This window comes from Pseudophryne corroboree, chromosome 2 (genome assembly GCF_028390025.1).
Source record: "Pseudophryne corroboree isolate aPseCor3 chromosome 2, aPseCor3.hap2, whole genome shotgun sequence".
Lineage (NCBI taxonomy): Eukaryota > Metazoa > Chordata > Amphibia > Anura > Myobatrachidae > Pseudophryne > Pseudophryne corroboree.
This window is the reverse complement of record NC_086445.1, coordinates 1,017,432,409-1,017,935,068: the sequence shown is the minus strand read 5'-3', so window position 1 is coordinate 1,017,935,068 and position 502,660 is coordinate 1,017,432,409. Positions and strand designations below refer to the sequence as shown.

General features: G+C 47.4%; 3 long non-coding RNA genes and 6 pseudogenes across 4 annotated transcripts; 4 read left to right on the top strand and 5 right to left on the bottom strand.

Annotated features, from left to right (window-relative positions):
- Positions 1-33,318: 33,318 nt before the first annotated feature.
- Positions 33,319-40,692, top strand: LOC135050297 (uncharacterized). Of its 2 annotated transcripts, none has more exons than XR_010241596.1 (3): positions 33,319-33,412; positions 38,934-39,077; positions 40,611-40,692. It is a non-coding gene; the product is annotated as an uncharacterized LOC135050297 (long non-coding RNA). The 2 variants fall into 2 exon arrangements; XR_010241595.1 differs by lacking the exon at positions 33,319-33,412 and adding an exon at positions 35,018-35,119.
- A 16,871-nt stretch (positions 40,693-57,563) lies between these two features.
- On the top strand, positions 57,564-345,875 carry LOC135050298 (uncharacterized). The gene is made up of 5 exons (XR_010241597.1): positions 57,564-57,677; positions 258,464-258,613; positions 262,973-263,116; positions 300,893-301,033; positions 345,548-345,875. It is a non-coding gene; the product is annotated as an uncharacterized LOC135050298 (long non-coding RNA).
- On the bottom strand, positions 315,294-315,411 carry LOC135051598 (5S ribosomal RNA; annotated as a pseudogene).
- On the bottom strand, positions 315,561-315,678 carry LOC135052461 (5S ribosomal RNA; annotated as a pseudogene).
- LOC135051597 (5S ribosomal RNA) lies at positions 321,363-321,480 on the bottom strand (annotated as a pseudogene).
- On the bottom strand, positions 321,630-321,747 carry LOC135052460 (5S ribosomal RNA; annotated as a pseudogene).
- LOC135052458 (5S ribosomal RNA) lies at positions 326,557-326,674 on the top strand (annotated as a pseudogene).
- LOC135051596 (5S ribosomal RNA) lies at positions 326,824-326,941 on the top strand (annotated as a pseudogene).
- An 89,665-nt stretch (positions 345,876-435,540) lies between the features above and the next one.
- LOC134988069 (uncharacterized) lies at positions 435,541-448,658 on the bottom strand. Its single transcript, XR_010193602.1, has 3 exons — positions 448,272-448,658; positions 438,029-438,358; positions 435,541-435,691 (listed from the first exon to the last, which is right to left on the bottom strand). It is a non-coding gene; the product is annotated as an uncharacterized LOC134988069 (long non-coding RNA).
- Positions 448,659-502,660: the final 54,002 nt, after the last annotated feature.

Genomic DNA, 502,660 nt, shown 5'->3' with positions numbered 1-502,660 from the left:
TGGAGTCCTTTTTTTACTGATATTTGGTGTTTTGGATTTGACATGCTCTGTACTATGCCATTGGGCATCGGCCTTGGCAGACGACGTTGCTGGCATTTCATCGTCTCGGCCATGACTAGTGGCAGCAGCTTCAGCACGAGGTGGAAGTGGATCTTGATCTTTCCCTAATTTTGGAACCTCAACATTTTTGTTCTCCATATTTTAATAGGCACAACTAAAAGGCACCTCAGGTAAACAATGGAGATGGATGGATACTAGTATACAATTATGGATGGACTGCCGAGTGCCGACACAGAGGTAGCTACAGCCGTGGACTACCGTACTGTGTCTGCTGCTAATATAGACTGGATGATTGATAATGAGATGAAATCAATATATATATGTATGTATATATAATATCACTAGTACTGCAGCCGGACAGGTAGATAATATATTTATTAGGTATTGGTAATGATGACTGATGACGGACCTGCTGGACACTGTCAGCTCAGCAGCACCGCAGACTGCTACAGTAAGCTACTATACTATAGTAGTATGTACAAAGAAGAAAGAAAAAAAAAAAAACACGGGTAGGTGGTATACAATATTATATATATATATATATATATATTATATACAATTATATATATATTAAACTGGTGGTGATTGATTATTAAACTGGTGGTCAGGTCACGTTGCAACTTGCAACTAGTACTCCGAGTCCTAAGCAGACAATCACAAAATATATTATTATACTGGTGGTCAGTGTGGTCACAACAATGGCAGTGTGGCACTGACTCTGGCAGCAAAAGTGTGCACTGTACGTTATATGTACTCCTGAGTCCTGCTCTCAGACTCTAACTGCTCCCCACTGTCAGTGTCTCCCCCACAAGTCAGATAATACACTTACAGTCACACTATCTAATCTATAAATATCACTTCAGCAAGTAGTATAGTAGTATACAGTATAGTAGTACTCCTCCTAATAATGCTCCCCAAAATACTGTGTCTCTCTCTTCTCTAAACGGAGAGGACGCCAGCCACGTCCTCTCCCTATGACTCTATAAATATCACTTCAGCAAGTAGTAGAGTAGTATACAGTATAGTAGTACTCCTCCTAATAATGCTCCCCAAAATAGTATACTGTGTCTCTCTCTTCTCTAAACGGAGAGGACGCCAGCCACGTCCTCTCCCTATGACTCTATAAATATCACTTCAGCAAGTAGTATAGTAGTATACAGTATAGTAGTACTCCTCCTAATAATGCTCCCCAAAATACTGTGTCTCTCTCTTCTCTAAACGGAGAGGACGCCAGCCACGTCCTCTCCCTATGACTCTATAAATATCACTTCAGCAAGTAGTAGAGTAGTATACAGTATAGTAGTACTCCTCCTAATAAGTCTCCCCAAAATACTGTGTCTGAGTAGTATACAGTATAGTAGTACTCCTCCTAATAATGCTCCCCAAAATACTGTGTCTCTCTCTTCTCTAAACGGAGAGGACGCCAGCCACGTCCTCTCCCTATGACTCTATAAATATCACTTCAGCAAGTAGTATAGTAGTATACAGTATAGTAGTACTCCTCCTAATAATGCTCCCCAAAATACTGTGTCTCTCTCTTCTCTAAATGGAGAGGACACCAGCCACGTCCTCTCCCTATGACTCTATAAATATCACTTCAGCAAGTAGTAGAGTAGTATACAGTATAGTAGTACTCCTCCTAATAATGCTCCCCAAAATACTGTGTCTGAGTAGTATACAGTATAGTAGTACTCCTCCTAATAATGCTCCCCAAAATACTGTGTCTCTCTCTTCTCTAAACGGAGAGGACGCCAGCCACGTCCTCTCCCTATGACTCTATAAATATCACTTCAGCAAGTAGTAGAGTAGTATACAGTATAGTAGTACTCCTCCTAATAATGCTCCTCAAAATACTGTGTCTCTCTCTTCTCTAAACGGAGAGGACGCCAGCCACGTCCTCTCCCTATGACTCTATAAATATCACTTCAGCAAGTAGTAGAGTAGTATACAGTATAGTAGTACTCCTCCTAATAATGCTCCCCAAAATAGTATACTGTGTCTCTCTCTTCTCTAAACGGAGAGGACGCCAGCCACGTCCTCTCCCTATGACTCTATAAATATCACTTCAGCAAGTAGTATAGTAGTATACAGTATAGTAGTACTCCTCCTAATAATGCTCCCCAAAATACTGTGTCTCTCTCTTCTCTAAACGGAGAGGACGCCAGCCACGTCCTCTCCCTATGACTCTATAAATATCACTTCAGCAAGTAGTAGAGTAGTATACAGTATAGTAGTACTCCTCCTAATAATGCTCCCCAAAATACTGTGTCTCTCTCTTCTCTAAACGGAGAGGACGCCAGCCACGTCCTCTCCCTATGACTCTATAAATATCACTTCAGCAAGTAGTAGAGTAGTATACAGTATAGTAGTACTCCTCCTAATAATGCTCCCCAAAATACTGTGTCTCTCTCTTCTCTAAACGGAGAGGACGCCAGCCACGTCCTCTCCCTATGACTCTATAAATATCACTTCAGCAAGTAGTAGAGTAGTATACAGTATAGTAGTACTCCTCCTAATAATGCTCCCCAAAATACTGTGTCTCTCTCTTCTCTAAACGGAGAGGACGCCAGCCACGTCCTCTCCCTATGACTCTATAAATATCACTTCAGCAAGTAGTAGAGTAGTATACAGTATAGTAGTACTCCTCCTAATAATGCTCCCCAAAATACTGTGTCTCTCTCTTCTCTAAACGGAGAGGACGCCAGCCACGTCCTCTCCCTATGACTCTATAAATATCACTTCAGCAAGTAGTAGAGTAGTATACAGTATAGTAGTACTCCTCCTAATAATGCTCCCCAAAATACTGTGTCTGAGTAGTATACAGTATAGTAGTACTCCTCCTAATAATGCTCCCCAAAATACTGTGTCTCTCTCTTCTCTAAACGGAGAGGACGCCAGCCACGTCCTCTCCCTATGACTCTATAAATATCACTTCAGCAAGTAGTATAGTAGTATACAGTATAGTAGTACTCCTCCTAATAATGCTCCACAAAATAGTATACTGTGTCTCTCTCTTCTCTAAACGGAGAGGACGCCAGCCACGTCCTCTCCCTATGACTCTATAAATATCACTTCAGCAAGTAGTAGAGTAGTATACAGTATAGTAGTACTCCTCCTAATAATGCTCCCCAAAATACTGTGTCTCTCTCTTCTCTAAACGGAGAGGACGCCAGCCACGTCCTCTCCCTATGACTCTCAATGCACGTGTGAAAATGGCGGCGACGCGCGGCTCCTTATATAGAATCCGAGTCTCGCGAGAATCCGACAGCGGGATGATGACGTTCGGGCGTGCTCGGGTTAACCGAGCAAGGCGGGAGGATCCGAGCCTGCTCGGACCCGTGGAAAAAAGCTGAAGTTCGGGCGGGTTCGGAATGGATTCAGAGGAACCGAACCCGCTCATCACTAGTTTAAATCTGAAATGTGTAACACCTCTTTCATTGCCTCAATCATGCAGCGAATGGCGTTAGTGGACATTAGATTAGACTCATCGTCGTCGACACTGGTATCAGTATCCGTGTCGACATCTGGGTCTGCCATCTGAGGTAGCGGGCGTTTTAGAGCCCCTGATGGCCTTTGAGACACCTGGGCAGGCACAAGCTGAGAAGCCGGCTGTCCCGCATTTGGCATGTCGTCAAATTTTTTGTGTAAGGAGTCGACACTTGCACGCAGTTCCATGCGGTCTGTCCCTCTGGAGCTAATGGTGTCCAGTAGCCTAAGAAGCCCAAGCTAGCTGCAAGCAGGTAGGTTCACTTCTTCTCCCCTTAGTCCCTCGTTGCAGTGAGCCTGTTGCCAGCAGGTCTCACTGTAAAATAAAAAACCTAAAATATACTTTCTTCTAAGAGCTCAGGAGAGCCCCTAGTGTGCATCCAGCTCGGCCGGGCACAAAAATCTAACTGAGGCTTGGAGGAGGGTCATAGTGGGAGGAGCCAGTGCACACCAGGTAGTCTAAAAGCTTTCTTTTAGTTGTGCCCAGACTCCTGCGGAGCCGCTATTCCCCATGGTCCTTTCGGAGTTCCCAGCATCCACTAGGACGTTAGAGAAAACACAATGGGGGTCATTCCAATCCGATTGCACGCTGCACTTTTTCACAGCCGTGAGATCGGGTCGGAACTGCGCATGCACTGCGGCTGCAATGCGCAGGCGCGTTGTTACCCGGCAACGGCCGTCGCTGGGCAACGGCAAGAACTATGAAGAAAAAGTTTGCAGCAGCGAACGCAAGAAGATTGACAGGCAGACGGCGGATTCAGGCGTCAACTGACCGTTTTCGGGGAGTGGTGAGTCCAACGCAGGTGTGTCGAGGCGTTTGGAGGGCGGATGTTTGACGTCAATTCCGGGACCTAACAGGCTGAAGTGATCGCAGTGGGTAAGTTAGTCTAGACCTACTCCTAAACTGCACAAAATGTTTTTGCATAGTTCGGCTGCACAAGTGAATGCAGCCTTGCTATGCAAAAATACACTCCCCCATAGGCGGCGACTCTTTGATCGCACGGCAGCTAAAAACAGCTACTGTGTGATCAACTCGGAATGAGGGCCAATGTACCATGTCATCTACAGACAATTACAATTGTCATTAAATTGCATTTAAAACTTATATTTTATATGTGCACTGCTCAGCTATGATGTATAGTACATTAAAGGGTAACTCACCTCTGTTTATTACTTATCAGTGGAATATCCCTTTTACACAGCCGCAATAATCCGGTCATCTGACCCGGTGCCGTTCAAGCCTATGGAGACCCAGCTTACCGGCGATTGGAGATGATGTCATCGACAAGTGCTGACAGAGGGAAGCCCCGGCATTAACCTGGGTCAGACTGCATTGTAAATGAGGTTTGAAGCCGCTGAGACATGGTGTTGATTGACGCGGGTTGGCAATGTAATAGAGTTAATAGAGGGCTGGGTAATCCAGTGATGATCCTATACCAGTAGCAATACCAGGTGCCGCTACTCATAATAAATATAACAATTACCATAGCCACACAGTAATTTACCCAGCTACTGTATGCCCAAACAAAGACATAGGGACATGTCTATTAATTATCGGGTTTGAGACCTGACAATTATAACTTCTCATTGCCGCAATAGAAATGATGTTTTGCCTGAATGTAAGAGAAAGCATACATAGAGACGTTCTCCAATAGGAGGCCATCCCTGCAATGTGCTAAAAGTGAAGGGAGGGCCAATCACCTTTTCTATGAGAGCTGGCATCTCTATAGAGCATGCACGGCCTGCTGACGGCCTGCTGACGGCCATTGTTGGGGAAGGAACCTACAGATCCCTCTCCCAGTAAATGCTGCTACACGTAGCTAATAGGCTACAATGGCTAACAGCATCTTCAGCTTAGTAAATTCCGGACATAAGTACATTTGGCACTGACACAGATCCCATAGAAACCTGTGGGGGTGCTTATCCAATCGAAAATTAGAGATGAGCGGGTTCGGTTTCTCTGAATCCGAACCCGCCAGAACTTCATGTTTTTTTTCACGGGTCCGAGCGACTCGGATCTTCCCGCCTTGCTCGGTTAACCCGAGCGCGCCCGAACGTCATCATGACGCTGTCGGATTCTCGCGAGGCTCGGATTCTATCGCGAGACTCGGATTCTATATAAGGAGCCGCGCGTCGCCGCCATTTTCACACGTGCATTGAGATTGATAGGGAGAGGACGTGGCTGGCGTCCTCTCCGTTTAGACACTTGATTTACTAATTTTGGGGAGCATTAGGAGTACTCAGTAGTGTACAGTGCAGAGTTTTGCTGATAGTGACCAGTGACCACCACTTTTATTTATAATCCGTTCTCTGCCTGAAAAAAGCGATACACAGCACACAGTGACTCAGTCACATACCATATCTGTGTGCACTGCTCAGGCTCAGGCCAGTGTGCTGCATCATCTATTATCTATATATAATATTATATATCTGTCTGACTGCTCAGCTCACACAGCTTATAATTGTGGGGGAGACTGGGGAGCACTACTGCAGTGCCAGTTATAGGTTATAGCAGGAGCCAGGAGTACATAATATATTATATAGTGAGTGACCACCAGACACACAGTGCAGTTTATTTAATATATCCGTTCTCTGCCTGAAAAAAGCGATACACACAGTGACTCAGTCAGTCACATACCATATCTGTGTGCACTGCTCAGGCTCAGGCCAGTGTGCTGCATCATCTATATATATTATATATCTGTCTGACTGCTCAGCTCACACAGCTTATAATTGTGGGGGAGACTGGGGAGCACTACTGCAGTGCCAGTTATAGGTTATAGCAGGAGCCAGGAGTACATAATATTATATTAAAATTAAACAGTGCACACTTTTGCTGCAGGAGTGCCACTGCCAGTGTGACTAGTGACCAGTGACCTGACCACCAGTATATAATATTAGTAGTATACTATCTCTTTATCAACCAGTCTATATTAGCAGCAGACACAGTACAGTGCGGTAGTTCACGGCTGTGGCTACCTCTGTGTCGGCACTCGGCAGCCCGTCCATAATTGTATATACCACCTAACCGTGTTTTTTTTTTCTTTCTTTATACATACATACTAGTTACGAGTATACTATCTCTTTATCAACCAGTCTATATATTAGCAGCAGACACAGTACAGTGCGGTAGTTCACGGCTGTGGCTACCTCTGTGTCGGCACTCGGCAGCCCGTCCATAATTGTATATACCACCTAACCGTGGTTTTTTTTTCTTTCTTTATACATACATACTAGTTACGAGTATACTATCTCTTTATCAACCAGTCTATATTAGCAGCAGACACAGTACAGTGCGGTAGTTCACGGCTGTGGCTACCTCTGTGTCGGCACTCGGCAGCCCGTCCATAATTGTATATACCACCTAACCGTGGTTTTTTTTTCTTTCTTTATAGTCATACTAGTTACGAGTATACTATCTCTTTATCAACCAGTCTATATTAGCAGCAGACACAGTACAGTGCGGTAGTTCACGGCTGTGGCTACCTCTGTGTCGGCACTCGGCAGCCCGTCCATAATTGTATATACCACCTAACCGTGGTTTTTTTTTCTTTCTTTATACATACATACTAGTTACGAGTATACTATCTCTTTATCAACCAGTCTATATTAGCAGCAGACACAGTACAGTGCGGTAGTTCACGGCTGTGGCTACCTCTGTGTCGGCACTCGGCAGCCCGTCCATAATTGTATATACCACCTAACCGTGGTTTTTTTTTCTTTCTTTATACATACATACTAGTTACGAGTATACTATCTCTTTATCAACCAGTCTATATATTAGCAGCAGACACAGTACAGTGCGGTAGTTCACGGCTGTGGCTACCTCTGTGTCGGCACTCGGCAGCCCGTCCATAATTGTATATACCACCTAACCGTGGTTTTTTTTTCTTTCTTTATACATACATACTAGTTACGAGTATACTATCTCTTTATCAACCAGTCTATATATTAGCAGCAGACACAGTACAGTGCGGTAGTTCACGGCTGTGGCTACCTCTGTGTCGGCACTCGGCAGCCCGTCCATAATTGTATATACCACCTAACCGTGGTTTTTTTTTCTTTCTTTATACATACATACTAGTTACGAGTATACTATCTCTTTATCAACCAGTCTATATATTAGCAGCAGACACAGTACAGTGCGGTAGTTCACGGCTGTGGCTACCTCTGTGTCGGCACTCGGCAGCCCGTCCATAATTGTATATACCACCTAACCGTGGTTTTTTTTTCTTTCTTTATACATACATACTAGTTACGAGTATACTATCTCTTTATCAACCAGTCTATATATTAGCAGCAGACACAGTACAGTGCGGTAGTTCACGGCTGTGGCTACCTCTGTGTCGGCACTCGGCAGCCCGTCCATAATTGTATATACCACCTAACCGTGGTTTTTTTTTCTTTCTTTATACATACATACTAGTTACGAGTATACTATCTCTTTATCAACCAGTCTATATATTAGCAGCAGACACAGTACAGTGCGGTAGTTCACGGCTGTGGCTACCTCTGTGTCGGCACTCGGCAGCCCGTCCATAATTGTATATACCACCTAACCGTGGTTTTTTTTTCTTTCTTTATACATACATACTAGTTATGAGTATACTATCTCTTTATCAACCAGTCTATATATTAGCAGCAGACACAGTACAGTGCGGTAGTTCACGGCTGTGGCTACCTCTGTGTCGGCACTCGGGTCGCTAATCTTACTCACACAGCTACCTCATTGCGCCTCTTTTTTTCTTTGCGTCATGTGCTGTTTGGGGAGGGTTTTTTGGAAGGGACATCCTGCGTGACACTGCAGTGCCACTCCTAGATGGGCCCGGTGTTTGTGTCGGCCACTAGGGTCGCTTATCTTACTCACACAGCGACCTCGGTGCAAATTTTAGGACTAAAAATAATATTGTGAGGTGTGAGGTATTCAGAGTAGACTGAAAATGAGTGTAAATTATGGTTTTTGAGGTTAATAATACTTTGGGATCAAAATGACCCCCAAATTCTATGATTTAAGCTGTTTTTTAGTGTTTTTTGAAAAAAACACCCGAATCCAAAACACACCCGAATCCGACAAAAAAAATTCGGTGAGGTTTTGCCAAAACGCGTTCGAACCCAAAACACGGCCGCGGAACCGAACCCAAAACCAAAACACAAAACCCGAAAAATTTCAGGCGCTCATCTCTATCGAAAATAGGAGATGAGAGCAGCTACAGTATATCTCTTATATCTGGGACAGCCTCCTCTACATACATGCATACCTACATCCTCGGGATACTTGATATTTCTGTCCCAGCCACTCACACCCTGTAAAAATTGGTGTTTTGGGGGCATATCCTGCAAATAGAACACCTTCAAATGATCCCACCTTACTGATAATGGTCATTAGGAGAAGATCTGCAGATTGCGGACTTCCCATTGTAATGGCAACCAGCTCCCAGAAGGTTATTGTAGGGTTTTAAAAAACTGTGTCAAATAAAAACTCTCTGGACCCCTATTATTATGCAATCAGCTTTTGGGGTGTTTAGTGGCCATGGAATAGCGGGTACAAATAGATGACTATTCTTTTAATAAAATATTTGTTACATACTTACATAATGTAGTATTTGTCACCTCAGGCTGCCCTCTCCCCATCCCTCTACACTACCCCCCAGCCATCTATGTTTCCCCCACCCCGCAGTAGGTCTGGGAGCCGTTAGTGGGAGAGGTGTGGACGTGTCTCAGGGTATGTATTGTACAATGGTTTTATAGATTTTGTTCTACAGTTTCTAGTTTATTTCTTGTTGGAATTGAAAGTAAGAATGTCCTGTGAAGGGTTAACCATCTATTGTGCCATCAGTGCTTAACATTGATGGCATGAAGCCATTGGCAGTAACCAGTGATGTTCTCCCTGGAACTTGGCAGGCCAATCGGGGAAAAGAGGCGTCGGCCTAGTGGTACGATGGGAGGACGACTAATCGGCAGGCCAATCGGGGAAGCACTGGGAGAAGAACCATTGGACCTCTGCCATCGATGGGAAACCCATCACCCATCAGTGGTTGGTGGGCATCCCTAACTATAGCTCAAGTTTGTGATTTCATTGCCAATAGCACCTACACAGTAAATCAGTTGAATCTGACCACTCCAGGCCAGTATATGTAAGGCAGCTTAGTACTGCACAGCTACAACGGTGTTAGTTAATTTATACATTATGGCAACAAGTTGGCTACCTGGCGTCGGCATCCTGACTACCGGGACCCCAACCGCCGGTAATGTGACGGCATCAAGTACTTTCAAGTAAAGCATGACAGTGAACATTGATTAGATGGAGAGAGAAGTAACAAATCTAATGGGCCCTACACACATACCGATCCGCCGCCGAGCTGCCCGACGGCGGATACGGCCGACGAGCGACCCGGCGGGAGGTGACGGGGGGAGTGAAGTTTCTTCACTCCCCCCGTCACCCGGCTCCATAGCACTGCACACTAATATGGACAATCTCGTCCATATTGGCCTGCATGCATAAGCGACGGGGCAGCAACGATTAACGAGCGCGGGTCCGTGCATCATTCATCGCTGGTGCCTACACACAGCAAGATATGAATGAGTTCTCGTTCATTTATGAACGAGAACGTTCATATCATTCTGTTTTATCTGCCAGTGTGTAGGGCCCATTAGATATAGGAAAATTGTAGCCAGAAAAAAAGAAGTGATTGGTAGAAGCATCTGAAGAGAAATAGCAGCTGAGGTCAACAGTACTATCAGAGATTAGAGTAAGGACAGACGTCAGTAACAGAGAGTACAGGTATGATCTAGTGAGGTACTGACCACAATCATGGGGGTCATTCTGACCCGTTCGCTCGCTGCTGTTTGTCGTAGACGAGCGAACGTGTCTCTACTGCGCATGCGCCGGCACCGTAGTGATTGACAGGCAGAGGCGGTCGCTGGGTGGGATGGGGTGGAACGGTGGCTTTTGGCCGCCGTTTCGTGGGAGCGGTCCGGCCAACGCAGGCGTGGCCGGACCGAACAGGGGACGGTCCGTAGTGGCTGCGGGACGTCACACGCAGCCGCTGCGGGCCGGGGAGCGATGAGTAGCTCCCGGCCAGCACGCTAAAGCTGCACTGGCCGGGAGCTACTCTTGTAGTGCAAAGGCAACACCGCTGTGCGATGCCTATGCACTTCTGCGGGGGGGGGGGGCGGCAGTGACATGCGGGGCGGACTAGCCCTGTGCTGGGCGTCCCCCCGCATGTCAGGGAAGATGATCGTAGCTGTGCTAAATTTAGCACAGCTACGATCAGCTCAGAATGACCCCCCATATGCTATAGAATAAGGAACCCTGGCAGCGTTACTCTCCTGGTGATGGAAGTCCAGTCACTGCACCACACACGCATTGCTAGACTTCTCTCCGTATATGAAGATGGATAACAATGATTTTACAATGGTGACAAAGGACCGTCATAGGAATTATTTACTGATAAGCAAGTTGCTTTTATTATACTGCAAACCGCCGGTACAGATAAAGGTCAGGCAGCTCTTTATACTGCTGGATATTGGTGGCGGTGTGTCACTGGATACACAAAACACCACCTCTCCCTGGAGATTACGGCAGTATAATCATATAACTGTACATTTATTATGTGCTGTACAGTAGCAGTCTGCTAGAATGCACTGGGTGTAGTAGCAATAAGGACACAGAGTATCCCACCCTCTGTAAATGTTTCTTACACTAGATACACAGCGCAGTCCCTATATATACAGCACCCTATGAGCGCAGTGTCCAATATTACATTTGGGGCAGAGACCGAGAGCTGAAATGGGGCCGAAAATCCTGTTCCTACTGTCAGTCATCCTTCTTCTGGGGCAACACAGCGTGACTGGCAAAAAAGGCAGCAACAGTCATAGCAACAGCCATAGCAACAGTCACAGCAACAGCAAGGAAGACATAGGTGAGTATAAATGAATAGATGCAATACTAGCAGGGCCGGCTCAACCATTAGGTAGCTTTAGGCAGCTGCCTAGGGTCGCCGGCCACTGGAGGGCCCCACTGAAGTCATCTATGAAAAAAAATGAAGGCTGTCTCTGTATGTGGGTCAGTAATGAACTTACAGATAAGGGGATGTAACACAATAAGGAGCATACAAATGTATGTATGTCTGTGCGTATATAAGTATGTATACACATGCAATTAAACGGTTGTAGTTGGCATCCCAGCGAATGGGATGCTGGCGTTCAGAATACTGGCACCGAAATACCGACATCTGTCAGAATGCCGACACTGGAATCCCGACAGCCGGCATCCTGAATGTTAATAGGCCGGGGAGGGTTATGGTTAGACTTGTGGGAGGAAGGACTAGCATAAGGGTAAGGTTAATACATTAATTCAAAATGGTGATCGGGATGACGCTGTCGGTATTCTGACCGGCGGCATCCCATACCCAACCCCAATTAAATATCCCCACCAGATCCCATGTACAGTATTATACAGTATATAAAGAATAGACGGCACTGAAGGACTTTTAAAGTGAAAGTTTATTGTGAACAAAGTGACATTTTTTTTTACTTTGTTTACAATATACGTTATCACTTTAAAAGTCCTTGAGAGTTGTCCCTTTTCTCTGTATATGTATAATGATGCAATTCACCCCTGCCCACCTAGTGGTCACCTGTATCTCCCCTCCAGGAGGTGGTAGTGGTGGTGTGGTAGTTGCAGGTTAGGGGGCGCTAGGCTGAAGTTTTGCCTAGGGAGCAGAGAGGCCTTGCACCAACGCTGAACAGTAGTATATATGTACTGTATCTTATCCTAGGCTGACCGTACTAGCCCATTAAACTAGGACACTCATGAATTACACAGGTTCTGTGGCTGATTAAAAGTAAAACCAGGTGAAATTTAGGCTTGAAGTCAGCCAGCCACAGAACCTGTGTAATTCATGAGTGTCCCAGTTTAAAGGGCTAGTATGGTCAGCCTACTTATCCTAAAAACAGTTTGGAGACAGGGACCTATGTATCATTCCCCTTTCTTATAAAATCATTCGGGAACTACAGTTTCTCTGTGATTTCATGTATCCCTATGTAGGAATAACCTAATGTAGGAGATATCACAGATATCTCTTGCCAAAGGACAATCATTGCTTTAGAGCAGGCATTCCCAACCGCGGTCCTCAAGGCACACCAACAGTGCAGGTTTTAGTGATATCCAGGCTTGAACACAGGTGACTTAATTAGTACCTCAGTTATTTTGATTTAACCATCTGTGCTGAAGCTGGGATATCACTAAAACCTGCACTGTTGGTGTGCCTTGAGGACCGTGGTTGGGAATGCCTGCTTTAGAGCATAGGTTCTTAAACTCGGTCCTCAGGACCCCACACAGTGCATGTTTTGCAGGTAACCCAGCAGGTGCACAGGTGTATTAATTACTCACTGACACATTTTAAAAGGTCCACAGGTGGAGCTAATTATTTCACTTGTGATTCTGTGAGGAGACCTGCAAAACATGCACTGTGTGGGGTCCTGAGGACCGAGTTTGAGAACCTGTGCTTTAGAGCAGTGTTTCTCAAGTACCCCCAACAGTTCATGTTTTCCAGGTCTCCTCACAGGATTGCAAGTGAAATAATTTGCCCCACCTGTGGGTCTTTAATAATGTGTCAGTGAGTAATGAATTCACCTGTTCAACTGCTAGGTGACCTGGAAAACATGAACTGTTAGGGGTACTTGAGGACCGAGGTTGAGAATCACTGCTTTAGAGTATGGGGTAGCCCTTGAGCAGGGCCGTTTCTAGACAATTTGGCTCCCAGTGCGAGATTTCAAAATGCGCCCCCCCCCCATTGCTATAAAAAAAAATTGCGTGCCCCCCCCCCCCCATATAGCCATAAAAAGAAAAAGCATGCGCGCGCCTCAGGCGCGCGCGCTCCCGACAGGGGTGTGTGGCCTGATTAAAATGGGCGTGGCCTCGTCTCATATCATCACACCCACCACAGGGGAAAAAAATAAAAATAAAAAAGTCCCCTTTTTACACATTACAGCAGGCAAGTGTCCCCATATTACACAGCGCGGAAGGCAGGTGTCTCCATTTTACACCTTCCCGCTCTTCGGGTCCCGCCGACTCACGTCCCTCGCGCCGGCCGCCTCCTCCTTCCATGCTTATCTCCTCCCTCTCCCCGAGCGCTCCTGCTCGGGGGGGCAGGGCTTCGCGGAATGACGCGTTTGCGTCGTGACGTCACGACGCAAACGCGTCATTCCGCGAAACTCCGCCCCCCGAGCAGGAGCGCTCGGGAAGAGGGAGGAGAGGAGATAAGGAGTCACAAAGTGCCGCTGCACGGCTCGCCCGCCGCTAGAAACGGCACTACCCTTGAGCATACCTCCCAACATGACCCTCTCCAGGAGGGGCAGAATGCTCTGCTCCTGGACTTCCCTCTTAATTTATGATTGCCCTCACCTGTGCTGAAACACCTTCTTATTCATCAACCTGTTCAAAACAGGTGATGGCAATTATAAATTAAGATAAAAGTCCAGAAGCAGAGCATTGTACCTCCTGGAGAGGGTCATGTTGGGAGGTATGCACCAGTGCCATTTCCCTGCATTGGTTATAGCATACTTGCCAACCTGACCCTCTCCATGAGGGAGAAAATGCTCTGTTCCTGGACTACCCTGGTAATGTATGATTGCCATCACCTGTGGTGAAACACTTTTCTTATCAATTAACTATCTCACCACAGGTGATGGCAATCATACATTACCAGGGTAGTCCAGGAACAGAGCATTTTCTCCCTCATGGAGAGGGTCAGGTAGGCAAGTATGGGTTATAGACACAATGATCCCTATGGCTACATGCATTTTAAATAAGGTTTCTAGTGGCCACTTACAGTAGATGGAACCTCTTGTAAAACACAATACACAAATCCTGCAAAATACCAGTGTCTTTTCTTCAACAAGTAGATCTTACTAACTTTGGGGCTTATTTACATTTGGATGTAAGTCATTTTCATTACACGCCTCTCAGATGTAGCAGTACACGTCTGCGCTGTACAGTATTACTTTCACAATCTCCCTGAAATGCTTTTTCCAAAGTAGGCAAGCCTACCTCCCAACATGACCCTCTCCAGGAGGGACAAAATGCTCTGCTTCTGGACTTTTCTCTTAATTTATGATTGCCGGCATCTGCTTTGAACAGGTTAATGGATAAGAAAGGTGTTTCAGCACAGGTGACGGCAATCATAAATTAAGAGGGAAGTCCAGAAGCAGAGTATTCTGTCGCTCCTGGAGAGGGCCATGTTGGGAGGTATGGGCAAGTATGCACAATGCTCTGCTCCTGGACTTTCCTCCTAGATCAGGCATTCCCAACCACGGTCCTCAAGGCACACTAACAGTGCAGGTTTTAGTGATATCCAGGCTGCAGCACAGATGGTTAAATAAAAAACACTGAGGTGCTAATTAAGTCACCTGTGCTGCAGCCTGGATATCACTAAATCCTGCACTGTTAGTGTGCCTTGAGGACCGTGGTTGGGAATACCTGTCATAATGTATGATTGCCATCACCTGTGTTGAACAGGTAAATGGATAAGAAAGTGGTTTCACCACAGGTTAAGGCAATCATAAATTAAGAGGGGAGTCCAGGAGCAGAGCATTGTGTCCCTTCTGGAGAGGGTCATGTTGGGAGGTATGCTTTAGTTTTTTAGAACTGGTGATGTTGCTCATAGCAACCAATCAGATTCAACTTAAAATGTATCTCGCTGCTTCTAGAAGAAAATAGATAACATCTGATTGGTTGCTATGAGCAACATCACTAGTTCTAAAAAAAAAACCTCCCACCTTAGTAAATTTACTCTATATGTTAATAACCGTGGCAGAATGATATCCCAACAAAAGACTGCAATGTTTGAACCACTTGGTAAAGGATGGAGGCAGCAGGAGAGGGGTGGCAAGATCCCTCACCTCCAAAATTGTATCCATAGGCGTAAAGTGGCTTCTGCCATCTGAAGATAGTTTCAGCCTTCAGTGCAAAGCTCAAAAAAATTGCACTTTTTTGAGATTGGAACATATCAGAAGACCGCAGTCCCATTTTAACGAGGACTTCATTCTAAGAGCCTAATTCAGACCTGATCACAGCAGCAAAATCTTTCTCTAATGGGTAAAACCATGCTGCACTGCAGGGGGGACAGAGAGAGAGTTACATTTTTGATGGGTTATTTTGTTTCTGTGCAGGGTAAATACTGGCTACTTTATTTTTACACTGCAATTTAGATTTCAGTTTGAACACACCCCACCCAAATCTAACTCTCTCTGCACATGTTACATATATCTCCCCTGCAGTACACATGGTTTTGCCCATTAGAGGAAGATTTTGCTGCTGCGAACAGGCCTGAATTAGGCCCTAAAGCAAGGGTAGCCAACCCAGTCCTCGAGAGCTACTAACAGTTCACGCTTTCCATGCCATCTTGCTGGTGCCCAGGTGTAGTCATTACTGTCACATTTCCAAACAAGTATTACATTCATTCCTAACCAGCACATTCTACAGATCCACAGGTGGCCTGGAAAACATGAATTGCTGGTAGCTCTCAAGACATACCTCCCAACATGACCCTCTCCAGGAGGGACACAATGCTCTGCTCCTGGACTTTTCTCCTAATGTAGGATTGCCATCACCTGTGTTGAACAGGTACATGGATAAGAAAGGTGTTACAGCACAGGTGCCGGAAATCATACAGTAAGAGGGAAGTCCAGAAGCAGAGCATTGTGTCCATCCTGGAGAGGGTCATGTTAGGAGGTATGCAGTATGTACCAAGCTCCAAAACATATAATAAATTGTGGAGATTGACCCGTAAGGCTAAAGGGGGGTAGTATGTTATGCCGGCGGTTAGGCATCCCGGCAGCCAGCATACCGGCGCTGGAATCCCGACCGCCGGCATACCGAAAGCTGGGCGAGTGCAAATGAGCCCCTTGTGGGCTCGCTGCGCTCACCGTGCTGCGGGCACGGTGGCGTGCTACGTGTGCCACGCTATCTATTCTCCCTCCAGGGGGGTCGTGGACGGGTTTCCGGCGTCGGTATGCTGGTCGTCGGGAGCCCGGCCACCGGCAAACTGAAGACCACCCAGGCTAACGCCATTCTCAAATGCCTACAGCTGCTGTATGCCTATGGAAGAATTTTTTGCAGGAGAGGAACAGCAGCCATATTCCTTGCCTGGAGTTTTTGGCAAGTGACAGAGCACAGGGTCAGAAACTGTGAAGAAGTCTTTCAAAAATGCAATATCCTTTTTTTGTGCCGGGACAGTTTGCGCCAGGACAGCAGTTCTTACAACCACCATACTGTGGAGAGAGATAAAGTGGAGAGATATAAAGTATCATCCAATCAGCTTCTAACTGCCACGTTACAGGCTGTGTTTGAAAAATGACAGGAGCTGATTGGCTGGTACTTTGTAACTTTCCATGTTATTACTATCGAAGGTTTAGTGCCTTTGCCCCACAGTATCACTACATTCTCAAAAAAATGTTCTCAAAGAATCTTTTTTTAATTTTTATTAATGCTTCTCATGCTCAACCCCCCCATGCTATCGTCATGTTCGACGTTGCCACTGGGGACTCCACATTGCCAGCTTAGTCCATCTTTTTGGCGCACATTACGCCTGTCGCACACAAGCTCACACGAGGCTGCATCTAGCAATTATCAGCAAACTGTGCAGGTGTCACTAGGCTGCAGACACATGTAAGAACAGAAGAGCAGCAACAGTGTGTGTAAATGCATATGATACTAACGACAGCTGCTATCACATAAGGACAACGGGGGGCGCTGTGACTGCATAAAAGACCCTTACGACACAGAATATGGGCATGTGGTCGCATTAGCATTATGGGGGTCATTCCTTGTTCGCTCGCTGCTATTTTTAGCAGAATTGCTAATAGGCTAAAATCCGGCAGTTCTGCGCATGCGTATGCACAGCAGGGCGCACGTGCTAAGCAATTTTACACAAAACTATGCTATTTTACTCATGGGCGAACAAAGCTTTTCAGTCGCTCTGTTGATTGGAGAATGATTGACAGGAAGTGGGTGTTTCTGGGTGGTAACTGAGCATTTTCCGGGAGTGTGCTAAAAAACGCAGGCGTGCCAGCAGAAAACGCAGGAGTTGCTGGAGAAACGGGGGAGTGGCTGGCCAAACGCAGGGCGTGTTTGTGACGTCAAATCAGGAACTAAATGGACTGAGGTGATCGTAATTTAGGAGTTTGTCTGGAGCTACTCAGAAACTGCAAGGAAATACTTAATAGCAGAATTGCTAATCTTTCGTTAGCAATTCTGCTAAGCTAAGATACACTCCCAGAGGGCGGGCGGCTTTGCGTTTGCATTGCTGCTAAAAGTAGCTAGCGAGCGATCAACTCGGAATGACCACCTTAGTTTGCTGCAGGTATCTGGAATTGTGTTCACATTACGTGCAACTCAAAATCAGGCAGCACCCACCCGCCCTAAAGAAAAATAAGAGATGCTGCAGTATGGACAAGGGAGTAGCTACCATAGGTACAGGGAGTGCAGCTGCTATGGTACATGTAACTGTCACAGTTACATGTGTTATATGCAGGGTGTAGCTACCATAGGTGCAGGGAGTGCAGCTGCTATGGCATATTTCCCAACATGACCCTCTCCCGAAGGGACACAATGCTCTGCTCCTGGACTTCCCTCTTAATTTAAGATTGCCATCACTTGTGTTGAACAGGTTAGTAAATAAGAAATGTGTTTCACCACAGGTGAGGGCAATCATAAATTATAAGGGAAGTCCAGGAGCAGAGCATTGTGTCCCTCCTGGACAGGGTCATGTTGGGAGGCATGCTATGGGGCCCAGAGCTGAGAGGGTCACCTTCCCTGTCACAGTTACATGTGTTATATACAGGGTGTAGCTACCATGGGTGCAGGGAGTGCAGCTGCTATGGGGCCCAGAGCTGAGAGGGTCACCTTCCCTGTCACAGTTACATGTGTTATATACAGGGTGTAGCTACCATAGGTGCAGGGAGTGCAGCTGCTATGGGGCCCAGAACTGAGAGGGGCCACCTTCTCTGTCACAGTTACATGTGTTATATACAAGGACGTAGCTACCATAGGTGCAGAGAGTGCAGCTGCTGTGGGGCCCAGAGCTGAGAGGGGCCCCTTCCCTGTCACAGTTACATGTGTTATATACAAGGGTATAGTTACCATAGGTGCAGGGAGTCCAGCTGCTATGGGGCCCAGAGCTGAGAGGGGTCACCTTCCCTGTCACAGTTACATGTGTTATATACAAGGGTGTAGCTACCATAGGTGCAGGAAGTCCAGCTGCTATGGGGCCCAGAGCTGGGAGGGGCCACCTTCCCTGTCACAGTTACATGTGTTATAAGAGTGTAGCTCATACTTGCCTACCTGACCCTCTCCATGAGGGAGAAAATGCTCTGTTCCTGGACTTTCCTGGTAATGTATGATTGCCATCACCTGTGGTGAGCTAGGTAATTGATAAGAAAGGTGTTTCACCACAGCTGATGGCAATCATACATTACCAGGAAAGTCCAGGAACAGAGCATTTTCTCCCTCATGGAGAGGGTCAGGTAGGCAAGTATGGTGTAGCTACCATAGGTGCAGGGAGTCCAGCTGCTATGGGGCCCAGAGCTGGGAGGGGCCACCTTCCCTGTCACAGTTACATGTGTTATATACATGTGTTATGTTACAGCCTTATTCCAAAATGGAATAAATTAATTTTTCCCCTCAAAATTATACACACAATAACCCATAATGACAACGTGAACATTTTTTGGAGACATTTTTGCAGATTTATTAAAAATATAAAACTAAGAAATCCCATTTATTTATTTATTTATTAACAGTTTCTTATATAGCGCAGCAAATTCCGTTGCGCTTTACAATTTGAAATAACAACAACAAACTGGGTGATAACAGTTATAGAGTTAGGAAGGCCCTGCTCGCAAGCTTACAATCTATAGGGAAATAGCACCTTTCCTTGTGTACATATGCCTATCTATTGCATAGAATGAGAAGACATGTGAGGATATGTGTGAACTGTACAGAGTGGATGCAATTTGATAGGAAGGTTTATGAAAGTTATGTGGGCGGTTCTGGAATTTGATACGCTTGCCTAAAGAGGTGAGTTTTCAGGGAACGCTTGGAGGTTTGGAGACTAGAGGAGAGTCTTATTGTGCATGAGTAGGAGCGAGTAATGAGTGTGGATGAGAGACGCAGGTCTTGTGAAGAGCGAAGAGGTCGGGTTGGAAGATATTTTGTGATAAGCGAAGTGATGTAAGTTGGTGTAGTTTGGTTAATGGCCTTGTGTGTGAGTAAAAGTATTTTATATTGAATGCGGTAGAGTACAGGTAACCAATGGAGGGACTGACAGAGTGGATCTGCAGACGATGAACGTCTAGCGAGGAAGATAAGCCTCGCCGCTGCATTCAGAATGGATTGTAGTGGTGAGAGTCTCATTTTGGGAAGACCAGTTAGGAGACTATTGCAATAATCAATGCGGGAGATAATGAGAGCGTGGAGTAGAGTTTTAGCAGTGTCTTGTGTAAGGTATGGTCGTATTTTGGATATGGTTTTTAGATGCATGTAACATGATCTTGAGACAGATTTAATGTGGGGAACAAAGGACAGATCAGAGTCAAGGATGACACCTGGGCAGCGAGCTTGTGGGGTAGGGTACATAAGTATTCACAGCCTTTGCCATGAAGCTCAAAATTGAGCTCAGGTGCATCCTGTTTCCACTGATCATCCTAGAGATGTCCCTACAGCTTAACTGGAGTCCACCTGTGGTAAATTCAGTTGCTTGGACATGATTTGGAAAGGCACACACCTGTCTATATAAGGCCCCACTCTTGACAGTGCATGTCTGAGCACAAACCAAGCATGAAGTCATAGGAATTGTCTGTAGACGTCCGAGATAGGATTGTCTCGAGGCACAAATCTGGGGAAGGGTACAGAAAAATATCTGCTGCTTTGAAAGTCCCAATAAACACAGTGGCCTCCATCATCTGTAAATGGAAGAATTTCGGAACCACCAGGACTCTTCCTAGGCTGGCCGGCCTTCTAAACTGAGCGATCGGGGGAGAAGGGCCCTAGTCAGAGAGGTGACCAAGAACCTGATGGTCACTCTGTCAGAGCTACAGTATTCCTCTGTGCAGACAGAAGAACCTTCCAGAAGGACACCCATCTCTGCAGCAATCCACTAATCAGGCCTGTATTGTAGAGTGGCGAGACGGAAGCTACTCCTTAGTCAAAAGCACATGGCAGCCCGCCTGGAGTTTGCTAAAATGCACCTGAAGGACTCTCAGACCATGATAAACAATTTTCTCTGGTCTAAAGAGACAAAGATTGAACTCTTTTGCGTGAATGCCAGGCGTCATGTTTGGAGGAAACTAGCCACCGCTCATCACCAGGCCAATACCATCCCTACGGTGAAGCATGGTGGTGGCAGCATCATGCTGTTGGGATGTTTTTCAGCGGCCGGAACTAGGAGACTAGTCAGGATAGAGGGAAAGATGAATGCAGCAATGTACAGAGACATCCTGGATGAAAACCTGCTCCAGAGCGCTCTAAACCTCAGACTGGGGCGACGGTTCATCTTTCAGCAGGACAACGATCCTAAGCACACAGCCAAGATATCAAAGGAGTTGCTTCAGGACTACTCTGTGAATGTCCTTGAGTTGCCCAACCAGAGCCCAGACTTGAATCCGATTGAACATCTCTGGAGACTGGAGAGATCTGAAAATGGCTGTACACCGACTCTTCCCATCCAACCTGATGGAGCTTGAGAGGTGCTGCAAAGAGGAATGGGTGAAACTGCCCAAAGATAGGTGTGCCAAGCTTGTGGCATCATATTCAAAAAGACTTGAGGCTGTAATTGCTGCCAAAGGTGCATCAACAAAGTATTGAGCAAAGGCTGTGAATACTTATGTACAGTACATGTGATTTCATTATGGGGTATTGTGTGTAGAATTTTGAGGGAAAAAAATTATTTATTCCATTTTGGAACAAGGCTGTAACATAACAAAAGGTTGAAAAAGTGAAGCGCTGTGAATATTTCCAGATGCACTGTACAGGGGTATACCTACCATAGGTGTAGGGAGTGCAGGTGCTATGAGGCCCAGAGCTGAGAGGGGCCACCTTCCCTGTCACAGTTACATGTGTTATATATAGTGATGTGCACCGGACATTTTTCGGGTTTTGTGGTTTGGTTTTGGATTCGGTTCTGCGGCCGTGTTTTGGATTCGGACGCGTTTTGGCAAAACCTCCCTGAAATTTTTTTGTCGGATTCGGTTGTGTTTTGGATTCGGTTTTTTTTTTTACAAAAAACCCTCAAAAACAGCTTAAATCATAGAATTTGGGGGTCATTTTGATCCCATAGTATTATTAACCTCAATAACCATAATTTACAATCATTTCCAGTCTATTCTGAACACCTCACACCTCACACCTCACAATATTATTTTTAGTCCTAAAATTTGCACCGAGGTCGCTGGATGACTAAGCTAAGCGACCCAAGTGGCCGACACAAACACCTGGCCCATCTAGGAGTAGCACTGCAGTGTCAGACAGGATGGCAGATTTAGAAAATAGTCCCCAAACAGCACATGATGCAAAGAAAAAAAGAGGTGCACCAAGGTCGCTGGATGGCTAAGCTAAGCGACCCAAGTGGCCGACACAAACACCTGGCCCATCTAGGAGTAGCACTGCAGTGTCAGACAGGATGGCAGATTTAAAAAATAGTCCCCAAACAGCACATGATGCAAAGAAAAAATAGGTGCAATGAGGTAGCTGTGTGACTAAGCTAAGCGACCCAAGTGGCCGACACAAACACCTGGCCCACCTAGGAGTGGCACTGCAGTGTCAGACACTATGGCAGATTTAAAAAATAGTCCCCAAACAGCACATGATGCAAAGAAAAAAGAGGTGCAATGAGGTAGCTGTGTGACTAAGCTAAGCGACCCAAGTGGCCGACACAAACACCTGGCCCATCTAGGAGTGGCACTGCAGTGTCAGACAGGATGGCAGATTTAAAAAATAGTCCCCAAACAGCACATGATGCAAAGAAAAAAGAGGTGCAATGAGGTAGCTGTGTGACTAAGCTAAGCGACCCAAGTGGCCGACAAAAACACCTGGCCCATTTAGGAGTGGCACTGCAGTGTCAGACACTATGGCAGATTTAAAAAATAGTCCCCAAACAGCACATGATGCAAAGAAAAAAGAGGTGCAATGAGGTAGCTGTGTGACTAAGCTAAGCGACCCAAGTGGCCGACACAAACACCTGGCCCATCTAGTAGAGATGAGCGCCTGAAATTTTTCGGGTTTTGTGTTTTGGTTTTGGGTTCGGTTCCGCGGCCGTGTTTTGGGTTCGACCGCGTTTTGGCAAAACCTCACCGAATTATTTTTGTCGGATTCGGGTGTGTTTTGGATTCGGGTGGTTTTTTCAAAAAACCCTAAAAAACATCTTAAAACATTGAATTTGGGGGTCATTTTGATCCCATAGTATTATTAACCTCAATAACCATAATTAACACTCATTTTCAGTCTATTCTGAACACCTTACACCTCACAATATTATTTTTAGTCCTAAAATTTGCACCGAGGTCGCTGGATGACTAAGCTCAGCGACCCTAGTGGCCGACACAAACACCGGGCCCATCTAGGAGTGGCACTGCAGTGTCACGCAGGATGTCCCTTCCAAAAAACCCTCCCCAAACAGCACATGACGCAAAGAAAAAAAGAGGCGCAATGAGGTAGCTGTGTGAGTAAGATTAGCGACCCTAGTGGCCGACACAAACACCGGGCCCATCTAGGAGTGGCACTGCAGTGTCACGCAGGATGTCCCTTCCAAAAAACCCTCCCCAAACAGCACATGACGCAAAGAAAAAAAGAGGCGCAATGAGGTAGCTGACTGTGTGAGAAAGATAAGCGACCCTAGTGGCCGACACAAACACCGGGCCCATCTAGGAGTGGCACTGCAGTGTCACGCAGGATGTCCCTTCCAAAAAACCCTCCCCAAACAGCACATGACGCAAAGAAAAAAAGAGGCGCAATGAGGTAGCTGTGTGAGTAAGATTAGCGACCCTAGTGGCCGACACAAACACCTGGCCCATCTAGGAGTGGCACTGCAGTGTCACGCAGGATGTCCCTTCCAAAAAACCCTCCCCAAACAGCACATGACGCAAAGAAAAAAAGAGGCGCAATGAGGTAGCTGACTGTGTGAGAAAGATAAGCGACCCTAGTGGCCGACACAAACACCGGGCCCATCTAGGAGTGGCACTGCAGTGTCACGCAGGATGTCCCTTCCAAAAAACCCTCCCCAAACAGCACATGACGCAAAGAAAAAAAGAGGCGCAATGAGGTAGCTGACTGTGTGAGAAAGATAAGCGACCCTAGTGGCCGACACAAACACCGGGCCCATCTAGGAGTGGCACTGCAGTGTCACGCAGGATGTCCCTTCCAAAAAACCCTCCCCAAACAGCACATGACGCAAAGAAAAATAAAAGAAAAAAGAGGTGCAAGATGGAATTGTCCTTGGGCCCTTCCCACCCACCCTTATGTTGTATAAACAAAACAGGACATGCACACTTTAACCAACCCATCATTTCAGTGACAGGGTCTGCCACACGACTGTGACTGAAATGACGGGTTGGTTTGGACCCCCACCAAAAAAGAAGCAATTAATCTCTCCTTGCACAAACTGGCTCTACAGAGGCAAGATGTCCACCTCATCATCATCCTCCGATATATCACCGTGTACATCCCACTCCTCACAGATTATCAATTCGTCCCCACTGGAATCCACCATGTCAGCTCCCTGTGTACTTTGTGGAGGCAATTGCTGCTGGTCAATGTCTCCGCGGAGGAATTGATTATAATTCATTTTAATGAACATCATCTTCTCCACATTTTCTGGATGTAACCTCGTACGCCGATTGCTGACAAGGTGAGCGGCGGCACTAAACACTCTTTCGGAGTACACACTTGTGGGAGGGCAACTTAGGTAGAATAAAGCCAGTTTGTGCAAGGGCCTCCAAATTGCCTCTTTTTCCTGCCAGTATAAGTACGGACTGTGTGACGTGCCTACTTGGATGCGGTCACTCATATAATCCTCCACCATTCTATCAATGGTGAGAGAATCATATGCAGTGACAGTAGACGACATGTCCGTAATGGTTGTCAGGTCCTTCAGTCCGGACCAGATGTCAGCATCAGCAGTCGCTCCAGACTGCCCTGCATCACCGCCAGCGGGTGGGCTCGGAATTCGGATTTGGGATTTCGAAGAATGCACAGTTCTTTGCTGTGCTGCTTTTGCCAGCTTGAGTCTTTTCATTTTTCTAGCGAGAGGCTGAGTGCTTCCATCCTCATGTGAAGCTGAACCACTAGCCATGAACATAGGCCAGGGCCTCAGCCGTTCCTTGCCACTCCGTGTGGTAAATGGCATATTGGCAAGTTTACGCTTTTCCTCCGACAATTTTATTTTAGGTTTTGGAGTCCTTTTTTTTCTGATATTTGGTGTTTTGGATTTGACATGCTCTGTACTATGACATTGGGCATCGGCCTTGGCAGACGACGTTGCTGGCATTTCATCGTCTCGGCCATGACTAGTGGCAGCAGCTTCAGCACGAGGTGGAAGTGGATCTTGATCTTTCCCTAATTTTGGAACCTCAACTTTTTTGTTCTCCATATTTTATAGGCAGAACTAAAAGGCACCTCAGGTAAACAATGGAGATGGATGGATTGGATACTAGTATACAATTATGGACGGACTGCCACGGTTAGGTGGTATAAAAAAACCACGGTTAGGTGGTATATAATACAATTATGGATGGACGGACTGCCTGCCGAGTTCCGACACAGAGGTAGCCACAGCCGTGAACTACCGCACTGTACACTGGTTGATAAAGAGATAGTAGTATACTCGTAACAACTAGTATGACACTATGACGACGGTATAAAGAATGAAAAAAAAACCACGGTTAGGTGGTATATATTATAATAATAATACAATTATGGATGGACGGACTGCCTGCCGACTGCCGACACAGAGGTAGCCACAGCCGTGAACTACCGCACTGTACACTGGTTGATAAAGAGATAGTAGTATACTCGTAACAACTAGTATGACACTATGACGACGGTATAAAGAATGAAAAAAAAACCACGGTTAGGTGGTATATATTATAATAATAATACAATTATGGATGGACGACTGCCTGCCGACTGCCGACACAGAGGTAGCCACAGCCGTGAACTACCGCACTGTACACTGGTTGATAAAGAGATAGTAGTATACTCGTAACAACTAGTATGACACTATGACGACGGTATAAAGAATGAAAAAAAAACCACGGTTAGGTGGTATATATTATAATAATAATACAATTATGGATGGACGGACTGCCTGCCGACTGCCGACACAGAGGTAGCCACAGCCGTGAACTACCGCACTGTACACTGGTTGATAAAGAGATAGTAGTATACTCGTAACAACTAGTATGACACTATGACGACGGTATAAAGAAAGAAAAAAAAATACCACAGTTAGGTGGTATATATTATAATAATAATACAATTATGGATGGACGGACTGCCTGCCGACTGCCGACACAGAGGTAGCCACAGCCGTGAACTACCGCACTGTACACTGGTTGATAAAGAGATAGTAGTATACTCGTAACAACTAGTATGACACTATGACGACGGTATAAAGAATGAAAAAAAAACCACGGTTAGGTGGTATATATTATAATAATAATACAATTATGGATGGACGGACTGCCTGCCGACTGCCGACACAGAGGTAGCCACAGCCGTGAACTACCGCACTGTACACTGGTTGATAAAGAGATAGTAGTATACTCGTAACAACTAGTATGACACTATGACGACGGTATAAAGAATGAAAAAAAAACCACGGTTAGGTGGTATATATTATAATAATAATACAATTATGGATGGACGGACTGCCTGCCGACTGCCGACACAGAGGTAGCCACAGCCGTGAACTACCGCACTGTACACTGGTTGATAAAGAGATAGTAGTATACTCGTAACAACTAGTATGACACTATGACGGTATAAAGAATGAAAAAAAAACCACGGTTAGGTGGTATATATTATAATAATAATACAATTATGGATGGACGGACTGCCTGCCGACTGCCGACACAGAGGTAGCCACAGCCGTGAACTACCGCACTGTACACTGGTTGATAAAGAGATAGTAGTATACTCGTAACAAGTATGACACTATGACGACGGTATAAAGAAAGAAAAAAAAATACCACGGTTAGGTGGTATATATTGTAATACAATTATGGATGGACGGACTGCCTGCCGAGTTCCGACTGCCGACACAGAGGTAGCCACAGCCGTGAACTACCGCACTGTACTGTGTCTGCTGCTAATATAGACTGGTTGATAAAGAGATAGTATACAATACATACAACAATATACTACTATACTGGTGGTCAGGCACTGGTCACCACTAGTCACACTGGCAGTGGCACTCCTGCAGCAAAAGTGTGCACTGTTTAATTTTAAATTAATATAATATTATGTACTCCTGGGGGCTCCTGCTATAACAACCTGCAGTGCTCCCCAGTCTCCCCCACAATTATTATAAGCTTTGCCTTTTATACATTGATGTGCAGCACACTGGGCTGAGCTGAGTGCACACAGACTGAGTCACACTGTGTGACTGGCTGCTGCTGTGTATCGTTTTTTTTCAGGCAGAGAACGGATATAGCAGAGAACGGATATATTATATTAAAATAAATAAAAGTTAACTAACAACAACTGCACTGGTCACTGTGGTAAACTCTGTCTGACTCTGCACAATCTCTCTCTCTCTTCTAATCTAATTTCTAATGGAGAGGACGCCAGCCACGTCCTCTCCCTATCAATCTCAATGCACGTGTGAAAATGGCGGCGACGCGCGGCTCCTTATATAGAATCCGAGTCTCGCGAGAATCCGACAGCGTCATGATGACGTTCGGGCGCGCTCGGGTTAACCGAGCAAGGCGGGAGGATCCGAGTCTGCTCGGACCCGTGAAAAAAACATGAAGTTCGTGCGGGTTCGGTTTCAGAGAAACCGAACCCGCTCATCTCTACCATCTAGGAGTGGCACTGCAGTGTCAGACAGGATGGCAGATTTAAAAAATAGTCCCCAAACAGCACATGATGCAAAGAAAAAAGAGGTGCAATGAGGTAGCTGTGTGACTAAGCTAAGCGACCCAAGTGGCCGACAAAAACACCTGGCCCATTTAGGAGTGGCACTGCAGTGTCAGACAGGATGGCAGATTTAAAAAATAGTCCCAAAACAGCACATGATGCAAAGAAAAAAAGAGGTGCACCAAGGTCGCTGGATGGCTAAGCTAAGCGACCTACTGTAAATGGCTGACACAAACACCTGGCCCATCTAGGAGTGGCACTGCAGTTTTCTAGCCAGAGGATGAGTGCTTCCATTCTCATGTGAATCTGAACCACTAGCCATGAACATAGGCCAGGGCCTCAGCCGTTCCTTGTCACTCTGTGTCGTAAAAGGCATATTGGCAAGTTTACGCTTCTCATCAGACGCTTTTAATTTTGATTTTTGGGTCATTTTACTGAACTTTTGTTTTTTGGATTTTACATGCTCTCTACTATGACATTGGGCATCGGCCTTGGCAGACGACGTTGATGGCATTTCATCGTCTCGGCCATGACTAGTGGCAGCAGCTTCAGCACGAGGTGGAAGTGGATCTTGATCTTTCCCTATTTTATCCTCCACATTTTTGTTCTCCATTTTTTAATGTGTGGAATTATATGCCAGTAATATATCAATAGCAATGGCCTACTACTATATATAATGCGCACAACTTAAATGCACCACAGGTATGGATGGATAGTATATTTGACGACACAGAGGTAGGTAGAGCAGTGGCCTTCTGTACCGTACTGCTATATATTATATACTGGTGGTCAGCAAACTGTGCAAAACTGAAATGCACCACAGGTATGGATGGATAGTATAATTGACGACACAGAGGTAGGTAGAGCAGTGGCCTACTGTACCGTACTGCTATATATTATATACTGGTGGTCAGCAAACTGTGCAAAACTGAAATGCACCACAGGTATGGATGGATAGTATAATTGACGACACAGAGGTAGGTAGAGCAGTGGCCTACTATACCGTACTGCTATATATTATATACTGGTGGTCAGCAAACTGTGCAAAACTGAAATGCACCACAGGTATGGATGGACAGTATAAATGATGACACAGAGGTAGGTAGAGCAGTGGCCTTCTGTACCGTACTGCTATATATTATATACTGGTGGTCAGCAAAATTATGCACTGTACTCCTACTATATACTACAATGCAGCACAGATATGGAGCGCTTTTCAGGCAGAGAACGTATATTACTGGTGGTCACTGGTCAGCAAAACTCTGCACTGTACTCCTCCTATATAATACTGCTGGTCCCCAGTCCCCACAATAAAGCAGTGTGAGCACAGATATATGCAGCACACTGAGAACAGATATGGAGCGTTTTTCAGGCAGACAACATATAATACTGGTGGTCACTGGTCAGCAAAACTCTGCACTGTACTCTACTCCTCCTATATAATACTGCTGGTCCCCAGTCCCCACAATAAAGCAGTGTGAGCACAGATATATGCAGCACACTGAGCACAGATATGGAGCGTTTTTCAGGCAGAGAACGTATAGCACTGGTGGTCACTGGTCACTGGACAGCAAAACTCTGCACTGTACTCCTCCTATATAATACTGCTGGTCCCCACAGAGCCGGCGCTACCATTAGGCAGCTTTAGGCAGCTGCCTAAGGGCGCCGGCACCTGAGAGGGCGGCTCTGAGGCTGCTAGCATCATAACGGTGTCTCTTAAAGAGACATCCTTATTTTACTTATCACTGGCGGCGGCTGTGGTTTGCATAACCAGCGGCCGCCGCTCCCGCACTTCCCAACTGCTGTCTTGCTGAGTCTGCAGACATGTCACAGCCTGACATGTCTGGTGCAGCCAGCAGCAGCGGTGCCCTCCGTCCGCCCCCTTTCCTTCTCTGCACAGTCCCCCGGGACCAGCCTCCAATGTTCTCCTTCCCCTCCCGAGGCTCCGCCTCCTCCCTCAGGCTCCGCCCCTTTTCGATCCTTCATTCTGACTGTCTTGAGCCTGCAGTGCTATGCTATAGTCTTCTGCAGTTCTACAGTATGGGGGGACCATGATGATGACTGACAGGAGACTACAGGACCTCCTTCAAGCAGAGGTAAGTATCTTATGGTGATATATATATATATATATATTATTTATTTATTTTTATTGAGGCATTTGCATGTAATCTGGGGTCTATTAATATAATCTGGGGAGGCGGGTATTGCAGCAATATCATGTGGGGTGGGGGTGTAGTACTATTATGGAGTCATGCATTAATGTTTTATTTTGGTATATTGATGTTATTTATGGGTGACTTAAATGTATGTGTATGTGTGTGTGGGAGGGGGGGAGGGGAGGCTGCACTAATATTTTGTGGAAACTCATTAAGAGGATGTATTGATGATTAACATGTACTGTAGATAGGGCTGTAAGGGGTCTATTCAAGTAGCAGAAAAAAGCCCAGTTTTGCATTAAACAGGGCTTTTCTCTGCCTAGTGCAATCCACACAGTGGGTTACCGGGGAGCAGTCCCCGACTTCCCCAGCGGCATTCCCGCTCTGTGCCTGAATCGCATCACCATACTTTTGTATGGTGAGTGCGATTCATGAAGGAGTGGAAAGCTCTGGATGGTGTAACCTGAAATGTGGTGTAGAGACGGAAAGGGAAGCTCAGTGCTTCCCTGCTCTCTGTCCGCACTCGATGCTGGCTCAGCCTCCCGACCTCCAAGAAGCCACTGCTGCCTGCCAGGAGGTCAACAGGTGGCGCATGCGCATGGGCACCCACCGGCTGGCTCCGCGCACTGGAGATGGGACTGCCTGCAGAAGCCGTCACCGCTGGACCCCCGGATTTCGCAGCGCTTCAACGGAAGGGTGAGTATACATGAATTGTTACTTATTACAGCTATACATCGGATCGAAGCCATGCGATGTATAGTGATAAGTAACAATTCAGTTTTCATTTTCTTAATGAATAGACCCCTTAGTAACAAGTCCCAGGTGCAGCACAGAGGAGCCAGGATATAGGTGATGGGATGGGTGGTAAGTGGCATAGAGGAGCCGGGATACAGATAATGGGATGGGTGGTAAGTGGCACAGAAGAGACGGGATACAGGTGACGGGATGGGGAGAAAGCGGCACAGGGGAGCCGGGATACAGATGACAGAATGGGGGGAAGCTGTAAATAGGAGCCAGGACACAGGTGACACTATGGGAGGAGGTGGCACAGAGAATCCGGGATACAGGTGACAGGGTAGAGGGGAGTGACACAGAGGTGCAGAGTTGCAGGTGACAGGTTGGGGGGAAGCGGCACAGAGGAGACGGAACACAAGTGACAGGATGGGAGAAAACGGCACAAACAAGACAGGAAACGGATGATGGTATAGGGGAAGCAGCACAACGGAGCAAGGATACAGGTGGCGGAATGGGAGAAAGTGAGAAAGTGATACAGAAGAGTTTGGAAATGGATGATGGGATGGGGGGAAGTGGCACAGAGGAGTCAGGATACAGATGATAGAATGGGAGAAAGTGGCACAGTAGCCTCGACACAGGTGACGGGATGGGGGGCGGTGGTACAGAGGAGCTGGGATACAGGTGATGGGATTGGGACAAGGGTTACAGGTAATGGGATTGGGCTAAGTGGGACAGGAGATCCAGGACACAAGTGACGGGAAGGGGGAAGCGGTACAGAGGAGCTAGGATACAGCTGAAACCGTGGCACAGGTGACGGGATGGGTGACAGGACAAATTTTGCCTAGGGTGCCCAGAAACCTTGCACCGGCCCTGGGTCCCCAGTCCCCACAATAAAGCAGTGTGAGCACAGATATATGCAGCACACTGAGCACAGATATGGAGTTTTTCAGGCAGAGAACGTATAATACTGGTGGTCACTGGTCAGCAAAACTCTGCACTGTACTCCTCCTATATAATATACTGGTGGTCCCCAGTCCCCACAATAAAGCAGTGTGAGCACAGATATATGCAGCACACTGAGCACAGATATGGAGCGTTTTTCAGGCAGAGAACGTATAATACTGGTGGTCACTGGTCAGCAAAACTCTGCACTGTACTCCTCCTATATAATATACTGGTGGTCCCCAGTACCCACAATAAAGCAGTGTGAGCACAGATATATGCAGCACACTGAGCACAGATATGGAGCGTTTTTCAGGCAGAGAACCTATAATACTGGTGGTCACTGGTCAGCAAAACTCTGCACTGTACTCCTCCTATATAATACTGCTGGTCCCCAGTCCCCACAATAAAGCAGTGTGAGCACAGATATATGCAGCACACTGAGCACAGATATGGAGCGTTTTTCAGGCAGAGAACGTATAATACTGGTGGTCACTGGTCACTGGTCAGCAAAACTCTGCACTGTACTCCTCCTATATAAAATACTGCTGGTCCCCAGTCCCCACAATAAAGCAGTGTGAGCACAGATATATGCAGCACACTGAGCACAGATATGGAGCGTTTTTCAGGCAGAGAACGTATAATACTGGTGGTCACTGGTCAGCAAAACTCTGCACTGTACTCCTCCTATATAATACTGGTGGTCCCCAGTCCCCACAATAAAGCAGTGTGAGCACAGATATATGCAGCACACTGAGCACAGATATGGAGCGTTTTTCAGGCAGAGAACGTATAATACTGGTGGTCACTGGTCACTGGTCAGCAAAACTCTGCACTGTACTCCTCCTATATAAAATACTGCTGGTCCCCAGTTCCCACAATAAAGCAGTGTGAGCACAGATATATGCAGCACACTGAGCACAGATATGGAGCGTTTTTCAGGCAGAGAACGTATAATACTGGTGGTCACTGGTCAGCAAAACTCTGCACTGTACTCCTATATAATACTGCTGCTCCCCAGTCCCCACAATAAAGCAGTGTGAGCACAGATATATGCAGCACACTGAGCACAGATATGGAGCGTTTTTCAGGCAGAGAACGTATAATACTGGTGGTCACTGGTCAGCAAAACTCTGCACTGTACTCCTCCTATATAATACTGCTGGTCCCCAGAATAAAGATATTTGCACTGCAGCCCCCTGAAACAAAGTGAGTGGACGCCAGCCACGTCCTCTCACTATCATTTCCAATGCACGAGTGAAAAATGGCGGCGACGCGCGGCTTTATATAGAATCCGAATCTCGCGAGAATCCGTCAGCGGGATGATGACGTTCGGGCGCGCTCGGGTTAACCGAGCAAGGCGGGAAGATTAGAATCTGCCTCGGACCCGTGTAAAAAGGGTGAAGTTCGGGGGGGTTCGGATTCCGACGAACCGAACCCGCTCATCACTAGTTATATACAGGGTGTAGCTACCATAGGTGCAGGGAGTGCAGCTGCTATGGGGCCCAGAGCTGAGAGGGGCCACCTTCCCTGTCACAGTTACATGTGTTATATACAGGGTGTAGCTACCATAGGTGCAGGGAGTGCAGGTGCTATGGGGCCCAGAGCTGAGAGGGGCCACCTTCCCTTAACTTATCCCTGTAACCGTTGATTACAGTTTGTCACTAAAGTAAGTTAAGTTGCTGAAACTTCTGTAAAAAGAAACATTAAGCTGCTGTAACTTCTGGATGTTTCCTTACTGCATCAACAGCAATTGATAAGAAACAATGTACCGTGGAACCGTACAGCAGAAGGGATTGCGGCTACCCCACAATAAGTTCTGCGGAATGTAAGAAGAGGAATTGCTGCTTCGACTCCAGCATTCCAGGGGTTAACTGGTGTTTCTTCTCCAAGTTACAAGGTACGGAGCTGCTGTATGCATAGTTTGAGAATGCTTTGTATCCATTCACTGGGACTAGAGACATTAGTAAGGTATGCGATGCACCTTATCATGTCTCATAATACTACTTTACATGACACTCACACCTCTCAATGTCCCCCCACTTTAAAGGTGTGTACGTATGGTGAGATATTTTCTTTCGATTTTGACTATATAGTCAAAATTGCAAGAAAAGTTAGTGCAGATCGCAATGTGAAAGTCACCTTGCGATCCCGATTCGATCCCGATGCGCGGTCCCGCCAGGTTGGCATCGCAAGAAAAGATAGACTGTGCAGGCAAGTCAATCCTTGCTAGATCTGTGTACTATCTTCTAGTTCATCTCACATGTCAATGACATCTCACATAAGCCAAAATCTCACATAAGCCAAAATCTCACATAAGCCAAAATCGTAAGCACACATAGTCCATATCTCAAGTAGTTAGTCAAAATCTGCGCTATCTGTGCTCCGGGGAGTTCAAGGGAAATCGCAAGTGAAAATTGGGCATAGGAAGGATCTCACCGTGTGTACACACCTTAACCTTAAAATAAGGATTTTCTCTCCCATCTGTCACCCTCAGTGAGGTGTGAACTGTAAAATACGAGTTGACTGACAATGAGTGTGTTGAACTGGATTGCAAAATGATTTCACAATGTGAATTTACAGAGAAAATGGTAACTCGCACCTTGCATCTCGCTGTTGTGGGCTGCTACCGCTCATTGTCTCTCCAGCAAGTCCCGGTTGTTGGTTAGCGACACAGTACTCCCGCCCAGCACTCCCTGCTGGTGACCAAGCAACCAGGATGCCAGGCAGTGGGGAACGTTGCTCCTTAGTAACCAGAACACTAGACTGTGGGGGACTCTGCAGCTAAGCAACCAGGATGCTTAGGTATGCATGCAGCGCTGCAGCTGCGCAGTTTCAAGTCATTACTAGCCACTCCCAGTGGGCTCTTTTGATTGGTTAACATGTCTGATAAAATAAGGCATACAGCTCAGCTTTCCAGTGCTGGCTATAGTTTGTGTCCTGTTTGCATAACTTGCTGGCCCTTGTCTTCAGTTCTTACTGAACCCTCTTCCTGCCTTCCAGCATGTTCACAGCTTGCGAGATTATCATTTGCACTGTGTCAGCATACCTCCACACAGTGCCTCATCAACCGTCGCCGAGATCCTGTCCAGTCCTGATCCCGTCACTCCATGTACCTATGGCATCCATACCCACTCTTAATCACTTCTCCAATTCCTTATCCTGTGGTCCCTAGCCTCTTCTGTGAGCACCTACTGCTAGAGGTATAAGTCCAGGTGGCAACCTAAGTACCGGAGTGCATGCCATGCATTAAGGGAACAGCGGCTCTAGGGGTCTCAAGCAATAGCGCTGGTGTTCCTAACACTCGCAACTCACACCTACTTCAATTGACCCATTAGTTTTGGGACTGAGGTAGACTCAAACTAAATAATAATAATAATAAGTTAGAGTCCTTGCAGTAGAGCTTCCAACTTTCTTGTCGTGCATTGTAATATTGTCCTGATGTGTGCTCTGCTCCATCCAGATAAACAGCAATGTTGTTTGGACATCAAAAAGCGTGAAGATTGCGGACATCCTGGGATAAGCGCTAAAGATTGCTATTCCAGAGGCTGCTGCTTTGATGCAAGTGTTCCAGGGGTTAAATGGTGTTTTTACCCCAAATTCAAAGGTAGAGTATTCAGTGCAGTGGTAGAGTGTAAGCTTGTAGTGCTATTGGTTATGGGTTTTATTCAGAGTCGCAAAGCGGCCGCATCTGCAATCGTGCTTTGCATATGACTGAGCCATATCTCCTAAATCAGTGGCACTGGGCACAGTGCCACACACAGGATAAGTGCGCTGTGGGTGGGAAGACGGAATTGCAAGCTATTCGGAGCTGAGCATACGTAGAGATCCAGGTGATCTCACACTGATCTCTTGACCAAGTATAGGCCTGGTGCAAATACACCTTGATAGTGATGGCGGCTACTGTCACAAGCGGATGTATAGGAGCCGGCACCGTCACATAGATCCAGCCAACCCTGAATACGGATGGAGATCAACATTTATTTCCAAAGACTCAATGCAGACAAATTGCAGAGATCTCTGAATCAGCAGCTAAGAGTGCACAGCAGGTGATGTATAATGTATGCCCAGACAGTCCTCTATATAACACTAACATGCGGATGCATTGTACGTAATAAAAGTCTAGGCAGTAAATAAGGGTAATAGCAATGGTGCAGAACCGGACACATCTCATGATACATCCAGCTCTGCAACCATAACTTATATGTCACATTCACTACAGTAGCAAGAAATACGTGGAGATGCAGCGTAACAGCGCTAGTAGTAACTGCTACCATCACATTACCCTATTTTTATACAGTAGCATAGGCATATCTAGAATGCGTGCAGAATAGCCCACACCGCACACCATGCATCCATTTCATTATACTTACCGCCCCCCCAGAGTCGGTGGCAGCCTGTACTGCAGACATAAATCACTGAAAAAATGGCTGCTGCAGCCATTTTTCTAGTGATTTTTGCACATGCGCTTTAGAAAAGATCCCTTGGGAGCAAGGTGCAGGCGCCATGTTCCTGGAGACCTGTGCCTGGCATAACCAGAGTCTACTCGCTGCATACAGGATTATTATTAGTAGCAGGGTACAATGATCCCTATTTCCAGTGTTAGATCAGCGAATATCTAATTTGCTGCAATAAAATGGGAATGTAAAAATCCATTAAAAAACTCTTCCGATGTCCGGGTGGTGTTATTGCTCATAGACACAAATGTCAGCTAAGAAAAGAAGATACATTTTTTATAACAAACGATTTATGTGCACAGGCAAGGTGACATACACATGTATCACGCTTAACCACACATGCCCTCATGCTTGTACACACATGGACATTACATAAACACATGTACAAGGGCCTAGTTCAGACCTGATCGCATGCTGTGCGATTTCGCTCAGCGGACGATCAGGTCTGAACTGTGCATGCGCCGCAGTGTGCATGTGCATGCCAGAGATGCGATCGGCATCTCAGCCCAGCGATCGCACCTGCCTGATTGACATGCAGAGGCATTCACTGGGTGGGAGGGGGTGGGCCGGCGGTGTTCGGCCGCCATTTTGGGGGCACGGTCCGGGCAACGCAGGTGTGCCCGAACCATGCGGGGGGCGGGCTGCGGAGGCTTCGTGACATCACACGGAGCCGCTGCGACCCGGGATGCAGTGAAAAGTCGCCTACCAGTGCAGCAATGCTCCGCAGGTAGGAACTTACTCGCTGGGTGCAATTACATCACTGCAGTGCGATGCTATCGCACCTTTACAGTGGGGTGGAGGGCCACACATGTGGGGCGGACTACAGTGGGGTGGAGGGCCACACATGTGGGGCGGACTAGCCCTGTGCTGGGAGTACCCCCGCATGTCAGGGGGGCTGATTGTAGCCGTGCAAAATAACGATCAGGTCTGAATTAGCTCCAAAGTGCTTTTGCTCTGCTCAGCGGAACTGTCAGTATTTACTTGGTCTCTGAGATGCAGGGTCACATCTTGTCATAAGACAAATGGCCCCTTGGCTAGAAGTGGTACTGCACAGGGGAGGGGGGGGGGGGGGGGTCAGTGTTATTGGATAGAGAGGGTTCCAACGTCCAACCCTCTGTGACCATCTATGGGGGTTATTCAGAGCAAACCAAAAAAAGCGCACTAATGGGCACTGCACTGCAGGTGGGACAGATGGGTGGCATCTGATATGCCGGTTGTCGGGATCTCGGTGCTCAGCATACCGGCGCCAAAATCCCGACGGCTGGCATACCAACAACTACTCTCCCTCTTGGGGTGTCCACGACACCCCTGGAGGGAGAACGCGCCTCACCGAGCCCGCAAGAGGCTCTTTTGCGCTCACTCCACTGCCTGCATGCCGGCGGTCGGGATCCAGGTGCAAGTATGCTGGACGCCGGGATCCCAAGCGCCGGCATAATGTACTACACCCGGGCAGATGTAACACGTGCAGAGAGAGTTAGATTTGGGTGGGGTGTGTTCAAACTGAAATCTAATTTGCAGTGTAAAAATAAAGCAGCCAGTTTTTACCCTGCACAGAAACAAAATAACCCACCCAAATCATAGGTGTGCGCAGGGGGGGTGCCTAATGTCTGGCACCCCGATCTCACATGCCTGATGCAGCGATCGCCGAGCAGGCTGATTACTGTCCCCTCTGCGCTGCACCCTGTCAGGACCTCATTACCGACCGGACGCCTGGGTTAATCAAGGGTGCCACTGACACTGGCTTTCAAATTCCCAGCTCCACCTCCATGTACAAAAACAGAGTGATGTAACGTTATTACGTCATGCTGCTTGCATACCCACCACATACACACCTCTCTCTTTCTATGCTATGCCAACGCCAGCCACTGATGAGGAGCAGCATGCAGCCAGCGTTCCTCTTAGGAAGACAAATTCAATACTGGCAGGCAGTCGGCAGCAACATTGACACGTCACTCGTTTTTCCAGCAGCAGCAGTACTAGTCTGCGACTGTCAGTGTCAGTGAGTGACTGACTTGTAAGTAAGCTGCTGCAGCTTGCAGGGGAAAGAGAGGGGGAGCCAGACCAGGCTGAGGAGGAGCAGTGTAATTGCAGCGAGTGCCATCAGGGGTGTTTGTTTGGTGCACACCACAACATCTGACAATGTATCTGCTTTATTAGGATTGGTACAAAGGTGGATATTTTATATGCGTTGACCATCAATAGATGGTGCTAGACATGCCCAAAAGGCAGTGCTAGACACACCCCTCCGACGGTGCACCCCCTAATAAAATGTGCTGCGCACGCCAGTGACCCAAATCTAACTCTCTCTGCACATGTTACATCTGCCCCACCTGCAGTGCAGCATGGTTTTGCCCTATTGCTAACCTTTTTTGGTTGCTAACAACTCTGAATAACCCACTATGGCCCTCATTCCGAGTTGTTCGCTCGCTAGCTGCTTTTAGTAGCATTCAAATGCTAGGCCGCCGCCCTCTGGGAGTGTATCTTAGCTTAGCAGAATAGCGAACGAAAGATTAGCAGAATTGCTACTAAATAATTCCTTGCAGTTTCTGAGTAGCTCCAGACCTACTCCTAGACTGCGATCACCTCAGTCCGTTTAGTTCCTGGTTTGAAGTCATAAACACGCCCTGCGTTTGGCCAGCCACTCCCCCATTTCTCCAGCCACTCCTGCGTTTTTACCTGGCACGCCTGCGTTTTTTAGCACACTCCCTGAAAACGGCCAGTTTCCACCCAGAAACACCCACTTCCTGTCAATCACACTACGATCACTCGAGCGATGAAAAAACATCGCTCAAGCTTGTGTAAATCTACAAAGTTTTGTGTGAAAGTACCATGCGCATTTTTGCCGTTTTTTTACTTAATCGCTGCACTACGAAAATCGGCAGCGAGCGATCAACTCGAAATAACCCCCTATGTGTGTAGTGCTGTACCCTCTGATGACATTGCTATGTTTCCTATTGTGTGCAGGATGCTCTGTGAGCCACAAGCTGAGGAAAGACTGCGGATATCCCAACATCAGCTCCAAGGACTGTCTGTCTAGAGGCTGCTGTTTCGACTCCAGTATTCCTGAGACCATCTGGTGCTTCTATGGATATAAATAAAATACTAACGGTAATGCACATGATCTATCATCCATTGCAGAAGATCACAATCACAATCTGCTATATCTACTAGAGTTTGTGTACTTCTGTATTATAATTGAGTTTTATTAACAATACATACAATTGTATATAATCTAAATCACATAGCAGTGCCACCCCCTGTATGCCCGTCGCTGGCTGCTATATAGCAGGACAGCGGCACATCAGCAAGCAGGCAGAGAACAGAGACTGCTCCCTTCCCCACCCAGCGGAATCAGTCTCTGCACTCTCTCTGCCTGGCAGGCTGCACACCGGGGCTCTGCTACACTGCTATACGTATAGCAGCCAGCAATATTGGGCAGGTGGTGTTAAGGGTGGAAGGGGAGGTGCCCCGCCGGGTTCTGCCGCTGGTGTGTTGTGGGAAAACTCGCAAGATATACTCTGCAAACCAGGGCCACCTTAATATATAGGCACACTGGGCAACTGCACAGGGCGCCACGATTCTAGGGGCCTTTGAAGGCAGATAGAAAATGCTGCCCGTCCGCTCTGATTGTGAATTACACAGCTTTGCAGCCTGACAGTGAATGGCTGTTAGCATGCTGATTGGTGGATGGCTGGACCTCTCCACCAATTAGAGGACGGACAGCCATTTAGTGTTTGGAAGCATGCGAGAGATGGCGCGGGACCACAGGAGAGGTTATTTATAATTTTTTATTATAATTGATTCCCGTAAATGGGTGTGTAGGGGCACCAGTGCATTGCTTTTCCCAGGGCCTGAAATGCTGTTACAAACATGCATTTATTCACCTCTGCAATGGTCCCTACTATGAGGAGCTCTGTTCTACAAGGCAGGGACTAGAGAAATGTCTGACATATAATTATAACCATACCTCCCAACTTTGACTAGGGAGGAAGAGGGACCCCTGTGCAGCAAATCCGCGCGCGACCCAAAAAAGGGATGCAGCTTAGTGTGGGAGGGGTGTGGTCTCGGTCGAGTGGGCGTGGCTGAACATCACAGACCCGTTTTCAGCATTTTGGGGGGGTGTGCCCAGCGCTCCCTGAGCAGCTGGGCAGCCCCCTGCTCCTCTCCCAGCATTGAATAGCATTTGCAGAGCAAAGCAGCGAGTGACCAAAGCCGTCCCCAACTACATCCCCGCCCACGGGACACTACGACCCACGGGAGGGACAGTGTCCGTATAGCGGGACTGTCCCGCTGAAATCGGGACAGGTGGGAGGTATGTTATAACCACTGATGCTTTTAATTTCACAACAAAATAATCCTCTGTCCTTTGCATTCTCATTTATTCCAGGGATCATAATACGCAGCATTTTGGGGTGTAATATGCTGTTTGTATGTAGAGCAAGGAATAAATGATGATGATAATGCTCTGCTGGGTGACGCTGCTAATTAATAACGCACTGCCACCGCCACCGCTCCTTAATCTTTTTTTGGGATAGTCACTAGGCTGGAACTGGGGGTAAATGCAGAACATATTTTAGAAGAGGGTGTCATTTCTGAGGGTCACCTGCCTCTATAATGCGATAATGTGTTTGTTTCTTACAGATACTCAGTATAACCGGCTTGTAACACTCACCGAAGTCTCTATACACAAAGAATCCTGGTGGGGAGCGATTTTGTTCTGATCTGTAAATGTGGCTGTAATAAACTAGAGATCCGTCCCTACTTTTCTAGACTTCAAATAAAAATTGTGATACTGTATATATGTGTTACAGCATTATGTGTCATTATATGTTGTGTCCACTCCAGTCATATACTGTATTTGGATTTCCTTATCAATACATTCATTCCCAACATGCAATACATCGCAAAAGTTTTAGGCATGTGTGGGAAAAATGGTGCAAAGTGAGAACGCTTTCAAAATGATTAGTGTTAATTGTTTATTTTATCAATTAACAAAATGCAAAGTGAATGACCAGAAGAGAAATCTAAATCAAATCAGTATTTGGCGTTGCCTTTAAAACAGCATCAATTCTACTAGGTACACTTGCACACAGTTTTTGAAGGAACTCGGAAGCGAGGTTGTTCCAAGCACCTTGTAGAACTAACCACAGATCTTCTGTGGATGTAGGCTTGCTCAAATCCTTCTGTCTCTTCATGTAATCATAGACAGACTCAATGATGATGTTGAGACAGCGCTCTGTGGGGGCCATATCATCACTTCCAGGACTCCTTGCTCTTCTTTACCCTGATTTACATATAATTCTTAATGACATTGGCTGGATGTTTGGAGTCGGCCAATCAGATGCCTCCCTGATGGTATTGCATCTGTATTTCTCAGCATTGAAATACAAAGAAATGGGCAATGTTGAGGACTGTAGACGAGTGGTCGGCCAAGGAAACTTAGTGCTTCAGATGAAAGACACATCATGCTTACTTCCCTTCGAAAATTGGAAGATGTCCAGCAGTGTAACCAGCTCAGAACTGGCAGAAACCAGTGGGACCCAGGTACACCCATCTACTGTTTGGAGAAGTTTGGCCAGAAGTGGTCTTCATGGAAGAATTATGGCCAAAAAGCCAAACCTCGATGTGGAAACAAGGCCGAGCAACTCAACAATGCATGAAAACATAGGAACTAGGGGGCAGAAACATGTCAGCAGGTGCTCTGGACTGAGGAGTCACAATGTGAAATATTTGGCTGTAACAGAAGGGAGTTTGTTGGCCAGAGGGCTGGAGCGCAGTACAATAATGAGTGTCTGCAGGCAACAGTGACGCATTCTGGAGGCTCCTTGCAAGTCTGGGGCTGCATTTCAGATGGGGTTGGGGATTTAGGTGGTAATTCAGTCCTGATTGTAGATGTACTAAAAATAGCACACCTATGATCAGATTCTCTGACATACGGGGGGACGCCCAGCACAGAGCTAGTCCGCCCCGTATGCCAGGACCTGCCCCCCAGCACAGGTGCGAAAGCATTGCACCCTCCGATTAGCTCCCTGCTTGCGCAGCCGGCTACCCGCCATGTTTTGGGTCGCAGCGACTGCGTGTGACATCACGCAGCCACCGCGGCCTGCTCCTGCAACGGTCCAGACATGCCTGCGTTGTCCAGACCGTGCCCTACCAACGGCATTCTAATGCCCCCTCCCGCCCCGCGACTGCCTCTGTCTGTCAGTCAAGCAGAGGCGATCGCAGCAGTGAAATGCTTTCGTATCTCGCTGGGCGTGCGCGAGCGCACTACACATAGGGCATCAGGCTGCGATTGCTGCCACTGCAGCAGTCGGGTCTGAATTAGGCCCTTAGTCAGGAATAACCCCTTGAGCGGCATGCCTGGAAAATTTCCGGGCCAGCTGCACTGCGCAGACTGGCAACCTCGGAAATTTTCAGAGCATGCCACTGCTCCCCCTCCCTCCTCCTTAAAGTCCATTCCGCCAGTGGGCATTTGCAGAATGACGCGATCACGTCATTTTGCAAATGCCCACCGGCAGAACGGACTTTAAGGAGGATGGGGTGAGGATGGGGTGAGAGGATAACAGTGCTGGCGGGCTAGTGGTTTTGGATTCGGGTCCGCGCCCGTGTTTTGGATTCGGACGCGTTTTGGCAAAACCTCCCTGAAATTTTTTTGTCGGATTCGGGTGTGTTTTGGATTCGGGTGTTTTTTTTACAAAAAACCCTCAAAAACAGCTTAAATCATAGAATTCGGGGGTAATTTTGATCCCATAGTATTATTAACCCTAATAACCATAATTTCCACTCATTTCCAGTCTATTCTGAACACCTCACACCTCACAATATTATTTTTAGTCCTAAATTTGCACCGAGGTCGCTGGATGGCTAAGCTAAGCGACCCAAGGGGCCGACACAAACACCTGGCCCATCTAGGAGTGGCACTGCAGTGTCAGACAGGATGGCACTTCAAAAAAATTGTCCCCAAACAGCACATGATGCAAAGAAAAAAAGAGGCGCACCAAGGTCGCTGTGTGACTAAGCTAAGCGACACAAGTGGCCGACACAAACACCTGGCCCATCAAGGAGTGGCACTGCAGTGTCAGGCAGGATGGCACTTCAAAAAAATTGTCCCCAAACAGCACATGATGCAAAGAAAAAAAGAGGCGCACCAAGGTCGCTGTGTGACTAAGCTAAGCGACACAAGTGGCCGACACAAACACCTGGCCCATCTAGGAGTGGCACTGCAGTGTCAGGCAGGATGGCACTTCAAAAAAATTGTCCCCAAACAGCACATGATGCAAAGAAAAATTAAAGAAAAAAGAGGTGCAAGATGGAATTGTCCTTGGGCCCCCCACCCACCCTTATGTCGTATAAACAGGACATGCACACTTTAACGAATCCATCATTTCAGCGACAGGGTCTGCCACACGACTGTGACTGAAATGACTGGTTGGTTTGGGCCCCCACCAAAAAAGAAGCAATCAATCTCTCCTTGCACAAACTGGCTCTACAGAGGCAAGATGTCCACCTCATCATCATCCTCCGATTCCTCACCCCTTTCACTGTGTACATCCCCCTCCTCACAGATTATTAATTCGTCCCCACTGGAATCCACCATCTCAGGTCCCTGTGTACTTTCTAGAGGCAATTGCTGGTGAATGTCTCCACGAAGGAATTGATTATAATTCATTTTGATGAACATCATCTTCTCCACATTTTCTGGAAGTAACCTCGTACGCCGATTGCTGACAAGGTGAGCGGCTGCACTAAACACTCTTTCGGAGTACACACTGGAGGGGGGGCAACTTAGGTAAAATAAAGCCAGTTTGTGCAAGGGCCTCCAAATTGCCTCTTTTTCCTGCCAGTATACGTACGGACTGTCTGACGTGCCTACTTGGATGCGGTCACTCATATAATCCTCCACCATTCTTTCAATGGTGACAGAATCATATGCAGTGACAGTAGACGACATGTCAGTAATCGTTGGCAGGTCCTTCAGTCCGGACCAGATGTCAGCACTCGCTCCAGACTGCCCTGCATCACCGCCAGCGGGTGGGCTCGGAATACTTAGCCTTTTCCTCGCACCCCCAGTTGCGGGAGAATGTGAAGGAGGAGCTGTTGACGGGTCACGTTCCGCTTGACTTGACAATTTTCTCACCAGCAGATCTTTGAACCTCTGCAGACTTGTGTCTGCCGGAAAGAGAGATACAACGTAGGTTTTAAATCTAGGATCGAGCACGGTGGCCAAAATGTAGTGCTCTGATTTCAACAGATTGACCACCCGTGAATCCTGGTTAAGCGAATGAAGGGCTCCATCCACAAGTCCCACATGCCTAGCGGAATCGCTCTGTTTTAGCTCCTCCTTCAATGTCTCCAGCTTCTTCTGCAAAAGCCTGATGAGGGGAATGACCTGACTCAGGCTGGCAGTGTCTGAACTGACTTCACGTGTGGCAAGTTCAAAGGGTTGCAGAACCTTGCACAACATTGAAATCATTCTCCACTGCGCTTGAGTCAGGTGCATTCCCCCTCCTTTGCCTATATCGTGGGCAGATGTATAGGCTTGAATGGCCTTTTGCTGCTCCTCCATCCTCTGAAGCATATAGAGGGTTGAATTCCACCTCGTTACCACCTCTTGCTTCAGATGATGGCAGGGCAGGTTCAGGACTGTTTGGTGGTGCTCCAGTCTTCGGCACGCGGTGGCTGAATGCAGAAAGTGGCCCGCAATTCTTCGGGCCACCGACAGCATCTCTTGCACGCCCCTGTCGTTTTTTAAATAATTCTGCACCACCAAATTCAATGTATGTGCAAAACATGGGACGTGCTGGAATTTGCCCAATATAATGCACGCACAATATTGCTGGCGTTGTCCGATGTCACAAATCCCCAGGAGAGTCCAATTGGGGTAAGCCATTCTGCGATGATGTTCCTCAGTTTCCGTAAGAGGTTGTCAGCTGTGTGCCTCTTATGGAAAGCGGTGATACAAAGCGTAGCCTGCCTAGGAACGAGTTGGCGTTTGCGAGATGCTGCTACTGGTGCCGGCGCTGCTGTTCTTGCTGCACATAATACTGCTGTTTATACACATAATGTCCCCAGTAGTGGCGCCGGTTATACACATAATACCCCCTGTAGTAGCGCTGCTTATACACATACTAGCCCCTGTAGTAGCGCTGCTTATACACATAATAGCTCCTGTAGTAGTGCCGCTTATACACATAATAGCCCCTGTAGCAGTGCCGCTTATAAACAGAATAGCCCCTTTAGTAGTGCCACTTATACACATAATACCTCCTGCAGCGGTGCCGCTTACTCACACAATAGCCCCTGTAGTAGTGCCGCTTATACACATAATAGCCCCTGTAGTAGCGCTGCTTATACACATAATAGCCCCTGTAGCAGTACCGCTTATACACATAATAGCCCCTGTAGTAGCGCTGCTTATACACATAATAGCCCCTGTAGTAGCGCTTTTTACATATAATGCCCCAGTGGTCGAAGTGGAAATTTTGAAGTTGGAGTATGGAAAAGTGAAGGTTGAAATTCTGAGTGCTTCGGAAAAGGGGGCGTGGCCACTCAAAAGGGGTCATGTCCATAAGTGTAGTGTACCACACCATATACCCCTTATACACATTATGCACCACAATAGTAGGATCTCTTATACTATCTAGTACTGATGCCCCTTTCACATTATACCACACAGTGGGCGGGATGTATTAAGATACATTGCCGCCCCTCGCAGCGATGTTGATCGCATATGTACTAACATATGCGATCAATATCGCAATGCGGTGACGGAGGCCCCCCGCGATACCTGTGAGGTGGTCTGCGGGGGGTCTCCGTCACCTCCCAGGGGTCTCCACAGTGCCCGCATGCCGGGAAGCAGCAGCAGGCTGTCCCTGGCGCCTCCTCCTCCCCCCTGCAGCCGGACGGACCTCCAGCTGTGTTGCTAGGGGGCAGAGGAGATTACCTTCCGGGTCCAGGCTGCCTGGAGGAAGGTATGGGGGGGTCGGCGTCTGCGGCAGAGGCGGCAGGTTGTGGTGGTCGGCGATAAGAAGCCCATATGCTTCTATAGGGTATCGCTATCCAGAGATGGCGATACCCTGGACGGCGAAAAACCGGCGGTGGGGTCTTAGTACATTTGAAAATGCGGTAAAACCCCCGTTTTCGGGGGTTTTACCGCATTTTTCCTTTAGTACATACCGCCCAGTATGAGCCGAAATTCACATTATAGCACATAGAATGAGCCGAAATTCACATTATAGCACATAGAATGAGCCGAAATTCACATTATAGCACATAGAATGAGGCAAAATTCACATTATAGCACATGGAATGAGCCAAAATTCACATTTTAGCACATAGAATGAGGCAAAATTCACATTATCGCACACGGTATAGCATTATAGCACAGGATGGGAGCAGTAGTTCGGGGCAGGATGGGAGCAGTGGTGCAGAGCAGGGGGGCAATATGGTAGCAGTGGTGCAGAACAGGGGGTGCAGTATGGGAGCAGTGGTGCGGAGCAGGGGGGCAGTATGGGACCAGTGGTGCGGAGCAGGGGGGGGGCAGTATGGGAGCAGTGATGCGGAGCAGGGGGGGGCAGCATGGGAGCAGTGATGCGGAGCAGGGGGGGGGCAGTATGGGAGCAGTGGTGCGGAGCAGGGGGACAATATGGGAGCAGTGGTGCGGAGCAGGGGGTGCAATATGGGAGCAGTGGTACAGAACAGGGGGGCAGTATGGGAGCAGTGGTGCGGAGCAGGGGGGCAGTATGGGAGCAGTGATGCGGAGCAGGGGGGGCAGTATGGGAGCAGTGATGCGGAGCAGGGGGGAGCAGTATGGCAGCAGTGGTGCGGAGCAGGGGGTGCAGTATGGGAGCAGTGGTGCGGAGCAGGGGGGGCAGTATGGGAGCAGTGATGCGGAGCAGGGGGGGCAGTATGGGAGCAGTGGTGCGGAGCAGGGGGGAGCAGTATGGGAGCAGTGGTGCGGAGCAGGGGGGCAGTATGGGAGCAGTGGTGAGGAGCAGGGGCGGCAGTATGGGAGCAGTGGTGCGGAGCAGGGGGGGGGGCAGTATGGGAGCAGTGGTGCGGAGCGAGGGGGGGCAGTATGGGAGTAGTGGTGCTGAGCAGGGGCGGCAGTATGGGAGCAGTGGTGCGGAGCAGGGGGGGGCAGTATGGGAGCAGTGGTGTGGAGCAGGGGGGGGGCAGTATGGGAGCAGTGGTGAGGAGCAGGGGCGGCAGTATGGGAGCAGTGGTGCGGAGCAGGGGGGGGGGCAGTATGGCTGAAGTGGTGCAGAGCAGGGGGGGCAGTATGGGAGCAGGGGTGTGGAGCAGGGAGGGCAGTATGGCTGCAGTGGTGCAGAGCAGGGGGGGCAGTATGGGAGCAGGGGTGTGGAGCAGGGAGGGCAGTATGGCAGCAGTGGTGCGGAGCAGTGGGGGCAGTATGGCAGCAGTGGTGCTGAGCAGGGGGGCAGTATGGGAGCAGTGGGGGCAGTATGGGAGTAGTGGTGCATTGCAGGGGGGGCAGTATGGGAGCAGTGGTGCGGAGCAGGGGGGGCATTATGGCAGCAGTGGTGCACAGCAGGGGGGCATTATGGGAGCAGTGGTGAGGAGCAGGGGCGGCAGCATGGGAGCAGTGGTGCGGAGCAGGGGGGGCAGTATGGGAGCAGTGGTGCGGAGCGAGGGGGGGCAGTATGGGAGTAGTGGTGCGGAGCAGGGGCGGCAGTATGGGAGCAGTGGTGCGGAGCAGGGGGGGGGCAGTATGGGAGCAGTGGTGCGGAGCAGGGGGGGGCAGTATGGGAGCAGTGGTGAGGAGCAGGGGCGGCAGTATGGGAGCAGTGGTGCGGAGCGGGGGGGCAGTATGGCTGCAGTGGTGCAGAGCAGGGGGGGCAGTATGGGAGCAGGGGTGTGGAGCAGGGAGGGCAGTATGGCTGCAGTGGTGCACAGCAGGGGGGGCAGTATGGGAGCAGGGGTGTGGAGCAGGGAGGGCAGTATGGTAGCAGTGGTGCGGAGCAGTGGGGGCAGTATGGCAGCAGTGGTGCAGAGCAATGGGGGCAGTATGGGAGCAGTGGGGGCAGTATGGGAGTAGTGGTGCATTGCAGGGGGGGCATTATGGCAACAGTGGTGCAGAGCAGGGGGGCATTATGGGAGCAGTGGTGAGGAGCAGGGGCGGCAGTATGGGAGCAGTGGTGCGGAGCAGGGGGGGCAGTATGGGAGCAGTGGTGCGGAGCGAGGGGGGGCAGTATGGGAGTAGTGGTGCGGAGCAGGGGCGGCAGTATGGGAGCAGTGGTGCGGAGCAGGGGGGGCAGTATGGGAGCAGTGGTGCGGAGCAGGGGGGGGCAGTATGGGAGCAGTGGTGAGGAGCAGGGGCGGCAGTATGGGAGCAGTGGTGCGGAGCAGGGGGGGCAGTATGGCTGCAGTGGTGCAGAGCAGGGGGGGCAGTATGGGAGCAGGGGTGTGGAGCAGGGAGGGCAGTATGGCAGCAGTGGTGCGGAGCAGTGGGGGCAGTATGGCAGCAGTGGTGCAGAGCAGGGGGGGGGGCAGTATGGGAGCAGTGGGGGCAGTATGGGAGTAGTGGTGCATTGCAGGGGGGGCAGTATGGGAGCAGTGTTGCGGAGCAGGGGGGGCATTATGGCAGCAGTGGTGCAGAGCAGGGGGGGCAGTATGGTAGTGAAAGGTGCTCGCTAAGTAAAACAAGAATGTCACCTGCTCCCCGTAGATCCTGGGTCCCGGCCGCCGTCGTTTCCTCCGTGGACACTGCTCCCCATAGGTCCCATCCGCCGTCGTTCCCTCCGTGGACGTGGCAGCAGCCTCACACAGGAGCTGCGGCACCGTGTCCCGGTCCTCCGTCTCCACACTGCACGGCACACGAACGAGACCTGACCGGGCGCCTCGAGGGGGGGACACACATTAATTGGGAGCGCGGGGGGGGGACGACATTGATTGGCGGCAAGCGTGTGAGTGGGGGGTGCGCACGCCTATGGTCTGCACTGCATACTGCTATTAGTTAAAAAAACAAAAAAACTTCCGGGTCAGTGGTGAAGTGCCGGTATGCCATACCATAGCATACCGGCCCACTTTGAACACTGTAATGCCCTCAGAAGTGCCATTTATACAAATTATGCCCCCCCCCCCCCACACACACACACACACATACACATAGACAGATACACACACACACTTACACACAGATACACACACACACACACACACACACACACACATACATACAGATACACACACACACACACACACACACACACACACACACACACACATACATACAGATACACACACACACACACACACACACACTTTCTCTCCACATACCATATGGCTGGCCGCAGTTTCAGTCCTCTTCAGGCTCTGCAGCCTGGTCCCGTGTAGTTCTGCTCCTCAGTGCGTGTAGCCGCCCCCCCTTTCGGCCAGATACGGTGGACACTGCAGGAGGGTAAGGGGAGGTTTCAAGCTGCCGGCACTGCTGCCTGACTAACGGTGTGACAGGCACAGCAGCAGCAGGGGGCCCAGGTGCAGCACAGGGATGCAGAGCAGGGACAGCGCCTCTCCTTCCTGGCGCCTACCTGCACTGCATCCATTTGCTGTGTGGGTAGCGCCAGGCCTACACACAAATACACATAGTAATAATAATAATAATAATAATAATATAATACATCAGTCTCACAGTGCAGCGTAAAAGAATAAATCTGAATGAAGACTACTGAGGTAAAGAAAAATTCCAGGCATTATAGCTGGGCAGCATTGTTTTGAGAATTCCTATCCAGCATTGAAGAGAAACATCGCTCACCCAGCATACAGTATTAATCCTAGATTCATGACACATACTGAACACTTACCAGTGGCGTAAGTTCACCCCAGTCGCCCGTAGGCGTGATAAATGTTGGTGCCCCCCTACATATATACACACTCACCATACGTAGCTATCCGGCATTCAGGGTAAACAGTAGCAGTGTGCTCAGGTGCTTCTCCCAATAGTAATATAGATACACAAGCAAAGTGGACGGCACTCCAACTCAGTCATCAGTATAAAATAGACACCAGCATACCTTTATAGCACAACCACAGTACTCCCTCACCCACCAGCGGGTCCCAATGGAGATGCTTTGGCGCAGTGGTGTACCAGCACGGCACTCCAGGATTTAATTCAAAGCTTTTTTAGAGAATATGAATAAATGGTACAAGCATAATATATTTGTTATGCAGCTCACAGTCTTTGTGGAATCTTCAACAATGGACTAGCTCTCTCTCCTCAGCCCTGATGACGGAGTCCACAGAGGCCCGGAAACCTTGGCATTAATGAGGATTCCACAAAGACTGTGAGCTACATAACAAATATATTATGCTTGTACCATTTATTCATTTTCTATAAAAAAAAGCTATGAATTAAATCCTGGAGTGCCGTGCTTTCAGCCAGCTCATGCAGCTGCCTGTACTGGATCTATGCAATTACAGTAAAGGCACCCAGGTAGAAGTCATTCTATATCTCAGAGTGACGGATTTCTTGGATATATATATATATATATATATATATATATATATATAAAACCACACACACACGCCTCTCTCTCACACAAACGCCTCTTTCACTTAAAAACACATAAACGCCTATTTCAATTAAAACCACACAAATGCCTATTTCAATTAAAAACACACAAACACCTCTTTCACTTAAACACACGCCTCTCACACATGCCTCTTTCTCACACACACACACACACAGGGCCGGTGTCGGGGCTTCTGGCGCCCCGGGCGGCATTAGGGGGCGTGGCTTCATACAGGGTGCGTGGTCATTTACGCCCCCTGTACAGACTGAAATGATGTGCGGTGCACGATGACGTCATCGCGCACCGCACAGTAAAGGACCTCTCCACGAAGGGAAACAAGACGCATACGTGTCTAGTTTCCTTCCCAGCGGCAGCAGGGGGGCAGCGGCCAGTGGCAGCGGGGGGGGAGCGGGGGGCACACAGCAGCAGCGGATCTTGCCCTGGTGCGGCGCCCTCCGGAAGGCAGCGCCCCGGGCAAAAGTCCTGCTTGCCCGTGGCAAGATCCGCTACTGCACACACATACACGCCTCCTTCACTTAAAAACACACAAATGCCTTACACACACACACACACACACACACACACACACACACACACACACACACGAATCTTTCACTTAAACACACACGACTCACACACCTCTCTCACACACACACATGCCTCTCACTTACACACACACACACACACACACACACACACACACACACACACACACACACACACACACCTATCACAAGCTTCCTTCACTTAAACACACACACACACACACACACACACACACACACACACACCTCACTTATAGGGATAGGCCCTACACACTGGCCGATCTGCCGCCGAGCTGCCCGACGGCGGATACGGCCAACGGGCGATCCGGCGGCGGGGTGGCAGTGACAGGGGGGAGTGAAGTTTCTTCACTCCCCCCGTCACCTGGCTGCATTTAAGTGCAGGCAAATATGGACGAGATCGTCCATATTGGCCTGCATGTACAGCCGACTGGGGACCAGCGATGAACGAGCGCAGGGCCGCGCATCGTTCATCGCTGGAGCCTCCACACTGCACGATATGAACGGTATCTCGTTCATTAATGAACGAGATTGTTCATATCGTGCAGTCATGTCGGCCAGTGTATAGGGCCCTTTACACACATGCCTCTCACTTACAAAAGCCTCCTTCACTTAAACACACACACACACACACACACACACACACACACACACACACACACACACATCACTTAAAAACATGCACACACAAAACAGAGCTGCCAATATTTATTAAATACCCCCCAGCATCCCCCCTCCCACTACGAACACCCCCTAGTGCAGCTTGAGGCAAGTGCTGCCAGTGCCTACCTGCTGCTAGCCCAACGGAGGAACAGAGATGAACAGAGAGCTTCACTGAGGGAGGAGATGCGCTCTGTCTGGAGCTCCCCGTAGCTGCAGCCAGAGTCAGCTCTGTATATACAACGAGGAAGCAGCTTCCGTGTCACTGGTACAGCTCCTCCGCAGCGAATGATTTAGCCTGCAGAAGATAATGGAGGAGATGTGCCCCCTGGAGGTCAGGAGCCCGGCGGCAGCCGACTCCACTGCCTCCCACAGTTCCGCCACTGACACTTACATACTTATCCAAGTCTTCATTGGGGTACTTTATATATCCTGTCTAATAGTAAAAGCAATCAACACGTGTATCGGGTATTCCAGATAAATTAAAAGGGTTCTTCAGTTTGTTAATCAAAATTAAAAAAAAAAAAAAAAAAAAACATTTAAATTAGAGATGTGTGCTGGCCATTTTGTTGGTTTTGGTTCTAATTCATCTTCGGGTTTTGGTTTTGCCAAATGGTTTTGCAAATATTGATAAAAAGCTAAAATCACAGAATTTGGGTCTTTTTTGTTGCTACTGTTTTTTTTTTTAACCTCAATAACATTAGTTTCCCATCATTTACAGTCAATTTTGACCACCTCACAATTTTGTTTTCATCCAGTTTAGGCCAAAGGCTACAGTGCGCTGGCTGGGTACGAAGCGATAGAGCAGGAGCACAAACACACAGCAGTTTATAGCACATCTATCTTGCCACACAGCGGTGGAAGAAATGAAAAGTGGTGTAAGATGAAATTGTCCTTGGGCTCTCCCACCCATCCTTATGTTGGATATTAAAAAGGACATGCACAGTTTAAAAAACCAAGCACTTCAGCAAAAATAACTAACACTTTTGTGGCTGAAGTGCTTGGTTTGTTTGGGTCCCCACAAAACAATTTTTTGGAAGGAATCACTCCTATCACTAATGAGAAAGTTGATGATGAGGGTGTTAATTACAACAAATAATTAAAATTTTGTCAAATAAATTTCATGAACCCGCCACAAATGACGTAACATGGAGGAGGTGCCTAGATAGTTAACATCCCTGCATCTACTAACTGTGACCTCACAAGTGGAGCAGATGCCTTCACAAAAGTTGTCAGGATTTGGGAAAAAATAATCCCACACCCAAGAGGTGACTTTTTTGGTGTTATGCCCAGGCATCGCAATGGCTTTGTTTATCATGGGCAAGAACTGCAGCCAATTTACACAAACAACATCATCATCAACATCCTCAGTGTCAGATAGTAGTAGTACACACATATCCCCCCATCCTGTTACAATTCCAAACAAGCATCCTCAGTTTCTATTATGTCCTCATCACCATTTTTACTTGTACTACTCCTCACATGTGCAGATGGCACAGAAATGGTGGAAGGAGGTTGAAAGAGGCTTCTCTATGAGGACAGTGTGAGGAATATCAGACTCACACATAGCTAACGTGGACACCCATAGACTCTCCTCAGGAATGTGTGACGGTTCTGAACACACAGTTTGTTTTACAGTCTTAGTGGCATTGGCATTTCTATAATGGGTGCACCCATATTTTAATGCTTTCCTCTCCGGAGTACAGCGTCGGGCGCTGCAGCCGTGGCGAAAATTGCAGCCAAAATGGCAGCCGCGCATGTGCAGTAGTGATTTTGGTCTCCAGAACATGGCGGGGTGCCATGTTTTCGGAGACCTGCACATGCGCAGTAGACTTTGGCATGATGAGGGAGACTACTACGCTGTACAAAGGAGGGGGACCACCCAGAGTCTGCACTGGGGCCCCCTCCTCTGTTAAAACGCCCCTGCTTATTGGTTTTAATTTATTTGACACCACTTCTAGACTCTGAGAGAAAAGCTCTTGTATAGTCATCAGAGGCAGAAGAAGATGCCTCACTGACAGTTGCAAAACCACCACTCAGAAATAAAGGGCTGTGCCTCAGCCTTTCCTTGCCACTACGTGTGGTGAATGGCATATTGGCAAGTTTATGTTCTTCCCTTTAATAGAGGTGTTTTTTTTCCTTATCACTGTAAAATATATATATATATTTTTTATGTCAGATGCCTGGACTTAAACCATACTTGCCTACTTTTGAAAACTAGTTTCAGGGAGATTCCAGGTGGCAGCAGAATGGTACGCCATTGCAGGGGCGTGTCATGCTCCGCCCAAGGGGTGTGTCTAGCTCCACCTATGGGCATGTTTATTGACACTCAGGGGTGGGTCCTGCGGTGGCAGGTGAAAGCTATAGTACTAAAGCAGCAATAAAGAGAAAAAAAAGAGTAATAAATTAGGTGCACTACATATTAATGTACCGTGTACATTTGTTAGAAGAGATGGAAAAATATAAAATCCATATACACTGGTGCAGCATTGTGTGCTTGCATACACATGTGTGTGTATATATATATATATATATATATATATATAGTAGAAAATTATAAAATTTACTGCACTATCCTTCTAATATATTTCCTTTGGCCCTCCTGCCAAATTCCAGAATGTTGGGATCCTGCCTGAGTCATACTGGGAGAGAGCAGCAGTATATGTGCCTGGGTTACACTAGGAGGGAACAGTAGTATATGTGCCTGGGTTACACCAGGAGAGAGCAGTAGTATATGTGCCTCGGTTACACTAGGAGAGAGCAGTAGTATATGTGCCTGGGTTACACCAGGAGAGAACAGTAGTATATGTGCCTGGGTTACACTAGGAGAGAACAGTAGTATATGTGCCTGGGTTACACCAGGAGAGAGCAGTAGTATATGTGCCTGGGTTACACCAGGAGAGAGCAGTAGTATATGTGCCTGGGTTACACCAGGAGAGAGCAGTAGTATATGTGCCTGGGTTACACTAGGAGAGAACAGTAGTATATGTGCCTGGGTTACACCAGGAGAGAGCAGTAGTATATGTGCCTGGGTTACACCAGGAGAGAGCAGTAGTATATGTGCCTGGGTTACACCGGGAGAGAGCAGTAGTATATGTGCCTGGGTTACACTAGGAGAGAGCAGTAGTATATGTGCCTGGGTTACACCAGGAGAGAGCAGTAGTATATGTGCCTGGGTTACACTAGGAGAGAACAGTAGTATATGTGCCTGGGTTACACCAGGAGAGAGCAGTAGTATATGTGCCTGGGTTACACCAGGAGAGAGCAGTAGTATATGTGCCTGGGTTACACTAGGAGGGAACAGTAGTATATGTGCCTGGGTTACACCAGGAGAGAGCAGTAGTATATGTGCCTGGGTTACACCAGGAGAGAGCAGTAGTATATGTGCCTGGGTTACACCAGGAGAGAGCAGTAGTATATGTGCCTGGGTTACACCAGGAGAGAGCAGTAGTACATGTGCCTGGGTTACACTAGGAGAGAACAGTAGTACATGTGCCTGGGTTACACCAGGAGAGAGCAGTAGTATATGTGCCTGGGTTACACCAGGAGAGAGCAGTAGTATATGTGCCTGGGTTACACCAGGAGAGAGCAGTAGTATATGTGCCTGGGTTACACCAGGAGAGAACAGTAGTATATGTGCCTGGGTTACACCGGGAGAGAACATTAGTATATGTGCCTGGAGTACACCAGGAGAGAGCAGTAGTATATGTGCCTGGGTTACACCAGGAGAGAGCAGTAGTATGTGTGCCTGGGTTACACCAGGAGAGAGCAGTAGTATATGTGCCTGGGTTACACCAGGAGAGAGCAGTAGTATATGTGCCTGCGTTACACTAGGAGAGAACAGTAGTATATGTGCCTGGGTTACACCGGGAGAGAACATTAGTATATGTGCCTGAGTTACACAAGGAGAGAGCAGTAGTGTATGAGCCGGGGTTATACTAGGAGAGAGCAGTAGTATATGTGCCTAGGTATGTGCTCTCTCTGGGAAAACCCTCTACATCTGCAGTCCAGAAGTACTGACCACGTTCAGAACTGACTAGACTCCACATAGGGTGCTGAACTCACAGGTGTGTACCCAGCATATGCACAATGGGGGTCATTCCGAGTTGTTTGCTCGTTATTTTTTTTCGCTACGGAGCGATTAGTCACAAACTACGCATGCGCAATGTACGCAGCGCGCCTGCACCAAGTAAATTAGCACAAAAGTTAGTAGATTTACTCACGGCGTAACAAAGTTTTTTCATCGTTCTGCTGATTGGAGTGTGATTGACAGGAAGTGGGTGTTTCTGGGCAGAAACTGGACGTTTTCTGGGAGTGTGCGGAAAAACGCAGGCGTTTCAGGGAAAAACGTGGGAGTGTCTGAAGAAATGGGGGAGTGGCTGGGCGAACGCTGGGCGTGTGTGTGACGTCAAACCAGGAACGAAACTGACTGAACTGATCGCTATTTGTGAGTAGGTCTGGAGCTACTCAGAAACTGCTAAGAAATTTCTTTTTGCAATTCTGCTAATCTTTAATTCGCACTTCTGCTAAGCTAAGATACACTCCCAGAGGGCGGCGGCTTAGCGTGTGCAATGCTGCTAAAAGCAGCTAGCGAGCGAACAACTCGGAATCACCCCCAATATCTGATCAGTTACACTGACCATTGTTCCTAGCAAGCGATATTTCAAAATAAATGTTTGTTAGATATGGAAATGTGTACTCATAGGTCAAGCACCAGGGATCACATGATGTCTAGGCCGCCATGTCTGCTATAGTGAGGGGCCAAAATACAAAAGGGGAAAAGAAAACTCCTTGGGTGGGGGCACAACTTATTTACTAATGTAAAATCCTCTATTATAATACATTTAAAAAAGACATATATTACACTTATTGACAAAAGCCCTGGATTCGTTAGAAGATTATTAATATTATTGAGATTTTTATATATACTCTAATAGTGGTCTCCATTCACAAAAATATACAATGAAATTCCAAAATGGTTATGATAGCTTGTGTAACTACTACAGTGTTCAGTCAGTCACTATCTTGAGAAATCACAGATACACAAGTATATTTTTGCGAGAAAACTGATATATTTGCAGGAATATTCCTGCTAGGAAAACCCTAAAGAATATTTTGGGATCCACACTCTTATACAGTGATTCCAATAAATCTCCACATATTCCAAAAATCTGTAAATACTTAAAATTGCCATGAGATGCACCCAAAACACATGATAATCGACATTATAGTTGAAAATATTGTTTTTTAGACAGGGTATTCAAGCATTGATCTCTCCAAGGTTACACCAAATCAACTTTCTGAAGCAAAAATGTAATTAACAAAAAACAGTGGGGTAAATTTACTAAGGTAGGAGTTTTATTTTAGAACTGGTGATGTTGCTCGTAGCAACCAATGAGATTCTACATAACATTTATCTAGCTACATCTAGAAGATTATAGATAGAATCAGATTGGTTTCTATGGACAATATCACCAGTTCTTAAATAACCCTACCTTATTAAATTTACCCCAATGTGTCTATTTGTGCCTCTCAGCAGGGGCGTATACTATCTACCCCTTGGCCAGGATGGCACTCGCCAGGGGCGCCAGCAGGAGGGGGGCGCTGCACGGAGGTGCCACCTGCGGCCAAGGGCTAGAACGCTGTAGTCCGGTTGTGCACAGAGTGGCGCCATCAGGTTTGCACAAATTACAAGCGGGACTCCCGAATGAAGTGCTGGCTGCAGCCGTTTCTACTACAGCATAAAACTCCTCTCAGCTTCAGCTCCTGCACCTCCCTCCTCTGTCACTAAAAGGAAATAGCCCCGCCCCCTGCACCCGTAGATCCACAGGCCCATGCTCACCACGGCAGCGCTGGAGGAGGATTGCTGGAGGTGCCTGCAAAGAATAACACCGCGCCGCGGGCGGAGAGACTTTGGCTGGATGCTGATGGACATCCTCCTGTGAGACACAATGGTGAGCCCATGTCCCAAGAAGTTTGTGGCAGCTATCTGTATGGACTGTGGGAGAGGGGATTTGTGTATTTGTGCTGTTAGTGTGGGGTGTAAGGGGGTGAGAGAGATGTGTATGGGGGGGTGGCCGATGGATGTGTGTGAGGGAATTGTTGGTCGGCAGGGGAGGAAGGGGGGATTTGTGTATTTGTGCTGTTAGTGTGGGGTGTAAGGGGGTGAGAGAGATGTGTATGGGGGGGTGGCCGATGGATGTGTGTGAGGGAATTGTTGGTCGGCAGGGGAGGAAGGGGGGATTTGTGTATTTGTGCTGTTAGTGTGGGGTGTAAGGGGGTGAGAGAGATGTGTATGGGGGGTGGCCGATGGATGTGTGTGAGGGAATTGTTGGTCGGCAGGTGAGGAAGGGGGGATTTGTGTATTTGTGCTGTTAGTGTGGGGTGTAAGGGGGTGAGAGAGATGTGTATGGGGGGTGGCCGATGGATGTGTGTGAGGGAATTGTTGGTCGGCAGGGGAGGAAGGGGGGATTTGTGTATTTGTGCTGTTAGTGTGGGGTGTAAGGTAGAGATGAGCGGGTTCGGTTTCTCTGAAACCGAACCCGCACGAACGTCATGTTTTTTTCACGGGTCCGAGCAGACTCGGATCCTCCCGCCTTGCTCGGTTAACCCGAGCGCGCCCGAACGTCATCATGACGCTGTCGGATTCTCGCGAGACTCGGATTCTATATAAGGAGCCGCGCGTCGCCGCCATTTTCACACGTGCATTGAGATTGATAGGGAGAGGACGTGGCTGGCGTCCTCTCCATTAGAAATTAGATTAGAAGAGAGAGAGAGATTGTGCAGAGTCAGACAGAGTTTACCACAGTGACCAGTGCAGTTGTTGTTAGTTAACTTTTATTTATTTTAATATATATCCGTTCTCTGCTATATCCGTTCTCTGCCTGAAAAAAAACGATACACAGCAGCAGCCAGTCACACAGTGTGACTCAGTCTGTGTGCACTCAGCTCAGCCCAGTGTGCTGCACATCAATGTATAAAAGGCAAAGCTTATAATAATTGTGGGGGAGACTGGGGAGCACTGCAGGTTGTTATAGCAGGAGCCCCCAGGAGTACATAATATTATATTAATTTAAAATTAAACAGTGCACACTTTTGCTGCAGGAGTGCCACTGCCAGTGTGACTAGTGGTGACCAGTGCCTGACCACCAGTATAGTAGTATATTCATTGTTGTATGTATTGTATACTATCTCTTTATCAACCAGTCTATATTAGCAGCAGACACAGTACAGTGCGGTAGTTCACGGCTGTGGCTACCTCTGTGTCGGCAGTCGGAACTCGGCAGGCAGTCCGTCCATCCATAATTGTATTACAATATATACCACCTAACCGTGGTATTTTTTTTTCTTTCTTTATACCGTCATAGTGTCATACTAGTTGTTACGAGTATACTACTATCTCTTTATCAACCAGTGTACAGTGCGGTAGTTCACGGCTGTGGCTACCTCTGTGTCGGCAGTCGGCAGGCAGTCCGTCCATCCATAATTGTATTATTATTATAATATATACCACCTAACCGTGGTTTTTTTTCCATTCTTTATACCGTCGTCATAGTGTCATACTAGTTGTTACGAGTATACTACTATCTCTTTATCAACCAGTGTACAGTGCGGTAGTTCACGGCTGTGGCTACCTCTGTGTCGGCAGTCGGCAGGCAGTCCGTCCATCCATAATTGTATTATTATTATAATATATACCACCTAACCGTGGTTTTTTTTCCATTCTTTATACCGTCGTCATAGTGTCATACTAGTTGTTACGAGTATACTACTATCTCTTTATCAACCAGTGTACAGTGCGGTAGTTCACGGCTGTGGCTACCTCTGTGTCGGCAGTCGGCAGGCAGTCCGTCCATCCATAATTGTATTATTATTATAATATATACCACCTAACCGTGGTTTTTTTTCCATTCTTTATACCGTCGTCATAGTGTCATACTAGTTGTTACGAGTATACTACTATCTCTTTATCAACCAGTGTACAGTGCGGTAGTTCACGGCTGTGGCTACCTCTGTGTCGGCAGTCGGCAGGCAGTCCGTCCATCCATAATTGTATTATTATTATAATATATACCACCTAACCGTGGTTTTTTTTCCATTCTTTATACCGTCGTCATAGTGTCATACTAGTTGTTACGAGTATACTACTATCTCTTTATCAACCAGTGTACAGTGCGGTAGTTCACGGCTGTGGCTACCTCTGTGTCGGCAGTCGGCAGGCAGTCCGTCCATCCATAATTGTATTATTATTATAATATATACCACCTAACCGTGGTTTTTTTTCCATTCTTTATACCGTCGTCATAGTGTCATACTAGTTGTTACGAGTATACTACTATCTCTTTATCAACCAGTGTACAGTGCGGTAGTTCACGGCTGTGGCTACCTCTGTGTCGGCAGTCGGCAGGCAGTCAGTCCATCCATAATTGTATTATTATTATAATATATACCACCTAACCGTGGTTTTTTTTCCATTCTTTATACCGTCGTCATAGTGTCATACTAGTTGTTACGAGTATACTACTATCTCTTTATCAACCAGTGTACAGTGCGGTAGTTCACGGCTGTGGCTACCTCTGTGTCGGCAGTCGGCAGGCAGTCCGTCCATCCATAATTGTATTATTATTATAATATATACCACCTAACCGTGGTTTTTTTTCCATTCTTTATACCGTCGTCATAGTGTCATACTAGTTGTTACGAGTATACTACTATCTCTTTATCAACCAGTGTACAGTGCGGTAGTTCACGGCTGTGGCTACCTCTGTGTCGGCAGTCGGCAGGCAGTCCGTCCATCCATAATTGTATTATTATTATAATATATACCACCTAACCGTGGTTTTTTTCCCATTCTTTATACCGTCGTCATAGTGTCATACTAGTTGTTACGAGTATACTACTATCTCTTTATCAACCAGTGTACAGTGCGGTAGTTCACGGCTGTGGCTACCTCTGTGTCGGCAGTCGGCAGGCAGTCCGTCCATCCATAATTGTATTATTATTATAATATATACCACCTAACCGTGGTTTTTTTCCCATTCTTTATACCGTCGTCATAGTGTCATACTAGTTGTTACGAGTATACTACTATCTCTTTATCAACCAGTGTACAGTGCGGTAGTTCACGGCTGTGGCTACCTCTGTGTCGGCAGTCGGCAGGCAGTCCGTCCATCCATAATTGTATTATTATTATAATATATACCACCTAACCGTGGTTTTTTTTCCATTCTTTATACCGTCGTCATAGTGTCATACTAGTTGTTACGAGTATACTACTATCTCTTTATCAACCAGTGTACAGTGCGGTAGTTCACGGCTGTGGCTACCTCTGTGTCGGCAGTCGGCAGGCAGTCCGTCCATCCATAATTGTATTATTATTATAATATATACCACCTAACCGTGGTTTTTTTTCCATTCTTTATACCGTCGTCATAGTGTCATACTAGTTGTTACGAGTATACTACTATCTCTTTATCAACCAGTGTACAGTGCGGTAGTTCACGGCTGTGGCTACCTCTGTGTCGGCAGTCGGCAGGCAGTCCGTCCATCCATAATTGTATTATTATTATAATATATACCACCTAACCGTGGTTTTTTTATACCACCTAACCGTGGCAGTCCGTCCATAATTGTATACTAGTAAACTATCCAATCCATCCATCTCCATTGTTTACCTGAGGTGCCTTTTAGTTCTGCCTATAAAATATGGAGAACAAAAAAGTTGAGGTTCCAAAATTAGGGAAAGATCAAGATCCACTTCCACCTCGTGCTGAAGCTGCTGCCACTAGTCATGGCCGAGACGATGAAATGCCAGCAACGTCGTCTGCCAAGGCCGATGCCCAATGTCATAGTACAGAGCATGTCAAATCCAAAACACCAAATATCAGAAAAAAAAGGACTCCAAAACCTAAAATAAAATTGTCGGAGGAGAAGCGTAAACTTGCCAATATGCCATTTACCACACGGAGTGGCAAGGAACGGCTGAGGCCCTGGCCTATGTTCATGGCTAGTGGTTCAGCTTCACATGAGGATGGAAGCACTCAGCCTCTCGCTAGAAAACTGAAAAGACTCAAGCTGGCAAAAGCACCGCAAAGAACTGTGCGTTCTTTGAAATCCCAAATCCACAAGGAGAGTCCAATTGTGTCGTTTGCGATGCCTGACCTTCCCAACACTGGACGTGAAGAGCATGCGCCTTCCACTATTTGCATGCCCCCTGCAAGTGCTGGAAGGAGCACCCGCAGTCCAGTTCCTGATAGTCAGATTGAAGATGTCAGTGTTGAAGTACACCAGGATGAGGAGGATATGGGTGTTGCTGGCGCTGGGGAGGAAATTGACCAGGAGGATTCTGATGGTGAGGTGGTTTGTTTAAGTCAGGCACCCGGGGAGACACCTGTTGTCCGTGGGAGGAATATGGCCGTTGACATGCCAGGTGAAAATACCAAAAAAATCAGCTCTTCGGTGTGGAGGTATTTCACCAGAAATGCGGACAACAGGTGTCAAGCCGTGTGTTCCCTTTGTCAAGCTGTAATAAGTAGGGGTAAGGACGTTAACCACCTCGGAACATCCTCCCTTATACGTCACCTGCAGCGCATTCATAATAAGTCAGTGACAAGTTCAAAAACTTTGGGTGACAGCGGAAGCAGTCCACTGACCAGTAAATCCCTTCCTCTTGTAACCAAGCTCACGCAAACCACCCCACCAACTCCCTCAGTGTCAATTTCCTCCTTCCCCAGGAATGCCAATAGTCCTGCAGGCCATGTCACTGGCAAGTCTGACGAGTCCTTTCCTGCCTGGGATTCCTCCGATGCATCCTTGCGTGTAACGCCTACTGCTGCTGGCGCTGCTGTTGTTGCCGCTGGGAGTCGATGGTCATCCCAGAGGGGAAGTCGTAAGCCCACTTGTACTACTTCCAGTAAGCAATTGACTGTTCAACAGTCCTTTGCGAGGAAGATGAAATATCACAGCAGTCATCCTACTGCAAAGCGGATAACTGAGTCCTTGACAACTATGTTGGTGTTAGACGTGCGTCCGGTATCCGCCGTTAGTTCACAGGGAACTAGACAATTTATTGAGGCAGTGTGCCCCCGTTACCAAATACCATCTAGGTTCCACTTCTCTAGGCAGGCGATACCGAGAATGTACACGGACGTCAGAAAAAGACTCACCAGTGTCCTAAAAAATGCAGTTGTACCCAATGTCCACTTAACCACGGACATGTGGACAAGTGGAGCAGGGCAGGGTCAGGACTATATGACTGTGACAGCCCACTGGGTAGATGTATGGACTCCCGCCGCAAGAACAGCAGCGGCGGCACCAGTAGCAGCATCTCGCAAACGCCAACTCTTTCCTAGGCAGGCTACGCTTTGTATCACCGCTTTCCAGAATACGCACACAGCTGAAAACCTCTTACGGCAACTGAGGAAGATCATCGCGGAATGGCTTACCCCAATTGGACTCTCCTGTGGATTTGTGGCATCGGACAACGCCAGCAATATTGTGTGTGCATTAAATATGGGCAAATTCCAGCACGTCCCATGTTTTGCACATACCTTGAATTTGGTGGTGCAGAATTTTTAAAAAAACGACAGGGGCGTGCAAGAGATGCTGTCGGTGGCCAGAAAAATTGCGGGACACTTTCGGCGTACAGGCACCACGTACAGAAGACTGGAGCACCACCAAAAACTACTGAACCTGCCCTGCCATCATCTGAAGCAAGAAGTGGTAACGAGGTGGAATTCAACCCTCTATATGCTTCAGAGGTTGGAGGAGCAGCAAAAGGCCATTCAAGCCTATACAATTGAGCACGATATAGGAGATGGAATGCACCTGTCTCAAGTGCAGTGGAGAATGATTTCAACGTTGTGCAAGGTTCTGATGCCCTTTGAACTTGCCACACGTGAAGTCAGTTCAGACACTGCCAGCCTGAGTCAGGTCATTCCCCTCATCAGGCTTTTGCAGAAGAAGCTGGAGGCATTGAAGAAGGAGCTAACACGGAGCGATTCCGCTAGGCATGTGGGACTTGTGGATGCAGCCCTTAATTCGCTTAACAAGGATTCACGGGTGGTCAATCTGTTGAAATCAGAGCACTACATTTTGGCCACCGTGCTCGATCCTAGATTTAAAGCCTACCTTGGATCTCTCTTTCCGGCAGACACAGGTCTGCTGGGGTTGAAAGACCTGCTGGTGACAAAATTGTCAAGTCAAGCGGAACGCGACCTGTCAACATCTCCTCCTTCACATTCTCCCGCAACTGGAGGTGCGAGGAAAAGGCTCAGAATTCCGAGCCCACCCGCTGGCGGTGATGCAGGGCAGTCTGGAGCGACTGCTGATACTGACATCTGGTCCGGACTGAAGGACCTGACAACGATTACGGACATGTCGTCTACTGTCACTGCATATGATTCTCTCAACATTGATAGAATGGTGGAGGATTATATGAGTGACCGCATCCAAGTAGGCACGTCACACAGTCCGTACTTATACTGGCAGGAAAAAGAGGCAATTTGGAGGCCCTTGCACAAACTGGCTTTATTCTACCTAAGTTGCCCTCCCACAAGTGTGTACTCCGAAAGAGTGTTTAGTGCCGCCGCTCACCTTGTCAGCAATCGGCGTACGAGGTTACATCCAGAAAATGTGGAGAAGATGATGTTCATTAAAATGAATTATAATCAATTCCTCCGCGGAGACATTGACCAGCAGCAATTGCCTCCACAAAGTACACAGGGAGCTGAGATGGTGGATTCCAGTGGGGACGAATTGATAATCTGTGAGGAGGGGGATGTACACGGTGATATATCGGAGGGTGAAGATGAGGTGGACATCTTGCCTCTGTAGAGCCAGTTTGTGCAAGGAGAGATTAATTGCTTCTTTTTTGGGGGGGGGTCCAAACCAACCCGTCATATCAGTCACAGTCGTGTGGCAGACCCTGTCACTGAAATGATGGGTTGGTTAAAGTGTGCATGTCCTGTTTTGTTTATACAACATAAGGGTGGGTGGGAGGGCCCAAGGATAATTCCATCTTGCACCTCTTTTTTCTTTTCTTTTTCTTTGCATCATGTGCTGATTGGGGAGGGTTTTTTGGAAGGGACATCCTGCGTGACACTGCAGTGCCACTCCTAGATGGGCCCGGTGTTTGTGTCGGCCACTAGGGTCGCTAATCTTACTCACACAGCTACCTCATTGCGCCTCTTTTTTTCTTTGCGTCATGTGCTGTTTGGGGAGGGTTTTTTGGAAGGGACATCCTGCGTGACACTGCAGTGCCACTCCTAGATGTGCCCGGTGTTTGTGTCGGCCACTAGGGTCGCTAATCTTACTCACACAGTCAGCTACCTCATTGCGCCTCTTTTTTTCTTTGCGTCATGTGCTGTTTGGGGAGGGTTTTTTGGAAGGGCCATCCTGCGTGACACTGCAGTGCCACTCCTAGATGGGCCCGGTGTTTGTGTCGGCCACTAGGGTCGCTAATCTTACTCACACAGCTACCTCATTGCGCCTCTTTTTTTCTTTGCGTCATGTGCTGTTTGGGGAGGGTTTTTTGGAAGGGCCATCCTGCGTGACACTGCAGTGCCACTCCTAGATGGGCCCGGTGTTTGTGTCGGCCACTAGGGTCGCTAATCTTACTCACACAGCTACCTCATTGCGCCTCTTTTTTTCTTTGCGTCATGTGCTGTTTGGGGAGGGTTTTTTGGAAGGGACATCCTGCGTGACACTGCAGTGCCACTCCTAGATGGGCCCGGTGTTTGTGTCGGCCACTAGGGTCGCTTATCTTACTCACACAGCGACCTCGGTGCAAATTTTAGGACTAAAAATAATATTGTGAGGTGTGATGTGTTCAGAATAGGCTGAAAATGAGTGTAAATTATGTTTTTTGAGGTTAATAATACTTTGGGATCAAAATTACCCCCAAATTCTATGATTTAAGCTGTTTTTTAGGGTTTTTTGAAAAAAACACCCGAATCCAAAACACACCCGAATCCGACAAAAATAATTCGGTGAGGTTTTGCCAAAACGCGTTCGAACCCAAAACACGGCCGCGGAACCGAACCCAAAACCAAAACACAAAACCCGAAAAATTTCAGGCGCTCATCTCTAGTGTAAGGGGGTGAGAGAGATGCGTATGGGGGGGTGGCCGATGGATGTGTGTGAGGGAATTGTTGGTCGGCAGGGGAGGAAGGGCGGATTTGTGTATTTGTGCTGTTAGTGTGGGGTGTAAGGGGGTGAGAGAGATGTGTATGGGGGGGGTGGCCGATGGATGTGTGTGAGGGAATTGTTGGTCGGCAGGGGAGGAAGGGGGGATTTGTGTATTTGTGCTGTTAGTGTGGGGTGTAAGGGGGTGAGAGAGATGTGTATGGGGGGTGGCCGATGGATGTGTGTGAGGGAATTGTTGGTCGGCAGGGGAGGAAGGGGGGATTTGTGTATTTGTGCTGTAAGTGTGGGTTGTAAGGGGGTGAGAGAGATGTGTATGGGGGGGTGGCCGATGGATGTGTGTGAGGGAATTGTTGGTCGGCAGGGGAGGAAGGGGGGATTTGGGGATTTGTGCTGTTAGTGTGGGGTGTAAGGGGGTGAGAGAGATGTGTATGGGGGGGGGGTGGCCGATGGATGTGTGTGAGGGAATTGTTGGTCGGCAGGGGAGGAAGGGGGGATTTGTGTATTTGTGCTGTTAGTGTGGGGTGTAAGGGGGTGAGAGAGATGTGTATGGGGGGGTGGGGTGGCCGATGGATGTGTGTGAGGGAATTATTGGTCGGCAGGGGAGGAAGGGGGGATTTGTGTATTTGTGCTGTTAGTGTGGGGTGTAAGGGGGTGAGAGAGATGCGTATGGGGGGGTGGCCGATGGATGTGTGTGAGGGAATTGTTGGTCGGCAGGGGAGGAAGGGGGGATTTGTGTATTTGTGCTGTTAGTGTGGTTTGTAAGGGGGTGAGAGAGATGTGTATGGGGGGGTGGCCGATGGATGTGTGTGAGGGAATTGTTGGTCGGCAGGGGAGGAAGGGGGGATTTGTGTATTTGTGCTGTTAGTGTGGGGTGTAAGGGGGTGAGAGAGATGTGTATGGGGGGGTGGCCGATGGATGTGTGTGAGGGAATTGTTGGTCGGCAGGGGAGGAAGGGGGGATTTGTGTATTTGTGCTGTTAGTGTGGGTTGTAAGGGGGTGAGAGAGATGCGTATGGGGGGGTGGCCGATGGATGTGTGTGAGGGAATTGTTGGTCGGCAGGGGAGGAAGGGGGGATTTGTGTATTTGTGCTGTTAGTATGGGGTGTAAGGGGGTGAGAGAGATGCGTATGGGGGGGTGGCCGATGGATGTGTGTGAGGGAATTGTTGGTCGGCAGGGGAGGAAGGGGGGATTTGTGTATTTGTGCTGTTAGTGTGGGTTGTAAGAGGGTGAGAGAGATGTGTATGGGGGGGTGGCCGATGGATGTGTGTGAGGGAATTGTTGGTCGGCAGGGGAGGAAGGGGGGATTTGTGTATTTGTGCTGTTAGTGTGGGGTGTAAGGGGGTGAGAGAGATGTGTATGGGGGGGTGGCCGATGGATGTGTGTGAGGGAATTGTTGGTCGGCAGGGGAGGAAGGGGGGATTTGTGTATTTGTGCTGTTAGTGTGGGGTGTAAGGGGGTGAGAGATGTGTATGGGGGGGTGGCCGATGGATGTGTGTGAGGGAATTATTGGTCGGCAGGGGAGGAAGGGGGGATTTGTGTATTTGTGCTGTTAGTGTGGGTGGGAAGCGGGTGAGAGAGATGTGTATGGGGGGGGTGGCCGATGGATGTGTGTGAGGGAATTATTGGTCGGCAGGGGAGGAGGGGGGGATTTGTGTATTTGTGCTGTTAGTGTGGGGTGTCAGATATGGTGACCTACAAGACAAGGCACCCAAATCTGACACCCGTCTAGCAGAGGCAATAGCCAGCAGAAACAAAACCTCAAGAGAAAGCCACTTTAGGTCTGCCGATTCAAGGGGCTCAAACAGAGACTCTTGCAATGCCTCTAGAACCACCGACAAGTCCCAAGGAGCCACAGGCGGGACATAAGGAGGTTGAATCCGCAACACACGCTGAGTGAACGTATGAACTAGAGATGAGCGCCGGAAATTTTTCGGGTTTTGTGTTTTGGTTTTGGTTCCGCGGCCGTGTTTTGGGTTCGACCGCGTTTTGGCAAAACCTCACCGAATTTTTTTTGTCGGATTCGGGTGTGTTTTGGATTCGGGTGTTTTTTTCAAAAAACCCTAAAAACAGCTTAAATCATAGAATTTGGGGGTCATTTTGATCCCAAAGTATTATTAACCTCAAAAACCATAATTTACACTCATTTTCAGTCTATTCTGAATACCTCACACCTCACAATATTATTTTTAGTCCTAAAATTTGCACCTAGGTCGCTGGATGACTAAGCTAAGCGACCCTAGTGGCCGACACAAACACCGGGCCCATCTAGGAGTGTCACTGCAGTGTCACGCAGGATGTCCCTTCCAAAAAACCCTCCCCAAACAGCACATGACGCAAAAAAAAAAAGAGGCGCAATGAGGTAGCTGTGTGAGTAAGATAAGCGACCCTAGTGGCCGACACAAACACCGGGCCCATCTAGGAGTGTCACTGCAGTGTCACGCAGGATGTCCCTTCCAAAAAACCCTCCCCAAACAGCACATGACGCAAAGAAAAAAAGAGGCGCAATGAGGTAGCTGTGTGAGTAAGATAAGCGACCCTAGTGGCCGACACAAACACCGGGCCCATCTAGGAGTGTCACTGCAGTGTCACGCAGGATGTCCCTTCCAAAAAACCCTCCCCAAACAGCACATGACGCAAAGAAAAAAAGAGGCGCAATGAGGTAGCTGTGTGAGTAAGATAAGCGACCCTAGTGGCCGACACAAACACCGGGCCCATCTAGGAGTGTCACTGCAGTGTCACGCAGGATGTCCCTTCCAAAAAACCCTCCCCAAACAGCACATGACGCAAAGAAAAAAAGAGGCGCAATGAGGTAGCTGTGTGAGTAAGATAAGCGACCCTAGTGGCCGACACAAACACCGGGCCCATCTAGGAGTGGCACTGCAGTGTCACACAGGATGTCCCTTCCAAAAAACCCTCCCCAAACAGCACATGACGCAAAGAAAAAAAGAGGCGCAATGAGGTAGCTGTGTGAGTAAGATAAGCGACCCTAGTGGCCGACACAAACACCGGGCCCATCTAGGAGTGGCACTGCAGTGTCACGCAGGATGTCCCTTCCAAAAAACCCTCCCCAAACAGCACATGACGCAAAGAAAAAAAGAGGCGCAATGAGGTAGCTGTGTGAGTAAGATAAGCGACCCTAGTGGCCGACACAAACACCGGGCCCATCTAGGAGTGGCACTGCAGTGTCACGCAGGATGTCCCTTCCAAAAAACCCTCCCCAAACAGCACATGACGCAAAGAAAAATTAAAGAAAAAAGAGGTGCAAGATGGAATTGTCCTTGGGCCCTCCCACCCACCCTTATGTTGTATAAACAGGACATGCACACTTTAACCAACCCATCATTTCAGTGACAGGGTCTGCCACACGACTGTGACTGAAATGACGGGTTGGTTTGGACCCCCACCAAAAAAGAAGCAATTAATCTCTCCTTGCACAAACTGGCTCTACAGAGGCAAGATGTCCACCTCATCATCATCCTCCGATATATCACCGTGTACATCCCCCTCCTCACAGATTATCAATTCGTCCCCACTGGAATCCACCATCTCAGCTCCCTGTGTACTTTGTGGAGGCAATTGCTGCTGGTCAATGTCTCCTCGGAGGAATTGATTATAATTAATTTTAATGAACATCATCTTCTCCACATTTTCTGGATGTAACCTCGTACGCCGATTGCTGACAAGGTGAGCGGCGGCACTAAACACTCTTTCGGAGTACACACTTGTGGGAGGGCAACTTAGGTAGAATAAAGCCAGTTTGTGCAAGGGCCTCCAAATTGCCTCTTTTTCCTGCCAGTATAAGTACGGACTGTGTGACGTGCCTACTTGGATGCGGTCACTCATATAATCCTCCACCATTCTTTCAATGGTGAGAGAATCATATGCAGTGACAGTAGACGACATGTCCGTAATCGTTGTCAGGTCCTTCAGTCCGGACCAGATGTCAGCATCAGCAGTCGCTCCAGACTGCCCTGCATCACCGCCAGCGGGTGGGCTCGGAATTCTGATCCTTTTCCTCGCACCCCCAGTTGCGGGAGAATGTGAAGGAGGAGATGTTGACAGGTCGCGTTCCGCTTGACTTGACAATTTTCTCACCAGCAGGTCTTTCAACCCCAGCAGACTTGTGTCTGCCGGAAAGAGAGATCCAAGGTAGGCTTTAAATCTAGGATCGAGCACGGTGGCCAAAATGTAGTGCTCTGATTTCAACAGATTGACCACCCGTGAATCCTTGTTAAGCGAATTAAGGGCTCCATCCACAAGTCCCACATGCCTAGCGGAATCGCTCCGTGTTAGCTCCTCCTTCAATGTCTCCAGCTTCTTCTGCAAAAGCCTGATGAGGGGAATGACCTGACTCAGGCTGGCAGTGTCTGAACTGACTTCACGTGTGGCAAGTTCAAAGGGCATCAGAACCTTGCACAACGTTGAAATCATTCTCCACTGCGCTTGAGACAGGTGCATTCCACCTCCTATATCGTGCTCAATTGTATAGGCTTGAATGGCCTTTTGCTGCTCCTCCAACCTCTGAAGCATATAGAGGGTTGAATTCCACCTCGTTACCACTTCTTGCTTCAGATGATGGCAGGGCAGGTTCAGTAGTTTTTGGTGGTGCTCCAGTCTTCTGTACGTGGTGCCTGTACGCCGAAAGTGTCCCGCAATTCTTCTGGCCACCGACAGCATCTCTTGCACGCCCCTGTCGTTTTTTAAAAAATTCTGCACCACCAAATTCAAGGTATGTGCAAAACATGGGACGTGCTGGAATTTGCCCATATTTAATGCACACACAATATTGCTGGCGTTGTCCGATGCCACAAATCCACAGGAGAGTCCAATTGGGGTAAGCCATTCCGCGATGATCTTCCTCAGTTGCCGTAAGAGGTTTTCAGCTGTGTGCGTATTCTGGAAAGCGGTGATACAAAGCGTAGCCTGCCTAGGAAAGAGTTGGCGTTTGCGAGATGCTGCTACTGGTGCCGCCGCTGCTGTTCTTGCGGCGGGAGTCCATACATCTACCCAGTGGGCTGTCACAGTCATATAGTCCTGACCCTGCCCTGCTCCACTTGTCCACATGTCCGTGGTTAAGTGGACATTGTGTACAGCTGCATTTTTTAGGACACTGGTGAGTCTTTTTCTGAGGTCTGTGTACATTTTCGGTATCGCCTGCCTAGAGAAGTGGAACCTAGATGGTATTTGGTAACGGGGGCACACTACCTCAAGAAATTGTGTAGTTCCCTGTGAACTAACGGCGGATACCGGACGCACGTCTAACACCAACATAGTTGTCAAGGCCTCAGTTATCCGCTTTGCAGCAGGATGACTGCTGTGATATTTCATCTTCCTCGCAAAGGACTGTTGGACAGTCAATTGCTTACTGGAAGTAGTACAAGTGGTCTTCCGACTTCCCCTCTGGGATGACCATCGACTCCCAGCAGCAACAACAGCAGCGCCAGCAGCAGTAGGCGTTACACGCAAGGATGCATCGGAGGAATCCCAGGCAGGAGAGGAATCGTCAGAATTGCCAGTGACATGGCCTGCAGGACTATTGGCATTCCTGGGGAAGGAGGAAATTCACACTGAGGGAGTTGGTGGGGTGGTTTGCGTGAGCTTGGTTACAAGAGGAAGGGATTTACTGGTCAGTGGACTGCTTCCGCTGTCACCCAAAGTTTTTGAACTTGTCACTGACTTATTATGAATGCGCTGCAGGTGACGTATAAGGGAGGATGTTCCGAGGTGGTTAACGTCCTTACCCCTACTTATTACAGCTTGACAAAGGCAACACACGGCTTGACACCTGTTGTCCGCTTTTCTGTTGAAATACCTCCACACTGAAGAGCTGATTTTTTTGGTATTTTCACCAGGCATGTCAACGGCCATATTCCTCCCACGGACAACAGGTGTCTCCCTGGGTGCCTGACTTAAACAAACCACCTCACCATCAGAATCCTCCTGGTCAATTTCCTCCCCAGCGCCAGCAACACCCATATCCTCCTCATCCTGGTGTACTTCAACACTGACATCTTCAATCTGACTATCAGGAACTGGACTGCGGGTGCTCCTTCCAGCACTTGCAGGGGGCGTGCAAATGGTGGAAGGCGCATGCTCTTCACGTCCAGTGTTGGGAAGGTCAGGCATCGCAACCGACACAATTGGACTCTCCTTGTGGATTTGGGATTTCGAAAAACGCACAGTTCTTTGCGGTGCTTTTGCCAGCTTGAGTCTTTTCAGTTTTCTAGCGAGAGGCTGAGTGCTTCCATCCTCATGTGAAGCTGAACCACTAGCCATGAACATAGGCCAGGGCCTCAGCCGTTCCTTGCCACTCCGTTTGGTAAATGGCATATTGGCAAGTTTACGCTTCTCCTCCGACAATTTTATTTTAGGTTTTGGAGTCCTTTTTTTACTGATATTTGGTGTTTTGGATTTGACATGCTCTGTACTATGACATTGGGCATCGGCCTTGGCAGACGACGTTGCTGGCATTTCATCGTCTCGGCCATGACTAGTGGCAGCAGCTTCAGCACGAGGTGGAAGTGGATCTTGATCTTTCCCTAATTTTGGAACCTCAACATTTTTGTTCTCCATATTTTAATAGGCACAACTAAAAGGCACCTCAGGTAAACAATGGAGATGGATGGATACTAGTATACTTATGGATGGACTGCCGAGTGCCGACACAGAGGTAGCTACAGCCGTGGACTATTGTACTGTGTCTGCTGCTAATATAGACTGGATGATAATGAGATGAAATCAATATATATATATATGTATGTATATATAATATCACTAGTACTGCAGCCGGACAGGTAGATAATATATTTATTAGGTAATGATGACTGATGACGGACCTGCTGGACACTGTCAGCTCAGCAGCACCGCAGACTGCTACAGTAAGCTACTATACTATAGTAGTATGTACAAAGAAGAAAGAAAAAAAAAAAACCACGGGTAGGTGGTATACAATTATGGATGGACTGCCGAGTGCCGACACAGAGGTAGCTACAGCCGTGGACTAACGTACTGTGTCTGCTGCTAATATAGACTGGATGATTGATAATGAGATGAAATCAATATATATATATGTATGTATATATAATATCACTAGTACTGCAGCCGGACAGGTAGATAATATATTTATTAGGTAATGATGACTGATGACGGACCTGCTGGACACTGTCAGCTCAGCAGCACCGCAGACTGCTACAGTAAGCTACTATACTATAGTAGTATGTACAAAGAAGAAAGAAAAAAAAAAAACCACTGGTAGGTGGTATACAATTATGGATGGACTGCCGAGTGCCGACACAGAGGTAGCTACAGCCGTGGACTAACGTACTGTGTCTGCTGCTAATATAGACTGGATGATTGATAATGAGATGAAATCAATATATATATGTATGTATATATAATATCACTAGTACTGCAGCCGGACAGGTAGATAATATATTTATTAGGTAATGATGACTGATGACGGACCTGCTGGACACTGTCAGCTCAGCAGCACCGCAGACTGCTACAGTAAGCTACTATACTCTATAGTAGTATGCACAAAGAAGAAAGAAAAAAAAAAACCCACGGGTAGGTGGTATACAATTATGGATGGACTGCCGAGTGCCGACACAGAGGTAGCTACAGCCGTGGACTAACGTACTGTGTCTGCTGCTAATATAGACTGGATGATTGATAATGAGATGAAATCAATATATATATGTATGTATATATAATATCACTAGTACTGCAGCCGGACAGGTAGATAATATATTTATTAGGTAATGATGACTGATGACGGACCTGCTGGACACTGTCAGCTCAGCAGCACCGCAGACTGCTACAGTAAGCTACTATACTCTATAGTAGTATGTACAAAGAAGAAAGAAAAAAAAAAACCACGGGTAGGTGGTATACAATTATGGATGGACTGCCGAGTGCCGACACAGAGGTAGCTACAGCCGTGGACTAACGTACTGTGTCTGCTGCTAATATAGACTGGATGATTGATAATGAGATGAAATCAATATATATATGTATGTATATATAATATCACTAGTACTGCAGCCGGACAGGTAGATAATATATTTATTAGGTAATGATGACTGATGACGGACCTGCTGGACACTGTCAGCTCAGCAGCACCGCAGACTGCTACAGTAAGCTACTATACTATAGTAGTATGTACAAAGAAGAAAGAAAAAAAAAAACCACGGGTAGGTGGTATACAATTATGGATGGACTGCCGAGTGCCGACACAGAGGTAGCTACAGCCGTGGACTAACGTACTGTGTCTGCTGCTAATATAGACTGGATGATTGATAATGAGATGAAATCAATATATATATGTATGTATATATAATATCACTAGTACTGCAGCCGGACAGGTAGATAATATATTTATTAGGTAATGATGACTGATGACGGACCTGCTGGACACTGTCAGCTCAGCAGCACCGCAGACTGCTACAGTAAGCTACTATACTCTATAGTAGTATGTACAAAGAAGAAAGAAAAAAAAAAACCACGGGTAGGTGGTATACAATTATGGATGGACTGCCGAGTGCCGACACAGAGGTAGCTACAGCCGTGGACTAACGTACTGTGTCTGCTGCTAATATAGACTGGATGATTGATAATGAGATGAAATCAATATATATATGTATGTATATATAATATCACTAGTACTGCAGCCGGACAGGTAGATAATATATTTATTAGGTAATGATGACTGATGACGGACCTGCTGGACACTGTCAGCTCAGCAGCACCGCAGACTGCTACAGTAAGCTACTATACTCTATAGTAGTATGTACAAAGAAGAAAGAAAAAAAAAAAAACCACGGGTAGGTGGTATACAATTATGGATGGACTGCCGAGTGCCGACACAGAGGTAGCTACAGCCGTGGACTAACGTACTGTGTCTGCTGCTAATATAGACTGGATGATTGATAATGAGATGAAATCAATATATATATGTATGTATATATAATATCACTAGTACTGCAGCCGGACAGGTAGATAATATATTTATTAGGTAATGATGACTGATGACGGACCTGCTGGACACTGTCAGCTCAGCACAGCACCGCAGACTGCTACAGTAAGCTACTATAGTAGTATGTATAAAGAAGAATGAAAACAAAAACCACGGGTAGGTGGTATACAATTATGGATGGACTGCCGAGTGCCGACACAGAGGTAGCTACAGCCGTGGACTAACGTACTGTGTCTGCTGCTAATATAGAGTCTAGACTGGATGATAAATTATTGATAATGAGATGAAATCAATATAATATCACTAGTACTGCAGCCGGACAGGTACTATATATATTTATTATGTAATGACTGATGACGGACCTGCTGGACACTGTCAGGTCAGCACAGCACCGCAGACTGCTACAGTAAGCTACTATAGTAGTATGTATAAAGAAGAATGAAAACAAAAACCACGGGTAGGTGGTATACAATATTATATATATATTATATACAATTATATATATATATATATATATATATATATATTAAACTGGTGGTGATTGATTATTAAACTGGTGGTCACTTCAGGTCACGTTGCAACTTGCAACTAGTACTCCGAGGCCTAAGCAGACAATCACAAAATATATTATTATACTGGTGGTCAGTGTGGTCACAACAATGGCAGTGTGGCACTGACTCTGGCAGCAAAAGTGTGCACTGTACGTTATATGTACTCCTGAGTCCTGCTCTCAGACTCTAACTGCTCCCCACTGTCAGTGTCTCCCCCACAAGTCAGATAATACACTTACAGTCACACTATCTAATCTATAAATATCACTTCAGCAAGTAGTATAGTAGTATACAGTATAGTAGTACTCCTCCTAATAATGCTCCCCAAAATACTGTGTCTCTCTCTTCTCTAAACGGAGAGGACGCCAGCCACGTCCTCTCCCTATGACTCTCAATGCACGTGTGAAAATGGCGGCGACGCGCGGCTCCTTATATAGAATCCGAGTCTCGCGATAGAATCCGAGCCTTGCGAGAATCCGACAGCGTGATGATGACGTTCGGGCGCGCTCGGGTTAGCCGAGCAAGGCGGGATGATCCGAGCCTGCTCGGACACGTGTAAAAAACCTGAAGTTCGGGCGGGTTCGGATTCAGAGGAACCGAACCCGCTCATCTCTAGTTGTATGGGGGTGAGAGAGATGTGTATGGGGGGGGTGGCCGATGGATGTGTGTGAGGGAATTGTTGGTCGGCAGGGGAGGAAGGGGGGATTTGTGTATTTGTGCTGTTAGTGTGGGGTGTAAGGGGGTGAGAGAGATGTGTATGGGGGGGGGGGGGGGGTGATGGATGTGTGTGAGGGAATTGTTGGTCGGCAGGGGAGGAAGGGGGGATTTGTGTATTTGTGCTGTTAGTGTGGGTTGTAAGGGGGTGAGAGAGATGTGTATGGGGGGGTGGCCGATAGATGTGTGTGAGGGAATTGTTGGTCGGCAGGGGAGGAAGGGGGGATTTGTGTATTTGTGCTGTTAGTGTGGGTTGTAAGGGGGTGAGAGAGATGTGTATGGGGGGGTGGCCGATGGATGTGTGTGAGGGAATTGTTGGTCGGCAGGGGAGGAAGGGGGGATTTGTGTATTTGTGCTGTTAGTGTGGGGTGTAAGGGGGTGAGAGAGATGTGTATGGGGGGGTGGCCGATGGATGTGTGTGAGGGAATTGTTGGTCGGCAGGGGAGGAAGGGGGGATTTGTGTATTTGTGCTGTTAGTGTGGGGTGTAAGGGGGTGAGAGATGTGTATGGGGGGGTGGCCGATGGATGTGTGTGAGGGAATTATTGGTCGGCAGGGGAGGAAGGGGGGATTTGTATATTTGTGCTGTTAGTGTGGGTGGGAAGGGGGTGAGAGAGATGTGTATGGGGGGGTGGCCGATGGATGTGTGTTAGGGAATTATTGGTCGGCAGGGGAGGAAGGGGGGATTTGTGTATTTGTGCTGTTAGTGTGGGGTGTAAGGGGGTGAGAGAGATGCGTATGGGGGGGTGGCCGATGGATGTGTGTGAGGGAATTGTTGGTCGGCAGGGGAGGAAGGGGGGATTTGTGTATTTGTGCTGTTAGTGTGGGTTGTAAGGGGGTGAGAGAGATGTGTATGGGGGGCTGGCCGATGGATGTGTGTGAGGGAATTGTTGGTCGGCAGGGGAGGAAGGGCGGATTTGTGTATTTGTGCTGTTAGTGTGGGGTGTAAGGGGGTGAGAGAGATGTGTATGGGTGGGTGGCCGATGGATGTGTGTGAGGGAATTGTTGGTCGGCAGGGGAGGAAGGGGGGATTTGTGTATTTGTGCTGTTAGTGTGGGGTGTAAGGGGGTGAGAGAGATGTGTATGGGGGGGTGGCCGATGGATGTGTGTGAGGGAATTGTTGGTCGGCAGGGGAGGAAGGGGGGATTTGTGTATTTGTGCTGTTAGTGTGGGGTGTAAGGGGGTGAGAGATGTGTATGGGGGGGTGGCCGATGGATGTGTGTGAGGGAATTATTGGTCGGCAGGGGAGGAAGGGGGGATTTGTATATTTGTGCTGTTAGTGTGGGTGGGAAGGGGGTGAGAGAGATGTGTATGGGGGGGTGGCCGATGGATGTGTGTGAGGGAATTATTGGTCGGCAGGGGAGGAAGGGGGGATTTGTGTATTTGTGCTGTTAGTGTGGGGTGTAAGGGGGTGAGAGAGATGCGTATGGGGGGGTGGCCGATGGATGTGTGTGAGGGAATTGTTGGTCGGCAGGGGAGGAAGGGGGGATTTGTGTATTTGTGCTGTTAGTGTGGGTTGTATGGGGGTGAGAGAGATGTGTATGGGGGGGTGGCCGATGGATGTGTGTGAGGGAATTGTTGGTCGGCAGGGGAGGAAGGGGGGATTTGTGTATTTGTGCTGTTAGTGTGGGTTGTAAGGGGGTGAGAGAGATGTGTATGGGGGGGTGGCCGATGGATGTGTGTGAGGGAATTGTTGGTCGGCAGGGGAGGAAGGGGGGATTTGTGTATTTGTGCTGTTAGTGTGGGCTGTAAGGGGGTGAGAGAGATGTGTATGGGGGGGTGGCCGATGGATGTGTGTGAGGGAATTGTTGGTCGGCAGGTGAGGAAGGGGGGATTTGTGTATTTGTGCTGTTAGTGTGGGTTGTAAGGGGGTGAGAGAGATGTGTATGGGGGGCTGGCCGATGGATGTGTGTGAGGGAATTGTTGGTCGGCAGGGGAGGAAGGGCGGATTTGTGTATTTGTGCTGTTAGTGTGGGGTGTAAGGGGGTGAGAGAGATGTGTATGGGTGGGTGGCCGATGGATGTGTGTGAGGGAATTGTTGGTCGGCAGGGGAGGAAGGGGGGATTTGTGTATTTGTGCTGTTAGTGTGGGTTGTAAGGGGGTGAGAGAGATGTGTATGGGGGGGGGGGGTGATGGATGTGTGTGAGGGAATTGTTGGTCGGCAGGGGAGGAAGGGGGGATTTGTGTATTTGTGCTGTTAGTGTGGGGTGTAAGGGGGTGAGAGAGATGTGTATGGGGGGTGGCCGATGGATGTGTGTGAGGGAATTATTGGTCGGCAGGGGAGGAAGGGGGGATTTGTGTATTTGTGCTGTTAGTGTGGGGTGTAAGGGGGTGAGAGAGATGTGTATGGGGGGGTGGCCGATGGATGTGTGTGAGGGAATTGTTGGTCGGCAGGGGAGGAAGGGGGGATTTGTGTATTTGTGCTGTTAGTGTGGGGTGTAAGGGGGTGAGAGAGATGTGTATGGGGGGGTGGCCGATGGATGTGTGTGAGGGAATTGTTGGTCGGCAGGGGAGGAAGGGGGGATTTGGGGATTTGTGCTGTTAGTGTGGGTTGTAAGGGGTTGAGAGAGATGTGTATGGGGGTTGGGGGGGTGATGGATGTGTGTGAGGGAATTGTTGGTCGGCAGGGGAGGAAGGGGGGATTTGTGTATTTGTGCTGTTAGTGTGGGGTGTAAGGGGGTGAGAGAGATGTGTATGGGGGGGGTGGCCGATGGATGTGTGTGAGGGAATTGTTGGTCGGCAGGGGAGGAAGGGGGGATTTGTGTATGTGTGCTATTAGTGTGAGTGGGAAGGGGGGGATGGGGTGTGAGAATTGTCAGTATGTGAAGAGGGGCATCTGTATGAGGGAGCTGTCGGTTTGGAGGGGAGGAAGGGGTGATTGGTGTGACAGAGTTGACAGTGGAGGGGGATATGTGTGTGTGCTAGATTTGGGAGTATAAAGGTAATGTGTATTTGTTAGAGTTTCCAGAAGGGGGGCAGGGCAGTGTTTATAATAGAGGGGTATATTCAATTAAAGTCGGATCCATTCCGACATGTATTTGTCGGAATGGATCCGACAACCCCTATTCAATCCCCATCTTAATTTGACTTTTTCAAGTCGAATTTAAGATGGGACACAGAGGAGGCGAGGGGGGCGAGCCGCGGGGAGACAGCCGGCGGGCATACAGGAGATTTAATGTAGGGTATAGAGGGGTCAGTGATGTAGTGTAGGGTATAGAGCGGTCAGTGAGGTAGTGTAGGGTATAGAGCGGTCAGTGAGGTAGTGTAGGGTGTAGAGGGGTCAGTGATGTAGCGTAGGGTGTAGAGGGGTCAGTGATGTAGTGTAGGGTATAGAGCGGTCAGTGATGTAGTGTAGGGTATAGAGAGGTCAGTGAGGTAGTGTAGGGTGTAGAGGGGTCAGTGATGTAGCGTAGGGTGTAGAGGGGTCAGTGATGTAGTGTAGGGTATAGAGAGGTCAGTGAGGTAGTGTAGGGTGTAGAGGGGTCAGTGATGTAGCGTAGGGTGTAGAGGGGTCAGTGATGTAGTGTAGGGTATAGAGCGGTCAGTGAGGTAGTGTAGGGTGTAGAGAGGTCAGTGATGTAGCGTAGGGTGTAGAGGGGTCAGTGATGTAGTGTAGGGTATAGAGAGGTCAGTGAGGTAGTGTAGGGTGTAGAGAGGTCAGTGATGTAGCGTAGGGTGTAGAGGGGTCAGTGATGTAGTGTAGGGTATAGAGAGGTCAGTGAGGTAGTGTAAGGTGTAGAGAGGTCAGTGATGTAGCGTAGGGTGTAGAGGGGTCAGTGATGTAGTGTAGGGTATAGAGAGGTCAGTGAGGTAGTGTAGGGTGTAGAGAGGTCAGTGATGTAGCGTAGGGTGTAGAGGGGTCAGTGATGTAGCGTAGGAGGTTGGGGGGTGGGCTGATTCAGTGAAGTGCAGTAAGAGTAGTCAGGGGAGGCAGGGCCTCTACTGTTATACTCCTGTGTGCTCAGTTTCCTGTCTGCTTATGCTGCTACTGGCCAGTTCTCATTGGCTTCACCCTAACAGTGAGTCCTTGCCAGCAATGTTTTCCAGCAATTGGGGGGACAGTTTCTGTGGCTCCTTATTTCAAATTCCGTCTCTACTGCAGCCGCCACTGGCCTGCAGTGCTCTCTCTGGGGGGGGCGCCAGTCCCTTACTTTGCCAGGGGCGCTCGGACCCCTAGATACACCCCTGCCTCTCAGTGAGTTCAAGAGCTGACACCACAGGCAGATTAAAACAGTGATTGTTAATTGTATCTAGTTAAGGATGCTGGATACACTGTTTCCCACTTTGCTGAAGAAGTGCAGTTAGAAAAGAGACCCAGAAAGGGCTTTTTCACACTAGCCGGTTTGTCCTAACTGGCAAAAAGTCGGCAAAAGCCGGACTGTTTTTAGCCGGCCGTCACTGCCCTTTCACAAACAACGGCGTTGTGAAAGAGCCCATTCACACACTTATTGCACTGCCTTCAGGGACGGTACGGCCACGGCACTGTAGACAGACTTTTCCGTGGATAGTCCCAGCTGCAACACAGGGGCCAGGCCAGGACCGTGCCGTGTGAAAGGACATATGCGGTTCTGCATTTAACTAAATTCCAGCCACGCCAAAAGCCTCCCGGCTTTTGCCGTATGGGACAACCAGCTAGGGCGAAATAGCCCAAAGGGGAGTGAGTAGCTAAATGTGTCATCTGGGAATCAGTAGTAAATGACAGCGATTGGTTTCCCGGCAGTCAGGAGACTGGGATACAGAAGTTTGGAATACCGACAGGGGTGAGTCAGGACTGTTCTCCCCTCTACCCTACCCCTCACGTGCCGCCTTGATACTTTTCCTCTACACGGATGTCCTGTAATTCGCTGTGCTGTAATGAATAGGTTATCTTATCCTGTAAGCCATATGTTGCAGCTTCAGGGTGAAAGTTTTCTTTGGCGTCGCACCCCCACTCAACCAAAATATTGACAAGGTGCACCCAAGGTACGCGGCAAAAATATGGGGTTGTGGACACAGAATAGTTCCAATTCACATTATACTGCACAGCAGCTTCTGTTACCCCACACAGTATGAGCCGAAAGTCACATAACACCACACAGTATGAGACAAAATTCACATAACACCACACAGTATGAGCCGAAATTCACATTACAACACACAGTATGAGACGAAATTCACATAACACCACACAGTATGAGATGAAATTCACATTACACCACACAGTATGAGCCGAAATTCACATTACACTACACAGTATGAGCCGAAATTCACATAACACCACACAGTATGAGCCGAAATTCACATTACACCACACAGTATGAGCCGAAATTCACATAACACCACACAGTATGAGCCGAAATTCACATAACACCACACAGTATGAGCCGAAATTCACATAACACCACACAGTATGAGACGAAATTCACATTACACCACACAGTATGAGCCGAAATTCACATTACACCACACAGTATGAGCCAAAATTCACATTACACCACACAGTATGAGCCGAAATTCACATTACACCACACAGTATGAGCCGAAATTCACATTACACTACACAGTATGAGCCGAAATTCACATAACACCACACAGTATGAGACGAAATTCACATAACACCACACAGTATGAGACGAAATTCACATTACACCACACAGTATGAGCCGAATGTCACATTACGCCACACAGTATGAGACGAAATTCACATAACACCACACAGTATGAGACGAAATTCACATTACACCACACAGTATGAGCCGAAATTCACATTACACCACACAGTATGAGCCGAAATTCACATTACACCACACAGTATGAGCCGAAATTCACATTACACTACACAGTATGAGCCGAAATTCACATAACACCACACAGTATGAGACGAAATTCACATAACACCACACAGTATGAGACGAAATTCACATTACACCACACAGTATGAGCCGAAATTCACATAACACCACACAGTATGAGACGAAATTCACATAACACCACACAGTATGAGCCGAAATTCACATTACAACACACAGTATGAGACGAAATTCACATTACACCACACTATGAGCCGAAATTCACATTACACTACACAGTATGAGCCGAAATTCACATAACACCACACAGTATGAGCCGAGATTCACATTACACCACACAGTATGAGACGAAATTCACATAACACCACACAGTATGAGACAAAATTCACATTACACCACACAGTATGAGCTGAATGTCACATTACACCACACAGTATGAGCCGAATGTCACATTACACCACACAGTATGAGCCGAAATTCACATAACACCACACAGTATGAGACGAAATTCACATTACACCACACAGTATGAGCCGAATGTCACATTACACCACACAGTATGAGCCGAATGTCACATCACACCACACAGTATGAGACGAAATTCACATAACACCACACAGTATGAGACGAAATTCACATTACACCACACAGTATGAGACGAAATTCACATAACACCACACAGTATGAGACGAAATTCACATAACACCACACAGTATGAGACGAAATTCACATAACACCACACAGTATGAGCCGAAATTCACATTACACCACACAGTATGAGCCGAAATTCACATTACACTACACAGTATGAGCCGAAATTCACATAACACCACACAGTATGAGCCGAAATTCACATTACACCACACAGTATGAGCCGAAATTCACATTACACTACACAGTATGAGCCGAAATTCACATTACACCACACAGTATGAGCCGAAATTCACATTACACCACACAGTATGAGCCGAAATTCACATTACACCACACAGTATGAGCCGAAATTCACATTACACTACACAGTATGAGCCGAAATTCACATAACACCACACAGTATGAGACGAAATTCACATAACACCACACAGTATGAGACGAAATTCACATTACACCACACAGTATGAGCCGAATGTCACATTACACCACACAGTATGAGCCGAATGTCACATTACACCACACAGTATGAGCCGAATGTCACATTACACCACACAGTATGAGACGAAATTCACATAACACCACACAGTATGAGACGAAATTCACATTACACCACACAGTATGAGACGAAATTCACATAACACCACACAGTATGAGACGAAATTCACATAACACCACACAGTATGAGATGAAATTCACATAACACCACACAGTATGAGCCGAAATTCACATTACACCACACAGTATGAGCCGAAATTCACATTACACTACACAGTATGAGCCGAAATTCACATTACACCACACAGTATGAGCCGAAATTCACATAACACCACACAGTATGAGACGAAATTCACATTACACCACACAGTATGAGCCGAAATTCACATTACACCACACAGTATGAGCCAAAATTCACATTACACCACACAGTATGAGCCGAAATTCACATTACGCCACACAGTATGAGCCGAAATTCACATTACCCCACACAGTATGAGCCGAAATTCACATTACACCACACAGTATGAGCCAAAATTCACATTATACCACATGGTATGCCCCCAGCAGTGTCAGATACAAATACCCAGAGGTGCCAGTTCCACGGAATAGTCCCAGCGGTGCCAGATACAGATAATCCCCTCAGAGGAGCCAGATACAGATAATCCCCCCAGAGGTGCCAGATACAGATAATCATCCCCAGAGGTGCCAGATTCAGATAATCCCCCCAGAGGTGCCAGATACAGATAATCTCCCCCAGAGGTGCCAGATACAGATAATCCCCCCATAGGTGCCAGATACAGATAATCATCCCCAGAGGTGCCAGACACAGATAATCATCCCCAGAGGTGCCAGCTACAGATAATCTCCCCGGAGGTGCCAGATACAGATAATCCCCCCAGAGGTGCCCGATACAGATAATCCCCCCAGAGGTGCCAGATGCAGATAATCCACCCAGAGGTGCCAGATACAGATAATCTCCCCCAGAGGTGCCAGATACAGATAATCCCCCCATAGGTGCCAGATACAGATAATCATCCCCAGAGGTGCCAGATACAGATAATCCCCCCAGAGGTGCCAGATACAGATAATCCCCCCAGAGGTGCCAGATACAGATAATCATCCCCAGAGGTGCCAGACACAGATAATCATCCCCAGAGGTGCCAGCTACAGATAATCTCCCCGGAGGTGCCAGATACAGATAATAATCCCCAGAGGTGCCAGATACAGATAATCATCCCCAGAGGTGCCAGATACAGATAATCATCCCCAGAGGTGCCAGATACAGATAATCCCCCCAGAGGTGCCAGATACAGATAATCATCCCCAGAGGTGCCAGATACAGATAATCCCCCCAGAGGTGCCAGATACAGATAATCCCCCCAGAGGTGCCAGATACAGATAATCCCCCCAGAGGTGCCAGATACAGATAATCATCCCCAGAGGTGCCAGCTACAGATAATCATCCCCAGAGGTGCCAGATACAGATAATCATCCCCAGAGGTGCCAGATACAGATAATCATCCCCAGAGGTGCCAGATACAGATAATCCCCCCAGAGGTGCCAGATTCAGATAATCCCCCCAGAGGTGCCAGATACAGATAATCCCCCCAGAGGTGCCAGATACAGATAATCATCCCCAGAGGTGCCAGATACAGATAATTTCCTCCCCAGAGGTGCCAGATACAGATAATCATCCCCAGAGGTGCCAGATACAGATAATCATCCCAGAGGTGCCAGATACAGATAATCCACCCAGAGGTGCCAGATACAGATAATCATCCCAGAGGTGCCAGATACAGATAATCCACCCAGAGGTGCCAGATACAGATAATTCACCCCAGAGGTGCCAGATACAGATAATCCCCCCAGAGGTGCCAGATACAGATAATCCACCCAGAGGTGCCAGATACAGATAATCCACCCAGAGGTGCCAGATACAGATAATTCACCCCCTAGAGGTGCCAGATACAGATAATCCCCCCAGTAGTGCTCACTGCTGCTGCTTGTCCTGTATGAGGGGAGGAGAGCGCAATGCAGCACGCGTCCCTCCTAAATCCTGCTCCTCACTGCAGCCGGTCCACAAGCTCAGATTGGCTGGCGGCTGACATTAAATTTACAATTCCCGGGCACGGGGGGTGTGTGTGTGTGAGAATCGATTGGCATATGCGGTGGAGGACGGACGTTAGGGGGTGCCTGTGTGCACCAGGAACCCCCAAGCGCATGCCTAGGTTCTCCTGCTGGATTCACACCCAACGTGGCCACGCCATCGCTTCCTGATACATGGGTGGCATTCGGGCAGGGCCACTTCTCCAGGTAGTGGGCGGTGGACGATGCCCGCAGAGTAACACCAGGATTTTACAGGGGCACGCCTCTGCCTGATCGCCAAACACTCCTACTCATCGTGATGGATCCACTGTGGCTGCACCACAAAGGTCCGCGCCGATGATGTCAGTGACGTTTCGTGCGCAGACCTCCTCTTCTGGACAGCCGGTTGGGGGCAGGCCTTACTTCCCGATAGCTGCTGGTGGCTGCGGCGCACAGGAGTCAGGGAACTGAGTTGGTGACGTATGCGCGCGCGGGGGGGCTCATATAACATGCGTCCCCCCCATAAAGCTAATGGCCGATCCTGCACTGCCTAACGCATGACGTAACTTTGATGGACAAATACTGGACCCATACAATGACATTAAGATGATGCTTTCTAGACTGATCATATTGGTGGCTGAGTAAGAAAATAGTGAGTACACTGAGCTCTCACTGCAGGAGCTTCTGTGACAGTGCTGGATCCTCATAGTTGACGGTGGAGGGGAGGAAATCACGGGCCGTGAGAGGGGGCGGAGCTTGAAGAAAGGGGCGGAGCCTCAGCTTCTGGATGGTGCTGCAGCTGCTGCTGTAACCAGGCGAATAAACAAGATTTCCTGGGGGAAAGAGATCGAACCAGGGAAATCGACACAGAAGGGGCCTCCACACTGCTGTTTGCGAGCAGGGAGAGCCAGAGCCGGCCCTAACCAATATGATGCCCTAGGCAAGATTTTGGCTGGTGCCCCCTAGCACCACAGCTGGTTCCGCCTCTGACCTTACACCTCTTTCCCAGCACCATCACCCCTCACCCGTAGCAGTCCTTATTTTGGTGTTTGTACCCCCTATATTTTAAAAAGGAACAGTTCGCACATTTGGCGCACAGCCCAAATAGGGGTGTGTTTTTGCTGGCAAGGGGCATGGCCACACAATAGTAACCCCAATTCCAATTACGCCACACAGTACTGCAACGTTATTCACATTTGATCATGCGATAGTGTCCATAATTCACATTACATCCCACAGTAGTATCACTTTACCTTATAAACATTACTCCTCACAGTAGAGCCTTTTATTCACATTACATCACACCAAATTGCTCCTTATTCACATTACACCACACCCTATTGCTCTTTATTCACATTAGACGACACAGTAGTGCCCTTTCTATACGCAATGCCACATAGTAGAGCACCTTATACACATAATGCCACACATTAGTAATGCATTTATACACATAATTCCACACAGTAATGCCCCTTACACATGAGACACATTAATGTCCTTATAAACATAATGTGCCTTACACATTATGACAACCTTTATTAATGCCCTTTTACACATAATGTCCCTTACACATATCCCGCACATTATTAATGCCCTTATACACATAATGACACACATGGTGCCCCCTACACATTTGCTGCACAATATTAGTGCCCCTATACACATAATGACACACATACAGTAGTACCCTTTTACACATATGCCGCACATTATTCATGCCCTTATGCACATGATGACACACATGGTGCCCCCTACACATTTGCTGCACAATATTAGTGCCCCTATACACATAATGACACACATACAGTAGTACCCTTTTACACATATGCCGCACATTATTCATGCCCTTATACACATAATGAAACACATAGTGCCCCCTACACATTTGCTGCACATTATTAGTGCCCCTATACACATAATGACACACATACAGTAGTACCCTGTTACACATATGCCGCATATTATTAATGCCCTTATACACATAATGACACACATAGTGCCCCTTACACATATGTTGCACATTATTAATGCATTTTTACATGACACACATAATGCTCCTTACACATATTCTGAACACTACTGCACAACCAACCCACTCACATGCACACAGCACTCACACTACCACTAACACTGTGACCTCTGCCTCTGCTTGGATACAGATGGGTCCTCACAAATCTTGCCTCAATGCTAACGGCGGGCACCTTTTTTTTAATGAAAATGCATCTTATTTACATTGCTATGTGGCTAGGATGCACAAGCAGCTTCTGCTGATTAAAATTATATGCAGCATGCCTATATACTGTGTGCGACTGTGGCTGTATCTGCATATGAAATGCTAGATACAGAATATAGGCATGCCGCATATCATTTTAATCAGCAGAAGCTGCTGATGCCCCTAGGCATATCAAATGCCATAGGCAATTGCCTAGTTTGCCTATGCCTATGGCCGGCTCTGGGGAGAGCACCTCTACAACATAGTGCTTCCCTGAATTGCTAACCCCGCCCCCTTTCGAGCCTCACACAGTGACCTCCCACCCCCCTTCCATCGAACCTCTACCTGAAGCTGTTATCCCACACTGATGCCATCCGAACTAAAGAACCTCTGCTCACACTGCCTCTGCAGGACAGCTAATGGCAGTGACGTCTCCCGTGCAGGCCCTGCCCTCCGTCAATTCTGGACTTGCGCATGCGCAGTCCAGATTTTTGCGGAGGGACCCGAAAAAAACGGGAGACATAGCGAAATTTGCGGGGCAGCGGGAGGCTCAAGGAAAAACCGGGAGCCTCCCGCTAAATGCGGGAGGGTAGGCAAGTCTGACTTAAACCCTCTTTGCCATTGGGCATCAACTTTAGTACATGACATTGGGCCTAATTCAGAGTTGATCGCAGCAGCAAGTTGTTAGCAGTTGGGCAAAACCATGTGCACTGCAGGTGGGGCAGATGTAACAAGTGCAGAGAGGGTTAGATTTGGGTGAGGTGTGTTCAAACTGATATCTAAATTGCAGTGCAAAAAATAAAGCAGCTAGTATTTACCCTGCACAGAAACAAAATAACCCACCCGAACCTAACTCTCTCTGCACATGTTATATCTGCCCCCCCTGCAGTGCACAAGGGGGGAATGGGTCATTCTGAGTTGATCGCTCGCAAGCTACTTTTTGCAGCCATGCAAACGCATAGTCGCCGCCCACGGGGGAGTGTATTTTCGCTTTGCAAGTGTGCGAATGCCTTTGCTGAGGAGCTCTGCAAAAACATTTTGTGCAGTTTCAGAGTAGGTTTGGACTTACTCAGCCATTGTGATCACTTCAGCCTTTTTGTTACCGGAATTGACGTCAGACACCCGCCCTGCAAACGCCTGGGCACGCCTGCGTTTTCCCTACCAATCCCAGAAAACGGTCAGTTGCCACCCACAAACACCTTCTTCCTGTCAATCTCCTTGCGATCGGCCGTGCAAATGGATTCTTCGTTAATTCCATCGCACAGCAATGGTCTGCTTTGTACCCGTATGACACGCATGCGCAGTTATGCCATTTTTTTACCTGATCGCTGCGAAAATCGGCAGCTAGCGATCAACTCAGAATGACCCCCATGGTTTTGCCCAACTGCTAACAAATTTGCTGTTGCAATCAAGTTTTAGTTACCCCCATTAAAGGACTAGTGACAATAAGACTGGTGACAGCAGCTCAGTGCAGTAACTATGTGTGTGCAGGTGTGCCTGGTACAGAGCGCAGTCGCCCTGAGGGCACAACGGCCAGCGCTTGTAATTAGTCAAATTGACTCATTGCAAGCCGTCTCTGAGGTGCTAGATGCGCCGCACTGGAGAAGCCGGAGGCAGGGGAGGAGAGCAGCAGCGCTAGAGGCAGGGGAGCAGGAGGAGGGAGGGGGACTGGAGCTGCAGCAGCGCTATGTAATTGGTAGTGGCACCGCTGCAGCCGTCCCTCTCCTTCCACATTGGCTGCCCAGCGCTGCTGTGAATGCTGGGATGCGCTTCCCTCATCCCAGCATTCACAGCGCCGTCAGCCAGCCAATGCGGAAGGAGGAGAGGGACAACTGCAGTGGCGCCACTACCAATTACATATTTCTCCTACTGCTCCAGTCCCCCTCCCTCCATCTATCTATCTATCTATCTATCTATCTATCTATCTATCTATCTATCTATCTATCTATCTATCTATCTATCTATCTATCTATCCTGTCTGCCGCAATGTGTAAAAAGGGGGACGCTGTCTGTGTAATGTGCAAATGGGGGATGCTGTCTGCCGTAATGTGTAAAAAGGGGGACACTGTCTGCTGTAATGTGTAAAAAAGGGGACGCTGTCTGCCATAATGTGTAAAAAGGGGGACTGTCTGCCATAATGTGTAAAAAGGAGGACGCTGTCTGCCGTAATGTGTAAAAGGGTCTCTACCTGATGTAGTGGTGCTACTGTGCAGCGTAATTTGAATAATGGAGACTACTGTGCACCGTAGTATGAATTGGTATTATTTTGTGGCCACGCCCCTTCCCCATGATGCCACGCCCCTTCATATTTTTCGCACACCTACGGCGCGCACTGCCCCTATCTTGCATGTGGGGGCGCCAATGCCGTTTCTTGCACACAGCGCTAAAATGCCTAGTTATGGCACTGCAGCAGCTGCAGCTATGGTGTTGGGTTGCTGCTCTTGCTGTTCTCTAAACGGTTTGTTATTTATTTTTGAACTAGCAGTTCAGCTCACATTGCGTGGAGGCAGACAGCTATTATATGTGCGTGAAGTGAACTAAGCACACTGGGGTTCAGTGAACTGGAGTGCAGTGCACAGAACAATACAAACAAATCATACAACTATATATTTTTTTATTCTTTTTTTAACTAGCAGCTCGGCTCAAACTGCGTGGAGTCAGACTGCTTTTATATGTACGTGAAGTGAACAAAGTGCACTGGGGTGCAGAGCATACTGGGGTAGAGTACACAGAACAGTAAAAACAAACTATTCAACAATATATTTTGTATTCTTTTTTTAACTGACAGCTCGGCTCACGCTGCGTGGAGGGCGCACACAGGTTGTACAAACGTAAAAAAAAAATCTAATATTTACATTTTTTCATTTTTTTTTTTACTTTTTAACTTTGTTTTACCTTTTTGGCAACAGATATATAGGGGGTCACACTGCTTATATGTGAACACAGTGAGTGGTGTTTGGTCTGCGGAGTCAGTGTAGCCTCACTGTGTGACAGAATTAGACTAAGGAGACTGGACACAGCTTGTGGATAAATACACCACAATCATTTGTGGATGGACACAGAACAGCCACTTAAAGGACACAGCACAGCCACTTGCAGATGGATACAGCAGAGCCACCTGTAGATAGATACAGCACAGCCACCTGTAGATAGACACAGCACAGCCACTTGTAGATGGACAACACAGCCACCTGTAGATGGACACAGCACAGCCACTTGCAGATGGATACAGCAGAGCCACCTGTAGATAGACACAGCACAGCCACCTGTAGATAGACACAGTACAGCCAATTGTAGATGGACAACACAGCCACCTGTAGATGGACACAGCACAGACACCTGTAGATGGACACAGCACAGCCACCTGTAGATGGACACAGCACAGCCACCTGTAGATGGACATAGCACAGACACCTGTAGATGGACACAGCACAGACACTTGTAGATGGACACAGCACAGCCACCTGTAGATGGACACAGCACAGCCACCTGTAGATGGACACAGCACAGCCACCTGTAGATGGACATAGCACAGACACCTGTAGATGGACACAGCACAGCCACCTGTAGATGGACACAGCACAGCCCCCTTAAGATAGACACAGCACAGCCACATGTAGATGGATACAGTAGAGCTACCTGAAAATAGACACAGCACAGTCACCTGTAGATGGACACAACACAGCCACCGGTAGATGGACACAGCACAGCCCCCTGAAGATGGACACAGCACAGCCACCTGTAGATGGATACAACACAGACACTTGTAGATGGACAGAGCACAGCCACTTGTAGACAGACAAAGCACAGCCACTTGTAGACAGAAACAGCACAGCCACTTGTAGATGGACACAGCAAAGACACCTGTAGATAGACACAACTCAGACACTTGTAGATGGATACAGCACAACCACCTGTAGATGGACACAGTACAGTCACTTGTAGATGGACACAGCACAGTCCACTGTAGATGGACACAGCACAAACACTTGGAGATGGACACAGCACAGCCCCCTGAAGATAGACACAGCACAGCCACCTGTAGATGAACACAGCACAGACACTTGTAGACAGACACAGCACAGCCACTTGTAGACAGACACTGTAGACAGACACAGCACAGCCACTTGTAGATGGATACAGCACAGACCCTTGTAGATGGATACAGCACAGCCACCTGTAGATGGACACAGCAAAGCCACTTGTAGATGGACACAGCAAAGACACCTGTAGATAGACACAACTCAGACACTTGTAGATGGATACAGAACAGCCACCTGTAGATGGACACAGCACAGCCACTTCGTGATGGACACAGCAAAGACACCTGTAGATGGACACAACTCAGACACTTGTAGATGGACACAGCAGAGCCACTTGTACATGGACTCAGCACAGACACCTGTAGATGGACACAGCACAGACACCTGTAGATGAACACAGCACAGACACCTGTAGATGGACACAGCACAGCCACTTGTAGATGGACACAGCATAGATACTTGTAGATGGACACAGCACAGCCACTTGTAGATGGACACAACACAGCCACTTGTAGATGGACACAACAAAGCCACCTGTAGATGGACACAGCACAGACACCTGTAGATGGAAACAGAACAGCCACATGTAGATGGACACAGCACAGTCACTTGTAGATAGGTACAGCACAGCCACTTATAGATGGACACAGCACAGACACCTGTAGATGGACACAGCACAGCCACCTGTAGATGGACACAGCACAACCCCCTTAAGATAGACACAGCACAGCCACATGTAGATGGATACAGTAGAGCTACCTGAAAATAGACACAGCACAGTCACCTGTAGATGGACACAACACAGCCACCGGTAGATGGACACAGCACAGCCCCCTGTAGATGGACACAGCACAGACACTTGGAGATGGACACAGCACAGCCCCCTGAAGATGGACACAGCACAGCCACCTGTAGATGGATACAACACAGACACTTGTAGATGGACAGAGCACAGCCACTTGTAGACAGACACAGCACAGCCACTTGTAGACAGAAACAGCACAGCCACTTGTAGATGGACACAGCAAAGACACCTGTAGATAGACACAACTCAGACACTTGTAGATGGATACAGCACAGCCACCTGTAGATGGACACAGTACAGTCACTTGTAGATGGACACAGCACAGTCCACTGTAGATGGACACAGCACAAACACTTGGAGATGGACACAGCACAGCCCCCTGAAGATAGACACAGCACAGCCACCTGTAGATGAACACAGCACAGACACTTGTAGACAGACACAGCACAGCCACTTGTAGACAGACACTGTAGACAGACACAGCACAGCCACTTGTAGATGGATACAGCACAGACCCTTGTAGATGGATACAGCACAGCCACCTGTAGATGGACACAGCAAAGCCACTTGTAGATGGACACAGCAAAGACACCTGTAGATAGACACAACTCAGACACTTGTAGATGGATACAGCACAGCCACCTGTAGATGGACACAGCACAGCCACTTCGTGATGGACACAGCAAAGACACCTGTAGATGGACACAACTCAGACACTTGTAGATGGACACAGCAGAGCCACTTGTACATGGACTCAGCACAGACACCTGTAGATGGACACAGCACAGACACCTGTAGATGGACACAGCACAGCCACTTGTAGATGGACACAGCATAGATACTTGTAGATGGACACAGCACAGCCACTTGTAGATGGACACAACACAGCCACTTGTAGATGGACACAACAAAGCCACCTGTAGATGGACACAGCACAGACACCTGTAGATGGAAACAGAACAGCCACATGTAGATGGACACAGCACAGTCACTTGTAGATAGGTACAGCACAGACACTTATAGATGGACACAGCACAGACACCTGTAGATGGACACAGCACATACACTTGTAGATGGAGACAGCACAGCCACCTGTAGATGGAGACAGCACAGACACTTGTAGATGGAAACAGAACAGCCACTTGTAGATAGATACAGCACACACACTTGTAGAGGTACAAAGCACAGCCACCTGTAGATGGACACAGCACAGCCACCTGTAGATGGACACAGCACAGCCACTTGTAGATGGACACAGCAAAGACACCTGTAGATAGACACAACTCAGACACTTGTAGATGGATACAGCACAGCCACCTGTAGATGGACACAGTACAGTCACTTGTAGATGGACACAGCACAGTCCACTGTAGATGGACACAGCACAAACACTTGGAGATGGACACAGCACAGCCACCTGTAGATGAACACAGCACAGACACCTGTAGATGGACACAGCACAGCCACTTGTAGATGGACACAGCATAGGCACTTGTAGATGGACACAGCACAGCCACTTGTAGATGGACACAACGCAGCCACTTGTAGATGGACACAACAAAGCCACCTGTAGATGGACACAGCACAGACACCTGTAGATGGAAACAGAACAGCCACCTGTAGATGGACACAGCACAGTCACTTGTAGATAGATACAGCACAGCCACTTATAGATGGACACAGCACAGACACCTGTAGATGGACACAGCACATACACTTGTAGATGGACACAGCACAGCCACCTGTAGATGGAGACAGCACAGACACTTGTAGATGGACACAGCACAGCCACTTGTAGATGGATACAGCACACACACTTGTAGAGGTACAAAGCACAGCCACCTGTAGATGGACACAGCACAGCCACCTGTAGATGGACACAGCACAGCCACTTGTAGATGGACACAGCATAGACACTTGTAGATGGACACAGCACAGCCACTTGTAGATGGACACAACACAGCCACTTGTAGATGGACACAACAAAGCCACCTGTAGATGGACACAGCACAGACACCTGTAGATGGAAACAGAACAGCCACCTGTAGATGGACACAGCACAGTCACTTGTAGATAGATACAGCACAGCCACTTATAGATGGACACAGCACAGACACCTGTAGATGGACACAGCACATACACTTGTAGATGGACACAGCACAGCCACCTGTAGATGGAGACAGCACAGACACTTGTAGATGGACACAGCACAGCCACTTGTAGATGGATACAGCACACACACTTGTAGAGGTACAAAGCACAGCCACCTGTAGATGGACACAGCACAGCCACCTGTAGATGGACACAACACAGCCACTTGTAGATGGACACAACAAAGCCACCTGTAGATGGACACAGCACAGACACCTGTAGATGGAAACAGAACAGCCACATGTAGATGGACACAGCACAGTCACTTGTAGATAGGTACAGCACAGCCACTTATAGATGGACACAGCACAGACACCTGTAGATGGACACAGCACAGACACTTGGAGATGGACACAGCACAGCCACATGTAGATGGAGACAGCACAGACACTTGTAGATGGACACAGCACAGCCACTTGTAGATGGATACAGCACACACACTTGTAGAGGTACAAAGCACAGCCACCTGTAGATGGACACAGCACAGCCACCTGTAGATGGACACAGCACAGCCACTTGTAGATGGACACAGCATAGACACTTGTAGATGGACACAGCACAGCCACTTGTAGATGGACACAACACAGCCACTTGTAGATGGACACAACAAAGCCACCTGTAGATGGACACAGCACAGACACCTGTAGATGGAAACAGAACAGCCACCTGTAGATGGACACAGCACAGTCACTTGTAGATAGATACAGCACAGCCACTTATAGATGGACACAGCACAGACACCTGTAGATGGACACAGCACATACACTTGTAGATGGACACAGCACAGCCACCTGTAGATGGAGACAGCACAGACACTTGTAGATGGACACAGCACAGCCACTTGTAGATGGATACAGCACACACACTTGTAGAGGTACAAAGCACAGCCACCTGTAGATGGACACAGCACAGCCACTTGTAGATGGACAAAGCATAGACACTTGTAGATGGACACAGCACAGCCACTTGTAGATGGACACAACACAGCCACTTGTAGATGGACACAACAAAGCCACCTGTAGATGGACACAGCACAGACACCTGTAGATGGACACAGAACAGCCACCTGTAGATGGACACAGCACAGTCACTTGTAGATAGATACAGCACAGCCACTTATAGATGGACACAGCACAGACACCTGTAGATGGACACAGCAAATACACTTGTAGATGGACACAGCACAGCCACCTGTAGATGGAGACAGCACAGACACTTGTAGATGGACACAGCACAGCCACTTGAAGACAGGCACAGCACAGCCACTTGTAGATGGATACAGCACACACACTTGTAGAGGTACACAGCACAGCCAACTGTAGATGGACACAGCACAGCCACCTGTAGATGGACACAGCACATCCACCAGTAGATGGACACAGCACAGACACTTGGAGATGGGCACAGCCACCTGTAGATGGACACAGCACAGCCACTTGTTGATAGTAGATAGACACAACACAGCCACTTGTAGATGGACACAGCACAGCCACCTGTAGATGGACACAGCACATCCACCTGTAGATGGACACAGCACAGCCACTTGTTGATACTAGATAGACACAGTACAGCCACTTGTAGATGGACACAGCACAGCCACTTGTAGAGAAACATAGCACAGCCACTTATAAATGAGCACTGACACTTATAGATAGACACAGCACAGCCAGTAGTAGATGGACACAGCATAGACACTTGTAAATGGACACAGCATAACCCCTTGTAGATGTACACTGCATAACCACCTGTAGATGGATACTGCATAACCACTTGTAGATAGACACATCACATCCACTTGTAGATGGACACAGCATAGACACTTGTATATGGACACAGCACAGCAACTTGTAGATTGACACAGCATAGACACTTGTAGATGGACACAGAATAACCACTTGCACATGGACACAGCACAGACACTTGTAGATGGACACAGCAAAGTCACTTGTAGATAGTAGACAGACACAGCAAAGCCACTTGTAGATGGACACAGCACAGCCACTTGTAGATATACACATCACATCCACTTGTAGATGGACACAGCATAGACACTTGTATATGGACACAGCACAGCAACTTGTAGATGGACACAGCATATACACTTGTAGATGGACACAGCACAGACACTTGTAGATGGACACAGAATAACCACTTGCACATGGACACAGCACAGACACTTGTAGCTGGACACAGTGCATCCACTAGTAGATGGACACAGCTTAGCCACCTGTAGATGGATACAGCACAGCCACCTGTAGACACAGCACAGGCACTTGTAGATGGACACAACACAGGCACCTGTAGATGGATACAGCACAGTCACTTGTAGATGTACACAACACAGCCACCTATAGATGGACACAGCACAGCCACCTGTAGATGGACACAGCACAGCCACTTGTAGATGGACACAGCACAGCCACTTGTAGATGGACACAGCACAACCCCCTGTAGATGGACACAGCACAGCCACTTGTAGATGGACACAGCACAGCCACTTGTAGACAGGCACAGCGCAGCCACTTGTAGATGGATTCAGCACAAACACTTGTAGAGGGACACAGCACAGCCAACTGTAGATGGACACAGCACAGACACTTGTAGATGGAAACAGAACAGCAATTTGTAGATGGACACAGCATAGACACTTGTAGATGGACACAGCACAGACATTTGTAGATGCACACAGCATAAACATTTGCACATGGACACAGCACAGACACTTGTAGATGGACACAGCTTAGCCACTTGTAGATGGACACAGCTTAGCCACCTGTAGATGGATACAGCACAGCCACCTGTAGACACAGCACAGGCACTTGTAGATGGACACAACACAGCCACCTGTAGATGGACACAGCACAGCCACATTTAGATTTACATAACACAGCCACTTTTAGATGGACACAGCACAGCCACCTGTAGATGGACACAGCACAGACACTTGGAGATGGAAACAGCACAGCCAGTTCTAGATGGACACAGCACAGCCACCTGTAGATGGACACAGCACAGCCACTTGTAGATGGACACAGCACAGCTTGTAGACAGGCACAGCGCAGCCACTTGTAGATGGATTCAGCACAAACACTTGTAGAGGGACACAGCATAGCCAACTGTAGATGGACACAGCATAGCCAACTGTAGATGGACACAGCACAGCCACTTGTAGATGGACACAGCACAGCCACTTGTAGACAGGCACAGCGCAGCCACTTGTAGATGGATTCAGCACAAACACTTGTAGAGGGACACAGCACAGCCAACTGTAGATGGACACAGCACAGACACTTGTAGATGGAAACAGAACAGCAATTTGTAGATGGACACAGCATAGACACTTGTAGATGGACACAGCACAGACATTTGTAGATGCACACAGCATAAACATTTGCACATGGACACAGCACAGACACTTGTAGATGGACACAGCTTAGCCACTTGTAGATGGACACAGCTTAGCCACCTGTAGATGGATACAGCACAGCCACCTGTAGACACAGCACAGGCACTTGTAGATGGACACAACACAGCCACCTGTAGATGGACACAGCACAGCCACATTTAGATTTACATAACACAGCCACTTTTAGATGGACACAGCACAGCCACCTGTAGATGGACACAGCACAGACACTTGGAGATGGAAACAGCACAGCCAGTTGTAGATGGACACAGCACAGCCACCTGTAGATGGACACAGCACAGCCACTTGTAGATGGACACAGCACAGCTTGTAGACAGGCACAGCACAGCCACTTGTAGATGGATTCAGCACAAACACTTGTAGAGGGACACAGCATAGCCAACTGTAGATGGACACAGCATAGCCAACTGTAGATGGACACAGCACAGCCGCTTGTAGATGGACACAGCACAGCCACCTGTAGATGGACACAGCACATCCACCTGTAGATGGACACAGCACAGCCACTTGTAGATGGACACAGCACAGCCACCTGTAGATGGACACAGCACAGCCACTAGTTGATACTAGATAGACACAGTACAGCCACTTGTAGATGGACACAGCACAGCCACCTGTAGATGGACACAGCACATCCACCTGTAGATGGACACAGCACAGGCGCTTGGAGATGGACACAGCACAGCCACCTGTAGATGGACACAGCACAGCCACTTGTTGATAGTAGATATACACAGCACAGCCACTTGTAGATGAACACAGCACAGCCACCTGTAGATGGACACAGCACATCCACCTGTAGATGGACACAGCACAGACACATGTAGATGGACACAGCACAGCCACCTGTAGATGGACACAGCACAGCCACTTGATAGTAGATAGACACAGCACAGCCACTTGTAGAGAGACACAGCACAGCCACTTATAAATGAGCACAGACACTTATAGATGGACACAGCACAGCCACTAGTAGATGGACACAGCACAGCCACTTGTTGATAGTAGATATACACAGCACAGCCACTTGTAGATGAACACAGCACAGCCACCTGTAGATGGACACAGCACATCCACCTGTAGATGGACACAGCACAGGCACTTGGAGATGGACACAGCACAGCCACCTGTAGATGGACACAGCACAGCCACTTGTTAATAGTAGATATACACAGCACAGACACTTGTAGATGAACACAGCACAGCCACCTGTAGATGGACACAGCACATCCACCTGTAGATGGACACAGCAGACACTTGGAGATGGATACAGTAGAGCTACCTGAAAATAGACACAGCACAGTCACCTGTAGATGGACACAACACAGCCACCGGTAGATGGACACAGCACAGCCCCCTGTAGATGGACACAGCACAGACACTTGGAGATGGACACAGCACAGCCCCCTGAAGATGGACACAGCACAGCCACCTGTAGATGGATACAACACAGACACTTGTAGATGGACAGAGCACAGCCACTTGTAGACAGACACAGCACAGCCACTTGTAGACAGAAACAGCACAGCCACTTGTAGATGGACACAGCAAAGACACCTGTAGATAGACACAACTCAGACACTTGTAGATGGATACAGCACAGCCACCTGTAGATGGACACAGTACAGTCACTTGTAGATGGACACAGCACAGTCCACTGTAGATGGACACAGCACAAACACTTGGAGATGGACACAGCACAGCCCCCTGAAGATAGACACAGCACAGCCACCTGTAGATGAACACAGCACAGACACTTGTAGACAGACACAGCACAGCCACTTGTAGACAGACACTGTAGACAGACACAGCACAGCCACTTGTAGATGGATACAGCACAGACCCTTGTAGATGGATACAGCACAGCCACCTGTAGATGGACACAGCAAAGCCACTTGTAGATGGACACAGCAAAGACACCTGTAGATAGACACAACTCAGACACTTGTAGATGGATACAGCACAGCCACCTGTAGATGGACACAGCACAGCCACTTCGTGATGGACACAGCAAAGACACCTGTAGATGGACACAACTCAGACACTTGTAGATGGACACAGCAGAGCCACTTGTACATGGACTCAGCACAGACACCTGTAGATGGACACAGCACAGACACCTGTAGATGGACACAGCACAGCCACTTGTAGATGGACACAGCATAGATACTTGTAGATGGACACAGCACAGCCACTTGTAGATGGACACAACACAGCCACTTGTAGATGGACACAACAAAGCCACCTGTAGATGGACACAGCACAGACACCTGTAGATGGAAACAGAACAGCCACATGTAGATGGACACAGCACAGTCACTTGTAGATAGGTACAGCACAGACACTTATAGATGGACACAGCACAGACACCTGTAGATGGACACAGCACATACACTTGTAGATGGAGACAGCACAGCCACCTGTAGATGGAGACAGCACAGACACTTGTAGATGGAAACAGAACAGCCACTTGTAGATAGATACAGCACACACACTTGTAGAGGTACAAAGCACAGCCACCTGTAGATGGACACAGCACAGCCACCTGTAGATGGACACAGCACAGCCACTTGTAGATGGACACAGCAAAGACACCTGTAGATAGACACAACTCAGACACTTGTAGATGGATACAGCACAGCCACCTGTAGATGGACACAGTACAGTCACTTGTAGATGGACACAGCACAGTCCACTGTAGATGGACACAGCACAAACACTTGGAGATGGACACAGCACAGCCCCCTGAAGATAGACACAGCACAGGCACCTGTAGATGAACACAGCACAGACACTTGTAGACAGACACAGCACAGCCACTTGTAGACAGACACTGTAGACAGACACAGCACAGCCACTTGTAGATGGATACAGTACAGACGCTTGTAGATAAATACAGCACAGCCGCCTGTAGATGGACACAGCAAAGCCACTTGGAGATGGACACAGCAAAGACACCTGTAGATGGACACAGCACAGACACTTGGAGATGGACACAGCACAGCCACATGTAGATGGAGACAGCACAGACACTTGTAGATGGAAACAGAACAGCCACTTGTAGATAGATACAGCACACACACTTGTAGAGGTACAAAGCACAGCCACCTGTAGATGGACACAGCACAGCCACCTGTAGATGGACACAGCACAGCCACTTGTAGATGGACACAGCAAAGACACCTGTAGATAGACACAACTCAGACACTTGTAGATGGATACAGCACAGCCGCCTGTAGATGGACACAGTACAGTCACTTGTAGATGGACACAGCACAGTCCACTGTAGATGGACACAGCACAAACACTTGGAGATGGACACAGCACAGCCCCCTGAAGATAGACACAGCACAGGCACCTGTAGATGAACACAGCACAGACACTTGTAGACAGACACAGCACAGCCACTTGTAGACAGACACTGTAGACAGACACAGCACAGCCACTTGTAGATGGATACAGTACAGACCCTTGTAGATGGATACAGCACAGCCACCTGTAGATGGACACAGCAAAGCCACTTGGAGATGGACACAGCAAAGACACCTGTAGATAGACACAACTCAGACACTTGTAGATGGATACAGCGCAGCCACCTGTAGATGGACACAGCACAGCCACTTCGTGATGGACACAGCAAAGACACCTGTAGATGGACACAACTCAGACACTTGTAGATGGACACAGCAGAGCCACTTGTACATGGACTCAGCACAGACACCTGTAGATGGACACAGCACAGACACCTGTAGATGAACACAGCACAGACACCTGTAGATGGACACAGCACAGCCACTTGTAGATGGACACAGCATAGACACTTGTAGATGGACACAGCACAGCCACTTGTAGATGGACACAACACAGCCACTTGTAGATGGACACAACAAAGCCACCTGTAGATGGACACAGCACAGACACCTGTAGATGGAAACAGAACAGCCACCTGTAGATGGACACAGCACAGTCACTTGTAGATAGATACAGCACAGCCACTTATAGATGGACACAGCACAGACACCTGTAGATGGACACAGCACATACACTTGTAGATGGACACAGCACAGCCACCTGTAGATGGAGATAGCACAGACACTTGTAGATGGACACAGCACAGCCACTTGTAGATGGATACAGCACACACACTTGTAGAGGTACAAAGCACAGCCACCTGTAGATGGACACAGCACAGCCACCTGTAGATGGACACAGCACAGCCACTTGTAGATGGACACAGCATAGACACTTGTAGATGGACACAGCACAGCCACTTGTAGATGGACACAACACAGCCACTTGTAGATGGACACAACAAAGCCACCTGTAGATGGACACAGCACAGACACCTGTAGATGGACACAGAACAGCCACCTGTAGATGGACACAGCACAGTCACTTGTAGATAGATACAGCACAGCCACTTATAGATGGACACAGCACAGACACCTGTAGATGGACACAGCAAATACACTTGTAGATGGACACAGCACAGCCACCTGTAGATGGAGACAGCACAGACACTTGTAGATGGACACAGCACAGCCACTTGAAGACAGGCACAGCACAGCCACTTGTAGATGGATACAGCACACACACTTGTAGAGGTACACAGCACAGCCAACTGTAGATGGACACAGCACAGCCACCTGTAGATGGACACAGCACATCCACCAGTAGATGGACACAGCACAGACACTTGGAGATGGGCACAGCACAGCCACCTGTAGATGGACACAGCACAGCCACTTGTTGATAGTAGATAGACACAACACAGCCACTTGTAGATGGACACAGCACAGCCACCTGTAGATGGACACAGCACATCCACCTGTAGATGGACACAGCACAGCCACTTGTTGATACTATATAGACACAGTACAGCCACTTGTAGATGGACACAGCACAGCCACTTGTAGAGAAACATAGCACAGCCACTTATAAATGAGCACTGACACTTATAGATAGACACAGCACAGCCAGTAGTAGATGGACACAGCATAGACACTTGTAAATGGACACAGCATAACCCCTTGTAGATGTACACTGCATAACCACCTGTAGATGGATACTGCATAACCACTTGTAGATAGACACATCACATCCACTTGTAGATGGACACAGCATAGACACTTGTATATGGACACAGCACAGCAACTTGTAGATGGACACAGCATAGACACTTGTAGATGGACACAGCACAGACACTTGTAGATGGACACAGAATAACCACTTGCACATGGACACAGCACAGACACTTGTAGATGGACACAGCAAAGTCACTTGTAGATAGTAGACAGACACAGCAAAGCCACTTGTAGATGGACACAGCACAGCCACTTGTAGATATACACATCACATCCACTTGTAGATGGACACAGCATAGACACTTGTATATGGACACAGCACAGCAACTTGTAGATGGACACAGCATATACACTTGTAGATGGACACAGCACAGACACTTGTAGATGGACACAGAATAACCACTTGCACATGGACACAGCACAGACACTTGTAGCTGGACACAGTGCATCCACTAGTAGATGGACACAGCTTAGCCACCTGTAGATGGATACAGCACAGCCACCTGTAGACACAGCACAGGCACTTGTAGATGGACACAACACAGGCACCTGTAGATGGATACAGCACAGTCACTTGTAGATGTACACAACACAGCCACTTATAGATGGACACAGCACAGCCACCTGTAGATGGACACAGCACAGCCACTTGTAGATGGACACAGCACAGCCACTTGTAGATGGACACAGCACAACCCCCTGTAGATGGACACAGCACAGCCACTTGTAGATGGACACAGCACAGCCACTTGTAGACAGGCACAGCGCAGCCACTTGTAGATGGATTCAGCACAAACACTTGTAGAGGGACACAGCACAGCCAACTGTAGATGGACACAGCACAGACACTTGTAGATGGAAACAGAACAGCAATTTGTAGATGGACACAGCATAGACACTTGTAGATGGACACAGCACAGACATTTGTAGATGCACACAGCATAAACATTTGCACATGGACACAGCACAGACACTTGTAGATGGACACAGCTTAGCCACTTGTAGATGGACACAGCACAGACATTTGTAGATGCACACAGCATAAACATTTGCACATGGACACAGCACAGACACTTGTAGATGGACACAGCTTAGCCACTTGTAGATGGACACAGCTTAGCCACCTGTAGATGGATACAGCACAGCCACCTGTAGACACAGCACAGGCACTTGTAGATGGACACAACACAGCCACCTGTAGATGGACACAGCACAGCCACATTTAGATTTACATAACACAGCCACTTTTAGATGGACACAGCACAGCCACCTGTAGATGGACACAGCACAGACACTTGGAGATGGAAACAGCACAGCCAGTTCTAGATGGACACAGCACAGCCACCTGTAGATGGACACAGCACAGCCACTTGTAGATGGACACAGCACAGCTTGTAGACAGGCACAGCGCAGCCACTTGTAGATGTATTCAGCACAAACACTTGTAGAGGGACACAGCATAGCCAACTGTAGATGGACACAGCATAGCCAACTGTAGATGGACACAGCACAGCCGCTTGTAGATGGACACAGCACAGCCACCTGTAGATGGACACAGCACATCCACCTGTAGATGGACACAGCACAGCCACTTGTAGATGGACACAGCACAGCCACCTGTAGATGGACACAGCACAGCCACTTGTTGATACTAGATAGACACAGTACAGCCACTTGTAGATGGACACAGCACAGCCACCTGTAGATGGACACAGCACATCCACCTGTAGATGGACACAGCACAGGCGCTTGGAGATGGACACAGCACAGACACCTGTAGATGGACACAGCACAGCCACTTGTTGATAGTAGATATACACAGCACAGCCACTTGTAGATGAACACAGCACAGCCACCTGTAGATGGACACAGCACATCCACCTGTAGATGGACACAGCACAGACACTTGGAGATGGACACAGCACAGCCACCTGTAGATGGACACAGCACAGCCACTTGATAGTAGATAGACACAGCACAGCCACTTGTAGAGAGACACAGCACAGCCACTTATAAATGAGCACAGACACTTATAGATGGACACAGCACAGCCACCTGTAGATGGACACAGCACAGCCACTTGTTGATAGTAGATATACACAGCACAGCCACTTGTAGATGAACACAGCACAGCCACCTGTAGATGGACACAGCACATCCACCTGTAGATGGACACAGCACAGACACTTGGAGATGGACACAGCACAGCCACATGTAGATGGTCACAGCACAGCCACCTGTAGATGGACACAGCACAGCCACTTGATAGTAGATAGACACAGCACAGCCACTTGTAGAGAGACACAGCACAGCCACTTATAAATGAGCACCGACACTTATAGATGGACACAGCACAGCCACTAGTAGATGGACACAGCACAGCCATTTGTTGATAGTAGATATACACAGCACAGCCACTTGTAGATGAACACAGCACAGCCACCTGTAGATGGACACAGCACATACACCTGTAGATGGACACAGCACAGGCACTTGGAGATGGACACAGCACAGCCACCTGTAGATGGACACAGCACAGCCACTTGTTGATAGTAGATATACACAGCACAGCCACTTGTAGATGAACACAGCACAGCCACTGTAGATGGACACAGCACATCCACCTGTAGATGGACACAGCACAGACACTTGGAGATGGACACAGCACAGCCACATGTAGATGGACACAGCACAGCCACCTGTAGATGGACACAGCACAGCCACTTGATAGTAGATAGACACAGCACAGCCACTTGTAGAGAGACACAGCACAGCCACTTATAAATGAGCACAGACACTTATAGATGGACACAGCACAGCCACTAGTAGATGGACACAGCATAGACACTTGTAGATGGACACAGCATAACCCCTTGTAGATGGACACTGCATAACCACTTGTAGATGGACACTGCATAACCACTTGTAGTTGGACAGAGCACAGCAACATGATGATGGACACAAGACAGCCACTGGTAGATGTACACAGCATAGACACTTGTATGTGGACACAGCACAGCCACTTGTAGATGAACACAGCACAGTCACTTGTAGATAGTAGATAGACACATCAAAGCCACTTGTAGATGGACACAGCACAGCCACTTCTAGATAGACACATCACAGCCATTTGTAGATGGACACAGCATAGACACTTGTATATGGACACAGCACAGCCACTTGTAGATGAACACAGCACAGTCACTTGTAGATAGACACAGCAAAGCCACTTGTAGATGGACACAGCACAGCCACTTGTAGATAGACACATCATAGCCACTTGTAGATGGACACAGCATAGACACTTGTATATGGACACAGCACAGCAACTTGTAGATGGACACAGCATATACACTTGTAGATGGACACAGCACAGACACTTGTAGATGGACACAGAATAACCACTTGCACATGGACACAGCACAGACACTTGTAGATGGACACAGTGCATCCACTAGTAGATGGACACAGCTTTGCCACCTGTAGATGGATACAGCACAGCCACCTGTAGACACAGCACAGGCACTTGTAGATGGACACAACACAGGCACCTGTAGATGGACACAGCACAGTCACTTGTAGATTTACACAACACAGCCACCTATAGATGGACACAGCACAGCCACTTGTAGATGGACACAGCACAGCCACTTGTAGATGGACACAGCACAGCCACCTGTAGATGGACACAGCACAGCCACTTGTAGATGGACACAGCACAGCCACTTGTAGACAGGCACAGCGCAGCCACTTGTAGATGGATTCAGCACAAACACTTGTAGAGGGACACAGCAGAGCCAACTGTAGATGGACACAGCACAGACACTTGTAGATGGACACAGAACAGCAATTTGTAGATGGACACAGCATAGACACTTGTAGATGGACACAGCACAGACATTTGTAGATGCACACAGCATAAACATTTGCACATGGACACAGCACATAGACTTGTAGATGGACACAGCTTAGCCACTTGTAGATGGACACAGCTTAGCCACCTGTAGATGGATACAGCACAGCCACCTGTAGACACAGCACAGGCACTTGTAGATGGACACAACACAGCCACCTGTAGATGGACACAGCACAGCCACTTTTAGATTTACATAACACAGCCACCTATAGATGGACACAGCACAGCCACCTGTAGATGGACACAGCATAGACACTTGGAGATGGAAACAGCACAGCCAGTTGTAGATGGACACAGCACAGCCACCTGTAGATGGACACAGCACAGCCACTTGTAGATGGACACAGCACAGCTTGTAGACAGGCACAGCGCAGCCACTTGTAGATGGATTCAGCACAAACACTTGTAGAGGGACACAGCATAGCCAACTGTAGATGGACACAGCACAGCCGCTTGTAGATGGACACAGCACAGCCACCTGTAGATGGACACAGCACATCCACCTGTAGATGGACACAGCTCAGCCACTTGTAGATGTACACAGCACAGCCACCTGTAGATGGACACAGCACAGCCACTTGTTGATACTAGATAGACACAGTACAGCCACTTGTAGATGGACACAGCACAGCCACCTGTAGATGGACACAGCACATCCACCTGTAGATGGACACAGCACAGGCACTTGGAGATGGACACAGCACAGCCACCTGTAGATAGACACAGCACAGCCACTTGTTGATAGTAGATATACACAGCACAGCCACTTGTAGATGAACACAGCACAGCCACCTGTAGATGGACACAGCACATCCACCTGTAGATGGACACAGCACAGACACTTGGAGATGGACACAGCACAGCCACATGTAGATGGACACAGCACAGCCACCTGTAGATGGACACAGCACAGCCACTTGATAGTAGATAGACACAGCACAGCCACTTGTAGAGAGACACACAGCACAGCCACTTATAAATGAGCACAGACACTTATAGATGGACACAGCACAGCCACTAGTAGATGGACACAGCATAGACACTTGTAGATGGACACAGCATAACCCCTTGTAGATGGACACTGCATAACCACTTGTAGATGGACACAGAACAGCCACCTGTAGATGGACACAGCACAGTCACTTGTAGATAGATACAGCACAGCCACTTATAGATGGACACAGCACAGACACCAGTAGATGGAAACAGCAAATACACTTGTAGATGGACACAGCACAGCCACCTGTAGATGGAGACAGCACAGACACTTGTAGATGGACACAGCACAGCCACTTGAAGACAGGCACAGCACAGCCACTTGTAGATGGATACAGCACACACACTTATAGAGGTACACAGCACAGCCAACTGTAGATGGACACAGCACAGCCACCTGTAGATGGACACAGCACATCCACCAGTAGATGCACACAGCACAGACACTTGGAGATGGGCACAGCACAGCCACCTGTAGATGGACACAGCACAGCCACTTGTTGATAGTAGATAGATACAACACAGCCACTTGTAGATGGACACAGCACAGCCACCTGTAGATGGACACAGCACATCCACCTGTAGATGGACACAGCACAGCCACTTGTTGATACTATATAGACACAGTACAGCCACTTGTAGATGGACACAGCACAGCCACTTGTAGAGAAACATAGCACAGCCACTTATAAATGAGCACTGACACTTATAGATAGACACAGCACAGCCAGTAGTAGATGGACATAGCATAGACACTTGTAAATGGACACAGCATAACCCCTTGTAGATGTACACTGCATAACCACCTGTAGATGGATACTGCATAACCACTTGTAGATAGACACATCACATCTACTTGTAGATGGACACAGCATAGACACTTGTATATGGACACAGCACAGCAACTTGTAGATGGACACAGCATAGACACTTGTAGATGGACACAGCACAGACACTTGTAGATGGACACAGAATAACCACTTGCACATGGACACAGCACAGACACTTGTAGATGGACACAGCAAAGTCACTTGTAGATAGTAGACAGACACAGCAAAGCCACTTGTAGATGGACACAGCACAGCCACTTGTAGATATACACATCACATCCACTTGTAGATGGACACAGCATAGACACTTGTATATGGACACAGCACAGCAACTTGTAGATGGACACAGCATATACACTTGTAGATGGACACAGCACAGACACTTGTAGATGGACACAGAATAACCACTTGCACATGGACACAGCACAGACACTTGTAGCTGGACACAGTGCATCCACTAGTAGATGGACACAGCTTAGCCACCTGTAGATGGATACAGCACAGCCACCTGTAGACACAGCACAGGCACTTGTAGATGGACACAACACAGGCACCTGTAGATGGATACAGCACAGTCACTTGTAGATGTACACAACACAGCCACTTATAGATGGACACAGCACAGCCACCTGTAGATGGACACAGCACAGCCACTTGTAGATGGACACAGCACAGCCACTTGTAGATGGACACAGCACAACCCCCTGTAGATGGACACAGCACAGCCACTTGTAGATGGACACAGCACAGCCACTTGTAGACAGGCACAGCGCAGCCACTTGTAGATGGATTCAGCACAAACACTTGTAGAGGGACACAGCACAGCCAACTGTAGATGGACACAGCACAGACACTTGTAGATGGAAACAGAACAGCAATTTGTAGATGGACACAGCATAGACACTTGTAGATGGACACAGCACAGACATTTGTAGATGCACACAGCATAAACATTTGCACATGGACACAGCACAGACACTTGTAGATGGACACAGCTTAGCCACTTGTAGATGGACACAGCTTAGCCACCTGTAGATGGATACAGCACAGCCACCTGTAGACACAGCACAGGCACTTGTAGATGGACACAACACAGCCACCTGTAGATGGACACAGCACAGCCACATTTAGATTTACATAACACAGCCACTATTAGATGGACACAGCACAGCCACCTGTAGATGGACACAGCACAGACACTTGGAGATGGAAACAGCACAGCCAGTTCTAGATGGACACAGCACAGCCACCTGTAGATGGACACAGCACAGCCACTTGTAGATGGACACAGCGCAGCTTGTAGACAGGCACAGCGCAGCCACTTGTAGATGTATTCAGCACAAACACTTGTAGAGGGACACAGCATAGCCAACTGTAGATGGACACAGCATAGCCAACTGTAGATGGACACAGCACAGCCGCTTGTAGATGGACACAGCACAGCCACCTGTAGATGGACACAGCACATCCACCTGTAGATGGACACAGCACAGCCACTTGTAGATGGACACAGCACAGCCACCTGTAGATGGACACAGCACAGCCACTTGTTGATACTAGATAGACACAGTACAGCCACTTGTAGATGGACACAGCACAGCCACCTGTAGATGGACACAGCACATCCACCTGTAGATGGACACAGCACAGGCGCTTGGAGATGGACACAGCACAGACACCTGTAGATGGACACAGCACAGCCACTTGTTGATAGTAGATATACACAGCTCAGCCACTTGTAGATGAACACAGCACAGCCACCTGTAGATGGACACAGCACATCCACCTGTAGATGGACACAGCACAGACACTTGGAGATGGACACAGCACAGCCACATGTAGATGGACACAGCACAGCCACCTGTAGATGGACACAGCACAGCCACTTGATAGTAGATAGACACAGCACAGCCACTTGTAGAGAGACACAGCACAGCCACTTATAAATGAGCACAGACACTTATAGATGGACACAGCACAGCCACCTGTAGATGGACACAGCACAGCCACTTGTTGATAGTAGATATACACAGCACAGCCACTTGTAGATGAACACAGCACAGCCACCTGTAGATGGACACAGCACATCCACCTGTAGATGGACACAGCACAGACACTTGAAGAAGGACACAGCACAGCCACATGTAGATGGACACAGCACAGCCACCTGTAGATGGACACAGCACAGCCACTTGATAGTAGATAGACACAGCACAGCCACTTGTAGAGAGACACAGCACAGCCACTTATAAATGAGCACAGACACTTATAGATGGACACAGCACAGCCACTAGTAGATGGACACAGCACAGCCACTTGTTGATAGTAGATATACACAGCACAGCCACTTGTAGATGAACACAGCACAGCCACCTGTAGATGGACACAGCACATACACCTGTAGATGGACACAGCACAGGCACTTGGAGATGGACACAGCACAGCCACCTGTAGATGGACACAGCACAGCCACTTGTTGATAGTAGATATACACAGCACAGCCACTTGTAGATGAACACAGCACAGCCACCTGTAGATGGACACAGCACATCCACCTGTAGATGGACACAGCACAGACACTTGGAGATGGACACAGCACAGCCACATGTAGATGGACACAGCACAGCCACCTGTAGATGGACACAGCACAGCCACTTGATAGTAGATAGACACAGCACAGCCACTTGTAGAGAGACACAGCACAGCCACTTATAAACGAGCACAGACACTTATAGATGGACACAGCACAGCCACTTGTAGATATACACATCACATCCACTTGTAGATGGACACAGCATAGACACTTGTATATGGACACAGCACAGCAACTTGTAGATGGACACAGCATATACACTTGTAGATGGACACAGCACAGACACTTGTAGATGGACACAGAATAACCACTTGCACATGGACACAGCACAGACACTTGTAGCTGGACACAGTGCATCCACTAGTAGATGGACACAGCTTAGCCACCTGTAGATGGATACAGCACAGCCACCTGTAGACACAGCACAGGCACTTGTAGATGGACACAACACAGGCACCTGTAGATGGATACAGCACAGTCACTTGTAGATGTACACAACACAGCCACTTATAGATGGACACAGCGCAGCCACCTGTAGATGGACACAGCACAGCCACTTGTAGATGGACACAGCACAGCCACTTGTAGATGGACACAGCACAACCCCCTGTAGATGGACACAGCACAGCCACTTGTAGATGGACACAGCACAGCCACTTGTAGACAGGCACAGCGCAGCCACTTGTAGATGGATTCAGCACAAACACTTGTAGAGGGACACAGCACAGCCAACTGTAGATGGACACAGCACAGACACTTGTAGATGGAAACAGAACAGCAATTTGTAGATGGACACAGCATAGACACTTGTAGATGGACACAGCACAGACATTTGTAGATGCACACAGCATAAACATTTGCACATGGACACAGCACAGACACTTGTAGATGGACACAGCTTAGCCACTTGTAGATGGACACAGCACAGATATTTGTAGATGCACACAGCATAAACATTTGCACATGGACACAGCACAGACACTTGTAGATGGACACAGCTTAGCCACTTGTAGATGGACACAGCTTAGCCACCTGTAGATGGATACAGCACAGCCACCTGTAGACACAGCACAGGCACTTGTAGATGGACACAACACAGCCACCTGTAGATGGACACAGCACAGCCACATTTAGATTTACATAACACAGCCACTTTTAGATGGACACAGCACAGCCACCTGTAGATGGACACAGCACAGACACTTGGAGATGGAAACAGCACAGCCAGTTCTAGATGGACACAGCACAGCCACCTGTAGATGGACACAGCACAGCCACTTGTAGATGGACACAGCACAGCTTGTAGACAGGCACAGCGCAGCCACTTGTAGATGTATTCAGCACAAACACTTGTAGAGGGACACAGCATAGCCAACTGTAGATGGACACAGCATAGCCAACTGTAGATGGACACAGCACAGCCGCTTGTAGATGGACACAGCACAGCCACCTGTAGATGGACACAGCACATCCACCTGTAGATGGACACAGCACAGCCACTTGTAGATGGACACAGCACAGCCACCTGTAGATGGACACAGCACAGCCACTTGTTGATACTAGATAGACACAGTACAGCCACTTGTAGATGGACACAGCACAGCCACCTGTAGATGGACACAGCACATCCACCTGTAGATGGACACAGCACAGGCGCTTGGAGATGGACACAGCACAGACACCTGTAGATGGACACAGCACAGCCACTTGTTGATAGTAGATATACACAGCACAGCCACTTGTAGATGAACACAGCACAGCCACCTGTAGATGGACACAGCACATCCACCTGTAGATGGACACAGCACAGACACTTGGAGATGGACACAGCACAGCCACATGTAGATGGACACAGCACAGCCACCTGTAGATGGACACAGCACAGCCACTTGATAGTAGATAGACACAGCACAGCCACTTGTAGAGAGACACAGCACAGCCACTTATAAATGAGCACAGACACTTATAGATGGACACAGCACAGCCACCTGTAGATGGACACAGCACAGCCACTTGTTGATAGTAGATATACACAGCACAGCCACTTGTAGATGAACACAGCACAGCCACCTGTAGATGGACACAGCACATCCACCTGTAGATGGACACAGCAGACACTTGGAGATGGACACAGCACAGCCACATGTAGATGGACACAGCACAGCCACCTGTAGATGGACACAGCACAGCCACTTGATAGTAGATAGACACAGCACAGCCACTTGTAGAGAGACACAGCACAGCCACTTATAAATGAGCACCGACACTTATAGATGGACACAGCACAGCCACTAGTAGATGGACACAGCACAGCCACTTGTTGATAGTAGATATACACAGCACAGCCACTTGTAGATGAACACAGCACAGCCACCTGTAGATGGACACAGCACATACACCTGTAGATGGACACAGCACAGGCACTTGGAGATGGACACAGCACAGCCACCTGTAGATGGACACAGCACAGCCACTTGTTGATAGTAGATATACACAGCACAGCCACTTGTAGATGAACACAGCACAGCCACTGTAGATGGACACAGCACATCCACCTGTAGATGGACACAGCACAGACACTTGGAGATGGACACAGCACAGCCACATGTAGATGGACACAGCACAGCCACCTGTAGATGGACACAGCACAGCCACTTGATAGTAGATAGACACAGCACAGCCACTTGTAGAGAGACACAGCACAGCCACTTATAAATGAGCACAGACACTTATAGATGGACACAGCACAGCCACTAGTAGATGGACACAGCATAGACACTTGTAGATGGACACAGCATAACCCCTTGTAGATGGACACTGCATAACCACTTGTAGATGGACACTGCATAACCACTTGTAGTTGGACAGAGCACAGCAACATGATGATGGACACAAGACAGCCACTGGTAGATGTACACAGCATAGACACTTGTATGTGGACACAGCACAGCCACTTGTAGATGAACACAGCACAGTCACTTGTAGATAGTAGATAGACACATCAAAGCCACTTGTAGATGGACACAGCACAGCCACTTCTAGATAGACACATCACAGCCATTTGTAGATGGACACAGCATAGACACTTGTATATGGACACAGCACAGCCACTTGTAGATGAACACAGCACAGTCACTTGTAGATAGACACAGCAAAGCCACTTGTAGATGGACACAGCACAGCCACTTGTAGATAGACACATCATAGCCACTTGTAGATGGACACAGCATAGACACTTGTATATGGACACAGCACAGCAACTTGTAGATGGACACAGCATATACACTTGTAGATGGACACAGCACAGACACTTGTAGATGGACACAGAATAACCACTTGCACATGGACACAGCACAGACACTTGTAGATGGACACAGTGCATCCACTAGTAGATGGACACAGCTTTGCCACCTGTAGATGGATACAGCACAGCCACCTGTAGACACAGCACAGGCACTTGTAGATGGACACAACACAGGTACCTGTAGATGGACACAGCACAGTCACTTGTAGATTTACACAACACAGCCACCTATAGATGGACACAGCACAGCCACTTGTAGATGGACACAGCACAGCCACTTGTAGATGGACACAGCACAGCCACCTGTAGATGGACACAGCACAGCCACTTGTAGATGGACACAGCACAGCCACTTGTAGACAGGCACAGCGCAGCCACTTGTAGATGGATTCAGCACAAACACTTGTAGAGGGACACAGCAGAGCCAACTGTAGATGGACACAGCACAGACACTTGTAGATGGACACAGAACAGCAATTTGTAGATGGACACAGCATAGACACTTGTAGATGGACACAGCACAGACATTTGTAGATGCACACAGCATAAACATTTGCACATGGACACAGCACATAGACTTGTAGATGGACACAGCTTAGCCACTTGTAGATGGACACAGCTTAGCCACCTGTAGATGGATACAGCACAGCCACCTGTAGACACAGCACAGGCACTTGTAGATGGACACAACACAGCCACCTGTAGATGGACACAGCACAGCCACTTTTAGATTTACATAACACAGCCACCTATAGATGGACACAGCACAGCCACCTGTAGATGGACACAGCATAGACACTTGGAGATGGAAACAGCACAGCCAGTTGTAGATGGACACAGCACAGCCACCTGTAGATGGACACAGCACAGCCACTTGTAGATGGACACAGCACAGCTTGTAGACAGGCACAGCGCAGCCACTTGTAGATGGATTCAGCACAAACACTTGTAGAGGGACACAGCATAGCCAACTGTAGATGGACACAGCACAGCCGCTTGTAGATGGACACAGCACAGCCACCTGTAGATGGACACAGCACATCCACCTGTAGATGGACACAGCTCAGCCACTTGTAGATGTACACAGCACAGCCACCTGTAGATGGACACAGCACAGCCACTTGTTGATACTAGATAGACACAGTACAGCCACTTGTAGATGGACACAGCACAGCCACCTGTAGATGGACACAGCACATCCACCTGTAGATGGACACAGCACAGGCACTTGGAGATGGACACAGCACAGCCACCTGTAGATAGACACAGCACAGCCACTTGTTGATAGTAGATATACACAGCACAGCCACTTGTAGATGAACACAGCACAGCCACCTGTAGATGGACACAGCACATCCACCTGTAGATGGACACAGCACAGACACTTGGAGATGGACACAGCACAGCCACATGTAGATGGACACAGCACAGCCACCTGTAGATGGACACAGCACAGCCACTTGATAGTAGATAGACACAGCACAGCCACTTGTAGAGAGACACACAGCACAGCCACTTATAAATGAGCACAGACACTTATAGATGGACACAGCACAGCCACTAGTAGATGGACACAGCATAGACACTTGTAGATGGACACAGCATAACCCCTTGTAGATGGACACTGCATAACCACTTGTAGATGGACACAGAACAGCCACCTGTAGATGGACACAGCACAGTCACTTGTAGATAGATACAGCACAGCCACTTATAGATGGACACAGCACAGACACCTGTAGATGGAAACAGCAAATACACTTGTAGATGGACACAGCACAGCCACCTGTAGATGGAGACAGCACAGACACTTGTAGATGGACACAGCACAGCCACTTGAAGACAGGCACAGCACAGCCACTTGTAGATGGATACAGCACACACACTTATAGAGGTACACAGCACAGCCAACTGTAGATGGACACAGCACAGCCACCTGTAGATGGACACAGCACATCCACCAGTAGATGCACACAGCACAGACACTTGGAGATGGGCACAGCACAGCCACCTGTAGATGGACACAGCACAGCCACTTGTTGATAGTAGATAGATACAACACAGCCACTTGTAGATGGACACAGCACAGCCACCTGTAGATGGACACAGCACATCCACCTGTAGATGGACACAGCACAGCCACTTGTTGATACTAGATAGACACAGTACAGCCACTTGTAGATGGACACAGCACAGCCACTTGTAGAGAAACATAGCACAGCCACTTATAAATGAGCACTGACACTTATAGATAGACACAGCACAGCCAGTAGTAGATGGACACAGCATAGACACTTGTAAATGGACACAGCATAACCCCTTGTAGATGTACACTGCATAACCACCTGTAGATGGATACTGCATAACCACTTGTAGATAGACACATCACATCCACTTGTAGATGGACACAGCATAGACACTTGTATATGGACACAGCACAGCAACTTGTAGATGGACACAGCATAGACACTTGTAGATGGACACAGCACAGACACTTGTAGATGGACACAGCAAAGTCACTTGTAGATAGTAGACAGACACAGCAAAGCCACTTGTAGATGGACATAGCACAGCCACTTGTAGATATACACATCACATCCACTTGTAGATGGACACAGCATAGACACTTGTATATGGACACAGCACAGCAACTTGTAGATGGACACAGCATATACACTTGTAGATGGACACAGCACAGACACTTGTAGATGGACATAGAATAACCACTTGCACATGGACACAGCTCAGACACTTGTAGCTGGACACAGTGCATCCACTAGTAGATGGACACAGCTTAGCCACCTGTAGATGGATACAGCACAGCCACCTGTAGACACAGCACAGGCACTTGTAGATGGACACAACACAGGCACCTGTAGATGGATACAGCACAGTCACTTGTAGATTTACACAACACAGCCACCTATAGATGGACACAGCACAGCCACCTGTAGATGGACACAGCACAGCCACTTGTAGATGGACACAGCACAGCCACTTGTAGATGGACACAGCACAGCCCCCTGTAGATGGACACAGCACAGCCACTTGTAGATGGACACAGCACAGCCACTTGTAGACAGGCACAGCGCAGCCACTTGTAGATGGATTCAGCACAAACACTTGTAGAGGGACACAGCACAGCCAACTGTAGATGGACACAGCACAGACACTTGTAGATGGACACAGCACAGACATTTGTAGATGCACACAGCATAAACATTTGCACATGGACACAGCACAGACACTTGTAGATGGACACAGCTTAGCCACTTGTAGATGGACACAGCTTAGCCACCTGTAGATGGATACAGCACAGCCACCTGTAGACACAGCACAGGCACTTGTAGATGGACACAACACAGCCACCTGTAGATGGACACAGCACAGCCACATTTAGATTTACATAACACAGCCACTTTTAGATGGACACAGCACAGCCACCTGTAGATGGACACAGCACAGACACTTGGAGATGGAAACAGCACAGCCAGTTGTAGATGGACACAGCACAGCCACCTGTAGATGGACACAGCACAGCCACTTGTAGATGGACACAGCACAGCTTGTAGACAGGCACAGCGCAGCCACTTGTAGATGGATTCAGCACAAACACTTGTAGAGGGACACAGCATAGCCAACTGTAGATGGACACAGCACAGCCACTTGTAGATGGACACAGCACAGCCACCTGTAGATGAACACAGCACATCCACCTGTAGATGGACACAGCTCAGCCACTTGTAGATGGACACAGCACAGCCACCTGTAGATGGACACAGCACAGCCACTTGTTGATACTAGATAGACACAGTACAGCCACATGTAGATGGACACAGCACAGCCACCTGCAGATGGATACTGCATAACCACTTGTAGATAGACACATCACATCCACTTGTAGATGGACACAGCATAGACACTTGTATATGGACACAGCACAGCAACTTGTAGATGGACACAGCATAGACACTTGTAGATGGACACAGCACAGACACTTGTAGATGGACACAGCAAAGTCACTTGTAGATAGTAGACAGACACAGCAAAGCCACTTGTAGATGGACATAGCACAGCCACTTGTAGATATACACATCACATCCACTTGTAGATGGACACAGCATAGACACTTGTATATGGACACAGCACAGCAACTTGTAGATGGACACAGCATATACACTTGTAGATGGACACAGCACAGACACTTGTAGATGGACATAGAATAACCACTTGCACATGGACACAGCTCAGACACTTGTAGCTGGACACAGTGCATCCACTAGTAGATGGACACAGCTTAGCCACCTGTAGATGGATACAGCACAGCCACCTGTAGACACAGCACAGGCACTTGTAGATGGACACAACACAGGCACCTGTAGATGGATACAGCACAGTCACTTGTAGATTTACACAACACAGCCACCTATAGATGGACACAGCACAGCCACCTGTAGATGGACACAGCACAGCCACTTGTAGATGGACACAGCACAGCCACTTGTAGATGGACACAGCACAGCCCCCTGTAGATGGACACAGCACAGCCACTTGTAGATGGACACAGCACAGCCACTTGTAGACAGGCACAGCGCAGCCACTTGTAGATGGATTCAGCACAAACACTTGTAGAGGGACACAGCACAGCCAACTGTAGATGGACACAGCACAGACACTTGTAGATGGAAACAGAACAGCAATTTGTAAATGGACACAGCATAGACACTTGTAGATGGACACAGCACAGACATTTGTAGATGCACACAGCATAAACATTTGCACATGGACACAGCACAGACACTTGTAGATGGACACAGCTTAGCCACTTGTAGATGGACACAGCTTAGCCACCTGTAGATGGATACAGCACAGCCACCTGTAGACACAGCACAGGCACTTGTAGATGGACACAACACAGCCACCTGTAGATGGACACAGCACAGCCACATTTAGATTTACATAACACAGCCACTTTTAGATGGACACAGCACAGCCACCTGTAGATGGACACAGCACAGACACTTGGAGATGGAAACAGCACAGCCAGTTGTAGATGGACACAGCACAGCCACCTGTAGATGGACACAGCACAGCCACTTGTAGATGGACACAGCACAGCTTGTAGACAGGCACAGCGCAGCCACTTGTAGATGGATTCAGCACAAACACTTGTAGAGGGACACAGCATAGCCAACTGTAGATGGACACAGCACAGCCACCTGTAGATGGACACAGCACATCCACCTGTAGATGGACACAGCACAGCCACTTGTAGATGGACACAGCACAGCCACCTGTAGATGGACACAGCACAGCCACTTGTTGATACTAGATAGACACAGTACAGCCACTTGTAGATGGACACAGCACAGCCACCTGTAGATGGACACAGCACATCCACCTGTAGATGGACACAGCACAGGCGCTTGGAGATGGACACAGCACAGCCACCTGTAGATGGACACAGCACAGCCACTTGTTGATAGTAGATATACACAGCACAGCCACTTGTAGATGAACACAGCACAGCCACCTGTAGATGGACACAGCACAGCCACTTGATAGTAGATAGACACATCAAAGCCACTTGTAGATGGACACAGCACAGCCACTTGTAGATAGACACATCATAGCCACTTGTAGATGGACACAGCATAGACACTTGTATATGGACACAGCACAGCAACTTGTAGATGGACACAGCATATACACTTGTAGATGGACACAGCACAGACACTTGTAGATGGACACAGAATAACCACTTGCACATGGACACAGCACAGACACTTGTAGATGGACACAGTGCATCCACTAGTAGATGTACACAGCTTTGCCACCTGTAGATGGATACAGCACAGCCACCTGTAGACACAGCACAGGCACTTGTAGATGGACACAACACAGGCACCTGTAGATGGACACAGCACAGTCACTTGTAGATTTACACAACACAGCCACCTATAGATGGACACAGCACAGCCACTTGTAGATGGACACAGCACTGCCACTTGTAGATGGACACAGCACAGCCACCTGTAGATGGACACAGCACAGCCACTTGTAGATGGACACAGCACAGCCGCTTGTAGACAGGCACAGCGCAGCCACTTGTAGATGGATTCAGCACAAACACTTGTAGAGGGACACAGCAGAGCCAACTGTAGATGGACTCAGCACAGACACTTGTAGATGGACACAGAACAGCAATTTGTAGATGGACACAGTATAGACATTTGTAGATGCACACAGCATAAACATTTGCACATGGACACAGCACAGACACTTGTAGATGGACACAGCTTAGCCACTTGTAGATGGACACAGCTTAGCCACCTGTAGATGGATACAGCACAGCCACCTGTAGACACAGCACAGGCACTTGTAGATGGACACAACACAGCCACCTGTAGATGGACACAGCACAGCCACTTTTAGATTTACATAACACAGCCACCTATAGATGGACACAGCACAGCCACCTGTAGATGGACACAGCACAGACACTTGGAGATGGAAACAGCACAGCCAGTTGTAGATGGACACAGCACAGCCACCTGTAGATGGACACAGCACAGCCACTTGTAGATGGACACAGCACAGCTTGTAGACAGGCACAGCGCAGCCACTTGTAGATGGATTCAGCACAAACACTTGTAGAGGGACACAGCATAGCCAACTGTAGATGGACACAGCACAGCCACTTGTAGATGGACACAGCACAGCCACCTGTAGATGGACACAGCACATCCACCTGTAGATGGACACAGCTCAGCCACTTGTAGATGGACACAGCACAGCCACCTGTAGATGGACACAGCACAGCCACTTGTTGATACTAGATAGACACAGTACAGCCACATGTAGATGGACACAGCACAGCCACCTGCAGATGGACACAGCACATCCACCTGTAGATGGACACAGCACAGGCACTTGGAGATGGACACAGCACAGCCACCTGTAGATAGACACAGCACAGCCACTTGTTGATAGTAGATATACACAGCACAGCCACTTGTAGATGAACACAGCACAGCCACCTGTAGATGGACACAGCACATCCACCTGTAGATGGACACAGCACAGACACTTGGAGATGGACACAGCACAGCCACATGTAGATGGACACAGCACAGCCACCTGTAGATGGACACAGCACAGCCACTTGATAGTAGATAGACACAGCACAGCCACTTGTAGAGGGACACAGCACAGCCACTTATAAATGAGCACAGACACTTATAGATGGACACAGCACAGCCACTAGTAGATGGACACAGCATAACCCCTTGTAGATGGACACTGCATAACCACTTGTAGATGGACACTGCATAACCACTTGTAGATGGACAGAGCACAGCAACATGATGATGGACACAAGACAGCCACTGGTAGATGTACACAGCATAGACACTTGTATGTGGACACAGCACAGCCACTTGTAGATGAACACAGCACAGTCACTTGTAGATAGTAGATAGACACAGCAAAGCCACTTGTAGATGGACACAGCACAGCCACTTCTAGATAGACACATCACAGCCATTTGTAGATGGACACAGCATAGACACTTGTATATGGACACAGCACAGCCACTTGTAGATGAACACAGCACAGTCACTTGTAGATAGTAGATAGACACAGCAAAGCCACTTGTAGATGGACACAGCTTAGCCACTTGTAGATGGACACAGCTTAGCCACCTGTAGATGGATACAGCAAAGCCACCTGTAGACACAGCACAGGCACTTGTAGATGGACACAACACAGCCACCTGTAGATGGACACAGCACAGCCACTTTTAGATTTACATAACACAGCCACCTATAGATGGACACAGCACAGCCACCTGTAGATGGACACAGCACAGACACTTGGAGATGGAAACAGCACAGCCAGTTGTAGATGGACACAGCACAGCCACCTGTAGATGGACACAGCACAGCCACTTGTAGATGGACACAGCACAGCTTGTAGACAGGCACAGCGCAGCCACTTGTAGATGGATTCAGCACAAACACTTGTAGAGGGACACAGCATAGCCAACTGTAGATGGACACAGCACAGCCGCTTGTAGATGGACACAGCACAGCCACCTGTAGATGGACACAGCACATCCACCTGTAGATGGACACAGCACAGCCACTTGTAGATGGACACAGCACAGGCACCTGTAGATGGATACAGCACAGTCACTTGTAGATTTACACAACACAGCCACCTATAGATGGACACAGCACAGCCACCTGTAGATGGACACAGCACAGCCACTTGTAGATGGACACAGCACAGCCACTTGTAGATGGACACAGCACAGCCACTTGTAGACAGGCACAGCGCAGCCACTTGTAGATGGATTCAGCACAAACACTTGTAGAGGGACACAGCACAGCCAACTGTAGATGGACACAGCACAGACACTTGTAGATGGAAACAGAACAGCAATTTGTAAATGGACACAGCATAGACACTTGTAGATGGACACAGCAGACATTTGTAGATGCACACAGCATAAACATTTGCACATGGACACAGCACAGACACTTGTAGATGGACACAGCTTAGCCACTTGTAGATGGACACAGCTTAGCCACTTGTAGATGGATACAGCACAGCCACCTGTAGACACAGCACAGGCACTTGTAGATGGACACAACACAGCCACCTGTAGATGGACACAGCACAGCCACATTTAGATTTACATAACACAGCCACTTTTAGATGGACACAGCACAGCCACCTGTAGATGGACACAGCACAGACACTTGGAGATGGAAACAGCACAGCCACTTGTAGATGGACACAGCACAGCCACCTGTAGATGGACATAGCACAGCCACTTGTAGATGGACACAGCACAGCTTGTAGACAGGCACAGCGCAGCCACTTGTAGATGGATTCAGCACAAACACTTGTAGAGGGACACAGCATAGCCAACTGTAGATGGACACAGCACAGCCACCTGTAGATGGACACAGCACATCCACCTGTAGATGGACACAGCACAGCCACTTGTAGATGGACACAGCACAGCCACCTGTAGATGGACACAGCACAGCCACTTGTTGATACTAGATAGACACAGTACAGCCACTTGTAGATGGACACAGCACAGCCACCTGTAGATGGACACAGCACATCCACCTGTAGATGGACACAGCACAGGCGCTTGGAGATGGACACAGCACAGCCACCTGTAGATGGACACAGCACAGCCACTTGTTGATAGTAGATATACACAGCACAGCCACTTGTAGATGAACACAGCACAGCCACCTGTAGATGGACACAGCACAGCCACTTGATAGTAGATAGACACAGCACAGCCACTTGTAGAGACACACAGCACAGCCACTTATAAATGAGCACAGACACTTATAGATGGACACAGCACAGCCACCTGTAGATGGACACAGCACGGCCACTTGTTGATAGTAGATATACACAGCACAGCCACTTGTAGATGAACACAGCACAGCCACCTGTAGATAGACACAGCACATCCACCTGTAGATGGACACAGCACAGACACTTGGAGATGGACACAGCACAGCCACATGTAGATGGACACAGCACAGCCACCTGTAGATGGACACAGCACAGCCACTTGATAGTAGATAGACACAGCACAGCCACTTGTAGAGAGACACAGCACAGCCACTTATAAATGAGCACAGACACTTATAGATGGACACAGCACAGCCACTAGTAGATGGACACAGCATAGACACTTGTAGATGGACACAGCATAACCCCTTGTAGATGGACACTGCATAACCACTTGTAGATGGACACTGCATAACCACTTGTAGTTGGACAGAACACAGCAACATGATGATGGACACAAGACAGCCACTGGTAGATGTACACAGCATAGACACTTGTATGTGGACACAGCACAGCCACTTGTAGATGAACACAGCACAGTCACTTGTAGATAGTAGATAGACACAGCAAAGCCACTTGTAGATGGACACAGCACAGCCACTTCTAGATAGACACATCACAGCCATTTGTAGATGGACACAGCATAGACACTTGTATATGGACACAGCCCAGCCACTTGTAGATGAACACTGCACAGTCACTTGTAGATAGTAGATAGACACATCAAAGCCACTTGTAGATGGACACAGCACAGCCACTTGTAGATAGACACATCATAGCCACTTGTAGATGGACACAGCATAGACACTTGTATATGGACACAGCACAGCAACTTGTAGATGGACACAGCATATACACTTGTAGATGGACACAGCACAGACACTTGTAGATGGACACAGAATAACCACTTGCACATGGACACAGCACAGACACTTGTAGATGGACACAGTGCATCCACTAGTAGATGTACACAGCTTTGCCACCTGTAGATGGATACAGCACAGCCACCTGTAGACACAGCACAGGCACTTGTAGATGGACACAACACAGGCACCTGTAGATGGACACAGCACAGTCACTTGTAGATTTACACAACACAGCCACCTATAGATGGACACAGCACAGCCACTTGTAGATGGACACAGCACTGCCACTTGTAGATGGACACAGCACAGCCACCTGTAGATGGACACAGCACAGCCACTTGTAGATGGACACAGCACAGCCGCTTGTAGACAGGCACAGCGCAGCCACTTGTAGATGGATTCAGCACAAACACTTGTAGAGGGACACAGCAGAGCCAACTGTAGATGGACTCAGCACAGACACTTGTAGATGGACACAGAACAGCAATTTGTAGATGGACACAGTATAGACATTTGTAGATGCACACAGCATAAACATTTGCACATGGACACAGCACAGACACTTGTAGATGGACACAGCTTAGCCACTTGTAGATGGACACAGCTTAGCCACCTGTAGATGGATACAGCACAGCCACCTGTAGACACAGCACAGGCACTTGTAGATGGACACAACACAGCCACCTGTAGATGGACACAGCACAGCCACTTTTAGATTTACATAACACAGCCACCTATAGATGGACACAGCACAGCCACCTGTAGATGGACACAGCACAGACACTTGGAGATGGAAACAGCACAGCCAGTTGTAGATGGACACAGCACAGCCACCTGTAGATGGACACAGCACAGCCACTTGTAGATGGACACAGCACAGCTTGTAGACAGGCACAGCGCAGCCACTTGTAGATGGATTCAGCACAAACACTTGTAGAGGGACACAGCATAGCCAACTGTAGATGGACACAGCACAGCCACTTGTAGATGGACACAGCACAGCCACCTGTAGATGGACACAGCACATCCACCTGTAGATGGACACAGCTCAGCCACTTGTAGATGGACACAGCACAGCCACCTGTAGATGGACACAGCACAGCCACTTGTTGATACTAGATAGACACAGTACAGCCACATGTAGATGGACACAGCACAGCCACCTGCAGATGGACACAGCACATCCACCTGTAGATGGACACAGCACAGGCACTTGGAGATGGACACAGCACAGCCACCTGTAGATAGACACAGCACAGCCACTTGTTGATAGTAGATATACACAGCACAGCCACTTGTAGATGAACACAGCACAGCCACCTGTAGATGGACACAGCACATCCACCTGTAGATGGACACAGCACAGACACTTGGAGATGGACACAGCACAGCCACATGTAGATGGACACAGCACAGCCACCTGTAGATGGACACAGCACAGCCACTTGATAGTAGATAGACACAGCACAGCCACTTGTAGAGGGACACAGCACAGCCACTTATAAATGAGCACAGACACTTATAGATGGACACAGCACAGCCACTAGTAGATGGACACAGCATAACCCCTTGTAGATGGACACTGCATAACCACTTGTAGATGGACACTGCATAACCACTTGTAGATGGACAGAGCACAGCAACATGATGATGGACACAAGACAGCCACTGGTAGATGTACACAGCATAGACACTTGTATGTGGACACAGCACAGCCACTTGTAGATGAACACAGCACAGTCACTTGTAGATAGTAGATAGACACAGCAAAGCCACTTGTAGATGGACACAGCACAGCCACTTCTAGATAGACACATCACAGCCATTTGTAGATGGACACAGCATAGACACTTGTATATGGACACAGCACAGCCACTTGTAGATGAACACAGCACAGTCACTTGTAGATAGTAGATAGACACAGCAAAGCCACTTGTAGATGGACACAGCTTAGCCACTTGTAGATGGACACAGCTTAGCCACCTGTAGATGGATACAGCAAAGCCACCTGTAGACACAGCACAGGCACTTGTAGATGGACACAACACAGCCACCTGTAGATGGACACAGCACAGCCACTTTTAGATTTACATAACACAGCCACCTATAGATGGACACAGCACAGCCACCTGTAGATGGACACAGCACAGCCACCTGTAGATGGACACAGCACAGACACTTGGAGATGGAAACAGCACAGCCAGTTGTAGATGGACACAGCACAGCCACCTGTAGATGGACACAGCACAGCCACTTGTAGATGGACACAGCACAGCTTGTAGACAGGCACAGCGCAGCCACTTGTAGATGGATTCAGCACAAACACTTGTAGAGGGACACAGCATAGCCAACTGTAGATGGACACAGCACAGCCGCTTGTAGATGGACACAGCACAGCCACCTGTAGATGGACACAGCACATCCACCTGTAGATGGACACAGCACAGCCACTTGTAGATGGACACAGCACAGGCACCTGTAGATGGATACAGCACAGTCACTTGTAGATTTACACAACACAGCCACCTATAGATGGACACAGCACAGCCACCTGTAGATGGACACAGCACAGCCACTTGTAGATGGACACAGCACAGCCACTTGTAGATGGACACAGCACAGCCACTTGTAGACAGGCACAGCGCAGCCACTTGTAGATGGATTCAGCACAAACACTTGTAGAGGGACACAGCACAGCCAACTGTAGATGGACACAGCACAGACACTTGTAGATGGAAACAGAACAGCAATTTGTAAATGGACACAGCATAGACACTTGTAGATGGACACAGCAGACATTTGTAGATGCACACAGCATAAACATTTGCACATGGACACAGCACAGACACTTGTAGATGGACACAGCTTAGCCACTTGTAGATGGACACAGCTTAGCCACTTGTAGATGGATACAGCACAGCCACCTGTAGACACAGCACAGGCACTTGTAGATGGACACAACACAGCCACCTGTAGATGGACACAGCACAGCCACATTTAGATTTACATAACACAGCCACTTTTAGATGGACACAGCACAGCCACCTGTAGATGGACACAGCACAGACACTTGGAGATGGAAACAGCACAGCCACTTGTAGATGGACACAGCACAGCCACCTGTAGATGGACATAGCACAGCCACTTGTAGATGGACACAGCACAGCTTGTAGACAGGCACAGCGCAGCCACTTGTAGATGGATTCAGCACAAACACTTGTAGAGGGACACAGCATAGCCAACTGTAGATGGACACAGCACAGCCACCTGTAGATGGACACAGCACATCCACCTGTAGATGGACACAGCACAGCCACTTGTAGATGGACACAGCACAGCCACCTGTAGATGGACACAGCACAGCCACTTGTTGATACTAGATAGACACAGTACAGCCACTTGTAGATGGACACAGCACAGCCACCTGTAGATGGACACAGCACATCCACCTGTAGATGGACACAGCACAGGCGCTTGGAGATGGACACAGCACAGCCACCTGTAGATGGACACAGCACAGCCACTTGTTGATAGTAGATATACACAGCACAGCCACTTGTAGATGAACACAGCACAGCCACCTGTAGATGGACACAGCACAGCCACTTGATAGTAGATAGACACAGCACAGCCACTTGTAGAGACACACAGCACAGCCACTTATAAATGAGCACAGACACTTATAGATGGACACAGCACAGCCACCTGTAGATGGACACAGCACGGCCACTTGTTGATAGTAGATATACACAGCACAGCCACTTGTAGATGAACACAGCACAGCCACCTGTAGATGGACACAGTGCATCCACTAGTAGATGGACACAGCTTTGCCACCTGTAGATGGATACAGCACAGCCACCTGTAGACACAGCACAAGCACTTGTAGATGGACACAACACAGGCACCTGTAGATGGACACAGCACAGTCACTTGTAGATTTACACAACACAGCCACCTATAGATGGACACAGCACAGCCACTTGTAGATGGACACAGCACTGCCACTTGTAGATGGACACAGCACAGCCACCTGTAGATGGACACAGCACAGCCACTTGTAGATGGACACAGCACAGCCGCTTGTAGACAGGCACAGCGCAGCCACTTGTAGATGGATTCAGCACAAACACTTGTAGAGGGACACAGCAGAGCCAACTGTAGATGGACTCAGCACAGACACTTGTAGATGGACACAGAACAGCAATTTGTAGATGGACACAGTATAGACATTTGTAGATGCACACAGCATAAATATTTGCACATGGACACAGCACAGACACTTGTAGATGGACACAGCTTAGCCACTTGTAGATGGACACAGCTTAGCCACCTGTAGATGGATACAGCACAGCCACCTGTAGACACAGCACAGGCACTTGTAGATGGACACAACACAGCCACCTGTAGATGGACACAGCACAGCCACTTTTAGATTTACATAACACCGCCACCTATAGATGGACACAGCACAGCCACCTGTAGATGGACACAGCACAGACACTTGGAGATGGAAACAGCACAGCCAGTTGTAGATGGACACAGCACAGCCACCTGTAGATGGACACAGCACAGCCACTTGTAGATGGACACAGCACAGCTTGTAGACAGGCACAGCGCAGCCACTTGTAGATGGATTCAGCACAAACACTTGTAGAGGGACACAGCATAGCCAACTGTAGATGGACACAGCACAGCCACTTGTAGATGGACACAGCACAGCCACCTGTAGATGAACACAGCACATCCACCTGTAGATGGACACAGCTCAGCCACTTGTAGATGGACACAGCACAGCCACCTGTAGATGGACACAGCACAGCCACTTGTTGATACTAGATAGACACAGTACAGCCACATGTAGATGGACACAGCACAGCCACCTGCAGATGGACACAGCACATCCACCTGTAGATGGACACAGCACAGGCACTTGGAGATGGACACAGCACAGCCACCTGTAGATAGACACAGCACAGCCACTTGTTGATAGTAGATATACACAGCACAGCCACTTGTAGATGAACACAGCACAGCCACCTGTAGATGGACACAGCACATCCACCTGTAGATGGACACAGCACAGACACTTGGAGATGGACACAGCACAGCCACATGTAGATGGACACAGCACAGCCACCTGTAGATGGACACAGCACAGCCACTTGATAGTAGATAGACACAGCACAGCCACTTGTAGAGGGACACAGCACAGCCACTTATAAATGAGCACAGACTCTTATAGATGGACACAGCACAGCCACTAGTAGATGGACACAGCATAACCCCTTGTAGATGGACACTGCATAACCACTTGTAGATGGACACTGCATAACCACTTGTAGATGGACAGAGCACAGCAACATGATGATGGACACAAGACAGCCACTGGTAGATGTACACAGCATAGACACTTGTATGTGGACACAGCACAGCCACTTGTAGATGAACACAGCACAGTCACTTGTAGATAGTAGATAGACACAGCAAAGCCACTTGTAGATGGACACAGCACAGCCACTTCTAGATAGACACATCACAGCCATTTGTAGATGGACACAGCATAGACACTTGTATATGGACACAGCACAGCCACTTGTAGATGAACACAGCACAGTCACTTGTAGATAGTAGATAGACACAGCAAAGCCACTTGTAGATGGACACAGCTTAGCCACTTGTAGATGGACACAGCTTAGCCACCTGTAGATGGATACAGCAAAGCCACCTGTAGACACAGCACAGGCACTTGTAGATGGACACAACACAGCCACCTGTAGATGGACACAGCACAGCCACTTTTAGATTTACATAACACAGCCACCTATAGATGGACACAGCACAGCCACCTGTAGATGGACACAGCACAGACACTTGGAGATGGAAACAGCACAGCCAGTTGTAGATGGACACAGCACAGCCACCTGTAGATGGACACAGCACAGCCACTTGTAGATGGACACAGCACAGCTTGTAGACAGGCACAGCGCAGCCACTTGTAGATGGATTCAGCACAAACACTTGTAGAGGGACACAGCATAGCCAACTGTAGATGGACACAGCACAGCCGCTTGTAGATGGACACAGCACAGCCACCTGTAGATGGACACAGCACATCCACCTGTAGATGGACACAGCACAGCCACTTGTAGATGGACACAGCACAGGCACCTGTAGATGGATACAGCACAGTCACTTGTAGATTTACACAACACAGCCACCTATAGATGGACACAGCACAGCCACCTGTAGATGGACACAGCACAGCCACTTGTAGATGGACACAGCACAGCCACTTGTAGATGGACACAGCACAGCCCCCTGTAGATGGACACAGCACAGCCACTTGTAGATGGACACAGCACAGCCACTTGTAGACAGGCACAGCGCAGCCACTTGTAGATGGATTCAGCACAAACACTTGTAGAGGGACACAGCACAGCCAACTGTAGATGGACACAGCACAGACACTTGTAGATGGAAACAGAACAGCAATTTGTAAATGGACACAGCATAGACACTTGTAGATGGACACAGCACAGACATTTGTAGATGCACACAGCATAAACATTTGCACATGGACACAGCACAGACACTTGTAGATGGACACAGCTTAGCCACTTGTAGATGGACACAGCTTAGCCACCTGTAGATGGATACAGCACAGCCACCTGTAGACACAGCACAGGCACTTGTAGATGGACACAACACAGCCACCTGTAGATGGACACAGCACAGCCACATTTAGATTTACATAACACAGCCACTTTTAGATGGACACAGCACAGCCACCTGTAGATGGACACAGCACAGACACTTGGAGATGGAAACAGCACAGCCACTTGTAGATGGACACAGCACAGCCACCTGTAGATGGACACAGCACAGCCACTTGTAGATGGACACAGCACAGCTTGTAGACAGGCACAGCGCAGCCACTTGTAGATGGATTCAGCACAAACACTTGTAGAGGGACACAGCATAGCCAACTGTAGATGGACACAGCACAGCCACCTGTAGATGGACACAGCACATCCACCTGTAGATGGACACAGCACAGCCACTTGTAGATGGACACAGCACAGCCACCTGTAGATGGACACAGCACAGCCACTTGTTGATACTAGAAAGACACAGTACAGCCACTTGTAGATGGACACAGCACAGCCACCTGTAGATGGACACAGCACATCCACCTGTAGATGGACACAGCACAGGCGCTTGGAGATGGACACAGCACAGCCACCTGTAGATGGACACAGCACAGCCACTTGTTGATAGTAGATATACACAGCACAGCCACTTGTAGATGAACACAGCACAGCCACCTGTAGATGGACACAGCACAGCCACTTGATAGTAGATAGACACAGCACAGCCACTTGTAGAGACACACAGCACAGCCACTTATAAATGAGCACAGACACTTATAGATGGACACAGCACAGCCACCTGTAGATGGACACAGCACGGCCACTTGTTGATAGTAGATATACACAGCACAGCCACTTGTAGATGAACACAGCACAGCCACCTGTAGATAGACACAGCACATCCACCTGTAGATGGACACAGCACAGACACTTGGAGATGGACACAGCACAGCCACATGTAGATGGACACAGCACAGCCACCTGTAGATGGACACAGCACAGCCACTTGATAGTAGATAGACACAGCACAGCCACTTGTAGAGAGACACAGCACAGCCACTTATAAATGAGCACAGACACTTATAGATGGACACAGCACAGCCACTAGTAGATGGACACAGCATAGACACTTGTAGATGGACACAGCATAACCCCTTGTAGATGGACACTGCATAACCACTTGTAGATGGACACTGCATAACCACTTGTAGTTGGACAGAACACAGCAACATGATGATGGACACAAGACAGCCACTGGTAGATGTACACAGCATAGACACTTGTATGTGGACACAGCACAGCCACTTGTAGATGAACACAGCACAGTCACTTGTAGATAGTAGATAGACACAGCAAAGCCACTTGTAGATGGACACAGCACAGCCACTTCTAGATAGACACATCACAGCCATTTGTAGATGGACACAGCATAGACACTTGTATATGGACACAGCCCAGCCACTTGTAGATGAACACTGCACAGTCACTTGTAGATAGTAGATAGACACATCAAAGCCACTTGTAGATGGACACAGCACAGCCACTTGTAGATAGACACATCATAGCCACTTGTAGATGGACACAGCATAGACACTTGTATATGGACACAGCACAGCAACTTGTAGATGGACACAGCATATACACTTGTAGATGGACACAGCACAGACACTTGTAGATGGACACAGAATAACCACTTGCACATGGACACAGCACAGACACTTGTAGATGGACACAGTGCATCCACTAGTAGATGTACACAGCTTTGCCACCTGTAGATGGATACAGCACAGCCACCTGTAGACACAGCACAGGCACTTGTAGATGGACACAACACAGGCACCTGTAGATGGACACAGCACAGTCACTTGTAGATTTACACAACACAGCCACCTATAGATGGACACAGTACAGCCACTTGTAGATGGACACAGCACTGCCACTTGTAGATGGACACAGCACAGCCACCTGTAGATGGACACAGCACAGCCACTTGTAGATGGACACAACACAGCCGCTTGTAGACAGGCACAGCTTAGCCACTTGTAGATGGATTCAGCACAAACACTTGTAGAGGGACACAGCAGAGCCAACTGTAGATGGACTCAGCACAGACACTTGTAGATGGACACAGAACAGCAATTTGTAGATGGACACAGCATAGACATTTGTAGATGCACACAGCATAAACATTTGCACATGGACACAGCACAGACACTTGTAGATGGACACAGCTTAGCCACTTGTAGATGGACACAGCTTAGCCACCTGTAGATGGATACAGCACAGCCACCTGTAGACACAGCACAGGCACTTGTAGATGGACACAACACAGCCACCTGTAGATGGACACAGCACAGCCACTTTTAGATTTACATAACACAGCCACCTATAGATGGACACAGCACAGCCACCTGTAGATGGACACAGCACAGACACTTGGAGATGGAAACAGCACAGCCAGTTGTAGATGGACACAGCACAGCCACCTGTAGATGGACACAGCACTGCCACTTGTAGATGGACACAGCACAGCTTGTAGACAGGCACAGCGCAGCCACTTGTAGATGGATTCAGCACAAACACTTGTAGAGGGACACAGCATAGCCAACTGTAGATGGACACAGCACAGCCGCTTGTAGATGGACACAGCACAGCCACCTGTAGATGGACACAGCACATCCACCTGTAGATGGACACAGCTCAGCCACTTGTAGATGGACACAGCACAGCCACCTGTAGATGGACACAGCACAGCCACTTGTTGATACTAGATAGACACAGTACAGCCACTTGTAGATGGACACAGCACAGCCACCTGCAGATGGACACAGCACATCCACCTGTAGATGGACACAGCACAGTCACTTGTAGATTTACACAACACAGCCACCTATAGATGGACACAGCACAGCCACTTGTAGATGGACACAGCACTGCCACTTGTAGATGGACACAGCACAGCCACCTGTAGATGGACACAGCACATCCACCTGTAGATGGACACAGCACAGACACTTGGAGATGGACACAGCACAGCCACATGTAGATGGACACAGCACAGCCACCTGTAGATGGACACAGCACAGCCACTTGATAGTAGATAGACACAGCACAGCCACTTGTAGAGAGACACAGCACAGCCACTTATAAATGAGCACAGACACTTATAGATGGACACAGCACAGCCACTAGTAGATGGACACAGCATAGACACTTGTAGATGGACACAGCATAACCCCTTGTAGATGGACACTGCATAACCACTTGTAGATGGACAGAGCACAGCAACATGATGATGGACACAAGACTGCCACTGGTAGATGTACACAGCATAGACACTTGTATGTGGACACAGCACAGCCACTTGTAGATGAACACAGCACAGTCACTTGTAGATAGTAGATAGACACAGCAAAGCCACTTGTAGATGGACACAGCACAGCCACTTCTAGATAGACACATCACAGCCATTTGTAGATGGACACAGCATAGACACTTGTATATGGACACAGCACAGCCACTTGTAGATGAACACAGCACAGTCACTTGTAGATAGTAGATAGACACAGCAAAGCCACTTGTAGATGGACACAGCTTAGCCACTTGTAGATGGACACAGCTTAGCCACCTGTAGATGGATACAGCAAAGCCACCTGTAGACACAGCACAGGCACTTGTAGATGGACACAACACAGCCACCTGTAGATGGACACAGCACAGCCACTTTTAGATTTACATAACACAGCCACCTATAGATGGACACAGCACAGCCACCTGTAGATGGACACAGCACAGACACTTGGAGATGGAAACAGCACAGCCAGTTGTAGATGGACACAGCACAGCCACCTGTAGATGGACACAGCACAGCCACTTGTAGATGGACACAGCACAGCTTGTAGACAGGCACAGCGCAGCCACTTGTAGATGGATTCAGCACAAACACTTGTAGAGGGACACAGCATAGCCAACTGTAGATGGACACAGCACAGCCGCTTGTAGATGGACACAGCACAGCCACCTGTAGATGGACACAGCACATCCACCTGTAGATGGACACAGCACAGCCACTTGTAGATGGACACAGCACAGCCACCTGTAGATGGACACAGCACAGCCACTTGTTGATACTAGATAGACACAGTACAGCCACTTGTAGATGGACACAGCACAGCCACCTGTAGATGGACACAGCACATCCACCTGTAGATGGACACAGCACAGGCACTTGGAGATTGACACAGCACAGCCACCTGTAGATGGACACAGCACAGCCACTTGTTGATAGTAGATATACACAGCACAGCCACTTGTAGATGAACACAGCACAGCCACCTGTAGATGGACACAGCACATCCACCTGTAGATGGACACAGCACAGACACTTGGAGATGGACACAGCACAGCCACATGTAGATGGACACAGCACAGCCACCTGTAGATGGACACAGCACAGCCACTTGATAGTAGATAGACACAGCACAGCCACTTGTAGAGACACACAGCACAGCCACTTATAAACGGCACAGACACTTATAGATGGACACAGCACAGCCACTAGTAGATGGACACAGCATAGACACTTGTAGATGGACACAGCATAACCCCTTGTAGATGGACACTGCATAAACACTTGTAGATGGACACTGCATAACCACTTGTAGATGGACAGAGCACAGCAACATGATGATGGACACAAGACAGCCACTGGTAGATGTACACAGCATAGACACTTGAATGTGGACACAGCACAGCCACTTGTAGATTAACTCAGCACAGTCACTTGTAGATAGTAGATAGACACAGCAAAGCCACTTGTAGATGGACACAGCACAGCCACTTCTAGATAGACACATCACAGCCATTTGTAGATGGACACAGCATAGACACTTGTATATGGACACAGCACAGCCACTTGTAGATGAACACAGCACAGTCACTTGTAGATAGTAGATAGACACAGCAAAGCCACTTGTAGATGGACACAGCACAGCCACTTGTAGATAGACACATCATAGCCACTTGTAGATGGACACAGCATAGACACTTGTATATGGACTCAGCACAGCCACTGGTAGATGGACACAGCACAGCAACTTGTAGATGGACAAAGCATAGACTCTTGTAGATGGATACAGCATAACCACTTGCACATGGACACAACACAGACACTTGTAGATGGACACAGCGCTGCCACTTGTAGATGGACACAGCTTAGCCACCTGTACATGGATACAGCACAGCCACCTGTAGACACAGCACAGGTACTTGTAGATTGGCACAACACAGGCACCTGTAGATGGACACAGCACAGCCACTAGTAGATTTACACAACATAGCCACCTGTAGATGGACACAGCACAGCCACCTGTAGATGGACACAGCACAGACACTTGTAGATGGACACAGCACAGCCACTTGTAGATGGACACAGCACAGCCACCTGTAGATGGACACAGCACAGACAACTGTAGATGGACACAGCACAGACACTTGTAGATGGACACAGCACAGCCACTTGTAGATAAAGACAGCACAGACACTTCTAGATGAACACAGCACATCCACCTGTAGATGGACACAGCACAGCACAGTCACCTGTTAGATAGACACAGCACAGCCACTTGTAGATAAACACAGCATAGACACCTGTAGATGGACATAGCACAGTCACTTTAGATGGACACAGCACAGACACTTGTAGATCAACACAGCATTGACACCTGTAGATGGACACAGCACAGACACTTGTAGATAAACACAGCATAGACACCTGTAGATGGACATAGCACAGTCGCTTTAGATGGACACAGCACAGACACCTGTAGATGGACATAGCACAGTCGCTTTAGATGGACACAGCATAGACACCTGTAGATGGACATAGCACAGTCGCTTTAGATGGACACAGCACAGACACCTGTAGATGGACACAGCACAGCCACCTGTAGATGGACACAACACAGCCACTTGTAAAGCAAAGCCAGCGAGAATTCGACGCAAGGAGGATCGTGTTTTTCCTCAATTTGGTAACTGAGCCTGGCAGGAAAACCCGAGCCATGGCTCGGATTGACTGAAAACCGAAAGGTCGAGTTTGGGGGAACCGGGGAAGGGGCTCGGATTTCAGATAATCTGAACTGCTCATCTCTAAATGAAATGCATATTGATTTAGTCAAAATTGACTTTTATTAGGTTGTACTTTGAATAATATACACATACAGGTTGAGTATCCCATATCCAAATATTCCGAAATACGGAATATTCCGAAATACGGACTTTTTTTGAGTGAGAGTGAGATAGTGAAAACTTTGTTTTTTGATGGCTCAATGTACACAAACTTTGTTTAATACACAAAGTTATTAAAAATATTGGGGGTCATTCCGAGTCGTTCGCTCGGAAAATTTCTTCGCATCGCAGCGATTTTCCGCTTAGTGCGCATGCGCAATGTCCGCACTGCGACTGCGCCAAGTAAATTTGCTATGAAGTTTGGATTTTTACTCACGGCTTTTTCTTCGCTCCGGCGATCGTAGTGTTATTGACAGGAAATGGGTGTTACTGGGCGGAAACAGGCTGTTTTAAGGGTGTGTGGGAAAAAACGCTACCGTTTCTGGGAAAAACGCGGGAGTGGCTGGAGAAACGGAGGAGTGTCTGGGCGAACGCTGGGTGTGTTTATGACGTCAAACCAGGAACGACAAGCACTGAACTGATCGCAGATGCCGAGTAAGTCTGAAGCTACTCTGAAACTGCTAAGAAGTTTGTAATCGCAATATTGCGAATACATCGTTCGCAATTTTAAGAAGCTAAGATTCACTCCCAGTAGGCGGCGGCTTAGTGTGTGCAATGCTGCTAAAATCGCCTTGCGAGCGAACAACTCGGAATGAGGGCCCATGTGCACTGCAGGTGGGGCAGATGTAACAAGTGCAGAGAGAGTTAGATTTGGGTGAGGTGTGTTCAAACTGAAATCTAAATTGCAGTGCAAAAAATAAAGCAGCCAGTATTTACCCTGCACAGAAACAAAATAACCCACCCGAACCTAACTCTCTCTGCAAATGTTATATCTGCCACACCTGCAGTGCACAAGGGGGGAACGGGTCATTCTGAGTTGATCGCTCGCAAGCTACTTTTTGTAGCCATGCAAACGCATAGTTGCCGCCCACGGGGGAGTGTATTTTCGCTTTGCAAGTGTGCGAAAGCCTTTGCAAAGGAGCTCTGCAAAAACATTTTGTGCAGTTTCAGAGTAGGTCTGGACTTACGCAGCCATTGTGATCACTTCAGCCTTTTTGTTACCGGAATTGACGTCAGACACCCGCCCTGCAAACGCCTGGACACGCCTGCGTTTTCCCTACCACTCCCAGAAAACGGTCAGTTGCCACCCACAAACACCTTCTTCCTGTCAATCTCCTTGCGATCGGCCGTGCAAATGGATTCTTCGTTAATTCCATCGCACAGCAATGGTCTGCTTTGTACCCGTATGACACGCATGCGCAGTTATGCCATTTTTTTACCTGATCGCTGCAAAAATCGGCAGCTAGCGATCAACTCAGAATGACCCCCATGGTTTTGCCCAACTGCTAACAAATTTGCTGTTGCAATCAAGTTTTAGTTACCCCCATTAAAGGACTAGTGACAATAAGACTGGTGACAGCAGCTCAGCGCAGTAACTATGTGTGTGCAGGTGTGCCTGGTACAGAGCGCAGTCGCCCTGAGGGCACAACGGCCAGCGCTTGTAATTAGTCAAATTGACTCATTGCAAGCCGTCTCTGAGGTGCTAGATGCGCCGCACTGGAGAAGCCGGAGGCAGGGGAGGAGAGCAGCAGCGCTAGAGGCAGGGGAGCAGGAGGAGGGAGGGGGACTGGAGCTGCAGCAGCGCTATGTAATTGGTAGTGGCACCGCTGCAGCCGTCCCTCTCCTTCCACATTGGCTGCCCAGCGCTGCTGTGAATGCTGGGATGCGCTTCCCTCATCCCAGCATTCACAGCGCCGTCAGCCAGCCAATGCGGAAGGAGGAGAGGGACAACTGCAGTGGCGCCACTACCAATTACATATTTCTCCTACTGCTCCAGTCCCCCTCCCTCCATCTATCTATCTATCTATCTATCTATCTATCTATCTATCTATCTATCTATCTATCTATCTATCTATCTATCCTGTCTGCCGCAATGTGTAAAAAGGGGGACGCTGTCTGTGTAATGTGCAAATGGGGGATGCTGTCTGCCGTAATGTGTAAAAAGGGGGACACTGTCTGCTGTAATGTGTAAAAAAGGGGACGCTGTCTGCCATAATGTGTAAAATGGGGGACTGTCTGCCATAATGTGTAAACAGGGGGACGCTGTCTGCCGTAATGTGTAAAAGGGTCTCTACCTGGTGTAGTGGCGCTACTGTGCAGCGTAATTTGAATAATGGAGACTACTGTGCACCGTAGTATGAATTGGTATTATTTTGTGGTCACGCCCCTTCCCCATGATGCCACGCCCCTACATATTTTTCGCACACCTATGGCGCGCACTGCCCCTATCTTGCATGGGGGGGCGCCAATGCCGTTTCTTGCACACAGCGCTAAAATGCCTAGTTACAGCACTGCAGCAGCTGCAGCTATGGTATTGGGTTGCTGCTCTTGCTGTTCTCTAAACTGTTTGATATTTTTGAACTAGCAGTTCAGCTCACATTGCGTGGAGGCAGACAGCTATTATATGTGCGTGAAGTGAACTAAGCACACTGGGGTTCAGTGAACTGGAGTGCAGTGCACAGAACAATACAAACAAATCATACAACAGCACAGCCACCTGTAGATGGACATAGCACAGACACCTGTAGATGGACACAGCACAGCCACCTGTAGATGGACACAGCACAGCCACCTGTAGATGGACACAGCACAGCCCCCTGAAGATAGACACAGCACAGCCACATGTAGATGGATACAGTAGATCTACCTGAAAATAGACACAGCACAGTCACCTGTAGATGGACACAACACAGCCACCGGTAGATGGACACAGCACAGCCCCCTGTAGATGGACACAGCACAGACACTTGGAGATGGACACAGCACAGCCCCCTGAAGATGGACACAGCACAGCCACCTGTAGATGGATACAACACAGACACTTGTAGATGGACAGAGCACAGCCACTTGTAGACAGACACAGCACAGCCACTTGTAGACAGACACAGCACAGCCACTTGTAGACAGAAACAGCACAGCTACTTGTAGATGGACACAGCAAAGACACCTGTAGATAGACACAACTCAGACACTTGTAGATGGATACAGCACAGCCACCTGTAGATGGACACAGTACAGTCACTTGTAGATGGACACAGCACAGTCCACTGTAGATGGACACAGCACAGACACTTGGAGATGGACACAGCACAGCCCCCTGAAGATAGACACAGCACAGCCACCTGTAGATGAACACAGCACAGACACTTGTAGACAGACACAGCACAGCCACTTGTAGACAGACACTGTAGACAGACACAGCACAGCCACTTGTAGATGGATACAGCACAGACCCTTGTAGATGGATACAGCACAGCCACCTGTAGATGGACACAGCAAAGCCACTTGTAGATGGACACAGCAAAGCCACCTGTAGATAGACACAACTCAGACACTTGTAGATGGACACAGCAGAGCCACTTGTACATGGACTCAGCACAGACACCTGTAGATGGACACAGCACAGACACCTATAGATGAACACAGCACAGACACCTGTAGATGGACACAGCACAGCCACTTGTAGATGGACACAGCATAGACACTTGTAGATGGACACAGCACAGCCACTTGTAGATGGACACAACACAGCCACTTGTAGATGGACACAACAAAGCCACCTGTAGATTGACACAGCACAGACACCTGTAGAGAAACATAGCACAGCCACTTATAAATGAGCACTGACACTTATAGATAGACACAGCACAGCCAGTAGTAGATGGACACAGCATAGACACTTGTAAATGGACACAGCATAACCCCTTGTAGATGTACACTGCATAACCACCTGTAGATGGACACTGCATAACCACTTGTATATCGACACAGCACAGCCACTTTTAGATGGACACAGCATAGCCACTTGTAGATAGACACATCACATCCACTTGTAGATGGACACAGCATAGACACTTGTATATGGACACAGCACAGCAACTTGTAGATGGACACAGCATAGACACTTGTAGATGGACACAGCACATACACTTGTAGATGGACACAGCACAGCCACCTGTAGATGGAGACAGCACAGACACTTGTAGATGGACACAGCACAGCCACTTGTAGATGGATACAGCACACACACTTGTAGAGGTACAAAGCATAGCCACCTGTAGATGGACATAGCACAGCCACCTGTAGATGGACACAGCACAGCCACTTGTAGATGGACACAGCATAGACACCTGTAGACGGACACAGCACATACACTTGTAGATGGACACAGCACAGCCACCTGTAGATGGAGACAGCACAGACACTTGTAGATGGACACAGCACAGCCACTTGAAGACAGGCACAGCACAGCCACTTGTAGATGGATACAGCACACACACTTGTAGAGGTACACAGCACAGCCAACTGTAGATGGACACAGCACAGCCACCTGTAGATGGACACAGCACATCCACCAGTAGATGGACACAGCACAGACACTTGGAGATGGGCACAGCACAGCCACCTGTAGATGGACACAGCACAGCCACTTGTTGATAGTAGATAGACACAACACAGCCACTTGTAGATGGACACAGCACAGCCACCTGTAGATGGACACAGCACGTCCACCTGTAGATGGACACAGCACAGCCACTTGTTGATACTAGATAGACACAGTACAGCCACTTGTAGATGGACACAGCACAGCCACTTGTAGAGAAACATAGCACATCCACTTATAAATGAGCACTGACACTTATAGATAGACACAGCACAGCCAGTAGTAGATGGACACAGCATAGACACTTGTAAATGGACACAGCATAACCCCTTGTAGATGTACACTGCATAACCACCTGTAGATGGACACTGCATAACCACTTGTAGATGGACAGAGCGCAGCAACTTGATGATGGACACAACACAGCCACTGGTAGATGTACACACTATAGACACTTGTATATCGACACAGCACAGCCACTTTTAGATGGACACAGCATAGCCACTTGTAGATAGACACATCACATCCACTTGTAGATGGACACAGCATAGACACTTGTATATGGACACAGCACAGCAACTTGTAGATGGACACAGCATAGACACTTGTAGATGGACACAGCACAGACACTTGTAGATGGACACAGAATAACCACTTGCACATGGACACAGCACAGACACTTGTAGATGGACACAGCAAAGTCACCTGTAGATAGTAGACAGACACAGCAAAGCCACTTGTAGATGGACACAGCACAGCCACTTGTAGATATACACATCACATCCACTTGTAGATGGACACAGCATAGACACTTGTATATGGACACAGCACAGCAACTTGTAGATGGACACAGCATATACACTTGTAGATGGAGACAGCACAGACACTTGTAGATGGACACAGAATAACCACTTGCACATGGACACAGCACAGACACTTGTAGATGGACACAGTGCATCCACTAGTAGATGGACACAGCTTAGCCACCTGTAGATGGACACAGCACAGCCACCTGTAGACACAGCACAGGCACTTGTAGATGGACACAACACAGGCACCTGTAGATGGACACAGCACAGTCACTTGTAGATTTACACAACACAGCCACCTATAGATGGACACAGCACAGCCACCTGTAGATGGACACAGCACAGCTACTTGTAGATGGACACAGCACAGCCACTTGTAGATGGACACAGCACAGCCACCTGTAGATGGACACAGCGCAGCCACTTGTAGATGGACACAGCACAGCCACTTGTAGACCGGCACAGCGCAGCCACTTGTAGATGGATTCAGCACAAACACTTGTAGAGGGACACAGCACAGCCAACTGTAGATGGACACAGCACATACACTTGTAGATGGACATAGAACAGCAATTTGTAGATGGACACAGCATAGACACTTGTAGATGGACACAGCACAGACATTTGTAGATGCACACAGCACAAACATTTGCACATGGACACAGCACAGACACTTGTAGATGGACACAGCTTAGCCACTTGTAGATGGACACAGCTTAGCCACCTGTAGATGGATACAGCACAGCCACCTGTAGACACAGCACAGGCACTTGTAGATGGACACAACACAGCCACCTGTAGATGGACACAGCACAGCCACTTTTAGATTTACATAACACAGCCACCTATAGATGGACACAGCACAGCCACCTGTAGATGGACACAGCACAGACACTTGGAGATGGAAACAGCACAGCCAGTTGTAGATGGACACAGCACAGCCACCTGTAGATGGACACAGCACAGCCACTTGTAGATGGACATAGCACAGCTTGTAGACAGGCACAGCGCAGCCACTTGTAGATGGATTCAGCACAAACACTTGTAGAGGGACACAGCATAGCCAACTGTAGATGGACACAGCACAGCCACTTGTAGATGGACACAGCACAGCCACCTGTAGATGGACACAGCACATCCACCTGTAGATGGACACAGCACAGCCACTTGTAGATGGACACAGCAAAGCCACCTGTAGATGGACACAGCACAGCCACTTGTTGATACTAGATAGACACAGTACAGCCACTTGTAGATGGACACAGCACAGCCACCTGTAGATGGACACAGCACATCCACCTGTAGATGGACACAGCACAGGCACTTGGAGATGGACACAGCACAGCCACATGTAGATGGACACAGCCACCTGCAGATGGACACAGCACAGCCACTTGATAGTAGATAGACAAAGCACAGCCACTTGTAGAGAGACACAGCACAGCCACTTATAAATGAGCACAGAGCCACTTATAAATGAGCACAGACACTTATAGATGGACACAGCACAGCCACTAGTAGATGGACACAGCATAGACACTTGTAGATGGACACAGCATAACCCCTTGTAGATGGACACTGCATAACCACTTGTAGATGGACACTGCATAACCACTTGTAGATGGACAGAGCACAGCAACATGATGATGGACACAAGACAGCCACTGGTAGATGTACACAGCATAGACACTTGTATGTGGACACAGCACAGCCACTTGTAGATGAACACAGCACAGTCACTTGTAGATAGTAGATAGACACAGCAAAGCCACTTGTAGATGGACACAGCACAGCCACTTCTAGATAGACACATCACAGCCATTTGTAGATGGACACAGCATACACACTTGTATATGGACACAGCACAGCCACTTGTAGATGAACACAGCACAGTCACTTGTAGATAGTAGATAGACACAGCAAAGCCACTTGTAGATGGACACAGCATAGACACTTGTATATGGACACAGCACAGCAACTTGTAGATGGACACAGCATAGACACTTGTAGATGGACACAGCACATACACTTGGAGATGGGCACAGCACAGCCACCTGTAGATGGACACAGCACAGCCACTTGTTGATAGTAGATAGACACAACACAGCCACTTGTAGATGGACACAGCACAGCCACCTGTAGATGGACACAGCACGTCCACCTGTAGATGGACACAGCACAGCCACTTGTTGATACTAGATAGACACAGTACAGCCACTTGTAGATGGACACAGCACAGCCACTTGTAGAGAAACATAGCACATCCACTTATAAATGAGCACTGACACTTATAGATAGACACAGCACAGCCAGTAGTAGATGGACACAGCATAGACACTTGTAAATGGACACAGCATAACCCCTTGTAGATGTACACTGCATAACCACCTGTAGATGGACACTGCATAACCACTTGTAGATGGACAGAGCGCAGCAACTTGATGATGGACACAACACAGCCACTGGTAGATGTACACACTATAGACACTTGTATATCGACACAGCACAGCCACCTGTAGATGGACACAGCACGTCCACCTGTAGATGGACACAGCACAGCCACTTGTTGATACTAGATAGACACAGTACAGCCACTTGTAGATGGACACAGCACAGCCACTTGTAGAGAAACATAGCACATCCACTTATAAATGAGCACTGACACTTATAGATAGACACAGCACAGCCAGTAGTAGATGGACACAGCATAGACACTTGTAAATGGACACAGCATAACCCCTTGTAGATGTACACTGCATAACCACCTGTAGATGGACACTGCATAACCACTTGTAGATGGACAGAGCGCAGCAACTTGATGATGGACACAACACAGCCACTGGTAGATGTACACACTATAGACACTTGTATATCGACACAGCACAGCCACTTTTAGATGGACACAGCATAGCCACTTGTAGATAGACACATCACATCCACTTGTAGATGGACACAGCATAGACACTTGTATATGGACACAGCACAGCAACTTGTAGATGGACACAGCATAGACACTTGTAGATGGACACAGCACAGACACTTGTAGATGGACACAGAATAACCACTTGCACATGGACACAGCACAGACACTTGTAGATGGACACAGCAAAGTCACTTGTAGATAGTAGACAGACACAGCAAAGCCACTTGTAGATGGACACAGCACAGCCACTTGTAGATATACACATCACATCCACTTGTAGATGGACACAGCATAGACACTTGTATATGGACACAGCACAGCAACTTGTAGATGGACACAGCATATACACTTGTAGATGGAGACAGCACAGACACTTGTAGATGGACACAGAATAACCACTTGCACATGGACACAGCACAGACACTTGTAGATGGACACAGTGCATCCACTAGTCGATGGACACAGCTTAGCCACCTGTAGATGGATACAGCACAGCCACCTGTAGACACAGCACAGGCACTTGTAGATGGACACAACACAGGCACCTGTAGATGGACACAGCACAGTCACTTGTAGATTTACACAACACAGCCACCTATAGATGGACACAGCACAGCCACCTGTAGATGGACACAGCACAGCTACTTGTAGATGGACACAGCACAGCCACTTGTAGATGGACACAGCACAGCCACCTGTAGATGGACACAGCACAGCCACTTGTAGATGGACACAGCAAAGCCACCTGTAGATGGACACAGCACAGCCACTTGTTGATACTAGATAGACACAGTACAGCCACTTGTAGATGGACACAGCACAGCCACCTGTAGATGGACACAGCACATCCACCTGTAGATGGACACAGCACAGGCACTTGGAGATGGACACAGCACAGCCACATGTAGATGGACACAGCACAGCCACCTGCAGATGGACACAGCACAGCCACTTGATAGTAGATAGACACAGCACAGCCACTTGTAGAGAGACACAGCACAGCCACTTATAAATGAGCACAGAGCCACTTATAAATGAGCACAGACACTTATAGATGGACACAGCACAGCCACTAGTAGATGGACACAGCATAGACACTTGTAGATGGACACAGCATAACCCCTTGTAGATGGACACTGCATAACCACTTGTAGATGGACACTGCATAACCACTTGTAGATGGACAGAGCACAGCAACATGATGATGGACACAAGACAGCCACTGGTAGATGTACACAGCATAGACACTTGTATGTGGACACAGCACAGCCACTTGTAGATGAACACAGCACAGTCACTTGTAGATAGTAGATAGACACAGCAAAGCCACTTGTAGATGGACACAGCACAGCCACTTCTAGATAGACACATCACAGCCATTTGTAGATGGACACAGCATAGACACTTGTATATGGACACAGCACAGCCACTTGTAGATGAACACAGCACAGTCACTTGTAGATAGTAGATAGACACAGCAAAGCCACTTGTAGATGGACACAGCATAGACACTTGTATATGGACACAGCACAGCAACTTGTAGATGGACACAGCATAGACACTTGTAGATGGACACAGCACATACACTTGGAGATGGGCACAGCACAGCCACCTGTAGATGGACACAGCACAGCCACTTGTTGATAGTAGATAGACACAACACAGCCACTTGTAGATGGACACAGCACAGCCACCTGTAGATGGACACAGCACGTCCACCTGTAGATGGACACAGCACAGCCACTTGTTGATACTAGATAGACACAGTACAGCCACTTGTAGATGGACACAGCACAGCCACTTGTAGAGAAACATAGCACATCCACTTATAAATGAGCACTGACACTTATAGATAGACACAGCACAGCCAGTAGTAGATGGACACAGCATAGACACTTGTAAATGGACACAGCATAACCCCTTGTAGATGTACACTGCATAACCACCTGTAGATGGACACTGCATAACCACTTGTAGATGGACAGAGCGCAGCAACTTGATGATGGACACAACACAGCCACTGGTAGATGTACACACTATAGACACTTGTATATCGACACAGCACAGCCACCTGTAGATGGACACAGCACGTCCACCTGTAGATGGACACAGCACAGCCACTTGTTGATACTAGATAGACACAGTACAGCCACTTGTAGATGGACACAGCACAGCCACTTGTAGAGAAACATAGCACATCCACTTATAAATGAGCACTGACACTTATAGATAGACACAGCACAGCCAGTAGTAGATGGACACAGCATAGACACTTGTAAATGGACACAGCATAACCCCTTGTAGATGTACACTGCATAACCACCTGTAGATGGACACTGCATAACCACTTGTAGATGGACAGAGCGCAGCAACTTGATGATGGACACAACACAGCCACTGGTAGATGTACACACTATAGACACTTGTATATCGACACAGCACAGCCACTTTTAGATGGACACAGCATAGCCACTTGTAGATAGACACATCACATCCACTTGTAGATGGACACAGCATAGACACTTGTATATGGACACAGCACAGCAACTTGTAGATGGACACAGCATAGACACTTGTAGATGGACACAGCACAGACACTTGTAGATGGACACAGAATAACCACTTGCACATGGACACAGCACAGACACTTGTAGATGGACACAGCAAAGTCACTTGTAGATAGTAGACAGACACAGCAAAGCCACTTGTAGATGGACACAGCACAGCCACTTGTAGATATACACATCACATCCACTTGTAGATGGACACAGCATAGACACTTGTATATGGACACAGCACAGCAACTTGTAGATGGACACAGCATATACACTTGTAGATGGAGACAGCACAGACACTTGTAGATGGACACAGAATAACCACTTGCACATGGACACAGCACAGACACTTGTAGATGGACACAGTGCATCCACTAGTCGATGGACACAGCTTAGCCACCTGTAGATGGATACAGCACAGCCACCTGTAGACACAGCACAGGCACTTGTAGATGGACACAACACAGGCACCTGTAGATGGACACAGCACAGTCACTTGTAGATTTACACAACACAGCCACCTATAGATGGACACAGCACAGCCACCTGTAGATGGACACAGCACAGCTACTTGTAGATGGACACAGCACAGCCACTTGTAGATGGACACAGCACAGCCACCTGTAGATGGACACAGCGCAGCCACTTGTAGATGGACACAGCACAGCCACTTGTAGACCGGCACAGCGCAGCCACTTGTAGATGGATTCAGCACAAACACTTGTAGAGGGACACAGCACAGCCAACTGTAGATGGACACAGCACATACACTTGTAGATGGACATAGAACAGCAATTTGTAGATGGACACAGCATAGACACTTGTAGATGGACACAGCACAGACATTTGTAGATGCACACAGCACAAACATTTGCACATGGACACAGCACAGACACTTGTAGATGGACACAGCTTAGCCACTTGTAGATGGACACAGCTTAGCCACCTGTAGATGGATACAGCACAGCCACCTGTAGACACAGCACAGGCACTTGTAGATGGACACAACACAGCCACCTGTAGATGGACACAGCACAGCCACTTTTAGATTTACATAACACAGCCACCTATAGATGGACACAGCACAGCCACCTGTAGATGGACACAGCACAGACACTTGTAGATGGAAACAGCACAGCCAGTTGTAGATGGACACAGCACAGCCACCTGTAGATGGACACAGCACAGCCACTTGTAGATGGACATAGCACAGCTTGTAGACAGGCACAGCGCAGCCACTTGTAGATGGATTCAGCACAAACACTTGTAGAGGGACACAGCATAGCCAACTGTAGATGGACACAGCACAGCCGCTTGTAGATGGACACAGCACAGCCACCTGTAGATGGACACAGCACATCCACCTGTAGATGGACACAGCACATCCACTTGTAGATGGACACAGCAAAGCCACCTGTAGATGGACACAGCACAGCCACTTGTTGATACTAGATAGACACAGTACAGCCACTTGTAGATGGACACAGCACAGCCACCTGTAGATGGACACAGCACATCCACCTGTAGATGGACACAGCACAGGCACTTGGAGATGGACACAGCACAGCCACCTGTAGATGGACACAGCACAGCCACTTGTTGATAGTAGATATACACAGCACAGCCACTTGTAGATGAACACAGCACAGCCACCTGTAGATGGACACAGCACATCCACCTGTAGATGGACACAGCACAGACACTTGGAGATGGACACAGCACAGCCACATGTAGATGGACACAGCACAGCCACCTGTAGATGGACACAGCACAGCCACTTGATAGTAGATAGACACAGCACAGCCAATTGTAGAGAGACACAGCACAGCCACTTATAAATGAGCACAGAGCCACTTATAAATGAGCACAGACACTTATAGATGGACACAGCACAGCCACTAGTAGATGGACACAGCATAGACACTTGTAGATGGACACAGCATAACCCCTTGTAGATGGACACTGCATAACCACTTGTAGATGGACACTGCATAACCACTTGTAGATGGACAGAGCACAGCAACATGATGATGGACACAAGACAGCCACTGGTAGATGTACACAGCATAGACACTTGTATGTGGACACAGCACAGCCACTTGTAGATGAACACAGCACAGTCACTTGTAGATAGTAGATAGACACAGCAAAGCCACTTGTAGATGGACACAGCACAGCCACTTCTAGATAGACACATCACAGCCATTTGTAGATGGACACAGCATACACACTTGTATATGGACACAGCACAGCCACTTGTAGATGAACACAGCACAGTCACTTGTAGACAGTAGATAGACACAGCAAAGCCACTTGTAGATGGACACAGCACAGCCACTTGTAGATAGACACATCATAGCCACTTGTAGATGGACACAGCATAGACACTTGTATATGGACACAGCACAGCAACTTGTAGATGGACACAGCATATACACTTGTAGATGGACACAGCACAGACACTTGTAGATGGACACAGAATAACCACTTGCACATGGACACAGCACAGACACTTGTAGATGGACATAGTGCATCCACTAGTAGATGGACACAGCTTAGCCACCTGTCGATGGATACAGCACAGCCACCTGTAGACACAGCACAGGCACTTGTAGATGGACACAACACAGGCACCTGTAGATGGACACAGCACAGTCACTTGTTGATTTACACAACACAGCCACCTATAGATGGACACAGCACAGCCACCTATAGATGGACACAGCACAGCCACTTGTAGATGGACACAACACAGCCACTTGTAGATGGACATAGCACAGCCACCTGTAGATGGACACAGCACAGCCACTTGTAGATGGACACAGCACAGCCACTTGTAGACAGGCACAGCGCAGCCACTTGTAGATGGATTCAGCACAAACACTTGTAGAGGGACACAGCACAGCCAACTGTAGATGGACACAGCACAGACACTTGTAGATGGACACAGAACAGCAATTTGTAGATGGACACAGCATAGACACTTGTAGATGGACACAGCACAGACATTTGTAGATGCACACAGCATAAACATTTGCACATGGACACAGCACAGACACTTGTAGATGGACACAGCTTAGCCACTTGTAGATGGACACAGCTTCGCCACCTGTAGATGGATACAGCACAGCCACCTGTAGACACAGCACAGGCACTTGTAGATGGACACAACATAGCCACCTGTAGATGGACACAGCACAGCCACTTTTAGATTTACATAACACATCCACCTATAGATGGACACAGCACAGCCACCTGTAGATGGACACAGCACAGACACTTGGAGATGGAAACAGCACAGCCAGTTGTAGATGGACACAGCACAGCCACCTGTAGATAGACACAGCACAGCCACTTGTAGAGGGACACAGCATAGCCAACTGTAGATGGACACAGCACAGCTGCTTGTAGATGGACACAGCACAGCCACCTGTAGATGGACACAGCACATCCACCCGTAGATGGACACAGCACAGCCACTTGTAGATGGACACAGCACAGCCACTTGTAGATGGACACAGCACAGCCACCTGTAGATGGACACAGCGCAGCCACTTGTAGATGGACACAGCACAGCCACTTGTAGACCGGCACAGCGCAGCCACTTGTAGATGGATTCAGCACAAACACTTGTAGAGGGATACAGCACAGCCAACTGTAGATGGACACAGCACATACACTTGTAGATGGACATAGAACAGCAATTTGTAGATGGACACAGCACAGCCACCTGTAGATGGACACAGCACAGCCACTTTTAGATTTACATAACACATCCACCTATAGATGAACACAGCACAGCCACCTGTAGATGGACACAGCACAGACACTTGGAGATGGAAACAGCACAGCCAGTTGTAGATGGACACAGCACAGCCACCTGTAGATAGACACAGCACAGCCACTTGTAGATGGACACAGCACAGCTTGTAGACAGGCACAGCGCAGCCACTTGTAGATGGATTCAGCACAAACACTTGTAGAGGGACACAGCATAGCCAACTGTAGATGGACACAGCACAGCCGCTTGTAGATGGACACAGCACAGCCACCTGTAGATGGACACAGCACATCCACCTGTAGATGGACACAGCACAGCCACTTGTAGATGGACACAGCACAGCCACCTGTAGATGGACACAGCACAGCCACTTGTTGATACTAGATAGACACAGTACAGCCACTTGTAGATGGACACAGCACAGCCATCTGTAGATGGACACAGCACATCCACCTGTAGATGGACACAGCACAGGCACTTGGAGATGGACACAGCACAGCCACCTGTAGATGGACACAGCACAACCACTTGTTGATAGTAGATATACACAGCACAGCCACTTGTAGATGACCACAGCACAGCCACCTGTAGATGGACACAGCACAGACACTTGGAGATGGACACAGCACAGCCACATGTAGATGGACACAGCACAGCCACCTGTAGATGGACACAGCACAGCCACTTGATAGTAGATAGACACAGCACAGCCACTTGTATAGAGACACAGCACCGCCACTTATAAATGAGCACAGACACTTATAGATGGACACAGCACAGCCACTAGTAGATGGACACAGCATAGACACTTGTAGATGGACACAGCACAGCCACTTGTAGATGAACACAGCACAGTCACTTGTAGATAGTAGATAGACACAGCAAAGCCACTTGTAGATGGACACAGCACAGCCACTTCTAGATAGACACATCACAGCCATTTGTAGATGGACACAGCATAGACACTTGTATATGGACACAGCACAGCCACTTGTAGATGAACACAGCACAGTCACTTGTAGATAGTAGATAGACACATCAAAGCCACTTGTAGATGGACACAGCACAGCTACTTGTAGATAGACACATCATAGCCACTTGTAGATGGACACAGCATAGACACTTCTATATGGACTCAGCACAGCCACTTGTAGATGGACACAGCACAACAACTTGTAGATGGACAAAGCATAGACTCTTGTAGATGGATACAGCACAGACACTTGTAGATGGACACAGCATAACCACTTGCACATGGACACAACACAGACACTTGTAGATGGACACAGCGCAGCCACTTGTAGATGGACACAGCTTAGCCACCTATACATGGATACAGCACAGCCACCTGCAGACACAGCACAGGTACTTGTAGATTGGCACAACACAGCCACCTGTAGATGGACACAGCACAGCCACTAGTAGATTTACACAACACAGCCACCTGTAGATGGACACAGCACAGCCACCTGTAGATGGACACAGCACAGACACTTGTAGATGGACACAGCACAGCCACTTGTAGATGGACACAGCACAGCCACCTGTAGATGGACACAGCACAGACAACTGTAGATGGACACAGCACAGACACTTGTAGATGGACACAGCACAGCCACTTGTAGATAAAGACAGCACAGACACTTCTAGATGAACACAGCACAACCACCTGTAGATGGACACAGCACAGTCACCTGTTAGATAGACACAGCACAGCCACTTGTAGATAAACACAGCATAGACACCTGTAGATGGACATAGCACAGTCACTTTAGATGGACACAGCACAGACACTTGTAGATTGTTAGGGTCTCCTGCCCTGTGCTGCCACGTCGTCAAGGCAACCGGGAGACAAGTGCTAGCAGAGTAACCTGAGCGCAGCTGATACTCCGGTTCGGGTCTTTTGCTGTGCAGTGGTTACAGGCTCTGTGCACGGCAGGGGATCCGGTGCTGGTTTTTGTGCTCACAGTCTGTGAGGTCTGAGTGGGGCGTGGACAGCACCTGCTATATAAGGCCTCTTCTCAGGTTAAGCAGATGCTGCTGAATCTTTGTTGGTTAGTCAGTTCCTGAAAGTTAGCCAGTACTGTGTAGCTTTGTATTTGTTGTTGCTTACTGCAAATAGGCCTGGGGATTTGGTACTACACTCTGCCAATCCAGACCTAGCAGTAAGACTGGAGTCAGTCGTTTAACTTGCTGGGGTTCTTTTGCTACTCTGTGAACTTAGCAAGTTTGCGGCTGTATTCTCAGATTTGCCTGCCTAAATCCTGTCTCACTGTGCAAGGTGTTCAGGTGTCAGTTTAGTGGCAGTAAGCTGAACCTGTGCACTGCAAGTGAGGATTAGGATTGTGGAGACTCTCCTTGTGTCTATCATTCCATCTCTGACCAAGGAGTTTACTGCCACACCCGTTGGTAACCCTTTAGGGTTTTGCTGTTGCCCTTAGCAACAGCATTTCGGGTTCTCTACGTATTAAAACACAACATCTTGCTTTTTCCATCTGAGCATTACTAATACTAGGGAGACACCCAGTTTCTTAGCCTCTGGGCTTTTCTGTTCACTTTGTGTTTATTTTGTTACCCTATCACCTTCTGTGTACGTAATGTCATATTCCCCAGTCTGTCTGTGAGTTCATTTGTTTTGCATCCCTATCCGTTCAGACACCAGTACATTCCTGCAGGCACTGGTGTGCAATAACAGTTCAAACACCAGTACATTCCTGCAGGCCCTGGTGTGCATAACAGTTCAGACACCAGTACATTCCTGCAGGCACTGGTGTGCATAACATATTCAGCAGCCTAATACTCCTGTTGTAATTTTGTGGGAATATGGAGCATACCCCTCAAAATACGTTGCAACAGGTGGTCGATCAGGTGCAGGTCCTGACTCGACAATTTAATGATTTGTCCATTAAAATGCACACCTCCCAGGCCGCTGGCGGAGCTCCCGCAGCAGCAGCACCTTCAGGGGTTAAGGAGCCGAAAGTAAATCTCCCGGATTGTTTTTCTGGAGATCGCTCGCAGTTCTTTTGTTTCAAGGAGAGCTGCAAGCTATACTTCCGGCTTAGGCCTCAGTCTTCTGGGTCGGAGATTCAGCGGGTGGGCATAGTGATTTTCTTGCTACAAGGAGACCCACAGGTCTGGGCATATGGGTTGCAGCCTGACTGTCCGTCGCTTAAAAGTGTTGATGGTTTTTTTACGGCCCTGGGCATGTTGTATGATGACCCTGACAAGACGGCCTCAGCCGAGGCTAAGATTTCGATCCTTAAGCAAGGTCGAAGGCCAGTTGAGGTTTACTGTACGGAGTTTCGGAGGTTGGCCCATGATACCCAGTGGAATGACCCAGCCCTGAGACACCAGTACCGAAGAGGTCTTTCTAACCAGATAAAAGACCAACTGGTACAATATCCCTTGCCTGATAGCTTGGATCAGCTCATGCAGTTATCCATCCGGGTGGATAGACGGCTGAGAGAGCGTAGGCTTGAAAGGGAGACCGAGGTTTCCTTCTTTGCCAAGGGAACCTCAGACTCTAAGGAATTTTCCGAGGAGCCTATGCAGATTGGGGCTACCCGCCTCTCCTCGCGTGAGAAGACGCGGAGGAGACAGCAGGGGTTGTGTTTGTACTGTGGGAATAAAGGTCATGTGGTAGTATCATGCCCAGAAAAGCCGGAAAACTTCAGGGCCTGAGGGTGATGGGAAATATCCTGTCAGGCCAGAAGTCAGAATTTCCCAAGAAGACTTTTATCATTCCGGTGACCTTGAAGATCCTCGGTCAAACTGTCAAGACTGAGGCCTTTGTGGACAGTGGGGCCGACGGGGTTTTTATGGACCGCCAATTCGCCCTGAAACACTCTGTTCCCTTAGTACCCTTGGCATCGGAAATTGAGATTTGTGGGTTAAACGGGGAACCATTATCCCAAGGTAAAATTACCTCTTGCACTAGCCAGATTTCTTTGTTTATTGAAGCCACACACTCTGAAAAATTGTCCTTTTATGTGACTGTCTGTACTTTTGCCCCATTGGTGTTGGGGTTACCCTGGTTAAGGGCCCACAATCCTCAATTTGACTGGGTCTCTGGGGAGATTCTTAGTTGGGGTACTGATTGTTTCAGAAGTTGCTTGAGCCTTCCAGTCAGGCTCTCGCAGCTAAGTTTGCCAGGATTGCCAGGGTGTTATGCAGATTTTGCGGACGTGTTCTCCAAAAAAGTTGCAGAGGTACTACCTCCCCATCGCCCCTATGACTGTGCCATTGATTTGTTGCCAAATGCTAAGCTTCCCAAGAGCAGGTTGTACTCCCTGTCACGTCCTGAGACTCAGGCTATGGCAGAGTACATTCAGGAGAACTTGGCTAAGGGATTTATCAGACCTTCACAGTCTCCAGTTGGGTCGGGGTTCTTCTTCGTGGGTAAAAAGGACGGTTCGTTGCGACCCTGCATCGACTTCAGGGAATTGAACCGTATCACGATTAAAAACTCATACCCACTGCCTCTCATTTTGGTCTTGTTTGACCAGCTTCGTACTGCCACCATTTTTTCTAAGATTGACCTACGCGGTGCGTACAATCTAATCCGAATAAGAGAGGGGGATGAATGGAAGACTGCCTTTAATACCCACTCAGAGCATTCTGAATATTTGGTGATGCCTTTTGGGCTCTGTAATGCCCCGGCAGTCTTCCAGGATTTCATGAATGATGTACTCAGGGAATATTTGGATAGATTCTTAGTTGTATACTTAGATGACATCCTAATCTTCTCCCATTCCCTGGAGGAACATCGGAAGCATGTACGCTTAGTCCTCCAGAAACTCAGAGACCACCGGCTTGGGGCGAAGCTGGAGAAGTGCGAATTTGAAGTTCAGCAAATCGCATTTCTAGGATATATTATCTCCACAGAAGGTTTCCAAATGGAGGGTTCCAAGGTACAGGCAGTCCTGGATTGGGTGCAGCCCACTAGTTTGAAGGCGCTTCAGCGTTTCCTGGGCTTTGCGAATTTTTATAGACGATTTATTGCTGGATTTTCGTCTATAGTGGCCCCCTTGGTGGCACTCACTAAGAAAGGGGCGGATGTTGCTCACTGGTCTTGTGAGGCTAAAGCGGCTTTTGCCCGTCTCAAAAGGGCATTTGTATCGGCCAAGGTGCTGCGACACCCAGATCCAGAGCGTCCTTTTGTGGTGGAGGTGGATGCCTCTGAGATGGGTATTGGGGCAGTGCTCTCTCAGATGGGAGTGTCTGATAATCGCCTTCATCCCTGTGCTTACTTTTCCCGTAAATTTTCGCCTGCCGAGATGAATTATGACGTGGGTAACCGGGAATTGTTGGCTATTAAGGATGCACTCGAGGAGTGGAGACACTGGCTTGAGGGGGCTAAGTTTGTGGTCTCAATTCTCACCGACCATAAGAATCTGGCATATTTAGAGTCAGCGAAGTGTCTCAATGCCAGGCAGGCACGATGGGCTTTGTTTTTTGCTCGCTTTAATTTTTTGATAACATATCGCCCTGGGTCAAAAAACATCAAGGCTGATGCGCTCTCGCGGAGTTTTGCTCCAATCCAGGAGACCACCGAGGAGCCGTTGCCCATTGTGTCCCCATCATGTATTAAAGTGGGCATTACCCAGGACCTCTTATCATTAGTCCTTAGAGCACAGGAGCAGGCTCCTCCAGACCTTCCGGTAGGTCTTTTGTTTGTGCCTCCTAGGTTAAGACAGCGAGTGTTCCAGGAATTCCATGCCAAGAAGTCGGCAGGTAACCCGGGTATTGCCAGAACTCGGGAGTTGCTATCTAGGGCGGTGTGGTGGCCCTCGGTGGCTAAGGATGTGGATCAGTGGGTTCGGGCATGTGACATCTGTGCCCGAAATAAGACTCCTAGAGGGGTTCCTGTTGGCCCATTACATCCACTCTCTATCCCATCTAAGCCATGGACCCACATTTCAATGGATTTTGTGGTGGACTTGCCCAAATCCTCGGGGATGACAGCCATCTGGGTTGTCGTTGACAGGTTTTCGAAGATGGCGCACTTCGTTCCACTGGTTGGGCTGCCATCGGCCAGATGCCTGTCTGAATTATTTATGCTGCATGTTGTGCGTCTCCACGGGTTGCCACTTGATGTGGTCTCTGACCGCGGATCCCAGTTTGTGGCCAAATTCTGGAGGGCATTTTGTTCCGATCTCCAGATTTCTGTCAGCTTGTCGTCAGGCTACCATCCGTAGTCTAATGGGCAGACTGAAAGGGTGAACCAGTCCTTGGAGCAGTTCCTCAGGTGTTATGTCTCCTAGTGTCAGACTGACTGGGTTGCTCATCTGTCCATGGCGGAGTTTGCCTATAACAACGCGGCTCACTCTGCTACAGGGATCTCTCCCTTCCTTTGTGTGTATGGGCATCATCCTAAGGCCAATTCTTTTGACCCCCTGGACTCCACGCCTGGTGGTTCCTCTGTGGTTTCGGTCCTTAGAGGTATTTGGAGGAAAGTGAAGAAAGCCCTTGTGTCTGTGTCATTAGTGACCAAAAGGGTTTTTGATAAGCGGAAAAGACCCTGCAGCTTCAAATTAGGAGACTTCGTCTGGTTGTCTTCTACCAAGAATTTGAAGTTGAGACAGCCATCTCATAAGTTAGGCCCCCGGTTCATCGGCCCTTATAAGATCACCAGGGTTATCAATCCGGTGGCATTTCAGTTAGATCTGCCCCGTTCTTTGGGTATCAATAAAACATTTCATTGTTCCCTTTTAAAACGGGCGATTAGTAATCCTTCTTCCAGTGGAAGACCTTCCCCTCTTCTGATACGTGGCCAGAGGGAGTTTGTTGTTGAAAGGATTCTTGACTCCAAGATGGTTCAGGGTCGGCTGTCATTTTTGGTGCACTGGAAGGGGTATGGCCCGGAGGAGCGGTCGTGGGTGCGCAGTTGTGATCTTCATGCCCCCAGACTGATACGCTCTTTCTTCTCGCAGTTCCCCGATAAACCCGGTGGTAGGGGTTCTTTGACCCCTCGTCAGAGGGGGGGTACTGTTAGGGTCTCCTGCCCTGTGCTGCCACGTCGTCAAGGCAACCGGGAGACAAGTGCTAGCAGAGTAACCTGAGCGCAGCTGATACTCCGGTTCGGGTCTTTTGCTGTGCAGTGGTTACAGGCTCTGTGCACGGCAGGGGATCCGGTGCTGGTTTTTGTGCTCACAGTCTGTGAGGTCTGAGTGGGGCGTGGACAGCACCTGCTATATAAGGCCTCTTCTCAGGTTAAGCAGATGCTGCTGAATCTTTGTTGGTTAGTCAGTTCCTGAAAGTTAGCCAGTACTGTGTAGCTTTGTATTTGTGTTGCTTACTGCAAATAGGCCTGGGGATTTGGTACTACACTCTGCCAATCCAGACCTAGCAGTAAGACTGGAGTCAGTCGTTTAACTTGCTGGGGTTCTTTTGCTACTCTGTGAACTTAGCAAGTTTGCGGCTGTATTCTCAGATTTGCCTGCCTAAATCCTGTCTCACTGTGCAAGGTGTTCAGGTGTCAGTTTAGTGGCAGTAAGCTGAACCTGTGCACTGCAAGTGAGGATTAGGATTGTGGAGACTCTCCTTGTGTCTATCATTCCATCTCTGACCAAGGAGTTTACTGCCACACCCGTTGGTAACCCTTTAGGGTTTTGCTGTTGCCCTTAGCAACAGCATTTCGGGTTCTCTACGTATTAAAACACAACATCTTGCTTTTTCCATCTGAGCATTACTAATACTAGGGAGACACCCAGTTTCTTAGCCTCTGGGCTTTTCTGTTCACTTTGTGTTTATTTTGTTACCCTATCACCTTCTGTGTACGTAATGTCATATTCCCCAGTCTGTCTGTGAGTTCATTTGTTTTGCATCCCTATCCGTTCAGACACCAGTACATTCCTGCAGGCACTGGTGTGCAATAACAGTTCAAACACCAGTACATTCCTGCAGGCCCTGGTGTGCATAACAGTTCAGACACCAGTACATTCCTGCAGGCACTGGTGTGCATAACATATTCAGCAGCCTAATACTCCTGTTGTAATTTTGTGGGAATATGGAGCATACCCCTCAAAATACGTTGCAACAGGTGGTCGATCAGGTGCAGGTCCTGACTCGACAATTTAATGATTTGTCCATTAAAATGCACACCTCCCAGGCCGCTGGCGGAGCTCCCGCAGCAGCAGCACCTTCAGGGGTTAAGGAGCCGAAAGTAAATCTCCCGGATCGTTTTTCTGGAGATCGCTCGCAGTTCTTTTGTTTCAAGGAGAGCTGCAAGCTATACTTCCGGCTTAGGCCTCAGTCTTCTGGGTCGGAGATTCAGCGGGTGGGCATAGTGATTTCCTTGCTACAAGGAGACCCACAGGTCTGGGCATATGGGTTGCAGCCTGACTGTCCGTCGCTTAAAAGTGTTGATGGTTTTTTTACGGCCCTGGGCATGTTGTATGATGACCCTGACAAGACGGCCTCAGCCGAGGCTAAGATTTCGATCCTTAAGCAAGGTCGAAGGCCAGTTGAGGTTTACTGTACGGAGTTTCGGAGGTTGGCCCATGATACCCAGTGGAATGACCCAGCCCTGAGACACCAGTACCGAAGAGGTCTTTCTAACCAGATAAAAGACCAACTGGTACAATATCCCTTGCCTGATAGCTTGGATCAGCTCATGCAGTTATCCATCCGGGTGGATAGACGGCTGAGAGAGCGTAGGCTTGAAAGGGAGACCGAGGTTTCCTTCTTTGCCAAGGGAACCTCAGACTCTAAGGAATTTTCCGAGGAGCCTATGCAGATTGGGGCTACCCGCCTCTCCTCGCGTGAGAAGACGCGGAGGAGACAGCAGGGGTTGTGTTTGTACTGTGGGAATAAAGGTCATGTGGTAGTATCATGCCCAGAAAAGCCGGAAAACTTCAGGGCCTGAGGGTGATGGGAAATATCCTGTCAGGCCAGAAGTCAGAATTTCCCAAGAAGACTTTTATCATTCCGGTGACCTTGAAGATCCTCGGTCAAACTGTCAAGACTGAGGCCTTTGTGGACAGTGGGGCCGACGGGGTTTTTATGGACCGCCAATTCGCCCTGAAACACTCTGTTCCCTTAGTACCCTTGGCATCGGAAATTGAGATTTGTGGGTTAAACGGGGAACCATTATCCCAAGGTAAAATTACCTCTTGCACTAGCCAGATTTCTTTGTTTATTGAAGCCACACACTCTGAAAAATTGTCCTTTTATGTGACTGTCTGTACTTTTGCCCCATTGGTGTTGGGGTTACCCTGGTTAAGGGCCCACAATCCTCAATTTGACTGGGTCTCTGGGGAGATTCTTAGTTGGGGTACTGATTGTTTCAGAAGTTGCTTGAGCCTTCCAGTCACGCTCTCGCAGCTAAGTTTGCCAGGATTGCCAGGGTGTTATGCAGATTTTGCGGACGTGTTCTCCAAAAAAGTTGCAGAGGTACTACCTCCCCATCGCCCCTATGACTGTGCCATTGATTTGTTGCCAAATGCTAAGCTTCCCAAGAGCAGGTTGTACTCCCTGTCACGTCCTGAGACTCAGGCTATGGCAGAGTACATTCAGGAGAACTTGGCTAAGGGATTTATCAGACCTTCACAGTCTCCAGTTGGGTCGGGGTTCTTCTTCGTGGGTAAAAAGGACGGTTCGTTGCGACCCTGCATCGACTTCAGGGAATTGAACCGTATCACGATTAAAAACTCATACCCACTGCCTCTCATTTTGGTCTTGTTTGACCAGCTTCGTACTGCCACCATTTTTTCTAAGATTGACCTACGCGGTGCGTACAATCTAATCCGAATAAGAGAGGGGGATGAATGGAAGACTGCCTTTAATACCCACTCAGAGCATTATGAATATTTGGTGATGCCTTTTGGGCTCTGTAATGCCCCGGCAGTCTTCCAGGATTTCATGAATGATGTACTCAGGGAATATTTGGATAGATTCTTAGTTGTATACTTAGATGACATCCTAATCTTCTCCCATTCCCTGGAGGAACATCGGAAGCATGTACGCTTAGTCCTCCAGAAACTCAGAGACCACCGGCTTGGGGCGAAGCTGGAGAAGTGCGAATTTGAAGTTCAGCAAATCGCATTTCTAGGATATATTATCTCCACAGAAGGTTTCCAAATGGAGGGTTCCAAGGTACAGGCAGTCCTGGATTGGGTGCAGCCCACTAGTTTGAAGGCGCTTCAGCGTTTCCTGGGCTTTGCGAATTTTTATAGACGATTTATTGCTGGATTTTCGTCTATAGTGGCCCCCTTGGTGGCACTCACTAAGAAAGGGGCGGATGTTGCTCACTGGTCTTGTGAGGCTAAAGCGGCTTTTGCCCGTCTCAAAAGGGCATTTGTATCGGCCAAGGTGCTGCGACACCCAGATCCAGAGCGTCCTTTTGTGGTGGAGGTGGATGCCTCTGAGATGGGTATTGGGGCAGTGCTCTCTCAGATGGGAGTGTCTGATAATCGCCTTCATCCCTGTGCTTACTTTTCCCGTAAATTTTCGCCTGCCGAGATGAATTATGACGTGGGTAACCGGGAATTGTTGGCTATTAAGGATGCACTCGAGGAGTGGAGACACTGGCTTGAGGGGGCTAAGTTTGTGGTCTCAATTCTCACCGACCATAAGAATCTGGCATATTTAGAGTCAGCGAAGTGTCTCAATGCCAGGCAGGCACGATGGGCTTTGTTTTTTGCTCGCTTTAATTTTTTGATAACATATCGCCCTGGGTCAAAAAACATCAAGGCTGATGCGCTCTCGCGGAGTTTTGCTCCAATCCAGGAGACCACCGAGGAGCCGTTGCCCATTGTGTCCCCATCATGTATTAAAGTGGGCATTACCCAGGACCTCTTATCATTAGTCCTTAGAGCACAGGAGCAGGCTCCTCCAGACCTTCCGGTAGGTCTTTTGTTTGTGCCTCCTAGGTTAAGACAGCGAGTGTTCCAGGAATTCCATGCCAAGAAGTCGGCAGGTAACCCGGGTATTGCCAGAACTCGGGAGTTGCTATCTAGGGCGGTGTGGTGGCCCTCGTTGGCTAAGGATGTGGATCAGTGGGTTCGGGCATGTGACATCTGTGCCCGAAATAAGACTCCTAGAGGGGTTCCTGTTGGCCCATTACATCCACTCTCTATCCCATCTAAGCCATGGACCCACATTTCAATGGATTTTGTGGTGGACTTGCCCAAATCCTCGGGGATGACAGCCATCTGGGTTGTCGTTGACAGGTTTTCGAAGATGGCGCACTTCGTTCCACTGGTTGGGCTGCCATCGGCCAGATGCCTGTCTGAATTATTTATGCTGCATGTTGTGCGTCTCCACGGGTTGCCACTTGATGTGGTCTCTGACCGCGGATCCCAGTTTGTGGCCAAATTCTGGAGGGCATTTTGTTCCGATCTCCAGATTTCTGTCAGCTTGTCGTCAGGCTACCATCCGTAGTCTAATGGGCAGACTGAAAGGGTGAACCAGTCCTTGGAGCAGTTCCTCAGGTGTTATGTCTCCAAGTGTCAGACTGACTGGGTTGCTCATCTGTCCATGGCGGAGTTTGCCTATAACAACGCGGCTCACTCTGCTACAGGGATCTCTCCCTTCCTTTGTGTGTATGGGCATCATCCTAAGGCCAATTCTTTTGACCCCCTGGACTCCACGCCTGGTGGTTCCTCTGTGGTTTCGGTCCTTAGAGGTATTTGGAGGAAAGTGAAGAAAGCCCTTGTGTCTGTGTCATTAGTGACCAAAAGGGTTTTTGATAAGCGGAAAAGACCCTGCAGCTTCAAATTAGGAGACTTCGTCTGGTTGTCTTCTACCAAGAATTTGAAGTTGAGACAGCCATCTCATAAGTTAGGCCCCCGGTTCATCGGCCCTTATAAGATCACCAGGGTTATCAATCCGGTGGCATTTCAGTTAGATCTGCCCCGTTCTTTGGGTATCAATAAAACATTTCATTGTTCCCTTTTAAAACGGGCGATTAGTAATCCTTCTTCCAGTGGAAGACCTTCCCCTCTTCTGATACGTGGCCAGAGGGAGTTTGTTGTTGAAAGGATTCTTGACTCCAAGATGGTTCAGGGTCGGCTGTCATTTTTGGTGCACTGGAAGGGGTATGGCCCGGAGGAGCGGTCGTGGGTGCGCAGTTGTGATCTTCATGCCCCCAGACTGATACGCTCTTTCTTCTCGCAGTTCCCCGATAAACCCGGTGGTAGGGGTTCTTTGACCCCTCGTCAGAGGGGGGGTACTGTTAGGGTCTCCTGCCCTGTGCTGCCACGTCGTCAAGGCAACCGGGAGACAAGTGCTAGCAGAGTAACCTGAGCGCAGCTGATACTCCGGTTCGGGTCTTTTGCTGTGCAGTGGTTACAGGCTCTGTGCACGGCAGGGGATCCGGTGCTGGTTTTTGTGCTCACAGTCTGTGAGGTCTGAGTGGGGCGTGGACAGCACCTGCTATATAAGGCCTCTTCTCAGGTTAAGCAGATGCTGCTGAATCTTTGTTGGTTAGTCAGTTCCTGAAAGTTAGCCAGTACTGTGTAGCTTTGTATTTGTTGTTGCTTACTGCAAATAGGCCTGGGGATTTGGTACTACACTCTGCCAATCCAGACCTAGCAGTAAGACTGGAGTCAGTCGTTTAACTTGCTGGGGTTCTTTTGCTACTCTGTGAACTTAGCAAGTTTGCGGCTGTATTCTCAGATTTGCCTGCCTAAATCCTGTCTCACTGTGCAAGGTGTTCAGGTGTCAGTTTAGTGGCAGTAAGCTGAACCTGTGCACTGCAAGTGAGGATTAGGATTGTGGAGACTCTCCTTGTGTCTATCATTCCATCTCTGACCAAGGAGTTTACTGCCACACCCGTTGGTAACCCTTTAGGGTTTTGCTGTTGCCCTTAGCAACAGCATTTCAGGTTCTCTACGTATTAAAACACAACATCTTGCTTTTTCCATCTGAGCATTACTAATACTAGGGAGACACCCAGTTTCTTAGCCTCTGGGCTTTTCTGTTCACTTTGTGTTTATTTTGTTACCCTATCACCTTTTGTGTACGTAATGTCATATTCCCCAGTCTGTCTGTGAGTTCATTTGTTTTGCATCCCTATCTGTTCAGACACCAGTACATTCCTGCAGGCACTGGTGTGCAATAACAGTTCAAACACCAGTACATTCCTGCAGGCCCTGGTGTGCATAACAGTTCAGACACCAGTACATTCCTGCAGGCACTGGTGTGCATAACATAGATGGACACAGCACAGCCACTTGTAGATCAACACAGCATAGACACCTGTAGATGGATACAGCACAGACACTTGTAGATGGACACAGCACAGCCACTTGTAGATAAACACAGCATAGACACCTGTAGATGGACACAGCACAGCCACTTGTAGATAAACACAGCATATACACCTGTAGATGGACATAGCACAGTCGCTTTAGATGAACACAGCACAGACACCTGTAGATGGACACAGCACAGCCACCTGTAGATGGACACAGCACAGCCACTTGTAGATAAACACAGCATAGACACCTGTAGATGGACACAGCACAGCCACTTGTAGATAAACACAGCATAGACACCTGTAGATGGACATAGCACAGACACTTGTAAAGCAAAGCCAGCGAGAATTCGGCGCAAGGAGGATCGTGTTTTTCCTCAATTTGGTAACTGAGCCTGGCAGGAAAACCCGAGCCATGGCTCGGATTGACTGAAAACCGAAAGGTCGAGTTTGGGGGAACCGGGGAAGGGGCTCGGATTTCAGATAATCTGAACTGCTCATCTCTAAATGAAATGCATATTGATTTAGTCAAAATTGACTTTTATTAGGTTGTACTTTGAATAATATACACATATTATTAGGCTTTGTATGAATATGAAGTGACAACTGTGAACTCAATCAAGGTATGACTATCATTGGCCATTGGAGCTTTAAAATGAACCTTGGGAACTTTGAACACACAATGCTTCTTTCCTTTGAAGAAACCGCTCCATACTACAGCTGACAAACCGGTCAGGGGCTTATTCTCAACCTGCCTTACCTTTTATTTGATCTGCATATCTGCCATGACAAATAGCTGGATGATCTAATACAGGGATGGGGAACCTTTGGCCCCCCAGCTATTGTTGAACTACACATCCCACCATGCCCTGCAACAGTTCTGCTATTTGGCCATGCTAAAACTGTTGCAGGGCATGCTGGGGTGTGTAGTTCAACAACAGCTGGAGCACCAAAGGTTCCCCATCCCTAATCTATTACCTACAAAGTGCACCTCCCCCCCAGTCAGTATCCTGTGGTGTGTGACCAGCCAACTTGAAGTGTTATCAAGCTTCGGTGGTAAGAACTAGAGATGAGCGGGTTCGGTTCCTCTGAATCCGAACCCGCCCGAACTTCATGTTTTTTTACACGGGTCCGAGCGACTCGGATCTTCCCGCCTTGCTCGGTTAACCCGAGCGCGCCCGAACGTCATCATCACGCTGTCGGATTCTCGCGAGGCTCGGATTCTATCGCGAGACTCGGATTCTATATAAGGAGCCGCGCGTCGCCGCCATTTTCACACGTGCATTGAGATTGATAGGGAGAGAACGTGGCTGGCGTCCTCTCCGTTTAGAAATAGATAGGAGAGTGAGAGTGAGACACTTCATTTACTGGAGCTTAGGAGGAGTACTCAGAGAGTGCAGAATTTTGCTGATAGTAGTTAGTTAGTTATACTAGTGACTGACCAGTGAGACCACCAGTGCAGTTTTATTATTATTTAATATAATCCGTTCTCTGCCTGAAAAAAACGATACACAGTGACTCAGTCACATACCATATCTGTGCTCAGCCCAGTGTGCTGCATCATCTATGTATAATATCTGACTGTGCTCACACAGCTTAATTGTGGGGGAGACTGGGGAGCAGTTATAGGTTATAGCAGGAGCCAGGAGTACATATTAAACAGTGCACACTTTTGCTGCCAGAGTGCCACTGCCAGTGTGACTGACCAGTGACCTGACCACACTGACCACCAGTATATTGTGATTGTCTGCCTGAAAAAGTTAAACACTCGTCGTGTGACTTGTGTGGTGTTTTTTTATTCTATAAAAAACTCATTCTGCTGACAGACAGTGTCCAGCAGGTCCGTCATTATATAATATATACCTGTCCGGCTGCAGTAGTGATATATATATATTTTTTATATCATTATTTATCATCCAGTCTATACTAGCAGCAGACACAGTACGGTAGTTCACGGCTGTAGCTACCTCTGTGTCGGCACTCGGCAGTCCATCCATAATTGTATACCACCTACCCGTGGTTTTTCTTTTCTTTCTTCTTTATACATACTACATCTCATTATCATCCAGTCTATATTAGCAGCAGACACAGTACAGTACGGTAGTCCACGGCTGTAGCTATCTCTGTGTTGGCACTCGGCAGTCCATCCATAATTGTATACCACCACCTACCCGTGTTTTTTTTCTTTCTTTCTTCTTTATACATACTACATCTCATTATCATCCAGTCTATATTAGCAGCAGACACAGTACGGTAGTCCACGGCTGTAGCTACCTCTGTGTCGGCACTCGGCAGTCCATCCATAATTGTATACCACCTACCCGTGGTTTTTTTTTTCTTTCTTCTTTATACATACTACATCTCATTATCAACCAGTCTATATTAGCAGCAGACACAGTACGGTAGTCCACGGCTGTAGCTACCTCTGTGTCGGCACTCGGCAGTCCATCCATAATTGTATACCACCTACCCGTGGTTTTTTTTTCTTTCTTCTTTATACATACTACATCTCATTATCATCCAGTCTATATTAGCAGCAGACACAGTACGTTAGTCCACGGCTGTAGCTACCTCTGTGTCGGCACTCGGCAGTCCATCCATAATTGTATACCACCTACCCGTGGTTTTTTTTTCTTTCTTCTTTATACATACTACATCTCATTATCATCCAGTCTATATTAGCAGCAGACACAGTACGGTAGTCCACGGCTGTAGCTACCTCTGTGTCGGCACTCGGCAGTCCATCCATAATTGTATACCACCTACCCGTGGTTTTTTTTTCTTTCTTCTTTATACATACTACATCTCATTATCATCCAGTCTATATTAGCAGCAGACACAGTACGGTAGTCCACGGCTGTAGCTACCTCTGTGTCGGCACTCGGCAGTCCATCCATAATTGTATACCACCTACCCGTTGTTTTTTTTTCTTTCTTCTTTATACATACTACATCTCATTATCAACCAGTCTATATTAGCAGCAGACACAGTACGGTAGTCCACGGCTGTAGCTACCTCTGTGTCGGCACTCGTCAGTCCATCCATAATTGTATACCACCTACCCGTGGTTTTTTTTTTCTTTCTTCTTTATACATACTACATCTCATTATCAACCAGTCTATATTAGCAGCAGACACAGTACGGTAGTCCACGGCTGTAGCTACCTCTGTGTCGGCACTCGGCAGTCCATCCATAATTGTATACCACCTACCCGTGGTTTTTTTTTTCTTTCTTCTTTATACATACTACATCTCATTATCAACCAGTCTATATTAGCAGCAGACACAGTACGGTCGTCCACGGCTGTAGCTACCTCTGTGTCGGCACTCGGCAGTCCATCCATAATTGTATACCACCTACCCGTGTTTTTTTCTTTTCTTTCTTCTTTATACATACTACATCTCATTATCAACCAGTCTATATTAGCAGCAGACACAGTACGGTAGTCCACGGCTGTAGCTACCTCTGTGTCGGCACTCGGCAGTCCATCCATAATTGTATACTAGTATCCATCCATCTCCATTGTTTACCTGAGGTGCCTTTTAGTTGTGCCTATTAAAATATGGAGAACAAAAATGTTGAGGTTCCAAAATTAGGGAAAGATCAAGATCCACTTCCACCTCGTGCTGAAGCTGCTGCCACTAGTCATGGCCGAGACGATGAAATGCCAGCAACGTCGTCTGCCAAGGCCGATGCCCAATGTCATAGTACAGAGCATGTCAAATCCAAAACACCAAATATCAGTAAAAAAAGGACTCCAAAACCTAAAATAAAATTGTCGGAGGAGAAGCGTAAACTTGCCAATATGCCATTTACCACACGGAGTGGCAAGGAACGGCTGAGGCCCTGGCCTATGTTCATGGCTAGTGGTTCAGCTTCACATGAGGATGGAAGCACTCAGCCTCTCGCTAGAAAAATGAAAAGACTCAAGCTGGCAAAAGCAGTAGCACCGCAAAGAACTGTGCGTTCTTCGAAATCCCAAATCCACAAGGAGAGTCCAATTGTGTCGGTTGCGATGCCTGACCTTCCCAACACTGGACGTGAAGAGCATGCGCCTTCCACCATTTGCACGCCCCCTGCAAGTGCTGGAAGGAGCACCCGCAGTCCAGTTCCTGATAGTCAGATTGAAGATGTCAGTGTTGAAGTACACCAGGATGAGGAGGATATGGGTGTTGCTGGTGCTGGGGAGGAAATTGACCAGGAGGATTCTGATGGTGAGGTGGTTTGTTTAAGTCAGGCACCCGGGGAGACACCTGTTGTCCGTGGGAGGAATATGGCCGTTGACATGCCTGGTGAAAATACCAAAAAAATCAGCTCTTCGGTGTGGAAGTATTTCAACAGAAATGCGGACAACAGGTGTCAAGCCGTGTGTTGCCTTTGTCAAGCTGTAATAAGTAGGGGTAAGGACGTTAACCACCTCGGAACATCCTCCCTTATACGTCACCTGCAGCGCATTCATAATAAGTCAGTGACAAGTTCAAAAACTTTGGGCGACAGCGGAAGCAGTCCACTGACCAGTAAATCCCTTCCTCTTGTAACCAAGCTCACGCAAACCACCCCACCAACTCCCTCAGTGTCAATTTCCTCCTTCCCCAGGAATGCCAATAGTCCTGCAGGCCATGTCACTGGCAATTCTGATGATTCCTCTCCTGCCTGGGATTCCTCCGATGCATCCTTGCGTGTAACGCCTACTGCTGCTGGCGCTGCTGTTGTTGCTGCTGGGAGTCGATGGTCATCCCAGAGGGGAAGTCGTAAGCCCACTTGTACTACTTCCAGTAAGCAATTGACTGTTCAACAGTCCTTTGCGAGGAAGATGAAATATCACAGCAGTCATCCTGCTGCAAAGCGGATAACTGAGGCCTTGACAACTATGTTGGTGTTAGACGTGCGTCCGGTATCCGCCGTTAGTTCACAGGGAACTAGACAATTTATTGAGGCAGTGTGCCCCCGTTACCAAATACCATCTAGGTTCCACTTCTCTAGGCAGGCGATACCGAGAATGTACACGGACGTCAGAAAAAGACTCACCAGTGTCCTAAAAAATGCAGTTGTACCCAATGTCCACTTAACCACGGACATGTGGACAAGTGGAGCAGGGCAGGGTCAGGACTATATGACTGTGACAGCCCACTGGGTAGATGTATGGACTCCCGCCGCAAGAACAGCAGCGGCGGCACCAGTAGCAGCATCTCGCAAACGCCAACTCTTTCCTAGGCAGGCTACGCTTTGTATCACCGGTTTCGAGAATACGCACACAGCTGAAAACCTCTTACGGCAACTGAGGAAGATCATCGCGGAATGGCTTACCCCAATTGGACTCTCCTGTGGATTTGTGGCATCGGACAACGCCAGCAATATTGTGTGTGCATTAAATATGGGCAAATTCCAGCACGTCCCATGTTTTGCACATACCTTGAATTTGGTGGTGCAGAATTTTTTAAAAAACGACAGGGGCATGCAAGAGATGCTGTCGGTGGCCAGAAGAATTGCGGGACACTTTCGGCGTACAGGCACCACGTACAGAAGACAGGAGCACCACCAAAAACTACTGAACCTGCCCTGCCATCATCTGAAGCAAGAAGTGGTAACGAGGTGGAATTCAACCCTCTATATGCTTCAGAGGTTGGAGGAGCAGCAAAAGGCCATTCAAGCCTATACAATTGAGCACGATATAGGAGGTGGAATGCACCTGTCTCAAGCACAGTGGAGAATGATTTCAACGTTGTGCAAGGTTCTGATGCCCTTTGAACTTGCCACACGTGAAGTCAGTTCAGACACTGCCAGCCTGAGTCAGGTCATTCCCCTCATCAGGCTTTTGCAGAAGAAGCTGGAGACATTGAAGGAGGAGCTAACACGGAGCGATTCCGCTAGGCATGTGGGACTTGTGGATGGATCCCTTAATTCGCTTAACAAGGATTCACGGGTGGTCAATCTGTTGAAATCAGAGCACTACATTTTGGCCACCGTGCTTGATCCTAGATTTAAAGCCTACCTTGGATCTCTCTTTCCGGCAGACACAAGTCTGCTGGGGTTGAAAGACCTGCTGGTGAGAAAATTGTCAAGTCAAGCGGAACGCGACCTGTCAACATCTCCTCCTTCACATTCTCCCACAACTGGGGGTGCGAGGAAAAGGCTCAGAATTCCGAGCCCACCCGCTGGCGGTGATGCAGGGCAGTCTGGAGCGACTGCTGATGCTGACATCTGGTCCGGACTGAAGGACCTGACAACGATTACGGACATGTCGTCTACTGTCACTGCATATGATTCTCTCAACATTGAAAGAATGGTGGAGGATTATATGAGTGACCGCATCCAAGTAGGCACGTCACACAGTCCGTACTTATACTGGCAGGAAAAAGAGGCAATTTGGAGGCCCTTGCACAAACTGGCTTTATTCTACCTAAGTTGCCCTCCCACAAGTGTGTACTCCGAAAGAGTGTTTAGTGCCGCCGCTCACCTTGTCAGCAATCGGCGTACGAGGTTACATCCAGAAAATGTGGAGAAGATGATGTTCATTAAAATGAATTATAATCAATTCCTCCGCGGAGACATTGACCAGCAGCAATTGCCTCCACAAAGTACACAGGGAGCTGAGATGGTGGATTCCAGTGGGGACGAATTGATAATCTGTGAGGAGGGGGATGTACACGGTGATATATCGGAGGATGATGATGAGGTGGACATCTTGCCTCTGTAGAGCCAGTTTGTGCAAGGAGAGATTAATTGCTTCTTTTTTGGTGGGGGTCCAAACCAACCCGTCATATCAGTCACAGTCGTGTGGCAGACCCTGTCACTGAAATGATGGGTTGGTTAAAGTGTGCATGTCCTGTTTATACAACATAAGGGTGGGTGGGAGGGCCCAAGGACAATTCCATCTTGCACCTCTTTTTTCTTTAATTTTTCTTTGCGTCATGTGCTGTTTGGGGAGTGTTTTTTGGAAGGGCCATCCTGCGTGACACTGCAGTGCCACTCCTAGATGGGCCCGGTGTTTGTGTCGGCCACTAGGGTCGCTTATCTTACTCACACAGCTACCTCATTGCGCCTCTTTTTTTCTTTGCGTCATGTGCTGTTTGGGGAGGGTTTTTTGGAAGGGACATCCTGCGTGACACTGCAGTGCCACTCCTAGATGGGCCCGGTGTTTGTGTCGGCCACTAGGGTCGCTTATCTTACTCACACAGCTACCTCATTGCGCCTCTTTTTTTCTTTGCGTCATGTGCTGTTTGGGGAGGGTTTTTTGGAAGGGACATCCTGCGTGACACTGCAGTGCCACTCCTAGATGGGCCCGGTGTTTGTGTCGGCCACTAGGGTCGCTTATCTTACTCACACAGTTACCTCATTGCGCCTCTTTTTTTCTTTGCGTCATGTGCTGTTTGGGGAGGGTTTTTTGGAAGGGACATCCTGCGTGACACTGCAGTGCCACTCCTAGATGGGCCCGGTGTTTGTGTCGGCCACTAGGGTCGCTTATCTTACTCACACAGCTACCTCATTGCGCCTCTTTTTTTCTTTGCGTCATGTGCTGTTTGGGGAGGTTTTTTTGGAAGGGACATCCTGCGTGACACTGCAGTGCCACTCCTAGATGGGCCCGGTGTTTGTGTCGGCCACTAGGGTCGCTTATCTTACTCACACAGCTACCTCATTGCGCCTCTTTTTTTCTTTGCGTCATGTGCTGTTTGGGGAGGGTTTTTTGGAAGGGACATCCTGCGTGACACTGCAGTGCCACTCCTAGATGGGCCCGGTGTTTGTGTCGGCCACTAGGGTCGCTTATCTTACTCACACAGCTACCTCATTGCGCCTCTTTTTTTCTTTGCGTCATGTGCTGTTTGGGGAGGGTTTTTTGGAAGGGCCATCCTGCGTGACACTGCAGTGCCACTCCTAGATGGGCCCGGTGTTTGTGTCGGCCACTAGGGTCGCTTATCTTACTCACACAGCTACCTCATTGCGCCTCTTTTTTTCTTTGCGTCATGTGCTGTTTGGGGAGGTTTTTTTGGAAGGGACATCCTGCGTGACACTGCAGTGCCACTCCTAGATGGGCCAGGTGTTTGTGTCGGCCACTAGGGTCGCTTAGCTTAGTCATCCAGCGACCTCGGTGCAAATTTTAGGACTAAAAATAATATTGTGAGGTGTGAGGTATTCAGAATAGACTGAAAATGAGTGGAAATGATGGTTTTTGAGGTTAATAATACTTTGGGATCAAAATGACCCCCAAATTCTATGATTTAAGCTGTTTTTTAGGTTTTTTGGAAAAAAACACCCGAATCCAAAACACACCCGAATCCGACAAAAAAAATTCGGTTAGGTTTTGCCAAAACGCGGTCGAACCCAAAACACGGCCGCGGAACCGAACCCAAAACCAAAACACAAAACCCGAAAAATTTCCGGCGCTCATCTCTAGTAAGAACACAGGGGATTCCTCAACCATATGTATGTGTGTGACCGCAATGCAACGGACACAGAAGGCTGCTGTCTAGAACACAGCAGAGGGACAGGTTAGTGCTGTAACACAGCGGGAAGTAGAGCTCAGCACTCAGAACTGGGTACCTCATGGATGGTGGATGGTGATTATCCATGCAACTAAACCAAGTGGACTTAATTGTCCTTCTCAGAATCAAAATTGACTGATTCTGGTACTTAGACAAAATCATTAATTAAAGTGCCTTCTAGTAGTCTGATTTTGGGAGAGCAAATTTGGAATCCATTATTTGGACTATGGCCCTCATTCCAGGTGCGTTTTAAGAGAGGAGGAGGCCCGTGTTCAGCCTCCTCCGTCGGGCCCCCTCCTCTTTGCCCGGAGCACCATAGAGTCTGAGCCCTAGAGGGCTCAGACACTACTGCGCATGCGCAGATCTCCGGGAAAATGGCGTGGTGGCCATTTTCCCTGAAATCTCTCTACTGCGCATGTGCAGAACACCGTGAAAATGGGCGCTGGGCCATTTTCACTGTGTTCTAGCGGCGCTGCGGATACCGTCGCTGGACTTCGGAGGGGTGAGTATTTTACAAATGGGTGCAGTGTGTGCGGTGGGGGCCCCCTCTGGACTCAGGGGCCCATGTACACCGCACACACTGCACCCATTATAGAAACGCCAATGCCTCATTCCGAGTTGATCGCTCGCTAGCTGCTTTTAGCAGCTGTGCAAACGCTAAGCCGCCGCCCTCTGGGAGTGTATCTTAGCTTACCAGAAGTGCGAACGAAAGGATCGCAGAGCGGCTACAAAATTTTTTTTGAGCAGGTTCTGAGTCACTCCAGATCTACTCCTAGCTTGCAATCACTTCAGACTATTTAGTTCCTGTTTTGATGTCATGAACACGCCCTGCGTTCGGCCAGCCACACCCGCGTTTCCCCCGGCACGCCTGCATTTTTATCTGACACGTCTGCATTTTTACACACACTCCCCGAAAACGGTCAGTTACCTCCCAGAAACACCCACTTCCTCTCAATCACTCTGTGGTCAGCAGTGCGATTGAAAAGCGTCGTTAGACCTTGTGTGAAACTGCATCGGCTGATGTGAAAGTACGTCGCGCGTGCGCACTGCGCCGCATACGCATGTGCAGAAGTTACCCATTTTTACCTAATCGCTGCGCTGCGACCGAAACCATCTAGCGAACAACTCAGAATGACCCCCTATATGCGAATAATTGATCCTGCTACGCTTTTGAAGTTTCACCTAGATTTTTTATGCTATGTACTGATGTATGTTTTTATGTATCTATATTAAAATGTACTCATTGATTGCGCATCTAAGTAAAAGTTTTTAATACGTACCACACTATCCCTTTAAACCGGGACACTCATGAATTACACAGGTTCTGTGGCTGATTAAAACCAGGTGAAGTACAGGCTTGATGTCAGCAGCCACAGAACATGTGTAATTCATGAGTGTCCCGGGATTAAAGGGATAGTGTGGTCAGCCTACTTATATTGTTGTAGAATAAGTTCAGAGATACTGCGTAGCAGCTGCATGTTAAATAGGAGATCATTTGGGGTTATCAGGCTGTTTTCAGTTTGCATCTGAATATATTAGGTATATACCTTTCTATTTATCCTAGAATTATGACACATACTGAACACTGGGGTACTGTATATATCTTGTCTAACAATGAAAGCAATCAGCACATGTATTGGGGTATCCCAGATAAATGAAAGGGGTTCTTCAGTCTCTTAAACGTGAACTGAAAATAACAATATAATGGGGTTCAGTATGATTTCCTGATGAATGGGATGCCGGCAGTCAGAATACCGCCAGCGGCATCCCAACCATCAGAATACCGACAGCCCCTGCAAAAGAGCCCTAACCCTCCCCTGCCCCCTACCCTAACCTTCCCTTGTGGATGCCTAACCCTATCCCTCCCCAGTGGTGCCTAACCTTAACCCTTCCTTCCCCGTTGCCTAAACCTAACCCTCCCCGGTGGTGCCTAACCCTCCCCGGTGGTGCCTAACCCTCCCCGGTGGTGCCTAACCCTAATCCTCCCAGGTGGTGTCTAACCCTAACCCTCCCCGGTGGTGCCTAACCCTAACCCTCCCAGGTGGTGCCTAACCCTAATCCTCCCAGGTGGTGCCTAACCAGGGCCATCTTTTCGTATGGGCTCAATGGGCTCTTGCCCAAGGGCCCAGGAGTAAAAGGGCCCTATGCTGATAGCTGAAGGTCCACTCTTTCCAGAGGTACCAGATTTTTGAAAATCGGCCCTAGGGAACCAGAGATATCCGACTTCAAAGCAGTGATCCCCATCCAAGCCTGTTAATTGTTATTCCCAGTCAGATATCTTGGGTTCTGTCTGACTTAGAGTTTTTCTGAGGGTAGGCTCCAAAAGCTAGGACTCTCCCCTTTCAGTGGACACCTGCAACTTGCCTCTACTATGCCCATAACCAGAGATATCAGCATTCAAGCAACTGGTCCCTGCTCTAGCTCCACACGCCTAATGTGCAGTTTTAGATTTTTGTTGGTGGATTGCTCTGGCTCCTGAACTATGAGCCCCAAGTCCCCAGTACCTGCTGAAAGGAGAAACTCTCGTTTTTTTTATCCCATTAAAGCTAAGAAATCTATTTCCAGGAACTGGAGATATCTGCACACAAGCAAGCTACCCTGACCCCCGGAAAATGATGAATATTATGCCCACTCAACTATCCACCCCTCCCCTGTGTTTTAAACACCCCCTACCACCCTGGAAGTAATGTACCAGGGCCCCTTCATTCAGCACAATGTCCCCTTATACAGTTTAGTGTGCAGTAAAGGAGCAATTATCAGAAATTATTGCTCCAGGTCCTAAATGCTGAGCGAAAGATAGAACACCCCTACCCCTCACGGGACATCAAAGCTTCCACCCCCCACCCCTACTGCTGATGGTTAAGTAGGGGCCCCAGTGCATTGCTGTGCCCAGGGGCCTACACTGCTGTTAAGACGGCTCTGTGCCTAACCCTAACCCTCCCCGGTGGTGCCTAACCCTAACCCTCCCTGGTGGTGCCTAACCCTAACCCTCCCAGGTGGTGCCTAACCCTCCCAGGTGGTGCCTAACCCTAACCCTCCCAGGTGATGCCTAACCCTAACCCTTCCTTCCCCGCTGCCTAAACATAACCCTCCCCGCTTGGCGCCTAACCCTAACCTCCCCTTGTAAATGCCCAACCCTAACCCTCCCTTCCCCGCCAGGTGCGGATTTAGGGGTGAGGGCACCCCGAGGCACAACAGTAATGGCTTCCTGCCCCACCCCCCACCTGCCTAATTTTATTATTTTTTATTGATTAAGCCCTCATTTGTTGATAGCCAATTTAAAAGAATAATAATAAAGAAGGCCACTATGACATTTTTTGATATTTACTAAATAGGACAGCTTACAGGGGCAGGATGTGTATGTCCATTCAAGATGGAATATGGTACAGTACAGTGGAAATATGTTGCAGTTACTGGTACTTTTTAGTGATGAGCGCCGGAAATTTTTCGGGTTTTGTGTTTTGGTTTTGGGTTCGGTTCCGCGGCCGTGTTTTGGGTTCGACCGCGTTTTGGCAAAACCTCACCGAATTTTTTTTGTCGGATTCGGGTGTGTTTTGGATTCGGGTGTTTTTTTCAAAAAACCCTAAAAAACAGCTTAAATCATAGAATTTGGGGGTCATTTTGATCCCATATTATTATTAACCTCAAAAACCATAATTTCCACTCATTTTCAGTCTATTCTGAATACCTCACACCTCACAATATTATTTTTAGTCCTAAAATTTGCACCGAGGTCGCTGGATGACTAAGCTAAGCGACCCTAGTGGCCGACACAAACACCTGGCCCATCTAGGAGTGGCACTGCAGTGTCACGCAGGATGTCCCTTCCAAAAAACCCTCCCCAAACAGCACATGACGCAAAGAAAAAAAGAGGCGCAATAAGGTAGCTGTGTGAGTAAGATTAGCGACCGTAGTGGCCGACACAAACACCGGGCCCATTTAGGAGTGGCACTGCAGTGTCACGCAGGATGTCCCTTCCAAAAAACCCTCCCCAAACAGCACATGACGCAAAGAAAAAAAGAGGCGCAATGAGGTAGCTGTGTGAGTAAGATTAGCGACCCTAGTGGCCGACACAAACACCGGGCCCATCTAGGAGTGGCACTGCAGTGTCACGCAGGATGGCCCTTCCAAAAAACACTCCCCAAACAGCACATGACGCAAAGAAAAAAGAGGCGCAATGAGGTAGCTGACTGTGTGAGTAAGATAAGCGACCCTAGTGGCCGACACAAACACCGGGCCCATTTAGGAGTGGCACTGCAGTGTCACGCAGGATGTCCCTTCCAAAAAACCCTCCCCAAACAGCACATGACGCAAAGAAAAAAAGAGGCGCAATGAGGTAGCTGTGTGAGTAAGATTAGCGACCGTAGTGGCCGACACAAACACCGGGCCCATTTAGGAGTGGCACTGCAGTGTCACGCAGGATGTCCCTTCCAAAAAACCCTCCCCAAACAGCACATGACGCAAAGAAAAAAAGAGGCGCAATGAGGTAGCTGTGTGAGTAAGATTAGCGACCCTAGTGGCCGACACAAACACCGGGCCCATCTATGAGTGGCACTGCAGTGTCACGCAGGATGTCCCTTCCAAAAAACCCTCCCCAAACAGCACATGACGCAAAGAAAAAAAGAGGCGCAATGAGGTAGCTGACTGTGTGAGTAAGATAAGCGACCCTAGTGGCCGACACAAACACCGGGCCCATTTAGGAGTGGCACTGCAGTGTCACGCAGGATGTCCCTTCCAAAAAACCCTCCCCAAACAGCACATGACGCAAAGAAAAAAAGAGGCGCAATGAGGTAGCTGACTGTGTGAGTAAGATAAGCGACCCTAGTGGCCGACACAAACACCGGGCCCATTTAGGAGTGGCACTGCAGTGTCACGCAGGATGTCCCTTCCAAAAAACACTCCCCAAACAGCACATGACGCAAAGAAAAATAAAAGAAAAAAGAGGTGCAAGATGGAATTGTCCTTGGGCCCTCCCACCCACCCTTATGTTGTATAAACAAAACAGGACATGCACACTTTAACCAACCCATCATTTCAGTGACAGGGTCTGCCACACGACTGTGACTGATATGACGGGTTGGTTTGGACCCCCCCCAAAAAAGAAGCAATTAATCTCTCCTTGCACAAACTGGCTCTACAGAGGCAAGATGTCCACCTCATCATCATCCTCCGATATATCACCGTGTACATCCCCCTCCTCACAGATTATCAATTCGTCCCCACTGGAATCCACCATCTCAGCTCCCTGTGTACTTTGTGGAGGCAATTGCTGCTGGTCAATGTCTCCGCGGAGGAATTGATTATAATTCATTTTAATGAACATCATCTTCTCCACATTTTCTGGATGTAACCTCGTACGCCGATTGCTGACAAGGTGAGCGGCGGCACTAAACACTCTTTCGGAGTACACACTTGTGGGAGGGCAACTTAGGTAGAATAAAGCCAGTTTGTGCAATGGCCTCCAAATTGCCTCTTTTTCCTGCCAGTATAAGTATGGACTGTGTGACGTGCCTACTTGGATGCGGTCACTCATATAATCCTCCACCATTCTTTCAATGGTGAGAGAATCATATGCAGTGACAGTAGACGACATGTCCGTAATCGTTGTCAGGTCCTTCAGTCCGGACCAGATGTCAGCATCAGCAGTCGCTCCAGACTGCCCTGCATCACCGCCAGCGGGTGGGCTCGGAATTCTGAGCCTTTTCCTCGCACCCCCAGTTGCGGGAGAATGTGAAGGAGGAGATGTTGACAGGTCGCGTTCCGCTTGACTTGACAATTTTCTCACCAGCAGGTCTTTCAACCCCAGCAGACTTGTGTCTGCCGGAAAGAGAGATCCAAGGTAGGCTTTAAATCTAGGATCGAGCATGGTGGCCAAAATGTAGTGCTCTGATTTCAACAGATTGACCACCCGTGAATCCTTGTTAAGCGAATTAAGGGCTCCATCCACAAGTCCCACATGCCTAGCGGAATCGCTCCGTGTTAGCTCCTCCTTCAATGTCTCCAGCTTCTTCTGCAAAAGCCTGATGAGGGGAATGACCTGACTCAGGCTGGCAGTGTCTGAACTGACTTCACGTGTGGCAAGTTCAAAGGGCAGCAGAACCTTGCACAACGTTGAAATCATTCTCCACTGCGCTTGAGACAGGTGCATTCCACCTCCTATATCGTGCTGAATTGTATAGGCTTGAATGGCCTTTTGCTGCTCCTCCAACCTCTGAAGCATATAGAGGGTTGAATTCCACCTCGTTACCACTTCTTGCTTCAGATGATGGCAGGGCAGGTTCAGTAGTTTTTGGTGGTGCTCCAGTCTTCTGTACGTGGTGCCTGTACGACGAAAGTGTCCCGCAATTCTTCTGGCCCCCGACAGCATCTCTTGCACGCCCCTGTCGTTTTTTAAATAATTCTGCACCACCAAATTCAAGGTATGTGCAAAACATGGGACGTGCTGGAATTTGCCCATATTTAATGCACACACAATATTGCTGGCGTTGTCCGATGCCACAAATCCACAGGAGAGTCCAATTGGGGTAAGCCATTCCGCGATGATCTTCCTCAGTTGCCGTAAGAGGTTTTCAGCTGTGTGCGTATTCTGGAAGGCGGTGATACAAAGCGTAGCCTGCCTAGGAAAGAGTTGGCGTTTGCGAGATGCTGCTACTGGTGCCGCCGCTGCTGTTCTTGCGGCGGGAGTCCATACATCTACCCAGTTGGCTGTCACAGTCATATAGTCCTGACCCTGCCCTGCTCCACTTGTCCACATGTCCGTGGTTAAGTGGACATTGGGTACAGCTGCATTTTTTAGGACACTGGTGACTCTTTTTCTGAGGTCTGTGTAAATTTTCGGTATCGCCTGCCTAGAGAAATGGAACCTAGATGGTATTTGGTACCGGGGACACAGTACCTCCAACAAGTCTCTAGTTGGCTCTGCAGTAATGATGGATACCGGAACCACGTTTCTCACCACCCAGGATGCCAAGGCCTCAGTTATCCGCTTTGCAGTAGGATGACTGCTGTGATATTTCATCTTCCTCGCAAAGGACTGTTGGACAGTCAATTGCTTGGTGGAAGTAGTAAAAGTGGTCTTACGACTTCCCCTCTGGGATGACCATCGACTCCCAGCAGCAACAACAGCAGCGCCAGCAGCAGTAGGCGTTACACGCAAGGATGCATCGGAGGAATCCCAGGCAGGAGAGGACTCGTCAGAATTGCCAGTGACATGGCCTGCAGGACTATTGGCATTCCTGGGGAAGGAGGAAATTGACACTGAGGGAGTTGGTGGGGTGGTTTGCGTGAGCTTGGTTACAAGAGGAATGGATTTACTGGTCAGTGGACTGCTTCCGCTGTCACCCAAAGTTTTTGAACTTGTCACTGACTTATTATGAATGCGCTGCAGGTGACGTATAAGGGAGGATGTTCCGAGGTGGTTAACGTCCTTACCCCTACTTATTACAGCTTGACAAAGGGAACACACGGCTTGACACCTGTTGTCCGCATTTCTGTTGAAATACCTCCACACCGAAGAGCTGATTTTTTTGGTATTTTCACCAGGCATGTCAATGGCCATATTCCTCCCACGGACAACAGGTGTCTCCCCGGGTGCCTGACTTAAACAAACCACCTCACCATCAGAATCCTCCTGGTCAATTTCCTCCCCAGCGCCAGCAACACCCATATCCTCCTCATCCTGGTGTACTTCAACACTGACATCTTCAATCTGACTATCAGGAACTGGACTGCGGGTGCTCCTTCCAGCACTTGCAGGGGGCGTGCAAATGGTGGAAGGCGCATGCTCTTCACGTCCAGTGTTGGGAAGGTCAGGCATCGCAACCGACACAATTGGACTCTCCTTGTGGATTTGGGATTTCGAAGAACGCACAGTTCTTTGCGGTGCTACTGCTTTTGCCAGCTTGAGTCTTTTCATTTTTCTAGCGAGAGGCTGAGTGCCTCCATCCTCATGTGAAGCTGAACCACTAGCCATGAACATAGGCCAGGGCCTCAGCCGTTCCTTGCCACTCCGTGTGGTAAATGGCATATTGGCAAGTTTACGCTTCTCCTCCGACAATTTTATTTTAGGTTTTGGAGTCCTTTTTTTACTGATATTTGGTGTTTTGGATTTGACATGCTCTGTACTATGACATTGGGCATCGGCCTTGGCAGACGACGTTGCTGGCATTTCATCGTCTCGGCCATGACTAGTGGCAGCAGCTTCAGCACGAGGTGGAAGTGGATCTTGATCTTTCCCTAATTTTGGAACCTCAACATTTTTGTTCTCCATATTTTAATAGGCACAACTAAAAGGCACCTCAGGTAAACAATGGAGATGGATGGATACTAGTATACAATTATGGACGGACTGCCGAGTGCCGACACAGAGGTAGCTACAGCCGTGAACTACCGTACTGTACTGTGTCTGCTGCTAATATAGACTGGTTGATAAAGAGATGTAGTAGTATGTATAAGTATAAAGAAGAAAGAAAAAAAAACCACGGGTAGGTGGTATACAATTATGGACGGACTGCCGAGTGCCGACACAGAGGTAGCTACAGCCGTGGACTACCGTACTGTACTGTGTCTGCTGCTAATATAGACTGGTTGATAAAGAGATGTAGTAGTATGTATAAGTATAAAGAAGAAAGAAAAAAAAACCACGGGTAGGTGGTATACAATTATGGACGGACTGCCGAGTGCCGACACAGAGGTAGCTACAGCCGTGGACTACCGTACTGTACTGTGTCTGCTGCTAATATAGACTGGTTGATAAAGAGATGTAGTAGTATGTATAAGTATAAAGAAGAAAGAAAAAAAAACCACGGGTAGGTGGTATACAATTATGGACGGACTGCCGAGTGCCGACACAGAGGTAGCTACAGCCGTGGACTACCGTACTGTACTGTGTCTGCTGCTAATATAGACTGGTTGATAAAGAGATGTAGTAGTATGTATAAGTATAAAGAAGAAAGAAAAAAAAACCACGGGTAGGTGGTATACAATTATGGACGGACTGCCGAGTGCCGACACAGAGGTAGCTACAGCCGTGGACTACCGTACTGTACTGTGTCTGCTGCTAATATAGACTGGTTGATAAAGAGATGTAGTAGTATGTATAAGTATAAAGAAGAAAGAAAAAAAAACACGGGTAGGTGGTATACAATTATGGACGGACTGCCGAGTGCCGACACAGAGGTAGCTACAGCCGTGGACTACCGTACTGTACTGTGTCTGCTGCTAATATAGACTGGTTGATAAAGAGATGTAGTAGTATGTATAAGTATAAAGAAGAAAGAAAAAAAAACCACGGGTAGGTGGTATACAATTATGGACGGACTGCCGAGTGCCGACACAGAGGTAGCTACAGCCGTGAACTACCGTACTGTACTGTGTCTGCTGCTAATATAGACTGGTTGATAAAGAGATGTAGTAGTATGTATGTATAAAGAAGAAAGAAAAAAAAACCTCGGGTAGGTGGTATACAATTATGGACGGACTGCCGAGTGCCGACACAGAGGTAGCTACAGCCGTGAACTACCGTACTGTACTGTGTCTGCTGCTAATATAGACTGGTTGATAAAGAGATGTAGTAGTATGTATGTATAAAGAAGAAAGAAAAAAAAACCTCGGGTAGGTGGTATACAATTATGGACGGACTGCTGAGTGCCGACACAGAGGTAGCTACAGCCGTGAACTACCGTACTGTACTGTGTCTGCTGCTAATATAGACTGGTTGATAAAGAGATGTAGTAGTATGTATGTATAAAGAAGAAAGAAAAAAAAACCTCGGGTAGGTGGTATACAATTATGGACGGACTGCCGAGTGCCGACACAGAGGTAGCTACAGCCGTGAACTACCGTACTGTACTGTGTCTGCTGCTAATATAGACTGGTTGATAAAGAGATGTAGTAGTATGTATGTATAAAGAAGAAAGAAAAAAAAACCACGGGTAGGTGGTATACAATTATGGACGGACTGCCGAGTGCCGACACAGAGGTAGCTACAGCCGTGGACTACCGTACTGTACTGTGTCTGCTGCTAATATAGACTGGTTGATAAAGAGATGTAGTAGTATGTATGTATAAAGAAGAAAGAAAAAAAAACCACGGGTAGGTGGTATACAATTATGGATGGACTGCCGAGTGCCGACACAGAGGTAGCTACAGCCGTGAACTACCGTACTGTGTCTGCTGCGACTGGATGATAAATAATGATATAAAAAATATATATATATCACTACTGCAGCCGGACAGGTATATATTATATAATGACGGACCTGCTGGACACTGTCTGTCAGCAGAATGAGTTTTTTTTTTATAGAATAAAAAAAAAACACCACACAAGTGAAGTCACACGACGAGTGTTTAACTTTTTCAGGCAATCACAATATAGTATACTACTAACTATACTGGTGGTCAGTGTGGTCTGGTCACTGGTCAGTCACACTGGCAGTGGCACTCCTGCAGCAAAAGTGTGCACTGTTTAATTTTAATATAATATGTACTCCTGGCTCCTGCTATAACCTATAACTGGCACTGCAGTGCTCCCCAGTCTCCCCCACAATTATAAGCTGTGTGAGCTGAGCACAGTCAGATATATACATAGATGATGCAGCACACTGGGCTGAGCAGTGCACACAGATATGGTATGTGACTGAGTCACTGTGTGTATCGTTTTTTTCAGGCAGAGAACGGATATATTAAATAAAACTGCACTGTCTGGTGGTCACTGTGGTCAGTCACTAGTAAACTCTGCACTCTCTACACTTCTACAGTACTCCTAAGCTCCAGTAAATCAGGTCAATCTCTCTCTCTCTCTTCTAATCTAAATGGAGAGGACGCCAGCCACGTCCTCTCCCTATCAATCTCAATGCACGTGTGAAAATGGCGGCGACGCGCGGCTCCTTATATAGAATCCGAGTCTCGCGAGAATCCGACAGCGTCATGATGACGTTCGGGCGCGCTCGGGTTAACCGAGCAAGGCGGGAGGATCCGAGTCTGCTCGGACCCGTGAAAAAAACCATGAAGTTCGGGCGGGTTCGGATTCAGAGAAACCGAACCCGCTCATCTCTAGTACTTTTGGGGCTGTCCGTATCAACACAAACTTCCAAGTGTCGCCCCCAAACAAGTGCCGCCCGTAGGCACATGCCTCACCTGCCAAATGGGAAATTCGGCACTGTTCCCCACTGCCTAAACTAAACGTCCCCACCTGTTCCCTAACCCCCCTTCTCATGCTTAAACCTACCACTCCCCCACCCCCTACCCCACCACGCGGCAAGATGCAAGCGTATCTAGCTGGAACAACGATCGGGATTCAAGCTGTCAGTATTTCATCGCTGGGATTATGCCGTCGGTCGGGATTCCGGAGTCGGTATTTTGAATACCGGAATCCCGCCCAGCTGTATTTTAACTGCATCCCATATAAAATGTATTAATTAATTTTTTTTAAATAAATAATAATAATTATAATAATAATAATAATCATCATCATCATCATCATTTAAACGCATATTAGTTTAGTTAAAATGTACTCTTATTCTGTAGTATTTTGAATCATTTACACCTATTAGGAGGCTTAGGGGTAAAAGTATCGCCGGGAGGGGGCAATTAAATTAGCCACGATAAGCCGGCGTGTGCTGCGGCTTTACAGGGATTTGTTTCACCTGCCTCCAGCAGGCAAAGCAAAAATCCTATAAAACAGCCGCGTTTTTACTTTTTACCCGAAAACGGGGCTATTTCTACCAAAAACACAGTTTTCACTGAACCTGCGTGTGTTTTCACTTGGGTGAAAAGGATGTTTTTTTTTCTGGGTAAAAAAACATCGATGAAACATCGGGAAATTTCACCCGAAGCTTCGTCTGCGAATATCCCCCTGTATATGAGTATGAAGTGGGACACTTAAGGGGGTGCTTGGCAAACATTTACTATCACACATTTTCATAGGCGCCAACTATTGAAAACAATTTGAGGTATTCTCGATAGATACCTCAGCACAACCTCCCGCCTACATTTGACTGAAACATTGAATGTACAGAAACAGTTTCTGCAGCAGTACAAATAATTGGAGGTGACTTCTATGCATTAAAAATGGTAGGACAACCCTGATGTACAGTATTTGGATATCCGCCCCATACGCCAATGATTCTTATCCAGAGTAAATATATTATTTAGTCATTAACTGTGAATGCATTATTCAGTGTAATGACGTTTTCCTCAGCCACTAAATTCCACCTCCTTCTGCAAACCCCTCTAGAGAGTATCAACACCCAATGAATTATTAAAATGATGAATTTCCCATTTCTCATAGAACCTATTCTTTATGTAACATACTTGTGTCCCAGTATTCACAGCTCACTCACTAATGCAGCAATGTTTATAAACCATGTCCCTGTCCCAGAGGCGGATTTAAACCTCACGGGGCCCTAAGCAAGGTACCATTTGGCATAAAGCTAAAGTAGCACTGCGTAAAAAAGTTGCAGCTGATAGTTTTCGCCCATCTATGAATCTAAGAGGGACATGTACTAAGCAGTGATAAAAGTGGAGAAGTGAGCCAGTGGAGAAGTTGCCTATGGCAACCAATCAGCTGCACTGCATACTTTAAAGGGAACACTAAAATAACACATCCTAGATCTGAATGAATGAAATATTCTTATTAAATACTTTGTTCTTTACATAGTTGAATGTGCTGACAACAAAATCACACAAAAATTATCAATGGAAATCAAATTTATTAACCCATGCAGGTCTGGATTTGGAGTCACCCTCAAAATTAAAGTGGAAAAACACACTACAGGCTGATCCAACTTTGATGTAATGTCCTTAAAACAAGTCATAATGAGGCTCAGTAGTGTGTGTGGCCTCCACGTACCTGTATGACCTCCCTACAACGCCTGGGCATGCTCCTAATGAGGTGGCGGATGGTCTCCTGAGGGATCTCCTCCCAGACCTGGACTAAAGCATCCGCCAACTCCTGGACAGTCTGTGGTGCAACGTGGCGTTGGTGGATGGAGCGAGACATGATGTCCCAGATGTGCTCAATTGGATTCAGGTCTGGGGAACGGGCGGGCCAGTCCATAGCATCAATGCCTTTGTCTTGCAGGAACTGTTGACACACTCCAGCCACATGAGGTCTAGCATTGTCTTGCATTAGGAGGAACCCAGGGCCAACCGCACCAGCATATGGTCTCACAAGGGGTCTGAGGATCTCATCTGGGTACCTAATGGCAGTCATGCTACCTCTGGCGAGCACATGGAGGGCTGCGCGGCCCCCCAAAGAAATGCCACCCCACACCATTACTGATCCACTGCCAAACCGGTCATGCTGGAGGATGTTGCAGGCAGCAGAACGTTCTCCTTGGCGTCTCCAGACTCTGTCACGTCTGTCACATGTGCTCAGTGAGAACCTGCTTTCATCTGTGAAGAGCACAGGGCGCCAGTGGCGAATTTGCCAATCTTGGTGTTCTCTGGCAAATGCCAAACATCCTGCACGGTGTTGGGCTGTAAACACAACCCCCACTTGTGGACGTCGGACCCTCATACCAGCCTCATGGAGTCTGTTTCTGATCGTTTGAGTAGACACATGCACATGTGTGGCTTGCTGGAGGTCATTTTGCAGGGCTCTGGCAGTGCTCCTCCTGTTTCTCCTTGCACAAAGGCTAGGGTAGCGGTCCTGCTGCTGGGTTATTGCCCTCCTACGGCCTCCTCCACGTCTCCTGATGTACTGGCCTGTCTCCTGGTAGCTCCTCCATGCTCTGGACACTACGCTGACAGACACAGCAAAACTTCTTGCCACAGCTCGCATTGATGTGCCATTCTGGATGAGCTGCACTACCTGAGCCACTTGTGAGGGTTGTAGACTCCGTCTTATGCTACCACTAGAGTGAAAGCACTGCCAGCTTTCAAAAGTGACCAAAACATCAGCCAGAAAGCATAAGAGCTGAGAAGTTGTCTGTGGTCACCACCTGCAGAACAACTCCTTTATTGGGGGTGAAATTGATTGTTAATCAGTGTTGCTTCCTAAGTGTACAGTTTGATTTCACAGAAGTGTGATTGACTCGGAGTTACATTGTGCTGTTTAAATGTTCCCTTTATTTTTTTGAGCAGTGTGTGTATGTATATATATATATACTAGGTGATTCATCGCGCCCTACGGGCGCTCTTCACACCGTCGTAAGGGGCTACGCCCCCTTAACCCTTGCACACCCTTGTGGCGTGCAATATTATTATTATATGGAGTATTACATCCAATTATAATTGTGTGAGTGGTTAAATATTGCACGGACAAAGGGCGTGTGATGGTTACGGGGTCGAAGCCCCTTGCAACGGCATGAACAGCGCACGCAGGGCCTGGTGAATCACCTAGTAGGTGCTGTGGTTTGGGGAGTGGCGGGTGCGGGGAAGATGCGGATGGGACCCTAGGGTGCAGCGGGAGGGGCGGTTGCCGTGGTGATGCAGGTGGGGGAGGGTCTGGTGCGTGGGTGCCACGGGTGGTGGTCCGGAGCCACTGCAGGTGGGGGAGGAGCAGTTGCGGGGGTGCCCCGGGTGGGGGAGGGGTGGATGCAATGCTGTGGCGGGAGGGGCGGGTGCGGGTGGGAGAGGTGGTCCGGAGCTACAGCAGGTGCTGGAGGGGGTGTGTGGGGGTGCCGCGGATGGGGCCCGGAGGTACTGTGAGTGGGGGAGGGGAGGGTAATGCTTCTTCTGCTTCTCCTTCTGTCAGCAGCTAAGCTGCTGTCCTCCCTTTGGCAGTGGCTCTCCCAGAGACTCGCACAGCAGCCAGTCACTATTGTTAGCGCCGGTGTCCCAACGCGCCGCATTACAGGGAATTAGATGCACTCAAACTACAGCTCCCAGCAGCCCTAAGGGCGGGAATGCTTCGGTGCTAAGGGCTGCTGGGAGCTGTAGTTTATTTAGTGCGTCTACTTCTCTGTAATATGGCGCGTTGGGACACTGGTGCTAACAATAGTGACTGGCTGGCAGAACTGAGTGGCTGGCTGAATCAATGTAAAAGGTGAGAGTGCTGTGCAATGTCAGTGTCACTGCACACAGGTCCGGCGCTAGCCGCTCAGTAAAGGGATGCAGTGCAGGGAGGCACCAGGAAGGAGAGACGTTCTCCCTGCTCTGCATCCCTGTGCTGAGCTGCTGCTGCTATCCCTGCTGCTGCTGCCGGCTGCTGTCACACATGCAGCACAAACCCTCCTCTCCCCCCTCCCCTCCCCTGTGTGACATTCAGTGGCCGGGAGGGAGGCAAAGTGGGCGGAGCTAGATGGGAGTAAGGGGCGGAGCTACACTGGACAATGCTGCAGCAGGAGGATGAGCTGCTACAGCTTCGGCAGCCAGACTTCATTAGATAAGTGTCTGGAAAGAGAGTGAGTGTGTGTGTATATACAGTGTCTGTGTATACTGTATATATGTGTGATTGTGTATGTGTGTAATGTATGTACAGTATGTATGTGTGTGTGTGTGTTTGTATATATATATATATGTGTCTGTTGTGTGTGTATGTGTATGTGTGAGTGCTGCATAATGTGTGTAAGCGTCACTGGTACAGGGGGTGTTACGTGTGTAAGCGACACTGGTACAGGGGGCATTACGTGTGTAAGCGTCACTGGTACAGGGGGCATTACGTGTGTAAGCGTCACTGGTACAGGGGGCCATTACGTGTGTAAGCATCACTGGTACAGGGGGCGTTACGTGTGTAAGCGACACTGGTACAGGGGACATTACGTGTGTAAGCATCACTGGTACAGGGGGTGTTACGTGTGTAAGCGACACTGGTACAGGGGGCATTACGTGTGTAAGCATCACTGGTACAGGGGGCGTTACGTGTGTAAGCGTCACTGGTACAGGGGGCATTACGTGTGTAAGCGTCACTGGTACAGGGGGCCATTACGTGTGTAAGCATCACTGGTACAGGGGGCGTTACGTGTGTAAGCGTCACTGGTACAGGGGGGCATTACGTGTGTAAGCGTCACTGGTACAGGGGGGCATTACGTGTGTAAGCGTCACTGGTACAGGGGGCATTACGTGTGTAAGCATCACTGGTACAGGGGGCGTTACGTGTGTAAGCGGCACTGGTACAGGGGGCATTACGTGTGTAAGCGTCACTGGTACAGAGGGCGTTACGTGTGTAAGCGTCACTGGTACAGAGGGGCGTTACGTGTGTAAGCGTCACTGGTACAGGGGGGCATTACGTGTGTAAGCGTCACTGGTACAGGGGGCGTTACGTGTGTAAGCGTCACTGCTACAGGGGGCGTTACGTGCGCAAGCGTCACTGGTACAGAGGGCGTTACGTGTGTAAGCGTCACTGGTACGGGGGGTGTAACGCGTGTAAGCGGCACTGGTACATGGGGCGTTACGTGTGTAAGCGGCACTGGTACAGAGGGCGTTACATGTGTAAGCGTCACTGGTACGGGGGATATAACGCGTGTAAGCGGCACTGGTACAGAGGGCGTTACGTGTGTAAGCGTCACTGCTACAGGGGGCATTACGTGTGTAAGCCTCACTGCTCTAGGGGGTGTTACTTGTGTAAGCGTCACTGGTACAGGAGGGCGTGACATGTGTAAGCGTCTCTGGTACAGGGGGCATTACATGTGTAAATGTCTCTACTACAGGGGTCATTATGTGCGCTGTGCGTTTGTAAAGTATGCGAGGGTGCAAATTTATAGTTTGCAGGGGGGCGCCGAACACTCTAGAAACGGCCCTGACTGCACACCCACTGCACTGCACAGCACTGTCACCTTTAACATTGTTTCAGCGTCCAGACATTACCCTCCGCGATATCACCCACTCTATCCGTTACATTAGCCATATCGGGGCTTCCAGGCCGGCAGCCCAGGTGCTGTGTTGCGGAGTCAGGGCCTCTGGGGATCTGGGCGCGGCTGTGGCGGGGAGGCACTTCTGTGACATCACGCGCAGAGGAGGCTCCGGGGCTCAGAGAGTATGCGGCGCAGGGAGGGCTATGAAAGCCTTCCGCTGCGCCGCTTTCATACACATCTATACCGGTGGCCGCAGCAGCTTTTGTTCCACCTGCGGCGCGGCTAGGGAGTGGGGATTGTTGATGCCGGAGGGGGCAGGTGGACTGGCAGCAAGACATTGGTGGTCATTCAGAGTTGATCGCTCGCTAGCTGTTTTTAGCAGCAGTGCAAACGCTATGCCGCCGGCCACTGGGAGTGTATTTTAGCTTAGCAGAAGTGAGAACGAAGGGATCGGAGAGCGGGTACAAAAATATTTTGTGCAGTTTCAGAGTAGCTTCAGACCTACTCAGCGCTTGTGATCACTTCAGACCATTCAGTTCCTGATTTGACGTCATGAACATGCCCTGCGTTCAGCCGGGTTTTTCCGAACACTCCGTGAAACGGTCAGTTGACACCCATAAATGCCCTTTTCCTGTCAATCACTCTGCGGCTGCCTGTGCGACTGAAAAGCATCGCTAGACCCTGTGTAAAACGACATTCGTAGTAATAGTACGCCGCACGTGCGCATTGCGCTGCATACGCATGCGCAGAAGTGCCGAGTTTTTGCCTGATCGCTGCACAGCGATCGAATGCAGCTAGCGATCAACTTGGAATGACCCCCATAGGACGCTGCAGTAAAAGGATGTTTTTTCCCCTATGTACAGCACAGAGACTTGCTGCAGATGCAGTGGCATACCCTCCAGCTGCACCTTTTTGCCAGGTACATTCCCTTTTTTTTATGGTCTGTACCGTTTTTTGACTCTCCAAGCTTCCATTGAAAGTATAGAAAAAGGGGCGTGGCCACGACGGTGTACCCGTGACCACGCCCCCTTTTCGAATTTGCATCAATGTTTATGTGTAAAGTGTTGGAGGGTGTGTTGCTGCAGATGCAGGGGGACTATTTTGGGTTGTGGGCCTGGAGCTGCAGCTCCATCAGCCCCATTGCTAATCCTGCTCTGGGAACACACAACAGCCAAAGGGCAGAGCCTCCCATTGGATGTAACCTGTGTGGGAGGCGTTTCTCGCCCAATCAGCTGTAGACTGGGTGTGATAGACCTGCCACTAACCCAATGAGAGCTCCTAGCCACGCCCAGCGTTAGAAACCCAGGCACAGAATCACAGGGCTATTATATAGGAGATATATATATATATACTAGGTGTTTCATCGCGCCCTATGGGCGCTCTTCACACCGTCGCAAGGGGCTATGCCCCCTTAACCCTTGCATGCCTTTCTGGGGTTCAATATTTGTATTATATGGAGTATTACCTGCATTCCTTTGTTAGTGGTTAAATATTGCACAATGAAAGGGCGTGCGATGGTGAAGGTGACGAAAACGGGGGCCCCTCCCGTGAAGCCACACACCCCTTATCGCAGCGTGTGTGTCCCTCCTTCTGCCTGAAGAAAGCTCCTGAAGAAAGCTGGGAGGTATACACCCCTGCCTGTGCCATGCCCATACCATCTGCTTCTGCTCCTAGGCTCCTGTTGATTTGCCCACATCTGTGACTCATTTGACTAACTCCGCCCAGTGTTGTGACTCCACCCAGCGTTAGCAAATGAGTCACAAAGTCACAGATCTGGGCTAATATATAGGAGATATATATATATATATATATATATATACTGTCTGTATATATATATATATATATATACACAGTAAATATTATATATATATATATGTACTGTGCCCTCCCATATATTAGGGGTGTCATATGGTATGCCGGCGCCCGGGTTCCCGGCGACCAGCATACCGGCGCCGGGAGCCCGACTGCCGACATATCGACAGCGTGGCGAGCGCAAAGGAGCCCTTTGCGGGCTCAGTGGCGCGCTATGCACGCCATACTATTTTATTACCCCTAGGGGGGTCGTGGACCTCCACGAGGGAGAATAGTTGTCTGTATGCTGTGCGCCGGTATCCCGACATTCGGCATACAGAAGACCACCCTATATTAGATATAATCTGTGCCCTTGTGCTACATATATATATATATATATATTATAAATTACGGCCTGGTGGTCCGGCTCTCCCGTCAATAATTTATACTTGCGCTGGGTGCCTGAACAAAGGAAGTGACAGCAAGCAAATGGTATGACACTCCAAGCGTCTGAATAAATCAAGCTCAAGACGGCATTAAATTGGACAACGTTTCTGTACTTTTAATCCAGCACTTTCGTCAGGTCAAACAACAAACAAGTGCATAATCATACCTTTTATCAGCCACAGATCACCCGGTGACTGACGTCTTCCAGTAAGCGGGTCACCCGCCCGCTCCGGCCGGCGCTCAAACGGTGACATATGCAGTAGCTCCGTCATCTCTGTGCTCCCCATCACCATGACGACCGTACACACCCTACCAAAGCATTATAGAGCAATTATGCATCTATATACAATGCAAAACACATCCAAGTAATTAAAATACATAGTGTATCCCTAAGTGTTTACATATGGTTGTATGTTAATAGAAAAATATATACACTGTCTCAAACAGTAAAGAGACACTAGGATACCTACATGGATGTTTAGAAGTTAAAGCTCCACCCGAATTCTACTAATAAGACTACTATAGATTAAAGCAGAAATTGTGCATAATACTAATAAGTTTATAAATAGAACCACACTAGAATAAGCAACTAAGGCCAATGTGGTCATTCAGGCCCCTGGGGTATATAGTATCCAATCTGTGGATCCATCGTGATTTGAGTTGAAGTAATCGTTTACTGCGGTCTCCACCTCTAAACAGAGGTTGAACCTGGTCAATCATTCGGTATCTTAGTGATACCAGTGAGTGGCGAGCTTGGCAAAAATGTCTAGCCACTGGCTGTTCACTATCTCCCTTACCAATCGCAGCCTTAATTGCCGATCTGTGGGCTGCCATACGTTCCTTGAACATACGTTCGGTCTTACCGACGTATGACAGCCCAGAAGGACATATGAGTTGGTACACAACAAATTCTGATGAGCAGGTAAAACGATGTCTAATGTAAAATGTGCGGCCAGAATGTGGATACTGGAATGTTTCGCCAGCAATCAAAAACTGGCATGTGGTGCAAGTGCACCTAAAAAAAACCTTCTTCACGGCCTGTCTCCCATTTGATCTAAGGGTGTGGGTAGTGATATCAGTACGAACCAAGATATCTCTGAGGTTCTTACCTCGAGAATAGCAAGACATAAGTTTTGTATCTGCAAGTTTCAACTCTGGATCACTTTGGACAATATGCCAGATATTTTTTGAGATCCGACTGATGCCTTTGCTAGCAACATTGTATTGGCCTACCCAAGGGATGATGGATCGAGACTGCGATGTTGTAGGATGTTCCTGCAATAAACTTGCTCTATCAAGTCGTCTTAGAGTATATAGAAGTTTGGATATGTCCTGCCTCAAGGGTAATTCTGACATCAAGATAATTGATACTAGTATCCACTATACTGTATGTCAGTTTCACCGGGTGGATCTGCCTATTGTGTTGATCAATGATCTCTTACAATTCATGTCGGGGCCCTTTCCAAAACAGGAGAAGGTCGTCAATATAACGACAGTAGAATATTCTGTTACATAAAGAGAACATACAAACTACACACATTTAAGTTGCTATACTTGCAAATACATGCAGCGAGCACAGCCATATATGGTAACACACGCATTTACACGGACATGCCACAGAGATGGATTCGACACTTATTTCATACAGTACATAATTATAATAATATCAAGCGCCAGACATCATGATGATTTAAAATTACCTAATGAATTAATGTCATGAATGTGTATTATTTGAACGGAACCAGATACACCTGTCATGTTTACTATTAAAACAAGCAGATTGGTGTGTATATTAATTTGATACTTGTTATTAAGTTGTAGTACATTGCAACACGGAATTATGATTACATGTATAAAAGCTAAAATCGCTCTTATTAGAACAATAGATATTCTTAGAGGTAGAGGACAGGGAACTCATGCCAGCCCTTTGGATGTCGTCAAGGCTGAATCTGATTACCATATACAAAAGAATTGGTGACTCAACATGAACCCCTCCCCCAGAAACTAGTTAATACTCTGCTGACCACACAGGAAGGGACTTGCTTTTTGGTCTCAGACGATGATGGACTTGCTGGCAGATCAGTTCCTGTATTTATTTACAGAGAGAGGGAGACATAAGCTACATTGGAGGGAATGGTAATTGTATCGCTGGCATGTAACTGAAATTGTATGTAACTATGTATTAACTGCTTACTGTATGAGTTGTAACTATAGGTATACTGTACTTTGTAATATATATTGAATCCATATCATTTTTAATAACAAATATATACATCAATGAGCTTTGGAACTCAGATAATGTGTGGGTGTATTGTTTTCTCTTATGGGATGCAGTGTTGTGTGATGTACAGCGCACATTTATGGGATTTGGTAATAAGATGTGCAAGCATTTACAATATATATTAGAGCGGACATTTTAAATATTTGTGAGAAATTAATTTGGCATTCTTACGCTGTATCTGGGTTGTCAAAGAAAATCTGTTGCTCTACTTCAAACATAAATAAGTTGGAGTATGCTGGGGCTACTGAGGACCCCATAGCACACCCAGTACACTGAAGGTAAATGCTACCATCATATAAAAATATTTTTTTTGTCAAGATCATGTTAAGGAGCTGCAAACAAAACTGTACATTAGTAAATTCAGCATGACCTTCCAAGTACCGTTCCACAGAAGCCAGCCCCATTTGATGTGGAATAATCGTATATAAACTTTGTACGTCAATACTACAAAGCAGAACATCAGCATCCAATTGTGGCAATTGCTGCAATTTCTTAAGTAGTGAGCTCATATCCAATAGAAATTTATCATGCGACTGAATGCACGGCTGGAAGATTGCGTCCAGAAAAAGCGCGGCTGGTTGAAACAGAGACTGTCTTGCTGAGAATATGGGGCGACCCGGAGGGTTGACCAAAGTCTTATGGATTTTCGGTGTAGTGTAGAGCACAGGCATCCTTGGGTAGGCTGGAATTAGTGCATCTCGGATCTTACTGGAGATAACTCCCTCTCGGACGCCGTCATCTAACATAGTGATAAGTTCTTTTTTAAAGATGGCTATAGGGTCTTGTGTTAACTTCTTTTACGTAACATGATCTGAAAGTTGGCGTTCAATTTCTAGCTTGTATTGCTCTAAATTCTGAATCACCAGTGCTCCTCCCCCCTTATCAGCGGGTCTAAATATAATTTGTTTCTGTGCTGCTAGGTGCTTTAGTGCTTGCATTTCCAACTTAGATAAATTGCTACGGACTGGGGGAATTTTTTCCAAGAATTCATCTGTTTGTTTGTCCAGTAAACGCATAAAAGTGCGTACAGACGCATTAGAAGACAAAGGATCAAATGTAGATTTTGGCAATATTTGTTGCACTTTCACCGGTATCTCAGATGTTCCAGATGTTAACAAAGGATTTTTTGCAAAATGCTCTTTGAGCTTCAGGGATCTGTGTAGTTTGGACTTTTCTACCTGCCACTGGAGAGGATCCCAGTGGCATGTTGGTACAAATGATAGTCCTTTGGACAAGACCTTCAACTCCGTTGAAGACAGCTCGTAATCTGATAGATTGACCACTACTGTGTCCTGATTTTGGGCGGCCTGCCCACTCTTCCTCTGCCCTTGGCATTGCTTTTCTCTCCTTGTGAATGCACGTTGGCGCCTCCTCCCGGGCCCCTGGTCCTGGTGCCTACTCCTAAAGGGTGAGTATTGCTGGGGGGGGGGGGCTATTCCTATTTTCTGATTCACTCCCAGTTGAGTTAAAATTATTGGAGGACTCCAGATCACGTTGTCTTTGTGGGCGTCGCCAAAAGAAAGGTCGCTTAGATTCACGTCTATTAGCTGTATCAGACCATCTGTAGACGGTATGGTTTTCATAGTCCTGGTCTACTTTAATTCTCTTCTGAGATTTAAACTTAATTAGGTCTCTCTTGTAGATTTGAATTTGTCCATTCAGTTTCTCATACCAATTTACTGTGCTGTCAGCTTCCAAAATGGCTTTATGTGCTGTTTCCAATACCACCATTTGCTTCTACAGAATATTCTTCTCTTTCTTGCTCTATAATGAGCAACATGAGGTCCATCGAGCATTTATTGAGTATTCCTACCCATTTTTTGCAGAAGCTTGGATCATTGCGTCCTATAGTTGGTGAATTTCGGACTCTCAGGCCTCTAGGGATTTTTTTCGCTCGATAGTATTCTGATAGAGAAATACAATGGTATAGATAATCAATTTCTTTCCTCTTTAAACGCAGTAATTCGTGCTATGTTTCAGCTGTAGCGGTAGATTCTACTTGATCTTGTAGCGCCCCAGTATAGAGAATCTCTTCTGCCTCTGAGTAGCTGTGCAGGTCACCCACTGCATATTGAATAAAAGAAAAGCCACTTGAATCCTGTGTTATTGCTGATTCAGCCATACTGGATCTCACTGATGTTGTACTATCATGCAACCAAATAATGATGTATATGTACTATGGGGGTCATTCCGAGTTGATCGTAGCTGTGCTAAGTTTAGCACAGCTACGATCCTTAACTCAGACATGTGGGGGGATGCCCAGCACAGGGCTAGTCCGCCCCGCCTCAAGTCAGTGCCGCCCCCCGCACAAATACAAAAGCATTGCACAGCGGCGATGCCTTTGTATTTGAGGAGTAACTCCCGGCCAGCGCAGCTCCTGCGGCTGGCCGGGAGTTACTCGTCGCTCCCGCTGGCCGCAGCGGCTGCGTGACATGTCACGCAGCCGCCGCGGCCCGCCCCCCCCCAACAGTCCGGCCACACCTGCGTTGGCCGGACCGCTCCCCCTAAACGGCGGCTAAACACCGCCATTCAGCCCCCTCCCGCCTAGCGACTGCCTCTGTCTCAGAAGCGATCGCTAGGCAACGATGACTGCCATGCGCCGGAGCACTGCGGCGCCGGCGCATGCGCAGTTCTGACCCGATCGCACAGCTGCGAAGAAGTGCAGCGTGCGATCGGGTCGGAATGACCCCCTATATACCTCTAGTTAATGCTTCAACCTAGAGTGCCATAAAGCAATCGTACTCAGATGTCTCAATCTACACACATCAGTTAATGAATAATACTATGTAACCAGAAACATGAATCTCAAAAAATGATGCAAATAATTTCTTACATTAAAGCACACTAAAATAAGTGCAATAACCGTAGCAGCAAATATTGAATAAAGTGCTTTAGCGATCCAAAAGTGCAGATCACATAGGACACTGATACTTGTATATAGCCCGTAAAAACGTCAATCACTGGGAAGGAATTAGATGTGGCCAAAGGCATTAATCTCAATGCATAAATGTCCCAAGGTATAAGGCAACCACTGTTCTTGTGTTAATATTTATCCAACTTCATCAAACTGCCCTTCAGCCAAAGGATATATTAATACTATACACTCAGTGTCCTTAGCAGCAAAAGTTCAGTAACGTGCATCCATTGTCATAAAAAGTGCATCGTGCAGTGTAACTTAACTCATAGAGTAAACATATTCAATAATATCAGTTTGCATGCACCAGAGAATTAGTGCAGTGTTGTGCATGCAACAAGAGAGACACATAAGCGTCACAACGATGATCTGACAGGACTGCAATAGGAGGGGAGCCTTGACTGGAGTTACATGAATATCACTATTCAGTAGTCCCATACATACGGCCTGGTGGTCCGGCTCTCCCGTCAATAATTTATACTTGCGCTGGGTGCCTGAACAAAGGAAGTGACAGCAAGCAAATGGTACGGCACTCCAAGCGTCTGAATACATCAAGCTCAAGACGGCATTAAATTGGACAACGTTTCAGTGCTTTTAATCCAGCACTTTCGTCAGGTCAAACAACATACAAGTGCATAATCATACCTTTTATGAGCCACAGATCACCCGGTGACTGGCGTCTTCCAGTAGGCGGGTCACCCGCCCATTCCGGCCGGCGCTCAAACGGTGACGTATGCAGTAGCTCCATCATCGCTGTGCTCCCCATTACCATGACAACCGTACACACCCTACCCTCCTACCGGAAGACGCCAGTCACCAGGTGATCTGTGGCTGATAAAAGGTATGATTATGCACTTGTATGTTGTTTGACCTGACGAAAGTGCTGGATTAAAAGCACTGAAACGTAGTCCAATTTAATGCCGTCTTGAGCTTGATATATTCAGACGCTTGGAGTGCCGTACCATTTGCTTGCTATATATATTGTAACACTGTAAGGGTACAAGGTGCCGTTTCCTGGGATAAATGGCAGCATGCAGCAGCTGAGGAACCACACAAGTCCAGTTTCCGGTACAACTGGCCCCAGCCAGTTTTATTATACAGAAATTAAAACAAACAGCAAAAGAAAATACCTTGCCTGTCCGGCACTAACTAAACACAAGATGTTCCTAACTATCACTAAACAAAAACACAGAGTTCTCCAGTAAACACTATAGCTCACTTGTATCAGGAAGCGTGTTTCTCTCACAGAGATCCTGCAGTCTTCCCAGGCAGTCTGCACACATTAATCAGGCTAGAAGCCCTATAAGACTCTTGCACAGCTGAAAGCCCTGATTAGCCCTCTGTGAGGCCAAAGATCCGAACTTGGCCCAATGTCTGGAACTCGCCCTATCTCTCTTTCAGAGCCCTTATCCAGCTTGTCCAGCAAACTGAAAAGGTTCTAACAAAACAAAAGCATTTTCCTAGAAGTTTTCATTTTCTAAAACATGTAAGACAAGAACCTGGGACAAACATACCTGCCCCCAAACACTATCCCAGTGTTCTTGTCACATATCCCCCTCCCCTGTTTCGACCTAGGGGCTGGAACACTTGTAGCCCCCAAACAGAAGATGCGGGACAATGCATCTGCGTTGGCCAATTGTGTACCCGGTCTATGTTCGACAGTAAACTTAAAATCCTGCAACGCTAGAAACCATCTAGTTACACGAGCATTCTTGCCTCTATTTACATACATCCATTTTAAAGGGGCATGATCTGTCACTAGTCTGAATTGTCTACCCAAGAGGTAATATCTCAAGGTATCTAGTGCCCACTTAATGGCCAAAGCCTCCTTTTCCACAATGGCATACCTTTTTTCATGCTCATTGAGTTTCCTACTCAAATAAATGATAGGGTGTTCGTCCCCATCTCTGGTTTGGGACAACACAGCCCCTATCCCTACCTCTGAGGCATCTGTCTGTACCACAAATTCTTTTGAAAAATCTGTTGTTATCAATACCGGTTGTGAACACAAAGCCACTTTTAACGCTTGGAACGCTTTTTCTGCATCAGGGTTCCATTTCACCATATTTGACTGCTTCCCTTTGGTAAGGTCTGATAACGGCACCGCTGTGGCCGCAAAATTGGGAATAAACCGTCTATAGTACCCAGTCATTCCCAAAAAAGCCCTTACCTGTTTTTTATTCACTGGACGAGGCCAGTTTTGAATAGCATCAATTTTATTCAATTGGGGCCTAATCAGACCTCTGCCTATGGTGAAGCCCAAGTATTTGACCTCCTCCATTGCGAGGCAGCACTTCTTTGGGTTAGCAGTTAACCCTGCCTCTCTGATTGAGTACAGTACTGCTTGTACTTTAACCAAATGGGACCCCCAGTCTGTACTGTGAATTACCACATCATCCAAATAGGCAGCTGCATATTTTCTATGGGGCCTAAAAATTTTATCCATCGCCCGTTGAAAGATTGCTGGAGCCCCATGCAACCCAAAGGGTAACATCTTATACTGGTACAGCCCCTCCGGAACCGAAAAGGCTGTTTTTTCTTTTGCGCTATCAGATAAAGGTATTTGCCAGTAACCTTTGGTCAGGTCCAACGTGGTGAGAAACCTGGCTGTTCCCAGCCTTTTTATAAGCTCATCCACACGGGGCATGGGGTATGCGTCAAACTTGGACACCTCATTTAACTTACGAAAGTCATTACAGAAGCGTATGCTACCGTCGGGCTTCGGGATGAGAACTATGGGACTGGACCACTCACTGTTAGATTCCTCTATGACTCCAAGTTCTAACATGGTTTTAACTTCTTTAGAAACAGCTTCTCGCTGAGCTTCAGGAATCCTATATGGCTTTAAATGAACCCTGACCCCTGGTTCTGTAACAATGTCATGTTTTATTATGGTCGTTTGGCCAGGCAGCTCTGAAAATATCTCCCTATTTTGGATGAGAAATTCTTTAACCTGATTGTTCTGATCAGCTGATAATGTCTCTGACACCTTTACTGCGGCAAGCAACCGAGGTGAAGACACCGAAGGGCAAGGTTCCGCTGACAGAGACAACCTATCTTTCCAGGGTTTGATTAAGTTAACATGGTAGATTTGTTTGGGTTTTCTCTTTCCCGGCTGGTATACTTTGTAATTAACCTCATTCACTTTTTCCCTAATATCAAATGGACCCTGCCATTTAGCTAGGAATTTGCTTTCCACAGTGGGTACCAAAACAAGAACTCTATCTCCAGGAGCAAATTCCCGTATCTTGGCACTCCGGTTATAGACCCTCTGTTGAGCACTTTGGGCCTGTTCCATGTGCTCTCTGACAATAGGTACCACGGCTGCAATCCTATCCTGCATTTGTGTTACATGTTCAATAACGCTTCTATAAGGAGTGGGCTGTCCTTCCCACATCTCTTTGGCAATGTCCAACAGCCCTCTGGGGTGTCTACCATGCAACAAATCAAATGGAGAAAACCCCGTAGAGGACTGAGGAACCTCTCTGATGGCCATTAACAAGTAGGGCAACAAACAATCCCAGTTTTTCCCATCTCTTTCAACAACCTTTTTTAACATACTTTTTAATGTTTTATTAAACCTTTCCACCAACCCGTCAGTTTGGGGATGGTAGATGGACATCCTGAGGTGAGTGACCTTAAATAATTTGCACAATTCTTTCATGATCCTTGACATAAATGGAGTACCTTTGTCAGTCAAAATTTCTTTTGGTATTCCCACTCTACTAAAAACCTGCACCAGCTCTCTAGCTATCGCCTTGGTTGTGATAGTGCGTAAAGGGACAGCCTCAGGATATCGAGTGGCATAGTCCATAATTACCAGGATATACTGATGGCCCCGAGCAGACTTTAACAAGGGCCCCACGAGATCCATGGCTATTCTGTCAAACGGGACCTCTATAATAGGCATGGGAACTAGTGGGCTCCTGAAATGGGGTCTAGGGCATGATACTGGCATTCAGGACAGGAAGAACAATATTCAGACACTTCTTTATAAACTCCTGGCCAAAAGTACCTTTGTAAAACTCTTTCAGTGGTTTTTTCTGCCCCTAAATGTCCTGCGGTAACGTGACTATGAGCTAAATCTAGTACCGTTCTCAGATAAGACTGCGGAACTACCAGCTGTTCCACCACATCCTCACTCCTTTTGACAATGTGGTACAAGAGCTCATTACAGATGGCCATGTGGGGATGCGTAACCCTGTCACCTGGTACCACAGGTTCCCCATTAACAATCTTAACATTCTCTGTAGCCTTTATCAAGGTAGGATCCTTTAACTGTTCAGACGCAAACAGATTCTTCTTTACCTCCAGGTCAGGCACGCTTTCAGTTCTAACTACTATGTCTCTGTTCCCAGCAAGAGGGTCTTCACTGGATTCCCCATCTGTCCCTTCCCCAACCAAACTAGCAAAAGGCAAAGGGTCAGAAAGTTCCGAAGACACACGTACATCCATGAAATCACCGGTATTATCAACTGGCTCTTTACTTCTCACATCTGTTGATAAACGTGATTCCCACAGTTTCCAAAAATGAGGAAAATCCCTCCCTATTATGGCCTCATGCACCAAGGTGGGGACCAGTCCTACTTTAACAATTGCTGACCCACAACAAGTTTCTATATTCACTTCAGCAGTGACATAATGTTGGGTATCCCTATGTATGCAAGTTACCCCAATAGGTATTTGCTGGACCTTTAAGGGGTTCACTAACCCCGCTTTCACGAGGGTAACTAAACTTCCTGAATCTAGCAAGGCCTCTACCCGGTTACCCTCTAAGAACACATCACACATTTGTTTTTCCAGCTCAGGTGAAGGTACCACAGTACAGGCTAACCTAGCAAAGAAAGACATTCTGCGACATTCAAAGGCAGCATCACATTGCATGGGTTCTTGCATGACTGGGCAATTGGCAATAACATGACCTGGCATACCACACCTAAAACATTTAACCACACGATTATCAACCCGTTTGGGCAGCATAGACCATTCTAGCCCCATTGGCCTGTCTCCAGGGCCAGTGTTTACAGTCTCTCCAGCCTTGCGTTCTCTTAACCGCCCAGCAACATTTTCCCACGGAGCAGTCTTACCAGTCTTTACTGAAGGGCGCTGTCGAGGATCTATGGGTTGCTGGGTGGTCATCAGTAGTTCCCCTGCTGCCAAATACCTCTCTACCATGTCCACTAATTGGTCAGCAGTACCCGGGTTTCCATGGCTCACCCACTTGCGCAGGACCATGGGCAAAGATCTCAAGTAGCGGTCCATGATGACTCTTTCAACCATCTGGGGACCAGTTAATGTCTCTGGCTGTAACCATTTTTTGTTAGCTGAATAAGGTCGTGCATCTGGGAGCGAGGAGGCTTCTCAATGGCGTACACCCAACGGTGCACCCGTTGTGCTCGTACTGACAGCGTGACTCCCAGGTGGGTCAGGATCTCAGTCTTTAGTTTATCATAGTCCCGAGCCTCAGCAGGGCTTAAATCAAAGTACGCTTTTTGGGGCTCACCTGACAGAAAAGGTGCCAGCAGACTGGCCCACTGTGCTTTCGGCCAGTTCTCACGCTCGGCAGTCCTTTCAAACGTGGTCAGGTAGGCCTCCACATCATCAGTCTCTGTCATTTTCTGCAGGAAGTGACTGGCCCGTATAGAACTAGAGCTGGTCAGAGCACTGACGGCCACATCTCCAATCCGGGCTGCAAGGCTCTGCACCACTTCTGTTAAGGCCTCTCTATCCTGACGCTGATGCCTGTAAAGTTCGTCAACAGCTGCTTGCTGTTGTCTCCTATTTTCCTCCATTGCCACCTGCTGCTGTCTCCAATTTTCCTCCATTGCCACCTGCTGCTGTCTGTTGGCCTCCTGCTGAGCCGCTGTAGCTTGCAGCAAGGCTTTAAGCAGTTCCTCCATGTCGACAGATTTTTCAGGCGGCTTTGTAGCTGCTTTTACCCAGGACATATATCAAATACTCAGGGCGAGTCTCAGTAACTTCACACTGGGCTGTATCTGCATAAACCACCGTTTTCTGCAGGCCTCACAAAGCTGCTGCTTTCACTTATGCGCAGAACGGCATGCTCGCATTCTCCACCATGTTGTAACACTGTAAGGGTACAAGGTGCCGTTTCCTGGGATAAATGGCAGCATGCAGCAGCTGAGGAACCACACAAGTCCAGTTTCCGGTACAACTGGCCCCAGCCAGTTTTATTATACAGAAAATAAAACAAACAGCAAAAGAAAATACCTTGCCTGTCCGGCACTAACTAAACACAAGATGTTCCTAACTATCACTAAACAAAACCACAGAGTTCTCCAGTAAACACTGTACAGGTTGAGTATCCCTTATCCAAAATGCTTGGGACCAGAGGTATTTTGGATATCGGATTTTCCGTATTTTGGAATAATTAGATACCATAATGAGATATCATGGTGATGGGACCTAAATCTAAGCACAGAATGCATTTTTGTTACATATACACCTTATACACACAGCCTGAAAGTGATTTTAGCCAATATTTTTTATAACTTTGTGCATTAAACAAAGTGGGTCTACATTCACACAATTCATTTATGTTTCATATACATCTTATATACACAGCCTGAAGGTCATTTAATACAATATTATTAATAACTTTGTGTATTAAACAAAGTTTGTGTACATTGAGCCATCAAAAAACAAAGGTTTCACTATCTCACTCTCACTCAAAAAAGTCTGTATTTCGGAATATTCCGTATTTCGGAATATTTGGATATGGGATACTCAACCTGTATAGCTCACTTGTATCAGGAAGCGTGTTTCTCTCACAGAGATCCTGCAGTCTTCCCAGGCAATCTGCACACATTAATCAGGCTAGAAGCCCTATAAGACTCTTGAACAGCTGAAAGCCCTGATTAGCCCTCTGTGAGGCCAAAGATCCGAACTGGGCCCAATGTCTGGAACTCGCCCTATCTCTCTCTCAGGGCCCTTATCCAGCTTTTCCAGCAAACTGAAAAGGTTCTAACAAAACAAAAGCATTTTCCTAGAAGTTTTAACTTTTCTAAAACATGTAAGACAAGAACCTGGGACAAACATGCCTGGCCACAAACACTATCCCAGTGTTCTTGTCGCAACATATATATATATATATATATATACATATATATAGAAGGTCCCACACTCTCACCCAACTCAGATAGCGGCTGGGGTGCCAAATCAAAGTCTAATCCAATATTAGGGTTAGACTCATTAGTACAATACAGTGTTTCTCCACACTTCCGTGGAGAAAGATAGCACTCTCCAGACTGGACAAAAGTAGTGTTAGCAGATAAAGTCATTTATTCACATACTTGGTTCCATATCACAAGTACAGTAAATGCACACAAAAAAAGGGGGGCTCACCAACGTTTCGGTCCTATGTTAGGACCTTTCTCAAGGTGTCTGCCAATCAATCAGTCAGTCCATTAAGAATATCAATATTTGCAGCTTCAGGAAGGAACCAGGATCATGTGTATATGTGTGTGTGTGTGTGTGTCTCAGTTGGGCCATATATATTATATATTTGCAAGTATAATGGCAGCAATCTCTCCCCCCTTCCCACCCGGATCACGGTGCCGGTTGTCTATACCCCCCTCTCCCACTCCTATCACAGTGTCAGCTGTTTCTCTTTCCCCACCCCCTGCAACCACAGTGCTGGGCCTGTCTCTCTCCCTCCCTGCCATCACAGTCACAGTGCCGTCTGCCGGCCGCCCGAATTTTGTAAATAGTGCCCTTAGGAGGGCATTTACTAAGCAATGATAAGAGTGGAGAAGTGAGCCAGTGGAGAAGTGCCCATGGCAACCAATCAGCACTGAAGTAACATCTATAATTTGCACACTATAAAATTATACAGAGCTTCTGATTGGTTGATGGGGCAACTTCTCCAGTGGCTCACTTCTCCGCTCTTATCACTGCATAGTAAATGTCCCCCTTATTCTTGACCTTTTCTTTGGGCTGTATCATGCTCAGTGTCCATAGACACATACCCGATCACTGCAGCAGCAGCCTGCCAGTGGAAGCAAGCACCACAAGCCCAGGTTCCCAAAGCGGTGTATCCTCTTCACATGGCACGCCCCATAACACTGGCAGCCACGCCCCCTCCCATACTCCTGCCCTGTGTATGGTGTATGCCTAGGTGCAGGGGGTGAAGGCGGGCAGCCTGGGATGCAGTCTGAGCTTGGACAGCACAATCTATGCTTCTAAACTCTATAATACAGCCCTGTCGGCCGGGCCCCCTGATATCCGTCGGGCCCTAAGCGGCCACCTATGTTGCCTAGCTGGAAATCCGCTACTGCCCTGTTCTGTATTGTCTTGTACTGCGAGTCACCGTTTTCTTGTTTTGCTTATTCATCGATGTACTTTGTGTGGCACTTCGTAACCCAATGGCGTATTTATAAATGATGCCGTGTGTGAGGGGCACACGGGCCCCTCTGGATCGAGGGGCTCGCACCTCACACCCTGCACCCATTTCTTTAATACTCACCTCTCTGGAGTCCCGTGTCAGCAGTAGCAGCAGTGCTGTGCAAATCTCTGGGAAAACTCTGCGGAGCTCATTCTGCGGCGATCATTTTTCCCCGGTGGCGCCATAGAAATAAAGGATAATAATAATGAGTATAATAGGAATTATCCCCTGATAAACAAGTGGCCTTTTTTACACTGCAAATTGTCGGTACAGATAAAGGTCTGGCAGCACTTTATACTGCTGGATATTTGTGACGTTGTGTCACGCCCTCCCTGGAGATTATGGCAGCATAACCAATTAACTGTACATTTATTATGTGCTGTAAAGTAACTGTTTACTAGAATGCACTGGGTGTAGTAACAATAAGGACACAGAGTATCCCACCCTCTGTAAATGTTTCCTACACTAGGTATGCAGAGCAGTCCCTATATATACAGCACCCTATGAACTGGGTCCAACCTAACATTTGTAGCACAGACCGAGAGCTGAAATGGGGCCAAAAATCCTCCTCCTGCTGTCACTCATCCTACTTCTGGGGCAACACAGCGTGGCGGGCAAAAAGGGAAGCCACAGCGACAGTCACAGCAGCAGCAGGGAAGACATAGGTGAGTAGAAATGAGTAGATGCAATACTAGTATGTATCTTTTGTTTTGTAGACAGATTTTAGACATTTTTCAGAAGTAAACAAGAGATTCTGGGGTGGGGGGGTGGGGGGTGGGGGGGTTTGGCATTACTAAGCAGTGATAGGAGCGGAGAAGTGAGCCAGTGGAGAAGTTGCCCATGGCAACCAATCAGCATTGAAGTAACATCTATAATTTGCATACTATAAAATGACACTGAGCTGCTGATTGGTAGATGGGGAAATTTCTCCACTGGCTCACTTCTCTGCTCTTATCACTGCTTAGCAATTGTACCCCATAGGCAGGACAATACAGTGAGTCAAACCAGTAAAGACAATGTGGCCAACATTGCGGTGTCCTGACAGAAACAGGAGAACACAGTCAAAAATAGTCATCATTACTAGTGATGAGCGGGTTCGGTTTCTCGGAAACCGAACCCTCCCGAACTTCACCCTTTTTACACGGGTCCGAGCCATACTCGGATTCTCCCGTATGGCTCGGGTAACCCGAGCGCGCCCGAACGCCATCATCCCGCTGTCGGATTCTCGCGAGATTCGGATTCTATATAAGCAGCCGCGCGTCACCGCCATTTTCACTCGTGCATTGGAAATGTTATGGAGAGGACGTGGCTGGCGTCCTCTCCGTTATTGTTGAACTTGATTGTGCTGTGCACTATTGCTTAATTGTGGGGAGGGCTGGGGAGCAGCTGTATAATATAGGAGGAGTACAGTGCAGAGTTTTGCTGATCAGTGACCACCAGTTATCCGTTCTCTGCCTGAAAAAAACACTCCATATCTGTGCTCAGTGTGCTGCATATATCTGTGCTCACACTGCTTAATTGTGGGGACTGGGGAGCAGCTGTATTATATAGCAGGAGTACAGTGCAGAGTTTTGCTGACAGTGACCACCAGTATACGTTGTCTGCCTGAAAAACACTCCATATCTGTGCTCAGTGTGCTGCTTTATTGTGGGGACTGGGGACCACCAGTATAATATTATATAGGAGGAGTACAGTGCAGAGTTTTGCTGACCAGTGACCACCAGTATATAATATATAGCATTACGGTACAGTAGGCCACTGCTGTACCTACCTCTGTGTCATCATTAAGTATACTATCCATCTACATTCTATACCTGTGGTGCATTTTAGTTTTGCAGTTTGCTGACACAGTGACCACCAGTATACTATATATAGCAGTACGGAAGGCCACTGCTGTACCTACCTCTGTGTCGTCATTAAGTATACTATCCATCTACATTCTATACCTGTGGTGCATTTTAGTTTTGCAGTTTGCTGACACAGTGACCACCAGTATACTATATATAGCAGTACGGTACGGAAGGCCACTGCTGTACCTACCTCTGTGTCGTCATTAAGTATACTATCCATCTACATTCTATACCTGTGGTGCACTTTAGTTTTGCAGTTTGCTGACACAGTGACCACCAGTATACTATATATAGCAGTACGGAAGGCCACTGTTGTACCTACCTCTGTGTCGTCATTAAGTATACTATCCATCTACATTCTATACCTGTGGTGCATTTTAGTTTTGCAGTTTGCTGACACAGTGACCACCAGTATACTATATATAGCAGTACGGTACGGAAGGCCACTGCTGTACCTACCTCTGTGTCGTCATTAAGTATACTATCCATCTACATTCTATACCTGTGGTGCATTTTAGTTTTGCAGTTTGCTGACACAGTGACCACCAGTATACTATATATAGCAGTACGGAAGGCCACTGCTGTACCTACCTCTGTGTCGTCATTAAGTATACTATCCATCTACATTCTATACCTGTGGTGCATTTTAGTTTTGCAGTTTGCTGAAACAGTGACCACCAGTATACTATATATAGCAGTACGGAAGGCCACTGCTGTACCTACCTCTGTGTCGTCATTAAGTATACTATCCATCTACATTCTATACCTGTGGTGCATTTTAGTTTTGCAGTTTGCTGACACAGTGACCACCAGTATACTATATATAGCAGTACGGAAGGCCACTGCTGTACCTACCTCTGTGTCGTCATTAAGTATACTATCCATCTACATTCTATACCTGTGGTGCATTTTAGTTTTGCAGTTTGCTGACACAGTGACCACCAGTATATATAGCGGTACGGTACGGAAGGCCACTGCTCTACCTACCTCTGTGTCGTCAAGTATACTATCCATCCATACCTGTGGTGCATTTCAGTTGTACGCAGTAGGGCCCTCATTCCGAGTTGATCGGTCGCAAGGCGAATTTAGCAGAGTTACACACGCTAAGCCGCCGCCTACTGGGAGTGAATCTTAGCTTCTTAAAATTGCGACCGATGTATTCGCAATATTGCGATTACTAACTACTTAGCAGTTTCAGAGTAGCTCCAGACTTACTCTGCCTGTGCGATCATTTCAGTGCTTGTCGTTCCTGGTTGACGTCACAAACACACCCAGCGTTCGCCCAGGCACTCCCACCGTTTCCCCGGCCACTCCTGCGTTTTTTCCGGAAACGGTAGCGTTTTCAGCCACACGCCCCTGAAACGCTGTGTTTCCGCCCAGTAACACCCATTTCCTGTCAATCACATTACGATCGCCGGAGCGAAGAAAAAGCCGTGAGTAAAAATACTTTCATCATAGTAAAGTTACTTGGCGCAGTCGCAGTGCGAACATTGCGCATGCGTACTAAGCGGATTTTCACTGCGATGCGATGAAAAATACCGAGCGAACAACTCGGAATGAGGGCCTATATATAGTATATATATTATACACATTAAAAAATGGAGAACAAAAATGTGGAGGTTAAAATAGGGAAAGATCAAGATCCACTTCCACCTCGTGCTGAAGCTGCTGCCACTAGTCATGGCCGAGATGATGAAATGCCATCAACGTCGACTGCCAAGGCCGATGCCCAATGTCATAGTAGAGAGCATGTAAAATACAAAAAACAAAAGTTCAGTAAAATGACCCAAAAATCAAAATTAAAAGCGTCTGAGGAGAAGCGTAAACTTGCCAATATGCCATTTACGACACGGAGTGGCAAGGAACGGCTGAGGCCCTGGCCTATGTTCATGGCTAGTGGTTCAGCTTCACATGAGGATGGAAGCACTCATCCTCTCGCTAGAAAAATGAAAAGACTTAAGCTGGCAAAAGCATAGCAAAGAACTGTGCGTTCTTCTAAATCACAAATACCCAAGGAGAGTCCAATTGTGTCGGTTGCGATGCCTGACCTTCCCAACACTGGACGGGAAGAGCTTGCGCCTTCCACCATTTGCACGCCCCCCCCAGCAAGAACAGCAGCGGCGGCACCAGTAGCAGCATCTCGCAAACGCCAACTCGTTTCTAGGCAGGCTACGCTTTGTATCACCGCTTTCCAGAATAGGCACACAGCTGACAACCTCTTACGGAAACTGAGGAAGATCATCGCAGAATGGCTTACCCCAATTGGACTCTCCTGGGGATTTGTGACATCGGACAACGCCAGCAATATTGTGCGTGCATTACATCTGGGCAAATTGCAGCACGTCCCATGTTTTGCACATACATTGAATTTGGTGGTGCAGAATTATTTAAAAAACAACAGGGGTGTGCAAGAGATGCTGTCGGTGGCCCGGAGAATTGCGGGCCACTTTCGGCATTCAGCCACCGCGTACAGAAAACTGGAGCACCACCATACATTCCTGAACCTGCCCTGCCATCATCTGAAGCAAGAGGTGGTAACGAGGTGGAATTCAACCCTCTATATGCTTCAGAGGATGGAGGAGCAGCAAAAGGCCATTCAAGCCTATACATCTGCCCACAATATAGGCAAAGGAGGGGGAATGCACCTGACTCAAGCGCAGTGGAGAATGATTTCAACGTTGTGCAAGGTTCTGCAACCCTTTGAACTTGCCACACGTGAAGTCAGTTCAGACACTGCCAGCCTGAGTCAGGTCATTCCCCTCATCAGGCTTTTGCAGAAGAAGCTGGAGACATTGGAGGAGGAGCTAAAACAGAGCGATTCCGCTAGGCATGTGGGACTTGTGGATGGAGCCCTTAATTCGCTTAACCAGGATTCACGGGTGGTCAATCTGTTGAAATCAGAGCACTACATTTTGGCCACCGTGCTTGATCCTAGATTTAAAACCTACGTTGTATCTCTCTTTCTGGCAGACACAAGTCTGCAGAGGTTCAAAGACCTGCTGGTGAGAAAATTGTCAAGTCAAGCAGAACGTGACCCGTTAACATCTCCTCCTTCACATTCTCCCGCAACTGGGGGTGCGAGGAAAAGGCTAAGAATTCCGAGCCCACCCGCTGGCGGTGATGCAGGGCAGTCTGGAGCGAGTGCTGACATCTGGTCCGGACTGAAGGACCTGCCAAAGATTACTGACATGTCGTCTACTGTCACTTCATATGATTCTCTCACCATTGAAAGAATGGTGGAGGATTATATGAGTGACCGCATCCAAGTAGGCATGTCAGACAGTCCGTACGTATACTGGCAGGAAAAAGAGGCAATTTGGAGGCCCTTGCACAAATTGGCTTTATGCTACCTAAGTTGCCCTCCCTCCAGTGTGTACTCCGAAAGAGTGTTTAGTGCAGCCGCTCACCTTGTCAGCAATCGGCGTACGAGGTTACTTCCAGAAAATGTGGAGAAGATGATATTCATCAAAATGAATTATAATCAATTCCTCCGTGGAGACATTCACCAGCAGCAATTGCCTCCACAAAGTACACAGGGACCCGAGATGGTGGATTCCAGTGGGGACGAATTAATAATCTGTGAGGAGGGGGATGTACACAGTGAAAGGGGTGAGGAATCGGAGGATGATGATGAGGTGGACATCTTGCCTCTGTAGAGCCAGTTTGTGCAAGGAGAGATTGATTGCTTCTTTTTTTGGTGGGGGCCCAAACCAACCAGTCATTTCAGTCACAGTCGTGTGGCAGACCCTGTCGCTGAAATGATGGGTTCGTTAAAGTGTGCATGTCCTGTTTATACAACATAAGGGTGGGTGGGAGGGCCCAAGGACAATTCCAACTTGCACCTCTTTTTTCTTTAATTATTCTTTGCATCATGTGCTGTTTGGGGACAATTTTTTTGAAGTGCCATCCTGCCTGACACTGCAGTGCCACTCCTAGATGGGCCAGGTGTTTGTGTCGGCCACTTGTGTCGCTTAGCTTAGTCACGCAGCGACCTTGGTGCGCCTCTTTTTTTCTTTGCATCATGTGCTGTTTGGGGACAATTTTTTTGAAGTGCCATCCTGCCTGACACTGCAGTGCCACTCCTAGATGGGCCAGGTGTTTGTGTCGGCCACTTGTGTCGCTTAGCTTAGTCACACAGCGACCTTGGTGCACCTCTTTTTTCTTTGCATCATGTGCTGTTTGGGGACTATTTTTTTGAAGTGCCATCCTGCCTGACACTGCAGTGCCACTCCTAGATGGGCCAGGTGTTTGTGTCGGCCACTTGTGTCGCTTAGCTTAGCCATCCAGCGACCTTGGTGCACCTCTTTTTTTCTTTGCATCATGTGCTGTTTGGGGACTATTTTTTTGAAGTGCCATCCTGTCTGACACTGCAGTGCCAATCCTAGATGGGCCATGTGTTTGTGTCGGCCACTTGGGTCGCTTAGCTTAGTCATCCAGCGACCTCTGTGCAAATTTTAGGATTAAAAATAATATTGTGAGGTGTGAGGTGTTCAGAATAGACTGAAAATGAGTGGAAATTATGGTTATTGAGGTTAATAATAGTATGGGATCAAAATGACCCCCAAATTCTATGATTTAAGCTGTTTTTGAGGGTTTTTTGTAAAAAACACCCGAATCCAAAACACACCCGAATCCGACAAAAAAATTTCAGGGAGGTTTTGCCAAGACGCGTCCGAATCCAAAACATGGCCGCGGATCCGAATCCAAAACCAAAACACAAAACCCGAAAAATGTCCGGTGCACATCTCTAGTGAACACACACATTGAAATGTATGTGTTCACACTGAAATCCCATCGTCCTACCGTCCGGCCCAACTGCAGCATGCTGTGGTCGGATCCGGTGGCGGCGGGACAGATAGTAGGATGGTAGCAGATGGTTAGATGGTAAGATGGTAACAGATGGTTAGATGGTAAGGTGGTAACAGATGGTAAGGTGGTAACAGATGGTTAGATGGTAACAGATGGTTAGATGGTAAGATGGTAACAGATGAATACATGGTAAGATGGTAACAGATGGTTAGATGGTAATGTGGTAACAGATGATTAGATGGTAATGTGGTAACAGATGGTTAAATGGTAAGGTGGTAACAGATGGATAGATGGTAAGATGGTAACAGATGGTTAGATGGTAATGTGGTAACAGATGATTAGATAGTAATATGGTAACAGATGATTAGATGGTAATGTGGTAACAGATGGTTAAATGGTAAGGTGGTAACAGATGGATAGATGGTTAGATGGTAACAGATGGTTAGGTGGTAAGGTGGTAACAGATAGATAGATGGTAACAGATGGTTAGATGGTAATTTGGTAACAGATGTTAGATGGTAACAGATGGTTAGATGGTAAGGTGGTAACAGATGGGTAGATGGTAAGGTGGTAACAGATGGATAGATGGTAAGGTGGTAACAGATGGTTAGATGGTAAGGTGGTAACAGATGGATACATGGTAAGATGGTAACAGATGGTTAGATAGTAAGGTGGTAACAGATGGTTAGATGGTAAGGTGGTAACAGATGGATAGATGGTAAGATGGTAACAGATGGTTAGATGGTAACAGATGGTTAGATGGTAATTTGGTAACAGATGGTTAGATGGTAAGATGGTAACAGATGGATAGATGGTAAGGTGGTAACAGATGGATAGATGGTAAGGTGATAACAGATGGATAGACGGTAAGGTGGTAACAGATGGATAGATGGTAACAGATGGATAGATGGTAAGATGGTAACAGATGGTTAGATGGTAAGATGGTAACAGATGGATAGATGGTAAGGTGGTAACAGATGGTTAGATGGTAAGGTGGTTACAGATGATTAGATGGTAAGGTAGTAACATATAGTTAGATGGTAAGATGGTGAAATATGGATAGATGGTAAGATGGTGAAAGATGGATAGATGGTAAGATGGTAACAGATGGTTAGATGGTAATGTGGTAACAGATGGTTAGATGGTAACAGATGGTTAGATGATAATGTGGTAACAGATGGTTAGATGGTAACAGATGGTTAGATGGTAATGTGATAACAGATGGATAGATGGTAACAGATGGTTAGATGGTAATGTGGTAACAGATGGTTAGATGGTAACAGATTGTTAGATGGTAAGGTGGTAACAGATGGATAGATGGTAAGGTGGTAACAGATGATTAGATGGTAAGGTGGTAACAGATGGATACATGGTAAGATGGTAACAGATGGTTAGATAGTAATGTGGTAACAGATGGTTAGATGATAAGGTGATAACAGATGGATAGATGGTAACATGGTAACAGATGGTTAGATGGTAATGTGGTAACAGATGGTTAGATGGTAACAGATGGTTAGATGGTAATTTGGTAACAGATGGTTAGATGGTAAGGTGATAACAGATGGATAGACGGTAAGGTGGTAACAGATGGATAGATGGTAACAGATGGTTAGATGGTAAGGTGGTAACAGATGGTTGGATGGTAAGGTGGTAACAGATGGTTAGATGGTAAGGTGGTAACAGATGGATAGATGGTAAGGTGGTAACAGATCGTTAGATGGTAAGATTGTAACAGATGGATAGATGGTAAGGTGGTAACAGATGGTTAGATGGTAAGGTGGTAACAGATGGTTAGATGGTAAGGTAGTAACATATAGTTAGATGGTAAGATGGGGAAAGATGGATAGATGGTAAGATTGTAACAGATGGTTAGATGGTAATGTGGTAACAGATGGTTAGATGGTAAGGTGGTAACAGATGGATAGATGGTAACAGATGGTTAGATGGTAATGTGGTAACAGATGGTTAGATGGTAACAGATGGTTAGATGATAATGTGGTAACAGATGGATAGATGGTAACAGATGGTTAGATGGTAATGTGGTAACAGATGGTTAGATGGTAACAGATTGTTAGATGGTAAGGTGGTAACAGATGGATAGATGGTAAGGTGGTAACAGATGATTAGATGGTAAGGTGGTAACAGATGGATACATGGTAAGATGGTAACAGATGGTTAGATAGTAATGTGGTAACAGATGGTTAGATGGTAAGATGGTAACAGATGGATAGATAGTAAGATGGTTAGATGGTAAGGTGGTAACAGATGGTTAGATGGTAAGGTGGTAACAGATGGTTAGATGGTAAGATGGTAACAGATGGTTAGATTGTAAGGTGGTAACAGATGGTTAGATGGTAACAGATGGATAGATGATAAGATGGCAACAGATGTTAGATTGTAAGGTGGTAACAGATGGTTAGATGGTAAGATGGTAACAGATGTTACATTGTAAGGTGGTAACAGATGGTTAGATGGTAAGATGGTAACAGATGGTAAGGTGGTAACAGATGGATAGATGATAAGATGGTAACAGTAAATAATGAAGGTTTACCCAGGCACATTTGTAGGTCAAGGCTCACTCAGGCCTGGCATATGATCCTGATGTGGTTCTTAAGAAAGACAGCACTGTAGCCCTGGGTATCATGAGCCACAAGTGCCAGTGCTGCAGTGCCCTCAGGTGACCCTCAGCATGTGCTGCTGCGCTGGCAGGTGCCGCTCCCACCTTTCAAAACTGTGCCCGGGTGGGTATCCGGTCTCTAGGTCGACCACACTTAGGTTGACAATGTCTAAGTTGACCTCTATTTGTCGACAGTAACTAGGTCGACAGGGTCTCTAGGTCGACATGTTCTAGGTCGAGAGGTGAAAAGGTCGACATGAGTTTTTCAAATTGTTTTTTTTTTTTACTTTTTCATACTTAACAATCCATGTGGACTACGATTGGGAACAGTAACCTGTACCGAGCGAAGCGGTAGCGTAGCGAGGCACATTGCCCGAAGCATGGTGAGTGAAGCGAGCCATGCGAGGGGACACGGTGCACTAATTGAGGTGCACTAATTTTGTCGACCTTTTGACCTGTCGAACTAGAACATGTCGACCTAGAAACCCTGGTGACCTATAATCCCTGTCGACCTAGTTACTGTTGACCAATAGTGGTCGACCCAGACACTGTCGACCTAAGTGTAGTCGACCATCCATACCACACCCGCCTGGGTGATACCGGACACATCAGCTAGTGTACCATGGGACTAATTCAGACCTGATCAGTTACTCAGACATGCGGGGGGACGCCCAGCACAGGGCTAGTCCGCCCCACGTGTCTGGCCCTACGCCCCCCGCACAAGTACAAAAGCGCGATGCTTTTATACTTGACGAGTAGCTCCCTACCTGCAGAGCTCCTGCGCGCTGGCAGGGACCTACTTCTCGCTGTCCGGGTCGCAGTGGCTGCGCGTGATGTCACGCAGCTGCCGCGGCCCGGCTCCCTCCCCCCCACGGTCCGGGCACGCCTGCGTTGCCCGTACCATGCCCCCAAAACGGTGGCCAAACAACAGCCGGCCTCCCCCACAGGCGTGTACTAGTTGATCGCAGCAGCAGCAAAAAGTTGCTGGCTGCGATCAACTCAGTATGACCGCCATTGTTTCCTAAGAAAGAAATATTACTAAACAGGGACTGTATATATTGTAACAATGCACTTGTGTCTGTTGAATGTCTGAGGAGTTATTCATTTAATATATTGGATTTTATATTAATAAATATTGGATATAATAGTCTGTCTGCGCTCTCAGTTCATTTACATATTCTTTACCACGAGGGGTTAGCTAATACCCCTCACCCCTTTGGAGCAGCAAACAGTACTATTTCAGTGTGACTTGGGTTTAAGGGCGCCTTAATTTCTTTTTTACAATGTAATGCGTAAGGATCGCGGGTGCACTCAACTTCACATTGGGGGTCATTCTGAGTTGATCGCTAGCTGCATTTGTTCGCTGCGCAGCGATGAGGATAAAAACCGGCACTTCTGCGCACGCGTATGCGGCGCAATGCGCATGCGTGACGTACTATTACAACGGTCGATGTAATTTCACACAGGGTCTAGCGATGCATTTCAGTCGCACTGGCTGCTGCAGAGTGATTGACATGAAGTGGGCGTTTCTGGGTGGCAACTGACCGTTTTCAGGGAGTGTTCGGAAAAACGCAGGCGTGCCAGGAAAAACGCAGGCGTGGCTGTGCGAATGCAGGGCATGTTAGTGACGTCAAATCTGGAACTGAATGGTCTGAAGTGATCGCAAGCGCTGAGTAGGTTTTGAGCTGCTCTAAAACTGCACAAATATTTCTGTAGCCATTCTGCAATGCAAGCGCTCGCACTTCTGCTAAGCTAATATACACTCCCAGTGGGCAGCGGCTTAGCATTTGCACGGCAGCGAAAATCTGCTAGCGAGCGAACAACTCGGAATGACCCCCATTGTGCCACATTTCAGCACCCCAGTTCATATTAACTAACACTATAATGCCCTCCAGTTTATACTAGAGATGAGCGGGTTCGGTTTCTCTGAATCCGAACCCGCCAGAACTTCATGTTTTTTTTCACGGGTCCGAGCGACTCGGATCTTCCCGCCTTGCTCGGTTAACCCGAGCGCGCCCGAACGTCATCATGACGCTGTCGGATTCTCGCGAGGCTCGGATTCTATCGCGAGACTCGGATTCTATATAAGGAGCCGCGCGTCGCCGCCATTTTCACACGTGCATTGAGATTGATAGGGAGAGGACGTGGCTGGCGTCCTCTCCGTTTAGAATTAGAATAGATTAGAGAGACACTTGATTTACTAATTTTGGGGAGCATTAGGAGTACTCAGTAGTGTACAGTGCAGAGTTTTGCTGATAGTGACCAGTGACCACCACTTTTATTTATAATCCGTTCTCTGCCTGAAAAAAGCGATACACAGCACACAGTGACTCAGTCACATACATACCATATCTGTGTGCACTGCTCAGGCTCAGGCCAGTGTGCTGCATCATCTATATATATTATATATCTGTCTGACTGCTCAGCTCACACAGCTTATAATTGTGGGGGAGACTGGGGAGCACTACTGCAGTGCCAGTTATAGGTTATAGCAGGAGCCAGGAGTACATAATATTATATTAAAATTAAACAGTGCACACTTTTGCTGCAGGAGTGCCACTGCCAGTGTGACTAGTGACCAGTGACCTGACCACCAGTATATAATATTAGTAGTATACTATCTCTTTATCAACCAGTCTATATTAGCAGCAGACACAGTACAGTGCGGTAGTTCACGGCTGTGGCTACCTCTGTGTCGGCACTCGGCAGCCCGTCCATAATTGTATATACCAGTGACCTAACCGTGGTTTTTTTTTCTTTCTTTATACATACATACTAGTTACGAGTATACTATCTCTTTATCAACCAGTCTATATATTAGCAGCAGACACAGTACAGTGCGGTAGTTCACGGCTGTGGCTACCTCTGTGTCGGCACTCGGCAGCCCGTCCATAATTGTATATACCACCTAACCGTGGTTTTTTTTTCTTTCTTTATACATACATACTAGTTACGAGTATACTATCTCTTTATCAACCAGTCTATATATTAGCAGCAGACACAGTACAGTGCGGTAGTTCACGGCTGTGGCTACCTCTGTGTCGGCACTCGGCAGCCCATCCATAATTGTATATACCACCTAACCGTGGTTTTTTTTTCTTTCTTTATACATACATACTAGTTACGAGTATACTATCTCTTTATCAACCAGTCTATATATTAGCAGCAGACACAGTACAGTGCGGTAGTTCACGGCTGTGGCTACCTCTGTGTCGGCACTCGGCAGCCCGTCCATAATTGTATATACCACCTAACCGTGGTTTTTTTTTCTTTCTTTATACATACATACTAGTTACGAGTATACTATCTCTTTATCAACCAGTCTATATATTAGCAGCAGACACAGTACAGTGCGGTAGTTCACGGCTGTGGCTACCTCTGTGTCGGCACTCGGCAGCCCGTCCATAATTGTATATACCACCTAACCGTGGTTTTTTTTTCTTTCTTTATACATACATACTAGTTACGAGTATACTATCTCTTTATCAACCAGTCTATATATTAGCAGCAGACACAGTACAGTGCGGTAGTTCACGGCTGTGGCTACCTCTGTGTCGGCACTCGGCAGCCCGTCCATAATTGTATATACCACCTAACCGTGGTTTTTTTTTCTTTCTTTATACATACATACTAGTTACGAGTATACTATCTCTTTATCAACCAGTCTATATATTAGCAGCAGACACAGTACAGTGCGGTAGTTCACGGCTGTGGCTACCTCTGTGTCGGCACTCGGCAGCCCGTCCATAATTGTATATACCACCTAACCGTGGTTTTTTTTCTTTCTTTATACATACATACTAGTTACGAGTATACTATCTCTTTATCAACCAGTCTATATATTAGCAGCAGACACAGTACAGTGCGGTAGTTCACGGCTGTGGCTACCTCTGTGTCGGCACTCAGCAGCCCGTCCATAATTGTATATACCACCTAACCGTGGTTTTTTTTTCTTTCTTTATACATACATACTAGTTACGAGTATACTATCTCTTTATCAACCAGTCTATATATTAGCAGCAGACACAGTACAGTGCGGTAGTTCACGGCTGTGGCTACCTCTGTGTCGGCACTCGGCAGCCCGTCCATAATTGTATATACCACCTAACCGTGGTTTTTTTTTCTTTCTTTATACATACATACTAGTTACGAGTATACTATCTCTTTATCAACCAGTCTATATATTAGCAGCAGACACAGTACAGTGCGGTAGTTCACGGCTGTGGCTACCTCTGTGTCGGCACTCGGCAGCCCGTCCATAATTGTATATACCACCTAACCGTGGTTTTTTTTTCTTTCTTTATACATACATACTAGTTACGAGTATACTATCTCTTTATCAACCAGTCTATATATTAGCAGCAGACACAGTACAGTGCGGTAGTTCACGGCTGTGGCTACCTCTGTGTCGGCACTCGGCAGCCCGTCCATAATTGTATATACCACCTAACCGTGGTTTTTTTTCTTTCTTTATACATACATACTAGTTACGAGTATACTATCTCTTTATCAACCAGTCTATATATTAGCAGCAGACACAGTACAGTGCGGTAGTTCACGGCTGTGGCTACCTCTGTGTCGGCACTCGGCAGCCCGTCCATAATTGTATATACCACCTAACCGTGGTTTTTTTTTCTTTCTTTATACATACATACTAGTTACGAGTATACTATCTCTTTATCAACCAGTCTATATATTAGCAGCAGACACAGTACAGTGCGGTAGTTCACGGCTGTGGCTACCTCTGTGTCGGCACTCGGCAGCCCGTCCATAATTGTATATACCACCTAACCGTGGTTTTTTTTTCTTTCTTTATACATACATACTAGTTACGAGTATACTATCTCTTTATCAACCAGTCTATATATTAGCAGCAGACACAGTACAGTGCGGTAGTTCACGGCTGTGGCTACCTCTGTGTCGGCACTCGGCAGCCCGTCCATAATTGTATATACCACCTAACCGTGGTTTTTTTTCTTTCTTTATACATACATACTAGTTACGAGTATACTATCTCTTTATCAACCAGTCTATATATTAGCAGCAGACACAGTACAGTGCGGTAGTTCACGGCTGTGGCTACCTCTGTGTCGGCACTCGGCAGCCCGTCCATAATTGTATACTAGTATCCAATCCATCCATCTCCATTGTTTACCTGAGGTGCCTTTTAGTTGTGCCTATTAAAATATGGAGAACAAAAATGTTGAGGTTCCAAAATTAGGGAAAGATCAAAATCCACTTCCACCTCGTGCTGAAGCTGCTGCCACTAGTCATGGCCGAGACGATGAAATGCCAGCAACGTCGTCTGCCAAGGCCGATGCCCAATGGCATAGTACAGAGCATGTCAAAACCAAAACACCAAATATCAGTAAAAAAAGGACTCCAAAACCTAAAATAAAATTGTCGGAGGAGAAGCGTAAACTTGCCAATATGCCATTTACCACACGGAGTGGCAAGGAACGGCTGAGGCCCTGGCCTATGTTCATGGCTAGTGGTTCAGCTTCACATGAGGATGGAAGCACTCAGCCTCTCGCTAGAAAACTGAAAAGACTCAAGCTGGCAAAAGCACCGCAAAGAACTGTGCGTTCTTTGAAATCCCAAATCCACAAGGAGAGTCCAATTGTGTCGGTTGCGATGCCTGACCTTCCCAACACTGGACGTGAAGAGCATGCGCCTTCCACCATTTGCACGCCACCTGCAAGTGCTGGAAGGAGCACCCGCAGTCCAGTTCCTGATAGTCAGATTGAAGATGTCAGTGTTGAAGTACACCAGGATGAGGAGGATATGGGTGTTGCTGGCGCTGGGGAGGAAATTGACCAGGAGGATTCTGATGGTGAGGTGGTTTGTTTAAGTCAGGCACCCGGGGAGACACCTGTTGTCCGTGGGAGGAATATGGCCGTTGACATGCCTGGTGAAAATACCAAAAAAATCAGCTCTTCGGTGTGGAGGTATTTCACCAGAAATGCGGACAACAGGTGTCAAGCCGTGTGTTCCCTTTGTCAAGCTGTAATAAGTAGGGGTAAGGACGTTAACCACCTCGGAACATCCTCCCTTATACGTCACCTGCAGCGCATTCATAATAAGTCAGTGACAAGTTCAAAAACTTTGGGTGACAGCGGAAGCAGTCCACTGACCAGTAAATCCCTTCCTCTTGTAACCAAGCTCACGCAAACCACCACACCAACTCCCTCAGTGTCAATTTCCTCCTTCCCCAGGAATGCCAATAGTCCTGCAGGCCATGTCACTGGCAATTCTGACGAGTCCTCTCCTGCCTGGGATTCCTCCGATGCATCCTTGCGTGTAACGCCTACTGCTGCTGGCGCTGCTGTTGTTGCCGCTGGGAGTCGATGGTCATCCCAGAGGGGAAGTCGTAAGCCCACTTGTACTACTTCCAGTAAGCAATTGACTGTTCAACAGTCCTTTGCGAGGAAGATGAAATATCACAGCAGTCATCCTACTGCAAAGCGGATAACTGAGGCCTTGGCATCCTGGGTGGTGAGAAACGTGGTTCCGGTATCCATCATTACTGCAGAGCCAACTAGAGACTTGTTGGAGGTACTGTGTCCCCGGTACCAAATACCATCTAGGTTCCATTTCTCTAGGCAGGCGATACCGAAAATGTACACAGACCTCAGAAAAAGAGTCACCAGTGTCCTAAAAAATGCAGCTGTACCCAATGTCCACTTAACCACGGACATGTGGACAAGTGGAGCAGGGCAGGGTCAGGACTATATGACTGTGACAGCCCACTGGGTAGATGTATGGACTCCCGCCGCAAGAACAGCAGCGGCGGCACCAGTAGCAGCATCTCGCAAACGCCAACTCTTTCCTAGGCAGGCTACGCTTTGTATCACCGCTTTCCAGAATACGCACACAGCTGAAAACCTCTTACGGCAACTGAGGAAGATCATCGCGGAATGGCTTACCCCAATTGGACTCTCCTGTGGATTTGTGGCATCGGACAACGCCAGCAATATTGTGTGTGCATTAAATCTGGGCCAATTCCAGCACGTCCCATGTTTTGCACATACCTTGAATTTGGTGGTGCAGAATTTTTTTAAAAACGACAGGGGCGTGCAAGAGATGCTGTCGGTGGCCAGAAGAATTGCGGGACACTTTCGGCGTACAGGCACCACGTACAGAAAACTGGAGCACCACCAAAAACTACTGAACCTGCCCTGCCATCATCTGAAGCAAGAAGTGGTAACGAGGTGGAATTCAACCCTCTATATGCTTCAGAGGTTGGAGGAGCAGCAAAAGGCCATTCAAGCCTATACAATTGAGCACGATATAGTAGGTGGAATGCACCTGTCTCAAGTGCAGTGGAGAATGATTTCAACGTTGTGCAAGGTTCTGATGCCCTTTGAACTTGCCACACGTGAAGTCAGTTCAGACACTGCCAGCCTGAGTCAGGTCATTCCCCTCATCAGGCTTTTGCAGAAGAAGCTGGAGGCATTGAAGGAGGAGCTAACACGGAGCGATTCCGCTAGGCATGTGGGACTTGTGGATGCAGCCCTTAATTCGCTTAACAAGGATTCACGGGTGGTCAATCTGTTGAAATCAGAGCACTACATTTTGGCCACCGTGCTCGATCCTAGATTTAAAGCCTACCTTGGATCTCTCTTTCCGGCAGACACAGGTCTGCTGGGGTTGAAAGACCTGCTGGTGACAAAATTGTCAAGTCAAGCGGAACGCGACCTGTCAACATCTCCTCCTTCACATTCTCCCGCAACTGGGGGTGCGAGGAAAAGGCTCAGAATTCCGAGCCCACCCGCTGGCGGTGATGCAGGGCAGTCTGGAGCGACTGCTGATGCTGACATCTGGTCCGGACTGAAGGACCTGACAACGATTACGGACATGTCGTCTACTGTCACTGCATATGATTCTCTCAACATTGATAGAATGGTGGAGGATTATATGAGTGACAGCATCCAAGTAGGCACGTCACACAGTCCGTACTTATACTGGCAGGAAAAAGAGGCAATTTGGAGGCCCTTGCACAAACTGGCTTTATTCTACCTAAGTTGCCCTCCCACAAGTGTGTACTCCGAAAGAGTGTTTAGTGCCGCCGCTCACCTTGTCAGCAATCGGCGTACGAGGTTACATCCAGAAAATGTGGAGAAGATGATGTTCATTAAAATGAATTATAATCAATTCCTCCGCGGAGACATTGACCAGCAGCAATTGCCTCCACAAAGTACACAGGGAGCTGAGATGGTGGATTCCAGTGGGGACGAATTGATAATCTGTGAGGAGGGGGATGTACACGGTGATATATCGGAGGGTGAAGATGAGGTGGACATCTTGCCTCTGTAGAGCCAGTTTGTGCAAGGAGAGATTAATTGCTTCTTTTTTGGGGGGGGTCCAAACCAACCCGTCATATCAGTCACAGTCGTGTGGCAGACCCTGTCACTGAAATGATGGGTTGGTTAAAGTGTGCATGTCCTGTTTTGTTTATACAACATAAGGGTGGGTGGGAGGGCCCAAGGACAATTCCATCTTGCACCTCTTTTTTCTTTTCTTTTTCTTTGCATCATGTGCTGATTGGGGAGGGTTTTTTGGAAGGGACATCCTGCGTGACACTGCAGTGCCACTCCTAGATGGGCCCGGTGTTTGTGTCGGCCACTAGGGTCGCTAATCTTACTCACACAGTCAGCTACCTCATTGCGCCTCTTTTTTTCTTTGCGTCATGTGCTGTTTGGGGAGGGTTTTTTGGAAGGGACATCCTGCGTGACACTGCAGTGCCACTCCTAGATGGGCCCGGTGTTTGTGTCGGCCACTAGGGTCGCTAATCTTACTCACACAGTCAGCTACCTCATTGCGCCTCTTTTTTTCTTTGCGTCATGTGCTGTTTGGGGAGGGTTTTTTGGAAGGGACATCCTGCGTGACACTGCAGTGCCACTCCTAGATGGGCCCGGTGTTTGTGTCGGCCACTAGGGTCGCTAATCTTACTCACACAGTCAGCTACCTCATTGCGCCTCTTTTTTTCTTTGCGTCATGTGCTGTTTGGGGAGGGTTTTTTGGAAGGGACATCCTGCGTGACACTGCAGTGCCACTCCTAGATGTGCCCGGTGTTTGTGTCGGCCACTAGGGTCGCTAATCTTACTCACACAGCTACCTCATTGCGCCTCTTTTTTTCTTTGCGTCATGTGCTGTTTGGGGAGGGTTTTTTGGAAGGGCCATCCTGCGTGACACTGCAGTGCCACTCCTAGATGGGCCCGGTGTTTGTGTCGGCCACTAGGGTCGCTAATCTTACTCACACAGCTACCTCATTGCGCCTCTTTTTTTCTTTGCGTCATGTGCTGTTTGGGGAGGGTTTTTTGGAAGGGACATCCTGCGTGACACTGCAGTGCCACTCCTAGATGGGCCCGGTGTTTGTGTCGGCCACTAGGGTCGCTAATCTTACTCACACAGTCAGCTACCTCATTGCGCCTCTTTTTTTCTTTGCGTCATGTGCTGTTTGGGGAGGGTTTTTTGGAAGGGCCATCCTGCGTGACACTGCAGTGCCACTCCTAGATGGGCCCGGTGTTTGTGTCGGCCACTAGGGTCGCTAATCTTACTCACACAGCTACCTCATTGCGCCTCTTTTTTTCTTTGCGTCATGTGCTGTTTGGGGAGGGTTTTTTGGAAGGGCCATCCTGCGTGACACTGCAGTGCCACTCCTAGATGGGCCCGGTGTTTGTGTCGGCCACTAGGGTCGCTAATCTTACTCACACAGCTACCTCATTGCGCCTCTTTTTTTCTTTGCGTCATGTGCTGTTTGGGGAGGGTTTTTTGGAAGGGACATCCTGCGTGACACTGCAGTGCCACTCCTAGATGGGCCCGGTGTTTGTGTCGGCCACTAGGGTCGCTTATCTTACTCACACAGCGACCTCGGTGCAAATTTTAGGACTAAAAATAATATTGTGAGGTGTGAGGTATTCAGAATAGACTGAAAATGAGTGTAAATTATGGTTTTTGAGGTTAATAATACTTTGGGATCAAAATGACCCCCAAATTCTATGATTTAAGCTGTTTTTTAGTGTTTTTGGAAAAAAACACCCGAATCCAAAACACACCCGAATCCGACAAAAAAAATTCGGTGAGGTTTTGCCAAAACGCGTTCGAACCCAAAACACGGCCGCGGAACCGAACCCAAAACCAAAACACAAAACCCGAAAAATTTCAGGCGCTCATCTCTAGTTTATACCACATTACAATGAGCAGGTCCAGGGACATAACTAGAGGCAAAAGTTTGTAAGGGCCCCTATGCACCACCCAACGTGGAAAAATGTATATAATATATGTAACTTTGATAGTGTAGTTGGGACCCTCTCAGCTCTGGGCCCCATAACAGCTGCACTCCCTGCACCTATGGTAGCTACACCCTGTATATAACACATGTAACTGTGACAGGGAAGGTGGCCCCTCTCAGCTCTGGGCCCCATAGCAGCTGCACTCCCTGCACTTATGGTAGCTACACCCTGTATATAACACATGTAACTGTGACAGGGAAGGGGGCCCCTCTCAGCTCTGGGCCCCATAGCAGCTGCACTCCCTGCACCTATGGTAACTACACCCTGTATATAACACATGTAACTGTGACAGGGAAGGTGGCCTCTCTCAGCTCTGGGCCCCATAGAAACTGCTCTCCCTGAACCTATGGCAGCTACACCCTTGTATATAACACATATAACTGTGACATTGAAGGTTGCCCCTCTCAGCTCTGGGCCTCTATAGCAGCTGCACTCCCTGCACCTATGGTAGCTATGTCCTTGTATATAACACATGTAACTGTGACATGGTAGGTGGCCCCCCTCAGCTCTGGGCCCCTATAGCAGCTGCACTCCCTGAACCTATGGTAGCTACGTCCTCGTATATAACACAAGTAACTGTGATAGGGTAGGTGGCCTCTCTCAGCTCTGGGCCCCATAGTAGCTGCACACCCTGCACCTATGGTAGCTACACACTTGTATATAACACATGTAACTGTGACAAGGAAGGTGGCCCCTCTCAGCTCTGGGCACATATAACACAGACAGGTTTGTGGGCGGAGACTCTGCAGTCTGTGCTGTTTGAGTTGAGATTAAGGAGTGTGTTTGGTGAGCTCAAGGAACTGCAGTAGCATCCAGTGCTTGCAGGGGGATTCCCTGCAGGTTTCCCCCAGGGAGATGGATCCTCCTGGGGGACAGGGCTCCCGGTGGTTGCCTTGTGGTACTGGTTCTAAAGTATATAAAACAAAAACTCCTGGTACCCAGACAACTGGTGCAGCTGGCCAGTCTAGTGCATCAGAAAGCAGCACGAACAGCGTGAGAGACAATGTCAGCAGTGACCCTAGCATGGCTTCAGTACAGAAAGAGTCACAGTTAGCCCTCCCTATGCCACAGGGTGCTCTCCTGTGTGACAGAACACAGGATGGAGCAGTATTGAAAGCTACCTGCCCTGCTGGCATGGCTCCAGCAGGGCAGCTGGAGTCGCAGTTGGATACTCCCAAACTCTCCCTGGGTACTCCCCTGCATGAAGTAATGCAGGGTGGAGTGGCAGCGGCAACTGTCTGCCCAGGGGGGAGTGAAGCAGGGGGGGGGGGAAGGTAAAGCCTTTAGATGCCTTGGAGAATGTACCTGGGTCCCCAGATGATACCAGGGATGAAGAAGAGTGTGAGGAGGAGAAGGAGCAAGAGTCCACTTTGACAGCTTCTCTATAGAATACCTGCAGAAAGAAGCCAGGCGTGTACAGTATAGAATTGCTGATAAAAAGAAAAAAAGAAATACCTGCTACAAGTGGAAACAAACCTGTGCTAAAAGAGGCAATTAAAGCTATTTCTACCACCCTGGAAAGGGTTAAAACCAAATTAAAGGAGAAGCGGCTGGAGAGAAAGGAAAAGCAGATGCAGGCAGCAGTGAAGGGGTTACCTCATTGTGATGGAGCTCAGCTGTTACCTGTGGCCAGCATTTCCAGCAAGTGTACAGAGGCTGTCTGTGCACCTGAGAGTTATTCCAACTAAGCTTCCCATGTGCTGATGTCTGCTGAGCTGCAGGGAGAAGCAGCAGCTGAAAGTGTGTCAGTTCTGTCAGCAGTAGAGAATGCAGAGGTCACCAGGAAGGTAACACTGGCCCTCATTCCGAGTTGGTCGGTCGCAAGGCGAATTTAGCAGAGTTGCTCACGCTAAGCCGCCGCCTACTGGGAGTGAATCTTAGCTTCTTAAAATTGCGACCGATGTATTCGCAATATTGCGATTACTAACTACTTAGCAGTTTCAGAGTAGCTCCAGACTTACTCTGCCTGTGCGATCATTTCAGTGCTTTTCGTTCCTGGTTGACGTCACAAACACACCCAGCGTTCGCCCAGGCACTCCCACCGTTTCCCCGGCCACTCCTGCGTTTTTTCCGGAAACGGTAGCGTTTTCAGCCACACGCCCCTGAAACGCCGTGTTTCCGCCCAGTAACACCCATTTCCTGTCAATCACATTACGATCGCCGGAGCGAAGAAAAAGCCGTGAGTAAAAATACTTTCTTCATAGTAAAGTTACTTGGCGCAGTCGCAGTGCGAACTTTGCGCATGCGTACTAAGCGGATTTTCACTGCGATGCGATGAAAAAGAACGAGCGAACAACTCGGAATGAGGGCCACTGTCTTGTCCAGCTCAGGATGTACCTGCTCCTAATGATTTCCCTACAGCATCTGTTAATGTGGGACCTGCTCTCCAGAGGCAGTGCCTGAGTGTATGCAGACTTCCCCTGCAGCAGTGGGTCACCATGGTAGTGACTGTTGCACTTTGTCTGTCTGGGATGGGTTAACAGACAAAACTGAGGAGACTGTTTCTAACATTGGCCCTCATTCCGAGTTGTTCGCTCGGTAAATTTCATCGCAGCGATTTTTCGCTTAGTGCGCATGCGCAATGTCCGCACTGCGACTGCGCCAAGTAAATTTGCTATGAAGTTAGGATTTTTACTCACGGCTTTTTCTTCGCTCAGGCGATCGTAGTGTGATTGACAGGAAGTGGGTGTTTCTGGGCGGAAACAGGCCGTTTTATGGGCGTGTGGGAAAAAACGCTACAGTTTCCGGAAAAAACGCAGGAGTGGCTGGAGAAATGGGGGAGTGTCTGGGCGAACGCTGGGTGTGTTTGTGACGTCAAACCAGGGACGACAAGCACTGAACTGATCGCAGATGCCGAGTAAGTCTGAAGTTACTCAGAAACTGCTAAGTAGTTTGTAATCGCAAAATTGCGAATACGTCGTTCGCAATTTTAAGATGCTAAGATTCACTCCCAGTAGGCGGCGGCTTAGCGTGAGCAACTCTGCTAAAATCGCCTTGCGAGCGAACAACTCGGAATGACCTCCATTGTACAGAATCTTACTTCTCACACTGACAGTAACTTACCTTGTAACACTGTGCAAGGGATGCCGGTCTTAGACAGAAACACTTTGTCTGTGGGGGGGGGGGGGGGGGTAAAGAAGTGATTCAGGCTGTGTATGGCCAGTTGGATGCTCCAGCCAGGTTAAAAGCTGCAACTGAATTAATCAGTAGTGAAAAAAGGAGACGTGAAATTACAAATGTAGTTAATGTGTCTAATGCTGTAAGTAATAACAATGATGCAAATAAGCAAACTTTTCCAGGCACAAGGTCCCTATGCTAGCATGGTGAATGCAAATATACCCCCGACAGCAGTTACTTCTGGTAAAATTACTAAGAGGAGAAATCTATTGAAATTTAAATGGGCAGGAACAGGTGAAGTCCCAACAAAAGAGATCTTTCTAGAGATGATTTTCAGCCTGGGCCTCCATGCTTCAGATCTGTATGCCTGTATCCACCCAGTCAAAAAGCCTGACTTCGATGTGAGCTTCTTTTGGACGAAGTGGCAGGCATGCAGATCTGAAGCACCCTATAAGTGATGAGCGGATTCGGTTTTACTCGGTTTTACTCGGTTCTCAAAACCGAATCTTATTGGCTCACTGATGTCACGTGTTTTGGTTAGCCAATAAGATTCGGTTTTGAGAACCGAGTAAAACCGAGTAAAACCGAATCCGCTCATCACTAATAACAACTATATAACTAATTTGGTGACAAAGCAGGATAAGGTTAAAATAACAATATTAGTTAGAGACGAGTCCATTCCTACCCAGGACATTTTGTTCTGGCTGTCCAGATTCTGCACGGTACAATCTAATTTGCTAAAGGTTGGTTTCACAATGGGAGTCTGAGGAGGTGCGTTGTCTGCTACGGTTCAGTTAAAAAGTACGGATAAAGGTTTCTTGCATATTCCTTCTGCAGCCTATATTGGTCGAAACCGGGTCCAGTGCATCTACCCTGGGCAGCCACACACCGGCTTCAGATGTGGGGATTTTCGCCACTTGAGTAGCGAATGTAATGTCAACAAATGCCCTTTCTGGAAAAGTTAGAAATGTGTCAAGAGACTGTAATGATGTTAAATGTAACTTATGTGGGGAAGACAGCCACCCTTACAGTCGACGCCCATGGGCAAGCCATAATATGGAGAGCGAACGAGAACAGAGGGAGGAAGCTGCCAGGAAAGAGAAAGAGGGTTCAGTAAAAGATATTGTCTTTGTAGGTGTACAAACCAGGGCTGCTAAAAAAGTGGAAAAGAAAGATAAATGTCAAAAGGAATACAGAGGGAAGAGAATTGTCAGTGATGAATTGGTCCTCTCAAATAGATTTGATGCCTTTTCCACTGATGAAGAACAGGAGGGGGAGGTAGTAAGAAATAGAGATGAGCGGGTTCGGTTTCTCTGAATCCGAACCCGCACGAACTTCATGTTTTTTTTCACGGGTCCGAGCGACTCGGATCTTCCCGCCTTGCTCGGTTAACCCGAGCGCGCCCGAACGTCATCATGACGCTGTCGGATTCTCGCGAGACTCGGATTCTATATAAGGAGCCGCGCGTCGCCGCCATTTTCACACGTGCATTGAGATTGATAGGGAGAGGACGTGGCTGGCGTCCTCTCCATTTAGATTAGGAGAGAGAGAGAGAGATTGACCTGAGGCTGATACTGTAGAAGAGAGTGCAGAGTTTAGTGACTGACCACAGTGACCACCAGCAGTGCAGTTGTTTTATTTAATATATCCGTTCTCTGCCTGAAAAAAACGGTACACACAGTGACTCAGTCACATACCATATCTGTGTGCACTGCTCAGCCCAGTGTGCTGCATGCCTGCATCATCTATGCATATATTATATATCTGACTGTGCTCAGCTTACACAGCTTATAATTGTGGGGGAGACTGGGGAGCACTGCAGTGCCAGTTATAGGTTATAGCAGGAGCCAGGAGTACAAGACAGTTACATACCATATCTGTGTGCACTGCTCAGCCCAGTGTGCTGCATCATCTATGTATATATTATATATCTGACTGTGCTCAGCTCACACAGCTTATAATTGTGGGGGAGACTGGGGAGCACTGCAGTGCCAGTTATAGGTTATAGCAGGAGCCAGGAGTACATATTATATTAAAATTAAACAGTGCACACTTTTGCTGCAGGAGTGCCACTGCCAGTGTGACTGACCAGTGACCTGACCACACTGACCACCAGTATAGTTAGTAGTATACTATATTGTGATTGCCTGAAAAAGTTAAACACTCGTCGTGTGACTTCACTTGTGTGGTGTTTTTTTTTTTATTCTATAAAAAACTCATTCTGCTGACAGACAGTGTCCAGCAGGTCCGTCATTATATAATATATATACCTGTCCGGCTGCAGTAGTGATATATATATATTTTTTATATCATTATTTATCATCCAGTCGCAGCAGACACAGTACGGTAGTTCACGGCTGTAGCTACCTCTGTGTCGGCACTCGGCAGTCCATCCATAATTGTATACCACCTACCCGTGTTTTTTTTTTTCTTTCTTCTTTATACATACATACTACTACATCTCTTTATCAACCAGTCTATATTAGCAGCAGACACAGTACAGTACGGTAGTTCACGGCTGTGGCTACCTCTGTGTCGGCACTCGGCAGTCCGTCCATAATTGTATACCACCTAACCGTGGTTTTTTTTTCTTTCTTCTTTATACATACATACTACGACATCTCTTTATCAACCAGTCTATATTAGCAGCAGACACAGTACAGTACGGTAGTTCACGGCTGTGGCTACCTCTGTGTCGGCACTCGGCAGTCCGTCCATAATTGTATACCACCTAACCGTGGTTTTTTTTTCTTTCTTCTTCATACATACATACTACGACATCTCTTTATCAACCAGTCTATATTAGCAGCAGACACAGTACAGTACGGTAGTTCACGGCTGTGGCTACCTCTGTGTCGGCACTCGGCAGTCCGTCCATAATTGTATACCACCTAACCGTGGTTTTTTTTTCTTTCTTCTTTATACATACATACTACGACATCTCTTTATCAACCAGTCTATATTAGCAGCAGACACAGTACAGTACGGTAGTTCACGGCTGTGGCTACCTCTGTGTCGGCACTCGGCAGTCCGTCCATAATTGTATACCACCTAACCGTGGTTTTTTTTTCTTTCTTCTTCATACATACATACTACGACATCTCTTTATCAACCAGTCTATATTAGCAGCAGACACAGTACAGTACGGTAGTTCACGGCTGTGGCTACCTCTGTGTCGGCACTCGGCAGTCCGTCCATAATTGTATACCACCTACCCATGGTTTTTTTTTCTTTCTTCTTTATACATACAAACTACTACATCTCTTTATCAACCAGTCTATATTAGCAGCAGACACAGTACAGTACGGTAGTTCACGGCTGTGGCTACCTCTGTGTCGGCACTCGGCAGTCCGTCCATAATTGTATACCACCTACCCGTGGTTTTTTTTTCTTTCTTCTTCATACATACATACTACGACATCTCTTTATCAACCAGTCTATATTAGCAGCAGACACAGTACAGTACGGTAGTTCACGGCTGTGGCTACCTCTGTGTCGGCACTCGGCAGTCCGTCCATAATTGTATACCACCTAACCGTGGTTTTTTTTTCTTTCTTCTTCATACATACATACTACGACATCTCTTTATCAACCAGTCTATATTAGCAGCAGACACAGTACGGTAGTTCACGGCTGTAGCTACCTCTGTGTCGGCACTCGGCAGTCCGTCCATAATTGTATACTAGTATCCATCCATCTCCATTGTTTACCTGAGGTGCCTTTTAGTTGTGCCTATTAAAATATGGAGAACAAAAATGTTGAGGTTCCAAAATTAGGGAAAGATCAAGATCCACTTCCACCTCGTGCTGAAGCTGCTGCCACTAGTCATGGCCGAGACGATGAAATGCCAGCAACGTCGTCTGCCAAGGCCGATGCCCAATGTCATAGTACAGAGCATGTCAAATCCAAAACACCAAATATCAGTAAAAAAAGGACTCCAAAACCTAAAATAAAATTGTCGGAGGAGAAGCGTAAACTTGCCAATATGCCATTTACCACACGGAGTGGCAAGGAACGGCTGAGGCCCTGGCCTATGTTCATGGCTAGTGGTTCAGCTTCACATGAGGATGGAGGCACTCAGCCTCTCGCTAGAAAAATGAAAAGACTCAAGCTGGCAAAAGCAGTAGCACCGCAAAGAACTGTGCGTTCTTCGAAATCCCAAATCCACAAGGAGAGTCCAATTGTGTCGGTTGCGATGCCTGACCTTCCCAACACTGGACGTGAAGAGCATGCGCCTTCCACCATTTGCACGCCCCCTGCAAGTGCTGGAAGGAGCACCCGCAGTCCAGTTCCTGATAGTCAGATTGAAGATGTCAGTGTTGAAGTACACCAGGATGAGGAGGATATGGGTGTTGCTGGCGCTGGGGAGGAAATTGACCAGGAGGATTCTGATGGTGAGGTGGTTTGTTTAAGTCAGGCACCCGGGGAGACACCTGTTGTCCGTGGGAGGAATATGGCCGTTGACATGCCTGGTGAAAATACCAAAAAAATCAGCTCTTCGGTGTGGAACTATTTCAACAGAAATGCGGACAACAGGTGTCAAGCCGTGTGTTCCCTTTGTCAAGCTGTAATAAGTAGGGGTAAGGACGTTAACCACCTCGGAACATCCTCCCTTATACGTCACCTGCAGCGCATTCATAATAAGTCAGTGACAAGTTCAAAAACTTTGGGTGACAGCGGAAGCAGTCCACTGACCAGTAAATCCCTTCCTCTTGTAACCAAGCTCACGCAAACCACCCCACCAACTCCCTCAGTGTCAATTTCCTCCTTCCCCAGGAATGCCAATAGTCCTGCAGGCAATGTCACTGGCAATTCTGACGAGTCCTCTCCTGCCTGGGATTCCTCCGATGCATCCTTGCGTGTAACGCCTACTGCTGCTGGCGCTGCTGTTGTTGCTGCTGGGAGTCGATGGTCATCCCAGAGGGGAAGTCGTAAGACCACTTTTACTACTTCCACCAAGCAATTGACTGTCCAACAGTCCTTTGCGAGGAAGATGAAATATCACAGCAGTCATCCTACTGCAAAGCGGATAACTGAGGCCTTGGCATCCTGGGTGGTGAGAACCGTGGTTCCGGTATCCATCATTACTGCAGAGCCAACTAGAGACTTGTTGGAGGTACTGTGTCCCCGGTACCAAATACCATCTAGGTTCCATTTCTCTAGGCAGGCGATACCGAAAATTTACACAGACCTCAGAAAAAGAGTCACCAGTGTCCTAAAAAATGCAGCTGTACCCAATGTCCACTTAACCACGGACATGTGGACAAGTGGAGCAGGGCAGGGTCAGGACTATATGACTGTGACAGCCCACTGGGTAGATGTATGGACTCCCGCCGCAAGAACAGCAGCGGCGGCACCAGTAGCAGCATCTCGCAAACGCCAACTCTTTCCTAGGCAGGCTACGCTTTGTATCACCGGTTTCCAGAATACGCACACAGCTGAAAACCTCTTACGGCAACTGAGGAAGATCATCGCGGAATGGCTTACCCCAATTGGACTCTCCTGTGGATTTGTGGCATCGGACAACGCCAGCAATATTGTGTGTGCATTAAATATGGGCAAATTCCAGCACGTCCCATGTTTTGCACATACCTTGAATTTGGTGGTGCAGAATTATTTAAAAAACGACAGGGGCGTGCAAGAGATGCTGTCGGTGGCCAGAAAAATTGCGGGACACTTTCGGCGTACAGGCACCACGTACAGAAGACTGGAGCACCACCAAAAACTACTGAACCTGCCCTGCCATCATCTGAAGCAAGAAGTGGTAACGAGGTGGAATTCAACCCTCTATATGCTTCAGAGGTTGGAGGAGCAGCAAAAGGCCATTCAAGCCTATACAATTGAGCACGATATAGGAGGTGGAATGCACCTGTCTCAAGCGCAGTGGAGAATGATTTCAACGTTGTGCAAGGTTCTGATGCCCTTTGAACTTGCCACACGTGAAGTCAGTTCAGACACTGCCAGCCTGAGTCAGGTCATTCCCCTCATCAGGCTTTTGCAGAAGAAGCTGGAGACATTGAAGGAGGAGCTAACACGGAGCGATTCCGCTAGGCATGTGGGACTTGTGGATGGAGCCCTTAATTCGCTTAACAAGGATTCACGGGTGGTCAATCTGTTGAAATCAGAGCACTACATTTTGGCCACCGTGCTCGATCCTAGATTTAAAGCCTACCTTGGATCTCTCTTTCCGGCAGACACAAGTCTGCTGGGGTTGAAAGACCTGCTGGTGAGAAAATTGTCAAGTCAAGCGGAACGCGACCTGTCAACATCTCCTCCTTCACATTCTCCCGCAACTGGGGGTGCGAGGAAAAGGCTCAGAATTCCGAGCCCACCCGCTGGCGGTGATGCAGGGCAGTCTGGAGCGACTGCTGATGCTGACATCTGGTCCGGACTGAAGGACCTGACAACGATTACGGACATGTCGTCTACTGTCACTGCATATGATTCTCTCACCATTGAAAGAATGGTGGAGGATTATATGAGTGACCGCATCCAAGTAGGCACGTCACACAGTCCATACTTATACTGGCAGGAAAAAGAGGCAATTTGGAGGCCATTGCACAAACTGGCTTTATTCTACCTAAGTTGCCCTCCCACAAGTGTGTACTCCGAAAGAGTGTTTAGTGCCGCCGCTCACCTTGTCAGCAATCGGCGTACGAGGTTACATCCAGAAAATGTGGAGAAGATGATGTTCATTAAAATGAATTATAATCAATTCCTCCGCGGAGACATTGACCAGCAGCAATTGCCTCCACAAAGTACACAGGGAGCTGAGATGGCGGATTCCAGTGGGGACGAATTGATAATCTGTGAGGAGGGGGATGTACACGGTGATATATCGGAGGGTGATGATGAGGTGGACATCTTGCCTCTGTAGAGCCAGTTTGTGCAAGGAGAGATTAATTGCTTCTTTTTTGGGGGGGGTCCAAACCAACCCGTCATATCAGTCACAGTCGTGTGGCAGACCCTGTCACTGAAATGATGGGTTGGTTAAAGTGTGCATGTCCTGTTTTGTTTATACAACATAAGGGTGGGTGGGAGGGCCCAAGGACAATTCCATCTTGCACCTCTTTTTTCTTTTATTTTTCTTTGCGTCATGTGCTGTTTGGGGAGGGTTTTTTGGAAGGGACATCCTGCGTGACACTGCAGTGCCACTCCTAAATGGGCCCGGTGTTTGTGTCGGCCACTAGGGTCGCTAATCTTACTCACACAGTCAGCTACCTCATTGCGCCTCTTTTTTTCTTTGCGTCATGTGCTGATTGGGGAGGGTTTTTTGGAAGGGACATCCTGCGTGACACTGCAGTGCCACTCCTAAATGGGCCCGGTGTTTGTGTCGGCCACTAGGGTCGCTAATCTTACTCACACAGTCAGCTACCTCATTGCGCCTCTTTTTTTCTTTGCGTCATGTGCTGATTGGGGAGGGTTTTTTGGAAGGGACATCCTGCGTGACACTGCAGTGCCACTCCTAAATGGGCCCGGTGTTTGTGTCGGCCACTAGGGTCGCTAATCTTACTCACACAGTCAGCTACCTCATTGCGCCTCTTTTTTTCTTTGCGTCATGTGCTGATTGGGGAGGGTTTTTTGGAAGGGACATCCTGCGTGACACTGCAGTGCCACTCCTAAATGGGCCCGGTGTTTGTGTCGGCCACTACGGTCGCTAATCTTACTCACACAGTCAGCTACCTCATTGCGCCTCTTTTTTTCTTTGCGTCATGTGCTGATTGGGGAGGGTTTTTTGGAAGGGACAGCCTGCGTGACACTGCAGTGCCACTCCTAAATGGGCCCGGTGTTTGTGTCGGCCACTAGGGTCGCTTATCTTACTCACACAGTCAGCTACCTCATTGCGCCTCTTTTTTTCTTTGCGTCATGTGCTGATTGGGGAGGGTTTTTTGGAAGGGACATCCTGCGTGACACTGCAGTGCCACTCCTAGATGGGCCAGGTGTTTGTGTCGGCCACTAGTGTCGCTTAGCTTAGTCATCCAGCGACCTTGGTGCAAATTTTAGGACTAAAAATAATATTGTGAGGTGTGAGGTATTCAGAATAGACTGAAAATGAGTGGAAATTATGGTTTTTGAGGTTAATAATAATATGGGATCAAAATGACCCCAAATTCTATGATTTAAGCTGTTTTTTAGTGTTTTTTAAAAAAAACACCCGAATCCAAAACACACCCGAATCCGACAAAAAAAATTCGGTGAGGTTTTGCCAAAACGCGGTCGAACCCAAAACACGGCCGCGGAACCGAACCCAAAACCAAAACACAAAACCCGAAAAATTTCAGGCGCTCATCTCTAGTAAGAAATGGTAAAGATTTAGGCCCTCATTCCGAGTTGATCGGTCGCAAGGCGAATTTAGCAGAGTTACACACGCTAAGCCGCCGCCTACTGGGAGTGAATCTTAGCTTCTTAAAATTGCGACCGATGTATTCGCAATATTGCGATTACTAACTACTTAGCAGTTTCTGAGTAGCTCCAGACTTACTCTGCCTGTGCGATCAGTTCAGTGCTTGTCGTTCCTGGTTGACGTCACAAACACACCCAGCGTTCTCCCAGGCACTCCCACCGTTTCTCCGGCCACTCCTGCATTTTTTCCGGAAACGGTAGCGTTTTCAGCCGCACGCCCCTGAAACGCCGTGTTTCCGCCCAGTAACACCCATTTCCTGTCAATCACATTACGATCGCCGGAGCGAAGAAAAAGCCGTGAGTAAAAATACTTTCTTCATAGTAAAGTTACTTGGCGCAGTCGCAGTGCGAACTTTGCGCATGCGTACTAAGCGGATTTTCACTGCGATGCGATGAAAAAGAACGAGCGAACAACTCGGAATGAGGGCCTTAGTTTTTTTCTCCAAGGTTAGTAAGAGGAAGGCAAAGCAAGGTGAGACAGCTTCTGTAGGTGACAAAAGGAGATAGGTGGGGAGTGGGGAGAGTAGTGGAGAAGAAGGATTAGAGTGGGATCCAGTAGGCACAGATTTAGGGGATGAAGAGGTGGCTGGAGGTTCTAGGGTAGATTGCAGGGACTGCCTTGCTCAGGAGATGGCAATAGAGGAAACACCACAGGCAGAGTAGCAGGAAGAGACTGAGACTGATTCCTTAGGTTCAGTAATTGCACCAAGTGGGGCACCTGCAGGTGATATGTTGGAGGTTCCAGGTTTGCCTCCTAGGTTAGAGTGCAAATGTCACAACTGAGGGCCTGAGCTGACGGGAGGCAGCCTCAGTTGTAGGGGCTGAGATGTACCGGAACCTGGGAGGTTGTATCAGACCCCTGGACATGTAAGTAACATAAATAATAACTGCCCGAAGGCGTGACCACGACAACTTGGATAAAAGTCAATGATGTTTATTATGACAACTCCGCAACACAGCAGCAGTAAAAGAAAACGTAAAAGTCAGCAAAGAATAAATACAGTTCCTGGGTACTACAGGATGGCAGGAGCCACAGGGCACTGGTAGTGTGAGATAGTTCTTATGATCTTCTAGATGGAAAGTCCTTACCAGGCCCGACTGTAGCAATGGAGATAACCCAGGATTGTGCCAGCTGGTGTTCCAGGAAAAGCTGGGTTGCTGAAGATAAAACAGCTGCTGTGGATACTGGCTGGAACCAGACTGTTGTTAGCACGGAGTGGATACTGGCTGGAACCAGTTAAATAATAAATGAACTTGGGAGCGATGAAATATGAACTGAAATGTAGAACTTGAGAGCGGAGAAATAATAATACCGGTGGAGAGTGGTAAAGTGTAGAAAGGACACCGGCCCTTTAAGGGAAGCTGTACTCTGCTGGAAGCTGAGCTGGAAGCAGGTAATGTTGTAGCTGGAAACAGATGAATCCACAATGGATTGGAGAGTCAGGCTACACCGCAGGTGGAATGCTGGTGCGGGTCTCTATGGTGGAAGTCTTGAGACAGGAGCTGGAACCTGGAAGACAATCACAGGAGAGAGACAAACAGGAACTAGGTTTGACAACCAAAGCACTGACGCCTTCCTTGCTCAGGCACAGTGTATTTATACCTGCAGCAAGGAAGGGATTGGCTAGGCAATTATGCAGATTATCAATACTGAGAACAGATTGGTGGAAATGATCAGCTGACAGAATCCAAGATGGCTGCGCCCATGCAGACACTTGGAGGGAAGTTTGGTTTGTAATCCATGTGGTAATGAAAACAGTAATGGCGGCGCCGGCCACCGGAGACAGGAGGCGCCAGGCTGATAGATGCACATCCAACCACGTGGACACAGCAGAGGCCGCGGCTGACGTAATCGCCACTCAGACACTCTGCATGCAGAAGTTCAGGGACGGCGGCGGAGGCCGCGGGAGACGCCATGCCAGGTGTAATATGGCGTTTACTGTGACAGCGTCCCAGAGTGACAGGAGAGGATACAGGAATGTACACATCAGGATAACAGATGGGATCCGGTCCTGGAGCGCTGAGCCAGCCTTAGGAGGCATCTGATGGGTAAGAAATGGCGTCCAGATACCCGGATCGTGACAGCACCCCCCCCTTTAGGAGTGGCCCCAGGACACTTCTTTGGCTTTTGAGGAAACTTGGAATGGAATCTCCGGACCAAGGCAGGAGCATGGACATCAGAAGCATTGGTCCATGAACGTTCCTCAGGACCATAACCCTTCCAGTCAATAAGATATTGTAGTTGACCGTAACGGTGACGTGAGTCCAGGATCTTGGCCACTTCATACTCAACGCCTCGTTGAGTTTGGACTTTCGGAGTTGGAGGAAGTGAGGAATGAAACCGATTCAAGATCAGCGGTTTCAACAGGGAAACATGGAATGTCCTGGGTATTTTTAAGAAGGGAGGCAACTGGAGTCTGTAAGCAACAGGATTGATGACTTGTTCAATCTTGAAAGGACCGATATAGCGAGGTGCAAACTTCATACTGGGAACTCTTAACCTCAAATTCTTCGTGGATAACCATACCCGATCACCCACCTTGAGAGCAGGAACTGCTCGACGCTTCTTATCCGCAAACTTCTTGTACCTGAACGATGCCTTGAGCAGAGCTGATCGTACGCTCTTCCAGATATTGGCAAACTGATGCAAGGTGATATCCACTGCGGGAACAGAAGTTGCTGGAAGCGGTTGGAACTCAGGGACTTTAGGGTGGAATCCAAAGTTAGTGAAGAATGGTGTTGAAGCAGATGAAGAATGATACTGGTTGTTATGACAGAACTCGGCCCAGGGAAGTAATTGAACCCAGTCATCTTGAGAGGAGGACACATAGATGCGGAGGAAGGCCTCCAAGTCCTGATTCACCCTCTCGGTTTGACCATTGGTCTGAGGATGGTAAGCCGTGGAAAACTTTAGCTTGACTTGGAGGACTTGACATAAACTTCGCCAGAATTTGGCTGTGAATTGAACTCCTCGATCAGAGATAATTTCTTCAGGAAGACCGTGGAGTCGGAAGATCTCTTGTATGAATACTTGAGCCAACTTGGAAGCTGACGGAAGACCGGTGAGAGGAATGAAGTGTGCCATCTTGGTGAACCGGTCAACTACCACCCAGATGGTATTGAACTTGTTGCACATGGGTAAGTCTGTAATGAAATCCATCGACAAGTGGGTCCATGGTCGACGGGGAACGGATAGTGGAACCAGTTGCCCCGCAGGCGACTGGCGGGATACTTTATGTTGGGCACACTTTGGGCAAGATGCAATAAACTCCAAGACGTCCTTTTTCAGAGTTGGCCACCAATAGGACCTAGAGATAAACTCCAGGGTTTTTTGGATACCTGTATGTCCGGCAAAACGGGAAGCATGGGCCCAATGCATGAGCTTCTTCCTTAGCATCGGCTTCACAAAACTTTTCCCTGATGGGGGCGTAGAGTCCATCCCTACCGTGGAGAATGCCAACGGACTTATAATAGGATGCTTGTCTGAAGACTCTGACTCATTTTCTTGCTCCCATGAGCGGGAAAGGGCATCGGCCTTGCGATTCTGAGAGCCCGGACAGAACTGGAGTTTAAAGTCGAACCTGGAAAAGAAAAGTGCCCATCTGGCCTGACGAGGGTTGAGACATTGTGCGCCTTTCAAATATAGAAGGTTCTTGTGGTCTGTAAGGATGGTGATTGAATGAGAAGCTCCCTCCAACAGATATCTCCACTCCTCTAGAGCGAGCTTGATGGCTAGCAACTCCTGGTCGCCAATGGCATAGTTGCGCTCCGCTGGGGAGAACTTCCGTGAGAAGAAACTGCAAGGATGTAAATGGCCATCTTTAGCCCTCTGAGATAACACCGCTCCTACTCCAACGGAGGAGGCATCCACCTCTAGGATGAAAGGAGAGTCGATGTCAGGCTGTTTCAGGACAGGCGCAGAGATGAACCTCTGTTTTAAAAGATGAAAAGCTTGCATGGCTTCTTCAGACCACTTGGACGGGTTAGCACCCTTCTTGGTGAAAGCAGTAATAGGCGCCACAATGGTGGAAAAGTCTCGTATAAACTTTCGGTAATAATTGGCGAACCCTAAGAACCTCTGGACCCCTTTGAGGGTTAAGGGTACCGGCCAATTCTGAATTGCTTGTAGTTTCTCAGGATCCATCTCTAGTCCGGAACCGGACACAATGTACCCTAGAAACGGAATGGACTTGACTTCAAAGACGCATTTCTCTAATTTGCAATAGAGATGATTGACACGGAGACGGGACAGAACCTCCTTTACCCAAAAACGATGTTCCTCTAAATTGTTGGCAAAAATGAGGATATCATCTAGATAGACCACGACATGACGGTATAGAATGTCTCTGAAGATCTCATTGACGAAATGCTGGAAGACAGCTGGAGCATTGCTCAATCCGAAGGGCATGACGAGGTACTCATAATGTCCGTCACGGGTGTTAAATGCGGTCTTCCACTCGTCACCCTCACGGATCCGGATGAGATTGTATGCACCTCGCAAGTCCAGCTTTGTAAAGATGGTAGCTCCACTAACTCTGTCAAAGAGCTCAGTAATCAGGGGTAAAGGATAACGGTTCTTGATGGTAATGTCGTTCAAACCTCTGTAGTCGATGCACGGCCGCAGACCACCATCTTTCTTTTTTACAAAAAAGAAGCCTGCGCCGGCTGGAGAAGAAGAAGGTCGAATGAACCCCTTTGCTAGGTTCTCTTTAATATATTCCTCCATAGAATGCGTCTCAGGCAGAGACAACGGATAAGTTCGGCCTCGAGGTGGAACCTTCCCTGGAACGAGATCAATCGGACAGTCCCATTCTCTATGAGGAGGAAGGATATCAGCAGAAGCTTTACTGAACACATCCGTGAAATCTTGATATGGAGGAGGTGGAACATCAGACGACCTGGGGGAGGAAGAACAGACAGGCAATACTTTAAACAAACATGTCTCAGCACAGGAGGAACCCCATGCCAGGATTTGCGTAGTCGTCCAATCAATTGTAGGATTGTGAAGACGGAGCCATGGAAGGCCCAGGACCACAGGATGTGTGGCTCTTGGAATCACTAAAAAAGAAATAAGTTCGGAATGAAGAACTCCCACTCTCAGACGAACTGGTAGAGTCCTTAAAGAAATAACTGCATCAAAAATTTTGCTGCCATCCACGGCAGTTAAAGAAATGGACGAAGGAAGTCTCTCGGTGGGTAGGGACCACCGTTTAACATAGGCTTCGGTAATAAAGTTCCCAGCTGCTCCGGAATCAAGGAGGGCAATGACGTTCCGATAACGTTGAGCAACTTGAAGCGAGACTGGGAGATTACAATCTTGAGAAGATGGAGAGAAGATCATTACTCCTAGCCGGCCCTCTCCTTGGCGAGCTAGGATTTGGAGTTTCCCGGACGTTTGGGACAGGCATTAATGGTGTGAGACGGAGCTGCACAATAGAGACAGAGAAACTCGGAGAGACGTCTTCGGTGCTCAGCAGGAGTTAAACGGGAACGGCCAAGTTGCATGGGCTCATCTTTAGATGGTGACAGTTGACGAGGAGGAGGAGCAGAAGATTTTGGAGCAGATGATCTTCCACGCTCAGTTGCTCTCTCTCTGAAACGTAAATCAACTTTCGTGCAGAGTGAGATTAGCTCATCTAACTTAGAAGGTAAGTCTCTGGTAGCTAACTCATCTTTAATACGCTCAGATAAGCCATGCCAGAATGCAGCATACAGGGCCTCGTCGTTCCATGCCAGTTCGGACGCCAGGATCTGGAACTGTATCAGATATTGTCCTACAGTACGTGACCCCTGGCGTAAACGGAGAATCTCGGATGAAGCTGAGGTTACCCGGCCTGGCTCGTCGAAGATGCGCCTGAATGTTGACACGAAGGCAGTGTAGGAAGATAGCAGGGTGTCAGACCTCTCCCATAACGGTGATGCCCAATCAAGGGCTGAGCCACTGAGAAGAGAAATAATGTAGGCAATTTTTGTACGGTCACTGGGAAAATTGCCAGGTTGTAGCTCAAACTGAATCTCACACTGGTTGAGAAATCCCCTGCAGAATCTTGGAGATCCGTCAAATTTTGCTGGCGTTGGAAGATGAAGACGTGGAGCAGAAATGGGTAAGGTGGGTGGGGTTATAGCTGGAGTCACTGTGGTTGACGCACCAGACGCGCCTGATCCACGGAGAGTTGTCTGAATCCCATCCAGCCGAGTAGAGAGATCCTGGAGACAGCGGATGATGTGGCCCTGTGCAGCCTCCTGATGTTCTAGTCGGGCTGCCAGTTCTTGCATCGGCCTGACCGCTTGATCCTGGTCTCCGGCTGGATTCATTAGGTCAGTGCTTACTGTCACAACTGAGGGCCTGAGCTGACGGGAGGCAGCCTCAGTTGTAGGGGCTGAGATGTACCGGAACCTGGGAGGTTGTATCAGACCCCTGGACATGTAAGTAACATAAATAATAACTGCCCGAAGGCGTGACCACGACAACTTGGATAAAAGTCAATGATGTTTATTATGACAACTCCGCAACACAGCAGCAGTAAAAGAAAACGTAAAAGTCAGCAAAGAATAAATACAGTTCCTGGGTACTACAGGATGGCAGGAGCCACAGGGCACTGGTAGTGTGAGATAGTTCTTATGATCTTCTAGATGGAAAGTCCTTACCAGGCCCGACTGTAGCAATGGAGATAACCCAGGATTGTGCCAGCTGGTGTTCCAGGAAAAGCTGGGTTGCTGAAGATAAAACAGCTGCTGTGGATACTGGCTGGAACCAGACTGTTGTTAGCACGGAGTGGATACTGGCTGGAACCAGTTAAATAATAAATGAACTTGGGAGCGATGAAATATGAACTGAAATGTAGAACTTGAGAGCGGAGAAATAATAATACCGGTGGAGAGTGGTAAAGTGTAGAAAGGACACCGGCCCTTTAAGGGAAGCTGTACTCTGCTGGAAGCTGAGCTGGAAGCAGGTAATGTTGTAGCTGGAAACAGATGAATCCACAATGGATTGGAGAGTCAGGCTACACCGCAGGTGGAATGCTGGTGCGGGTCTCTATGGTGGAAGTCTTGAGACAGGAGCTGGAACCTGGAAGACAATCACAGGAGAGAGACAAACAGGAACTAGGTTTGACAACCAAAGCACTGACGCCTTCCTTGCTCAGGCACAGTGTATTTATACCTGCAGCAAGGAAGGGATTGGCTAGGCAATTATGCAGATTATCAATACTGAAAACAGATTGGTGGAAATGATCAGCTGACAGAATCCAAGATGGCTGCGCCCATGCAGACACTTGGAGGGAAGTTTGGTTTGTAATCCATGTGGTAATGAAAACAGTAATGGCGGCGCCGGCCACCGGAGACAGGAGGCGCCAGGCTGATAGATGCACATCCAACCACGCGGACACAGCGGAGGCCGCGGCTGACGTAATCGCCACTCAGACACTCTGCATGCAGAAGTTCAGGGACGGCGGCGGAGGCCGCGGGAGACGCCATGCCAGGTGTAATATGGCGTTTACTGTGACAGCGTCCCAGAGTGACAGGAGAGGATACAGGAATGTACACATCAGGATAACAGATGGGATCCGGTCCTGGAGCGCTGAGCCAGCCTTAGGAGGCATCTGATGGGTAAGAAATGGCGTCCAGATACCCGGATCGTGACAGCAAACCACTAGATCCTTTACCCCTAAGGGTGGCCTGTCCCAAAACTCAGGCAATGGTGATGGCATGCAGGGTGCTACTGGAGAGAGGGAAACCTCTCTCAAAGGGAAATATTCTAGAAGAGCTAGGTCTTCAATTAGGGTATCAGGGAAGAATGTAAAGGAAAAGTGAACAGGGTCCTGCTTCTATAACCCAATGAAACATGGATCCCCAACCCATACGATGTGCCACCATTTTATGGCGTTTGATTTTTTTAATACAGTTGAGATTGATTTTTTGTTTTTGCAAGATACCAGAATTAGTTGATTGGACATCCTCCACAAGGTGAAAAGGGAGTGGAGAAGTGGGCCTTCCTACTGGTCTCTTGCGGCCGAGCCATACAGTTGGGTGGCAGTGCTTTTTACTGAGATGGTAACCGTGCACAGTGTTATAGAACTACAGGCAGATAGGTGTATAATTTTAGATGTCAACATGAGGGGACATGGCCTTAGGCTCATTACTATCTACTGGCCACAGTCAAAATGGTACAGGAAATGTCTCTTCAGGGAGATAAAACTATTCCTTTTTTTGGCTCTGCAGATTGTCTTTGGTGATTTCAACACCGTTATTAGGCCAAAAGACAGGGGAGGTTTAAAGACAGCCCTGGGCTATGACTCTAATTTTTTAGTTAGTATGATTAGACAGGCAGGTTTGGTGGATGTGCATGTTCGCCATTCTCCAGACCTCACAGGTAACACTTTCTTTAGTGGTAGTGGTAGTCAAAGATCTAGAATAGTTTTTTTTTGTTAAAGAGACCTCAAAAACTTTGCCTCCAGAGGTAAAGCCAGTAGAGTTCTCTGATTACGTTTTTCTCTCTGTCATTTTGAATGCCTCAGAAGCTACTCAGAAGGGGCGGGCCTATGGCGACTGAATTCTGATCTCCTAAAGGAGGAAAAGTTTAGACAATCCTTTGGAGACTTCTTTCAATCTCAGGAAACACTTTAGCAAGCTGGATGGAGTAGATCTGAGTGTTGGGAAGAAATTAAAAAGAGAATTCGGAGATTCTTCAAGAGGTTGGTAGCAACAAAGAACTTGATAAAGCAAAATATCTACCAGAGTTTGAGAAGGAAATTAGATTTCTTGATTTCTGAGTGTGGAGATAGTGGGGAAATCTCCCAAGTGGAGGCTCAGATGAAGGAATATCAGTATAACCAGCTGGATTCTTTGATTTTGGAGAGGGATTTTGGCAAATGGCACTCGCCTGATCCTTACCAGAATTGCGGAAGATTAGTTGAGATGAAGGAGGTGAGGGGTCTTTATAACAAACAGGGTGTTCTTTGTGAGGAAGGCATCTTGGGAGTCATTAGATCCTATTACTCCTATCCTTTGTCTGAGCAGCCATTTATCAGAGAAAGGATGGAAACATTTCTGAGGGAGACACCTGGACTTTCTAATCCATATGCCTCGATTGAAACCTTGTGTAGGAATGTGATGGCAGAGAAAGTTAAGATGGCAATTGATAAGTTAAGTTGTAAGAAATCCCCAGGCCCAAATGGGTTAACATCTGAGTTTTATCAAGTATGTTCAGACCTCTTGATTTCTCGCCTAGTAGAAGTATATAATGAGTGCCTGGGTGAGGGAACCCTCTCTCCTTTTATGAGGATATCTGCCCTCATATTACTGTCCAAGGAGAAAGATTCATCTCGCATTGAGAACTGGCGCCCCATTGCCCTTCTCAATACAGATAGAAAGATTTTGGTAAAAGTACTTTCAACAGGTTGCCAGAATCTTTAGAACTGCTTTCCCCATCTCAGCACTGTACGGTGAATCGCCCGAAGCACATTTAGTTCTGTCCTTGGTGTCCGGGAGGCCAAAGAGCAGTGCCGTGCTAATAAATTGGGAAAATACTTGCTGACTTTAAATCAGTTTAAGGCTTTTGTCCGAGTGAACCATGAGTACCTATGGGCCCTACTTGAAATGTATAGTTTTACAGTCAAGGTGGTGAATTGGCTCAGAAAAATATACAGTCGGGCCGAAAGCTTCCCGCTTGTTAACGGTTGGGTGGGTTCTGCTTTTGAGGTGAGCTCTGGAGTCCATCAGGGTTGTCCCCTGAGCCCCCTCTTGTATGTATTTGCAATTGACCCCTTCATAAGGAGGGTAGAGAACGGTACAGTGGGAGGGGTGCAGCTGGGCCAGGAGTTCCATTTTAAGGTGGTGGCTTACACAAATGATGTCACAGTGGTTCTGTCATCAGTGGCAGAGGCACATGATGTGGAAGAGTTCTGGGTGTCCCCCTTTCTCAAACTTTGGTTAGGTGGTAGCCAAGTGAAGAATCCTCTTATTCAGAAAGGGTATCTTCCGATCTACGTTGTCCAGAGCTTAAAGGTGACAAAGCGTTCGGGTCTGGAAGTGGCGGAAGTCAAAAACCTTTCCAGAAAGGAGTTGGGGAGAGGATTTTGCGAACCCACTTTCATGTTCCGCTGTCACTAAGGGATTGCCCAAGTGATGTCGCTTCTGCTGGATTGGCTCTCATAAATTCAGAGAGGATACCGTTGAAGTTTAGAGACATTGCTTGGCTTTCTTTCCATGGGAAGCTTTATGTAAAGGGAAATATGATGTCGAGAAATGCCAATGATCATGGTTGTCCATGGGAGGAATGTCTAGGGGAGGTGGAGACAATGGACCATTTAATGTAACGGTGTACAAGAGAGTTTCAGGAGCTTTGAGTATCCCATGCCTTTCGGGGCTTAGTTACCCAGAGTAGGCTTATGGAGCATTCAAAAGATATGGTGTATTTAATTTGACCACGATTTATTTAGTCAGTTTAGTAGTTAGATATCACACATGGATGGCACGGTGTCCGGTTTCCCTAAAGAATAAACTCCTTCCTTGTGAAGTGGTGGTGGATTTGATTCTGCACGAGGTGGAGAGGATGATGGTTCTAGACAGGAAAAAGGGTGGATGCTGTAGATCAGGCATGTCCAAACTGCGGCCCTCCAGCTGTTGTGAAACTACAAATCCCAGCATGCCCTGACACAGTTTTGCTGTCAGAGAATGCTAAAACTGTGTCAGGGTATGCTGGGATGTGTAGTTTCTCAACAGCTGGAGGGCCGCAGTTTGGACATGCCTGCTGTAGATGGTCCAATTGGTAGGGCCACCTGAAACCCCCTTAAGTGGGTGAAAGAAATCCTTTTTTGAGGTCTAGCTGGAACTTTTCTACAGTATCCTTCCACATCCCATAGATTTTTGTGATATGGGGGGTAATTCTGAGTTGATCGCAGCAGGAACTTTGGGGGTCATTCCGAGTTGTTCGCTCGCAAGCTGCTTTTAGCAGCTTTACACACGCTAAGCCGCCGCCTACTGGGAGTGAATCTTAGCTTCTTAAAATTGCGAACGAAAGATTCGCAATATAGCGAAAAGACATCTCTGTGCAGTTTCTGAGTAGCTCGAGACTTATTCGGCATCTGCGATCAGTTCAGTGCTTGTCGTTCCTGGTTTGACGTCATAAACACACCCAGCGTTCGCCCAGACACTCCTCCATTTCTCCAGCCACTCCCGCGTTTTTCCCAGAAACGGTAGCGTTTTTTCGCACACACCCATAAAACGGCCAGTTTCCGCCCAGAAACACCCACTTCCTGTCAATCACATTACGATCACCAGAACGAAGAAAAAACCTCGTAATGCCGTGAGTAAAATACCTAACTGCATAGCAAATTTACTTGGCGCAGTCACACTGCGGACATTGCGCATGCGCATTAGCGACTAATCACTCCGTTGCGAGAAAAAAATAACGAGCAAACAATCGGAATGACCCCCAATGCATCTCAGGGCGCACGCGCTAAGCAAATTTACACAAAACTATGCTATTTTACTCACAGGCGAACAAAGCTTTTCAATCGCTCTGCTGATTGACAGGAAAGGGGTGTTTCTGGGCGGAAACTGGCCGTTTTCAGGGAGTGTGCTAAAAAACGCAGGCGTGCCAGGTAAAAACGCAGGAGTGGCTGGAGAAACGAAGGAGTGGCTGGTCGGACGCTGGGCGTGTTTGTGACGTCAAACCAGGAACTAAACGGACTGAGGTGATCACAATCTAGGAGTAGGTCTGGAGCTACTCAGAGGCCCTCATTCCGAGTTGATCGCTCGCAAGGCGATTTTAGCAGAGTTGCTCACGCTAAGCCGCCGCCTACTGAGAGTGTATCTTAGCATCTTAAAATTGCGAACGATGTATTCGCAATATTGCGATTACAAACTACTTAGCAGTTTCAGAGTAGCTCCACACTTACTCGGCATCTGCGATCAGTTCAGTGCTTGTCGTTCCTGGTTTGTCGTCACAAACACACCCAGCGTTCGCCCAGACACTCCCCCGTTTCCCCGGCCACTCCTGCGTTTTTTCCGGAAACGGTAGCGTTTTTTCCCGCACGCCCATAAAACGGCCTGTTTCCGCCCAGAGACACCCATTTCCTGTCAATCACACTACGATCGCCGGAGCGATGAAAAAGCCGTGAGTAAAAATACTATCTCCATTGTAAAATTACTTGGCGCAGTCGCAGTGCGAATATTGCGCATGCGTACTAAGCGGAATTTCACTGCGATGCAATGAAAAATACCGAGCGAACGACTCGGAATGAGGGCCAGAAACTGCAAGGAAATTGCTTTCGTTAGCAATTCTGCTAATATTAGCAGAATTGCTAATCTTTCGTTAGCAATTGCTAATCATTCGGTGGTCATTCCGAGTTGTTCGCTCAGTATTTTTCTTCGCATCGCAGCGATTTTCCGCTAATTGCGCATGCGCAATGTTCGCACTGTGACTGCGCCAAGTAAATTTGCTATGCAGTTAGGTATTTTACTCACGGCATTACAAGGTTTTTTCTTCGTTCTGGTGATCGTAATGTGATTGACAGGAAGTGGGTGTTTCTGGGCGGAAACTTGCCGTTTTATGGGTGTGTGTGAAAAAACGCTGCCGTTTCTGGGAAAAACGCGGGAGTGTCTGAAGAAACGGGGGAGTGTCTGGGCGAACGCTGGGAGTGTTTGTGACGTCAAACCAGGAACGAAACTGACTGAACTGATCGCAGTTGCCGAGTAAGTGTGGAGCTACTCAGAAACTGCTAAGAAGTGTCTATTCGCAATTCTGCTAATCTTTTGTTCGCAATTTTACTATGCTAAGATTCACTCCCAGTAGGCGGCGGCTTAGCATGTTCAAAGCTGCTAAAAGCAGCTTGCGAGCGAACAACTCGGAATGACCACCTTCGTTAGCAATTCTGCTATGCTAAGATACACTCCCAGAGGGCGGCGGCTTTGTGTTTGAATTTCTGCTAAAAGTAGCTAGCGAGCGAACAACTCGGAATGAGGGCCCATGTGCACTGCAGGGGAGGCAGCTATAACATGTGCAGAGAGAGTTAGATTTGGGTGGGTTGTATTGTTTCTGTGCAGGGTAAATACTGGCTGCTTTATTTTTACACTGCAATTTAGATTGCAGATTGAACACACCCCACCCAAATCTAACTCTCTCTACACATGTTATATCTGCCTCCCCTGCAGTGCACATGGGGGGTCATTCCAAGTTGTTCGCTCGCTAGCAGATTTTAGCAGCATTGCACACGCTAGGCCGCCGCCCTCTGGGAGTGTATCTTAGCTTAGCAGAATTGCGAACAAAGGATTAGCAGAATTGCGAATAGAAATTTCTTAGCAGTTTCTGAGTAGCTCGAGACTTACTACTACACTGCGATCAGCTCAGCCCGTTTCATTCCTGGTTTGACATCACAAACACACCCTGCTTTCGGCCAGCCAGTCCCCCATTTCTCTAACGTCTTAGTGGATGCTGGGGACTCCGTAAGGACCATGGGGAATAGCGGCTCCGCAGGAGACTGGGCACAGCTAAGAAAGAATTAGGACTACCTGGTGTGCACTGGCTCCTCCCACTATGACCCTCCTCCAGACTTCAGTTAGAATCCTGTGCCCGGCCGAGCTGGATGCACACTAGGGGCTCTCCTGAGCTCCTAGAAAGAAAGTATATGTTAGGTTTTTTATTTTACAGTGAGATCTGCTGGCAACAGACTCACTGCAGCGAGGGACTAAGGGGAGAAGAAGCGAACCTACCTAACTGGTGGTAGCTTGGGCTTCTTAGGCTACTGGACACCATTAGCTCCAGAGGGATCGACCGCATGGAACCGGCCATTGGTGTTCGGTCCCGGAGCCGCGCCGCCGGCCCCCTTACAGAGCCAGAAGCAAGAAGAATCCGGAAAATCGGCGGCAGAAGACATCAGTCTTCACCAAGGTAGCGCACAGCACTGCAGCTGTGCGCCATTGCTCCTCATACACACTTCACACTCCGGTCACTGAGGGTGCAGGGCGCTGGGGGGGGCGCCCTGAGAAGCAATAAATACACCTTGGCTGGCAAATATATCACAATATATAGCCCCAGAGGCTATATATGTGATAAATACCCCTGCCAGAATCCATAAAAAAGCGGGAGAAAAGTCCGCAAAAAAGGGGCGGAGCTATCTCCCTCTGCACACTGGCGCCATTTTTCCCTCACAGTTCCGCTGGAAGGAAACTCCCTGACTCTCCCCTGCAGTCTACACTACAGAAAAGGGTAAAAAAGAGAGGGGGGCACTAAATTTAGGCGCAAAATACATATATAGCAGCTATAGGGGATATAATTTAGTTAATCCCTGTATTATATAGCGCTCTGGTGTGTGCTGGCATACTCTCTCTCTGTCTCCCCAAAGGGCTTTGTGGGGTCCTGTCTTCTGTCAGAGCATTCCCTGTGTGTGTGCGGTGTGTCGGTACGGCTGTGTCGACATGTTTGATGAGGAGGCTTATGTGGAGGAGGAGCAGGTGCCTATAAATGTGTTGTCACCCCCTGCGGGGCAGACACCGGAGTGGATGGACTTGTGGAAGGAATTACGCGAAAGTGTCGACTCCTTACATAAAAAATTTGACGACATGCCAAATGTGGGGCAGCCGGCTTCTCAGTCCGTGCCTGCCCATACGTCTCAAAAGTCATCAGGGGCTCTAAAATGCCTGCTACCTCAGGTGACAGACACAGATGTCGACACGGATACTGATACCAGTGTCGACGACGAAGAGACTAATGTAATGTCCAATAGGGCCACTCGTTATATGATTGAGGCAATGAAAATTGTTTTACACATTTCTGAGGTGACCCCAGGTACCACAAAAAAGGGTATTATGTTTGGGGAGAAAAAACTACCAGTAGTTTTTCCCCCTTCTGAAGAATTAAATGACGTGTGTGAACTAGCGTGGGCTTCCCCATATAAAAAATTTGTAATTTCAAAAAAATTACTAATGGCGTACCCTTTCCCGCCAGAGGATAGGTCACGTTGGGAAACACCCCCTAAGGTGGATAAAGCACTTACGCGCTTATCAAAAAAGGTGGCACTGCCGTCCCACGATACGGCCGCCCTAAAGGAACCTGCTGACAGAAAGCAGGAGGCTCTCCAAAAAGCTATATATACACACTCTGGTATTATACTGAGACCAGCTATTGCCTCAGCATGGATGTGCAGTGCTGCAGCTGCATGGTCAGACTCCCTGTCAGAAAACATTGACACCCTAGACAGGGACACTATATTGCTAAACGTAGAGCATATTAAGACGCTGTCTTTTACATAAGAGATGCACAGAGGGATATTTGCCGGCTGGCATCAAAAATAAGTGCACTGTCCATTTGTGCCAGGAGAGGGTTATGGACCCGGCAGTGGACAGGGGATGCAGATTCCAAAAGGCACATGGAAGTTTTGCCTTATAAGGGTGAGGAGTTGTTTGGGGATGGTCTTTCAGACTTAGTTTCCACAGCAACAGCTGGGAAGTCGGCATTTTTGCCACATGTCCCCTCACAACCAAAGAGAGCAGGTGCAGTCCTTTCGCCCCCAAAAGAGCAGACGGGGTAGAGGCGCGTCCTTTCTGCCCAGAGGCAGAGGTAGGGGAAAAAAGCTGCAGCATACAGCCACTTCCCAGGAACAAAAGTCCTCCCCCGCTTCTTCTGCTAAGTCCGCCGCATAGCGCTGGGGCTCAGCAGGCGGAGCCAGGTACGGTGGGGGGCCATCTCAAAAACTTCAGCAATCAGTGGGCTTGCTCACAGGTAGATCCCTGGATCCTTCAAGTGGTATCTCAGGGGTACAGGCTGGAATTCGAGACATCCCCCCCACCGCCGTTTCCTCAAATCTGCCTTACCAACGACTCCTTCAGAAAGGGAGGCTGTGTTAGAGGCAATTCACAAGCTGTATTCCCAGCAGGTGATAGTCAAGGTGCCCCTACTTCAACAAGGACGGGGTTACTATTCCACAATGTTTGTGGTACCGAAACCGGACGGTTCGGTGAGACCCATTTTAAATTTGAAATCCTTGAACACATATTTAAAAAAAATTCAAGTTCAAGATGGAATCGCTCAGGGCGGTTATTGCAAGCCTGGAAGAGGGAGATTACATGGTATCTCTGGACATCAAGGATGCTTACCTGCATGTCCCCATTTACCATCCTCACCAGGAGTACCTCAGATTTGTGGTACAGGATTGTCATTACCAATTCCAGACGTTGCCGTTCGGCCTGTCCACGGCACCGAGGGTATTTACCAAGGTAATGGCCGAAATGATGATTCTGGACACGGTCCAGAAAAAAAAAAAAAAAGTGTTTCTCCCAGAGGAGAAAGCCGAGGAGCTGTCGTCTCTAGTGAGAGGCCTCCTGAAACCAAAACAGGTGTCGGTGCATCATTGCACGCGAGTCCTGGGAAAGATGGTAGCGCTTCCTACGAAGCGATTCCATTCGGCAGGTTCCATGCCAGAACTTTTCAGTGGGACCTGTTGGACCAATGGTCCGGATCACATCTTCAAATGCATCGGTTGATAACCCTGTCTCCAAGGACCAGGGTGTCTCTGCTGTGGTGGCTGCAGAGTGCTCATCTCAGAGAGGGCCGCAGATTCGGCATACAGGACTGGGTCCTGGTGACCACGGATGCCAGCCTTCGGGGCTGGGGGGCAGTCACTCAGGGAAGAAACTTCCAAGGACTTTGGTTGAGTCAGGAGACTTCCCTACACATAAATGTTCTGGAACTGAGGGCCATTTACAATGCCCTAAGTCAAGCAAAGCCCCTGCTTCAAAACCGGCCGGTTCTGATCCAGTCAGACAACATCACGGCGGTCACCCATGTAAATCGACAGGGCGGCACAAGAAGCAGGGCGGCGATGGCAGAAGCCACAAGGATTCTCCGTTGGGCGGAAAATCACGTGTTAGCACTGTCAGCAGTGTTCATTCCGGGAGTAGACACCTGGGAAGCAGACTTCCTCAGCAGGCACGACCTCCACCCGGAAGAGTGGGGACTTCATCCAGAAGTCTTCCAACTGATTGTAAACCGTTGGGAAAGGCCACAGGTGGACATGATGGCGTCCCACTTAAAGAAAAAGCTGGAAAAATATTGCGCCAGGTCAAGAGACCCTCAGGCGATAGCTGTGGACGCTCTAGTGACACCGTGGGTGTACCGGTCGGTTTATGTGTTCCCTCCTCTTCCTCTTATACCCAAGGTACTGAGGATAATAAGGAGAAGAGGCGTAAGAACTATACTCATTGTTCCGGATTGGCCAAGAAGAGCTTGGTACCCGGAACTTCAAGAAATGATCTCAGAGGACCCATGGCCTCTGCCGCTCAGACAGGACCTGCTGCTGCAGGGGCCCTGTCTGTTCCAAGACTTAGCGCGGCTGCGTTTGACGGCATGGCGGTTGAACGCCGGATCCTAAAAGAAAAGGGTATTCCGGAGGAAGTCATTCCTACGCTTATTAAAGCTAGGAAAGATGTAACCGTACAACATTATCACCGCATATGGCGAAAATATGTTGCGTGGTGTGAGGCCAGGAGGGCCCCACCGGAGGAATTCCAGTTAGGTCGATTTCTGCACTTCCTACAGTCAGGGGTGACTATGGGCCTAAAATTGGGTTCCATTAAGGTTCAGATTTCGGCTCTGACGATTTTCTTCCAAAAAGAACTAGCTTCACTGCCTGAAGTTCAGACTTTTGTCAAGGGAGTGCTGCATATTCAGCCTCCTTTTGTGCCCCCAGTGGCACCGTGGGACCTCAACGTGGTGTTGGGTTTCCTAAAGTCACATTGGTTTGAGCCACTCAAAACCGTGGATTTAAAATATCTCACGTGGAAAGTGGTCATGCTTTTGGCCTTGGCTTCGGCAAGGCGGGTGTCAGAATTGTCGGCTTTGTCATGTAAAAGCCCCTATTTGATTTTCCATATGGATAGGGCAGAATTGAGGCCTCGTCCCCAATTTCTTCCTAAGGTGGTATCAGCTTTTCACTTGAACCAACCTATCGTGGTGCCTGCGGCTACTAGGGACTTGGAGGACTCTAAGTTACTGGACGTAGTCAGGGCCTTGAAAATTTATGTTTCCAGGACGGCTGGAGTCAGGAAGACTGACTCGCTATTTATCCTGTATGCACCAAACAAGATGGGTGCTCCTGCTTCAAAGCAGACTATTGCTCGCTGGATTTGTAGCACAATTCAGCTTGCGCAATCTGTGGCTGGCCTGCCACAGCCTAAATCTGTAAAAGCCCATTCCACGAGGAAAGTGGGCACTTCTTGGGCGGCTGCCCGAGGGGTCTCGGCTTTACAACTTTGCCGAGCTGCTACTTGGTCAGGGGCAAACACGTTTGCAAAATTCTACAAATTTGATACCCTGGCTGAGGAGGACCTTGAGTTCTCTCATTCGGTGCTGCAGAGTCATCCGCACTCTCCCGCCCGTTTGGGAGCTGTGGTATAATCCCCATGGTCCTTACGGAGTCCCCAGCATCCACTAGGACGTTAGAGAAAATAAGATTTTACTCACCGGTAAATCTATTTCTCGTAGTCCGTAGTGGATGCTGGGCGCCCGTCCCAAGTGCGGACTGTCTGCAATACTTGTATTTAGTTATTGTTAACTAAAAGGGTTATTGTTGAGCCATCTGTTGAGAGGCTCTGTTATGTTCATACTGTTAACTGGGTATAAAATCACGAGTTATACGGTGTGATTGGTGTGGCTGGTATGAGTCTTACCCGGGATTCAAAATCCTTTCCTTGGCCCTCATTCCGAGTCGTTCGCTCGGTATTTTTCATCGCATCGCAATGAAAATCCGCTTAGTACGCATGCGCAATATTCGCACTGCGACTGCGCCAAGTAATTTAACAATGAAGATAGTATTTTTACTCACGGCTTTTTCATCGCTCCGGCGATCGTAATGTGATTGACAGGAAATGGGTGTTACTGGGCGGAAACACGGCGTTTTATGGGCGTGTGGATGAAAACGCTACCGTTTCCGGAAAAAACGCAGGAGTGGCTGGAGAAACGGGGGAGTGTCTGAGCGAACGCTGGGTGTGTTTGTGACGTCAAACCAGGAACGACAAGCACTGAACTGATCGCACAGGCAGAGTAAGGTTGAAGTTACTCAGAAACTGCAAAGTAGTTTGTAATCGCAATATTGCGAATACATCGGTCGCAATTTTAAGAAGCTAAGATACACTCCCAGTAGGCGTAGGCTTAGCGTGTGTAACTCTGCTAAATTCGCCTTGCGACCGATCAACTCGGAATGAGGGCCCTTATTGTGTCAGCTCTTCCGGGCACAGTATCCTTACTGAAGTCTGGAGGAGGGTCATAGTGGGAGGAGCCAGTGCACACCAGGTAGTCCTAATTCTTTCTTAGCTGTGCCCAGTCTCCTGCGGAGCCGCTATTCCCCATGGTCCTTACGGAGTCCCCAGCATCCACTACGGACTACGAGAAATAGATTTACCGGTGAGTAAAATCTTATTTTCTCCAGACACTCCCGCGTTTTATGCTGGCATGCCTGCCTTTTTCTGCACACTCCCAGAAAACAGTCAGTTTCCGCCCAGAAACATCCACTTCCTGTCAATCACACTCCGATCACTTCAACGATGAAAATTCTTCGTTCGGACGTGAGTAAATCTACTAAGTTTTGTGCTAAAATACTTAGCGCATGCACACTGCGTACCATGCACATGCGCATTTTTGCCTTAATCGCCCCATTGTGAAAATCGGCAACGAGCGAACAACTCAGAATGACCCCCATAGTTATTTGATGGAACAGGTTTTGCATATATATTGAAAAAGCTTTGCTCAGTCTTCATTTACAAAATGTGTAAATAGTGGGGTAATATATGAAGTTTTGTTTTTTTGTACATATTTCTTTACTTTGATTTTTGTGGATTGCATTTAATTTGTTATATTATGTATCATGATGTCATATATTATTTATTTATTGTATTATATTGTATATATTGTAATATAAGTTGCAAGTTCAATAAATGGGAGCATTCCCTCTCAACCCTGGCCCCATAGCAGCTGCACTCCCTGCACCTATGGTAGAACACATGTAACTGTGACAGGGAAGGTGGGCCCTCTTAGCTCTGGGCCCCATAGCAGCTGCACTCCCTGCACCCATGGTAGCTTTGCTCTTGTATATAGCACATGTAGCTGTGACAGGTAAGGTGGCCTCTCTCAGCTCTGGGCCCCATAGCAGCTGCACTCCCAGCACCTATGGTAGCTACACCCTGATAATAACACATGTAACTGTGACAGGGAAGGTGGCCTCTCTCAGCTCTGGGCCCCATAGCAGCTGCACTCCCTGCACCTATGGTAGCTACGCCCCTGTATATAACACATGTAACTGTGACAGGGAAGGTGGCCTCTCTCAGCTCTGGGCCCCATAGCAGTTGCACCCCCTGCACCTATGGTAGCTATGCCCCTGTATATAACACATGTAACTGTGACAGGAAAGGTGGGCCCTCTCAGCTCTGGACCCCATAGCAGCTGCACTCCCTGCACCTATGGTAGCTACACCCTGTATATAACACATGTAACTGTGACAGGGAAGGTGGCACCTCTCAGCTCTGGGCCCCATAGCAGCTGCACTCCCTGCACCTATGGTAGCTACACCCTTGTATATAACATATGTAACTGTGACAGGGAAGGTGGGCACCGCTCAGCTCTGGGCCCCTATAGCAGCTGCACTCCTTGCACCTATGGTAGCTACACCCTTTTATATAACCCATGTAACTGTGACAGGGAAGGTGGTCCCTCTCAGCTCTGGTCCCCATAGCAGCTGCACTCCCTGCACCTATGGTAGCTACACCCTGTATATAACACATGTAACTGTGACAGGGAAGGTGGCCCCTGTTACACCCTTTTATATAACACATGTAACTATGACAGGGATATTGGCCCCTCTCAGCTCTGGGCCCCATAGCAGCTGCACTCCCTGCACCTATGGTAGCTACACCCTAGCCCGTAACTGTTAGGATTGTTTCACTAAAGTAATTTAAGTTGCTAAAACTTCTGGATGTTTCCTTACTGTATCAACAGCAAGTGACCTGAAACAATGTAACGTGGAACCGTACAGCAGAAGGGATTGTGGCTACCCCTCAATAAGTGCTGCGGAATGTAAGAAGAGGAAATGTTGCTTTGACTCCAGCATTCCAGAGGTTAAATGGTGTTTCTTCTCCAAGTCACAAGGTACGGAGCTGCTGTATAGTTACTCACAAGTCATTATAGTTACATGACTTTGCACACACCATAGTGGCTGCACTTTGAGATTTTCAGCAGTATTTCTTAAAAAAAGGTTTCATAACCATTCACTGGGAACTAGAAACATTAATACGGTATGCGACACACCTTGTTGTGTCTCATAATACTACATGACGCTCACACCTCTAAGTAGTAACATACAATAAATAATTTATGGGAGCCATCAGTCATGAGGTGCACTAGTAATAAAGCCTTCAAGGTACATAGATCCACCAGTACTGTCAGTTATGCTCTTTCTTGTATGATGTCACACAAATGGGCGGGCAGATAGAGAGCAAGCACCGCCCACTCATGCATAGTTATTCTTGGGTATAAAGAATAGCCCCTGGATATTGTTGTTCCTCCCATTGTCCCTATTTTTTTTTAAAATTGACCACCTCCAAAACAATTTCTCTTTTTTGGAATGTTGAGTGCAATTTTTACAGTGTTTCTCTTATGCTCTTTGGTAAGATTTATTGAAAAGAAGTATTTACATGTTAAAAGGAAAAATTCATCAAACATAATGGGGTAAATTTACTAAGCTCCCGATTTTGACCGAGATGCCGTTTTTTCATCAAAGTGTCATCTCGGTAATTTACTAAGCACTAATCACGGCAGTGATGAGGGCATTCGTAATTTTTTGCAAGTTCAGGTAAAAAATTACGAATGAATACACCATCGGTCAAAACGCGGCTGTTTAAGTATGAATCTCGGTCATTTACTAAGAAGTGCAAAGCAAAAAACAAACAAACACTGCCGTGAAAAATTACAACTCGTAAAAAAGTGCTAAAAAAAAACAGACCTACTTTTTTTTTCCGTGATTGGATAGGCATGCAGGGATCCATGAGATCCGTGCATGTATATCAGTGGGAAGGGGTGGGAAAGTTGTTATTTTATTAAAAAAAATTGCGTGGGGTCCCCCCTCCTAAGCATAACCAGCCTCGGGCTCTTTGAGCCGATCCTGGTTGCAGAAATATGGGGAAAAAAATGACAGGGGTTCCCCCATATTTAAGCAACCAGCATCGGGCTCTGCGCCTGGTCCTGGTCCCAAAAATACGGGGGACAAAAAGAGTAGTGGTCCCCCGTATTTTTAAAACCAGCACCGGGCTCCACTAGCTGGACAGATAATGCCACAGCCGGGGGTCACTTTTATATAGTGCCCTGCGGCCGTGGCATCAAAAATCCAACTAGTCACTCCTGGCCGGGGTACCCTGGGGGAGTGGGGACCCCTTCAATCAAGGGGTCCCCCCCCCCAGCCACCCAAGGGCCAGGGGTGAAGCCCGAGGCTGTCCCCCCCCATCCAATGGGCTGCGGATGGGGAGGCTGATAGCCTTTGTTGTAAAAGAAAAGATATTGTTTTTAGTAGCAGTACTACAAGGCCCAGCAAGCCTCCCCCGCATGCTGGTACTTGGAGAACCACAAGTACCAGCATGCGGCGGAAAAACTGGCCCGCTGGTACCTGTAGTACTACTACTAAAAAAATACCCAAAAAAAGACAAGACACACACACCGTGAAAGTATAATTTTATTACATACATACACACATACATACATACTTACCTTAAGTTCCCACGCAGGTCGGTCCTCTTCTCCAGTAGAATCCAAGGGGTACCTGTTGAAGAAATTATACTCACGAGATCCAGGGGTCCAGGCTCCTCGGCAAATCCAGGGTTAATCCACGTACTTGAAAAAAAAAAAAAAAAACGGTGTCCCGACCACGAACTGAAAGGGGACCCATGTTTGCACATGGGTCACCTTTCCACGAATGCCAGAAACCCACTTTGACTTCTGTCTAAGTGGGTTTCTGCAGCCAATCAGGGAGCGCCACGTTGTAGCACTCTCCTGATCAGCTGTGTGCTCTTGTCCTCACTGACAGGCAGCACACGGCAGTGTTACAATGTAGCGCCTATGCGCTACATTGTAACCAATGATGGGAACTTTCAGCTCAGCGGTGACGTCACTTTAGGTCAACCGCAGGGCAGAAAGTTCCCATCATTGGTTACAATGTAGCGCATAGGCGCTACATTGTAACACTGCCGTGTGCTGCCTGTCAGTGAGGACAAGAGCACACAGCTGATCAGGAGAGTGCTACAACGTGGCGCTCCCTGATTGGCTGAAGAAACCCACTTAGACAGAAGTCAGAGTGGCTTTCTGGCATTCGTGGAAAGGTGACCCATGTGCAAACATGGGTCCCCTTTCAGTTCGTGGTCGGGACACCGTTTTGTTTTTTTTGTCAAGTACGTGGATTACCCCTGGATTTCCCGAGGAGCCTGGACCCCTGGATCTCGTGAGTATAATTTCTTCAACAGGTACCCCTTGGATTCTACTGGAGAAGAGGACCGACCTGCGTGGGAACATAAGGTAAGTATGTATGTATGTATGTGTGTATGTATGTAATAAAATTATACTTTCACGGTGTGTGTGTCTTGTCTTTTTTGGGTATTTTTTTAGTAGTAGTACTACAGGTACCAGCGGGCCCGTTTTTCCGTCGCATGCTGGTACTTGTGGTTCTCCAAGTACCAGCAAGCGGGGGAGGCTTGCTGGGCCTTGTAGTACTGCTACTAAAAACAATATCTTTTCTTTTACAACAAAGGCTATCAGCCTCCCCATCCGCAGCCCATTGGATGGGGGGGGACAGCCTCGGGCTTCACCCCTGGCCCTTGGGTGGCTGGGGGGGGGACCCCTTGATTGAAGGGGTCCCCACTCCCCCAGGGTACCCCGGCCAGGGGTGACTAGTTGGATTTTTGATGCCACGGCCGCAGGGCACTATATAAAAGTGACCCCCGGCTGTGGCATTATCTGTCCAGCTAGTGGAGCCCGGTGCTGGTTTTAAAAATACGGGGGACCCCTACTCTTTTTGTCCCCCGTATTTTTGGGACCAGGACCAGGCGCAGAGCCCGATGCTGGCTGCTTAAATATGGGGGAACCCCTGTCATTTTTTTCACCATATTTTTGCAACCAGGATCGGCTCAAAGAGCCCGAGGCTGGTTATGCTTAGGAGGGGGGACCCCACGCATTTTTTTTAATTATTTTACAGTGTTTAATTAAAAAAATAAAAATAAATAAACCCCAGCACGGATCACACAGATCCGGCCGAGATTGATTGTAAAAAAAGTCGGCAGTGTTTTGCTAATCACTGCCGTAAAAATAGGTAAAAAACCACGAATGACATCGACATCGGAAGAAAAGAAAAACCCGAATACGACAGCTTAGTAAATCCATCGTAATCAATTCAAAAAGTTGCAATTTTACACTGTCGATGTCATTCGTGATTGAACTTGGACATGAATTTGGAAAATACGAATCTTAGTAAATGTACCCCAATGTCGTGTTTTCTATGTATCTGGGATATGTTTGCAATGTTGGAAGTTATGCATTAGGCCAGTGGTTCCCAAACTTTTTTGAATCACGGCGCCCTAGAGTATCCAAATTTTTTTCACGGCACCCCTAGGCCAAAAGTTTCTTATTAAAAAATTTAGAAAGAAATATTAAATTAAGTATATTGGGGGTCATTTCGAGTTGATCGCTCGCTAGCAGTTTTTAGCAGTCGTGCAAATGCTATGCCACCGCCCACTGGGAGTGTAGTTTAGCTTAGCAGAAGTGCGAACGAAAGGATCGCAGAGCGGCTACAAAAAAAAATTGTGCAGTTTTAGAGTAGCTCCAGACCTACTCAGCGCTTGCGATCACTTCAGACCATTCAGTTCCGGATTTGACGTCACAAACACACCCTGTGTTCGCCCAGCTACGCCTGCGTTTATTCGAACACTCCCTGAAAACTGTCAGTTGACACCCAGAAATGCCCACTTCATGTCAATCACTCTGCGGCCAGCAGTCCGTCTGAAAAGCTTCGCTAGACCTTGTTTGAAACTGCATCGGCCGTTGTGAAAGTACGCCGCATACGCAGAAGTGCTGATTTTTTTGCATCATTGCTGCGCAGCGAACAATTTCAGCTAGCGATCAACTCGGAATGACCTCCATTGTGTTTATACAGTATGTCATCCCTAGGTTCAGTTGTGTGGTGGGGGACAGGATTTGCTTCTGTTTGTCAACATGTTTTATAATTGTCAGTCACCAGCTCTGATTTTTCCTTTTACATTGACCATAAATAATATGAATTGTCCCTGGACCATCAATCCAAGGCACCCCTGCAAGTGTCCCGAGGCACTCCAGGGTACCTAGGCATACAGTTTGAGAACCACTGCATTAGGTACTGTCAAGGGTTAGAGTCCTTGCAGTAGAGCTCTTAACTTTCTTGCTGTGCATTGTAATGTGGTCTATTGTCCTGATGTTGTGCTCTGCTCCACCCAGATAAACAGCAATGTAGTGTGGATGTTAAAAAGCGACAAGACTGCGGTTATCCCGGGATAAGCGCTAAAGATTGCTATTCCAGAGGCTGCTGCTTCGATGCAAGTGCTCCCGAGGTTAAATGGTGTTTTAACCCCAAATTTAAAGGTATGGTATAGAGTGCAGTGGTGGGGTGTAAGCATGTACTGCTATTGATTAAGGGCTTGACTGTGGCATGCAAAGAGGCCATTTCTGCTATTGTTTGCACTGCGCATGTGTCCAACACGAGCATACACACCTCTGCAGATGTTCTACTTAGAGTCATAGGTAACTGAGCCGCATCTCCTAAAGGAGCGACACTGGGTGCCTTTAGGGCTCGCACACATGGGATAAGTGCACTGTGGGCGGGGAGACAGAATTGTGAGCTACTCAGTGCTGTGCATACACAGAGATCAATGGTGACTTCACACTGATCTCTTGCACCAACATTAGGGCTGCTGATAGGATGGCAGCTACTGTCACAAGCAGATGCACAGGGAGCGGAGCCATCACATAGAATTGCATATGACTCGGAATCAGCCCCTAAGTGTGCATAGAAGGTGATGTGTAATGTATGACCAGACAGACCTCTATATAACACTAACATGCAGGTTTAGTTGGATGCATTGTATGTAATAAAAGTCTAGGCAGTACATAAAAGTAGAAGCAATTGTGCAGAGCCGGATACATCTCATGATACATCCAGCTCTGCAACCATAACTTATACATTACATTCACCCCAGGAGCAAGAAACGCTTTGAGATACGGTGTGACAGCGCTAGTAGTAACTGCTACCATCACACTACCCTATTTGTATACAGTACAATACTGTAATGAAGTAACATATACATAACATAATAGTTTTTGGACAGAGTTAATAATGAATGGGACTGTCAGTCATATTTACCATGTAAAATACATTTAAATAAAGTCACTGTCACAGACCAGCCTGGCCCTAGATACTTCAGTTTAAAACAGCTGACCATGGTACTGGTTGAGTCAGCACTGATGGTGAATAACACAATGTTGCAACCACCATTAAGGGTTAATTCAGGAGTTCTACTCCTGATAGCATTTAAATTCTATCTACACACAGTTATTTATATTTCACACTTAATTTCACATAGGCATGTACAGTAGCACGGGCCTTACAGGCTTCAAGGTTCGTCAAAGAACACAGAGAAATACACTAGATTTAGCTGTATTTGAATTCATTAAAGATTTCCAAGGCTCATAAGTACAAAAATACTTACTTACTTACTTACTTACTTAGCACACAGAATATATATGCATATTTATTTTCAAGAAAATACAAGGAAAAACATTCAGAAATGTGGATCACATACAGTAGAGCGCCTATGACTTCTGCTATGGAGAAGATCACGAGAAATTAGTATTGGTGCACCCTAGCCATGTGGATTCTCCCTAGAAAATGAACACTAATTCTGGGGGGAATCTCATTCTTATGGTTACACAACTCCCTCTTCAACCTCCGCCTTCCTCAGAATGCAATATAATAGGATATTCAACAATGATATGTGTTACTTTACAATGGGAACCCATGTGTACTTCCAGTTTATTGTACCCCTATTGCTGTGTTGGTTCAGCTTTGTTCAAACTCTGACTTACCAGTGGCAAACGCAGGATTTTCATGGGGTATCCAGAATTGGGTGGAGCCAAGCATGGGGGTGGGGACTGAGGTGACCCAGTATACGCTGGGTCCGTAAAACTAGTGTGTCTGTGTGTGTGTATATATATATATATATATATATACACACACGGTCACTGGGGTCCCTTAGAGAGGGGTTAGCGTTGGCCCACTCCCAATACTTAAGAACCAGGCGGCACTCAGGGGACTGCGGAAAAAACTATAAGTTTTTAGTTAAACATCAAATGTGAAAAATGGCATAGCATTGCCAGCATTTCAGCGCCACGCAGGACGCTTTTCTCAAGGCTGTATGCTGTGGAGAAAAACATACAGCCTGGTTTTGTTTTTCTCCACAGCATACAGCCTTGAGAAAAGCGTCCTGCGCGGCGCTGAAACGTTGGCAATGCTATGCCTTTTTTCATATTTGATGTTTAACTAAAAACTTTTAGTTTTTTTCAGCAGTCTTCTGAGTGCCGCCTGGTTCTTAAGTATATGGATGAAATAAGGCACGATCTGCATTGCAAAGCACTATCTCTCAATCTAACTGACAGTCTATCTCAGGATTTAACCACAATAACCCACGTTGCAAGCTCAGTTCTTGCAGCTCCCAGACGCCTCATTTTATTATACAAGAACAATACTTTTTCAAACGACACCCAGCCTGTTCTTATTTTACCGACGGGGAGATTTATTATCTGATCCTTCCTCACCCCCATTTGTCAATGGACCGTTTCCTTTCCCCCAACCCTGCAGCCACGGCAACTCCTTCCTCCCTCCCAGTTAGACAAGAGAAAAGGAGAGCTAATTCTACCATGGCTCCTGGCATTTCCACCCCCCCTTCATCTCCAGCCCCCAAAAAATTAATTGCGTCTCAATCTCCCTCACGTAATACTCCTAATAGCCGATCTCCTGACTCACCTATCACGTATGCAGACCTAACTGAAGCCATAACCCAAGCTATCTCTCCATTGTTGTCGAAAGCAGTCTCCGATATTTCACTCCAATTGCAACACCTCTCGCATAAAGTCTCTGTTAACGAAAATAGAATTGGGGGTCTATGTCACGATATGGCTGATGTTCAGGGCTGTGTCAAACGTCTTGAAAAAGAGAACTACCAGCTGTGGATGAAGCTAGACGACGCAGAAAACAGGTCCAGACGGAATAATATTAGGCTGGTAGGCCTACCAGAATCGGTAAAAGGAGATGAACTATCTCACTTTGTACAGACAACACTCCCTGCACTTCTCGGTATTACCGAATCGTGCAAAGACCTAGTGATTGAACGCGTACACCGTGTTGGTCCTCCGCCTCGATCCGCTGAAGGCCGCACCAGGGTTACCCTTTTCAGATGCCTCAACTATCTTCACAAAGTTGCCATATGGACTGCGTCTAGAAAAATTCGGTCCTTACAATGGGAGAACAACCGCCTTCTCATATTCCAAGACTTTTCTGCCGAATTATCAAGAGCAAGGAAGGCCTTCAACCCAATCTGTTCTAGATTGGTATCCGCCAAGCGTAAATTCTCCTTACTCTATCCAGCGAAACTTCGGATTTACGATGGAGACAAACACCTGGATTTCTCCACTCCAGAAGACGCAACTTCATACCTCCAAGAAGGATCTTCAGAAGACCATGACGACATTGCTGACGCCGCCTCATCCCCTAATACTTGATCTTAAGGTTCACATCATAATGTTGTTATATTGAGGGCTACTCCCTCTGTTCGTTTTTATCTAATTCACTTCACCTAATGCAGTTTTATTGTGCTTTAAATCTTGTGATAATTTTCAGCTTGATGGTCAATGCCCTTCATGGCTTTAGATCCATTATATCCTCTTGTAAATCATCTTAACGAGCAACCGTCACTAACATTGATCCTCGTTTTCAGACCATCTTATAATCTACTAATGATTATCACAACATTTATGCTTACTGATATTTATTATTTAATATTAATATGTTTCTTAATATATCCTCTGCCTACCGTTTCATTTCTTAGAATAGCTCTACCATACTATATAGAGTAACTTTCCCCAGATGCCGTAGTCGGGAAATCATCTGGAGCGTTGATCCGGAATAGTAGTAATGTTTGGAATAATTTCAGTTATTATTTTGAATTTTTGGCCCGGAAGTTTGTTTGCTTGCCAAACGTTAACCAAATTTTCTTGTATGTTTTTGTATTTTCCCCATGCCCCTCCCCCCCCTATCCCCAAGCCCTACTCCCTTCTTCGAATCCAATCATTTGATACACGGTTGATCTTTGTATTCTTTTTCCTCTCCTGGTTATTTAAATGTCTAACCTAAAGATTGGCACTCTGAATGTCGGTGGAATTAATTCCCCGTCTAAACGTCGCAGGATCCTCATGTATTTATCCAAAATGAATATCAATGTAGCATTTCTGCAAGAATCTCATTTGTCTCTCCAGGAATCCATGAAATTGCAGATGTCACACTGGTCCCTAATAGCAGCAGCCCCATACAACTCTAAATCTAGAGGGGTTGTCCTTTTAGCAAAACGTAATCTTAATATCACACTACTATCCTCTGACATTGACCCTAACGGCCGATATTTAATCGTCAGTCTCTCTATTGAGTCGTATGTTCTGGTCCTTTGCAATATTTACGCTCCCACTACGTACAAAAAATCCTTTTTTCAGATGTTAATAGCCAAATTAACTCCATTTTCTAATGATAATCTCATTGTATGTGGAGATTTCAATTTAGTGTCTTCTAATTATTTAGACCGCTCTAACACCTCTAGAAACCCTCAACGCCTCCCTAAACTTGGTATACCTACCTTTTCGGAAGCCTTACAGCTAATCGATATATGGCGTGCACTAAACCCCATAGAAAGAGAGTTTTCCTGCCATTCCTCTGCCCATGATACATTTTCTAGAATTGATTATGCGTTTATTACCCAAAAGCTTTTTCCCTCAGTTACGGACTCAACCATCGAACCCATTATTATTTCTGACCACGCCTTGATTTGGTTTTCTCTCATTTTACGTCCCTCTCAGACTCTATCCCCCCAATGGAAATTCCCCTCTCACCTTTCTAACTCTACAAAATTTTGTGACTCACTGCAGGCGTCCTGGGATACCTTTTACTTCTCAAATGAACAACACTCAGAATTAGACCCCTCTTTATTTTGGCAAATAGCCAAATCGGTCCTTCGGGGCAATATTATTTCATACTCCTCTGCCTTAAAGAAAAATTATACCAAATCTTACCTAGAAATACAACGTGCACTTTCCACAGCTTTCCAAGTGTTCAAATCCCACCCCTCCCCGTCTAATAAATCCTCATATTTAACATTAAAACTCCAGTTTCATGAGTTTCTTTCCCAGATGGGTGATAAATATAAATTTAAAGTCGATTACCGGTTCCACAAATTTGGAAATAAAACAGGGAAGCTTCTCACAAACATGTTGAAAGGTACCTCCCCTCCTATGTTAGTACATCCACTAAAGCTTCCTGATGGGTCCTTAACTAACGACCCCAAATCCATCACATCTCTCATGAAATCATTTTATGAAGCATTATATTCCGATCCATCTCCCCCCACTGATGAGCTCCCCCAACCTTGGTCTTTCCCCCTTTTACCCCAGATCCCGTCTACATTTCTTGTTTCCCTAGATGAACCCATCACAATAGAAGAAGTTCGCTCAGCTATTACTCACTTGAAACCTAATAAAGCTCCAGGCCCAGACGGCTTTTCTAATGAGTTTTATAAACTCTTGATTGATAAAATTGATAGACACCTTCTGGCATTGTTCAACTCAATAATTAGCTCAAAATCCATTCCTCTATATTTTAATAGTGCCACAATCAAAGTTCTTTTGAAGCCAGGTCGAGACCCTTCCCTCCCAAGCTCCTACCGCCCAATTTCACTATTAAATTCTGACTATAAAATTTTTACAAAAATCTTAGCCGACCGTCTAAAATTCTCTCTCCCTCACATAATCCATCCAGACCAAACCGGGTTTATATGGGGCCGTCACTCTGTGACTAATGTCCGCAAAGTGCTTTCTATAATCCAACATTTAAAACTTCATCCTACCCTATCAGATAATTTCGTTTTAGCCTTAGACGCAGAAAAGGCGTTTGACCTCTTGGAATGGCCACACCTTTTCAGATCCATGAGACTTTTTGGTTTTCCCTCATCCTTCATATCGGTTATCCAATCCCTATACTCCTCTCCGTCCTCACAGCTCTATTGTAATGGTCACTTATCTACTCCTTTCGCAATTTCTCGAAGTACCCGTCAGGGATGCCCCCTTTCTCCACTACTCTTCGCCATTGCTATTGAACCATTGGCAATCTCTATTAGAAATTCCCCTAACATTCACGGGATCCAAGTCGGAAATATCCCACTAAAACTTGCTTTATATGCGGACGACCTATTACTTTTCCTATCTAATCCCTCTTCTTCTTTACCTAATTTGTTTTCACTGATAAATAATTTTGGCGCCCAAGCAGGATTCAAAATAAATATGTCTAAATCTGAAATCCTACAACTTGAAGGCCCCAATACTTTCACTCTCCATCCCATATCCCCTCTTCTCTCTCCTATGCTCAAAACGGAAATTAAATACTTAGGCTTACATATCCCCTCTGATCTCTCCTCTTTATATAAACTGAACTTTACTCCGTCTCTCATCAAAATCTCCTCACTATATGATTCATGGCTTAATCTCCCATTATCTATCATTGGAAGAATAGCGGTAGTTAAAAATATAATTTTTCCTAAGATATTTTACTTACTACAAATGCTTCCTATTAGCCTCTCTATATCTGACTTGAAACGCTTTGACCAAATTACCTCTCAATTTATATGGCAAAATAAACGCCCTCGAATTGCTTTCCAAAAGCTACAGTCTCACAAATCTCATGGAGGTATGTCCCTTCCAAACCTGAAATTATATACTTTAGCGATTCATTTCAGATATATTTCAGATTGGCTTCTTTCTAAATCCACTTATACTTCAACTTCTCTAGATACTGCTGTCTTCAGTCCATACTCTCCAAGCGCCCTTCTTCACTCTAAAAAATCTGATATCCCTTCTAATATTTTGCACCATGTTATGTTTCACGACACCTACTCAACTTGGATTACTATCAATAAAAAATTAACAAGACATGCGACTTCTTCTCCTTATAATACACTCTGGGGTAATCCCTCATTTCATCCCTCGTTATCCAACCCAATTTTCCACACTTGGAAAGATAAGGGCCTTTCTCTTACCTCCCAGGTTTTCGACCCAGGAGGTCAGATAATACCTTTCTCTACTCTTCAAATGCAGTTTTCTCTACATACCTCTAACTTCTACATGTACTTACAGTCACGGCATTACGTCTATTCTGTGGATCCCAAAACAAGATATCAAAACTCTCTTGATCCTATTAATTCCCTGCTACGCCTATTACATTCTTCCCCCTACTGTATAAAATATATCTATACTCTATTATTACCGACCTCCATCACTAAACCTTGGCAATCACTGGCACTAACCTGGCAAAGTGATATCCCGGACATTGATTCCCCCCCGATTCTTTTTGCACATAGCTCTAAAACCATGAAGTTTCTGAAATCCTCTTACCTTCAAGAAGTTCACTGGAGAACATTACATAGAGCCTATATTTCCCCTGCTCAAAGAAGTCACATGATTCCAAACACCTCAGGCTCCTGTTTTAAATGTCATAGCTCTCACGCTAATTTTTTCCACTGCTTCTGGGAATGCGGGAAAATAAAACGCTTTTGGAATAAATTAATTGTCTACCTAAACTCTTTATTCATTACACATATTTTCCCTGACCCATTAGCATGTTTGTGTGCAAATTTTAAAAATTGGCTCCCCAACAGTAATATCTCTCCCTATATTCCGTTGTTGGCCACCATTGTGACACTTGCAAAGAAAATCATTCTCACCCACTGGATCTCTTCATCATCTCCCTCCCTACAAGAATTGAAGTTAAAACTCTTACAATTGCTTTATTTTGATAGAAATAGTACCTTCCCTGATATGGATAAACATGTTGACCGATTCTATTCCAAATGGTCCCCATTCATACTTTCTTTAGACTCGTCTACCCAAGACAGAATTATGAAAGTATACGAAAATACTGACTGGCACCATTTACGTACCATTGCAAACTCCTAATTCCACTACACAAAGATCTACTAACAAAACTGTTTAGGCGATTACAAACCATTTCGATCCACTCCTGAAGATAAAGATTGGACCCTCCCTCTCCTCCCTCCCCCCTCCTCCTTCCGCCTCCCTCTTATTCAATAATTTCTCTTATTTTTCCTATTTCTCTTTTTTCTTTTTTCTTCATTATTAATCTCTAGTTATTAGCATCGTCTCAGTTTTATGTGGATAATTATAACTGAATCCTCAATTTGCAATCCATTTTACACTATATTTATCACTGTTTGTTCTTAAATTAATGTACAATAAATGGAATTGTTTTTCATGTTAAGAGACTATGTTCTCTTGGATTCCTGCTCTGTACGTAACTGATGATGTATCCTCTGTTTGTATACTTATTTACCTTTGTACAACAGCCAAAATAAAAATTGTATAATAAAAAAAGTATTGGGAGTGGGCCAATGCTAACCCCTCTCTAAGGGACCCCAGTGACTGTGTAACTTTACAAGGAGGGCACCGGGGCAGTTGCTTTATTATTACCGGAGTGCCGACCAATCCAGGTCTCTCTCTCTCTCTATATATACACTGCTCAAAAAAATAAAGGGAACACTTAAACAACACAATCACACTTCTGTGAAATCAAACTGTCCACTTAGGAAGCAACACTGATTGACAATCAATTTCACATGCTGTTGTGCAAATGGAATAGACAACAGGTGGAAATTATAGGCAATTAGCAAGACACCCCCAATAAAGGAGTTGTTCTGCAGGTGGTGACCACAGAACACTTCTCAGCTCCCATGCTTTCTGGCTGATGTTTTGGTCACTTTTGAAAGCTGGTGGTGCTTTCACTCTAGTGGAGCATGAGACGGAGTCTACAACCCACACAAGGGGCTCAGGTAGTACAGCTCATCCAGGATTGCACATCAATGCGAGCTGTGGCAAGAAGGTTTGCTGTGTCTGTCAGCGTAGTGTCCAGAGCATGGAGGCGCTACCAGGAGAGAGGCCAGTACATCAGGAGATGTGGAGGAGGCCATAGGAGGGCAACAACCCAGCAGCAGGACCGCTACCTCCACCTTTGTGCAAGGAGGAACAGGAGAAGCACTGCCAGAGCCCTGCAAAATGACCTCCAGCAAGCCACAAATGTGCATGTGTCTACTCAAACGATCAGAAACAGACTCCATGAGGGTGGTATGAGGGCCCGACGTCCACAGGTGGGGGTTGGGCTTACAGCCCAACACCGTGCAGGACGTTTGGCATTTGCCAGAGAACACCAAGATTGGCAAATTTGCCACTGGTGCCCTGTGCTCTTCACAGATGAAAGCAGGTTCTCACCGAGCAGATGTGACAGACATGACAGACTCTGGAGACGCCAAGGAGAATGTTCTGCTGCCTGCAACATCCTCCAGCATGACCGGTTTGGCAGTAGGTCATTAATGGTGTGGGGTGGCATTTCTTTGGGGGGGCGCACAGCCCTCCATATGCTCGCCAGAGGTAGCCTGACTGCCATTAGGTACCGAGATGAGATCCTCAGACCCCTTGTGAGACCATATGCTGGTGCGGTTGGCCCTGGGTTCCTCCTAATGCAAGACAATGCTAGACCTCATGTGGCTGGAGTGTGTCAGCAGTTCCTGCAAGACGAAGGCATTGATGCTATGGACTGGCCCGCCCGTTCCCCAGACCTGAATCCAATTGAGCACATCTAGGACATCTGGGACATCATGTCTCACTCCATCCACCAACGCCACTACAGACTGTCCAGGAGTTGGCAGATGCTTTAGTCCAGGTCTGGGAGGAGATCCCTCAGGAGACCATCCGCCACCTCATCAGGAGCATGCCCAGGCATTGTAGGGAGGTCACACAGGCACGTGGAGGCCACACACACTACTGAGCCTTATTTTGACTTGTTTTAAGGATATTACATCAAAGTAGGATCAGCCTGTAGTGTGTTTTTCCACTTTAATTTTGTGTGTGACTCCAAATCCAGACCTCCATGGGTTAATAAATCTGATTTCCATTGATAATTTTTGTGTGATTTTGTTGTCAGCACATTCAACTATGTAAAGAACAAAGTATTTAATAAGAATATTTCATTCATTCAGATCTAGGATGTGTTATTTTAGTGTTCCCTTTATTTTTTGAGCAGTGTATATATATATATATATATATATATATATATACGCACATATCTACACATATATATACCGTATAGACACACATATATATATATATGTATATATATATATATATATATATACACACAGATACACATATACATATATACATATACACATAACATATTAAACATGCATATATATATATATATATATATATATATATATACTGTATATATATATATATTATCTTGACTGGCTGAGGCGTTTGTCCCGATCGAGCATACGCAGCGTAGGGAGGCGCGCCTAGTCACAGAGAGGCGTACCTAATCGCACGGAGGCAGACAGAGCGTTTGGCGTTACCTTTACGTGTAATACCTGCGATCAGCCACCAGATGTCGCTTTTTACAATCACCACTGAGCATGCGTGTGGTCTCCCGTAAAATACAATACTGAAATATATAATAAGGACTACTTTACTAAGGCGTCTCATTACGCTGCATACAGTAAATACTCATTACGCTGCATTATTTAATACAGTAAATACTCATTATGCTGCATTATTTAATACAGTATATACGGTACAGACGCAAATAGTACAGCATACAGTATATGATCCATCTACAGTACTTTATGAATATGTGAGCGTCCAAGTCCCGCAGACAAAACAACATAAAACCAGTAGTGTATACTGTCGCAAATGGACGTGTTAGAAGTTCACTATTGCCTCTTGAGATTAGGAATTTTGTACAGTATGTAAGCGTCCTAATCCCATAGCCATTACAGCATAATCAAAACCAATGGATTTATTCATCTGTCTGCGGCGAAGTGGTGAAGTGTTCCGCTTCCTATACTCAGAGTCCCGAGTTCGATTTCTAAAGTACGAATGCATGTTAGTTTTTTCCAGACACTTTATTATTTTTTTATTCACATAAACCAGGGCAAAGCTGCAGGAGCAGTTCTGTTAAGGTTCTATGCACCCTACAGTACACATACAATTCTGTAGCAGGGCAGACTCAATTGAAATGGCTACCACCTATGACTCCTTGCTCCACGGAGGCCCTAGGCTACGGAGCAAGTAACAGTCCAGATTTTGCAGGCTATGGGGCAATGCTGAAGGAGCGTCACAATCCCCTAGCTAAAATACACAGGGGCGATAGGACTAAGCGAGGTACAGTATATGCACATAACGATACACTGCAAAGTTCCCCATGGTTTTAATTATGCCTTTTCTTTGAACACAGTATTTTCGACTGCCTCGCCCTACACCCATCCCAATTTCCCCTTCCCCCCTGGGAGCCTGCAATGTACATGCAGTAGACAGGGAGGGAGTTCCGATTAGGTTACAAGACGTGCAACAGTATACTACTGTATGTAGGAAAATCCCCTGCCCACTCTGATTTATGTGAAACCAGTTTGCACCCTTCCATTGAATGTATAACAAATAAAAAAAATAATAATAAAGTGAATGTTACAGGAACACATTAAAAAAAGGTTGGCACTTCCTTCCCATTGGTGTTGGTTTATGCCTTAGGGGACTCGGACGCAAATACTTGTATTTGAAAAGCACGTATTTTCCACTGCCTCTCCCTACCCCCATTGCCCTTCCCCCCTGGGAGCCTGCACAGGTCATGCAGTGGACAGGGAGGGAGTTCAGGTCAGGTACAATACACAAATGCCGACAATCTACAGTACTGTGTTGCTCAGTTAGTTGCGTCGGAATACACTAGTTTATACTCATTACCGCTGTGTATTTGTATATAGCGGAATGAATCGCTGCTGCAGATTTACTTTGATTTATGTGAAACCTGTGTGTACCCTTTCATTGAATGTATAACAAAGAAAAACAATAATAAAGTGAATGTCACGGGAACATATAAAAAAAAAAGGTTGGCACTTTGGGACTCAAAGCTGGGACTCTCAGTGTGGGACGTAAGAGCCTTCATCGCTAGGTTGGTATGGAAGAGGAGACAATTAGCTACCAGAGGGTACCAACTCCAAGTTTCTGTGACCCCCACAAGGCTCATGGCAAGCGTCGGAACCCATGGTGGGTCTGAATTAACGGGCCCATTATAGTCTATGGGAAAATGAGTCCACTTTGCGTACTGATATCTCTGGTTCTGGGTGTCCCAGAGACTCGGGACTGGTACCATTTAAAAGAGGAGACTCTTGGCTTTCAGGGCAGACCAACGACTAGTTTATGTGACACTGGAAAGGGAAAAAGTAAGCAACCGTGTATCGGGTCCCCTCCAGTTGTCCGCCTAGCTTGCACAGGATGCAGGGTTTCTGGCTAGATAGGAAATACTGTACAGAAATGCTAAGCATGGTAATTTGACATCCAGGAACATAGGGAGGAGTTTATCTCTCTCCATTATACTTAGAAAAATTACACTTGCCACTGTTCGTTACAAGCTGTTCGTGCTAATTAGTACAATAGTAGAACATACTGTACAGAGATACTAAGTACAGTGATTTGGCATCCACAAACTTAGGGAGGAGCTTTAATCTCTCTCCATTGTAATCTTTCTAAGCATAATGGAGAGAGATAAAAGCTCCTCCCTAAATTCCTGGATGCCAAATTGCCATCCAGAGTATCGCTGTACTCTATGTTCTACTAGTGTACTAATTAGCACGAACAGCTTGTAACATACAGTGGCAAGTTTAATATTTCTATGTATAATGGAGAGAGATAAAAGCTCCTCAGTAAGTTCCTGGATGCCACATCACTGTACTTATTATCTCTGTACAGTATTTTCTGTTAGGGTACTAATTAGCTGTTCGTGCTAATTAGTACCCTAATAGAACATACTGTACAGAGATACTAAGGACGGTGATTTGGTATCCAGGAACTTACTGAGGAGCTTTTATTTCTCTCCATTATACATAGAAAGATTAAACTTGCCGCTGTATGTTACAAGCTGTTCGTGCTAATTAGTACCCTAATAGAACATACTGTACAGAGATACTACAGACAGTGATTTGGCATCCAGGAACTTAGGGAGGAGCTTTTATCTCTCTCCTATATACTTAGAAAGATTACAGCGGAGAGAGATAAAAGCTCCTCCCTAAGGTTCCTGGATGCCAAATCACTGTCTGTAGTATCTCTGTACAGTATGTTCTACTAGTGTACTAATTAGCACGAGCAGCTTGTAACGTACAGTGGCAGTTTTGATCTTTCTATGTATAATGTAGAGAGATAAAAGCTCCTCCCTCAGTTCCTGGTTGCCAAATCACCATTCTTAGTTTCTCTGTATAGTATTTTCTATTAGGGTACTAATTAGCACGAACAGCTAATTAGTACCCTAATAGAAAATACTGTACAGAGATACTAAGTACAGTGATGTGGCATCCAGGAACTTACTGAGGAGCTTTTATCTCTCTCCATTATACATAGAAAGATTAATCTTGCCACTGTACGTTACAAGCTGTTCGTGCTAATTAGTACACTAGTAGAACATACTGTACAGAGATACTACATACAGTGATTTGGCATCCAGGAACCTTAGGGAGGAGCTTTTATCTCTCTCCATTATGCTTAGAAAGATTACAATGGAGAGAGAATAAAGCTCCTCCCTAAGTTTGTGGATGCCAAATCACTGTACTTAGTATCTCTGTACAGTATGTTCTACTAGTGTACTAATTAGCACGAACAGCTTGTAACGTACAGTGGCAAGTTTAATCTTTCTATGTATAATATAGAGAGATAAAAGCTCCTCCCTAGGTTCCTGGTTGCCAAATCACCGTCCTTAGTATCTCTGTATAGTATTTTCTATTAGGGTACTAATTAGCACGAACAGCTAATTAGTACCCTAATAGAAAATACTGTACAGAGATACTAAGTATAGTGATGTGGCATCCAGGAACTTACTGAGGAGCTTTTATCTCTCTCCATTATACATAGAAAGATTAATCTTGCCACTGTACGTTACAAGCTGTTCGTGCTATTTAGTACACTAGTAGAACATAGAGTACAGCGATACTCTGGACAGCAATTTGGCATCCAGGAATTTAGGGAGGAGCTTTTATCTCTCTCCATTATACTTAGAAAGATTACAGCGGAGAGAGATAAAAGCTCCTCCCTAAGGTTCCTGGATGCCAAATCACTGTCTGTAGTATCTCTGTACAGTATGTTCTACTAGTGTACTAATTAGCACGAGCAGCTTGTAACGTACAGTGGCAGTTTTTATCTTTCTATGTATAATGTAGAGAGATAAAAGCTCCTCCCTCAGTTCCTGGTTGCCAAATCACCATCCTTAGTTTCTCTGTATAGTATTTTCTATTAGGGTACTAATTAGCACGAACAGCTAATTAGTACCCTAATAGAAAATACTGTACAGAGATACTAAGTACAGTGATGTGGCATCCAGGAACTTACTGAGGAGCTTTTATCTCTCTCCATTATACATAGAAAGATTAATCTTGCCACTGTACGTTACAAGCTGTTCGTGCTAATTAGTACACTAGTAGAACATACTGTACAGAGATACTACATACAGTGATTTGGCATCCAGGAACCTTAGGGAGGAGCTTTTATCTCTCTCCATTATGCTTAGAAAGATTACAATGGAGAGAGAATAAAGCTCCTCCCTAAGTTCGTGGATGCCAAATCACTGTACTTAGTATCTCTGTACAGTATGTTCTACTAGTGTACTAATTAGCACGAACAGCTTGTAACGTACAGTGGCAAGTTTAATCTTTCTATGTATAATATAGAGAGATAAAAGCTCCTCCCTAGGTTCCTGGTTGCCAAATCACCGTCCTTAGTATCTCTGTATAGTATTTTCTATTAGGGTACTAATTAGCACGAACAGCTAATTAGTACCCTAATAGAAAATACTGTACAGAGATACTAAGTATAGTGATGTGGCATCCAGGAACTTACTGAGGAGCTTTTATCTCTCTCCATTATACATAGAAAGATTAATCTTGCCACTGTACGTTACAAGCTGTTCGTGCTATTTAGTACACTAGTAGAACATAGAGTACAGCGATACTCTGGACAGCAATTTGGCATCCAGGAATTTAGGGAGGAGCTTTTATCTCTCTCCATTATACTTAGATAGATTACAATGGAGAGATTAAAGCTCCTCCCTAAGTTCCTGGATGCCAAATCACTGTACTTAGTATCTCTGTACAGTATGTTCTACTAGTGTACTAATTAGCACGAACAGCTTGTAACGTACAGTGGCAAGTTTAATCTTTCTATGTATAATATAGAGAGATAAAAGCTCCTCCCTAGGTTCCTGGTTGCCAAATCACCATCCTTAGTATCTCTGTATAGTATTTTCTATTAGGGTACTAATTAGCACGAACAGCTAATTAGTACCCTAATAGAAAATACTGTACAGAGATACTAATTACAGTGATGTGGCATCCAGGAACTTACTGAGGAGCTTTTATCTCTCTCCATTATACATAGAAAGATTAATCTTGCCACTGTACGTTACAAGCTGTTCGTGCTATTTAGTACACTAGTAGAACATAGAGTACAGCGATACTCTGGACAGCAATTTGGCATCCAGGAATTTAGGGAGGAGCTTTTATCTCTCTCCATTATACTTAGAAAGATTACAGCGGAGAGAGATAAAAGCTCCTCCCTAAGGTTCCTGGATGCCAAATCACTGTCTGTAGTATCTCTGTACAGTATGTTCTACTAGTGTACTAATTAGCACGAGCAGCTTGTAACGTACAGTGGCAGTTTTGATCTTTCTATGTATAATGTAGAGAGATAAAAGCTCCTCCCTCAGTTCCTGGTTGCCAAATCACCATCCTTAGTTTCTCTGTATAGTATTTTCTATTAGGGTAGCACGAACAGCTAATTAGTACCCTAATAGAAAATACTGTACAGAGATACTAAGTACAGTGATGTGGCATCCAGGAACTTACTGAGGAGCTTTTATCTCTCTCCATTATACATAGAAAGATTAATCTTGCCACTGTACGTTACAAGCTGTTCGTGCTAATTAGTACACTAGTAGAACATACTGTACAGAGATACTACATACAGTGATTTGGCATCCAGGAACCTTAGGGAGGAGCTTTTATCTCTCTCCATTATGCTTAGAAAGATTACAATGGAGAGAGAATAAAGCTCCTCCCTAAGTTCGTGGATGCCAAATCACTGTACTTAGTATCTCTGTACAGTATGTTCTACTAGTGTACTAATTAGCACGAACAGCTTGTAACGTACAGTGGCAAGTTTAATCTTTCTATGTATAATATAGAGAGATAAAAGCTCCTCCCTAGGTTCCTGGTTGCCAAATCACCGTCCTTAGTATCTCTGTATAGTATTTTCTATTAGGGTACTAATTAGCACGAACAGCTAATTAGTACCCTAATAGAAAATACTGTACAGAGATACTAAGTATAGTGATGTGGCATCCAGGAACTTACTGAGGAGCTTTTATCTCTCTCCATTATACATAGAAAGATTAATCTTGCCACTGTACGTTACAAGCTGTTCGTGCTATTTAGTACACTAGTAGAACATAGAGTACAGCGATACTCTGGACAGCAATTTGGCATCCAGGAATTTAGGGAGGAGCTTTTATCTCTCTCCATTATACTTAGATAGATTACAATGGAGAGATTAAAGCTCCTCCCTAAGTTCATGGATGCCAAATCACTGTACTTAGTATCTCTGTACAGTATGTTCTACTAGTGTACTAATTAGCACGAACAGCTTGTAACGTACAGTGGCAATTTTAATCTTTCTATGTATAATATAGAGAGATAAAAGCTCCTCCCTAAGTTACTGGTTGCCAAATCACCATCCTTAGTATCTTTGCATAGTATTTTCTATTAGGGTACTAATTAGCACAAACAGCTTGTAACGTACAGTGGCAATTTTAATCTTACTATGTATAATATAGAGAGATAAAAGCTCCTCCCTAAGTTCCTGGTTGCCAAATCACCATCCTTAGTATCTCTGCATAGTATTTTCTATTAGGGTACTAATTAGCACAAACAGCTAATTGGTACCCTAATAGAACATACTGTACAGATATACTAAGTATGGTGATTTTGTATCCAGGAACTTATTGAGGAGCTTTTATCTCTCTCCATTATACATAGAAAGATTAAACTTGCCGCTGTACGTTACAAGCTGTTCGTGCTAATTAGTACACTAGTAGAACATACTGTACAGAGATACTACATACAGTGATTTGGCATCCAGGAACCTTAGGGAGGAGCTTTTATCTCTCTCCATTATGCTTAGAAAGATTACAATGGAGAGAGAATAAAGCTCCTCCCTAAGTTCGTGGATGCCAAATCACTGTACTTAGTATCTCTGTACAGTATGTTCTACTAGTGTACTAATTAGCACGAACAGCTTGTAACGTACAGTGTCAAGTTTAATCTGTCTATGTATAATATAGAGAGATAAAAGCTCCTCCCTAGGTTCCTGGTTGCCAAATCACCGTCCTTAGTATCTCTGTATAGTATTTTCTATTAGGGTACTAATTAGCACGAACAGCTAATTAGTACCCTAATAGAAAATACTGTACAGAGATACTAAGTATAGTGATGTGGCATCCAGGAACTTACTGAGGAGCTTTTATCTCTCTCCATTATACATAGAAAGATTAATCTTGCCACTGTACGTTACAAGCTGTTCGTGCTATTTAGTACACTAGTAGAACATAGAGTACAGCGATACTCTGGACAGCAATTTGGCATCCAGGAATTTAGGGAGGAGCTTTTATCTCTCTCCATTATACTTAGATAGATTACAATGGAGAGATTAAAGCTCCTCCCTAAGTTCATGGATGCCAAATCACTGTACTTAGTATCTCTGTACAGTATGTTCTACTAGTGTACTAATTAGCACGAACAGCTTGTAACGTACAGTGGCAATTTTAATCTTTCTATGTATAATATAGAGAGATAAAAGCTCCTCCCTAAGTTACTGGTTGCCAAATCACCATCCTTAGTATCTTTGCATAGTATTTTCTATTAGGGTACTAATTAGCACAAACAGCTTGTAACGTACAGTGGCAATTTTAATCTTACTATGTATAATATAGAGAGATAAAAGCTCCTCCCTAAGTTCCTGGTTGCCAAATCACCATCCTTAGTATCTCTGCATAGTATTTTCTATTAGGGTACTAATTAGCACAAACAGCTAATTGGTACCCTAATAGAACATACTGTACAGATATACTAAGTATGGTGATTTTGTATCCAGGAACTTATTGAGGAGCTTTTATCTCTCTCCATTATACATAGAAAGATTAAACTTGCCGCTGTACGTTACAAGCTGTTCGTGCTAATTAGTACCCTAATAGAACATACTGTACAGAGATACGAAGTATGGTGATTTGGCATCCAGTTAAAAGCTGTTCGTGCTAATTAGTATACTAGTAGAACATACTGTACAGAGATACTAAGAATGGTGATTTGGCATCTGGGAACTTCCAGAGGAGCTTTTATCTCTCTCCATTTTACATAGAAAGATTAAACTTGCCGCTCTACTTTACAAGCTGTCCGTGCTAATTAGTACCCTAATTGAAAATACTATACAGAGATACTAAAGACGGTTATTTGGCACCCAGGAATTTAGGGAGGAGCTTTTATCTCTCTCCATTATACTTAGAAAGATTACAATGGAGAGAGATAAAAGCTCCTCCCTAAGTTCGTGGATGCCAAATCACTGTCCTTAGTATCTCTGTACAGTATGTTCTACTAGTGTACTAATTAGCACAAACAGCTTGTAACGTACAGTGGCAAGTGTAATTTTTCTAAGTATAATGGAGTGAGATAAAAACTCCTCCCTATGTTCCTGGATGTCAAATTACCATGCTTAGCATTTCTGTACAGTATTTCCTATCTAGCCAGAAACCCTGTATCCTGTGCAAGCTAGGCGGACAACTGTAGGGGACCCGAAACACGGTTGCTTTCCGTTTCCTTTTCCAGTGTCACATAAACTAGTGGTTGGTCTGCCCCGAAAGCCAAGAGTCTCCTCTTTTGTATGGTACCAGTCCTGAGTCTCTGGGACACCCAGAACCAGAGATATCAGTACGCAAAGTGGACCCATTTTCCCATAGACTATAATGGGACCGTTAATTCAGACCCACCATAGGTTCTGACGCTTGCCATGAGCCTTGTGGGGGTCACAGAAACTTGGGGTTGGTACCCTCCGGTAGCTAATTGTCTCCCCTTCCATACCAACCTAGTAATGAAGGCTCCCACCTCCCATGCTGAGAGTCACAAAGTGCCAACCTTTTTTTTTCTATGTTCCCGTGACATTCACTTTATTCTTTTTTTTCTTTGTTGTACATTCAATGAAAGGGTGCACACAGGTTTCACATAAATCAAAGTAAATCTGCAGCAGCGATTCATTCCGCTATATACAAATACACAGCGGTAATGAGTATAAATTAGTGTATTCCAACGCAACTAACTGAGCAACACAGTACTGTAGATCGTCAGCATTTGTGTATTGTACCTGACCTGAACTCCCTCCCTGTCCACTGCATGACCTGTGCAGGCTCCCAGGGGGGAAGGGCGATGGGGGCAGGGAGAGGCGGTGGAAAACACTGTGCTTTTGAAATACAAGTATTAACGTCCGAGTCCCCTAAGGCATAAACCAACACCAATGGGAAGGAAGTGCCAACCTTTTTTTAATGTGTTCCTGTAACATTCACTTTATTATTATTATTTTTCTTTGTTATACATTCAATGGAAGGGTGCACACAGGTTTCACATAAATCAGAGTGGGCGGTGGATTTTCCTACATACAGTAGTATACTGTTGCACATGTCTTGTAACCTGATCGGAACTCCCTCCCTGTCTACTGCATGTACTTTGCAGGCTCCCAGGGGGGGGAGGGGAAAGTGGGATGGGGGTAGGGTGAGGCAGTGGAAAATACCGTGTTCAAAGAAAAGGCATAATCAAAACCATGGGGAACTTTGCGGTGTATCGTTATGCGCAAAGACCTCACTTATCCCTATCACCCCTGTGTATTTTAGCTAGGGGATTCTGACGCTCCTTCAGCATTGCCCCGTGACCTACCAAATCTGTGCTGTTACTTGCTCCATAGCCGAGGGCCTCCATTGGGCGAGGAGACACAGGCGGTAGCCATTTCAATTGAGTCTGCCCTGCTATAGAATTGTATGTATACCATATGGGGCATAGACCCTAAACAGTACAACTGCTCCTGCAGCTTTGCCCTAGTTTACGTGAATAACTCCCTCCCTGTCTACTGCATGACCTGTGCAGGATCCCAGGGGGGAAGGGCGATGGGCAAGCGGGAGGCGGTGGAAAATACTGTGCTTTTGAAATGCAAGTACTGTATGAGTCTGAGTCCCCAGTAGCCTCCTGCTAGCCTATTGCCCTTCCCCCCTGGGAGCCTGCACAGATCATGCAGTAGACAGGGAGGGAATTCAGGTCATGTGCAATACACAAACGCCGAATATCTACTGTATAGTACTGTTTTGCTGACAGTAGCGTCAGAATACACTCATTTCTACTCATTCCCGCTGTTTAGATGCATTTAGCGTAAAGAATCGCTCCTGCAGATGTACTCTGATTTATATGTAACTTGTGTGCACCTTTCCATTGACTGTCTTACAATGTAGATAAAATAATTAGTGATGAGCGCCTGAAATTTTTCGGGTTTTGTGTTTTGGTTTTGGGTTCGGTTCCGCGGCCGTGTTTTGGGTTCGACCGCGTTTTGGCAAAACCTCACCGAATTTTTTTTGTCGGATTCGGGTGTGTTTTGGATTCGGGTGTTTTTTTCAAAAAACCCTAAAAAACAGCTTAAATCATAGAATTTGGGGGTCATTTTGATCCCATATTATTATTAACCTCAAAAACCAAAATTTCCACTCATTTTCAGTCTATTCTGAATACCTCACACCTCACAATATTATTTTTAGTCCTAAAATTTGCACCGAGGTCGCTGGATGACTAAGCTAAGCGACCCTAGTGGCCGACACAAACACCTGGCCCATCTAGGAGTGGCACTGCAGTGTCACGCAGGATGTCCCTTCCAAAAAACCCTCCCCAAACAGCACATGACGCAAAGAAAAAAAGAGGCGCAATGAGGTAGCTGTGTGAGTAAGATTAGCGACCCTTGTGGCCGACACAAACACCGGGCCCATTTAGGAGTGGCACTGCAGTGTCACGCAGGATGTCCCTTCCAAAAAACCCTCCCCAAACAGCACATGACGCAAAGAAAAAAAGAGGCGCAATGAGGTAGCTGTGTGAGTAAGATTAGCGACCCTAGTGGCCGACACAAACACCGGGCCCATCTAGGAGTGGCACTGCAGTGTCACGCAGGATGGCCCTTCCAAAAAACACTCCCCAAACAGCACATGACGCAAAGAAAAAAAGAGGCGCAATGAGGTAGCTGACTGTGTGAGTAAGATAAGCGACCCTAGTGGCCGACACAAACACCGGGCCCATTTAGGAGTGGCACTGCAGTGTCACGCAGGATGTCCCTTCCAAAAAACCCTCCCCAAACAGCACATGACGCAAAGAAAAAAAGAGGCGCAATGAGGTAGCTGTGTGAGTAAGATTAGCGACCGTAGTGGCCGACACAAACACCGGGCCCATTTAGGAGTGGCACTGCAGTGTCACGCAGGATGTCCCTTCCAAAAAACCCTCCCCAAACAGCACATGACGCAAAGAAAAAAAGAGGCGCAATGAGGTAGCTGTGTGAGTAAGATTAGCGACCCTAGTGGCCGACACAAACACCGGGCCCATCTAGGAGTGGCACTGCAGTGTCACGCAGGATGGCCCTTCCAAAAAACCCTCCCCAAACAGCACATGACGCAAAGAAAAAAAGAGGCGCAATGAGGTAGCTGACTGTGTGAGTAAGATAAGCGACCCTAGTGGCCGACACAAACACCGGGCCCATTTAGGAGTGGCACTGCAGTGTCACGCAGGATGTCCCTTCCAAAAAACCCTCCCCAAACAGCACATGACGCAAAGAAAAAAAGAGGTGCAATGAGGTAGCTGACTGTGTGAGTAAGATAAGCGACCCTAGTGGCCGACACAAACACCGGGCCCATTTAGGAGTGGCACTGCAGTGTCACGCAGGATGTCCCTTCCAAAAAACCCTCCCCAAACAGCACATGACGCAAAGAAAAATAAAAGAAAAAAGAGGTGCAAGATGGAATTGTCCTTGGGCCCTCCCACCCACCCTTATGTTGTATAAACAAAACAGGACATGCACACTTTAACCAACCCATCATTTCAGTGACAGGGTCTGCCACACGACTGTGACTGATATGACGGGTTGGTTTGGACCCCCCCCAAAAAAGAAGCAATTAATCTCTCCTTGCACAAACTGGCTCTACAGAGGCAAGATGTCCACCTCATCATCATCCTCCGATATATCACCGTGTACATCCCCCTCCTCACAGATTATCAATTCGTCCCCACTGGAATCCACCATCTCAGCTCCCTGTGTACTTTGTGGAGGCAATTGCTGCTGGTCAATGTCTCCGCGGAGGAATTGATTATAATTCATTTTAATGAACATCATCTTCTCCACATTTTCTGGATGTAACCTCGTACGCCGATTGCTGACAAGGTGAGCGGCGGCACTAAACACTCTTTCGGAGTACACACTTGTGGGAGGGCAACTTAGGTAGAATAAAGCCAGTTTGTGCAATGGCCTCCAAATTGCCTCTTTTTCCTGCCAGTATAAGTATGGACTGTGTGACGTGCCTACTTGGATGCGGTCACTCATATAATCCTCCACCATTCTTTCAATGGTGAGAGAATCATATGCAGTGACAGTAGACGACATGTCCGTAATCGTTGTCAGGTCCTTCAGTCTGGACCAGATGTCAGCATCAGCAGTCGCTCCAGACTGCCCTGCATCACCGCCAGCGGGTGGGCTCGGAATTCTGAGCCTTTTCCTCGCACCCCCAGTTGCGGGAGAATGTGAAGGAGGAGATGTTGACAGGTCGCGTTCCGCTTGACTTGACAATTTTCTCACCAGCAGGTCTTTCAACCCCAGCAGACTTGTGTCTGCCGGAAAGAGAGATCCAAGGTAGGCTTTAAATCTAGGATCGAGCATGGTGGCCAAAATGTAGTGCTCTGATTTCAACAGATTGACCACCCGTGAATCCTTGTTAAGCGAATTAAGGGCTCCATCCACAAGTCCCACATGCCTAGCGGAATCGCTCCGTGTTAGCTCCTCCTTCAATGTCTCCAGCTTCTTCTGCAAAAGCCTGATGAGGGGAATGACCTGACTCAGGCTGGCAGTGTCTGAACTGACTTCACGTGTGGCAAGTTCAAAGGGCAGCAGAACCTTGCACAACGTTGAAATCATTCTCCACTGCGCTTGAGACAGGTGCATTCCACCTCCTATATCGTGCTCAATTGTATAGGCTTGAATGGCCTTTTGCTGCTCCTCCAACCTCTGAAGCATATAGAGGGTTGAATTCCACCTCGTTACCACTTCTTGCTTCAGATGATGGCAGGGCAGGTTCAGTAGTTTTTGGTGGTGCTCCAGTCTTCTGTACGTGGTGCCTGTACGCCGAAAGTGTCCCGCAATTCTTCTGGCCACCGACAGCATCTCTTGCACGCCCCTGTCGTTTTTTAAATAATTCTGCACCACCAAATTCAAGGTATGTGCAAAACATGGGACGTGCTGGAATTTGCCCATATTTAATGCACACACAATATTGCTGGCGTTGTCCGATGCCACAAATCCACAGGAGAGTCCAATTGGGGTAAGCCATTCCGCGATGATCTTCCTCAGTTGCCGTAAGAGGTTTTCAGCTGTGTGCGTATTCTGGAAGGCGGTGATACAAAGCGTAGCCTGCCTAGGAAAGAGTTGGCGTTTGCGAGATGCTGCTACTGGTGCCGCCGCTGCTGTTCTTGCGGCGGGAGTCCATACATCTACCCAGTGGGCTGTCACAGTCATATAGTTCTGACCCTGCCCTGCTCCACTTGTCCACATGTCCGTGGTTAAGTGGACATTGGGTACAGCTGCATTTTTTAGGACACTGGTGACTCTTTTTCTGAGGTCTGTGTAAATTTTCGGTATCGCCTGCCTAGAGAAATGGAACCTAGATGGTATTTGGTACCGGGGACACAGTACCTCCAACAAGTCTCTAGTTGGCTCTGCAGTAATGATGGATACCGGAACCACGTTTATCACCACCCAGGATGCCAAGGCCTCAGTTATCCGCTTTGCAGTAGGATGACTGCTGTGATATTTCATCTTCCTCGCAAAGGACTGTTGGACAGTCAATTGCTTGGTGGAAGTAGTAAAAGTGGTCTTACGACTTCCCCTCTGGGATGACCATCGACTCCCAGCAGCAACAACAGCAGCGCCAGCAGCAGTAGGCGTTACACGCAAGGATGCATCGGAGGAATCCCAGGCAGGAGAGGACTCGTCAGAATTGCCAGTGACATGGCCTGCAGGACTATTGGCATTCCTGGGGAAGGAGGAAATTGACACTGAGGGAGTTGGTGGGGTGGTTTGCGTGAGCTTGGTTACAAGAGGAAGGGATTTACTGGTCAGTGGACTGCTTCCGCTGTCACCCAAAGTTTTTGAACTTGTCACTGACTTATTATGAATGCGCTGCAGGTGACGTATAAGGGAGGATGTTCCGAGGTGGTTAACGTCCTTACCCCTACTTATTACAGCTTGACAAAGGGAACACACGGCTTGACACCTGTTGTCCGCATTTCTGTTGAAATACCTCCACACCGAAGAGCTGATTTTTTTGGTATTTTCACCAGGCATGTCAACGGCCATATTCCTCCCACGGACAACAGGTGTCTCCCCGGGTGCCTGACTTAAACAAACCACCTCACCATCAGAATCCTCCTGGTCAATTTCCTCCCCAGCGCCAGCAACACCCATATCCTCCTCATCCTGGTGTACTTCAACACTGACATCTTCAATCTGACTATCAGGAACTGGACTGCGGGTGCTCCTTCCAGCACATGCAGGGGGCGTGCAAATGGTGGAAGGCGCATGCTCTTCACGTCCAGTGTTGGGAAGGTCAGGCATCGCAACCGACACAATTGGACTCTCCTTGTGGATTTGGGATTTCGAAGAACGCACAGTTCTTTGCGGTGCTACTGCTTTTGCCAGCTTGAGTCTTTTCATTTTTCTAGCGAGAGGCTGAGTGCCTCCATCCTCATGTGAAGCTGAACCACTAGCCATGAACATAGGCCAGGGCCTCAGCCGTTCCTTGCCACTCCGTGTGGTAAATGGCATATTGGCAAGTTTACGCTTCTCCTCCGACAATTTTATTTTAGGTTTTGGAGTCCTTTTTTTACTGATATTTGGTGTTTTGGATTTGACATGCTCTGTACTATGACATTGGGCATCGGCCTTGGCAGACGACGTTGCTGGCATTTCATCGTCTCGGCCATGACTAGTGGCAGCAGCTTCAGCACGAGGTGGAAGTGGATCTTGATCTTTCCCTAATTTTGGAACCTCAACATTTTTGTTCTCCATATTTTAATAGGCACAACTAAAAGGCACCTCAGGTAAACAATGGAGATGGATGGATACTAGTATACAATTATGGACGGACTGCCGAGTGCCGACACAGAGGTAGCTACAGCCGTGAACTACCGTACTGTACTGTGTCTGCTGCTAATATAGACTGGTTGATAAAGAGATGTAGTAGTATGTATAAGTATAAAGAAGAAAGAAAAAAAAACCACGGGTAGGTGGTATACAATTATGGACGGACTGCCGAGTGCCGACACAGAGGTAGCTACAGCCGTGGACTACCGTACTGTACTGTGTCTGCTGCTAATATAGACTGGTTGATAAAGAGATGTAGTAGTATGTATAAGTATAAAGAAGAAAGAAAAAAAAACCACGGGTAGGTGGTATACAATTATGGACGGACTGCCGAGTGCTGACACAGAGGTAGCTACAGCCGTGGACTACCGTACTGTACTGTGTCTGCTGATAATATAGACTGGTTGATAAAGAGATGTAGTAGTATGTATAAGTATAAAGAAGAAAGAAAAAAAAACCACGGGTAGGTGGTATACAATTATGGACGGACTGCCGAGTGCCGACACAGAGGTAGCTACAGCCGTGGACTACCGTACTGTACTGTGTCTGCTGCTAATATAGACTGGTTGATAAAGAGATGTAGTAGTATGTATAAGTATAAAGAAGAAAGAAAAAAAAACCACGGGTAGGTGGTATACAATTATGGACGGACTGCCGAGTGCCGACACAGAGGTAGCTACAGCCGTGGACTACCGTACTGTACTGTGTCTGCTGCTAATATAGACTGGTTGATAAAGAGATGTAGTAGTATGTATAAGTATAAAGAAGAAAGAAAAAAAAACCACGGGTAGGTGGTATACAATTATGGACGGACTGCCGAGTGCCGACACAGAGGTAGCTACAGCCGTGAACTACCGTACTGTACTGTGTCTGCTGCTAATATAGACTGGTTGATAAAGAGATGTAGTAGTATGTATGTATAAAGAAGAAAGAAAAAAAAACCTCGGGTAGGTGGTATACAATTAAGGACGGACTGCCGAGTGCCGACACAGAGGTAGCTACAGCCGTGAACTACCGTACTGTACTGTGTCTGCTGCTAATATAGACTGGTTGATAAAGAGATGTAGTAGTATGTATGTATAAAGAAGAAAGAAAAAAAAACCTCGGGTAGGTGGTATACAATTATGGACGGACTGCCGAGTGCCGACACAGAGGTAGCTACAGCCGTGAACTACCGTACTGTACTGTGTCTGCTGCTAATATAGACTGGTTGATAAAGAGATGTAGTAGTATGTATGTATAAAGAAGAAAGAAAAAAAAACCTCGGGTAGGTGGTATACAATTATGGACGGACTGCCGAGTGCCGACACAGAGGTAGCTACAGCCGTGAACTACCGTACTGTACTGTGTCTGCTGCTAATATAGACTGGTTGATAAAGAGATGTAGTAGTATGTATGTATAAAGAAGAAAGAAAAAAAAAACACGGGTAGGTGGTATACAATTATGGACGGACTGCCGAGTGCCGACACAGAGGTAGCTACAGCCGTGGACTACCGTACTGTACTGTGTCTGCTGCTAATATAGACTGGTTGATAAAGAGATGTAGTAGTATGTATGTATAAAGAAGAAAGAAAAAAAAACCACGGGTAGGTGGTATACAATTATGGATGGACTGCCGAGTGCCGACACAGAGGTAGCTACAGCCGTGAACTACCGTACTGTGTCTGCTGCGACTGGATGATAAATAATGATATAAAAAATATATATATATCACTACTGCAGCCGGACAGGTATATATTATATAATGACGGACCTGCTGGACACTGTCTGTCAGCAGAATGAGTTTTTTATAGAATAAAAAAAAAAACACCACACAAGTGAAGTCACACGACGAGTGTTTAACTTTTTCAGGCAATCACAATATAGTATACTACTAACTATACTGGTGGTCAGTGTGGTCAGGTCACTGGTCAGTCACACTGGCAGTGGCACTCCTGCAGCAAAAGTGTGCACTGTTTAATTTTAATATAATATGTACTCCTGGCTCCTGCTATAACCTATAACTGGCACTGCAGTGCTCCCCAGTCTCCCCCACAATTATAAGCTGTGTGAGCTGAGCACAGTCAGATATATATACATAGATGATGCAGCACACTGGGCTGAGCAGTGCACACAGATATGGTATGTGACTGAGTCACTGTGTGTATCGTTTTTTTCAGGCAGAGAACGGATATATTAAATAAAACTGCACTGTCTGGTGGTCACTGTGGTCAGTCACTAGTAAAATCTGCACTCTCTACACTTCTACAGTACTCCTAAGCTCCAGTAAATCAGGTCAATCTCTCTCTCTCTCTCTCTCTCTTCTAATCTAAATGGAGAGGACGCCAGCCACGTCCTCTCCCTATCAATCTCAATGCACGTGTGAAAATGGCGGCGACGCGCGGCTCCTTATATAGAATCCGAGTCTCGCGAGAATCCGACAGTGTCATGATGACGTTCGGGCGCGCTCGGGTTAACCGAGCAAGGCGGGAGGATCCGAGTCTGCTCGGACCCGTGAAAAAAACCATGAAGTTCGGGCGGGTTCGGATTCAGAGAAACCGAACCCGCTCATCTCTAAAAATAATAGTGTATTATTACAATACAAAAAAAAAAAAAAAGAAGACACATCACGTCTCGAACCCTGGACCCCCAGCGTGGGAGGTGGGAGCCTTCACCCCTAGCCCACGACGCCTCATGAGAGACTCCCAATTTCATGTGTGAAAGTACTGCAAACAGCGCCCGGCCCCCACCCCATTGGTGTTGGTTTATGCCTTAGAGGACTCGGACGCTCGCATTTGTAAAGCACGGTATTTTCCACCGCCTCCTGCTAGCCTATTGCCCTTCCCCCCTGGGAGCCTGCACAGATCATGCAGTAGACAGGGAGGGAATTCAGGTCATGTGCAATACACAAACGCCGAATATCTACCTTATAGTACTGTTTTGCTCACTTAGTAGCGTCAGAATACACTCATTTCTACTCATTGCCGTTGTGCAGTTGCATTTAGCGTAAAGAATCGCTCCTGCAGATGTACTTTGATTTATGTGAAACCTGTGTGCATCCTTCCATTGGATGTATTAGAGAGAAAAATTTTTTTTTTTAAATGAATGTCACGGGAACACATAAAAAAATGGTTGGCATTTCCTTCCCATTGGTGTTGGTTTACAGTATGCCGTAGTGGACTCGGACGCTCATGTAATTGCATTTCAAAGGCACAGTACAGTATTTCCCATCATCTCCCCCTACCCCCATCGCCCTTCCCCCCTGGGAGCCTGCACAGGGAGGGAATTCAGGTCATGTGCAATACACAAACGCTGAAGATCTACAGTACTGTTTTGCTCAGTTAGTAGCGTCAGAATACCCTCATTTCATTCCCGCTGTTTAGTTGCATTTAGCGTAAAGAATCGCTCCTGCAGATGTACTCTGATTTATATGTTACTTGTGTGCACCTTTCCATTGACTGTCTTACAATGTAGATAAAATAATACAGTGTATTATTACAATTAAAAAAAAAAAAAGAAGGCACATCACGTCTCGAACCCTGGACCCCCAGCGTGGGAGGTGGGAGCCTTCATCCCTAGCCCACGACGCCTCATGAGAGACTCCCAATTTCATGTGTGAAAGTACTGCAAACAGCGCCCGGCCCCCACCCCATTGGTGTTGGTTTATGCCTTAGAGGACTCGGACGCTCGCATTTGTAAAGCAGTTATTTTCCACCGCCTCCTGCTAGCTACTGTAGCCCTCCATTCCCAGACGCTCATGTATTTTAAAAGCACGGTGTTTATACGTTGTCCTGTACATTCTTCCTTTTACACAATTACTGTAGTTGCGTCTCCATACACATACAGTACTCCATACTTTTTCCACCGCCTCACGTTACGCCTACAGTATTGCCAGAGCTGTAGATCAATCCGCCGCTATACTGTACGATCGAAAGTACTGGATTAGTGGAGCATTAGCCACACAGTGGTGGAGATGTGTAATGCATGATGAGTATCTAGATCGCCTCAACGCGCCTACCTGTGATTAAACTCAGCTATCGCCTTAGCGTGACTAAACGCCCGTCTCGGCGGAGAAACAGTCAAGATAAAGGTGGCTACATCTGTATATATATACATATATATACATATATATATATATATCTATCTATCTATCTATCTCAAACACAAAATATGTCTTAACCTTTGCGCTCAAATCACCAGCAGCAATTTGGAGCAAGTCCCTGTTAGTGAACTTCCAAAGAATAGTATACAAAACAAAAACCAAATGCGCTCAGTATAGCCTTCTAAAACACTCTAGTAGTTTTTCCTGGGTATTCTTCCACAGTGTGGGTTCACAAAATCAGTGTCACCTGTAAGTACACCCTCACACCATAAAACACACCCGAAACCGAAAAAGGCCAAATTGGCCCAATTAAATTGATACCAATTAAATTTTATTAAAAGATGTACAATACAATACATATATTCACATGAACATTCTTTTAAAATACATCCAGAAACAGTCACTGCATATTTTTTTTTATCAGTTTGTGTCTTTCAAACCTTTAAAGAAACACCCTCACCTATATAGGTGTGTGTTCTATATGGTATAGTAGTAAGCTGGGCAAGAGACCATTCCTGATTAAACCCAATGCGTTTCATCAAAACGACTTCATCAGGGGTTCATATATGGTATCACAGGAAAGAAGGATGAACCTTCATAAATATTCGTAATCCATATATAGGGCTAATTTTCTGTTGAAGCAGTTGGAAAATCCACCAAAAGTAATAATCAAAAGGGCAATAAGACCAAGCATAAGCAGAGATGTCTCTATGAGTATTCAGCTATATACTGAACCAGACTGCAGATTCTGTATTCCGTTTTTATACGGGATCCGTATAATGGACCTGCAGCCACCAAGGGAGAGATACACACAGCAGCCAGGTTCAGAGGCCGTTGCCGTCGCCGGGCAGTGACACCGCTAATGAGAAAAGCATTGCAGCGGCGACCGCAAGAAGATTGACAGAAGGCAGACGTTCCAGGGTGTCAACTGACCGTTTAATGGGAATGGTGCGGCACACGCAGGCGTGTCCAGGTGTTTGGAGGGCGGATGTCTGACGTCAATTCCGAGACCTTCAACGCTGGATTCATCGCACAGGGTAAGTAGCTCTTACCCTGGTCTTGTTCTGCACAAAACATTTCTTGCATAGCAGAGCTGCACAAGCGATCGCAGCCTCACTATGCAAATCCCCCCTCCCCCCTTCATAGGCAGCATCTAGTTGATCGCATGGGCTGCAAAAAGTTGCAGCGTGCGATCAACTCGGAATGACCCCCTATATCCCCTCTGTACAGTCCACAAATATCCTCACAAGAGATGTGCGGTTTGGATTTGGCTCGGAGTTTCCCGACAAATTCGGATTCCAAAACATAATTTTTGTCCATGGAACATGACATTTTACCACCAAAACATCATCTTCCATGGACAAAAATAACGTTTTGGCACCAAAAGATGACATTTTGGAATCCGAATTTGGTGGAAAAATCCAAGCCAATTCCGAACAGCACATCTCTAATCCTCACATTTTCTCTTTCTTCACTTTCCCTTCCTCCTGACCCTGGTTCATCATTGCTGTGATGTGATATCATGCAGCCCACCAAGATCCTTTGCAATCTGGTGGACAATTATGCAATACAGCAGATAGCACCTTTTCTTGTGTATCAATGCCTAGTTCCTTATAGATTGTAACCTTGTCACTAGCGCACGCAGGGGGGGGGGGGGTTTCTGAGTACCTAGAAACCCCCCCTGCCGTCCAATTCATCGCCCTAGCTGACCGATATATATATATATATATATATATATTTTTTTTTTTACTGAGACGGAGAAGCTGGTCAATGATACAGCAGCTGCCTCATATTCACAGAGGCACAGGCAGCGTGGCTGACTCCTCTGTAGGTGGAGCTGGAGAGCACAGCAGTTTCCGTGGTACTAGTGCTGGCCGGGAGAAGCACTCTCTTCCTCCGTCACGGCCATAGTCACAGGGTAGATGCTAGAATCAAGTGGGCTAAGGGACCTTTTCCGTCAGGGGGAGGAGCCACGACACAAGGGGGAGGAGCTATGCCAGCGGGACAGTTCCTCTACTATCCACGCCACCAACTATTACCTTTAGTAATCAGGTGACGAGCGAAGCGAGCCACCGAGCCCGAAGCGTGGCGAGCGGTGCGAGCCAGCGAGGGTACTTTTCGGGTACTCTGTTCGGCCGTAGCTCCTCCCCCTGGTGGCGTGTCTCCTCCCCTAGGTACATCAGAAGGTCCCTTCTCCCACTCCGATATAGAATCAACCATAGTCACAGGTAACGCAGCATAGATTAAGCTGCACTGTGTGTGTGTGTGTGTGTGTGTGTGTGTGTGTGTGTGTGTGTGTGTGTGTGTGTGTTATTAAGTGAAGCATGTGTGTTTGTAGTAAGTGAAAGGTGTGTTTGTTTGTATAGTGAAAGGTGTGTGTGTGTGTGTGTGTGTGTGTGTATATAGTGGAAGGTGTGTGTGTATATAAAGTGAAAGAGGTGTGTATCAAGTGAAAGGTGTGTGTACAAAGTGAAAGGTGTGTGTATAAAGTGAAAGGTGGGTGTGTATAAAGTAAAAAGTGTGTATAAAGTAAAAGGTGTGTGTGTGTATATAAAGTAAAAGGTGTGTATAAAGTGAAAGGTGTGTGTGTATCAAGTGAAAGGTGTGTGTGTGTATATTAAGTAGAAGGTGTGTACAAAGTGAAAGGTGTGTGTGTGTATATAAAGTAAAAGATGTGTATATAAATTGAAAGGTGTGTGTGTGTGTATATAAAGTGAAGGGTGTGTGTATAAAGTGAAAGGTGGGTGTGTGTGTATAAAGTAAAAGGTGTGTGTACAAAGTGAAAGGTGTGTGTATAAAGTGAAAGGTGTGTGTGTGTGTATTAGAGATGTGCACCGGACATTTTTCGGGTTTTGTGTTTTGGTTTTGGATTCGGTTCCACGGCCGTGTTTTAGATTCGTTCGCATTTTGGCAAAACCTCCCTTAAAATTTTTTGTCGGATTCGGGTGTTTTTTTTCCAAAAAACCCTCAAAAACCGCTTAAATCATAGAATTTGGGGGTCATTTTGATCCTATAGTATTATTAACCTCAATAACCATAATTTCCACTCATTTCCAGTCTATTCTGAACACCTCACAATATTATTTTTAGTCCTAAAATTTGAACCAAGGTCACTGGATGACTAAGCTAAGCGACCCAAATGGCCGGCACAAACACCTGGCCCATCTAGGAGTGGCACTGCAGTGTCAGACAGGATGGCACTTAAAAAAATTGGCCCCAAACATCACATGATGCAAAGATGAAAAAAAAAAAAAAAGTGCAAGATGGAATTGTCCTTGGGCCCTCCCACCCACCCTTATGTTGTATAAACAGGACATGCACACTTTAACAAACCCATCATTTCAGCTACAGGGTCTGCCACACGACTGTGGCTGAAATGACTGGTTGGTTTGGGCCCCCACCAAAAAAGAAGCAATCAATCTCTCCTTGCACAAACTGGCTCTACAGAGGCAAGATGTCAACCTCCTCCTCATCCTCCGATTCCTCACCCCTCCTCCTCACAGAGTATTAATTCGTCCCCACTGGAATCCACCATCACAGGTCCCTGTGTACTTTCTGGAGGCAATTGCTGGTAAATGTCTCCACGGAGGAATTGATTATAATTCATTTTGATGAACATCATCTTCTCCACATTTTGTGGAAGTAACCTCCTACGCCGATCGCTGACAATGTGACCGGCTGCACTAAACACTCTTTCAGAGTACACACTGGATGGGGGGGGGGAAACTTAGGTAAAATAAAGTCAGTTTGTGCAAGGGCCTTCAAATTGCCTCTTTTTCCTGCCAGTATACGTACGGACTGTCTGACATGCCTACTTGGATGTTGTCACTCATATAATCCTCCACCAATCTTTCAATGGTGACAGAATCATAGTTGAACTGGAAGTGTCTCTCTAGAAGCATTGGTACAGGGGCCCCTTCAAAATGTTGCTATGGGGCCCACAAAGTTCTGGCTACGCCCCTGCCACCAGCGGGTGGTTTGGGAAATTTGATCTTTTTCCTGGCAGCTCCAGTGGCGGTAGAAAATGAAGGAGGAGCTATTGGCGGGTCACGTTCCGCTTGACTTGACAAGTGTCTCACCAGCAGGTCTTTGAACATCTGCAGACTTGTGTCTGCCGGAAAGAGAGATACAACGTAGGCTTTAAACCTAGGATCGAGCACGGTGGCCAAAATGTAGTGCTCTGATTTCAACAGATTGACCACCCGTGAATCCTGGTTAAGCGAATGAAGGGCTCCATCCACAAGTCCCACATGCCTAGCGGAATCGCTCCGTTTTAGCTCCTCCTTCAATCTCTCCAGCTGCTTCTGCAAAAGCCTGATGAGGGGAATGACCTGACTCAGGCTGGCAGTGTCTGAACTGACTTCACGTGTGGCAAGTTCAAAGGGTTGCAGAACCTTGCACAACATTGAAATCATTCTCCACTGCGCTTGAGTCAGGTGCATTTCCCCTCCTTTGCCTATATCGTTGGCAGATGTATAGGCTTGAATGGCCTTTTGCTGCTCCTCCTTCCTCTGAAGCATATAGAGGGTTGAATTCCACCGCGTTACCACCTCTTGCTTCAGCTGATGGCAGGGCATGTTCAGGAGTGTTTGCTGGTGCTCCAGTCTTCGGCACGTGGTGGCTGAATGCAGAAAGTGGCCCGCAATTCTTCGGGCCACCGACAGCATCTCTTGCACGCCCCTGTCGTTTAAAAAAAAATTCTGCACCGCCAAATTAATTGTTTGTGCAAAACATGGGACATGCTGGAATTTGCCCACATGTAATGCACGCACAATGTTGGTGGCATTGTCCGATGTCACAAATCCCCAGGAGAGTCCAATTGGGGTAAGCCATTCTGCGATGATCTTCCTCAGTTGCCGTAAGAGGTTGTCAGCTGTGTGCATCTTATGGAAAGCAGTGATACAAAGCGTAGCCTGCCTGGGAACGAGTTGGCATTTGCGAGATGCTGCTACTGGTGCCGCCGCTGCTGTTCTTGCGGCGGGAGTCCATACATCTACCCAGTGGGCTGTCACAGTCATATAGTCCTGAGTCTGCCCTGCTCCACTTGTCCCCATGTCCGTGGTTAAGTGGACATTGGGTACAACTGCATTTTTTAGGACACTGGTGACTCTTTTTCTGACGTCTGTGTACATTCTCGGTATCGCCTGCCTAGAGAAATGGAACCTAGATGGTATTTGGTACCGGGGACACAGTACCTCAAGAAATTCTCTAAGTACCTGTGAACTAACGGTGGATACCGATGCACGTCTAACACCAACATAGTTGTCAAGGACTGAGTTATCCGCTTTGCAACAGGATGACTGCTGTAATATTTCATCTTCCTCGCAAAGGACTGTTGGACAGTCAATTGCTTACTGGAAGTAGTACAAGTGGTCTTCCGACTTCCCCTCTGGGATGACGATCGACTCCCAGCAGCAACAACAGCAGCGCCAGCAGCAGTAGGCGTTACACTCAAGGATCCATTGGAGGAATCCCAGTCAGGAGAGGACTAGTCAGACTTGCCAGTGACATGGCCTGCAGTAATATTGGCGTTCCTGTCTAAGGAGGAAATTGACACTGAGGGAGTTGGTGGTGTGGTTTGCAGGAGCTTGGGTACAAGAGGAAGAAGGGATTTAGTTGTCAGTGGACTGCTTCCGCTGTCACCCAAAGACTTCTGATGAATGCGCTCTAGGTGACGTATAAGGGAGGATGTTCCTAGGTGGTTAATGTCCTTACTCATACTTATTACAGCTTGACAAAGGCAACACACGGCTTGATACCAGTTGTCTGCATTTCTGTTGAAATAATTCCACATCGAAGAGGTGATTTTTTTTGGTATTTTGACCAGGCATGTCAATGGCCTTATTCATCCCACGGACAACAGGTGTCTCCCCGGGTGCCTGACTTAAACAAACCACCTCTCCATCAGAATCCTCCTGGTCAATTCCTCCTCAGTGCCAGCAACACCCATATCCTCATCCTGGTGTACTTCATCAGTGACATCTTCAATTTGAATATCAGGAACTGTACTGTGGGTGCTCCTTCCACCACTTGTAGGGGGCGTGCAAATGGTGGAAGGAGCCACCTCTTCCCGTCCAGTGTTGGGAAGGTCAGGCATAGCAACTGACACAATTAGACTCTCCTTGGGGATTTGTGATTTAGAAGAATGCACAGTTCTTTGCTGTGCTTTTGCCTCTTTTCATTTTTCTAGCGGGAGGATGAGTGCTTCCATCCTCATGTGAAGCTGGCCCACTAGTCATGAGGAACATAGGAGAGGGCCTTAGCCGTTCCTTGCCACTCCGTGTCGTAAATGGCATATTGGCAAGTTTACGCTTCTCTTCAGACGCTTTTAATTTAGATTTTTTTGGGTCATTATACTGAACTTTTGTTTTTTGGATTTTACATGCTCTCTACTATGACATTGGGCATTGGCCTTGGCAGACGACGTTGATGGCATTTTATTGTCTCTGCCATGACTAGTGGCAGCAGCTTCAGCACTAGGTGGAAGTGGTTCTTGATCTTTCCCTATTTTACCCTCCACATTTTTGTTCTCCATTTTTTAATGTGTGGAATTATATGCCAGTAATATATCTGGAATTAGACGGCAGTAATGTCTGGAATTAGATACCACTAGATAGATACCAGATACCACTGTGACTGGAATGATGATGACCTATGCACAGTGACAGGACACTACCACAGCACCCTACAGTAGCAAGATGCAGCACAAGACACTGGACTTTTGGTCACCACAATGCAGCACTGATAATAATGAGCACAGATATTGAGCACTGTTCAGGATAAAAGAACTGACACTGGGCAGCGAGATACAGCAATGGACTACTGTACTGTACTACTATATACTGGTCACCACAATGCAGCAATGATAATAATGAGCACAGATATTGAGCACTGTTCAGGATAAAAGAACTGACACTGGGCAGCGAGAACAGCACTGGACTACTGTACTGTGCTACTATATACTGGTCAGTGGTCAGCACAATGCAGCAATGATAATAATGAGCACAGATATTGAGCACTGTTCAGGATAAAAGAACTGACACTGGGCAGTGAGAACAGCACTGGACTACTGTACTGTACTACTATATACTGGTCAGTGGTCACCACAATGCAGCAATGGTAATAATGAGCACAGATATTGAGCACTGTTCAGGATAATAGAACTGACACTGGGCAGCGAGAACAGCACTGGAACATATACTGGTCACCACAATGCAGCAATGATAATAATGAGCACAGATATTGAGCACTGTTCAGGATAATAGAACTGACACTTGGCAGCGAGAACAGCACTGGACTACTGTACTGTGCTACTATATACTGGTCAGTGGTTACCACAATGCAGCAATGATAATAATGAGCACAGATACATTGAGCACTATTCAGGATAATAGAACTGACACTGGGCAGCAAGAACAGCAATGGACTACTGTACTGTACTACTATATACTGGTCACCACAATGCAGCACTGATACTGAGCACAGATATTGAGCTGAGATTTGCTGATATTGGGCTATTCGGGCAGAGAACGTAGCCACGTCCTCTCGCTATCTTGACAATGCATGAGTGAAAATGGCGGCGACGCGCGGCTCTTTATATGGAATCCGGATCTCGCGAGAATCCGACAGCGGGATGATGACGTTTTCCCCCGTTCAGGTTTTGTGTGTAAGGCGGGAAGAACCGAGGCTGCCTCGGACCCATGTAAACCACGTGAAGTTCAGGGGGGTTTGGATCTCGACGAACCGAACCCGCTCATCTCTAGTGTGTATAAAGTGATAGGTGTGTGTGTATAAAGTGAAAGAGGTGTGTGTGTGTGTGTGTATAAAGTGAAAGAGGTATGTGTGTGTATAAAGTGAAAGGTGTGTATAAAGTGAAAGAGGTGTGTGCGTAATAAGTGAGAGGTGTGTGTGTGCTATATATTTATGTAGACATATAGTGTCACTTCATTCCCACCCCACCCCCACCTATGCATGGCTCCACACACACACATTGGAAACCCCCCTTCACAAATCCTGCGTTTGCCCCTGCTTGTGACCTTTATGACTGTTATTATTACCCAGTTTCATTTTATTATTGTTGTTTACAATTGTAAAGCACAATGGAATTTGCTGTGCTATATAAGAAACTGTTAATAAATAATAAATAAAGTCTAGTTTCTAATCAGGATAATGATGTTAGGGAGCAATTAACGTTCATATGTATTAAGATAGAGCAATATAAGAAAACATAACCTTTGGCAAAAGACGTTTGCATGCTAGTGTATGCCCCTTGGCTAAAGTGGTACTGCACAGAAGGGGTTAGTGTTATTGGGTAAAGGGGATTCTAACCTCCTTTGGCCATTTATGTGTATAGTGGTGTACCCTCTGATGACATTGCTGTGTTTCCTGTTGTGTGCAGGATGCTCTGTGAGCCACAAGCTGAGGAAAAACTGTGGATATCCCAACATCAACTCCAAGGACTGTCTATCCAAAGGCTGCTGTTTCGACTCCAGTGTTCCCAAGACTGTCTGGTGCTTCCATGGATATAAGTGAAATAACGGTAATCTATCACTCAATTGATGAGTTTGCGTTCTTCTATAGTTTAATCGAGTTTTATTAAAAATATAAAGGATAGTATTATTATATAATCTTCTATAATTAAAACATATGATTGACTCCACCAGTAAGCCCAAACTCAGAGCAAGAACACAAAGTGCCTATACAACTTCATGGCTGTAACTTAATTGATTTTCCCTCATATACCATAGAGGTGTTGATTGGCTAACATAAAAAACTGACGTGCGCAGCTGAACTTCATGCCCTACATTTTTTTTTTAAATTCTTTGTCAATTTTCTTTACAGAACAAAAAGATAGATTATACAACATGTACAGTATGATGACACAGACAAACTGTAGAGAATAACTGAAAACAGGACGAAAATATTTTCATACATATTCTTGTTCCGATACAAACTTACGCCATAATAATAATTATTAGTAAGACCTCATGGTCAAAAGCATCTGAAAATGTATTGTTCCAAAAGAAAGAGAAGATGAGTAGAAGATCATAGAATGAGAAAAGATAGGGAAAAAAATGAAAGAAGGGGTTCACCTAAATTTTGATAGATAGATAGATAGATAGATAGATAGATAGATAGATAGATAGATAGATAGATAGATAGATAAAATGTGTCCAGTCAGTGACTCAAAAAATAAAATACAAAAAATAAAAAATAATATATACAGTATATATATACTAGGTGATTCATCACGTCCTACGGGCGCTCTTCACACCGTCGTAAGGGGCTACGCCCCCTTAACCCTTGCACACCCTTGTGGCGTGCAATATTTTTATTATATGGAGTATTACATCCAATCATAATTATGTGAGTGGTTAAATATTGCACGGACAAAGGGCGTGCAATGGTTAAGGGGTGGAAGGCCCTTGCAACAGCGTGAACAGCGCACGCAGGGCCTGGTGAATTACCTAGTAGGTGCTTTGGTTGGGGGAGTAGGGGATGCGGTGAAGAGGCGGATGGGATCCTGGGGTGCCACGGGAGTGGTGACGCAGGTGGGGGAGGGTGCATGGGTGCTGCGGGTGGGGGAGGAGCAGTTGCAGGGATTGCCCCGGGTGAGGGAGGGGCAGATGCAGTGGTGCGGCGGGAGGTACTGGTGTGGGGTCGCTGTGGGTGGGGGTCCGGAGCTATCGCGGGTGCTGGAGGGGGTGTGTGGGGGTGCCGCGGATGGGGCCCGGAGGTACTGTGAGTAGGGAAAGGGTGGGTAATGCTTATCCTAGCTCCCAGCAGCCCTAAGGGACAGAATGCTTCGGTGCTAAGGGCTGCTGGGAGTTGTAGTTTATGTAGTGCGTCTACTTCCCTGTAATGCGGCGGGTTGGGACAATGTAAAAGGTGAGAGTGCTGTGCAGTGTCAGTTAACACTGCACACGGGGCCGGCGCTAGCCGCTCAGCAAAGGGATGCAGTGCAGGGAGGCACCAGGAAGGAGAGACGTTCTCCCTGCTCTGCATCCCTGTGCTGAGCTTCTGTTGCTATCCCTGCTGCTGCTGGCGTCTGCTGTCACACATGCAGTGGCGCCGGCAGCACAAAGCCTCCTCTCCCCCCTCCCCTCCCCTGTGTGACATTCAGTGGCTGGGAGGGAGCCAAAGTGGGCAGAGCTAGATGGGAGTAAGGGGCGGAGCTACACGGGACCATGCTGCAGCAGGAAGATGAGCTGCTACAGCTTCGGCCAGCCAGACTTCATTAGATAAGTGTCTGGAAAGAGAGTGAGTGTGTGTGTGTATATACAGTGTCTGTGTATACTGTATATATGTGTGACTGTGTATGTGTGTAATGTACAGTATGTACAGTATGTATGTGTGTGTGTGTGTTTGTATATATATATATGTGTCTGTTGTGTGTGTGGGTACAGGGCCGGTGCTAGGGTGTTCGGCGCCCCCCTGCAAACTATAAATTTGCGCCCTCCCATATTCCTTTGGCGCGCGCCGGGAAAAAGGGGTGTGGTCTCACAAGTAAGGGGCATGGCCACACAGTAGTACCCCCATTTAAAATTACGCCACAATGTAGCACAATCTTATTAATCTTATACGTAATGCCCCACCCGTAGTAGTAGCGTCCTTATACGTAATGCCCCACCCGTAGTAGTAGCGTCCTTATATGTAATGCACCCCATTAGTAGTAGCATCCTTATACATAATGCCCCCCCAGTAGTAGTAGCATCCTTATACATAATGCCCCCCTGTAGTAGTAGTGTCCTTATACATAATGCACCCCCGTAGTAGTAGTGTCCTTATACATAATGCACCCCCAGTAGTAGTAGCGTCCTTATACGTAGTGCACCCCCAGTAGTAGACGCGTCCTTATACGTAATACCCCCCAGTAGTAGTAGTGTCCTTATTCGTAGTGCACCCCCAGTAGTATTAGCGTCCTTATACGTAGTGCACCCCCAGTAGTATTAGCGTCCTTATACGTAATGCCATCCCAGTAGTAGTAGCGTTCTTATACGTAATGCGCCCCCAGTAGTAGCACCGTCCTTATACATAATGCCCCCCGCAGTAGTAGCATCCTTATACGTAATGCCCTCCCCCCAGTAGTAGTAGCATTGTTATACGTAATGCCCTCCCGGTAATAGTAGCGTCTTTATACATAATGCCCCCAAGTAGTAGTATCGTCCTTATACGTAATGCCCCCCCAGTAGTAGTAGCGTCCTTATACGTAGTGCACCCCCAGTAGTAGTATCGTCCTTATACGTAATGCCCTCCCGGTAATGGTAGCGTCCTTATACATAATGCCCCCAAGTAGTAGTATCGTCCTTATACGTAATGCCCCCCCAGTAGTAGTAGCGTTCTTATACGTAATGCCCCCCCAGTAGTAGTATCGTCCTTATACGTAATGCCCCCAGCTCCAGTAGTAGTAGCGTCCTTACACGTAATGGCCCCCCCCAGTAGTAGCGTTGTTACACGTAATGCCCCCCTGTAGTAATAGCGTCTTTATACGTAATGCCCCCCCAGTAGTGGCGTCCATAAAGCGTGCGCACAGACATACCACACACACACACACACACAATTCACACATATATACACACACATACACACCCACCATAGACACACACACACTTCTCTCTCACCCTCCACTTACCTAATCCAGTCTCTCTCTGTACAGCAGCCAGGTCCGTGTAGCTCCGCCCCCTTATGGGCCGTTTAGCCACGCCCCCTACCGTCCCATGTAGCTCCGCCCCCTTCAGTCCCGTACTCGGCGCTCTCACACAGATGAGATGAGGTGAGGGGAGGGAGGAGGCGTTTCATGCTGCAGGTGCCCGCTGCCAGTGCCTGTCATACAGTGACAGACACAGCAGTGGCAGCAGCAGCAGCAGGGGGGACAGGACGGCGCAGCAGGGAAGGGATGCAGAGCAGTGAAGGCGCCTGTATCCGTCCCAGCGCCTCCCTGCACTGCATCCCTTCGCTGAGCGGGTAACGCCGGGCCTGTGTGGGTATGTGTGACTGCTGCATAATGTGTGTAAGCGTCACTGGTACAAGGGGCGTTACGTGTCTAAGCGGCACTGGTACAGATGGCGTTACGTGTGTAAGCGTCACTACTACAGGGGTCATTACGTGTGTAAGCGTCACTGCTACAGGGGGTGTTATTTGTGTAAGCGTCACTGGTACAGGGGGGCGTGACATGTGTAAGCGTCACTGGTTTAGGGGCATTACATGTGTATGTACTACAGGGGTCATTATGTGCGCTGTGCGTTTGTAAAGTATGCGAGGGTGCAAATTTATAGTTTGCAGGGGGGGGGGGGGCGCCGAACACTCTAGCAACGGCCCTGACAGCACACCCACTGCACTGCACAGCACTGTCACCTTTTACATTGTTTCAGCGTCCATACATTACCCTCTGCGATATCACCCTCTTTATCCGTTACGTTAGCCATCTTGGGGCTTCCTGGCCGGCAGCCCAGGTGCTGTGTTGCGGAGTCAGGGCCTCTGGAGATCTGGGCGTGGCTGTGGCGGGGAGGCACTTCTGTGACATCACACGCAGAGCAGGCTCCGGGGCTCAGAGAGTGTGCGGCGCAGGGAGGCCTATGAAAGTCTTTCGCTGCGCCACTTTCATACACATCTATGCCGGTGGCCACAGCAGCTTTTGTTCCACCTGCGCCGCGGCTAGGGAGTGGGGATTGTTGATGCCGGAGGGGGCAGGTTTACTGGCAGCAAGACATTGGTGGTCATTCCGAGTCGAATGCTTGCTAGCAGTTTTTAGCAGCTGTGCAAACGCTATGCCACCGCCCACTGGGAGTGTATTTTAGCTTAGCAGAATTGTGAACGAAGGGATCGGAGGGCGGGTACAAAACATTTTTGTGCAGTTTCAAAGTAGCTCCAGACCTACTCGGCACTTACGATCACTTCAGATCATTCAGTTCCTGATTTGACGTCATGAACACGCCCTGCGTTCGGTCAGCCACGCCTGAGTTTTTCCGAACACTCCCTGAAAACGGTCATTTGACACCCAGAAACGCCCTCTTCCTGTCAATCACTCTGCGGCTGCCTGTGCAACTGAAGAGCATTGCTAGTCCCTGTGTAAAACTACATAGTTCATTGTAATAGTAAGCCGCACGTGCGCATTGCGCTGCATACGCATGCACAGAAGTGCCGAGTTTTTGACTGATCGCTGCACAGGGAACAAATGCAGCTAGCGATCAACTTGGAATGACCCCCATAGGACGCTGCAGTAAAAGGATTGTTTTTTTCCCTATCTGCAGCACAGAGACTTGCTGCAGATGCAGTGGCATACCGTCCAGCTGCACTTTTTTGCCAGGTACATTCCCTTTTTTTTATGGTCTGTACCATTTTTTGATTCTCCAAGCTTCCATTGAAAGTATAGGAAAAGGGGCGTAGCCACACTGCTGTACCCGTGGCCACGCCCCCTTTTCGAATGTGTATCAGTGTTTATGTGTAAATTGTTGGAGGGTGTGTTGCTGCAGATGCAGGGGGCCTATTTTGGGGTGTGGGGCTGGAGCTGGAGCTCCATCAGTCCCATTGCTAATCCTGCTCTGTGAAAATAGCAGGCAAAGGGCAGAGCCTCCCATTGGATGTAACCTGTGTGGGAGGGCATTTCTCGCCCAATCAGCTGTGGACTGGGTGTGATAAACCTGCCACTAACCCAATGAGAGCTCCTAGCCATGCCCAGCGTTAGAAACCCAGGCACAGAATCACAGGGCTATTATATAGGAGATAATATATAAATATAAATATATATATATATATATATATATATATGAAACACAAAAATACCCTTATCCTGCGCTGTGAAATTGCTGCCCTCTGAAACGGTCCTCCTATTAGCTAGGACCAACCCAGAACACCTCCAAACAGTGAATCAGATGGCGCTAATAATCACTCCTTATTTGACCAGCAATACAATTGACCACTTTATACAGGTAAATGAATTGTGTAAATTTATTAAAAGCACAATTGCTAAAATAAGAGAGGTAACCCTTTCTCAAACACATAGCAATAATAGGTGTCAAATGATGAAATGAAGGATATAGTTTCTGTCTTCCACACTGACGCGTTTCGTCCTCAACGGACTTCTTCAGAGGGATGATCAATACAGCGATAACATCCAAAATTGGAAATCATAAAGATCTTCAAGTCCTTAAAGCCATTTAACAGTACAGGTTTGTTGGATAATTTTAAAAATTGTAAGACCTCAATCTTAATTCGTGAGGGTTTACTCTATAAAATCAGGAATATAGTCCCACTAAGGGAGAAGCTCGAAAACAAAGGAATATATATATCCACAAATGGACCACAAATTCAAATGTGCTTCTGTGTGCTCTCCCAAAGTGCACTTGAAGATCTTTATGATTTCCAATTTTGGATGTTATCGCTGTATTGATCATCCCTCTGAAAAAATGTAAGGTATTTATATTAGCAATAAGGTGTATTATTGCCGTAAATGGGGGCATGGCCACTAAAAGGGGGTGTGTCTTCAGGCACACACCCTTTTCAAGAGAAAAAGACACACACAAGCACCGATAGAAAAAAACACACATAGGGGGTGATTCTGAGTTGTTCGCTCGTTAGCTGCTTTTAGCAGCATTGCACACGCTAGGCCGCCGCCCTCTGGGAGTGTATCTTAGCTTAGCAGAATTGCGAACGAAAGATTAGCAGAATTGCGAATGAATAATTCTTAACAGTTTCTGAGTAGCTCGAGACCTACTCCTACACTGCGATCAGCTCGGCCCGTTTCGTTCCTGGTTTGACGTCACAAACACGCCCGGCGTTCGGCCAGCCACTCCCCCGTTTCTCTAGACACTCCCGCGTTTTATCTTGGCACGCCTGCGTTTTTACGCACACTCCCAGAAAACGGCCAGTTTCCGCCCAGAAACACCCACTTCCTGTCAATCACACTCCGATCACTTCAACGATGAAAATTCTTCGTTCTGCCGTGAGTAAATCTACTAAGTTTTGAGCTAACATACTTAGCGCATGCGCACTGCGTACCATGCGCATGCGCATTTTCGCATTAATCGCTCTGTTGCGAAAATCGGCAACGAGCGAACAACTCGGAATGACCCCCATAGTCACCAACAGCAGAAAAAAGACACATAGGCTCAGATAGGAGAAAAATGACACATAGGCACCAATAGGAGAAAACCCTGGATGGTATTACTCCCTAGTTGCTGCTGTGATACTGTAAATTAGCAGAGTTGAGGGAGACATCCTCCAGGCAGGCTGACTGATAAGATGATGTCTGTTGGGAGTAGAGGTTGAGAGGGATCCAGAGGTGGTGACTGAAGTAGAGGAGATGAGAAGGGGAGCATGGAGCATAGTTCCATGCAGCTGCAACAGAACGAGTGAGGAATTTGTTCAATTTGCCGACTGTCAGCATCCCAGCGGTCAGGATGCCAGCGCCAGAATCCCAACAGCCGACAATGCCGCCACATGGGCTATATCCACTCGTGGGTGTCCACGACACCCATAGTGTGGGAATAGAACCTGTGGTGAGTGCAGCGCAGTGAGCGTAGCGAGCCCACAAAAGGACTCATTCTGCCGGGTGGGTTCCGCTGTCGGGATACTGACAGTCAGCATCCCGCCTGGCGGGATTATGTATGTAATCCATGATTGATGAGGAGGGGAGCCAGAAGTTGCAGCAGTCAAGATTAAGGATTTCAGTCAAGGTTGAGGAAGGGAAAGAAGACGGGGACGTGTGGCTGTTAGTGAGGGGGGATGTGCTGCTGTCAGTGAGGCGGGGATGTGCTGCTGTCAGTGAGGTGGGAATGTGCTGCTGTCAGTGAGGCAGGGATGTGCAGCTGTCAGTGAGGTGGGGATGTGCAACTGCCAGTGAGGGGGAGATGTGCTGCTATCAGGGAGGTGGGGATGTGCGGCTGTCAGTGAGCTGGGGATGTACTGCTGTCAGGTGGGGATGTGCCACTGTCAGTAAGGGGGGGGGTGCAGCTGTCAGTGAGGAGGGGATGTGCCACTGTCAGTGAGGCGGGGATGGGCTGCTGTCAGTGAGGTGGGGATGTGCCGCTGTCAGTGAGGTGGGAATGTGCTGCTGTCAGTGAGGCAGGGATGTGCCGCTGTCAGTGAGGCAGGGATGTGCCGCTGTCAGTGAGGCGGGGATGTGCCGCTGTCAGTGAGGCAGGGATGTGCCGCTGTCAGTGAGGCGGGGATGTGCAGCTGTCAGTGAGGCAGGGATGTGCTGCTGTCAGTGAGGGGGGATGTGCTGCTGTCAGTGAGATGGGTTGTGCTGCTGTCAGTGAGATGGGGATGTGCTGCTGTCAGTGAGGCGGGGATGTGCTGCTGTCAGTGAGGCGGGGATGTGCCTCTGTCAGTGAGGCGGGGATGTGCCTCTGTCAGTGAGGCGGGGATGTGACGCTGTCAGTGAGGCGGGGATGTGACGCTGTCAGTGAGGCGGGGATGTGACGCTGTCAGTGAGGCGGGGATGTGAAGCTGTCAGTGAGGCGGGGATGTGCTGCTGTCAGTAAGGCGGGGATGTGCTGCTGTCAGTGAGGGGATGTGCTGCTGTCAGTGAGGCAGGGGATGTGCAGCTGTCAGTGAGGTGGGGATGTGCAGCTGTCAGTGAGGCGGGGATGTGCTTCTGTCAGTGAGGCGGGTATGTGCCTCTGTCAGTGAGGCGGGGATGTGCCTCTGTCAGTGAGGGGGGGATGTGTGGCTGTCAGTGAGGCGGGGATGTGCTGCTGTCAGTGAGGCGGGGGTGTGCGGCTGTCAGTGAGGCAGGGATGTGTTGCTGTCAGTGAGGCAGAGATGTGCTGCTGTCAGTGAGGCGGGGTTGTGCTGCTGTCAGTGAGGTGGGTATGTGCCTCTGTCAGTGAGGCGGGGATGTGCCTCTGTCAGTGAGGGGGGGATGTGCGGCTGTCAGTGAGGCGGGGATGTGCTACTGTCAGTGAGGCAGGTATGTGCCTCTGTCAGTCAGGCGGGCATGTGCCTCTGTCAGTGAGGCAGAGATGTGCTGCTGTCAGTGAGGCGGGGATGTGCGGCTGTCAGTGAGGCAGGGATGTGTTGCTGTCAGTGAGGCAGGGGATGTGCTGCGGTCAGTGAGCTTCTTTTCTGTGAGTTGTATCTCTGTGGATGTTGCTAGTTACGGGTGTGGAGTAATACAGATGTGGCTCTGTGATGGGGTTTTGGTGACAGTTGGAAATAGTTCCAGTGGGCAACAGTGTGGAAAAAATGCATGGTCCTGTGATCTGGTGTGTCCAATTATGTAAGTGGTCTTTCTGTCATTATAACACACCTATATCTATATATATATTGTTACCGCCCACAGCCCCCTGATGACTGATCATGATGATACTTAGCCTAAAACCTGCCTGAGAAAAATTGGATTTTAATTACCTACCGGTAAATCCTTTTCTCATAGTCTGTAGGGGATACTTGGAATCGATTTAGTACCATGGGGTATAGACAGGTTCAATAGGAGCCATGGGCACTATAGAAGTTTGATTAGGTGTGCTGGCTCCTCCCTCTATGCCCCTCCTACCAGACTCAGTCTAGGAAACTGTGCCCAAGGAGACGGACATACTTTGAGAGAAGGATATAGAAAAAGGATAGTGGTGAGATTTCGAACCAGCACAACCATAACAAGAGGAAAGCCATGCTAACCAAACACGTAAACAAGAACAGCAACAGCTGAACCAAACCACATAACTTAAGCAAGTAACAGTGCAGGAAGAACAAAGCACCGGGCGGGCGCCCAGTATCCCCTATGGACTACGAGAAAAGGATTTACCGGTAGGTAATTAAAATCCTATTTTCTCTTACGTCCTAGGGGATACTGAGAATACATTTAGTACCATGGGGAAGTACCAAAGTTTCCAAACCGGGTGGGAGAGTGCTGAGGTTATTATTATTATTACATTTTATTTATAAGGCGCCACATGTGTTTTGCAGCGCCGTACAAAGGACAGTACAGGGAGACAAAACATAGCATTACAGTAAATAAATAACAGAAATAGAGTACAGGTAACATAGAGCACCACACATTCTCAAGACATAATACAGCTAAGATGTAAGTATTGAGGGATTGATCATCGTACTACTAGAGGCTGGTGGCCATAGATGGAGATGAGCCTTTACTTGCAGGGTAAAGATGGTCTTTGAGTAGGGGAGAGATGCGAGTGAAATGTGTCGAGACGAGGGCTTAGATAACAAGAGGAAAGAGGCCCTGCTCTGAAGAGCTAACAATCTAGTGGGGAGAGGCGACAGACAGATGACAAGAGGTGCAGGCAAGCGGGAGTTAGCCTGACGGCAGTATGCAAGCAAAGCTGAGATGTTCACGGCATGCGGCAGGGGGGTGGAATGACCCCCATAGTCACCAACAGCAGAAAAAAGACACATAGGCTCAGATAGGAGAAAAATGACACATAGGCACCAATAGGAGAAAACCCTGGATGGTATTACTCCCTAGTTGCTGCTGTGATACTGTAAATTAGCAGAGTTGAGGGAGACATCCTCCAGGCAGGCTGACTGATAAGATGATGTCTGTTGGGAGTAGAGGTTGAGAGGGATCCAGAGGTGGTGACTGAAGTAGAGGAGATGAGAAGGGGAGCATGGAGCATAGTTCCATGCAGCTGCAACAGAACGAGTGAGGAATTTGTTCAATTTGCCGACTGTCAGCATCCCAGCGGTCAGGATGCCAGCGCCAGAATCCCAACAGCCGACAATGCCGCCACATGGGCTATATCCACTCGTGGGTGTCCACGACACCCATAGTGTGGGAATAGAACCTGTGGTGAGTGCAGCGCAGTGAGCGTAGCGAGCCCACAAAAGGACTCATTCTGCCGGGTGGGTTCCGCTGTCGGGATACTGACAGTCAGCATCCCGCCTGGCGGGATTATGTATGTAATCCATGATTGATGAGGAGGGGAGCCAGAAGTTGCAGCAGTCAAGATTAAGGATTTCAGTCAAGGTTGAGGAAGGGAAAGAAGACGGGGACGTGTGGCTGTTAGTGAGGGGGGATGTGCTGCTGTCAGTGAGGCGGGGATGTGCTGCTGTCAGTGAGGTGGGAATGTGCTGCTGTCAGTGAGGCAGGGATGTGCAGCTGTCAGTGAGGTGGGGATGTGCAACTGCCAGTGAGGGGGAGATGTGCTGCTATCAGGGAGGTGGGGATGTGCGGCTGTCAGTGAGCTGGGGATGTACTGCTGTCAGGTGGGGATGTGCCACTGTCAGTAAGGGGGGGGGGTGCAGCTGTCAGTGAGGAGGGGATGTGCCACTGTCAGTGAGGCGGGGATGGGCTGCTGTCAGTGAGGTGGGGATGTGCCGCTGTCAGTGAGGTGGGAATGTGCTGCTGTCAGTGAGGCAGGGATGTGCCGCTGTCAGTGAGGCAGGGATGTGCCGCTGTCAGTGAGGCGGGGATGTGCCGCTGTCAGTGAGGCAGGGATGTGCCGCTGTCAGTGAGGCGGGGATGTGCAGCTGTCAGTGAGGCAGGGATGTGCTGCTGTCAGTGAGGGGGGATGTGCTGCTGTCAGTGAGATGGGTTGTGCTGCTGTCAGTGAGATGGGGATGTGCTGCTGTCAGTGAGGCGGGGATGTGCTGCTGTCAGTGAGGCGGGGATGTGCCTCTGTCAGTGAGGCGGGGATGTGCCTCTGTCAGTGAGGCGGGGATGTGACGCTGTCAGTGAGGCGGGGATGTGACGCTGTCAGTGAGGCGGGGATGTGACGCTGTCAGTGAGGCGGGGATGTGAAGCTGTCAGTGAGGCGGGGATGTGCTGCTGTCAGTAAGGCGGGGATGTGCTGCTGTCAGTGAGGGGATGTGCTGCTGTCAGTGAGGCAGGGGATGTGCAGCTGTCAGTGAGGTGGGGATGTGCAGCTGTCAGTGAGGCGGGGATGTGCTTCTGTCAGTGAGGCGGGTATGTGCCTCTGTCAGTGAGGCGGGGATGTGCCTCTGTCAGTGAGGGGGGGATGTGTGGCTGTCAGTGAGGCGGGGATGTGCTGCTGTCAGTGAGGCGGGGGTGTGCGGCTGTCAGTGAGGCAGGGATGTGTTGCTGTCAGTGAGGCAGAGATGTGCTGCTGTCAGTGAGGCGGGGTTGTGCTGCTGTCAGTGAGGTGGGTATGTGCCTCTGTCAGTGAGGCGGGGATGTGCCTCTGTCAGTGAGGGGGGGATGTGCGGCTGTCAGTGAGGCGGGGATGTGCTACTGTCAGTGAGGCAGGTATGTGCCTCTGTCAGTCAGGCGGGCATGTGCCTCTGTCAGTGAGGCAGAGATGTGCTGCTGTCAGTGAGGCGGGGATGTGCGGCTGTCAGTGAGGCAGGGATGTGTTGCTGTCAGTGAGGCAGAGATGTGCTGCGGTCAGTGAGCTTCTTTTCTGTGAGTTGTATCTCTGTGGATGTTGCTAGTTACGGGTGTGGAGTAATACAGATGTGGCTCTGTGATGGGGTTTTGGTGACAGTTGGAAATAGTTCCAGTGGGCAACAGTGTGGAAAAAATGCATGGTCCTGTGATCTGGTGTGTCCAATTATGTAAGTGGTCTTTCTGTCATTATAACACACCTATATCTATATATATATTGTTACCGCCCACAGCCCCCTGATGACTGATCATGATGATACTTAGCCTAAAACCTGCCTGAGAAAAATTGGATTTTAATTACCTACCGGTAAATCCTTTTCTCATAGTCTGTAGGGGATACTTGGAATCGATTTAGTACCATGGGGTATAGACAGGTTCAATAGGAGCCATGGGCACTATAGAAGTTTGATTAGGTGTGCTGGCTCCTCCCTCTATGCCCCTCCTACCAGACTCAGTCTAGGAAACTGTGCCCAAGGAGACGGACATACTTTGAGAGAAGGATATAGAAAAAGGATAGTGGTGAGATTTCGAACCAGCACAACCATAACAAGAGGAAAGCCATGCTAACCAAACACGTAAACAAGAACAGCAACAGCTGAACCAAACCACATAACTTAAGCAAGTAACAGTGCAGGAAGAACAAAGCACCGGGCGGGCGCCCAGTATCCCCTATGGACTACGAGAAAAGGATTTACCGGTAGGTAATTAAAATCCTATTTTCTCTTACGTCCTAGGGGATACTGAGAATACATTTAGTACCATGGGGAAGTACCAAAGTTTCCAAACCGGGTGGGAGAGTGCTGAGGTTATTATTATTATTACATTTTATTTATAAGGCGCCACATGTGTTTTGCAGCGCCGTACAAAGGACAGTACAGGGAGACAAAACATAGCATTACAGTAAATAAATAACAGAAATAGAGTACAGGTAACATAGAGCACCACACATTCTCAAGACATAATACAGCTAAGATGTAAGTATTGAGGGATTGATCATCGTACTACTAGAGGCTGGTGGCCATAGATGGAGATGAGCCTTTACTTGCAGGGTAAAGATGGTCTTTGAGTAGGGGAGAGATGCGAGTGAAATGTGTCGAGACGAGGGCTTAGATAACAAGAGGAAAGAGGCCCTGCTCTGAAGAGCTAACAATCTAGTGGGGAGGGGCGACAGACAGATGACAAGAGGTGCAGGCAAGCGGGAGTTAGCCTGACGGCAGTATGCAAGCAAAGCTGAGATGTTCACGGCATGCGGCAGGGGGGTGGAGGCGCGGCTTCAGGTCTGGGTTATGCATCGGGAGGGTATGCTTTGATGAATATGTGGGTTTTTAGTGCCCGTTTGAAGCTTTGCAAGGTCGGGGAGAGTCTAATGGAGCGGGGCAGTGCGTTCCGCTGAAGGGGAGCAGCACGGGCATAGTCTTGAACACGAGCATGGGAAGCAGGGACCAGGGCGGTGGAGAGGCGACGGTCATTGGTCGACCGTAGGGGGCGGGAGGGAGTATGAAGGGAGAGGAGGTTGGAGATGTAGGGAGCAGTGGAATTAGAGATGGCCTTGTATGTGAGGGTGAGGAATTTGAAGAGGATTCTGTAGGGGAATGGGAGCCAGTGTAGATTTTGGCAAAGGGGTGTGGCAGATGTGGTGTGGCGGGAGAGGAAGATAAGCCTAGCTGCAGAGTTTAGGACAGATTGGAGGGGAGCAAGATGGGAGCAAGCGAGGCCAGTGAGGAGAACATTGCAGTAGTCAAGTCGTGAGATGACCAGTGAGTGGATGATGAGTTTAGTTGCACTCTGGGAGAGATATGGCCTGATACTAGCAATGTTGTGTAGCTGGAAACGACAGGATTGTGCCAGAGCTTGGATGTGGGGTGCAAAGGAGAGGGAGGAGTCAAGAGTGACACCCAAGCAATGGAGTTGGGGAACAGGGGAGATGGTGGTGTTGTCAACAATGATAGAGATATTGGTCGGGGGTGTTGCTCTGGATGGGGGGAAGATGATGAATTCAGTTTTGTCCATGTTGAGCTTCAGAGAGCGCTCAGACATCCAGGAGGAGATTGCGTAGAGGCAGCTGGAAACCTGGGAGAGGACAGAGGGGACAATTGTAAAGGAGAGAAAAAGACAAAAAACCCTTGTTTGGGAGCACTCGTTTATGAAAATAAATATAATATAAAGTAAGATGAATGATGAAATGGGATAAAACTTAACCTTTAATTGTTTCTTAAATAAAATGGAGGTAAAGTAATTATAAGACTCATGTCTAATGTTTGAAGTAGAAAGCCTTGTTTAACCTTTTTAACAAATGAGGTACAAGGTAATGAAGGAGGGTGAAAATATCAGAGATATTGTGTGTTGCATGGATACCATGGATTTCTGATGAAGTGAGGGTACCCAATGAAGTCACTGTCTATGCCTTATGATGAAGAAATTAATGGTAGCATAATATGGTAGCAAAGTTGGATTGAGATGAGAAGAAATGGCAATGAAGAATGAAAGGGGGGGAGGGGGCCCACTGCACCTGGTATTCTCAGGAGGTTTCCCTTCCTGATACTGATCAGGCCATACCTGCTTAGCTTCCGAGATCGGACAAGATCGGGCGTATTCAGGGTAGTATGGCCGTGGGCCTGATTGTTGGAAATGTGAGAGAAAAAATCGGAGGAAATCGACTCCTATTGTCTGTACTAAGCATAAATCAAAACCATGAATAGTCTGGGAGGGTTATTCCAGAAGCAGAGATGCACGATATATCGGTTGGGATTTTTCCTTAATTAGGGGCCCACTGCACCTGGTATTCTCAGGAGGTTCACCTTCCCATTACTAACCAGGCCATGCCTGCTTAGCTTCCGAAATTGGACAGGATCGGGCGTATTCAGGGTAGTATGGCCGTGGGCCACTATAGAGGAAAAATGGGAAATGGGGAAGTGAACATGCTCTGCTTGCAGTACTTCACACTCAACCACGGCTATGGACAGTCTCAAAATTGTATTTCCAGACAGCGGTATGTCTGGATAGTTCTGAGTGTCTGGGATGTCTTTGCAAAATGAATCAGTGGAAAAAAATGATGAAAATGATAGATGGAGTTTTTTTAGAGTGATGAGTTCTCATGGAGATGTTAAATAAAGATGTGTGTGCTGTGTATATGTATGGCTGTATCCATAAAGCAAAAATCTTGTAATTATAGATCCCCTAAGGGAGAACAGATAAGTGGTCATATGTTAGTAAAAAGGTCAAAGTGTGGCCTTTGTAGTGGGAGTGGACGATACCAATTATCAGACAGCAGTGTTCAGAGCTGAATCAAAAAATTAGTTGATTAAAAAATAATTAATTATATTATCATATTGTCAAACTACTGGAGAGTAGTCAGATAAATTCTCATGTGCTGACACAGAGCTCAGAACTGGATCATATATGGTACAATCATATGAATAAAATTGATTGATACTGGAAAATTGAAAATGATTGTTGGTAATTAATAGGAAATAATAATATGCAGACAAATGAAAAATTGCTACCATAAATAGGGTTGTACGAAAGGATACAAATAATACAAAAATGATGCAATGCAATACAATAATACAAAAATCATAAAGGCATAGGCGGGGAGTAAGTGCAAAATATAAACATATAAATATATATACATAACACACTTCTGAAACAAAGGGAAAATATAGTGGTATACAGCGGTCTAATATCCGCTACCACTATCTCTGGGTAAACTGTCAATTCTTTTCAAGCTAATAGTGGGTAATAACATGGATTTAAACCCTGGTGGTCTAATGGGATTACCCACAGTATAAGCAATAGCAGAGAAAAAACACCCGGCAGCGCATAACAGTGTTTGGGCAGGAGATAAATTCCCGTGCTGCACTGAAATATAGTGGTGCGCTGGAGACCCTGGTGGTCTAGTGTTAGTTACCCCCGGCCGCACAGTATGCGGCTAATAGCAGAGAGAGTAAACATACGGCAGCGCAATCAGTATTAGGCAGGGGATAAATTCCCGTGCTGCACTGAAGTATGGTGGTGCGCTAGAGACCCTAGTGGTCTAGTGTTAGTTACCCCGGCCGCACGGTGTGCGGCAGATGTTGAGTTGATTCCCCTGTTCGAAGTCCCGCTGTGGTGACGAGCGCGGCCGCCCGCTTCCGGACTGGGCGTCGCCGCGGTGACGTCACTGTGGACGTTTCTCAACGTACGTTTCACCTATCAGGCTTGGTCACGAGAGCCTCCCTCTATTGCTCTCAAAGTGGCCAGTACTTGAGTATCAGGATGACCAATGAAAGAGGCATATTGATATGACTGACTGGTGGTAGAGCCAATCAAATCTTATATGGGTTAACAAATGAAAGGATTGCTGAGGCGGGGGAAGGGAAGGGGAGAACGGGATAGATGTGTAGTGATAGAAAGAGGTGATGATAGATGGTGAAGGAGAATGGAAAGAAAGGAATGTGAAGGATGAAATAAGAATGTGGTGATAATGAATATGTGAAACTGAAATGAGTGATGTAGATGTGAGGAAATAATGAAAATGAAAATGTGAGGAGATGAATGAAAAAAAAAAAAAAATGAAAATAAAATTAAAATTAAATATTAAAATAAATGAAAATGAATATAAAAATAAAATTAAAATTAAAAATAAATATTTAAATAAATATAAAAAAAAATAAAAAAAAAATATAAAAATAATATGAATAAAATAAAATAAAGATAAAAATAAAAATAAATATAGACATAAATATAAAAATAAAAAAATATAATAATAAAAATAAAATAAAAATATAATTGATACAAGTGATATGATGAATAAATGAAGATACCATGAAGATGAAGAATGGGTATATGAATATATTAATGAGAGGGGGTGAGGTGATGCTGGGAGTGGAGTGTGTTGTATTCATGTGATATAATGTGTGGGGAGTGATAAAGTGTGAGCAAGTTAGAAAAAGGGGTTGGGTGAGGAATGCTGGAAAATTGGGTGTATTACTTGTTGTGTGATGTACTGGTAAATGAATGGTGTGCTAGGTGGAAGTGATGAAGTGTGAGCAGGGTGGAATATGGGGTTTTGTTGATGGAGCAAAGGGGTAAGCAGGGAGGTGTGGAAAGATGTGGGGAAGTGGGGTGGGGAAACAGACTTAGAGAATGGGTGAAGAATTTGAAGTTGAAAATGTGGTGAGAGAATGGAAAAAGGATGGAGGGGGGGTTTTGGTGAGGAGAGAAATGAAGAGAAGAGAGAAAAAGAGAAGGAGGGAAACAAGAGTGGGGTTGTGGAGAGTGATGGGGGGGGGAAGAAAGGGGGGGAGGAGTTTGAGGAAAGAGAGGGAGAAGGGGGGGGTTTGGGGAAGTTAGGGCTGGGGGAGAAGAGGAGGTGGGGAATGAACTGAAGGGAGAGGGGGCGAAAAGGAGGGGGGGGGAAGGAGAAGTGGGGGGGGGGAGAGAGGCTGGAAGGAGGTGATGGTGGAGGAAGCTAAAGGGGGGAGGGGGAGGGGAAGGGGCAGAAATGTTTTTAATAGTTGATGGGAAATGACTGCTGGTTGAATGGAGTAAACTGTTGGTTGAGGTATCTTTCCTGAAAATTTCGGTGGCTATTATATTGGTATCATCTCGATATATCCTGAGGTCAAGGAATGGGATAGAGGATTTGCTACTGGTGTATGTAAATTTCATGTTGATCTGGTTGGTATTGAGAGAAAGGATATATTGATCCAGTTTTTCTTGGGTGCCATCCCAGATCATGAAGATGTCATCAATATAGCGTATCCAAATCAGGATATGGTTGGTATATTCCTCTTGGTCGTCATTGAATACCATTTCCCGTTCCCACCAGCCTAAGAAGAGGTTCGCATATGTGGGGGCACAAGCCGCCCCCATAGCGGTGCCTCTGGTCTGTATATAGAAACGGTTGTTAAAGAGAAAGTAATTGTGATTCAACACAAAATGTAGTAATTCCAACAAGAAATCATGAAAGTCACCAGTGCCACACATAGACAGAAAATATTTAACTGCATTGATACCCAAATCGTGTTTGATGGATGTGTACAGAGATTCAACGTCTAATCCAACCAGTATGTGGGAATCTTCCAATCGTATACCTTGAATTTTCTTTAGGACGTCAGTCGTGTCTTTGACGTATGAGGGGAGGGTAAGGACATGTTGTCGCAAATGGACATCGAGGAAGCAGCTGGCTTTCTCCAGGAGACCTCCATTACCTGATATAATGGGTCGTCCAGGTGGATTGTCCACATTTTTGTGGACTTTTGGCAACAGATACAGTGTCGGAGTCCTTGGATGTGGAGTATTCAAATAATCCCATTCTGTTTTGGTAATGGTACCTTGTTGTAGGTATCTGTTGATGATTCGAGAATATAAATTTGAAAAATTCTGTGTGGGATCAAACAGGGTCATCTTGTAACAGGAGGTATCTTTCAGTTGTCTGTTAGCCTCTTTGAGGTATAGTGTGGTAGGCCATACCACGATGTTGCCACCTTTGTCTGACATTTTGATCTGCACGTCGTCCCATTTTTGCATCTCTTTGATGGCTGTTGTCTGGATAGGTTGCCAGTTGTCTTAAAAGATTTCTGGCGCCGGTAAAGTGTGTCAAAGTCACGTGACACCAGATCCAGAAATACCTTAATCTCAGGACTTTGATTATCCTGAGGAAAAAAGGTGGACTTGTTTTTGCAGATAGGGCGAGTGGAAGTGGAGGGTGGTTCATCCGATAGTTCCTCTAGAATAGCTAGAGCATCTTGTTCCTGTTGAGACCAGACGGCTGAGTCACTGTTTGGCGAGAGAGTGGCCTTATCTTTCTTAGAAAAGTGTTTTTTAAGTAAAAGTTTACGGCCAAAATGTCGGAGATTTATTTCCCATTTGAAACGATCAAAATGGTTGGTCGGTGAGAATGAAAGACCTTTCTCAAGGACACTGGTTTGGTCTTGCGTGAGAACATGTGTGGATAAATTGATTATCCTTAATTTAGTAAGGCTCTCACTGGTTACTTCTGTTTCCTGGAGGGATATCGTCTCTGCTGAGGTGACCGCCATCTTTGTCTTGATGTTCTTCCTTCCCCCCCGCCTGGTTTTTGTTTTGCAGGGTAACCACGGGTCTTGCCCCTGCCTACCTCTAAAAAAGAGGCAGATGCGGAAGTAGAGTGGTGACTGGAATCTCTCCTGCGATCGAAAGGATCTCTCGAGTCTGAGTTGGGGTCTGGATGATCTTCTGTATCTGATGATTCGACTTCAGAGGATGATGGTGTATAATCCCGTCTGGTCGTATCTCTTCTGCGAGTTTGTTGTGTCCACTTGAAAATATGTCCTGAAGTGAAGTCGCGTTTATCCCTGGCGAACTTGGATTTTTTCCTTTCAATGATGTTATCCTCATATGACTCAAGATCTTTTTTCATTTTACCGAAGACATCTTGGAAGGAAGGGTTGTTTTCCCATTGTTCCAATTTTAAACCCAGGGTATCGATCTCTTTGGTACATTCTTCCATGATTAGGTGATTATGTTTTATTAAGATACCCATTAAGTCTTGGGAGCATTTTAAGAGACATTGTTCCCAATCTTTACATAGATTATCTGTGGAGAGTGTAAAAGAAGGAAAGAGTTTAGGCCGTAAGCCTCTTGGAGCTATTTTTTGTCTGCAATAGTGTTCCAGACTGGTTAAATCCCAATCGACTCTAATGCGTCTTTGAAGGGTTCTTTTCAAGTGGGAAAGATCCTCTTCCCAATTGGTCTCAGTGATAGAATCAGGGATCTTGATGGGAAAAATGGTATCTAGGTCTTCTATAGATCTTTTATTTTTTAATTCGGTTTTTAAACTGAAAGTGCTCATATTAGTACTGGTCATTGGCGATAAGAGAGAGGCGTCTGAAATTCTTGAAACAGGAAATTAAAGGAAAAGATACAAGATTAAGACAATAATGTAAAGACAATTGCTAATTTTGGCTTGAAAATCTGCCTAGATAACTGTGCTGGGTCCGAGAGCTGAGGAAAAGACCTCAGTACCAAGAATTGTATACAAGTAAATTCAGTGTGGAGCCGCACTAGTCTAAACAATCTAAACGTAATATAGATGTAGAATCAAAAGAAAAAAACCAATATATATGCAGTTTAAAAAAAGAGGAATCTAAAACTGCTAATGATTGGCGGTGCTCCCAGGAATTTTGTAGACTAGACTACAATTGTAAAGGAGAGAAAAAGACAAAAAACCCTTGTTTGGGAGCACTCGTTTATGAAAATAAATATAATATAAAGTAAGATGAATGATGAAATGGGATAAAACTTAACCTTTAATTGTTTCTTAAATAAAATGGAGGTAAAGTAATTATAAGACTCATGTCTAATGTTTGAAGTAGAAAGCCTTGTTTAACCTTTTTAACAAATGAGGTACAAGGTAATGAAGGAGGGTGAAAATATCAGAGATATTGTGTGTTGCATGGATACCATGGATTTCTGATGAAGTGAGGGTACCCAATGAAGTCACTGTCTATGCCTTATGATGAAGAAATTAATGGTAGCATAATATGGTAGCAAAGTTGGATTGAGATGAGAAGAAATGGCAATGAAGAATGAAAGGGGGGGAGGGGGCCCACTGCACCTGGTATTCTCAGGAGGTTTCCCTTCCTGATACTGATCAGGCCATACCTGCTTAGCTTCCGAGATCGGACAAGATCGGGCGTATTCAGGGTAGTATGGCCGTGGGCCTGATTGTTGGAAATGTGAGAGAAGAAATCGGAGGAAATCGACTCCTATTGTCTGTACTAAGCATAAATCAAAACCATGAATAGTCTGGGAGGGTTATTCCAGAAGCAGAGATGCACGATATATCGGATGGGATTTTTCCTTAATTAGGGGCCCACTGCACCTGGTATTCTCAGGAGGTTCACCTTCCCATTACTAACCAGGCCATGCCTGCTTAGCTTCCGAAATTGGACAGGATCGGGCGTATTCAGGGTAGTATGGCCGTGGGCCACTATAGAGGAAAAATGGGAAATGGGGAAGTGAACATGCTCTGCTTGCAGTACTTCACACTCAACCACGGCTATGGACAGTCTCAAAATTGTATTTCCAGACAGCGGTATGTCTGGATAGTTCTGAGTGTCTGGGATGTCTTTGCAAAATGAATCAGTGGAAAAAAATGATGAAAATGATAGATGGAGTTTTTTTAGAGTGATGAGTTCTCATGGAGATGTTAAATAAAGATGTGTGTGCTGTGTATATGTATGGCTGTATCCATAAAGCAAAAATCTTGTAATTATAGATCCCCTAAGGGAGAACAGATAAGTGGTCATATGTTAGTAAAAAGGTCAAAGTGTGGCCTTTGTAGTGGGAGTGGACGATACCAATTATCAGACAGCAGTGTTCAGAGCTGAATCAAAAAATTAGTTGATTAAAAAATAATTAATTATATTATCATATTGTCAAACTACTGGAGAGTAGTCAGATAAATTCTCATGTGCTGACACAGAGCTCAGAACTGGATCATATATGGTACAATCATATGAATAAAATTGATTGATACTGGAAAATTGAAAATGATTGTTGGTAATTAATAGGAAATAATAATATGCAGACAAATGAAAAATTGCTACCATAAATAGGGTTGTACGAAAGGATACAAATAATACAAAAATGATGCAATGCAATACAATAATACAAAAATCATAAAGGCATAGGCGGGGAGTAAGTGCAAAATATAAACATATAAATATATATACATAACACACTTCTGAAACAAAGGGAAAATATAGTGGTATACAGCGGTCTAATATCCGCTACCACTATCTCTGGGTAAACTGTCAATTCTTTTCAAGCTAATAGTGGGTAATAACATGGATTTAAACCCTGGTGGTCTAATGGGATTACCCACAGTATAAGCAATAGCAGAGAAAAAACACCCGGCAGCGCACAACAGTGTTTGGGCAGGAGATAAATTCCCGTGCTGCACTGAAATATAGTGGTGCGCTGGAGACCCTGGTGGTCTAGTGTTAGTTACCCCCGGCCGCACAGTATGCGGCTAATAGCAGAGAGAGTAAACATACGGCAGCGCAATCAGTATTAGGCAGGGGATAAATTCCCGTGCTGCACTGAAGTATGGTGGTGCGCTAGAGACCCTAGTGGTCTAGTGTTAGTTACCCCGGCCGCACGGTGTGCGGCAGATGTTGAGTTGATTCCCCTGTTCGAAGTCCCGCTGTGGTGACGAGCGCGGCCGCCCGCTTCCGGACTGGGCGTCGCCGCGGTGACGTCACTGTGGACGTTTCTCAACGTACGTTTCACCTATCAGGCTTGGTCACGAGAGCCTCCCTCTATTGCTCTCAAAGTGGCCAGTACTTGAGTATCAGGATGACCAATGAAAGAGGCATATTGATATGACTGACTGGTGGTAGAGCCAATCAAATCTTATATGGGTTAACAAATGAAAGGATTGCTGAGGCGGGGGAAGGGAAGGGGAGAACGGGATAGATGTGTAGTGATAGAAAGAGGTGATGATAGATGGTGAAGGAGAATGGAAAGAAAGGAATGTGAAGGATGAAATAAGAATGTGGTGATAATGAATATGTGAAACTGAAATGAGTGATGTAGATGTGAGGAAATAATGAATATGAAAATGAAAATGTGAGGAGATGAATGAAAACCTAAAAGACAAACTGGTAAGAAGCTATTTTTCGCAGCCCTCAAAACCGAGACCTCTCAAAGGTACCTATCCATGCGGTAATTGTAAATTATGCCCAAACGTCACCAACCTCATGTCAATTACTGACAGATTTAATCAGCAGATCACAGTACAAGACTTCTTTAACTGTAGGACTGAGAATGTGATTTATTGCATCTCATGCACCTGTAATCTCAGGTATGTGGGCATGACATCTCGTATGTTGAAAGTCAGGGCACTTGAACATATCAGCACAGTTAGGAATGCCAAACGAGACTCAGCCCAGTTCAAGAAGCTTACCACAGTCGCCAGACACTTTTTGCGTTTTCATGACAGTCGAACAGAAGATTTGTATTTTTCAGGTCTTGAACATGTAAAAATGGGATTAAGAGGAGGAGACTATAATATGGCTCTACAGAAAAAGGAATCTGAATGGATCTTCAAATTGGACACCCTTATGCCCAAGGGTTTAAATGAATATATCAATTACAGCATTTTCTTACCCACATAATTGCATCGTTCCTTTCCCACCCTTTTAATTTTCTGCCCCTTCCCCTCCCCCTCCCCCCTTTAGCTTCCTCCACCATCACCTCCTTCCAGCCTCTCTCCCCCCCCCCACTTCTCCTTCCCCCCCCCCCTCCTTTTCGCCCCCTCTCCCTTCAGTTCATTCCCCACCTCCTCTTCTCCCCCAGCCCTAACTTCCCCAAACCCCCCCCTTCTCCCTCTCTTTACTCAAACTCCCCCCCCTTTCTTCCCCCCCCCATCACTCTCCACAACCCCACTCTTGTTTCCCTCCTTCTCTTTTTGTCTCTTCTCTTCATTTCTCTCCTCACCAAAACCCCCCTCCATCCTTTTTCCATTCTCTCACCACATTTTCAACTTCAAATTCTTCACCCATTCTCTAAGTCTGTTTCCCCACCCCACTTCCCCACATCTTTCCACACCTCCCTGCTTACCCCTTTGCTCCATCAACAAAACCCCATATTCCACCCTGCTCACACTTCATCACTTCCACCTAGCACACCATTCATTTACCAGTACATCACACAACAAGTAATACACCCAATTTTCCAGCATTCCTCACCCAACCCCTTTTTCTAACTTGCTCACACTTTATCACTCCCCACACATTATATCACATGAATACAACACACTCCACTCCCAGCATCACCTCACCCCCTCTCATTAATATATTCATATACCCATTCTTCATCTTCATGGTATCTTCATTTATTCATCATATCACTTGTATCAATTATATTTTTATTTTATTTTTATTATTATATTTTTTTATTTTTATATTTATGTCTATATTTATTTTTATTTTTATCTTTATTTTATTTTATTCATATTATTTTTATATATATTTTTTTTTTTTTATTTAAATATTTATTTTTAATTTTAATTTTATTTTTATATTCATTTTCATTTATTTTAATATTTAATTTTAATTTTATTTTCATTTTTTTTTTTCATTCATCTCCTCACATTTTCATTTTCATTATTTCCTCACATCTACATCACTCATTTCAGTTTCACATATTCATTATCACCACATTCTTATTTCATCCTTCACATTCCTTTCTTTCCATTCTCCTTCACCATCTATCATCACCTCTTTCTATCACTACACATCTATCCCGTTCTCCCCTTCCCTTCCCCCGCCTCAGCAATCCTTTCATTTGTTAACCCATATAAGATTTGATTGGCTCTACCACCAGTCAGTCATATCAATATGCCTCTTTCATTGGTCATCCTGATACTCAAGTACTGGCCACTTTGAGAGCAATAGAGGGAGGCTCTCGTGACCAAGCCTGATAGGTGAAACGTACGTTGAGAAATGTCCACAGTGACGTCACCGCGGCGACGCCCAGTCCGGAAGCGGGCGGCCGCGCTCGTCACCACAGCGGGACTTCGAACAGGGGAATCAACTCAACATCTGCCGCACACCGTGCGGCCGGGGTAACTAACACTAGACCACTAGGGTCTCTAGCGCACCACCATACTTCAGTGCAGCACGGGAATTTATCCCCTGCCTAATACTGATTGCGCTGCCGTATGTTTACTCTCTCTGCTATTAGCCGCATACTGTGCGGCCGGGGGTAACTAACACTAGACCACCAGGGTCTCCAGCGCACCACTATATTTCAGTGCAGCACGGGAATTTATCTCCTGCCCAAACACTGTTGTGCGCTGCCGGGTGTTTTTTCTCTGCTATTGCTTATACTGTGGGTAATCCCATTAGACCACCAGGGTTTAAATCCATGTTATTACCCACTATTAGCTTGAAAAGAATTGACAGTTTACCCAGAGATAGTGGTAGCGGATATTAGACCGCTGTATACCACTATATTTTCCCTTTGTTTCAGAAGTGTGTTATGTATATATATTTATATGTTTATATTTTGCACTTACTCCCCGCCTATGCCTTTATGATTTTTGTATTATTGTATTGCATTGCATCATTTTTGTATTATTTGTATCCTTTCGTACAACCCTATTTATGGTAGCAATTTTTCATTTGTCTGCATATTATTATTTCCTATTAATTACCAACAATCATTTTCAATTTTCCAGTATCAATCAATTTTATTCATATGATTGTACCATATATGATCCAGTTCTGAGCTCTGTGTCAGCACATGAGAATTTATCTGACTACTCTCCAGTAGTTTGACAATATGATAATATAATTAATTATTTTTTAATCAACTAATTTTTTGATTCAGCTCTGAACACTGCTGTCTGATAATTGGTATCGTCCACTCCCACTACAAAGGCCACACTTTGACCTTTTTACTAACATATGACCACTTATCTGTTCTCCCTTAGGGGATCTATAATTACAAGATTTTTGCTTTATGGATACAGCCATACATATACACAGCACACACATCTTTATTTAACATCTCCATGAGAACTCATCACTCTAAAAAAACTCCATCTATCATTTTCATCATTTTTTTCCACTGATTCATTTTGCAAAGACATCCCAGACACTCAGAACTATCCAGACATACCGCTGTCTAGAAATACAATTTTGATACTGTCCATAGCCGTGGTTGAGTGTGAAGTACTGCAAGCAGAGCATGTTCACTTCCCCATTTCCCATTTTTCCTCTATAGTGGCCCACGGCCATACTACCCTGAATACGCCCGATCCTGTCCAATTTCGGAAGCTAAGCAGGCATGGCCTGGTTAGTAATGGGAAGGTGAACCTCCTGAGAATACCAGGTGCAGTGGGCCCCTAATTAAGGAAAAATCCCATCCGATATATCGTGCATCTCTGCTTCTGGAATAACCCTCCCAGACTATTCATGGTTTTGATTTATGCTTAGTACAGACAATAGGAGTCGATTTCCTCCGATTTCTTCTCTCACATTTCCAACAATCAGGCCCACGGCCATACTACCCTGAATACGCCCGATCTTGTCCGATCTCGGAAGCTAAGCAGGTATGGCCTGATCAGTATCAGGAAGGGAAACCTCCTGAGAATACCAGGTGCAGTGGGCCCCCTCCCCCCCTTTCATTCTTCATTGCCATTTCTTCTCATCTCAATCCAACTTTGCTACCATATTATGCTACCATTAATTTCTTCATCATAAGGCATAGACAGTGACTTCATTGGGTACCCTCACTTCATCAGAAATCCATGGTATCCATGCAACACACAATATCTCTGATATTTTCACCCTCCTTCATTACCTTGTACCTCATTTGTTAAAAAGGTTAAACAAGGCTTTCTACTTCAAACATTAGACATGAGTCTTATAATTACTTTACCTCCATTTTATTTAAGAAACAATTAAAGGTTAAGTTTTATCCCATTTCATCATTCATCTTACTTTATATTATATTTATTTTCATAAACGAGTGCTCCCAAACAAGGGTTTTTTGTCTTTTTCTCTCCTTTACAATTGTAGTCTAGTCTACAAAATTCCTGGGAGCACCGCCAATCATTAGCAGTTTTAGATTCCTCTTTTTTTAAACTGCATATATATTGGTTTTTTTCTTTTGATTCTACATCTATATTACGTTTAGATTGTTTAGACTAGTGCGGCTCCACACTGAATTTACCAGAGGACAGAGGGGGACAGATCAGGAGAGGAGAGGTAGAGTTGTGTGTCATCAGCATAGAGGTGGTATTGAAGGCCAAAGGAGTTAATGAGCGCACCCAGGGAAGAGGTGTACAGGGAGAACAGAAGGGGTCCAAGGACAGAACCATGAGGGACACCAACAGGAAGGATGGAAGGGTGTGAGGTGGTGCTGGAGGCAGACACAGAGAAGGAGCGGTTAGTGAGGTAAGAAGAAAACCAGTCAAGGACAGTTCCAGAGAGGCCAGCATTTTGGAGTGTGCGCAGGAGGAGAGGATGATCTACGGTGTCAAAGGCAGCAGAGAGGTCCAGAAGGATGAGCAGAGAGAAGTGGCCCTTGGATTTGGCCGAAAGCAGGTCATTGGTGACTTTCACCAGGGCAGTCTCAGTTGAGTGGAGTGGGCGAAAGCCAGATTGTAGTGGATCGAGGATGGAGTTTTCAGAGAGGTGGCTTGTGAGACGGCTGTAGACCAGTCGTTCAAGTAATTTGGAGACGAAAGGGAGAAGAGAGATGGGGCGGTAGTTAGTGGGTGATGAGGGGTCAAGGTTGGGTTTTTTGAGAATAGGTGAGACCAGAGCATGTTTGAATGGCGAGGGGAAGATGTCGGTAGAGAGGGACATGTTAAAGAGGTGAGCAAGGTGGGAGCAGGCAGTGGGGGAGAGGGAGCGGAGAAGACGGGAGGTAAGGGGGTCCAGGGGACAGGTGGAGGGGGGGGATAAGATGAGAGAGTGGTCTTCGTTTTCGGAAGTGGGACGGAAGGAGGACAGGGTGGGATAGATGGAGGGGAGGGATAGAGGGGGCAGTGGGGTAGCAGAGGGGTGACGTCGGGAGATGTCATGTTGGATGGCCTCAATTTTGGAGATGAAGAAGGAGGCAAAGTCAGTGGCAGTGAGGGAGGTTGGGAGGGGAGGAGGAGGGGGGCGAAGGAGAGTGTTGAACGTTTCAAAGAGACGGCGTGGACAGGAGGACTGAGAAGAGATGAGTGCTTGGAAAAAAGATTGCTTGGCAAGGAAAAGAGCAGAGCTGTAGGAGGAGAGAATAAACTTGAAATGGTTCCTGCAGAACAGATTGACCAAACTGAAGGTCCTCAGAGGCCAAAGTATCAAATTTGTAAAACTTAGCAACGTGTTCGAACCTGACCAAGTAGCTGCTCAGCAGAGCTGTAAGGCCGAGACACCCCGGGCAGCTGCCCAAAAAGAACCCACCGGCCTAGTAGATGGGCCTGTACAGATTTTGGAAGCGGCACGCCTGCCGTGGAATAAGCATGCTGGATAGTGAGCCTGATCCAGTGTGCAATTGACTGTTTTGAAGCAGGACACCCAATTTTATTTTGATCATAGAGAACGAACAGTGAATCCGATTTCCTGTGATGAGCTGTTCTCTTTACATACACCTTCAAAGCCCTTACGACATCCAAAGACTTTGTAGTATCAGAGGTGTCCGTAACAACTGGAACCACAATTGGTTGGATAATGTGAAATACGGACACCACCTTAGGTAGAAATTGCTGACGAGTCCTGAGTTCAGCTCTGTCCCCATGGAAAATTAGGTAGGGGCTCTTGTAAGACAACGCTCCCAACTCCGACACACCGTCTTGCTGAAGCCAATGCCAACAATGTGACGGTCTTCCACGTAACGTACTTTACGTCTACCTCCTGTAATGGTTCAAACCAGTCCGATTGGAGGAACTGCAGCACCAAGTTGAGATCCCAAGGTGCCGTGGGAGACACAAAGGGAGGTTGGATGTGCAGAACACCTTTCAAGAACGTCTGGACCTCAGGTAAAGAAGCCAATTGTTTCTGAAAGAAAACAGACAAGGCCGAAATCTGGACTTTTATGGAGCCTAGATGTAGGCCCACATCCACTCCCGACTGCAGAAAAAGCAGGAAACGTCCCAGATGAAATTCCACTGCAGAATATTGTCTGCTCTCACACCAGGAGACATATTTCCTCCAGATACGGTGGTAATGTTTAGACGTTACCCCCTTCCTGACTTGGATCATAGTCGGGATGACCTTGTCAGGAATCCCTCTCCTGGCTAGAATCAGCCGTTCAACTTCCATGGCATTAAACGTAGCCGCAGTAAGTCTTGATAGACAAACGGGCCCTGTTGCAGAAGATCCTCGCGAAGAGGTAGAGGCCACGGATCTTCGAGGAGCATCTCCAGAAGATCCGCCTACCAGGCTCTTCGTAGGCAGTCCAGAGCATTGAGGATTGCTTGAACCTTTTCCCTTTTTATGCTTTTTAGAATTCTTGGGATCAGAGGAAGTGGAGGAAACACATACACCAGCTGGTAGACCCACGGAGTAGTCAGAGCGTCTACCGCCACTGTTTGTGGGTCTCTCGACCTGGAACAGTACCGCTTGAGTTTCTTGCTGAGTTGAGAGGCCATCATGTCGATTTGTGGATATCCCCACCGACGTGTCAACCATCAGAACACCTCTGAGTGAAGGCCCCATTCCCCCGGGTGCAGGTGGTGTCTGCTGAGAAAGTCTGCTTCCCAGTTGTCTACTCCCATGATGAAGACCGCCGACAACGCCACTGCGTGTTTTTCCGCCCAGAGGAGAATTCTTGACACCTCTGCTTTTCGTTCCTGCCTGTCGGTTTATGTACGTCACTGCCGTCACATTGTCCGACTGGACCTGAATAGCCTGATTCTGAAGTAGAATTGCGGCCTGCTGAAGGGCGTTGTAGATAGCCCTGAGTTCCAGGATGTTTATTGGACAACTTCCTGACTTGACCATTTTCCCTAAAACTGCACCCCCTGGTTGACTGCTTCCCAACCTCTGAGGCTTGCATCTGTGGTTAGTAGAATCCAATTCTGAATACCAAACCTCCAACCCTCGACGAGGTGAGAAGTTTGTAACCACCACAGGATGGAGATCCTGGCTTTTGGAGACAGATGAATCCTCTGGTGCATATAAAGATGCGATCCGGACCATTTGTCCAACAGATCCAGCTGGAAGGGCCTCGCATGAAACCTTCATACTGAATCGCCTCGTAAGATGCCACCATTTCCCCCAGAAGGCATATGCAGAGATGCACCGAGATCCGTGTTGGTTTCAGGACAGCCCGAACCATCAACTGGATTACCATTGCCTTTTCCAAGGGCAGGAATACTTTCTGAGGCTCTGTGTCAAGTATCATTCCCAGGAAAGGAAGTCTCTGTGTTGGTTATCGGTGAGATTTTGGTAGGTTCAGAATCCACCCATGATCCAGGAGTAGTCTGGTTGGGAGACCAATGTTGTTCAACAACCGCTCCCTGGATGGTGCCTTTATCAGAAGATCGTCCAGGTACGGAATTATGTTCACTCCTTGTTTGCGGAGTAGTAACATCATCTCTGCCATCACCTCGGTGAACACCCTCTGTGCCGTGGAGAGACCAAATGGCAGGGCCTTGAACTGGTAGTGACAGTCCTGCAGTGCAAACCGTAGATAAGCCTGATGAGGCGGCCAGATCGGAATATGAAGGTATGCATTCTTGATATCCAGAGGCACTAGGAATTCCCTCTCCTCCAGACCTGAGATCACCACTCTCAGAGACTCCATCTTGAATTTGAACACTCGTAAGTACGGGTTCAACGACTTGAGGTTAAGAATCGGTCTTACCGAACCGTCCGCCTCCGGTACTACAAACAAGCTGGAATAATAACCATTGTTTTGTAGATGAGATGAAACTGGAACAATGATCTGGGTCTGTAACAGTTTTTGAATGGCGTCCTGTAAGGTTATTCTTGCCTCTTGTGAAACTGGTAAGCCTGATTTGAAGAATCTGTGAGGTGGGAGCTCCTGGAACTCCAGTCTGTAGCCCTGGAATATAAGGTCTATGACCCAGGGATCCTGGCACGATCTTGTCCAGATGCGACTGAAGAATTTTAGCTGGGCTCTCACTTGACAGCCTTCCAGGCATCGTGGTCCACCGTCATGCGGAAGGTTTTGAGGAAGCAGAGCCTGAACTCTGTTCCTGTGAACTGGCAGTAGCTGGTTTCCATGGTTTGCCTCTAGCATCTCTGGCGGCGGCAGAGGAACCTCTGGCCTTGCCCCTAAACTTGGCCGTCCGAAAGGACTGTAGGTTGGGTGTTATGCACACCAGTGCCTGCAGGAAAGTACTGGTGTCAGAACTGTTATGCACTCCAGTGTCTGCAGGAATGTACTGGTGTTTGAACTGTTATGCAAAACAAATGGACTCACAGACAAACTGGGGAATATGACATAACGTACACAGAAGGTAATAGGGTAACAAAATACACACAAAGTGAACAGAGAAGCCCAGAGGCTAAGGAACTGGGTATCTCCTTTGTATTAGAACTGCACAGATGGAAAAAGCAAGATGTTGTGTTTTAATACATAGAGAACCCGAAATGCTGTTGCTAAGGGCAACAGCAAAACCCTAAAGGGTTACCAACGGGTGTGGCAGTAAACTCCTTGGTCAGAGATGGAATGATAGACACAAGGAGAGTCTCCACAATCCTATTTCTCACTTGCAGTGCACAGGTTTTAGCTTACTGCCACTAAACTGACCCCTGACACCTAGCACAGTGAGACAGGATTAGACAGGCAAGTCTTAGAATACAGCCGCAAACTTGCTAAGTTCACAGAGTGGTAACAGAACCCCAGCAAGCTAAACGACTGACTCCAGTCTTACTGCTAGGTCTGGATTGGCAGAGTGTAATACCAAATCCCCAGGCCTATTTGCAGTAAGCAACAAACAAATACAAAGCTACACAGTACTGGCTAACTTTCATGAACTGACTAACCAACAAAGATTCAGCAGCATCTGCTTACCCTGAAAAGAGGCCTTATAAAGCAGGTGCTGTCCACGCCCCACTCAGACCTCACAGACTGTGAGCACAAAAACCAGCACCGGATCCCCTGCCGTGCACAGAGCCTATAACCACTGCACAGCAAAAGACCCGAACCGGAGTATCAGCTGCGCTCAGGTTACTCCACTAGCACTTGTCTCCCGGTTGCCATGACGACGTGGCAGCACAGGGCAGGAGACCCTAACAGTACCCCCCCTCTGACGAGGGGTCAAAGAACCCCTACCACCGGGTTTATCGGGGAACTGCGAGAAGAAAGAGCGTATCAGTCTGGGGGCATGAAGATCACAACTGCGCACCCACGACCGCTCCTCCGGGCCATACCCCTTCCAGTGCACCAAAAATGACAGCCGACCCCGAACCACCTTGGAGTCAAGAATCCTTTCAACAACAAACTCCCTCTGGCCACGTATCAGAAGAGGGGAAGGTCTTCCACTGGAAGAAGGATTACTAATCGCCCGTTTTAAAAGGGAACAATGAAATGTTTTATTGATACCCAAAGAACGGGGCAGATCTAACTGAAATGCCACCGGATTGATAACCCTGGTGATCTTATAAGGGCCGATGAACCGGGGCCCTAACTTATGAGATGGCTGTCTCAACTTCAAATTCTTGGTAGACAACCAGACAAAGTCTCCTAATTTGAAGCTGCAGGGTCTTTTCCGCTTATCAAAAACCCTTTTGGTCACTAATGACACAGACACAAGGGCTTTCTTCACTTTCCGCCAAATACCTCTAAGGACCGAAACCACAGAGGAACCACCAGGCGTGGAGTCCAGGGGGTCAAAAGAATTGGCCTTAGGATGATGCCCATACACACAAAGGAAGGGAGAGATCCCTGTAGCAGAGTGAGCCGCGTTGTTATAGGCAAACTCCGCCATGGACAGATGAGCAACCCAGTCAGTCTGACACTTGGAGACATAACACCTGAGGAACTGCTCCAAGGACTGGTTCACCCTTTCAGTCTGCCCATTAGACTGCGGATGGTAGCCTGACGACAAGCTGACAGAAATCTGGAGATCGGAACAAAATGCCCTCCAGAATTTGGCCACAAACTGGGATCCGTGGTCAGAGACCACATCAAGTGGCAACCCGTGGAGACGCACAACATGCAGCATAAATAATTCAGACAGGCGTCTGGCTGATGGCAGCCCAACCAGTGGAACGAAGTGCGCCATCTTCGAAAACCTGTCAACGACAACCCAGATGGCTGTCATCCCCGAGGATTTGGGCAAGTCCACCACAAAATCCATTGAAATGTGGGTCCATGGCTTAGATGGGATAGAGAGTGGATGTAATGGGCCAACAGGAACCCCTCTAGGAGTCTTATTTCGGGCACAGATGTCACATGCCCGAACCCACTGATCCACATCCTTAGCCACCGAGGGCCACCACACCGCCCTAGATAGCAACTCCCGAGTTCTGGCAATACCCGGGTGACCTGCCGACTTCTTGGCATGGAATTCCAGGAACACTCGCTGTCTTAACCTAGGAGGCACAAACAAAAGACCTACCGGAAGGTCTGGAGGAGCCTGCTCCTGTGCTCTAAGGACTAATGATAAGAGGTCCTGGGTAATGCCCACTTTAATACATGATGGGGAAACAATGGGCAACGGCTCCTCGGTGGTCTCCTGGATTGGAGCAAAACTCCGCGAGAGCGCATCAGCCTTGATGTTTTTTGACCCAGGGCGATATGTTATCAAAAAATTAAAGCGAGCAAAAAACAAAGCCCATCGTGCCTGCCTGGCATTGAGACGCTTCGCTGACTCTAAATATGCCAGATTCTTATGGTCAGTGAGAATTGAGACCACAAACTTAGCCCCCTCAAGCCAGTGTCTCCACTCCTCGAGTGCTTCCTTAATAGCCAACAATTCCCGGTTACCCACGTCATAATTCATCTCGGCAGGCGAAAATTTACGGGAAAAGTAAGCACAGGGATGAAGGCGATTATCAGACACTCCCATCTGAGAAAGCACTGCCCCAATACCCATCTCAGAGGCATCCACCTCCACCACAAAAGGACGCTCTGGATCAGGGTGTCGCAGCACCTTGGCCGAAACAAATGCCCTTTTGAGACGGGCAAAAGCCGCTTTAGCCTCACAAGACCAGTGAGCAACATCTGCCCCTTTCTTAGTGAGTGCCACCAAGGGCGCCACTATAGACGAAAATCCAGCGATAAATCGTCTATAAAAATTCGCAAAGCCCAGGAAACGCTGAAGCGCCTTCAAACTAGTGGGCTGCACCCAATCCAGGACTGCCTGTACCTTGGAACCCTCCATTTGGAAACCTTCTGGGGAGATAATATATCCTAGAAATGCGATTTGCTGAACTTCAAATTCGCACTTCTCCAGCTTCGCCCCAAGCCGGTGGTCTCTGAGTTTCTGGAGGACTAAGCGTACATGCTTCCGATGTTCCTCCAGGGAATGGGAGAAGATTAGGATGTCATCTAAGTATACAACTAAGAATCTATCCAAATATTCCCTGAGCACATCATTCATGAAATCCTGGAAGACTGCCGGGGCATTACAGAGCCCAAAAGGCATCACCAAATATTCATAATGCCCTGAGTGGGTATTAAAGGCAGTCTTCCATTCATCCCCCTCTCTTATTCGGATTAGATTGTACGCACCGCGTAGGTCAATCTTAGAAAAAATGGTGGCAGTACGAAGCTGGTCAAACAAGACCGAAATGAGAGGCAGTGGGTATGAGTTTTTAATCGTGATACGGTTCAATTCCCTGAAGTCGATGCAGGGTCGCAACGAACCGTCCTTTTTACCCACGAAGAAGAACCCCGACCCAACTGGAGACTGTGAAGGTCTGATAAATCCCTTAGCCAAGTTCTCCTGAATGTACTCTGCCATAGCCTGAGTCTCAGGACGTGACAGGGAGTACAACCTGCTCTTGGGAAGCTTAGCATTTGGCAACAAATCAATGGCACAGTCATAGGGGCGATGGGGAGGTAGTACCTCTGCAACTTTTTTGGAGAACACGTCCGCAAAATCTGCATAACACCCTGGCAATCCTGGCAAACTTAGCTGCGAGAGCCTGACTGGAAGGCTCAAGCAACTCCTGAAACAATCAGTACCCCAACTAAGAATCTCCCTAGAGACCCAGTCAAATTGAGGATTGTGGGCCCTTAACCAGGGTAACCCCAACACCAATGGGGCAAAAGTACAGACAGTCACATAAAAGGACAATTTTTCAGAGTGTGTGGCTCCAATAAACAAAGAAATCTGGCTAGTGCAAGAGGTAATTTTACCTTGGGATAATGGTTCCCCGTTTAACCCACAAATCTCAATTTCCGATGCCAAGGGTACTAAGGGAACAGAGTGTTTCAGGGCGAATTGGCGGTCCATAAAAACCCCGTCGGCCCCACTGTCCACAAAGGCCTCAGTCTTGACAGTTTGACCGAGGATCTTCAAGGTCACCGGAATGATAAAAGTCTTCTTGGGAAATTCTGACTTCTGGCCTGACAGGATATTTCCCATCACCCTCAGGCCCTGAAGTTTTCCGGCTTTTCTGGGCATGATACTACCACGTGACCTTTATTCCCACAGTACAAACACAACCCCTGCTGTCTCCTCCGCGTCTTCTCACGCGAGGAGAGGCGGGTAGCCCCAATCTGCATAGGCTCCTCAGAAAATTCCTCAGAGTCTGAGGTTCCCTTGGGAAGGAAGGAAATCTCTGTCTCCCTTTCAAGCCTACGCTCTCTCAGCCGTCTATCCACCCGGATGGATAACTGCATGAGCTGATCCAAGCTATCAGGCAAGGGATATTGTACCAGTTGGTCCTTTATCTGGTTAGAAAGACCTCTTCGGTACTGGTGTCTCAGGGCTGGGTCATTCCACTGGGTATCATGGGCCAACCTCCGAAACTCCGTACAGTAAACCTCAACTGGCCTTCGCCCTTGCTTAAGGATCGAAATCTGAGCCTCGGCTGAGGCCGTCTTGTCAGGGTCATCATACACCATGCCCAGTGCCGTAAAAAAAGCATCAACACTTTTAAGCGACGGACAGTCAGGCTGCAACCCATATGCCCAGACCTGTGGGTCTCCTTGTAGCAAGGAAATCACTATGCCCACCCGCTGAATCTCCGACCCAGAAGACTGAGGCCTAAGCCGGAAGTATAGCTTGCAGCTCTCCTTGAAACAAAAGAACTGCGAGCGATCTCCAGAAAAACGATCCGGGAGATTTACTTTCGGCTCCTTAACCCCTGCAGGTGCTGCTGCTGCGGGAGCTCCACCAGCAGCCTGGGAGGTGTGCATTTTAATGGACAAATCATTAAATTGTCGAGTCAGGACCTGCACCTGATCGACCACCTGTTGCAACGTATTTTGAGGGGTATGCTCCATATTCCCACAAAATTTCAACATGAGTATTAGGCTGCTGAATATGTTATGCACACCAGTGCCTGCAGGAAAGTACTGGTGTCAGAACTGTTATGCACTCCAGTGTCTGCAGGAATGTACTGGTGTTTGAACTGTTATGCAAAACAAATGGACTCACAGACAAACTGGGGAATATGACATAACGTACACAGAAGGTAATAGGGTAACAAAATACACACAAAGTGAACAGAGAAGCCCAGAGGCTAAGGAACTGGGTATCTCCTTTGTATTAGAACTGCACAGATGGAAAAAGCAAGATGTTGTGTTTTAATACATAGAGAACCCGAAATGCTGTTGCTAAGGGCAACAGCAAAACCCTAAAGGGTTACCAACGGGTGTGGCAGTAAACTACTTGGTCAGAGATGGAATGATAGACACAAGGAGAGTCTCCACAATCCTATTTCTCACTTGCAGTGCACAGGTTTTAGCTTACTGCCACTAAACTGACCCCTGACACCTAGCACAGTGAGACAGGATTAGACAGGCAAGTCTTAGAATACAGCCGCAAACTTGCTAAGTTCACAGAGTGGTAACAGAACCCCAGCAAGCTAAACGACTGACTCCAGTCTTACTGCTAGGTCTGGATTGGCAGAGTGTAATACCAAATCCCCAGGCCTATTTGCAGTAAGCAACAAACAAATACAAAGCTACACAGTACTGGCTAACTTTCATGAACTGACTAACCAACAAAGATTCAGCAGCATCTGCTTACCCTGAAAAGAGGCCTTATAAAGCAGGTGCTGTCCACGCCCCACTCAGACCTCACAGACTGTGAGCACAAAAACCAGCACCGGATCCCCTGCCGTGCACAGAGCCTATAACCACTGCACAGCAAAAGACCCGAACCGGAGTATCAGCTGCGCTCAGGTTACTCCACTAGCACTTGTCTCCCGGTTGCCATGACGACGTGGCAGCACAGGGCAGGAGACCCTAACATTGGGTCCTGAATAGGCCTTCCTAGCTGGGGGAGCTGCAGAAGGTAGGTATGTGGACTTACCTGCAGTAGCTTTGGAGATCCATTTGTCTAGTTCATCTCCAAATAAGACCTCGCCTGTGAAAGATAGGCCTTCCACGCCTTTTCTGGAGTCTGCATCTGCAGTCCACTGGCGTAGCCATAAACCCCTGCATGCAGACACTGCCATAGCTGTAGTGCGTGCATTAAGCAAGCCTATCTCTTTTATGGCTTTCACCATAAGGTTCGCAGAGTCCTGTATATGCTGCAGGAGCAAAATAATCTCCCCGTGAGGCAAGGTGTCTAACCCCTCAATTATGTTACCCGACCATTTAGCAATGGCTCGCGTAATCCACCTACATGCTATAGTGGGTCTCTGGGCTACCCCGGCAGCTGTATACAAAGATTTGAGTGTAGTCTCAATTTTGTGATCAACCGCGTCTTTTAGGGAGGCTACACCCAGGACAGGCAATTGAATTTTTCGTGAGAGCCTGGAGACCGATGCATCCACTGCCGGTGGATTTTCCCATTTTTTCCTATCCTAAAAGATGATACTGTAACAACCGCTTAGGGATTTGAAATTTCTTATCCGGATTAACCCATGGTTCTTCAAACCAGTGCCGGATTAAAGCAGGGGCAAAAGGGGTGACTGTCCCGGGGCCCCCACACCCTACATTTTGTAGGAGTCTTCCTTCGGCGGCTCAGCTGTTCGGTAACAGCGGCCGCCGAGGAGCTCCGGCACAGTCAGTCTCGTGGGACAGGGAAATCCCGCGAGACAGTGACTGAAAGCCTGCTGCAGTGTAAGTGAAGGTGTGTGAGTGTATATGTGTGCGTTTGCGTGTATGTATGTGTGTGTGTATGTATGTGTGTGAGTGCGCATGACCCCGGGAGGGGAGGGGGGGGGTGAGGACTTTGCCATAAAATCATAGGTGGGGCCCCCCACAATCTACTTTGCCCTGGGCCCCCACGTACCTTAATACGGCCCTATTTCAAACAGGGTATTTAGTTCCTTTGACGCAGGAAAAGTGCCTGAGGATTTCGTCTTTATATTAAAATAAGATTCCTCACACTCCTCTGTCACCTTATCAGGGATATTCAGAAATTCTCTGATAGCTTCTATGAGAGCCTCTAATCCTTGCAACAGAGTACCCTCCCCCACCTCTGAGTCCACCTCACCCTCATAATCAGACTGCAGGATATGGGCCAAAGTACGCTTTTGCGGACAAATGGCAGGGGATTGAGACGCTGGTTTGGGTACTGAGACCTTTTTCATAAACTCAGTCACAGACTGTCTTAAGTATTGCGTCTCTTTCTCATTCTGAGATACCTTAGTAGAAATGTAGGAAATGTTGGTTCTGCCTAGAGATGAGCGGGTTCGGTTTGTCGAGATCCGAACCCCCCCGAACTTCACGTATTTTACACGGGTCCGAGGCAGCCTCGGATCTTCCCGCCTTGCTCGGTTAACCCGAACGAGGCCGAACGTCATCATCCCGCTGTCGGATTCTCGCGAGATTCGTATTCCATATAAAGAGCCGCGCGTCACCGTCATTTTCACTCGTGCATTGGAGATTGAGCGGAGAGGACGTGGCTGCGTTCTCTGCCTGAAAAGCTCCATATCTGTGCTCAGTGTGCTGCAAATATCTGTGCTCAGTGTGCTGCATTGTGGGAACCACCAGTATATAATTATAGTAGTACAGTACAGTAGGCCATTGCTGTATCTTGCAGCTCCGTGTCAGACTCAGTTCTAGACAGTATCCTGATGATCAGTGCTCAATATCTGCTGCATTGTTGTGTGACCAGTATATATAGTATACTATATAGTAGTACAATGCAGCATTTTGGTGACCACCAGTATACACTTAGTACAGTACAGTAGGCCATTGCTGTATCTTGCAGCTCCGTGTCACTTCAAGTATCCATATCTGTGCTGCATTGTTGTGAGCAGTATATATATATATATATATATATATATATATAGTACAGTGCAGCATTTTGGTGACCACCAGTGTATAGTTGTACAGTACAGTAGGCCATTGCTGTATCTTGCATCTCCGCGGTGTCACTTCAAGTATCCATATCTGTGCTGCATTGTAGCAGTATATATATAGTAGTACAGTGCAGCATTTTGGTGACTACCAGTATAGTAGTACAGTACAGTAGGCCATTGCTGTATCTTGCAGCTCCGTGTCACTTCAAGTATCCATATCTGTGCTGCATTCTTGTGAGCAGTATATATATATATATATATATATATATATATATATATAGTAGTACAGTGCATTTTGGTGACCACCAGTATATAGTTGTACAGTACAGTAGGCCATTGCTGTATCTTGCAGCTCCGCGGTGTCACTTCAAGTATCCATATCTGTGCTGCATTATAGCAGTATATATATATATATATATATATATAGTAGTACAGTGCAGCATTTTGGTGACCACCAGTATACTACTACAGTACAGTAGGCCATTGCTGTATCTTGCAGCTCCATGTCACTTCAAGTATCCATATCTGTGCTGCATTGTTGTGAGCAGTATATATATATATATATATATATATATATATATAGTACAGTGCAGCATTTTGGTGACCTACAGTATATAGTTGTACAGTACAGTAGGCCATTGCTGTATCTTGCAGCTCTGTGTCACTTCAAGTATCCATATCTGTGCTGCATTGTTGTGAGCAGTATATATATAGTAGTACAGTGCAGGATTTTGGTGACCACCAGTATATAGTTGTACAGTACAGTAGGCCATTGCTGTATCTTGCAGCTCTGCGGTGTCACTTCAAGAATCCATATCTGTGCTGCATTGTAGCAGTATATATATAGTAGTACAGTGCAGCATTTTGGTGACCAACAGTATAGTAGCACAGTACAGTAGGCCATTGCTGTATCTTGCAGCTCCGTGTCACTTCAAGTATCCATATCTGTGCTGCATTGTTGTGAGCAGTATATATATATAGTAGTACAGTGCAGCATTTTGGTGACCAACAGTATATAGTTGTACATTACATTAGGCCATTGCTGTATCTTGCAGCTCCGTGTCACTTCAAGTATCCATATCTGTGCTGTATTGTTGTGAGCAGTATATAGTAGTACAGTGCAGCATTGTGGTGACTAGTATACTACAGTACAATAGTCCAGTGCTGTTCTCGCTGCTCAGTGTCAGTTCTCCGTAGTATTATCAGTGCTCAGTAAAATCAGTGCTCAGTATAATCAGTGATTGATCAGTATAATCAGTTCTCAGTATAATCAGTGCGCTGTTAGACGTGTGCCCGTTTTCCGCCATTAGTGCATTGGGATTTAGACAATTGATTAAGTTATTGTGTCCCCGGTACAAAATCCCATCTAGATTCCACTTCACTAGGCAGGCGATAGCGAGATTATTTTACCAATTAATATCAGTGATTTATAATTAATTATTAATTACAGTGATCTTGCCAAATGATTCCAGTGATTTTGTCATTTTCTTCCAGTGATTTGGACCAATAATACCATTGATTAGAACGAATAATTCCTGTGATATTGAGGTGTTTGTGTCGCTTAGCTTAGCCGTCCAGCGACCACAGTGCACCTCTTTTTCTCTTTTCTTTGCATCATGTGCTGTTTGGGGACTATTTTTTTAAGTGCCATCCTGTCTGACACTTCCGTATATGTCCAGTGGTACTGCCATTTGATATAATTCCCGACATTACTGCCATTTAATTCCAGTGATTTTGTCATTTTCTTCCAGTGATTTGGACCAATAATACCATTGATTAGAAAGAATAATTCCTGTGATTTTGTCATTTTCTTCCAGTGATTTGGACCAATAATACCATTGATTAGAACGAATAATTCCTGTGATTTTGTCATTTTCTTCCAGTGATTTGAACCAATAATACCATTGATTAGAACAAATAATTCCTGTGATATTGAGGTGTTTGTGTCGCTTAGCTTAGCCGTCCAGCGACCATAGTGCACCTCTTTTTCTCTTTTCTTTGCATCATGTGCTGTTTGGGGCCAATTTTTTTAAGTGCCATCCTGTCTGACACTGTAAGAGGTGCGGCGGTGCGTGTGGTAGTTTCGGTACTCACCAGGCGCCGCTCTCTCTCACCTTCAGGTACCGGAACCTTCAACGGACCTGGCAATCTTTAGTCGGATCCGGACACGGCGATTCCCTCTCGGAGCTGACCGACGACCGAGCTGAGGAGAAAATAGTCTACCTTAAGGGGGGTATCAACCCTTCTTCCACCGGAAAAGGGGATACCCCAGGGGTGACGGCGACCTTCACTGGTTGGGTGAAAGGTCATCACTGGCACAGCCTCAGCCACCCAGGTTTCACACACTCGCACTCTCGCACGTAGTGTGATGAAGGGGATTCTCACGTCCGTGAGCAATGCCTATTCCGGCGCTCGGGGACAGACAAGGGACAAATGTACACAGATGCTACTCACCGTTACAAGTCTTGCACTCCGATCTTCTCCACTTACAGGTCCCTGTAAGGAGGCAAACAAACAAACAGCCGTGCAGGGCCAAGAACTACCCTAGTGTGCGTCCGCTACACTAGCTACATAAACAGAGCCCTCAAACTAGCTCGTGTGGGTGGTGCAACACAACTATGCACAAACTTAAAACAAACAGACACTTTGCCCTGCACGGTAACAACATACATCACAATATCGGATTACAAGATCCCACGGTGCTGTCCCTTTAAATACCCGACTCAGAACACCCGGTAGTGGGGGCCGCACAGCTCACCCACCTCCCGTACTCTCTTCTCAGGGGCTCAGGACGAGCGGACCTGCCTACCTAAACACCTCGGGGTGGCCTGGGCCTAGTGCCCAGTGCCACCTTTATTCACCTCGGGGGCACTTATTCACTGGGCCTAGCGCCCCCCTGACTGCACACAGGCCGGAGGCCTGACTTCACCCACGGGCCTAGCGCCCGCCTAACTTGTTGCCCATTGGGTGACCTGTGCCTAGTGCCCAGGGTCACCTTATATGTACCTAGCGCCCGCCAAACTGAACTAGGGCCTAATGCCATCTAATGCCCCCACAGGCCTATTGCCTGGATTGCCGCTCGGGCCTAATGCCCACCTACTGTGCCGTTTAGGTGGCTTGGGCCTAACGCCCAAACCACCAAACCTAATGGTGACGAACTCCTAACTGCGCAACAGGCCTAGTGCCTGAACTGTGCCCCCGGGCCTAATGCCCGTCCCTGGTGGTCTAGGAAGGAAGGGGGTTGGGATAAGCCTCAGTGAGGCCTCACCTGGTCCAGGGATCTCCGCCGCCCTCTTCTGCTACTGACCCGTCCTGGCCAGCAGCGCCGCCTCCACCGTCCTTCTGAGTCCAGCCGCCGCTGGACATCTTCTTTCAGGAGGCCGACATCTTCCGGCCTCTTCAGCGGCCACCGGAGCTCTTCTCCCCACGGCCGCCGTCTTCTTCCTCGTCCACGCCGCCTCCGCTCCCCGTCCGGCTCCTCTGCGCTCCCGCGCGCGGACTTCCTCCTCCGGGTCCCGGCCGCTTCTTCTGCGCTCTTCCGCGCGCTTCTACTTTTGTTCAGCTCCCGCCCGGCGTCTGACGTCAGACGCCGGGGGCGGGGCCTGTGACGCGGCGAGCGCCATGTGGCTCGCCGCGCCCGTCTCTGATTGGCCGCCACTCCGGGAGCCGCGATTGGCTCCCGGAGGGCGCCAACATTTAAACGCCTCCGCAGCCTCCGGTCCGGTGCAGGGAAAAGTGTAATCCCCGCACCGGACAGCCGCCGCTCCTGCACACTGCACACTGACAGGCGCTAGGGACAGACAAGCTGTCCCACCGCTGTCAGATATGTTGTCCCGCAGGGGACACAGAATCCCTGGCTGCCGCAGCTGGAATGTGTCCTGTAAAACAGGACACATCTCCACAACACTGCAGTGCCACTCCTAGATGGGCCAGGTGTTTGTGCCGCCCTCTTGGGTCGCTTAGCTTAGTCATCCAGCGACTTCGGTGCAAATTTTAGGACTAAAAATAGTATTGTGAGGTGTGAGGTGTTCAGAATAGACTGGAAATGAGTGGAAATTATGGTTATTGAGGTTAATAATACTATAGGATCAAAATTACCCCCAAATTCTATGATTTAAGCTGTTTTTGAGGGGTTTTTGAAAAAAAACACCCGAATCCAAAACACACCCGAATCCGACAAAAATTTTTAAGGGAGGTTTTGTCAAAACGCGTCTGAATCTAAAACCAAAACACAAAATCCGAAAAATTTCCAGTGCACATCTCTAGTTCTGCCCCACTAGCCTGGGAAGGGAAACTACACTGAGTACACACTAGTGAACCCCCTGGAGAAGAGGAACACTCTGCCTTACATGAAACACACTCTTTGCCTAACATACTGTAACAGTGACAGCACACATACACACAGGAAAAGGTTAAATGCACAATTAACCCACCAAAGAGCCCTTCCAGGAAGACACAGAGAGAGTATGGAACCAGCACACGGTGCCCTTATCGCTAAAGCCAAGTTTAGCCGAGTCGCAGACTAAATCCCTAGATTAGGGACTTAGTACACTAATATGTCGCTACCCCGCGCTATGATCCCCTGGTACTGCTGAGGTAATGTGGAGTCTCTCCGGAGGAGCTGCACGTCCCTGACAATCAGCGTCTGTGTCAGCTGCAGTAGGGAAAATGGCGTTTGTGAGCTGCTGTTTTTGCTCATACTGAAGCCCCATCCCTTGAAAGGCGTGCGGTCTTCCCTCTTTTCTTTATACTGACTGCATGTGTCTATGTGCATAAAATGGAGACAGACTCCTTTTATGGCTTTGTTGTCAGTCTGGGTACTGTGTCCGCAGTTAATGTACACAGTTGGTAGACGCAGTCTGCACCATTTAGAAGCCGTGCGTCTCTGTACTCTCATGCCGCCATAATGGCCGGCGACCCGCTAACCGGGATGCTGGCTTAGTACTCACCACTCTTCATTCTTTTGGCTCTGTTAGGGGTGGCGGCGTGCTGCGGGAATGTACGCTCGCTGTGGTGGGGCTTGCGAATAGTTCCCTCAGGAGCTAGCGTCCTGCCAGAAGTGCCATTTTTTTGCCTCATCGCTGCACAGCGAACGAATGCAGCTAGCGATAAACTTGGAATGACCCCCATAACCACTGATCTGTCTATAGAATCACCTTAAGGAAACCCCATACACATAGAAATGAGGAGGTGGATGATACATGGAGGGTTATTATCATTGCGTTCATCCTTCTGCAGTCACTGTTTGGAGGACTGCTGAGCACTGTAATGAGGGGGATTCCAGGTGCAGTGTGGGGACTGACTTTTACATTCTGTATTTTTCTATACTTGATGCTCTAAATTACAGAATAAAGGTCCAGATTTATCAAGCCTTGGAGAGTGATCAATAGCACGTTGATAAAGGCGTCTATTATTTACTAAGCCTTGGATGGAGATAATGTGGATGGAGAAAAAGTACCAGCCAATCAGTTCCAAACTGCTATTTTTCAAACACAGACTGTAATGTGACAATAAGGAGCTGATTGGTCAGTACTTTATCACTGCAATTTATCATTCTCCAAGGCTTGATAAATGGGGGCCAAAATAACCCCTGTCCTTTGCATTCTCATTAATTGATCCCGTACTTCCAGGGATTCTAATACGCATCACTGTGGGGTGTAATGTGCAATTTGCATGTACAGCAAACATTAAATGATAATGATAATGGAAATACTCTGTACGCTGCTATATAATCACACCCTGCTGCCACCCTCCTCTATCATTAGTCTCTCTCACTTTGTGAGGAACTGGGGGTAAATGCAGAACATATGTTAGAAGAGGGTGTAATCTCTGAGGGTAACCTGCCGCTATGATATAATAATGTGTTTGTTTCTTACAGATACACAGTATAACCGGCTCGTAACAATCACCGGAGTCTCCGTACAGAACGGATCCTGACGCAGCGAGATTTTGTTCTGATCTGTAAACGTGATTGTTATAAACTAGAGATCCGTCATTTATTATTACTTGTCCAGACCTCAAATAAGATTTGCATAATGTATATACTGTACGTGTTACAGCATTATATGTCATATCCATGTTTTATATAGTTATATATATAATATATATATATGTGGATTTCCTTATCAATACAGTTATTCCCAACTTACTTCACCCCACAAATCACATTTGTATAATCTAATACATAAACAAGTCCTTAATGCACTCTTCTGGCTCTGCGTGATTTATTCCATAACATAAATACCTCCGATTTCTATGAGACGTTTCCTTGCGGTTGAACTAATTCCCCTCCCCTTTTTAAGCTTCAATAAAATGAATATTGCAATTGGTTTATGTTGTGTTGGTTTGGGATTGATATGATGGCGGTCGGGATACCAACCATGGAATCCCATTAAGGAGAATCCTGAGAGGGGCTAGGTAAGTATACTTACCTCTCCCCAATACCCCCTAACCCTAACCGTCTTTTCCCACAGCCTAAATCTAACCCCCCCTTTCAGACTAACCCTACCCCTCCCTGGTGGTGCCTAAACCCCACCCCCCTTTCCGCAGCCTAAACCTCCCCCCCCCCCCCCCCCCCCCCCATGCGGCTTACCTCTCCGGCCTGGCAAACACTCATTTTGGATGGCAGGATTCTGACGCTGGAATTGTGATCCTAGTATGGATACCAGCACCGGCATTCTCAGCAATTTCGTGATTCCTGCATCGGTATTTAGACCTAACCGGATCCCATTGTGTTATCACAAATCTATATAATTATTGATAATGCCACTGTATAGGTCTCATCTAGAATAATGTGGCGGCCATATCTCCAGTAGTATATAAATACATTAGAGACAAAGAAGGGCAACTAAAACTAGGGGTGTGCGCCGGGCCATTTTCGGGTTTTGTGTTTTGGTTTTGGATCTGGATCTCCTTTGTGTTTTGGATCTCGATTGGTTTTGCCAGAACCACCCTTGCAGGGGGTTTATTTTTTTTTTGGATCTGTATTTTTTTTCGAAAAAATCATTAAAACGGCTAAAATCACAGAATTTGGGTGTGTTTTTGTTCCTACAGAATTATCAACCTCAATAACATTCATTTCCACTCATTTCCAGTCTATTCTGAACACCTCACGGCTCACAATATTGTTTTTAGGCCAAAAGGTTGCACCGAGGTTGCTGGATGACTAAGCTAAGCGACACCAGTGTGCGGCACAAACACCTGGCCGATGTAGGAGAGCACATAAAAGAGGTGCAAGATGGAATTGTCCTTGGGACCTCCCACCCACCCTTATGTTGTATATATTAAATATGCATAGTTTAACAAACCAATCATTTCAGTGACAGGGCTTGCAGCTGAAGTGATTGGTTTGTTTGGACCCCCACAAAACAAGCTGGCAATGTGCAGTGCACAAACTGGCTTTAGTAATTTAAATAGGCACGATATCGTCATTAGCATCCGATTCCTTACCCCCATCAGTGTGTACATCCTCCTTTTCACAGATTATTAATTCGTCCCCGCTGGAATCCACCATCACAGGTCCCTCTGTACTTTTTGGAGGCAATTGCTGGTACAGGTCTTCTTCGTGAAATTTTTTATTAATTTTGAGGAACATCATCTTTTTCACATTTTGTGGAAGTAACCTCCTACGCCGATCACTGACAAGGGTCCCGCCTGCCCTAAAAACTCTTTCTGAGTACACACTGGAGGGAGGGGGAGGGGGATTGTAACAAGTAAAACAAAGCCAGTTTGTGCAAGGACCTCTAAATTGCCTCTTTTTCCTGCCAGTATTGAAATGGACTGTCTGACATGCCTATTTGGATGCTATCAATGAAATAATCAACAACAATTCTTTGAATGGTGACAGCATACATTTGCTTCATATGGTACAGCAACAGTGTCGCACAAATGAGTCAGAAAAATATTTTTTGGTCTGGATCACACACAGAGGATATATCATATATAGCAGTAGTGTACGGCAGCCGCAGTACTAGTAGTCACTGAGTGATGCACCAATAGTAATATATTTTTTGGTCTGGATCACACATAGAGTATATATCATATATAGCAGTAGTGTATGGAAGCCGCAGATCTAGTAGTCACTAAGTGATGCACGGATAGAAATATATTTTTTTCCTCTGGATCACACACAGATGATATAAGCAGTAGTGTACGGCAGTACTAGTAGTCAGAGTGACGCACCAATAGAAATATTTTTTTTTTCTTTGGATCACACACAGATATATAGCAGTAGTGTATGGCAGCCACAGTACTAGTATTCAGAGTGACGCACCAATAGAAATATATTTTTTGCTCTTGATCACACACAGATATATAGCAGTAGTGTATGGCAGTATTAGTAGTCGTCACTGAGTGATGCACCAATAGAAATATATTTTTTGCTCTTGATCACACACAGATATATAGCAATAGTATACAGCAGTACTGGTAGTCGTCACTGAGTGACGCACCAATAGAAATATATTTTTTGCTCTTGATCACACACAGATATATAGCAATAGTATACAGCAGTACTGGTAGTCGTCACTGAGTGACGCACCAATAGAAATATTTTTTTTGCTCTGGATCACATACAGAGGATATATAGCAGTAGTGTACGGCAGCCGCAGTACTAGTAGTCAGAGTGACGCACCAATGGATACTGTATATATTGTTTGCTTTGGATCACACACAGATATATAGCAGGAGTGTATGGCAGCCGCAGGACTAGTAGTCAGAGTGACGCTCCAAAAGAAATACTGTATATTTTTTGCTCTTGATCACACACAGATATATAGCAGTAGTGTACAGCAGTACTAGTAGTTGTCACTGAGTGATGCACCAATAGAAATATATTTTCTCTTACGTCCTAGAGGATGCTGGGGCCCATATTAGTATCATGGGGTATTGGCACTTTAAGAGTTTAATAGTGTGGGCTGGCTCCTCCCTCTACGCCCCTCCTGCCAGAATCAGTTTCGAAAATGTGCCCGGAGGAGCCAGTCACAGCTAGGGGAGCTCTACAGAGCTTTCCTGGTAAAAGTTTATTTTAGAGTTTTTATTTTACAGGGAGGCTGCTGGAAACAGCCTCCCTGCATCGTGGGACTGCCGGGGGGGGGGAGCAGTGTCCGCCCTGCGGGGTCTGAGCCACTGTCTCCGCTGACTGGACACTGAGCTCCAGAGAGGATAGATCGCTCCCCGCCGCAGGGGAACGCTCACCCAGCAGCATGCCGCAACCCCCTTACAGAGCTGAAGAATCGGTGGCGAGTGAGACACCGACCCCCCTGGCAAGCGGGGGTTCGGTTTGAAGATGGCGGCAACAGGGTAGGAGCGCAGTATTATCTGTTCTCCGGGGATGGCTCAGCGGTACATGGTGCGGCGCTGTGAGGGACGCCCTGAGCCAGCGCTACACCCTACACTGGTCCAGAAGCCTGTCGGGGTCCCAGGATCTCAGCTAGCATTAAATCCTCAGGCCAGTATAATCAGAAGAAGAGTGGGAAGACAGCGCCATTAAGGGGGCGGAGCTTCTCCTCAGAGCGGACCCAGCAGCGTTCAGCGCCATTTTCCTGCCTGCAGACACGCTGCCAGTGGAAGAACAGTCCCTGCAGAGCAACTCCAGCTATCTGTACGGTACCAGTGGGTTGTAGAAGGGAGGAGAGGCTGTATATAGACTGTGTCACCAATTAAGGGACAAAGCGCGGGTTAAGGGTTTTCCCTATACCTATATTGCGATGTATGTGGGATGGCTCCAATCTCTGTGTCTCTCTGCCATTCTTGGTGGGGGAAACTCTGTCTGCCCTGTACCCTGTGGGTATGTGGGGTGTACAAGCAAACATGTCTAGAGACTCTGTTTCATATGCTGCAGAGTATATATCTTCACAGGAAGATCCCATCCCATGTAATCAGGATTGCACTGTTGTAGCGCATATCCCGGCTAGGGAACCAGAGTGGTTAGCCTCTCTTAGGGGGACTATTTCTCAGATTTCTGAAAGGGTTGCTAGGACTGAAACTGCAACTCAGGTATTACAGTCCTCGATGGCTGAATGGCCCGGTCCTGTTCCCTTGGGGCCCCCTGCGGTACATTCTCATAAACGTGGTCTTGCCCACATTACGCAGGATGACACTTATACTGATTCTGACACAGCAGACGGTGATGGGGATGTGTCGAGGGGGACGCCATCACTTTCCAAGGGGGTGCAGTTGATGATTGAGGCCATGCGGGATGTGTTGAATATTGCTGACACAACCCCTGAGCAAGTTGAGGAGGCTTTTTTCACGGATAGTAAGAAAGCCCCGCTCACCTTCCTGGCATCTAAGGAATTAAATGCTATATTTGAAAAATCCTGGGAAAACCCGGAGAAAGAATTCCAAATCCCTAAAAGGGTTCTTGTTGCTTTTCCCTTCCTATAGTTGACGCGTCTGTCTCCAGATTGTCAAAGCAGGTGGTCTTGCCTGTCCCGGGATCCACCGCGTTGAAAGACCCGGCGGATCGCAAGGTTGATGCTACGCTCAAGTCCATTTACACGGCTTTGGTGGCGATCCTGCGGTCCACTATTGCCTGTGCATGGATTTCAAAAGCAATAGCGAAGTGGTCAATCACTCTGCAGGAGGACTTGACTACGATGGATAAAGGTGACATACAGGATTCTGCAGGGTTCCTGGTAGAATCTATGAAGGATCTGGGTTCCATGGCTGTGGGGATCTCCACCATGTCTGTCTCGGCTCGCAGGTGTCTCTGGCTGCGCCAATGGTCTGCGGACGCGGAATCCAGGAAAAGTGTGGAGAACCTACCCTATACAGGTCAGGCTCTTTTTGGGGAGGCGCTGGATGCGTGGATTGCCACGGCTACCGCGGGTAAGTCTCCTTTTCTTCCCTCAGCTGCGCCGGCTACGAAGAAACCGTTTACTCCCAACACATCACAGTCCTTTCAGCCCGTTAGGACTAGAAAGAACAAACCCGCTCACACCTTTTTTAGAGGTGGTCTAGCCAAATCCAAGAAACCTGCACCTGCAGGTTCCCAGGACCAGAAGCCGGCATCTGGTTCCTCAAAATCTGCAGCATGACGGTGGACCGCCCAGCCTGGAGGTCGGTCAGGTGGGAGCGAGACTCTGACATTTCAGCCACGTCTGGATGTCGTCTGGCCAGGATCCCTGGGTACTGGATATTGTGTCCAGGGGGTACAGGCTGGAGTTTCAAACTCTTCCACCTCACCGATTCTTCAAGTCAGGCTTGCCAGCTTTGCCAGCAGACAGGGAAATCCTTCTGGACGCCATAAAAAAATTGGTTATGTCGGAAGTCATTGTTCCAGTTCCGCCTCATCAGCTGAACAAGGGTTACTACTCAAACCTTTTTGTGGTACAGGAGCCGGATGTTTGGTCAGGCCAATCTTGAACTTAAAGTTGTTGAACCCTTATCTAAAGGAATTCAAGTTCAAAATGGAGTCTCTGAGAGCGGTGATCTCAGGTCTGGCGGAGGGGGAGTTCCTGGTGTCCCTGGACATCAAGGATGCGTACCACATTCCCATTTGGTCACCGCATCAGGCTTATCTCAGGTTTGCACTGTTAGATAGAGGGTCTTCACCAAGGTGATGGCAGAGATGATGGTTCTCCTCCGCAAGCAGGGGGTGAACATAATTCCATATCTGGACAATCTGCTGATCAAGGCGTCATCCAGGGAGAAGTTGTTACGGTCCATTGCTCTCACGACGCATCTGCTCAGGGAGCACGGTTGGATCCTGAACCTTCCCAAGTCTCATATGGAGCCGACAAGGAGGCTGTCTTTCCTGGGGATGATCCTTGACACGGAGGTGCAGAGGGTGTTTCTCCTGGTGGAGAAAGCATTGGTGATACAAACAATGGTCCGGGATGTCTTGAAGCCTACCCGGGTATCGGTTCATCAGTGCATCCGCCTTCTGGGGAAGATGGTTGCCTCCTACGAGACTCTACAGTACGGAAGGTTTCATGCTCGGTCCTTTCAACTGGATCTCCTGGACCAGTGGTCGGGATCTCACCTACACATGCACCAGAGGATACGTCTGTCGCCGAAAGCAAGGATTTCACTCCTCTGGTGGCTGCAACTGCCTCACCTTCTGGAGGGCCAAAGGTTCGGGGTTCAGGACTGGATCCTTCTGACCACGGATGCAAGTCTCAGAGGTTGGGGAGCAGTCACTCAAGGGGAAACCTTCCAAGGAAGGTGGTCAAGTCAGGAATCCCTTCTTCCAATAAACATCCTGGAGTTAAGAGCCGTGTACAATGGCCTTCTTCAAGCTGCACACCTTATACAGGATCGGGCTGTTCAGGTGCAATGTGACCACTGTGGCCTACATAAACCGACAAGGCGAAACGAAGAGTAGGGCTACAATGTCAGAGGTGACAAGAATCCTCCTCTGGGTAGAAAGACATGCGGTGGCGATGTCGGCAATCTTCATTCCGGGAGTGGACAACTGGGAAGCAGACTTCCTCAGCAGACACGATCTCCATCCAGGAGAATGGGGCCTCCACCCAGAGGTGTTCGAGGTGGTAACCGGTTGGTGGGGGGTTCCTCACATAGACATGATGGCATACCGCCTCAACAAGAAGCTGCGGAGGTACTGTTCCAGGTCGAGAGACCCACAAGCAGTGGCGGTGGACGCACTGGTAACACGTGGGTGTTCCCGTCAGTGTATGTGTTCCCTCCACTTCCTCTCATTCCAAGAGTTCTACAGCTTGTAAAAAGAACAAAGGTTCTGGCAATCCTCATTGCTCTGGACTTGCCAAGGAGGGCTTGGTACGTGGATCTGCTGGATCTACTACTGGAAGATCCAAGGCCTCTGCCTCTTCGGGAGGATCTTCTAATACAGGGGCCGTTTGCTTATCAAGACTTACCATGGTTACATTTGACGGCATGGCGGTTGAGCGCCAGATCTTAGCTCGGAAGGGTTTTCCGAGTGCAGTTATTCCTACCCTGATACAGGCTAGGAAGGGGGTAAAGTCTAAACATTACCATCGCATTTGGAAAAAATGTGTCTTGGTGTGAATCCAAGAAGTTTCCTGTGGTGGAGTTTCAACTTGGACGTTTTCTCCTATTCCTGCAAGCAGGCGTGTATATGGGCCTGAGAGTGGGATCCCTCAAGGTCCAGAGTTCGGCTTTATCCATTTTCTTCCAGAAGCAATTGGCTGCCCTCCCTGAGGTTCAGACCTTTTTGAAAGTGATTCTCACATCCAGCCTCCCTTTGTGGCGCCGACGGCACCGTGGGATTTGGAAGTGGTGTTGCATTTCCTGCAATCGGATTGGTTTGAGCCTCTACAGGAGGTTGAGGTCAAGTTTCTCACGTGGAAGGCTGTCACTTTGTTGGCCAAAGCTTTTGCGCGACGTGTGTCGGAATTGGGGGCCTTGTCCTGTAAAAGTCCCTATTTGGTCTTCCATGAAGATAGGGCAGAATTCAGGACCATAGGTGTGCGCAGGGGGGGGTGCCTGGTGCGCACAGGCACCCCCTAATGTCTGGAACCCTGATCTCACATGCCTGATGCAGCGATCGCCGAGCAAGCTGATTACTGTCCCCTCTGCGCTGCACCCTGTCAGGACTGTATTACTGACCAGACGCCTGGGTTAATCAAGGGTGCCACTGCCACCAGCTTTCAAACTCCCGGCTCCACCTCCATGTACAAAAACAGCCTGATGTGATGTGATTACGTCATGCTGCTCGTACGCCCACCCGCCACATGCCCACCTCTCTCCTTTTATGCTATGCCAACGCCTGCCACTGATGAGGATCAGCATGTAGCCAGTGTTCCTCTTAGGAAGACAAATTCAATACTGGCAGGCGGTCGGCAGCAACATTGACACGTCACTCGGTTTTCCAGCAGCAGCAGTATTAGTCTGCGACTGTCAGTGTCAGTGAGTGACTGACTTGTAAGTAAGCTACTGCAGCTTGCAGGGGAAAGAAAGGGGGAGCCAGACCAGGCTGAGGAGGAGCAGTGTGATTGTACTGAGTGCCATCAGGGGTGTTTGTTTGGAGCACACCACAACATCTGACAATGGCCCTCATTCCGAGTTGATCGCTCGTTATTTTTTTTCCGCACCGGAGCGATTAATCGCTAATGCGCATGCGCAATGTTCGCAGTGCGTCTGCGCCAAGTAAATTTGCTAATAAGTTTGGTATTTTACTTACGGCTTAACGGAGAAATTTCTTCGTTCTGGTGATCGGAGTGTGATTGACAGGAAGTGGGTGTTTCTGGGCGGAAACTGGACGTTTTATGGTGTGTGCGGAAAAACGCAGCCGTTTCTGGGAGAAACGGGGGAGTGTCTGACTGAACGCTGGGTGTGTTTGTGACGTCAAACCGGGAAGATTCACTCCCGGTAGGCAGCGGCTTAGCGTGTGCAATGCTGCTAAAAGCAGCTAGCGAGCGAACAACCTGGAATGAGGGCCAATGTATCTGCTTTATTAGGATTGGTACAAGGGTGGATATTTTATGTTGCATTGACCGTCAATAGATGGTGCTAGACACGCCCAAAAGGCGGTGCTAGACACACCCCTCCGACGGTGCACCCCCTAATAAAATGGTCTGCGCACGCCTATGTTCAGGACACGTCAACAGTTCCTTTCTAAGGTTGTGTTGGCTTTTCATATCAACCAACTTATTGTGTTGCCAGTGGCTACTGACTCCTCAATTGCTTCAAAGGCCTTGGATGTTGTGAGGGCTTTGAAGATCTATGTGAAGAGGACTGCTCATCACAGAAAATTGGGTGTCCTGCTTCTAAGCAGACAATTTCTTGCTGGATCGGGTTCACCATCCAGCATGCATATTCTACGGCAGGATTGCCATGCCCAAAATCTGTTAAGGCCCACTCTACTCGTAAAGTGGGTTCTGCCTGGGCGGCTGCCTGGGGTGTGTCGGCTTTGCAGCTTTGCCGAGTGGCTACTTGGTCTGGCTCGAACACGTTTGCTAAGTTTTACAAGTTCGATACTTTGGCCTCTGATGACCTCAAGTTTGGTCAAGCAGTTCTGCAGGAGCCTACGCGCTCTCCCGCCCGTTCTGGGTGCTTTGGTACATCCCCATGGTACTAATATGGACCCCAGCATCCTCTAGGACGTAAGAGAAAATAAGATTTTATATACCTACCGGTAAATCCTTTTCTCGTAGTCCATAGAGGATGATGGGTGCTTCTTTATACTGCAGTGGTTAGTTAGTTCAGTACTTCCTGGTTCCTAGGTAAGTTCTGCGTTCTTTACTGTTTCAGTACTGTATCAGCTGTTGCTTAGTTTTCTGGCCTGTTGCCGGATTTGCCTTGTTGTGTGAGCTGGTATGAACCTATCTGTGTATTTACTTCTCTCGAAGTATGTCCGTCTCCTCGGGCACAGTTTCTAGACTGAGTCTGGTAGGAGGGGCATAGAGGCAGGAGCCAGCCCACACTATTAAACTCTTAAAGTGCCAATGGCTCCTGGTGGACCCATCTATACCCCATGGTACTAATATGGACCCCAGCATCCATTACGGACTATGAGAAAAGGATTTACCGGTAGGTATATAAAATCCTATTTTTTGCGCTGTATCACACACAGATATATAGCAGTCGTGCACGGCAGCCGCAGTACTAGTAGTCAGAGTGACGCGCCAATAAAAATATATTTTTCACTTATATCACACACAGAGGATATATAGCATTAGTGTACAGCAGTACACACAAGGTTGCCTACTCTCCCGCATTAAGCGGGATGCTCCCATTTTTTGATTGACCCTCCCGCTGCCCCGCAAACCTTGGCATGCCTCCCGGTTTTTACAGATCCTTCTGAAAATCTGGACTGCGCATGCGCGAGTCCAGAAATGCCAGGGGCCGAGGGCTGCACGTGAAACGTCTCTGCCATCAATGTGTGTAGCAGTGGCTGACTGTTGGACTGTCTGTCCTGCAGACAAGGCAGTATGTGCGGAGGTAGCACAGCCAGCCTCAGTGTGGAACAGAGAACAGAAGCTTCGGGCAGAGACCTGCTTACTGCCACAACCTTAGCAGGTGCAGTTTAGTCACTGGGAGCAGAAAATGTGTGAGACCGGAAGGGGGTGGGGGTGCGTGGTTAGCAATGCAGCAAAGTGCTATGCTGGAGCACTGCACTGCTGTTTCAAGGCCCTTCAGTGCCCTAGCCGGGTCAAAGATAGAGATAATTATTTTACCTGGCTGGTACAGCTGAGGTTCCGCCCCTTGCACAGGCCGCGCCCCTTCCTGCAATCCCTCTTGTCCCCTCAGAGATAGAAAAACTTTTTCTTACTGGTACAGTAGCAGTTAGAAGCATAGGCCCCACCCCTCTCATTGGCTCCACCCCCTCTGCAGCCCGCTATTTCCTCCCCTTCACCCGCAACTAAGAACTGTAAGAGGGTGGCGGTGCGGTGTAGTGCCTGCTGCCGTGCAGGTGTAGGTTCACCACTTACCAGGCGCCGCACTCTCTCACCTTCAGGTACCGGAACCTTCAACGGACCTGGAAATCTTCAGTCGGACCCAGACACGGCGGTCCCCTCTCGGAGCTGACGGATGGACGAACGAACTGGGGAGAAAGTAAATGAACTTAAGGGGGGGTATCAACCCTTCTTCCACCGGAAAAGGGGATACCCCAGGGGGTGGCGGCGACCTTCACCAGTTGGGTGTAAGGTCATCACCGACACAAAGCCTCAACCACCCAAATTTCACACACTCGCACTCTCGCGCGTAGTGTGATGAAGGGGTTCTCACGTCCGTGAGCAAACCCCTATTCTGGCGCTTGGGGACAGACAAAGGGACAAACGTACACAGATGCTACTCACCGTCGTCAGTCTTCCACCGCGATCTTCCTCTCCACTTACAGGTCCCTGTAAGGAGGCGAACAAACAAACAAACAAACAGCCATGCAGGGCCTAACTCTAACCTAATGTAACACCCCTATACTAACTATAACAGCAGAGCCCTCAACTAACTCTGTGTGTGTGGTGCAACAAAACTAGACACACACTTTACAAACTAACACTTTGCCCTGCATGGTAACAACATACATCACAATAATACACGGTGCGAGTATCAACCACGGTGCTGTCCCTTTAATTACCTGAATCAGAACACCAGGGAGTGGGCGCCGTACAGCTCACCCACCTCCCGTACACCTACTGCCCCCTATCTGCACACAGGCCAGAGGCCTGACTTTACCCTCGGGCCTAGCGCCCGCCTATCTTGGTGCCCGTTGGGTGACCTGGGCCTAATGCCCACGGCCACCTTATGGAGTGGGGCTCAGGCTTGCAAGCCTGCCTACTCTGTGCACGTTGGGGTGGCCTGGGCCTAGCGCCCAGTACCACCCTCATTCGTCTGGGGGGACCGCACCTATTAACTGGGCCTAATGCCCACTAAATGCCCTCGGGCCTAATGCCCGCCTGCAGGGGTAATTACCGTGGCTTGGGCCTAATGCCCAAACCACCAAGTGAGGGGGGGGGGCAGCGCTTGGCAATCCTACCTGCGACACAGGCCTAGTGCCTGAACTGTGCCCCCGGACCTAATGTCCAATCCCCGATGGTCTGGGGAGGAAAGGGGGGGGGGGGGTGACAGTAGCCTCACTGAGGCCTCAGCTGCTCCGGGGGTCTCCGGCACCCTCTTCGGCCGCTGACCCGTCCTGGCCAGCCGTGTCACCGTTCCGCGTCCAGCCACCGCTGGACATCTGCTTCCTGGTTGCCGGAGTCTTTCGGCCTCTTCAGCGGCCACTGGAGCTCTTCTTGCCACGGCCGCCGTCTTCTCTTCCTCTGCCGCTTCTTCCTGGCAACCCGCTCTTCGCCGCTCTTCCACGCGGCCTCCTTCCTCTCCGCCGTCCGGGCGGCGTCTTCATCGCTCCTGAGCGCGGTCTTCCTCTTCGGCTCCCGCCCGGCATCTGGCGTCAGATGCCGGGGGCGGGGCCTATGACGTGGCGAGCGCCGATTGGCTCGCCGCACCCGTCTGTGATTGGCCGCCAATATTCAAATGCCTCTGCAGCCTCTGGTCCGGTGCAGGGAAAAGTCTAATCCCTGCACCGGACACCCACCGCTCCTGCACACTGACAGGCGCTGGGGACAGACAAGCTGCCCCAGCGCTACCCACAGCCAGGAACTGCAGGGGATTCAAATCCCCTGCACTCTGCCGGTCTGATGTGCCCTGGGACACGGGGCACATCTCTACAGAACTGTCTGTGCTCACCATTTTCAAACCTCTTCACCAATATCCTACAAAACATCATTGTTATTATGGACTCAGTATTTTTCCTTTAAAATTACACTGTGGGGGGTATCCAATCAGGTGAGATATGTGTTCCGCGGATCGAATGACCGATGGTCATAATCACGGTATCCGCGATCGTGCAAAAACACATGGGATCGGGGAATAAGTCACCGAATCAATGTGTTATTGCAGCTCTGGTGGCCGTTTATCACGGATTTTGCTTCAGGTGCCTGTGCGATAAGTGCCGGCCTCAGGGGGAGGAGTGCCCCGCATCGGGGGTTAATAGGATAGCCCCCGGCAATACAATTACCTGCAGTCATTGACCGCGTGTAATTGGATACTCCCCCTATGTGTTAGGTCTGAAATCTACCAAGCTCCCTGATTGTGTCCTTGAAGTCTGACATCCCTGACATGGGATGGGGCACAGTAACTCACATAGCACATACAGGAGAGTGTTTAATTTATAGACCCTGCTATCCCAGGCTTGCCGACCCTCCAGCATTAAGCGGGAGGCCCCCAGTTTTTAATATAGCCTCCCGCTGCCCCGCAAATCTTACTTGTCATCCCAGTTTTTCACTGCCCCCCGTGAGAATCTGGACTGGGCATGCAAGAGTCCTGAAATGCCGGAGGCAGGACTTGTACGGGAGACATCATGACAAATAAATGACGTCATGTCACTTATAAGCTGGCCACCACAGGATTGTGGCTAGCAGTGGCAGCCTAGCAGTGCACATTCAGAAAGGCACAACTGACAATCAGTGCCATTGCTGGCTCTAACTCTGCTCTCAGCCGCACTGCGTCAGCCTCATCAATCAGTGCCACTCTGCCAGTCTCAGATGCCACTGAGCTGCCTGCACTGTCCCTGAGCTTGTGACACTACCAGCTTCGGACCTTACTACTGTCCAAGTGCAGCATCAGGTTACTCTCCGCTGCTCTCTCCTGCCAACCACTATACTGTAAGTGCTGGGAAATTAGCAGTAGAAGCAGGGTTAGGTCTAAATCCTACCAGGCTAAAGGACCTCTGATGTCACAAGCACGTTACATGCGACAAAAGGGGGAGGAGCAAGGTCCGAACATGGGAGCCCAGATGCCGTGGCTCGCTCCACTTCGCTACCTGGTCACTAAAGGCAATGGCAACCTTACTCCTCCCCCTGCTGGTGCATGTCACATGGTTCAGAAGCCAGAGGTACTTTAGCCTCCTAGAATTTAGCAAAAACCGTAGCAGCAGTTTGTATTATTACATATAGCTAATAGATAGAGATATTATTACACTAGTTTCCTGGGTCTATATGCACCACTTTCCATTACTCTTTGTGGGACTCCACGATGCCATATAACCAGCCCTGGCAAAGTATATCATCTGGTCATTAACAGCATCAGCACTTGGGTCTGCAGGTGAGCAATTTATTTGGGTCCCATGGCTAAACAGGGAGACTTATCACACTGGCCAGAGGGGATGAAGTCCGCACCCCATCAGTGAGGATGCCAACGGTCACAATACCGACAGTGGCATCCCGACTCATTCTGCCAGTAAGCATCAGGGTGAGACTGTAGGGAAGGGAAGGGGGGTGGAATAGGTTAGGCTGTGGGTGGGGGGGGTTAGAGTTAGGCTGCTAGGGGTTAAGCTGAAGGACAGGTGGATAGGATGGTATGGGGGGGGGGGGGGAGTTAGGGGGAGGTTAAGGGTTACAGTACCAAAATGTGTCTTGATTATGAAAGTCGGGATCCCGTACCCAACCTGGCCACAGCTTTTTAGACTACTGAAATGAATGTGCAGTGCTCTTGGCTAATTACTATTTTTAAGGAGAACTCTTAATTGGACAAGTGTCACAGCTCTCTTCTCTAATTGTGTACTACACTCTTTCTTATATAGGCCCTCATTCTAAGTTGTTCGCTCGCTAGCCGCTTTTCGCAGCAGTGCACACGCTAAGCCGCCGCCCTCTGGGAGTGAATCTTAGCTTAGCAGAATTGCGAACGAAGTATTCGCAATATTGCGAAAAGATTTTTCTTTGCAGTTTCCAAGTAGCTCGAGACTTACTCTTCCAGTGCGATCAGTTCAGTGCTTGTCGTTCCTGGTTTGACGTCACAAACACACCCAGCGTTCGCCCAGACACTCCCCCGTTTCTCCAGCCACTCCCGCATTTTTCCAAGAAACGGCAGCGTTTTTTCACATACTCCCATAAAACGGCCAGTTTCCGCCCAGAAACACCCACTTCCTGTCAATCACACTCCGATCACCAGAACGAAGAAAAAACCTCGTAATGCCGTGAGTAAAATACCAATCTTCTTAGCAAATTTACTTGGCGTAGCCGCAGTGCGAACATTGCGCATGCGCAGTTAGCGGAAAATTGCACCGATGCGAAGGAAAAGAACGAGCGAAGAACTCGGAATGAGGGCCATAGTCCTGGTTATCCGGACTATTGATTGGACTTTCAAAGACACTTTTTTTTATTCCAGTGAACCTGATCAGACATTCTATATTTGTACAACTTGGAGTGGTCACAAATGTGTTAATTGGTTGCAACCATGTAGCATACAACTATTTTACAACTATTTTGATGGATGGGAATATGTTACATGTTGCGTTGTAACTTTTTCTATTTTTTAATAGCTTAATCTTGTTCAGGTGCCAGCATTCTACATCCGTTTAATACATTTATGTTGTTTTTATGTGTAAATGAATTGCTAAATCTACTTAAATAATAGAGCTGAATTAAATTTTACTTGGTTTTTATGCGAATGTCAGCGCTGCTTAAATTCTGTTTTGTTGTTGTTAACATTTATTAGGGCTGACACCCTTTTAACCCTCTGCTATATAAGCTTATATTTCTATGCGCCTGGAATTATTTTATTTCTTCTAGTGTGTAGCCTAAGCGGAGGCTAGAGTGCTTGGCGGCAGTGTCAGTGTCAGATGCAGTGATGGCCTCTTCTCCCCCCCACAGTGGCCTGTTAAAATGTTAAGGCCCGTATTCACGGGCAGATCTGGGGAGAGATGTGTGCTGAGCGAACCGCTCAGCACACATCTCTACCCCCGCTCAGCACAGCGTGTGAAATGAGCGACCTGCTAGATTGGCCTGCACGGCAGGCCAATCTAGCACCAGCGATAGCGATGCGCGGGGCTGCGCATCGCTATCACTGTAGGGGGTACACATGGAGCAATCATGCTTAAAATCTAAGCAATCTAGTCAGATTGCTTAGATTATCACTCCGTGAGAACCCCCCTTAAGGGATTTAAGTAAACCAGAACTGCATCTTAAGGGGGGTACTCATGGAGCGATCGCTGCTTAAAATCTAAGCAATCTGACTACATTGCTTAGATTTTAAGTAGCGATCACTCCGTGTGTACCCCTCACAGCGATAGCGATGCGCAGCCCTGTGCATCGCTAACGCTGGTGCTAGATTGGCCTGCCGTGCAGGCCAATCTAGCAGGTCGCTCATTTCACCCAGCAGGTGAAATGAGTGCCCCCCCCCCCCCCTGTCTCCCCCCGCACGCTCAGCACACATCGCGCTGTGCTGAGCTGGGGGAGAGATGTGTGCTGAGCGGTTCGCTCAGCAGACATCTCTCCCCAGATCTGCCGGTAAGTACCGGCCTTGAAGTTCTGTGGTGGCTGGGCTGGGCAGGAGAAAGGAAAGAGACTGGGTGTCGAGTGTCACAGGTATTAACTGCACTGTGAAAGGGGACTCACTGACAGTCATCCATGTCTATCAGTGAGTGCTGTCTCTCTGAGGGCAGGCAACGCCTGTGACACTCAGAACCCAGTTTATTCCCTTTCATCTGTCAGTATTTGGATCTTGGGTTTGTCCACTGGTTGCCAACATGTTTTGAATCACAGCACCCTAGAGTATTAGAAAAATTTTAACGGCACCCCTATGCCAAAAGTTTCTTTTTGAGAAATTTAGAAAGTAAATTGTGTTTATATTAGAGATGAGCGCCTGAAATTTTTCGGGTTTTGTGTTTTGGTTTTGGGTTCGGTTCCGCGGCCGTGTTTTGGGTTCGACCGCGTTTTGGCAAAACCTCACCGAATTTTTTTTGTCGGATTCGGGTGTGTTTTGGATTCGGGTGTTTTTTTAAAAAAACACTAAAAAACAGCTTAAATCACAGAATTTGGGGGTCATTTTGATCCCATATTATTATTAACCTCAAAAACCATAATTTCCACTCATTTTCAGTCTATTCTGAATACCTCACACCTCACAATATTATTTTTAGTCCTAAAATTTGCACCAAGGTCGCTGGATGACTAAGCTAAGCGACACTAGTGGCCGACACAAACACCTGGCCCATCTAGGAGTGGCACTGCAGTGTCACGCAGGATGTCCCTTCCAAAAAACCCTCCCCAATCAGCACATGACGCAAAGAAAAAAAGAGGCGCAATGAGGTAGCTGACTGTGTGAGTAAGATAAGCGACCCTAGTGGCCGACACAAACACCGGGCCCATTTAGGAGTGGCACTGCAGTGTCACGCAGGATGTCCCTTCCAAAAAACCCTCCCCAATCAGCACATGACGCAAAGAAAAAAAGAGGCGCAATGAGGTAGCTGACTGTGTGAGTAAGATTAGCGACCCTAGTGGCCGACACAAACACCGGGCCCATTTAGGAGTGGCACTGCAGTGTCACGCAGGATGTCCCTTCCAAAAAACCCTCCCCAATCAGCACATGACGCAAAGAAAAAAAGAGGCGCAATGAGGTAGCTGACTGTGTGAGTAAGATTAGCGACCCTAGTGGCCGACACAAACACCGGGCCCATTTAGGAGTGGCACTGCAGTGTCACGCAGGATGTCCCTTCCAAAAAACCCTCCCCAATCAGCACATGACGCAAAGAAAAAAAGAGGCGCAATGAGGTAGCTGACTGTGTGAGTAAGATTAGCGACCCTAGTGGCCGACACAAACACCGGGCCCATTTAGGAGTGGCACTGCAGTGTCACGCAGGATGTCCCTTCCAAAAAACCCTCCCCAATCAGCACATGACGCAAAGAAAAAAAGAGGCGCAATGAGGTAGCTGACTGTGTGAGTAAGATTATGCGACCCTAGTGGCCGACACAAACACCGGGCCCATTTAGGAGTGGCACTGCAGTGTCACGCAGGATGTCCCTTCCAAAAAACCCTCCCCAATCAGCACATGACGCAAAGAAAAAAAGAGGCGCAATGAGGTAGCTGACTGTGTGAGTAAGATTAGCGACCCTAGTGGCCGACACAAACACCGGGCCCATTTAGGAGTGGCACTGCAGTGTCACGCAGGATGTCCCTTCCAAAAAACCCTCCCCAATCAGCACATGACGCAAAGAAAAAAAGAGGCGCAATGAGGTAGCTGACTGTGTGAGTAAGATTAGCGACCCTAGTGGCCGACACAAACACCGGGCCCATCTAGGAGTGGCACTGCAGTGTCACGCAGGATGTCCCTTCCAAAAAACCCTCCCCAATCAGCACATGACGCAAAGAAAAAAAGAGGCGCAATGAGGTAGCTGACTGTGTGAGTAAGATTAGCGACCCTAGTGGCCGACACAAACACTGGGCCCATTTAGGAGTGGCACTGCAGTGTCACGCAGGATGTCCCTTCCAAAAAACCCTCCCCAAACAGCACATGACGCAAAGAAAAATAAAAGAAAAAAGAGGTGCAAGATGGAATTGTCCTTGGGCCCTCCCACCCACCCTTATGTTGTATAAACAAAACAGGACATGCACACTTTAACCAACCCATCATTTCAGTGACAGGGTCTGCCACACGACTGTGACTGATATGACGGGTTGGTTTGGACCCCCCCCAAAAAAGAAGCAATTAATCTCTCCTTGCACAAACTGGCTCTACAGAGGCAAGATGTCCACCTCATCATCACCCTCCGATATATCACCGTGTACATCCCCCTCCTCACAGATTATCAATTCGTCCCCACTGGAATCCACCATCTCAGCTCCCTGTGTACTTTGTGGAGGCAATTGCTGCTGGTCAATGTCTCCGCGGAGGAATTGATTATAATTCATTTTAATGATCATCATCTTCTCCACATTTTCTGGATGTAACCTCGTACGCCGATTGCTGACAAGGTGAGCGGCGGCACTAAACACTCTTTCGGAGTACACACTTGTGGGAGGGCAACTTAGGTAGAATAAAGCCAGTTTGTGCAATGGCCTCCAAATTGCCTCTTTTTCCTGCCAGTATAAGTATGGACTGTGTGACGTGCCTACTTGGATGCGGTCACTCATATAATCCTCCACCATTCTTTCAATGGTGAGAGAATCATATGCAGTGACAGTAGACGACATGTCCGTAATCGTTGTCAGGTCCTTCAGTCCGGACCAGATGTCAGCATCAGCAGTCGCTCCAGACTGCCCTGCATCACCGCCAGCGGGTGGGCTCGGAATTCTGAGCCTTTTCCTCGCACCCCCAGTTGCGGGAGAATGTGAAGGAGGAGATGTTGACAGGTCGCGTTCCGCTTGACTTGACAATTTTCTCACCAGCAGGTCTTTCAACCCCAGCAGACTTGTGTCTGCCGGAAAGAGAGATCCAAGGTAGGCTTTAAATCTAGGATCGAGCACGGAGGCCAAAATGTAGTGCTCTGATTTCAACAGATTGACCACCCGTGAATCCTTGTTAAGCGAATTAAGGGCTCCATCCACAAGTCCCACATGCCTAGCGGAATCGCTCCGTGTTAGCTCCTCCTTCAATGTCTCCAGCTTCTTCTGCAAAAGCCTGATGAGGGGAATGACCTGACTCAGGCTGGCAGTGTCTGAACTGACTTCACGTGTGGCAAGTTCAAAGGGCATCAGAACCTTGCACAACGTTGAAATCATTCTCCACTGCGCTTGAGACAGGTGCATTCCACCTCCTATATCGTGCTCAATTGTATAGGCTTGAATGGCCTTTTGCTGCTCCTCCAACCTCTGAAGCATATAGAGGGTTGAATTCCACCTCGTTACCACTTCTTGCTTCAGATGATGGCAGGGCAGGTTCAGTAGTTTTTGGTGGTGCTCCAGTCTTCTGTACGTGGTGCCTGTACGCCGAAAGTGTCCCGCAATTTTTCTGGCCACCGACAGCATCTCTTGCACGCCCCTGTCGTTTTTTAAATAATTCTGCACCACCAAATTCAAGGTATGTGCAAAACATGGGACGTGCTGGAATTTGCCCATATTTAATGCACACACAATATTGCTGGCGTTGTCCGATGCCACAAATCCACAGGAGAGTCCAATTGGGGTAAGCCATTCCGCGATGATCTTCCTCAGTTGCCGTAAGAGGTTTTCAGCTGTGTGCGTATTCTGGAAAGCGGTGATACAAAGCGTAGCCTGCCTAGGAAAGAGTTGGCGTTTGCGAGATGCTGCTACTGGTGCCGCCGCTGCTGTTCTTGCGGCGGGAGTCCATACATCTACCCAGTGGGCTGTCACAGTCATATAGTCCTGACCCTGCCCTGCTCCACTTGTCCACATGTCCGTGGTTAAGTGGACATTGGGTACAACTGCATTTTTTAGGACACTGGTGAGTCTTTTTCTGAGGTCCATGTACATTCTCGGTATCGCCTGCCTAGAGAAGTGGAACCTAGATGGTATTTGGTAACGGGGGCACACTGCCTCAATAAATTGTCTAGTTCCCTGTGAACTAACGGCGGATACCGGACGCACGTCTAACACCAACATAGTTGTCAAGGCCTCAGTTATCCGCTTTGCAGCAGGATGACTGCTGTGATATTTCATCTTCCTCGCAAAGGACTGTTGAACAGTCAATTGCTTACTGGAAGTAGTACAAGTGGGCTTACGACTTCCCCTCTGGGATGACCATCGACTCCCAGCAGCAACAACAGCAGCGCCAGCAGCAGTAGGCGTTACACGCAAGGATGCATCGGGGGAATCCCAGGCAGGAGAGGACTCGTCAGAATTGCCAGTGACATGGCCTGCAGGACTATTGGCATTCCTGGGGAAGGAGGAAATTGACACTGAGGGAGTTGGTGGGGTGGTTTGCGTGAGCTTGGTTACAAGAGGAAGGGATTTACTGGTCAGTGGACTGCTTCCGCTGTCACCCAAAGTTTTTGAACTTGTTACTGACTTATTATGAATGCGCTGCAGGTGACGTATAAAGGAGGATGTTCCGAGGTGGTTAACGTCCTTACCCCTTCTTATTACAGCTTGACAAAGGGAACACACGGCTTGACACCTGTTGTCCGCATTTCTGTTGAAATAGTTCCACACCGAAGAGCTGATTTTTTTGGTATTTTCACCAGGCATGTCAACGGCCATATTCCTCCCACGGACAACAGGTGTCTCCCCGGGTGCCTGACTTAAACAAACCACCTCACCATCAGAATCCTCCTGGTCAATTTCCTCCCCAGCGCCAGCAACACCCATATCCTCCTCATCCTGGTGTACTTCAACACTGACATCTTCAATCTGACTATCAGGAACTGGACTGTGGGTGCTCCTTCCAGCACTTGCAGGGGGCGTGCAAATTGTGGAAGGCGCATGCTCTTCACGTCCAGTGTTGGGAAGGTCAGGCATCGCAACCGACACAATTGGACTCTCCTTGTGGATTTGGGATTTCGAAGAACGCACAGTTCTTTGCGGTGCTACTGCTTTTGCCAGCTTGAGTCTTTTCATTTTTCTAGCGAGAGGCTGAGTGCCTCCATCCTCATGTGAAGCTGAACCACTAGCCATGAACATAGGCCAGGGCCTCAGCCGTTCCTTGCCACTCCGTGTGGTAAATGGCATATTGGCAAGTTTACGCTTCTCCTCCGACAATTTTATTTTAGGTTTTGGAGTCCTTTTTTTACTGATATTTGGTGTTTTGGATTTGACATGCTCTGTACTATGACATTGGGCATCGGCCTTGGCAGACGACGTTGCTGGCATTTCATCGTCTCGGCCATGACTAGTGGCAGCAGCTTCAGCACGAGGTGGAAGTGGATCTTGATCTTTCCCTAATTTTGGAACCTCAACATTTTTGTTCTCCATATTTTAATAGGCACAACTAAAAGGCACCTCAGGTAAACAATGGAGATGGATGGATACTAGTATACAATTATGGACGGACTGCTGAGTGCCGACACAGAGGTAGCTACAGCCGTGAACTACCGTACTGTGTCTGCTGCTAATATAGACTGGTTGATAAAGAGATGTCGTAGTATGTATGTATGAAGAAGAAAGAAAAAAAAACCACGGTTAGGTGGTATACAATTATGGACGGACTGCCGAGTGCCGACACAGAGGTAGCCACAGCCGTGAACTACCGTACTGTACTGTGTCTGCTGCTAATATAGACTGGTTGATAAAGAGATGTCGTAGTATGTATGTATGAAGAAGAAAGAAAAAAAAACCACGGGTAGGTGGTATACAATTATGGACGGACTGCCGAGTGCCGACACAGAGGTAGCCACAGCCGTGAACTACCGTACTGTACTGTGTCTGCTGCTAATATAGACTGGTTGATAAAGAGATGTAGTAGTATGTATGTATGAAGAAGAAAGAAAAAAAAACCACGGGTAGGTGGTATACAATTATGGACGGACTGCCGAGTGCCGACACAGAGGTAGCCACAGCCGTGAACTACCGTACTGTACTGTGTCTGCTGCTAATATAGACTGGTTGATAAAGAGATGTCGTAGTATGTATGTATGAAGAAGAAAGAAAAAAAAACCACGGTTAGGTGGTATACAATTATGGACGGACTGCCGAGTGCCGACACAGAGGTAGCCACAGCCGTGAACTACCGTACTGTACTGTGTCTGCTGCTAATATAGACTGGTTGATAAAGAGATGTCGTAGTATGTATGTATAAAGAAGAAAGAAAAAAAAACCACGGTTAGGTGGTATACAATTATGGACGGACTGCCGAGTGCCGACACAGAGGTAGCCACAGCCGTGAACTACCGTACTGTACTGTGTCTGCTGCTAATATAGACTGGTTGATAAAGAGATGTCGTAGTATGTATGTATGAAGAAGAAAGAAAAAAAAACCACGGTTAGGTGGTATACAATTATGGACGGACTGCCGAGTGCCGACACAGAGGTAGCCACAGCCGTGAACTACCGTACTGTACTGTGTCTGCTGCTAATATAGACTGGTTGATAAAGAGATGTCGTAGTATGTATGTATAAAGAAGAAAGAAAAAAAAACCACGGTTAGGTGGAATACAATTATGGACGGACTGCCGAGTGCCGACACAGAGGTAGCCACAGCCGTGAACTACCGTACTGTACTGTGTCTGCTGCTAATATAGACTGGTTGATAAAGAGATGTAGTAGTATGTATGTATAAAGAAGAAAGAAAAAAAAAACACGGGTAGGTGGTATACAATTATGGATGGACTGCCGAGTGCCGACACAGAGGTAGCTACAGCCGTGAACTACCGTACTGTGTCTGCTGCGACTGGATGATAAATAATGATATAAAAAATATATATATATCATTACTGCAGCCGGACAGGTATATATATTATATAATGACGGACCTGCTGGACACTGTCTGTCAGCAGAATGAGTTTTTTATAGAATAAAAAAAAAAACACCACACAAGTGAAGTCACACGACGAGTGTTTAACTTTTTCAGGCAATCACAATATAGTATACTACTAACTATACTGGTGGTCAGTGTGGTCAGGTCACTGGTCAGTCACACTGGCAGTGGCACTCCTGCAGCAAAAGTGTGCACTGTTTAATTTTAATATAATATGTACTCCTGGCTCCTGCTATAACCTATAACTGGCACTGCAGTGCTCCCCAGTCTCCCCCACAATTATAAGCTGTGTGAGCTGAGCACAGTCAGATATATAATATATACATAGATGATGCAGCACACTGGGCTGAGCAGTGCACACAGATATGGTATGTGACTGTCTTGTACTCCTGGCTCCTGCTATAACCTATAACTGGCACTGCAGTGCTCCCCAGTCTCCCCCACAATTATAAGCTGTGTGAGCTGAGCACAGTCAGATATATAATATATACATAGATGATGCAGGCATGCAGCACACTGGGCTGAGCAGTGCACACAGATATGGTATGTGACTGAGTCACTGTGTGTACCGTTTTTTTCAGGCAGAGAACGGATATATTAAATAAAACAACTGCACTGCTGGTGGTCACTGTGGTCAGTCACTAAACTCTGCACTCTCTTCTACAGTATCAGCCTCAGGTCAATCTCTCTCTCTCTCTCCTAATCTAAATGGAGAGGACGCCAGCCACGTCCTCTCCCTATCAATCTCAATGCACGTGTGAAAATGGCGGCGACGCGCAGCTCCTTATATAGAATCCGAGTCTCGCGAGAATCCGACAGCGTCATGATGACGTTCGGGCGCGCTCGGGTTAACCGAGCAAGGCGGGAAGATCCGAGTCGCTCGGACCCGTGAAAAAAAACATGAAGTTCGTGCGGGTTCGGATTCAGAGAAACCGAACCCGCTCATCTCTAGTTTATATGTCATATTTTGGTTAACTTGTGTGGTGAGGGACAAGATTTGCTTCTGTTTGTTCACATATTTTATGATTGGCAGCCACCAGCACTGGTTTTGCCTATTATATTGACCATGAATAATTTTAATTCGTCCTGGACCACCAACCCAGTGCACCCCTGCAAGTGTCCCAAGGCACCCCAGCAGAACCACTGGGTTAGTATAAAGAAGCCAATCTCACAGTGACCTAACTTAAAATGATTAAATGTTATTTGTACAGTTGTAAATGCAAGTTCTCATTTGTTTTGTATAAGCTAGCAGGGTCATTACAGGGGTGGTCTTCAGTATGCCGACTGACAGGATCCCGGCGCACAGTATACCGGCGCTGGAATCCCAACAGCCGGCATACCAACACTTATTCTCCCTCGTGGGGGTCCACGACCCCCCTGAAGGGAGAATAAAATAGCGTGGTGCGCGTATCGCGCCACCGTGCCCGCAGTGTGACGAGCGCAGCGAGCCCGCAAGGGGCTCATTTGCGCTCGCCACACTGTCGGTAAGCCGGCGGTCGGGCTCCCAGCGCCGGTATGCTGGTCGCCGGGAGCCCGACCGCCGGCATACCATACTGAACCCCATTACAGGAGGGAGCAAAGGGTGATTTTTAAATTAAATTAAGTGACCTCACCTTGCCCACAAACCTTCCATATTGCTAGTACCCCTGCACTGGGAACCACACAGATACTTAATCCAGCAACTCTGCTGCAGGATACACCCCTGAGTGGTAATAGATACGCCCATAGGTGGAGCTAAATATACCCTTTGGGTGGTACATGACACGCTAGGACTTGCAATCTCCCTGAAACTAGTTTTCGAAAGTAGGCAAGTATGAGTACACAGCCCCTTACAGACAGTGAACAACATATTACTAGATGGGGATTCACCCCGAAGAAAATTCCTTTTTGGAGCACACTTTTAATAATGATTATAATCCATACAATAAAATATGATGTATTGTTTAAAACTTAACTTTTAATCCTTACCCGGTTAATATAAAGAAGGGGGAACAAGACAAAAACCAAAGAGTGAACAAACCAAAGAAAAAATTTTTTTTAAACAATGTACAGAAAAATCTTCTTACTTACTCGGTAATAAATAAATACCCTTCGTAACTTTTAAAAAAATCTTTATATTATTTTTTGGGGAATTTAATAAGTATAATATAGTATGTCTTCCCCTGATAGTGTGCAGATAGCACGCAATTGGATTAAATATCTACCATGTGATTGTCACCTATAATCTCACCATCTCAATTTGTACGATGCAACAATAATAGTGCCACATGATTTGTTTATCATTGGAAATAATTCAGGAGATTATAAGGATACAGGAAAGATTTGTACAGCATATATTATAATTTCCCCCATCTGCTGCCCCTCCTCATCCGTTGGAGCGGAGGACGGGTGAGAGTAGGATCACTACTATGCTGATAGAATTAAAGCTGCAGTGTCCCCTCGCACCCCCGTAATCGGTGTTAGATATGCTCTGTTACCGAAGGCCTTGCAAAGCATAAATGCGCCGCGGGGGTCAAGAGAACACCTGTGAAGAAAGTGAAATATTGTCCAACAGTAAAAATTTCTCCAAGAAATATCCTGTCTATCTATCTTGTATCACTTGTGACTCAAGGCCAAAAGGTCTTATTTGCATTATGATTGTAAAGTAGCCATATTGTTGCTACTGTAATGCTTTGCTGCTGGATCCCCAGGGCCGATTTTCAAAATTCTGGTACCTCTGGCCCTATCAGCCTAGGGCCCTTATACTCCTGGAGCCCTTGGGCAAGAGCTCATTGAGCCCTTACGAAAAGACGGCCCTGAGTGACAGCACACCTACACAAGCAGCACCCCAGGTTAACTCAACTCTCCCTCTGCTCTCTCCTGCCCCCTTCCATAACTACAGCACAGAAGAAACACGCCTTTACTGTGTATTCTCCGAGTCCAGAGTGAAGATGGCGCTGATCACCGGTACTATATATAGAATCTAAAAACCCTGAGATCCAACAGCGGGATGATGATGTTTTGCCTCGTTATCAGATCCAAATCAGGAGCACAAAACTGAGCCTGGCTCGGATCTCCAAGTTCGGGCGGGTTCGGTTCTCAGGGTGCCAAACCTGCTCATCCCTAACTAAAATGGTGCATGATCTACATCACAAAACTTACCACGAGCAGAGAAGGGAAAGGGGGAACATGCTAGAAACTGTCACATACTGTATACCAAGGTTTTTAAAAAGGTACAAGAGGGAGACATTCTTCAAAGGAAGAAGGGGGTAATTCAAAGTTGATCGCAGCAGCAAATTTGATAGCAGTTGGGCAAAACCATGTGCACTGCAGGTGTGGCAGATATAACATGTGCAGAAAGTTACATTTGGGTGTAAAAATAAATTGCAGTGTAAAAATAAACCAGCCACAGAAACAATATAATCCACCCAAATCTAACTCTCTCTGCACATGTTACATCTGCTCCACCTGCAGTGCACATGGTTTTGCCCAACTGCTAACAAATTTGCTGCTGCGATCAACTCTGAATTACCCCCGAAGAGTATTAGAACATGTGCTTAAATACTGGAAGGAGGTAGGTTCAAAGGAAAGTTGAGGAAAAATGACTTCACAGAAATTTTAGTGAATAGTAGGAATCGCCTCCCATCAGAGGTGGTAGAGGCTAAGACAGTACTGTAGAGCAATTTGAACATGCTTGGGATACTGGCATAAGAATATCCTATCATATCATACAGAAAAGGATCAAATAGAGTTGAGATTTCCAAATGGTCAAAAAAGGGGCAACTAGAGTGGTTTTTATTAGGGATGAGCGGGTTTGGTTCCCTGAGAACCAAACCCTACCAAACATCACATCCCGAGCCCGGCTCGGGTTTTCCTGTCAGACTCGGAAACCAGAACGAGGCTAAACGTCATCATCCCGCTGTCGGATTCTCGTGGGCTTTGGATTCCATATAAACAGCCGCACATCGCCGCCATTTTCACTCCAGACTTGGAAAGTGAGGGAGACAGATCTCTGTCTCTCTGTGGGTGGTGGTGTGGGGTTAGTGTGTGCTTTGTTGGGGTGCTGCTGCAGTCACTGTGCTGTGTTAGGGGTGTTGTCCTGGCTGTCCCCACTGTCCTGGCTGTCACTGGTGTTACTGCTGGGTGCTGCAGCTGTACATGGGTGTTACTGCCCTGGCTGTCACTGTATTGTACAGGGGCAGGATCACTGTGAAATGGGTGGTCTTCAGGTTGCCGGTGTCGGGATCCCAGTGCACAGTATACCAGCGCCGGAATCCCAACAGCCGGCATACCAACACTTTTTCTCCCTCTTGGGGGTCCACACAAGGGGCTCGTTTGCGCTCGCCACTCTGTCGGTATGCCGGTGGTTGGGCATCTGGTGCCGGTATGCTGGTCGCCGGGAGCCCAGCCGCCGCCATACCCTACTATACCCCTGTGAAATATAGGGGTGCTGATGTCTTAATAACATTACTGTCAGCGTCCGGAGTCTTACCGGTACGCTGGGGCCACGGGGCTGGCTTCTCAGGCAGCGTGCGTGCGGCGGTGGAGGTGGGCTGCTGCGCCAGGTCCGAGGGCAGCAGTAGCGGCGGTGAGGGGGTCCGCTCGTGACGGCGGGACGCCACTGCAGCGGGTCGCTTTTGCTGAGCCGTTGCTAGGAGACCAGGGGCAGTGAGCTGTGTGGCTATGCAGAAAGGTCAGCATTTCTGGGCGCCGCCATGTTGGAGACCAAGTTTGAGGCATAGTTCTTGTTTCCTGTTTTTTCCAGCCAATCCAAGGGAAGTTCTCCCTATAAAAGGGGGCTGGTTTAGGACAGGGACGCCAGTGCATCAAGTTTCAACCCTGTTGTAGGTGCTTTGGCCTGTGCTCCCAGGATTCTTGTCGTATTCTGGTTACTCCTGACCCTGCTTGGTCGGTTCTCTGTTGCTGCTGCAGCCCTGCCGGTCCTAGCCTGCTGCTGCCTGTGGAAGCGCCCCTGGAAAACCCGGTCCAGTAAGACTCTTTGGACACGGTCGGTCCCGTGTCTTCTGCCTTGTCTTTCAAGCCACACTCCACAGATCTTCATCTCCAGCCACGTTTTCAACCACCATCCACAGTTCCGCAGTTCATAATCTACAGCATCGTCTTTCAAGCCACAGTCCACAGTCCTTTGCTTCCAGCCACACCTTTAACCACCATCCACAGTTCCGCAGTTCATTATTCACAACCTCATCTTTCAAGCCACAACCCGCAGTTCTTTGTCTACAACTACGCTTTTAAGTCATCGTTCACCAGTGTCGAAGTCAAAAATATTACATAAAAAGAACATACAAACTACACACATTATGAGTCGCTATACTTGCAAATACGCGCAGCGAGCACAGCAATATATGGTAACACACGCATTTACACGGACATGCCACAGAGATGGATTCGACACTTATTTCATGCAGTACATAATTATAATAATATCAAGCGTCAGACATCATGATGATTTAAAATTATATAATGAAGTAATGTCATGTATGTGTATTATTTGAACGAAGCGAGATAGACCTGTCATATTTACTATTAAAGCAACCAGATTAATGTGTAGATTCATTTGATACTTGTTATTAAGTTGTAGGACATTGCAACAAATAATTATGATTAAATGTATAAAAGCTAAAATCACTTTTATTAGAACAATAGATATTCCAAACAGGTAGTGGACAGGAAGCTGTTATGAGCCACGGCTGTGGTTCATTCCTGTTTTGCATTTTGGTTATGTATTTTATGTTAATACTTCTGTTTATGTTCCCCTTGGGTGTCTTGGGGTGTTCGGAGCTCACCCTTAAGGAGAGGGTACTGTTATGAACCACAGGTAGTGGTTCATTCCTATTCTATGTTTATAGTTGTCTTGCAGGCCAGGATTTCCCATTGCTCTGGTTTGAGAAGACTCTTGTTTGCTGCCGGTGGTGAGTCTGTGTGATTGCAGCTTGTTCCCATGTGTTCAGCCTCACCTGTCTGTTGATTGCACCTCTCAGTTGTGCAGCAGGGCAACTGCACAACATAATTAAGACTCTCTGTTATATTCTGGATCAGTGCAATTCACAGACGCTGGTGATATTTCCAGAGTTCCAGAGTTCTTGAGTTCTGAGCTAGTCCCTGCCAGTTCCTGAGCTCCTGTCTAGCAGTGTCTGTCTAGCTGCTTCCAGTGTCGGTTCCAGTGTCGATTCCAGTGTCAGTTCCAGTGTTGGTTCCAGTGTCTGATCCCGTGTCCTGCCGTGAAGCGTTCCTGTCCAGAAGTCCTGTGGCTTTGTCTGTGCCTGGTCGAGTATCTGGCTTCTTGGTGTCCACCGGTCTGTCGTTTGGGATTCTGCCTGTCCTCCGGTTCTGAGAGTCTGTGTCGGCTACATTGGGGGTTCCTGTCCGTTTGCCAGTATTGGTACCGGTTCCGTGAGTAGCGGCTTCGCCGCGTCCGTCGGCCTAGGCCGCAGTATTCTTTGGTTATATTTTGTTACTGGTGTTTTGCAGAGGGTTCTGCTTATGCTGTCACCGCCGGTACACAACAGTATTGTGTCGGCGAGTGGACAGCATTTCCTTTGTTCTTTTCCTTTGGCGGCGTGCCGCACATATATTTAGGTTTAGGGTTGTTAGTAGCCCCTAGCCTTCTGTTTGCTTTAGTTAGAGGTCCCCTTGTTATTATCCTGTCTCGGTTCACACCTTGTCTCACTCTAAGACCTGGGGGCATCGGAGTTGGGCAGACCTAATCCGCCCTTCAAACGCGGCTGCCGTGGGCCCAAGAAACCATAGTCACTCAGGCGTGAACTGACCACACAGGTGGAACAATGGAGGTAGGGTGCTAGGGTCTATTTCCACACCACACCTTATTTCAGCATCACGTTCTGGTGCTCTGGACTCACTACGCAACATCTCCCTTGTTCTGAGCACCAGGAACCTAACATTATCACCAGCCATACAACAAAAAAGAAATAAAGCTTTTTCTTTTTTGGCCCAGTCCAGTGTCTTGTCTAGAATCCAGTCCAGTCTAGAATTCAGTGTGCAGAATCCAGTCCTGTCAAGAATCCAGTCCTGTCTAGAACTCAGTGTGCAGAATCCAGTCCGGTGTTTAGAATCCAGTCCTGTCTAGAATTCAGTGTACAGAATCCAGTCCGGTGTTTAGAATCCAGTCCTGTCTAGAATTCAGTGTGCAGAATCCAGTCCGGTGTTTAAAAATCCAGTCCAGTCTTGTCTTGTCTAGTTTAAAAATCCAGTCCAGTCTTGTCTTGTCTAGAATCTTGTCTAAGAATCGTGTCTAGAATCTTGTCTAAGAATCGTGTCTAGAATCTTGTCTAAGAATCTTGTCTAGAATCTTGTCTTAGAATCGTGTCTAGAATCGTGTCTAGTCTTGTCTTGTCTAGTTTGAAATCCTCCTATGCCTACTATGCAAGCCCTGCAAGCATCTCTCTCTGCCCTGAACTCTGCTTTCAGTGCTTTGAAACCTGAGCGGCTGGAAGTTTTGCAGCAATCCTTAAAGCAACTGCAAAACCTTCTGACCAAAATTTTGCTTATTTTGCCAGAAGTAGTTGAGAGTTCATTCTCTAAAGAGACTCTTGTTCACAGTATGGTGACAAGTGAATCCTCAGGTTTAATTAGAGAGAAAAAGTTTGAAAGTTTTCTGCGGCCCAGGCTCTCAGAAGAGGAGCGTCTGCGTCGCAGAAACTAAGATTTATGCCTATATTGTGGGGGTTTAGGCCACTATCTGCAGATCTGTGAGTTGCGCAAGCCAAAGTGTGGCGACAAGTCCTGCCCTCTGGCCAAGTTGAGTCAGGATACAAGACCTACTCCTGTCTCTCCTGTGGCAGAGTTACTTGTCACACAACCCACACTAAAAAGCACTCTGTCCTATAATTGGGGTCCTTGGGCTAGGGAGCCCCATTATAGATTCAGGAACCAAAGGAGAATGTTTCTCTCCTCTCTTGATTTTCCTGTTGAAGCAGAGTTGCAAACCCCTGGAGCGGTACCCGATGCCCGGGGTCCTGGAGTGCTGCCCGATGCCCAGGGTCCTGGAGTGGTGCCCGATGCCCAGGGTCCTGGAGTGGTGCCCGATACCCGGGGTCCTGGAGTGGTGCCCGATGCCCAAGGTACTGGAGTGGTGCTCGATGCCCAGGGTTCTGGAGCGGTACCCGATGCCCAGAGTCCTGGAGCGGTACCCGATGCCCAGAGTCCTGGAGCGGTACCCGGTGCCCAGAGTCCTGGCGCGGTACCCGATGCTCAGAGTCCTGGCGCAGTACCCGATGCCCAGAGTCCTGGCGCAGTACCCGATGCTCTAGGTTATAGAGGGACATCGAATATTATAGCTCAGGTGTCAATACCAGAAGGGGTCTCAGAAGCTGTTACCCCAGGTAGAGACTTGAAAAGCGCAACTCCAGAGAAGGTGTCTAAAACCATAGTTCTAGAAGGGAACTCGAGAAGCAAAACCCCAGAAGGGATATTTGAAGTAATATCCCCAAGTGGGGTCTCGAGAGACAAAGCCCCAAAGAAGGGTCTAGAAGTCGCTTCCCCAGGAAAGGACTCAAGAGGCATAGCGTTAGTGGAGGTTCTGAAGGTTATGGCTTCAGCAAAAGTCCCGGAAGTCATTGTCCCGGGAGAAGTTTCGATAATTATCGACTCAGAGAGGGAGGCTGACGGCCCGGTCCCAGAGAGGGAGGCTGACGGCCCGGTCCCAGTAAAAGAATCCGAGGTGCTGACCCCAGCGGGGTTCCCGAAGGTCACTGCCCCAGTGGGGTTCCCGAAGGCCACTGCCCCAGCGGGGTTCCCGAAGGCCACTGCCCCAGCGGGGTTCCCGAAGGCCACTGCCCCGGGTGGGGTTCAGAAAGTCACTGCCCCGGGTGGGGTTCAGAAAGTCACTGCCCCGGGTGGGGTTCCGAGGGCCACTGCCCCAGGTGGGGTTCCGAGGGCCACTGCCCCAGGTGGGGTTCAGAAAGTCACTGCCCCAGGTGGGGTTCAGAAAGTCTCAGACTCGAGTAAGGTCAATAGTGACCAGGTCCTAGCAAAGCACTCTAGTCAGTCAGATGGGAAGGAAGCAGATCCTGACTCTGTTGATATCTCAACATCTATAATCTTTGATGGGGACTTAGTCCAATTTCTGGCGCTTTACAAACACTATTACACCATTTTGTTGTCTAGACCATTTCTGGGCATCACTTCAGAGAACTTTGTGCTCTATCTGATATATTACTTTAGAGGAGAGCCTTTTGAGTGGGCGACCAGCCTAATGAAAGCTGAAGATCCCATTCTTCAGGATCCCCCTGCATTCAGTGATGCCGTTATTAAAAGATATGGTTCCAAAGAAATTGGTTCAGGTTCCTCTAGGTCACCCGTCTTATATGCTGAGAGTCCACCGTATACTGTAAACTCGGCACAAGGATCACAGCCTATTACCATTGCTACTGGATGTGCTTTCCTGTCTTCTCCCTACAGGAAATCTTCTAAAGTTTCAGTACCTAGGGGAATGGAACCAATCTATGGTCTGTTCTCAGATTCCGAAACTGATGAGGTTTCTTATATGCCGGGGCACTCTGGTAGGAGACGGAAGAAGCATCTGATTGCTCGACCTATATGTTTTGAAGAATTTTTTGAGCCAGAGGTTTCTTCCTTTCGTGGTGTCGCCAAGCAAGCACAGGGTAAAAAGAAGAAAAAGAAATATTGCTGACTCTTGCCTTGTGGTGTATATTAAAAAAAAAAAAAAATTTCCCCTTGTCTTGTGTCCAGTGGCCACCGTCAAGGGGGGGGGGGGGGGGGGGGCACTGTTACACAGCTTGTTTCTGTTTTCTTGCCTGTTAGACCAGTGTGTCAGGTTTTTTTTTGCATCCCTTGTTTTGGAAAGGCTGAATTTTGGGGTCCGTTGACCCCTCCTCAAGGGGGGGGGGGTACTGTTATGAGCCACGGCTGTGGCTCATTCCTGTTTTGCATTTTGGTTATGTATTTTATGTTAATACTTCAGTTTATGTTCCCCGTGGGTGTCATGGGGTGTTCGGAGCTCACCCTTAAGGAGAGGGTACTGTTATGAACCACAGGTAGTGGTTCATTCCTATTCTATGTTTATAGTTGTCTTGCAGGCCAGGATTTCCCGTTGCTCTGGTTTGAGAAGACTCTTGTTTGCTGCCGGTGGTGAGTCTGTGTGATTGCAGCTTGTTCCCATGTGTTCAGCCTCACCTGTCTGTTGATTGCACCTCTCAGTTGTGCAGCAGGGCAGCTGCACAACATAATTAATTAAGACTCTCTGTTATATTCTGGATCAGTGCAATTCACAGACGCTGGTGATATTTCCAGAGTTCCAGAGTTCTTGAGTTCTGAGCTAGTCCCTGCCAGTTCCTGAGCTCCTGTCTGGCAGTGTCTGTCTAGCTGCTTCCAGTGTCAGTTCCAGTGTCGGTTCCAGTGTCTGATCCCGTGTCCTGCCGTGAAGCGTTCCTGTCCAGAAGTCCTGTGGCTTTGTCTGTGCCTGGTCGAGTATCTGGCTTCTTGGTGTCCACCGGTCTGTCGTTTGGGATTCTGCCTGTCCTCCAGTTCTGAGAGTCCGTGTCGGCTACATTGGGGGTTCCTGTCCGTTTGCCAGTATTGGTACCGGTTCCGTGAGTAGCGGCTTTGCCGCGTCCGTCGGCCTAGGCCGCAGTATTCTTTGGTTATATTTTGTTACTGGTGTTTTGCAGAGGGTTCTGCTTATGCTGTCACCGCCGGTACACAACAGTATTGTGTCGGCGAGTGGACAGCATTTCCTTTGTTCTTTTCCTTTGGCGGCGTGCCGCACATATATTTAGTTTTAGGGTTGTTAGTGTTATGATACCAGTACGTCTGACCAGAGGTGATCTTATGACGGAGGTCAGAGTACTGGAATGGAATGCTGGTTACGGGAGCAGGATAGCCTAGTAACCCCTGGCGCCCTAACTCCGTTGTCTCGCCCGTGTTATCAGAAATCCCCTGCGAGACTATGGTTGCTTGAGCCCATGGCAGCCGTGTTTGAAGGGCGGATTATGTCTGCCCAACTCCGATGCCCCCTCAGGTCTTAATGGGAGACAAAGGGAAATCCGAGACAGGGTGATAACAAGGGGCCCTCTGACTAAGCAACCAGGCCAGGGGCTACAAGCTAACTAACTTAAACCAGAAGTATGTGCGGACAAACCGCCAGGGAAAAGGACAACCAAAAATCCACGAATCTGTTACTCCTATCCAGCACCGCTGGATACCAGAGTGGATTTGTGGGAGCGGAATCCTCCCCAAAAGCTCCGAAACACAATATAACCAAATAATAAATAGTAAGCGGTCAAGCCGCAACACACGGCTACGCCGCGACTCACGAACACCACAGGATGTTAAAGGTGCTCGGTCAGGACTCCAGGAAAAGATGACAACTTCCGAGTATTGGACCACTGAGGACAAGAACGACCGGATAGACAGGACTGGAAAACTCTCTGCAACAGACACAGCAAACAGGAAGCTATTACCGGCGTCTGTGAGAAGTCCAGAGAGTGCTTTTAACTGGGAGCTCTCCAATCAGGAGCCAGACAGGGTAATTAACAATCATGCCGTGCAGCTGCATGCTGCACGGCCAGGATACCAATGAGGTGATTAATCTAGACCCAGCAACGGGGAACGCGGTCCGACAGTGGCGTCCCCGTTGCTAGGGTCTGAGCGGCTCCGTGCGCCCGGCGTCTAACGTTGCTAGGGAGCCGGCGGCTGTCCGCATGCGGCGTCCCTAGTTGCTAGGCGCCGGGCTGCACTGACGGGCGGACCCTCGGCGCCTAACAGTACCCCCCCCCTTGAGGAGGGGTCAAGGAACCCCTAAGGCCAGGTTTCTGAGGAAATTCTCGAAAAAATGCCTTTTTGAGCCTCGGGGCATGGAGATCCTCATCCAGGACCCAAGACCTTTCTTCTGGACCATAACCTCTCCAATGTACCAAACAATAAAGCCGACCCCGGGACAACTTGGAATCGAGAACCTTCTCCACCAAGAACTCCTGCTGACCCTGTACATCTATTGGTGATTTCCCCTGAGAGATCTTCCGAGGAAATCTACTGGAAGAAACGTATGGTTTCAACAAGGAGCAATGGAAAGTATTTCCGATCCGGAGAGTTCTTGGTAAACGTAACCGGAAAGCAACTGGATTGATTTTTTTTATAATATGAAATGGTCCAATAAATTTAGGGCCCAATCTGGCTGAGGTTTGTCGAAGTCTAATGTTGCGAGTCGACAACCACACCCTATCTCCAACTTTAAAAGTGCACGGCCGCCGGAGCCTGTCAGAAAAAATTTTCTCCCGAAATGCCGCTTTTCTGAGAGCAAGGTGCACTTTTCTCCAAATGAGTCTGAGATGAGCGGTCAAGGTCAGTGAGGAGACAGAGGAATGTTGAAAAAAGGAATTAGCTCTGGGGTGAAAACCAAAAACTGTAAAAAATGGAGACACATTGGTGGAGGAATGACAGGCATTGTTGTAAGCAAACTCCGCCAACGGAAGAAACTCGGACTAGTCATTTTGGAGTTTGGCCGAGTACAAACGCAAATATTGTTTTAATGATTGATTAACTCGCTCAGTCTGCCCGTTGGATTGGGGATGGTAGCCAGACGTTAAAGACAATTTCATCTTTAAAGAGGCACAAAAAGACTTCCAAAATTGTGCAATGAATTGTGGACCCCGATCAGAAACAATATCAGTGGGTAACCCATGGAGTCTGAAAACATGGCGGAGGAACAAAACTGCCAATCCCTGGACAGATGGCAATCGGGGAAGAGCAATGAAATGGGCCATCTTGCTAAAACGGTCAACTACCACCCATATGACTCGGCATCCGGCTGACAGAGGGAGGTCCACCACAAAATCCATGGAAATATGAGACCATGGCCTGAGAGGAACATTCAAGGGCATAAGTTGACCGATAGGCAAGGAACGGGGAACTTTATGCTGTGCACAGACCTGACACGAAAAAACAAACTCCTTAATGTCTTTGGAAAGACCAGGCCACCATACTGAGCGGGAGACTAATTCCAAAGTCTTAGCGATCCCCGGATGCCCGGCAACTTTGCTATCATGAAACTCCGTCAAAACAGTTGCTCTCAAAAACTCAGGGACATAAAGACGACCAGCAGGAGTATTTCCAGGAGCTTGATGTTGAAGCTGCTTTAACTGGGTAAATAAATCTTGTGTGAGGCCTGCCCGAATGACTGAAGACGGAAGTATGGGAGTAACAGGACTGTTATCATGAACTGGAAGAAAACTGCGTGACAGGGCATCCGCCTTGGTATTCTTGGAACCTGGCCTGAAGGTGATAATAAACTTGAAACGAGTAAAAAATAAAGCCCAACGAGCTTGCCGGGCATTCAGCCGTCTAGCTGATTCAATGTACTGAAGATTTTTGTGATCAGTCAAAACTGAAATGGTATGTGTTGCTCCCTCAAGCCAATGCCTCCACTCCTCGAAAGCCCATTTAATAGCCAGTAATTCCCGGTTACCAACATCGTAGTTGGATTCAGCAGATGAGAATTTCCTGGACATAAAGGCACAAGGATGTAATTCTAGAGAATCCGAATCCTTCTGAGATAGGATAGCCCCTACTCCAACCTCCGAGGCATCAACCTCAACAATGAAAGGCAATTCTGGGTTGGGATGTCTGAGGACCGTGGCTGAGACAAAGGCTTGTTTCAAGGCCTGAAAAGATAACTCAGCTTCACGTGACCAGTTGGTTGGATCCGCTCCCTTCTTAGTCAGTGCCACAATGGGAGCAACTAGGTCGGAGAAAGAGTGAATAAATCTTCTATAATAATTCGCAAACCCTAAAAAGCGCTGAATTGCTTTTAAGGTGATGGGTTGCGCCCAACTAAGGATGGCTTGGAGCTTCTTCGGTTCCATACAGAATCCCCGAGGGGAAATAATGTACCCTAAAAAGGATACCTCCGTGACATGAAATTCACACTTCTCCAGCTTGGCATATAGGTGATTTTCACGTAATTTTTTTAGAACCTGACGCACCTGGGTAACGTGTTGTTCAATAGAGTCAGAATATATCAAGATATCGTCTAAATAGACAACTACGAATCTTCCAAGAAAATCACGGAGCACATCGTTAATGAGATCCTGGAAAACTGCCGGAGCGTTAGACAGGCCGAATGGCATAACCAGATACTCATAGTGACCCGACTGAGTACTGAATGCCGTTTTCCACTCATCCCCTGACTTGATTCGGATGAGGTTATATGCTCCTCTCAGGTCAATCTTAGAAAAAATCACAGCCGAACGTAGCTGATCAAAGAGGACAGAAATCAGCGGCAAAGGGTAAGTATTTTTTACTGAGATTTTATTCAAGGCTCTAAAGTCAATGCAAGGTCTGAGTGATCCATCCTTCTTCTCCACAAAGAAGAAGCCTGCACTTAAAGGGGATTTAGACGGCCTGATAAATCCTTTCCCTAGGCTTTCTTTAACATATTCATTCATGGCCACAGTTTCTGGTCCGGACAATGCATATAACCTTCCCTTAGGCAAAGTGGCACCAGGAATTAGCTCAATAGCACAATCATAAGGCCGATGGGGAGGCAGAATGTCCGCATTGCCCTTGGAAAATACATCAACAAAATCCTGGTATTCCACAGGAATGGGTGCGGGAATGACAGCAGCTATTCTGATGGGAAGCGTAATACATTCCTTATTACAGATGGTACCCCACTGTGAGATCTCCCCCGACTGCCAATCAATGATGGGATTATGAAAGGCCAGCCAAGGGTGACCCAGAACCACTGGAACTGCTGGGCAATGGGTAAGGAAAAATTCAATTTTTTCGGAATGAAGAGCTCCTACCGAAAATAGTACAGGAGGTGTACAGAGAGAAATAACCCCATTGGACAAGGGACTCCCATCTAAACCATGCATGGTGATACACCTACCCAAGGCTAACTGAGGAACACCTAAGGCCTTGGCCCACGTTAAGTCCATAAAGTTCCCTGCAGCTCCACTGTCAACAAAAGCCGACACCGAGGAACAGAGGCTGCCAAAGGAAACTTTAGCTGGGACTAACAGTGAATTATTTGAGGAGATAAGCTGCAGACCAAAGTGAACCCCCTCACAATTCACTTGGTCGAGGCGTTTCCCGACTTGTTCGGACAATTACGGGCAAAATGTCCCTTACTCCCACAGTACAAACAAAGACCCGAATTTTGCCTTCTGGTTCTTTCTTCAGGAGACAGCTTGGAGAGACCTATCTGCATGGGCTCCTCTATGTCCACAGGAATGGAAAAAACACCAGGAGTAGACCCGACAGATGCTCCTTTTTCAGCCCTCCGCTCTCTGAGACGACGATCAATCTTAATAGAAAGCTCCATGAGTTTATCAAGAGTCTCAGGAGCGGGATACTGAAGGAGACTGTCTTTTATAGACTCAGATAAGCCGAGGCGAAACTGACTGCGCAGGGCTGGGTCATTCCATCCACAGTCGTTCGACCAACGGCGAAACTCCGTACAATAAATCTCTGCGGGATTCTTACCCTGTCTGAGAGCACGCAAATGACTCTCGGCGGATGCCTCTCTATCAGGGTCATCATACAATAGCCCTAAAGACCCCAGAAAGGCGTCTACAGACAACAATGCCGGATCGTCTGTTCTTAAACCAAAAGCCCAGGTCTGGGGATCCCCCTGAAGTAAAGAAATAATAATTCCGACCCGCTGAGATTCCGTACCTGAGGAGACTGGTCTTAAACGAAAATAAAGTTTACAAGACTCTTTAAAATTAAAAAACTGCTTTCTATCCCCAGAAAAACGGTCAGGCAAATGCATTTTTGGTTCAGGAACGACCCTCGGGGAAGTCCGTAACAGATCTTCCTGTGACCTCACCCGAAGGGATAGATCCTGAACCATCTGAGTAAGTTCTTGAATCTGACTAACTAGAAGCTGGCCAGGATTTGGCCATACACCAGTGGGATTCATGAGGCCGACAAATCTTCCAAACTGAAATAAGGGAAAAAATCAAACCCTGTTTAATTTTAAATTTTAGTCTGGCCGGTAATAATGTTATGATACCAGTACGTCTGACCAGAGGTGATCTTATGACGGAGGTCAGAGTACTGGAATGGAATGCTGGTTACGGGAGCAGGATAGCCTAGTAACCCCTGGCGCCCTAACTCCGTTGTCTCGCCCGTGTTATCAGAAATCCCCTGCGAGACTATGGTTGCTTGAGCCCATGGCAGCCGCGTTTGAAGGGCGGATTATGTCTGCCCAACTCCGATGCCCCCTCAGGTCTTAATGGGAGACAAAGGGAAATCCGAGACAGGGTGATAACAAGGGGCCCTCTGACTAAGCAACCAGGCCAGGGGCTACAAGCTAACTAACTTAAACCAGAAGTATGTGCGGACAAACCGCCAGGGAAAAGGACAACCAAAAATCCACAAATCCGTTACTCCTATCCAGCACCGCTGGATACCAGAGTGGATTTGTGGGAGCGGAATCCTCCGCAAAAGCTGCGAAACACAATATAACCAAATAATAAATAGTAAGCGGTCAAGCCGCAACACACGGCTACGCCGCGACTCACGAACACCACAGGATGTTAAAGGTGCTCGGTCAGGACTCCAGGAAAAGATGACAACTTCCGAGTATTGGACCACTGAGGACAAGAACGACCGGATAGACAGGACTGGAAAACTCTCTGCAACAGACACAGCAAACAGGAAGCTATTACCGGCGTCTGTGAGAAGTCCAGAGAGTGCTTTTAACTGGGAGCTCTCCAATCAGGAGCCAGACAGGGTAATTAACAATCATGCCGTGCAGCTGCATGCTGCACGGCCAGGATACCAATGAGGTGATTAATCTAGACCCAGCAACGGGGAACGCGGTCCGACAGTGGCGTCCCCGTTGCTAGGGTCTGAGCTGCTCCGTGCGCCCGGCGTCTAACGTTGCTAGGGAGCCGGCGGCTGTCCGCATGCGGCGTCCCTAGTTGCTAGGCGCCGGGCCGCACTGACGGGCGGACCCTCGGTGCCTAACAGTTAGTAGCCCCTAGCCTTCTGTTTGCTTTAGTTAGAGGTCCCCTTGTTATTATCCTGTCTCGGTTCACACCTTGTCTCACTCTAAGACCTGGGGGCATCGGAGTTGGGCAGACCTAATCCGCCCTTCAAACGCGGCTGCTGTGGGCCCAAGAAACCATAGTCACTCAGGCGTGAACTGACCACACGGGTGGAACAATGGAGGTAGGGTGCTAGGGTCTATTTCCACACCACACCTTATTTCAGCATCACGTTCTGGTGCTCTGGACTCACTACGCAACATCTCCCTTGTTCTGAGCACCAGGGACCTAACAGAAGCTCAGGCAAGCCCCCTCAGATGTCCCCAAGGCTGAACCTGATCAGCACACGAACAAACCATTGACTCACCATGAATGAGAGTCCCCTCCCCCAGAAACTAGATAACACATTGCTGATCACACAGGAGGGCAGTTGCTGTTTTGGACTAGATGATGATGGAGTTATTGCCAGATCAGTTCCTCTATTTATTTGCTGAGAGAGATATTAAGAGGAGTATGCATTGAAAGATATGGTAATTGTATTGCTAGCCTGTAACTGTAACTGTATGTAACTGTAACTGTATGTAAATGTATGTATTAACTGCTTACTGTATGAGTTGTAACTATAAGTATACTGTACATTGTAATATATTGAATCCATATCCTTTTAATAACAAATATATACATTAATGAGCTTTGGAACTCAGATAATGTGTGGGTGTATTGTTTTTCTCTTATGGGATGCAGTGTTTTGCGATGTACAGCGCACTTTTATCGTATATGGTAATAAGATGCGCCTGGCGTCTGCAGTATATATTAGAGTGGGCATTTTAAATATTTGTGAGAAAGCAATTTGGCATTCACAGATAATAATAATAATAATAATAATAATAATTTTATTTATATAGCGCTCTTTCTCCAATAGGACTCAAGGCGTTTAACAGATACATAGCATAATATAGTACAGAAAATAATGAAGTACATTTTCATAAAATACAGAAGCATGAAGATACTAAAAGGGACACTATGGAAATACTTGAGTAAACAGAAAAGTCTTGAGTCTACTTTTGAAGGATTCTATAGTTGGGGCCTCTCGCACTGTGCGGGGAAGTGAGTTCCATAGAGTCGGAGCCGCATGACTAAAAGCTCGACCCCCAGATGAATTACGGTAGATTCTAGGTACTGCTAAAAGTCCTTCATCTACAGATCGCAGTAATCGAGTGGGGCAGTATGGGATCAGAAGCTGTTTCAGGTACCTTGGGCCCTGGTCATGTAATGCTTTGAAACTCAGTAAGCCAATCTTGAAGATGATTCGCCATCTTACAGGCAGCCAGTGAAGGGAGTAGAGGATGGGTGTTATGTGGCTAGAACGGGGCTGGTTGTTTAACAGCCTGGCAGCTGTGTTTTGCACCAGCTGTAAGCGTTGCAATTCTTTTGCTGGGAGACCAAGGTAGAGGGCATTACTGTAGTCTAATCGAGATGATACAAATGCATGTATGACTTTTGGCATATCATCTGAGGGAATTAAGTGCTTGATTCTGGCTATGTTCCTCAGGTGAAAGAATGAGGATTTGATTGTGGCTGATATCTGATGTTTAAGTGTCAAGCCACCATCCAGGACAACGCCAAGATTCCGCACACGATCACTGGTCTGTAATTCTGAATCCCCGAGTGTAAGTCCAGTTGGTTGGCTATGCTGCAGTCTTGTCCTTTGATGTTGCGGTCATATCATAAGGACCTCTGTTTTATCCGGGTTCAGTCGCAGCCAACTGGCGCTCATCCACTCCTGTAGCTCAGCTAGACAGCCATTTAGGGTTGCTATTGGGTTATCAGTGCCCGGAGCAAAGGACAAGTACAGTTGTGTATCATCTGCATAGCAGTGGTAGACCAGGCCATGGCGCCTGATTATTTCGCCCAATGGGAGCATGTATACTACAAAAAGCATGGGGGATAGTATAGAACCTTGTGGGACACAACATGGCAATGGCACTGGTGGTGATGAGTATAATCCAGACGATACTCTCTGTGACCTGCCTGTGAGAAATTATTTGAACCAGCTTAGGACTGTGCCATCTAGACCATAGAAATGTATCAGTCGCTCAATCAGAAGCCCATGGTCCACGGTATCAAATGCTGCCGAGAGATCCAGAAGGATTAATATTGAACAGTCACCTCTGTCTCTTGCCATCAGAAGATCATTTAACACACACACACCAGGGCTGTTTCAGTGCTATGTCTTCTCCTGAATCCTGATTGAAATGGATCATAAATATCATAGGTTGTCAGGCGGGTTTCCAGTTGATTTGCAACCACTTTCTCAATAACCTTTCCTAGGAAAGGAAGGTTTGATACCGCTCTGTAGTTGGTCATGCAGTCGGGATCTAAATTAGGTTTTTTAAGAAGCGGTCTAACAATTGCTTCCTTTAGGGGTCCAGGAAAAATGCCTGTCTGCAAAGAGCATTGAACAATTTTTGCAAAGACAGGACCAATTATATCCATACAACCTATTAGAAGCTTGGTTGAGGCTGGGTCCAGATCACAGGTGGTGGGATGCAAAATCCGAGCAATTTCAGTAGTGTCCTTTACATCCACTGGGTCAAAGCTGGTCCATGAAGGCAGGTAGCTTATATTGGCAGGCTTTGTAGTTTGGCACTTCTTTGATGGCACTGTGGAGATTCCAGCCCGGATGGTGGATATTTTATCTGCAAAGAAGTTTGCAAACTCTTGCATCTTGCCTGGGAGAGGGTCTCATCAGTCTGCAGGCATGCTGGCTTGCAAAGCATCTCCACTGTGCGGAAAAGTTGAGATGGCCTATTGTTTGCTGCTGTGATCTCATTTGACAGGAACTGTGATTTCTTACGGGTGATTGTCGATTGATATTCTTCGTTATGCTTTATTAGTTTTATTTAGTCATCCACTAGGTTAGTCTTCCTCCATTCTCTTTCCAGTCTACGCCCCCTTTTCTTGAGCTCACTTACACTGTTGTCGAACCATGGAGCGTGACGTTGTGGTTTACGAGGTCTTCTACGCACAGGGGCGATAATATCAATTGCAGCCATAACATCCCTATTATAATAACGGACTAGGGAACAGGGATCTTCACAGGCACCCAGTATAGCAGAGAGATCCAGATTTGCTGCAAGAGCCTGGGGAGTCATACCCCTCCTTGGACGATACCTGGTCAACTCCACGGGCAGAGATCTTATTTGAGGGGTTGCAACTGAGAACCAAAGGGAGTAGTGGTCTGACCAGATGACTGGGTTTATTTTTAGGTCAGTGACTTCTAATCCAATCTGAAAGACAAGATCGAGAGTGTGACCACTTTTATGTGTGGCAGAGGGAATGACCTGTGTGAAGCCCAGACCATTCATTGTGCACAGGAGGTCTTGGCCAAGGCGTGAGAGCTCATCATCCACCCATGCATTGAAATCCCAGAGGATGAGCCATCTTTGATGTTCCAGAACCAGGTCAGCAACAGTGTCTGCAATTTCTTGTAGAAATATCTTTCCATCTCCAGGTGGCCGGTAAATGAGAAGTGCTCTGAAACTTAATCCTGTCGAACTCCGGGCAGCAATGCACTCAAATGAGCGAGTAATTTCAATAGGGTGTACCCTAAGTTTAAGTTCTTTTTTGAAGCAGATAGCCACCCCGCCACCCCTGCGGTCCAGTCTTGGGTTGTGGATGACAGAGTAGTTTGTTGGTACTGCAGCCTCCAATATAGGTGCTGCATTTTCATCTAGCCAGGTCTCTGTAATACAGTCTTGATCTGCAGATTCAATAAGGTCAGCAATTGTTGCAGTCTTGTTTCTTATAGATCTGGCATTACAAAGGACTGACCTGATTGGGCATACCAGAGGGCCTTCAGTTTTCTTTATGTTAAGTGCAGGAGCTCTGGGTATGGGGGTCACAAAGCGAGAGTTGACAGTTCTGTTCTTCCAAACACAGGGCCGTCTTTTGGGTATCACTTCTATTTGATTGTTCTTTGAATATGGGGGTGAGCAGGTGGGCAAAGGACTTAGATGGTTACCGGGGGAAATAAATTTCCGGCCTGCTCACTTCCCACGAATGCGCCTGTGTTTTCTTTTTAAAATGCCAAGGGATTGGAGAATAGAAGCCTGTGATGGTGTGATAGGAACTGCAGAACGTGGTGGGCGGAGTGAAAGAATGAAGCTGGAGCAATATGTATACATTTGGTCATCAATGACAGATTACTATAAGTTTGAGCTGCATATGACGATGAGAGAGGGAGAGAAAGAAGTGTTTTTTTTTTTTTTTTTCCTTTTTGTGTTATAATGGGTTTATGAACAAAGTTATTGCTATAACCTATTGGGTATATTTGAAGCAAGTGATAAATAAAATAACTGCTGATTTAGTAGAGATGAGCGGGTTCGGTTTCTTTGAATCCGAACCCGCACGAACTTCACTTTTTTTTTCACGGGTCCGAGCGACTCGGATCTTCCCGCCTTGCTCGGTTAACCCGAGCGCGCCCGAACGTCATCATGACGCTGTCGGATTCTCGCGAGACTCGGATTCTATATAAGGAGCCGCGCGTCGCCGCCATTTTCACACGTGCATTGAGATTGATAGGGAGAGGACGTGGCTGGCGTCCTCTCCATTAGAATAGATTAGAAGAGAGAGAGAGAGAGAGAGAGATTGTGCAGACAGAGTTTACCACAGTGACCAGTGCAGTTGTTGTTAAGTTAACTTTTATTTAATATATCCGTTCTCTGCTATATCCGTTCTCTGCCTGAAAAAAACGATACACAGCAGTCACACAGTGTGACTCAGTCTGTGTGCACTCAGCTCAGCCCAGTGTGCTGCACATCAATGTATAAAAGCTTATAATAATTGTGGGGGAGACTGGGGAGCACTGCAGGTTGTTATAGCAGGAGCCAGGAGTACATAATATTATATTAATTTAAAATTAAACAGTGCACACTTTTGCTGCAGGAGTGCCACTGCCAGTGTGACTAGTGGTGACCAGTGCCTGACCACCAGTATAGTAGTATATTGTTGTATACTATCTCTTTATCAACCAGTCTATATTAGCAGCAGACACAGTACAGTGCGGTAGTTCACGGCTGTGGCTACCTCTGTGTCGGCAGTCGGCACTCGGCAGGCAGTCCGTCCATCCATAATTGTATAATTATATACCACCTAACCGTGGTATTTTTTTTTCTTTCTTTATACCGTCGTCATAGTCATACTAGTTGTTACGAGTATACTACTATCTCTTTATCAACCAGTGTACAGTGCGGTAGTTCACGGCTGTGGCTACCTCTGTGTCGGCAGTCGGCAGGCAGTCCGTCCATCCATAATTGTATTATTATAATATATACCACCTAACCGTGGTTTTTTTTTCATTCTTTATACCGTCATAGTGTCATACTAGTTGTTACGAGTATACTACTATCTCTTTATCAACCAGTGTACAGTGCGGTAGTTCACGGCTGTGGCTACCTCTGTGTCGGCAGTCGGCAGGCAGTCCGTCCATCCATAATTGTATTATAATATATACCACCTAACCGTGGTTTTTTTTTCATTCTTTATACCGTCATAGTGTCATACTAGTTGTTACGAGTATACTACTATCTCTTTATCAACCAGTGTACAGTGCGGTAGTTCACGGCTGTGGCTACCTCTGTGTCGGCAGTCGGCAGGCAGTCCGTCCATCCATAATTGTATTATAATATATACCACCTAACCATGGTTTTTTTTTCATTCTTTATACCGTCATAGTCAGTCATACTAGTTGTTACGAGTATACTACTATCTCTTTATCAACCAGTGTACAGTGCGGTAGTTCACGGCTGTGGCTACCTCTGTGTCGGCACTCGGCAGGCAGTCCGTCCATCCATAATTGTATTATAATATATACCACCTAACCGTGGTTTTTTTTTCATTCTTTATACCGTCATAGTGTCATACTAGTTGTTACGAGTATACTACTATCTCTTTATCAACCAGTGTACAGTGCGGTAGTTCACGGCTGTGGCTACCTCTGTGTCGGCAGTCGGCAGGCAGTCCGTCCATCCATAATTGTATTATTATAATATATACCACCTAACCGTGGTTTTTTTTTCATTCTTTATACCGTCATAGTGTCATACTAGTTGTTACGAGTATACTACTATCTCTTTATCAACCAGTGTACAGTGCGGTAGTTCACGGCTGTGGCTACCTCTGTGTCGGCAGTCGGCAGGCAGTCCGTCCATCCATAATTGTATTATAATATATACCACCTAACCGTGGTTTTTTTTTCATTCTTTATACCGTCATAGTCAGTCATACTAGTTGTTACGAGTATACTACTATCTCTTTATCAACCAGTGTACAGTGCGGTAGTTCACGGCTGTGGCTACCTCTGTGTCGGAACTCGGCAGGCAGTCCGTCCATCCATAATTGTATTACAATATATACCACCTAACCGTGGTTTTTTTTTCATTCTTTATACCGTCATAGTCAGTCATACTAGTTGTTACGAGTATACTACTATCTCTTTATCAACCAGTGTACAGTGCGGTAGTTCACGGCTGTGGCTACCTCTGTGTCGGAAATCGGCAGGCAGTCCGTCCATCCATAATTGTATTACAATATATACCACCTAACCGTGGTTTTTTTTTCATTCTTTATACCGTCATAGTCAGTCATACTAGTTGTTACGAGTATACTACTATCTCTTTATCAACCAGTGTACAGTGCGGTAGTTCACGGCTGTGGCTACCTCTGTGTCGGAACTCGGCAGGCAGTCCGTCCATCCATAATTGTATTACAATATATACCACCTAACCGTGGTTTTTTTTTCATTCTTTATACCGTCATAGTCAGTCATACTAGTTGTTACGAGTATACTACTATCTCTTTATCAACCAGTGTACAGTGCGGTAGTTCACGGCTGTGGCTACCTCTGTGTCGGAACTCGGCAGGCAGTCCGTCCATCCATAATTGTATTATTATAATATATACCACCTAACCGTGGTTTTTTTTTCATTCTTTATACCGTCATAGTGTCATACTAGTTGTTACGAGTATACTACTATCTCTTTATCAACCAGTGTACAGTGCGGTAGTTCACGGCTGTGGCTACCTCTGTGTCGGCAGTCGGCAGGCAGTCCGTCCATCCATAATTGTATTATTATAATATATACCACCTAACCGTGGTTTTTTTTTCATTCTTTATACCGTCATAGTCAGTCATACTAGTTGTTACGAGTATACTACTATCTCTTTATCAACCAGTGTACAGTGCGGTAGTTCACGGCTGTGGCTACCTCTGTGTCGGAACTCGGCAGGCAGTCCGTCCATCCATAATTGTATTATTATAATATATACCACCTAACCGTGGTTTTTTTTTCATTCTTTATACCGTCATAGTGTCATACTAGTTGTTACGAGTATACTACTATCTCTTTATCAACCAGTGTACAGTGCGGTAGTTCACGGCTGTGGCTACCTCTGTGTCGGCAGTCGGCAGGCAGTCCGTCCATCCATAATTGTATTATAATATATACCACCTAACCGTGGTTTTTTTTTCATTCTTTATACCGTCATAGTCAGTCATACTAGTTGTTACGAGTATACTACTATCTCTTTATCAACCAGTGTACAGTGCGGTAGTTCACGGCTGTGGCTACCTCTGTGTCGGCAGTCGGCAGGCAGTCCGTCCATCCATAATTGTATTATAATATATACCACCTAACCGTGGTTTTTTTTTCATTCTTTATACCGTCATAGTCAGTCATACTAGTTGTTACGAGTATACTACTATCTCTTTATCAACCAGTGTACAGTGCGGTAGTTCACGGCTGTGGCTACCTCTGTGTCGGAACTCGGCAGGCAGTCCGTCCATCCATAATTGTATTACAATATATACCACCTAACCGTGGTTTTTTTTTCATTCTTTATACCGTCATAGTCAGTCATACTAGTTGTTACGAGTATACTACTATCTCTTTATCAACCAGTGTACAGTGCGGTAGTTCACGGCTGTGGCTACCTCTGTGTCGGCACTCGGCAGGCAGTCCGTCCATCCATAATTGTATTACAATATATACCACCTAACCGTGGTTTTTTTATACCACCTAACCGTGGCAGTCCGTCCATAATTGTATACTAGTATCCAATCCATCCATCTCCATTGTTTACCTGAGGTGCCTTTTAGTTCTGCCTATAAAATATGGAGAACAAAAAAGTTGAGGTTCCAAAATTAGGGAAAGATCAAGATCCACTTCCACCTCGTGCTGAAGCTGCTGCCACTAGTCATGGCCGAGACGATGAAATGCCAGCAACGTCGTCTGCCAAGGCCGATGCCCAATGTCATAGTACAGAGCATGTCAAATCCAAAACACCAAATATCAGAAAAAAAAGGACTCCAAAACCTAAAATAAAATTGTCGGAGGAGAAGCGTAAACTTGCCAATATGCCATTTACCACACGGAGTGGCAAGGAACGGCTGAGGCCCTGGCCTATGTTCATGGCTAGTGGTTCAGCTTCACATGAGGATGGAAGCACTCAGCCTCTCGCTAGAAAACTGAAAAGACTCAAGCTGGCAAAAGCACCGCAAAGAACTGTGCGTTCTTTGAAATCCCAAATCCACAAGGAGAGTCCAATTGTGTCGGTTGCGATGCCTGACCTTCCCAACACTGGACGTGAAGAGCATGCGCCTTCCACTATTTGCATGCCCCCTGCAAGTGCTGGAAGGAGCACCCGCAGTCCAGTTCCTGATAGTCAGATTGAAGATGTCAGTGTTGAAGTACACCAGGATGAGGAGGATATGGGTGTTGCTGGCGCTGGGGAGGAAATTGACCAGAAGGATTCTGATGGTGAGGTGGTTTGTTTAAGTCAGGCACCCGGGGAGACACCTGTTGTCCGTGGGAGGAATATGGCCGTTGACATGCCAGGTGAAAATACCAAAAAAATCAGCTCTTCGGTGTGGAGGTATTTCACCAGAAATGCGGACAACAGGTGTCAAGCCGTGTGTTCCCTTTGTCAAGCTGTAATAAGTAGGGGTAAGGACGTTAACCACCTCGGAACATCCTCCCTTATACGTCACCTGCAGCGCATTCATAATAAGTCAGTGACAAGTTCAAAAACTTTGGGTGACAGCGGAAGCAGTCCACTGACCAGTAAATCCCTTCCTCTTGTAACCAAGCTCACGCAAACCACCCCACCAACTCCCTCAGTGTCAATTTCCTCCTTCCCCAGGAATGCCAATAGTCCTGCAGGCCATGTCACTGGCAAGTCTGATGAGTCCTCTCCTGCCTGGGATTCCTCCGATGCATCCTTGCGTGTAACGCCTACTGCTGCTGGCGCTGCTGTTGTTGCCGCTGGGAGTCGATGGTCATCCCAGAGGGGAAGTCGTAAGCCCACTTGTACTACTTCCAGTAAGCAATTGACTGTTCAACAGTCCTTTGCGAGGAAGATGAAATATCACAGCAGTCATCCTACTGCAAAGCGGATAACTGAGTCCTTGACAACTATGTTGGTGTTAGACGTGCGTCCGGTATCCGCCGTTAGTTCACAGGGAACTAGACAATTTATTGAGGCAGTGTGCCCCCGTTACCAAATACCATCTAGGTTCCACTTCTCTAGGCAGGCGATACCGAGAATGTACACGGACGTCAGAAAAAGACTCACCAGTGTCCTAAAAAATGCAGTTGTACCCAATGTCCACTTAACCACGGACATGTGGACAAGTGGAGCAGGGCAGGGTCAGGACTATATGACTGTGACAGCCCACTGGGTAGATGTATGGACTCCCGCCGCAAGAACAGCAGCGGCGGCACCAGTAGCAGCATCTCGCAAACGCCAACTCTTTCCTAGGCAGGCTACGCTTTGTATCACCGCTTTCCAGAATACGCACACAGCTGAAAACCTCTTACGGCAACTGAGGAAGATCATCGCGGAATGGCTTACCCCAATTGGACTCTCCTGTGGATTTGTGGCATCGGACAACGCCAGCAATATTGTGTGTGCATTAAATATGGGCAAATTCCAGCACGTCCCATGTTTTGCACATACCTTGAATTTGGTGGTGCAGAATTTTTTAAAAAACGACAGGGGCGTGCAAGAGATGCTGTCGGTGGCCAGAAAAATTGCGGGACACTTTCGGCGTACAGGCACCACGTACAGAAGACTGGAGCACCACCAAAAACTACTGAACCTGCCCTGCCATCATCTGAAGCAAGAAGTGGTAACGAGGTGGAATTCAACCCTCTATATGCTTCAGAGGTTGGAGGAGCAGCAAAAGGCCATTCAAGCCTATACAATTGAGCACGATATAGGAGATGGAATGCACCTGTCTCAAGTGCAGTGGAGAATGATTTCAACGTTGTGCAAGGTTCTGATGCCCTTTGAACTTGCCACACGTGAAGTCAGTTCAGACACTGCCAGCCTGAGTCAGGTCATTCCCCTCATCAGGCTTTTGCAGAAGAAGCTGGAGGCATTGAAGAAGGAGCTAACACGGAGCGATTCCGCTAGGTATGTGGGACTTGTGGATGCAGCCCTTAATTCGCTTAACAAGGATTCACGGGTGGTCAATCTGTTGAAATCAGAGCACTACATTTTGGCCACCGTGCTCGATCCTAGATTTAAAGCCTACCTTGGATCTCTCTTTCCGGCAGACACAGGTCTGCTGGGGTTGAAAGACCTGCTGGTGACAAAATTGTCAAGTCAAGCGGAACGCGACCTGTCAACATCTCCTCCTTCACATTCTCCCGCAACTGGGGGTGCGAGGAAAAGGCTCAGAATTCTGAGCCCACCCGCTGGCGGTGATGCAGGGCAGTCTGGAGCGACTGCTGATGCTGACATCTGGTCCGGACTGAAGGACCTGACAACGATTACGGACATGTCGTCTACTGTCACTGCATATGATTCTCTCAACATTGATAGAATGGTGGAGGATTATATGAGTGACCGCATCCAAGTAGGCACGTCACACAGTCCGTACTTATACTGGCAGGAAAAAGAGGCAATTTGGAGGCCCTTGCACAAACTGGCTTTATTCTACCTAAGTTGCCCTCCCACAAGTGTGTACTCCGAAAGAGTGTTTAGTGCCGCCGCTCACCTTGTCAGCAATCGGCGTACGAGGTTACATCCAGAAAATGTGGAGAAGATGATGTTCATTAAAATGAATTATAATCAATTCCTCCGCGGAGACATTGACCAGCAGCAATTGCCTCCACAAAGTACACAGGGAGCTGAGATGGTGGATTCCAGTGGGGACGAATTGATAATCTGTGAGGAGGGGGATGTACACGGTGATATATCGGAGGGTGAAGATGAGGTGGACATCTTGCCTCTGTAGAGCCAGTTTGTGCAAGGAGAGATTAATTGCTTCTTTTTTGGGGGGGGTCCAAACCAACCCGTCATATCAGTCACAGTCGTGTGGCAGACCCTGTCACTAAAATGATGGGTTGGTTAAAGTGTGCATGTCCTGTTTTGTTTATACAACATAAGGGTGGGTGGGAGGGCCCAAGGATAATTCCATCTTGCACCTCTTTTTTCTTTTCTTTTTCTTTGCATCATGTGCTGATTGGGGAGGGTTTTTTGGAAGGGACATCCTGCGTGACACTGCAGTGCCACTCCTAGATGGGCCCGGTGTTTGTGTCGGCCACTAGGGTCGCTAATCTTACTCACACAGCTACCTCATTGCGCCTCTTTTTTTCTTTGCGTCATGTGCTGTTTGGGGAGGGTTTTTTGGAAGGGACATCCTGCGTGACACTGCAGTGCCACTCCTAGATGTGCCCGGTGTTTGTGTCGGCCACTAGGGTCGCTAATCTTACTCACACAGTCAGCTACCTCATTGCGCCTCTTTTTTTCTTTGCGTCATGTGCTGTTTGGGGAGGGTTTTTTGGAAGGGCCATCCTGCGTGACACTGCAGTGCCACTCCTAGATGGGCCCGGTGTTTGTGTCGGCCACTAGGGTCGCTAATCTTACTCACACAGCTACCTCATTGCGCCTCTTTTTTTCTTTGCGTCATGTGCTGTTTGGGGAGGGTTTTTTGGAAGGGACATCCTGCGTGACACTGCAGTGCCACTCCTAGATGGGCCCGGTGTTTGTGTCGGCCACTAGGGTCGCTTATCTTACTCACACAGCGACCTCGGTGCAAATTTTAGGACTAAAAATAATATTGTGAGGTGTGAGGTATTCAGAATAGACTGAAAATGAGTGTAAATTATGGTTTTTGAGGTTAATAATACTTTGGGATCAAAATGACCCCCAAATTCTATGATTTAAGCTGTTTTTTAGTGTTTTTGGAAAAAAACACCCGAATCCAAAACACACCCGAATCCGACAAAAATAATTCGGTGAGGTTTTGCCAAAACGCGTTCGAACCCAAAACACGGCCGCGGAACCGAACCCAAAACCAAAACACAAAACCCGAAAAATTTCAGGCGCTCATCTCTATGATTTAGTCAATTATCCTAGGATAGGCAGTCTTTTGGAAAGGTGTTAGAAGCCAATTCCTACTGTGTAGGTGTGAAAAGTCTCAGTGTGAGAGGCCTTTGAAGTAGATTTCCTGTGGGGGTAGTGATAACGTGTCCTGGAAATGGATCCTGATTTGAAACAGTGAGCCTTCAGCAATTCAGAGCCTGAATATACTGATATTAGTAGATTAATGCAATAAGTCAGTTATTTGTTGCTCAGAGAACAGAGGTGGATGATGTCTAAGTGAGGGGCTGGATGTAGCCAAAGATAGGTTGTAATCCACAGTACCTTATCTGGGATGTCCAATGCAGAGTACAGCAGAGGATGAGGGCTCTTACGGGATATCAGGGTCTTAATGATGCACTGTACATTACAAACGCGGCTGTAATCGACCAGCTCCGATGGACGCATCGCGACGCTGATGAAAATAACATCCACGTGTATTATTGTGTTATCAGTAAGCCAATGATATGAAATTTCAAGGGACAATGCGTTTCTCATAATATTTAAGATGCTAAAATGTATTTTTATTGTTGCAAAACAAAGTTTAAATAAGTCATATTGTGTTTGATTCAGATTGGATTGTTTATCTGTTAAGTAGGTTTAAAGTACATTTAAAAGTTGCTGCATAGCCTTGATATAGTTTTTTTTTTAAACTCAGGCCTAAAATAACTTCTGGTGCTTGTATAATGTGTGATTTCTTTGTGACAAAGGAAGCCGCTTGGTCTGTCCTCCATTTTGGACTAACCACATGGCCTGTCCACCATTTTGTGTAAACCTCATGGATGTGGAAGGGGGAGAAGCAGTGGCCATTTTAGGAAGGTCATTTTCTAAATAGCTGATTTTCAGTCTGCTCAGAATAATCAGTTTCCTTGGTCACATCAAACACCATTTATGAGTTACCAATGCATTTATTTAACCCATGCCATAGTCAATTAAAAATAGTTTCAATTGGGCCTAGTGAGAGTAAATGGTAAGATAAATGCTTGGCTTGGTAAAAAAAAAAAAAAAATTGCACACAGATAGAAAAAGGAAAGAAAGGGTTTTGTTTTTAGTTTTTTTCCCTCTTTTTCCTTCCAAGACTTGTAGAATCTGCTTGCTATAGGATAGCCATTGAAATGCAAATTAACCTGTGTAACTGCTTTTTTTTTTTAGCAGTGGAAAAGCAAATAGCCTTGATATGCAAATAAGAGGTAAGGTGTCTCATAGGAGACCAGTGAATGGTACATATATATAATATTATTACAATTATGTGTATATTTATATCAGTGTATGTTCTGCAAGATAGCTATCCAATCTGAATCATATCATTTAAATTATTGATTATTGCTAGAGTCATTATAGATCTGTGTGAAATAGGATACATTTGTTGCTATATAGGTACATTTTAAATAACAGTATTTTAAGTAAGTAAGTGTAAAGACACAAACGTAGGTCTGCATAAAAGTTTATACAGAACAAGTTGTGTCTAGTGGGTAATAGTAACTAGTATTGTTCACATTTATAGAGCTGTGTGATTTGTTTTATTGCGGATGCAGGGTTTTGTACACGTGTCTCGGACAAAGTAAAGGACTGCGCACGCAGCGTAAGAGACACACACGGTCGCGTGTTTACGCAAAGTGCGTAAGAATGTGGGCGCTAAGTATAAATTACACAATAGTGTTGTGGGATAGAAGACATTTAATACTATAGCACAAAACTACCCAGTTTCTAAAGCAGATTAGTATAAAACTTTTGTTTAAACTGTATTGCCTCTGGGGTAAAGCTGCCTATCTGAATGAATTAAAAAATTTTGTACAGAAAAACCAAAGTGTATTTGAGTGAGCGAACGTAGGAGTAAGTGGAAATTGAACCCAGGGAATTCGGGATCCCGTAGTGTGGTACATCAACTAAGTGGAGGCTTGGTGGCGTGAGGCGGCTGACTCACTTTAATAAGGTTTAATGCGCAAATCATGAGGAGATTTGCAGAGGAGCGTAATAGGGAATTGTGCATTGTGTAGTATTGAAGTAAAAAGGTTTTTTGTTACGCTCCGAGCTGAGGGTCACAGTTTGTACATTGACCCGTGGTTGTACGGCAGATAGGTAACAAGTACCTATACGCTGTGCGATTGGACAGCGCGTTTGTGGGGGCGATACATAGCGCAACTTGATACCCCTTTTACGAGCTTTTGCGTAAAATCGCAGTATCATTAGCGCTGTATAGAGCATACGCAAGCGTGATTTATGTATAAAAAGTGTATAGGGAGTTTTCGCTGGTCTCTCTCAGGAAAATCTCCAGCGGCAGATATTTACTGGAAAAGGTAAGTCACTCCTATCACTTCCAGTAAACAGAAACCAATAGGGCCTCACTGGGTACGCGGTGTTCACTATTGGAGTAAGTCGTGGTACTCAGCGGAGAAGGAGCGAGTGAAAGCGCTAGGTGTCTTTCACCGTCTATTTGCGGTGTGCATTGGGGATTGCGTTAATTGGCAAAAAGTCCGCGATGGGATCCAATAGCACAAGCAGTGGGCGTTTGGTTGCTAGGGTTCAGGCTGAAGAAGAGTTGGGACCGAGAAGGTCAGACTCGGGACCGAGAAGGTCAGAATTGCGACCGAGAGGGTAGGCAAGGTTTATTATGTGTGAAAAGTATGGTTCACACACGGAGGCTTTTTGCAATGAATGGCTACGTATGACTGACAAAGATAGGGTACCATTCCCTAAGGTGGGAAGCTTTGAACCAGAGGTATTGCAGAACTTAAGGATAAGAATATGTCTGATAAAATCCCGAAAACAAAGGGTCAGACATACAAATTGTTTAAACCTGTGGCAGCAAGAGGGGTTGGTGAGTTTGATCCTAAGGTATTGCAGGTGGTATGTCTAACCAAAGTCATATAAGACAAGAATGGAAATATAAGAACTGTTTGAACTTGTAGCAACAATAAACAAGTAGGAAGAAAAAAAGAGAATGCAAGTACACCGCCATATGTAGATGTGGAAGCAGTTACGGCCAGCATACAAACTATAGAAAATAATAAAAATATGAAAAATATGACTGTAACCTATATATGTACTAATGAATGTTGAAGTTTTATTTAGGAGGAGAAGGTGACCTGATTGTTTTCAGCCATTTCTCATGGACCCAGAGGAGTATCCAACCGGTAAAAGAAGAGCAGTAGCCTGTGGGGGAAGTGGCTGAGACCAGTGGAACAGGTAAGTATGGTATCATTCGTGTACATATATAGTAAAACCCAAAAATAAAACAAAAAAATCAAGAAAGTAACGTCAGAAATGGAGAAAAACCTGTCCGCACATTAGTATTTGCCAGTAGGAAAGCGAACAGAGACAAGGTAACCCCAGGGTATTTCTTTCAGTTACCATATAAGAAGTATTCATTCCTAGTAATGCCCTAGTAAAGATGAGCTCGGAATTGTTTGTTGGACCATGTACAGACCCTTAATACGGGATGAGAAGGATTGAATGAATACTTCGCATGACCTAGAAGCTTGTTAAACTTTTTTTTTTGTTTTTGTATCTTGCAGTTATAGAAAACTCTCCATCTGGATAAGACCACTGGTAAACACTAATTCGGCAAATGGGAGGTGGCTGTCTCTGTGCAAATGGACGGGCTCAATAAGGCATTGAGTGTCAGGGTGCAGACTTCTTTGCAAAATTGGAAAGGGGTCACAGTAGCTAATCTTAGATAGTGTGCTATTGAACATCACAAGAATAGTGCTAGGCGCAGAGAACAACAGGTAGAGAAGTTGAGGACGGTAAGTATACTGGCACATACAGGAAAGACCCATCAGTCCAAACCCCAGATCCCTAATGGTCAATAATATGTTACACTCAGTGGCGTAAGTTCGTCCTAGACGCCCGGAGGCAATATAAATACAGGTGCCCCCCTATATAGAGGCAAAAAAATAAAATTTTATATATATATATATATACATTATGCAACACGATTATTGTATGGTTATGTTATTTGGATGCACTTAATCTGTATTGCCATTTATGCTGCAGTCTTATTGCCAGACACGATGTTCATACACTTGCTTTTGTTATTGTTTAGCGTCTCCATGGTCACACAGGAGGGAGCCGCGACGTCACTTCCGGTTTCGCCGGAGTGAGCAGTGACGCCTGTCGGAAGCCTGAGTGGCGTGGCCAGAGGAGAACGGGCGTGGGGATTCTGATGTGGGGGTAAGTTCACTGTTATATAAGTCTGTTTGTACCACTTGTGCAGTTATCCTGACGAAGGGGAGTTGGTCCCCGAAACGTAGATCGCACCTAATACAAGTTTTGCACTGTTTCTAAGTCTCTGAGTGCCGCCTCTTTCTGTCGTCGTGGGTAATCTGGGGTGACCCCCCAGGGGAGGGCACCTGAGCAAGTCGGTCCTACGGGATTTCTGGAGTGCCGGAGCATTTTTTGTTGTTGTATTGATCCCGGGCGTGCCGTGCAGGCACACGGGATTTTCTACTCAAGGCACCTGGAACATTTAGCACCATCAACTTTCCGCCTCTTCAGGACTCTATTCACAGCACTAGAGCACTTTATTCACTGGTTGCATATTTGCACGCATTTTTTGCACAGTGTATTTACACTTTTTCAAAGCTATTTTTTGCACCAATATAAACAGTATCACTCAGTGAAGATACAACATGGCTACGGCAGCGGCTGATCAAGGAGATTTTACATCTTTTTTATTGCACTGCGACACCTATGATACTCTCAGCTTCTCTGATGTTGAGGCTGAGCTCATTTTGCACAAAGAGCCTGTGTTCTCTGAAACATCTGCCACTACTAATGATGAGGCGTACAGGGATCTGTTACGTCTCAAGAAACGTGAACTTGACTATTTGTACCATAGCCGCACATTGTCGGATTACTACAGAGCTAAGCAGTTACCCCGAGGCTTCAGGGTGCACAATATACCCACCATAGGACGTTATAATATGGAGTTCTGCAAAAAGTGGATCTCTGTGCTGAATAAGTGCTCCATGGATTAAATTTACTTGTCATTGAGGAGTCCACCAAAGAACATGACAGAACCAAAGATCTCATAATGAAATTTGAAACGGAGCATGCGGGGCTGCTTTCGTCCGAACAGGCCAAGGGGTGGATGACCAAACTACAAGAACAAGTGGAACAGTATAAATCCAACTTATTAAAGTTCAAAAAGGAGAAACTGAACAAAGTTCAGATGGACTATGCCCACCACCGAGTTTACACCTGGCTTGGCAATTCTACACATTTGAACACAGGACCTGGCCCGCACCGCATGCGCAGACCTAGAGGCAGCGGCAGAGCAGGACATACATCCGCCAGCGATTCAGATGACATACATACCAGCTCGTCGGCCACGTCTCACCGAGAGATCCCTTTAGGGGCACGAACCCGTGCTGGGATAGCAGCACGGGGGAAAAACTCAAGTATACACGGAGGGGAGGACAGAGCCAAAGACAAAGACAAAAACAAAACAAAACCAGCGAAAACGAAGAAACGCTAATCTTCAATCTGTCGAGAACCCCCCTTGCTTCAGCTGAGTTAAAGGTTCTCAATAAGGGACTTTCTTATGTGCCCACAAACTCTGGTGATGAATTCAGAATGAAGGTGGATGCATTCAGGTTACATCGCACACTGAAGCTTAAGGACTACTACTCTAAAATGCCAGCTGCAACTTCCGACAATCCATTACCGGCGAGGGTTCAGAGGCTAGGCCCCAAATCTCGGTTTGACCCGGTCTCCAACAATGCGTCATTGAAGACCTTTTACCGCATGTTGGACAGTTCAGAAAACAAACCGCAGCAAAGAAGATGGCACAACCTGCAAAAGGACGAACGAGAAGCCCTCAAGACGCTCAGTAAAAGAACTGACATTGTAATACGCAGTGCGGACAAGGGGGGAGCCATTGTAGTACAGGAGGTCGAGGATTACACACAGGAATGTCTCCGATTATTGTCGGATGGGGACACTTACTGTGTGTTATCCAAAGACCCCACCAAGGCTTACCAGGCTGAACTGGCCCAGCTGCTGCAACAGGCCAAAGATGAGGGCACCATTGGCACTAATATTGTGCAGAAATTGTCCTCTGAATGGCCGGTCATCCCTCTCTTTTACACTATTCCAAAGATACACAAGGACGCACAGAGACCCCCTGGGAGACCTATCATCTCTGCCCGGGGGTCCCTGTGTGAGCCTTTAGCGATATACTTGGATGCCTATTTACAGCCCTGTGTGCAGGGTACTTTTACCCATTTGAAAGATTCAAGTGTGCTATTAAAGAGGTTGTCACAGATAGATCAAGTCCCCGAGAATGTCACATTGGCCACGATAGACGTCACAAGCCTGTACACATGCATACCGCATGAACAGGGCTTACAAGCCGTGCGACAGCTGATCACAGGCAACAGTGCATACACAGGCCCTGACATAGATTTTTTCATTTCACTATTGCGTTTCACTCTCACACATAATTTTTTCATTTTTGATGGCGTCTACTATAGACAGCGAACGGGGTGTGCCATGGGGTCGGCCGTGGCACCCTCGTTCGCCAATGCCTACATGTGGGAGGTGGAGCGGGCATTATTCTTCACTAACCCTGACATTGCCCACAGACTGTTCATCTATTATAGATATATAGATGATTTGTTAGTGTTTTGGAGAGATGAAGCGCAGGATCTTTGTGATCTTGTAGCAGCACACAACTCCACAGATAGTCCTGTGAAACTGACTATGAGTTATAGCAAAACCGAGATATGTTTCTTGGACGTCCAGCTGACACTGGGAGATAGGAGTTTGGAAACGAGCCTATATAAAAAACCGTCTGATCGGAATACGCTCTTGAGATATGACAGTTTCCACCCTAAATCCACGCTACAGGGCTTACCGTATTCCCAGTTCCTCAGGGTGTGCAGGGTTAATAGTAACACCAAGGTGAAAGAGACACAATTGGAGGAAATGGAGCAGAGGTTTGCCGAGAGAGGGTATCCATGCGACCTCCTCCGCACAGCCAAACAAAAAGCTGCAGCTAAAAATAGGGAGGAGTTATTATCACCCAGACAGGCACAGGATATGACCAAAGTCATTCCATGGATCACTGAATTCAGCACCCAGAGTGAACAAAGTGCAAAGAAGCTGCGTCAACTGTGGCCTTTGGTGGCCACTGACCCAGACTTAAAGTCCTTTCGAGACAAGAGAGTGATGCCCAGTTATACACGAGGCAGAAACATCAGAGACTGGTTAGTTAAAACTGATATGACCAGGTTTAAACCACCTCCTCCTAGGCATTTTCTATCCCGCAAAAATGGCTGTTTTAAGTGCTCAGGCTGCACTACGTGTACCCACATGTCTCCCGGAGACAGCATCTCACATCCCTTCTCGGGTAAGAAATTTAACATCAGATGGCCCCTTACGTGTACCTCGAAATATGTGGTTTATGCCATTATTTGCCCATGCGGGCGTTATTATATTGGTAAAACGGAATGCCAATTCAAGGTGAGGATGGCGCAACATAGGCTTGCCATCAGAAACGCGCTGTCAACTGGGGAGGGTGAGCAGCCAGTGGCCAAGCATTTTCTCGAACACAGGCATAGCATGGCCACATTCAAACATCGCATCATTGACCATGTCCCCGAGGCCCCTCGGGGGGGCAACAGGGGCAAGAAATTGCTACAGCTTGAGTCTAGGTGGATACATAGGCTCAATACACTTAAACCAGGCGGGCTCAATGAGAGCCTGGGCCTCATCAATTTTTTATAAATAGTTTTTATAATCTGTTATAACTTCTCAGGTATGTTCATAATTGTCGTGACCTGCACATCTTGTTATTACTGTATAGATCCACAAGGTGTCTTCTATGAGGCAGCATATTTCTTGCCCCAAGAGGGCCTGATTTACTAGGAAGCCTTTATAGGTGTCAGCGCAGGATGTTATTTTATTAATGTAGTAATCATATGGAGGTTCTTAAGTGGCACAGAGTGATCTAGACGCACCGTAATGTTGTTATTCACATTTACTGAGTTTTAATCCACTATGCACAAATAGGTGCCCACTTGAAAATAGGGACACCGTCTGTTTTAAATAATTGCAAAGCTCATCTAGATCGACTAGATATATTTTTTAAACTATTTTTACATTATGCAACACGATTATTGTATGGTTATGTTATTTGGATGCACTTAATCTGTATTGCCATTTATGCTGCAGTCTTATTGCCAGACACGATGTTCATACACTTGCTTTTGTTATTGTTTAGCGTCTCCATGGTCACACAGGAGGGAGCCGCGACGTCACTTCCGGTTTCGCCGGAGTGAGCAGTGACGCCTGTCGGAAGCCTGAGTGGCGTGGCCAGAGGAGAACGGGCGTGGGGATTCTGATGTGGGGGTAAGTTCACTGTTATATAAGTCTGTTTGTACCACTTGTGCAGTTATCCTGACGAAGGGGAGTTGGTCCCCGAAACGTAGATCGCACCTAATACAAGTTTTGCACTGTTTCTAAGTCTCTGAGTGCCGCCTCTTTCTGTCGTCGTGGGTAATCTGGGGTGACCCCCCAGGGGAGGGCACCTGAGCAAGTCGGTCCTACGGGATTTCTGGAGTGCCGGAGCATTTTTTGTTGTTATATATATATATATATATATATATATACACATACACACACACCACACCAATATTGATCCTGCAGGCTATATATATATAGGCAGAATGAGGGGTCATTGTATATATGAGGCGGGATGAGGCAGAATGGGGGTCATTGTATATATGACAAAAATGCAGATTTATTAAACGGGCATTGAAACGTTGCACTACTTCAATTGGTGTCAGTGTGCAAATCATTGGAGTGCCGCAACACCTCTATTTTGCTAAACTACTTTGCTGTGAGGGCACCCAATGTATTAGTCTATTATGTGGCTGTGCCAGACCCCTACCTCTATCTATATATACAAACATACATACAGTATACTGGCAGTGCACTTATACAGGGAGAAAGGGAGCATAGATGGATACCTTGTGTAGTGAAAGAAGGCTCTTCTCTCCACCCCAATTACCGGAGGCAGAGCGCAATTAGGAAGTGGAATCCAAGGCAAGCGTGGTGTCATGACTAAGGTTTTTGTGAACCCGGTGCTAGCGAAGTCTGCGCGGGCGACTGGAGGACTACACGAATACCACCACTGACCTGGTTTTGGAAGTGTTGTGGACTCGGGGTCTCTTCCGGTGACTGGGAAGAGGAACCGCGGCAGAGATGGCCGAATCCAGGTTCTCCTCATGCAGGATGAGGTCGGCAGACAGGAAGCACGTGTGGGCGCTGAAGGTCTCCTGAAAGACAGAACTGGAAAGGCGCTGATGAATCAGTGAAGAATAACAGGTACAACTGTGCTAAAGGGCACGGGGTGCTTGGGGACACTGAGGTGCTTGGAGACACTGAGGTGCTTGGAGACACTGAGGTGCTTGGAGACACTGAGGTACTTGGAGACACTGAGGTACTTGGAGACACTGAGGTACGTAGAGGCACTGAGGTGCGTAGAGGCACTGAGGTGCGTAGAGGCACTGAGGTGCGTAGAGACACTGAGGTGCGTGAAGACACTGGGGTGCGTAGAGACACTGGAGTGCGTAGAGACACTGGGGTGCTGAGGCACGGAGGCACGGAGGTGCTGGAAGCACGGAGGTCCTGAGGCACGGAGGTGCTGAGGCACGGAGGTGCTGAGGCACGGAGATGCTGAGTCACGGAGATGCTGGAAGCACGGAGGCACGGAGGTGCTGGAAGCACGGAGGTACTGAGGCACGGAGGTGCTGAGGCACGGAGATGCTGAGTCATGGAGGTGCTGGAAGCACGGAGGCACGGAGGTGCTGGAATCACGGAGGTACTGAGGCACGGAGGTCCTGAGGCACGGAGGTACTGAGGTGCTGAGGCATGGAGATGCTGAGTCACGGAGGTGCTGGAAGCACGGAGGTACTGAGGCACGGAGGTGCTGAGGCACGGAGATGCTGAGTCACGGAGCTGCTGGAAGCACGGAGGCACGGAGGTGCTGGAAGCACGGAGGTACTGAGGCACAGAGGTGCTGAGTCACGGAGATGCTGGAAGCACGGAGGCACGGAGGTGTTGGAAGCACGGAAGTACTGAGCTCTGGAGATCCCAACTACAACAGTAGTAAAACTGAAACACGACAGCTGTGGTTTTCAGTGGAGAACATGGAATTCAGTACTGTGCCTTTAAGACGAAACATTGCAGCTGTGCCTTTACATTGAGACTCAGGGAAATGGTGAAATCAAATGGCAACACACAAGTAACCATACAGGAACAAGGGAACAGAGTTTCCACAGGAACTTAGGTACAATGGTTACCTTAAGGGAGCTCAGCATAAAGACTCTCACAAGGCTGTATGTGACACGAGGAACTGGCCCAGATTCCAACTCAGCCTCCTGATTTATACTTCCTGGTCCTTGATGATTGGTGGGCAGGATTAGGTGATGTCACTGTCATGTGACTACTCTAGCCAAGGCTGTGATGTAGAATGAGGCCTAGCAGGCCAAGAGAACACTGAAGCCTGGACTTCTGCAAAACACAGGATGCTTGCTTTTAGATTACTGAATTCAGCCTCACACAGGAGATCACCACAGGTGGAGCTGATTACCTCTCAGGCAGAGAACTCAGGAAACTCAGTGCTGACAAGCTGTTTAACTCCGTGAGTGAAAAGACACAGGATCCAGGACAGAAAGCAGGGGTAAGTCACCAAATATGAGAATTACAGTCAGGATTGTGACAGTATCCCCCTCTTCGAGGGTGGACTCCGGACACCCATCTAATCTTAGGGGAACTTGAGAAATTCATACAGAAGAATTTAGGACCTTCGTTGATGCCTCTTCTTCTTATGGGAACGTTTGGTTTTGACCAAGGACCGCGGGATCTCCTGTAAAGAAAAACCTTCCTTAGAAAACATGGGGGCTCCCAAGAAGGGAGTAGCATCATGGACTGGATCAAATTCAGAGTCTGAGTCCAAGTCTAATGGAAGATATGAATCTCCCATAGATACACAGTTTGCAGATGAAAATGAGGTGCACTGGAGATTTAAATTCTCTGGGCTAGGAGAGACTCCAACATGAGCAATTTTAATGGTCGGATTCTTACTGAAGGAGATTCTTAGATTATCCCTGGGAGGACAGCACAAACTTCCTTCTGCATTCCCTTTAGAGCCTGATTTCTTTACCGAGTCAGATTCCATAGGTTTAGGACCAAATTCTTTAACCACAGCATTACTAAAATTCTGTAAGTCATGGAACACAGGATCATTACTCTCAAAAAGCATGTTGGCCCACTCCAAAGCTCTTCCTCTGAATGCCAGGAACAGATATCGAGTAACGTTGGAAGGAGTTACTGCACCTGAAGGATCAGACTCCATCCGAGACAGAAATTGTTCAACCAAAGCGGCATATTGCAGTAAATCTCCATCGAAGTAAATAGGTAGTAAACCATCAGACGAAAGCTTAGAGGCTGAAACTGGAGAAATCTTTGACTGGACGAGTAGGACTGGATTGGATCCGGGGATGCTTGAATTGGCTGGAACCAAAGGAGACTGACCAGGCTGGTCCTGGAGTAACACTGGACCGGCTGGAACCGGAACGAACTGACCAGGCGGAGCCTGGAGTATTGCTGGACCGGCTGGAACCGGAACGGACTGGCCAAGCTGGGCCTGGAGTATTGCTGGACCGGCTGGAACCGGGACGGACTGACCAGGCTGGGCCTGGAGTATTGCTGGACCGGCTGGAACCGGGACGGACTGAGTCCTTTCTTCACGGGGCTGAACCAAGGCAGGAGCCCCCACTTCACGGGGCTGGGCTGAGGCAAGAGCCCCCACTTCACGGGGCTGGGCTGAGGCAAGAGCCCCCACTTCACGGGGCTGGGCTGAGGCAAGAGCCCCCACTTCAAGGGGCTGGGCTGAGGCAAGAGCCCCCACTTCAAGGGGCTGGGCTGAGGCAAGAGCCCCCACTTCACGGGGCTGGGCTGAGGCAAGAGCCCTCTCTTCACGGGGCTGGGCTGCGCTCTGAAGGCTCTCTGGCTGGGCAGCGCTCTGAAGGCTCTCTGGCTGGGCAGCGCTCTGAAGGCTCTCTGGCTGGGCAGCACTCTGTAGACCCTCTGGCTGGGCAGCACTCTGTAGACCCTCTGGCTGGGCAGCACTCTGTAGACCCTCTGGCTGGGCAGCACTCTGTAGACCCTCTGGCTGGGCAGCACTCTGTAGACCCTCTGGCTGGGCAGCACTCTGTAGACCCTCTGGCTGGGCAGCACTCTGTAGACCCTCTGGCTGGGCAGCACTCTGTAGACCCTCTGGCTCTGGACCCTCGGATCCCCTTCCTGGGGCTGTACCCTCGGAACCCCCTCCTGGGGCTGGACCCTCTGAAGAACCCCCTCCTGGGGCTGTGCCCTCTGAAGAACCCCCTCCAGGGGCTGGACGCTCTGAACCCCTCACTGGGGCTGGACGCTCTGAACCCCTCACTGGGGCTGGACGCTCTGAACCCCTCACTGGGGCTGGACGCTCTGAAGAACCCCTTCTTGGGGCTGGACACTCTGAAGAACCCCTTCTTGGGGCTGGACACTCTGAAGACGCCCCCCCTGGGGCTGAAGACACGGACGCCCCCCCTGGGGCTGGACACTCTGAAGACGCCCCTCCTGGGGCTAGACACTTTGAAGACGCCCCTCCTGGGGCTGGACACTTTGAAGACGCCCCTCCTGGGGCTAGACACTCTGAAGACGCCCCTCCTGGGGCTAGACACTCTGAAGACGCCCCTCCTGGGGCTGGACACTTTGAAGACGCCCCTCCTGGGGCTGGACACTCTGAAGACGCCCCTCCTGGGGCTGGACACTCTGAAGACGCCCCTCCTGGGGCTGGACACTCTGAAGACGCCCCTCCTGGGGCTGGACACTCTGAAGACGCCCCTCCTGGGGCTGGACACTCTGAAGATGCCCCTCCTGGGGCTGGACACTCTGAAGACGCCCCTCCTGGGGCTGGACACTCTGAAGACGCCCCTCCTGGGGCTGAAGACACGGACGCCCCCCCTGGGGCTGGACACTCTGACTCCTCTGTGACTCTAAATGGCTTGAATATTCTTCTCTGGACACCCAACTTGGGATAAGGTCTTTTAATCACCGGACCCCAGTCATAAATTTGAGTCTCTTTCCGAGTAGCCATCTTGATACCCCCGTCAGCAGTAGCAGGATCGGCTACTGTGGATGACTTGTAGACATGAGCACTGTGATACTGCGATTTGTCACCATTCCCTGGCTTGCGAAGAATGCAGTCTTTAACAAAATGACCGGAATTTCCACAGTAAAGACAGAGGTGTAGCTCCCTACGCCGCTGACGTTCAGCTTCAGAGAGCTTGGGCCGTGGATAGCTCTGATGAACAACTTTTCCTTGCACAGAGGAAGAGACTCTATTAACTGGTTGGGACAAAACAGGATCAACAACGTTGGTAGTATTCCTGAGGAGATCAGGCATTACAGAGAGAATACTAGGCAAAAGTTCTTGTAACTGTAATAACATCTGGTAGAATATCTGCAGTTGGTCAGGAGTCTTAGAGCAGAAGGTCAGAGAATCTCTGGAGAAAGAATTCCGCTGCAGACACTGTGCCAATTGATGCTGAGTCGACTCCAGACCTTCCAAGCGTCCTGCAATATTGCTTAGGAGGTCCTGCGTCAGACAAACACTTTCGGCCGGGTCCATGGGGCCAGTTCCTACTGTCATGACTAAGGTTTTTGTGAACCCGGTGCTAGCGAAGTCTGCGCGGGCGACTGGAGGACTACACGAATACCACCACTGACCTGGTTTTGGAAGTGTTGTGGACTCGGGGTCTCTTCCGGTGACTGGGAAGAGGAACCGCGGCAGAGATGGCCGAATCCAGGTTCTCCTCATGCAGGATGAGGTCGGCAGACAGGAAGCACGTGTGGGCGCTGAAGGTCTCCTGAAAGACAGAACTGGAAAGGCGCTGATGAATCAGTGAAGAATAACAGGTACAACTGTGCTAAAGGGCACGGGGTGCTTGGGGACACTGAGGTGCTTGGAGACACTGAGGTGCTTGGAGACACTGAGGTGCTTGGAGACACTGAGGTACTTGGAGACACTGAGGTACTTGGAGACACTGAGGTACGTAGAGGCACTGAGGTGCGTAGAGGCACTGAGGTGCGTAGAGGCACTGAGGTGCGTAGAGGCACTGAGGTGCGTAGAGACACTGAGGTGCGTGAAGACACTGGGGTGCGTAGAGACACTGGAGTGCGTAGAGACACTGGGGTGCTGAGGCACGGAGGCACGGAGGTGCTGGAAGCACGGAGGTACTGAGGCACGGAGGTGCTGAGGCACGGAGGCACGGAGGTGCTGAGGCACGGAGATGCTGAGTCACGGAGATGCTGGAAGCACGGAGGCACGGAGGTGCTGGAAGCACGGAGGTACTGAGGCACGGAGGTGCTGAGGCACGGAGATGCTGAGTCACGGAGGTGCTGGAAGCACGGAGGCACGGAGGTGCTGGAATCACGGAGGTACTGAGGCACGGAGGTCCTGAGGCACGGAGGTACTGAGGTGCTGAGGCACGGAGATGCTGAGTCACGGAGGTGCTGGAAGCACGGAGGTACTGAGGCACGGAGGTGCTGAGGCACGGAGATGCTGAGTCACGGAGCTGCTGGAAGCACGGAGGCACGGAGGTGCTGGAAGCACGGAGGTACTGAGGCACAGAGGTGCTGAGTCACGGAGATGCTGGAAGCACGGAGGCACGGAGGTGTTGGAAGCACGGAAGTACTGAGCTCTGGAGATCCCAACTACAACAGTAGTAAAACTGAAACACGACAGCTGTGGTTTTCAGTGGAGAACATGGAATTCAGTACTGTGCCTTTAAGACGAAACATTGCAGCTGTGCCTTTACATTGAGACTCAGGGAAATGGTGAAATCAAATGGCAACACACAAGTAACCATACAGGAACAAGGGAACAGAGTTTCCACAGGAACTTAGGTACAATGGTTACCTTAAGGGAGCTCAGCATAAAGACTCTCACAAGGCTGTATGTGACACGAGGAACTGGCCCAGATTCCAACTCAGCCTCCTGATTTATACTTCCTGGTCCTTGATGATTGGTGGGCAGGATTAGGTGATGTCACTGTCATGTGACTACTCTAGCCAAGGCTGTGATGTAGAATGAGGCCTAGCAGGCCAAGAGAACACTGAAGCCTGGACTTCTGCAAAACACAGGATGCTTGCTTTTAGATTACTGAATTCAGCCTCACACAGGAGATCACCACAGGTGGAGCTGATTACCTCTCAGGCAGAGAACTCAGGAAACTCAGTGCTGACAAGCTGTTTAACTCCGTGAGTGAAAAGACACAGGATCCAGGACAGAAAGCAGGGGTAAGTCACCAAATATGAGAATTACAGTCAGGATTGTGACACGTGGTACCAGCTCTTAAACACCGCCTCGCATGTGTGTCCATCCATCCCGTCCCCCCCTTCCCCACAGCAGCGGGGCAACGGTAGCAGCAGCTCCTCTCCTACCTCCCACAGCAGGCGCGCACCAGCGTACTCTCCTGGGGTTTGCGCTGTAGTGGCGGCTTACAGGAATGAGTCAGTTCAGTGACGTAACTAGAAATTTTTCTCCCCCAAGCCAAAAAATTATTTGCCCCCCCCCCCCTCCATAATTGGCAGTATAGGGTGTGTGGCTTCGTTGGGATGGGCGTGGCTTACCATAAAGGGGCGTGACATTGCAGGAAAAGACTGCGTTATACCCCAGTTTTCCAACCTGCACGCCCAGACGGGAAAGAAAAATAATCCTGATTCATGCCCCTTACATTATTTGTAATTTTTCCTCCTTATAGTAATGCCCAGTATACATTATGCCACATACTGCAGTGGACCTTAGATATTATGCCACACACAATAATGCACATGACACAATATGCACACACCATAATGCCCCAGACACATTATGCCACACACCGTAATGCCCCCGACACATTATGACAGGAATCGCAATGCCCGTTATACATTATGCTACACACTGCAATGCCCCTGATACATTATACCACACACCGTAATGCCTGTGACACATTATGACAGGAATCACAATGCCCATTATACATTATGCTACACACTGCAATGCCCTTGATACATTATAGCACATACAATGTCTTTGACACAGTATAACACACACCACAATGAGCCTGAGACATTATACCACATATCACAATGCCCGCGATATAGTATACCATACACCGTAATGCCCGACACATTATGACACACACCGCAATGTCCGTGATACATTATGCCACACACCGTAATGCCCATTACACATTAAGTTCTACAGTAAGGCTTCTAATTACTTTTAAATTACCTGCTCGTTGCCAGGGGTTTCATGCTCTTGGTTCCATGCACGGTGCCAGGGGTTTTCATGCTCAGGGTGTCATGCTCGTTGCCAGGGGTTTCATGCACTGGGTGTCATGCTCGTTGCCAGCGGTTCCATGCACGGTGCCAGGGGATTTCATGCTCAGGGTGTCATGCTCGTTGCCAGGGGGTTCATGCACTGGGTGTCATGCTCGTTGCTAGGGGGTAGTGCTTGTTGCTAGGGCCGTGCTCCCAGTGCCACATATGCCCCCAGTGCCAGATATTCCCCCACAGTGTCAGGTATATGCCTCCAGTGCCAGGTACATGCCCCCAGTGCCAAATATACCCCCCCTCCAGTGCCACATATGCCCCCTCAGTGCCTGCTCCCCCCAGTGCCAAATATTCCACCACAGTGCCACATATGCCCCCTCAGTGCCTACTCCCCCACAGTGCCAGCTATATGCCCCCAGTGCCTGATATTCCTCCACAGTGCCAGGCATATGCCCCCAGTGCCAGATATTCCCCCCACAGGGCCAGGTATATGCCCCCAGTGCCAGATCTTCCCCCACAGTGCCAGGTGTATGCCCCCAGTGCCAGATATTCCCCCACAGGGCCAGGTATATGCCCCCAGTGCCAGATCTTCCCCCCACAGTGTCAGGTATATGCCCCCAGTGCCAGATATTCCCCCACAGGGCCAGGTATATGCACCCAGTGCCAGGTATATGCCCCCAGTGCCAGATATTCCCCCACAGGGCCAGGTATATGCCCCCAGTGCCAGATCTTCCCCCACAGTGCCAGGTATATGCCCCCAGTGCCAAATATATCCCTCTCCCCAGTGCCACATATGCCCTCCGCCCCAGTGCCAGGTATATGCCCCCCAGTGCCAGGTATATGCCCCCCAGTGCCAGGTCTTCCCCCACAGTGCCAGGTATATGCCCCCCAGTGCCAGGTGTATGCCCCCCAGTGCCAGGTCTTCACCCCCAGTGCCAGGTATATGCCCCCCAGTGCCAGGTATATGCCCCCCAGTGCCAGGTCTTCCCCCACAGTGCCATGTATATGCCCCCCAGTGCCAGGTATATGCCCCCCAGTGCCAGGTCTTCCCCCCCAGTGCCAGGTATATGCCCCCCAGTGCCAGGTATATGCCCCCCAGTGCCAGGTCTCCCCCCCTCGTGCCAGGTATATGCCCCCCAGTGCCAGGTATATGCCCCCAGTGCCTGCCCCCCCTTGTGTTGGAGGGACACGGAGCGCATAGAGCGTCTCTCCTGTGTCCCTCCCTGGCTCTCTCCCCCGGCTGGTCTAATACAGGAAGTGCCGGTTCGTGAGCCAATCAGAGCTCACGAACGGCACTTCCTGTATTAGACCGCCGGGGGAGAGAGCCAGGGAGGGACACAGGAGAGACGCTCTATGCGCTCCGTGTCCCTCCAACACAGCAGGGAGGGAGACCGCAGATTGACATGCGGACGCTCGTCCGCATGTCAATCTGTGTAAAGTCAGTGGGCGCTGCGAGGCGCCCTCTTCAGGTTAGGAGCCCGGCGGCAGCCGACTCCGCTGCCTCCGGGACTTCCGCCCCTGGTTACACTTGTAGGAAGGAAGGGCATTTTGCCAGAGATTGTAGGAGTAGTAGGACACATAGTCAATATAGATCCCCTAGACAGAAAACACAAGCCACATTATTAAACACATAGACGGCACCAAGGGACATATAGTAAGGAATCATAAGCCATATAGAAAACACAGATTCGGCTAATGGGAAGAACAAAATAAATGCAACATTACCCTTTGACAAAACTTGCTGGGGTTAAGATGGGGCCTCTAAACTTTTGCTTCTTTTTCCTAGCAGAAATGGCCCCTGATTAACTTAATTTTGTTAGATATGATATACATATACTATGCTCCTGCTCAGGAAGTACAAAGTATGTTAGACACCCATGAAGACTAATGTTGCATTCTACTATTCTAGATGCATGTCCATCACAGGTAGAGGAAATGATCTCACAGATACCGGGTTCCCTGTGAACTTAGGATGGACAAGACACTGGATTGATGGCTGGGATAGTCCCAATAACGATATGATAAACACCAATTTTTTTTAAGGGGAGTAGACCAAGTAGAGAATCACTTCCCCGTAGTGCCCAATCCAGTTGTCAAATTTTTATAAAATCTTCACCTTTACAAACTCATCTGTCACCAACCTCTATTCTGTTTCTCTACAGTTTCCTCTTCATCTTTTGCGTTCACACAGGGTGGTACAATACATGGACCCAAGTACAGTTCAAACTCCACATGCCTAGGTCCTTCAGAGTTCTGCCCGAACCCAGTATATCTCAACAGCACGATGACACCAGTATTACTGCAGTGTGCCTTGTCATGCACAAAGGGTGGAGAATGGGAATACTGGTATAGGGAAATTTTGTATAGACACTGATATGCCTGTTGGTGAATGGCAAACCTGACATTTTCTTTTTCATTTTCTTCTTCCTTCTCTCCTCTAGAGATGTTTGTTTATTTTTTTGAGTTATGCTCATGGTACTCTACATTGCAAACACACGATAGTAAATTAAAATGAAAAAAATTGTGTTCCCTACAGGAAAAGGCAGTCTGGAGGACAAAGGGGTATGGCCAGGAGTCCTCAGGACTGTAGACAGGTGGACACGGTAAGCCAGTAGCCCCCCGAGCATACCTTCCAAGTCTAGCTGAGGTGGCACACGGTCTGACTCATCTAGGCAAAGAGGGTAGGTGCAGGCTGATGAGAGCCTACTGGTGTGCGCCAGGATTCTAGTCTCATGCAGGTAAGAGAGCAATGACCTGTCTTGCTTGCTTGAGGAAGAATATTGGTAAAGCAATACCAACAGAGCCATCCCATATCCCTCCTGCAGACGGATCTTTTCAGGAAATACAAATCGACTTCATACAGTCAAGACCCTTTAGGAATTATTGTTATGTATTGGTGTGCACTGATGTTTTCTCAAACTGGGTAGAGGCATTTCCTGCCGCCACGGATGCTGCTGCGTTTACCGCAAAGAAAAATTGCGCAGAAATTTGTGTGTAGATAATGGTACCCCTAGAAGTAGGAGCAAAGCTTGAAATTGTACCATTGTGATCATAGATACTGCCACTAGTATTATGTAGCTTCGGAACCACTCCCAGATCTTCACTCAATGAATCACCCTCTTCGAAATTTGTTTTTGTTTTTGTTTTGGTATTTGTGTCTTTTTTGGGTTGTTTTTGGAAGACAACCTCATGTCATGATTGATCCGCACAATGATCAGAGATGCACCAATGAGGTGACAGTACAGTACCTTGTTGAGATGAGCCAGCATTTGAGAACTTGACAAAAGAACTTGAAACTGTTGATTGCTGCTATGCCAAATACTAACTGTCTTGATTGTGAACCAAGAGACTGTGTGATTGTTCTTATGCTCAGGTTGCCTAATAGACAGGTGGGAAGGACCGTACCAAGTTTTGTTGACAGCACTATCCCAGTGAAAGTAGCCGAGAGAGAGACTTGGGTCCACGATTCCCATTGCAGGAAAGTCGGTAGTCCGGAAGGAACTCGTAAATGGAGTGAGATCGCAAAAGTATCACCAGAGACTCTGTTCCGTGAAGACTGAGAGGCGGCACTGTTGAACACTACCTGAACGTACTAAAGGATTGCAGAAAGACCTGTCATTGTAATTGATTTGTTATGAACAAGAGTTGTTTTGTTCTATTTCTCTTTTCTCTCTTTCCCGCTGACAAACATTTTTTTTCAGAACATACAAACTACACACATTATGAGTCGCTATACTTGCAAATACGCGCAGCGAGCACAGCAATATATGGTAACACACGCATTTACACGGACATGCCACAGAGATGGATTTGACACTTATTTCATGCAGTACATAATTATAATAATATCAAGCGTCAGACATCATGATGATTTTAAATTATATAATGAAGTAATGTCATGTATGTGTATTATTTGAACGAAGCGAGATAGACCTGTCATATTTACTATTATAGCAACCAGATTAATGTGTAGATTCATTTGATACTTGTTATTAAGTTGTAGGACATTGCAACAAATAATTATGATTAAATGTATAAAAGCTAAAATCACTTTTATTAGAACAATAGATATTCCAAACAGGTAGTGGACAGGAAGCTCAGGCAAGCCCCCTCAGACGTGTTAGGATCTCCTGTTCTGTACTGCCACGTCGCCATGGCAACCGGGAGGCAAGTGTTAGCGAAGTAACCTGAGCGCAGCTGATACTCCGGTCCGGGTTTTTACTGTGTAGTGGTTACAGGCTCTGTGCACGGCAGGGAATCCGGCGCTGGTTTTGTGCTCACAGTCTGTGAGGTCTGAGTAGGGCGTGGACAGCACCTGCTATATAAACCATCCTCTCAGGCTAGGCAAATGCTGCTGAATCTTTGTTTGTTAGTCAGTTCCAGAGAGTTAGCTAGTACTGTGTGACTTTGTATTTACTTGTTGCTTACTGCGAATAGGCCTTGGGATTCGGTACTTCATTCTGCCAATCCGGACCTAGCAGTAAGACTGGAGTCAGTTGTTTAACCTGCTGGGGTTCTTTTGCTATTCTGTGAACCCAGCAGGTTTGCGGCTGTACTCTCAGACCTGCTTGCTTAATCCTCCCTCACTGTGCAGGGCGTCCAGGTGTCAGTTTAGTGGCAGTAAGCTGAACCTGTGCCCTGCAAGTGGGGGTTAGGATTGTGGATACTCTCCTTGTGTCTATATTTCTATCTCTGACCAAGGAGTTTATTCCCACACCCGTTGGTAACCCTTTGGGGTTTTTCCTGTTGCTCTTAGCAACATCATTTTGGGTGCTCCACATGTTAAATCACTACATCTCGCTTCATTGTCCGCTCTATTCCATCTGAGCATTCCTGACACTAGGGAGACACCCAATTCCTGAGCCTTTGGGCTTCCCCGTTCATTTTGTGTTTATTAGTTATTCTATCACCTCCTGTGTATGTTGTGTTATACTGTCTGTGAGTTCGTTTTGCCTCGCATCCCTCTCTGTTCATACACCGGTATACTCCTGTTAGCACTGGTGTGCGTAACATATTCAGCAGCCCTACTCCTGTTGAAATTTTGTGGGAATATGGAGCATACCCCTCAAAATACTTTGCAACAGGTGGTCGATCAGGTGCAGGTCCTGACTCGACAATTTAATGAGATGTCCATTAAAATGAACACCCTGCAGGCCGCTAGCGGAGCTCCCGCAGCAGCAGCGGCAAGTTTAGGGGTTAAGGAGCCGAAAGTAAATCTCCCGAATCGTTTTTCTGGAGATCGCTCGCAGTTTTTTTGTTTCAAGGAGAGCTGTAAGCTATATTTCAGGCTTAGGCCCCAGTCTTCTGGGTCGGAGATTCAGCGGGTGGGCATGGTGATTTCCTTGCTACAAGGAGACCCACAGGTCTGGGCATATGGGTTGCAGCCTGACTGTCCGTCGCTTAAAAGTGTTGATGCTTTTTTTTACGGCACTGGGCATTTTGTATGATGACCCTGACAAGATGGCTTCAGCCGAGGCTCAGATTACGGTCCTAAAGCAAGGGCGACGGCCAGCTGAGGTTTATAGTACGGAGTTTCGGAGGTTGGCTCATGATACCCAGTGGAATGACCCAGCCCTGAGAAACCAGTACCGAAGGGGCCTTTCTGACCAGATAAAGGACCAACTGGTACAATATCCCTCGCTGATAGCTTAGATCAGCTCATGCAGTTATCCATCCGGGTGGATAGACGGCTGAGAGAGCGTAGGCTTGAAAGGGAGACCGCAGTTTCCTTTTTTCCCAAGGGAACCTCAGACTCTGAGGAATATTCCGAGGAGCCTATGCAGATTGGGGCAACCCGCCTCTCCTCGCGTGAGAAGACGCGGAGGAGACAGCAGGGTTTGTGTTTGTACTGTGGGAATAAAGGTCATGTCGTAGTATCATGCCCAGAAAAGCCGGAAAACTTCAGGGCCTGAGGGTGATGGGAAATATCCTGTCAGGCCAGAAGTCAGATTTTCCCAAAAAGACTTTTCTCATTCCGGTGACTTTGGAGATCCTCGGTCAAACTGTCAAGACTGAGGCCTTTGTTGACAGTGGGGCCGATGGGGTTTTCATGGACCGACAATTCGCCCTGGAACACTCTGTTCCCTCAGTACCTTTGGCATCAGAGATTGAGATCTGTGGGTTAAACGGGGAACCATTGTCCCAGGGTAAAATTACCTCCTGCACCAGCCAAATTCCTTTGTTTATTGGAGCCACACACTCTGAAAAATTGTCTTTCTATGTGACTGTCTGTTCTTTTGCCCCATTGGTTTTGGGGTTACCCTGGTTAAGGGCCCATAACCCTCAATTTAACTGGGTCTCTGGGGAGATTCTAAGTTGGGGTAGTGATTGTTTCAGGAGTTGCTTGAGCCTTCCAGTCAGGCTCTCGCAGCTAAGTTTGCCAGGATTGCCAGGATGTTATGCAGATTTTGCGGATGTGTTCTCCAAAAAAGTTGCGGAGGTACTACCTCTATGACTGTGCAGAGGCGTAACTAGGGTTTTTGGAGCCCAGGGCAAGATCAATAATGGCGCGCCCCCCCCCCCCCAAAAAAAAAATAATAATAATAATTTAATAAAAATAATAAATTAATAAAATGATAATAAAAAAAAAATACAAAAGGAAAGTATGTGCAGACGCCACCGGTGTCACTGCATATAAAGATGTCATGGTGTGTATGTATGTGTATGTAGGTGCAGTGGTCGAAGTTGAATTTTTGAAGGTGGAATGAAAGAGTGCAGATAGGAATTATGCGCGCGCCGAAGGCGCGCGCGCTCCGGAAAAGGGGCGTGGTCACTCAAAAGGGGCGTGTCCTTCAGTGTAGTAGGACCCCTTATACTATCTAGTACTGGTGCCCCTTTCACATTATAGCACACGGTATGAGCCGAAATTCACATTATAGCACACAGTATGAGCCGAAATTCACATTGCCCCACACGGCATGAGCCGAAATTCACATTATAGCACACAGTATGAGCCGAAATTCACATTACCCCACATGGTATGAGCCAAAATTCACATTATAGCACACGGTATGAGCCGAAATTCACATTAGAGCACACGGTATGAGCCAAAATTCACATTACTCCACATGGTATGAGCCAAAATTCACATTACCCCACATGGTATGAGCCGAAATTCACATTACAGCACACGGTATGAGCCGAAATTCACATTACAGCACACGGAATGAGCCAAAATTCACATTACCCCACATAGTATGAGCCAAAATTCACATTATAGCACACGGTATGAGCCAAAATTCCCATTATAGAGTTAGGGGATCCTACCCCCAGAATTAACATGGCCTGTGGGGCAACTATGATGAGGGGAGCCCACCCCCTTAATAGACTAATTGCAGAGTTTAGCAGCGGAAGGGCTGCAGCGGTTTCTCACCCCAAGCTGCGGCGCTTCTGCCACCTCCGACACTCCACATCTTCGGCACCACCCGGGATGCAGAGCACCGCACCGGGTATGCACCCTTTTCAGTGTGGTCTGCTGCGCTCCGAAGGGGTTCTTGTTTCATGCTGCAGGATCCCGATGTGCACCTTCCTCCCCGCTGTTACTGTCACGGCAAGCATTAGTATCGTTTACCGCAGAGGCCATTTTCTGAGGCATATGTGTTAAACCTCAGGAACTGAGATGCCCTTCTCACCATATAGCTGTGTGGCCGAGCCGGGCGGGGGGACAGCCAGCAGCAGCATGCCGGATATCAGCTGCAGAGGGTGCGGGCTGTACATACTTGAGGCAGCTGGATATTCAACAGTGCTGAAAGCCTCCGGAGCCCGCACCCCCGGAGCTGCAGTACACCGGCAGAGGACACCCATCCCCCGAACCCTGCGTAGCCCAAAGCCGGAGATCAGCATGTTGAACGCGGAAGCAGAAGCTGCTTATTGCCGGTCAGCATGCTGCTGATCTCCGGCTTTGGGCTCCGCACGTGCATTACAGCCCCCACCCTCGGCTGCTGATATCCGGCATGCTGCCCCTGCTGCTGGCTTTCCACCCGCCCGGCTCGCCCACCCAGCTGGATGGTGAGTGAGAAGGGCATCTCAGTGCCCGTGGTTTAATACATATCTGTCTTCGGTAAATGGCCATTAGTACATCCCACACACACTGATTACACACACACAGACTTGCCACCCCCAAATCCTACACACACCCACTCAGACTACACACACACATTCTCATACTTTCCTCTCCCCCACACACACACTGGACTGCAAAAATTTACACACACTGACACTGTTCCACACACACACAATTAACACACACTCACACTGTCCCACACACACAATTAACACACACGCACACTGTCCCACACACCAGTGGCATGCGGTGAGGTCAGTGGCGTGCGGTGAGGCACTACAGCCATAATGTCCGCCGAATCCTGCCGATGACCCCTACCGCCACCGAGCCAATGCCCGCCACTGCCTCTGAGCCGATGCCCGCTGCCACCACCAATGGCTTACAAACTCGCCCACCATCAACTGACCCAGCCCTCCGCCACTAATTTGCAACTCAGTCCAAAGCCGCCCATGCCCGCTGCATGCCTGCTCATCATACTTGTGATATATTGTACATTTTTATAGAAAAAATTAATAATTAGTGTTTGGGACTGGGAAGGGAGTGGGAGGAGGACATGAATGCAATTTTGTTGTCCAGGGTTTCCATTAACTTAATGAAGAAGGGTCTGAATGGGTTAAAAATGTAAAAAAAAAAACTGCGTGAGGCCCCCCTCCTAAGTATAACCAGCCTCGGGCTCTTTGAGCCAGTCCTGGTTGTTTAAATACTGGGAAAAAATTGGACAGGGGTTCCCCGTATTTAGACAACCAGCATCGGGCTCTTAGTCCGGTCCTGGTTCCAAAAATATGGGGGACAAAAGATGTAGGGGTCCCCCCGTATTTTTAAAACCAGCACCGGGCTCCACTAGCCAGGGACATAATGCCACAGCCGGGGGACACATTTATGTAGGTCCCTGCAGCCGTGGCATTACCCCCCCAACTAGTCACCACTGGCCGGGGTTCCCTGAAGGAGTGGGGACCCCTTAAATCAAGGGGTCACCCCCCCTCCAGGCACCCAAGGGCCAGGGGTGAAGCCCGAGGCTGTCCCCCCCATCCGTGGGCTGTGGATGGGAGGCTGATAACCATGTAAGTAAAAAAAGAATATTGTTTTTTGTTGTGGATCTACAAGGCCCAGAAAGCCTCCCCCGCTTGCTGGTACTTGGAGAACCTCAAGTACCAACATGCAGGGAAATAACGGGCCCGCCGGTACCTGTAGTTCTACAACAGAAAAAATACCCAAATAAAAACACAACTCACACACCGTGACAGTAAAAATTTATTAAAGCACACTGACACACTCACACATACTTACCTATATCCCACGCCGGTCACGTCCACTTGTCCAGTAGAATCCAATAGGGGTACCTGTAAAAATGAGAGACAGATTACTTACCTACATCCCACGCCGATCACGTCCACTTGTCAGTAGAATTCAGTAGGGGAATCTGTAAAAATGAGAGACAGATTACTTACCTACATCCCACGCCGGTCACGTCCACTTGTCCAGTAGAATCCAGTAGGGGAATCTGTAAAAATGAGAGAGAGATTACTTACCTACATCCCACGCCGGTCACGTCCACTTCTCCAGTAGAATCCAATAGGGGTACCTGTAAAAATGAGAGAGAGATTACTTACCTACATCCCACGCTGGTCACGTCCACTTGTCCAGTAGAATCCAATAGGGGTACCTGTAAAAATGAGAGACAGATTACTTACCTATATCCCACGCCGGTCACATCCACTTGTCCAGTAGAATCCAGTAGGGGAATGTGTAAAAATGAGAGACAGATTACTTACCTACATCCCACGCCGGTCACGTCCACTTGTCCAGTAGAATCCAATAGGGCAGGGGTGTCAAACTCAAATTCATCGGGGGCCGCATCAGCAGTTTGGTCCCCATCAAAGGGCCGGTTGTATCTTTAGGTCTATCCAAAATTTACCGCTCCACCTGCCTTATATGTGCCCAGCCATCTGCCCCCTTTTAAAGTGCCCAGCCATGTGCCCCCTTTTATAGTGCCCAGCCATGTGCCCCCTTTTATAGTGCACAGGTCCCCATTTTACACATTGTGGCAGGCACAGGTCCCCATTTTACACATTGTGGCAGGCACAGGTCCCCATTTTACACATAGCGGCAGGTACAGGTCCCCATTTTACACATTGTGGCAGGCACAGGTCCCCATTTTACACATTGTGGCAGGCACAGGTCCCCATTTTACACATAGCGGCAGGTACAGGTCCCCATTTTACACATTGTGGCAGGCACAGGTCCCCATTTTACACATAGCGGCAGGTACAGGTCCCCATTTTACACATTGCGGCAGGTGGTGGAAGGAGGGAGAGAGAGAGAAAGAGAGGAAGGGAGAGGGGCTGACTTACATTTGAAGCGGTTCTCGCCGCTCTTCAGCCGCCTCTCCCTCCTCGTCTGCGCGGCTCCCTTCTCCCTCCTCCAACGGGGTTTCGTTGAATGACGCGTTTGCGCCGTGACGTCACGACGCAATCGCGTCATTCCGCGAAACCCCGCCCCCCCCGAGCTGGGCACTCGGGAGAAGGGGGTTTCATGGCGGCGGCACCGCGGGCCATCAGACGAGGTCTGGCGGGCCGGATTTGGCCCGCGGGCCTTGTCTTTGACACCCCTGCAATAGGGGTACCTGTAAAAATGAGAGACAGATTACTTACCTACATCCCACGCCGATCACGTCCACTTGTCCAGTAGAATCCAATAGGGGTACCTGTAAAAATGAAAATGATACTTACAAACTTCAATCCACAGGAGGAGAGAGAGAGAGAGAGAGAGTGAGAGAGAGAGAGGGGGGGAAAGGAGGAGGAGGAGTGGGGGGGTGGGGGGGAGAGACTAACCTGCTGCTGCTGCTGGGGAGACCGGCACACACTGCAGGGCCACGACAGGAGGACGGAGCCGGCGAGGGAGGGGGAGAGCCGCACACCGCCGCTACTGTCAGCGGCAGCGGAGGAGGACGGGGCGCACACTACAGACGCCAATAACCGCCGGGACAATTAACGCACACACAATTAACACACGCACACTGTCCCACACACACAAATAACACACACGCACACTGTCCCACACACAATTAACAAACACGCACTGTCACACACACACACACACACACACACACACACACACACACACACACACACACACACACACACTCACACTGTCCACACACACACACACACACACACACACACACACACACACACACACACAATTAACACACGCACACTGTCCCACACACACAATTAACACACACGCACACTGTCCCACACACAATTAACAAACACGCACTGTCCCACACACACACACACACACACACACACACACACTCACACTGTCCCACACACACACACACACACACACACACACACACACACACACACACACACAATTAACACACGCACACTGTCCCACACACACAATTAACACACACGCACACACAATTAACACACACGCACACTGTCCCACACACACACAATTAATACACACGCACACACAATTAACACACACTCAAACTGTCCCACACACACACAATTAACACACACTCAAACTGTCCCACACACACACAATTACACACTCAAACTGTCCCACACACACACACACACAATTAACACACGCACAATTAACACGCACTCAAAACTGTCCCACACACACAATTAACACACTCACACTGTCCCACACACACACACACACACACACACACACACACACACACACACACACACACACACACACACACACACACAATTAACACACTCACACTGTCCCACACACAATTAACACACGCACACAATTTACACACACTCAAACTGTCCCACACACACACAATTTACACACACTCAAACTGTCCCACACACACAATTAACACACACACACTGTCCCACAAGAACACTGTCCCACACACACACTTAACACACACACACAAAATGTCCCGCACCCCCTGTCCCGACAGGGAAGTATAAAGAAGATTACCCCGCTCACTGCTGTTCAGGGGCCGCGCGCCCCCCGAGGTCGCGCACGCGCATGCGCGCACCTCCGCGGTCGCGATTGCGCACGCGATCGCGTACACTTTGCAGGGGGGAGTAGGGGGAGGCTCCTGGCTGCCGCTGCCTGTCTATTGTGACAGGCACAGCAGCCGGGGAGACAGGGAAACCGCCGCGGGTAGCGCCGGCGGAATCCCTGACGCATGGGGCGAGTGGGCCGTGCCGGTGGCGCCCCCCTCTGTTGGGGCTGCCATGGCGCCCAGGGCACGTGCCCTGCTCGCCCCGTGCTAGATACGCCTCTGTGACTGTGCCATTGATTTGTTGCCAAATGCTAAGCTTCCCAAGAGCAGGTTGTACTCCCTGTCACGTCCTGAGACTCAGGCTATGGCAGAGTACATTCAGGAGAACTTGGCTAAGGGATTTATCAGACCTTCACAGTCTCCAGTTGGGTCGGGGTTCTTCTTCGTGGGTAAAAAGGACGGTTCGTTGCGACCCTGCATCGACTTCAGGGAATTGAACCGTATCACGATTAAAAACTCGTACCCACTGCCTCTCATTTCGGTCTTGTTTGACCAGCTTCGTACTGCCACCATTTTTTCTAAGATTGACCTACGCGGTGCGTACAATCTAATCCGAATAAGAGAGGGGGATGAATGGAAGACTGCCTTTAATACCCACTCAGGGCATTATGAATATTTGGTGATGCCTTTTGGGCTCTCTAATGCCCCGGCATTCTTCCAGGAATTCATGAACGATGTGCTCAGGGAATATTTGGATAGATTCTTAGTTGTTTATCTAGATGACATCCTAATCTTCTCCCATTCCCTGGAGGAACATCGGAAGCATGTACGCTTAGTCCTCCAGAAACTCAGAGACCACCGGCTTGGGGCGAAGCTGGAGAAGTGCGAATTTCAAGTCCAGCAAATCGCATTTCTAGGGTATATTATCTCCTCAGAAGGTTTCCAAATGGAGGGTTCTAAGGTACAGGCAGTCCTGGATTGGGTGCAGCCCACTAGTTTGAAGGCGCTTCAGCGTTTTCTGGGCTTTGCGAATTTTTATAGACGGTTCATCGCTGGATTTTCGTCTATAGTGGCCCCCTTGGTGGCACTCACTAAGAAAGGGGCGGATGTTGCTCACTGGTCTTGTGAGGCCAAAGCGGCCTTTGCCCGTCTCAAAAGGGCATTTGTCTCGGCCAAGGTGCTGCGACACCCAGATCCAGAGCGTCCTTTTGTGGTAGAAGTGGATGCCTCTGAGATAGGTATTGGGGCAGTGCTCTCTCAGATGGGGGTGTCTGATAATCGCCTTCATCCCTGTGCTTGCTTTTCCCGTAAATTTTCGTCTGCCGAGATGAATTATGATGTGGGTAACTGGGAATTGTTGGCTATAAAGGATGCACTCGGGGAGTGGAGACACTGGCTTGAGGGGGCTAAGTTTGTGGTCTCAATTCTCACCGACCATAAGAATCTGGCATATTTAGAGTCAGCGAAGCGGCTCAATGCCAGGCAAGCACGATGGGCTTTGTTTTTTGCTCGCTTTAATTTTTTGATAACATATCGCCCTGGGTCAAAAAACATCAAGGCTGATGCACTCTCGCGGAGTTTTGCTCCAGTCCAAGAGACCACCGAGGAGCCGTTGCCCATTGTGTCCCCATCATGTATTAAAGTGGGCATTACCCAGGACCTCTTGTCATTAGTCCTTAGAGCACAGGAGCAGGCTCCTCCAGACCTTCCGGTAGGTCTCTTGTTTGTGCCTCCTAGGTTAAGACAGCGAGTGTTCCTGGAATTCCATGCCAAGAGGTCGGCAGGGCATCCGGGTATTGCCAGAACTCGGGAGTTGCTGTCTAGAACGGTGTGGTGGCCCTCGGTGGCTAGGGATGTGGATCAGTGGGTTCGGGCATGTGACGTTTGTGCCCGAAATAAAACTCCTAGAGGGGTTCCTGTCGGCCCATTACATCCACTCTCTATTCCATCTAAGCCATGGACCCACATTTCCATGGATTTTGTGGTGGACTTGCCCAAATCCTCGGGGATGACAGCCATTTGGGTTGTCGTTGACAGGTTTTCGAAGATGGCGCATTTCGTTCCACTGGTTGGGTTGCCATCGGCCAGACGCCTGTCTGAGTTATTTATGCAGCATGTTGTGCGCCTCCACGGGTTGCCACTTGATGTGGTCTCTGACCGTGGATCCCAGTTTGTGGCCAAATTCTGGAGGGCATTTTGTTCTGATCTCCAGATTTCTGTGAGCTTGTCGTCAGGCTACCATCCACAGTCTAATGGGCAGACTGAGAGGGTGAACCAGTCCTTGGAGCAGTTCCTCAGGTGTTATGTCTCCAAGTGTCATACTGACTGGGTTGCTCATCTGTCCATGGCGGAGTTTGCCTATAACAACGCGGCTCACTCTGCTACAGGGATCTCTCCCTTCCTTTGTGTGTATGGGCATCATCCTAAGGCCAATTCTTTTGACCCCCTGGATTCCACGCCTGGTGTTTCCTCTGTGGTTTTGGCCCTTAGGGGTATTTGGAAGAAAGTTAAGAAAGCCCTTGTGTCTGTGTCATTAGTGACCAAAAGGGTTTTTGATAAGCGGAGAAGACCCTGCAGCTTTAAATTAGGAGACTTCATCTATTTGTCCACCAAGAATTTGAAGTTGAGAAAGCCATCTCATAAGTTAGGCCCCCGGTTCATCGGCCCTTATAAGATCACCAGGGTTATCAATCCGGTGGCATTTCAGTTAGATCTGCCCCGTTCATTGGGTATCAATAAAACATTTCATTGTTCCCTTTTAAAACTGACGGTTAGTAATCCTTCTTCCAGTGGAAGACCTTCTCCTCTTCTGATACGGGGTCAGAGGGAGTTTGTGGTTGAAAGGGTTCTTGACTCCAAGATGGTTCGGGGTCGGCTGTCATTTTTGGTGCACTGGAAGGGGTATGGCCCGGAGGAGCGGTCGTGGGTGCGCAGTTGTGATCTTCATGCCCCCAGACTGATACGCTCTTTCTTCTTGCAGTTCCCCGATAAACCTGGTGGTAGGGGTTCTTTGACCCCTCGTCAGAGGGGGGGTACTGTTAGGATCTCCTGTTCTGTACTGCCACGTCGCCATGGCAACCGGGAGGCAAGCGTTAGCAAAGTAACCTGAGCGCAGCTGATACTCCGGTCCGGGTTTTTACTGTGTAGTGGTTACAGGCTCTGTGCACGGCAGGGAATCCGGCGCTGGTTTTGTGCTCACAGTCTGTGAGGTCTGAGTGGGGCGTGGACAGCACCTGCTATATAAACCATCCTCTCAGGCTAGGCAAATGCTGCTGAATCTTTGTTTGTTAGTCAGTTCCAGAGAGTTAGCTAGTACTGTGTGACTTTGTATTTACTTGTTGCTTACTGCGAATAGGCCTTGGGATTCGGTACTTCATTCTGCCAATCCGGACCTAGCAGTAAGACTGGAGTCAGTTGTTTAACCTGCTGGGGTTCTTTTGCTATTCTGTGAACCCAGCAGGTTTGCGGCTGTACTCTCAGACCTGCTTGCTTAATCCTCCCTCACTGTGCAGGGCGTCCAGGTGTCAGTTTAGTGGCAGTAAGCTGAACCTGTGCCCTGCAAGTGGGGGTTAGGATTGTGGATACTCTCCTTGTGTCTATATTTCTATCTCTGACCAAGGAGTTTATTCCCACACCCGTTGGTAACCCTTTGGGGTTTTTCCTGTTGCTCTTAGCAACATAATTTTGGGTGCTCCACATGTTAAATCACTACATCTCGCTTCATTGTCCGCTCTATTCCATCTGAGCATTCCTGACACTAGGGAGACACCCAATTCCTGAGCCTTTGGGCTTCCCCGTTCATTTTGTGTTTATTAGTTATTCCATCACCTCCTGTGTATATTGTGTTATACTGTCCGTGAGTTCGTTTTGCCTCGCATCCCTCTCTGTTCATACACCGGTATACTCCTGTTAGCACTGGTGTGCGTAACAAGACGTCCCCACGGCTGAACCTGATCAGCACACGAACAAACTAGTGACTCACCATGAATGAGAGTCCCCTCCCCCAGAAACTAGATAACACATTGCTGATCACACAGGAGGGCAGTTGCTGTTTTGGACTAGACGATGATGGAGTTATTGCCAGATTAGTTCCTGTATTTATTTGCTGAGAGAGATATTAAGAGGAGGATGCATTGAAAGATATGGTAATTGTATTGCTGGCCTGTAACTGTAACTGTATGTAACTGTAACTGTATGTAACTGTATGTATTAACTGCTTACTGTATGAGTTGTAACTATAGGTATACTGTACATTGTAATATATTGAATCCATATCCTTTTAATAACAAATATATACATCAATGAGCTTTGGAACTCAGATAATGTGTGGGTGTATTGTTTTTCTCTTATGGGATGCAGTGTTTTGCGATGTACAGTGCACTTTTATCGTATGTGGTAATAAGATGCACCTGGCGTCTGCAGTATATATTAGAGTGGGCATTTTAAATATGTGTGAGAAAGCAATTTGGCATTCACACCAGCCACAGTTCTCTACCTCAGCCCTGTCCATAAGAACTACAATCCACTGACTCTTAGCTCCATTTACGTTCTTCATTGCTCCTTGTTCCATGAGAAGGAACTATATCCAACCCCTCGTCTCGTTCATCCACAGCCAACTACCTCCTTAGGCAAATCTCAGCTGACGGATCATCAAACCTCGCTAGACGTGACAATTACACTGACCCTGTATGTTGTATATATTCAGGGGTGCTGTTAAAATAACATTACATCAGGGTGGTGGTAACTCCTGGCAGCCTCAGTGTGTCATCCCTCAGTTCCCGGCGCTCATAATCAGCTGCCGAAAGCTGTCTAATGGAAGCACCGGCCCTGCTTTTTGCAGATAACACAAAGGTATACAACATGGTAGACACACCAGGTGGGGTAAAACAAATGATTGATGAACTAGGTAGACTAGAGGAATGGTCAAGAGTGTGGCAATTACAGTTTAATGCCCAAAAGTGCAAAATCATGCACTTGGGTCTCAAAAAATATATATATTTTTAATAAATATAGTATTAATGGCACTATACTGGAAACTACTGAGGAGGAAAGGGATCTAGGAGTCACTATTTCAGGTGACTTAAAGGCAGGTAAGCAATGTAACACAGTAATGAGGAAGGCTAGTCAGATGCTTGGCTGCATTGGGAGAGGAATCAGCAGCAGAAAGAAAGAAGTAATAATGCCACTGTATAGGTCATTGGTACGGCCTCATCTAGAATACTGTGTTCAATTCTGGAGGACATATCTTCAGAAGGATATTAATACATTAGACACTGTACAAAGAAGGGCAACTAAAATGTCTGCATCTCAATACAGATGTAGCCACGGTCATCGTTGCCGTGAGGCGTAAGTGTGCCTGCTGTATACGCACGCATGTGCACACAATGTATTCCTATGGAGAGAATGCCCACTGTGATCACTCGCAATGCGGCACATTTGCACTATCCCGCGATACATATGCTACATCTGTATGTATAGTTTGGAGCAGAGAAGAGAAAGAGGAGACATAATAAAACCCTTGATATATTTGAAAGTTTCTAACAAAGTCCAGGAGGGAAACATTCTTCAAATAAAGAGAAGAATTAGAACACGAGGCCATGCACTGACACTGGAGGGGGGGAGGTTCAGGTGAAATGTGAGATAAAATTTCTTCACAGAAATGGTAGTGGACAAGTGGAACATCCTCCCATCAGAGGTGGTACAGTCTAATAGATTAGAGCACAGTTTCTCAAACTTGGTCCTCAGGACCCCACACAGTCAGGGCAGCCATCAGGGGGGGACTGTGGGGACTGGTGTCCCAGGCCCTTTCAGAGAGAGGGGCCTATCCCCGGCTCCTACCGCCAATACCAGGAGAGCTGCACCAGGCTGTGAAACAACACTGGGCTGATGCACAGGGTGGACTTCTTAAAACAAGCCTCCCTGCATATAATCTCTCTGTGAACAGTTCCTGTAGATCCGCAATGCTCCACCTACAGTGCCTTGCTAAAGTATTCACCCCCTTGGCTTTTTACCTATATTGTTACATTACAACCTGTAATTTAATTTTTTTTAATCTGAATTTTATATGATGGATCTGCACAAAATAGTCTAAGTTGGTGAAGTGAAATGAGAAAAATTTATATAAAAAATAATTTTTAGAAAAAAAAAAATTGGCATGTGCATATGTATTCACACCCTTTGTTATGAAGCCACTAAAAAGTTCAGGTGCATTACCTTCAGAAGTGAAATAATTAGTGAAATGAAGTCCACCTGTGTGCAATCTAATGCTGCCCATACACTTGTGCGATGCCCCGCGACGCGACAACGCGGGGCATCGCACCGGCAGTTCAAAGTGATTACCAAGCGATCATGTGATAGATCGCATGGTAATCATGTGATGGGCACATCACTGCCAAAAGTGGGAGCGGCCTCTGGCCGCTCCCGGCAGGTGCCCATCGCACATCGCAGTGCAATATAGCTCAGGTGGTTTTAAAATCACATGCGATCGCACTGCTATGCGAGAGATATTAAGTGCAGCACATAATATCTTGAGACGCGATATTCGAGCGGCGTGCCCGTGCATTGCGTCTCAAGGTACCTAAAAGGTGCATACAATCCTTCGATTTCTCTCACAGATGTGGTCGAAATCGAAGGATAGCACCGATTATCTCATAAGTGTATGGGCACCATAAGTGTCACATGATCTGACAGTATAAACACACCTTTTCTGAAAGGCCCCAGAGGCTGCAACACCACTAAGCAAGAGGCATCACACCATGAAGACCAAGGAGCTCTCCAAACAAGTCAGGGACAAAGCTTGTAGCTTCCCATAATAAAATATGTGGGGAAACAGAAGCCAGTCATGTCCCTGTCCCTCACCACATAATTGAATCTAAACATGACATATAAACACCATTTACAGAACTTAATTTTTTTTTCAAAACTTCTCCATTAGAAACTTTTGTTCTTGGGGTGCTGTGAGAACATTCTGACACTCTAGGGTGCTATGATTTAAAAAAAGTTTGGGAACTACTGCTATAGAGCATCCATAAATGGACTCTTGATTAAATAAAAAAAAATAAAAAACTGGGACTAAGGGGCACACAGATATAAATACATGCACAGATATATTAAACAAATGTTATATATAATGTCCAAAGATAACCGGCACTCATGAATGGCAGACAGCATGCCCCGGTGCCCCGACTATTAAACACATGGTGGACAAACGTATGGCTGGCACTCGGGGACTAATAAGGCAATGAAGCAAATTCAACGTTTCGGGGCGCAAACCCCTTTATCAAGATCAAGGTCTTGATAAAGGGGTTTGCGCCTTGAAACGTTGAATTTGCTTCATTGCCTTATTAGTCCCCAAGTGCCAGCCATACGTCTGTCCAATATATATATATATATATATATATATATATATGTGTGTTAAATTTGTATATTTTATTGCCATAGATTATATCCCTCAAATTATATATTATTAATGAATGCCTTATTACATTACACAGATAATATTATTTGAGTAATAATACATTCTCCTGCCTGAGCGGTGGCCATCTTTGTTAAGGGCAGCCCACGCTGGAATGCCCAGACTGCTCCTCACCATAATCATTTTTTACATTAATCCTTTCTGATCAGGGGCGATGGGGATGGCGGCGGGCGTGGCGGGGGCTTCTCATTTCTGCGACAGACTCAGGAATGTGCACTGATCATGCATACCTCCAACATGACCCGCCCCACTAGGTACAAAATGCTCTGTTTCTGGACTTCCCTCTTAATTTATTATTGCCATCACCTGTGAAGAAACAGCTTTCTTATCATTTAACTAGTTCAACACAGGTGATGGAAATCATAAATTAAGAGGGAAGTCCAGAAACAGAGCATTTTGTACCTAGTGGGGCGGGTCATGTTGGAGGGTCTGATCATGATGCTACAGGTGTGGCGTGTGAGGGGTGCTGGACATTAGGGGGTGCCTGTGCACACCAGGCACCTCCCGTGCGCATGCCTGTGCTCGCACACAGTGCATGTTTTGTAGGTTTCCTCACAGAATCACAAGTGAAATAATTAGCTCCACCTGTGGACCTTTTAAAATGTGTCAGTGAGTAATTAATACACCTGTACACCTTCTGGGTTACCTGCAAAACATGCACTGTGTGGGGTCAAGAGTACCGAGTTAGAGAACCTATGGATTAGAGCAGAGGTTCTCAAACTTGGTCCTCGTGGGCCCACACAGTGCATGTTTTGCAGGTAACCCAGCAGGTGCACAGGTGTATTAATTACTCACTGACACATTTTAAAAGGTCCACAGGTGGAGCTAATTATTTCACTTGTGATTCTGTGAGGAGACCTGCAAAACATGCACTGTGTGGACCCCCGAGGACCGAGTTTGAGAACCTCTGGATTAGAGCACTTGAAACATGCATGGGATAGACATAAGGCTATACTTAAAAAGAACTAAGGATCAAATAAGGTTTGAGGTAACAATAAGGTTAAAAAAGGGGCAGACTAGATGGGCCAAGTGGTTCTTATCTGCCGTCACATTCTATGTTTCTATGTTGCTGTTTTTATACTTTTACATGTTTAGGGAGACATTGGGGCTGATAATGTAGGGTGTGTGCATGCCCACATGGCACTGGTCACATGTACACTTCACTGACCCCACCCACACAGCACTGGCCACACCCACACATGACTAGTCACGCCCACACATGACTGGCCACACCCACACAGGACCGGTCACAGCTCCTCTGCTGAGCACAATAGGCTCTTGAGTATTTTCTGTCTCAGGCCCATGTAGCCCTTTATCCAGCCCTGCAGGCGGCACTTGTACAGCACGCACCTGGTACTTATACTACCCATTATGCACAGAGAAAGACTGTGTAAGTGTGTCAGAGTTATTGTGAAACGTGTCAGTCCCAACCTATATATACACCAATGTAGAATGCAAGGGGTGGTGGCGGTGGTGGGGGAGGGGGGGGGGGGGGGGGGGTTGGGGTCACCAGAGAGGACAGACACTGTATAAATAATGCATAATGCATATTATTTTATTCAATTACACTGTGATTATTTCAGCAAGTACAGAAACCCCCTGATTCATTGACGCATTAGATGCATTCATTTCTGCATAGTAGACAATCTTACTGCAGGTACAAACTCAATTAAACATACATATATAGTGCTGTACTAGACATTGGGGGTAATTCCAAGTTGATCGCAGCAGGAATTTTTTTAGCAGTTGAGCAAAACCATGTGCACTGCAGGTGGGGCAGATATAACATTTACAGAGAGAGTTAGATTTGGGTGGGGTGTGTTCAATCTGCAATCTAAATTGCAGTGTAAAAATAAAGCAGCCAGTATTTACCCTGCACAGAAACAAAATAACCCACCCAAATCTAACTCTCTCTGCACATGTTATATCTGCCCCCCCCTGCAGTGCACATGGTTTTGCCCAACTGCTAAAAAATTTCCTGCTGCGATCAACTTGGAATTACCCCCATAGAGTAATGTGCGCTACACCTACACACATCGCTTATATTGGTTTCTCTGTAGGAGTCTTCAGTTCTTCCATTTATGAGAAGATGACTGTTCCTCGCCGGGATATGAGATAATATTTCCTGGAGAAATAAAAATTGATGATGAGAAATGCGTTTAAGTGTGTAATCTCCTGTCACACCGCAACATATTATACACTGTAAGTCCCATATTAGAAATCCCAAATGAACATTACTTATAAAGAGAATGAAAGCGATATGCACTAACCAGTGTTCTGTATACACATGCTAGGCAATCTGACTAGATTTATACTGCATGCTTGAATGATCTGAGTCAGCAATAGCGACGCACGGGGCCGCACATCGCTATCGCTATGGGGCATACACACGGAGCAATCCGTGCTTAATTTCTAAACAATCTAGTCAAATCGCTTAGAAAATATTAACAAATCACTCCGTGTGTATCCCCCTTTACAGAAAGGGGCGGAGTGATACAGCTGGGGAGTGATTTGTCCTGTCAGGGTGAGTCAGAGAGATGGAGGCAGAGAATGCAGGGCTGTAAGTGTCAGGGCTTGCAACAAACTACAGGATTGGTGTAAGTGCACCACCATAGAATGGCCATGCACACAGACTAGCGAAAAGGTGTTGGGGGTAATTCAGACAGCGATCGCAGTCTGAACTACTTTGTGGAGTGCGCACGCACTGATTGACAGGCAGAGGCGGTCGTGAGGCGGTAGGGAGCTACTCCTCAGGTACAAAAGCATTGCTGCCATGTGATGCTTTTGTGGGTCATTCCGAGTTGATCGTAGCTGTGCTAACATTTAGCACAGCTACGATCATTCACACTGACATGGGGGGGGGGGGTACGCCAAGCACAGGGCCCCGCATGTTAGTGCCGGTCCCCCCACCCGCAGAAGTGCAAAGGCATCGCACAGCGGCGATGCCTTTGCACTTCAAGAGTAGCTCCCGACCAGCGCAGCTTTAGCGTGCTGGCTGGGAGCTACTCATCGCTCCTCGGCCCGCAGCAGCTGCGTGTGACATCACGCAGCCGCTGCAGCCCGCCCCCCGTTCGGTCTGGCCACGCCTGCGTTGGCCGGACTGCGCCCACGAAACGGCGGCCAAACGCAGCCGTTACACCCCCCCGCCCAGAGACCACCTCTGCCTGTCAATCAGGCAGAGGCGATCGTAGCTGCCTGACGACCTTCGGCCATCTAGCATGTGCCGGCGCACTGCGGCGCTGGCACAGTTCTGACCCGATCACACCGCTGTGATAAACTGCAGCTTGCGATTGGGTCGCAATGTCCCCCTTTGTACCTGTGCCGGGGGGGGGGGGGGGGTTAGGGCCTGACATGCGGGGCGGACTACCCTTGTGCTGGGCGTCCTCCCACATGTCTGAGAAACTGAAACTAAATTTAGCACATCTACAATCAGGTCTGAATTCCCCCGTATTTGGTTTGTGATCGGTAATTCTATTATAGCATTAGTGTTATGCCTTGTATGCTAACAGCTTGTGAATGCCAAGTATAACCATTTATATTGCAGCCAGAAGTGACACAGAGCAATAAATGTGTTTCTTTTCAATGGTGTGTACGTTTGTGGAAATAAATGAATGTCAACTTACGGGTGTACTTACTGTCAAAGTAATAGGTAATAAAATATACTAGCAGGGGGTGTTCCCAAGTCCACTCCAATAGACTACAGATATTTTTAAGGCTTGGGTAGAGGCACATATATATTAGTTACCCGTAGGGAGGTGAGAATGGGTCACAAATATAACCCACCCAAATCTAACTCTCTCTGCACATGTTGCATCTGCCCATACTTGCCTACATTGTAAGTCTCCTCTCCGGGAGAAGCCCGGAGAGGAGATGCTGCAGTAGTCTTCGGGGGGCGGGGCCAGATGGTGACATCACCAAGCCCCGCCCCCACATCGGAAAATGCTGCGCTTCGCGGGCCTGTGGGAAGGGGGCGGAGCTAAAATGATGCAATTTGCATCATTTTAACCCCTTCCCCACCCGACGGACCCGCGAAAACGGGAGATTATCTCTCCATCCTGCTCGCATCACTAAGGTGCGAGCAGGATGCGGGAGACCTGCCCACTCTTCCGGGGGTGCGGGGGGCTACCCAAAAAAACGGGAGCCTCCCGCAGCTTCCGGGAGAGTAGATAAGTATGCATCTGCCCCACCTGCAGTGCACATGGTTTTGCCCAGTTGTGTGCTTTTTTTGCTTTGCTCACAAACCTAAATCAGGCTCACAATCTCAAATTACATGTAAGACTCAAAAAAGACAAGGGCTGTGAAAGTTTGCACACGCAGGTGAACCAAATACGACACCCATTAGGCACTACCACTTGGGGGCTTGAGGTTAAACCCTTACATAAGAAAAAAACCCATAACTGTAAAGTATTCTGTAGCTTTGTCATCATGTCATAAGGTCATGTAGCATTAGTGCTAGACTTACCCCGTTTCAGAAGTCCACGACTGGGGCATATATTGCATTCCGGATATTTATTTCCAAATAGAATAGTAGAAACAAAACCCAGGATACCCTTACTTCTTTTTCTTTCACATTCTATGCACAACTCTTTCAGTTTTTCGTCCTCACTTTTCTGTGGTGGTGGCGTTGGGATCACCACTACAGGTTGCCTTATTAATTTGGTGTAACACAAAGGGACACCGGGGTAATTTGATAGATAGCAGCAGCCCAAAGATTTACATTTATCGAAGGTGAAGTCTGCACCACCGCAGGGGATTCTCTCCGCCAGGGTTACTTCTTGACAGTTAAATACAACTGTATGAGACAAAATAAGTACAGAGATGTCACGTTACAATGATTTCATTATGAACGCCTGTAAAAACGTCAACGTCTGCACATGTAATATTATTGATCATTCTGGATAAACTCCTATTCTTTATGCCTTCATGTTACAATAAGGCTGGGGGGCCATGCCCAAAGACCATCACTGGTACCTGATATCTGGGACTGGACTGTGATATCACTTATGAGGCACTTCAGAGGTTAGGTAGTTTCACTGTGCATACCTCCCAACTTTTCTGCAGCAGAAAGAGGGACCTTTGGCCTGCTGGAAAAAGGGGGCGTGGCTTTGCGGTTTTCATCACTGAGGGTCATGCCCAGTGCTCTGTTACTGCTGGCATGCGCCCTCTCCATCTGTCTCTAGTGAATAGACGCTGTTGCTGTTCACTGCTGCTCTGCTAGCAGAGCAACGAGTGACAGAGCCTCCCAACTGCCCCCCCCTCTGTGGGACATTGCGGCCCGCGGGTGTTACAGCGGGACAGTCCCCAAAAAATGGGACTGACCCGCGAAAATCTGGACAATTGGGAGGTATGACTGTGTTTAGTCCGATGCAGGACAGAACTGAATGAGGAAATGAAACAGCGCGGAAGGTGTCAGTCTGTATCCCTACAACTCAGTCCCTGACTATGTCTTTGCTTTCTAATTAGGGCAAAGGGGGCATACTGTATGTATCAATGCTTGCAGAGAGATAAAGTGGAGAGAGATAAAGTACAGGGTATCGCCCAATCAGCTCCCTCCTAACTACCATGTTATAGGCTGTATTTCAGAAATGACAGGAGGTGACTGGCTAGTGCTTTATCTCTCTCCAAGCATTGATATATGTGCCCCAGACTGTCCAGTGCTAGTTGCTGTGTACAATATGCAGAATGCAGCGCTCAGTGGGGGTAATTCCAAGTTGATCGCAGCAGGAAATTTTTTAGCAGTTGGGCAAAACCATGTGCACTGTAGGGGGGGGGGCAGATATAACATGTGCAGAGAGAGTTAGATTTGGGTGGGTGATTTTGTTTCTGTGCAGGGTAAATACTGGCTGCTTTATTTTTACACTGCAAATTATATTGCAGATTGAACACACCCCACCCAAATCTAACTCTCTGCACATGTTAAATCTGCCTCCCCTGCAGTGCAGCATGGTTTTGGCCAACTGCTAAAAAATTTCCTGCTGCGATCAACTTGGAATTACCCCCAGTGCTCCTTCTAATCCTGTATGTACGCTGAGCCTGACTGAGGATAAGTGTGTACATGAGGACTGTATTATGGGGGTGTACTATATTATGCTGGCTGTCGGGATCCTCGCCACGCTGTGGGCACGGTGGCTCGCCATGCGCGCCACACTATTTATTCTCCCTCCAGGGGTGTCGTGGACCCGCCAAGATGGAGAATAGTTGTCGGTATGCCGGCTGTTGGGATCCTGACAGCCGTCATATCTAATGTTTCCCGTATTATGGCTCACATCACATTTTGCAGGTGTCCTTAGTCTGCATAAAGTGTTCTGCATCTGTGTAACATGTCTGTATTATACAGATGGGTCCACGGTTATCTTGGCTAGTTTGCTGCACCTAGGTACAACATGGTTTATTAACATAAACCCTTCATCTATTGTACTCAGCTGCAATACAATACAGAGAACAATACAGCATGGGATTAAATCCGACTGGACAGTCTCAGTTAATCCTATTAAAGGTCAAGATAAATGTGGACCCATCTGTATGTCTGCTGGCAAGCCAAACAGCTATTCACCCTGGGGCTGGCACAGCTTCCAGATACCCACACCAGTAACCCCCTCACCTCCGGGCCACCCCATGAAACAGCTATAATTCCAGCCATGATTTTATACATAAGATACAAAGTTGCAGATACAGATGGAGCCATGCTAATTGTGGTTCCGTCTGTGCCGTGATGTGCACGGAATGGGAGCATCTCTGCGCGCTCCCGGCGTGACTGGGCGGACGGATCACCTAGTCACGCCGGGAGCGCAACTAAATGAGTGCGGCGCCTTCTGTATACAGTATAACATTTCTAAATTAGTTTCAATTACTGTCTTACTCCCAAAGCCAAGTATTATTTCCCCATTCATCACACACTGACACAAATCATTGTACACACTGAAATAGAGGCCCTCATTCCGAGTTGATCGCTCGCAAGGCGATTTTAGCAGAGTTACACACGCTAAGCCGCCGCCTACTGGGAGTGAATCTTAGCTTCTTAAAATTGCGAACGATGTAATCGTAATATTGCGATTACAAACTACTTAGCAGTTTCAGAGTAGCTTCAGACTTACTCGGCATCTGCGATCAGTTCAGTGCTTGTCGTTCCTGGTTTGACGTCACAAACACACCCAGCGTTCGCCCAGACACTCCCCCGTTTCTCCGGCCACTCCTGCGTTTTTTCCGGAAACGGTAGCGTTTTTATCCACACGCCCATAAAACGCAGTGTTTCCGCCCAGTAACACCCATTTCCTGTCAATCACACTACGATCGCCGGAGCGAAGAAAAAGCCGTGAGTAAAAATACTATCTTCATTGTTAAATTACTTGGCGCAGTCGCAGTGCGAATATTGCGCATGCGTACTAAGCGAAATTTCACTGCGATGCGATGAAAATTACCGAGCGAACGACTCGGAATGAGGGCCAGTATCTTACCCAGTACTCTCTATAAAAACACATTCTCAGGATTCACCTATGACCTTTACAATAGTAATAGAGTATATAGTTATTTCCGTAATCACCAGCATTCCAAGAATAATATTTATACATATACGTAGACCCCAGTGTTTTCTTCTTTTTTCTAATCCATCATCATGTTTTGGTTTTGGCAAAACCACCCCCAAGTGTTTTGGTTTAGGTTTGGTTTATGGTTCGCTCAAAAATCGATAGAAAAATCTATAAATAATTGATAAAAATCGATAAAAACAGCTAAAATTATGTAATTTTTGCAATCCAAAACCTGGAATTCGGATTTAAAATCCAAATTCTGAACTGCCGGAAGATCTGAACAGGAATTCAGCTCGGAACAGATCTCATCGGGAAATTGGGTTTTGGTTCGGTTTGGATCCACAAAATTCAGCTAAATTCAGATTTCTGGAGAACTGAACCTCACATCTCAAGTAATACTGCAACATGTACATTACAGTAACAAAAGAAGTGGTTTTATGTATACAATTCTCCTTTACCGACAGTTCTGCACATGTTTTAGCATCATCTATACAGTATTACTTAACCGTTGTGTCAGTACTATGAAGCTAAAGGACCCCCCCAAGCGTTAGTGCACAATCTTCCAATACCCCAGTACAGTCAGGTCTCTATGTATTGCACATCTGATGATCCCAAGAAACAACCAACAGCACATTTAGTAAATGGCGAGTTCTCCAACTGTTGGAGCCAGAAGCTGGGAGAGCACTGTAGGACTTCTCCAGTAGCTGTGGAGCCATTATGGCATCTGATCAATAGCTGCACAGTTGAATGTTCTTACCTCCCTGGGCAGCGACTGAGCCCAGAACCACAAACAGCACCTGGATGTAGAGTGCTGCGTTACTCATTGTGTACTGTTTGTTATTCCAGCAGAGAGAATACCCTGAGATCCAAGATTTGACGTTTTATAGAGCTTCGGAATATTTACAAATAATATTTTACTGACATTTATATTTACACACAGACATGTGGTTATAACATCACAAAACAAGACAATAGCCATCTGACAAAGAAATAAACAACTTTGTGTGGATTTAAAATTTGAAGATAATATTTAAGTTTAATGTTGTAGAACTGTGATATAAAAATTGATGGTGAACTGGCACCACCACTCCCGGCGCTAATTAAGTCAAACGATATATATAATTAGATAAACCATCCAACGAAGCTGCACGCAATTAAAGTCTGGTTAGGACCTAAAAACATCAAAAGTACAAAAAAAAAACCCAACAACAATACTGACAGCGCTGATAGGCCCTACACACTGGCCGATTTTTTGAAAGATATGAACGATCTCGTTCATAAATGAACGAGAACTCGTTCATATGTTTCAGTGTGGAGGCTCCAGCGATGAACGATGCGCGGCCCCGCGCTCGTTCATCGCTGGTCCCCCGTCGGCTGTGCATGCAGGCCAATATGGACGATCTCGTCCATATTTGCCTGCACCTCAATGGAGCCGCGTGACGGGGGAGTGAAGAAACTTCACTCCCCCCGTCACTACCCCCCCGCCGCCGGGTCGCTCGTCGGCCGTATCCGCCGTCGGGCAGCTCGGCGGCGGGTCGGCCAGTGTGTAGGGCCCTTTAGTGTTGGTTTCTGTCATTTCAATTCAGCCCATACCCCGTATTGTGGATTGGTAACATATGTTACAGACTGCGGTCATAATTAACAATGGAACAAATCAACTACTGCAGGTGAGCTGGCTATGGAACTGTGGCTTCTCTAATAGAATTGCAACTATTTATAATCTTTGCTCCTCCTAGAATTATATTAATATATAATTTTAAGTTTACTCTGTTTTAGGTGTGTTTTATTATTATATAGGTTTATATGTATATAGGTGAATATTAATATTATTATTGTGTCAGTGTTTTTATGGGTAATTAACCCTAATAAAAGTAAATACTGTTTGAAATAGCACAAGCGTCCCATTTATTAATAGATAACAGACATGGATTAAAATCTGAATTGAAATGACAGAAGCCAACACTAACTGCAGTCATTACTGTTTTACTTGTACTTTTGATGTTTTTAAGTCCTAACCAGACCTTAATCGCATGCAGCTACAGTGGATGGTTTATATATATCTCCCAGAGGCGGAACTACCGCCAGTGCAACCAGTGCGTTGCACTGGGGCCCGCCTCTGTCCAGGGGCCCAAAGCATGTAATGAGTCAAACTGACTTATTACATGCCGCTGTGCGCTGCGGACAACCGCTGCCCGCAGCGCACAGCCGCCCAGAGAGGAGAGGAGCAGCGGTACGGGGGAGAAGGAGGAGGAGGGAGCCGGAGGAGGGAGCCGCAGCAGCGCTTTGTTACTGGTGGAGGCGCTGCTGCTGCTGCCCCTCTGCTTCACTATAGGCTGTCTTCCGAGAACAGCCTATAGTGAAGCAGAGGGGCAGCAGCAGCAGCGCCTCCACCAATAACACAGCGCTGCTGCGGCTCCCTCCTCCACCCCTCCTCCTTCTCTACTGGCCGGGAATCGTCTTTCTTTCTTTCTTTCTTTCTTTCTTTCTTTCTTTCTTTCTTTCTTTCTTTCTTTCTTTCTTTCTTTCTTTCTTTCTTTCTTTTCTTTCTACAAAAAAGGGGGACTGTCTGCCACAATGTGTAAAAAGGGGGAATCTGCCTGCCTTAGTGTGTAAAAAGGGGGAATCAGTATAGTACTATATAGTATAGTATAGGACGCCCGGCCTATAAGGACGCTGCAGTGACTAGTATATGAAGTGGCTAGTTATTAAGTGGCAGCTAATATCAATAGCAGTGTTATACCTGTGTTTCATTGGTTGCATCTTCAACTGATATTTGGAATTGACTCCTGTCTCTCCTTTTCACCAACAGGTAACTACAGCAGAGAGCTGATCACTGTGTTTTTTGCTAAAAGATATATTTGGTAACTACAGCAGAGAGCTGATCACTGTGTTTTTTGCTAAAAGATATATTTGGTAACTACAGCAGAGAGCTGATCACTGTGTTTTTTGCTAAAAGATATACTTGGTAAATTGTTAAGTGGATTAATATCTGTAGTCAGCAAAAACCTTGTGATTGACTGGGGCTTAGTGATCTCACAGTTGGTAGTTGATTATCACCTTTTGGTTGAGGGTTGCTGTGTGGGGGAGGGGGGTGTAATCACAAAGAGCATGTGTTTGTAGACTTACTTAACCAGTATAGTATAGGACGCCCGGCCTATAAGGACGCTGCAGTGCCTAGTATCTGAAGTGGCTAGTTATTAAGTGGCAGCTAATATCAATAGCAGTGTTATACCTGTGTTAAACCGAAGGAAAACAGAAGGCAAACAAACTTACAAATTAACAAAAGGCCTGCATTACAACCTAAAAACTCTGGAACTTTATGTGGCCTTTCCTCGCCTCAAACATGAGAACACCAAGACCAGGCTTACAACCTCTCTGTCTGAGAACATCAAGTCTGTCCCTGGGCCTAACCATCAAGATGAACAGGGAACTGTGGGGGAAGAGCACCAGGACCGGGATCAGCAGGGACATCCCCATTGCGTCTGAGTATGCCCCCCTCATTCTCATACCCACCCGAACTAAGATCTGATCAAAATGTTATCCCACTCCTACTTCTGCCACTAGTTACCTGCTATTGTGTTTTTTTTTTTCTTCTCTCCATTGCTCGCTTCCAACCCACCATGGGTTTTTCCTGTAATGTTACCTCCACTGATTGCACACCTTGCCATTGTGCCCTACATGCAGGGTACATCATACTATTACATAAGCATCAGTTTTCCCATATATGAACTTGGCCCTTGCATGGATCACCTCCCACAGTGTAACCTTCAAAGTGCGCCCAACATGGCTGCCCCATATGGTACACTTGTGGATGGGATGAAAAATACATGGACCTTGTGGTTTTGTTGGAACCCTACTCTAAACTGTAGGACTCTGAAATCACCCCCATTTTGTGTCATCTCTTCTAGGGGTAGACTATTCCACCTGGGTAATCCTACGCTTAGCGCCCAAGGTGGCTGCTGCACTTGGTACCTGTGAGGGTGGAATACACAACCCTTGGAAGTTATTACCCAAAATGCCTTCACCAATCCTGCGTTATGCTTTCTGTGGACTTAAGATTTTTCTTTTATGTCTGTGTTGCTTGTCTATTGTTGTATTACTCAAATCCTCTGTATCATGTGCATTGTTTTTGATGTCTGTAAAGCGCCTTGAGTCCTGTTGGAGAAAGAGCGCTATATAAATAAAATTATTATTATTATTATTATTATAATCTGCCTGCCGCAATGTGTAAAAACGGAGAATCTGCCTGCCGCAATGTGTAAAAACGGGGAATCAGCTTGCCACAATGTGTAAAAAGGGGGAATGTGCCTGCCGCAATGTGTAAAAATGGGGAATCTGCCTGCCGTAGTGTGTAAAAAGGGGGAATCTGCCTACCGCAATGTGTAAAAACGGGGAATCTGCCTACCGCAATGTGTAAAAAGGGGGAATCTGCCTGCCGCAATGTGTAAAAACGGGGAATCTGCTTGCCGCAATGTGTAAAAAGGGGGACTGTCTGCCGCAATGTGTAAAAAGGGGGATTCTGCTTTCCGCAATGTGTAAAAAGGGGGAATCTGCCTGCCGCAATGTGTAACAAGGGCACACTGTCTGCCGTAATGTGTAACAAGGGCACGCTGTCTGCCGTAATGTGTAACAAGGGCACGCTGTCTGCCGTAATGTGTAACAAGGGCACGCTGTCTGCCATAATGTGTAAAAAGTGTACGCTGTCTGCCGTTATGTGTAAAAAGTGTACGCTGTCTGCCGCTATGTGTAACAAGGGTACGCTGTCTGCCGTTATGTGTAAAAAGGGTACGCTGTCGGACGCTGTGTTTAACAAGGGCACGCTGTCTGCCGTTATTTGTAAAAATTGTACGCTGTCTGCCGCTATGTGTAACAAGGGCACGCTGTCTGCCGTTATGTGTAAAAAGGGGATGCTGTCTGCCGTTATGTGTAAAAAGGGCACGCTGTCTGCTGCTATGTGTAAAAAGGGCACACTGTCTGCCGTTATGTGTAAAAAGGGGACGCTGTCTGCCGTAATGTGTAAAAAGAAGAATCTGTCCGCCGTAAGGTGTAAGAGGGTCTCTACCTGGTGTAGTGGTGCTACTGTGCGGCGTAATTTGAATAATGGAGACTACTGTGCATCGTTTTATGAATTGGTATTATTTTGTGGCCACACCCCTTCCCCACGAAGCCACGCCACTATGTATTTTTGCGCGCCTACGGCGCGCACTGCCCCTATTTTGCATGCAGGGGTGGGGCTCCAATGCCGTTTCTTGCACACAGTGCTAAAATGTCTAGTTACGGCACTGTTGCTAGGTATCCACTTCCCTGAGCAGGTCCCCCTCACCAGATCCTCTCCAGGGGTGAGGGGGTGGACTTGGATGGGATGGGGGAGGGGGGGCAAGCCATTTTGTCGCACATGGGCCCACCGCTCGCTAGTTCCGCCACTGATATCTCCTATATATTAGCCCAGATTTGTGACTTTGTGTCTCATTTGCTAACACTGGGCGGAGTCACAACACTGGGCGGAGTTAGTCAAATGAGTCACAGATCTGGGCAAATCTATAGGAGACTAGGAGTAGAAGCAGATGGTATGGGCATGGCACAGGCAGCGGTGCATACTTCTCAACTTTCTTCAGGCAGAAGGAGGGACACACGTGCGGCGAAAAGGGGGCATGGCCAACAAAAAGGGAGCGTGGCTTGGCGGAGGACCCGCGATCGTGAGCCATGCCCCAGTTTTCGTCAGTGAGGGGGCATGCCCAGCGCTCTGTGAACTGCTGGCATGCCCCCAGGGGCAGATTATGAGTCCGGAGGGCCCAGGGCACTTGAGACAGGGGGACCCTATCTCATTGATGTGCCTGCTGTGGGTTCGGAGGCATGGCCTAATAGCGGGACTCGTGGCCACGCCCCCTTATGCAAATTCCGGGATTTTTTTTTTTTTTAAATGGGATTTTGGCCCCTCAGCTAGTGGTAAATCCAGAGGGGGTGTTCGCTCCCCGCTACACACCCACACAGGCAGAAGAAAGCAGGGAGACTGCTGCCTCCCTGCAACACCACAGACCTGCCAATACACAGCAGTGTGTGCTGACTGTAGCACAATGCTGCCGCTGTTGCTGGTAGGACGGGGGAGCTTCTGAGATGGGACAGAGCTACTAAAACTGTGGGGCCCGGGGTACGTACCCCCTGCCCCCCCCTTATTCCGCCTCTGCTGCCGGGCCCCACCCTTAATCCGTACACCCTGATGGCCCCTCTCCTCCTGTCTCCACTAAATAGACGCTGTGTGCGTCTATTCACTGCTGCTCTGCTAAGCAGAACAGCGAGTACAGGAAGAAGGGAAGAAGTCTGAACGGACGAAACGCGTTGGATGTACCTCTAACTGACCCTCCATTTTTAAAGATAAGCACCATTCTTTTATTGTACTAGATTTTGACACTCGGTATTTTTTATGTTTTTTATTGTCATTATTTTATGTACCTTTTTTTTTTTTAATTCCTCCAGTTCTCTTTTTATGCCATTTTTATTTGATATCCTAACTCTCATTATAAATAAATGTAATTTTAATTTTTAATCTTAAAAATGTATCCAGCCACTTCTTTTTAAATATTTTTAGATTTATTTTTGACACCGTTGGTCGCTGGTGCCCCCATCCCCATTTTCCTATCCATAAATCTAAGGCAGCTTATCACTGCCTGAATTTTACTTGGGGGATAGCAGACACCTTAAATATTCTAAGGAGTGTCCACAATTGTTCACATATTTTTATTCACCTGTATTCGCATACACCTGTGGCGCCATACTACCACTACTCCATATATATATATATATAAATCTATGTTTTGCCCTAATTAGTGCTGTGGTGGTGCCAGTTCATCATCTATTTTTATATCACCACTCCGAAACATTAAACTTAAATATTAACTTAAAATTTTAAATCCACACAAAGATGTTTATCTTTGTCAGATGGTTATAGTCTCATTTTGTGCTGTTATAACCACACGTCTGTGTGTAAATATAAATATGTCAGTAAAATATTATTTTTAAATATTCCATAGCACTATAACATATCAAATCTTGGATCTCAGGGTGTTCTCTCTGCTGGAATAACAAATGGAACTCAACGAGTAACGCAGTGATGTACCATCAGGTGCTGTTTGTGGTTCTGGGCTCAGTGCGTCAGATGAAAGACGCATCATTCTTACTTACCTTCAAAATCGGAAGATGTCCAGCAGAGCCGTCAGCTCAGAACTGGCAGAAACCAGTGGGACCCAGGTACACCCATCTACTGTTTGGAGAAGTCTTGCCAAAAAAGGTCTTCATGGAAGAATTGAAACCGAAAAGCCATACCTCCCATGTGGAAACAAGACAGAGGCGTAACTGTGGGAGGAAATGGAGTCAGCTGCCGCCGGGCTCCTGCTCTGTAGTGGGGGCACCTCTCCTCCCATTCTGCAACACCATTCAATTAAGTTAATTGACAGCCACCACTATCCCTTCTGCGGGTGGCTCCCCCACTGGTCCCTGCACCTTACAAGTCACACCAACTTCATTATAGATACAAATTTTACAGGTGTCATACCCAGGATTAGAACCCACGACCTAGTACACTGGAAACAGACACCTTACTGATTAAGCTATTTGCTTCTGTATTGGAGATATAGATTTCTCATGTTTCCTATATAGGAGCAAAAAGCTTTAGCAGTAAGGTACCTGCTTCCAGTGTAATAGGTTGTGGGTTCTAATCCTGGCTATGACACTTGCAAAATAATTGGCAGAGAAGTAATTAGTATTGTGAGTGACTGAGCAGATCCATGTAGTGTGTGCCTGCATGATACATAGATCTGCCTAGTTGCAATGGTTTTTTAACTGATAACAGTGGCGTCACAAGGCGGGTGCGGGGGGTGCGGCCCGCACCCGGGTGTGACACCTGGAGGAGGGTGACACCAAATGTCAGCTCCTCCGCACTGACAGGAACCAGGTGCTGCAGTGAGAAAGTCTCCTACAGCACCCGGCTCTTGTCACAGAAGAGGAGCCGACAGCGGACGGAGACTGGCTCTGGGGGAAGCCCAGCATCTCCGGAGATGCTGGGCACGCCCCCAGAGTGACGATTCTGGGATCCCCGTGAAGCCACGCCCCCTAAATACAAGACCACGCCCCTTTTTTGCTGCGGTCGCGGCAGGAGATCAGGGACGCGCACCGGGTGTCACCACACCCGGTGACGCCTCTGACTGATAATTCTAACTAGTAGCTTCATATAGTTAGAATCTGCAGGCTTGCTATGCAGGAGCAAATATGTCTGTCAGTAAGATGTCTGCCATCAGTGTAACAGGTCATGGGTTCTAATCCTGGGCATGACTGCTAGGATATGTGTGGTTTAAAATAAATAACAATGAAATATATATATATATATATATATATATATATATATAGGAAATCCCTGCACTCTCACAAATACTACAGCCAACAGCTGGGGTGCCAATCAGAGTCCCGCCCTTTTTGGGGCGGGGCCCATAGTACAATACAGGTTATCCCACACTAATGGGAAAAGATAGCACTCTCCAGACTTAGCATCCAATAAAGCAAATAGTAAATTTAATGTAAGGGTAATCTCACAGTTTCAATGTCGTTTCAAAAGCGATTTCCAACGTTTCGGTCCCTGGCGGGACCTTTCTCAAGGATTATACAGTCAGTCAGCAAGGTCAGCAATACAGCATAGGTCAGCTTTGCAGGAAACCGGAGACACAGATATTGCCTCACCGGCCCCTGCTAAATACCCATCTAAAAAGCGCCAAACACGCCCCCAACACAGCCGTAGGCCGCGTGGAACGCATAGATGGAACGCAAGCGTGTCACTTCCGCCGGAAGTGAGCTGCGTCCAAAGATGTGGCCCATACAACGAATCAAACTAGCGGTTACCATTCACGTGTGAACCGCACTTGGAACGCAGCGCGTCACTTCCGGTATCACCGGTGACGCGCTGTGTCCATGGCAACCGATGTCCACATCAGCCAGTCTAAGTTGCGGACACCACGTCCATTAACATCACGGGTCGCGGCGCCGGATAACCAACATATTAGTAACATAACAAAGGGTGTCACCCTTAGTAGTATTATAATGGGGCTCTTTTAGTGAGTATTGGCCCTCATTCCGAGTTGATCGGTCGCAATGCGAATTTAGCAGAGTTACACACGCTAAGCCGCCGCCTACTGGGAGTGTATCTTAGCTTCTTAAAAGTGCGACCGAAGTAATCGCAAAATTGCGATCACAAACCTCGTAGCAGTTTTGGAGTAGCTTCAGACTTACTCTGCCTGTGCGATCAGTTCAGTGCTTGTCGTTCCTGGTTGACGTCACAAACACACCCAGCGTTCGCCCAGGCACTCCCACCGTTTCTCCGGCCACTCCTGCGTTTTTTCCGGAAACGGTAGCGTTTTCAGCCACACGCCCCAGAAACGCCGTGTTTCCGCCCAGTAACACCCATTTCCTGTCAATCACATTACGATCGCCGGAGCGATGAAAAAGCCGTGAGTAAAATTACTTTCTACATAGCAAAGTTACTTGGCGCAGTCGCAGTGCGAACATTGCGCATGCGTACTAAGCGGATTTTCATTGCGATGCGATGAAAAATACCGAGCGAACAACTCGGAATGAGGGCCATTGTTCATAGAAATCAGAACGGCCTGCATTACATAGGCTGGAGGTGAATTGATCCGGTTGCCATGGCAACCCTTAAGTAATGTAGCACACAATTAGGGTATAGCAGAGGCCGGTGAGGTCACTCAATTGAGAAATATACATTGCTAAGTAATTTAAAACCAAGGATGGAACATAATGTAACAATCAATTGGTAGAAACAATCAAAATAGAGAAACATTGTTATAAACTCATAATGATACATTTTAGTGAGATCAAAAAGACATCATGTATTTCAACAATTCCTGGTTCCATACTCAGCAGTGTGTGGGCTATGCAGAACTGTAACAATATAAAATTAAAATCTTTTATAAAGTTTCACAGAAAATAAAGTGGAATGTTATTTCAAAAATATTGACAGAGGGTTATTTTCATTCATACCCCTCGGGGCTATTGTATCAAGTCTGTGTATCCACAGGCTCTCCCTCTTCTTCAACAGGAGGGCACGGTCTCCACCCCTGGGCGGTGGGGGAATCCAATCAATTAATTTGGACCTTAGATCAGAGACTTGATGTCTCAATGTCATGAAATGTCTGGCTACCGGCAAAACTGCCGACCCCGTAGCGATGGCTTGATGTATCGATGTCCTTTGGTTTGCCATACGATCTCGAAAGCGTCTCGTGGTCATGCCCACATAATACAGCCCGCATGGGCAGGTCAAAGTATTAATCAGGTGGTCCATAGCACAATGCAATCTAAACTTTATGGCTATGGGGCGACCAGAGAGCGGGTGCGGAAACCAGGGACCAGTTAACATGGCCCTACATGTGGTGCAACCAGTGCACTTGAAGCATCCAGGGCGTCTTTCATGTAGCCATGTAGTGCTCTGCGTCCCTTCATTACCGACCATGGGTCTCAGAAGTAGCTGTTTTAAAATAGCCGACCTGCGAAAGGCCATCATGGGTGGAGGACTCCTTTTCAATTTTAGGCGGTCATCGGTGGCCAGAATGGGCCAGTTCCTACGTATGGTCCCCTTGAGTCTATTGGAGAAATTGTCGTATGTAGTGGTGAAAACCATTCGCTCTGGTGTATGCGTTGTCCGAGTTGTATTTATGGTTGAATCAAACTTATTCCTTGCTTTAGTTAGACATCTTAGTACATTCCTCTTCTCATAGCCCCGTTCCAGGAATCTTAAAGTCATCTCGGACAATTGGGTTTCCATTGTGCTGTTGTCGGAGTTATTACGCGTGACTCTTAGAAATTGTGAAATGGGAAGGTTGTCCTTGAGGGCGGGCGGGTGCTGACTGCTAGGGTGCAACAAGGTATTCCTGTCCGTTGGCTTTCTGTAGAGACTAGTACTGATCCGACCCCCTTCGAGGGAGATTGAGATGTCTAGGAAGTTAACGTTGTGCGGATCAATCTGGTATGTGAAGTTAACCGGAATATCCAACTCGTTCAGCGAGGTGATCATCTGATGAAAGGATTCAGTCGTCCCTTTCCACAACATGAAAATGTCATCTATAAACCTCTTATAGAACAATATGTGTGCTCCAAACCGGGGTAGGATGTGTTGTTGCTCATATTCAGACATGAAAATATTCGCGTACGCCGGCGCTAAATTGGATCCCATCGCTGTCCCTTTGTGTTGCAGGTTTTAGTTTCCTTGGTACAAAAAATGATTGTGCTTGAGGACTAGGCTTGTCAGCTCCAATAGGAAGTGTACTGGTGGCCCAATCGGTGGTTGTTGTTGCCAGGCATTAGCCAATGCCCGTAAACCTTGGTCATGCGGAATGATGGTGTATAAAGAGCAGACATCCATAGTCACGAGTAGAATATCATCAAACTCATCGGGGAGGGCATGGAGCTTTTGTAGGAAATCCGTAGAATCTCGTAAGTAACTATCTCCCTGTTGTACTATGGGCTGGAGAAAAGTGTCAACGTAAATAGCTAATGGCTGTAGTAGTGAATTTCTAGCTGAAATGATAGGCCTACCGGGTGGATTCACGAGTGTTTTATGGACTTTAGGGAGGGTGTAAATGATGGGACATACCGGATATTCATCAGTGAGGAAATCATGTGTATTTTTGTCTATATAGTGTTCTTTAAAGGCCTTATTCAGTAAGTGATCAACTGCTGTTTTGATCTCTTGAATGGGATTATGGGACAAGCAAACGTAGGTTGTCTCATCGGTCAACTGCCTCATGATCTCGATATTATAGTCCATCCAGTCCTGCACTACAACTGCTCCCCCTTTGTCGGCGTGTCTAATCACTATGCTTGTGTCTTTTTTCAATGAATTTAATGCTTTACACTAGGCCAAGGTCAAATTGTCAAAGCGTTTAGCGGACGCAGGTGTTAGAGCATCATGCTCGATCATACGGGTGAATGTTTTTATGCTCGCGTTGGAGGAGGTTGGATCAAAAGTGGAGGGCTTCCGAAACTGGATCTTATCCATACCTATATCAGTGGCAAAGTGTTCCCTTAACCTGAGTTTACGTCCAAACTTGTAAATGTCTACCGCAGTATCAAACTGCCGATGAGGGGCCATAGGTATAAAAGACAGACCCCTGGAGAGGAGTTTTACAGTGGCCTCATCCAGTGTTTTACTTGAAAGGTTAAAGACTAGGTTCTGGTCTTGTCCCTGCACCTTCGCCAGGTGTCTCCCCTTCCTTGGGTGCGGCCTCCGTGACTTGCAACTGGAGGTAGGTCGGGGGTGTTGGTATGGTCTAAAAAAGGCCTGTGTGCTGGGTGACCATCTGATAACTCTGTGTCCGAGGCTGAGGCCGAAGAGCCAGTGTCCTGAGTGTAAGGTTGTCTACGCCCCTGGCGCCATGATCTAAATGGTCTCTGTTGTCTATTGGACCTAGAGTCACCTAGTAGCCACCTGTAAACCGTATGGTTCTGATAATCCGAAGTGACCGTGGTCAGCTTACTGCGCTTAAATGCAGTAATCTCCTTTTTATAATTATCTATCTGCGTCTGGAGTTTCTCCACTAGATTATTAGTTTTGTCATTTCTAATTGTTAACAGGTGTACACCATTGAACGCGTCAATTTGGGATTTAATTTTCTTTAATTCAATACCAACCTCCTCAACAACAAGGAGCACAAGGTCTAAAGAGCATTTGTTTAAAACTCCGCACCAGCGACTACAGAAGGTGGGATTATTTCTACCCAATGTAGGGATGTTGTTAATCCTAAAACCTCAGGGTATCTGTTTCTTTCGGTAATACTCTGAGAGAAACTGCCCATGTAGGGTCAAATCTATCTCCCTTTTCCTTAATCTGAGAAGTTGATGGTAGAGAACTGTAGGGGTTTCAGCAGGTAATGTGTCAAAGTCTGACTGATCAAACAGGACTTTATCTGCATCATCGTCTGTGAGGGAGATAACACCATGTTCTGCCTCTGCAAGAAGGTTGTCATCAACGAAGCCCAACTGGCTATGTGCCATACCAATTGGTAAACTGCCCAGCTATTAGGGTCAGTGTATTGGATACTTACCGTACCTGGTATTCCCCGAGGTCTACCTAACGGGTACTGACCAGGCCCAGCACTGATTAGCTTCCAAGTTCGGATGGTATTTGGGCTTGCCCAGTGCGGTATGACAGTAAATAAATAAACACACAAATTTAAGCCGTATATCCGTGCATGATAAACCAAAAGCACAGCCACACACGTGTATATATCCCCAATGAGTGATGAATCTTATGTCAAAGTACCTGCGCTACAAATAGTGTTGTTAGGTGCCGCGGTCCGCGGCGCCGCTCGGTCTGCTTCCGAGCGATGCTCACGGCCGCCGCACCTCCCTTCCTGCCCGCCCGGCACCTAGCAACGCCAGGACGCCGTGCGCGCTGAGCCGCCGGGTCCCTGGCAATGCCAGGACGCCGTGCTGAGCCGCGGTTCCCTGGCAACGCTGGGACGCCATGCGCGCGTAGCCGCCGGACCCTTAGCAACGGGGACGCCACAGACGAACCGCGTTCCCCGTTGCTTCCTATCAATCAATACACCTGTTAGCTCTGGTCGTGCAGCAGGGCAGCTGCACGACATTACTAATTAAGCTTCGCTGCAGCTATTGGAGGGCTCCCTGTTATATTCTCCCTCACTACCTGGCACAGACGCCGGTGATAGCTTCCTGTATGCTGTTCCTGCCTTGTAACGTCTGTTCCTGGTCAGCTGTATCTGGTCGATCCTGCTCCCTGTGCTCCTGAGTCCTGGAGTTCTGAAGCCGATCCTGGGAATCCTTCCTGTTCAAGTGAACCTGTTGCAGTCATCTGGGGGTTCTCGTTTGTTGGGGTTCTCTCCCGGTTTCGTGAGTAGGGGCTTCTGCCGCGTGTTGCGGACTAGGCCGCTTAGTCCTGTTGGTACTTTTTGTATTGGTGGTTTTTGCGGAGGTTTCCGCTTTGCACTGTCCTCCCCGGAACTCGGCGGTGCCGTGTGGGGGAGTGGACAGTGATATCTTTTGTTGTTCTTTTTCTTTGGTGGCGTGCCGCACATAAATTTAGTTTTAGGGTAGTTAGTAGCCCCTAGCTTCTGTTTGCGTTAGTTAGAGGTCCCCTTGTTATTATCCTGTCTCGGTTCACGCTTTGTCTCACGCTAAGACCTGGGGGCATCGGAGTTGGGCAGACCTAATCCGCCCTTTAAACGCGGCTGCCGTGGGCCCAAGAAACCATAGTCACTCAGGCGTGAACTGACCACACGGGTAAAACAATGGAGGTAGGGTGCTAGGGGCTATTCCCGTTCCCTTCCTATTTCAGCGTCACGTCCTGGTGCTCTGGACTCACTTCGCAACATCTTTCTAGTTCTGAGTATCAGGAACGTAACATTATCACCGGCCCAAAAACACACACAAAAAAAAAGGTTATTTGTATTTGGTGGGCTTTGAAATTCGGCCTCATGAATCCGGCAGTATTAGGACCGAATCCCAGCCAGCTTTTGGCCAACCAGATTCAGGAACTAACTCAGATGGTTCAGGATCTTACTCTTCGGGTGAGATCGCAGGAAGATCTTTTGCGAGCCTCCCCGAGTATGATTCCAGAACCAAAGATGCATCTACCTGACCGTTTTTCGGGTAACCGAAAGGATTTTTTTAATTTCAAGGAAGCTTGTAAGCTTTATTTTCGTTTAAGGCCCCGATCCTCTGGTACTGAGTCTCAACGGGTCGGGATTGTGATGTCATTACTACAAGGCGATCCACAAACCTGGGCTTTTGGGCTAAAAGCCGATGATGTTGCCTTGCTATCTGTAGATGCCTTTTTTAATTACTTAGGCCTTTTGTATGATGACCCTGATAGAGAAGCGTCGGCTGAGAGCCACCTGTGTGCACTTAAGCAAGGGAAAAATCCAGCAGAGGCGTATTGTACCGAGTTTCGCCGTTGGTCGAACGACTGTGGCTGGAATGACCCGGCCCTGCGCAGTCAGCTTCGCCTCGGTTTGTCTGAAGTTATTAAAGACAGTCTCCTTCAGTACCCCGCTCCAGAGACTCTAGACAAACTCATGGAGCTTGCTAATAAAATTGATCGTCGTCTCCGGGAGCGGAGGGCTGAAAGAGGAGCTAGTTTCAGGCCTAGTCCATGTGTGTATACTTTCCCTGAGGACGTCGAGGAGCCCATGCAAATGGGTCTCTCCCGGCTGTCCCCAGAGGAAAGAACCAGAAGGCTAAATTCTGGTCTTTGCTTGTATTGTGGTGGCAAGGGACATATCGCACGTAATTGCCCGAATAAGCAGGGAAACGCTCTGACCAAGTGAATAGTGAGGGGGTTCACTTGGGTCTGCAGTTAATCTCCTCTAATGATTCCTTATTAGTTCCTGTAAAAATTTCCTTTGGTAGCCTCAGTTCGTTGGTGTTGGCCTTCGTCGACAGTGGAGCTGCGGGAAATTTCATGGATCTTGGTTGGGCTCAGGCTTTGGGCGTTCCACAGATACCTATGGATAAACGTATCACCATGCACGGCTTGGATGGTGGTCCGCTTTCTAACGGGGTAATCACTCACCGCACACCTCCAGTACAACTGACAGTGGGGGCCCTACATTCAGAGAAAATCGAATTTTACCTTACCCATTGTCCGGCTGTCACCGTAGTTCTGGGTCACCCCTGGCTTGCCTTTCATAATCCCACCATAGATTGGCAGTCTGGGGAGATTTCCCGATGGGGTCCCTTTTGTGTTAAGGAATGTATTTCCCGTCCAGTCCGGGTTGCGGCAGTCACCCCAGAACTTATTCCTTTGGAATATCAGGACTTTGCCGACGTTTTCTCCAGGGGTAATGCGGATATTCTGCCTCCTCATCGGTCCTATGACTGCGCTATTGACTTAGTTCCCGGTGCCTCTTCACCTAAGGGGAGTCTATATGCCCTGTCTGGGCCGGAAACTACTGCAATGAATGATTATGTACAGGAGAGCCTAAAAAAAGGCTTCATTAGGCCTTCGAAATCTCCATTGAGTGCAGGGTTCTTTTTTGTTGAGAAAAAAGATGGGTCGCTCAGACCATGTATTGATTTTCGGGCTTTGAATAAAATCTCTGTTAAAAACACCTACCCCCTGCCACTGATTTCAGTACTTTTTGATCTGCTCCGGACTGCCGTTATCTTTTCCAATATCGATCTTAGAGGGGCTTACAATCTCATCCGAATTAAATCTGGGGATGAGTGGAAGACGGCTTTCAGCACACAGTCGGGACATTATGAATACATGGTGATGCCGTTTGGGCTGTCAAATGCTCCTGCTGTATTTCAAGATCTCATTAACGACGTCCTTCGCGACTTTCTAGGAAAGTTCATGGTCGTTTATTTAGACGACATTTTGATTTACTCCGAGTCTTTAGAACAACATATTACCCATGTGCGACTGGTCCTTCAGAAGTTACGGGAAAATCATTTATACGCCAAACTGGAGAAATGTGATTTCCACATCACAGAAGTGTCCTTCCTGGGGTATATTATTTCTCCTAAGGGGTTTTTCATGGAACCAAAAAAACTCCAGGCCATCCTAAATTGGGCACAACCCACGAACTTAAAAGCAATTCAGCGCTTTTTAGGGTTTGCAAATTACTATAGGCGTTTTATTCATACCTTCTCTGATTTGGTTGCTCCTATAGTAGCATTGACTAAAAAAGGAGCGGACCCTTCCAATTGGTCGCCTGAAGCCAAGTCTGCCTTTCTGGCCTTAAAGCAGGCCTTTGTCTCAGCTCCAGTGCTCAGACACCCTAACCCGGAGCTCCCCTTTATTGTCGAGGTAGATGCCTCAGAGGTTGGAGTGGGGGCTATCCTTTCTCAGGAAGACCCGGAGTCTCAGGAATTACACCCATATGCCTTCATGTCCAGGAAATTCTCCTCCGCAGAATACAACTATGATGTTGGTAATCGAGAATTGTTGGCAGTTAAATGGGCTTTCGAGGAGTGGAGGCATTGGCTGGAAGGAGCTAGGCATACCATTACGGTGTTTACTGACCACAAGAACCTGCAGTATATTGAGTCAGCTAAACGGCTTAATGCTCGGCAGGCACGTTGGGCGTTGTTTTTTACTCGTTTCAGGTTTATTATCACCTTCAGGCCCGGTTCCAAGAATACAAAAGCCGATGCCCTGTCACGTTGTTTTCTTCCGGTTCACAACAACCACCCGGCTACTACCCCCATAGTTCCATCGTCTGTCATCCGGGCTGGCCTCACACAGGATTTATTTACACAGCTAGTCCAGCTTCAGCAGCAGGCTCCCAAAGTCACTCCTGCAGATCGTCTCTTCGTCCCTGAATTTCTGAGAGGCACTGTTCTAGCTGAGTTTCATGATGATAAGGTTTCTGGTCATCCGGGTATCACTAAGACCTTGGAGTTAATCTCTCGCTCAGTGTGGTGGCCTAATCTTTCTAAAGATGTAAGGGAATTTGTCCGTTCCTGTCAGGTTTGTGCTCAGTACAAGGTATCTCGATCGTTGCCGGTCGGGCAACTCATGCCTCTAGCCGTTCCTCTCAGGCCATGGTCACATATATCCATGGATTTCGTGGTGGACCTTCCTCTTTCAGCTGGATTTCGAGTCATTTGGGTGGTAGTAGACCGTTTTAGTAAGATGGCCCACTTCATTGCTCTCCCCCGATTACCCTCTGCTCAAGGGTTGGCAGTTTTATTTCTCCGCCATGTGTTCAGGCTCCATGGTTTACCCAGGGATATTGTCTCTGATCGGGGACCGCAATTCATCGCCCGTTTCTGGAAACGTTTTTGTGCCTCATTAAATATGAAACTCTCTTTAACATCTGGGTACCATCCACAGTCTAACGGACAAACTGAACGTGTTAATCAGTCGTTAAAACAGTATTTACGGCTATATTCGGCCAAACTTCAGAATGATTGGTCTGAATTTCTTCCTTTGGCCGAGTTTGCCTATAATAACTCTTGTCATTCTTCCACCAAAGAGTCCCCATTCTTTTCGGTCTTGGGCTTTCATCCTAGAGCCAATTCTTTTTACCCTCATTTTCCAGTCTCCTCGTTGACCTTAACTTCCCGTCTCAGAATGATTTGGAAAAAGGTGCACCTTGCCCTTAAGAAGGCTGCCTTCCGAGAGAAAAACATTTCTGATAGGTTCCGACGCCCATGCACTTTTAAGGTGGGAGATAAGGTGTGGTTGTCAACCCGCAACATCAAGCTCCGACAACCCTCGGCTAGATTGGGACCCAAATTTATTGGACCGTTCCTTATCATTAAGAAGGTCAACCCAGTTGATATTCGGCTACGCTTGCCTAAATCACTCAAAATTGGCAATACTTTTCACTGTTCCCTTCTGAAGCAGTATTTTTCTTCCAGGAGATTCCCTCGGAAGACTTCCCAGGGTAGACCTCCGGTGGATGTTCAGGGGCAACAAGAGTTCTTGGTGGAGAAGGTTTTAGATTCCAAAGTTTCTCGGGGCCAGCTTTATTTTTTGGTTCACTGGAAAGGCTATGGCCCAGAAGAAAGGTCTTGGGTCCTGGATAAGGATCTACATGCCCCTAAACTTAAGAGATTATTCTTTCAGGAATTTCCTCAGAACCTGGTAGGTGCCGCGGTCCGTGGCGCCGCTCGGTCTGCTTCTGAGCGACGCTCACGGCCGCCGCACCTCCCTTCCTGCCTGCCCGGCGCCTAGCAACGCCAGGACGCCGTGCGCGCTGAGCCGCCGGGTCCCTGGCAATGCCAGGACGGCGTGCGCCCTGAGCCGCCGGGTCCCTGGCTCTCACAAATACTACAGCCAACAGCTGGGGTGCCAATCAGAGTCCCGCCCTTTTTGGGGCGGGGCCCATAGTACAATACAGGTTATCCCACACTAATGGGAAAAGATAGCACTCTCCAGACTTAGCATCCAATAAAGCAAATAGTAAATTTAATGTAAGGGTAATCTCACAGTTTCAATGTCGTTTCAAAAGCGATTTCCAACGTTTTGGTCCCTGGCGGGACCTTTCTCAAGGATTATACAGTCAGTCAGCAAGGTCAGCAATACAGCATAGGTCAGCTTTGCAGGAAACCGGAGACACAGATATTGCCTCACCGGCCCCTGCTAAATACCCATCTAAAAAGTGCCAAACACGCCCCCAACACGGCCGTAGGCTGTGTGGAACGCATAGATGGAACGCAAGCGTGTCACTTCCGCCAGAAGTGAGCTGCGTCCAAAGATGTGGCCCATACAACGAATCAAACTAGCGGTCACCATTCACGTGTGAACCGCACTTGGAACGCAGCGCCTAAGGGACCGAAACGTTGGAAATCGCTTTTGAAACGACATTGAAACTGTGAGATTACCCTTACATTAAATTTACTATTTGCTTTATTGGATGCTAAGTCTGGAGAGTGCTATCTTTTCCCATTAGTGTGGGATAACCTGTATTGTACTATGGGCCCCGCCCCAAAAAGGGCGGGACTCTGATTGGCACCCCAGCTGTTGGCTGTAGTATTTGTGAGAGTGCAGGGATTTCCTGTATATGTTTGGAGGCAATTCAGTCATCTGCATTGTTTCTTTTCCTGCACCCACCTTGTATTACACTATTTGTAGCGCAGGTACTTTGACATAAGATTCATCACTCATTGGGGATATATACACGTGTGTGGCTGTGCTTTTGGTTTATCATGCACGGATATACGGCTTAAATTTGTGTGTTTATTTATTTACTGTCATACCGCACTGGGCAAGCCCAAATACCATCCGAACTTGGAAGCTAATCAGTGCTGGGCCTGGTCAGTACCCGTTAGGGAGACCTCGGGGAATACCAGGTAGGGTAAGTATCCAATACACTGACCCTAATAGCTGGGCAGTTTACCAATTGGTATGGCACATAGCCAGTTGGGCTTCCTTGATGACAACCTTCTTGCACAGGCAGAACATGGTGTTATCTCCCTCACAGACGATGATGCAGATAAAGTCCTGTTTGATCAGTCAGACTTTGACACATTACCTGCTGAAACCCCTACAGATCTCTATCATCAACTTCTCAGATTAAGGAAAAGGGAGATAGATTTGACCCTACATGGGCAGTTTCTCTCAGAGTATTACCGAAAGAAACAGATACCCCGAGGTTTTAGGATTAACAACATCCCTACATTGGGTAGAAATAATCCCACCTTCTGTAGTCGCTGGTGCAGAGTTTTAAACAAATGCTCTTTAGACCTTGTGCTCCTTGTTGTTGAGGAGGTTGGTATTGAATTAAAGAAAATAAAATCCCAAATTGACGCATTCAATGTTGTACACCTGTTAACAATTAGAAATGACAAAACTAATAATCTAGTGGAGAAACTGTAGACGCAGATAGATAATTATAAAAAGGAGATTACTGCATTTAAGCGCAGTAAACTGACCACGGTCACTTCGGATTATCAGAACCATACGGTTTACAGGTGGCTACTAGGTGACTCTAGGTCCAATAGACAACAGAGACCATTTAGATCACGGCACCAGGGGCGTAGACAACCTTACACTCAGGACACTGGCTCTTCGGCCTCAGCCTCGGACACAGAGTTATCAGATGGTCGCCCAGCACACAGGCCTTTTTTAGACCATACCAACACCCCCGACCTACCTCCAGTTGCAAGTCACAGAGGCCGCACCCAAGGAAGGGGAGACACCTGGCGAAGGTGCAGGGACAAGACCAGTACCTAGTCTTTAACCTTTCAAGTAAAACACTGGATGAGGCCACTGTAAAACTCCTCTCCAGGGGTCTGTCTTTTATCAGAATCAGAATCAGCTTTATTGGCCAGGTATACTTACGTATACTAGGAATTTGTCTTCGGTTTGCTATACAACAGCCAAGTAGGTAACAGGTAAGCAGGTGTGTGTGTGTGTGTGTGTGTGTGTGTGGGGGGGGGGGGCAAGTAAAGTTACACAGATAGGTATACCGTAGGGACACAAGTGAGTCACATGTACGTCTAGTCAGTCAATGTTCAGGAGTTCAGCAGGCGGACAGCTTGGGGAAAGAAACTTTTGAGGCTTCTGGTGGATCTGGCGGGGACAGCCCTGTAACGCCTGCCTGAAGGAAGCAAGTTAAACATGCTGTGGCCGGGGTGCAGCTGGTCTTTTACTATCTTCATTGCCCGCTTTTTAGCTCTGGACAAGTACAGGTCCTGGACTGAGGGAAGGTCGGCCCCGATGATCTTCTCTGCGGTTCTGACCACCTTTTGGAGCCTGCATATGTCCCTCGCACTGGCGGAGCTGTACCATACGAGTATCGAGGAGCACAGTACCGACTCCACAATCGCGGAGTAGAAGAGGAGCAGGAGCTTCTGTGGGATGTTGAACTTCCTTAGTTGCCTGAGGAAGAACAACCTCTGCTGCGCTTTCCCAACAGTGGCGTCAGTGTTGGACCCCCATTTAAGGTCCCTGGAGATTGTGGTCCCTAGAAACTTGAAGGAGTCCACTAGCGATACCACACTATCAGCAATCGTTAGCGGAAGTGCACTAGATGACTTCTTCCTGAAGTCCACTATCATCTCGACAGTTTTGAGGGGGTTGAGGTCAAGGTTGTTGTGGATGCACCACTGGGCCAGCCGGTCTACTTCCCGTCTATAGGCCGATTCGCCCCCATCCTTGATGAGGCCGATGACGGTGGTGTCATCGGCGAATTTGATGATCCTTACTGATTGCGCCTCTGAGGTACAGTCATTTGTGTACAGGGAGAAGAGCAGGGGTGAGAGGACACAGCCCTGAGGGGCCCCTGTACTGATGGACCGCGCTTGAGAGGTGAATTCCCCCGCTTTCACCACCTGTGTCCTATCTGTCAGGAAGTCTATTATCCAGGAACAGGTAGCTTCTGGGACCCCTAGGCGAAGTAATTTGGGGTGGAGGATGCTGGGGACGATTGTATTGAAGGCCGAGCTGAAATCGACAAACAGGACCCTCGCGTAGGTACCGGGAATGTCTAGGTGCTGTAGAATGTAGTGCAGGCCCAGGTTGACTGCATCCTCGACACACCGATTCGAGCGATAGGCGAACTGCAGGGGGTCCAGTTGGGGGCCAGTCACAGTTTTCAGGTGATTCAAGACCAGACGCTCGAACGTTTTCATGACCACAGACGTCAGTGCTATCGGCCTGTAGTCGTTCAGGTTCGTGATAGTGGGTTTCTTGGGGACCGGGACTATAGTAGACCTTTTGAGGCAGGAGGGGACTTTCTGTAGCTCCAGCGATTTATTGAAGATCTTGGTGAATATGGGGGCGAGCTGACCCGCACATGCTCTTAGGGCAGATGGTGACACTCCGTCAGGACCCGGAGCTTTCCTGGTTTTGGTCCTTTTGAACAATGCCTCCACCTCTTCTTGGGTGACTTGCAGTGCCTGGGGTTGGCCGTCGGTGTTCGGGGCATCGTAGAGGTGATTGTTTGGGTTGCAGGGGACTTCTTTTGCGAACCTGCAATAAAAGTGGTTCAGTTCATCTGCAAGGTCTTGGTGCATGGCGGTGGACTTTGATGTTTTCCTATAGTTGGTTATGGATTGCATTCCTTTCCATACAGATACGGGGTCATTGGTGGAGAGATCGTTTGTCAGCTTGTCCGAGAACCGCTTTTTTGCTAGCCTAATTCCTTTAGTCAGAGAGTTCCTAGTACGGTTGTATAGTGCTCTGTCACCGCTGCTATAGGCCTCCTCTTTGGCTCGACGAAGTTGCCTGAGCTGGGCATTGAACCAGGGCTTGTTGTTGTTGTAAATGCGGTAAGTCTTGGTAGGTACACACATGTCCTCACAGTAGCTGATGTAGGATGTGACAGTGTCTGTCAAGTCATTCAGGTCGGTTGCCGAGGCTTCAAAGACCCCCCATTCCGTGCAGTCAAAGCAGGCCTGGAGCTTCATCTTGGCCTCATTGGTCCATTTCTTGACAGTCTTAACGACAGGCTTAACTGCTCTCAGCTTCTGTGTATAGGTAGGGAGTAGGTGGACGAGGCAGTGGTCAGATAGGCCGAGTGCAGCACGCGGGATAGACCGGAAGGCAGACTTGAGGGTAGTGTAGCAGTGATCAAGGGTGCGCCCTTCCCTAGTGGGACACGTGACTTGTTGTTTGTACTTAGGTAGCTCCTTGCTCAGGTTAGTTCTGTTGAAGTCACCCAGTACTATAAGCAGAGAGTCTGGGTGTTTTTGTTCTATGTCGGATATACATATGGCCAGGTGGTGCAGGGCTTCGTTCGCGCAGGCGAGGGGGGGGATGTACACTCCCACAAGGACAATTGAGGCAAATTCCCGGGGGGAATAGAAGGGTTTGCAGTTGATACTCAGCATCTCCAGGTGAGGGCTGCATGATTTGCCTATGATCGTGACATTGGTGCACCATCCGTCGTTGATGTAGAAGCAGATGCCACCACCCTTCGTTTTTCCTGAGAGAACCTTGGAGCGATCGGCCCTGAAGAAACTGAAGCCCGGCAGAGACATCGGGTTGTCCGCAATATGGTCGTCCAGCCACGTCTCCGTAAAGCAGAGGATAGATGACCCTGTAATGCCTGACCCTGCGCTGCCCAGAAGGAGGGACAATTCGTCGAACTTGTTTGCCAGTGAGCGCACATTCGAAAGCAGGATCGCGGGTAGTGCAGACCGGTGCCCTCGCCGCCGCCACCTCACTAGGGCGCCTGCGCGACAGCCTCTCCTCTGAGTCCAGGTCCTTCTACTAGGGCCGACATGAGGGCCTCCGTCATTCTCTTTCCGGGGCCGGTGATCCATCCGCCAGTCGCCACCTGGGCTGCGGGGGGGCGCGGCCGCTCGGTCATCCACTTCGTTGTCCACAACGTCTGCATCCTTGCCACACAGGGCAGCAAGGGCAGCGAGGGCTGCAAGGGCCGCTGATCTGCCCGCCGACGGGCCCGAACGTGTGGTAAGCACCTCGGGAGCGCTCCAACTAAGGAGGGCTTCCCTGCTGTATTTGGTCACCGGTGGGGTAGACAAGGGCAAGGGAAAACAAGGGGAAACAGGTATTTTGGCTGAGCTGCATAGCTCCGAGGCAGCCATCTGCGGCGCCATCTTAGATTGTAATCGCTATAATCGTTGTTGCTGTAACCTATTGCTGCTCCTTAATACAATGGGTATATTTGAAACAAGTGATACTGTAAATAAAATAACTGCTTTTTCTGTTGCTGATTTAGTCAAAAGCAGGCTTGTGGAGAGGTGTTAGAATCCAATTCCTGTTGTGTAGGTGTGAAAGATCTCAGTGTGAGAGGCCTTTGAAGTAAATTTCTTGTGGGGGGTAGTGATAACATGTGTCCTTTGGAATGGCTCTTGCAAATTGAAGTGAGCAGTGACCCTTCAGTGATTCAGAGCCTGAATATGCTGTATATTAGTTGATTAATGCAAGAAGTCAGTTATTTTTTGCTCAGAGAACAGAGGTGAATGATGTCTAAGTGAGGGGCTGGATGGAGCCAAATATAGGTTGTAGTTCACAGTACCTTGTCTGGGATGTCCAATGCAGAGCACAGTAGATTCCAAACTGAAGGACTTCTAAGTGGAGAGTTGCAGAGGTTTCAATCCAGTGTGTATCTCAGCGCAGGAATGCAATCCATTGGTTTTGATCAGATGTCTGCGTAGAGTAGAACAAGTTAAAGGTAAGTCCTTGGATATTTACGATGATTTATGGGTCAGTTGTGGTGAATTTCAGCTGTTTTATGGAGATGATCAGGAGCATGCAAAAGGTGATGCAGCCATCTTGGTGTTACATAGCCCTCATCGGCAGTTTGATACTGCGGTAGACATTTACAAGTTTGGACGTAAACTCAAGTTAAGGGAACACTTTGTCACTGATATAGGTATGGATAAGATCCAGTTTCGGAAGCCCTCCACTTTTGATCAAACCTCCTCCAACGCGAGCATAAAAACATTCACCCGTATGATCAAGCATGATGCTCTAACACCTGGGTCCGCTAAACGCTTTGACAATTTGACCTTGGCTGAGCGTAAAGCATTAAATTCATTGAAAAAAGACACAATCATAGTGATTAGACCCGCCAACAAAGGGGGAGCAGTTGTAGTGCAGGACTGGGTGGACTATAATATCGAGATCATGAGGCAGTTGACCGATGAGACAACCTACGTTTGCTTGGCCCATAATTCCATTCAAGAGATCAAAACAGCAGTTGATCACTTACTGAATAAGGCCTTTAAAGAACACTATATAGACAAAAATACACATGATTTCCTCCCTAAAGTCCATAAAACACTTGTGAACCCACCCGGTAGGCCTATCATTTCAGCTAATAATTCACTACTACAGCCATTAGCTATTTACGTTGACACTTTTCTCCAGCCCATAGTACAACAGGGAGATAGTTACTTATGAGATTCTACGGATTTCCTACAAAAGCTCCATGCCCTCCCCGATGAGTTTGATGATATTCTACTCGTGACTATGGATGTCTATTCTTTATACACCATCATTCCGCATGACCAAGGTTTACGGGCATTGACTAATGCCTGGCAACAACAACCACCGATTGGGCCACCAGTACACTTCCTATTGGAGCTGACAAGCCTAGTCCTCAAGCACAATAATTTTTTGTACCAAGGAAACTACTCCCTGCAACACAAAGGGACAGCAATGGGATCCAACTTAGCGCCGGCATACGCGAATATTTTCATGTCTGAATATGAGCAACAACACATCCTACCCCGGTTTGGAGCACACATATTGTTCTATAAGAGGTTTATAGATGACATTTTCATGTTGTGGAAAGGGACGATTGAATCCTTCCATCAGATGATCACCTCGCTGAACGAGTTGGATAATCCGGTTAACTTCACATACCAGATTGATCCGCACAACGTTAACTTCCTAGACATCTCAATCTCCCTCGAAGGGGGTCGGATCAGTACTAGTCTCTACAGAAAGCCAACGGACAGGAATACCTTGTTGCACCCTAGCAGTCAGCACCCGCCCGCCCTCAAGGACAACCTTCCCATTTCACAATTTCTAAGAGTCATGCGTAATAACTCCGACAACAGCACCATGGAAACCCAATTGTCTGAGATGAGTTTAAGATTCCTGGAACGGGGCTATGAGAAGAGGAATGTACTAAGATGTCTAACTAAAGCAAGGAATAAGTTTGATTCAACCATAAATACAACTCAGACAACGCATACACCAGAGCGAATGGTTTTCACCACCACATACGACAATTTCTCCAATAGACTCAAGGGGACCATACGTAGGAACTGGCCCATTCTGGCCACCGATGACCGCCTAAAATTGAAAAGGAGTCCTCCACCCATGATGGCCTATCGCAGATCGGCTAATTTAAAACAGCTACTTCTGAGACCCATGGTCGGTAATGAAGGGACGCAGAGCACTACATGGCTACATGAAAGACGCCCTGGATGCTTCAAGTGCACTGGTTGCACCACATGTAGGGCCATGTTAACTGGTCCCTGCTTTCCGCACCCGCACTCTGGTCGCCCCATAGCCATAAAGTTTAGATTGCATTGTGCTATGGACCACCTGATTTATATTTTGACCTGCCCATGCGGGCTGTATTATGTGGGCATGACCGCGAGACGCTTTTGAGATCGTATGGCAAACCATAGGACATCGATACATCAAGCCATCGCTACGGGGTCGGCAGTTTTGCCGGTAGCCAGACATTTCATGACATTGAGACATCAAGTCTCTGATCTAAGGTCCAAATTAATTGATTGGATACCCCCACTGCCCAGGGGTGGAGACCGTGCCCTCCTGTTGAAGAAGAGGGAGAGCCTGTGGATACACAGACTTGATACAATAGCCCCGAGGGGTATGAATGAAAATAACCCTCTGTCAATGTTTTTGAAATAACATTCCACTTTATTTTCTGTGAAACTTTATAAAAGACTTTTAATTTTATATTGTTACAGTTCTGCATAGCCCACACAATGCTGAGTATGGAACCAGGAATTGTTGAAATACATGATGTCTTTTTGATCTCACTAAAATGTATCATTATGAGTTTATAACAATGTTTCTCTATTTTGATTGTTTCTACCAATTGATTGTTACATTATGTTCCATCCTTGGTTTTAAATTACTTAGCAATGTATATTTCTCAATTGAGTGACCTCACCGGCCTCTGCTATACCCTAATTGTGTGCTACATTACTTAAGGGTTGCCATGGCAACCGGATCAATTCACCTCCAGCCTATGTAATGCAGGCCGTTCTGATTTCTATGAACAATACTCACTAAAAGAGCCCCATTATAATACTACTAGGTGACACCCTTTGTTATGTTACTAATATGTTGGTTATCCGGCGCCGCGACCCGTGATGTTAATGGACGTGGTGTCCGCAACTTAGACTGGCTGATGTGGACATCGGTTGCCATGGACACAGCGCGTCACCGGTGATACCGGAAGTGACGCGCTGCGTTCCAAGTGCGGTTCACACGTGAATGGTGACCGCTAGTTTGATTTGTTGTATGGGCCACATCTTTGGATGCAGCTCACTTCCGGCGGAAGTGACACGCTTGCGTTCCATCTATGCATTCCACACGGCCTACGGCCGTGTTGGGGGCGTGTTTGGCGCTTTTTAGATGGGTATTTAGCAGGGGCCGGTGAGGCAATATCTGTGTCTCCGGTTTCCTGCAAAGCTGACCTATGCTGTATTGCTGACCTTGCTGACTGACTGTATAATCCTTGAGAAAGGTCCCGCAAGGGACCGAAAACGTTGGAAATCGCTTTTGAAATGACATTGAAACTGTGAGATTACCCTTACATTAAATTTACTATTTGCTTTATTGGATGCTAAGTCTGGAGAGTGCTATCTTTTCCCATTAGTGTGGGATATCCTATATTATATATATATATATATATATATATATATATAATAATGTGTGTATATGTGTGTGCCTATGGCGGGATCAGATGTACTAATGGCAAAATGCAGTTTGACCGCACCCCCCATATAAAAATCTCCTATATAATAGCCTTGTGATTCTGTGCCTGGCCCTCTAACACTGGGCGGAGTCACAGTCACAGATCTGGGTGGCTGGATGCAGGCCAGGAACAGTCCCCTCCCTTGGTCCGCCCATCCCCCGCCCATTCCCCTCCCCATCTCCGCCCAGTCCCCTATTTCCCTCCTCCCTGTACACTCCCTGCACCCTGGTGACACTGCAGCCGGTGAGTCTTGCTGCTGCTGCACAGTCCGGAGGAGAATGCCGTGGATGAGCTCTGACTGCCGCACCAGCGGGACCCACAACCTTCACATCATCCGTCCCCCACCCGCGGTACACGCTCCGCACCCTCCCACCCGCGGCACCCACACCTGCAGTACACCCCACTCCTCCCCCACCCGCGGCACTCCTACCCCTCCCCCACCCATAGCACCCACATCTGCAGCACCCCTCACCCCTCCCCCACCCGCGGCACTCCTACCCCTCCCCCACCCATAGCACCCACATCTGCAGCACCCCTCACCCCTCCCCCACCCGCGGCACTCCCGCCCCCTCCCCCACCCATAGCACCCACATGTGCAGCACCCCCCACCCCTCCCCCACCTGCGGCACTCCCGCCCCTCCCCCACCCGTGGCACCCACATCTGCAGCCCACCCCCGGCACTCCCGCCCCTCCCCCCACCCGCGGCACACTCCCCTCCCCCAACCGCGGCACTCCCGTCCCCTCCCCCACCCGTTGCACCCACACCTGCAGCACCGCCCCGCACCTCCCCCACCCACGGCACTCCCGCCCCTCCCCCACCCGTTGCACCCACACCTGCAGCACCCCCCCGCACCTCCCCCACCCACGGCACTCCCGTCCCCTCCCCCACCCGTTGCACCCACACCTGCAGCACCCCCCCGCACCTCCCCCTCCCACGGCACTCCCGCCCCCTCCCCCACCCATAGCACCCACATCTGCAGCACCCCCCACCCCTCCCGCACCCGCGGCACTCCCGCCCTCTCCCCCACCCATAGCACCCACATCTGCAGCACCCCTCCCCCTCCCACGGCACCCCCACCCCTCCCCCACCCGCGGCACTCCCGCCCCCTTTCCCACCCATAGCATCCTCATCTGCAGTCCACCCACGGCACTCCCGCCCCTCCCCCACCCGTAGCACCCACACCTGCAGCACCCCCTCCCCCACCCATGGCACTCACGCCCCCTCCCCCACCCGCGGCACATGCCCCTCCCCCACCCGCACCACTCCCGCCCCCTCCACAATCCGATGCACCCACACCAGCAGCACGCCCCGCCCCTCCCCGACCCGCGACACACGCCCCTCCCCCACCCACGGCACTCCCGCCCACACCCATAGCACCCACACCTGCAGCACCCCTCGCCCCTCCCCCACCTGTGGCACTCCCGTCCCCTCCCCCACCCGTAGCACCCACAAACCGCTGCAGCCCCCACCCCACCCATATACCCACCTCTCCTCTGCGCTACACCCCCGCACCCTCCACCCCACCCGCGGCACCCCCGCACCTTCCCCACCTGCGGCACCCACAGTATCCACCACATCCGCCCCCACCCCGCGGCATCCACCACATCCGCCTCGCGCCCCCTCCCCCACCCGTAGCAACCCAACCGCAGCACCCCCCGCCCCTCCCCCACCCACGGCACTCCCGCCCCCACCCGCAGCACCCACCACATCCGTCCCCCACCCCCGGCACACGCCCCTCCCCCACCCGCAGCACTCCCGCCCCCTCCCCCACCCATATCACCCACAACCTGCAAACCCCTCCCCCATCCGCGGCACCCCCGCACCTCCCCCACCTCCATACCCACATCTCTTCTCGCTACACCCCCGCACCCTCCACCCCATCCGACCCCCATACCCACCTCTTCCCCCACGCCCCCCCGCACCTCCCCCACCCGCGACACCCACAGCATCCACCACATCCGCCCCCCACCCACTGCACACGCCCCTCCCCCACCCGTAGCACCCGCAGCACCCACCACTCCTCCCCCACCCACAGCACCCCGCACCCCCTTACCCACCTCTCCACCCCGCTACACCCCTGCACCCTCCACCCCTCCCCCACCTGCGGCACCAACAGCATCCACCCCCCACCAGCGGCACACGCCCCCCTCCCACCTACAGCATCCACCACATCCCCTTCCCACCCCTCCCCCACCCGTAGCACCCACATCCGCAGCACCCCCCTCCCCTGCCCGCAGCGCATCCGGCCCCCCACCACACCCCCGCAGCCACCACTCCCCTAACCACAGCACCTCTGGCCCCCTCCCCCACCCACATCATCTATAGACACCTTCCCCCATTCGTGGACCTACCACACCTCCCCCACCCACAGCACCTCTGGACCACCTCCCACAACACCTCCGGACCCCATCCACGGCTCCCCTGCAGCCACCCCTCCTCCACCCGCAGCACTTCTAGAACCTATCACCCAACCTCACCCCCCCTGCAACCCCACCTCCCCAAACAAACCCCCACTACATCGCCCATCCCCCACGCACACCACCTCCAGACCCCCTCCTTTATCCACAGCCCCCCGTACCCACCCCTCCCCCACCAAGAGCATCTACACTCCCCTACCGCACCCACACACCCCCACCAGCAGCACCTCTAGACCCCCCCCCTTCCGCGCCCCCTCCACACCTACCCCTCCCCCACCCACAGCACCTCTGCATCCTTTCCGCCATCCGTGCCACTGCACCCACCCCTCCACCACCCGCAACACCTCTAGACCCCCTCCCGCACCCACCCCTCCACCACACGTAGCACCTCGGACACTATCCGCAGCCGCTACAAGTTATTCCCTGAATCGGGGTTATCAGCACCACAGATAGGCACCTCCACCCCACTGACCCCACCCCCTTTCCAAACCCCCCCCCCCACACACACACACACTGAACTTCTGTGAGTATAGTTGCTACCAGTGGACATTGGATTAATAAAAAAAAAAATACTGTGGCCATTATGTGTCTAAGCGACACTGCTACCTGTGGGCACTGTACGTATAAAGGCAGCTACTACCTGTGGCCATTGTGTCTACAACCAACTCTGCTACCTGTGCCCATTGTGTCTACAACTAACTCTGCTACCTGTAGCCACTGTGTATATAAGCGGCTCTGCTAACTGTGGCCATTGTGTGTATAAGTGGCCCTGCTACCTGTGGCCATTGTGTGTATAAGCGGCTCTGCTACCTGTGGCCACTGTGTGTATAAGCGCCTCTGTTACCTATGGGAATTGTGTGTAGAAGTGGCACTGCTACCGGGGGCCATTGTGTGTATAAACTGCTTTGCTACCTGTTGGCACGTTGTGTATAAGCATCTCTGCTACCTGTGGACTCTGTGTGTATAAGCGGCTCTGCTACCTGTGGGCACTGTGTGTACAAGCACCACTGCTACCTGTGGTCATTGTGTGTATAAACTGCTTTGCTACCTGTGGGCACTGTGTGTATAAGCGTCTCTGCTACCTGTGGGCACTGTGTGTATAAGCGGCTCTGCTACCTGTGGGTATTGTGTGTATAAGCGGCTCTGCTACCTGTGGGCACTGTGTGTATAAGCGGCTCTGCTACCTGTGGGTATTGTGTGTATAAGCAGCTCTGCTACCTGTGGGTATTGTGTGTATAAGCGGCTCTGCTATCTGTGGGTATTGTGTGTATAAGCGGCTCTGCTACCTCTGGCCACTGTGTTGATACGTGGCTCCGTTACCTGTGGCCACTGTGTGTATAAACTGCTTTGCTACCTGTGGGCACTGTGTGTATAAGCGTCTCTGCTACCTGTGGGCACTGTGTGTATAAGCGTCTCTGCTACCTGTGGGCACTGTGTGTATAAGCGGCTCTGCTACCTGTGGGTATTGTGTGTATAAGCGGCTCTGCTACCTGTGGGCACTGTGTGTATAAGCGGCTCTGCTACCTGTGGGTATTGTGTGTATAAGCTGCCTTGCTACCTGTGGGCACTGTGTGTATAAGCGGCTCTGCTACCTGTGGGTATTGTGTGTATAAGCTGCCCTGCTACCTCTGGCCACTGTGTGTATAAACTGCTTTGCTACCTGTGGGCACTGTGTGTATAAGCGTCTCTGCTACCTGTGGGCACTGTGTGTATAAGCGTCTCTGCTACCTGTGGGCACTGTGTGTATAAGCGGCTCTGCTACCTGTGGGTATTGTGTGTATAAGCGGCTCTGCTACCTGTGGGCACTGTGTGTATAAGCGGCTCTGCTACCTGTGGGTATTGTGTGTATAAGCAGCTCTGCTACCTGTGGGTATTGTGTGTATAAGCGGCTCTGCTATCTGTGGGTATTGTGTGTATAAGCGGCTCTGCTACCTCTGGCCACTGTGTTGATACGTGGCTCCGTTACCTGTGGCCACTGTGTGTATAAGCTGCGCTGCTACCTGTGTCCATTGTATGTATACGCGGCTCTGATACCTGTGGCCACTGTGTGTATAAGCTGCGCTGCATACACTAGCAGTATATACTACACTGCTATTCATTGTGCCCTGCGGCTACTCTTCACGCCTTCACAAAGGGCTACGCCCCCTTGACAATCGCACGCCCTTCCCCCTTGCAATATTTACCCCACATAATAACACATATAGCACAGCTGAGGCCCGTGCAGGGGTTAACGGGTCGTAGCCTCTTGCACCGGTATTTTCTGTCTAACACCTTGCCTCTCTTTATCCTCTCCCTACCACCCTGACTCTCCCTATCCTTTACCCATCGCACAGCGTTTCTGTACATTCCCTTTCTCCTCCCCTACACCTCTCTATCTTTTCTCAACCGGACACCATTTCTGTATGCCCTCTATACTGCCCTGTGTTTCTGATTCTGTTATCTACCGGCCTGCGTATGCTCAAAGGCGTGCAGGGGTTAACGGGGCGTAGCCCCTAACGACGGTGTGAAGAGCGCCCGTAGGGCGCGATGAATCACCTAGTAGAAATATAATTATTAACATTGTTCCAGATTTCCATTTTCTATTTGCATTCCTCATATGCCTTGTATAGATGGTGTTTCCTATAGGGGTACTACTGTCATAGGCGGATCCAGGAAGGGGGGGCACTTGGGCCCGTGCCCCCCGTGTCGTTTCTGACTTCTTCTTTTTTCAAAAGGAGAACAGCAGCAACACTACTGCTATTTCCGTCAGTCAGATTTGATAAAAGAGCCGGCAGGCACTAGGAACCGCCGATGCTCTAAAAGCAAGTCCGTGTGGTAAACAATGGGGAGGCTGGAGCTGCTCACCTGCTCACACTGCAACCTACCTCCCCCATTGTCAGCCAGCCAGAGTCCAGCCCAGGCGCAGGGTTCAAATGCCAGCATCGAGTAAGACTGTTACTTATGATGGCGCAGAAGACTTCATTAGCCCTCACTGCACCGCACAGTTTCCCAGCGCTTCCTCCTCCACTTCCTTTACCACCATGCTAGGTGCAGTCACACTCAGCCTCAGCTTTGAGAAGGCGGCCATATAATTGTGACAGGACTGTCCTGCAGATGTCTTATGCTGGTTGTTGGAGATCCAGATGGCTGCTTCTGCTAATCAAAGATAGGCAGTTCCTGTCCTGCAGTCTGAGTCTCACTGCAGTGCCCAAAACAAGGTATGCTGCACCTGCCACCACCAACTAAAAACTATAATAATTATATTGTGCTGGGGTGCCTTCCAGGCTCCCATAACTAATGGGACAGTTGACCAACATTTCAAGGCCCAATCAGCCTTTTCATCAGGGTGAAACATTGTTAATAAACCAGGATGCTCTCCTACAGCCAATCATTACCTGATGGTGTATTCTGTGAGGCCACGCCCCCTGTGATACACCTCCTCTCATCTGGGAGCATGCGTGCCTTAGGTACATGTAAATATAACAATTACCGTTCCCCTATCATGGTGCCCCCCCATTCATTTTCTTCTGGATTCGCCCCTGACTACTGTGTGACGTAACGTGAATAAGAGACACTACTGTGTGGTGTAACCTGAAAAAGAGACACTACTTTGTTGCATAACATAAAAAAGAGACACTACTGTGTGGCGTAACCTGAAAAAGAGACATTACTGTGTGGTCTAATGTGAATAAGAGACACTACTGTGTGGCGTAATGTGAAAAAGAGACACTACTGTGTGGTGTAACGTGAATAAGAGACACTACTGTGTGGTGTAATGTGAATATAAGACACTACTGGGTGGCGTAATGTAAAAAAGAGACTCTACTGTGTGGCCTAACATGAATAAGAGACACTACTGTGTGGTGTAACGTGAATAAGAGACACTACTGTGTGGTGTAACGTGAATAAGAGACACTACTGTGTGGTGTAATGTGAATAAGAGACACTACTGTGTGGTGTAACATGAATAACATAGTATCTGAGGTTGAAAAAAGACAATTGTCCATCGAGTTCAACCTATTTGTGGTCTCCTATGCATGATGATTTGACAAAAATTTCTGACTGATGCTGCTGTCAGCCGTTGCATTTTATCCCTATTTATAGTAACTATAATGCATGACTATGCACCATACCCCTGGATATCCTTATCCAATAGGAATTTATCTAACCCATTCTTAAAGGTGTTGACAAATTCCGCCATTACAACTCCCTCGGGCAGGGAATTCCAAACACGTATTGTCCTTACCGTGAAAAAGCCTTTACGCCGTATTGTGCGGAATCTCCTCTCCTCTAACCTGAGTGAGTGTCCACGAGTCCTCTGTGTTGATCTAACCAAAAACAGGTCCCGCGCAAGCTCTGTGTGTTGTCCCCTTATATATTTGTAGATGTTGATCATATCCCCTCTTAGTCTCCGCTTTTCCAATGTAAACATGCCTAGTCTTTCAAGCCTTTCCTTGTATTCCATCGTCTCCATGCCCATAATTAGTTTGGTCGCCCTCCTCTGTACATTTTCTAGCTCCAGGATATCCTTTTTGTAGTACGGTGCTCAGAATTGTACACAGTAGTCAAGGTGTGGCCTCACTAGTGATTTATATAACGGGAGTATAATACTCTCGTCCCTAGCATCAATACCCCATTTTATGCATGCTAATATCTTATTAGCCTTCTTTGCTGCAGTCCTACTTTGGGTACTACTGCTTAGCTTGCTATCTATGAGGACACCTAAGTCCTTTTCCAGTACAAAATCCCCTAATTTTACCCCATTTAGTAGGTAGGTGTAATTTTTGTTCTTGTTACCACAGTGCATTACCTTACACTTGTCTGTGTTGAAGCGCATTCTCCATTTGGCTGCCCATGCTTCTAATTTAACTAAGTCGTTCTGAAGAGACTCGGCATCCTCCTCTGTATTTATAGCCTTACACAATTTGGTATCATCTGCAAAAATTGACACTTCTCTAGACCTTCTGTTAGGTCGTTAATGAAAATATTGAACAATAGCGGTCCTAATACTGAGCCTTGCGGCACACCACTTAGCACTTCAGTCCAAGTTGAAAAAGATCCATTAACCACAACGCGCTGCTCCCTATTATCTAACCAGTTTTTGACCCAAGTGCATATTGTGCTTCCTAGCCCTGATTCTTGTAGCTTGTAGATAAGTCTCATGTGTGGTACAGTACCGAACGCTTTGGCAAAGTCTAAAAAGATTACATCCACGTCTTTACCCTGATCTAGGTTTGCGCTTACTGTTTCATAAAAGCCAAGTAAGTTGGTTTGACAGGATCTGTCCTTCATAAACCCATGTTGATTCCTTTTAATTACCTTATTGACTTCAAGGAACTTCTGAATACTATCTCTTAGAATACCTTCCAATACCTTCCCCACTATAGATGTAAGACTAACTGGTCTATAATTACCTGGTTCAGCTTTACTTCCCTTTTTGAATATCGGCACTACTTCCGCTATACGCCAGTCTTTGGGAACCATACCTGATATAACTGAATCCTTAAAGATCAAAGATAGCAGTTTTGCCAGTTCAGAGTGAAGCTCCATTAGAACCCTTGGGTGAATACCATCGGGCCCTGGTGATTTATTAATCTTTAAATGTTTTAATCGGTCACAGACTACTTACTCGCTTAAATAAGTACCTATCAGTGGGATATTTTCATTGTTGAGATTGTGTGTCAGTCCCTGAATTGGGTCCTCTCTAGTGAATACTGTTGAAAAAACTCATTTAGTGTGTCCGCTATGTCATTATCATTTTTGCTTAAGACTCCCAACTTGTCTTTTAAAGGGCCTATACTCTCCTTCTTTAATCTCTTGCTATTAATGTATTTAAAGAATTTTTTGGGATTCGCTTTGCTTTCCTTTGCTACTAGTTTTTCAGTTTCTACTTTAGCCGCTCTTATTTCCTTTTTGCAAATTTTGTTACATTCCTTATAGTGCTGAAATGACTCTGCTTTCCCGTCAGATTTGTATTTTATAAATGCTCGCCTTTTCTTACCCATAAGTTCCTTAATCTTTTTGTTAAGCCACATCGGTTTATGATTTTTATTCCTTTTTTTGCTGCTCATAGGAATAAATTTGAGTGTATTTTTAGCTAGCAGAAATTTTAGTACCTCCCATTTCTCCGTAGTATTTTTTCCTAAAAACAAACCTTCCCATTCAATATCCCTGAAAAATACCCTCATCTTTTCAAAATTTGCTTTGCTAAAGTTTAGAGTCCTAGTTGAGCCAGTATAGGGCTGTTTATGGAAACTGATATTGAATGTGACCATATTGTGGTCGCTGTTTCCTATGGGTTCCCCTACCATAATACCTGATACCAAATCCCCATTGTTTGTTAATACCAGGTCTAAGATTGCATTGTACCTAGTTGGTTCCTCAATTAGTTGGACTAAGTAGTTATCATTAAGTGTGTTTAAAAACATATTGCCCCTAGCAGTATCACATGAATCGTTTTTCCAGTTTATCTCTGGATAGTTAAAATCTCCCATCACTACTATGTCTCCTACTCCTGCTGCTCTTTCAATTTGCTTTAGTAACAATTCCTCATCAGATGCGTTGATACCAGGCGGCCTATAGCATACACCCAATACTAACTTTTTTTATTCCTTTTTCCCCGCATGCAATTTCTACCCATAATGTCTCGACAGTGTCTACAGTCCCCTCCTGAATATCTTCCCGTATATCAGGTTTTAAAAACGGCTTTACGTAAAGACACACCCCTCCACCCTTTTTATTTAGTCTGTCTCTCCTAAACAGTGTATAGCCCTCTAGATTGACTGTCCAATCATGAGATTCATCCCACCAAGTTTCAGTAATGCCTATAATATCATACTGTTTGCTTGCTGCAAGTATTTCTAGTTCACTCTTTTTACCAGTAATGCTTCTGGCGTTTACATACATACAACTAAGATAAGTATTTTCCCTTGCGTTAGGGACATCTTTCACCTTATGTAGCAATGATGACCTGTAATCGTCATTGATTAGTGCTTTGGTAAAATTTCATTTAGTACCCATGTTAGTAACCTTACCGCCTGCTCTTACCCTCCCCCCCAACTTATCCCCCATTTCGTTTACTACCGCCATCCCCACTATTCTCACTGCATGACCCGTAGAGTCACTACTGTGTGGTGTAATGAGAATAAGAGACACTATTGTATGGTGTAACATGAATAAGAGTCACTACTGTGTGGTGTAACGTGAATAAGAGACACTACTGTGTGGTGTAATGTGAATAAGAGACACTACTGTGTGGTGTAACATGAATAAGAGACACTACTGTGTGGTGTAACATGAATAAGAGACACTACTGTGTGGTGTAATGTGAATAAGAGATACTACTGTGTGACGTAACCTGAAAAAGAGACACTACTATGTGGCGTAATGTGAAAAAGAGACACTACTGTGTGGTGTAACATGAATAAGAGACACTACTGTGTGGTGTAACATGAATAAGAGACACTACTGTGTGGTGTAATGTGAATAAGAGATACTACTGTGTGACGTAACCTGAAAAAGAGACACTACTATGTGGCGTAATGTGAAAAAGAGACACTACTGTGTGGTGTAACATGAATAAGAGACACTACTGTGTAGTGTAACATGAATAAGAGACACTACTGTGTGGTGAACATTAATAAGAGACACTACTGTGTGGCGTAACGTGAATAAGAGACACTACTATGCTGTGTAATGTGGTGCTGTCTGACATAATTTGAATTGGAAGTATTATTGTGTGGCCACACCCATTCCCCACTAGGCCCCGCCTATTTTGACACACCGTATGTATATCTATGTGTGTGTGTTTGATGGGGGGGGTACTCGGACCCCGAGATACACCCCTGCATCAGTCATCTAAATCAACTTCAGGTTACTCAGGGTAGCCATCTCAGACCCACAAACAAAGCCACTGATGCAGACACTGATCTTGGCACTCCGGCAAAATGGAGGCAACACGCCTCTGTTCTGAGAAATGGACTGGGTTGTCGTCCCTTTTCTGCACCAAACACCCTAATCCTGTCAACGAGGATGGAGTTTAGGCTGCGCGCGAGGATGCAGAACCCATTGTGCACGTACACAGAGTGTGTCATGCCCATTCGCAGTTCTCCCACCATCGGATGTGTATACAAATGATAGGGTATATTAACCTATTCAGGTCTGATTATGAACTCTCTTCAGTCATCAGTCAGAATGCTGTTCCCCTTTAGCAACCGGTTGGAGGTCAATGAATGATAAGATGACACAAATTTATGCGTAACCGAAGCAAATCATAAGTGACCCGCTCGGGGGCCGTCATGGCTTTATTATTTATAGCTTGAACACAAAGGGTTTATGCTTGCCAATACATTTTAGCCAATCAGAATACACCATGTATGTCTTGAATACATCGATTGTCATACAATGTTAGAAGTGGCAACTAGGACAGCATTGAAAATGGTTATTATTTCGTTTATCAGTCTTTCGGACATAAACTCAAAAGATTTCTTTCTTTATTCTTCTCAATTAGCCTTGGATATATCTGGTGTTGCTTTGTCCGTCCTGGATACATTTCCAATACATTTAATGTTGCATTTGTCTTGTACAAGTCATGCCTTAAAACAAGATTATTCAGCAAATATAGTATTCTGACCAGCTCTGCACATTTTTCTTAAGGACATATCAACTCATTTTGTGATTAACAGTAAATATCTTAATAAATGCGAAAAACGTGAATCAATATATATATATACTATACTGCGGAAGCTCCTACACTATCATTTCCCCTCTTTTTGATTCCACTTTTTCTCCCTATTCTACAGAAGAACCTCTTGGGCATTTCTGATTGCGTTTATCTTGTTCACATGTTTACTGAACCTGCAGGAAAATAACAATTCCAAGCAACCAGTCCTATCAATACTATGACTATTGCCAGTAGTGGGTGTAGGACAGTTTTCATTAATCCTGTAGCTGATGGGGATTTTCCTGTGAAAATATCCCACCAGTGATGCTGTAAGTTATTCTTTAACTGTGTGGCCATGTGTTTCAATTCCCCAGCTTCTACTATTGTTTGCATCTGCGCATGTCTTGTAGAGTAATTAACTTCCCTTAGATGCTCTTCCAATTTTTCTGTATTGTTGATTATGTTAATGATATCCTGTATGCTTACAGTTATGTTATGGGGGGGAAGAGTTAATGGCTTAAAAGCCTGATCTAGGTAGTCAGTTTGATCCTTATAGAAAATAATAGTCTGATTTTTCCATATTAAATGAGTTACATTAAACAGGCATCCTGAAAAAGGGTTTGGTAACTGATATAGCTGACTGATCTGTTTGTCATATGTAATCATACAGACTATTTGTGGTGCCACTTCTATGAAGATGTCATCATTTTCTGTAGTTTTAGTTTAAGGTCAAAGTTCAGATGTCCCCCCTCCCACTCGCCTGGGGCTGGTAAGGCACATGGAAGGCCTGCTGTACCCCCAAATCTTTCATTATATGCTGCATGACTTCTCCCGTGAAATGTGTACCTCTATCTGATTCTATAACCTCAGGTATCCCAAATCTACATACTACTTCTGCTATCAGTTTCTTTGCAGTGGTTTTTGCTGTGGCTTTGCTTACTGGCCAGGCTTCGGCCCAGTGACTAAACATGTCCGTTGCTACTAGTACATATTCATATGGACTGCTTCGTCGCCACTGTATATAGTCAATTTGTAGTCTTTCAAATGGGTAAGAGGCTTTGGGTATAGTTCCTAGAGGTGTCTTGGTTCTTTGTCCTGGATTGCTGATTCCACAGATCCAGCATCCTGCTACAAAGTTTGTTGCAGCTTTATTGAAGCCTGGAGCTATCCAATGCTCTTGTACTCTATTCACCATGGCTTCCTTTGAATGGTGCATTTGTCCATGAGTTACTTGTAACATAGGTGGAAATAGAGCGGCTGGTAGACAGTACTTCAATTCTCTTGACTTCCAAAGTCCATGTTCATCTTCTTCTGCCCCCAATCGTCTCCATTTCTCCTTTTCTCCTTGTGATGCTTGTTGTTGAATTTTGATCAGCTCCTGTTCACTAGGCATTTGCTTCACGTCTTGAGCTACTAAGACTTGCTCAAGTTCTTTTGATTGTAAGGCAATTCTCTTGGCTTCTGCATCTGCAAATGCATTTCCTTTAGCTTCCATGGTTTGGCTCTTAGTATGTGCTTGTACCTTGATTATTCCAATTCTTTTAGGTAGTTCCAATGCTCTGAAGAGTTCCATAATCAAACTGGCATGTTTGATGGGTTTTCCGTTTGCACTTTTGAAGTCCCTACTTTTCCATATAACAGCGTAATCCTGGGACTAGATGTTAGCTGTCATGTTTTCAGCATGTATGCAGGCTTTGGTCATTGCTATGAGTTCTGCTTCTTGTGCTGACATGCTTGGTAGCAATGCTCCAGAGTCTATGACTTCAGTTTCAGTTGTTACTGCATATCCTGTCTTTGGGGATCCATTATCATAATATCTTGATCCATCGACGAACAGGTTCATGTCTGGATTGTCCAATGGTGTATCTTGGACATTAGGGAGAGGTAAAGTCTCTAATTCCATGAAGGCTAGGCAATCACTTCATATGTGGTAAGTCTGGCTGCAGAAAGATGCTTGCTATTTTCTTGACTTACAGCGTGCGGTACTTGTATACACAGTGGATGATCAAACACAATGATGTCTGTCACCTTTTCCTTCATTATTGCTGCTGCTGCCACTGCTCGGACACAGGATGGTGCTCCTCTGATAATCGGATCCAGCTGGGCTGAATAGTATGCCACTGGTCTTTGTTTTGGTCCGTATTTCTGGGTGAGCACCCCTAAAGAATGCCCTCTGTTTTCATGGCAGAATAGGTTAAAAGGCTTTTTGTAATCAGGCAATCCCAATGCTGGGGCTGTAATTATGGCTTGCTTTAGTTGTCTTACTGCTTCTTCAATGGTGTCCCTGTTTTCTGCTGAGGGTATCCATTCTCTGCAATAACCAATAAGGCCCAGAAAAGCTCTGATTTCATTTAATGTTCTTGGGGTTTTTGCTTGAGTTATTGCTTTTGTTCTTTTATCAGTAAGGGTGCATACACACGGTGAGATTCGGACTTATCCGATTCTCACCGTGCGACAGGGGGCCGGGTCGGCACTTAGCCAGTATCGCAAGCACATAATAACTGTGCTTGCGATGCTGGCTATGTGCGATTTCAATCCTGACTATCTCTTCTATAGAGATAGTCAGGATTGACTTGCCTGCACAGCCTATTTTTTCTTCCGATGCCGACCGCGCGGGGCCGCGCATCGGCATCGGATCGGGATCGCAAGGTGACTGTCACCTTGCGATCTGCACTATATTTTCTTCCGATTCTGACTATATAGTCAGAATCGGAAGAAAATATCTTACCGTGTGTACACACCTTTAGATGCCTTGTTCCTTGAGATATGCAGTGTCCTAAGAAGACAACTTTTTTCTGTACTAGCTGAAGCTTGTCTTTTGACACTCTGCAATCTTCTTCTGCCAAAAAGATGAGTAGTGATACTGTTTCCTTTTTGCACTTCTCTTCTGTCTGTGCAGCAATAAGCAGATCATCGACATATTGAACTAACTGGGTGTCTGTAAAGTGTGGTCTCCATTTCTGCAGGATTAATGCCATTGCCTCTGAGAAATCTGATGGACTAGTGGCTCCCCCTTGGGGTAATTGTGTCCCACCATATTGTTTACCTTCGTGAGTGAATATTAGAAACTTCTGGCTTTCCCATTCATCAGTAGATAATCTGATTTTCCCTCCTTTTGAATCTTGAGATTCAACACCTTTATTGATTAATGTTGGAAAAGGGTTGCTGCGTTGAGGGTAATACATCTTCTGATGGTTACTTGTCACATTTTGGCAGTGCTACTTCATACATGGTCAGCCTTGCCACTGACAGGTGTTTGGTTCTTGCTTGTTGAAGCTTCTCTGTACCTGCATGTGGACCCTGAATGATAAGTTCATGATTCAGCACTATGCCTGTGCTCTTGTCCTCTTCTAGGACTTCTGATTCATCACTGTGTCTGTGCTCTTATACTCTTCTAGGGCTGTTGCTGCTATCACTGCTCTGATGCCGGTAAGTGCTCTTTGATTACCGCTGTCAAGCTTGCTTAAGTTGTAGGCCACTGGTCTTCACCTCAGTCCATGATTTTGCATAAGGACTTCTATGTATGGCCTCCTTCTTTAATAGTCAGGTAGTTCTAGGGCTTGAGATGAGGCAACTGCTGTTTCCAGGTGTTCAATAGCTTAATTCATCTGTTGCTGTATGTAGGATGCGGACCCTCCTCCCTTTCAGTGTTGTCATACAATGCTTGCATGTAGACTGGTGCTAGAGGTATCCATGTTCTGTCGTGTCCTACTAGGCCCAGGAATGATCATCTGACTTGCTTGACACTAGTTGGCATCTTAGCTTGCAGTATAAATCTTTTCCTTCTCACTTTTGTTAGATGTCGGGTACCTTGAGTGTCCTAGGAAGATTAACTCTTGCTTGACTAGCTGCAATTTCTCCTTCTGAGGCTCTGCAGTCTTGTTCTTCCAGAAACTTCACTAAGGACACTGCCCCTTCTTGGTACTTCTTTTAGTAGTGGTGGCAATCAACAGTTCATTCACATCCTGTATTTAGCTGTGTGTTTTGTGGATATATCACTTGGTGATATAGCCCCTCCACAGGGCTATCCTGGTCCAGTAGTATTGCTTACTTTCTTCTACAACTGGTACTGCGGGAATGAGCCAATACTGAACTTCTGTTTTAACTTGCTTCTAGATGGCTTTTTGTTCTTTCCTTTGATAAGTTGCTGGAAAGTTAAACTTCTGCTGGTGTGTACTGTATTCTCCTTGGATAAGCTTTAGTACATTGTGCTTCAGCAAAGTCACTGGACATGTACTCCAAGGTCAAGAATTGGGCTGGTATTGGTGACTGCATTTCTCTCATCTCCTGTCCCTTTAAGAATTTCTGATATCACCAGTTCTTGTGGTATCTCCCTCTGCTGTCTTCTGCGTGTGCTGGCTCCAGTATTCATTAGGCACAGACGTATTTCTCCAGTGGGCAAGGTGACTGTAATCATACCTTCTGCTGTTTCTTCTGGAGACATTATGTTCACTGGGGAGTACCTGAAGAAGCTTGTACTTCATATTGGCAGAAGAAGCATCATTCATTTGTTTTCTGGAACTTTTTCTGTCTTGTTCCTTATTATTTGCTTTAAACCCCGGAGCTTCTGTTGCTTTAAATCATGGCATTATCTCTGTAATCTTGCCAGGTAGTACTGACCACTTGTCAGATGTTTTTATTTGTCCTTCTTAAAGCAGACTTCCTTTAGTCTCCAAACTTTCATGCAACCTTCATATTGTTTCTCAACTTTTCTTTTTCCAATCACCTCTCTTTATGATTCATTCATTATTCTTCATACTTTGTCCTTTCTTCACTTGCATATTCTTTCTCACTGCTGCTGGCATGTCATTTTCTTAGTCCAAGTCCACCCAGGCTGGTGTTTAACATAATGATGTTTATGCTGGGAGTTGTTGTTCCTCTTTGTCTTACTTTTCCAGTGAGAGATAGTCTTGTATAGCAGCTTGTATTTCAGGTTACATCTTTGCTTTCTTGCAGGGGTAGGGCTTAACCTCCCAATCCAGTCGTTGCAATGGCTTGATCTGTAAGTAAACGTAAAGGAATCTGGTTGTGCATAAAAACAGCTCTTGAAACCCTTGGGTCTCCTGTGGGTAAAGTCACTTTTATCGAACTGCCAGTGGTGACTGAGTACACTGTTGCCGACACAGGAGTTGCACACTTTCATATTCTATCATCTTGTGTGTCCTAATAGTGACTTTATCATAGTAAGTTCTGATGGACTCAGTCTTTTCCTGTTTCAAGTCTGGGGCTGCTGGTGCCCTGAGTGTCTGTGCATGACACCATCTCTTAAGTCTTGTCATGTACATCTTTCCACTTTCAAACGTTGTTCTATTTTTCTCTGTCGGAACGTCCGTTATGGCTGGGCAATCATCTACTGCATCTGCTTTTAACATGGTGCTTACTGTTTGGGCAGTTGCTGGTCCTAGTATATAGTATAGCCTCACACAACTGGTGGTAGTCGACCCATGCCGGTGTCCATATGGTCTGAATTCTTTCCATATAGGCATAAACTGCTATTGGGTTTTATCTAGGATCTGGGGACTCTGCAACTATATTTGCGAGGTCATTGCCATACCATGGTTTGTGGTGTTGGCTCTGTACGATGTATGGTTCGTTCGTCCTGGCTGCATTATCTGGGTTGCGTATTCCCTGTACTTGTGCTGGATACAGAGAAACAGGCAATGATGACCGTCTTTCAGTATTTCTAGTCGCATAGATATCTTGGCATGGTGGTTCATGGTGTGAAATCCAGTTTCCACAATTTGGGCAATGTTCATATCCTTCTGGAACGCAAAACTGACATACCGGACACAATCTTTCTGGAAAATATGTCAGTTTATTCTGTACATTATGCACCTGGGCATGAAAAGCTGTAGAGGCTGTGTCTTGACCCCTTGCTTCTCCTCTTCACCTGATTTGCACCCTTTCGCCTATAGTTCCTGATTGTGGACAATTGTTTACTGGACTCAGCTTGATTGCAGGTGTCTACCACTCGTTTAAACATGAGGGAAGCATTAGGTAGAAAATTTCTTTGCTTTAACCTTGTTGGGGTTTCTTGTGATGAAGTATCAGGACACTGGGGCATACTCTGTACACATAGCTCAGGTAAATCATTCGGATTTTCAACCACAAATCCTTCTAAGATAGGGCTGATTATTTGTCACTCTTTTCCTTGCTCGTATCTTTGTAATCTCACTGTTAGTGAGCTTGTAGGTAATTGCATTCTGTTCATACTAGGGGTACCTTGGTGTGCATGCATGTCTGGGTATAGGGGTGGGGTATAGTGTGCAGGTGCTGTTGCTGCAATTACAGGCAGTGAGTTTAATGCTGATTGTGGTGCTATTGGGTACTCTGGTATATAGGGAAAATCATGTTCCTCATCTCTCCTTCTTCTTTCTGCCTCTAATTCCTTTGCTACAGTGATACAGATGGATGCTTGATCTCTACTATTATGCTTAATTATCCAACTCTTGTTACAGGAGGCAAATTTTTCCCATTTCTCTAAGTCTGGTGTCCCTTCTGACGGAAAACCTGCTCTTTTAAAAATTTTACTTATTCCTTTCAAAGCTTTCCTCCCCTCCCTGTTACTAACAATATCCACGGGTTTGTCGGGCCCTGACATCTTTACAGACCGCGCTCCCATGCCTGGGTGAACGTGCGCGGAACCCCTCCTGATGTGGTATTTTAGTAACTCCTTATGAGGGACTTAAAATCTCCTTTTAAAGCTTTGCTTCCCTCCTTGTTATTAACAATATCCACGGGTTTGAACCCATCCTGATGTGGTATTTTAATAACTCCTTATGAGGGAATTAAAATCTCCTGTTAAAGAATCTCTAAAAGAGCTTCTTCAATCCGTCTGTGGACAAATGACTGGGGTTGTAGTGTTGCCCCTTCCTCCCTGTGTTGGTGGAGAATTTGTTAGTACTGCTCCCCAAGTGAGACCTGCATAATAGATTATTTCTTCTGGATCACTGAGATGCGTCCCTAATATTATTGTTAAGTTACTCCAAGGGTCTATCCCCCTGCCTATATGGACTCCTGCTTGTATCAATATCCCTGTTGTAGTTTCTTCTTCTCTTCAGAAAGTAACAGCTAACACCGGGAATGCTTGGATGTGAGAAATACCTATCAGTGTGTGTAGGAGAATCTAGTTTCATTATTCAGCAGACAACCCGACTCCCCCCCACCGTTTCAAAAGCATATTGACAGAGTACATATAACAGTGCAAGGATACAAAAACAAAGATGACAGTAAATCCTATATCTGTTATCTGCGTGCACGGCAGCTGTTTGAGACTGCACGGCACATGGGTCTTAGACCTGGAATTATGTGGTTCCTAGGCCAATAGGTTATGATGTTAAATCAATCATTCTTAATGTAATGTTCCAACAATTCTCTTTTTAAAATGACAACCTTTTGTACAATAAAATTCATCATCATTTTCCACATAACCAAATGAGACTTCAGTGCTTGTAATTGCCAGCAATCTTGGTGCTACAGACCCTTTGTATTTTCTTAACACAACAACACAGGTACAAGATTTGCATATACCTCTTTGGTTATTTATCAATTCAAACTGGTTATCAGCATTAGAACATATCTTGGCCATGCGCCACCTTTATAAAACGGCTCTATTTTCTTAATAAACATGCATTAGTACTTGCACAATTTAAAAGTTTTCTGCATACTTGATTAATTCCCCCTGTGCACTTGTGACAAATTATCTGAAATTATTTACCCACAATTCAACAATATAACATAATTCAACAATATAACACAATTCAGCAATATAACATAATTCAACAATATAACACAATTCAACAATATAACATACATGTATGGTACCTTAAAAAAAAATTTCTTCTGACTGACGCTGGGCTCTTTAAGATATCCTCTGACCTTCCCGACTGGACTCTCCCCTTGATTTACACAGGAAGCGCTGAGTTCAAGTGAGCAGGTAGAAATCTACACAATAAATCTCACTTACCGTTTTTTTTTGTTATCAGCGGTTCCTGAAAGATCAGAGGATTTATTGCCAGTGGAGGAGATGCTGGAATACCCCGGACGATGCTCCCAAATGATAGGGTATATTAACCTATTCAGGTCTGATTATGAACTCTCTTCAGTCATCAGTCAGAATGCTGTTCCCCTTTAGCAACCGGTTGGAGGTCAATGAATGATAAGATGACACAAATTTATGCGTAACCGAAGCAAATCATAAGTGACCCGCTCGGGGGCCGTCATGGCTTTATTATTTATAGCTTGAACACAAAGGGTTTATGCTTGCCAATACATTTTAGCCAATCAGAATACACCATGTATGTCTTGAATACATCGATTGTCATACAATGTTAGAAGTGGCAACTAGGACAGCCTTGAAAATGGTTATTATTTCGTTTATCAGTCTTTCGGACATAAACTCAAAAGATTTCTTTCTTTATTCTTCTCAATTAGCCTTGGATATATCTGGTGTTGCTTTGTCCGTCCTGGATACATTTCCAATACATTTAATGTTGCATTTGTCTTGTACAAGTCATGCCTTAAAACAAGATTATTCAGCAAATATAGTATTCTGACCAGCTCTGCACATTTTTCTTAAGGACATATCAACTCATTTTGTGATTAACAGTAAATATCTTAATAAATGCGAAAAACGTGAATCAATATATATATATACTATACTGCGGAAGCTCCTACACTATCACAATCCATGGGGTTTGCATACAACGCTGAATCTGGCAAGAAGGGGCCTTTGCTGCTCCAGCAATTACCTGACATGTGTTGCATTAATCACAAATTTGGAGACGGAATGGGAAGCCTCATCGATATACAATGCAGGGAAAATGTAGAGATATTTCATTTGGGAAAATCCAGAGTATTTTCTTTGGACACGTATCAGTGAAAGCGGATAATTGCATCTCTGGGATTCTGGTCTGGGGCAGGATCCACTCTGAAGGTTCTGCCCAGCATCTGAGAGGTCAGGTAATGTGTGTTATAAAAGGTCCTGGAGAAATGATTGGATGGAGGACGCAGACACCAGTTCTGAAATATTACTGATTCTAAGGGTGTGGAAAACGGTTCCCAGAGTCTTCCTGATTCTGGCCCTCATTCAGAGCCAAACGGAGACGCGTGTCTGTACGCAGCAGCTGCATTTGGTGGTTCTGCATCCGCGCACCAGCCGCAGTGCACGTGCATTACCTTACACCTTGCGGCCGCATCTGCTGCAAAGTGATTGACAGTGGTGGGCGGAGTTTCGGCATGGCGGGGGCATGGTGGCCTAAAGGGGGGCATGTCACAAACATTTTTCGGGCAGCTGCGTGATGTCACACGCAGTCGCTCCAATGCAAAAATTGTGGCGGACCACCTGATGGCGCAGCCAGGCTGCCCTGGCAGGAGTCAACCTCTAATTGACTCATTGTGAGGCGGCGCCGCCACACAAATGCTGGGTGGTCTTGCCCTGTGCTGGGCGGCCCCAGCATGTGAGGAGATGGACACCAATCTGACTGTGTGTATGCAGCGATCTGTCTCCATCCCTGAATTACCCCCTCTATCAGGTTTCATGTGGCGTTTCCCCTGTATGAACATACTCACATGAAACAGAACTATATTTTAAATGAAATAGCAGATTTATTATCATACAGGGTATATGCAGCATATAAAACAGGCAGATAAACAACAGGGTAACAAGTCCAGGTAGGTACTAATGTACAGTAAATAACTGATATTATTATTATTATTAATAATAATAATAATAATAATAATAACTGTCCTGGATAATGCTAAAGATATAATGAGCAGAAATGGACCTTAGGCTGAAGATGAGAAATACAGGGTGAAGTATATGAAGATGAATACCAGAAAACTCCCGGGTGCTGGAGAATATAAGTACACAATCTCCCGGATGCCCCAGGTAACGTAAGCATGTGGATAATAGGTTGCAGGGTACCAGGACACAGAGCCAGCAATCACAGATTACACACGCTGGAAACATGATCTAGAGTGCAGTCACTGGGGCAGACCTGACTCATACCCCTTTCAGACTGCGTATGGTGGGTTTCACCCGGGAGCCTGACACAGGATCTCCCAGGGTGCGACCCGCCTCAGGCACCCGGCATATTGCCAGTTTGGTGACATCGCCCGTGACACGGCGGGGGCGGCGCTTGGGGATCACATGATCTCCAAGCGCCTGTACACATACAGTGAACAGGAAACGGGTTGCATTAATCCAGCTCCCACTTGTTCAACCCTGCTCGCGACCAGGGTTGAAATACCGGGTCACTCGACCCGGTATTTCAACCCTTGCACCTTTCAGACCGCACTAGAACACGGGTTATGCGCGCTCATGTGCCAATAACCCGTGTTCATAGGTGGCGGTCTGAAAGGGGTATCAATGAGCTGCCTCTGGTTACTGCACAGAGCACACATTAATAGCCAGTCCTCAGGTGCAGCCACAACTGCCTGATTAGGTGGTGAGGGCGGCACAGATTTGCCAGGGTGGAGTATACTAGACAGACCTCAGGCAGAGCGATACCCCAGGCAGGGAGAAGACACTGTAGAGACTGTGACAGATTCTCTCTGAGGTAAATTTTAGGACTTTCAAAGAGCCTTATTTAGGGAGGATGCCGGTGGTCGGGATCCCGTCGGTCAGAATACGGATGCCGGGATCCCGACTGGCAAAATGCCGGCAGCGCTTCCACAGCTATTCCCACTCCTGGGTGTCCACAACACCAATGGAGTGGGAATAGAACCTGTGGAGAGAGCATGGAGCCACCGAGCCCGCAGCATGGCGGAGCCAGAGTTTGGGGTTTCTAACTGGCAATTACTGACAGAGATTGTAACAGACTGTAGGTGAACCACACTTTGCAGGAGATGTACTAAGCCTTGAAAAGTGATAAAGTGGAGAGTGAGAAAAGTACCAGCCAATCAGCTCCCAAATGCCGGGTTACAGGCTGTGTGTGAAAAATGACAGTTAGGAGTTGGTTGGATGGTACTTTATCTCTCTCTACTTTTTCACTCTCCAAGGATTAGTACATCTGCCCCAGAAATGGGCATTTTTGGGTGGTGACCAATCATACACACGGAACAGCCCAGTTTTGAAGTAGGTGGAATTCCAGATTCTAATAAAGAATTGCTGCAAATGTAAAAATGCAGTGTAGATCAGTGGGTCCCAAACTGGGTCCCATTAGCACCATGGGGTGACACAGGGCACTTGCAGGGGTGCCTTAGGTTGATGGTCCAGGACTAATTTTAATTATTTATGGTCAGTGTAATAGGAAAAACCAGTGCTTGTGGCTGCCAATCATAACATATGTGGACAAACAGAAGCGAATCCTGTCCCTCACCACACACAGATGTAGCCACGCTCATCATGGCTACATCTAGGTGCATTGGTGCCTGGTTTGCCATGACGGTAATGCCCGTCTAAGGTGTGCACATGCCTTAGACACGCACATGTCCCATTCGCATCAATGGGGTCGGCAAAAGACACAGCGGTCACGGCAGATGTAGCCAAGATGAGCATGGCTCCTTCTGTATCTGACCCTAAGGATGACATATAAACAGGGCCGGTTCTAGCCCTTGTGGTGCCCCGGGCGAAAATAGGGGTGTGGCTTCATACAGGGGCATGGTCAGTTATGCCCCCTGTAGAGTTGTGCCTCCATTTGTGCCCCCTGTAGAGTTGTGCCCCCATTTGTGCCCCCTGTAGAGTTGTGCCCCCTGTAGAATTGTGCCCCCATTTGTGCCCCCTGTAGAGTTGTGCCCCCTGTAGAGTTGTGCCCCCATTTGTGCCCCCTGTAGAGTCGTGCCCCCTGTAGAGTTGTGCCCCCATTTGTGCCCCCTGTAGAGTAGTGCCGCTTAAAAAAAAAATACAAAAAAAATAATAATTAATACTTACTATTCCCGCTTCTGATTCCCAACCGCTGCTGACCTCCGCCGGCGCCGCTCCTCGGATCTATGGGAGAGACGTCATGACGTCTCTCCCATAGCACAGCATAGACACTAGAGGTTAATTATGACCCCTAGCGTCTATGTGCCAGTCCCACAATGCTGTGCGGTGCGCAATGACGTCATCGCTCACCGCACAGCAAAGGTCCTCTCCACGAAGGGAAACTAGATGGGTAGCGTCCAGTTTCCTTCACAGCACCGCACAGCACCAGGGGGCACTGACCAACAGTAGCGGATCTTGCCATGGCGGCGGCATGCTCCGGATGGCGGCGCCACGGGCAAAAATCCCGTGTGCCCATAGCAAGATCCGCTACTGCATATAAAGACTATTTACTTCATTTGATGTAACCCTTTGTCTACTGTACTAGAAGGTAGTTAACTCCAAGTGTAATTAGTGCCTCCATCCAAACTTACTGTAACCACAATACAATAGGGTAGGCTTGGGAAAACACTTAAAGGTTCAGCTATTTATCCTATGCGCAGCTTAAACAATCTAAACTCAAGTTTATTAATTTGCCTTTCTGTTTAATGTACCGCTGGTTTCCCTTAAGGTTACTTGAATGCTCCTCTACTCAGCAACAACTGGAATAAATGCGGTAAGTAACTCACACACTGGTGTTAATACTGTACTCAGAGCCGTAACTAGACTTTTTGGTGCCTTGTACCAAAAGAGAAAACTGGTGGCCCCCCCCCCCCATTTTTCCAATAGAGACAAAACAAAATAATCAGCACTGAGCTTGAGCAGATCTATGTAGGGTGCAGCCACACATCCAATCTCTTGCAGCCACACACTACATAGAACTGCTCAGCCGCAATGCTGATTATTATTTCATAAAGTACAAGGTAAGCTTCAAATAGTTAGAATTCTCTAGCTTACAATTATCTACCTTTCTATGCAAGGGCAGATAGCTCAATGAATAGAGTATCTGGGTTCGAATCCCGGGTATGTCAGCATATTGAAGTGTAATAAAGGACAGTGTGACTTAGAGATGAGCGCCTGAAATTTTTCGGGTTTTGTGTTTTGGTTTTGGGTTCGGTTCCGCGGCCGTGTTTTGGGTTCGAACGCGTTTTGGCAAAACCTCACCGAATTTTTTTTGTCGGATTCGGGTGTGTTTTGGATTCGGGTGTTTTTTTCAAAAAACACTAAAAAACAGCTTAAATCATAGAATTTGGGGGTCATTTTGATCCCAAAGTATTATTAACCTCAAAAACCATAATTTACACTCATTTTCAGTCTATTCTGAATACCTCACACCTCACAATATTATTTTTAGTCCTAAAATTTGCACCGAGGTCGCTGTGTGAGTAAGATAAGCGACCCTAGTGGCCGACACAAACACCGGGCCCATCTAGGAGTGGCACTGCAGTGTCACGCAGGATGTCCCTTCCAAAAAACCCTCCCCAAACAGCACATGACGCAAAGAAAAAAAGAGGCGCAATGAGGTAGCTGTGTGAGTAAGATTAGCGACCCTAGTGGCCGACACAAACACCGGGCCCATCTAGGAGTGGCACTGCAGTGTCACGCAGGATGGCCCTTCCAAAAAACCCTCCCCAAACAGCACATGACGCAAAGAAAAAAAGAGGCGCAATGAGGTAGCTGTGTGAGTAAGATTAGCGACCCTAGTGGCCGACACAAACACCGGGCCCATCTAGGAGTGGCACTGCAGTGTCACGCAGGATGTCCCTTCCAAAAAACCCTCCCCAAACAGCACATGACGCAAAGAAAAAAAGAGGCGCAATGAGGTAGCTGTGTGAGTAAGATTGGCGACCCTAGTGGCCGACACAAACACCGGGCCCATCTAGGAGTGGCACTGCAGTGTCACGCAGGATGTCCCTTCCAAAAAACCCTCCCCAAACAGCACATGACGCAAAGAAAAAAAGAGGCGCAATGAGGTAGCTGACTGTGTGAGTAAGATTAGCGACCCTAGTGGCCGACACAAACACCGGGCCCATTTAGGAGTGGCACTGCAGTGTCACGCAGGATGTCCCTTCCAAAAAACCCTCCCCAATCAGCACATGATGCAAAGAAAAAGAAAAGAAAAAAGAGGTGCAAGATGGAATTGTCCTTGGGCCCTCCCACCCACCCTTATGTTGTATAAACAAAACAGGACATGCACACTTTAACCAACCCATCATTTCAGTGACAGGGTCTGCCACACGACTGTGACTGATATGACGGGTTGGTTTGGACCCCCCCAAAAAAGAAGCAATTAATCTCTCCTTGCACAAACTGGCTCTACAGAGGCAAGATGTCCACCTCATCATCACCCTCCGATATATCACCGTGTACATCCCCCTCCTCACAGATTATCAATTCGTCCCCACTGGAATCCACCATCTCAGCTCCCTGTGTACTTTGTGGAGGCAATTGCTGCTGGTCAATGTCTCCGCGGAGGAATTGATTATAATTCATTTTAATGAACATCATCTTCTCCACATTTTCTGGATGTAACCTCGTACGCCGATTGCTGACAAGGTGAGCGGCGGCACTAAACACTCTTTCGGAGTACACACTTGTGGGAGGGCAACTTAGGTAGAATAAAGCCAGTTTGTGCAAGGGCCTCCAAATTGCCTCTTTTTCCTGCCAGTATAAGTACGGACTGTGTGACGTGCCTACTTGGATGCGGTCACTCATATAATCCTCCACCATTCTATCAATGTTGAGAGAATCATATGCAGTGACAGTAGACGACATGTCCGTAATCGTTGTCAGGTCCTTCAGTCCGGACCAGATGTCAGCATCAGCAGTCGCTCCAGACTGCCCTGCATCACCGCCAGCGGGTGGGCTCGGAATTCTGAGCCTTTTCCTCGCACCCCCAGTTGCGGGAGAATGTGAAGGAGGAGATGTTGACAGGTCGCGTTCCGCTTGACTTGACAATTTTGTCACCAGCAGGTCTTTCAACCCCAGCAGACTTGTGTCTGCCGGAAAGAGAGATCCAAGGTAGGCTTTAAATCTAGGATCAAGCACGGTGGCCAAAATGTAGTGCTCTGATTTCAACAGATTGACCACCCGTGAATCCTTGTTAAGCGAATTAAGGGCTCCATCCACAAGTCCCACATGCCTAGCGGAATCGCTCCGTGTTAGCTCCTCCTTCAATGTCTCCAGCTTCTTCTGCAAAAGCCTGATGAGGGGAATGACCTGACTCAGGCTGGCAGTGTCTGAACTGACTTCACGTGTGGCAAGTTCAAAGGGCATCAGAACCTTGCACAACGTTGAAATCATTCTCCACTGCGCTTGAGACAGGTGCATTCCACCTACTATATCGTGCTCAATTGTATAGGCTTGAATGGCCTTTTGCTGCTCCTCCAACCTCTGAAGCATATAGAGGGTTGAATTCCACCTCGTTACCACTTCTTGCTTCAGATGATGGCAGGGCAGGTTCAGTAGTTTTTGGTGGTGCTCCAGTCTTCTGTACGTGGTGCCTGTACGCCGAAAGTGTCCCGCAATTCTTCTGGCCACCGACAGCATCTCTTGCACGCCCCTGTCGTTTTTAAAAAAATTCTGCACCACCAAATTCAAGGTATGTGCAAAACATGGGACGTGCTGGAATTTGCCCATATTTAATGCACACACAATATTGCTGGCGTTGTCCGATGCCACAAATCCACAGGAGAGTCCAATTGGGGTAAGCCATTCCGCGATGATCTTCCTCAGTTGCCGTAAGAGGTTTTCAGCTGTGTGCGTATTCTGGAAAGCGGTGATACAAAGCGTAGCCTGCCTAGGAAAGAGTTGGCGTTTGCGAGATGCTGCTACTGGTGCCGCCGCTGCTGTTCTTGCGGCGGGAGTCCATACATCTACCCAGTGGGCTGTCACAGTCATATAGTCCTGACCCTGCCCTGCTCCACTTGTCCACATGTCCGTGGTTAAGTGGACATTGGGTACAACTGCATTTTTTAGGACACTGGTGAGTCTTTTTCTGACGTCCGTGTACATTCTCGGTATCGCCTGCCTAGAGAAGTGGAACCTAGATGGTATTTGGTAACGGGGGCACACTGCCTCAATAAATTGTCTAGTTCCCTGTGAACTAACGGCGGATACCGGACGCACGTCTAACACCAACATAGTTGTCAAGGCCTCAGTTATCCGCTTTGCAGCAGGATGACTGCTGTGATATTTCATCTTCCTCGCAAAGGACTGTTGAACAGTCAATTGCTTACTGGAAGTAGTACAAGTGGGCTTACGACTTCCCCTCTGGGATGACCATCGACGCCCAGCAGCAACAACAGCAGCGCCAGCAGCAGTAGGCGTTACACGCAAGGATGCATCGGAGGAATCCCAGGCAGGAGAGGAATCGTCAGAATTGCCAGTGACATGGCCTGCAGGACTATTGGCATTCCTGGGGAAGGAGGAAATTGACACTGAGGGAGTTGGTGGGGTGGTTTGCGTGAGCTTGGTTACAAGAGGAAGGGATTTACTGGTCAGTGGACTGCTTCCGCTGTCACCCAAAGTTTTTGAACTTGTCACTGACTTATTATGAATGCGCTGCAGGTGACGTATAAGGGAGGATGTTCCGAGGTGGTTAACGTCCTTACCCCTACTTATTACAGCTTGACAAAGGGAACACACGGCTTGACACCTGTTGTCCGCATTTCTGGTGAAATACCTCCACACCGAAGAGCTGATTTTTTTGGTATTTTCACCTGGCATGTCAACGGCCATATTCCTCCCACGGACAACAGGTGTCTCCCCGGGTGCCTGACTTAAACAAACCACCTCACCATCAGAATCCTCCTGGTCAATTTCCTCCCCAGCGCCAGCAACACCCATATCCTCCTCATCCTGGTGTACTTCAACACTGACATCTTCAATCTGACTATCAGGAACTGGACTGCGGGTGCTCCTTCCAGCACTTGCAGGGGGCGTGCAAATGGTGGAAGGCGCATGCTCTTCACGTCCAGTGTTGGGAAGGTCAGGCATCGCAACCGACACAATTGGACTCTCCTTGTGGATTTGGGATTTCGAAGAATGCACAGTTCTTTGCTGTGCTGCTTTTGCCAGCTTGAGTCTTTTCATTTTTCTAGCGAGAGGCTGAGTGCTTCCATCCTCATGTGAAGCTGAACCACTAGCCATGAACATAGGCCAGGGCCTCAGCCGTTCCTTGCCACTCCGTGTCGTAAATGGCATATTGGCAAGTTTACGCTTCTCCTCCGACAATTTTATTTTAGGTTTTGGAGTCCTTTTTTTTCTGATATTTGGTGTTTTGGATTTGTCATGCTCTGTACTATGACATTGGGCATCGGCCTTGGCAGACGACGTTGCTGGCATTTCATCGTCTCGGCCATGACTAGTGGCAGCAGCTTCAGCACGAGGTGGAAGTGGATCTTGATCTTTCCCTAATTTTGGAACCTCAACATTTTTGTTCTCCATATTTTAATAGGCACAACTAAAAGGCACCTCAGGTAAACAATGGAGATGGATACTAGTATACAATTATGGACTGCCTGCCGAGTGCAGACACAGAGGTAGCCACAGCCGTGAACTACCGTACTGTACTGTGTCTGCTGCTAATATAGACTGGTTGATAAAGAGATGTCTATGTAACTATGTATGTATAAAGAAGAAAGAAAAAAAAACCATGGTTAGGTGGTATACAATTATGGACGGACTGCCTGCCGAGTGCAGACACAGAGGTAGCCACAGCCGTGAACTACCGTACTGTACTGTGTCTGCTGCTAATTATATAGACTGGTTGATAAAGAGATGTCGTAGTAGTATGTATGTATAAAGAAGAAAGAAAAAAAAACCACGGTTAGGTGGTATACAATTATGGACGGACTGCCTGCCGAGTGCAGACACAGAGGTAGCCACAGCCGTGAACTACCGTACTGTACTGTGTCTGCTGCTAATATAGACTGGTTGATAAAGAGATGTCTATGTAACTATGTATGTATAAAGAAGAAAGAAAAAAAAACCACGGTTAGGTGGTATACAATTATGGACGGACTGCCTGCCGAGTGCAGACACAGAGGTAGCCACAGCCGTGAACTACCGTACTGTACTGTGTCTGCTGCTAATATAGACTGGTTGATAAAGAGATGTCTATGTAACTATGTATGTATAAAGAAGAAAGAAAAAAAAACCACGGTTAGGTGGTATACAATTATGGACGGACTGCCTGCCGAGTGCAGACACAGAGGTAGCCACAGCCGTGAACTACCGTACTGTACTGTGTCTGCTGCTAATATAGACTGGTTGATAAAGAGATGTCTATGTAACTATGTATGTATAAAGAAGAAAGAAAAAAAAACCACGGTTAGGTGGTATACAATTATGGACGGACTGCCTGCCGAGTGCAGACACAGAGGTAGCCACAGCCGTGAACTACCGTACTGTACTGTGTCTGCTGCTAATATAGACTGGTTGATAAAGAGATGTCGTAGTAGTATGTATGTATAAAGAAGAAAAAAAAACCACGGTTAGGTGGTATACAATTATGGACGGACTGCCTGCCGAGTGCAGACACAGAGGTAGCCACAGCCGTGAACTACCGTACTGTGTCTGCTGCGACTGGATGATAAATGATATAAAAAATATATATATATCACTACTGCAGCCGGACAGGTATATATTATATATTATATAATGACGGACCTGCTGGACACTGTCTGTCAGCAGAATGAGTTTTATTTTTATAGAATAAAAAAAACAACAACACACAAGTGAAGTCACACGACGAGTGTTTAACTTTTTCAGGCAATCACAATATAAGTATACTACTAACTATACTGGTGGTCAGTGTGGTCAGGTCACTGGTCAGTCACACTGGCAGTGGCACTCCTGCAGCAAAAGTGTGCACTGTTTAATTTTAATATAATATTATGTACTCCTGGCTCCTGCTATAACCTATAACTGGCACTGCAGTGCTCCCCAGTCTCCCCCACAATTATAAGCTGTGTGAGCTGAGCAGTCAGACAGATATATAATATATATAGATGATGCAGCACACTGGGCTGAGCCTGAGCAGTGCACACAGATATGGTATGTGACTGAGTCACTGTGTGTATCGCTTTTTTCAGGCAGAGAACGGATATATTAAATAAACTGCACTGTCTGGTGGTCACTCACTATATAATATTATGTACTCCTGGCTCCTGCTATAACCTATAACTGGCACTGCAGTGCTCCCCAGTCTCCCCCACAATTATAAGCTGTGTGAGCTGAGCAGTCAGACAGATATATAATATATATAGATGATGCAGCACACTGGGCTGAGCCTGAGCAGTGCACACAGATATGGTATGTGACTGAGTCACTGTGTGTATCGCTTTTTTCAGGCAGAGAACGGATATATTAAATAAACTGCACTGTCTGGTGGTCACTCACTAGTAAACTCTCTGCACTCTCTACACTTCTACAGTACTCCTCCTAGTCCTAAGCTCCAGTAAATCTCTCTCTCTTATAATCTAAATGGAGAGGACGCCAGCCACGTCCTCTCACTATCAATCTCAATGCACGTGTGAAAATGGCGGCGACGCGCGGCTCCTTATATAGAATCCGAGTCTCGCGAGAATCCGACAGCGTCATGATGACGTTCGGGCGCGCTCGGGTTAACCGAGCAAGGCGGGAGGATCCGAGTCTGCTCGGACCCGTGAAAAAAAACATGAAGTTCGGGCGGGTTCGGATTCAGAGAAACCGAACCCGCTCATCTCTAGTGTGACTGAATATCAAAGAAATCTCAAGTTGAGTTCATGAACGTTGTATAGGTATCAGCGACAGAAGGGGTCAGGGTAGGAGACTGGGGTGGTCAGGAGATGCTGGGCTTCAAAAAGGGGGGAAGCTGCAAGTGAAAGTAATTAAAACAGATAATTGACAAGTGCTGCCAACAGCGCCCCCTACCCTGCAACGCTATGTGCTGTGCCCCCTCCGCACACACCTAGTAACGGCCCTGACTTTACTACTGTCTTTCATTAAACCTTCACAGCTTGTCTTCCTTGGTTCCCACAGATATTCCTTGAAAATGCTCAATCCTTCCTAAATAGATGTAATTATGTAAACTACCATAGGCCCTCTCCTGACTACAACTATTCCCTGGCAATAGTACTCACTCCTCCTGCTGATGTTGTAAATACACTACAGTATATTGTTGCTCCTTGTTCATTCAGTTATATCCACTACTATACATTGTCCACTGGTGGTCATTCCGAGTTGATCGCTAGCTGCATTTGTTCGCAGCGCAGCAATCAGGCTAAAAATCGGCAGTTCTGCGCATGCGTATGCGGTGCAATGCACACGCGCGTCGTACGGGCACAACGAACGATGTCGTTTTGCACAGGCTCTAGCGAAGCATTTCAGTTGCACTGGTGGCCGCAGAGTGATTGACATGAAGAGGGCGTTTCTGGGTGTCAACTGACCGTTTTCAGGGAGTGTTCGGAAAAATGCAGGCGTGCCAGGAAAAACAGAGGCGTGGCTGGGCGAACGCTGGGCGGGTTTGTGATGTCAAAACAGGAATTGAACAGTCTGAAGGGATCGCAAGCGCTGAGTAGGTCTGGAGCTACTCTGAGACTGCACAAAAATATTTTGTAGCCGCTCTGCAATACATTCGGTCACACTTCTGCTAAGCTAAAATACACTCCCAGTGGGCGGCGGCATAGCGTTTGCACGGCTGCTACAAACTGCTAGCGAGCGATCAACTCGGAATGACCACCACTGTGCAATATAGTATGTCTATACCAGAGCCGGATTAAGGGGGGGGCTCCGGGGGTAGGTTTAGGCTGTGGAAAGTGATGGTTAGGGGGAAATTAGGGAAAGGAAAGTATACTTACCTTGCTCCTGTTGGGATTCTCACCATCGGGATGCCGCAGTCGGTATTCTGACCGCCGGCATATAAAACCCAATCCATATGTATGTATGTATGTATGTATGTATGTGTGTGTGTGTGTGTGTGTGCATACCTCCCAACTGTCCTGTTTTGGCAGGACAGTCCCGTTTTTCACGGTCTGTTCCACTGTCCCACCCACGGGTCGCAGTGTCCCGCGAGTGGGGGGGGGCAGTTGGGAGATCCCTCTCTGTCACTCGCTGCTCTGAGGAGAGCAGCGGTAAATAGACGCTGTGCGCATGCGCACAGCGTCTATTCCTGGCAGAGAGGGACAGGGGGCATGGCCAGCAGCTCTCACAGCGCTGTCCATGCCCTCATAATGATTAAAATGGGGGCCACGCCCCCTAATTACGGAGCGCCCTGATGTCCCTCCTTAGATGCCAGCAAAGTTGTGAGGTATGGTGTGTGTGTGTGTATATATTTAGTTTTAGACCTCAGGGCCCCCCGTCTTAAGTACCCCGGGCCCCCCAATGTCTTAATCCAGCTCTGGTCTATACTGCAGGCTGAATATCCTGTTGAGCACTGCAATTTCACACTTTCGTCTCTAGATGTCACTATTGTATTGAATTTAAATAGTTGCTACTTCCATACATTGGTTGCTTTATACTTAAATGCATTTAAGTGTGGCGGTAGGGGCTATGATGCAATTAGGCTTAGAAGTTACATATATAATATACCTCTTTATGTTACTATTATTTATATAGATAACATATCTGGGGTAATTTGCAACATATTTAACATCTCTGAAGGGATATTGAATACATTTTGATACCGGTTTGTAAGTAATTGAGGGGCCTATCTATTAACATTATTTTTTCTAAAATAATGTGAAAAAGGGGGGTTTCAGATTTCTGTTTTAACACCCTTTTCACATTATGTTAGTATCACCTAATGTATTAAAGGGCATTTGGAGCAGATTCCATGAAAAACTGCTCCAAACCCTTTTTTCACTTTTTTTTTAGTAACCCACATCGTATTCCCCATACTTACAGTATAATGGGAAATGCGATGTGGACAAATAAAAAAAATTAAAAATGTGAAAAAACACCGCAGTGTGCCCTGTGATAATCTCGCCAGCTCAGACTGGCGAGTTCACAGGGCAGCACTGCTATAAGCACCCTTTTGCCCAGCTTTCTCTGCCCCTGGCAGAGAAAGCTGAGTGGGGACCCGGCAGAGTGATCAGCTATGTGTGTCCGATGGACCCACAAAGCTGATCACAGTGTAAAAATAAATGTAAAAAGTTTTAAAAAAACAAAACATACTCACCTGTCCAGGGAGCCGGTGTCCGTTGCTCCGGTGAGTGCTGCCGGGCGCCGGGTCCCCCTTATGCTGCAATGTGACCCCGGTGCAGTAAAGTGACACTGCAAAACGGCAGCGCACTTTACAGCACCGGGGGTTACAGCGCAGGAGAAGGATTCGGCGCCAGGCAGCCTCCTGAAGCAGCGCGGACCGGCTCCCTTGACAGGTGAGTATATTATCATGCTGGGGGGTGTCTGCGGCGTGCGGCGGCGGTAGCGGCGATGTCAGCGGGTGCGGCGCATGCGCAGCAGGACATCGGGGTATTTTTTACGAAAACTACCCCGATGATGCTGTGAAGAGGCATCGCAGGGACAGAGCTTGACCACAAGCTCTGATCCTGCATGCAATAATTGATACATCCCTGCGATATAATCAATTATCGCAGTGCGAGTTTGGGCGATTTTATCACCTGTCATCCGCATCCTGGATGCAGATGGTGATAAGTAGGCCCCTTAAAACTGAATGCTTTATTTTCATTCTTACATGTGCCTGCAGTATTTAGGATGTATATTAACATTCACATAATGTAAGAGGCAATATAACGTTCTGGCTGCTGTGGGTAGT